The 576,716-nt window shown below is 40.6% G+C and overlaps 1 protein-coding gene and 1 long non-coding RNA gene across 10 annotated transcripts; one reads left to right on the forward strand and one right to left on the reverse strand.

The window, feature by feature from the left end:
• Positions 1 to 51,404: 51,404 nt before the first annotated feature.
• On the reverse strand, positions 51,405 to 455,882 carry ARID1B (AT-rich interaction domain 1B). 8 transcript variants are annotated; one of them, XM_059940933.1, is made up of 22 exons: positions 454,089 to 455,882; positions 405,855 to 406,049; positions 328,830 to 328,958; positions 304,294 to 304,404; positions 216,462 to 216,503; positions 172,012 to 172,255; positions 143,276 to 143,365; positions 122,923 to 123,102; positions 108,852 to 109,179; positions 106,867 to 106,995; positions 91,545 to 91,690; positions 84,611 to 84,702; positions 83,731 to 83,889; positions 77,890 to 78,099; positions 74,479 to 74,683; positions 69,080 to 69,218; positions 68,330 to 68,502; positions 62,623 to 62,773; positions 60,123 to 60,219; positions 57,921 to 58,704; positions 55,937 to 56,067; positions 51,405 to 53,296 (listed from the first exon to the last, which is right to left on the reverse strand). In XM_059940933.1, exons 1-22 carry the CDS (start codon positions 455,880 to 455,882, stop codon positions 51,569 to 51,571), a joined length of 7,257 nt encoding a protein of 2,418 aa, XP_059796916.1. In that variant the 3' UTR covers positions 51,405 to 51,568. The 8 variants fall into 8 exon arrangements, with proteins under 8 accessions (XP_059796916.1, XP_059796915.1, XP_059796917.1 ...); XM_059940932.1 differs by having other exon boundaries at positions 84,611 to 84,720; XM_059940934.1 differs by lacking the exon at positions 216,462 to 216,503 and having other exon boundaries at positions 84,611 to 84,720.
• A 5,888-nt stretch (positions 455,883 to 461,770) lies between these two features.
• On the forward strand, positions 461,771 to 467,262 carry LOC132376215 (uncharacterized). 2 transcript variants are annotated; one of them, XR_009506244.1, is made up of 6 exons: positions 461,771 to 461,951; positions 462,171 to 462,255; positions 463,573 to 463,628; positions 465,387 to 465,549; positions 465,721 to 465,812; positions 466,260 to 467,262. It is a non-coding gene; the product is annotated as an uncharacterized LOC132376215 (long non-coding RNA). The 2 variants fall into 2 exon arrangements; XR_009506245.1 differs by lacking the exons at positions 465,387 to 465,549; positions 465,721 to 465,812; positions 466,260 to 467,262 and adding an exon at positions 464,030 to 464,204.
• The last annotated feature ends 109,454 nt before the right edge of the window (positions 467,263 to 576,716 follow it).

Consider the following 576,716-nt stretch of genomic DNA (forward strand, 5'->3'; position numbering starts at 1 on the left):
ACTTCCCCTAGGTACCACCACCTCATGTGGTCATTCATTTACTACCAATAAAATGCTACATGACAAACCACCACAAGCCTGGGTGGTGTACAGCTCAGGAGCCCGTGGGGTACAGCTCACCTGAAACGTGCCTCTCACGCACCTGCAGTAGCTGTGGCCGACGGATCTAGGATGGCCTCGGTCACACCTGGGGCGAGCCAGCTCTGCTCCAAGAGTCTCATTCTTCTCCTGGGTCAGCAAACTAGGGTAGGCATTCCTAGTATTAATGGCAGAGGAAAAGATCAACAAAGTCTAATCATGCAAGTGCTTTTGGAGCCTCTAGTTGCTTCTCATTTGCTAAGATCCCATTGGTCAAAGCAAGTCACACATTCAAGGCCAGAGTCAGAGTGGGTGGGCACTCCTGACGGGGCGGGGGAGGGATTGGGCCACTCTTGCAATCTACCAACTGATTTAACTGATCTGAAGCACAAAATGGCTGCTAGATCATGAAACTGTCCACAGTTAACCTGTAATTTACCTAAATTAGGTTTTCTGCCATTAGACAGAAATGGGATTCAGGATAAAAATTAAGTTTAATTGTAGAAAAATAAAGTTACACTTTTTGCTCCTGTGATTTGTGACTGCGATTTTTTCCCACTATATTCTTTAAGCCAACGATTCAAAATCACCAAAACAATCAGTAAGTTAGCCTTAAATACTATAGAAGACAGTTTTCTGAAGACTCCAACCAAACCAGGAAATGGCATCCAAAGTTGATATGATTTTACTTCCAAAAAGCAAACAGAGAGGCAAGGGGACTCATTAAAAATTCCAATTTGGGACTTCCCTGGTGGCACAGTGGTTAAGAATCCGCATGCCAACGCAGGGGACACGGGTGCGAGCCCTGGTCCAGGAAGATCCCACATGCCGCGGAGCAACTAAGCCTGTGCGCCACAACTACTGAGCCTGTGCTCTAGATCCCGTGAGCCACAACTACTGAGCCCATATGCCACAACTACTGAAGTCCGAGCGCCTAGAGCCCATGCTCCACAAGAGAAGCCACTGCAATGAGAAGCCCATGCACTGCAACAAAGAGTAGCCCCTGCTCACCGCAACTAAAGAAAGCCTGTGTGCAGCAATGAAGACCCAACACAGCCAAAAATAAATAAATAAATAATAAATTAATTAATTAAAAAAAAATTCCTATCTGGCTTACAACTGTGGATTCTGGAACAAAGTGTCCAGGAGCCTCTGACACTCTTCCTAGAATATTACCTTTCTAATGGCAGCCATCTCTGTAATTACAATGATAATTGCTTCAAATGTAAAATACCACTTATCAGGCTAGAAGATCTGTCTGGGTCAAGGCAAAAAATAACACTCAATTGCTTGCTGTCAAATGAATAATGTTTTCATCATTAAACCAGTCCTGGGATATAATCTCGTGTGTTATGGGTGGCTCAAGTTAGGACCGACGGGAACACCAAACCCTAAAGACAACGTTCCATGTTGCCCCTCGTACCAGAGGTTCTTTCTCTGAACCTCTTTTTCGCTGAGCTATCCAGAAAAAAGGAAGGGCCACGGCCTCGGGGGGCAGGGAGTAAAACCAGAAGGGACTCAAATGCCACGGGATGAAGGAAGGGATTCCATAGGTCTGAGCAATTTACCTCAAAACAACTATTTCACAAGGTTCTGTCTGATGGGAGAGGGCGTCCCCTCCATTTTCATTATAAGCTTGCTGCATTTGTCAGTGCCTCTGCCATGTCCTGTCAGTTTCCTGTGTGTGTTTGTGCGTGCACATACTGTTCTGTTCCAATGCTTCAAAAACGTTTTCAGAAACAAAACGTTTGTGTCCCTTTTTTAATTCAAAAAACTTTATTTTTAAGTATCATGTGTGCATTATATTTCTACTTCTTATACCCTACAGCATACTCAGCACCAGAAATTTAGTTTCCATTCATCACCATACTCTTTACCCATTTTTCCCTCCCCCCACTTCCCTCCTGGTAACCACCACTCTGTTCTCTGCATCTATGTGTTTGTTTTTGTGTGGTTTGTTCATTCATTTTGCTTTTTTATACTCCACATAGGAGAGAAACCATATGGTAACTGTCTTTTTCCATCTGACTTATTTCACTTAGCATAATATTTTCAAGTTCCATCATGTTGCTGCAAACAGCAAGATTTCATCTTTTTTATGGCTGAATAATATTCCATATACATACATATATATATATATATATACACACACATATATATATATACATATATATATATATATACACACACACACACACACACACACACACACGATCTTTTTTCTCTTTCTGACAAAACAAGAGACTTTATTGGGAAGGGGAGCCCAGGTGGAGAGCAATAGGGTAAGGGAACCCAAGAAAACTGCTCTGCCACGTGGCTTGCAGTCATAAAACGTGGGTTTTATGATAACAGGGTTAGTTTCCCGGATGTCTTTGGCCAATCATTCTGACTCAGGGTCCTTCCTGGTGGCGTGGGCTCATTGCTCAGCCAAGATGGGTTCCAGCGAGAAGGATTCTGGGAGATTGGTAGGACACAAGGACTGATATCTCCTCTCTCCTTTTGACCTTTCCTGAATTCTTCCGGTTGGTAGTAGCTTGTTAGTTCCTCCTTCCTTACCAGGACCTCCTGTTGTAAGATAATTCATTCAAGTGGCTACTATCTTGCCTGGCCAGGGCGGGCAGTTTCAGTCAGTGGGTCCCCTAACAACTCCCCCCCCCCCCCCGAGAGACTTCATACTCAAGATACTTCTAGGGAATTGGGGTAGAGGTCTCTTTCTTCTGTAACTACTTCCTTATACCAGATCTTCTTTATCCATTCATCTGTTGATGGGCACGTAGATTGCTTCCATATCTTGGCTCTTGTAAGTAATGCTGCTATGAACATTGGGGTGCATATGTTTTCATATTGTTTGGATAAATATCCAGAAATGGGTAGCTGGATCATACGGTACTTCTAGTCTTAATTTTTTGAGGGACCTCCATACTGTTTGCCATAGTGGCTACACCAATCTACATACCACCAATAGTGTATGTAGGTTCCCTTTTCTCCACATCCTTGCCAACATTTGTTACTTCTTACCCTTTAGATGACAGACATTCTAACCAGAGTGAGGTGATAACTCAGTCATTTTGATTTGCATTTCCCTAATGATTAGTGATGTTGAACATCTTTTCATGTGCCTGTTGGCCATCTGTATGTCTTCTTAGGAAAAATGTCTATTCAGCTCCTCTGCCCATTTTTAAATTGGGTTGTTTATTATGCCCTTTTTATAATCCAGGGATGCAGGGTAGAGGGGAGATGACTTGCTTGGTTTTTTTTTGTCCTATTTCCTGGTGACTTAAGGTCACACGGGATCCTGTGGGCTTCTTGGTCAGGGGCTTCACCACAAAGTGGGATTCTTAGAAGGTCAAGGACTGCCCACACCACCCCAACAGAAGAAATGAAGTCAAAAGAGGGTCTGCAATGAATTGTATACGTATAATGGGTGAATTGTAGGGTATATGAATTACATCTCAATTAAAAAAAAAAATTTAAAGGACCGTCTGGAGTACCCAGGCCTGAAGTCTCTGGGGGCCTTGGACAGTCTTTCATAGTGTCCTGAAAACCCCAGCCTGGGATTCAGGACCTTCCTTCTGTTAAAAAGACCCCAGGGGTCACCCTCATCAAGAGCTACTGGAAATGGTGTGGAAAGTTCGGAGCAAACACGCTGAGAATGGTGCAGTGAAAAGTCGCCTGCACCTGAGCACACCTGCTGACCCCAGCATTTCCGGGGGACTACACGTCCCTACAGGTGACCACGGTGGGTGGCCGGGCAGTGGCACACACTGGGGTTGTCCTAATCGGTTTACAGATGAACAGAACCGCCAGGATTTTGGCCTCAGCTGGGCCGCTGGAGCCGCGCGGCCTGGGGTCCGCCCTTCTCGGCCTCCACCTCTGATGCCCAACCTCCGCGCCCTGGACAACGCCCACTGGGGACGGAGGGCCGCAGCTCTGGGATCGGGGTATTGGGGCCCTCCGTCTCCCTCCCGATTTCCGCCTTCACATCCTGAAAACTACCCCCGGAGCTGGAAACCCAATCGCAAGCACGGCCCCGGGAGCTCTGACTTGAACCCACGGGGCCGACAGCCGCACGTGCAGAACTTCCCCTCGCCCTCCGGCCCCAGGAAGATGGTGTCAAGGAAACCCAGCTCTCCCGCGGGCCTCCTTTCTAAAGCTGACGGAAGAACCGGTGTGTGGAGGCGCAGAACACCTGAGTTCCCAGCTCCGCCGCGCTTCCAGGGGCGCACGCTGGACGGCCCCCAGTACGGCCAGCGTGGGAACTCAGGGTCCCAAGACCGCCCTCCACCGAGTCGCGGCCCCCAGCAGGGTATCCGCCGCCTGAGCCCCCTCCCCCCACCCCCCCGTGCCCCCGCCCACTCTCACCCGCGCCCGGTGCTGGGCTCCACGCGGATCCAGTGAAAGGGAGGCATCTTCAGTTTTGGATCCTTTTGAACGACTCCTGTTGGGCCTGCAGTCCCTGTGGGCCCGGGGCGCCCCTCTGGCTGCCGCCACAAACTACTCCGGACAGACCCGCCCCAGAGCGCCGGGGCCGCACCCTGATTGGCCCAAGGCCAAGCTAATCTCCGTGGCAGTGATTGGTTAGGAGTGGGCACGTGATCCAGTCTGGGCCGGTTTCCTGGCTCCCAATGCAGAGACCCTGAGAGAGAACCCCGTCCTCCGGAGACTGTGATTGGATGTGCAGCCGAGGGGGACGCAGAGACCCCATGGGGCAAACCTGGTGCCACCCCACCTTCACACGCCCGGTGTGAAGTAACACTTTGCCTCATCGACTCCTCCAGTTTCCGTCCGGCTCTTCTGTTCCCTCTTCTGGAAGCATCCAGATTCCCTTCACACATGCTGAAAACACCTGGGCGTTTCCAGGAATCAAGTCCTGTTTGGGTTTTGCCTCTTCTCACCTGGGGCATTTCCTTCCTTCCTCACTTGCATGCTCTTTTCTTGACCTTCTGTAGAGACCAGCTCTTTAGGGAGAATCACAGCTGTTTACTCTTCCACCCAAATCCCCCCACCACTTAGGGAGAGCCAGAAGCATCAAGAGGCTGCCATTTCCTGAGACCCTGCCCTGTGTCAGACTGTGGGCTAGGGCTTACACATGCTAATCCTTATCTTCTTCTCCAGGACTGTTATTATCCTGATTTTACATACTTGGCACTGAAGCTTGGAGAGGTTAAGTGGCTTGTCCAAGGTCACAAAGCTGGCAGTTGACAGAAATAGAAATTGAGCCCTTAGTAGACAGGGCTGTTGCACACGGGCTGCTCCACACGGCTGCCTGCCTACCCGCACCCCCCCACAGCCCTCACCCTGACCTGGCTTCACAGCAGAGGAGCGGCAGTTCGGGGGCTTCCACCGTGTGGAAGGGAGGGGAAGGCGCGTCAGGTACACTGCCATACTCACTGTGTCACAAACCGCCAGGTGTCCTCGATGACGTGACAATGAGCTGGGCATCCCTGCCTCTTTGGCTCTAGGCTTGCCCATGTGGCTCGCTTCAGCTGTGGGCACCTGGGGAGAGTGACATGATGGTTCCTAGCAGACCCCGTCCGTTCCCACTTGATTTCTTGCACTTTTGCCACCACTGTGAGAAGAAGCTTCCCTGGAGCAGCTGCTGCCCCTTGAGCCTGAGCCCGGCCTGCACACCTGGAGTAGAGGCATCCGGCTGATCCCAGGCCCTGAAGGGAGAAGCTGAGGCTCCCAGCCACGCCCGGCCTAGAACAGCAACTCCCCGTCAGGTGCAGACACCGCCCCAGCTAAATCTTCGCACGTGTCACTGAAGTTCTTGGTTGTTGGCTATGCGCATGGGGGTGAGGGTCACATGCGCTCTGTTTGCACCTATATTTTCATAACTTGTGCTGGTTTGTCACATCTTTGACGAAGGTGTTTTGGCCTCAGAGTGCTACTTCTAGAAGACTTTCTGGGTAAGGCACCTACTAGAGCAGGGGTCCCCAACCCCTGGGCCATGGACGGTACCGGTCTGTGGCCTGATAGGAACCGGGCCGCACAACAGGAGGTGAGCGACGGGGGAGCAAGCGAAGGTTCATCTGTATTCACAGCCACTCCCCAGCACTCACATTACCACCTGAGCTCCGCCTCCTGTCAGATCAGCACCGCATTAGAGTCTCATAGGAGCGCGAACCCTACTGTGAACCGCGCGTAGGAGGGGTCTAGGTGGCGCGCTCCTTATGAGAATCTAATGGCTGATGATCTGAGGTGGAGCTGAGGTGGTGACGCTGGCGCTGGGGAGCAGCTGCAAATACAGATCATCATTAGCAGAGAGGTGTGACTGCAGAGACCATAATAAATCAATTACTTTGTATAATTATTTCATTATATATTACAATGTAATAATAAGAGAAACAAAGTGCACAATAAATGTAATGCACTTGAATCATCCCGAAACCATCCCCCCAGCCCCCCACCCCACCCCCGTCTGTGGAAAAACTGTCTTCCATGAAACCAGTCCCTGGTGCCAAAAAGGCTGGGGACCGCTGTACCAGAGGACCTGGTATAGAGCAGACACTTGATAAATGCAGAGACGACGATGACCGTGTCGGGGGTGATGGTAATTCTGTGACGCACTGGGTAGAACCCTGGCTGCTCGGGGCCACCGCTGAGCTCCCCACTCCCCTCCACAGAAGGAGAACTTCTTTCCATAAAGAACTTGGTGCTACAAGGAGCCTCAGGCTTTCAACCCAAGTAGCACCTGCTTATCCCGGTCCAGTTACACAGCAGCTGGCCCAGGTCTGAGTGGCTCTCTCTAACGGTATTTACCCGCTCCTGGCATTTTGGTGATAAACACAGAAGATACTTCTTCCAAAAAAAATCAATGAGGTTATTATGGAAAATAAATCATCATCAATTAAGGAAACTCAGAGAAACGTGGACTAAAAGGAGCTGATATGATGGACTTTTTCATCTTGTTATTTCTGGCAGGAGGCCAGGACCTGACAAATACTGAGGTGATATCAAGGAAAGAGAAAAGCTGTCATCCTTCTGCGACCTCCTAGGCTTTCTGGGGGTGGGTTCAGGCCTCTCCCTTCTGTCCCCACTGGGTTTCCCGGTGAGTTTTAGGCCTGGGTTCGGGGTGCTGCCGCTGTCACTAGCAGGGGGCGTGGGCCACCAAGAGGCACAGGTGACAACCGGACTCACTCACCCACTCACTCACGTGGGTGCCAGGCCCCCAGGGAAGAGGGCTGCCCTGTCCTCAGCAAGGTTACATTCAAGTGGGAAAGACAGACCCCACTCAAATAAAGGAAATGATTGCAGGTACTAACAAACATGGGCACCGTGTTCCTGCGCGGGGGTCAGCCCCCTCCAGCGGTGATGCTGAAAGAGGGTGGGGACCGGGAGGGGGAGGCGTGTGGGGACCAGGTCTGGAGGTGGCCACATGCCTTCGGCTCACATTCTAGAACCCCCATGGCCACACCTACCTGCCAGAGAGGCTGGGAAGTGCAGTCTGGTCGTTAGGCCAGAAGAGACCCGCTCTGTGATCAGCCGGCGGCCTCTGCCACGCTGCGCGACGCGAGGAAGGTCCACGAAACTGAGGACGCTGAGCCCGAGAGGACTTGGGAGGGTCCAAGGTGCGTCTTCAAGCATTGGAAGGGTCTTCGTGTGACAGGAGGAGGATCGTCTTTGTTCTGCGTCACTCTAAAGGGCAGAAGCAGGGCCTGTGGGTGAGCAGAAGTTCTAGGGAGGTGGGAAGGGTGAACAGCCATCCCTGACTGCCGGGGTTCGGCGCTGAAAGCCCAGCCCAGCCCACCCCGGCCCCGGGAAGCCTGTCGCTGGGCAGACACAGGTGTGCCTGTCCCAGGAGTACTCTCTGGCGACACTCCCTTCCCCATCCCCCCCGCTCTTTCAGATTAGAGTTATTGTGCTGTTGGCCATGAGCTCAATGTTAATGAGTCAACAATATATATCAAATAAGGTGTCTTTAAACAGAAATAGCACAAAACAAGGTGATGTATTAATTGATGAAAACGTTGTGGCCAGAGGCTCACAGAAACCCAACCCCATATTTGCCCAGGAGCAATGGTGCAGTATTTGCTAGTTCAATGTTCACGGTGACTTTACAGAAAGCAACTACCAAAAATAACAAGAATTGACTGTATAGCCACACAATGGAGTATTTTTTGGCCATAAAAAGAAGTGAGTGCTGAAACAGTGTGGATGAACTTTGAAAACATTATGCTAAGTGAAAGAAGCCAGTCACAAAAGAGCATGTATTAAACGATTCAATTTTATGAAATGCCCAGAAGAGGGAAATCTATAGACAGAAAGATTAGTGGTTGCTTGGGACTGGGGGAGGGAGGGGAGATGGTAAGTAGAGGAGCGATAACTCAAGGGCACAGGGTTTCATTCTGGGTGATGAAAATTATCTGAAATTGATTCTGGTGACGGTTGCACATATCTGTGAATACACTTTGGATTGTACACTTTACATGGGTGAATTGTTATGGTATATGAATTATATCTCACTAAAACTGTTTAAAAAATAACCCTCAAGAGTAACTCACAGGCTCACAGGAGGGAGCAAAGCTGGGGGAGGAGGGCACACCTCAGCAGCCTCCCCCTCAACATCTCCTGCAGCCTTCCCCTGTCTGCCCCTGCCCTTCACAGCTGGGCTCAGCCCTAGCCCCAGGGCTCCAGCTCGCACGCTAGCAAACTGAATTCCCTGCTCACGTCAGGAAGACTTTCCAGCAGAAGTGCTCCGAGGCAGCCTGGGAGCTCCAGAAGGAAGCAACTCCTCCTCCTCTGATCATTTAAGCACAGTTTGGAAGACCAGTTCGTGGAAATGACAGAGCAGGGGTCCAAGCAGCCTAGAGCAGTGACTCTAGATGACACGACTGTAAGGTCTCTTCCAACCCAGAGAGCCTTGCATCAGTCAGGAATGCTTTTGACCACAAGTAACAAAATACCTGACAAACAGCAGCTAAGAATAAAGAGAGGTAACTATCTCCCATGGCTGGAAGTCTGGAGGTCGGCAGCTCCGAGATGGGCACGGGTGCAGGTGCTGGACGGCTTCCTAGGCCCCCCTCCACCATCCTCAGCACTGGGCTGTCCATCCTAGTCCTGCCACTTACGGTCACAGGATACTGCCAAGCCACAAGCATCACAAGAGCACACAAAAGCATTCTTTGGGGCAGAAAAAAAGAAGGTACAAAAAGACTTTTTCCTTAATTGACGTTGTCTTTTTTATTGGGAAAAAAAAAGTCTTTGCCAGGAGCCCCGTCAGACTTGCCCTGTGCCTCACTGGCCACAACTGGGTCGCATGCCCAGTCCTGCAGCAGTTGTGGAGCTGCGGTGATTCGCTTTGAGCTGCACAGTGTACCTCGTGGGGTTGATGTTACTGGACCCCGATTCCTCTCCTCTACCAAACCAAGCTGCTCCTGGCAGGGAAAAATGGGGAAGGAGAATGGCTGTTGGGTGGGCCATGAAGAGCACGGGGCACGTATAATGGAAGGTGGAAGAAAAACCTACCACGTCCTCTTGCAGGAATACTATTGTGACAAGTTGAGAACCACCAGAAAAGAAAGACTTTGATGCCTGCGATTATGAGCTCTAAACCTAACTAAGTTCTACCAGTGCGGCCTGCAGCTGTAGTGCGTAAGTCCCCAGGGCTTAGGACCTCGGGCCCTCGCCTGGATGGTGGCCAGAAGGACACAGCCTGCCGGAAGCACGCCCGTGCAGGCACCTGCCTCCCCACAGGGCACCTCCTCGTCCCAAGAAGGTGAAACTTCACTGTATCGCCTTCTTGCCTCTGTTCGCGATGCTTCTGAAGTGGAAAGCATGTTGAAAGTGATCTGCTTGCATGGACACGGCGGAGTGATGGCTCATGTCTGGAGATGTGACGCGTCTGTGATGGGCAGTGCCTTCCACATGTGGGTGTGCGTTCGCAGACACACACCCTAAATATGCCCACCATGTCTTGTGAATACAGCAAAACAGCTGCAATCTTCTAAAAATTAATTGGTTTCTGGATCATTTGCATTTTTTAATAGTTTGCCAACAAAAAATAGCGAGAGGGGAGGGAATTTATTAATGTTTGAAGAAATTCTCCAAAAGGAGAAGAAATGAGCATTCTCAGCGAGACCCAGAGATGCTCATCTAAATCTCAGACTGCGTTGCTTTCCGCCTTTCCCGGGCAAGCCCGTGCAGGGGGAAATTGATACGCAGCTCTAAAAGGAAACAGCTGCTGCGGACGCCCAGGAAGCGCCTGGGGCTTACATTAGTTTATTCGGGGTCTGCAGTACGTTTGGTAACGGCCATTTTCAAGGAACAACCAATTTCAGGGTCTGCTGTCACAACAGGCGCACTAAAAATAAAGTCAGCATAAATAGATTAAGAAATTGACAGAATAACAAGGCATAAAGAATTAGAATGAGAGCACGCGCTCCAGATGACAGCACAGGGCGCTGTGCGGGGAGAGGGCGAGGGGAGGGTGGCGGCCGAGCTGCTGACTCGGGGCTTTGCACGTCTCCTGACCGCGGGAGAGCTCGGTCCACGGGGCAGCAGCGCTTAATCTCTTTGCACGTTAGTGGCAGAGAAGGCTCTAAACTAAGGGAGGAAGCCACTGCTGTTGTGGCGATTCCATTGTTTCGTGGCTGACGCCTCCTAAGAGACAGATTGGAAGTGCTGGAAAAAATGAATTTCTTCGGAAAACTGGCATGAGAGGAAAGGAAAAAAACGGATGTGCTAGACAGCAATTTACTGTGCTAATTCAGGGAGGTGGACTTCTGAACTAGGGGCTCCCGAGAAGTCTTAATTAATCACCTGGCTAATCGCAAAGCTCTGGTTGGGGCTTCTGCCCTCACCCCCCCCACCCCGCCCACCCCGTGTGCCTGGAAACCTCATTGTTTCCTTCTACATCCCAAGCTGGAAATGTCAGGGAGCCCGGGAAAACCCCCGATTCCTCATTATTTCACCACTCACTGATTCTAAGAGTTTAGTTGAATAGAACACAACAACAGACACTGCTTTCGTGGGAATATCTTACGGAATTTTTTGGAACATCATTTCCCAACTGAGTTCCCTGGTGTTAATAGGTATTAGGTTTAAAAAGAAAAAAAAAAAAAAAGGTGTTCTTAGCTTAAGTAAGTTTGGGGAAATTGCAGGTGAATTTAGCTCAGCAAGTGAATTTGCTGCATCAGGACTTTCCAGAGTCTTTCATATGATAAAGTGTGTTGTTGAATCTTACAGGAGGGATAAAGTAGACAGGTTTCTCAAATGAATTTTACCATTAAAATTCCCCCTTTGGGGGCTTCCCTGGTGGCGCAGTGGTTAAGAATCCGCCTGCTAATACAGGGGACACGGTTCGAGCCCTGGTCTGGGAAGATACAACATGCAACTAAGCCCGTGCGCCACAACTACAGAGCCTGTCCTCTAGAGTCCGCGAGACACAACTACTGAGCCCACGTGCCTAGAGCCCGTGCTCCGCAACAAGAGAAGCCACCGCGATGAGAAGCCCGTGCACCGCAAGGAAGAGTAGCCCCCGCTCGCCGCAACTAGAGAAAGCCGGCGTGCAGCAACGAAGATCCAACGCAGCCAAAAAAAATTAAAGTAAATAAAATAAATTTATAAAAAATAAAAAAAACCCTCCCCCCTTTAAAAATATTTTTTTGTGGAACACCTTGGTTGAACTCTCTGGCTGTGTGTTTTGTCCTAGATACAAACCACATGGTTTTCAGTCAGTTCAATGTCCTAAAGCCAGTAGTACCTCATCCTTAAGATAGAGGTGGAAACGTTGAGGAAGGAACACAGCCTCCTGCATTTCTTCCTAGCCAAGACCAGTTTTATTTGAAAAAGGAAACATTTTTATTGTTAGTTTTCCAGTTCAGTACCAATTCAGTTATCTACAGGGGGTGTGCCTTAAAGAGAGAGGATGATGGCTGTGGGTTCTCCGGCTTGGGGAAGAAGGAGGAAACTACAAGGTCAGGTTAAACCTTGCCTGCTGGCAGACACTTCGCTTGTGCCTTTCCATGCTGTGCTAGTATTTTGGCAGACGTTCATCAGAGGTCAATAAAAGTTAAGTAAATGAAATGGGGCTCCGCTGTGGAGACATTTAATCGTTTCATTAGCATACTATTGTGTCCAGGTGCTTTGCCAAGTGTAGAGCCAGTTCTGGATTCATCTAATTCCTAACTGCTGGGAAAATAAGCGAGAGATTCTTCCGATGCTCCCTTCTCTCCGTGCGGCCCTCCGCAAGCAGCTGGAGGAGAAGAGGCAGCCAAGATGGCTGCCAGAGGGGCTAACCTTCCGTGTTTTCAAAAAACAGATGGGATCTTCTAATTGATCTTTCTCTTGAAGGTTCTCCAGCCTGACTGGAGTTAAGGGGAGGTGAGAATGGGAGGTGGGGTACCGGGGTGCAGGTGGGGTGGGGGGAAGTGAGGGAGCTCTGGGTTCTCCAGCTTGGCCAGGGTTTCAGAGTCTCTTGGGCATCTGGATCTTTGGTCCAGAGTTGGGAGTGTGCTTTTGTATAATAGGCTTCTTGGAAAACATGGTTTGGGGGACCAGCCACCTCTGGGAGATCTGTGGATTCATCTGTAGCCAAGCCCCACTAGGACAAGGCTTAAGGAGCTTCAAGAATGTAGAAAAGCAGTCCATGCTGGTTGTGCTGGGGACCCAACAGCCAGCAGTGTCCGTGGGGAGGGAGAGGGGCCTGTCTGGGTATCATGGGGAAGAGTTTCAGGGCTGAAGGCCGGAAGCAGAGAATTTCAGTACAGGATTATACAATGAAAATCAAGACTCTCTCCAGAATAGATCCATACATAGATGGCCAATTAATTTTCAACAAAGGTGCAAAGGCAATTTAATGGGGAAAGGATAATCTTTTCACTGGTGATGCTGGAACAAATAGACATTCATAGTCAAAAAAATGAACCTCCAACCAAATCTCACACAATATACAAAAATTATTTCAAAATGGATCATGGACCTCAATGTAAAGCCTAAAGCTATAACACTTCCAGAAGACAACATAGGAAAAATTTTTGTGACCTAGGTTTAGGCAAAGATTTCTTAGCTACAACACCAAACACATGACTTATAAGAGAAAAAAAGTGATAAATTGGACTTTATGAAGATTTTTTTTAGGTCATTGCTGAATTTTATTTATTATTATTATTTTAATTTTTATTGGAACATAGTTGATTTACAATATAGACTTTATCAAGGTTAAAAATTTCATCTCTTCAAAAGATGATGCTAAGAGAATGAAAAGACATGCAATAGACTGGGAGAGAATATTTGCAAAATACCTACTTGATAAAGGCCTTGTACCAAGAAAAAATTTTTGAAAACTCTCAAAACTCAATAAAAAAAGAAAATAAACAACACAACTGAAAACTAGACAGAAGATTTGAACAGATAATTTGCCAAATTGTCAGATAATGCCAAAGAAGACATACAAATGGCAAATCATCGCATGAAAGATACTCAAAAACTTCATTACTAGGGAAATGCAAATTAAAACCACTGTGAGATACTACTACACCCCTATTAGAATAGCTAAATTAAAAAGACTGACCATACCGCATTCTGGCAAGGATGCAGACAGCAATGGGATATCAAATCTGAGTCAGATATAATTTGGTTACTTTCTAGAAAAAGTTATTTTGGAAGAGTGCAATATTGCAGAATAATGGTTAATTTGATGTCAGGAACCTAAAGCTCAGTGTCCTGCGTCAACAGTCCCAGGAAGAAGGGACCATTCTTCTAATCTCCATTTAACAGACAAGTGCACTGAGACCTGGAGAACCTGGATCACAAGATGAGTTAGTGTTGCGACTTCCCTGGTGGTCCAGTGGTGAAGAATCTGCCTTACAATGCAGGGGACGCAGGTTCGATCCCTGGTCAGGGAACTAAGATCCCACATGCTGCGGGGCAACTAAGCCCGCCCGCCACAACTCCTGAGCTCGCGGGCCTCAACGAGAGAGCCCACGTTCCACAAACTACAGAGTCCACGTGCTCTGGACCCCGTGAGCCACAACTACAGAGCCCACACGCCCTGGAGCCTGCATGCCACAACTAGAGAAGAGAAAACCCAGACGCTGCAACTAGAGAGAAGCCCGCATGCCGCAGAGAAAGATCCCGCATGCCTCAACAAAGATCCTGCGTGCCGCAACTAAGACCCGACGTGGCCAAAAATATATAAAATAAATAAATCTTTTTTAAAAAGTGAGTTAATGTGAAAGGTTCCAGGCAGACGGGTCAACTCCCCAGCCCACGGCTTAACCCCTGCATCACCCCAGCTCACACTCACTTAGCGGCAATGCCATAAAGACCACACAAAAAGAAACGCTACAACAGCAAGAATGGAGAGGAAGACACTCCCCGCCTCCACGTACAGCCGGCATCTCACTGGGTCACTGTACAGAAATTTGGGTTAAAAAGGAAACCTTGGGAAGTTTGGAAACATAAGGAGTATCTCTAGGAAGAAAAGTGGGATTTGTCAGTGAATCTTTCTCTGTGCATAATTTAACTTCTTTCTTTGCCACCCTGAACCAGAAAAGGAAAAAGTTAAATATAGACTCTTGAGACACTTCCAGACTTGTGCAAATAGACATTAGGAAGATTGTTGAAGGTTGCAGAAAACTACAAAGTATAATTAAAATTTTGTCCATCGATTGCTATTTGCCAGGTACTCTTATAGAAGTTTTATGAGTGACAATTTTATTCAATCTCTAAAGGAAGGTATTATTTGCCAGATCATAGAGATGATGGCCTTCAGAGAGATTAAGTAACTTGCCTAAAGTCACACAGCTGGAAAGAGGCAGAGCCAGGATTGAAACCCAGGTTTGTCTGATATCAGTGCCTGTCTATTCCAATCTATTCACTGCTTCCACTAAGGGACTGACCTCTTGGATATACATATACACAGGCCTCCTTGGGCAGGTATGTGTCCTGCCTCTGTCCTATTTGTCTTTCATGCTTTCTGTTTATGTGATGCTAAGAAGTACGTGTGTATGGCTTGCTCTGTAATTTCAGATGGCTGCCTTGTCTTTCCCCTGCTCCCCATCCAGCTGGCAGTTAATAAATACTACTTCCCAGGCAGGAATTACAAGCGCAGAATCATCCTCTCTCCTCCCACCCTCTTCAGCAGGTTGGCCAGTGTCACTAACCCTAGACAGAAACTTAAAACACAGTGACAACTCCAGCTCCAGACAAGGAAAGGGGCCCTGGCCCCAGCCCCCTCAAGGCTCGAGTGTTTATTAATATCACCTCGGGAAACCTCACACCTTCCAGCATTGGGGGGTGCTTCAAAACTCTGATCAGTGGTGGAAATGAGGCCACGTTTAACAAACAGCATTGTTTTCTGCCAGCGGCAAATACACTTGGCAAGAATGAAGACTTGGAACACGCGGGTGATGATTTTTAATTGGATGGGCCTTGTTGCTGTAACAAAAATCAATGTATTTCTGACGCGGCTGCAGATGCACTGATCCGTCCCGGCCCCGCGACGTGCCTGCGCCTGGGGGGAGGCGCCCCGCGGGCTGTGCGGGCCTGGGGAGCAGATTCCGCGTGCGCTCCCCCTACCGGATCAGGTGAGTGCAGGTGGGTGCAGGGCGCGGGGACCAAGGGGCTGCGTGGAGCGGCCAGCCCACACTCTCTGCTTGGAGGGTCTGCTGTTTCATGGACAGAACAGACCCTGCCGAGGATCTGCCACTTTAAATCAGGGGTGGCAAGCATCCCACACACACGACAGGGCTGAGCAGGAGGCGATGAGACAGGCAGCCTTTCAATGCTTTTGTTACTGGCTGGAATCACCATTGTGAGATATTAAAACTAAAACAACAAAACAACCTCCTGGACGTGGGTGAAAAGCGCATCTCTTCTCCCAGCTGGCAGCTGCCCAAGGTCTTTGGGAAGAGGGCACTGTTCCTTGTTTGTCGTTTGTTTTTGTGTTTTTGGTTTTGCTGCGGAGGCTGACTGTCTACGAGCAAAGCAGGTGAGACAAGGGTTCTGTGGAGCCTTAAAGTTTGTTTTTCATTCAAAATGATGCACTGAGGAAAGAGAAAAGTAATTGAGTACTCATACCATGAGGGGACCCTTGACCTAGTTTCAAGGTTTTTCTCAAGAAAGACAATGGCGGACTTCCCTGGTGGCGCAGTGGTTAAGAATCCGCCTGCCAACGCAGGGGACATGGGTTCGAGCCCTGGTCCGGGAAGATCCCACGTGCCGCGGAGCAACTAAGTCCACGCACCACAACTACTGAGCCTGCGCTCTAGAGCCCGAGAGCCACAACTACTGAAGCCCGTGCGCCTAGAGACCGTGCTCCGCAACAAGAGAAGCCACTGCAATGAGCAGCCCACGCACCGCAATGAAGAGTAGCCCCTGCTCGCTGCAACTAGAGAAAGCCCGCGAGAAGCAACAAAGAACACAGAAAGAAAGAAAGAAAGGAAGGAAGGAAGGAAGGAAGACAGACAATGGCATGGCCTCTCTTGGTGTCTGGTTAAGGTAGGCAGAGTGATCCCTCCTGTGTGTGAGCCTGGAGGGGACCCGGGCCTGGAAAGCAGGTCTGGGAGCCTTGTGAGGCCCACTCTCAGGTGCCTGGCCCCAGAGCTGGGAACAGCAGCAGGCAGATCCTGGCCGAGGGCTACAGTCAGAAAATGCCAGACCTCCGTGCTCACAGCTCCAAGTGCTGGGCACCCAGGAGCCCAGTGAGGGAGTAGCCACCACCACACGAGGTGTGTCTTCTGAGGACTTTTGGAAGCTCCTTCTAGATCACAGTACAGCCTTACAGGAAAGAAGAGGAGAAAGTCTCTGTAGCACCTGGGGGGTCGCTGCAATTCCTGTGAATGGTGTCAAGCAGCCATTCCACTCTTCCTCACTGAAGAAGTCCCCCTTTCACATTTGATAACATCAAAAATAATTCAAAATATTTTATGGCCAGCCCAATTACAGTTTCTAATCTTTGTCCCGGGTGGGTGTTTAACACACACACACACATATCTGAAGAAGAAATCTCAGACTTTGAACACCCCTAAGCCCACCTGAGCCAGGTTCCCTGGAAAATACCCTTGACGTATACATTACAAGTCCGAAGAAGCTTTGCTTGTAGGCTGGGTTGCATATGCTTCAAAGCCTCTGGTTTTCACAGCCACATATGCTATTCTCTCTTAGGGCATTGCTTTTGTGTAGAAATTTATCATATTTTTTTCATCAGTCCAGAAGTGAATTATTTTTTTTTAAATTGAAGAAAATCCTTTAAGCTGTTTTGGACTTACTCAAGCATGTAAAAAGGGTATTTTCCAACCGTAGTTCATATGCTTAGTATGTTCTCAGATGGCCTGAATCATCTGAATTTAAAACTTTGAATTGGGCCTCTTAGCCCAATAGCTACTAAGCATCTTTAAAAAGGTGCCATTTATGGAGAAAAATACCGTCATGAAATGAAGGGTACGGGGAGTTAGTGGTCCTGCTGGTTACAGTAATAGATTGAATAAACCTTAGTTTCTATTCTTGGCTCTGGAAAGACTATGCGTTCACTGCATTTGGCACATGGAGGCAACAGGGAGAGAGACTCAAGAACCTGGATATGAAGGAAATAAAATCTTCCTGTAAAAGTTAAAGTATGAAATCCACACATAAGACCAGAGCAAACATGTGCAAAGCCACCTTCAAGAAACACAACAGTTTACAAGCCGGACGCGGGTCAGCCAGGGTTGCACGGGACAGTCACGGAAGCAGCTGCGGCAGCTCATGTTCAAGCAAAGGGAAGACTGGAGGGGGAGGCGGCAGGGTACCTCTGGGCCAAGCCCTGGGGCATTCTGCTAGGTGGGAAGCAGTAGCGTGTACATGGCGACTGGGGTTTCAAACCCCTTCTTTGCCATTTACTAGCTATGTGATCTTGAGCCAGTTACTTAACCTCTCTGAACCGTCATAGCTTTATTTGGGAAAATGTAGATAACTGTACTTATCCCACTGCGTTGAAGAAGGATAAAATAGTAAATGTATCTAAATCACTTAGCAGAGGGGTGGCAGGTACTCTTGAGGTAATAGTGGACTTGATTACCACGGTGGGGTAATGGTCGGGGTGATGATGGTGACGGTAGAGCAGTGAGCCTGCCTCAATGCGGAGACACCAGGATGGGCTGGCAGAGCCTGATGCCGTTAGCACTGCCCACTAGTGAAACACACCAGGAACATATGGGTAGTTGAACAAAGTTGGGTTTCTTGGTACTCGTTGCCACAAGGGAGACGGCTTACTTACCATGGAGAACCTCGGAGAATCTGAGTGAGGGGGGCTGGAGGGGGGAACTTACGTTAGGATTTGGGCTTGTGTTAGATGATGTTCGGGGCAGTCGCTCTGGATTGGAAACCAGAATGTTGAAACTGGGTATGACTGGGCATCACATTTTACATAAGACTGTAACTGGTAGAGAAATGGCCGTCACAAGCCAGGTGGGAGGGAGGAACATGTGGGTTGGTGGTTTAAACAGTGTGCTTATTTTTTTGTCTGTGTTTAAACATGAATATGGAGTGGCCTTGTTTTCTCTCCATCCTGGTCACAGAGTGACCTTGTTCGATGTTGGTGTTCAGTGAAATTGTGTTTGTTCAACAAAAGAACACCACGGCTGAGCTACGAGGGCCAGGCCAGCTCCCAGCTGACAGCTGCCAGGGCCTGCGTTTTTGTTTCTCACCATCCAGCCCCAGAATCCTTGCTCCAGTTCATCGCTCACCAAGTACCTCTTTGATTATAATTGGGTTTCCCACATACGGGACCTGCAGGGGACAACTGTGGCCACATGGACCTGAGTATTCCAGATCCGCGCAGTAATGTTACTGTTAAACCACATGAAATTGCCACTCTTCTAGGTAGAAAGCATTCGAAAATGGGCAATTTCACACAGTTGAGCCTAACTATTTCTCACTGTAGTTTAATAAATTGTCATTCTGGAGCCCTTAATTGTCTCCTAGGAGCCCGTTTTGAGAGGAAGGACTCTGGGTGTGAACGATTTGGGGTCTCTGATCCTTTAAGGCAGTGAGCTTGACCTTAAACCACACTCAGAATTATCAAGGTCATATGAGGCTCTGGAAAGAAGACCAGATTTTCCCCCATGGCACCTTCTTTAATTTATCAGAGGGAATCTGCCTCCATATAAACTTTCGCTGTGTCGGTTGGGCAGCGAACTCACTAACGTGCAGGATGACTGAATCACAACTACACAGGCTTGGGTGCTGCCCACTCTTCAGGGGATTGGGGGGGCGGTCAGCGGTGGTGGGCGCTTGCAGGAAACAAGTGAGAAACATCAAGACACACTACCTGGGCGGGGAGCCGAGAATCAGCATTGAGCTTGAGATGGCTGCGGTCCAGGAAGGGCGACGTAAGCTGCCGGATGGAAACCACACGCCCGTATCACAGGTTCCTGTTACACGTCCCCAAGCCCGAATGTGAGCTCAGTGAAATCCCAGGGGCAACTGCTGCTTTAATTGATACTTTCACCTGGCAGGAGTCGTGGAGCGCATGAGCAGGTTAACAAAGTGAGGTGTACAAAGCCACCTGCGCTTTGAATGGTTCTATTATAAGGGCACTTGCTGAGGCCAAGAGAAGGAAAGCAGGGGTGCTGAGTTCTTCCAGTGTCCGGCCAGGCTGGGCTGTCCCCACCAGCGTGAGCACTTCTGGCCAGAATCAGTTACCTCCAGAATGTAGGAGCAGTTGCTAGAAGGCCCAATGGTGAGCACCTACTTTCCTGAGCCCAAGTTTGGGGAAGAGAAGCACATTAGCCTCTGTGGTTGCTGTTACTAATTACCACAACCCTGGTGGCTTAAGACAGCAGAAGTATATTCTCTTGTGGTTTGGAGGCCAGTCTGGAGTCAAGGTTGGGGGCCGCCGGGGGGTGGGGGTGATCTGTTCCATGCCTGTCTCCTACTCTGGAGGCTGCTGGCAACCCTAGGTGTTGCTTGGCCTGTAGCCACATCACGCCACTCTCTGCCTCTGTGGTCACAGGGCCTCCTCCTCTCCTCTGTGCCCTCCTTCTTCTGTCTCAAATCTCCCTCTGCCTCTCTCTTATAAGGACACTTGTTGGGAATTAGGGCCCACCCAGATAATTCAGAATGATCTCACTTCAAGATCCTTAACTGCATCTGCAAAGACCCTTTTTCCAAATACAGTCATATTCACAGGTTCCGGAGATCAGGGCATGGACACATCTTTTGGGGTCCCCCACGCAGCACACTACAGGAGCCTGGAGCAGCCTGGGCTAGCTTCCAAGTGCCCTCCTGCCCCGGCCCTTCATTAATGGCCCGATGGATGTCTCTCAACTGGGCTGCTACTGCATGAACACTGCAGCCTTCTCAGTGGCAGGTGTCTTTATCCCCGTCCCACCCGGGTATGTGGAATTCCCTCCACTGCAGAATCCACCCCCACAGACACTTGCATGACCACCTTTTGAAACCTGGCTGCCTGGCCTCCTTCCCTCCTGCCCTTTTCCTCCAGCTTTTACCCTGAATGGGCCTGATACACAAGGTGCTGGGGATCCGAAGCAGAGGGTCCCAGACCACGCTCAAGGACCCAGGGTCTGTACACAGACCGCTCCTCCTCCTTCCACGCGCCGGCGGGTCCCGGGCAGCTCAGCTCTCGGGTGAGCATGCCCCGCAGCATCCCCGGTGCTCTCGCCCGTCATCCGGACACAGACACGCACTACGGATGCTCCTCATCCTCTGGAACGGCTCCTAGTTCCTCAGGCAGCGACGAAGCACCTTTCAGTCACTGTTCCAGCCGTTAGTTTAAGTGCCGGCGCAGCCTGGATGTCCTGTTCTCCTGGAGCACCAAGGCTGTCCGCACAGCCACTGATTTAAGAGACAATATCACTTGCTGCCAAGTTTATGAGGCAATCAACAGCCCCCGCATACTGATGACGGCCGAGGTGTTTGCTCAGCACATTTGCCGTGCACGGTTTATTACGAGGGCTGCGCTTTAAAGCAAATGAAACTGCAACTATTTTCATTTCCTTTGGTGGGGCCGTGCCCCTCCCCCAAAAGCTGTCTTAATCTATCTGATCCCTGGTCCCTCTTCCCGCGGCACAGGGATGCAATGTGACCGGCTGAGACCTGAGCTTGGTCGCTGTAAACTCCCCGTCCCCACTCCCTTGGGTCTTGGGGAGCCTTGAAGGGCTCACACTGCTGGGAGGGCCTTGGAACAAGAGGGGAAACGGGGGAGGCTCATTTTTCTGAGGGCCCCACCCATGAGGCCAGCTCTCTGGCCTTGCCTCTCCTCCCTGAAGAGCACGCACGGTAATAATAGAACCTAGCGAGCCGCCAGCATCCACTCCCCGCGTAGCATGAACACACCAAATAAAATTCCTTTTCATCTTGAGAAGCTGGGATGCTACAAGGCTGGGCTGCTAGTCCGTAAAGATGCATCTTCAGAGCATTTACTAGCTGGACTGCCCCGTGAATCCAAACTGGTTTATGTACAAAATATCAGGAAGGTTCGGAGGAGGCGGCGAGGCCGGGTGGGGAGCACGCAGCAGAGATTGATTGCAAACTTTGTGCCAACTGAGCAGTTCCGCGCATGCCAGACAGCGAGAACAACACTTGAAAAATGTATTAGATTATCCAGAACACAACGCTGATTTATGGGCGCAGTAATCCCCATCTTGCCATCCATTTTCATAATAGAGATTAGGGCGATGGTCGAGCTTTGTTGGGATTGCTGGCTCGATCCCCACCCCCAGAGCCCCCAAGTCCACGATGAATCACAGGGTAAAATCCAGAGTTAGCACTTTTCACGGGACATCCTGATGTGGAGGGTTTTGAGATTTGAAGCATTTCTGAATTTGGAATGAAAACTGACCGCATGAGGAATTCGTTTTTTAAAAATCTGATAATACTGATGGTTTAACATCTAACATCACAAAGGGTTTCCTAGTGAGTGGGAGGAGGCAAGTCCCCCAGGAGCTCTCAGGCTGGGTTTAAAATGTGAGGTGCGCGTTGGGAGTGGCCAGGTAACTCACCTCCAGAGGCACCTCATGTAGTAGCTTAGCTGCCAGTGGTCCCACCTAGACATAACTATGGCCCCGAGCACATGGCATTTGGAGCCATCTACATTGGGAAGGACAAGGATGGAGCCTGCCTAGAGAAGATGACATGCACCCTCACCTCTGTCAACGCCTGTCTTTCAGTAGACATTAACCAACACCCAGGATGAGCAAAGCATGGTGCTAGATTCATGGGTGATGCCAAAAATGGGGGCCCCCTCTGTTGTCTACTAAGGGCTTTGTGAGACATTTGAGGAAGCAAGTCCAGCACCCTGCCCTCCAGAGCCTTACAATCCCAGCTGAACTGGGGCACAGGAACCAGATGCATGAGCGAATACGGAGCAAGTTCCCAAACCAAGTAGATAAGGAACTAGCATCTTGTCAAGTCAGGGGTGGGTGAGAGGGACTGATAACTCCTCGGGCAGGGGGTGAAGTGTGCTCAACGGGACTTTTCTTTCTGTGCAAAGGGCTCCAGGGAAGCACTGGTCATTGGAAGTTGTCTGGGTGGACCTGGCCCATCCCCAGAGCCGGCTCACCAATATTTTCTGCCTCTCCAGAATAACCATGACCCCTTAATCTGTCTTCCAAAACCCCTCTCTTCTAGAGAAATCTCATTCCCACGTTTATTGTTTTGAGAAATAGTTTATCTTTTTATCTTTTCTTCCATCTCTTGCTCATGCCCAAGGCCAAGACTGTTCAGGGACTACTGAGCAGATCTAGAAACTCTCCAGCAAAGTCCACTGTGCCCAAGCAGGGTGGGAGAGCCTGCCTCTCTGCATATCCACTTCATCAGCAGGTGAATCTCTTAGGCCCCTAGAGGGGATGCTCTTGGGGTTGGGGGGATGGTGTTTATCCCACTACCCTGCAAGACTACCAGCTGCCATAGCTGGCTGGGTGAGGGTTGGCTCCTGCCCATTGGGCTGACCACGAGTGAGGAACAGGATGCCTGCCCTGGGGATCGACCAACAATATAGGATGATGAGATGAGAGGCTGTGCACCGAAGCTCATGGCACAGACAACAGGCACAGTCACCAGAAGAGTTGGGTGATAACACTGAGACCCAGTTGCTAAAAGAGAGGTTGAGGGATGTCTGCCATCACCACCATCAGTACCATCATCATCCCCATATATTCCATCACTACCATCACTAGCAACACCATCACCACCATCACCACTATCACCATTTGTTCTTTTTTTGGCCGTGCTGTGTGGCTTGTGGGGTCGTAGTTCCCCGACCAGGGAGCAAACCCGCACCCTTGGCAGTGAAAGCGCAGAGTCCTAACCACTGGACCACCACCAAGGAATTCCCACCATTTATTCTTGAAGGTGCCTGTGGGCCAGGCCTTTGCTAAGGGCTTTACATGTATCTAGATTAATCCTCACAACAACCCAGTGACTAAGGGACCACTATGATCCCATTTTATAGATGAGGGCACTGAAGATTAAAGAGGTCACCCAAATAATAAGTGTCAGAGCAGCAATTCAAGCCCATGTGGCCTGACTCCAAAGCGTGAGTCGCCACATATCAAACTGTCTCCCTTCCCAGGTTAGAGCATCTGCTTGATGCTGGTATCCTGAAGGTCTGACCTGGGGACATTGAAAAGATGAACCAGTTTAGGTCGTGGGCAAGCTGCAGATGTAGCAAGAGTGGAGATGTGATAGCTACATGTGTTCTTTGTATCATTCATTCATTCACCACTGATCTGGGTGGAGAAGGCATGATGAGGTCAAGGCTTTCCCTGGAGGAGCTCACCTGTGGCCCTTCAGGAGCCTCATATGGCCACGTCACTGCCCTCGCCTAGGAGGAACACGAAGGGCCCAGTGGGTGTGTCACTTCTCTGCTCTGAGAGCCACTGTGGGGCCAGGTGGCAGGAAGTCTCAGCATCCTTCACCTGATGCCTCCTTTCTCCTCTCTTCCCACCAACAACCTGAATACACACGTTACACACGCTTAAAAAAAAAGAAATACCCACACAAGACAAAACCCCAATCTATCTTGCCAAAGACATTTTCCCTTAGATTTAAAACCCTGTGTAATTTAAGAGATATGTAATTCATGTGTCTGCATTTAAACCATCAAAGTGCTTTTAAAAGAGCTATTTGAAATCTTTGGAGCTTTATGAACCTTTAAAGTTCTTTCTTTGAAACATGGGAATCACACACTGCCAAGGATAGAGACAGTCAAATACCAAAGGCTAGGGGTGGGTTCGAAACTCTAAATCCGTGACATTTCACTTTACAAAACCGAATTTCTCATCTTTAACATCCACTTCCAATTAGGAACGCACGCCGCCGACAAGGACCGCTCACACCTTTGCGCGCCCCTCCGCACCGGCCTGCCGAGCGCCCCCGCGGGACCCCGTCGTCTTTACTCCGCCGGCGGCGCGCGCAGGCGGCGCCCAGGGCTCGGCGATCCCCGCATGCGCGGGCGCAGGCCACCCCGGGGTGGGGGGACGGGGGGCGCGCCTCGCAGGGGGCGCCTTTTCTAACACCACCAAAGCGCCCGGGAGAGGGCACGAGTGTGCGGAACAGCGGCCGCCGAATTTCGCGCCCGAGGCTGGTTTATAACGCGGTTTCCTGGGTCGCTCGCCCAGAGGCGCCGAAAGGTTGGTCCGGGCGGCCTGGAATCTGCGCGTGGGCAGCGGCGACCCCGCCCTGACCCCGGCACAGGTGGTGCCTGGGCTCCCACCAGGCTCCGTGCCCGCCTTCCGCTGCCGCCCCGACCAGGTCCCTACAGAGCTGACCGCTCGGGAGGAGGAAGGGCGGGCGCGGGGGCGCCCGTCGTTGACCTTCGCGGGAAGTGCCCGCGGTCCGCCCCGCGCTCTGGAGGCGCGGTTGCGGGGAAGCAGGGCCTGCACCGCTGTCTAGGTTTGCGTGATTTAGGGCGGTGGACCCATCCCACGCTTCAGTCTGGGGGCAGCCGTCTGAGTCGTGGGTGGGCCCCAAGGGAGGCGACCTCGCGGGGCCGAGCCCGTGGTGTGTTTCTCCCTCCGCCGCCGCCTTGCCCGCAGGCGACTCGGAGGCGCGCCCGGGAAGGCGGGCCGCTGCCGCGCTGCGGCGATGGACCGGCCCCAAGCCTGCAAGGGGGCACTGGGATGGGGCCGCCACGTGCATCTGTCGTCCCAACCCCGCCGACGACAGGGGCAGGGGAGCTGCGCTCCGAGGATGTGCCCAGCCCCCTCAGGGACCCACGCCCGCATCCCGCCCCCCTGCCCTCTCCCCTCTGGACCCCGCACGCCGCCGAGGCCACCCCGCCCCCCGCCCCATTCCGCCACAGTGGGGGGAGGCACCAGTGCCTCCCAAGGGCCTCCGTGCTCCTGACGCTCCGCCTTCCGCCTCCCCCTCCTCTCTGGCACTGGGAAGCCCCCATCGCTTCCCAGTCCGTTATTGTACCTCTGCACAGGGCCGTTTTACTTCTTCCACCTTCTGTCCTGCTCAGGACCGGCCTGTAACCCACCCCCCACCCAAAGGAAGCCAGGACTCCAGATTAGAGATGATCTGAGGAAGCCGTGCGGCCCGCAGTGTGGACTGGGCCTAAAGCAGAGGAGGGCAGCAGCCCAGGGACACATAACCGTCTTTGGCCTCAGTTCTCCGCAGAATCCTATTTTCTTCTGGTAACTGAAGGCGGGGTCAGCGCAGCACGCTCCCCGAAGCTGCCTGTCTGGCTTGGTTCTGTCCATCCCAGCTCTGCTCCTGGACCCCACCCCAAACCATCAGCTAGCAAATTCCAAGTGCCGAGGAATGCTTTTTTTTTTTTAACTGTTATATTTGAGCGGCGGCTTAAGATTTTAAATGCTGGGCCTTTGGGTTCCCTTGCAGAGCAGTGAAGAAAGCCAAGGTTGATGTGACCAGGTTAAAACTGCCAGGCGAGACGGGTCTGATGCCTGCCCACCTGGCCTGCTTTTGCATCCCACACCCACCCTCAACCTGATTTCCCCATCCTGTGTGTTTCCTGCTCCGTCCCAGGTCTGGCCACCAGCAACCCGAGTTACTTCCAGGTCACCACACCTAGGCCTGAGTCCTCACAGAGTCCTCTCTGGGTGGCTCCAGGTGGTTTTCCATGACTGTTATCACTCACAGGGGAACTTCACCTATCCAAAAGGAAGGAGAGTATCTCTGCCTTCACAGACCACCCCCCCTCCAATTTCCCCACTACTTCCAATAGCCTCAACCCCCAATTACTCCAGCGTCAAATACATGTGACCTAGGTTGACATCTTTCTCTCCCTTGCTCTTTTCAACACAAATCCAATCTGATCCAAATCCTGCCAATTCTCTCCTTGAAGTGTCACTCAAATCCACATGCTGTTCAATGAAGGTTGAGTCTCAAAGGCCAAGAGTGAGAGGAAGGGTGTTCCAGACAAGGGAACAGCACATGTGAGGGCAAAGGTCAGCGAGAGCACCCCAGGCTGGGAGCCCGCCAGCGGTCTGGAGTTCCCTGCTGCACGGTTCACCAGGCCGCCTGACCTTTGCCTCAGTGGTTTGGAAGCCAGCACATCCTTTCTAGTCCCCTGCCCTTCAAAAGCCTCCTCTCTTCTCGGTTCTTAAGCCTGCCCAAGAGCCCTTGGCGTCCAGTTCCATTTCCTGTCTCCACCACTTCTTGAGGAGCAAAGAGCTTCTGAAGTGCCCTCCCCACGGGTGAGGAGGACTTCCTGTGCACACACCAGAACAAACCCTAGCTCCTCTCGTGCGACACATGCCCGTGTCCCCTTAGCCTTTGAAGGCTGGGATCAGGCCACTGCCTCTCACAACAGAAGAGGTCCAACCAACCTTTTCCTTGACCTCTCCTCAACATCTCCTCAAACGGGCAGGTTTCCCAACCCCTCCACCACCACCCCCACGTGACCCCCATCCCTGAACCTTGATTCCTTGGAGATTCTGCTCACGGAGCAACAGGGTGTCACTCACTGCTGCTGAACCAAAGGCGGGATGATCGCCGGCAGACAGGAGAGCTCGCTCGCCTGTTTGTGGAGACCATTCGTGTTAGCGTCACGACCAGCAGCACCCCACCCGGTACAGAAACACCGCCCACCACACACGGCAAGGCCTCTTCCTAGAGCCAGCCTGGGAAAAAGGCCTGGCCGGCACTGTACTTTCACCTAGGCTTGTGTTTGTGGGAAATGACAGTATCTTCCAACGCAAAAGGCCACGTATGACAACTTGAGATCTAAGGATTCCCATGGCCCAGAACTCTTTACCATGTGCCTGTTAATACGCTTCCAGTTAAATACAGAGATTTTGGTAGCAGCCACCAGCCTTCCGATAAATCACCCAGAAAGGGAGAGGTCTGACCTGGGGCCTTGGGTCCTCCCATCACCATGGAGATGCAGTCACCACGGCACGGAAGTAGAGCCGGTTGTTGACCTGGTCCAAGTGTTTGGAGGGGACGGTCCTGGTTGGGCTCACTCTGCCATCAGTGCCCGCCCCACCTGGCTCACTTTCTTCTTCCCCAGCCTGTGAAGTTCTGCAAGTTCTGTAGAGCTTTCTGAGGTTCCCCATGGGAGCTCCTCTCCCAGCCCCAGGGTGGAGGGCCAAATGGTTCAAAGGCTGATACTCAGACCGGAACTTGGGTCCCACCCTTTAGAGGCAGTGTGATGCAGGGCAAGTCCAGACCCTTTGAGCCTGTTTCCTCCGAGAAGGGAGGAATAATAACCCAGCACCTTGCCTACATCATCACACGTTTAAAGGAGATAAGGTCTATGAAAGTCATGTGTAAATTATAAAGCGCTATACAAATATCAGTTATTAGTGTGGTCCTTCACTTCCTAACGGTCCCCAGGGACTGGAATATGAGCCCGTAACTTACAGAATAACAAGAATAATGAACGATCATGAAATGCTTACTGCTCTGAGGAACAACGCTTCATGTGAAGTACTGAACTCAATCCTCACACGGATCCTGTGGGGAGAGTACTACTGGTGTCTCCACGTACAGGTAAGGAAAAGAGGCGTTAGCCACTTGCCCCTCGTGGGAGCTCTAGGTCACCAGTTGGCCAGCACAGACGTGGCCACTGTTTGCAGAGAGTCCATCTCTCCAAGGCTGCGTCCTCACACTACACACAGCACGTGTGTCCACACACACACACACACACACACACACACTTCACTCGCCACTTGGGCCCTGTCGCCCCTCGAGGCCTCACTGGGCCGGGAGGTATTTCCCCGCAAGTATAGAGGCCCATCCTGACCCAGAGGGTCGTGTTAAGAAGTCCGGCTCCACGGCCTGGAAGCAAGGCCCGGTCCCAGATGGCTGAGGGGACACGTGGATGGATGAGAGGTCTCTCGGTCGGTCAGGCGGCCTGGCCTCTGAGGTATCTTTTGCCACTGACCAAAATCGTCACCAGGGAGTCCCTATCCTCCCCACCCCCACTTCCTCACCCCGGCCTTGGAGTACAGACTCTTGGGGCCCCCGCTGGGTTTCCAGCGCACCCCTGAGTTTACTGCCGTCAAAGGGTGGAGGTGAGGGTCGCGGCAAATGCCGCATCTACTCCCCGCCCTCAATCCAGGGGTGGGACCACAGTGCTCGGCCACACGGCCACTCTCCTCGCCCCCGTCTCCCCACCATCCCCTCGCCGCCCTCAGGTTCCTATACCTGGACGCCAGCGTGGGCGGTGCAGGCCCCCCCAGTCAGCGCTCCTCTCCGCTTACAGGGACCCCGCGCTTCCCAGCTCCAGCCCCGCCCGCCCAGGCGGAGGCCAGGACCGCAGGCCACGGGCATTCTCCTCAGTCAGAGGACATCCAGTTCTCCGAGCCTTCCAAGGCGCACAGAAAACTCTCTGACCAAAGGCAGCCCCGTGAGGCGCGCCGCTGTGTAGGGGGCGATATTTTTAAAGCAAAACTCCCGCGACACCTCATGCAGGTGTTAAACCGGAGACATCTCAGGGAAGGGGATGCGCTGTGCTAGTCACGGCCACGCAGTCACAGCGCACTTTTCGATATGAGTTAATTTTTGTAGCGGATTCTGGCCGCTGAATGTCTTCGTTTAAAACATACATATACATGTATTCTGTTCAGTGTTTTAATTAGGCCCAAAGGAATATACTTTCAAATTTTGGTACACTCCATTTGTTATATTAATGAAAAGCCACTTTAAATCAAGTCTCATGCTGATATTTCATTATGTATGCTGTTCTCACACATCTCTAGAAGAGATTTATGTTATAGGTAGTAACCACAAATACTGGCAGCAGACACGCTGTTAATTTAAAATGTAAAGTTTTCTTTTGAGGTGCAGCAAAAATAAAAGGTTGCGCTCTCCTCCCGTGTGGCTCACTTCCCTATGAAGTGGCTGCACCTCGACTGGCAACCAGAAGCCAGCAGTGCCCCCAGCCCTCACCCGCTCCGGAGGCCTAGCCCATATTCAGGGACCTGATGTTCACGCCAAGATTCACAGGGCTGCAGACAGAATTCAGTGCAGGGTCAGAGCCCAAACAGAGGGGATGGGCAGCTAACGCTGCCTGCCAGGCGTCAGCGACAGGGAAGGAAAAGATCTGGGGACCTCTGGGACCTGCCCTGCTGTGGTGTAGCTGAGATGCGCTTGCTTGACTGTGGCTCAGGCCGTCTGCACACACGAGGACACACTCAAGCTCAGCAACGGTGATATTGTGCATGGCGCCGCCCCCAACAACCTGGGTGACCTCGAAGGTGGTGCTGGCTTTGCCCTTGGCTATTGCTGAAGGTTTCCAGGTTCCAGGCACTGTGCCAAGCATGTCAGCCACATGCCATCGCGTTGAACCCAGGCCACCTCCCTGGGACGTAGACGGCACCGCCCCAGCCCCGAGCGGCAGAGGAGAAAACCGAGTCTCACAGGGCCAATGGGTCGTGGAGTTAAGATCTGAGGCCAGGCCCGGGACCCCTGACCACCGTGTCCCACCGAGAGCAGGTTCTGCCTGAGACAGACCTCCAGTCCCTACTGCTGTTGGGATTTTGTGACATAAACCGGGCTTAGTAGCTAAAGAAGAAGGCCACTGCTGTGGCCTTCAGTCATGGCTGCATGCGAGGTGGGTCAGCACTGTCCACTGACATCGAACCTTCAGAGGTTAAGCTCCATTCTAGACGTGTGTCCCTGCACTAAATCTTACCTCAGCGCTCACAAGCAGTTTGTTCAATCATCTCTCCCCGCCTCAGCAGGCGGAAAGTAACCCGCACAGAAAAATGCAGCAGGAAGATGACTTTTCTGGACTGCTCGGAATCCTTGGGCATGTGATTTAACTCTGACTGCCTTTCCTTCTCTTTTAGGTGAGGGAGGTGATCATTGGGACGAGTGTGGTATAAACAGCAGTCAGGCCACGCTTCTCTTGTGGCCTTCAATGCCTTACAAACTGACTGACATTATTTCCTGGACCCTCACGATGACCCTCTGCATCAAGGTGTTATCCTTATTCCTGTTTTACAGACGAGCAGTTCTCGGAGAGGTCAAGTGACAAGCCCCACATCACACACCAGATGTGGGCTGTCAGGGGAGTACAACGGGGCCAGCAGAAGCCCCAGGTCTCTGCTGACTGACACCTGTGATTTACAACTTCCCTGGTGTCACTGGCGGTGGGTGGGGGAGTGTCCTGGTTGACTTTTTAATGTCTTATGATGGAAAAAGGGATTTCAGACAATATTCTGCAGCTTAATTTTTTAAGAGAACTTTTAAAGGTAAGGCAAATATATTATGCCTGGCTGGATGGTATTCAGTACCACATGCACTAAAATGGCCTCTTTATAGAAAGTCAAGTATGGCAGTCAGGTGACTGAAAGAGTATTCCACACAATGTTTGGAATCCGTATTTGAAAATCGTAATTATTAATAGCACATAATATAATTTGTTGAGTACTTACTCAATGTGGCCCGGTCCATCGTATCGTCAAGTTGTACACACTTGCCTGCCAGCCCCTCCATCCAGTCACACCGGCCTGTTGACAGAGGATCATGTCAAACTCTTTCCCACCTCAGGGCCTTTGCATTTGCTATTCCATCTGCCTGGAATGCTCACCCCTGGGCTTTGCAAATAGAGGCTCCTTCCCAGGCTGCCAAACTCCTGGAGCCCATCTCTCACCACCCAGTTGGCCCCTTGGGATGCTCTCACAGAGCACTGGCTTTTTCTTCCCAGTTATCCACCAGAATCCTGGACTTACGTTACTTCTGTATTTACTTATTTGTTTTCCTTCCATCTCACTCAGGGTTGTCAGATAAAATATGGGATATCCAGTTAAATTTGAATTTCAGATAAACAACAAATATTGAATTTTACACTAAAGAGAAATTCATCATTTGTCTGAAACTCAAATTTAACTGGCCATTTTGTATATTTATTTGCTAAATGTGGTCACCCTATTCCCACCAGCCCAAAGGCTACAAGAAGACAGAGACTATATGATCCAAGAATGTACTCCCAGGACCTGGGTCACAGTAGGTGTTTCGGAATTATTTACTGAACACACCTAACAAGTGGCTGCTTGGAGATTCCAACCCGACTAAGCCGCCACCGCAGCCCATGCCCTTCCTGATGGTGCACAGAGCAGCCTCGCCCTCTAGTCAGGTCATCACACCCGCATCCCCGCACAGCGTAGCCACACCCCCAGCCGTCCTTAATCCCCAATCCCCACTGTCAAGAGACCAGGGTCCAGAGCAGATCAGGAAAGGTTCTAGTAAACCATCTTAGGGATACTTAAAACTGGGCAGAAAACAAGAGAATAGGAGGGAAAGGAATTTTAGGAGATGAAACTAGACCATCGATGTATGTGGGTGATTTGCAGGAAGAGGAGGCTGCCAGTGAGATGGGGGTATGTGCAGGCAGGGAGGTGACAAGAGGCAGGGGTCTGACCTCATAGGAACTGTGCATCTATTAGAGGTGCCCTTCGCCGTGGAGACCAGACAAATGGGCAGCAGGCCCAGGGAGGCAGGAAAAAAGGGTTGTAAGGACGGATGTTCAAGGAGAGCCAGAGAGTTGAATATGCGTAAAGTTCCCGAACGAAGACTCAGGGGCTGCAGATAACTGGCCACGTACCCAAAGGAGAGGCGCATGGGGGAAGGAGAGGGGTTGCGTACCAGGAGGCCGGCAGCCGTGAAGCCGAAGGATAGGCGGAGTTAAGGGAAGGAGGACAAGGAGGAGATCCTTGTCAGGTGGCGTCTGAGCTACATCTTCCGGATGGTGGCATCTCCTGGCCTGGCGTGGGAGGCTCCAGCTCCAAAGGGCACGGCGGCAGCACCCGCCTGGTGGTGACGTGGGGCAAACGCGGTACCGTGTATCTGCTCTTGCAGTGGCCCTGGATGAAAGAGCAGCTACAGATAAAAACAGCGAACGAGTGAGCATTCCCTGGTGCAGACCTCTGACCCCTTTGCCCTAAGACTTCTGTCTGGACCCCCCAAGGCTTGCAGGTTCCTGAGGGGGATGATGCTCTTCTCGGGCCCACGGCCTCTCCAGCCTCGCTCCAGGCCCCTGGCCAGCTCTTGCCCTGTGGTCTCTGACCGGTGAACTGCTTCCCACACGCTTGGGGCTGCTTCCCACTTGTCCCACGGTGCCCTCTGGGCTTGACTATGTCACCTCCTCAGAGAAGCCCTCTCTGATACACCGACATGGGAACCTCCTGTTTATCCTCTGTTGTGTCACCTCAGTATTGTCCCTTTATAGTATGGGCTCCCACGTGCAATTGTTTTTTCACTTTTCTTCTTGTTCACTGTCTCCCCCACTTCACTGAGAAGCCCTGAGGGCAGTATCCAAGTTGGTCTGTTCACACTATACACACAGCTCCTGGTTCACAACAAACATCTTTCATCTGTCTGTCTATCTATCATCTATCGTATTCCAGGCATATATGTATGTAATATGCGATATATAATACATATATCATAAATGTATAAATAGTAAATGACTGACTCTCCTTCCTTGGACTCCCAGATCACTCTGCCTGTTAGTCTCTAATTTTGTCATGATTCTCATTATTTGACTAACTGCCCTATTTCTCATTGAACACACTCCCGCTAGACCAGGGGCTTATCTCCACTCTCTGTCACCGCCCGGGGCTGCCCTGGCAGGTGCTCAGTCCTGCCCTGTCCACCTGACCTCGACACTGGGCCCCCCTGGGTTTTCCCTGGTTCTGATACCCAGGCAACAGAAGGAGAGAATGACTGTTTGCTGAGCTCTTGCCATTCCAGGCACTGAGCAAAGGACCCACAAACTTCACCCCATTTAATCTGAGACCCATATGAGAGTTCCCATTCACAAACAAGCACACTGGAGGTGAAAGTTTAATTTGCTCAAGGTCTTTCTGACTCCAACACCCGCCCCCCACCCCCCAGTTTATCCACGTAGAACTGGAAAACTGGGTTTTCTTAAATTTACGGAATTATTAAAAAGGACTTAAAAAAAGGGCTTTCTCTGAGCCATCACAAGAATCCCAGGTGTTAACAGTTCTGAACCTTGATAGTGATATGTGTTCGTAAAACTACCTGTCACTCTCTTCCCTGGAGGCCCGAGCTCTCCCTGCTCCCCCAGCCCCGGCCTGCAGCTCTCTTCCCACACTCTGAATTCGGGGAGCTGCCTCTTGGTGTCTGAAAGGGGCATTTTGTCTGCTATGACCCTGAGCCTGAGCTGAGGCATCCCACCCCAGGTCCTGCATTAAGGAGGCTTGTCTGGGAACCGAGGCCGCAGGGCAGTGGCCACCAGCCAGCGGCGGCCAGCCCTGAGCAGACCTGCACTTGTGAGCCCTGACTCGCGTACTTACAAAGGTGCTCGACCCCCACGTCTTCAGCTGAAGGCAGCCTGAAGCTAATGCGTGTTTGCCAGTCCACTCCACTTCTGGGCATGCAGGAGGATGGACAGCATTGCAGGAGTGCCTAGATTTTTCTCTTTCACTAGCAGCGCTCCTTGACCCGGTTGCAGCCTTGACTTCACCTGTCGCAACAAAACAGCTGTTTTAGGTCCTTGGGAAACCAGCCTGGGAGAGCCAGCGAGAGACCGCAGGCCTGAGAGGTCGCCTGAGTCTGCCGAGAGAAGCATGCATGTGCACACGCGTGTGCGAGGGGGTGGGGAGAGTATGCCAGGCAGGTAAGTGGTAAATTCCCGGACCATGTTTTCCTGCTGGCCTGGGAGTGCAGGCTGAAGAGCAGGGCACTGAATTCTGCTCCCATGCCCCCGAGGACCCCCTATTTCAGGAGGCTGTGGCCCCAGGCCCAGAGAGCCACAAAAGGCCAGTGGGAGAACATTCTTCCTGAAGAAACCCCAGGCCATGTACGGGAGTGGGGCCTCTGCGGGCCAGCTTTCCGGGGCCGACAAGGCCTGACAGGACCTGGCAGACAGTGTGATGAGGTTCCGCCCAGAGCCGCCTGAAGCTGATGACACACTGGCCCTGGGGACGTGACTTCAGTGGGCAGCTGCCTCAGCGTCCACTTTAGGCAACATGTGAAAGGAAAAGAGAGAGAGAGGAGTGGACTTGCTTACTGAGCGATATTCACATTTGTGTCAAAAAGTACAAATTAAAAGAACCAAGTAAAAACTGGTAGCCCCACCTCCTAGTGATGGAAATTGTTAATATACTGCAGAATATGCTTTCAGATCACGTTCTCTGAGTGTGCACGTGAGCAGGTATGAAACGGCTTCCATTCTTCTGGAATCTACTTTTCTTATTTAAAAATAAATTCTTCTATGTCACAAAATTTACGTCTACATCTAAGTCCCTTGCATGGATACATCATCATTTCCTCAACCAGTAAGTGGGGGAGGCTGGCCCCCATTAGGCATTTCTGCACAAGTTAGAACTGCCCACACACAGCTTCCTGGTGTGAAAGGCAGAGACCTCAGCCTGGTCCTTTCCTCAGGGAGGGACGGGCTCCCACTCACACCTGTGGGTCTGATTAGCCACCTGACTTGATTATTCAACTGTGAAACTCAACCCAGGCAGACATTTGAAATTCAAGTTTTCCTGGAGCTATGCTAATAGGTTTAGAGACCTGGGCAGGCTGCTGATGAGGGGAGGGTGACAGCAGAGGGGAAGATTTGAGCTCTTTGAAATGACCTTGGGGTCAAGAGGTCATTTGGTCCAAGTGATTCTTTTTGCAGATAAGGAGACTGAAGTCAGAAACAATTTTATAAAAGATTAATAATCTTGTGGAGAAATTGACAAAGGATACACATAGAAATTTTCCAAAAGACAAAATATAAGTGAGTTAAGAACATATTTTAAAGTATTCAATCTTGTTGACGAAGAAGTGAAAACAAAACAATAAAAGGTCTTTTTTGTCTATCAAATTTTGGGGGAAAAAAGATAGTGCTGGCTGGGTTCAAGGAACTGGACCCTTTGTACATGTCCATTGGGATTTTCCAAGATGTGATTTCCCCGGAGTGTACCTTGGTGATGTGTCCAAATAGCTTTAAATAGCATCATCCCACTTGATACATTGTTTTTACAGGAATTTATTCTAGGAATTTATCTTAATGAATTAATTAGAGATAGTCACAAAGATTTATCTTCTAGGATGTTCATTGCAGCATTTTTTATGGTGGTGAAAATTTGGAAAGAGACATAAATGTCCAACAACAGGGGATTGGTGAAATAAATGGAGCCCTAGGCAGCCACTAAGATTCAAATTTTAGAAAAATTACTGACATGAAAAGCCTCATGATATAATAAGTTTTAAAATTTGCTTATAAAATTCAACACTTTATTCAAGTAGATATTTCTGAGTGCCAGAATTAGAGGTAATTTTCATTTAAAATTTTTATCTCTATGCTCCCATACTTTTCAAATTTTCTATAATGGACACATTTTTTAACCTCTTATTTTAAGAAAAGGGCACAGAAGGAAGATGGGATTATGGAAGGGAGGCTGCAGGGAGTGAAGGAAATAAGTACTGTGAGGTTATGTGCTAACTGCTGCCGCTGCCCATTAGCCAGCAGCTGCGGGGTCAGGGGCTCAGCCAAGGCTGTCCTTCACGCCCGGAGCCCCACCGTGCCCAGCACCCACCCAGTGGCTCTGGGTCCTGCACCCAGGAGTTCAGCCTGTCGGCAGACCCTGCAGAATAAGACAATGGTGTTGAAGGCCAAGGGCAGCCTGCAGGCCTCAGTTTGTACCTGGTTCAAGTAATAAATAGACCCTGAATGGATTTTGGTTCATTCGGGTGGTTTCTGGCACCCGGTGCCTCTGCCTTGTTTCCATACCTTCTTGTTCCTGGAACTATCTAGAGTTTCACTTTTCCAACATCCCAATTCCCTGCCCCAGATTCGGACGAGGGAGAAGTGGGTGGGAAGTACTTTCCACTTGGTTTCCTCCTCCCCCTGCTGGGTAAGACTCGCCCTCCCTTCCTGACACTGAAGGGCCAGCTCCCAGTTCCCAGGGCCTCCCCACCAGTCTAGGTGGAAAAACCGAGCAGGAGCCCTGAGCCGGGAGCAAGGGCGGAGGATGGGCTCACGGGGCACCGGATGGAGACTTGGGGCAAAGGCGGCAGCACAGAGGACCCGGGAGCCCTGCGATGGCGTTACACACCCCCAGGCCAACGGGGGCCACCCCTCTCCGAGCGGTAGGGCAGGGGGCACCGGTCCGAGGACAGGTGCAGACCAGGCGCGTTTGAGGTAAAGAAGCGGCAGGGGTTGGCGCTTCCACCTGACTCCAAGTGGTGCGGCCCCCTGGCAGGTGGAGGAAGACCACACCAAGAAGAGGTAGAGAAGGAACATTCAGGGACCAAATTCTTCCTAAATCTAAACCACGTTGAAAACAGGAGGCGAGAAACCCGTCTGCCCTATTAGAAGTATGTTCGTCAAAGGAACTCCTCCCGGTTAGTCCAGCGGGGACAAAACCCGTGCCATCGCCCGCTGGAGCCGCGCGTGCTCCCTGCCAGGCGCCGCCAGGCCCTGAAGTTCGCAGCGAGGGCACCGTCCCCATCCTGGCCCCCCTCCGGAGACGGTCACCGACACAAACGCACACCTGGACCATGTGGCGAAGCCTGAGGGGTGCCGTCAGGGAGAGAGGGCAGCGGGAAGGGGAGGAAAGCCGCCTGGAGGAAGCGGCGGCCTGGCCGGCCCCGAGGGGAGCCACCGCCTCCCCGGCTTTTGCCCACGTCTAGCGGCGTCCACGTGAAGCCACCTAAGGGCTCAGTTGCTAACCAAGTTCCAGCAGAGGGCCCTTGATTGCCCTCTGGAAGGCTAATTCGTCCCTGGATTGGAGCGCCTGCGGGGCCTGCGGGACAGAGGCGCCAGCAGGCAGCGCACACAGGGCGGCTGGCACGGGCTGCCTTCTGCCGGCTCTCTGACGGTCGCTCTGCGTTTGATTGACAAGTGCCATATGTCCCAGTGCGCAGGGCTCTGGCCTCTCCTCTGAGCTCTCTCTTTTTCGCGTCTTTTAAAGACAGGTTCCTCTCTGATTTCATACATGTGATTTTATCAGTCCCTGTTCTGCAATGGGCGGAAGTGCACGAGTCTTAACCCCTCGACCTGCACGAGGGCTGAAGGCCGGCGCCACCTGCCCCCTCACCCACCCAGCCCAGCCACCACGGAGGCCCCCGCCCCCCAAAGGCGCTGCTCCCCTTGGGCAGCGGGGGTGAGGGGCCTTGCGAACGCTGTGATGGGGCCTGGAAATCCCAAGGCCTCCCCAGACTCAGCCAGCTGCAGGCCCCAATGGGACGCTGCTTTGGCCTTTAACTTGAATAGCCAAGCCCCCCGGGCGGCGTGCCACCAGGGTCTGCCGGCTCCTGAGCAGCGGGCCCCCTCCAGGGACGCCGGAGGGAGGGCCTTTCCCCGCCTCCCCCATCCTTGCGGCTGGGATCGCTGCCCTCGCTTCCTCGTCCCTCACAGCCACCCCAGACTGCACCCTCGGCACCTCCGTCCCCGTCCTCACCTGGCTGGCCTTCTCTTCTCCAGGCAATTCTGGAAACTTCTAATTGCTCTGATGAGTCTTAGAGGCACGTTGAACATCGTGGCTCTCCTTTCCTCACTTAGTCTGCTGGCTGGGAAGGCTCGGCCGGAGGACCAGCTTGCTCCCAAGGGGTAACCGCAGGGGCAGGATGATTAGAAGCCGTGAAAGCTGTCAGGGAACGCAAGTGACGGCCCGTCACCGCGCTCTAACCACTGCCTGCCTGCTTCACTTGGTCAAAAACAACGTCCTCGTCCGCACGACACTCCGACACCTGTCTGTCCCCGCCAGTCCTTCGGACCACGTCTTCACCCGCTGTCAGAGTTCTATTCTTTAGGACTCTCCGAGTCTTCCCCAAGTAACTTGCTTTCTTTCCCTTATTAGGGGGCCCCATTTGTTCTGTCATCCATGCACTCTGCACCCACCTCGAGTCCTGAGCCCCATCCAGGAGCGCCCCTGAGCCCCCATGACCACCCACGCCGCCCTCCCAGTGAAGCACCCGCGCCCGCAGAAGCCCTGTTAACCCGAGGAGCTGTCTGAAGCGTCGGCAGAGAAAGAACTCCTTCTGGCCACACTTCACCTGGAGCACAGCGTGTCCCCTCCCCATCCGCCGAACCGCATGAGCCCCGTGGGCAGGAGAGCCACACGGAGGGGCCCACAGCTTTCACAGTCCACTCTGCCACGACGCAGCCCGTCCCCTTGCCAGTGTCCCTCCACTGCCTTGGCACGATTCCGGCAGGAAGCTCTGAGTGGGCACTGGTCCAGGGGCATGGCTGGCGTGTTCTCAGCTGCCACCCTACTGTGGTCTCTGCCCTTTTGCTGAGCCTGGTTTTCTTTCTGTTGATTCTGTGAGCCACTTGATATCCTTCTAATAAATCGCATCTCTGCTTGAATTAGCCCATGCTGGTTTCTGCCACTGGCAACCAAGGGCCCTGGCTGGGCCCACAGCTCCCTCCCAGGGCTGCTGGAAGCATCGATGGCCTGGTGGGGGAAGCACGGAACGCTGGCAAGGGTATCCAAGGGTTAGGTGTCCCATCTCTACCCTCTCCAGTGCTGGGGCAGACTTCCTAGTTCCAGGTTCATTACTGAGGTTTTCCTGATACTGGTATTATTAACATTTCTGGTTCCTTTGGGTAACTGCAGACTCACGAGTCATGGAATGCTGACGAGACTCTGTTTACTGCACAGAGTTGCACCCATCACCTCCCTCCACATAGCAGTGAGTGTTATTCACAGGGGCCTCCTTGGGAAGGCTTGGCGCTGTCCATTACCTGTGGTCACTCCAGACCATCCCTCTCAAAAGAAACCTCGCTGCATCATCATCGCCCTCCACGGTGTCCTCCCCTGGTGACACGTCTGCATTTGCGCCCTGCCGTCTCAGAGCAGGGCCTGGCCATAGTGGCCACCACATCCTCGGGCTGGGCCCAGAGACTGGTCCTTCTCGAGAAGACAGATCCTGCTCACTTCCAGGCGCTGGAAGGAGGGCTCTTTGTTCTGGGGAAAGCCAGGGAAACCCCAGCTTACCAATGGCCACAGGACACCTTTTAAGAAAGAGGAAATGTTGCTTTTTTTCCTCTGTAACAGTAAACTCAATAAACGAACAATAAGCTCATGAGAATACATACAGCTATGAACTGGGGTCTTCCCACTCTCTTAACTATACTCCTTTTGCAGGATTTCCTTGGAGGACCTTCCTGTTTCCTCTGAGAGCTTACCTTTGACCCCCAGGGACCAGGCCTTGTGTGGAATGATTCTCAGCTCCCGCCCCTGGGACTCAGGTCTGGAGACAGGTGCCAGTGTGGTGCTGGGTGGCCGTGGGCACACTCAGGACACGGCGTCCACTGATGAGAAAGTGGGGCCCCGGGGGCTCAGGAGAGGCCTGGGCGAGCCGGAGGAAAGCCAGGACCCAGCCCGCTTAGGTTTCCTATTACTGAACACCTCTAATGGACCGAGGTCATTTGTGAGGGAGGACCGTGGGGGGACCTCTGTGAGGGAGGAGTGAGGGCTGGTGCCCCGCGCTGGCTGGGGGCTCTGGACACCAAGCCTGGCCCTGGAGTGTGAGCGTGTGTGGTGAAGCGAAGGTAAAGGGCCGTGAGGACAGGGAGCCGGGCCGGCTTTCAGGCTCACCATCTAGTGACACAGGAGGCAACCTCGAGCCCGGGGAGGGTTCAGAGGCCCAGCGTGCGCTGCGGACTAAGGGGGAGGCACCTGGGGGTGAAACGGATATTTTCATCACCTTTGAATATTTAAAAGTATGGCATACACACACACATTGTACCAACATCAAGTTCCTGGTTTTGATACTGAATATGGTTATCTAAGATGTAACCACTGGGGAAACTGGTGAAGGGTACACGGGACTTCTCCGTACTGTTTGTGCAACTTCCTGTAAATATGTAATTATTTAGAAACAAAAAGTCATTTAAAAAGATATGGGATAAAATTTTTCTTAATAAAAACCTGGCCATGTCAGGTCACAGAAGTAAGCTCCCACAAATTCCAAAAGGGAAAAATAAGAGCCGGGACATAAATTTCTACCTGAGGCTGCTGGAGTGGAGCCACTGTTTTCCCAGGAACTGGCCAGGGCTGGGCATGGGGGCCGACGGAAAGGCTCTAGGAAACGGTGGTGGAGAGCCCCGAGTTGGCATCCATCCCCAGGGCCGATCTGCAAGGGACACTATGATTAGTAAAACGGGGATATTTCCATAAGGGCCTCTCATGGAGGTGGTGGCAGCAGTTAGAGAAAGGTTGCAGCACTCTGGCCAATACACACAGACACACGTGCAGACACACCCAGGCACCCAGACACACATTACCACACTGCCCAGCCACCTCCATGGAGCTACCTTCCTATTTCTTGTGACCCCCATACCCCCTACCCCCTCACCCTAGTGGGGTGGCAGGACAAGCCCTGAAGTTACTGGCAAAAGGCCAATGCCCGCGAATGGCCTCCAGAAGCACCCTGAGTGCCGCACTCGGAGCGCAGCAGACTTTTATGGCTGAATTGTTTCCAATATGGCTTCAACCCTCTCCTTTACGGCTCACGGAGCCTCCAGTGAAACAAAATTCAATTACAGAAAACATAAAGTTTCTTCTTTACTCCTTTGTGTGAGACTGAAATCTTTTAATACAGTTTCTAACAAAATCCACCTCAAATCCAATAAATTATGGAGAAAAATAGTTGAAATTATAAAAAGATTCAGAAACCTACAATAAGGGGGCTTATGTGAACAAGCATTTTCCTGTGAAATTGATCTTCTCCCAGAAAGAAGATAACTTTATATTCTCAAAGAGACTAGGGAGGAAATTGCATCTATGAAAAAAGAATATCTGAAATGTTTAAAATACTGTTTTTCGAAGTAAAACATTAATTATTCATTGTTTCTTAGCTCCACGGAAGCAGGGAACAGTGTACTGGATGTTACAGAAAGCCAAACTAACACCTCGAGAAATTCTCTGAGCCCTCAGAAGAAAATATAAAAAGGTGAAAACGATGAATAACAAGGAAGATAAAAAGGAAGATCACAAGAGTATCTGTTGGGGAGATCTGCACAACAGGGCTTCCAGAAGGAAATAATGGAACAGAGAAGAAGAAATAATAGAAGAAAAATGCTCCGATATAGAAATTTACATAAGCCATAGTCCCTGACAGTAATGCAAGAAAACGAAAGATCACTAGCAAAGAGAAGAACAGGGGGGTAAAAATGAAACCACTTTCAAACGAAAAGAGAGCTCCCCTCGCCCCAGAGCATCCGCGGGGGAGGGAGGAAAAGAAACAACCCTCACCACGCAGCCGTCAGGGCTGAAGGAACATTCCCGCGAGAAAATGGATAACTTGAATGTGTTCTACAAAATCAAACAGAAACGAAGATAAATATTCCAACGACAAGGCAGGGAAATAACAAAACAACCCAGAGGGAAGAAGGGACGAGAAGCTGAGATTCCCAGCGGGGCGAGCAGCCCGGGAAGGAGGGCAGGACGGCGCCCACGCGGTAAGGCCGGGGCGGGGACTGCAGGTGCCGAGGCCAGGCGGGGCAGGAGGCGAGCAGCCCGGGGAAGGGGAGGCCCTCGCGGGCTGGGAGGAGACGCGCGGGGAGAGACGCGAAGGGCGGCCCCATCTCCTGCCGTCGCGGGGCTTCCGGCGCGGAAGTGAACGCTCGCGGGGCCGCGCCGGCGGCGCGGGGCTCTCCCGGGGCCCTGGCGGGGGACGCCAGGCCGCGCACCGGGCCGGGCCCGCTGAGCAGCGTCCGCAGGCCGTTCTGGAGCGCCCTCCCCAGGTGGCTGCGCCGCACGCGGAGGAAGCAGGGGCTGTAAGCCTAGGCGCTCACCTCGGAATGTTCCAGTGGCTTCGAAAGGCTGGTCCTGAGGCGCTGGTGGCCGGGACTGTGGACGTGGCGAGGACCAGGGCCGGCGGGAGGAGGCGGGCCGTGGAGGGGGGAGCGCCTTGTGGCGCCTCCTCGCTCACCTCGGATCCCGGCCGTCGTCGGGGCCGCCTGAGGGGACTCCGGGACCCCAGGACGCAGGCCACTGTGGATCCGGCTTAAGTGGCCCAGCTTCTAGATCTATCCCCTGACTCAAGACCGATGTGCCAGAGCCTAAGGGGTCCGGTTTCCACCGCCGCTGGGCCGCCGACCGTGCGGAGGGGGCGGCGCTCCGGGGCGCGTGCGGCCCCTCGTGCGGCCCCCACGCGGGCTCCACTGCGCAGACGCAGACGCCAGAGGCCACATCCCACGGCGAGGACACTGCTCATTGGCCAGTTGGTCTCCTTGATCCGAGCATTTTCGCAGAGCGGAGTAGAATTATTTCTGCCTGCCCGCCAAGAGGCCCGACTGCTGGTCAGGCAGGACTTCCCGGGTCGACGGCGATGAGCTGCGCCCTCACCAGTCTTCTGAGGAGCATCTTAAATGGGGGCCCGGGCCCAGCCTTGGGGGGCTGGGAGAGGTCTGAAGGGGTGCAGCACATCCCCCTGCCGGACGGCGAAACAGCCTCCCCATGCCCGTGACCTCCCCCTCGCTGGAGCGCGTGGACACAGAGCATCACCTGCTGGCGGGTGGTCCGCAGCCGGGACTCTGCCCTTGGCTCTCACACCGCCCTCCCGGTGTCCTCCACCTCGGGATTCTGCTTCTCCGGGGCTTCTCCTCTTCCTCCCCAGTTTCTCCCTTCAGCGCTCTGGTTCTGAATCCTGAGCCCGGCCCTCACGTCGTCCCAGTCAGCACACTCTCCCCTTCTATGCAGATGACAGCCACACACCTTCACTCCCGCCTCTACTCAGGCGCTGGCTTCCAGACCCCATGTGCGACTGCCCACTAACTAGCTACCCGAGGGTGCTCCGTAAGCACCACACACTCAAGAAGCCCCTGCGTTAGTTTCCTGTAGCTGCTCTCACCCAGCCCTCAGCACTCCTTGCTGGAATACTGCAAAACCCCTCATGGTTTTCACCCGCCGGTCTCACGCCTCAGATTCTAAGCTGAGGCTCTCATTACACTGTTCCCGACTTTTAAGTCTTTCCGCAGCCCAGTAAGGCCAGCTTTCTCAGGGGGATGCAGGGCTCTCGTGGTCCTGTACTCGCTTACCTCTCCAGTCTCATCCTCGGCACTCCCACCCCTCCTCTCCCTCAGGTGTCTTCAAAACCTGCAGTTGAACAATTTTGGATTTCTTTTAGGTCCCAGAATGCCCAGGGATCTTTCATGACTCTTTCCTAAAAGATGAGCCTGCCGCCTGGAAAAGAACACCTTTTCTTAGCCCTGCTCCAACTCAGGCAGTTTCCTACAGGAAGCCTTCTCAGGTTGCTGGCTCCAAGCCCCGCTGGGTTCCTCCGCCCACGACTCTGCAACACACATCACACTGAATGGTTCTTACTTGCTAACTTGTGGCCCCCTTTAGGCATGTGATGCAATGAGAAAGCGCTATGATTATTAAATGCCTAATATGTGCTAGATGGCAGGCTCAGGCTTTGCCCGCTACGTTATGCTGAAGGGAATGGCAGAGGCATGGAGGTAGGCAAATTCAGACCGGGTTGTGGCAGAACACAAGGAGGAACCCTGCTCTTTGGGAAGACCCCGCCGGGCCTGAGGCAGGACATGGCTGGTTCTGGCTCCCCCGTGGCCAGTACTGGGCTGGGTTGTGTCCACCCCCGTGCCCTTGCAGGGTGGGAGGGTGAGAAGCCCTCCGTCCTGGAGGTGAGGAGGGCTGGAGGGCATGGGGAGCTCATCAGCAGCCGAGCTGGGAAGGCAGGCCTCTCCCGAGGATGATGGGAGCCCTGTGAAGTCCCCTGGCAGGGCTGCACCAAAGCTCGGTTTCCTGTATGCTTCTGAGAACAGAGTAAACAGACTTCTCACCTCCACCTCCATAAAGGAAGCCAGGCAGGAGGCTTTGAGGAGAGTTCTCCAAAAACGTAAGTTCAATTCCCTGGACAAGCATGAGAACTCAAAAACGATCTACAGGCACTTAGGAATCTCACTATTTAACATCGGCCCTTAAAGACAGATTCTGGGTGGGTGGCAGATGCCAGTTTGTATCAAGATTTGATTGCTCAGTACTCTGAGCCCCCAAACTAATATCAAATTTAATTTCCAAAAACAAGGCCCACCAAGATGCAATTCCACTAATTAACAAAACCCTTCTTTTTCCAGATGCATTCTGATCTATTACCCACCAAAGCAGACATCAAATGTTAAATGTGGGCAGAGGGGATTGCACATCAAGAGTTGGCTGAGAGAGGCCTTCACTAAAAGCTCCCCTTTGGAATTGAAACTCATCTCGATAAATCACCATGGCTCCTCGCCATCAGGAGTCTTCTCCCTTCAGATCTTATGGCCAAGAGAAGTACTGGCCATATGTTCACACCATTTGGTGAAAAATACACTGAACCAACAAAACAAGCATTGCACTTATGGGTAATTTTTTTATCATGTTAAAAGTATATTCATCTTAAACGTGCATAAGATGTCATGTCATTTTTCCCCCCCTTGGGAACAAATAACTGCTTGTATTAGACCAGCATTTTTAAAGCTATGATCCAAACGTAAGCAACTGGTGTCCTCCCCATATGTCCCTTGTCAGTTTTCATTCCTCAGGTGTCCTTTTGAGTCACAACGGGTGACTGAAAAGTCAAACAGGAAAGAAAAAAATATTATGAAATTAAAACCCTCAATGTTGTCTGGCAGGGGCACTAAAAAGGTCACTGATTGGTAGAAAACTCCAACAGCCCCCAAGCCAACCTAAGAAACCACAAAGCTGAATGTTGTGCCAGATCCTACTGGACAGGCCCATTCCCTGGATGACTGTGGATTTCGATTTAAAGCCACCTGGGGTTTGGTTCATCCGAATTTCTCATAAAGTATCATCTATGAAAAGCCCCTGGGCCCAACAGTACTTTTGAGGAAATTTACATTCCAAGTGTTATGATGTATTTGAAAATCTGACATGTCTTGGGAATCTGTCCTTGGCAGAGTATCTTGTGTCCAGTAGGGACGTAATCCTGAGTTTCTCACAGGAGTTCACACAACCTTGGAGGTGAGAAGGGAGGCCCAAGGCAGGCCTGGAGGACTGAGACCTGTAACATGGGCTGCTTACACCAGGGAGTGGGTGATAATTATGTTTGTATCTCAACACGAAACATACAGATGAAGCGCTTGAGGACTATGAAGATGACAGCAGAGAGAGACTGTTGGAAGGACCTGTCATTCAAGGACAGAGCATTGCCCAGAAGTTGCTGATTTCGGTTTGAATTTAGACTGTGTTCCCTTGAACAGAGGCACAGATGTAAAGTGAGCATATGACATTGTGTCTTGGTCATGAGACTTTACAAAAGACACCCCCATCCCCCTGCTTCAATCTGTGGCTAACATACTTCATGGCTTCTGTTTTAAAAGTCCGTGTCTCCTCTGGATTTGGCATAAAGCTGAAAACATTTCTGAGGCAAATATACATTCTTGGAAAGGTTTTGTTCCAGCTACTTTGTGTGTCAGCCTCTGATTCTGTTCTGCGAGAACGGATGTTATAATGTTCTATACTAAGGCTTCTATAAAGAACAACTAATAGCTATGAAATTCTTTCAAGTGCAAGAAACATCCAAATGTGAAGTAATTACCACTTACCAGTAAGCAGTGTTATAAATGCTGCTGGTTCTTGCCTGAAGGAATCGCTTTTGTTTGGACAAGGATATCTTCAAGGAGCTGAATCCAAGTTTAGGTTCCATAAGTCTTCGGGAAAATCTAGTTTGTTGAACATACAGATCCAGGGCCAGCTAAATACCAAATTTATGCAGAAGATCAAAGCTCAGGCTTCATTTATTTACCTGACCTTAAGCTTACATGGAAATGAAGAACATCCTTAATTCCACTTCTATATCCCACAGATATATGGCCCATCTCCAGCTAAGTGTGAAGACTGCAGTCCTTTTTCTCTAGGGAAGCTCTCTGCTGTGCACATCAGATGAAAAGGAATAGCAAAGAAAACACTGTGATTGGCCACCTGTGATATTTGACCCCTGAAATATGTTATGAGCCACTTTATTTTTTTAGAAGGACAGGACAAGTTTACTGCATGACTGCACTGTATTCCAGAGATGTGCTTCTTCCCCCAGGCCTGCAGAATGAAAGGTGAGGTCTCCTACCACCTCTGGATATCTGACAGCCAAAACTGACATTCAGTAGAGAAATTATGCAGAATCACCCTTGGCACTAAACACAGCCAATCAATAGACTAAGCTTTTATGGCTTTTACTAGAAAACCAAAAACAAACAAGTCACACAAACTGTGTGAATGACTATGAAAATGGAAAGATTCTCTCTTAGACCAGATTTTTAAATTATGTGAAATACGCTTTCGGGCACTCACCAAACGGAAAGTGTTTATGTATGTTTGGGATTAATATACAGTGATCGCTTAGGTTACAAGACCTTTATACAATTATCTAATTTAATCCTCACCAATCTTGAGGTAGGTGTTACACCCACATTACAGATGAGGAAGTGAGTTTCAAAGAATGTAAGTACCTTGCTGAAGGTCACGGAGATAGCAAGAGAAGATTCCGTGACATCTCCTTCAATGAGGACATCTCAATTTCAGTTTAAGAAATAAGAATACGCTGAGGAAAAGCAAGGGACATGGATGTTTAGAAGTCAAGCATGATCCTCGGCTAATGCAGTTATTTCCCAAAGCTCTGCAGCATGTTTATATGAATTAAAAAAAAAAAATTTCCAAGGTTGATTAAGTCAGGAAATATTCAGTACTTGGGATAAACAGATTTCTTTTTTGTAGGATTTCTCAGTCTTTAATGTGATACTATGGATTACAGATGCCCAAGAGGAGAACATGTGAGGAGTGGTTTGTTTGTTTTTTTTTAGATCTCCTCTGTTTCTTAGAATATACTTTAGAAAAAGCTGGGGTAAAACTTGAAAAAGTCCTTGAAATCAGATTCAGGAAGAAAAATTAGTCTCATACTTTGGGACACATTTGATGTTCTTCCCCCAACTTCCCCTCAGGGTTTCATATATTTAAATCCCAAGTGAATTAACTTGACTTTGGCATTTGAGGGGATTGCACAACTTGGATCATCATAAAACAAATGTAGGACTGGAAATCAGATAGAAGCATGAAACACAGTGACTGGAGATGGGCATGGGCGCGTGTGGCGGTTTGTGGAACTTAAGAACAAAAAAGCCCTTAAATAAGGTCTTCTTGTATAGTTTTAGTCAATTCCTGAACTTCCAAGGGCTGATCACGTAAGCTGGGATCACTGGGTACCAGGCTACTGACTCTGGCTTTTTCCCCTCCACTTGGGAACGTACAAGCACCCTCGTGTGCAGAGAATCAGGAAGGGAACCAGACGCTTTAGAGTCACACTGTAGGGCTGGAAGGGGCCTCAGAGACGCGCTGTCCCACTGCGTTTTCTAGAGCTCACAAGCATGTGGGTCAGGCCCCAGCTGAGAGTTGACTGAGTTCTGATTTTAGTCCAGAACTCTTCTTATACCAGACCCCAATTCCCACAGCTAGAGCCTCACTTCACTTCTTAGTCAACAAAATGTACTCAGTGTTCTCAATGCATAAAAGCTGTATTTGGAAGATGAGTTTATTTCTGTAATTGTCTGACAAGAACGACCAAAACATAACTGAATCAGGGTCTTTGCTCATGAATGACCCTTCAGCACCTAGAACAGAGCTTGGCACGCAGCATGTGGTCAGTGCATTTCTGCTGAATTAATGAATAACGTGACATCTTAGCAGGTTATATACTATCACCAAAAATATGTAATGGCATTTTTAAAAGCTCATTTGACTCTGAGGTTCTCCAAGGGAGCTGACGGGATGGTGGAGTGCGAGCATATCAGGCAGCTGCGCTCAGCTCCCCAGATAAAGAAGTGAAACAAAACTCAGCAAGAAGAAAATGGGCTGTTTGAATTGTCACTTTGGCTTATTTATAATACTTTCTTTGCTTCCTTGCAGGTGAACAGATATGGGAATCTGTACATGGTGTTTGATAAAAAATGAAATATTTCCAGCAGGTTTTAAATGGATGATTTCAGGGCTAAAGCCATTTTCTTTTCGTAAAAGAGGTAGTTAATAGCTTACATTCTTTATCACCAAACTGCTCATACCCCCTTAAAAAAAATCGTTCTCCATTATAACTTTAAAAAAACTGCCTAACTAGTTTTTGAATAGGCCACATTCACCGATAAAAACTGATTCTATATCATTCTCAATCTCAAACAAAACATTTGAATAGTTATTTCTGCACACATGCCACCCAGTAATATCTTATGTGACATTAAAAAATTCACTCAAATACCAACAGATTCAACTTTATAGCACCATTCCAAAATACTAAACTTTCTTTGCACCTTTATTTCAATTTTTTTTTTTTTTTTTGGTACACATTTAAAGTATGGGCATCCTGTAAATTTCTGAAAAGCCTCATAGGAAAAAAAAACCAACTCATTTTTAGGACAAAGCAATAACTCAGTTTGTAGGCAAGATGATCTCAGGCAGGCTGTAAGTTCTTCATGGGCTTCTGTAGTCTTCATTCTGGGGTGAAAATGTAGAAAGGATGCTAAAATCTTCCTGGATTATTATAGAGATTATGCTGTGTATCGTATGTAAAATCTTGTTGCTCAGACTCTAGGTATTGATAGCAACCATGACAACAACAGTCTTTTGTAATGATTTTACTCTTTTGATTGACAAACTTCAAAGTTTGTGTATACCTTTTATTCATACTCTGTAAGAGAGAAATTAGAATAATATTGAATCCCCTCTTACACATCTCCATATTTGAAGGTTGGAGCACTAGAATCTGTTCTTAGCAAGCAGATGTATTTAAAGTAGAATTATAAATGGGTTTTAAATTCAACCTATATTTGGCTGCCTTATTATATAAGAAGACTAAGTAATGTGGGAGTTGCCAGATGATGAGAATGCTTGCAGAAAAATTTTTTTCTTGTAACACTGGAGTCCTGTTTCACACTCTGATGATACCTGAGTGCTCTCGTCTAATTCTTCCGTGTATTACCATGAGTAATGTGCACCCGGGTAACAGGTCTGGCGAATGGACTTGGAATTTCTGAGTCTGCTGAGATTGTAAGGTGGTGCGAAGAGGTAGAGTCAGAATGGTGTCCACTAACAGCTGAACTCTGCAGCCGTTTCAAAGAAATTGATTGTTACACAATAGCAGTCAACGACCCCAGGAAGAAAAAGTTTAAATTAGAAGTGACAAGTATTAAAAAGCTGCTGTGCACTGGGTAGGAAGGAATATGAGGATATTAATATGCCCTGAAATAGAAATAATCACTTTGCACTATGTACACCACATACAATATAACATATTCTTTTTAACATTGCACAATATAAATATTATACACGGTGGAGTAAACTAATGCAAAATAACTTTGAGGCACACAAGAGAAACATGGAATAGATTGAACTCTGATCGAAATTAAGATAGGGATAGAAAAAGGCAGGGTGTTACACTGGCAGGCCAGTGAGCTCCTGGGATCTCACCTCAAGGGCCGGCAGCCACCTCCCATACACACTGAAAATTCTCATACCTCAATGTTGTTAGAGTTGATTGCTTCAAACAAAGACTAATTAGCTAAATACTTTGAGAAAATCAAACTGTTGCTCCCCACTCTCAAGTAGGTAACCCTTAAAGGTCCCTCCCGACCTCAGGGTTTCTTAATGAGGGGCTATGTTAGTTACACGGCTGTTTTTCCCCTATTTCTTGTTACTTGGTTACTATGAAACCACTTTAAGGAAACTAGAACAGTATTCAAGAACACCCATCACAGTGCTTAACAAGATTTAATGTACATTTATTCTTAACATGTGGAACATATAAAGATTTTATACTGAATAAATGATATTCATTAAGCCAGAGGAAAAGGAGGAATTTACATCAAGTTTTTTTCTTTTTTTTTAAACTACATTATCTTGAAATACAAATGTGGATTCTCTTCACTGAAAAATCTTTGAAGTTGTGTTTCTTCCTTTTAGTTGTATTTTTTTCTTTTTGTCTGTACTGGTAACCATTGTCTAAATCAATCCATATGCAACCATTTCCACACCTTGATTCATGAAGCAAATTGTGATCAGCTGCTCTCCCGAAATAGAGCATGACTTTATACATACAGAAACTTGTACATTACCCTCTTTTTTTTGTTTTTTTTTTTGTTTGTTTTTGTTTTTTGTATTTTTTCTTTTTTTTTTGGAGATATGGCCCTAATGAAAAAATATATAAAATAAAAATAAAAAATTATTTAAATCTACCATCACTTCGTAGTTACCACATCATGAAAAAGAAACTAAAAACTCTGTACTAAAAAAAAAAAAAAGGAAAAGAAAAAGAAAAGAAAAAATGAGGGTATGTTTAATGTACAACTTCTATATACATCACAGCCCATAGGCAGTAAAAAAAATATTTAAAAAATGATTAAAGGAATTGTGAAGAACTGTCATGTGGAAGGTCAAACAACAGACAGCAGACATGACGGTAGTGGTGAGGAAGCAATTTCTGTTGATCGTTGTCAGGTATGTGTTTTCAATCTTAACTTAAAGAAACATTGTTTTTGCTCCTAGCCTAATGTAACCATTTTCCTGTGGAGAAACCAGTATCATTTCATACTTTGACTGCTGACTGACACACCTCCGTGAGCCCCTATACCTACATCTCTAGAAGTTTCTATTGCACAGAGCTTTGGGCGATGGGATACAGTTTTTATTTTTTCATTATTTGAAGAATAACACAGCTAGGAAATTGATAATTTTTCACCTTTTTGCCTCAGTGTGGTGAAATTTTCCCATCTTAGCATCTTTTACCGTAACTTTTTTCTTTAAAGTCAATTCGCTTCCCAAAAAATGCAGTAAGACATGGAAAAGCACATTAAAAAGAAAATTGGTGAAAAACAAAAAGTGACCTTTGAATGCACTAGACAGCAACTTTGGTTAAAAAAAAAAAAAACAACAAAATAAAAAAAAACCCCAAAAGGATGTACTTATACACACAGACGGCAAATATTAATTTCATAACTGTTCGAATTAATTATCTCTTTAATTCCCAATTGGTAAATAGTGGATGGGGCAGAGGAGCAAAGATTTTCTTTCCATCTTCCTACACTGGAGAAACAAGAACAGAAAACAGCCAGTTATACGGGAGCCTCTAGTCTTCACTCACACATGCTGCCTTCTCACTGATGTCATAACTGCCCAATCTGAAACAGTACATCACAGATGACAGACGCAACCAGAGAGTTCAGGACGGCTGATATCGAGATATCCAGCAATCGACCCTCGTGCAGAAGGAACTCTGAGCGGTTCTCGTCCACTCTGGCCATGGCCAGCAGAGCCTTGGCCGCCCTGCACATCATGTCCACGCTAGGGGGCTCTAGAGGCGGGGGCTGCATGTGCATGAGGTTATGCTGGCTCTGCTGATACTGGGCCATCGTGACCCCATCCTCTAGGAAGCTTATCAAGTTCCCGATGCTTCCTTTCTGCACAGCTATTGCCCTTGCAGCCAGCGCGTCCCCTTGGGCAAGGTTCGATAAAAGCGCCATGGACATTTCTCGACAGACTGGGTTTTTGCGATCCCCAACGTACCTAACTAACGTGGCATAGAATTTCTCCTGACGACTAAACGGAGGCGTAGCCAAGATCAGGTCCACATTGTTGTCCTGGATGCTGAGTTTACAGAGCGTCTCCAGCACAAGTCTCTGAGGCGACAGGACAGAGTTGGGTCCCACAGTGGGAAAGGGGTCTTGTGCCTCTGCTGACGGGCACACCATCCAGTGCAGCAAGCCATCCAGTATTGGCAAGCAGATGCTTTCCGTGTAAGCAGACAAGTCTAGCTGCCCAGAAATGTTGGCCAAGGTGACCAACGTGTTATCCCTTAAGACCTCGAGGCAGTCCCACCACCACTCATCTTTGCTGCAGGCCACCCCTTTGTCCTCGTCTTCCTCCTTCTCGTAGGTCTGCGGCGCTCGTTTTCTCTCGGGATGCTCGTGGTGAAGAAGAATCAGCTTCCCCAGGATCAGCACCAAGCCTGGATGTTTGGACATTTCGGCGTCATTCCCAGGCACAAAGGACAAGCTCCGGACGATGTTGGACACGCAGATGCAGCGCTTAGCCAGCGAGTCCTGCCAGTGCGCGACGGTGCAGAGCGGAGCCTCGTCCCGGCTCCTCGGCTCGTCCTCCAGCAGCTTGATATTGCGGTGGCTTTTGGCTTGATGGATTCCAAAGGGAAACTTACTGCTTTCGGTTTGGGCACCAGGGTTTGTGTCTTCAGGAAGAGCCCCTGGCCGAGCAGACAGGACATCATCAATGGTTGCAATGATGCTCTTCTCTTGCTGCTCTTCAGAATCCCCTTTGCCTTCCTGCTCTTTCTTTCTGCCTGTGGAGCTTAAAGGGGGAGGTGGACGCCTGCGAGGAGGGATTTCCGTCTTGCTCTCAAAGTGCGTCTGGATGTGCTCGGTGGTGTCCCCACCGCCGAGCTGCCAGTGCAGAAGTCCACTGCTGAACTCCTGCACACGACCCAGCTTGTCAGACCGGTCGACGACAAACAGGTTGTTCTTTTTGACTATCTTGATTGGCAGCTTGTCGAACTTACTGGCTTGCCTGGGCTTCTCCTTTGGATCCGCGGTGGCATCGGGGGAGGCCAAAGCCGTGCTGCTCCTGTCCTCACTCTCCGCCTTCCCACCGTCTTCCTCCTCGTCTTCCTCCTCGTCCTCCTCCTCCTCATCAATACATTCCGCATCTTCTTCCTCTTTCCCGGAATCGTCGGCCGAGGACTGGCTGTCATCTCTCTTTACCACATTGTGATCAAGTGCTTTTTGGCTGGGGTCTCCCACTTCATATTCCATAAGAATCCCAAAAATGTCAATCAGGCATTTCCTAAAGTACTCTACTAAAAGTTCGAGAAATCCGGACAACTAGAGAGACGAGAAAGAGAAGAGGTACCATGTCATAACCTCAGGTGCGACTGAGAGGGTGAAAATCCTGATAGCTAGCAATGCATTTGCTATGATTATTTTCATGTTTTAATTCCTTTTTGGCTAGGCCAGGAAAGAGAAACCATATGTCAGCTAGAACTATCTTCCTGAATTTTTCATTATTGATCAAACCAACATTTACCATCTTTCTTATTTGCTGTTTACTTTCTTACAGTATCAACATGAAAACTTACTTGTTATTTTCACATTTCTGATATTATCAGTGAGGGAGTGCTCTGCTGTTCTTTACCTTTGTTTCTGACTTAGACACAATGCAATCATGACTAGGAGAGTGGGAACGTGGATTTTCTAGACTCATGTATCCAAACTGAGTCTGTCCTCTTATTTATCTGAAACTTTGCTTGCCTGGATTTTTATGGTTATAATTCTTAGGATTTTATGGTTATTTTTGTCTTAGGTGCCAAAGGTTATTCTAATTTACATTCTCCATATATTTGGGGGAGAAGATAATTTCAGCAATGTAGTAGCTCATAAACACAAATCAATTTAGTCCCTGATAAATGAATGAGAATGTTTCACAGAATGCACTTTTATATTTCAGCTATTCACAACTCCAGCTGAAAGACAAAAGCCACTATGAGAACCGTCTTTGTTTCCTTTAAGCAAATGTTTATTTCAAGAAAACCAACATACTCCATGGTTAGCAACTGGCCTGATCCCCTCAACACCATGCCGCTGCATTTAGGGATGATAAAGGGTAAGTAAGTGAATGAGGATTTCTTAATGACAGATGTTATGGAAATCAACCATAATTTCATATCCTGCTGTAAGTTTCCTGAAAGTGGGTTTGAAACAATTATTAAGAAGTAAGGGGGGGCTTCCCTGGTGGCGCAGTGGTTGAGAATCTGCCTGCTGATGCAGGGGACACGGGTTCGAGCCCTGGTCTGGGAGGATCCCACATGCCGCGGAGCAGCTGGGCCCGTGAGCCACAACTACTGAGCCTGCGCGTCTGGAGCCTGTGCTCCGCAACAAGAGAGGCCGCGATAGTGAGAGGCCCGCGCACCGCAATGAAGAGTGGCCCCCGCTCGCCGCAACCTGGGGAAAGCCCTCGCACAGAAGCGAGGACCCAACACAGCCAAAAATCAATAAAATAAATAAATAAATTTAAAAAAAAAAGAAAAAAATTATTAAAAAAGAAAACTTATTAAAAAAAAAAAGAAAAAAGAAGTAAGGGGAAACCCAAGGGCCAACCAGATAGTACTTGCTTTTAGGGGATGAAGGCACAATTTTTCAGGTGGAGGTTTGGATGTCACCCCCCCTTCCCACCTGGCCCCCAACTTAAAGCTTAGTTTCTTCCCAGGGCAAGGGAAGCGGGAGAATTGCTGACGCAATTCTGGTTATGAAAAAGTGTGCTCAAGACCAGTTAGTTCACCTAGCATAAGGACGAAAATTTATTGCTCTAGCAAAGGTAGTATATATTCTTTTAATACTTATTTTCTGTTAAAATGGATTTCATGCAATGTTTATGACCTTATTAATACACTTGCTATCAACTGAAGAATTGCCTTTCAGAAAGGGCTCTAATGAGGACTTAAATGAGAGAAGAAAGAGGAAGTGGAAGATTCTGGTCCTAGTTCAGTAGAAGCAAGGCAATTAGATGTTTTGGCTTTTTTCGGCAAAAGCAGAGTTGTTCATACACAGAAGGGAAAATAACCTTTTCTTATTTTTGTTTCTAAATATTTCTTAAAAAGTCTGTAGTCCAGCTGACTCTTGGGCCTTTTTCCTAATCCTCAGCTCCCTTGCTCTCTTCTAGCTATTACGCTGGAAGCTACTTGAAGACTAGAACAGAACAAAGGAGGGTTTTTTTTTTTTAAAGTAGTAGGCTTGTAAATGACTGCTTCAAAATAACCTTGAGGGAGGCAGAGACGGGAGGGAATAGACCAAGAAACAAGTTTGGCCATGACCTCATTACTATTGCAGCAGAATGATGGGTACAAGGGGGTTTCTTAAACTGTTTTCTCGACTTCTCTGTATATTGGTTTGGCCAAAAAGTTCGTTCGGGTTTCCATAACAGACAAAACCCGAATGAACTTTTTGGTCAACCCAATACTATACATTTTCTATAATATAAAAATTCTTTTTAAATTTCACATTTCTATTTAATTAAAAGAAAGATGTTAGGTTCCCCTGGAAAATAGGGTAATGTCTCACTGCTATCTACTACATGGTAATGTCTCATCCAACACTGACTACAGCCATAACTTTATGTTACATTTGGATTAATTCCCATTAGCCTGCTAATATTCATTCTAAACAACAATTTAATTTTACCACTATTGTCTATTCCATATACATACACACATGTGCACACAAGGTCACTATTTTCTTATGAGAAACATAGGTATGTGTATATTTATACTAAAGACTGAAATAAATTATTATTCCAGACAAAATTCTCAGACAACTATACATTGATTGATGATGGTTTATAACAGCTGCAATGATAAAAAAATGTTAGCTGGTGAGTGCTAATTACCTTAGGCATTATAGCTTAAGCATTATGCACTACTTCACTTTCTTATTCTAACTTGGTCCTCAGCTGGATTGGTGCTGGCTTACCTGGGAGAGATTGAAAGTAGCGACAGTGCTGTCATCATATAGAAGAATATTAATAGTGTCCAAAGCCCAAGTACTTTCAGCCAGAAGACCTGACTTAAGGGACATCATCACACGCCAGGCCTCAGGAGTAACTAAAAACGGGGGAAAGAACAAGGATATGATTAATACTAACTCTACGCATGAAAGAATAGAAAATAACAAAAGAATAAGAAAAAGAAGCAGAGTGTTAAGTTAAATATTGGTTTTAAACAAATGTTCTGAGGGACAGTTAAACATGGTCATTTCAGATTCTTAGGTGGAGGTGACAGCTGCACTAAGAAACTTCTGTGGCTGAAGAGCTTTTTGCTTTGCAGGTTAAACAGAGGTGGGAGTGGGTGAGCATGAATGAGCCTTTCTGTATGTCTTCTTTTGCTCCGTTCACAAATGTCTCAAAAGGTGGCATCTTCCGAAGGCTGGTGAATACGCAGAATATAAGCAAAATTTAATTCCCAAACAGCACCTTTTCAGATACAAAGCCTTCATTCTCCCGTGCCGTCTTCTGTCTGAGCTCCTGCCCGCACAATGTGCTGCGGACAAGTATTAGCACTTTGACGGTTCAGGTTTTTCAGGAGGTTGGCTTGAGCCAGAGCGACAAGAGGAAAGATCTGTTAAGATCTGTCAAAAGATGGGGCTGGGAGGAGACCCCCATCATGTGTCTGAAATTTCAAGGGAAGCCACCTCAGGAAACCGGCGGCAGCACGTGGTTCCAGCAGTCGGAACTCCCCACAGGAGCAGGCAGGCCAGACGCCAACAGCAAGCTCCTGTGTGGGGCCGTGGGTTTCCACCTTTATTTTAATTTCATCTAGTTTTCAAATTTTCTAAGATAGGCACATAATACTTTTGCAGTAGAAAAGGCAAGCTTTCATTTTAAAATAAGGAACATAAGTTTCCCTAGGTTGGTATAACATGGACTAAGAAATTTTTTAAAAATTTAAATATATATATTTATTTAAACATCTATACACACACACATAAACACACAAACACATGCGTATATTTTTACATATATATTTCCATACGTAACATGGTGCCCAGGGTCTATATCTCTCTCGCCTCCAGTACCCTCTCTATGTAGAACTCCTTACTCCCCACCCCCTATATACATCCTTAATGTCCAGTGATTGAAAACATCCTTGATAGCTTTAATTTTCTAATCACTGCAAATGATTTCAAGCCAAGTGATTCTGAGATTTTTGGAAAAAAACTTTTATACAACTGAACTCTATTAATTTCCTTTGCTGTGTTAAAAAGTACTTCAAAAATAATGCAGAAAAACTCTGTGTACTCCCAGATACTCCGAATCTCTACTTAGTATTCAGAACATTCCGAATAGGATGAATAAGTGACATCAGCGTTCAACGGAAAGAGTTCCTCGGCCGCTATCAGCAGTGCTGCACGGATTACAACAATTCTATATATCGTGTCATATGAAGTTCCATGTTGCACATCATGTATCTATCTACATAGCACAGTCAGTTTTCTGTTTAGTTCCTGGGGAAACTCACTGTCTGTACGTTGTTGCCAAAATTACAGAGTGACCTGCCGTCAAATCTTCTCAGGCCGCCCTAGTGTTTCATCAGCCTGGCAGCTGCTCTATTAAGCACACATGGCAGAGATTAAGTGTTTGGTTAAGATCAAATCTTTAAGCCCAAAACACAGTACACGGTCACCGAGGAATCCCTGGTCTCTCACCTGGAGCTCTACCCTCTCACACAAATAACACTCACACGTGAAAATGCCATTTTAACTCTCGCTCTTCTCTGGCACTACTGCCTAATTCACGTGAGCGGCTTCCAACTGTTGCTCCTGCACAAAAACACGTCCTGATAGTTTGTAGTCACAGAATGGCATCCCTTTGAGATTAAGCAACTACATCTAACCTAAAATTAAAATTCTAGATCACAACAGGAATTCATTTCAGGAGCAGAGCCTCGGGAGTGCTTACCGATATCTTTTGAGGTAATCTTCCGCCTTTGTTTCAAGACGGGCTGTGATGCTTCCACAGAGCCAGGCGGAAAGGTAATCTCCCTTCTGATTGGGGGCGGCTGGGGGGGCGGCCCCGTGACCTGGGCCGTGGGGACGGCGGGCATGACCTTCTGCATCTTCATGGAGGGCAGGAAGGGGGACTTGCTGGGAGACATGCGGCTCTCCAGGGAGCGCTGGAAGGAGGCGGGGCTGGGCGCCCTGGAGATGTGATTTGGCAGCGACGGTGGCGTCTGGTAGGATGTCTGAGGCGGGCGCGTGATGGGCTGCATGGAGGCTGAAGAGGACATGTAAGGCTGACGCTGGCTGACGTGGGAAGGCCACTGGCTCTCGTGGTTTATCCTTTGATCAGGTACCATCATGTCGTCCGTGCGGTTCATGCCTGGGTAAGGAGGTGTCTGTGCAGGGCCGCCGGGGCCTTGCCGGCTCTGGTAGGGATAAGGCATATCGTTGCGTGTCGCCCACATACTCTGCTGAGGCCCTTCGCTGGAGGACGACTGCATCGGGCCGCCCATCATCTGAGGCGGAATGCCGTGCGCCTGTATCTGCCCCGGGCCTTGCATCCTCTCTCTGGTATAGGGGTACGGGTACTGTCCCTGGATGGGCCTCCTGTCGGGTCCGGAGTAGGAACTTCCGTACTGGTTATACATCTCTTGCTGCTGGTTGCCATACTGCATGTTGTACATGTCTCCCTCGTGGCGTTTGGCTGGAGGCCCATACATGCCATCCATATGGCGCTTGTAATTCTGAAAATTCACATAAAGACGAATCATACTGATGTGCTTTTACAGGTATAATCACACACTTAAATTATGCAAAACAGTTATTACCTGGTGGAATGTTCATTTCAAAATGAATATGGGAAGCTCCCACAACATCTACGGACTAACAATTTACGCACTATATTCAGTATTACATAAACCATGTCACGTACTCTGCAGGAGCTTTCGCAGTTTGTTTTCATGTGCTTCAAATTTTCTGTGGGGAAAAAAAAAAAGCCTTCTCGCCTGGTATTTTCCAGGGCTGCAATCTGGGGAGAGTATGGTTTTGGTGACCACCACAGAGGCAGTGCCGAACAGGGGCTTGGAGATGCACTACGGTGACTTCCGTAGGTAGAGAGAGACCTCATCGGAATGGACTGAGCACTTTGAGGGCCAGCCTGAAGGGGTCCTGGGTTAGACAGATTCCTTGGGCCTAACTTTACAGAAAAACTTGCACACAGAACCTGGCTCCTCAGACTGGACCTGTGCCCCCTGACACCTGACATTCCATGGCCCTGTCCCAACTTCCAGCTTGTCTGGGTCACATTCTCCATGAAAGCCTACGAGGACAGGGCTGGTGCAGCCCCTGCTCCTAACTCTCCTCCCCAGGGACGCCGGGGGTTCCAGCACTTGATCAGGGCTCGAAGCTCCTGATGAGAGGGAGGGAGGGAGGTGCTCATGTGTTAATTAGCGTTCTTTCACTTGACTTGAAAACTGTTTAAGATCAGTTGGTTTGATAATACAATTCACTGTATAAACATGCTCCAATAAAATTAAATAAATGTTTAAAATCCCTTCTATTTTACAAGAGGTCTTAGACCTGAAAAGTTGTTTAGAAACAGCAAATTCCTGTGTCTGAAAAGCCACGGCATGTTGTGCAATCCTCTGCATTAGTCGTGATAACTGCAAGGTTACCTCACATACTTCACCATCTCTGAGCTGCAGCGCTGTGTAAACAGCATGAACCTAACACCTATCCTATAAAGTGAAAATATGCGGTCATTAATATCTTACTCTTAAAAACAAATCAACTTTCACTATTAGTATGTAATATTTTAAGTTGTTTTCCCTACATATCCTCTTTAAAACATATTGACAAATTTCTGTGCTAAAATGTCCTTTGACACAATAGTACACAGAACACACACATGTCTAAAACATACTTGAACTTGGGCTTATTATTTACAAGGATGAATGTCCTTAACTTCCTACACCATGTTATATTTTCAAGAGCTATTTCTAATTTGCTGATTTCAAAATCCTAAGAATATTTTCTTAGCATAAACAAACATAACCTGATTGTTATATGTCACTTTTGTTATACTTCCTAAAACTGTCCCGAAGTAGTACGAGTTTGAATTTTAAACAGAAAGCACAGAGATGCATGCCGCTCGCCAACTCACCGTCTGCTGTGGATACAGGCCCGGCTGGTGTCCTCCATATGGCGGCTGTCCTGAGGGAGGGCCTTGGCCTGGGTACTGCTGCCCGTAAGGTTCATGCCTAGAATGAGGCAGTCAAAGAAAACTTCATTTACCATGGACCTCAGGCCAAGGGAGGAAGGAAGAGTCCATTTCTGGAAACTCCACGGCACCCCCCTCCCGACAAGCACTGTTGAGTAGCAGCAGCAGTTCAGCTCCCAGCAGAAGGGGTGGCAGCACCCACTGTGGGGACGCTGCCAATCCCTGGCCGGTGGGTGGGAGGAGCCCCACTGGACGGGCCGACACCCTCCGCCTTTGAAGAGAGGCCCCGCCCATCCACTGAGGGACGGGGAGGGCACGGCACACGCTGATGTGAGGTATTAACGAGGGCAAGAAATAACAGGAGAACCGAAGAATCAAAGCAGTATTTCTAGGAGAACCAGAACATTGGCATATAATGGTGGAAAATATTTACATGTCTTACTTTCTCATCATGAATATAAAATGTGCAAGTTTTTAAAGGGATACTTCAAAATCAATCCAAATGATACTAAGTATAGATAAAACTACTCAAAATTTCAAAGTCCTATGACCCTAAAAGGCTACAAGAAAGAATAACACGGATGATTTAAGTACTTCTATTAAATCTTAAAATGGGAATGAACAATACATTTATTTCATATTGAGAAATTATAAATACCATAAAAATAGCACGTTTAAAAGAGCAATAAATTGAAAACTTAAAAGCGAAGCTGGTGTAGTTAGTATACTGAGTCTTGTAAGAAAGAGAATACTTGGACTGAATATACTCCTAAACTGGTCAAGGAGTGAGAATAAGAAGGAAAATAAATAAATTTTTAGAATATCACATGTAAAACAGATACATGGGAAGTTTTTGCTAATGACATGGATATCTAGAAGGGAGCTTACAGTTAGGAGGAAAAAAATATAATTGACATGGATAAAATTTCAGCTGAACAAGTAACACTTTTCAGAAGAGAAAACTTAATGAGGTAAATCCTAATGTGGTAGAGCCAAAATGACTATTAAACCTAGGCCATGCACTATTCCAGAAAGCATTCTAGAAGAAATAGAAAAGCATAGTTGCTTGGGTTCCTTTAAGAATATATGTCCCAGTATGACTGTTCTCCATTTAACCTCATCAGCCTACCCCTCACCCCTACCCTCACCAAAAGCTTTTTCCGGACCCTCAGAAACAAACCAAATCTTAGTAAAACCCTGATCCAGGACACTAGACATCACACAATGGTAACTGACTAAGGCAGATTTCACAAATAAACCTTCGCTAGGAGGTCCGAATGAGAAGTCGAGATTCCTGAGACACTATTAGAAAGTACCACGTGGCTTTGAGCACGTGAGGCTGTGTAACTCAAGAACCAGGCTCATAGAGAATGCTAGAAAGAAACCTTATTTGGTAAAACAGTGATTTTTCAAATCTTTTTTCCTTTGTGTTAAACCAGGGACACCTCACTACTCAACCTACAACCCCAGCATGTGTACTGAGTGAGGAAAGGGGAGCAGTGTGGATGGAGGCCTCGCCACATGGGATTCCAAGGAAACGATGGAAACCATTGCCTGTCCTGAGATCTGCCTGTGCAGCGACAGTTAGAAGAGGAGCCCTCTATTGTACGTCCACTGGTTTTCTTTAAAAATGTTAAATTGAAGGCTTTGTTTCTGAGCACTTCTCCGTTAGGGAGGTAACGAACATGCCAACCAAGGGAAGGGGCTTCCGTGGTAAGGACCAAGGTCAGGGGCCTTCTTCACAAAAAGAAGTCCACCCTAAGCCACTATTTTAGGAAGCAGCTTCCTCTCAGAGACATTTCAATGACTTTCCTTCTATCTTATTAAAATAATCTGAGCCAGTAATGCAACCTTACTTGCCATTTTAATATCAAGATGCTGTCCTGAAAAAAAAAAAAAGATGCCCTGGCTTTTCTCAGAGATGTTTATTAAGGAACAAAGTATTTCCTCCCTGTTTAAAATGTTCACAGGGGACAGTGGAAACAACTGAAAAAACAACACCTGGAAGACCTTACCGAGAACCACTACCACTGAGCCTGCTGGCAGCCCTGTGTGGCACCACTGCCCAGACCTCGGCCTCTGGGAGAAAGGCAGGCGCTGAGGTCACAGGAGGAGCCAGGCGTGGAAGCTCGAGGCGGCGGTCTCGGTGTGGTGACAGCCCTGGCTCTCGCATCCTGAGGGAGAAGACTCTTGCCCTGGCCAGCCCAGCCCCGGCCTATTTCTAATTTGTGCTTTTGGGCACTCGCTAATGAAAATACAGCGGTACTTGGTGGCCTGGGGACAAGGTCCTTCTCCCCAGTCCTGTTACGGTCGTCGACTGAAGGCAGCCATCTGACGCGCACAATCCTTTGAAACTCCATCGGCTACCCGGGCTCAGAAATGTGTGTGTGAGGAGGGCGCAGTTTCTATAAGTCATCTCACCTTCATCTTAGGAAACACTCACCTTCGATCGTAACTGGCTCCATAGGGAAACTGCTGCCGCTGCCCCATGCCTAGACTGGACATCGCTCCAGACGGGCTCTGGTTATACATGTCCTGCATGCTGCTGGTGGGCATCTGTCCTTGCGTCAGGAACGGCTCGCTACTGCCAGGCACTGCAATAGTTTCAGTGACAGACAAAAAATCAAGCACTTTCAAAAGCCAAAGGGCCCAAACATCCCTTTCTAGTCATTGCTGTTATCCTTAATATGACAGACAACAATACAGATGAAAGAGCTTAATATGACAAACAACAATACCAATGAAAGAGCATAAGGTCTGCAGTCAAGACGGGCCCTGTTGGGGCAGGATTCTAAGATGGACCCTGAGGTCCCCCTTCCCTGCCCCCGTACACACCTTGTATGAGTCTTTCCCTCTGAGTGTGGGTAGAACCTACGAATGTGATAGGATGTCACTCCCAGGATTATGCTACATCACAGGGCAAAAGGGATTTCACAGATGTAATTAAAGTCACTTAATCAGCTGGCTGAGCTAACCAAAAGGGAGAGCACCTACGTGGGCCCTTTAAATCAGCACCTAGAGGTGAGAGACGAGCAAGTTGGAGACACTCTCCCGCTGGCCTGAGAGGCCCATGTGTTAGGAACGACGGAAGCCTCTAGGAGCAGAGAAGTCCCCAGACGACGGTCAATAAGAAAACGGGACCTCAGTCCGACAACTGCGAGGAAACAAATTCCACCAACAACCTGAACAAGCTCAGAAGAAATGGAGACCCGGCTGACAGCTTGATTTCTGCTGTGAGACCCTGAGCTGGGAACCCATAGAAACTGCGAGGGCATACGTGTATGTTGTTTTAAGCCACAAGTTTGTGTTATGCAGTAATATAGGAAACAAACACAGGCTCAGATCCATACTTATTTGGGTAAGCTGCTGAACTTCTAAGTTTAATTCCTTGTCTATAAAATGTGGTTGGTAATATCATCTCGTGGAATGGTTGTAAGGAAGAGATGAAACATATATATAGAGTTACTTCCCTTCCCTTTTAGGGAAAAAAAAAAAAGTGAAAACCTTAACATAACCACCCATGCGCTGACTCACTCTAAAATCAGGATGAAGAAAATCACTAGGGAGTTAAGAACAGCTCAAGAAGGGATGAGATACAACTATTTCTAACAAGGGGTAGAGTGTCAATTAGGTCAAATATGCAAATTAGCATTAGCTCAGAGCCTGAAGAAATTGGGTCAAGCCCAGAAACTAGCCTGTAGGCAAATTAAACATTTTAATGCGAATCTTAATTGATATACAGTACTACCACCACCTGAAGGTTACTTTTATGTTCCATGAGATAAAAGCCGATTAAAATTTTGTGACCTGATAAAATTTGTTTGGCTGGTAGAGAGGTGCAAATAATGAAGCCTGACACTGGTAGAATGTGTTTTGCTTTGTAAGGTGCTTTCACATACTTTATATCTTACCAGATCTTAAATCAACCTGCAGTAGACCCAGTTTTGAGGTTACTTTCCCTTTTACAGATGTAAAAACAGAGACAGACAGAAATAAGGGGGATAACTAAAGTTAAATAACTTAATTCCCTAACATAAAGAGTTCTTAAAAATCAATAATAAAAAAGACAATCAAATTAAAAAATGGGTGAACACGTTGATGGACATTCACAGGAAACGACAAATAAATGGCCGATCAATATATGAAAGATGTGTGACCTCATTTATAATTAAGGAAATCCAAGTTAAAACAACTGTGAGGCTTTCCCCCTCTCCCAATCTGATTGGCAAATGTTAAAATGACTGATAATAATCATTCTTAGTATGGGAGGACCCACACGCTCATGTTAAGAGTATTAAATTGGTATAACTTGCCAATCCCTGCTATGATAGGCTATATTTTGGTGACTCCCTAAAGAAGCACACCTCTGGGTGTTCTGTTCATAGCTTGTGAAGTCCCACCCACTAGGAGGCTGGGCACCAGCAAATGTGATGCAGCAGAGGGTTGTGAGCGGTTGCAGGTGAGGCTGCACTCTTGGAGTGCTCCTTCTGGAACCCGTCTACCATGTCACGAGGCGCCCAAGGAGCTCCATGGAGAGGCCCCGTGGAAAGGCCCCACGGAGGAGGCCCCCGCCAACAGCTCCAGGAGTTCCCAGTAGAGCCTCCAGGTGACACAGCCATTCAAATGACACCCCAGCTCAGCAGAGCTCTCCGTCAGGCTTCAGCTGACAGCAGCCGCCTCAGAGTCCCAGCTGAGCACGTGTGGAGCCAAGGGCCACCCCGCCCATCACAGGACTGTGAGACAGAATCCAGTGTTGTTGTTAAAGCTACTAAGTTTTGGGATAGTTTGTTACAATAGTAAAAGATACTCAGTAAATGAAAAAAGAATTCTTATCCTTTGATGCAGTTATTCTACTTCTAGGAATCTATTTCACAGAAACACTCTTACAAGTGTGAAAAAACAGCCATACTTCAATAATCACTGCATCATTATTTATAATAGCAAAATATTATGAAACAAACCATCCATTGCTAGAGCATTAAAAAGAATAAGTAGGACTGTATGTGTAGATGCTAATAAATATTCAACACACACTGTTTGGGCTTCCCTGGTGGCGCAGTGGTTAAGAATCTGCCTGTCAGTGCAGGGGACACGGGGTTCAAGCCCTGGTCCGGGAAGATCCCACATGCCGCGGAGCAACTAAGCCCGTGCGCCACAACTACTGAGCCTGTGCTCCAGAGCCCACGAGCCCCAACTACTGAGCCTGCGCTCTAGAGCCCACAAGCCACAACTACTGAGCCCGCGAGCCACAACTACTGAAGCCCGCGCACCTATAGCCCGTGCTCTGCAACAAAAGAAGCCACCGCAGTGAGAAACCCGCGCACCGCAACAAAGAGCAGCCCCCGCTGGCCTCTCTCCGCCAACTAGAGAAAGCCCGCGTGCAGCACCGAAGACCCAACTCAGCCAAATATAAATAAAAATAAATACACTGTTAAGTTAAAGAATATATAAATATTCACTTATTGTTCACTTACAAGCAGTTAATCAATCAGTCCCTCAATCAGTGATGAATTAAGTGAGCAGGTGGGGAAGGCAGGCAGGTGGACATGCAGGGCCGAGGCTACTCAGGGCTGCTGAGTCTTGGACTGGGCTCTTTCACCTACTCCACCACCACGCTGCAGCTCAGCAGCAGGAGCGACAATACCAACGCCAACAACAGGGAGCGTGACAGCCACTGATGTTGGTCGTTCAACAGAAAATCAGGGCGCCACCAAGCTCGCCGCCACAGTATGGTGAACCGAGGAATGGAAAACTTTATTATAAAGGGGGTAGGGCTGTAAGAAAATATGCTTCCTGTGGATTTTCCGTTTATCTGCTTTAATTTGATACTAAATATACCAGTACCGTAAGGTAGCAGGTGAGCTGAAATAGACTGGGGAAATGCGAGGCAGAGCTTCCCGCTGAGCCACTGTACCATTTACACAGTTGATGAAAACACATTGTAGAGCTACCTAGTATTTAGCCAGGTAACCCACAGTCACCCCCCACTCCCACGTTTATTTTCATTATAAAAAAATTATCGGCATACGGAAACAAGAGAAATGGAACTCTTGCTGTCTAACGTAGCATATAGATAGGATATTGGAATAGTTCACAATAACTTTTGAAACCAGATTCCAAAACTTAATTATTTTTTCCATGTTAGTGTCATATTTTCAGAGTCTAAAAATGTTATATATCCACCAACAGCACTAACAACATGTTCCTTCTAGCGTCTCATATCACTAAGGAAAACAGCTAACGCCAACATTCACAAAGCTTTCGAATTTATGAGCTTATGGATTTACTGCATGTTCTGCAAAATCTTTACTTGGAATAAGCAGCTCGTAAACTTTTTGAAAGGAAAAATTATAGATTATCTTGCTTTGTGTAACAGATATCTGAAATACATATGAAATACAATCTCATTTGTTAATTAAATGGTACTATGCCCAACATTTAAAAATTTGAGATAATTCATTTTTATTTTGCATTGCTCTGTAATACTTGTGAAAGCCAAGGCTTTGGACTTTATGTTTCTCTCTACTCAAGACAGTATCAAGAAAATCATGTACCCCAAACATCTAAATACAGCAAAAGTACTATTATTTAAGGGATCCCAGAATAAGTACTTCCATAAAAATATTATTCACCATTTTTCTGTATGCTTTTCAAAAAATATTCATATCATGCTTCAATTTCACAGGACTCAACTGCATCTGGAGGAGCGCCAACAACGTTTGGCGCATGGATGCCACTGGAGAGCTAAAACAGGCTTAGATGGCTACGGTCTCGGGGCTACGGGAGTGCTGGGGGCTGGTACCCACGAAGAAGAAACCCACCCTGGGTGTATGCTAATGTCAGTGAGAACTCTCGGTGACCTCGTCCATCCTACAGTTGTCGATACCACTTCTCTGCTTAGTTCTCCAAGATTATACCTAATTCCAACGCTCTGCCCAGCTCCAGACATACACTCCACCACTTATCGCCCTGACTTATCCACAAGTCAACTCGGGATTTCCTTCTCTAGCTTGTTCATTTCCCAGATGTCCACACCACACGTAGTAACAGCCAACCCTATTTCCCTCTCTTTCCCAACTGCCCACACTCAGGTGGTAACATCCTCACCCTCTCAGTCACCATCACTTGGTTCTTCTCCCCACGTTCAGTCCATCAGCACACCCTGTTGTTTCTACCCCCCAACATACATACCGGGTGGTTCCACTTCTCGCTCCCTGCTGGGGTCTGACTCCAACCCATCACCTCTCCCTGGATTATGACAGTGGTCTCCCCATCTCCACCCTCACCTCTCTCCAATATGTTCTCCATAAATGTCCATTTATTTATTTATTTTTAACAAAAAACCCAGTCACCTCACTTCCTGCATAACACCCTTCAGCATAAAACCCCAAACTCGTCAACATGCCTAGGAAGGCACAAAGGCTCTGCCCCGTCGGCCTCGATGTGCTTAGCCTGCCCCCTGCTCTCTGTGCCCCAGGAGCCTTGCACCTCCTCAAACACACCAGCCCCCCTCCTGCCTCGGCCTCCCCAACTCCTGGCTCCTCCCCAACTCACTCCCGTTCCCCAGGTCTCAGCAGATAACTGACAGCTCATCAGAGCCCTCTCCACCCCACCACCCTCCTTAGGAGATGCCCCTCCTTCCATGACCTGCACCCAACATCATTGCTCTTTGTGTCCTTTCTTGCCTGTTTGTTTCCTTCCTTCCATCAACCACCATCCTTAATCATATATATGTGGTTTAACTTACTTTTTGTTTGTTGTTTGTAGACCGTCCACTCCACAAGGAGTCTGGTTTACCAGCATTCTACCTGGCACTCAGCCCCATGCCCAGGTCATGCCATGACGACCATGACACCAACTCCAGGCTGCGCTGGGAGCACGTTTGCTTACAGTACATACCAGTCACTCTTCTAAGGGCTGTGTTTACGTGCATTAACTCAATTAATCCTTGTGGCCCATTATTATCCCAATTTCTAGATGAGGAAACAGAGGCACAGAGACGCTAAGTACTGTGCCCAAGGCCAGAAATTTAGTAGGCTGTGGAGCTGGGACTCAAATCTGCCTCGAATGGATCAGTGAATCAGTCACGGGATGGCAGACAGAAGAACACCCTCTGGACCAACCCTGCACAGAGGCCCCTCGGCATTCACCTTTCCTCAGTCCTCCGAAGGGGTCCTTGTTGGGCTCATAGGGCATCCTGCCCATCACTTCTGGCATGCTCATGCCCTGCTGGTACGGGGCGCTCGGAGTCATGGAGTTGCGTTTTGGGAACGATGAATCACTTGCATCTGAGAATGGGTCGTGCACACTGACTGTACTGCTTCTGATAAGATGAGAGACGTGAAAGCTTAACGACAGAGCATTAGTCACCTCCAAACACTTACTGAGAAAATAAGCCAACCTTGAAATCTGTACCTGCAAAAACCATCCAAAGTAAATCATATGAATAAAACTAGTGGTAGTTAAATATTTAAAAACTCACTACAGGGCTTCCCTGGTGGCGCAGTGGTTGAGAATCTGCCTGTCAATGCAGGGGACACGGGTTCGAGCCCTGGTCTGGGAAGATCCCACGTGCCGCGGAGCAACTAGGCCCGTGAGCCACAGTTACTGAGCCTGCGCGTCTGTAGCCTGTGCTCCGCAACAAGAGAGGCCGCGACAGTGAGAGACCCGCGCACCGCGATGAAGAGTGGCCCCCACTTGCCCCAACTAGAGAAAGCCCTCGCACAGAAACGAAGACCCAACACAGCCATAAATAAATAAATAAATTAATTAATTAAAAAAAAAAAAAAACAAACTCACTAGAGAACACAATTGCCTCTCTCTATAAAAAGTTTGCTTCAGAAAAATGAAAAGATAGACAAATCTGATTTTGTATGGCTCCCAGAGATGTTTCAACATACCTTCCACCTTGCATTGGGGTCATCTGTCCATGAGGGGTGGAGGCCGGAGTAGGTGGCTTCAGGTCACCTGGAACCTCTGCCATGGAATTACTGCCAGTTGACTGGGGAGTCTGTGGACCTTGCAAGGATCCTGAGTTAGCTGGTAGTAGTAGTACCAAGAGAAAATGGGGGGAAATCTAGAGGTTATCAAGTAAGCTCATCCTTGATAGTTATTAAAAAAAAAAAAGAAAGGAAAGAAAATAAGACATCATCTTATGTAGAAATAGTAACAATATCCATCGCTGGTAACAATGTAGTAAAATTAATTGCTCTTACATTGTTTACAGTGAAAATTAGTAAAAGCTTTCTTTGTAAACTATTTGGCAACACACTTCAGATGTGAGCCATAAAATATATTTATACCTTTTGACTGGGTAATTGCCTTATCCCAAGAAAATAATCTAACATAAAGAAGGCTTTCGGCAGAAAAATGTTTATTTCAGTGTTGTTTATAATGGAGGTAATCTGAATATCTGAGAATAAGGAAAAATGGGATGAAAATTTTGGTATATCAATTTGATGGACTATTGTGCTGTTATAGAAACAAATTAGAAAAATTATCTGGGTCTTAGGCAATGAGAAGTGTTTACGTTGTAAAGCAATGATACAAATTAATACAGAGCTTTATATCATTTCAGTGCCTTCTCAATGTCTGGATATGTCTATGCTGTCGTTAATAGTCATCTTTAGCGCTATGAAATCATATTTGTTATTTACAGAACACAAGTCATATTGGTTTGGCGTTCTTTAATGTCAGTATCAGAGTTACAAGACTTGGCTTTAACTGTAATTACATTATAATAACAGAGCTCAGAACTGAGCAGATCTTTTAAAAACTTAAGTGGGATTCTTGCAAATAATTAACCCCACCTTAAAACATAATATTTTAAGGGCTCTTGCTTTATCATTGATCACAGTCTTTAGCATGTTAGGTGTTCAACAGATACTGGTTTCACTTATTAATTAAACAACCACTAATTGAATGAATAAAGTGTTTGCTATATTGTAGGCTGTTTTCCACAGCTGGATGCACCAAAGATGGAAAAAGACAAGAATCCCTGCCCCCATACAGTTTACAGTGACTACTTTCAGAACGGTAACCCTAACAAACAGAATTAATGGCTGCTTGTAAACAATAATATTGCATATATTATTATCCGTAGCCCCTCTCCTATGAAGTTCCAAAGGCTCCCCACGGCTACCACCACCCACACTTCAGAGGAAATGGGGTTGAACAAACCACTGGAGACTATGCAGTGTGCTACAAAGGCGTAAGAAACAGCAGTGAGCCTGTCGCTTCTCCTCAGAAAGCCTCCACTGAGCCCACACTGTGCTAGCGAGGCCAGGACTGCCCGGTCCTGGGTCCTGGCCGTGTCGGGAATGAACACTGACGACTACGCTAGCCAACGGGGATCGTGTTCCCCAACATCTCCCCTGGGTGCCTAGGGCTGGAGTGACTCAGGGACGTTCTCACAGGCGCCAGGAAGACTAACTTCAAAAGTAGGTATCTTCTTAGATGTAGATACCTTAAAATAAAAACTTACCAACTCATGCTTACAAACCAAATTTTGGTAAAACCCTGGAAATGCATATTTAAAAAGGAGATATAATAAAAGAAGAAAGTAGAGTCTTTTACACAAGTATAAAGATAACCCTACACGTATGACTGCGCCGTAGAGCTGGCAGGAGAAATAACTGGTTTCTTGAATCAAGAAGCAGATTGTACAGCAGCCTGTACATCTTCCCTGGAACACGGCTCACAAGGCTGTGATTTCAGAATGACCCTTATTTACAAGTATTCACATTTACAGCTAATAAGAAAAAAAAACAGGAAAAATTCTCCCCTCTTGCCAGTGTGTTTTCCTTTCCTTTTAGAAAAAAAAAAAAAAAAAAAAAAAAAAAAAGAAGGCAGCCAGGAGGCTGGCTCTCCAGGATATCCCTACCTTGTGCCAGAAGTTACAGATGTATACTCGAAAGTAAACAATGCAAAGGTTACTGAAGGTTAAGTGCATCCACACACTTGAGACTGTACAGCCAGACTCCTAGCTGGGAAGATAATTTACACAGCATGAACCCGGTGCCCCAGTTCTGGCTGGGGTTACGGGAAGTAGGGTGGGGAGAAGAGCAATAGCTGATATGTCTCAGGTCTACAGTGGCCAGAGGTCACCCAGAGGGCACCTCTGTTTATAACCCGAGCCCCTTTCTCATTTATCTTCCACTGAGGATTCCCTAGTTGGATCCATGACAGGTTCTGTGACATCACCCGTCAGCTAATAATAGAAATGCAGTCAGCCACCTGCCAGCAAAGATGGATGGGTTTTTGGTTACAGACTTACTAATTGAAAGTGGAGCTTCCTGCCACCTCCCCCCGCTCCTCCCAGGCGGGTCCCCTCCCCTCCCCTCCCCCACTCTAGCTTACAGGAGGCCCAGGCCACCTGGGGAGGCGATTCCTGTGGCTGTTCATTAGAACGCCACAAACTTTTACAGTCTGTTATAACAAGAGCCCCACCGGCACCTCAGAGATGCAACCATACCCCCAGTCCTTGCTCAGGTTTCATTCAGGAGCCTTCCTTTGGCTCACTGGCTCTAGTCCTCGGAAGACACAACCTGGATCTCTGGCATGAGAAACCACACAGCCACTCAACAGTGAAGATCCTGGTGCAGCCCCCAGGGCTAAGGGGCGATACCTCTCAGGGGCTGACAGGATTGAATTTCAGATCCGTATCAGCTGCATCAAATCAAAACTGGAATACAGAGGGATGACTTAGAATGCTAAGTCATTAGCACTTAGGATTTAAGTTGGTTCAGAATGACCATCTGAAAAAACCATCTAGAATGTTTCTTAGGAATCTTTTAGTTGTTTGCCTGGATGTACTGGTAAGGAATAAACTACAGTTATGTTCTTATGGGAAAAACCGACTTCGAAGAACAAAAACTTTGGTTGAAAATTAGTTTAAAAAAATTTTGTAGTATATGAGGCCCTGACGTGGCAAATACCTGGGAATAATTTGTTTCCCTTCTCTGACAATAAAAATGTTTCAGAGGCATTTTCCTTAATGATAGGTCTGGAATCAAAGAGGCCACAATCCACAGATGCTGGAGGAAACGCCTGGCTTTTGGTTGAGAGGCTGATGCCACTCACTGCCCTACTGCCCAGTCCGTGTGTCCGTCTCTCTCGCGGAGCGGCGTGCAGAACATGTGAGCCAAGCAGACTGGCCCCGTGCACCCTGCCCGATGCCTTCCAGGCCTTGCACCGGCTGAATGGCTAAACTCAGGAAGCTTTCCTCCCCTGCTTCCTGTTTCACAGGACTTGGGCTCCATTTAGACCACTAAGAAGAATGTATTATCAGAAGTGCATCTGCAATCCAAGCTCTTTTGTGCAGTTAAAGCGATAATGTTGCCATAAAAACGGTAGTTTAAAAAAAAAGGGGGGGTAAGGAAAGAGCTGACTGTTAGGAGAACAGGCCCTGTACTTTCTGAACTATCTATACCTCAGCAGGATTTCTTGTACTGAAGCTGATGCACACTGGGAGAGCTATTCTCCATACAGAAGTGCAGACCATTCAGTGACATGAGTTCTTTCCTGGCAAATAAAATATACCTTTAGATCTTTGCAGACATTGCCACTTTGGTCCCTACACCCCACCGGGTTTTTATTTTGGAAAAATGGTTTCAGAGCTGTTCATAGGCAGCTTGTTAATGTTGTGAGATTTTCGAAATTAGATTTCACAGTTTTTAAAGTACACCATAACTGGCAAAGGCTGTGAATCTTTAAGGGTGGGGGTTAGAGAGCAGGACTTCTCTATTTGTATTTAGAACCAACAGATCTATATCTAGGTATGCTCATTACAAGTGCACCTTGGGCCTAAAAAGTATTTATTTGAGATCTCTAAGTGGCCTTAGATATTAGCATCGCCATCCAGATATCAGCTAGAGGGAATAATTAAAGGAGAAACAACTCCTTTCTTTGGCTCACAGATACCACGTCCTATGTGTAAACAGTTTACCTATTGCAATGCAGGTGTAGTAGGTACGTCTAGCTCTCTAATGCTAGAGCCAGATGTCTGGGATCAAAGGCCGGTTCTTCCACTCACTAGCAACAATGGGCCAGTCTGCTTAGATTATTTATTTATTTATTTATTGAATTTTATTTTATTTATTTTTTATACAGCAAGTTCTTATTAGTTATCTATTTCATACAAATTAGTGTATATCAGTCTGCTTAGATTTTATGTGCCTCAGTTTTCTCAGGGATTTTAGAACAGTATCTTTATCACAGGGCTAATATGAAGATTAAATGATAAAGCACTTAGAAGAGTGTCTGGCACACTGTAAGTGCTCAAGAAATACTGGCAATGAGCTATGATCATTTGACTGCAGAAAAGCCTCTGCTGGGGGAAGTGGCAGGTACAATCAGCCCCATCTTGTATGTAGGACAGTTTGACTAAGCGTGGACCGTCCCAGGGCTTGGACACGGCCAGAAACAGACAACAGAATGATCAAATTTAACTTGAGTGAGGTCACCACCCAGAACTAAGGATGATGCAAGTTTCTTCCCATCTCTAATATCGTATTTATCAGAATATAATGATTCAGTAATATCAAATTTGAAACACTAACAGGCAGAACAAAAGCTAGCGGGAGAGCTGAAAGAGTGGCAGGATCTCCAACAGTTGGGTGAAGAGATAGGAGAGAAGGCAGGTATCATCAATATGATTTTGCTTATGAGAATTTAAGTGAATCACCATTATTCCTAAGCAGTATTTTAAGATTCCTGACTTTGGGGTCAAAGTTAACTGGACTACTCTTTCTCAGAAATAGGGCTATATAGACCTTTATCATGACAGTTTGCTGAATTCCCTACAAGCAAAAACTTGCTTGGCAGGGGACATTAAAAACTAAGTCCAAATTCCATTTTGTTAACGTACAAATCGGACTGTCTCTGACAGAGGCAGAGCTGGTAGAAGCTGGCTGTTAAATCTGCAGGGCGGCGTTTCCAGTATTAGCACAGGTTATTGCGGAGACTTATTTTGACGGTTAGATGGAATATTTTAAAATAACTGTATAAGGAATAAAGGTATAAAACTCAGAATTCCAGAGTCTACTTTTGACTAAAAAAGGTAAAGCAAAAGAACAGTGCCTTCAAAGACAATACCCCAAATTTTATTCTTTCTTCCCTTAAGCACTGCCAACGGGGTCTAACTAAATAGACAAGACAGAACAGAACACCCCTGGCTCTCTAAGATCCCAGTTTGCTCTGCTTGCTTTACTCTGAGCGGCCTTCTTAGAGCCTGGGAGGGGCTCCATGGGGGCGGGGTCCCCGGCTCGCCCGCCGCTACCGCTGCAGCACCACCACTTACCAGGAGAGGGCGGCTGGAGCTTGGGCTGCTTCTTGGTGTCTCCCGTGCTGAAGACTTCCGGCGGGGGCTCCTCCCCTCGCTCAGTCTTGCACTCAAAGGCAAACAGGTACTGAATATACTGCTTTTTCAGGGAGCTCGCTGCACTGCTTGAAGTGCCAACATTTAGGTTGGTTGCCAGCTCACGCCACTTCTTGTTTTTATTAACCTGGCAAAAAAAAAAAAAAAAAAAAAAAAGGCAGGATCATTGGTTTGCAGCAAAGTGGCTTGTTTAAAGCCAGGAGACAAAAAAAAAGCACTTAATGTCTTGGTTTAGTTTTTTTTTTCTTCACTTGCCTCTTTTAACTAATGCTCATTACTCCCACTCAGTAGTGCATAGACAGCATTTACAGTTATAAAACCATTAAGGAACCTGCTGATAGCTACATGAAAAGCATTGCTCGTGGAGATTCTTCTGCCTGGTGCATCTTCTAATGCCTCACGCTCTTCCAGAGCTGGTGCCGTCCGGGCCCAGCAATTTACCTCAGAGCAAATGTACGCTTTCGCTCACACTCATCCCCATACCACCTCTTATCTTAAAAGAAAAAAAAAAAAGGTGTCTAAAAACTAATATAAGAAGCAATAACAGAACTATTTTGCAATTTAAGTGTTTGAGCCTTAATATGAAAAACAATATCTTCTTCCAACAGCCGCAAGCTTCCGGAAAGATGAGCCTATAATTTCGGTCCGCGCCCAGCCTCTCACGAGGCTTTCTTGTGGTGTTGGGTGAATAAGGCCCCAGCCAAATGACCCCAACTTAAAAGCCCGGCTGAAGCCAGCAGCCCTGTCTGAGCTGTGGAGCCACCAGGTCGCCGACGTGGCAGCACCTGTGGGCTTGGGAAAAGCTGCACAGGACTACCCGGTGTTCCCACTCACACTTCAGGTGGAGGGGACACAACTGCAAAAAGGGAAGAGAAAAAACGAAGGAAATCCTCAAACGTTATAAAAGGATTTGAGGAATTATTTTAACCTTTTGATTCGCACATGGGAACACAGCTACATGACGTCGACACACGAAGGAAACGTGAAGGCCTGCCAATACTTGGGGAATATTTTGCCTTTAGACGTTTCCTGTGTTAAGTAGCATAGGTTAAGGGGACGGTGAGTTTTAATGAAATGTTCAATTTTTGGATTCAGACTTTCTCACAAAGCTCTTCATGTCCATTTACTTAGTACTAAATGGTGCATGATAAACCACGGAATACTCTTGGGAATGCTTAATGCCATTTTTGTTACTTAACGCCAGGCTGCAACAAGCAGGCTTGCAATTGCTTCCCAAACAGTAAGCAGAGCGCTTACTGAATGCGCTTACTGAAGCAGAGCACCCTGAATGAGCTGATCTATCTGTGGCTGCAGCACCTATTCCAACCGCACCTGATGGCCACCAGGTAGAGCGCAAGACAGGGTGTGAGCAACAACGCTGCCAAGGAGCTCCCCACTGTGAATCACGGCTACATTCAAGCAGCTTCATTAGCTAAGCCAGCAGAGTCCTGCTCACAGACCCAACCTGGGAGTACACACTACTGACAGAGTGAGGTGTCCAGACCGTCCCTACGCTGCTGTGACAGGTGAAACCCGATTGTTTAGCGTCCTGGGGATTCTAAAAAAAGCTGTCAGGGGGTCTAGGTGTAATGAAAGAACGGTCAGGGGAGTCTATGCCCATAGGAGAAATGTCAGGGGTGTCTAGGTGCAGAGAGGAAAGGTTGGGGGGGGGGGGTCTATGCTCAGAGGGGAAAGGTCAGGGGTGTCCAGGTACAGAGGGGAAAGGTCAGAGGGTTTAAGTGCAGGAGAGAGGTGTGTATCCTGACCTCTCCCTTCACTGACCACCACTCACACCTGGTCTGCATCCTGTGATTCACCATCTGATCAGGCAGTCTGGAGTCAAGCTCTGATTGCTTCAGTTGTAGGCCTCAGGTCTCAGGTGGGAGGAGGCACCTCAGGGAGGGCTGAGGACAAAGGCCTCTCCTGCATCCCCAAGAGCTGTGTGGCACCGAGACCAGGGTGGGCCCTCAGTGATACCTGTGGATTAGATGACCTGCCTTTGGATAGTGAGGCCCTGCACCACCTGAGGCCCGAGCAGCTGCTTTCACTGATCTGGGTGGGAGCCCAGGTATTGACAGGTTTTAAATCCTCCCAGGTGATGCTAATGAACAGCTAGGTCTGAGAACTACAGGCAGATGAAAGGGCTTGCGTTTTGCAATCAGACAGACCTGGCCTCACCACCTAGCCTGAGAATCCCTGGGCCACAACATTGTACAGTCGGCCTTCCGTGTCCCTGGGTGATGCATTTGTGAATTCAGCCAACTTCAGATTCAAAGTATCAAAAAAAAAAAAAAAAAAAAAAAAGTCCAGAAAGTTCCAAAAATCAAAACTTGCATTTGTACCAGCCAACTATTTACATAGCATTACATTTTATTGGATATTATAAGTAATCTAGAGATGATTTAAAGTATACGGGAGGTTGTGTGTAGGTTATATAAACAAGGCACTCGAGCTCTGAGGATTGTGGTATTCGTCGGGGTCCTGGAACCAATCCCCCATGGATCCCAAGGGACGACTGTACTTCATCTTGTTACATCTCTTCTTCAGGGCTGATGACCTTGCATTTCATGGGTATTGAGAAAAAAAGGGACAAGAAAAAGCACAGTGCCCAGAACACAGTGGGCACTCACCCCGTAAGACACCTTCCCCCAATCTACTTCGGGACACGGACACATAAACCAGACCCAGTGCTAAGAACTGGGCTGAGACTAGGGCGAGGAAAGTGTGGCCTCTAGGGTACAAAACCGAAAGGGGAAGTGCAGAGGAGGCATCTGCACAACCCCAAAACGAGCGCCTCCTGGAATTCTGCACTCCGGGTGCCACTTGTGCTCATGCCAGTCCCAGCCCTGTGAAAAAGGGACAGCACTGGTCTTCTTGTCGCCCAGGTACAGTGGACGTGGTCTTAGAAGTATGACTTAGCTTTCTTGCTAAATTGCTCTGGATAGAGGGAAACAGTGAACTTGAGTTATATCTAATCTAGACAATTTAGTCATTTGCAAAACATTTTTATTTTCTGTGAAATTCTGACAGATTCAGTAGAATTCTGGAGCTGTCAGGGACCTGAAAGCAAAATCTAGCCCAAATGTCTCATCTTACAGATGAGGATTGAGATCCATATAAATGACTGAGGTCACTCTGCGAGTGGGCAGCGGATCCAGGTCCCTGGCCCCAGCACTCTCCCCCTGCAGCACATGAACATGGATCCCAGTAAAGGCGACCTTCCCAGGGGCTTCGCTTTTTCTTTGTGAGAAAAAAATTCGAGTCTGTATATTCAAAGAAAGCTGCTGTAAGAGCTTATCTATAGCATCTCCTCATTCATTCATTCATTCTCACCTGTGCCAAACCTCCAATCTCTTTAACGCAGACATAGAGTCGGAACAGGTCCAAGGGCTTCTTGCCCACCGCAGGCAGACTTGAGACCGGGGAGCCTCTCTCCTCCATGAAGGTGAGGTATCGGTCTACCCACAGCTTTCTCTCTGGCTCATTCCCCAATTCATACACCTTTGTGATCTTTTCCCCAGTGGTGGTGGATGAGCTGGACTTCTAGAGCCCAGAAGGAGCATTTGGAGATGGGGCATGGGTGGGCAGAGGGAAAGGGAAGAAGGTGAGAAAAAAGTAATGAGCTACCAAATACAAGAAGAGAAGAAATTTAAAAACTACTGCTATCACACAACAATTAGGAATGAAGGCTACTAGTTCAGGCACAAAGTATACATTGTCTTAATTAAGAATTTACTTTGACTTTAAACAAAGGGCCCAAACTCCCCCTTTTATATACGTGAAAAACAAAAAGAAAGGAACAAAAACCTTTTTTACTTTATCGATATAAGCGTTGAATCCCAGAAGGCAAGATTCCAATGACGCCTCGCGTCATTTTTAAAAACAATAGGGTGCTAGCTCATTGAATGATCACAGTGAATTTAAAATTTCACACGTAATGTTATAGAGCCCTAAAAAACTACATGGACTCCTACATTTCCTTGTCAAAATATGGATAGCCAATGTGTGTCTTCAGTAAAACTAAATCATATGGAGGAAGAGCAAACATGTGGTACTTGCTGAAAAATATAAGGTAGGTCACGTGTCACAGGACCCAGTGGTGTGTGGGCTCTACACTCGAGAGCTTTGTAAACTAATGGCCAGCTAAAGCTCTGGCATTCGCTCATAACGACCTGCTTTCCCGACTTAAGATTTCTTGAACTTCTCTGCCAAGGTTAAGGGGCTGTTTAGTTATTTTAATACATTTCTTAAGCAACCATGTGTTAATCACAAAGACATGTGCTATTTCATACTCCCAGCATATCTATGGATAAATACACACGTTTACTTTCATGTGCCCATTTGGTTTATACTGATGCTCTAATTCTTGGTCTTTTATTTTTCTAACTATGTATTTGATTCTAAAATGTCAAAAGTTGCTGTTTCATAAAAAGCCCAACTGTATATTTTTCCTTTCTTTTATGTCTCTGTATTTGTAACAATATTTGTGCACTTGTAATATCTGCAATTCAGATTTCATAAAAAGCCCAACTGTATATTTTTCCTTTCTTTTATGTCTCTGTATTTGTAACAATATTTGTGCACTTGTAATATCTGCAACTCCGGGATTATTGTGCAAAACCACTTGCAAAGTCTCGATAAAGATTTCCTTGGAATAATAATATACTTCATTTAGTCATGTTTATTTACTAGGTTGTCATTTGCAGTGTACAGCTCTTATTTTAGATGGAGTTTTTCTTAACTCTTTTCCATTATATTTAGCTCAAGATAATTTTAAACATACTGCTGAAATGGGGGCAGTGGTGGTGGTAGGGCCTGAGAAAGGATGCTTGAGAATGAAACTAATCAAGCTGGTGAGTGGCAGAGGTCCCTCCAATTAACATGTAATTTTCCCAAGCTGTTCTGGCTAAAATTTTAAGCCTTCAGCTTTAGAATTATTGAAGCATAAAATCTTTACATAAAATATATAAAACTGGGTAATACAGTTGATGTAAATAAAAAAAGTAGAGTGGTAGGATAAAAAAAATAACGTGATCTTTTAGAATTTAAACTGATGCTGAAGCTAAAGGGCAAGTCACGTAAAAGTTACTGTAGATGAGAACATGAAGTGTGTATCCATGTTCCCATGCATGTCTGTAAACTCATGTACATACACGATTAGGGGACATACTCCATATCCAAATACGTTTTTAAAATTTATTTACCATATTCTCACACCCAAGGAATATCTGACTAGGAAAAGAAACTGTTCTAACACATTTTACACCACGTTCTCATACTGGGAACGTTTCAGAAACTTTGTCATCATTAATGAGGTAGTTACCAACAGGAGGTTTCCAAATCATCATTTTGAAACTTTGTCTTTATTGGGAGGTATGCTGAAAACAATGGACCTGATCCTTTTTTTAAAAAAATAAAAATTTGAAAGAAGAACCAGAGGAAAAAACCATTATCACCTAAAATCAATTAAAACCACCACCGTGAACCTCCCCCTTGCATTTCATCTGTGAAGAACTGAGAGGAGAAGTCCGAGATTCCATTTAAAAATAAGAGATATAAAATCAGTCGTTTCAGTTTACAATCACTTCTAGGTGCTCCGCCAACATCCCGAGTAAAAGATCCAGCTGCTGTTCCGGGCCAGGTCCTCTCTAAACCCAAACTGTGGAAGGGCTCCAGGAGAAAGTTAATCGTGATCCAAGCAGTGAGACTGTGAAGTGTTTGTTCCTATCTATGAAAGGAGTGGATTCTCGTAACCTGAAACCGGCCTAAAGTAATGATTTACTTAGCTTGACTATCCATATTTTAACTTTTCTTACCTTTCTTTGTTAAGTGAACTTAAGTTTAATTAACTTCTACATATCTCAATTTGTTCTCATAAAATTAGAAAACCTTCATGAAGATAACAGTTTTTAATAGAATTGTTTTACTTTTCGTAGTTTTTAGATCTTCAAAAATGCATTTTATGGTGCCATAATGTAAAAAAATGCATCTGTATGAAAAGAAAGTGGTCAAGCCTCAGTTTTGTTAGGTCCTAGAAGAGGCCTCCCCTGATGCCGGCTCCCTGGTCTGAATCATCATCGCAGGCTTTATTTGTCCTTGGTGGCACCTGGCCTCACAGCGCGTAAAGGCCTATGTTTTGCGCGGCATTAGCTGTCTGCCCTCCACTCTCCTGACTAGACTTTACGTTCCACGAGGCAGGAACTGCGTTGATCTTGAACCACCAACAGTGACAGCACACTGAAGGTACTCAGTACATTATTTGTTCTGAGTGAATACTCAAATGAACAAGGTCTGAAAAGTCTAGCACCATCCAAGTAAGAATTAACAGCTGATTAAAATATTCTATAAACAGGCTTTCAGTGAGTGAAGTGCTAAGTGAATGTGGACACAATCTAATAAGACTGAAAGCTGAGAAGGGATTGGTGGGCAAGTAACATCTCCATTCCCAGCTTCCAGGGCTGCACACTAGCCCATTCCCAAAGTCAGTATTTGGGTGCCCAAATAGAGAAAAAGGACATTAAGAGAAACAAAAGCCCTAGGAAATAAAGACTATACACTTTATCACTGATCAGGCTGAAAACATACTTTTTTTGTTCAGAGACGTTAATTACGATGTGACCTTTGGATAAATGTCATTTACACTCTACCCACCGACAATGGGCAAAAAAACTAGCCCTGAAGAAAGCTGGTTAACTTTTTCAGGCCACTAGCACCACCTCATATTGCTTTGGTGTTGTAAAAAATTGTATCCTACTGCATGAAACAGTCATGGAGGCAAGAAAAAGAAATGGAGATAGCTGAAAAATTACAGCAAGACATTATTATGGTGCCACAAATGTTTTCCTTGCATATAACTTAATTAAGTCTATAAGTACACTTTTCCTCAAGTCTTTGAAGCAGATTTACATTTCAGCAGTCTTTACCATATGCCTGGTAATATGTGTATATGCATGTGTATGTGCAAATGTTTATTTTTATTTTAGAATGTTTTGTAACAAAACAGTGCTGGTCCATGGCACACTGTCAAAGCACAGAACATCTTTGCTATTTAGTCCATTTCAGGCCTGCTATTAGATAGGCTTTATTAGAAACACCGTTAGGAGCAATTTTAAGTACAAATTAAAGTTGTATCTCAGAAAGAGAAGTTAAATACTCTTCAATATATATCTGCAGTGATTTGATAGCAGAGATAATCTTAGGGTCCTTCATAACAATCTCCTTTAGTTCCTTTCTTGAATGAGCATCTCATTAGAGGGTGGTGCTGTTTTTTCAATACAGAGCAATCTCTAATACCTCCCACTACCTCAAACCACATCTTCTGCTGTTCCCTTGTTCTAAGACTGGAGGCAGAAGTTTGCTTGTAAATTCTTAAACAAAAAAATGGTTATGGTATAGGGAGAGATAATGTATGTAGAAGTATTAATGAAATCAACAATTCAGTTTTCTTTTTTCTCATATTTAAGTAGAAAGGAGGGTTTTGATAATAGTTTCCTACAGGACTTATTGGATAGAGATAATGTGACTAGGAACTTGAAACAAATATCTCAATCATTCTTTATAATTCAGAAATCAGCAAGATGGAAATTTTAAACCTATAATATGGTCTATTAGTAGGCTTTAATAAATTATTATTCTTAATTATTATCTTAAGGTTTTAAAGATATTTTCAACCTCTGAAATCTTCCCCTCTGAGCCAATAAGCAAAATGTTTTTGAAAAGTTATAGCTGGGGTTCTACCTGTTAACTTGAGAGTATCACTGGTTCAAAAACACTTTTTCTATGATTAAAACAAAACAAAACACCAGAGTAGATTATGGGACCGCCCCCCCCGCCCCCCAATGTTGGCTGCCTTCTGAGACTCAAAGCAAATAACACAAAGATATCAGAATTAAGGAGCTGCACTCTCTCTTCCATTAGTTCTACTTAATCCATATTAGAAGCATTTTTCATTTCATCTCGGTTGTTGAAAAAGCGAAACATATGTCTACAAAGGAGGTAACAGCGAATATTGCCCTTTCTTCCTCTGAAAAGGAAAATGCTGGTTATACTAGAGCTCCACATGAATTTTACAAACATTTACTGGAACTACCAAGTCTTCAAACCTTCAGCTCTATCTGTTTAAACCAGCGAATGGATAATTAATAGCAGCCTCCTTTTGGGGTTTTGACTAGATTGCCAGATTCTGCAGTTAGAGTCTTCTTCCCTCCAACTTGCTTTTCCTGAGCTGTGCTCTTCAATACATTGTCTTGCAAAAATTAGCGCATTAATTAAGCCTGCTTGGCAAGTAATTGCATGTTAAGATTTTTTTTTTTTTAAGATCTTTTGATTCCTTATATGAATGTAAAATAAAGGTTACTACAGTGCCATTCTTCTTCTTTTTAATGGCACAGAATTAATTTCTTTAGTAGGAAAATAAAGGCCTAGCTCTACAGACAGAAGAATATTAAGGCTAAAAAAATTCCCTTATATGCACATTTCCATTTTTGTTTTTTTAAATATCGTATGAAATCACTTAATTTCAAGATTATGAGCAGGCTTGTGCAGGATATAATTTTTCTATCTCAACTGATTCTAATGTAGGCACACATTAATCTAAGAGTAGCATTCCAAATATTCACATGCACTAACATTTCAACAACTTTTCTGTTAATTTCTGACAAGCAGATTGAAACAAAGCCTGGCTGATGATATGCTAAACTGTGCCCAGAGTGTAATATTTATATTTTCAAGATAGGCAGTTTTGAAATAAGATGTTTCAGACACAATAGCCGATGAAAGATTTAGGCCAAAGGCCAAACTTATCATATACTCCATGGCTGCTATTAGTTCCCATGTAAATGGACAGTTAACTCATTTTAAAGATCTTCTATAAGCGCACAATGGATTAGACATTTAAACAAAGTCATTGTGTGAAGGAGTTTGGACCCAGTAACACAATCACATGCTTCGTATAGAGACGCTTCTTTATATCAGTGGTTTCATTACCAGCAATCAACTTATGTATGATGCATACAAACTTTACTCATTTTGTTACTACTATAAAGAAAACCCTTTCATGGATAAATTATGAAGAAAAAGTCTTATAAAACAAATAAATAAGCAAGCATTAAAATAGAATTAATTATCAAAAAACCCCAAAAAAACAAAAAAAAACAAAAAACCAGAGCCACTTACAGGGCTTGATGGAGTCTTTGGCCAGCCTGGGCTGCTAATGCTATCACTTTCATCTCCATGAAATGAGGAGATGCTAGCAGAGCTGGGGGACATTGGGGAAGGGACTGGCAGGTTGCCGGGGGTTGGGGGCTGAGAAATACCCTGAGAGCTGTAGCTATCCTGTGGTAGAGGAATAAAAAAAAAAAAAAATGACAAAGGTAGGGCAAACTTTATTTAAAATAACAAAAAGCACATCCAGTTTAACAGACTAATTTTTATATATAATAGATATATATATATAAAGACATGTACAAACAAACACACAAAACCACACACACATATAAAAGTATTAAAACAACATTCTTAATTAGTATAACTTGGTAAGTTTGCTGGATGCTGGATAAGACCACTAAGCCACCATGCTTACTTCAAGCTTACATGGGATGCTAAGCATGGGTTACCCCTTATGAAAGAAAGAAAGGAAAAAAAAAAAAAAAAAAAAAAGCTGTTCACCTTATTTATCAAATAAGGTAGGAAAGCAAAATATTAAGTATGTTGTTGTTGCTGAGGCGGCCAAAACAGGAAGCTATAAACTGAAGGCAGAGAAAATGGCTTCAAGTACCAACCAGGCAAGATCCCTTCCTTCTCCCCACCCCCGAAGCATTTCTCTGGGTGGGTCCTGTCCCTCCACCCCTCTCCCCCAGCCACGAGTTAAATGCCATAAGAACTAGTAACTTTCAGATCCACACCATGAGGGGGGCGGGGAAAGAAGACTGCAAACGTTTCGCACAAGATGGAGGCATGCGGAAGAGAAGAAACCAAATGAAAAAAAGTGAGGAGAGAGCCACACGGCAGCTGCAGCGAGCAGACCCCACACCGCGTGCAGGGGAGAGAGGAATACCTTCGACTTGCTCTCCGGCTGTGCAGTGCCTTCTTCTTTACCATCTGCTTTGAGAGGCAGGGGCAGTTTGGATTCACCAGGAGACATCATATCTGCAAGACCCATAGATGCTAATCGAAAACAGGAGAAAGAGTTTGGGATTATACATGTGATGTGTCAGGCTGTGCTCCTGCTAACACAAGCTACTGAGTGATGGGGCACCCGAATTTCCCTCCAAGGAAGGAAAGAAAAAAGGAGAAAGAAATTGTAACTCAGAGAATACTCATTTCTGAAATCTAAGTAGCATGACATTCTGGCAATCCTTTTTTATCTCAGGGGGAAAAAAAGCAATCATTTACTCAAGACCTAAGCCACTGAAAGTCAACTTTTATCAATATTAGTTTTTCAAAATTATTACAGCTTTAATAGAGTAGGTGCAAGTAGAAATATGCCCAGTGTCTAAATTGCTCATGAGGGGTTCAAATGCTGGATATGTCTATTTTCACTGGTTGACTAGAGGATTTATTGCTTTCTTAACTTCCTAAATTCACATAATCCATAGTTTGTAAAATCATTTACCACTTTATATGGTTTCATTTGAAAATCGCACCTATTACATGTGGCCTAGGCTACAATAATGGAAGATGGTTGTAACAGATGACTTCAAAAACAATAATCAAAAGTAATTTTTGAAGGAGAGGATTTCTAATTATTTTGCAATGGGGCTGGTTTCCTTTCATTCTGGTGCAGTGCATACATGGATCAGTCCTCAGCCTCAGCTCAAATGCCCAGGTTAGACACCCGCACCAGCTCAAGTCAACCCTACGATCCCAGGCAAAACTCATTTTCTAGCTCCTGGCTCAGAAATTCAATCAAGTTCATTTAGGCTTTAGAATGAAAGGTTCACCAAAGAACAACGGATTTACAGGCATTTACTGCAAATACTACTAGTTATTTTCAAGTCAAGAATATGGATTTAGATTTCCTTTTAAAGGAAGAACAAGGCTACAGTAGGGAATCAGTGTAGATATCCAGGGAATAACAGCTGAATTTCTACAGAACCCCACTGTGCAAACCATCTGCACAGCACTGGGCTGTGAGTGTCACACCACACAGCTGTGTAAGGAGGCAGAGGGAGGAGAGGTGGAAGGAGAAAAGGGAGAGGGGAGAGAATCACGAGCCTTGTAAATGAGTGAAAAACCGAAAACATTCCCATTTCAAAATAAAATAAACCTTGAGGTTTTATGAACAGGACCCATTTTACATTCTGCAAATCAACGTGCTGGCCCAACCACAGCAGTGCACATGCAGCATAATGTGCAAAAAAAAAAAAAAAAAAAAAAAAAGCTTAAAAAAAAGGCTCCACAGATTGCCCACTACAAAATGATTATTGCACATATTCATGTATTACTATGTTTTAGAAAATAATTAGTTTTAATTACAGCAGTGAGAGAGTGAGCAGGGCTCTGGCGAATTAGCTGGCAAGCTTTGTGGTGCTAATTTGCTAATATCGTTAGCATCACTGCAGGTTGAGACCAGAGGTCCTGCCAAAAAAGCCTACCCAGGCACGTGCCTGTGAGTTTACATCAGCACACTCAATGATGCGCTGAAATGCCTGTATTTTCCACGGGCACATTGGCTTGTTTTTCAAAGCCCATTCGCAGCCCAGTCAGCCCTTGAAGTCATCACCACACACACAAATCATAATTGGGATGTTTTTCTTTTTCTTTTTTTTTTTCCAAATTACTTTCAATACTTAGACTTTAAGAACTGGAACAAAAAGCTTTTTCAAGTGATGCAGCTGCAGAGAAAAATCTATTGGGATCAGCTAAAAATGCTGTTATTTTTGTGAACGTGTGAAACCTCAAAAAAGCAGCTGAGAGATATTACACCAAGAAGACAGCCTCGTGCAAAGGAGTGGATTGCTTTCGTGCAGTTTTACCTCTTGCGTCTAGCGAGATAGGAATCAGTAAATCTATACATTAAGAAACCCCCTTTGTAGAAGAAGAGAAGGGGAAAGAAAGCAGGATGAGTACGGAAAGAGGGGCTTCTTTATGAAAGTCCACATGTCCTTGCCAGTTATTCCCCGAGTGGGTTCAAAGGGACGACAGCCACAATTCCAGAGAAAGCGGCAAAGCCATGGACACACAGCTTAAGTCCTGCTCCTCCTAAGGTTGTAACAGATAGTTTGGCAGCATTTATAATAAATTATGCCTGAATATTATTTTTGAAAAATAGTAATTTCTTTCTAATTCCTTCTTCATGCATTAAATGTGTTAATGTACATAAAAGGCGATTTTTTTAGCATAAAGAACTAGGCCAATATTGTATTATGATAATTAATGACAATTCACAGTGATTTAAAAATCACACTTAGATAAATATAAGCATGTATATTGGTTTGAAATTCCCCAAACTTCTTCATTTTCTATTATATATTTTAAAATGGGCATTCAGGGTATGCAAACATATTTCGAAAATTACATTGCTGGGACTTCCCTGGTGGTGCAGTGGTTAAGAATCTGTCCGCCAATGCAGGGAACACGGGTTCGAGTCCTGGTCTGGGAAGATCCCACATGCTGCGGGAACAACTAAGCCCCTGCACCACAGCTACTGAGCCTGCGCTCTAGAGCCCGTGTACCACAACTACTGAAGCCCGCGTGCCTAAAGCCCGTGCTCCGCAACAAGAGAAGCCACCGCAATGAGAAGCCCGCGCACCGCAACGAAGAGTAGCCCCTGCTTGCTGCAACTAGAGAAAGCCTGCGTGCAGCAACGAAGACCCAACACAGCCAAAAATAAACAAACAAATAAATAAATAAAATTTAAAAATTACAATGCTATATTATTTTGAGAGATAAATAAGGATAGAATATAGACTAATAGCTTTACTTAGTACTCCTGCCTTACGATGTAAGTTTTATTTTACTAAACGGATCATAAGGTCTTTCCTTACTGTGGCTTTTACTATTCCTTTTGTTAAAATGCTTATTTTTGACTTCTTACCAGAATTCTCAGTGAATACTGCAAAGAGCCATATGCTTCCCAGGGCACTGTTACTCCAGGGGCACTATTTTTTTCTTCTTTCCCAGAAGAGAAAGACCACCAATATTATAAGGATTTATTAAATCACGTCACTGTTATTCCTCCTCTTGACATCAGTAATCCAGCATGTAAAGTTCAGACATAAAAAGGGGCAGTAAAGAACCTCTGACTGCAGAAAGTGCTGTGTGAGTACTGCAAATACATTTCAAGTAGTAGCCTCTGGCTTTACCATTGGAATTTAGAGCTGAATGACTTCTTGGAGTAAGTGTGGGTCAAGGTCCTAAGGCAGTTATTCCACCTGGATTTAATATATTCAAAAAGAACATAAAGAACATATGGTGCAAGTAAAACGGATCTTAAACGTCCATTCCTACTCTCCCAGCTACCTTTACTTAGTCTCCCTGCAAGGCTGCAAAATCATTCCCAGAAGATGGTAAAATAGGACCGGAAACACACAAACAGATCTTTTCTGTTCATGGTAAATAATATACCATACTCTGTAAAATATTTTATTCCTTGTTTTTGAAAACACAAAGGGTCTATCTACGTGTATACATTTGTAGATAGTCACGACTATTTTTATATGTGGCAAATATATAAAGAATACTCTTAACACATACAAAGGGTATGAGAAAAGTTCAGGAGAAACACTTGTCTCTGGCTGGATCAGCAAAGCCTTGAAAGAATCCCCCGAAATTTCCCTATGCTGACATACCTCCAAGGGGACAGTGCCTTGCCACAGTGGCATATGGCTGCTCATTTACTATCTGTAAGTTATTCAGATGGAAATGCCCTATACTGTGTACAGTGACTTCTGGTGAGGCAAACTTAGAATCACAGATGGTAGATATATTTTCTATCATTTAGATATCTTCTTGAAGGTGACAGTTTACATGCAGATAAGTATACAACTAATGAATATTATAAAACGAAACATAAATAAGTACAATGTAACAACACAAGTATTATATAAGGGTATATTTAACGAGGTTATACATAATTTATAATTTTTCCCATAGGAATACATAATTCTAATCTTTTAGTCCAACTACATATTTTACAAAAGCTTCTTTAGAGGGAAACAATCCCCACTGCTCACCATCCCACTTCTCCCCACATCTGAAGTGAAGAAAGAGGTGCCACCTTCACAGTCACACTGACTCCATTTAAATAATTACTTGCTCACTGAGGCTTGTAACAACTTGTCACTACACAGGAGGACTGGTTTTGGCCCTGCACACTGTCTACAGCACAACTGTCTGAACTCAGCAAAGGGGATGCTGGAATGCCGGCTACACAAAGCTGCTAACTGAGGTGCACAAAACCCCACTGGCCATCACTTGTATCATCTGCACCTTCTCCAAAAGTGTCCTTTGTTGGAGAAAATGCTTTGCTGTTGTCACCGGTAATTTATCTCCATGGGCCCAAACCAAGTAATCTGAGGTGGTGAGGATCCAAGCCATCTCTGGCCCATCTCTAGAAAAGTCAAGTGCACATCTTCAGACCAACACTCCTATCAGGAGCCACGCTGTCACATTCTGGGTTCCTTTGTCATTCCTGTTTCCCTCAGAGATTGTAACACAGTTATAGCAGATTCACATGTATCTATCAATAGAGACACAGTAAATGCTAAATCATCAATATTCCTTGGATATGCTGGATGATTACTTTCTATCAGGTAGCATTTGACTTAATAAAGTTGGAATCAAATCACATAAATGCGTAGAGGAAAATTTGATAAATGTTTAAATTATTAAAAATTCAATACTTCAAAACGCACAATGCAATAAAAAAAAAAAGTATACTACTAGTAGCCCATACAAAAGACTGTGAGGATAAATGGCCTTTCATTGAACATTTCCTCTGTATGAAATAACAAATAGCTGAATTATCTGAATAATAATAATAAAAAGAAACCCTCTCTGTGAATCTCCATTAAATTGGTTATTCCTCAGGAATACATAAATCTTCTTAGGCAGGGCATCTATTTGTTGTTGGTTATTTTTTGTGGCTCTGGGGTCCAAAGGGAAAAAAGGGAAAAATGAGTATTTCTAATAGTGGGTGAAAATTTATTGTGTAGTTTCAATGCTCTGAAGTAATTTTATTTCAGCAAGCCAGACAAAACACATAATGTCATAACCCAAATACACCATTACCTCGGACAGTGCTGGGAAGGGAAAGGGAAGCTTCTAGCTAATAGTTCAAGCTTTTTATCTTTCATTTCAAATGTAAAAACATCCACCTCGGGGCTTCCCTGGTGGCGCAGTGGTTGAGAATCTGCCTGCCAATGCAGGGGACGCGGGTTCAAGTCCTGGTGTGGGAGGATCCCACATGCTGCAGAGCAACTAAGCCCGTGTGCCCCAGCTCCCCAGCTGCTGAGCCTGCACTCTAGAGCCCGCAAGCCACAACTGCTGAGCAAGTGAGCCACAACTGCTGGGCCCGTGTGCCACAACTGCTGAGGCCCGCGTGCCTGGAGCCCGTGCTCCGCAACAGGGTTGGGATGGGGGGGGGGGGGGGACACTGCAGTGAGAAGCCCGCGCACTGCAGCTGGGAGTGGTCCCCGCTCGTCGCAGCTGGAGAAGCCCGCCCGCAGCAACGAAGACCCAATGCAGCCAAAAATAAATAAAATAAATAAATTTAAAACAACAAAAACAAAAACATCTACCTGCTGGGATGAATGCCTGTTTAACATCAGGAAGGGCTGTTGGATTTATTTATTTAAAAAGCTTCATTTTCACCAGTAGTTTCTATTTTTTCCTCTTCTATAAACTTTTAAAGAGAAGTAATCAGGGAATGGCACTATTAAATTAGACCCTAGAAACCAACAACCCTAGAAGCTCAGATGGGATGCAAGCCCAGCCTCTAGCTGTCTGTCCTTCCTGACAAAGAAACAACAGCTCCTGGGGCGTCTTTCAAAGATGGAGAGGTCAGAAAGGCAGCGAAAGGCAGAGGAAATGAAAAAAGGTAATAAGAAGGAGCCCAGCCTCTGACTCCACAGTGTTTTTCTAACACATCATAAAGCACTGCAGGACGCACAGCTGGCTATGCAAAGCTCTGTAGTAACTAAAGGAGGGAATCCTACCCAAAACGTCGGTGCCAGAAAAAGTTAACAGGTCAGGTGAAATACGTCATCGTTTTCTCATTTAAAGAGCAGTGCTCACCATCACTAGATAGTGGGCTTGTAAAGGGGTTCAGGACCTTGGGGGCCTAAGAACGTGGAACATTCGCACAGTTTTAGACATTTTTGTTATTTCCACAAACTGACAGCATACTCTTACTCCACTAATCAGATGGGATTTGGTTAAGAATGCAACTGTTGAGATCATAAAGTGTGCTGAAAAAATTAAACATCATGAAAAATTTAAAACAATTCATTTAAAAATGTATAATTTCTCAACAGAGACAGTCTATAAATAGCACCTATAAAAACAACTATTTTCATGTGTAAATTTAAAGGTGAGTTTCCCTAAATGAAAAAAAACTATTTCAAACACCCCCTTGTCCTGCCCTTCAATCATTTCCTCTGAAACATGAATTTTAAATGTTTATCTCTACCACTGTCAAATGGAGACTACAGACTTTGTCATGGAATCTTCCAATACTCCTAATAACGCCCAAAGACAAAAAGAGCTTAGTGTATATACTTTGCAAGCCATCTCCAATGACACTTGAAATATGTCCACGTGTTACACAAACACAGAATGAATAAAAATAATTTACATAAAATGTAATGTAATCCTCAAGTCTTAATAGATTGAGCAAGTATCCAAGCAGCAGAGAAGTAGTATGTTCCCCCTTTTCACCAAATGATCCGACTGCTTGGGTTGCTTTTATGCTCTCAGGGGTACCAGCCTACGAGGAGAAGAGGGAAGGGGGAGGGCAGCCCTCAGAGGCACAGAGCTGCCAAGGTTACCTGTCGAGCTGTTCACCATGTTGGGCGTCAGGCTGTAGGGGGGCGCTTGGGTGTTCATCAGCCCAGAGCTGTTGTTCATGGGCTGGCTGTAGGGAGAGCTGGAAGCCACGAGTCCACTCTGATTCATGCCGGGAAAGCCGCCTTGCCTATATGAAGAGAAAGCACATGCATACGTATCCTGACCACGCACAGTAGCAGCAGTTTACCCCGGCGGTCATTTCTCATAATGGCAGTCATTTATGCAAGGGGTGGGGCCATTATTGTTCTTGTTCCCTTAAAATAATTTATTTCTTGGACCGGGAGGCTGAACTCTACCGCTAAGTAATTATTTAATACACTATGTAAAAATTCCAAACAATGTAAGTTCCACAGATAACCATGTCCGGTGTTCCAGGTTATAATTTATATAGAGGAATATAAGCAGGAAAAGGGGAACTTGAAATAAGAACAGGAATTACAAAAGCAAGCAAAATTAATTTCTAACATTTAAAAAGATTTGACTCTTTATTAACACTACTTAATAGCCTCGCATCGAAAACCAAAAGTCGAGAAACAAAAAACGAATGGGCAGTGTGAAAATGTTGTTTAAAAACATTTTTCTTTGACCTAACTTTTCTGATATAATGAATACTGGAGAAAGCATTTCCAAAGCTCCCTTCAACATTCTGCGATTAGGTACTATTAAAAACACATCAATTTTCCTATATTAAAATTACACGGTAAACATCAGACTTCCACTTCTTTTGTAGGACGTCTCCTGTGACAGGAGACAGGGGAGCTTTTAGACTGGCTGTACGTGTCCCAGTAGGCTCCCAGGCACCCCTCCCCCACTGCTGTGCAGACTCATTTTTCTGGTGACTTAGTTTTGTTAGTTTTGTGCCTACGCTCTGCTCTGGGAAAGACAAACTTCTCTTCACTCTTGCAAAGAGGAAAAGGGTATTCTTTGATCTGAAGGAGACAACTGTCACATAATGTCATGTCTCTAACGGCTGGAATGAGACAGGGAAAGGTGGGGAGAAGAGGTTTAATTGTCCCAGGAAAATTACAATGCAAAAAGAAAGATGATGGCAATGTGGCAAAATCTTGAAAAGACTCCACTGTTGTAGTCAAGCTTTTCTTATGTAAATAGTATACATTTAAAAACTTATCAAAGTTTTGGCGACTAACGTTCACTCTTAGGAGTAGAGCTGATAGGAGAGGTAAAAATCCCCAGACACGTTGTTTATCTGTTCCAAACTAATTATAATTACAACCGCTCCACCTCCATTAAACTGTCATTTGGTGACTCTTAATGCATAATAGTAAAAAAAAATTTTAAGAGATTCTTTAAGAAATTAACATAAGTCATTAAAAAAATACTATTCTTTTTGTGTAGCTATTTTCAGTGGATTTAACTTTCTGCTTGGTAGAAGTTCAAACATGGTCTATCTGAAAATTCAAAGTAGCAAAGATTTGAGTGGTCTTTTCTTTCTTTTAAATATTTTACCAACCATTCAGAGAAGTTCTGTACAAACTAACACTTATGACGGTTTGGAAAGAATGTCCCAGAAGTCTGAGAGGCTACTGTTGTGAGTGAAGCTCTGGGAGGGAGGGAGTCTTACTTCTGCCCTGAACCACAGCTCACCTACCCCCCCTTCGAATAACTAACGCTGGTGGGACTAGACGGCAGTTCATTAGGGTGTGCCCAAGATCACCCAATGGCTTCCGATTAACCCCTAGGTCATCAAATACTTATAATACGCTGCCCAGCAGCTATGAACATACCCCTATATGGTTAGGGTCTTAAACATCAGCAGTGTAGACTGTTGGCATTGACTTCACTATCTTAGGTTCTCTTCTGAGGTGTTTCATTCAAAAAGACGATTTAGCATGCGTGTAACTGTTTCAAAGGAAAACAAGTAGCACCTGTGGGGACTGTCCTCTTAATTTCTTAGCTGATAAATCACCTGAAGAGCATCCTTAACTTATGAACAGGCTGTGTCTCGTGGAGACCACTTCCAAGCCAGTGATTGCTCTGACCTGTCCTTCAAGATCCAGCCTCATGGGCAGCCTCCTCTATGGAGGCCGCCCTTATTCTCCGACCTGGAAGCTCTGCCTTCTCCAGACTCTGTGCCTATATAGCTTTTTATAGCTTTATAGCTTCTGCATTTTCCTTTCTATATTAAAATAATTTGTGATCATGTTTTGGCTCTTATAGGTGTATATGCCTCCTGAGAAGTACAAATGAGCACATCACAGCTACTAAAAAGTCTTTGTTAAGTGAATGAATTGATAGAGAACATTATCATTGTGCATAGGCATTTTGAAAGATGGCCCCCTTTTCAAACTTCCACCAAATTCAGTGTCACGTGTGGTGAAACTAACGTGTATATAAAACTAACAGTTCCTTAAGCACACTTGTTTATAACTAAGGTGGAAAAAGAGAATCAGAGTATAAAATCCATCAGGCAGATGGTTCAATTAAGTAAACTCAAAGGCCCAACTCTAATCTATTATTTCTCCCCCAAGTCTGCACAGTTCATCTTCAATCACCGTAAGACGATGAAAGTGCACATCACAGAGGTTTTAAAAAATATACTTAAAATAACAAAAAGTTAAAGATTTAAAGGTCCATGTGGTGGATGTCAGTTGCTGGTTACAACGTTCCTCAATTAAACTATGCCTATAGTTTTAAGAGTCTGGTTGAAAAGCCAGGGCTCTGGACTCTGTCACTAGTGACACCTTCCACTGTCACTGGGATCCAGGGGGAAAATCACTTTGGCTCTCTTAGCCTCAGTTTTTACATCTGAACATGGAGGAACTGATAATGATAATAACATCAATAACTTATCAAGTACTTACAAATATGCGTGGCATGATTTCTAGGTACTTTACACATTTAATTTTTTAAGTTCCTGGAGGAAGGGAGGTGGCACTATGTTCACATACAGAGAAAGAAAATAAGGATCAGAGAGATTAAATAACTTGCCTGAAGACACACAGTAAGTGGCAGAAACAGAAGTCCCCAAGCCTGCTTTCAGCCCAGTATGCTATATACTTTCTCTCTAAGGGCCCTGTAACAACACTAACTCTCGATGAGACAAAGCAGCCTGTTGTGTTCTTTCCTTTTGTCTACCATACTCCTCTTTTGGTGTAGAAAGTGACAAATCAGAGCAGTGCCTTCCTCTGGGCTTCCGGGAGGGCTCACTCAGTGAGGTGGACACAGTGAGAGGTAGTGGAAGTGGACAGACCAGCCCCCTGGACACCGGCCTTGAGGAGGGAGTTTATCCTGGGTACTACGGGCCTCTTGCGTAGTACCCAAGCAAGGAAGGAGCTGAGAGGGAAACGGGCCTTCCCAGGAGAGCAGGGCACGTGCGGCCACGAGCATAGCACTTGGCCACCTGTCTAAATGGGGGAGAGAGCCAGTCTGTCATCGCCACAGAAGAAATCCTATTCATTACTGCTTTGGAAATGACTGCCAAGACTATTGGTAATTTTGAACAAGCAAAATGGGCTTGATACTAAAAGAGAGCTTTCAATGCCCTCTGTTGAATTTTGGAAATCGAGACAATTTGTTTTTTGGAAGGAAACATAAGATGGTTGCCTCCCTGACTAGGCCGAGCGCTCCAACTTACTGTGGTGTCACTGACATAAGAGCATTTCCAGGGCTCACAACAGAAAGCTGATTTGGTTGGGCTGACTACCATTACTAGGACCACAGCAGCCTCAGAAGATGTTGGTCGCTTTCCAGAGGCAGTGCTCACCGACTACCAGCTCTCTTTCTGACCACAGCAACATTTGGAATGCTCCAAATGGAATTAGGAGAGCAAAGACACAAGTCACCAGTTTTCTTGTTTTCAAAAGGAAACGAGAGCAACAAAACAAAAACAGGCAAAAATACAAACTGACATGAGGGAAATATTTTCAACGTAAAACCCTACCAAAACGTGAAGTTGTACCTGGAAGAGCAAAGTGCCCTACCTTGATCTTTGGGTCTGTGAACTGCTGGGATGTTGTTTCTAGCGGGTCTATGGGCTCAGATGGTTTTTGTTACGAATGACCGCTCTCCTGATGGCACGGATTCCTAACCCGCAATGGCTGTGGCAATGAATGCCCAATAACGTCTGGGGGTAGGGGTGATAAACATTGGAAAATAACGTTTTGTTGCTGTTATGCTGCTGAGGCAGCTACTGGACTGCGCCCTGTGGAACCGACTGTGTTGGGCGGTGCCACAAATCACAAGGCGCTTATTACCACGCGGCCCTGCGCTGGCTCGGGAGTCTCGAGGTGTGACGTAGGCGGTTGCTATGTAAACGTCCGGACTTGCAGAGTAACCAGAGGCACTTGAATTGGTCTTCAGTTGGGACTAGACCTAAGTGTTTAAGATCTGTCATTCCATGACAAAAAGCAGGTTATTACAACGAGAATGATTCAGAAGTGGAGCTGGCAAGCGCACTTCCCTCCAGCACTCCTCGGTCTACACACACACAAGTGGTTTCTCATAGCTCGTCCTTTTATTCACTTTGGAGATTTCTCAAACATTACACATTAATCTGCCGATAAAGGGGCTGGCTTTGGGGGAAAAAACCCAGAAGCAAATACCAATTTTAAAGTGACCATTTCCAATGGTTCACCGTGAAAACAGAAAGGAGAATACAGCTTCCCACCACAGTTTGAATTTAGCAGGTAAAAATGTCAGTATGAAATCCAATACAGAGTAACCACACATTTCTAAATATCGTGTTTTTAAGTCAACTACAATAAAAATTTAAAGTAAAATGAAGTCTGTATATGATTTTCGTGCTTTAAAAGAATATTTAGGCTATATTGTTTTAGCAATCACCACTATTTTTTCTCAGTAGGGATAGATTGGAAAGTGTGAAATGTTTATTTTGAAAATGAATGGATTTCTGATCCAGCTCTTTGGAGGAGGGTAGGGACAGACAGAAGAAACGCTTTGGAAATAGACACCACGTGAGTGAAGCCACTTTATATAAAGTCCTAGTGGCAAAGACACACGGAGAGAAGCTCCACTCTGAAGAATCCTAGCACTGAAAATATCATTCTTGAGTTATGCTCAAAAGGAACATAAAGCGGTGCATGCTTTATTGGACAACGGTATGACTGCCAAACATATGTATCTTTCTCTATACGTACTGTCACTATGGATGTAGTTTAAGTTATAAAGCCAGAAAAGACTGCTTACCGACAAAATAAATGAGACTAACACTAAAACTTTGGGGGTATTTTCCAATTAAGCCCAGTAGTTATCAGAACCAGGAACTTGAAACTCTGAAAAGCCCAATTCCAGCAGTCTAACCTCGGAGAGCTCCAATCGTATATGTAACATTACACAGGATGCCCTATTTTAATAAACACAAATAATCGGTTTTATAAACAAATAATTTGCACGTACGTGTCCAGATCACTGGCGAAACAGACTTTCAACCTAAGTTACACAGCAGCTCTTCCAAAGCAGTACCAAGAGGGACACATTCAGTCAAGATTATTTAAAATCTAATATCTGAAGAATGAAAATCACTAGCTTTGCCCCCAAAACAACACAATCAAAACAGAAGTGAAAGCTGTCCGAACTGCAGCCCATTTTCGGTGTGGCTAATCCATCAGTACACCTGTGACAGCAAATGCAACTGCAGTTCCAGTGGGGAAATAATGTTATAATCTCAACAAGCCAGTTGCTTTGGCTAGAAATCAACCCTGTGAAGGTAAAGTGGCGCTTATATCATTAAACCAAAGACAAAGAACAAATGCAAGTGCCAATGACTTAAAAATCTGTAGATTCCTAGAAAGATGCACAGCCACACACTACTTTTAGAAAAACGATCGCACCCCTTTCACTCAGGAAGGCATGCTATAATAACAAAATTAGTCAGAAATACCTTCTGTGTAGCTGACGGTTAGTCATGTGTTCATGATGGGTGTGGGAGGGGAAGGGGAGGAAGGAGCCCACCAGCAGGCCCAGAGAAAAGCAAACACGAGTCAAGTAACGAGAGCAGGGAGTATCCAACTGCAACCTCGCCGTGCGGATAAAGGAGAGGTGCACACACTGGGGGTGCTTATAATGAGGAGGTCAGAGCACGCTCCCTGAGGAAGGGATGCTGGCCCCTCTGACCCCCCTCCTCAGGTGAGATCTGAGGGATGGAAAGGGACTCAATCAGGTGAGGAGGGGAGGAGAGGAGAGGAGAGATTAAGAGATGAGAGAGAGAGGGCGGGGCCAGGTCACGTGGGGCTTACGGTTCCCTGGGGTTTCGCCTGTACCCTAAGAGGAGCCGGCAGAGACTAGGGGTTTAAGCAGGAGAAATGGCAGAAAAGGATGTGTATTTCAAAGGCATGGTCCTCTGGCTGGGGGGCGGCGGGGAGGTCACACCAGAGGCAGGAAGAACGAACGCAGGGCAACAGGTGTGTGGCCGTCACGCGAGTCCAGGTGAGAGAAGGTGGCGCGCGGAACCGGGGTGGGAGTGACGGGGCGCTGAGCGCTCCCTCAGAGGTAGACCGGCAGCACTCGGTGATGAGTCAGACATTGTGGGGAAAGAAAAGGTGGCCCGACGCCCCCTGGCTGCCCGGCTGCACAAGGGGAGGTGAGGGGTCGCTGCTGCGAGGGAAGACCCGCGAGAGAGGCGAGCTGCGCTCCGGACACGTGGGGTCTCAGCTGCCAGGAGGCCACGTCGCGGAGGCGGCTGGAGACCGGGGTCTGGGAAGCGGAGGACGAGTCCTTTCCCTCAGCCCTCCTCCCTAGGCAGGAACGCCCTTTACAATACTTCTTGGTCTGTTTTCTAAGATCCTCCCTGTTGTGACCATCACCTCTTTTCAAGGCAGCCTGTTCCTTTAAGGAGAGCTGAAGTGGGTATGATGACAGCAACAAATCAGCTAGAGCAACAATTACCAGTCACGTCCCAGCTATAAAGTAATAACTCCCCACACCCTTTGGTAATTGATACATTTAAGTTTTCTTTCTTTTTTTTTTTCCTTTAAGCATGGGCAAAGAGGAATGTAATAACATTCAACATCTCTATGAAAAAGGCCCTTTCAATAGAGGGGAGTAATGACTTTGTTAGCAAATTCTCCAGAACGGTCTTTAGTGAGTGTATATTTGCAGTTAACTCTTCAGAGCATAACTTCTCCCACGCGTGTCTCCGCCATGGGCCTATATAACGTGGCGTTGCCCACAGGGCCTCCCTCTGAGCCTAAAGCATTCCTCCTGGTTGTCTCCACCTTTCTCCAGAGAGCTGTATTTTCACCCCTGCATCTCAGTGAAGCTGTTTCCACCAAGCACGGAGGAATCCTGCATATTCCATCCTGAATCTCCTGAAACCCTGTAACATCAAAAACCTTGTTTCCCTCTTTGTTAACCATTTCCTGCAGACTTCTCAAAGGGCTCCAACCTGCCATCAGTTCTGCTCCTGGCACGCATTCTAAAACGGCACCTGTCGTGCAATTTCAAGATTCAGGACTTCCTTTTCGCTTCAGTGCAGGTAACCCGTTTTAGTTGTTCCTAAAGCAGCTGACTGATCTTCACCTTCTCTCTCAAAGCAGCCAGGAGAACAAACAGAGCTCTAGGCTTCTGAAGCGAGAGACTTCCTTGTCGGAGTGTGAAGAAAGTGCAAAAACTATCTGGCTCCTTGAATTTTGGTAATCGATAACTAAGAATGTTCTCTTCATCTCAAAGTTGATTTTGGTTTGTTAAACCCATTGTTCTGTTATTATGAACTGTTTACTGGCAATCATACAAAAATGAACTAAAAAACTCCCTTTTGAAGATGCTACATTCAGAGGTTTTGACATCAGCACTTCCTTCAAGGGCAGGGCGTTACGAAAGCCACAGGGGCAGCGCTGGGCCCCAAACCTGTCTTTTCCCTGCAAGAGGTGACCCCGGCACTTTGTTGGGTGGGTGCTGGCACCCGTGGCTTCCGACTGGCCTCTAACAAGACATAACTGGCACAGTTCCCTTGTCTGGCAAAAATGAGATCTGTTGAACCTTGTGAAAGAAAAACTAGTTGCCTCTGACGTCCCCCTTAGAAAGAAAAAAGTGCCCCTTTCTAACTGAGTTATATTAAAGATCTTTAAGAAAGTTTATCTTGAGATCATAATACCATTAAGACCTCGAATGATTTACAAAGAAGGCTATTCCTTCTCAGCGATAGGAGTTTCCACCTTTGCACCAGGACACTCCCTTCCTGGGTACAAGCTGTAAGGGAGAGCGAACTGACACGGGAATGGGTCTCCTTGGAGGTTTGGGCACCCCGACGCAGGCAGCAAATGGGCGTGGCAGATACTGAGGAGCCAAGTAGCAGGCAGCAACGAGCCGACCCCAGGGCTGTTTTAGGAGGGGACAATTGAGAAGGCACAGATCTCACGTGCATTCAGACTTCTTGTATCGTAATGGACCAGTCTGTCGGCTAAAAAAAAAAAAATGGAATTTGGGTCCTGAGATCCGCATCTCATACACTTTACCACAGCAACATTCTGTCAAACCCTCTAACAAGGAATGCACTTGTCCAGGGCCGCAGTGCCAGGAAATATATCAATATGGTTATTTCCAACTTACAAAAAAAATCCTCCTAAAATTCTTACAGATTTTCTGAGCTAAAGGTGGCCTTGGGCCGCAAAGTTACTTAATTTATTTCAGCAAAACACCGTTCAAAACTAGGGTAAAAAATGTTGCAAGAAAGGCCTGATAGCTGAGCAAAACTATAGTTCTTTACGTCCACACCAGGTGCTCTGCCCCAAGAAGCAGGAAGGGCAGGATCCAGCAAGTTCGCACTGGTAGGTATTTAACAATCAAAGGCAATCCAGTAAGAGTTAACTTTCAAAGCAAGGGACAAAAGCTTATGGTTTGGTTTTGTTTTTTAATCTATGTAATGGAAATGGAGTTCAAAATAAGAATGAAGGTCAAGATTAGGAGAGCCTCAGGGAGTTGCTCCCACAGGCTTAATGCTACCAGCTAAGAGGCCCTCTGGGCGGTCGGACAATGCAGCCCCCCACCTATGATCTTCACACGGTCACCCGTGACACCTCCCCAACCCCAGACCGGGATAGACCAAGACCCGGATCACAGCCTCTTCATCACATACAAACTGTTCTTGTTGCCTTCAGCCCCAAACCCTGCTGAGGTTATGAGATTTCAGACCGAGAACAACTTGACACTTCCTGGTTTCAACCTGAAAGCCTTGCAGGTTGGTGCTGAGGCCAGTGGTACTACCTGAGACAAATGTGGTCTCAGCACTCCTACCTTTAACAACTCTGAAGAGCTGGGATTGGCTGGGCTGTGCTGCTGATTTTTTCCAGTGACGGGTGGACTGTAATGCTGATTCTAGATGTGATGTTCCCAGTTTGTCCGGTGTGAGTATGTGGTATGTGGGGGAAGAGATGTTAGTGGGCCCGTGAGGTTAGAAAGGAAGACAAGTGGCCTGGATGAGTAAGTCTGGGCACACACTCCACTGATGGAAGACTTGTCCGGTTAATCAGAGCTCCAACCCGATACACACATCACTGAGAGCTCTCTTAGGCGTAAGGACGGCACCCAGCTGGGAGAGGTGCAGACTGGGACGTGGATACAAGACATTCTGAATAAAGAAGGCAGTTCTAGGAATGGAAGGGAACTTGGAATATCTCAGAGTATCAGGAAGATACTGATATCTGAGAGGATGCTCAGAGGTAGAAAGTGAGACAAAAGGTCGCCAAAGCCTGAGTCACGGTATCAGGTGTGTTTAAACATCAGTTCCTTCTAATTCTATCCAGTGTCCCCAGCTCTAGTCCGGTATTTTCTTCAGTCAGCGTCTATCAGGTACAAAGCACGGGCTCTCCGAGCCTGGGCTTTCCTGCGTCTTCCCTCTGTGTTTTTCACTAGTGCTCCTCAGCAGCAGGAATCCCTGATGCAATCCCCAGATTTGTGCTGGCCTTCTACACCAGGATCACCCAGTGGGTTTATAACAAATACAGGCTCACGAGCCTCACCTGGAGTGAGGCTGGGGTGAGGGTGTGTGTGTATATTTAAAAATCTCTCTAGATAACAACCAGCGGTTTAAGGAACTTCACAGACTCTAGTCCATTAAAGGTTTGCTGTACATTTCATACTTTGATTCCTTGGATCTCATTAAACTTTGGATCTCATTAAACTTTAAAAAAAAAAACTCTCTTGGTATTTTAAAAATTAGTGTTTTACTACTTTTTGATTTGAAGACTAATAAATGTACTTTATGGCTGCTATAATAATTCCGGAACTCTGAAAGATTTGGTTGAAATCATAATCTTAAAATACCAACACAGCAATATGCATTCAAATTCTAAATTTTGAAGGCAAAAAAGGAGCTCAAAATTAAAGCATAGCGTTTAGATGTTAAAACAAAGGCTAACATTTAATTGTAAAAATTAAAACTCTACTTAAGCCTTTGAAATCTTTTCGCTTTGTCTTTCAATAACATGACTTTTCAAATCATAGCTATTATTTTAATACCTAATTGTCCAAAATCCAAAGGGCTACATTCTTAGTTAACACAGATCACTCACAGCTCTTTAAGCCCATGGACCCACTATAACTGAGGCTGCACACACATGCGTTTTCGCCCCCTTCTCATTGATGTGTTAATGCACTATCTCCATTACTGTGTTTCCACATCAGTGCCTCCTAGCCCAGCAGCAGACTGAGTCATACAGGCTTCAGAGGAAAAAAACAGAGAAAAAGTGCCTTGCTGGCAAATAGCAACAGGGGAAATGAATTATAAATACACCCCACTAAAGAAGAGTTGCTGGAAGCTGTGGGGGGGGGGGGGGAGGATGGTGCACATAAGACACAGGTCTAAGCGTCTACGTAGGCCCAATCCACCAGGGTCTGTACGTGCAGCCAGCTGTTCCCAAGCAGAAGAACCACTGCTCAGACTCTCACAAAACATTCAGCCACGTCAACATCAATTGTTAGGCTGCTACTGGTCAAGCTACCTTATGGTTAAGACTTCATGAAATTTATTCACCCTGTTAAAGAGTGGCTAAGATTGGAAAATAATATTAATTAAAATCCCTAATCTCCTACTTTACTAAAAACAAAAATATTTAAAAACGAATTTCAGTTATCCTAGCTTTTGGTATGACTTGAGATGTAAGTCTCCAGACTCAGGGTTGTGATATTCAGTATAAAAATTCCCTCCTCGGCAGGAGAAATGAGACTTTTCAAATTGACTCATTTTTGCTCTTTTTTTTTTTTTTAAAAAAAACTAAGAAGTCTGAGAGTCTTCCTCTGTCTGATATTAAGTTGGTTCAATGGGGAGTCTTTCAGGGACAGAAGACGATGACAGATATTGCTTGTATCAGCATCACGTAGGTGTATGCATTTATCTGGGTAAAAATGCCAACTTCTGTTTCTACTCTTGCACGACTCAGAATCCTAATTTTAACAGCTACACTCCAGTCTCAAGAATGCAACATGTTAAAGCGCCACTGGTGGGCAATTGAAGGGTGAAAAGGACAGAAATTCAAACCCAACTGTGTGCCATCAAGTAAACTGTCGCTTCACTTCATAAGGTGTGTGGTTCCAGAAACAAACGACTCATGATGTGCAGGGAGTCTGAGTGGAAAGCAGCAAAGCGCTCCCTTCCTTTCAGATGCAACAAAGGCTGAGCTAAAGAAAAACAATCCAGACTTCGATGCAAGAAATAGGATCTCCAATAAGACACTGATTAATGTTTGCTTTCTACTAGTATCAATAGATTTGCCGTTAGACATGAGGGGGAAGTAAAATTAAGAGATTTTTTTAAAAAGGAAAATCTACAGAGACAGCACTAAGTAGAAGGAAGAGCAAAAGGCCTAGGAGACAGGGCCCTGGGGTCGACTTTGCCCCGCCTGTAACTAACTAAATAACCCATGGCAGGTAACTTTGTAGATCTTGGTTTCCTTCATCATAAAATTGAGGGGTACAGACTGGATGCCATCTAAAATCTTTCCAGCTCTAAAATTCTATTATTGTACAACTGAAATTCTATATCCTCTTGGAACCTATCCTGGTGAAAATATTATTATCCTAAAGATCTGTGCCAGGACTTTGACACAAACCATCTCAAGTCACCGAAGACTTGATTAAAGTTGAGATATAGGGGGTGGCTCACTTCAAGGAATCAAAATCTACCATGGCTTAAAGGTCTAGGGCTTGCCAGGCCTTCCGTAAGTTCACTGAAGTCATGCATTATCCTTGGAGCTCATTTCCAAGAAAAAAAAAAATCTGGATAACGCTGAAATATCCAAATCCACAGATCAGCTATATTGGGCAGAGATGTCAATTGTCAGACAATACCAGGTGACTGCCACCTAGAATGAAAGAATGAATGCAAAACACACTAAATGACCAAGGGAAATTTTTTTTACGTGTGTGTGTGTTAAGCATAGAGGTCAATCATTCAAAAACTATGAAGGACTATGTTATAGCCTGGGATTCATGGAAATGCTTCTTTAGAAGCAGTAGGCCGAAGTCTTTCCTAAACTTCTGGCCAACCTTGGCTCGTCTGAGCTTCGACAGTGTCTCAGAGTCCTTCCGACACGATGCTGCAGACAGCCATCAGAACTGGACTGAAGATGAACGGCATCCGCCAGCCCTGACTAGGCTTTTAGTAAGACAACTAGTATTTCCCACTCTCTGTTTCTCATTACTTCAAAAGAATAGAACATGATCTAGAAATGCTTTAAAACTGAACACAGAAAGGCATCTTCTGAGTAAAAAAGTACATCAAATGTGTATGGGGGGAGGTCCTGGACAGATATTACACATAAATTGCTTATTTCAAATTATTGTATAGTCTTAATCAGCTAATCTAGTACCTGAACAGTACGATTCATCACATTCTATTGTAAATTGTCTGAAAATCAAAACGAGGGAGTCCTTTACTCAAAAGGTGACAAAGAAAAAACAATTCATCCATATGTTCCTTAACTTATTCACCGCAGCAGCTTTACTCTCACAATGTCACTCTTAAAAAAGGAATTAGTAAAACAGCTTCTAACAAGTTTAATCTGTGTGTTTTTTCCTCTATATTATTTTACATCCAACTAGCTGAAAAAGCCTGAAGCATAATTGCCATAATCCTTCATTTCTGCAGTTAGCTTTCTGTCTCTAATTGCGCACACACGCACACACACACACACACACACACACACACACACACACTCCCTCCCTCCCTTCATCACTAATTTGTCTTTTTCAGATTCTTTCTTAGGCTCTAGGCCCTTTGGGATTCTGACTTGAGAAAGAAGTCATTATAACCAACTCTGTGAATATTGTGTTTCTGAAAGGCTTGGGCCACTTCTTCCTGAGAGACTGCCATTTAGTGGACTGGCTTTTCAAGTTGCCAACCTAACTTTAACCTGACAGAGCTATCAATGGGGAAAGAAAACAAGAACAAAAGCAAAAACACAAGTTTGCTGCAATGAGCTGTTAAGTAAAGCAAAAACATGTTGAAAATCAAATTTCCTAACCCGTAGCAGTGAAACATGTACTATACATGTTTTCTCACATTCAAGCTTCTACTTTTTTTTTTAAAAAAAGGGCACAACAGGTTATGTATATTGCAAAGTGCAAAGGAAGGAAGATTTAAAATAGAAATAAAACTTTTTCTTTCTTTTTTTAGAAAGAATAGTGTAAACGCAAATGGCAAAATTCAAAGCTAACACAGATGGGGCTGCAAAGATGAGCCTTTGCCAACTGTGCTTCATACGATTTACAAAGAATCACTCCAACATCTTCCTTTTTCTTATTTTTAATTAAGGAGGAGGTGGTGTATTCTAAGGAAGCTATCTGGATGCTGCTGGCTGAAATGCAGATTTGATCTTCCCGTGCTGGTTAGCTAACATTGATTTTCTGCCCCGGTGGAAGACATTTTACTCTGATGCATGCCATTTAAATTCATTTTACACAGCTGCTTAATGTGGCTTGGCAAGACACAGCCAAACTAGCGTTGTGGGTCTAAATAGGACTCCTGAGTTGGTAAAGGACAGATCCTATGGATTAGCAGCTGATGATAAATGCTTTTCTCCCCCCACTGTTATCTTCCTACTAACTCATGAAGTGACCTTGAAAGTAGCACAAGAAAGGAAAAAAGAGGAAAGACGATTTCTCCAAAATAAGTATGTTTACCTCATTCTATGCTTATTTCACTTTTAGGATTATGTTTACAGAATTCTTTATTTGTTGGCCCACATTTAGGACCATGTTTACAGGATTTAGAACTCTCAATTGCAAAATTATCATTTGCTCTTGTTGCCTAAATAAATGTATATTGAATATAAAGCTATAAGAAAGCTCTCTGTGTCATGCATTCATAACAAGTAGTGAAAACACAGTTCTGTAAGTTTAGTCTTTAAACAAAGCTAGTTGATTGTTTCCGGTTTTATTTTACAAAATTGTTGTATCTTTCTGCTGAAACTAACTCCTTAACACTATTCAATCTACGTGAGATAATCTTATTATTACTACATGCTAAATGATATCAGTAAAAATATTTTTGCTTAGATAACACTCAATAATAATATACTTTGAGTATTTACTAACCTAAAGACAGTGACAGGCTGATATTATAGTTTTGTAGTGGGAAAGAAGAGAGATACTTTTTGTTGCTGTATGTAATTCCTGTGTCGAAATTGATAATAATATGGCAACACTGTGTTTAGAAAAAAAATTCTGTGTTGCATTATTTGGTTGTATTCTCCTGGTGACTTTAATATTCTAAACCTCCTTGGGAGAAGGAAATAATAGAAATCGTTGGCGCAGATGTCTGCTCAGTGGTGATGCCACGAGGCCCCTCGCAAGTCCTATTAAGAACCTAAGCCCTGCCTCCTGCAGTGGGGCTCCATGGGGCCACCGCACTCTGAATTCAGGGCGAGCGTGGAAGCAGGTCCCTGTAGTGGCAGGAATGACAATAACACAGGCATGATAACGGTGCTACACAAGTCCTAGACGACACAACGACAACAGTGGGGGACATGACGCCGGAGTAGGTGACTTCATTACTTTTACGTAGATAAAAGTTTTTGTTTCCGTCTCAGGCACGAAGGAAAGAAGCCATGCCGAAGCCATGCAAAGACAGGATCTGGGGGACGGCATGCAGGTCTCCACCAAACTACCACAGTACTGCTGGTGAGAATGAAAAACGAAACAGAACAAAACAAACAAAAAACCCAAAACAAACAAAAATAAACAAAAGACAGCCCCCTCTGAGATGGATTTCCTTTTAGGTCTTTCACTCTCTTACTTTGGGTGTTCCTTTCGCAGCCAGATGGCATGTTCATTAACAGTTTAAAAAAAATGCCCAGGACCCACAGCAAGTCAGGGCATGTTGCTACCTACCCGTACTGGTCAGGCTGGTTCATCATGGGAGCCTGAGAGGTGCCATAGTTGGGGTGCTGGGAAGAAAACATGGGGCGTCCGCCAGCCCCAGACTGGCTGGGATAAGCAGGCGACCTAATGTATGGTGGCCTAAAGTAGAACAGAAGAACAACTTCTTTGGATTTGTTCTGTAGACAAGTAGGAATCCCCCTGTCCACTATGTTATTTCCACACATAGGTGTGGAGGTTACAGAATGTGGCATAAAATACTCTGTACCATGCAGCTGCCTGGCAGTGGAGCTGGAGAACAATCCTTCAAAAAAAGGGGGAGGGAGGGGGACAGGGCAAAGGAGAGAGAAAAGTAAGATTCTCAGATCTAGTCTCAGTTTTACAGTTCTGAAGCATAGCTTTGACTTTGGTAAAAGCCAAAAAATAAACAGTCTCCATTTAAACTCCTGGAGAGCTCTGGTGGGCGGAATGTGAAGGTGAGGCTTTGGAATGGTCTACCGATTAGAAATAGAAAATGAAAATGCATGGATGTGTACTTATACATTAACTTATATAGAATTATATATAAACTGATTCAGAAAGGGAGCACAGCAAGGCTTTTTAATCAAACAATTATGCCTTCATCTCTACAGTTATCTTCTTCCCAGATCACTATCCAAGGCTTCATGTCAAATGCAATCAAGTACTTTTCTCCTTAAAAAGGAAATAACTTGTGCTTTTTGAGTTGTGACAATGGACAATTCATTTAAACCTAAATTAGAACTTAACTGGACCAGCCAAACCAGTCCTCACGGACAGGTTTATTAAAACATTTTCTCTACAGCCTGCATAGGTTCAGTTCAGAGGTATAGTGCTGGGGTTCAGAAGATCCTAAATAATTGTAACGTGGATGAGAGGGTGGGGGGGAGGGAGAGAGGGAGAGGGGGAGAGGGAGAGGGGGAGAGAGAATATGACTGACTTTCATTTTATTATGTGGAGCAAACAGTGAGACTGGAAGGGTCCCTAAAATTCCCAAATAGCAACTTCAGAGGAAAAGCAACAAAGGGATACATTTAAACACACACACACACACACACACACACACACACACACACACACAGCTCTTATTTCCCTTTGACAAACTCAGAATCTTCTCTCTTTTCTTCTGAAGATACCGTATGTTCATACATATCTTTCAGTGTCCTTTGTTTTAAAACATACCTTGACATATGTTAAACATAATTCAAACATTTTTACATGTGAGTCTTTTAAAACATATTCACTTTGCCTCCTAAATTTTAATTTCAGTTATTTTTATACAGGTCAAGTATTTACTTCAAGAATTAATTTTAAAATTCAGGATTAAAAACAAGTAAGTAGTTGAGGCTAGAGCCTTTGCTCTATCAACTTAAAGTTTCGGAAATATAATCCTTGTTTTATCAACCACCTTTTGGTTTGGACAGAGAGAGAGCTATGCCCAGAAAAATAAAATACAACATAAGAACATGAAGTAATAAATCTCACACATATACATTTAGACAAACACACACAATACACATATGTACACATACAAAGTTTCTATTTTAATAAAGATTTTTATGGTGAGGTAAAAAAAAAAGAAAAAAAGGGAGAAGTTCTTTTTGAATGTTTTAGATTTTAGCCAGCTTTTAGGCTCTAGAATTTCCTGCCTAAACCTCACTGTGTTAAGTGGAACCACAAAGACACTCGCCATGCCACTGGCTCTAGGTTGCTTGGTGCAGTGACTATTCACAGCCATTTCAAATAACCTCCCACAGCTGACTTGCCCACCAATGATTCCTTCTTCCATGTCTCATACAACATGATCTATTATTTACTTCTCTGACCTTTATGGTACAGAATATATTTAACACAAAAGGAATGGCCAAGCCAAGGGACCCTCTGCTGCTCTCCACCCCCGTGTGAGCCGGGGATGACGCAGCTCTGGGCTCCACATGTGTGCACACATCCACACACAGACCGCCCGCCCGACGGCATACCTGCTTTGTGCCGAGTTCGCAGCGGCCTGCATCACTGCGGCAGCTGCCTCCTGTGCCTTACGGTTCACGGTTGGCATTGGTGGCCCCATTCCTGGCCCTCCCTGCTGAGACATGCCAGGAGAACTAGGGGTCATGCTGCTCATATTTCCAGGAAAGGGTCTGTTCTGCATCCCAGCTGATGGCATTCGTCCCAGGGGCATAGCACCACACGGCTGGCTTGGCCCTTGTCCATGCATCTGGCTGTTGGCATTGATGCCCATGCCGGGCCCTGGGCCGCTGTAGCTTGCACTGGGCACCCCACTATATGTTGGGGGTCTGGAGTAGTTACCTAAACAAAAATCAAACACAAATTAAAGCCTTTTACTTAATATTTGAACTTGTGAAAACATTCCCTGGAAACACTTCGTGTCCAACAATGTGATCAACACAGAATATTAGTCATTATCCTCATTAACCCTTTCCCCTATTGGCGCTGATGAGGTTGGCAGTCTCAAAATACGCTCTCTCTGCACATTGCAAAGGCAAAGAGCCACACAGGAGCACTGTAACATGGAGGGAAACCCAGGCTGATCACTGAGACCATCCATGAATGGACACGGGACGCTAGTGCTGAGTGGTGCTTTAGCACATCCAGCACCTCGTACTCTTACCAAAATTTAACTGCAGTAAGTATTTCAGCCCCAAGTCCGCAGGTGAACACCAGTCTGAGACTGCACCACTACAACACTACCACGCTGGACAGTTACGATAAAGGGTTCAGAAGGTGTAAGAAAACAAGCACATGTGGTCAAAATTACCCTTCAAAACCCCACGGGAGGTATCATGTGGAAATGCGACATTAATCCAGCACAGCCGGCTTTTCTCTGGTGTCTGGAAGACTTTTTTTGTTTGAGCACCAGATAAAGTGGCTGGTTTGCACTTGATGCCACGTCTTATGAAATACGTTTCAAGCACTGGCATGGCACTCAGCCCAGCGAGATGGTGGCACTATGGGAAGCAGGCAGGGTCCCAGACCGAGATAAGCGTCCACAGTCTCGCCTCCCATCTCTGCTCACGTGGGGCACGTGCTCACGGAGTAGAATGGCCTGGACTAGTTCAGTAGTTTTGTTTTCTCTCTCCTTCCACACCTTTTATTTTGATTGAGTGCACATAAACTACATTCAAGTAAATTGAAGGCATATATAATGCCACTTCATTAATAATAATTGCTGAACCATACTATGTATGAGACATTGGGCTAAGGGCCTTGCATCAATGATTTCATTCTTTTCTCCAATAATTATATGAAATGTAGATACGACCATGACTCCACTTACAAGTGAAGAAAGTCGACAGCTAGTAGGTTAGGATTCAAGCTCAAGCAAAATGATTATGGAACCCATGTAATTAACCAATAAAATACGCTGCCTCCCAATAAGTTACTGTTGAAATGAAATACATGCAAAAGGATAAGTGTCTGTACAATACGGATTAGTGTTTCTCCAGCTGTCCTTACTACTTTCTGGAAGAATCTCCTCATCTATATAACATAACTGTTCTAGGCACAGGGGATGTAAAGTTAAATAAAATGCAATTCCTGTACTCAAGAAGCTCACGACCTAAGTGTGTGTGTGTGTGTGTGTGTGTGTGTGTATAAGGTGGAGTAGCAGGGGTAAGATGAGAAAAAATACAAACACAAAAACAAAAAGATAATGCACTGTGAAAAGCGTAAGAGAAAGAAGAATAAGTCTGTGTCGGGTGGGGATGCGGGGGGCTGTCCATGGTCGGGGGTTGAGTGAAAGTCTTTGAAAAACCACCTTGGGTCGCAACCCAGGCGTCCGTATGGGGCAGGCTTTGGGATCTGGGAGAACTGGGGCTGAGGGAAGCCTCCATATATATACTGACCATGTGACCTTAGCTAAGTTGTTTTAACCTTTCTTTGTTTCATTCTCTTCTCTGTAAAACAGAGATAATCCTCTTCAATACTGTCTACTTGAAGAGTTGTCGTTAGGATTAAATGACATAACATGTAAAGTATCTCAAACGTGAGTGCAAAAATGGTAGGGGGTTACTGCTGGATGGTGATTAAGGCAGAAGAGGGCAGGGAGCGCCTGTGGAAGAGGCCGTGGACAACGGCACAGACAGCGAAAGGGCAAACTCAAGAGCAAGTCACTGCTGAGCTTCGTGTGGCCGTGAGAAGGGGACAGAGGGAAGAGGCCCCCGTATATCAGGCTTCCAAGCCCGGGACCTGTTCTGAAGGTGAGAAGGAGCTTCTCCAGGTTTTCCAGCAGAAATTGGACTGGATTAGTAACAACAATAAAAGCCAGCAATTGGTATTTACTGTGTGCTAAGCTCAGTTTCGAGTTCTCTGCATTATGTCCTTCAGTGCTTACATCAAGCCTAAGAGGTCCCTGTCCTTACCATCCTCACTTTAGGGAGAAGGAGCCTGAGGTGCGGGATGTGGAGTGGCCTGTCCCAAGGTCACGTGGCTAAAATGCCTCAGAGCCACAGCCTGCACCGGGGCTGTCCACTAGCCACACCCCTGACCGGCCTCTCAAATACTTAAGGAAAACCACACTTACATTACATTATCATCACAGTCGTGAAAGCAGGTCTTCTCAAGTGCAGACCACCTACAAATCTGCAAGAAGCCCAGACTATTCAGCACTGACTGGTATTTGCTCTGTTAGGTGCCTCACGTGGCTGTCTATGAAGTGTATTACTCACTGGAGACGGTGTGAAGGTCACTGTTCACACAGACCACGGGCCGGGCACACCTTCTGTAAAGGGCTGGAGACTAAATACTTTAGGCTTTGTGAGCTAGATGGTGTCTGTCAAAACTAAACTGCCACTGCAGCCCTAACGTGGCTGGAATCAACACACACACAAACGGGAGCCCCTGCGTTACAAACACAACGGCCGCCCAGAGTGGCCATCATCTGCTGAGCCCTGCCACAGACCGGTCTTGGGACAAGCTCCTTAAGAAAGTGCTCCACCAACACAGAAAGTGACTTGTTACAGCCAGCAGCTGCTTTTCCCCGAATATCCCTGGAAGCCAAAGAAAGGCAGGAGAGGAACAACAGAGCGAGGGAGAAGGTGGAATGGATAGGAAAACAAAAGGCAAGGGAAGGAAGGGACAGGAGAGGTTCAACATAAATCACCTCAGGTGCCTCCGAGTTGCATTGTGAGTTAGTCTTTTATGCCAGCACCTCAAAGTTAAACCGCCTTTGCATGAAGATACTCTGCCTTTGCAGATGTAATCAAACTGATACTGTTTTCAAGTAAAAGGTAAACATTCACTGTTTATCAAAGTTCTTTATAAAAAGTTCTGAGGTTGCTCTGAATCTCCCGTCCCACGGGACCACACAGAAGGTCCCCGTCTGTTTTCCCATCACACGGTCTCCGTGGAAAGGGCACCTTACGCTCATCCTGGTTGGGAGGGACGCAGAGCAATGGGCAGGATGCTGGGTCCTGCCTCCTCCCACGCCTTCCCAGAGCACAGTCCTCCGAACTCTTCTCTGCAGCAGGTTGAAGACTCCCCCAGACCCGCCCCACTGACCTCACAGCCCTTCGCTTCCAGATTATCTGATAACATCAGTGAGATCCAGCACGCCTTTCTGGCTCTTGCTTTTATTAAAAAGAAACAAACTCACACTGTGAACACAAATGAAATCAATTCACATATTCTTGCTATTGCTCTGCAGCTAGTTCCCACCCCCCTCAACACCTGATAAGTGACTCATTGGGTAAGAAACTTTATTCAGTGAAAACATATGTACCCTTTGCTTTTGAAGGAAATGAAATGACACTTTAATCTTGTTTTATAAAACAAGCATTTACCTGGTTGTTGCAGACTATGCCCACAATGCAGTTTTATATGAGAGTAAGGTCCCTGATTTTGTGGAATTCTGCTTATAGTTGAAGTAGAATGCCGTTCATACTTGGAACAGAGAAATACTGTCACTCTGGGTTCCTGCACCTTGGGTTTAACTGGCAGTCAGGGGCTGTATTTTAATGAACACAAAGGAAAGAAACAACTGAGATGTTCAGTAACCCTCTACCTGACTTCTAGCTTTTTCATTCATTTTATGTACTAAAAAGACAAGAGCTGGGTTTCAATCGCTTTGCTCAATTCAGCAGCTGGTCTTCGTTGCACAGCAGGAAGCACTCTGTAATCGGGCGGAGTATGCGTCAGGGCACAACCACCATGCCCGCCCATACACGCATGCGTGCACTTGTCCTTAGAAAGGCCCATTGAGTGCTGGGCTCCCAATCTTATTTTTCCTCAATCAGTTAGGCTGATTTCACGAACTGGCACTCAAAAGCACATGTCAAGGGAATATGTTCTCATTATAGAGGCCTCTATTTGGTAGGAGAAATACAAAGTCCCCTTTTCTTCTCCTTGAAACTTTCAAGACTTTCCTCATTAAACTCACATGCCTGGATAAAAATGGTTTCTAAAGGCTTTAAATGGCTTAAGAGGCAGCAACGGATAAAGCATAGGCTCTAGAAACTGGTTTTGAATACTTGGTCTGACACTTCCTAGGGGCATGACCTTGGACAAGTTGCTTAACCTCTCGGAACATCAGTTTTGCCAGGTAAAGTAACAATAATAACGGGGAATAGGTAGAAAGTGACTAGTTCAGTGCCAAGCATAGAACTACCTAAAAAATGATAGCTATCACCATGATTGTCAACAATAATAGTATTATCAATAAGCATTAATATGATTTTTTCTCCATCATCTTTTGAAAATGTGTGGAAGGAGTGAAAAATGATTCACACTCCCCCCCACTTTGCCTACTCGATAACATATCTTTCTCCCCAAAATAAACAAAAACCAAATATGTAAGCCAAGCAAAATATGAGAGGAAAAGCCAGGAATGAGCAGTGCAATCTTATTTCCATGTTTCTCTAATAGATTAGTAATTTGTTGGCACTAGCTTTGACAGAAAACAGATGGTTCCAGCATTAAGCACAATGAAGGCTGCAGATGCTGGGCCAGCCCACCTCAGCTGGACGGGTCTTGCAGCCAAGTACGAGAGCCCACAGTTTTCAAGTGGGTTCATCTTGGCACACCAGCTTTGGAAAATTGGTCACCAAATGAATTCAGATTTCAACCCACCAGGAGTTGCATTCAAGCACCAGATAGAGGAAGCAGGAGCTAGATTCTATTCAAGTCACCATCATTATTTTAGAGGATCACAAATAATTCTGTACCTGACTCTAAATTTTCAAATTTGCTAGTTATAATTAATATTCCAAGCTTACTGCTTTTATTGAATCATTAAATGCTTCCGCTTATTTTACTTCTCAGTTTCAACCATACAACAATTACTTATGAACAACTACTACACGCGAAGTCCTATATTATTCCCCTTTGCTGTGGAGGGTAAAATGGTGCACAAATCATAGAATAGACAGCTGACCCTGAGTGGGAAAAAAAATAAATGGATAATTAGCTATATACTATGATAAACATATTTGTGAATTAGGGCTAAATTTGGCCAGTAATCATCACTTCACATAGCCATCTACTACATAATATTAAGTCATGTTTATTGAGGTAGAATTTATATGCATTAGCAACCATATATGCCCTATAACCACCAGCACAGTTAAGACATGGGATATTTCTATCACGACAAAAAGTTGCCATTTTGTGGTCAATCTCATCCCCACTCCTGGCAACCGCTGATCTGATTTCTGTTCCTACAGTTTTGCCTTCCCCAGGATGTCATATAAATAGAGTCACAGTGTACTGTGTCTGGTTCCTTTCACTCAGCACCATGCTTTTCAAATTCATCCACAATGTTGCGCATATCAGTAGTTTTTTCCCTTTCATTGCTGAGTAGTATTCTATTCTGTGAACATCTGGGCTGTTTCCAGTTTCTGGCAATCACGAATAAAGCTGTTGACATTTGCACACAGGTCTCTGAGTGGATATATGTTTCATCTCTCTTGGTAAACTCTAGGGATGAGAGTGCTAGGTTGTATGATAAGTGTATTTTTAACTTTGTAAGAAACTCCACTACAATACCTATGAGAGTTCTAATCGCTCTACTGTACATCCTGGATATTGCCAATTTTTAAAAAATATTAGCCATTCCAGTAGGTGTGTAGCGGATACTGCTGTGGCTTTAATTTTCATTTCTCTAATGACAAATGATTTTGAGAGTATTTTTCATGTATGTAAGATCCTTGCTATGCAAAAAAAGTTACATTTAAAAAACCTTCTTCCCACGCTACCTTTCTCTCAGACTGATCTCACAATGCCGTACTTTCAGCCACTGCTTTAGGAGAGAAACTGACTGAGTAAAGAAGACCACAAATGCAGATTCAAAATGAAAGTGAACTTACCCCAAGTTGCATTAAATCCTACTATTTGTGGGAATAGAGATAATTTATCTTTTGAACTGATATATAAGACACCATATTTTTCCTAGGTCAACATGTATTTAAAAAAGTCTTAAAAAATGTAAAAATAATAATAATATTACATAAAGCTTGTAAAAGAGGAGAAAAGACCCATTACCTTACAGTATGACTTCAGTAGTTTTGGTAGTTTTTTGGGTAGTTTTGGTAGTTTTCTTCCCACATTTGTTACTTTTGGTAGTTTTTTCCCCATATATGTTACAAAATTTAACTCCTTTAAAAATTTAATTATACGGTGATGCAAGCGCAATATAGAAAATATAAAAGCACAGAGAAAAACAGACAACCATGATCCTTAGTGCCAGCTCCCAAAGATAATTCTTAAGCACTGAGTAGTCAATCCAATACCCATCAAGCATCAACGCAGGGTCAAGAAGGCATACCAGTGTCTCTGGAACACTCTCTGTCTTCATCCACTTAGGAAATAGTTCTTAAGAGCCTCTAATATGCCAGCTCTGTGCTAATGGATGGGGATTCAGCAATGAGCAAAGGCAAAGAGCTTACATTCTGGTGGCAGGAGACGGGCTAATAAACACACCTAGACCATGTCGTGTGGTGTCAAGCGCTCTGAAGGAGAACAAAGCAGGGAGAACTTACACAGAGGGGAGAGGGCAGGTGCCCGAGCCAGGGACAGAGGAGAGCCACGCGGGGAAGGGAGCTGTGTGCGTGCTGGCTGCCTCTGTGTAGAAGCAGATCTTTGGAGAAACCACCGCCGCCAAGGCTGACGCCACACACAGGCTTGGGGGACATATGGGTAAGTCCGATGCTAATCTAACTTGAGAGCAGTGAGTCTTGAGAGCACAGGCCCTCAAGGAGCAGGGGCATAAATGTCTGCGTGTGTGTGGCCTTCAGAAAGCCGCCGGTCACTACGATGTTCAGTTTCCTCATCTGCAAAAAGGGCGTCATACGAGATTCTCTATCTCGTGTGATTGCTGTGAGGAAAACAATATTAACAGTAACTATTGTTGGACACTGACAATGGTTAGAATCTGTCAAGGAATAGACAGAAACTGTTCCAATATTAATGTAAGATAACTTTTCAATCAGTGAAATTCTTTTTATTACATATTGCATCATATGCCTAATTTTACTTTCAAGATGCACAGATATTAAATTTATTTTTCAAACAAAGTATAAGAAAAAGTAAGTACTAACCTAAAAAAATGTAAAATTGTATTATCTTAATTCAATAGCCAAATGCGGCATAAAACAGTAAAATCCCTACGGTAAGGAACGAAGGATTCTCAGTCACTGTTGTCACAGGTGCCTGAGCACCTGCGTCCTCCCTAGGCTCAGAGCTGCGGTGCCCTGTGCACACCCACAGACTGCATGGGAACGGCGCCCCCTGGAGGGAGAGCTCTGATCTGCTTCACCTGACGGCAGGTGCAGGAAGCCTTCTGAAAGGACCCGTGGTGCCAACTCTTATAGATTTGAAAACCGGTCACTTCTTTTCAAACAAACATTTGAAAAAATGGCAGAGCTGTGAGCCTCAGGAAAAGGCACGTTGCTAAGATGTAAAGTAAAGCTGCACGTCCACATCCGGCGTTTCTACACTGCCATCCACAATTGTCATGATCCAGGCCTGCTGTACAAGTCCACCGGATGACCACGCCCCACGAGGTGCTTAGTTATTCAGTGAGGGGAGGGGATGCTGGTACTCTGTGTGCTGCTGATTTTAATAAGCAACGTAAAATAATTAGCTTCACACTAGTCAAAATTAATGTTGCTTTATGTTTTTTCTTTTTCTTTTTTTAAAAATTAATTAATTAAGTTATTTATTTATTTATTTATTTTTGGCTGTGTTGGGTCTTCGTTTCTGTGCGAGGGATTTCTCTAGTTGGGGCAAGCGGGGGCCACTCTTCATCGCGGTGCGCGGGCCTCTCACTATCGCGGTGTCTCTTGTTGCGGAGCACAGGCTCCAGACGCGCAGGCTCAGTAGTTGTGGCCCACGGGCCTAGTTGCTCCGCGGCATGTGGGAGCTTCCCAGACCAGGGCTCGAACCCGTGTCCCCTGCACTGGCAGGCAGACTCTCAACCACTGCGCCACCAGGGAAGCCCTCTTTTTCTTTCTTAAAGTTGATTTGTACTTTGTTTTCCTTACTTCTTCCCTAATTCCCAGGTTTTGATAAAATCACGATGATTATCAGTCTGCTAAGAAAAATTCATGCTTAAACCTTTTAACTTGAAGGCTAAATTTGAGCATCAAAAGAACATGGCATTAACCACCTTTTGCTGTAAAATGATCTACTACAATCTGTTTTTGCTACTGTGAGCAAGATAAAGATTTAAAATTTTTTAACAAAGCCGTACAGAATATGGAATTAATACTTTTGCCTAGCAGTGTCCATTTAACCATAAAATAAAGGTAATAGGAAGCAGTGAACATATCAAGTATATTACAAATTGTTTTAAGAAAAAAAAAAAAAGAGTGAAACCGAAGGGGAAGTGATCTGCACAGAAACCAGGCTTTGGAAAGCCAGAGAACAAGACCTGCAATTTGCAGCCCTGTCCACGGGGAGAAAAAATGAATCCATGTGGCAGACACATCTCACTTCTGTAGAAGAGAGGCTGAATTTAGTTTAATTTGAGAGTAAGAGCAGAGACTGAAATCCTGGGTCATGGTGACACCAAGGTTGTCATGGGCCTATAAGGCACTCTTCAAGTAGCCAGTGGGCTGCCGACTGGTGACATTTATATGTTGTTCCTCTTGAACTGAAACAGCTGTAAGATTATTAATGTGCAATTCACTATTTTGGAACTGCATTCATTTCAACTAGGTATCATTTAAAGTGTGCCTTTCCTGAATTTGTGAGAAACATTTTAATGAATGAAGGAGAAGGAAGAGTTCCGACGGCATCTTATTTATTTTAGAGAAAAACATTTTAAACCCTTCTGAAAAGCCTCTTTGACCGAGTAATTTAGGAGTAAAACGTTCTTCAGACTCACCTACTTAGAAGTTCCCTGCTTCCTAAGACACACTATACAAATTAAGGCATAAAACCAAGGCTGAGTCAGTGTACAACGTGTGTAGCTGTAAGTGGTGGCCCAGAAACTAACATACAAGGGAGTGATAACTGGAGGGGAATCTAGGCTCAGAATCACTGTTAGTTGCCCAAGGTAATACTCCTAATTCCTTGCAAAACTACGGCTAGACCCTCACTTTTTGCAATTAGTGACAAACATGCAAAAAATACTTGTGGACAGTCTGTGACAGACACTGTTCTAGAGAACACACAAACAAGACAGTGTCTGTCCTTAGGAAATAGAAAGGCTATGAAGATGAAATTGATTTCCGCTCCCTTTTTCCCACACAAATTCATTTATTAATAATTAACATGTCAATTACATAATTGCTTTCTATTTATTAGAGCAAGTCTCTATGGCCCTTTCTACTGCGAACAGTTTGTAAGGGTAGTTATTTTACATGTGCTTGCTTGAAGGTAGAAAAGTACTATTTCATCAAATATACTGCAATTAAACATTTTTACACATTTAGATTGGCTTCATCCCATTAGGGTATTTTGATATTTGTCCAAAACTGACTGGGAGTTTCCTGTTACCGGCGCTCAAGGTCGCCTTTTGTACGGGAGGGGGCATCGCGGCCTCGATGATGACCTAGCAGCTGTTGGGAGAACCTGGAGGATCCAGCGCGCTTCGAGGCGAGGAAAGCCTCCGCTCTTCGCGCAACGTTTCGGGAGGTGCTTTGGGGCCTCGGGGATTCTGTGGGTGCCGAGGGGGCCGGCCGTGTGGCCGAGCCGCGGGGAGAAAATGCCGGCGGCGGCGCCTTTGTCACCCCACCCGGCGGAGGAGCTCAAAATAGCAGCGTCGAGAAAACGCGGCGCAGAGAGAAATGCGAGCCAAAGGGGGAAGCCCCATTAGTACGTTTAATAATTCAGATTTTACAGTATTCATATACACTTGTAAAAATTTCTTAATAGTTGTTTTTTTTCTTAATCTCTAGTATTTCTAATGTACTTCCACGCCTGTATTCCCCAAATGTTCCTTGCTCCTTGAAGGCTAGTGGTTTGCTTTTGCTTCTCTCTCGGCTCACTGAAGGAACGGCAAGGAAGGAGTGCATCTCAGGCCTGGGAAGCGACTCACCAGTGGCTCTGTGAGTGGCCTCTGAAGTCTCCCTCGGTGTGAACCCTGGCTCTGCCCTTACCAGCTGTGGGATTGTGCGTAAATTACTTAACCTGCTCCTTTGCAAAATGGGATAACGTCACGGGCTTCCTGTTAATTAATAAAAATGGGAAAGTATGTCTGAATTTGAATCCTGGCGTGACCACTGTGTGCCCGGGGCAAAGGTGTGTATGTGGTGCACGCCTCAGTCTCTTTGTCTGTCAAGTGGAGTAATAACAGTACCTATAACACAGCATGTTGTGAGGATTAAATGAGTTAATATACGAAAAACACCAAGACCAGGACCCAGTAGTGTTTAATAAATGTTGGTGGTTGTTACCAATAATTTTGAAGAAGCTGCTCCCGACAACAAAAAGGTTAGCAAAAAGAGATTGTAAAATATTTTCCCCTGAGATCTCTTAAAAACGAAACCAGCCCAGAAGAAAGCCATCTAGTTAGTAACAGACATAGAAGATGTGACTGATGACCCTGTGGGTCGCTGCACAAGCGATTCTTTCCAGACATCAAAACGTGTAACGCGAAGATGCAAGCTGAATATTTTACTAATAATTTGAGCAGTTAATTAAGAGAAAGAAAAAAAAAAAACTTCACTTGGGTCTCTGGTTAAAAGGATCAACCAAGAGAGAAATGTAAAGGTAAGAACATTTACTGAATTGAGTGATACAGGTTCCAAGCGTAATTTCCTGTCATTTAGTGTTTGCCGAGGAGAGGAGAATACAAGGAGGAAAGCAAACGATTCTGATCTGCACACAGAGCACTGGGACACTGATTTGCAGCCCACGGCACTGGGAGCCAGTCAAGGAACCCAGGAGGGGACACGCCTCAGAGTGGAATGTGCCAGAGAAGCCTCCTGGAAGGAGAATTGACGAGAGCACAAATGTGCAGGCACTTCTTTTCAAAGTTAGAAAGTGCTGTGTATGGAAATTATCAGCCTTATTTTAAATTATCTCTAATGTCAACCTAAACTCAGCATTTATGCCTTAAAAAAAACCCAAAACAAAAACCTTCTTGTCTACATAACCAAAACGTTACGCAGTGGATCCAGTGGGCGGCATTAACATAAAAGGCCCTGGAGTTGAAGCAAAATTTAGACTCAGAATATCAGAATTAGAAGCAACTTCCAAGGTAACACAATCTAATTTTCTCATTTTCTATAGGAAAAGTAAATCCCAGCGAGTAAGCAACTTCCCAAGGGCACACAAGTTTGGGTGAGAACCCTCACAGGTGCAGTGCTCCTAAATCAAGAATCTTGGGACTTCCCTGGTGGTCCGCTGGTTAAGAATCCACTTCCCTAAAGCAGGGGCGGTGGGTTTGATCCCTGGTTGGGGAACGAAGATCCCACGTGCTGCAGGGCAACTAAGCCAGCACGCTGCAACTACTGAGCCCATGCTCTAGAGCCTACACGCCACAACTAGAGAGAAGCCTGCGCGGTGCGACGAAGAGCCCGTGTGTGCCACAACAAAGATCCTGTGTGCCGCAACTAAGACCCAATGCAGCCAAATAAATTAAAAAAAAAAATCTTAACATTCAACGATTCCAAAAAACTGAGGGTTTTTTTCAGAAAATAAATCCATTCTGTAGAAATTACCTTTTGTGTTATTACCTAACTCCTAAAGCATAAGTGCTTTCACGGCCGTTCATAAAAGACTCATCAGATAGTCCAAGGCTCCCCTTTCCCTTATTGGAGAGCAGTAGAGGACGAGACTGCAAGAGTGAATTATTTATGAGTAGAGAAACCAGTTTTGAAGATTACAGGAAGCCCTAGTGAGTGGTAGTGGTTAAATCCCAGGCCTCCAGCCACCCCTAATTCTGAGAATAAGGTCCTGACCTTGTCTCCAGTTACATTCTGAGCAAAAGTCCATATTTTCTATGCGTATCACAACTTATAAACTGCCTTTCCAACTTTCACTAAAGTTTTCTTCCTTTCCTGATAGCCAAAGCCCCCCAGTTTTGAAGATACCCACTGAGTGGGTGCAGCGGGCAAGTAGGCGCTTTCACAGCTGAGGGACACGTCCTGCCTTAGCTCAGCAACAAACTGCCACATGTCACAACTACCTGGGGCTGATGGGGAACTCGGCAGACACTTACTGTCAACTGGGACCTTAAATTCCTAGAGCTTACTGGAATTCACAACACAGAAATCCATTTATGACATGGTGTGAAGGGAATCAAGCAAAACCCACGTCTGTATCCACTCTGACTACATGCACATGGACAGAGGCAGGAAGGGGCCATGGAAAAATTCTGTTTTGGGTGTTTTAATACAGTTTTCCCAACAACAGAAATAGCTGGAATGTAAAACGACAGAGCAACATAAGGCAAGGCGATGGTGCTACACTGATAGTATTGAAGGTGCTTAAAATCCTTCCAAAAGAGATCTTCAGAAAATAAGACAATTTTCAAACTGTGAAGTAAGGAAAGCTTTTCTGAGAAACACCAGGTAAAAAGCCGAGAAGGTGCCTGGCCTCCTCAAAGAATCGTGTGGCCTGGCAGGCACTTATTCGATGGCCGGAGAGGCTCAGAGGTCCTCAACACAGCACGTTTTCCAGACGGACAGAAAAGCTCTCAGAAATATTAAGGCTTTATTAAGTCAGGGGATCCGACTTTGTTGTGGAGGCAGCGAACATTTTACTACAGTTTCCTACTGGGCATTGTCTTCACTCAGAATATTCTGGTATTTTCAGAAATGAGGAAGCTCTGGGAATTGTGCCAGATTAGCTCATTCTCTCTAAATTATCCATTAATGTCTAATTTAAAGAAACAAAATATAAAGAAGGTGCTAATTTCAAATGCCTTACTGCCAAAAGTGACTTAGAAAAAATATATATATATATCAGGTTAAAAACCCTGATAAAAGGATTCTGCATGTGTAAGACAAAACAGATGTCAATGTCCAGGAAGGCAGAATGAAAATGGTGTATTTGGGGCAAGTTCCACTTATTTTTCTACTCTTTCCTTTTTGAAAGACATGTCCATTTCAGGCTTTGTCCTGCCTTCTAAGAGTAAAACTGGTAATGACTGTGAAAATCAGAACTATTATTTACCTGATAGAGCACTTTGGAGACAGACTAGATGAAGAGAGATGAGAGATTTCATCTGGAGACACATGAAATCCTTCTGAGTAGTGAGAATATTGTTACAAACATAATTACAGAGAGGGAGGGGACAAAGTTAGAATACAACATAATGAAACCTAGGTTTTAAATCAGAAACTTTTTGAGGACAAGCATTTAGAGCTACATTTCAGAAACAGGCTTTACTCCTTCATTATTAACAGCACACGTATGAAGGGCACTTACCGCAGTGTCTGATGCATGAATGCTTAATGAATAGTTGCTATAATTATTCTTCCCATCACTACGGGCAACTGAAGGACTGTGGGTTTGCATTAACCTCACAAATCTGTCAGGTAACAACTGGATCTTAAAAGATGTTTATAATGTTAAGGTCTTGAAGGACTAACATATTAACAAAATTTCTACAACCTACTGCAGTGCATTTTGGAGAAACTTTTTTACCTTGTGGTCCATACTGGCTCATCTGTGGACCGTAAGTCCCACTTGAGTTACTCTGCTGAAAGCTACTGATTCCAGGATGCATCTGGCCTCCAGGAGAAGGATGAGGCGACATGGATGGTCCTGTCTGTTGAGGTCCATATTGAGACATCTGAGGGTTTCTTTGTGTGCCTGCCATAAAACCTAAGTGAGAAATAAATGGAAATACATAAATGCAGGTGACAAAAGTGAATTGTGTCAAAGGTAGATGGGAGAAGACTGGTGCTGTGAGATTCCCCTAAAGAACATCTAAAGACATCTCAAACCCAGTGTGGAGGATGTGAGAGGGCTCAGGGGGCTACCCTAGTCCTCACTCTGAACTCTCATTAGAGCTCCTGGGAACCCAATGGACTGTGGACATGAACTAGGGAAAAGGAGAAGAGGGTGAACAGGCCAATAACCTTAACCTCTCCTAACCTCCATTCTTGCCTGGCTGGACATGTGCACGCCCCTCAGAGCCTTGGCTCACTTCCCGATCTCTGGGCCACGTGTCCCCGCTCACTCAAACATCCCACCCCTCTCTCAAGCCCAGGCCAGCACCCAGCTCTCCCCTGCACATAACTGTTTTTCTACCCTCTGATCTCCTGGGGCCACAATTGTTCACCGTGACTCCTAGAGTCCTGCAGACTTACCACCTGATTCATACTACCCCTTGGGGGGAACTGTACACAAGTGGAGGGTCTGAAGTGTACTCTGGTATTCCAAACAGACCCTAACTTCCTCCCGTAAAGTTCTGCCCGCGGTCTCCCCATTGCCAACAACACCACCACCACCCACCCCGGTGTGCCACCCACGATTCCTTCCTCCCGCCCCGATGTCCTATGGTGTGATGGATCCATTGGCACGTCTGTTGCCTCTACTTCCGAAATGTATCTTGGGTCACTCCTCTTCTCCATTTCCTCATCTACAAAAGCCAAGCCGCCCAGCTACCATCTTCTCTCCCACATGGTCATGGTCTGGCTCACCCCTCTCAGCCCTGCCCCCTGTCTTTGTGCCTTTTGGTTCACTTTCACAAAGCCGCCAGAATGATTTTTCAGGAATAAAAAAGGAAATCAGAGCGTATCTTCTCTGTATAACCACCCTGCCACCAGGCTTCTCATTAGACCTGGAACAAAATGCCAGCATCTGACTATGGTCTGTGGGCTCTTTTGTGGTCTGGGGTTGCCTTTCTCACTTTAACCCCACTTCCTATAGTTTTCTCTCCTTCTCACTACCCTGAAGTCCACTGGCCTTCTCATGCTTCCTAGAAGATAACGTCAAGCTCTTTCCCTTGATAGAGCCTACTGTCTCCCGTTCCCTCTTCCGAGAGCGTTCTGCTGCCGGTTCCCTCCTACCCTCCAGGTCCACCTTCCCTGACTACCCTGACGGCGCCACTCTTTCCCTCACAGTGCTCTGCATAACATGTAATCATCTTACTTTATTTCTGACTCACTTAAGCTCTCTCTTCCCCACTAAAACATAAGCCCCATGAAGGCAAGGATCACGTATGTGCTCTCCGCTGCATTCTCAGTGCCCAGCAGGGCGTCTGGCACGTAGTAGGTATCAAAAACTATGTGCTGAAAGAATGAGTATTAAATTCCTCCTGTTCTCAGAGTGCTGAGCACAGCACAGTAGGTGCTTAGCAGGTAGTTGGACAAATGGATAAAGAAAATACATCTTTCAATTGTGCAGGACTATAAAGTCAAGGTACATCGCCATGATCAGTAGTTCAGCCAAATATAAGCAAGTACATAGAATGAACTGTGAATACGCATTTAGACAAAGAATACCCCAAATCAAGACATGTATCTAAGAAAAAGATAAATCATCAAACCAGAAAACTAACAAAGGGCAGTTCGAAAAACAACTCCCAGAACCCAGGAGTCAGAGTTGGTGAGAGTTCACAGGTGTCAGCTGAAGGCTTTAGTACAGGGTGAGTGCAGAGAGGGGGCAGGTTTCCACCTGCTCCAGAGGAGAACTGAGAGCAGTAGCTTGAGAAAGAGAGTCTCCTGAGGCAGCCGGAGGGGAAGATGATGCCTGGATCCAAGGTCAGCTTAAATTTAGGGGGTTAAACAGAGTAGGGCATTTACAAAGGCCATGGTTTACATTTCAGTAAGAAAAAAAAGAGATCTTCTAACACTGCTTCTCTCTAAAGAGACAGACATAAAATACAAGTAAGTAGAGCTGTTCCATATTATCCTATTTCATTTATTTATAAAGATAAAGTCATGTGAAATTGGGCTCAATTGGCGGCTCCCAGATATAAATCATCATAGAAAATGTTTGCTTTTTCAAATCTGAAAACAAACAGAAATCAGAGTGCTAAAATTACTATAAATGATTGCATCTTAAGATGTAACATGAAATATTTATCTAAGCCTGACTATAAAATTCTCAAGAGTTTCATATAGAGTCCTGTTTAATAAAAAAAAGTGTGAAATTCCATACAGATTGTATACGTTTTTCTTCCTTTCTTTCTTTCGAGAATGGCTGCTTTCTTCTTCATTAGTTAGGGAAAATAATACATGTCCTTTTTTTAGCATTAAATTTCACTTCAACCAAGAAAGTGTCCATGCTGAAGGATTTAGAACTGCTGGTAACACAGCACATCCTTAAGTTATTGCTGCCTCTTGAACACTTACTATAAGCTTAAGGATTGTTCAAATGACTTCTAAGAATTCTTATCTGGGCAAGGTATTTATTTCTGACTCTTTATTCAATCCTTAAAAATATGTATATATATATGCCATGATCCACTTGAACTGTCTCACTAATCACTGGAATTTTGCAGAAAATCAAGTTTGTCAAAAGGCTCCAAAAGAGGTAGAATGTTAAAGCTAATCCAAATGGAATGTGTAGCAACATCAAATTCCAACAACAAGGTTCTGTGGAGTATGGAATCCACCTCCTTCCATAGAAATTAAAATCGGAAAGCTATTTTTTTTCTCTGTATGCTTTTGCAATGGCACCACTTACAAGACGTTTCTGAAATCTTGTTTTATATTTTTGGTGAGACTCATCCCTTTCCATGTATTCCCCAAGACAATGAAAGGAGGTGACATAATTTCACTGACTCTTTTCTGAAGTACAAGCATCGAAAGGCAGTCAACTGGGAATAGAAGGCCTACATTACAGCTTTGTTTGTGTCGCTAGCTCAGAATCCGGTAGAGTAGACAGATATGTAAATAAATATACTGCAGTGTGTGAGTTGATCAAAACTAGCTCTGTGACCTTAGGTGAATCATAATTTATCTGAGGCTCAGTTTCCTCACCTTAAAATGCAGATGAGGTTGCTGCAAGAAGAACTGAGACAGCACATGAAAATGTTCTATAATCTGAAATGTATACACAGAAGGAAGACAGTATGATGGTAACTTTCTGGTTTATAAACTGCCACGAGTATCTTTTAACTCCTGAACATCCCACGTATTCAGGTGTAGTTTCCAACTAGCATGAACAAGCTGGTTTTTATTTCTACATTTGTTTTTTTATTTAAATATGTGGGATCTACAGTACTCCAGTACTTGTGTAACTGTCTACAAATTCCAAAAGCTTAAAAAAAAATATATCCCATCTCCTACCACTGAGTTCCCCTGGTCAAAGGCAAATGGTTTTTTAATGTATCCTTTCAGGGACATTTTATAATTGGTTTGTGTTAGATTGTGTATTCCTTTTATCATGAGTAAAGCTGAACATTTTGTTTTACAGCAGTTTGGACTCCTTTTCTACAACTATTTATATCATTTGCCCATTTTTCTGTTGGCCCCTCTATGCCTTGACTAGGGAGCATTTCATCCTGCAGATTCAGCTGTTATTACCAAATAGCTGTACAGTTCACCAAAACTCTTGCACCTGCAATCCTATGAAAATCTGGTCCTTCAGTGTGATTAACACTGGCAAAGGCCATACACAGTCTTAGCAGGAAAGCAATATGATCTGACTTGAATTCTCAAAAGCTAATTCTGCCGTAATATGCAGCAAGAAGAAAGGACTGAAGGAGAGTAAGGCTAAAAGTTAGGAGACCAGTTAGGAGGTAGGTAAAGTGACACCTAATATATAATCACAATGAAATGCCAGCAATAATCCTACTAAAAAGGCTTCCATTATGGATACAATCATATTTTTAAAAGGTTATTGAATATCATCATAATCTAAACTAATGAAAAATTAGAAGACAGAAGTTAATGAAAAAAGAAGTATTTCTACTTTTCATCCTAAAGATAGAGACCTGCATGTGCATTGTTTCCTCACCTATATAATAGGGCCAATTGTATCCACCTCATAGGGTTGCTGCGGGGATTAAATGAGATGATACGTGTAAAAAATTCATAGTAGTGCCTGGCACCCAGTGAACTTTCAATAATCACTAGCTATTACTATTATTATATATTCAAAAAAGGAAAGCAAGAGAGGCAGCATGCTGTGACAGCAAGGGAACTGACTAGGATGTCAGTCGTGGGCCTTCCACATTTGCTGTGCAGAATACAGCAATTAACCTAGCCTCTTGGCCCTCAGTTTCCTCACCTGTCAAACGGTGAGAGGGAAGACATACGATATTTGTAGCGGCACTTCTAGCTCTAGTTCTCTATGATTCTGGCTTAAACTTTTTTTGTGTGAAAAATCTAATTCAGGTCTAACATTTGCATGTATATTTATTTGGGGGATATTCTTCATTTTGTTTTATTTTAACCTTAATTTTGAATGAAATAAATGCTAAAATGTTTCCAAATAAATTTCAAACAAGAATTTTCTATTTATGGTGACATATTTGATTGTATTTTGCTTCCTTTAGAAAGTTATTATAAAATGGCAGCTTGTTAACACACTTTATGAACAGAAAAACTGACAGCTGAGAGAATGAAGCTGTTTTTTTTTTTTAAAGTTGTGAAATTTTTCTAGTTATAAACCATCTGAGTTTAGAAAACCTAACTATCTAGAAAGGAAAATTTAGAAAGTATAAAGTGAATTTCCCATATATTATAAAAGTATGTTGAATTTCTAGATGTATTATGGAATTATATGCCCTAGGTAAATAATCTAACATGGAAAATTCAAACTTTGGGAAAAAGTACTAATTTAGATAATTATTATTTACATTATATAAAAGAACTTACTGAAAAAAAAACTCTTAGGAACTATATGAAAATGATCTGTACACTTCATCCATAAAATAAATGCATAGAAGGCTTATATAAATGGATTTACTATTTCTGAGTCTTTCATTACATGGGTATGCAATCACAAACACTTGTACAACCAAACTCCACATGAAGAGGTGCAAGCTCTATTCTGAGAGAGAAGGTAATGTAGTAATAGGACACACACACACACACACACACACACACCCCATCTGTTTGGAATCACATGTGGGTTAGAGGCTGCCTCCACCATCCACTGTGTGGGCCCACGGGTTCTCTTGTATGAAATCGTGAATGCACTTCCTGTCCTGGCTCCCAAGATCATTCTGAGAGTCAAATAAGAAAAACGTATGTGACTGTGCTTTTCTAAACTGAAAAACACCATGAAAATGCTATACAAAGGCATTACTATTGCCTTTTTAGTGAGGCTACAAGCTCTTCATTCACTGTGTGAGTTCTGATCTAAGCTATCATACTGGTAACTCAATCCACAATAATGATACACAAATCTTTTATCAGCATGCCCCAATTTTACTCTGGCATTCATGGAGCTGTGGTAAGAATAAGAGAGCATTTAAAAAAAAAAAAGTAAAAGATGTGATCCTTGTCCTTGAAGAATTACAATTTAGTTGAGTAGAAAATAAAACCTGGGGACTTCCCTGGTAGTCCAGTAGTTAAGACTTCACCTTCTAATGCAGGGGGTGCGGGTTCGATCCCTGGTTGAGAAGCTAAGATCCCACATGCCTCGTGGCCAAAAAAACCAAAATATAAAACAGAAGCAATATTGTAACAAATTCAATAAAGACTTAAAAAATGGTCCACATCAAAAAAAAAAGATTCTTAAAAAAAAAAAAAAGAAAAGAAAACCTATCAACAGGGAAAAATGATGAACTAAAATCACAGAGCAACCGAACGAGACTCCAGGCAGCATCCTAGGTGCTGAGGATGTAAACAATGAGCAAAACAGTGTCTGCCCTCGTGGACCTCACATTCTAGTGGCAGAGACAGCCATCTAACAAACAACTAAAAGTTAAGAATGAGTATAAAAAAACAGAAGTACAGGAACTCTGAGGGTATAAGAGGAGGACCCAACTTAGACTAGGGACAATGAAGTTTCCCCAAAGAAGTCCTATTTAAGCTGAGACCTTAGCTGAAGGTAGGACGTAGGTAAATCAAACTAGATCCGAATAAGACTAAGACTATGTCTGACTAGTGAAGTGGATGTCACAAAGTATATTCTTGGAAGCCAAAGTTCCTGCATTCAGCTGAATCCTAGTGGTCACTGGGCACCCTTTTGTTTGGTCAGGTCTTGTGAATGGTTAGTTTAGCATTTACAATCCCTTTCTTGAAGTCTTCCCGTAATTCTGCTGCTAAATGTAAAGAAACCACAGGAAAAGGCAGCATCACCCCACTACAACGGCCTGCCCTCTCACCTACGGACACTGACACCCGTGTCCCATCTTTATGGATTTTCCTACTTTCAGAAGAAGGAAATCTCTTCCTTGCATCCAAGGCAGGGCCTCCACTTTATGCTCTGACTTCCGACCTTCCTCATCTCTCCAGGGATGGTCAACAGTGTTTGTTCAAAAAAAACTAGTCAATGACTCTTGATTGCTTAACAGAATGAAGCCGAACTTATCAGCCCAGCAATCAAGTCTCTTCAAAATGTGACCTGACCTATTTCTCCAGTCCCATCATGGCTACATGGTCATCATGACGACCCCACTCTGATTCGATCACTCCCACTTTTACCTCCCTGCAGGCACCAGGTTGCTTTCGACCTGTAAATCTTCACACATTCACTCACTTAACATTATTTGTTGACTGCCTCTCATGTTCCTGGTAATGGGCTATTCACTGATCTAATAACAACAGTTGACATTTAATGAGCAGATATTATGTGCTAATGGCTTTGTTCATTACTTGTCCTTTTAAACTTCAGAACAACTATGAAGACACTGAGGCTCACAGAGGTTAATTCACTGAAATCACTTTCAAACTTTTTTTTTAAACCACAATCCATAGTAAAGAAATATATTGTATACCATGATTCAGTGTGTATATGTGTGTATACACGTGTTTATATATTCACATTCAGTATTCACACACACACTGTACTCTTCACAAAACAATTTCTACCCTGATTATATGCAATGTTCTCTGATATTTTATATTTTTTTTTCAGTGAAAAAAACCCACGACTGAGCGGCGCAGTTTGGAAACAGAATGCTAGATTGCGTCCTCTACCGAACACTGGTTCACAGTGTGCCCAGAGGGCCATCTGCCTCCACGACACTGACGTGCTCCTATCCTTCCTGGCTCTGTCTCCTGCTGCTTCCATGGCGTCCCCTGGCCTTCCAGAAAAGCAGACACTTTCATACGCTGTATGTTAGCTGAGACACAGCAGTTGTCACACTGCCAACATTATTTGCTGGGGTGACTATCTCCCCACAGATTGTGAGCACTGAGGCTTTAAAAAACACACTCTCTTCGTATCTGTCTCCTCAGGACCATGCAAAGTGACTGGCAGAGAACTGGAACCAAATAGTACAGGTTTTTAATGAATAAAAAAACATCTTCATTCAGAACCCATTTACTGTTACTTTGGGAAAACAGCTTAATAACTGTGATGGTCTGGCTCCTTGTTTCAGAGTGAGTATATTCAAGTAATCATTTCTGGGGAAAGGAGGACAGCTGTTCAAAAAAGAACAACTGAGGGCTTCCCTGGTGGCACAATGGTTAAGAATCCGCCTGCTAGTGCTGGGGACACGGGTTCGAGCCCTGGTTCGGGAAGATCCCACATGCCGTGGAGCAACTAAGCCCATGCGCCACAACTACTGAGCCTGTACTCTAGAGTCTGAGAGCCACAACTACTGAGCCCACGTGCCACAACTACTGAGCCCGTGTGCCACAACTAGTGAGCCCGCGAGCCACAACTACTGAAGCCCACGTGCCTAGAGCCTGTGCTCCGCAACAAGAGAAGTCACTGCAATGAGAAGCCTGTGCACCACAATGAAGAGTAGCCCCCGCTCGCCATAACTAGAGAAAGCCTGCGCGCAGGAACGAAGACCCAGTGCAGCCAAAAGTAAATAAATAAAATAAATAAATTAAAAAAAAAAAAAAGTAAGGGGAGAGATCCCCCCTCCCTCAAAAAAAGAACCACTGACAGCTAATGGCCTAGTGGGCTAGAAGCACCGTTTTTTCTATCACCTAAATATCTGCCATGTGCATTCGTTCTGTCCATCTCCATGGTCACTGCAAATTCAGATTTTGGCTTCACCACTTATGGTTAGGTGACTTCAGGCAAGTTACTTAACAGTGAAGCCTCAGTTTCCTTCTCTGAGAAAGGTGGATGACAACGGAGCCTACCTCATTAAGAGTAAATGAGAAAATATTATGTAAAGCATACAGCTCAGTGCCTGCACACAGAGCAGAGGCTCAATAAGTGACAGGTAGTATTATTCATATTATTTTTAATACAACCCACCATTTATTTCCCATCTGAATGACTCCAAGTTTTCAAACTAGCCTCCCTTGCCAGGCTCCCCTTCAAACCATTCACAGCGGCAAAGTCAGAAAGTGCTGCACATCCCTGGACCGTGGTGAATTCACCGAGTGGTAAATGCCACACCCTGTGGCCTCCTAGCAAGTGGCTTGGTGCCTCTCCCCAGGTAGCACACAGCTCTGTGTCACTGTGCTGCCTGCCAGCTCTGTACCTCCTCCACCAGAGCCAGTTAGAGCCGATGGGTAGCCTTCCTCACTCAGCGGACTAACCAGAAACCAGTGCCCTTTCCCTGACAGCTAGTTCCAGAAATAACTGGCTGCCCATGTTACTTGGCTCAGAGAACTGAAGCTTGTCAGTTCCAGGCCACTCAACCAACAACTCTAGTACTGCTTAGCTCTGAGCGGCATAAGACTCAGTGTACATCCTTCCCAATCCTGCAGAGTCCCCAGAGTTTGCCTATTAAGAGAGGGAGAGTGGGACAGGGGAGCAGAAGGAGGGGGGAGAAGGAAGAGAAGAAAGATAGACGGATACATAGAAACAGATATAAGAGTCCTATCAAGTGCCTGAATAGACTCAACATAAAAAGCAAGGATCTTGATTTTTGTTTGTTGCTGGATCACGAGCACCTATGATAATCACTAGCTTGATAAACATTTATTCAAGGATGAATCAATCCATTAGGGTTTTTTGTGGGGTTTGAAGGGAGACCAGAGTCTGAAATAAGACTATTCTCTTTCTGGTTATAAAGGAAAACCCCCGAGACCTTGCCCAAGCATCAGGGCGTACTGCTCTTCCGCTGGGGGTTTGTCAAGGAGCTCTGGAGCTCATGTGATAAAGGCCCCATCTTGGCCAGGCTCGTTTCCACCACCTAGTAAGAGGCTTACAACTTGTCCTAAAGTTTATTCCAAAGGCACATGGGTTCACTTAGATATTTAATTACAACTTGATTTTTTTTTTTTTTTAACTTTCTGGCTGTGCCACACAGCATGTGGGATCCTAGTTCCCTGACGAGGGATCAAACCCGCGCTCCCTACGCTGGAAGCACGGAGTCTTAACCACTGGACCACCAGGGAAGTCCCCACGGTTTGATAATTTTCTGAATGCCATTTTCCATGTATCCAATAGCTGAAAGCAGGACCTCAACTGGAGTCATTCAGTCTGCAGGTTGAGAATGGTTTTCATTAGGGTCATTCCCCTACAAATATTTATATTATTAATCAATGGAAAAGTCCTAGACAAACAATCTATTCTAAATATTGCATGGCAGTATAAGTCATGTTAAGTCGAGGGAAAATGCTACTTCAATCTTTATACAGAGGCCAGTATTAAAGACTAATTAAGCCAAAGGTGCTTTTCTTTCTCTTAATGTGTTTTTAAGAAAACACATTGCTATCTTGAAATCTTAGAAAACTGGCCTAACAGAGAATTGGCATTTCTAAAATGTCTATCTATATTATTATCAGATAAGTGAGTTTCCAAGACCTTTTAAATATTTTCTTCAACACCATACTATCTGTGGTTTATTAAGTGGGTATTTTTCCACTTAATATTTTAAAAAATGCTATATGATTCTCTTATTTGAAAAAAAGAAAATTCTTAGAGAAAAGAAAAATCCACTGTGACTATCTAAACCTTAGCAGATCAAAAAGTTTTTTTCAAGCAACTGATTTATGTAGTCATTATAAACAAATCACATTTTCCATATAAGGGATGAAATGAATACAGAATGCTTTTACGCAGTATGAATGAAGAAAAACTCTTCACTGGACAAGACAGAGATACAGCTTATCTATAGAAGTACTTTAAAAATTCTCAAAAATAGAATGAAATTATACTCAGGCCTTAAGGCATATCTGGAGGAGATGCTACATAAAAAAATACAGAGGAAAGTTCCATGAATCCAAATAAGCAATGACAGGTTATCACAACTCCAGAAGAGTCACTACTGGGTTAAAGGACCATCCAATGAAAGTGCATCCCTAAGTTGAAAGGTGTTACAAAACTGATTTAGAAAGAAAGTCAAATAAATAATGGAGCAAATACAGGGAATTTCAGAAAATTAAACTGGAAGGCATTTTAACATGGACCTGAGCCTCCAACTGTATATCCTTTCCCTCTTCGTGCAAGACAACAAACTCTGCAACGTGATCACTGGAGACCTTAAATCCTGTTAGAAAAAGCAACGTTGAGCACAAGGCCCAAATCATGGTTCATGCCACCCATGAAAGAGAGCACAGCAAAGAGCGAGCCAGAGTGCTCAGGGTACTGCAGGAGAGCAAGCGAGCGCAGTACCAACTACACACAAATGTGATTCCTTCCTCAGAGGTGCCTCTTCGGCTGGCAGAGCTCCAGCGCCGTCAGGACACCCACAAAACACCCAGGGTTCCATAAGCCACCAAGAAGCAAGGCGCGTCTTTCCTTTGGCACATGGACAATTTATTGTCATGTTGGCATCTGTTAAAAATTCACAGAATAACTGCCTTGTTTCTTCAAGGCAGTTCAATAAAAGATGTTTCTCCACATGTGTGAAATAATGGTCACACGCTGTACCACCTTAGCAGGGAGCCTCTGACTATAAACACAGAGTGATTTCTCATCACAAATAGGTGTCAGATTCCCATTTGGAGAGAAAAATAGATTTTAAAGAATATTCTTGTTACATTTTAATATCTTCAGTGTTTATTTGCCTGCCTGCTTCTCTTCACAACATGAACTGCTCTGAGGAAGACAGAAACTAATGACCCATTCAAGGCTGTAACCCGGGCCCCCCAGTGTTCTCCCAGCTGTGCTCTCAGGTTAACTGGCAGAATCGCTCCCTCTTCCTTCCCTGCCACTACAGCGCCCTATATTCGGAGGCACAGACGACAGCATCTAAGTTCTCCCCATCCACGCCCACAAAGCCCTCTCGGCTACGGACATCATCCATCATCAGGAAAATTAGAGTCAGGGGAGGGATCAGACTGATTACCCAGATGGTAGATGGGGGCAAAATATCCGGCCTTTCCTTGTACAATTCTTTGGAGTTTTAGCTGCAAAAGTCCGCTTCAGTGCTGAGGGCAAAGCCAATTGTATGTGTCACTATGTGCTGGAAGAAGCAAAGAAACCACCTTTTAAGGCTTTCAACCCAGGTCTCACCTGAGTCATCTGTGCCGATGCTTATGCTTATTATCAATATTTGCACAGTGCTTTGCAATATATAACTTTTGGATACACGGTTGCATTTGAGCCATATAACATATCCACAGGATGCTCTGATCCCCATTTTACAAATGAGGAAGCAGAGATTTAATTAACTGTCCAAGGTCACAAAACCAGTTAGCAATAAGTCTGCACCTAAACGCAAATTTTTTGGTTCCAAACCGCCTAAAGATTAAGATGAGGAGAAGAATGTACTGTAAGAGGCACTGGAGCTATGACACTGAACAAGGCCACATGGTCCTGGTCCTCACAGAGCTCTCGCTGGGAGAGAACTCCACTGGTAACCCCAGCAAGGGGTCCTGAGTACCGCCAGCCTGGGTGGGACGGTGCCCGGCCTGTGGGGCAGCACCGGAGCAAGTCATGCTTCCTTCTTTGTTCTCTCAGTAAACACAGACTGGACTCAGGGACCTAACAGGTGCCAGGCTGTTTTGAGGACATGAAGGATTAGTAAAGATGGGCAAGGGAACCCCACTTCGGGCTGGGGGTGGGTTGAGGAGTGGGTGGGTGGCAAAAGGGTTGGAGAGGAGCTTACGTGAAGATCCCAGAAGAGACTCAGTGTAGCCGGAGACTGTGAGGCAGTGGTGTGACGAGAGCGAGACCAGAAAGGGAGGCTGAGAGGGATGAGAAGGGGCCTAGTAACCGAGTGCATCAACAAAGCCTTTCTCCGAAGGCAACGGCAAGCTCTTCAATGCTGTTATGAAGGGAATGACATGATCTCACCAGTCTTCTGGAAAGACCATTCTGGATGCAGCATGGAAGTGGAATGGAAGGGAGCAAAGCTGAGACAGGAAGAGTGGTGGGAGGTGTTGATGACGCCTCGGTGGCCTGGGCAGGGGTCGTGACAGTGAAAGCCCAGAAAGGGGGACCTGTGAGAAACAACCCAGGGGTGGAGGTCGCAGAATGGGATGACTAGTGTAGGGCAGATGGGAGAGAAAAAGACATCAAGGATGCCTTCTAGCTTTCTGGCTTGAGAAACGAGGCAGACAGCAGTCTTTCACTGAGGTAACAGACCCAAAAAGCACAGGAGAAAACATGTTGTTAGAAATAAGTGCACGCAATACACAATGCTGAATTTACCTAAGATCCAGATGTTCTCAAATACTTTCATTGAAGAATAATGAGCCAATTACAAATGAGTGTTAACTATTAAAAGCAAGCTTTAACTGGCAATTTAAAAAAAAATTTACTGCACATACAAAAGTAACAAAACTTTGCTTCTTTTAGAATATTCTAAAATTGAGACTGATGATTCTTCAATGAATATAAATCGACTTTTATTGTATGTGATACTTGTTTTCTGAGCTCTTTGGTGAACAGATCTCTGGATAGTAGACTTAATAGGAATTCAACACTAACCCTAATACAATTCCTATACTGTTATTCCCTTCATTACTGACTAGTTTGGCTTGGTCTACAATCCAGCCCAGAGGTAAAGTTCTGGGGCTGAAGAAATTAGAAACAGCTTTGTAGATATTCTCTCTTGTATAGTACCTCCCATTTGAGTTTATTTTCATCTGTCACTGATTATAAAAAAGGATCCTCAATTAAGAGCAGAGGCTAAATTAATTGCATCTGGGGGTGGGGGCAGACTATCATTAATGCCTTAACACGTTGATCTACTATGTTTACGCGACAATGCTTGAGGAAAGACATCTATTTTCTCTTTGACAATACCCTTGTCCTGAAAGGCAGCATCTTTTTATATTTAGTATGCTCATAATATAAATGATAAGAACACCTTTATATGCAAGAGCAATTAGAAAGGTAGATTAGGAGATCATTTTCGGACAACCAGTATACCTACCCTATGAAACATCTCAGCATCTGCAGATTGACTGTCATACTTAAAACTGAGAATCTCATAGAAAGAGCAACAAAATAATTTCTGTAGTTTGCAGAAACAGAAAAAAAAAAATCCTACTTCCAAGTCCTTAACAATTATCTCGGTGGTCTCCTTCATTTCTATACTTACTGGCTAATCTGTTCTCGACAATTGAGTTAGGTCAATTAAGATGATCAAAAATAATTTTTAAAATTTCAAAACTGGTTTTTGGTGTAGATATCACTAGGAAATAAGCTAGTAGCATTAAAATTTTTTCCAAAGTTTTACTTATTTCCATCTAAATATTCTTGGGTTATAAAGAGCATGGCTGGCCCCTGGACAATTCACTTAGTGCAAGGCTGCAGGTGCGAGCACTCCAGCTCAGACTGACATCGTGTCTGTACGGTTGCAGAAATACGCCTGGGAAGAATGGAAGACAGAAGTGGTAGCTTTAATCTGGTGCAAGAGAGAGAAACACTCTATGCTACGTCAAATGACCTATAATGGGAAAACTGAAAGAAGACATACCAATATGGTAAGCTTTCTTAATTTCAGAACAAGAAATATTTCGTTCTTTGGTTGTTCTGTGCTCTGAAAAGATCTGACACTTCTGAATGGCTGTGAAGGCTGAATTACTTTCTGTTGTCCAGCTCAATCTTTGGTGAACATCTATTATATAGGAGGTGCTGTTGTAGACACAGAGATGCAGGGCATAAACAAGATTCAGTTCTGGCCCTCAAGAGTTCAGTCTAAGCTACAGTAAGACACTGGATTTATCTTAAGAGATCTCTTTCTTGCCCTTGGCATTAAAAAGTAAGAGAGAGATTTGCCCTAAGCAAATAGAATGTGCCTAGAAATTTAATAAGGAATTCTATTCAGATGCTGAAAGGAAGCTAACATACCTCATTAAAGAGGGAATAAAATTATGCCAAGGCAGTTAACATTTGGGATTAATAACAGAAGAAAAAAAAATAAGAATAATGAAGACATATTCTATTCAATCAATCTACATAAAATATGTAAGTTTGAAACATTATACTTTTGAAGTACACAGATTCTGATTCACCTTCTCATGGTAGCACACTAAAAGAACATCTAAAATGCCTGAGCTCACCCCATCTGCTACACACTTTTTCTGGATGATGGCACTGTTTGTATTTATATAACTGGAGCTACTGATAAATATCACTGTGAATAACAGATTCCAAAGATGAGAATTTTGTGATTCACCTGACGTACAGCTGTCAAGGACTAAGTTTGGCTGCATTAAATACTTGAGATATGTGAAACTGCAAACTTTTGTTATTTTTTCCTTGTCCTGCAACTACAGAGTAAATACACAACTTGCCTAGCTTGTCTAATTTGGGCACCACTGATACAGTAAGAGTTGATTCTCAATTAGCTACAGGAAGCCTGTATACTTTGACAACAACTCTGTTTAAACAGTTGAGATTGGAAGAAAAGGTTGTCATGCGGCTGGACAAGAATAAAGGTTGGGGGTTGGGGAACTCAGTAATTCTGGAAGATTTCACCCAGGATGCCCTCCGTACAGATCTGACGGTCACGGAATGGTGCCAAAGAAGTGCCTCCAGTGATAGAATACATTTTCTAGCACATCACAGTTCGGTAGCAGCATCAGTTCTCCTTGCAATCCATGTCCAAAAGGGAAAGTTCTTAGTGGTTCTGCTTTCAGCATATCTCAAGGACTAATTAAATCCTCATTACTACCTTCTAATTATTCAAATACTATGGGATTACACTAAGGAAGTCCCTGCTGGCACACTAGATGAAAAGGGTTAAATAACCTATGTTGATTTTGAGAATCCAGATCTAGTTCAGACCTTCAGAAAACCACTAGCATTAACATGAATATTTAACTAGACACCACTGTGAAAATTAAAAGGGAATTCAATTAAAAGCTTTTCAAAAAATTAATTCTGAACCTCTCTACATCTGTCCAAATAAATAAGCCTTCTTGAAACGTTTTCACCTAATTGCTAATCCAATAAACTACAAGGGCATTTGCTAGTTTCATGAAGCTTAACATTTTACAGGGGTTAAAAATGTGATCATTTTGATGTTAATAATAATTATGCTTATTTATCTACTCAGATGACTATTCCACACTCCCTCCAAGTGCTCTTAGAAAACAGGACAACCCACTAATAAGCCATTTCCTATTGCTCTTTTCAAATTTTAAGATATATATGCTAAAGAATAAGAAGGATAAAGCTAATCTAAACATGTTAGCTACAATTTTCTTGTAAAATATATTTCAGTATTTTAGGGTTATCTTAACTGTTCCTCCATTGCCTTAGTTCATATAATTCACAGTACTGTATTTGATTTTCTGGGTGAGATGCTTTAATAGCAATTCTGTATGTTGTTATATGAGGTCTACAGAGAAAAGATGTGGTTTAAAATAAAAACCAATGGCAAATGTGTTACAGAATACTAAACTGAAGTTTTGACCTTTTAAAAAAAAAGCAAACCAAAACTTATATCAGTAATGAAGAAGTTAAAACCAAAGAATCTGAACTAATTTTCTTTATTCAGTTAGTAAGAAGCACCACATAATATGTAAACAGGAGAGTACTAAATCAAGTTTTATATTGGAAGGTATATGAAATGTAGCGACACTACTACAGAAGAATAAAGTGGCCAATAAACATCCCAAGTGTCTCCCTCCTTTTTGTAACTTATGATGGCCATATCCACATATACCTTCATAGATGGAGGACAGAAAACTACAGAAACTCAGTTATTTTCACCTACGTACAATGTGGGGAAATGAATTTGTGACTGATGTCCTCTGACACACTCGACACCAGAACCGCCAGGTGAAGAGGGTATTGAACTGAAGAGGCGGGTGGACACTGCAGGGCCTGGGATCTGGACAGGGCACGGACTCTGCGCTCAACCTCGGGAAGACAGTGTGGCCTTGCTGTTGCCAGTGCAGACTTATTGCTAACTGGTTTTGTGACCTTGGACAGTTAATTAAATCTCTGTTTCCTCATTTGTAAAATGGGGATCAGAGCATCCTGTGGATATGTTATATGGCTCAAATGCAACCTTGTATCCAAAAGTTATATATTGCAAAGCACTGTGCAAATATTGATAATAAGCGTAAGCATCGGCACAGATGACTCAGGTGAGACCTGGGTTGAAAGCCTTAAAAGGTGGTTTCTTTGCTTCTTCCAGCACATAGTGACACATACAATTGGCTTTGCCCTCAGCACTGAAGTGGACTTTTGCAGCTAAAAGTCCTTCAGACCCCTGGGTCCTTCAGACCCCAGGACAGCCTCAGATTTGCAAAATTCTCTACAGGGTATGTAGTTTATTAATAAATGTTCTTCCTGAATGGGGATACAAAGACCAAACACAAAGGAATGACAGCAGAGCAAGAGATCAGCTTCTTGAGCCTGCAGGAACCTAGCTCCAGGGCAGTTTGTCAGCACTGCTGTCCCCCACGAGGACTTTGGAGACGACCCAGAAAACTGCACCTCCAAAGGAAAGTAGGCTGCATCTCCTGTTTTGTGCAGTTGTCTCTGGGCAAGTGTGTTTCTAGATTCTCTACCATTAAAGAAGATCTATCTCCTGTGGGTACATTAAAGAAAATGTGTATAATTGTGGAATCTTACTCTCTTATAATCTTACTTGTTAAAACAAAGTAAGTGTAAAGGGAAGTGTTTAACTTGGTTCCTTTAGCACTCAGCGGTACAGAAGCTATGTTCTTATCTTGTCTATCAAGGTCCATGGTTTCTGAGAAAGAATACATTTTTAAAAATAAGATGCTAACTCACCAATGTATTTTTTTTCCTCTCTGCTTCTTTCATTACTTCCTTAAATAAGGGGGGGGGCAGATATACAAACTGTAAAGGTATAAATGAAGTTAAATTACTTTTCAATACATGGGAATCAACATTGGGGAATTTTCTAGCAACGGTTTTCTTAGATTTATTTTGCACTATATATACTGTTGGTACATACCAAATGATGGTAAAACAAGGAAAAGGTTTTCATTATTGTACCAAATCATTAAAATATTCGTGTCGTTTGCCATGAAAACATCTGATCAAGTGTCATTAGGTAGGAGCTGACGTTTCTTCCTAGATTTTAACAAATAACAAAGCCATTTTTGAAAAAAGTACTTGCTACCCAATTTTAGAGGAAATTTAACTCACGCATGGCAAAGCATCATGCGACAGTCATTTTTAAATAAGTTTTCCTTCTCAGGGGTTGTCCAACCAACAAAAGGCACGCAAGGGATGCACATGGTGCATGCAGCACAGGCTCAGGGGAAGTTTGAGGAATACGTTCATGAAAATCAATTCAGTTTTAGCAAATCGTGAAACTCATTTTTGCTATTTGAAGGAAATGGTCATTATATTAGCCAGATTGTTATGTATCCACTACTAGTTACCAAGACCACACTATACATAAGAGGGGGAAAAAAACCCCCAAACATATCAATATAGTGGTTCCCATACAGTGACACCAGGGGAACATCCTCAATTTTGCCTTGCAAATGTATGAAGTTAAAAGTTTGATTTAACTACATTTCCTGTCATCTCATCCTTCACATTTGGTTTTCTACATTTTAAAATTCCTTAAACATTTACCTGGAGGAAGGGGTTGGAAAGACACTGGAGGATGTGGAAGGGGGTTCTCTTTTTTAGTTCTTAGCAGTAAAGGTTAGAACTGTAGGACTTCCAAATAAGGTATCTCTTATCTTTTGATCCTTGCAAAATTAGCAGAATTCTCGCAGTAGGAATGATGTTTCGGGGACATGGTGAAGATTAAATAACAAAAATCTTCATTTTAGCTCTGGGTCTGGCCTGAGTGGGCTTTCAGTGTAGCATAGTTTCTTTTATCCTTTTTTCTTCACTTCCTTGACCGAGCCACACAAGGTAGGTACAACCCACGGCCAAGAAAAGGAGTTTGGGGAGAATTCCCCCTGCCTTGGCTTTAGTGCTCTCTCCATGAACGTCTGTAATGTCTTCCAGACAACCAGAGCCATATGAGGAGTTAACACAGAACAAACAATTGATAGAGAGGATGTGAGATGCAAGACTGATTTATAGGAGGCCGCAGTGGAAAGTTTAGAGAAACAAATACACACATCACACAACTACGAAAACATATTATGGCATCGTTATGAGGCAGGGGTTGCCCAGGTGTGGTCCTCAGATCACCAGCATCAGCGATACCTGGGAACTTGCCAGAAATGCAGACTGTGAGCGCGCCACACCTCACACCTACTGAATCAGAAACCTGGGGGTGTGGCCTAGCAATCTCGTGTGACAAGTTCTCCAGATGATTCTTGTGCACCGTAAAGTTTAAAAACCATGAACTATTCCATTATTAAGACATATTGTAGTATTTTGATAAGGGAATTAAAGTATTAATTATACATTAAATTATAATAAAAAAGTTAAATATGTAAAGGTATTAGAAATTAAAATTTCATTTTATTCTTACTAAACAGTCATTTTAACACGAATGATATATAGATAAGGCTAATTCATCTTTTCACTGGTATTACTTTCTAAATAACACATTGCTGAGTTTTTAATATGTAAAATAACTGAAACTTTATACTTATAATTCTAATTAGAAACAAATCATCATCTTTACAACCCATACAGTAATAATTATAAACATTAGGGGTCAGAAGCCTTTAAGTATCAGCTACCAAGCCAGCAATTTCTGTCTTCGGGGCGGGTGTGAAAGAGGAAGGGGAGTGAAGGAAAGTGGCGTCTCCATGGGGTGGGGCAGATGAGCCTCTACCCACAGGCAGTGGGAAGCGACTTGGCAAAGCACTAAATAGTGCAGCAGGCTTATAAGGCCCGGTCTACACTAATCTGGATTAAAGTCACCACCTCCACCATCAACAAAAGTAGCTGTACTTCTAAAGGGGAGAGAGAAGACAGAAGCAAACAAAGGAAGGCCTAAGGCTTCTATCAAGGCAATAACATATGGGGGTCAACATGCAGAACTGAGTGAAAGGTCAAAGAGTTTGCAGATGTGGGACAACCTGATTGTTCAAGGGCTTCAGGAGTAGCTCACATTCTTTTCTCTGGCTCTGGCACTAACTTGTTTCTGAGAATGGGAAGGTCATACAGAACCTCTGCGGTCCTCATATTCTTTATTCATAAATTGAGGTGAACAGACTCTATCATCTTTCAGGTCAGCTCCAGTTCTAAGATCCTATAATTCTACGATACAAGGTCTTACTATGTGTTTAAAATTTTACTGTTAAATATCATGGGACAAGTAACTGATCAAACCAGCTAAACAGACACACATACTTACAATACTTTTTTACCTCATTAGGACCAATATCCAAATTGAATCATTAACAGTCATTTTTACACAGCTAGATCAAATATCAGACTATAGTCATGTATGAAGTATACTTCATGGTTCTATGTGGACATATATATTCTTTGGGTCTTGAACTGCACTTTGGTAAAACCACCCAATCTGCAAGAAAGCATCCTTCTTTTCAATATTTATTGTTACATGTAGGTTCTTATTGATTACTTTCATCTGATAAGGAAACATAATATCCTTTTAAAAATTATTTAGAAGGAGGTGCACAGGTAAGCAAATTCATATAAGCCTTATATACTCAAAACACAAAGGTATGTAAGATAAGAATTGAAGACCAACCTCTTTCCTGTGGCATTGGTGACTGGCTCAAGGCAGGATGAGAACTGGATTCTGACTGGCCCCCAGGTGGCTGAGGAGGCATCTGACTGCCTGTAAAACACAGGAGGGGAAGTGGGGATAGGGAACCCTCTGCATTAATGTTGCAATTGTGCAAAACCAAGACACAGTTAAATTTAATCTCCATGTTCACAAAAGTATGGCTTCACAAAGAAAAACATATAGCTCAAAGAGTGATATTTTTACACTTCTTTTGGTAAAACAATGAGGAAACAGGCATAAACATATTTATCGAATTACCTCCTGAAAAGTTCAGTTTCTTACTGTATGAGTTCCCAAATTCACAGACAAATCAATCTGTAGCTGAAATCTCCTGACACACACTTCGACAATGCATTTAACAAAATCCAAGACTGATGAATTAAACTCATCCTCCTGAGTTTAGACTAGTCTCTAAGTGGGAAGGCATGAATAGTGGCCAACAATTTTTCATTGGTAATATTTATTTAATATAGTAATATCAAGTGACTTCTAAAAAATCTTTATAATAAGTCAGAGATTTAACAAAAACTTAGAGGAAAAACTCAATTAAAAAACACACTACTATAAAATATAGTGTACATTATCACTAAAGAAGAAATATTATTCTGTATCTCTTTTGATCTTTATTGCTAATAAAGCAATATTTACCATCTATTTGATTTCCATTTATTTAATTTCTGCTGTTTGTCTTTCAAATTATAATGTAAGCTCCTAGAGCCAGGAATCATGTCTTTTACTCCTTTAATCCCTCCATTAGCATAACAAATATTTAATAAATCTTTGTTATTTAATGGTCCTTAATCTGAGAATATGAATTAAAGCAAAAGATATTTACTGTTTTATTAATTAAAGAGAGACAGTGAATCATGTGAAGGCTAGAGACAGGATTTTGAAATTTAAGAATCATCAGAGGCACTTGACAATCTCAACTCACTTTCTGCCTCAGAAGTTTAGATACATTTCTGAGACTAAAAGTATTACAGAATAAAAATGGCAGTTGAATTTAGCATAATCCTCAAAGCACTGTTTAACCATTCATTTACTCTTGGACATCTGTAGTAAATTAGTATTAGTACCAAATAAATAAATATAAAGTAAAAAACACCTACATTCTGGGTGACAACTTGAAGGGTAAACACTGCCATCAACACGGCTACAGATACACAAAGCATATGAGGACCATGCTATTTTTATCTTCTAACCTCCCCTTTTACTAAAATAAATTGGAAAGACAGAAACACACACACACACACACACATATACATACATATCCATATATACCTGCATATATATATATCCCTACATAGCCCTCTGGTATGGTAGTCTGTGATCACGCTAGATCAGGTGAACTGCTTTGACACCATAGGACCCACTTCTTGCGCAGTTCTGTATATTGCTAAGAGGAATCACAGTTATTGAGTAGAGAGGGAAATTAATGTACTGAAGATTACCACCAATTCACCTCGGCAAAGGTCGTGATACAGAGCCTGGTGTTTTACACAAAAAAACAATCCCTTCTTGTGTTTTTACCTGATGGCGTCTCTATTAGGCCAGGCAGACTGAGTACAGACCAGGAAGAGAATGGTCTCTGAGGACCACCCCTCATTACTAACTCTAATAACAGCTGTATCTGTGACAGCCAGAGAGGCAGGAAGATGAATTTCTATCTAGATAATAGGTATGAAGAGTTGTTAAAATACAACTATAAAAAATTCTCAAACTGTTTTTGGGAGTTTAGTTTCTCACTTTTAGAAAAGAATGTAAAACGTATGAATGTATTTGAATGCTGCTGGGTACAACTGCCACTTTCATTCTCAGATAAAGTGAAAATTAAGAGCTGAGTTTATAGACACTGAAAAATGTGCTGTGAAACCAGTAGGAGTTAGAGCCACAACTAGTATGATAAAAGACCTAGACAAACAGCACAGAATTTGTTTAACCATTCATCATTTACTCTTAGACATCTGTAATAAATTAGTATTAGTACCAAATAATTAAATATAAAGTAAAAAACACTTACATTTTGGGTGAAAACAACTTCAAGGGTAAACACTGCCATCAGCTTGGCTACAGATACACAAAAGTTGCTGTGTGTCCACTCAGGGTCATGTGGTTCCTATGAAATACCCTAAGGCCCCCAAGCTCCAGTCCATTCAGAAACTTAAAAGCACTCTGCAGCCAAATACTGACTTTCTAAAATGTCACTGGGGAATCAGCTGCAGTAAGACAGTAAGCGCTTACATTATAATGATTGTTTCTGCCTGACAGACTGGATTCATAGACTCATGACAGTAAAAACAAACAGTAATTCTACGTTAATACAGGACACCACTACTTACACTATGCACGCCCCAGGCACTGCTCTTAAATACAATATTTCAAGTAAAAATAAAAAAGGCTGTAAGAACTCTCATGAATTCATAAAATACTTCCATATCCAAGCAGCACCACTGGTTGTCTGGTGCAATTCTAAGACAGATATCTCTAAAGCAGTGAGCTATCTACTCATTTACTAAATCCACCCTTTAAAGAAACAAACAAGAGCCTTTTCATGGTAAAGACAGACTTGCCCAAACTGTTTAAAATTCTCCATTTGCTTTCAACCCCTATCTTTCTATCAGTAGTTGCATAGTTACTAAGAAATAACTTCATCCCCCATTAGCACAGGTATAAGCACCCTCACAGCAGATGATGAATCAGAAAACACGTCTGAGAAACATAATATAGAAGATTCATTTCTGTCCACTGTCCATATAAAGAAGAAAATTTAGAGCCCTTTGAATCAACTGAATTGACTGAACACCTCCAAAACCATGGATTTTTATATGACACGTTTGATGTAAGTAAAACCTTTTGGTAATTATTTTAAAAGGGAACGTTGCCATATATAGTAAATAAACCAAATTCACAAGAAGGCTTTAACATTAAAACTGAGTTTTTAAAGAAAGCCCCGTTTCCCCCTTAGTCTGTGTCTATAATGATGTAAGCACAATGGGGGGGGGGACTGGAAAAAAAACTATCCTGTGAGATAGAATAAATTCCACCACTTCACACTGATGTATTCATTCTTCAGTGACTATGTACACAATATTGTCCTAAATTTTGGTGCAACAAACTAAGAAATGAAACATCAATAAGTCACCTGAATTTCTACTTTTGCTGACTTAAAATTGTAAGCACAAGTCTATATTATAACTTTTTACAAAAGAGCTCTATGTTTAATGAATTTTAGACTCAGAGAAAAGTTATAAAGCTATACAAGGAGCTGCCTTATATTCCTTAGTCCACCTCCCCTTGTGTTCATATCTTATAGAACCTTTATATAATTATCAAGAGGAACAAGATAGTACAAGATTACTAATTAAAGATATTTGAATTTCACCAATTTTTCCACTTAACGTCTTCTCTTTTTCCATTCTAGGGTCTCATATCGCATCTAGTTGTTATTTCTCCTTAGTCTCCTTCAGTCTAATCAGTCTTTCCTTATATTTTATGACCTTGATGCTTTTGAAGAATACTGATCAGTCATTTTGTAGAATGTTCTTCAATTTGGCTTAGTCTGTTACTGTGTCATGACTGAAACGAGGTAGTGCATTTTGGTACCACAAAAGTGTCATGCCCTTCCCAGTTCATTCTACCAAGGGGTTCATGACATTGATGTTTCATTTGTGGTAACCTTTACCTTGATTACTTGGCAAAGCTGTTGTCCACCAAGCTCCAATAAAAAGTTACTATTCTGCCCTTGGTAATTGATAAATATCTTAGAAGATATTTGAGACTATGCAAATCCTGTGTCTCCTCAAACTTCCATCCACTAATTTTAGCATCCATTAGAGAATCTTGTCTGCAACATTTATTACAGTGGTGTTTTGCTAACAGTGATTCTTTATTTCCCTCTTTCCTTCCACATTTGTTAATGGGAATCTATTACAAGGAAGAACTATCTCTTCTTCTCTACTTGTTTATGTATATATTAGACTGTTTGTATCCATACAGACTCAATGTGGCAGACACACTACAGAATGACTTCCAATGAGTCACACTCTTCTGTAATCTCCACCTCTTCACTGAGGGCAGAACCTGTGACTTGGCTTCTAGCCAAAGAATATAACAAAAGCGATGGGCTATCATTCCTAAAATTATTTTATATGGCAAAGTTAAAGGGATTTTACAGATGTAATTAAAGTCCCTAACCGGTTGACTTTGAACAAATCAAAAGGGAGATAGCGCTGTGTAGGCCTGATGTTAAAAGAGGACTTAGGCTTCTCTGAGCTGAAGGATGCTCCTGGTGGCCTTGAAGAAGTAAAGCTTCTACGACGTGAGCAGAGCCACAGGGCAAGGAGAGGCAGCCTCTGGAGCCTGAGGGCCTCACTTCTACAACCACTGGAAATGAATTCTTCTAACAATCTGAATGAGATCGGAAGCAGACTATTCGCTAGTTGAGCCTCCAGATGAAAACGAGACCATCCAACACTCTGACTACAGCCTTGTGACCCTGAGAAGAGGACCCAGTGAGGCTGGGACTGGACTCCTGGCTAGAGAAAATGGGAGATAATAAATGTGTGCTGTTTTAAGCTGCTAAATTTGTGACAATTTGTCATACAGAACAGAAAACTCACACACTTGTGGATTAAAATCCAGCCTTGCCATTATTTTGTTGCTCAAATTGTTCCAAATCCTTATTTTATTTTTTTCAAATCCTTATTTTTGTTTATTATTATTTATTTATTATTTATTTTTGGCTGTGTTAGGTCTTCGTTTCTGTGAGAGGGCTTTCTCTAGTTGCGGCAAGCGGGGGCCACTCTTCATCGTGATGCGCGGGCCTCTCACTATCGCGGCCTCTCTTGTTGCGGAGCACAGGCTCCAGACGCACAGGCTCAGTAGTTGTGGCTCACGGGCCTAGTTGCTCCGCGGCATGTGGGATCTTCCCAGACCAGGGCTCGAACCCGTGTTCCCTGCATTGGCAGGCGGATTCTCAACCACTGTGCCACCAGGGAAGCCCTCAAATCCTTATTTTTGGAACCACAAGATTTTCCAGGCTCATCTCTTTTTATTGGAGGATGGTGTTCAGAGACTAAGATCTGAGCATTGGGTCTGCTCATTATTCCTGGGGACTTATTGCTTCTAGGCCCTCTCAGTGAACAGAGGTAGGAAACATGTATGTACACTAATGCATACATATATACTCTGTATCTTAGTATTTATTTGTGTGTGTATGTAATCATGAGTTTATGCAAATACCTCTAACTCCAATCCAAAACTAGAGGGTACATTTTACCCTTCTCCCTGTCCTTATTTATAAGTTCTTTCTCCAACATTAAGAAAAGCAGTTCTCATTATCTAAATCAATTTACATATTGTTCAATTCTGTTATATACACAAAGTAATTTCAGAATTACTAGACTGTATCCTTATGAAAAACACCGAGTCATTTGTTAGGGCTCGTATATCATTTTGAGTTCCCTTCGCATACTGATTGGTTTTAACTGTTTTCAAATTTGGGGGGTATGTGAAATACTTCTATGGTTCTAAGAGTCAGAGCTACACAAAAAGACATATGCCCAGGAGTCACTCCCTCCTCATCCCTGTTACCTTCTTCCCATTTCTCCTTCTTCCTACCCCTTTTCCCATCTGCCCTCTATAAATAACCAATCCCTTTAGTTTTTGGTTTCTCCTTATCTTTCACATATTTTTTTTTTGCATAAATGAGAAGATAGCTGTATATTCCCTTATTATCTTCTTCCTTATGTGAAAAGTTGCATATCCTAGGTTATCTTTCAAGCTTTGCTTTTTCACTTAACAGCATGTCCCGAGAGTACTTCCTATCAATTTATAGCATTTTCCTTATTTAAAAAATAGGTATATAGCTCTCCTTTCTGTGAGTGTTCCATAGTTTACTCAACCACTTTCCTATGTACAGGCATTTAGGTTGTTTCCAATCTTTTGCATATGCATTTCTGTACTGTTGGAGGCCTATCTTTAGGGTAAATTCCTTGTAGAGGGATCGTTGGGTCAAGAGGTTATGTATTTTCAAATTTCCCTCCATGACGCTTTAGTTGTTTTGCTATTTGTGGGTCTGTGAAATATTTCTATGGTTCGAAGAGTCAGTTATATAAAAAGACATATGTACCTATGTACAAAAAGACTTACATTCTCATCAGCAATGTTTGAAGGGCTTGTCTCTCCATAACTTCGCTAACAGAATATGCTGTCATTTAAAAAATGTTTGCCAGTCCTTATGTGAGAAATGGTATCTGAGATTTTTGCATCTGCATTTCTCTAATTCTGAGTTTGACCACTTTTTCATGTTTGAGGGCTATTTTTATATTTTGTGAATCTGTTGTTCCTGTCTTCCCCCCATGTTTCTACCTGGGTTTTTAGTCCTTTGTCCTGAAATTTTTAATAGTTCTTTATAAATCAGGGATGTTAGCCCTTTGTGGTATAAGTTGTGAATATTGTCTCCGAGTCTGTCAGCTGTCTTTTGTTTATGGTATCTTTTATAATGGAATTTTTAAAAAGGGAATCAAACTCATCCTTTTTTTTTTTTTCCATTAATTTATTTATCTTTGGCTGCATTGGGTCTTCGTTGCTGCATGTGGGCTTTCTCTAGTTGCGGCGAGCAGGGGCTACTCTTCGTTGCGGGGCACGGGCTTCTCATCGCGGCGGCTTCTCTTGGTTGTGGAGCACGGGCTCTAGGCACGCGGGCTCAGCAGTTGTGGCTCACTGGCTTAGTTGCTCCGCGGCATGTGGGATCTTTCTTGACCATGTCCCCTGCATTGGCAGGCGGATTCTTAACCATTGCGCCACCAGGGAAGTGCCTCATCCATTTTTATTTTTATTGTCTTTGGGTTCTAAGTCATAGTGAGAAAGCTTTTCTCTGCACCAAAGTTAAAGAGGAACTCAGATTTTTTCACGTACACATGTGTTTTCATCTTAATCTACTGGGAATTTTTTTGTTTGTGTGGTAAGAGATATGGATCTAATTTTATCTTTTGTGATGAGAACCTTTTAAAGTCTACTCTTACAGCATGTTTTAATGTCTAGTGAGGTTTGTCCTCCCCCAACTCCCATCCCTGCTTTTCCTTTTTCAATGTTTTTTTAGCATGTTTGTTTTTTCTATCTGAAGTTTAGTATCAACCTATCCAACTATATAAAATAACTTGTTGATATGTTTACTGGGATTACACCAATATTCTAAATTAACATAAGGAGAACTGATGGCTGTTGGGTTCATCGTATTCAAGAACAGGAGATGGCTTTCATTTGTTCAGGTCTTCTTTAGTTTCTTTCAGGTACATAGAAGTTTTGCAGCACATTTTATGTTAAATTTATTCCTGTGCATTTCACCTTCTTTGTTGCTATTACAAATAGGATTTTTTTTTTTTCCTACCAGTAGGTCTTCTGTTTATTGCTTGTGTATAGGCTACTGCTTTTTGTATGTTCACTTTATATCCTGCTACTGCACTGAATTCTTTAATAGTCTGAGTTAATTTATCATTGATTCTCTGGGGTTTTCTAGGTTTACTATTGTATCATCTATATAGAGGACAGTTTTACTTCTTCTGTGCTCATTCTTATGCCTTTGAGTTCTCTTATCTAACTGCACTGGCTAATGTCTCTAGAACACTGTTGAATAGCTGTGGAGACAGTGGTCATCGTGCCTTGTTTCTATCTTAGTGGAAATGTCTCTAATGATCCCCCTCACCATATAAGATATTGACTTTAAAACTAAGGCATGTGCATTTTACCATGTTGAGAAAGTGTCCTTCAATTGCTATTTCCTTGAGTGTTTTTTATCATGACTGGGTACTGAATTTTATTAAAGGAAATAATATTTTTCTTTATATTTGTTTATATGGCATATCATATTAATGGAGTTGTTAATATTGAACCAACCTTGCATTCCTGGAATAAATCTCATTTAGTCATGGGGCATTATTTTCCTAATGTACTACTGTATTTTCTTTGCTAATATTTTCCTTAGAATTTTAACACTAGGATAGGTTTTGAGGGGAGTTTTTCTAATTAAAAATAGCTTTTAAGAACTGAATCAAGATAATCATCAATTAAACAATTTTATGAACAAAACATTACGATTTTAGTATGTAACAAATAGGGAGAACAGGCTAATATGTATACTTTTGGTAAATTAGCACACATCTAGTAATGTGTAACTTACAGTGGATGGACTGAGACATGAATATATTACAGCTTCATATACTTCATAGACCAAGATGGTGGGGCGGTCAGTACTCACAAGTGCTAAGTTCTGCTTCTTACAGGCAACACAGTCTTGACAATCCCCATAGTTCTTATTTTACTTCTCTGTATTGTTTGTCTCATCTCACCAGAATGTAAATTCCACGAGTATGGAGAATTCTATTTTTTCCCTACTATATTCCCTGAACCAGACGTATAGTAAGCATTCAATAAATATTTGTTGAATAAATAAATGTGTGGTGGATTACTCCAGAAACCAAGTGCAGACTAACAGTTAATTAGATCTTTATAAAGCTATCAGTAATCATGTAGTTTTATCTTATTATTCTAGATCAGGAATAGGCAAACTTCTTCCTGTAGATTGCCAGATAGTATAAATTCTAGGTTTTGCATGCCATATGTTCTCTGTCTCAACTATGCAGAGGAGCATAAATAAATCTTTACATACAAAAACAGGTGGCGAGCTGGATTTGGCCCAAAGGTGGTAGTTGCTGACCCCTATTCTAAACAATAATATCATTAAAAAAACGTTCAGGAACACCTGCTCAAAAAGTCAGTAAATATCGAATGGTATTTATTAGCAACAGCAATGACTTAAAAAGCTGGTACACTCTCCATACTTAGTAAAGAGGCCTCCATAAATAAATGTCAGTAACAGAATTTGATTTACGTCCTCTTCAAATTAGATCTAGTATAGGATGCACTGGATTCCCCAGCACTTAATGCAAATGCAGGTCTAAGACTTAAACGGCAAGTGCATTTAGCAGATATATTTTTAGAGAAGTGGTTCCTTGTAGTTTTATTCTTCCAACTTTTTTTGGCCAGACCAAAACAAATAAACAAATCAGAACTATTGATCAGATGTAATCATGTTTAAGTTATACTCCACCACTGTTGTGTTGGGGTAGCAGAGAATAAACATGAGATGAGTAGGATTTCTACATTAATCATTTACTTAGACTAAAATTTCCCTTGGTTAATTCCTTTCTAAATTACTACAGCATACAACTATAGAAACTCAATAAGAACAAACACACTAACTCTGAACTACAACAGCCTCTAGCAAACAAATCATTCACCCTTTTAAAAGTAACATTGTGCTATCTCTAAATAATACTAACAGACAAAGAAATACCCAGAAATCCCATTTTTCAAAAGTTGTACTGGCCAGAGAAAAAGCATTTCTTCCCTTCACACTGTTGTAGCTAAAAAAAAAAAAAAAAAAAAAAATCAACCAACCTAAGATGGATTTAGTTATCCAAGATGGAATAGTGATAAAACTAATCAACATGGCAAATCTGGAGTTTTAATGACAGACACTAGTTGATCTCAAATTTACTCCCAGGAATCCATTCTCTCCCTCCAATTTTACTACATTAGCTGACATTGGGCAAAAGTGGATAAAGACAGAGCAACATCTGGAATGCATATTTATTTGTCTTAACAAGTTCTTATATAAATTGGGGATGGTTTTACGTGAATGTAAAAAATGACATTAAAAAACCACTCTGTACTTCCCATATACAAGGCAATGTCCTAAATGATATTCCTCCATTAGTAGTTCAAAAGGATTGGCTTCTTAAAATTAACATGAAACGACACATTGAATCATAGAAACCTGAAGGATTTTGTTGGCCAATCCTCCTCAGTAAGGGTCTTTAGGGTATGTGGGGATCATGAGGTGTTCAGTGACAAAGTCTTGGATCCTATTCATAAATTTCTTGAAATTAACAAGGGTGAGACAGGCTTGTTAGAAAATGTAGGGCAGCTGTGGCCATTGTCGAATATTGAGAAGAAACGAGGACTGTTTCCAGTCACTTGGTGAATAATTCTACTATGACTAAGTTCTCTCCCTGGAATGCTGCTACAGAAATCAATATATATTACATAGTTTTTAGCAATTAGCAACTGAATTATTCTTCTGCTCTTCAAGAATTCTTGGTGGTGTCACTAACTTTAGTGAGGAGTTTAAAAATAAAAAACAACACATTGTAGAAACTACCGCTACCAATCACCAATGCATCACAGCCCTGACCAACTTTCATTTTGTACTTCCCTCTATTACTCAGTTCTGCGCATCCCAAACTAAGACACTGGGTTGCTTTTTTCTAATATATCCTCATACTTTCTTCATGTTATGGAAGTCAGCTCTCTCTCAAGCAGAACATGAGACTCTCTCCCACAGTCTGACTTTACAGATTTTCTGTATGATATATTTCTTTTCTAATTTTTAATTATTTTTATTTTCGGCTGCATTGGGTCTTCGTTGCTGTGAGCGGGCTTTCTCTAGTTGCGGCAAGCGGGGGCTACTCTTCGTTGTGGTGCATGGGCTTCTCATTGCGGTGGCTTCTCCTGTTGCAGAGCACAGGCTCTAGGCATGTGGGCTTCAGTAGTTGTGGCACACGGGCTCAGTAGTTGTGGTGCACGGGCTCAGTAGTTGTGGCACACGGGCTTAGTTGCTCCGCGGCATGTGGGATCTTCCCGGACCAGGGCTTGAACCCGTGTCCCCTGCGTTGGCAGGCAGATTCTTAACCACTGCGCCACCAGGGAAGCCCTGGATGATATATTTCTTATATTCTGCCAGTCCCTGGTAAGAACACTGTAACTTCTTTCCATAGTAGAAGCTATTCCTTTCATTTCTAAAACACAAAGTACTGGTTAGGATCTTTTCTTCTGCCATGGTAAAAGACAAACATGATTTTGTTAGGAGATGGCAATGGTGGATTGCACGGTGGGCTCCATATCTATGGAAATCACCGCACATCTTATCTAAGATAGTATCCAAACCAGAGTGTGATTAGATAGTGCAGCTCTGCAATGCAAGCAGCAAGGATTTCATTGGTCATCTCTTTAGTAAACTTAAATACCTGCATGATGCCTAAGAGCAATGGTGTGAGTGAAAAATGAGTTTTCAATAATCCATAAATTCATCGAATGTCCTAGTCTTAGGCATTTATTTAGATGTTAGAAAATCCACAAATTATTTTGAGTATAGCATCGCTCTGTCAGTGTCTTCTATTTCATTTGCTTCAATAAAGGGAAAAAAAATCTTTCTTACTCAGATTCACAAAGCCAGCTGACTGCCATCAACTCCAGTGTGCTCCAAAGCAGACATTAAAAATATGGAATCTGCTCAGGGTGCAGCTTAGTGCTTACAGGGAAGAGTTTACTGAAGGGCTTGACTATGGCCTCACAGCACTTACTATTGTTTGGTGTGTTTTAAATAGGATCTCGCTCTTATCCGGAGGTGCTGTATCAGGGTACGGAAGGTGGGAAGGCAGCTGTGAACAGGCTGTCAACACAATTCTTTACTGTGAACCAACTCAGTCTCAAATTAGGGCAGTATAAACCAGAAAGTAACGTTTTCACCTACCTGTACCCTCCAAATGGAAACACAGAACCACAGCAACCTGGTCCCCCAACTTTAAAGAGTAGGCATGAACCTTGGATGACAAACCTTTCTATGTCTCATGGCTCAAAAGTTCATTCAAAATAGGGTTAGATTTTCATCAGTCCTTACCCAAGATACTGCAAACTGTTGATGTGTCACTGGGTCCTAAAAATATAAATTAGTACTGCAAAGGCATACTCAACTTGTATACTTCTAAGGCATTAGGGTAATGAGGAAATTCCCAAGATACCCCGAACATGACAGAACCCTTACAAGAGCCACGTATCTTCACTCTAAGCAAACAAACACCAGCTGGATTAAGTTTCCAACTATTTCCCCCACTGTAGTCTGAGGGTTGAGTCTTCCTGTTAACCTTACTGCTGAAGTCCAACTTAGAGTAGCTGCAAAGGCCTATCACTTGACAGGTGAAAAACAAAGCAAATATGATGCATTCTACGTAAGAATTACGCCTTCGCAGGGCTGTACTACAAACTCTTTGGGGTTTTTGTTTGTTTGCTTGTTTTTATTTTGTAAACTTGTTATAATACATTATTATCTCACCTAGTCAACTGGATTCAAACCAGAATTTTTCCAATTGCCCTCTGTTATTAAGTACTAAAGTTACCTGATGTCTTTCACATGGAAGCCAGTCGGATAGCCTCATTACCTGACACTCATTAAAGTCCTTTTGGGTAGACACTTTTCTACAGAGAACTTGAGGCAAGAAACTAACTCTCTCACAAGGTGCATGACAAGTCAAGTCAGGGAATACAAGGCAAAAGAGACTTCTAAACTTTACTCTTTGGATCTCTAAAATCTTTGATTCAAGATAAATCAGAGCCCTAAAACACTTACCTACAGGAGGAGATTTGCAGCATTAAAATATACCATTCTTAGTTTGGACTGTTCCTAAGAGACCTAGAAGGGGTGGGAGAGGTGTGGTGCCTGATTTTACTGAGTTGTGACTCTCAGTCCTGTCCTACAGCTTGCGAGGGCCCGAGCAATGTGGCTTAATCTGGCTGCCCCCCGTTGCCAGTGCTGTTAAGTTCAGACCTTCTTTACTCCCCTACCAACTCTGGCGAAGTGAAATAAACAACCATTCCTTTGTGAGAAAAGAAAAAAAGCCACTAAATAAAAGACAAAACCTTAGAGAAAGTTTATCCACTTCAGTTAACTTTCAGTGTGAAGACATGTATAGGAAATAGGTAATATGACCAAAGATGTGATTTGGTTGAAATCAGGAGCCACTTCCATCTTTGGGAAACTTGAGGATCTCAGGAGGTATCTCTTATGAACAACAGAAATGCACGAAAATATATAAACTCCCATACTGAAAATCTGCTCAGTGTCTGTGTTCAGCATCCTCATAAATATACATCCTCTTCAACAGCTTTAAAGCTAAGGTATACAATCCAAAAGTCTTTGGGTACAGAAAAATCTTTGAGGAAAGAGAAGTAGATTTGTGTTCGGATATAACATAGCTGGCCTGTCCTCCACCAGGAAGTCTAGATCCATAGCACTCTGTCATCTATAAGAAATAGGTAGGTTCTGAACTTTACTCATGCAGAACACCAGACATAAAATGCAGCATAGCTACCAGCCAAATCTGTTCTAATCCTTGCTTTGACGTAAGGTGAGAGGCAGGGGAGGGGAAACCATAGAGCAGGCAGTTTCTATTTCATGAGAACAAATTAATAAAAACAGAACTTAATTTCCCCCTACTCTTACCCATTCTTATGCCTCCTCAATATTTTTCGTCTTTCTGAGACTCCTTTTCTGTTTGAGAAGCTTAATATTTGGCTGCCTTCTGAAGAAATGGGTATAGTGACAGATGAAAGACTTGTATTCATCCTATAATTCAGAATAAGGGAAAAAATCGACTGCTGTGCATTTAAGGTTCTAACAACCTTGCAATTTTGTATAGTCGTTTCCCCCACCCGTTCTTTTGAAGAAATCTGCTTTTATTTCGTTAATAACTAACCACAGTTGCAGCAGCATGGATCCGATTAGCAGTTCTTACGGTACAAAGGGGAGAGGGAAAAAAAAAGTGCTGTGAACAGGGCTGCCAATTTGTCCACCTGGGCCCCCAGGAGAAAGATTAGATGAGGCGCCTGCCTGCTCCCTTTTTTCCACTTGATCGCTCTCTATACTGCCTGATAGAGACAGGCCTTTTTAAAGCCAAGGCACTTTCTTTCCTTTAATAACAGTTTCACTCACCTCCATCCCCTCTTGTCACAAATTTCTCATCCTGGGTCCCAACAAGTCAGGACGACTCTCAAGTGTAAACATAAGTAGCTGTGGAAAGTACCACATGCCGACGCTCACCCACACGGAGCTGCTGTGCAGCTACTATAGAGACCCACAGAGGAGCGTCCTTATGCCCTGCAGGGAGGGGGCCCCCGCTCGCATTACTGCCTGAACCATCTCCCCCCCTCACCCCCCTCTGTGGAAGAACTGTCTTCCATGAAACCGGTCCCTGGTGCCAAAAAGGCTGGGACCAGTTCTAAGAGGCATAGCCAACACTTTACACTACTTTATTATTTTAATTTAAAGGTACTAGCGGTAGCCAAGTGGGGAAGGCAGCAATGATGTGCTCAGGGTTACGCCTCTTAGGAACAAAGGATGGCCAGGGCTACCGGCAAAGCAACACTCTAGGGGTGACTGCAAAGGGGCCTCGTGGGCAAGCCCAGGTCACGCAGAGCCTGATACAGGGGCCATTCTGAGAGAGCAGGATGTCGACTGTGGCAACACAGAGACAAAGGAAGACGTTCTGGATCATATCCTCATGTATTTTAAAAATTTATTAATTTACTTATTTTTGGCTGCGATGGGTCTTCGTTGCTGTGCACAGGCTTTCTCCAGTTGCGGTGAGCGGGGGCTACTCTTCGTTGTGGTGCGCGGGTTTCTCTTGCTGTGGAGCACGGGCTCTAGGCACGCGGGCTTCAGTAGTTGTGGCGCAAGGGGTTAGTTGCTCCACGGCATGTGGGACCTTCCCGGACCAGGGCTCGAACCCGTGTTCACTGCATTGGCAGGCGGATTCTTAACCACTGCGCCACCAGGGAAGCCCTCCTCATGTATTTTTTAATCTCTCTTTTATTTCAGATTTTAAGTAAATGTTCAGATATGCTTTTGAAATGTATCTTTTTCACGAACAGACTTTTTTTAATCTTCTTCTACTTGTCACTTTCAAATATCTGGAGCCTATTATTCATGTGTTGCTGAAGGCCAAATTCTAGTCACTAGCTAATATTTCAACCTCCATGTTTATCCAGCCAACGCTGATAATGGCTACTTGGGAAACGGGAATATTATCGGGGTAATGACAAAACTCTCCCCGTAGCCAATCTGTTTCTAATTGGCCATTTTCTTTGAAGATACGGTTCGTTATTAATAATAGATATTTATTAAAAACAATGAGATAATGAAAAAAACTGGATATCAGACAATCCCAGAATTTTGCCACAATACTTATGTGACACAATTTCTCTGTATGATGGACTAGAATCAGGCAGGGTCTACGTATGTAGAGGTCTGGTTTAAACTGACAAATCTTGGGACCACTAATTCACGTTCTGTTTTTGAGGGGAAAGAAAGTAGAATAATCTTATCATAGTGGAATCTCTTTCCAGAGGGGGGGAAATGGAATGATCCCATAAACTGTGAAACACAGATGCAGAAAGATGGTTCCCAGCCTATACAAGGAAAGGTTATATAAGTTATAAATTTTAGTACTTTCTTTTCTTGAATTCCTGTTTCTTCCAAGACAACTATGAGCTCTTTAATTTGGCCAACATTTTTGGAGTGCCTCTTACTTGTCAGGCACTGTTCTTGGCACGGAGGATAATAAGGAAGCAATGATCACTGCCCTCAAGAGGCTCCGGGGCTATTTGGAGGACCCTAGACAGTAGGACGGACAGTAGGACTCTCTTTGGCATGGAGGGATAGGTATGACTTTGCAAAGGGAAAGACAATGAAGTTGGGTCTTGAAGGATAAGTAGGAGTTTGCCAGCTGGTAAGGGGCAGGATGGATATTCCAGGCAAAAGGAATTCAACTCTAGGAACAAAGATCTGACACAAAATCACTCTTAGTAGAATTGAAACAGGGAATGCTAAACTAGTTCCCTGTGTCCACTTCTAGTAAAAAGCAATGACGCAACATAAAAGAAGTATGCACTAGGGTTCAGCTCTCTAAAAATACATGTTTTTGCCTTTTTTTCAAGTAGAATTTAAATGACATGATTCTTGGATTTTGTGTGAAACAGAATTAGGGGAACAATTGTGAAAATAAGGGATTCTATTACTAACTGAATTAGGCCTGAGAATATAACAATTATTTTATCACAATAATTTTTTTCCCATGACATTACAATTTCAACTGAATCAGACCCTAGTAATAGGAAAAAAAAAAAAAAAAAAAAAAAGCAATACGCAGCCCTCAAAAAATGAGCCATTTATCCCTATGCTTTTCTATGACCAATACATACATGACCATAACTGGGAACACTAGCTTCCTTTTAAAACATGCCTTCGGAACACTTCAAGGGAAGTGTTAGGCTGTAATGGACACAGCTGGTCTCTTCCATATTCCAGAAACTCTTTCTTTGCATTGCTTCTAGAGCACCACACTCTCCTTATTTTCCAATTCCGCCACTGGCTGTTCCTTTTCCTCTTCATGGTCTCTACATTTTGGAGTGCCCTAGGATTCAGTCCTCAGAATTCTTCTCTCAGTATTTCTCAACCTTGGCTACACGTAATAATCACCTGGAGAGCTTTTAAAAAAGTACATGGAGTATTCCAGTTAGAATAATTAAGTTGGCATCTCTGGGGTCTGGCCTAATACCAGCCTCTCCCAGGATGTCCTGTATAGCCAGAGTTGAGAACCACTGACCTTTACTCATTCCCCGGGTCAGCAGTTCCCAAACCGCAACCTCAGCTTCAGTTAGGAACTTGTTGGAAACGCAAATTCTCCAGCTCCACCCCAAACCTACTGACTCAGAAACTTGGTGTGGGGTCCGGTCATCTGTGCTTTCACAAGCCCTCCAGGTGACTCTGATGTAGGCCAGGTGTCCTAGGTGATCTCATCTAGAACTCTAATGACTCATAAACTGTTTTCTCCAGCCTAGATCTCTACCCTGAATCCAGAGTCTTCGTATAACCAGCTGCTTATTCAAAATCTCCCTTCGGATGCCTAACAGGCATGTCAAATGTAACATCTTCAAAATCAAACTCTAGATTCCCCCTTCAAACACTTGTTCCTTCCTTTGTCTTCCACCGTACAGAACCACCCTTTACCAATCTCTTGGGCCAAAAACCTTCTGCCCCCGCTACTGCTACCCACACATCCAGCCATGACCAAGCTTCCCCTAGGCTACTGCAGTGGCCTCCTAACCACTCTCGCTGCTTCTACCCGTCCCCTCTACAGGTCACTCAGCAGCCACAATGATCCTTTAACAGCCTGCAATGGATCACGCCATCCTCTGCCTTCTCTACCATCACACTTAAATTCCTAAATTCCAATCATAACCTACAAAGCCCTATATAAGCTGGTCCTGGGTCGCTCTCTAATCTAACTGCCTACCTCTCTGTGTCCCCTGCCCAGCACACCAAACACATTACTGATTCAGGGCCTTTGTACTTGCTCTTTGCTCTGCCTGGAAACCTCACTCCCAGATATTCACATGGCTTGCTTTTCACCTTCGTTCACTGAGCCTCTTGTTCAAATATTAATTTCTTTTTTTTTTTAACTTATTTTATTTATTTATTTTGGCTGCGTTGGATCTTCGTTGCTGCCCACGGGCTTTCTACAGTTGCGGGAGCAGGGGCTACTCTTCATTGCGGTGCGCGGGCTTCTCATTGCGGTGGCTTCTCTTGTTGTGGAGCACAGGCTCTAGGCACAAGGGCTTCAGTAGTTGTGGCATGTGGGCTCAGTAGTTGTGGCTCACGGGCTCTAGAGCGCAGGCTCAGTAGTTGTGGCACACGGGCTTAGTTGCTCTGTGGCATGTGGGATCTTCCCGGATCAGGGCTTGAACCCATGTCCCCTGCATTGGCAGACGGATTCTTAACCACTGCGCCACCAGGGAAGCCCTCGAATATTAACTTCGTAGAGATACATTCCCTAATTATTGTCATCTAAAGAAGCAATCTGATTTTCCCCCCAATAGTAAGCTATATATTGGATTGGCCAAAAAGTGCCTTCGGTTTTTAAGTAAAAATAAAGGACACATTTTTCATTTTCACCAAGAACTTTATTGAACAAAGTATTCACTGTTTCGTTCCACTACCTTCTGCCATTTTTCAGGCAACATCATAATTCCATCTTCCCCAAACTTTTTATCTCTTTGAGCAAAGAACTCTTCCAGGTGCCTTTTACAGTCTTCCAGGGAATGGAAATTTTTTCTATTAAGAGAATTTTGTAAAGACCGAAATAAATGGAAATCTGTAGGTACAATGTCTGGTGAATATGGCGGAGGAATCAGAACTTCCCAGCCAAGCTGTTAACAGTTTTTGTCTGGTCATCAGAGAAACATGTGGTCTGGCATTATCCTGATGGAAGATTATGCGTTTTCTGTTGACTAATTCTGGATGCTTTTCATCAAGTGCTGCTTTCAGTTGGTCTAACCGGGAGCAGTACTTGTTGGAATTAATCGTTTGGTTTTCCGGAAGGAGCTCATAATAGAGGACTCCCTTCCAATCCCACCATATACACAACATCAACTTCTTTGGATGAAGACCAGCCCTTGGTGTGGTTGGTGGTGGTTCATTTCGCTTGCCCCGTGATCTCTTCTGTTCCACACTGTTGTACAGTATCCACTTTTCATCGCCTGTCACAATTTGTTTTAAAAACAGAACGTTTTCATCACGATATCCTTTGCTCTTTGTAAGACACTGTGCCAGAGAGAATTATGTCCCAACCTCCAACAAAAAATCCCATGCCTAAATCCCCAGGATGATTGTGAATACAGTACCTTACATGACAAAGGGAACTTTGCAGTTCCTAAATTAGGTTAACAATCAACAGATCTTAAAATAGGCAGATTATCCTGAATTTCTGCATAGACAAAGTGTAGTCACATGAGCCCTTAAAAGCTGAAGAGCAAGGCAGAGGGGAAAATCAGAGAAATTTGAAGAGCGAGAATGATTTAATGTTGCTGGCCAGAAGATGGTTGGGGCCATGTGTCAAGGACACAGGGACCTCAGTCCTACAACCACAAGAAACTGAATTCTGACAACCTTAGTGAACTTAGAAGCAGATTCTTCCCCAGAGCTTCTGGAAAGCTACACAGCCCTGTCAACACTTTGATGTTGTAAGACCCTCAGCGAAGAATCCAACCACACAGTGCCAGACTTAAAACCTGCAGATCTGTGAGATAATAAATGGGTGATGTTGCAAGTCAAAAAAAAAAAAAAACAAAAAACAAAAACGGAACGTTTTCATTACGTTTAAGTAGAGAATCGCATGCAGAAATACAGTCAAGAGGTTTTTTTGCTTAACTTACGCTTAACCCAAACATCAAAGCAATGAACGTAACCAAGCTAGTGCAAACGATTTTCAACGCTTCATTTGTATACTTTGAGTATGTCGGCTATCTCCTGCATGGTATAGCGTTGATTGTTCTCAATTAATGTCTCAATTTGATCGCTATCAACTTCAACTGGTCTACCTAACTGTGGAGCATCGTCCAGGGAGAAATCTCCAGCACGAAACTTTGCAAACCACTTCTGACATGTTTGATCAGTCACAGCACCTTCTCCCTACACTGCACAAATCTTTTTTTGCATTTCAGTTGCATTTTTACCTTTCTTGATATAATAAAGCATAATATGCCAAAAATGTTGCTTTTTTTCTTCCATCTTCAATATTAAAATGGCTACACAAAAATTCACCAATTTTGATAAGTCTTTTTTTAAATTCACGCTGATATGACAGCTGTCACATACAACCTAACAAAATTGTTTCGAATGAAGTTAAAGACAATTGAGTGTTACTAGAGCCATCTTACAGAAAAAAACGAATGACCCTTTTGGCTAACCCAATACTATTTGTGTATTTCTTGTCTTTCTCATGAGAACTTAAGTTTCATGAGGACAGGTCCCTTTATGCAGTGTATTTTCTCCAGTTCTAGAAACATGCCCACAGCATAGGATGCATTCAGCACTTTGCTGAATTAATGAATGAAAGAAGAAAATGAGCAGTTGGGTTAATGGGCTTGCCTCAGGATATCACCTGATTTACCCAATAGTGAAAGTGCAACGTGCTACTTAAAAAAAAAAAAAATTCAATGAATTAATCCATTTGGCATCCTCAGCAAGGTCACATTCTTGGCATTCAGCTATACGCATTTAATGTAGTTTGCAAGTACAAACTCCTATGTCACTTTCTGTTTGGAAGGGAGAGTATCAACATTAACAATCCCTGGTTATATCATTTATAAACATGCAGATGTGGATTATTAAAGATTAATGCACTTTAGGATTGGTGTCAGCATTCTGTTTGTCTCTTGCCGAAACCAATTCTGTTCTTCATTAGCCAATGACAACCCTTATCACCCTGTTACGGAAGAGGAATCAAAGGTGCAAGTGTGTGAACTGAGAATAAGTGATGAAACTGATTAGTAGGAGACATAACGGCCATAATCAATCAACGCATCATAATAATCCTGGCTCCAGGATTATCAGAAAATAGGGAAATAAACATGACACTCCTTGTAAAACGGTTTTGTTCCTTTCACAACTACTATTTCTTCCCTTTAGAAAACAGAGTAAGTAACACATCAAAAGTTTGTGGAATCAACTTTAGGAACATCTTGACTGTAAGAACTATATGCTTTATCACCATTTTCCAAAATGTAGCTAAATGACCTTTGAAACTTTTACTTCTAGGCTAAAATTAGTCCCTAAGAGCTTCTGTGCCCCTCCCTTCCGATTCCTCATTCCCAGTGAAGACAGAAAATACCGCAGGTCGATGCCAACAGCGTTCCAACGGTGGCAGCACGATGCTGGTTCAAGAAGCAACAATACTCAGTCAAGCACAAGTCGAGAACACTGACAGTCCACTCAGCTCAAGAAATGAAAACAAACAGTGAACAAGGTGTTTGAAGTGCTTCTTCAGTGAGTAATGTAAAAAAAAAAAAAAATCGTGGAGAAGTGGCAGTGGACCGCTGGACCCAGCACGCCAGCACATTCGTTACTGCTGATCTACAGAGCAGGATGAGGCACAAGATATTACCTTGGTGACACAGGCTTTCCTACATTTTCATATGCAGAAGATCAAAGAAAGGGAATGGAAAATGAGAGGAGAGTTTAAACTGAACTGCCTGACTTAATTTTAACTAAGAGGGGGAGCAAAAGCAAGTGGGACTGTGTATTTTGAGAAAATCCCCACGCTCTCATTTCTGAATGCGAGAGGAGGATAAAAGGCTTACTTTGAAATTTGTTGGGATGGAAGAACTGGAACGATTTCTACTTTTGGAAAAGAAGGAGACATACTCATTCCCCAGTTATCAGGATACCTGACTTGGGTCAGGAGGGACCTCTAAAGGGCAGGGTAGCTAAGGATCCTGGAGCAGCTGCTTCAAATGCAAGGATCTGGCTACAGGTCAGCAGTGGGGAACCTGCCCTTTAGAAACAGCAGGAGACCAAGGTACAGCCAGGATCCTGGCTGAATTTTAAATTAGTATCTTAAAGGGGGAGGCTCTAATAACCAGTAACCAAGCCACAGAGAGCTGCAATGGCATCTCTCTAAAAGACAAAATATATTGTTGCTTTCTTAAGTTCTGCTAAGCATCATTTGGAAAGGATCTGAAATTACTGCTTTGTATAACACACAAATATTTTACTTTGTAAGGGAAAAAAAATACTGGCTGGAGTTCTCTTTGGTTTGTAGAACTGCTGAATCGATGTTTTCTGGGCTGCCACAGATTAAAAACACGAATATATCAATGGCATTTTGTGTTTAAGAATTTTTTTTTTTTTCCTGCACAGCTTGCCAATAAGCAGCATGCATCTTCCTTGCAACAAGCTGTTGCAGGATTTCTACTTCGAGAGAAGCCAAAAAAGAACACTTGATAGATGTTTCAAAATAAGATTACCAGGTAGGGTGACTGTGCAGACTTTCCATAAAAAATTTTAGAGATTCTACTGTTATCATGAAAGGAAACTGGTTTAGAACCCCTTACATATAGAAATTAGCTCATAATTTGACCCTGAGTTTTATTAAGCAAGGATAAATTAAAAAGTGAAAAATTTACTTATTTAGGATGGGTTGAGCTTGAGCCCTAAGCGTTCTAAAAATCCCAGGGGAATGGATTAAAAAAGAGAGAGACACTGATTTACACCCTCCGGTGTTCATTTTTTAGGTACTAATCTTGACAAATTAGACCAGGAACTATCATTTCCTCTCACTAAAATCCTTCCTGTTCACTCCAGCCTATGACTAACTCCTAACTGCAATTCATTTTTCTCTTTCCCATTATAGCATCCTTCCAGAATTTGCTTGTCTGAATGTCAAATTAAGCAAGAAAATTAGCTTTTTTGACCAGAATATCTTCTTGTTTGTATCTGCAGCTATATCAGCTCCTACAGAAATCTACTTAGCTCTCACTTTCAAAGCAGAGGGTAAACCAGGTGAGCACTTATACAGAAGAACTCTAAATATACCACCACGCTGTCCAAAGAGTTACTTTCCGTATTTAATCTAATATGTGCTACCTTTTTTGGAATTCATTCTTTTAGTGTCTAAGATTTTCCTGAGGGGCACAAATTCATTATGGTTAGTTGGTACGCTGGATGCATCTCTCACCATCTGGGAACTGACATGATAAAGCTTCAGAGAATCAGGCTTAACCATAAAGTAACTGGTGCTTTATGAAAGTGGAAGGGCTATCTCTGGCAAAGCCATTTCTGCAGGCTCTTAAAACCTGTGGTCCTTTTCAAAGGAGAGCAACTTTTCTGCCAGGTATGAGTCTATGTAAGTAAAGAGGGACAGAGCAGCTCCACCTGGGGAGGCACATGGGCAGAGATTCTCATGGGGGAGGCTCCAGCTGGCTGGAGAGGGAGGGAAAGGAGAGCTTCTGGGGGCGGGAGGCATGAATGGAGAAAGACTGGAGCAAGGAGGGCAGCTCTTAAAAGACTGATGAAAGACCACTCTCCCCCCTTGCCCTTCTTCTTCCTTTACATCTCTCAGCTCTTAGAACACCCTGACCCACGGCCTCGTGCTCTCCTTTGGCCAGCAGTCCATCTGGGGAGGGGCAAGGTAGGAGGTGAGACACCTCCAACAGCAAAGCACATAAAACTTAAAAGGAGGGAGTTTTACTCTCATATTTGATGAAACTTTATTTTATTTCTGTCTATGACAGCTAGGAAAATATTGACTTTGATTGGTCTTCTCATAATAAACACGTAATACTATGCCAGAAAAAGAATGGTTGGAAAGAAATGTCTCTTCATCATGACACTAATGTGAATACCTAATTTTCTATCTTTGGTCCTAGTCTACAATAATCAATAGCCCTTCGGCTGTCAGATGAAAGTGACTTAGCTCCACCTAAAACTGGATTTGGCACAAATGTCAAATGCTAAAAAAAAGAGTGGGGAAAAATCTATTCAGGAATTTACAGGTTCTATCCTTAGATCCTTGATAATAAAACTGATGAACTATCCTCAACAGTCTGAACATCTAAAGTTTTTATAAACAGAACTGTTTATTAGGCTATGAACAGTTAATATCCGCCTGCCTATCAGCAACCCCCACTGTTCACCCTTCCTAATATTTAAACACTGTTGCTGCTTATAGCACATGGAGGAAAAAGCTGACAAAAGCCTTCGGCCAATAAAATAAAAATAAAAACAGTTCGGCTTATTTACATTTTTGCTTTGTTAGTAAACTGCAGTGGTTGGTTCTGGAGGCAAGACAAGTGAAATTAACATCCACTAAATCCTTTGGCAACAGCAGTGCATTCTGCCGTTGTGCTGTGTCAGCTTCCACTATGTGTTAGGACGAATCAGGCCCAGTGTAAGACCTACACAATACATTCAAGACCCAATAGTTTATTCTCCTTAAATCAAGGTCAATAACTCTAGGCTGTAACCCAGGAAGCAATGCAATGGGATCATTTATGAGAAGGGAAACAAAATGTTTAATATCATACATTTTGGAATCAACTGCGCCCTACATTAGATTTGCTTTATTTAAATGTGTACATACATGCACACTAACAATTAGAAAGATGGGGATATTTCATTTCTGTTTCTAAATATAAATATATCAACATGAAGAGGAGAGAGAAATGAAACATTAAGTAAAAACCCGGAAAATGTATAATGGCACTGAACGTACAACATATACATTTCTGTTCTCAAATGCTTGTTTAGATTAAACAACCAGGCTGAATCCTTTCCCTTCTAACCATAGACAGCTGCAATGCTGGAGCCCAGTAATGTGCAAACAAAGGGAGGGAATCCATGTGGCTACTTACCACAGAAAATCTCCATCCTGCTTTTCAAAAGAACGCAGGAAGGAAAAGCCCCACTGAGTTAGGGAGGGATGTGCCAGGGCTGATGTTGTGCCGGTGTATCACAGTAGTTGTTCCCACGACACTCACAATGTTTGTGAGGCAGCATGACAGGAGGGCAAATTTGCAGTGGGTGGAGAAAAGGTTTAACAGGCAAGAAACAGATTCAGCCGTTCGGGATGCTTTAGTGGGCTTTTGTTCATCTACCTCTGGGATACTTCTCATTAGCTGTCAATTTTATTTACCAGAGCAGAGATGGAGAAAGACGATTGCACTTTTTCAACAAACCCTGGGAAAGCAACACCAGGAAGAGTCCTCACAACATTTTGGCTTTGCCTCACCCCAGCTGTCAGCTACACAACAGCTGCTCATTTTAACAGTGCCTTGCTGGAGAGACAATGAGTGAACGAGCCAATCTGTGTGACGCGTGGAGAGGCAGTAGCAAGATATAACAGGAGTTAATGGGAGAGAAGTAAGGGCAGGAAAAACACGTTAGTGCTGGGAATGAGAGGAAGGAAGGGGGAGAAAAGAAAGCAAAAGGCTACAGACAGAAAAATAAAGGGAAATTCCAAACAGATGTTCCCCCCAAAAAGCAGTCTGAGTATCATGCCCTGGGTGAGAAACCACGTAATCTTTACCGGACATTTGTATTTCATTGGTTCAGACTCAGAAGCAAACGTAGGTAGATCGGAAATGATCTCAGACTCTAATGTACAGACCAACAAAATTTAACATAAGGGCTAGAGATGGGAAAAGGAGGAGGTGAGATTACTCAATCAGCCTAAGGGCTCATTTACTCTCTAAGGAAGGGTGTCTGCATTTAGTTAAATAACAACCCCCCAAATAATCAACGTTACGATCGTCTCTAAAGTGTGGTTTTATTATTTATGACAAAGTTCACAAAAATGTCTTTAAAAGAACTTTTTAAAAGAAGGGGAGACAGGCTAAATGGAGGGAAAGAGGAAGACCAAACGTTTTTTCAATAAAACCTGCATGATTTTTTAACAAATCCCCCCCGTAAAATAACACCACATAAAATGTTTGATGAGCGTCTACCAAAAATGTATGTTTGAATGTCCCTGAGCTTAGCTGGGGAACAGAGTAGAGAAACAGGTGGTATCCAGACTCAAGCCACGAGGGTGACTACCAAGAGGTCCAGGACAAGGGTGCTGACAGCTCCATGGCTCCGCTGTATGAATTACAAAGGGTGCCCCTTCCCCCAGGACAGCAGCCGGCATTTCACTGCCATTTACTCCCCCGGCCCATGTCCCTGGTCCAGTGAGCAGTCTACTCAAGTGCATGTGGCAGCCCTGGCTGGGAACACGGAGAGGGTGGGACTCACGTTGTCTCAAAACATGCAGAAAGTGTGAGAAATAACCCAGGATTCTGAACTGCATCTATTGGTAAATTTTATACTACATTGCCTGCCTATCACCTCACGCAGAAGTCTACCTGCCTACGATCTGAGCGAAGCAGGGGTTTCAACGCTTGTCTTCTGTCCCCTCTTAACCTTCTCAGACCCAGCCTCCCAGAATAGCGACCGCTGACCTATCTGTTTTTTCAGGTCAGGAGAAAAATGGTTTCAACTTTGTGAAAATACATCACGCTTCCATGGCTAGTTCTAGCGGTCCTATCGAATAACCTCAGTAAACACAGCAAATCATCACTGGACACTTTATATACGTGTCTTCTGAATGGTACAAGAACACTACTGGATTAAGAATCAGAAGGCTTGTAGCCAAAACCGCCTGTGCTGTTCTGGACAGTAATGATCATGGACAAGTCTCTACATCTCAGTGTGAATAATAACAATAACCGTAATCACAACAATCATTAACATGCACTGAATGCTTACCATGTGCCTGCTTTATATATATTAACACATTTAATCTTTACAGTAATCCTATGAGATGTGGTTATTATCTTTACAGATGCAGAAACTGAGGCATAAGGAGGCTTAGAGGCTTGTCCAAGGTTACACAGCTGGTAAGTGGCAATAAAACGAGCAGGTGGGATCAGATGATTATGAAAGTCCATCCAGCTCAAATGTTATTTGTCATTCCACACCTGGGAGAAAGGTGAATAAATGCCAAAACTGCTCACCAGATTTTCTAAGAGTTTATTCCTCTTAGAATAACACTGACATTAAAGAAATGTTCTATTTGCCACGTTTTATATAATTCTATTACTCTACAGCTTTACACTCAGCAAAGATAATTCTGGATTTATCTGAATAGCGTGCCTCTGAACACAAGTGGAACTTCTACTATGTAATTTTATCCCTGTACTAAATTTCACTGAATAGTTTTATCAAGCATCGTGTAGAGTAATATAGGTTGCAGTATGATGAAATGAAACGTAGGCCCAGGACCTGGGCAGTTAGAATTTCTGACACAAGTTTAAAAAACAAACTATTAGCCTTAAACATCATTTCCAAGAAAGCTGAAAGCTTTCTATTAAGAACTCACTTCCCCAAGAAGTCAGCAGAGAAAAATCACATTCAGGTCCTCCCCTGAAGGTACTGTGAAGGACAGGCCTCATTTGTGACAGGGCTGATAGAGGTCATCAGAATCGTAATTCACTGACCAACCTTACCCTGTGCAAAACACAACTAAGTACCAGACTCTTAGACCAATTACATCTACCTCTAATGTGATATCACATAACCAAATTGAGCTCTTTTGTTGGGTTATGTGTGTTCTATACAGCACCAAAATCCAAACAGTGAAATAAAAGTTACAAAATCCCCATCTGGAATGATAAGTATATGTATGAAAATCATCAGATTGTGAACTACCCATGCTAGGAATTTTAAATGAAAAACTAAAATATCTTGATGCCTCAGAAAAGTTTTCATTTAAGTTATTAAGAAAAGTCCTTTTGATGCAATTCAGAAAAATGAAGTGAGTTCTTGGACAAACTTAGTATTTTACATATAACTTTCCAATGTTTAGGTAGGTGATACCTCAAAAACCATCTCAATACCAAAAATTGCCTAAGGAATTCTGAAATACATAGTAGTCATAGCTTAAAAATATTAAAAGCAGGTAAATCCAGGTTTTATTACAATCATTATGAGGACAAATATTTTTGAAAGAAAGGTAACATCAAGATGCCATCAATAAAATGTATCAAAATTATAGGTAATTTAAAATATGGATCTTAGGCACATAACATTTAGTCAAAAAAGCTAAGTGGAGAAGGCCACATATTGTATTATTGGGGTGACCATACTTCATGATTTGCCCAGAATCTTCCTGGTTTATACCTGTTCTACTTCAATTATTAATAGCAACCCTTATATGCTCAAAAGTGTCTCAGCTTGGTTGATAAATTATACAGTCACTTTAATATGATACATTTCTATAAAGCTCAAAACTAAATAAAACTAACAATACGCACTCTATGACTGCTTGTAATAAAATTCTTTAAAAACTCCAAATAATCCAAAAAGAATGATTTAAAATACATTCAGAGAATATCTGAGGCTGGGGAGAGTTATAGGGCTGAAGAAAAGGAAGGAACACACAGACAGAAACAACACTGGCAATACTCCAGTTCTTAAATTGGATCGTGAGTCATGAGTACTCATTTGAGTTATGTTTCATAATTAGCATTTTTCATATGTTCATACATATGTTTATACATATAAAACATGTATTTAAAATATAAAAGGAGCAAAATAGTAAAAAGGGGTAAAACTGCCACCCATGTTTTTAAGATAATAGAACAAACTATCAGGAAATTTATCAGCAATTCAATATCAATTCTGATAGATTAGTAAAAAGTACTTGTCTGGCAGCCACCTGCATCATGCTAGCAAAATTTACACAGAAAAAAAATTACATCTACTTTGCAGATAAAGGAAAGCTAGTTGCTTGGTGGGTTTGAATGAATGATGTTTGATATAAGAAAGACAGCTGGGATAGGATGAGGCAACTGACAAATAAATAAACAAATACATAACCCCAAGCACATAATAAAGGAAGCAAAAGATACAGAAGTAGTATGACTACTGAAATAGCTGAATGCAAGAGGTTAATTGGAACATGCACTTCTTATATCAAAACTAGAAGGCAAGAATTTGTATAAATAACAAGGCCTTGAATGTGTGCTGGCAAATTAAGACAATAAGTATAAACACTAAAAATATTTTAGAAAATAACTGCCATGGTATAAATTAAATAGAACCCTAAGAACTAAGGCTAGTACTACCAATAATCTCACTTTAGTGGCACTTATCAACAGAGGAGCTTATTTAACAGAATCATTACAAAACATATGCTAAGAGAATAAATAATTTTCTGGCATACATAAGCTAAGATAAATGTGCAAACTGAAAATATCAAAGTAATTGGTGATTTTATTAATTAGGTGTTTACAGTCATTAGTCGAGTATATTTAGGAACTGGGATGCTTGTATGCTTTGGTGATAATTCATAGTTACGCTCCTAATACGTGGTCCCATCATTAGGATTTTAAATAGTAAAAAAAATAATGGTATGCATGTTGTTATTGATGAACACTAGGTCTGTATTTACTACAGAGTAAAATAATAATCATTAAGAAGTGAGTACCTGGAATACTTGCAGGAGAAATTGGGCCAGATCGTGACTGGTTGCTTCCTACAGGAGAGCCGACAGGAGAAGGCGATGGGCCCCCAGGGATGCTGGAGAGATGGGGAGATGCGTGTGGAGAGAAAGGCGACTGAGCTGGGTTGCTCTGATCCCCTTGGCTGCTCGTGGACCCGGACGCACTCACTGCTGAGCTCAAAGTCGCTTCCGTTCCCGTGGGGAGGTCATCAATGGAGCCGGACAGGTCCTACGAAAGAAAGAAATAGCATGCATTTATAGAGTAACACATAGTTGGACCAATACCTGTTCAAAATACTATTTGAAAATCCTAACAATGCCCCCTTCGAAGTTTTTCTAGATAACGCCCAAAATCCAGAGCATGGCCACTTGTTATTAGAAGACTTTAATGAGGTCTCTTGTCAGTTGAACCCATAGGATCTGATCTATCGCTAAAAAGTGAGTAAAGTTGTACCTCCCTTTCATTAAACGATCCTAGAGCTTTCCTTTAAGCTGTCAGCATCTAGTCCAACAAACCTGTCAAAGAGTCACAGGAAAAGCACTCTATGCGGTGATGTACCATCTGAATGGAATGCCTGATTCGTAAATGATTACTTCAGTAAGCTGAAAACTATAGGCTTTGGATCCTCCTATTTAGAGATCAACATTGGAGGACTGTCTGAATTTCAAACTATGATCTTCTAATGTAATAGTCAAAATTGTAACCAAACCTTGTGGTGAGAAATTCTTACATTTTAGGTAATTGCAAAAGTGCTCTTATAGTAAAAGAGTGATGTGTTATTTTTATCTCATATTGTGACAATAAATCCCTTTGAAGTTATGTTGGCAGAAATGAGTCCTAATGTTATAACCTACTTTTTATACAGTTTTAAGGTAAACAAACAATCTTTAAGGTCCGGTAATTTTATCACAACAACCTCTAGGCAGTTATTAAAATCCCCATTTGACAGACATAGAAACCAAAGATCAGAGAGTCAAGGTCATTGTTACTAGTTAACACCACCGAGGACAGGCGGCATCTGCTAAAGATTGTGAAGGGAGGCTGAGAGAAGAGGAAGGAGGAAACTGTCCTCCACACCCTCATCAGAGTGAGAGGACAGAGCCTTTGCTCTGTCTTCCTCATGGCTGTGGCACTAGGGCACGTGCCACGGCCCCCACCAGCAGGAGTGAGTACATCAGCGCAGGCCTGCCGCAATGGCTGGGCTCCCAGATCACCAAGTCTGCAAACCCAGGTGAGACCCGGAGCTAGGTGCTGAATGAGCCCTAAAGACTGAGAGGCAGGATAAAAGATATTTGTCTTGATAATCTAGGACTAAATATTGCAGAATGGGATCAGAAATACCAGGTTATGCTACTGTCTGCAAAGCATATTCAACACTAATTGACATCTTCCACTCATGCAATTTTATTAATGTTTAATTTTACCTCATTGCTTACTACTGGGACTGCTAAAACTAGGGCTTTGGAAACTGGTGGAGCGAGATGCTTAGGATTTGAAGAATGAAACTAGACCAGGAAGTACAAAGGGGGCCAGGTAAAGCAGAGCTGGTTAGAGCTCTTCAGGGTACCCCAAAATGTCACAAAGCAAACTCAGAATCAGGATCCTAGACTCCTAGAAAGTTTATCTGTTAACCATCTGTTATATAATTAACTTCTCTTTTATTAACAGCAAAATTGCCAATGATTAAAAAACACGTTCTAAAGAAGAGCTGATGAAAATCTCACAAAAAAATGAATGTTACAGAAAAACAAAAATTTCTTATGCTAAGAAGAATAACATTTAAGTAAAATAGAGTAATCGTCAATGTCATATAACTGAGCTTATAAGTCAGAAACATTAATAGTAGCAGGTGATTGAAAATATCACCTCCTAGAAAAAGTATCATCTCCAAAATAAAATGGGGCAAACTGAACCACATTTTCAGAATTCAGAGAAAAAAATATATAAACATCTCTACTTAGGGCACATGAGATGCATGATTTTGCACATGTTCAGCTGGTAAAACACTGTATTCAACTTGATTACTGGGTTCAACAATAGTTCGATTCAGACTTTCAGAATTTTTTGTGAAGCCAGGTAGAAACAGAGGAAGATTATTAAGCAAGTAATATGCTACATACAATGTAGAAAGTATTCACACTTCAGCAATTCACACTGTAGCAATATGCTACATACAATGTAGAAAGTATTCACACTTCAGCAATCAAGGCAGTTATCTGAGTTCCTGGAAACAAAACTTAAGCTAATAGATGTGTGCACATGCACACATGCAGAGGTGCTGAATGCTGAAAGGGACAACAGGACAGGATTCTACCCACTCCTCCCACCCCAGGCTGAATGCTGAGTTGCCTGACGTCTGCCCCCCACCCCACCGTCTCAGAGCCAGGGAGGGTGGGGATTCTAGAAGAGTGGCTGGGTCCTGGGTAATTCTTAAAGTACCTGCCCCCAAGGCATTCCCTTCCTAACCTGATATAACCAATTCACAGAAGTGCGAAGGGACACACCTGTGGACTCCAGGACATGGCAAGCTATGGCCTGAGGGCTAAAATCAGACCCTACCTATTCCGGCTTCACCTGTAAGCCAAACATTTTTAAATGACTGAAAAAAATCAAGAGTAATATTTTGTGATATATGAAAAATATTTGAAATTCAAATTTCGGTGTACATAACATCTTACTGGAACACAGTCACAGCCGTTCCTTTTAAGTATTGTCTATGGTTGCTTTGGGGCCACAGTGGAGACCTTGATAGAGACGGTAGCCCTCAAAGCCTAAAATATTTACTATCTGGCCCTTACAGAAAAAGTGTGCCGACCTGCGGTATCTAGTATAGCCTCTAATGCCTTTGCCTCTTCCTTGGGGGAAACAAAAGAAGGACAGGTCTCAGCTGAAATGCACGGTGACCCGTGTGTCAGGAATTATACAAGCTTCACCAGGAACAGGGACCGACTCCACATCTACACCCGCCTGGAAAACCTGAGTGGGAGCCACATAGAATTTTCCTCTTTAACGGTATCAGCCCCTGGTTAAGAATGGGGGGTGGGCTCCGTGTACAGATATACTCTCTAATACCTAACAAATGTGTATCATGCATAAATAAGGGTCTCTCACATAAGAATCAGTTGGGAGGAAATATGCTTTTCATGATTTCTTTAAAGAAAAAAAAATTGGTGGATAACTAGATATAAAATCATTATCTTCTATTATACTACAATACAGAATTCAACAGAAAAAACAACATAGATTCAATTTTTAAAAAAATCACTATTTGAAGTTAAATAATTTTATGCAAATCTTTCTTCATAAAAAAACAAACTGTTACTTCGAAAATTTTAAAATTCTCTGCACTACCTATAAATTCCTTCCCTGTCCTCCCTTAAAATTCCATGTTATGGTTGAAAAAGTGACACGGATGGGTGTTAAGAGAGCTTCATTCAAGCTGCAAAGGCATGGAAAAACATTTCTGTTATTCAACAAGCTGATCGAAGAAATATCAAGAGAAAAATATAAAAACGGTGGCTTTCTTAATGTTCACAAGTCATCAGAATTTCAGTGCTGACTACACCTGAGCGTAACAGAAGAGTAATAAAAAGATATAATTTCTATATTACTGTTATACACACACGTAACTTTTATATGTAAATTATAGAGAAATATTCCCGCCCTGCAGATACTTAGGGTATCCATATGTATAGCTATCTTAAAACGTTAATAAAAGAAGTTCAACAGTGGTTTAAACATTCAGCCTAGTTAACAAAGAAGCTCTGTAACGAATACCCCTCTAGAGGACAATTTAGTCAGCAGGGCACCAACTCTATTCTTCTTTTATAAGTACTATCAGATCTATATGCCTGTGAAGAACAGAGAGACCTTACTGCATCTCATTCTAACCAAGGCACCTTCAAGCTACAGTGCTTCCATTTATCTTGCCGGAAAGCTGGCAGGTAAGGTAATTGCAGGGAGGACTCTTTTAAGGGGCCGGAGTCCCCCTGCCCCACACCATTCCTTACGTCCTTCCTCTTTATTGATGGAATGACGGGTAAGGCAATGACTTCGTGGGCTCATGCATAGTAAATTCAATATTTTGCCATGACAATTCGATTTGGCAAAATCTTGCTATCAAGTTGGGTTTTCAAATATCTGACATCACTCGGAATGCTGAATACTTTCCAGCACACCCAAAAAAATACAACCCCTACTATCAGTGGTTAGTTTATATTTAGAAAATCAATGCCTTTTTTTGGAAAAGCTTGTTTTACTTTAAAATTTAATTTAAATGCAAGTTCCCTGCAAAGACTTTCCCCTCTGTAACCATTATCCTTCCACCTTCCGCCCATGTAAAATTTTCATTCTAACCCAAGTGACAAGTACAAGAGATTTCACTGTGCTTAGAACGAAATGCCACTGGGGAGCAATAACAATCCTATCAGACTCCGACAAGAGAAACACTTATGAATTAACATAGAGCACAAATATGTTCCGATTGACATGATGGGATAGGGTGGGGGAGGGCAGTGACAGAGGAATGTATATAAGAACATGCCAGGAAGGAGCACAGGAGGAATTTTTAGAGATCTGCAAATATATAAAATAGACATACAACATTAAGTATAAATATGTCTGCATACTATATATGATCTTCCCTAAAAATACTTTACGTTCATATATTATGACTTACTACATCTAGAGACATCTTTGGTTTTGATGGTAATCAATTTATCTAATAAGTTTGTTTACTAAAGGATAAATTCAGTCAATGCTAGTGATGTCTTACTGTCTTGAACTGGGAATAAGTTAGAAAATTTTACTCCCTTGTTTAATTAAGTAAGTGGGTTTTTTAAAAAAGCAAATAACTCCAAAATACTCTCAGCTATGGTTCTCAGTACAATTAGTGGACGGTATTAGATCAGCTACGGGTAGAAAACTGCAAAGCGTCACACACACTGGGCATCTCTTGCTCAGAAGTGCCCCAAGAGAGGATGAGGATAAACACTGAATTAGAAACAGAGAAGATATTTCAATCAATGAGACGAGTTCAGGTCTCTTGTTTAAGGATTTTAATAGGATACAGTTAATGATTTCTCATTGTGACTTCCCATGGGTTTGAAGCACAGGTTAAAATGCCAGCTCAATGGTCTTTTAAAAAGTCTCTCAGTGATCTTCAAAAGCAGAAATAGTGTCTCTTCTCCTTTTTAGAATATTGAGTATCAAATCCTGGCATGCAGTTTTTCTTTTTCTCTCTCCAACTAGACCCTAACTTTCTTAAGGGCAGTGACTCCTCACACCAGGTCTGGTGTTAGAGAGGAGGATTTGACTGGTCACTGGTGAACGTCACTGAATTTATAAGCTCTACAGTAAAATACAGCTGCAAATACTGTACAAAGTAAGTCAGCACGTGCAAACGTTTCTGAATATTTACCATAAATGCTCTAGTGAAAACGATTGAGATCGCTATTAAAATTTAGCAATGAATTCTCAGCCCTCTGTTTCCAATTAGCATCCTGGAGGCCAAGCATCCAGCCTCATTAGATGCTTAGCTCTTTGGAAACACACTGTAAAATCACTTCATACCCTCCAACCTTATTTTAGAACTATCATTTTAGACCTGGGATACAAATACACCTTGAAGTTGATATTAGAATTGAGCCAATAATTTGACTGACATATATACACAAAAGGAAAAACCTCACAGTGACTGTTTAATTTCCATGATGTTTGTAGGCTTCTTTTCAGCACAAACCCATGTAACAGTGTATTTCAAAGACGCCCACCAAAGTCCCTGCTGCTTTCATTTGTCTAGACAGCAAATGAGTTAAAAGCTTAGACTTCCTGTCTAAATGAATTAAAAAATGCAAAGGCACAGAAAGACAGAATCCACAAAGAAAATCCTTCCAAGCACTAATTTTTAGGCCTGCAAAGCATCTTCTTACAAAGTTATATATATCTCACTTTCTTGTTAAACATGTCCAAATAACAAATATTTATCTCTTCGTTATATGTGACAATATATACAATTCTTAGCCTTAATATGTATAAGGTCAACTGGAAAAAAAATATTTGATCTTAATTTAAAAATAGTCACAAGCTCAACAAATGACAAATTCATATCTAAAGCCAGGGATAACACAAGGAAAATTAATGAGTCAGAATTCATTTTAAGGGAGGTAGCCAAGAACCATTTTTTGGGGAAATTACTTTCACCTGATTCATTTGCATTCTTTCTCAAGCAAAGATTCCATTATGGGTTACTCTCAATTTAAAGGGGCATATATAAGGATAATCAGCTAAACTGATACTTTACAAAAGCAGGACTCAGAGTTAAGCATGCTATCATAAGCAAAAATTTTTATAATGGTTATATTTCCTTTGATTTTTAAAAAATTCACACCCAAAATAAAAGCTATTCTCAAAGGTCCTTGGGTTAGAACCCCTGATATGAAATGTGCTGCCATTCTAAATTTAGAAGTGGTGAACAATGTAAGTATGAAATATGCATCATGTAAGGGAATTTTTCTCCATTGCACAGGCCTCAGGGGGATCCTAAATTATTCTGTTTTTGAACTCTGCCCAGGGAGAGTCTCTGCTCTTCCACTATTAACAGCAGACATTATGTAGACCAGGAATAACAACACATAGACCCGTAACCACAGTATGGGCAGTCTTGAACTTAAAAATAATTTGGTAAGAAAATTTATTTTACAGTTATCTTTTGGTTGTATGGAATTTGGGATTAACACTGTCGGTTCCGATCCTAGGCTACCCTTTCAGGTGATAATGGTGACGCTCATGATCACGATTTGATGTTTAGCGATACCCACTGTGACTACCATTCTCCATGGCACAGATGTTATGTACATTTTCTTTCATGAGGAGACTACAGCACCTTGTGAGCTCCAGTCCGTTGTTCCTACCAGGCAAAATGTTTTTTAACTGATTTCATTGTCCAAAATAGCCAGGACCCTTCCCGACCTCAAGTCAGGGCCCAAATCAGTGCTGAAAACACTAAAAAAGACTCACATATGAATAACTGCTGGCCCTTTGTTATTCTAAGGGCAATGGCATCTTAAAGAATATACTAATTAATACAAATGACAGACTACTGGGGGAAACTAAAACTATATAATAAAGTGAGAATACTGAATAATTTGGGGAGAGATATTGGTACTGAGTCTTACCCTTAGGCAGGCATGCCCTCTCTAAGGTTAGCAGATGGAGCTGCGGGGTGGGTAGGTGGGAGGCGGTGGGGGAAAGAAGGTGGAAGACAGTTTTTACATGTGGATGACATTTTATGTTTAAGTTGGCCTGTATAGGTGATCTTGTACACTTAAATGTCCTCCTTTCATGGAGTCTCAATGAAAAGAGACAAACAGCTAAACAGAAATTCTAAGAAAAAGCGAATTAACAAGTGTGGAATAAAGAACGGTACGTCTTCAGCCAGCGCATATCTGCCCAGGGGCTGCTGTCTGACACAGGTCCAGACTAGGAGTGAAGGTGTGCCCTGTGGACAAGTGGAGGGCAGAGAGAACAATGTGTGAAGGCAAAAAGAACTAAGGGAGGCCATGCCCCTTGGGAAGGGTGAGGAGATCAGGGAGGCTGGAAAAGCAGAGCAAGAGAGGATGAGGCTGAAGAGGCAGTTGTGAATGACTTCACATGCCCACGCCAAGGAATATGGGCTTACAGTTTTAGGAACTAGGGGGCCAACAGAGGTCTAAACGGCGAGTTTTAATATTATCAAACAAACACACAAAAAAATACAGTGGGTGCCAAATGAGAATTGTTAAACGTTTTAAAGCCAAAAAAACCCCCCTTGTTTTCAAATGTTTATGAGCAAAGAATGCTTTAAACGTGATTAAAATTACAGGTACCATTCAAAAATAAATTTGTAGAACTTTTTTAAAAATCGATATATTTTTAGCACTATATAAAATTTAACAAGTAAATGAACAAAAAGTGCCTAAATAACTATAGTCCAGGTTAAATATTAGTGTGCTTTCTAACTGCAATAATTTCACAAGTCTACAGGCATCCTATTCCTTTCATTTATATGTAAGAATTAACGGATAAAATGAATTGAAGGGTAACAGCCTTTATCCTTAAAACAGCACAACAGTGTCTAAAAACTAATATGAGTAACATAATTTAACAGATTATGTTCTTTAACTATATATTCTATTCCAAACCGGTGACTCTGAAGACATTTAGTTACAAAGGAGGAAAATCCGCTCATGACATGCAGGGGCAGGGACGTGGGTTTATGGGTTGGTGCTTTACAAGTATCAGTGCCAGGTATGAAACTATAAGTATGAATGACCCACGTGCTTTGAAAGCAAATTGACAAACTAACAAGATACGTAAATATGTAAGATTTAGAGTTTGTCTACTGATATGAGGTCTTATTGCTAAAAGTACATCATAAATCTTTATGGCAGAAAAGCAATCAACACCAACTTTTTTGCATCTCTCATGGTAAAAAACAAAACAAAAAAGACCCACTATTGTTTACCTAGAAGTACAATGCTTAGCATATAGAAATTCTGAAAATAAAATTTCGAAACAAAAAGGCATGAACCCTCAGGAGACATCTATTTCTTCAGTGTATAGCAATGAAATACTTTAAAACAGTAAGACGTATAGGAACTGCAAATAAATTAGCAACTTAAAAAAAAAAAACACAACTCACAAATTGTACCGAGTCTACGTGGAATAAAGGGAAGTTCTGTCATAGAATAATACTAAAACTTCGTTTTTTGACATTTTCCGCAGTCACGTGAGCCCTATGAACATACACACTTGTTCTACATCCTTCACTGGATTTTTAAAACCTTTTGTTTTGAAGTGACTTTAGACTTACCCAAAAGTGGCAAAGACAGTACTGACTGTTCTTTCACTCAGTTTCCCTTAAAGTTAACATTTTACATAGTAACCATGGCATGTTTATCAAAACTATGAACTTGACATCGGTACAATACTATTAATGAAACTACAGACTTAATTTGCATTTTACCAGCCTTGCCAGTAATGTCCGTCTTCTGTTCCAGGACCCAATCCAGGAATACATGTCACATTTATTCACCTTGTCTCCTCCAATCCGTGACAATTTCTCAAATCTTTCCTTGTTTTTCACAACCACGACACATTTGAAGAGCACTCCTGAGGTATTTTGTAGAATGTCCTTCAATTTGTGTCTGTTTAGTGCTTTCTCATGGTTAGGCTGGGGTTATAGATTTCGGGGAATAATACCACAGAAGTGAAACCTCCTTCGCAAAGCAACATATAGGGGTGTGATATCAACACGACTTAGAACAGGTGATGTTAACTTGGATCACGTGGTTAAAGTGCCGTGTGCCAGGTTCCTTCACTGTCAAGTTGCTCTTTTGCCCTTTCCACACTCTGTTCATGAGGAGGGAGTCACTGAACCCAGCCACACCCAAGGGAGGGCAATTAAGTTCCACCTCTTGGAGGAGGCTTAACAAAGAATTAGTGCATGTATGTTAAAACCACACAGTAATTAGTACATATTTGGGGGGATATATTTGCAACTATGCACATATCTGTTTCACCTTAAAGTTTTGCCTGCTAATTTTAGCATTTATCAGTCGATCTTGCCTGCAGCATTACTCTAGTGTTCTAATAGTGTTGATTTTCTATTTCCTTCATTCCTTTTACATTTATTATCTGGAATTCTTATGTAGGAGGAGATGTCCTGTCTCCATTCATTTTTACATGGTCAAGACAATTGTCTTATATATATTTTTTGGTGCAACTTAAGTTCCTTTATGATGATTAGGTGATACTCTTATCAACACTAAATGGTAGTAGTACCTCCAATTGAGATTTCATGATCATAAAATACGGGAGAGAGAAAAATATGCACTCTTTGCTTTTCCAGACACAGCTAGTGGAATATAACTTAGTATAGCCACTTCGGACAACAATTAGTAAGCATCTTGTAAAGCTAAAGATGCATTTATCTTATGACCCAGAATGTCCACTCCTAGGTTTATACACTGGCACATGCACATATATACAAGCATAGTAGCATTGTTTCAGTACTGTAATAGTTTAAAAAAAAAATGGAGACAATCTGATCTTCCAGCAATATAAAATCAAGAGATATATTCAGAAAATGGGATACCATACAGCAATGAAACTGAATGAGCTAGAACTAAAAATGTTAATAGGAAGCTCACAAACAATACTGATAGAAAACTGACCAAAAATCTCAACGTAGCAATACTGAACTAATACAGAAGAGAAGGAACAAAAAGAAAGTAGTGGACTGTTAACCTGGTAGTGGAAATTCAAAGTCTAGAGCAGCAGCAGTAAGCAAAGATCAGAAGAGGTAACGAGAGTGGGAGGAGCACCGTCTACGGACTAGAGGGGAGGACGTGGTCTAACCCGAAACGAACCTCTGCACTGTCCACTCAGTTAAGCCCTACTTCCCTCCAAGAGCCGTCCATTACCATCCTGGTAAAGTCTCCCCCGACATCTACCGCGCCAGAATGAGCTACACAGCTCCTTCCTCTATGATCCCACATCATATTTATCAACTACACAACTTCCCGTGTTGAGTTTTAATGAATTGTTAGCATCTGCTACAAGGCAAACTCTGGAGTAGGACCGCTTACATTCAAACCTCGGCTTTGACGCTGACCCTGACCGTGGGCAACATACTTAACCTTTCTGTGCCTCACTCTCCTCATCTATAAAATGGGGGAAATACTAATATCTGTCAAAAAAGAGTTGTTGTGAGAATTAAATGAGACGTTATACGTAAAAGAATTAGCCCAGTAGGATCTCCGTAAGTGTAAGCTATTATCATTATTAACCATAAGGGAGAGGCAGTGGGTTAGAGAGCCCGAACCGTGTGTCACTGGGGATACAGTGCAAGACAGCAGTGTTACTGGAAGGAAGTGGCTGAAGAGTGAAGAAGAGGCAGGGAAATGTGCCCTCCCCATGTTTCCTGATCCCAGCGGGTACCGGTGAAGGCTCTGCAGGCTCTAGGGGAAACAAGTCGAGCAAGAGTTAGGAAGCCGGTTAAAAAAACGGAAACCCAGACAGTAGCAACAAAAGAGAAGGGAAATTATGTGTAGAAGAGGTAGGTTTTTTTGTTTTGTTTTTGTTTTTCAGGTGTCCGCTCCATCATTCATAAGCTCTTTAATGAGTAAGACAAAGACCGCCTGCACTGTTTATGAACACAGGTTTTCAACAATAATCCTATCAATGAAGTTATAACAAATATTTGAGTACTGGAAAGTGGTTAAGAAAAACACCCGTCATGACTCACTATTTAAGAATCACAAATGCAGAAGTATTACCACAGAGAGACCATTATGCTGTAGAAGAAAGAGTGCTGGCTGTAAGAGGAGTTTAAAGCTTGGTGCCACCACTGATCAGCTATGAACAAGACAATCCAAACTTTTATTCAGTTGCAAAATGGGGATTATAATGTTTATTTTCTCAATGAGTCAATATAATGAATAAAGCAAATGATATGGAAATTGTGAAGAATATCACTTTTAAAACATAAGATATTATTTCCTGAGGCTAATTTATATATTAGATACAGGATTCAAATCACTCGTTTTAAAGAATAAGTCAGAAATATAATAACAATGAAATAAATACTAAGGCCTTATTAATTCAAATCACAAACTCCTTCCTTAAATTCATATCCCCCTTTGTATTAATGTCAAAAAATGTAAAAACAAGAGTTGTTTCATTTCTTCAGTATTAAAAATTTGAAGGAAGTTTTAAATATAGAAAGAGTCTAATAGCTTCAATAACAGAAAGTGTTTTTATATTTCCATAGGAATCATTTTTGAGACGCCTGAATATTTTAGAAAAAAGTAGAGAATCCAGAATTTTTTTTTTTTACATGATCAGCCTGGCTAGATTACAGATGGAAATGCTGTGTAAAGGTTATTTTTATATTTTAAAGTGAAATTCAATACATGCAACACTCCCCCCAAAGTCAAACTTAAAAACATGCATTTTTCTCATTTTCAGTTATGGTTTACAGACTCACTCAGATGAGAGGTTGTTTTCAACTTTGTACAGGGGCAGCTGGTCACTTAACACCTCAAGTGCTGGCACTAAAGGGCAGTTTTACATAACAAATCTTCCTAAGAGCATATAACCATTTTATAATATATTACTTCAAAACTACTTCTTGAAAGGCAGTGGTTATAAACCTTTTCAGGGTTTCAGACAGAAACTTCTAATACCAATAATAATAACGATGATGATGATAATAGTATCAGTAAAGAAGGGCCTGAGTTAGGTCTTGAAGTCCAGCATGTTTCACACTCAACCTCCCAACAGAGCCATTTGTATGCTAGGCAAGGGTATGACTGTACCTCACACGTACAGGTAATTATCCTGTTGCTTGGAGCATGTTCCCAGGCCAACAAGAAGAATAGAGTTTTCTCTGATGACCACTTTAAGTGGTCTCAGAGAAGGCGTAAACAAATTAAGATACAGGATTCTGAAAGGCAGAAGGGTAAAATTCACATTTCCTTAGCCTTCTAAAACCTTTGAACAAGGGAGACACCCAAATAACCTGACTCGCAAGCCCATCACATTGCTGAATTGCTCTTTATCCCAGTAAATCATAAGTTTTGAAATAAAATTGGACTTAAACTCTTCATCAACCTAAAAATCCCTGGAAAGTGCTATGAAGCCTCCTTCTGAATCTCTACATCTTATTCCCCTCCTCTAATGACTTGCTTTTAAAATGCATTTATTAGATGCTAGTTTTCTCTTGAATATTTGTATTGTGTTGGGGGTGGGAGCTTGCAAGGAATCGGACTCTGGGACCACACAGCTGCTCCCAACGCTAGCTGCTCTCTCACTGACTCAGAGGACTCAGGCAAACGACTGAGTCCCATCAGCCGCCACCTCTCATCCGCACGCAGTACAGGGACAACAGAAGTAATGACCTCACAGTGCTGGGTGGGGCTAAATGAGGTAAATGCTCTGCATAAAGCACTAAGCATGCTGCCCGGCGCCAGATAAGTGCTCATTAAATATTTACTGTAATGTAGGTATACAGTAATAGTGTAGCGGTTAAAAGCATAAATTCTGGAGTAAGAGCAGTTTGAAATCAAGTCCCGGCTCCATCGTTTCTTCCCCTAATCCTGGGCAAGTTACTTAACTTCACTGAGCCTCACATTCACCATCTAAAATAGGGGGGAAATATTAACAATGCCATGGTAAGGATTAAATATAATTATGAAAAATAAGTATTAAGCATATAGTAAATGTTCAATAAATAGTTGCTATGTATGTATATAAATGCATACATACACATATAACCATACACACATTTCAAATATGTACGCTTTTTAAAAAGCCCTGTTTATAATGTAAAATGCAGAATAAAGAATTAACAAATGACTTCTAGAAAAATATCTCACTTATAAGATGGATGAGTAAACAGCAGTGGCATGAAGGTATCCTTCTGTTCTTTAACAAATATTTAACAGATAATAATGTGTGTGTTAGGAAAATAGTATAATATTAATTGTTAACATAACTAAGTAAACAGCCTTTGGCATTTCTATAAAATGTAGTATCACCAATTATAAACACTGCACAAGAAAGAGGGCACTGACTGGAAAAGGTAATCAGCCCAGGTTGTGAAGTCTTGGTTCAAATCTGCGCCATCAGTTCTTAGTGGTGTGAATTAGGCAAGTGAATTAATATCCCAAAGCCTCAGTTTCTTCACCTATAAAATGGATCTGACTCAAAGAGGCCGAAAGAACTAAATGAGTTTAATCAAGAATCCATTTAATAAATATTAGCCATCAGAGTTTGATTTTTATTATGTCACACAGTATTCAGATAAATTTAAAACAATATTTCTTGTTCACATCTAGAAAACTAGATGTTAAAACGGCAAAAAACTAGAAACCACCTAAATATCAATTTACTAGTGGGCTATCTAAAAATACATAATAATTATTAGAAATATATATTTTAAATAATGTAATTTTTTTTGAAAAGACTGTTGAGTGAAAATCAGTAGTAACAGCAGAAAAACAACTACCAGTATCTAATTTATGTAAAACAGTAGAAAATATTTCACGAACACATACATTTATGTATACATGTAAAATATGTGTGTGTGCATATATATATATTTTTAACCCTTGATGCTCAATAAAATTTTAACAGTGGTTATTTTATGTGATTGGATCTGGGAGGATTTTCTCTTTCTTCCTTGTACTTGAGCAGTTATTTTAATAAATGCTGAAGTTTTTTGTGAAAGAAATAAAACAAAAGGCAAACCTACAGATTTCAACAGTCTTTAACAAAAGTCCATTTAAAAGATGGGAAACAGCTGAACAGTAGTAGCACTAAATCATATTAGTATTTTCAGAATAGACGTTAAAACTTAATGCAAAAGTATATGGTAATGAAATAACAAGACAAAGTTGGACAAATAAAAATTATGCTCATATGCATACTTTTCACATTTTATCACAGGCTAAGGTATTTTAATAAAATTTTCCTCATGGTCTTCATTAGCAAGTCTGTTTGTACATACTTGAGTAAGATGGCGGAGGAAAACTTTAAAAATCAAATTTTAGGCAAACGGAACAAAGCAAAAATATAAATATTGATTTTAATAGTATGGCCTTATGATACAGCAGGCCCCAGCCTGACAACGCAACCGCTAAAAGTGATGAACACTCAACATACGCAGACACAGGCACTTTTAGTTAAATGGGTCCCACAGAGCTGGTTCCCCACAGAAGCTGGCATCTTGAACCCAAGGAGTCTCAGAAGAAACAGAAGTCACATGTCTATCAATATTTTAGACAGAATCTAATACAATTGTAAATCTATCATTGTTGGCAACACTGAAGAAATAGGACCAGTTAATAGGAAACACTGAATACCACTGCTTCAGGTTTCTCTGTCTTCTATGGTCTAAATAACTCCATCCAGAACACTGCCGTCAAGGGTCTCGTTGTAAGAGTTACGTGTTCAAAATTATTGATTTCCTTTTACTTCCAAAGAAAACTACAATTTTAAACACAATTCTCTTTGTGAATTGATGCTTTTAAATCTCCCATTTCATTTGGAAATTGTAAAAGAAAGCAAGCAAGCTAAACACGGTCTTAAAGTATCGAAATGGAGTTTAAATAATAAGCCAAGTATCATAAAATTATAACCGGAGTTAAATTTGTTCTACTGAGCTCACTTTAACTTCTAGAATGAGTAAGCACATGTGACTGTTTAGGAGTGCCACAATGGTCCACCAGTTGGTAGAATGTGACATGACTTTCTGTGATTTGTCCTAGTGTTGCATATACCTGTCTCTTCTTGCCTTTCTGTATGCTGTTCTCTTCTGAATTTTCTTCAACGCTGCTAAGTAGATAAGACATCGTATAAAGGAAAAGATGGATTTTGGCTCTGAGAATAAAAGCAATATATTTTTAAAGCATGTATATAAAGATTGGTGAAAACTACTTATGAATTAAATAAAAGAGGAGTGAAGGAAAAATGTAAAACTACAACAAGCATAGCAATCTGTTATGAGCTGAATGAGTGCCAGTTTGTGGGCCTCAGGGCTCGGTAGGATTTCTCTGTACAGTGCCAAACTCCAACAATATTGTTATGGTTAGAAAGGAATTTCTCACAAGAGCTAACAAAGGCAGAAGGTCATAAATAAACCCAGCAGGATTGCCTTGTCAGTTCTCATTATTAGCGCTGCAGGCACTTGCTTTTCTGTGGGCTTCTTACAGGTTCATTTAAGTGTAAGAGTTCCTCCTTGAAAATTCAGATACTCATAAACAAAATGGTTCTTAATCTAGCAAAGGAAAATACTTGAAAAGTAAGTAAGAAAATAAGTAAGCAAGTAAATAAATATAGAAAGGACAGAAGCACGGCCAATGGCAGAGCTTAGCCTGGCATTTCCGAGAGCTGGAGCACCTTCACTCCTGGCCTTCGCAGCCCAGCAGTGACCAACAGCACGCTCTGCTTTCTCACCACAATAACAGTCTGCAGAATTCTCTCTGGGCAGGAAGCGAAGCTGAGCTCCTAAACTGATGCTGACATGCGTTACAAACTGAGGGAAGCACAGCTGTGTGATCATTACTGCAATTGTGAAGTGACATTTAGTGTTAACTTTATTTTACTGAGGATTTTTAACTAGTAACAAAAAAAGGAGGTGCAAATCTACTAATGACAGAGATGTTGATTTTTAGCAATTAAAAAATAGGAATGTATTATTGGGTCTCTAAAGATAAACATTACCCTTTGCATAAGGCAAATCTACATCTTAAGAGCTCTTATCAATGCCTCTTAATAGAACAGAAGATTTAGTTTTGTAATATTTAAAAAGTGAGATGCAAATCTCAATTCTTTCTTAATTTTAAGTCCTTGTATTCTAAGAAGGGCTGAGAACATCACACTTCCAATTATCCCAATACACATATTAATTCAAATGAGAAAAAAATCTGATAAACTTGATTCCATTTACTAACTCAAAATGAAGACATATTTTTCTTCAGCAACAACAACAAAAATATACTTCATGGTGTCATTTATTTTCTTTAAAAGGAAAAATAAAATAAGTATCTTTAAGTAATATAAACAAAGGAGAAATATATCAGAAAACAAAATAGAAAATAAAAATCCTCAGTAGTGCCACTATTTAGAGCTAACCAAATTCTAACATTTTGCCATATTTCCTTCTAGTCTTTTTTCTTAAGAAGAGCAAAATAGCATATCTCTTTTTTTTTTAATTTTTATTTATTTATTTTTGGCTGTGTTGGGTCTTCATTGCTGCGTGCGGGCTTTCTCTAGTTGCGGCGAGCAGGGGCTACTCTTCGTTGCGATGCGCGGGCTTCTCATTGCGGTGGCTTCCCTTGTTGTGGAGCACAGGCTCTAGGCGTGCGGGCTCCAGTAGTTGCAGCACTTGGGCTCAGTAGTTGTGGCGCACGGGCTTAGTTGCTCCACAGCATGTGGGATCTTCCCGGATCAGGGCTCGAACCCATGTCCCCTGAATTGGCAGGAGGATTCTTAACCACTGCGCCACCAGGGAAGCCCCAAAACAGCACATCTCTAAGCATAATGTGTATACAAAAATAAATAAGGCACCAACTGACCTGTCATCCTCTATCAAAAAAATGAACATCTTTTCCCCAGCTGATTTTCAGTTTTATAATTTGTGAAGTTTTTATGTAATTGTAAATTTTAAAAATTCTAAGTGTCCCACATCACCCCCTTTAAGAGAATAATTAAAGTTTCCAAGAGCAGAAAGTTGTTCTCAGAGGCTAGGATGCTGGAATACCAATTTGTGCAGTTACTTAGTCAGTTATAGAAACTGGGCTACTAAGTGCGGGTGTGTTACAAAGAAAGGTATGTTTGCAGAATTACTTTTCACTGGCTTGCAGCCTCTCATTACCTACCACTCATGATTATTAGTGTCAAGCTGATGTTGAATTCTTCACAGAGAAAATTCTCCATGTTTGCTTTAGATACTGGCAATTGGTCTATGTTCTTAGCATTCACAGAGGATTGCCCTTGACTAGCATAACATCACTGGTACAAGGAACATAAATAAATGCTGAAAAGAGAGGAGTTTAAATGTCCAACAGTGGTAAGAAACCAAAACAGGCCTTACTTTACATTGGTGGGGAAAGGTGGGCTTTTCTAGAGAATATTTCTGAAGCAGCTAAGTTACTGCATTAACTGTAGCCTGTATAAGAAATCTGTGTGTGGTGTTAAACTTGCAGTGGACGGCCAACATCATATTACATTTTTCGATTCGTAGCTTTATAACCACGTAGCCCACGGTTGACAATATTAGGCAGTAAAGAGTTCTCAGGAACTTACTACTGAATATTCTGTCAACAGTAATAAATAGTAAAAACAAGGGTCCCAAATCTGAAACACTTAGGACATGAATAGTATATAAAAAAATAAAAGGACCTATTTTTAGACTTCAACAGCTAACTCAGGCTAGTATTAACCAAACTAGACTTCACCAATTCTTAAGAGTTGTTAGGGCTCATATCCAGTATTTCAGGTACAAATGTGTTATAAGGTAAATAATAAAACGTGGGGAGAGCGAAGTTTGACTCCCTTGGAAGAGAAACGCTTAAGATGGATTGTTATGAGCTGCACAGAATTTTCAGAACTAAACAAAGCCATAGTAAACATTGACTCCTATCCTGCGTTTTTAAAATGTGAAACTGAGGTCCAGAGAGGCTAAATTATTTTTATCAAAACTATGCACAGGTTCTATAGACACAGACTACATTAGAATGCAGGTTTCTAAGTATCTTCATTAAAACATTACTGCTGACATTGCTAACCTCACTCAAGATTTCAAAGGACAGAGCATGTGCGCGCGCACGCGTTACTGCTCACGAGAGCGCACGTATATCTACTTAAGCGTATTTTCTAAGTTATTATTTCACGCTATGTATCTAGGTACCTGCCTCTATCTCAAAATCTCTTGTTTCACTTAGTGATAAGGATATGACTTTGTCAGTGATAAAAGGAAGACCAACATGCAAAACCATGTAGCAGAGATGTCCCAGGATGCACAACAGTAGGACAGTTTAATAGATCCTTCGGTGATTTAAAACAAATCTTTCATTTTCTAATTTGTACCCTTTGGTGAGCCTCACAGAATGTTTTCTCTCGTTCTCTAATTTCTTGTTCACTCCATCTCCTTGTGGGTGAATCACACTAGCTGACACGCACAGGCCCATAAACCAAGAGGCTATAAAGTGGCACCTCAGAGGGCAAGAGCCTCCCATGGCCACAGAAAGACAGAATATACACATCCTCTTACCTTGTGACCTGCCTGGGCAGGATGCCCGCCTCCAACACAGCAAAGGAACTCATGACTACATTCAGAGGGGATCCAAACAGTAAGAAGGTAAATGTATTTTATCACTGAAACTGATAAAGCATCCGATTTTTTCATTCTGTCTGGCGACTACACCCACAGGATTCGCAAGAGTGAAACAGAAGAGAAGCAAACTGTGAAGACAGACTGTTTTGTGAAATCATAATCCATGAAGTATACCATCTGTGATCTAGCACAGTTCTCAACCTGCAATGGATCCCCAGTGCAATCTGATATGGTAAATATTTTATAGAGTTCTGAGTTCCGAAGTATCTATAATTGTTTTAGGTCTTAAACGTGTGGGGTACAGTGCAAACAGAATTTTAATTCCTGAGAACAGTGGAATTAACTGAACTTTTGGAAAAGCTGGCCACATGTGATACACAATTACATCTAGTAGAACAGAAAGACAGGAAGAAAAGGGCGAAAGAGAGACCAAAAGAAAATGGGAGAAAGTAACAAAGGGCAGGAAAATATAAAGCACAGTATAATATGCATAGTAAGTGTTTAAGTAGTTCCTGGATGAGTGAATGAAAAGAACGATGACTACCTGTGCAAAATAAAGCAAACAAAGTAGAGAAAGCTTTGGGCAGACACGGCTAATAATAAATATTGTTTAAGATTTTAACCTTAAATTGGTAGGCTAAACAGCAGGGAAAACTGTACATATACATTTGGACACGAAGAACCTTTGTGAGAAGCAAAAATAAAGTAGCCTTCTGGGCAGGTGCAGCCCCACGGAACCTTGGTGCCTTAGTGGAAGAAAACTGTAGCCCTTTCTCAGGGCTCGGGGGAGCAGGGAAACTCTGTCTTAGCAAAGTGCATCAGCCCGATTTCAACCCAATTATTTCCCTCCAGAAGTGAGTGCTAGGTGCACCACCATGGCGACCTTGCTGGCACCACAGACGGCCACTACTTATCTGGTAAAAGAAGAGCTGGGAAGAACCAGCAGTTAGGAGCTTGAGCTTTGTGGTCTGACCCTGGTTCACTTCTTATTTCTAATTACTAGTCATTCAGCCATACACATATTACTTAGACTCTCAAATTGAGGCCTCAATTTCTTCACTGATAAACTGGTAAAAGTGGCGTTAAATTTATGGTTATAATGATACAAAAGAAAGCACACAGAATAGTGCTTGGCATATAGTGAGAATATGATAAACTACAGCTATTTTTATTATATATTTTTATCCAAACCCTTTTGTCATTTAGTCCTGACAGCAGTCAAATCAGGCAGGGACAACCAACTGCATTTTACACATGAGGAAATAGGCTCCGAGGGTGAGGTGCCTGGGCCATGAGTCCAGCCCAGCTCTCTGACTTCAAAGCCCAAGCTATGCCCACGTTTCCATGTTTCTCTCCTCGTTCCTCCTCCTGGTTATTCCTATTCCTACGTCAAACAAAGGAAAAGAAAAAAGCCAGAGTAGAAGAAAAAAGTACTCTTATCAGTGTTTCTAGGATGAAAATCATTTAACAATCCAAGTGCATCTTCTCCCTCTCCCAGCAAAAACCTCTTAGTTTTGCTTTGATGGAAAATGAAAATCTTCCCCGCTGCAATTAGCTCCCGGACCCTCTACTGGACTAAGGGAGTGGCAAAACACCACCACCAGTGTTCTAACAAGTGGACTAAATGTGATTCATTTTTTGGAATAAAAGATGACCCTGAATCCAGACATAAGCTACCTGTTACAGACCATAATAACATCATGCAAACAAGATGGTGTTCTGGCCTAAAAATGTCATTAGAATTAAGACTTTCTTCATTTAGATATTTAATAGAAGCTACTTTAAAACTAATATGCATTATTTGTCAGGGGACAATTTAAAATTCTGAGATTATCTATAGTCCTCAGAAAAGGTATATATACAAGAAAATATATAAGGAAGAATAGTAAAAACAAAACTGAAACGAGTTGAACTATAATTTCCCTTTTCTCTGACGTTCTTACAGGGTAACTGTTGAACTACTGATTTTTCAGTGCAAAGGAAAGAATACTCTCTTCCATGACACCCATCATTTCTAAAATTTCCTTTAATAGTCATATGAAAAAGTAAAAACTGATGTTGATATAAACTCCTTGAATTAGGTTTGTGTTTTCTTCACACAAAACTTTTAACATTTTAAAGTGGAGAAATAAGATCATTTTCTGTAGCGAAACTAAGGAAAGAATGGATTACTATTAGCGCCACGGACTCTGAGATATCACCGACTTTCATTCAGACAGGGCCTTGGTGGGGGCTGAGGGATGGAAGAGCATTTCCAGGTTTCTGGCGGGTTTTTTTGCACGGGGTATCGATTGTATGCGTGCGTTCACTTAGGAAACACATCAAGCTGCACACTTGTAATTTTGTACTTCCTTGTACTTATACTTCCATGACATTTACATCGAAAAAACTGACTTCTAGACAACAACCACACAGTCATTTGTCATGACACAGGAGAAAAAAGCAACAAACCAAAACAAACCCAAACCACCCATCTCTGGAGTCCTATCTCATCCTGATAGGTCAGCACTGACATGCGCTGAGCTCTTTTTTCAGTATTCTCCCTGAATATATGACCTGCTTTCAGGAAAGCAAGAGTCCAATTTAAATGGAAGTTCCGATGGGTAGGTTATGGTTTGACCCCTGACCCCATCACCACAATTGTTCCACTTCTCTAATGACTTCCCTGCAGGGTTCATTTACCAGTTCTGGGTCAAAGACCAACATGCCCACAAGTCAAGGATTGACACAAGCAGCGCTCGAAGTATTTGGAAATAACTGCACCATAAGGACACATTTCATCAATTAAAGATGGTTTTTGAATTTAAATGAAAGGAAGTATAAACCAAAAATCACCACAATTTACATTAACCAATTCACAGGTATACAGGTATGGAAGGATACATCCCAATTAAGGTACAGAATCAGTAACGCCCAAAGCCAAAGCAGTTCTAGCTTAAAAGAACTGTTTTATCTTTATTACGTTTAGTAGTAGTATTTTTGAGAGCATTTTCCATTTGTCTGAGATTTTCCTTTAAGTTTTCATTAATTTGAATTTCTTTTAACTTATACTCTTCATGACTTTAACTAGCATCGTTACAATGGATTAGATAGTGACTCAGAGACGTAAATTTCCCCAAATATGACAAAATCCTGCTTTAATAATCTTTCTGCTTAAACATTACTTTATACTTTTCACATATGTAAACAGAACTACTTGCAAATAATAATTTCTTTGTTAGTTTAAACAAACTACCTCAGTCAGTAGAGAATATGTTAAAGTTGGTGCAGGGGGGCTTCCCTGGTGGCGCAGTGGTTGAGAATCTGCCTGCTAATGCAGGGGACACGGGTTCGAGCCCTGGGCTGGGAAGATCCCACATGCCGCGGAGCGGCTGGGCCCGTGAGCCACAACTACTAAGCCTGCGCGTCTGGAGCCTGTGCTCCGCAACAAGAGAGGCCGCGATAGTGAGAGGCCTGCGCACCGCGATTTAGAGTGGCCCCCGCTTGCCGCGACTAGAGAAAGCCCTTGCACAGAAACGAAGACTCAACACAGCCAAAAATAAATTAAAAAAAAAAAAAAAGTTGGTGCAAAAGCTGTAGTTGGACTTGATGATAGAGTACTTATTCAGAACTGAATTCAGTTCTCAATAAAAAAAAAACAAGACATGTAATTCCTTCTAATGTTTATTTGTACCGAACCGGAAGGAAAGGGAGAAGACACCAAAAAAGGTGGGGTGGTGGGAGAGAGAAGGAGAGTGAGACTTCAAGATAAAAGAGGAAGAAGAGGAGAGGGAAGAAGAGAAAGACAAGGTTCTAAAGAAGGATCGGGGATTACACTCAAAAGGCAGAGACTTGACCTGAGAGGCTGGATTATGCCAGGGTCCTATCTCTCAAGTACGTTTCACTGGGACTAGTCAGGTGAGGATGCAGGGACAGTGGGGCGTGACACTCTTCAGGCCAACAGTAGCTAAGGAAGCATCTGGAAGACTCTGCTATGATTCCAGCCAGCACTGAACGTTTTCCACTTGACTAACTTTGGATTGGATTACAAGGACTCACGAATGAGAGGTCTGGGAGAGTAAAAATTAAAACAAGTCTTCACTGTGAACAACAATATACTCAAAACACAGAAGAAATGCTACAAAGAACATTTCTACATCATTAGAAAAACAATACAGGCTCTAAATGTTTTATTTTGCTCTTTAGTATTACAAATGGACACTGCTAAACAAGCTTTCTTAAGAAATGGGCTTTAGATTCTCAGTGTTATAAATACAAGAAGAACAGTTAATACTGTTGAGCATACATATATGTAAAGTTACCTTAAAGAGCAAGGTAAACGTCTAGGCTTAGAGATACCTTCCTTTAATCAGACAAGTTAAACTGATCTAACTCAAAAAAAACTTTACTGATCAAATGAGACGCTGACAAGCAGTAGAAGCACAGAAAAAGAAAAATCACAGAGGTTCTACAAGAAAAAGCTGAGAATGGGAGAAGGAATCCAGGCCAACAGATAACGAAGATTATTATATAATAATGAAGCATGGAAAACAGCACGGAATGCCTATTGTGGAAATGGATGTATATGGCTATCCTAGTCTGATACTGCAAAACCTTCAAGTTATTTAACCATCCCACATTCTGATGTCATACTCACAAAGTGACATCTTTCTGTGTAGATCTGCCACCAGGTAGACCACTGCCTTGTCAACTAGGGTGGTCAGTGAGTCTTCTCCAGAGAGACAGTTCAACCATCTCTTGGTATCCTCCTGATAAAACTGCCTTCTGAGCCTTGCAGAATAGAGAATCAGACCTGGACTTAAGCACATTTGCTAAAGTAATGTCACCCTGTGATGAATCATGAAGAACTACAATTCTCTGGTTAACACCCTGGTCATTTGAAAGTTCTACAAGGAATAGATTGTTAGGCCTACCCACTAGCATTAATTCCATACATAAACAACCATTACAAATTAGGAAATTTGACTTATTAGAAGTACATTTAATGAAAGTTTTACATTTTTTACACATTTTATTTTAACTCACTAACATCTGATAAGTTAATATATTGTTCTTTCACAGACTCAGCTCTCACAGTAGTAATACAGAATTAAATCCAGTTTGTATAGACCAATCATCTAAAAAATCTCTGACAGAGAATACAATGGCCCTGAAGATAAGCATCTTGGTGGCATGGAAAAAGTACTGGCTTTTTATTACATGTCCGCTGGTATCAGCTACCTAACCTCTGAGCCTATTTCTTCATTTGTAAAAGTGGCATTATACCACCTGCCTCTTAAGGTACTGTATTAAAAGAAGAAGTACATGTACTTTTCAAAGTATCTCGTATTTACTTGTTGTTCAGTAAATGGTAGATATTCTGTCTGGGAGCATTTCAGTGTAAAATCTGTGAAGACTGAAAAAAGGAAGAGCCGCCATATGGGAAATTCTCTATATCCTTCAAACCCTAGAGCAACAATGGTCTGGTTGGTCCCATCCATTCTCCTTCTGAAATGAGACTTATTTCTTTAAAATGTATTTTAAAACATTATCAGATTAACAGATGCTCTGCATAAAACCACAAAACATCACAGAAGGAACAGGATGAGAGAGTCCTGACCAGACCACTGTTACCAATTTCTTACGGTACCCTCACTTCACATACTTTTTATGAGAAGTTTTAAAAGCTTTAAAACCAAACGCATGTCTACAGTAATTCACAACAATTAGCAGAAGGGAAAACAGAAATGGAGGTAAGCACAATAGCAACGGAAAGCAAAAGCAACCATCTAATGCTGTAGTGATGTATTTGGAAAAGGAGATTCAGCTTATCACGACTGCTTTGTCAAACCTTTGGATATCTCCAGAAAATGACAGTAAACAGGGACTATCTTTAGCTCCTTTCATATTTACTGTCTTTCTCTCCCCACTGCAAACTCAGTGTTTATTAGCTGCTGGAAAAATTTACTATGGTGTCTCTCTCATAAAAATATTTTTCCACCTACAACATGATGCTGGCTTGGGAAGACTATAGCATAGACACTTCAATTTAGTTCTCCTTAACTGGACTGTGTGAAAACCAAATATAAATTTTATATGTTATGAAAAAGTACAGAAAGGGTTTAGTCAACTATCCTTTAAATTTCTGGACTATCATTTAAGGACTGGCACAGAGTTGACACTCTGTATGGATGAATTAGGATCACCAGATAAGATACAGAAACCAAGTTAAATTTGTATTTCAGATAAACAACAAATAATCTGTTAGTATTAAGTATGTACCCTACAATATTTGGGACATACTGATATTAAATTTTATCCATTTAACTGGGTGATCTGTATTTTCTTTTTTTTTTTTAAATCTGGAAACCCTTAATAGATGGATGGAAAAAGTCATAATAACTAGGAGATAAAATACATGAACCCAGTGCCCAGGTCCACCACCAGCTGTGTGATGTGAAGCAGGTGACTTAACCCCTTAGCGCTGTCCTGTTATTCACTACGAAACGGAGACCTGCCACAGCTCCCTTGCAGGGTCGATGTGAGACTCAAATAATAGCAGCAGCAAACACACAGCGCTTGCTATGTGCCAAGCAGTACTGCAAGTGCCTTTCATGACTAATTCACTCAATCTTTTGAGGTATTTACTATTATAATTCCCATTTAACATTTTACTATTATATATTCTTATTATTCAAAGAGCTAACAATGTAAATTCAAATGCAGCCAGGCTCTGGAGTCTATGCTCTTAATTTAGTGCTGCAAAAATAAAAATGATAAAATGTATGCAAAAAGATACAAAATAGGAGATGTTCTTAATATTGTTAGATAATTAGAAGGAATTAAACTATGGTAAAAATAAATACGATGATCTCAGCTGGGGAATAGCCTGAGTAAAGAGCCGTGGGAGGAGAGACGCCAGCTCACCCCTCTGCTGTCCAGAGGCTGCCACAGCACAGGGGCAGGGGTGCACCCCCTGTAACATTGTTCAAGAAGGCTAAGAATGAAAAAGACCGGCAGCTCCATGGGCAAGAAGCTGTGAAAGATCATTTATGAGTTAACTAACCACAGATGGACAAAATTAACCTTGGTGTGGACAAGGGATTTGTTGAGATGGAAAGGAAGGACATAGCTCAGAGAAGCCGGGAAGAGCAAATTAGCAGGGGGTTAAGGACTGAATCAAAAATGTGTACAATACGCAGTAAGTAGGTATTTATTACCATCTCAAGATTGTGCATCTGTGCTAAGGCAGCATGTTGGGGCTACTGAAAGTGATGAGAAAATGAGAGAAATGGAAGAAATAAATATTTCAGATTTTGCTTTAAAGAAAATAAAGTGCTTTTAAAATAAATTTAAATCTGTGTTTGTAACCAGGTTGAAACTTTTGTGTGTGCAAATTTGTTTTTAATGAAAAGTATTAAGAAAAATTACTATTGAAGCCACTAAATATTGGAAAATGATTTTTTTCTTCCAATGACCACAGACCTTGGGGTTTTACATTTATTAATCAAAGTATGTAACGCCTGTGTTCTTATAGAAATAGAGTATTCGGTAAATAATTCTTTTCCTCCAGATTCTTACCCAATCTTAAAAGATATACATACATAGGCATACTCTACACTAATATAAAGCAAAAATTGAATATTCTCTGCTTTAACATCACATTTGTTTCTGAATCCAAAGCTGAGATGTACTATACATAATTTACTTTAAGAACTGTTTTCATCAACTGATGGGTTGTCTTTACAGATGTGAACTTATCAGTGTTCTGTTTAGTGTTAGTATCTAGACAAGGAGTTGGCAGCAAAGTTCCTGTTTCACTAATTACATTCTTTTCCAAAAGTTCACCCTGCCTGGGTGTCCAGGTAATTGCAATTAAGTCAGGAATCTGGTAATTAGAAATTCAAGTGCCCTGCCAGGAATAATACACATCCTCTTGACGTGCTGCCCACAAGACCTAATTCACTTGGAAAGGACAGACGCTGATGTGAAGTGGCAGTGTAGATGTTGATTAAGCAACAAGCACTGAAATAAATTTCTCCCCTCACTGTTCTCCCTAAAACCAAATGCATTATATCTCATTTAAACTCCTACAAAGCATTTTGTGAATTTGGAAATATGTAGTCAAATTCAGAATCACTAATACTCGAAAGAGGTTGCTCTCTCTCATAAAATCTTTCCAAGATAGGAAGCAGATTTCAAGGCTACCACTTCCAGCCAGGCAGCAGTTGGGGTGGAAGGAAATCAACGGTCACTTGTATCTTGCTCTTCAGTATACCCCAGGCTTTCCACAGGGCCCGGTCCACTGAAAGCAATTCATAAACGTTGAGTAAGTGAGCCTCAGAGCCTGCCAACACTCTAATCACGTAAAACTTTTTGTAAAATTCAAGAATAAAGATTTCTTTCACTTACCAATTGACTAATTTCCATTACATTAATCAGACTCTATCTTCAACAAATCTCACATTTTATAGTACACGACTGAACATTTGCAAACAAATTCACTATGTAATGAAGGCTTTAGGCAGTAAAGCAAAGAACAAATATGTATCTCAAACTATTTCTTTAAAAAGCAATGACTTAGCTGGGCTGATTATTCTATCCAAACCATTTTCTAGCTAATGGAATAATTTTACCAGTTTCTTTTATTCCTGACACCACGTAAATGTATTATATAACAAGCTGCTATAAATGATAATGTAAAACTTTCATTTATACAGCAATTTACTATTTTCCAAGCACTTTCATATTTTCTTATTTGATTCTAAAAAGCTAAAGATATAAAATTAATCAATACATCTTCTCCAAATCCAGTCTTTCTTATGCCAAGAGATACTGTTGACAAATGAACCTCCCTCTATTTTTTTTTTTTTTTAAAAAAAACAAACCCAAAACCCCATTTCCAAGCTGTAGCACCTTTCGTTATCTCATCATGCTGAAACATGATGAAACATCTAGGCAAGATACTCAATGCCCTCCAACTTCTTTCCTACAAAAGTCATTAGCCCCAGCCAAATCTGTCTATTCATTCCTGCCTGTCTGTGATGCTTCCCCAATGGCACCAAGTCAAATGTCCTTCAAGGCCATAGCATCCTCAGTCGCACTGTACTTTCCCACTTGTGGAGCCCTGTTGTGTCAAAACCAGTTAGCGCTTGTCATATGCTTTACCGCCCCATTTCTCCAACTGCTCGGGAGAGTCAATGAAGGCTGGAACCAACTCTCACATCCTGGATGCCCAACAAAGAAGGAATGAGACAAGAATCCATGTGCCACAGCTTCTCCTCTCTGATCACAAGGCCTGCTCCTCTTAAATATCATGCCATCAAAATGGGTGGCCTTCAGAGTGGTGGGAAATGAACAGCCTAGCACAAGGATCAGCATAAAGTAGTTCAAGGAACAGTTGTTGACAAAACTTTAGAGAAAAGCTTGGTGTCATTCAGGGAGGCATCTGAGTGCATCGTAACTCCCTAACGCTACTGGAGGGGATGTAAAGGGGCTGGTGTACAGGGACAGGGATCCCTGGGAATAGACGGAACAATGGTTTCGCCACTTTAGCTTATCTTTAAGTAGTACCTGTCTTGTCATGCTACGCCATTGCTTTTCTTAAGTGCTGTATAGCTCATCTTATGGCCACGCATATTCCCAAAAAGGTATGAATCCATAAAATACTCCACTAAAACTCAAAAGGTTCTGCAAAAGAAGCAAAATTAGTAATTTTTTACGCCAACATTAGTAATTCCTCTGTAATATTAGAAAATCATCCTATTCTAGGTATGGAGCATGTTGCTGGCATCATCAGTTCCATCTAAAATTAATCCTTCTGAACTTTTATTGGATTCTAGAATTAAGTGCAGTAAATATTTGTTACTTTTTAAAACTAAAGTATTTGTTGCATTTTCAAAGTAACTTTAAAGTAAACTTTTAAACATCATTAGATTTGCTTCACATCTGCCAGTTTAAATTTTTGGCTCAAGGAAATTCCTCTATCAAAAGGACTCTACTCAAATGAAAAGAATTCCTATTTAAAATATACTATTTTTCTCTAAAGTAATTCTGAAAGGAGGAAGGTATGGCCAAAGATAAATCCAAAATATCTTTATGTGGGTATTTAATTTTAAGAGGATAAGTAAGATGGATTTTTTTTAAAAAAGAAAAAAGGTAGTTTGTATTTTTTTATACATTATATCTGGGCCTGATCCACAGAATTTGTAGGAAAAAATACAATAATTCTTTAAAAATTAAAATAAAACTTGATTTTCATAAGCCACGTTTCTCCTTATATACTCCAAAAATGATTAGTCAAATTTGAATGTCAAAATGTTTTTTTTTAATAGTAAGAGAATTTTTTTCTTAGCATTGCAAGTCTATGAAACTAACCAGAATCACCAGATTTGGTTTTCTGTAATTGGCACACCTGTGAAGATCCCGAAGATCATAACCAAACGTATCCACTGGAAGGAGAAATTGAAATAATCAAAACCTGGCAACAGAAGCACTGGAAACAGCAATGCGGAGCATTCTCCACCTGCCCCAGAAGCACATCAGCTGCACAGTAAGAGTCCAGAGTAAGAGACTACTTCTCTGGCTGTAGAGCAAAGCCTCAGGAGCTAACAATACGAGAAACAGAACTGCTGTTATGATGGATCACTCTGTTAAAGGTGCTTATCATTTATTTTCAATGCTGTCAGTCAAATATGTTCTATTATACCCCACTTTCATTTCCTCAGAACTGCATTTTTTGAAATTCAAAATAAGGATACTTTGAGTACATGCAGACAAAATCTTTTCATCCCTAAAATCTGACAGCATATGTGAATCAGTACCTGTGGTAGGCAGAATTCTAGGATGGCCCCCAAGATTCCTAGCTCCTAGTGTACGTACTCTGCATAATTTCTTCCCCTGGAGTGCAAGTGAGACTGTGAATGTGAAAAATAACACTCCAGTGACTATGTTACTTTATAGGGCAGAAGGGATTTTGCAGATGTAACTAAGGTCCCTAAGCAGTTGCCTCTGAATTACTAAAGATTAGCCTCGGTGGGCCGACTTAATCAGGTGACTGCTTAAGAGAGGTGGGAGAGATTTGAAGCAACTCTCCTGCCAGTAAAATGTTGCGGAGAGGGCCACGTGATGGGGAAATGGCTCATGACTGATGTCCAGCAAGAAACCGGGGACCTCAGAACTAGAGCCACAAGGAAGTGAATTCTGTCAACAATCAGTGGGCCTGGAGGAGGACCTGTACCTCAGATGAGACCTCAGCCCCAACAATACCTCAACCTCCACCTTGTGAGACCCCGAGCAGAGGACCCCAGAACTGGACTCCTGACCCATGAAAACTGTGAGATAGTTAATGGGTGTGGTTGTCTTAAGCTGCTAAATCTGTGGTAATTTGTAGAAAACAGCAGTAGAAAAGGAATACGTTAGCAATTTTCCTTTCCTTTCCAATCTAACCAGAGGGCACATGTAAGAATTTTTGAATTTTGCCTTTTTTAAAGGTTAGTTTTCTATCCTCATCAAGAGTAGTATAATAAATCTAAGGAAGACAAAGAATTGCAAGGAGATATTACATTGAGCACTAAAGGCTTGAGACTTAAGGTAATTATTCACTTTTATATTTTCTTTTTAAAGCAAAAATTTTGAACATTTATTCTCAAGGGTACTTTGCGCAAGTTCTGCAGGTGAATTTACACGACAAAGACAGAAACAAAAAAACACTACCTTACTGGCAAGAAAAAAATCAAAACCATAAAATAAGATAGGTAAACTCACGATTATTCTCTAGTAAATTGATTAATGACCTCTATCTTTTCTAGTGGCACATTATCGAGGACCTGGCTGGATGCAGAAGGAAAAGTAATTACTTGTTACTTCTTAAGGAAATGAACTAGGAGTTGTAAAAAAGACAGCAAAGGGGAAGCAGTGTACGGCTTGCAGGTCCACACAGCAGAAACTTGACGTACTCGCTGGGTACACTAACAAAGCCTTCACTGCCTCCTGACGTCTGCTCAAAGTCAGAGAAGAGGACGCTATTCTCTAGAAGGCCCGGATCCTGCTTCCCTACTCATGGCAGCTGAGGGGCCCGCTTCCCAGCAGTTACCTGTGCTCCCTCCTCTAAGCATACTTATGCTACACGCTCCTCTAGTTGTAAAACTTAATGAGAAATGGAACCAAGTAATGGATGAATGTGAAAAGAAGGGAGGTGGAAAAATCCTACTCTACTAAAGCTGAACAAACTGCTAAAAAATCGCTGTAGAATTAGGTATGGCTGAGACAACTGTAAGATGTAAGATGGATGGAGAGGGAGGTACATATAAATACATTTCGTGTTAAAATAAAATGTATAACGTATGTATCATTTTTCAATGATTTGTTTTAACCAACTTGAGCACCCATACCTGTACTGGTAACGTCTAGTAAGTAGGCTTATGTGGTGGTTCTTTTCCCCTGCACAGCTCAGTGTGTACAACTATTTTCCACATACCTTGCTCATTAGGCAGGAACCATCTCCACAGGCATAAAAGAAAAAGCCCCAGATTAGGAGCAAGGAGATACTAGGTCTAGTGGGTCTGTTGTCCTCGCATGAGCTTCACTTGCTAACTTTATAACATGAGAGAAATGAACTATATAATAATGTCCCCTTGGCAATAATTTTATAGTCATATTTTAAATTTTATAAAATAATATAACCACATTACTTAAAAAAAAACATTATAACTCATCACCATTAAAAAAAAAAACCTTCAACTGGGCAGTAAGTGTATTAAAGGATGCTAAGGAAATTTAAGAAAGTTTTATGCTGTCTCATGTTACAATTCTGTTTCAAGATAGAGCATTTCCAAGGGGAAGAACTTAAATCTAAGGTAAAGAATGGTGACATCACAGTTCCCAGACATCCAATTGTGTAAAAAAGAACAATTTCGTGCTATCATCAAATTTACAGTGAGACACTTTACATCAAGTAAACAGCAACAACAAAAGCCACAAACATGATTTTTTTCTGACCACATTAAACAAAGCAAAACCTTTCAAACTGAGGACCTTAAAGAAAGAATCATTTTCACATTCAAGTGATGATAATTATAGCCAAGATTCAGGCACAATGTCTCAGGATTGAATAATTGCCTACCAGGAAGGAAAAATACTAAACTGCTAGTAACTTTTTTTAAAAGAAGTACAAAATTAAATAGGTTTGTATACGACTTTTTATACTATTGACAAGAAAAAAAACCAAGACACCACATCTCCAAAGTGCTGCTGTCATCCTTCATTAAGGAGTCAGCTGAAGGTGATATTAACTAAAACATGAAATTTTAAATTAGTGTAACTAAAGCTTGTAAAAACTGTCCTTCGCTGCTGTTGTTTGTTCATAAGTTGCTGTGTTTGTCCTACCTTTGTCCATTTAATTTTAAGTTCTTTGATGCTAACTGCATCTTTTCCTTTATAACTTCCACTTAGCCTTACAAGATGGTCTATAGAAGCAGCCCTAAATATTATATCCGTCTGAAAGAGTTAGGTAGTTACAAGAGTCTACTTGGGAATTCCAAGAAGGACACTGATTTAAAACATCCATAAGGAAACTTCACTGAGTTTCCGAAGGAATGTGCAAAAGAGGTGTCAATTACACTGGGGGAAAGCCATCAGCTCCAACAAAACTTATTGGAGTAGCAGAGTGTAGCATCTCTCTACAGCTGACATCCATTCCAATAGGCATGCTTTGTTCTAGACAGATCCATTACCATTCAGTAACCTGGTTGAAAGCTATTCCCTGATAAATTCTGCTCTATTAGCCGAGTCACACAGGCTCTGAGAAGCTGGACGGTCTGGAGATAATTCAACAATATATAAGGGTCATTTTCTTCATTTTACAAAAAACACAACTTCTGCTATTCAACCTGTATTCTCATTGCTTCATCTACAAGACAAAATAGGACAGCTGGGGACAAGACTCTCCTACATCGTTATCTGGTGCAGTAGAATGTGCCTGAAAGCCGACAATGTGGGCAAGGCCTCAGCCTTCAGCTTCTAACAGTCTGTTTCCACAAACTGCTAGTCTGACTGCATTCTCAAAATAATTACCTATTTATTAAATGCACAAAAATAAAATAACGCAAAACACTAACATCAAATCATATAAATAACCATGCAGATTACAATGGAGTATTTTAAAATACTTCTGTGAAATACAGATATGAGATTAGACATGGGTGTGACAAAAGGAAACAATACGAAAGGGAAAATACCACACTTTCATGAATTTATTTTCCATAAAAATACCAATACCTAAGTGTGCAGCATGTAAAAACTGTACCACTGGCTGCCTTTAATCCTGTCGCTTAAGAATTAGCTATACACTCTCTCTCACCAATTATATCATTACATTTTCCTGGTATACATATAAACATTCTTTTTTTTTTTTTCTTTCTTGCCTTCCTCTGCCTGCATTTACTGAAAGATACACAGGCACAAGAAATCTAGATACCTCTAAGCTAACATTCAAAAGACACAAAGCATGCAATTCAGAATAGTTGCATATTACGTTTCAGTATAATCTAACATACAGTATGAATTTAAGAGGTTACAAATCACAAATACTGTCATCTCAAATAAAAACAATTCCTTTAACAATTTTTTTTTGCTTAATATGAGAATCTATTGTATATTCTCCTTCCAATTATTATTTACTGAACTCTAAACATTTTTCGTTAATATTTAAATTGATAAAGCAAGCTGCCTGGATCTAGTTTCGTTGTGCTCATTTCTATCTGCTGCTTTAGTTTAAGGCACATTTTCCTTTATTTCACTTTTCCACAAGCCATAAAAAAACTCATTTCTAATTCATCCGTTCGTTCAGCTTAACCTCTCTTCTCAGCAATTAAAGCACTCTGCGCACCCCTCATCTATCACACAGCCAGCTAAATAATGCATTGCGTCCCCCGCTCATCTTTTATCATCCCAAATGACAGGTATTAGCATATCTCCCCAGTCAATTACAGTGCAGCAGAATAATCACAGCATAATTGGGCGAAAGCCACTCTAATCACCAACCCTGCAAACTCGCAGAATAAAAACTGAGTGGCAGTTCAGACAGGCCTTGCTCTTGTCCATGACTCTAGCCAACAAGCCTGGCAGATCTCCATTTCCTTCCTTTTCAAACTTCTCCTTTAGGGAGGTCAACTTCTCCATACATTCTATGTAAAAGAAAAGAATGTACACATACATGTGCACAAGCGGGAACTATTTACAACATGCACCTGCATGTCTTTATAATACTTGTGATTCCAGATGTTTGCACATACAATTAAATAGCGCAAAATGAAAAATTCCACTGTCAATCAAAAAACAAAGTCATTTCATGAATGATGTCATTAGTTCTACTTCATGACTCACATATACAGTAAAACAAAGTATTAAATTTTTAATAAATTTTTTATTTACTATCAAAATTGAAGCCCTTCAAATGTCTACACGGTGAAGATATCTCCTGCATCCTAAAAATCAGGATTTCCCAGCTTCTTTCCAAAATACTCATTTGTCACAGGAAATACTTTTTAATTGAGTATCTGTTGTTCTTATACTGCAATTGTATATAACTTTTTTAAAACTATGACAATATTAAATACAGGTTAACACATTACCACGAATAAAGAAACTATGCTTACATCTTGATAAGGGGATTAAAAATTAAATGAGACAAAAATAGGGATATAATGTGAGAAACTTAGAAGAACATAATTACAAATTTAAGATACAATAAATAAACATACATATTTTAAAATTCTGACAAATGTTCAGGAAATTTGTTTGATTACTTTTATAAGCTTATTGATTTTACCATGATATTTAATGTGTAATATCCAATCTAGGCCTATATCCAATTCTCATTTTATTCTCGTTTTATTTTATTTATTTATTTATTGGCTGTGTTGGGTCTTCGTTGCTGTGCGTGAGCTTTCTCTAGTTGCGGCGAGCGGGGGCTACTCTTCATTGCGGTGCGTGGGCTTCTCATTGTGGTGGCTTCTCTTGTTGTGGAACACAGGCTCTAGGTGCGCGGGCTCAGTAGTTGTGGCTCACAGGCTCTAGGCGCACAGGCTCAGTAGTCGTGGCGCACGGGCTTAGCTGCTGTGCGGCATGTGGGATCTTCCCGGACCAGGGCTCGAACCTGTGTCCCCTGCATTGGCAGGCGGATTCTTAACCACTGTGCCACCAGGGAAGTCCTGAATTCTCATTTTAAATAATATGTATTCATTTGCTACTCCATTCTTCACCTCCTCTCCCCCGCTTCAGTGAGACACAAAAAAGTCATCCTGAAATGAAAATTTAATTTGGGAAGAGTGGAGGGAAGTTAAGAGGAATTTCTTATAAAAATGTATGTAGCTTCTTAGGAAGCAGCCAATTGAGCGCCTTAAATTGCAATGTGTAGCTAGAAGTAAATGAAATTTCCTGTAGGATTTAATTTCTCTATCTTGATCACATAGAGCATGAGACCTACTATTCCTTGTACTTTTCCCTTCCTCACCTTCATCACTCCTTTTCACATTTCCATCTAAGACCAAAGGAAATCCACACCTGAGGTATGCTCTGGCCTGGAGAGAAGGCTTTCCCGCTCAGCTGGAGGCCAGTGCCCACTTGCTGGGCAAAGTGGGCAGCGAATCACAGCAGCAAGTCTCAGTGACCTGGCACACAGGGCCACACAATCACTGCACACTGCACGGATGCTTTGGCTGTGCACAAATGAATAAATTATACATGGCAAAACCCTCTACTTTGTGATTCAATGGTAGCCACGACACCAGCAGAATTCAGGAAAGTATGAAAATAGGCAATTATTGCAATGAAGCAAACAAGATATACTTATTACTTTTATTATTTAGAATTTGTACGATTTTCAACCACAACTCCGTCAGACAATTCAGTCCTTCAGTACACACAAAGACACTAAGGCAATTATACAATATCAAAAAGCCAACTGTCAAAAGACCAGAGTAAAAGCAGAATTTAGACACAACAAATAGTCTCCCAGACTTTTTGTTTCCTAATCCTGTTGTTTTAAAATTATAATACGAAATGTTTTATTTGCATTATTACTTCAAGAACTCTGCATGTATTTTCGTTGGCATATCTTTGCAAATGTACCCACAGGATAGATTACTTCAGTTGTAAAATGGTAATTTTATTGCTTATTGGGGAGTATCTGTTACAAGTATTTATCAGTGATACATCTGGTATGCAAGTATTAATTCAACAGGTTTTTTTTTTTCAAATATGATTTTTAAAAATCATATCCTAATATATTCTTTAATTCATATAAATGTTCTACTTGGCTTTAAACATCTTCCAACATATTGGCTCTTTCAACACCAGTCACTTTGACATTCTCAACTGACTTGCAAAAACTGACATGACTTGGGTAAAAGCCAGATTTAAGGGAGGAGGAGGGTTTTCACCATCTGAAGAAACAAAACTGGCTTTAAAATTTGGCATAGGAGAGAACTTAAAACACATGCAATCAAAATCATCCCCCATCTCCCCTAGAATAATTTCTTTGCTTCTTCCCAACAAAATCTTAAGCAGCCTGATGATTATTAATATGGTCACAGTAACTCTATGCTAAGGAATTTTCTAGGCAAGCCCAGAGACATGTCTCTAATTATTTGTACACATCCCAATGAACAGGTGTTTCAGGGTGGGGATAAGGAGAATATATGCACATTTTTATTATTACTAGAAATTAAGTCCTCAAAAAAAGAGTGCCAAAATAATGTCCCAGCAGAAAAACAGTCAATCAAATGCCAGAATATGCAAGTAAATAAGCTTTCATTCAAGCATAACTCCTCCCTCCCTTAAAAAGATCACTTTTGAGATCCACAGCACCTGAGGCCGTGCTTAATTCCTAACATCTTTTCTTAAAAGCCAATGTAAGTCTGACAAAAGCAGGTATGAATTCTGCTAGCCTCCACTCACATTCCTATATTCACCACCATCAGGGCAAACATTTTTGTACAAATATACTTAGTAGATCTAGCAACCCACGCCATACAGTCAGTAAGTCCATCCAAAGAGTCTGCCCTCTACCATCACCTGACAGAGCATTTGGTCTAGAAGAAATGGAGCTCCTACCACACCAAGAACCCACGTGGTCATGATGAATATTTCTGATTTTTTATATACTGTCAGAGCCTATTCTGGAAACATCACACATTCTTCATTGGGCTATGTGGCTTAGAGTCCTTTCATGCCAATTAAATTCCACAAACATCTTGTGATCACCTGATATTTCAACTAGTATGCACATACACACTGCAATTGGGATAAACAGCTTTTAAAGAAAAACAGTGTTTTCACTACTGAATGCAGATCTAAAATGATATAGGAGAGCCTTAATACATTGGATTGAGTCATATGAAATTGCCAACACTGTTGGCAATTTAAGCTGTAAAAATGTCAATACTGTAAGACTCAATCTAATCTACAGTTCCAGTACTGGGAAGACTAAAAATAAGCATTGCTGTAATTCTGTATAAAGGGCACTGGCCTGGGAGGCAGAAACTTGAATTTTTTCCCTACTTTGCCACTAAATAGGGCTTAAAATCAGTCATGTTACCTCCCTCAGCCTTAGTCATTGTGAAAATAAATTAATATTTTGGAGTACTTTTCCTCTTTGAGAAAATGATGAACAAATAACTGACCCATGAATCTAAGGCTCTAGAATTAGTCAAGGAGGCTCCAAAGGAAGTTAGGACAGGATATTAAAGATGGCAGAAAATAAAATTCCTATACTTTCTCTTTTTTAAATCTTTGCCTGGCTTTATTTCATTGGGAATGTTTGTTTATGGACAAAAATATTTATATTTCCCCCAACACAATGAAAATAGCTTAAACTAGTAAGCACTCGCAGGGAGAAATCAGAAGAAGAGTAAATGAGCACAGAATTGAAGGTCTGACCTAATGAATACAGAAGACCTGTGGCATTTTAGGGCTGAAAAGAACCTTAGTGAGAGCAAGGAATCAATTTTCCAATCTTATACTATGATTTAAAGTAAACTCTAGGTCTGCTCACTTCCACTTAAGTAGTCTTAACTACAAAAGAGCAGGGCAGGCCTGCTGTTCCATGTTTCATCCAAATTCAGAAATTAGGGAAGACCCTCCTGCCCCCCCACAACAACTGCCAAGTAACCCCCTTCATGGCACTCAAGACCTCAAGACCTTCATAAGTCTGTCTTTATCTCTTAGTGGCATATGCTTTGGCCTTCATAATGTTCTGTCTTTTCTAAATTTTATATTCACATAATCCTCTAAAGACAGAGTTGAAAAAGAAGCTAAAATAGCTTTTAAAAATAAAATTAAACATGACAAGTAAAACTGCACCAAAATATTTCAGGTGAGTGTAAATAGAACATTTCCCCCAAATCTTTCCTAAATAAGAAAAAAGCAGATTTATTTAAAAATCAAACATGTAAGTGTTTGAACCACCAGCAGGTGGCAGACTGAGAGGCTGGGAAATTCTCTAACAAAAGAAGGGAAGGACTCAACATGGGTTCCCAAATCCAGACTTGAGAACTGCTATGGATTTTGTTTTTCCTCCTCCAGTCTTTCTTCTACGGAGAAACAGAAAATTCTTTTGCTTTACCAATATATATATTCTCATTTTAACTTAGATTCAATGGCTGAAACAGTAAAGAATAAGCTTGGTCCTTTATTCCTCTAAGGATTTCTAGTAGATTTTGATTAAATAAAAAATTGTAAATGCAAAAATAAATCCTTTATATTATGAAAAGTAATATGAGTTGATATGATCATGAACTTCAAAAAGAAAATGTTTGCTGGTTTCATTTCAACGACATTGTTACCCTAAATATACTTTTATACCTAACTTATATTCACACCCTTCTTAGAGAGTTAGCCAAGTAAATTCACTAGAAAACACACCCTGGTAAGAAGATGGAAAGAGTTTAGAAGAACCGAAGTTAACATGGCTTCACAAGAAGAAAAACAACCCACAAACATATTAATGTATGCTTTCATGTGGTTACATTAATAAAGAAAGGATATTTGAACAGGTAGAATCTCTTATTACGTGAAGCTAAACATTCTAAATCTGAAATACTATACTCCTAGCCCCCAGGCATAACCCCAGGTAAATCAATGAATTAATGACACATTACAACAGTCAGAACCAGAAGGATGCCTAATTTCATGACCCAGTTTAAAACCTTTCTACTCTCAAAATCCAATGGGAAATGCCAACTTTATTATATTTTTTATATATATTTTTTACTGAACAGAACATCCCCTCTGCTTTATGCTACTTTACCAAAAGAGCAAATTCCTTCTGTTCTCTACTAATCTGCTCTAATCCTCAGGATTTTCTATCAATTAAAAAAATTTCTATTCTAATTGTGAAATGTATTATGTTACAATGTCTGTGTCTTATGAATACTTGGAACTTTTATTTTCTAGACCAGCTCTGGCCAACAGAACTTTCTTTCAAGTTGGAAATGCACTTCAAGTACATGCACTATGCCAATATGGTAGCTGCTAACAGCATGTAGCTATTGAAATGTAGCTAGCTAGTGCAATTGAAGAAATAAATTTTAAATTTAATTTGAATTAATTTAAATTTAAATAGCCACACATGGTAGTAACTACCATTATTAGACAGCACAGTTCTAGATGACCAGAATATGCAGTGAGAACTGATTAGGCCTGACTCCTGTAAGTTGAAGTGATCAGAAAAGAAAAACAGCAAGTGAACCTCCTCCCACTTTTCCCCAAGGTCACTTTTTTGGTTACTTAGTAAAGGGAGTCCATTCAGAGATGCGCTACCAATGCTGTGTTCTATTTCCCTCTTAGACTTTATGACAAGCAGTTAGATAGATACAGACTGCAACATAACTTTTACTTGTGTATGGAGGAGGAAAATACAGATGATTTTCATTAATGGTCAGATGTCAAAATAAAGGAATAAGTCCAAAGGTAACTGAAGTCACTGCCAAATATGATCCTCCACCTAGACAATTTCCACAATTAAAAGTACCTTATTTTTAAAAAGACAAAATAAATTTCACTTTTATTTTCAAATTTTGTTTACAGATGACTAATCCCTTTGTCATTTATAAGTTTTATAAGTCAAACTGGAATTCTATTCCATTTTGTAGAATACAGCAAATAGATTCAATTAAAGCAATTATACCATAGAGTAGCAAAAAATTATATACAAAAGGTGAATATAAATTTGCATCTCTTCTAGAATTTCTGCCTGGAATAAGATCATTCCAAAAGTTGTGTCAAGAATATAAGGTCTGGGACTTCCCTGGTGGCGCAGTGGTTAAGAATCCACCTGCTGCCAATGCAGGGGACACGGGTTCGAGCCCTGGTCCGGGAAGATCCCACATGCCGTGGAGCAATTAAGCCCGTGCGCCACAACTACTGAGCCTGTGCTCTAGAGCCCGCAAGCCACAACTACTGAGCCCACGTGCTACAACTACTGAACTTGTGCTCTAGAGCCCACGAGCCACAACTACTGAAGCCTGACCTCGAGCTAAGAGCCTGTGCTCGGCAACAAGAGAAAACACCACAATGAGAAGCCCACACAACTCAACGAAGAGTAGTCCCCACTCGCCGCAACTAGAGAAAGCCTGTGCGCAGCAATGAAGACCCAACGCTGCCAAAAAAAAAAATAATAAATATTATTATAATTTTAAAAAAAAAGGATGTAAGGTCCACAGAAGCAACGGTTTATTATTCTTACCACTGCATTCCCAACACATAAATAAACATGTATGTTTATTCCACAGGTATTTGTTTAAATGAAATGCATTAGAATGACAATGAATTCAATGAGTGTAACTGTAGAACTTAGATTAGCAAAGATATTTAAGTTAATAGTGAAATAAATCTTGCTTCTTTGTAATTGTTGACTTAGCTATATACAACAAATGAGAGGGCAAAAGATTTGTGGTCATGAAATTTTTAAGTGATTTATTTAGATTTTGATAAGATCTCTTAAGAAATGTATGGAAAAGTTATGTTTACATAGTTTTTCTTTTTTAACAACCCAGAGATATTTCACTCATTTCTCTTTTACTTCCCTACTATAAATTTCTTTGTAGAACTCATAAGCAACGAAGTCAAATTTTTAGCCTTTTTCTATGTTTAACAATATAATTATATATATATCTGCTTAGCTGATTTATCGTCTCATTATCACTACCAGCTTTACCTAGTATATTAATGACATAGAAGGTGTACTTATCTTGTAAAAAGAACCAACCCATGTTGGCTGCCCCAGAGATTCCTGATTTATTATTCTATAGAATTATAAACTTTTTAATACATTCAAGTCCTGATCACAGCTGAAGTCAAGATCCGCAGTCTATAGTTTGCAGAACTTTCCTTTCCAAATATCTTTGCTCATTTTTTTATTTTGAAACACCTCTTCTATTCATTGAAATTCTTGTTTGTGAGAAGTATACATAATTTTAAATTAATTAAGCATCTTACTAGACCTGTATAGAAACAACCGCCGAAGTTACAAAACTCAGAACCACTAGAAATCAGTTGAAATGTTCAAATTCTTCAAATTCTAAGTTACCTTTGACTGAGATAAGCCTAATAAAACAATGAATCAGGATTTGTGCAAAATTAAGATTTGTGGAGAAGAAGAAAGAGCGTAGATACTTCCTTCCTATTAGATTAGCTTTAAAAAATTAATGTTAAAACAGCCACAATAGGCATGACAGTTCTGAATGACTGCAAAATTGTTTTCCTGGGTTATAGTTTCACCACACTCATCAACAGAAATAGGTTGTTTGCACCTCTGGGTCCCAACACAGTTAAGTCATTTTCCACTGAGACTGACAAATTCATGCTTGTAGATATTAAGTAAATATTAAGTTTGTAGATTTTAGTTCGACTTGGGAGAAAACGAAGCATACAAGAAACGAGTAATTAGATAGTGTCCAAAAAAGAAAGTAAAGAAAGATCAAAGGCACATTAAAGATCACTAAAAGGATCAGAGACGTATATGGGATAGACACATACTCCACATCCAGCAAGAGGATGCCACTGAGGTGTTACCAGTGAGTCAGATTTGAGTTATTTTTCCCAGTGTACACAAAACAGGAACAAAGATCAATTGCGAATAAGTGTTCAAAAACCTGACCAATACTGAACACCTAGACCTTTTAAGAAACAAGATAAAAACATATTTGCTGACTTTCAGATAATAGTTACATGTATAAACACTTTTGAGTAGATATGCAAAAGTGAAAAGCATCTAATTCTTTAAAAATCATTCAATCATGGGAAAAAAATTTCAAATTGTGTTCCTACAAATTGAATTTAAGGCTACAAAAGCAATCTGCTAGTTTAGCCATAAAACAAATGCAAAGCCTTTACAGAGTGGGGCAAGCCATGAGAGCTGCTGGTACAATAATCTTCCACAATCCTGCTGCATACTCAGTATAAGTATGAAGGCTTGTGGAGATGAGTTCATAAGAACTGACCCTACAGGTTTATTAAATATGCAGTGAATATTCTGCATGCATGCTGGGTATTTAATAAACAATGAAAAATTCAGAAGATGACCGTATGTTAAATACTGCAAATACCAAATTAGCTCTATTTATAATTAGCTTTCTTTTAGTAATTTTTGGTAGATATAGAGGCAAAAAAAACAAATTAAGGATATAAAACTTGAGTTAGTTTACCAAATATTTAAAAAGTGTTAATGTCTTTTTACTTTTAATTTATATTTATTTATAATGTAATACCTTGCTAAGCTTATAACCTCTAAACAGTTTTGATTTTGGTAGTATTACAATGTCATCCACCTGTACTTGCAGCACAACTAATTTGATTGTACTAACAAAATGCCAAGCATCTAGAAGGGAAAGTAGGAGTCAGGTAAGAGTACCCGTACCTTACGCTCTCAAGTTTTCACCAACTACCCTCCGAAACTTGTGATTTTCAAAGTAATTGATGGCACCTAGGCTGTCCTTCTATACAACTATATGAGAGTAAAGTCAGGCTCCCCTAGTAAGTACTTCTCACCAGTTTAGTTACATGGTTTAAGAATTACTAGCAAATGGGCTTCCCTGGTGGCGCAGTGGTTGAGAATCTGCCTGCCAATGCAGGGGACACGGGTTCGAGCCCTGGTCTGGGAAGACCCCACATGCCGCAGAGCGGCTGGGCCCGTGAGCCACAACTACTGAGCCTGCGTGTCTGGAGTCTGTGCTCCGCAACAAGAGAGGCCGTGATAGTGAGAGGCCCGCGCACCGCGATGAAGAGTGGCCCCCACTTGCCACAACTAGAGAAAGCCCTTGCACAGAAACGAAGACCCAACACAGCCATAAATAAATAAATAAAAACAAATACTTTAAAATACATGTTATTTAAAAAAAAAAAAAAAGAATTACTAGCAAATATGTACAAAAGGCAAGTAAATCTAATAAAAAGAACTACAGGTCCGGAAGACTATGATTCTAAAAATCTGTGACTCCTCTGTCTGTGCTCTGTATTTCAGTATAGCCAATCTATTCCTTGATCTCACCCTCAGCTCCTCTGCCTTCCTTACCCTGCATATCTGTGATCATCAGGTCCTGCAGACTTACTTCTTAAGGATCTCTTTCCTCTTCCACTATGCCAGCTCTGGCCCACATCATCTTTCACCTGACCTAGTCAACCCCTTCACTGGTCTCTGGCAAATCCATCCTCCACAAAGTGGCCAAAATCATCTATCTAGGTTGCAAATCTAACCACTACTTGACTTTAAATCTTTTAATAGCTACGCATTTTCTGTAGGATAAAATTCAAATCTTTAACCTTTTCAACCCTAGAGCTTGCCACAGAGGCAGAATTTAATTACTTTTAGTTCCCTCTGAGTTTTTTCATGGTTCTCCTCTGACCTGAAAACAGCTCTCATTTCTCCTGTCCTCTCTTGCCTAAATACAAGCCAAGCCCTCAAGCTCTGCCCAGGGATCAACCTCCGAGAACGCCTTCCCACTCAACTCCACCACACTCCACATCCTTGGCGTAACTCAGCACGGGGACAACCACACCACAGGCTAATTTATCTGTTTATAGGCCGATACCTACAAACTGACTGTGAGCAGCCCAAGGGCAGGAGCTGAGATTTAATCTAGTCGTGACTGGAACACAAGGGTCCAATACATATCTGAAGCAGGGATAACAAATAAATGAATGAATGAAGTTAGAATTATGAACTAAACAAAGCACTCTGATACCACTCAGTGGTTGAATTTACAGCCCCCAACCTGGGGGTGTGGGAATTTCAGTAAATTCTATTCCATGGCTCATTCAAATTTGAAAGTCATTTACTACTAAATGAAACTCTTGGTCTCCTATACTATGTCTCATATTCTCCACAACAAAGAAAGAAGGAAAAGAAAATACTACCATAATCTAATCCTAATCCCAATAACAGGGAAATCTGAAACTCTGGAAGACTTTAGGGCCTCTCCATCTGATTAGAAAAACACAAGCCCTCTCTGTTGAGTCTTCCAATCCACTTAGGGGAGCTGATGAAACCTATACAACAAGCTGCATCAGACTACACACCTTGAGTCCAAAGGCAGTATCCTCCGAGGTCAAGACTTCAACCTGAAATCATAAGGAAAAAAATAATTTAGGCACTATCAAAAACCTCCTTTGAGTCTAACCGTAGACACCAGAGCACAGGCGTGGCCCAGAACTAAGAATTTTGAGAAAGCTGGCATTCAATTTATGTCAGGTGTCAAGAAAGAGAGATCTGTGAGTCTCTTCATGAGTGGGTATAAATCCAGGTCACTGCCCTGGCTTCCAGTTTTATAACAGGGTGAGCACCTATCAAATTAATATATTTGCTATCATGTTGAAGTGGTGGTATAAGTTCCTCAAAATGATCTGGGAAGTTAGGAGAATCATGCTTCTCACTTAAATCACAAGATGCTGCGTATACTTTTTGAACTTTTACTGTCAGTGAGGGGAAAGCTATGCTCCATAAAGCAATTTCATCATGCTCGTGAAGCTGCTAGTAATTTCTTGTCTCATTCACATCAGAGTGGGTAGTCCTGAATCTCGGGAATGCTGCAGAGCAAGACTTCCTGAAAGCAATACTCAGGAAAAGGCAGACAGAGTCTAAGCAACAAGTTGAGAAATGATGGCAAAACTTCAAAATTGCCTGTCAGTCTTATGCATTAGAAGACAGAGCTCATTAACATGAATTTTAAAAGCTGTGTGGAACAAGACGTGTATTGATAATTACTGTTTTTTAAACCTAATTATTCAGTCTGGTGTATAAAGCATTTAAGTTTGACTACTACAAAGTACCAGTATATGATGGAAAAGAGCAAGGAAAGAAAGCAACAGAACAAATAAGAATTATTTTTTAAGTGTCTGGGGAAGACAGTGGAGGTGGGGCAGTAATGTCAGACTACCTGGCTTCACTGTTAGTGTTTCTTTTTTTTTTTATGTGGACCATTTTCTAAGTCTCTATTGAATTTGTTACAATATTGCCTCTGCTCCACATCTTGGCTTCCTGGCTTCTTGGCTTCTAGGCATGTGGGAACCCAGCTCCCTGACCAGGGATCGAACCTGCACCCCCTGCATTGGAAGGCGAAGTCCCAATCGCTGGACCACCAGGGAAGTCCCTCACTGTTAGTTTTAAACACCTTAAAATCAGGCATTTGTGGTAGACACTTAAGTAGAAAACATACAGGCTATCCAATGTATCTTGCTATAAAAAAAACATTGGATTTTTCCCTTGGGGGGGGGGGGAGAAAATACAGAAAGGAAGATCACTGCAATAAGACTGTCATCCAGTATGAAAGTAAAGGGGTCACAGAAGAAATGAGGAAACAAACTGTACTCTCCAACTGCTCTACTGAAAGTGACGCTCACCCACCACCTGGTACCTGACAGAGATTGGTGCACAAAGCAAGAGAAACGCATGATTGGTATTGAGAAGACGAGCAGCCCAGTTTTGATGAAAACCATGTGTTGCTGACACCAAATGTGATTTTAGGCTAAAGACTGAAATGTTGGCTAACTACAGCACAAGATCATTATAAGATTCACTGACAGCATTTCTGTTTACACTTAGATTTCCAAAGCTAATTGTTAGATTTAGAAACAAGATCTTCTTATAGTCTTTAAGGAAAAAATAAAATAAAATAAAGAACCCAGTTATTTGCAATTTACATATGTTTGAATTTCCTAAGTCCTGCCTTTCACAACACTAGGTTACTAACCTCAAATATTTTTACATTAAAACTTCTAATCAACATCGGAAACTTTAGTTAAGGAAAAGCACAAGGAACAAATTCACCAAATCTTAGCTACTATAAACACAATATGACATTTACTCTTGAATTATACACATACTTCATACCTGCATACCTCAGTGTTAGGTACATTCACCCTTGATATGATATTTTAATATGTATAGAATTGTTTTTAAAACATATTATATGTTTAAATCTGCAAAGATCATCTCCAGAGTGAGTTCTGCATTTGCTTAACACAGTACGAAAAGTCAAAGTAGTAAGAAAATTCAATGGCAAATAGAAATCTATTTAAAGATATGGCTTTAATATATTGGACAACTTGAGATGATAGCAAACCAAAACTTTCAAGTGGAATTTAGGAACTCTCCATGTGGTATGTCAGCAGACAGAGACGAAGACAGACCTTGGGGATTGGAGTAAGGAGGTGGATCTCAAAAGGTCAGCCTCATCTTCTACCCTAGATTTTACCTCCAGGAAGGCTCAAAGTGATGTTTTGAAATTCCCAAGTATTAACCAGTTTAATTAAAGCAACTTTTAAAACTTTACGGTTTGTTCAAAAGCACTATGGTTTAAATACATGTGCACTCTAGTTCAGTATCCTTTATAATTTCTATTTCCGTAAGATTTTAATTGCAATACCTACAGAAGGACAGCTGATTTTTAAAACATGAGATTAACTTCAATTTAATAAAAAAGAAAGATCAATGTCACACAGAGGTTTTCATGTTGTATCTAATAGCATTTTTTACCTAAGTTGGAAGGAATCCCCCTCTAGTGGGAGTAAGGGAGTATTTCAACTGTCACGCATGATTTTCAGGTGGTAGTCATTAAACTTAACTAGCAACAGAAATCAGCTAAGCTTTTTTGTTCTTTTATCATAAATTTGAATCTTCTGAAAACAGGAGGAGGATAAGTATTTTCTATTTCATAAGCCCAACATCTATAATTCCTATAAATAAGCTAGAAGTAGATTTGTGCTTATCTGATGGGATTTTAGTTATTAGACAACCATCATCAGCAAATTGAGACTACTATGATGTAGTCTCAATTTTAAGTCAAAACAAGAATTTACAACTGGAAAAAATTAGTACATTCTCAGTGTAAAGATTTAATAATGTAGTGGGAGGATAAAGTGCTGATAGTCTGCATTTACCTGACTCATTAACAAAGACTTTCTGGATATTTACTACATGTAAGACATGTGCTCAGTACTGTATGAGATAAAAAGTGGTGAGTTTCACTAAGTTATTATTAATTGGGTAAAATGTATTTAAACATTCATTTAAAAAATAAATTCAATCCAGAAATGAATAGACAAGATGACTCATGGTGTCATTTTTCTTTTTAATCTTCAGTTTAGGGAGATTTAAAACTGGCAATATTGTAAAATCATCAAGAAAAAAGGTCACAGGTTTATCTAAATTAAAATTAGGACATGATACCCAATGTTCTCCTTCTCCACACAGATGCTGTAACAAATGTAAAGATGACTGAATATACTGATGAGAAGGATACCTGCCATCACTGGGAGAGAGAACCTGTCAAGGGGTCCTGAGGTATAAGGTGTAAAGGGATTTGTGTGGGCTAACAAAGCAGAGACTTCCTAAGCAGAGACTTCCCAAGTCCAGGATAAGTCCAGCCCTTACCATTAAACCATGCTTCTTTCAAATGATGCTACAATCAACACTTTACATGCCTAAAAGGATTCCATTTGTAGAGAATTTCTAAAACCACTGTGGAAATTCAATCCGCCAAGTTCAGAAGCAGCTACACCATTCACAGTTCTTTCATTCTAATCAAGCAAAAAACCTTCAATTGGCTTCTCTCTCTCCCAATTACCCTAACAAGCCCTCCCTCTGCCAAAATTAAAATAAAACACTTCAATTTCCAATCATTCTATTAAGAAAATTGGGAAAATGTGAATTCATGAATTTGGAAGTAACAGTGGTTGTACCTTCCCCTTTCTTGAATCACTTTCAAAGACCTTTTTACTTTCATCTCTAAAGCAGAAAACACAAATATTCAGCAGCATTTTCATGTACACACTGCTATATTTAAAACAGATAACCAACAAGGACCTACTATATAGCACAGGGAACTCTGCTCAGTATTCTGTAATAACCTAAATGGGAAAAGAATTTGAAAAAGAATAAAAACATATATGTAAAAAAAAAAATTGACAAAACTATGTCCCATTTTAATAAAGATTCTAAAATCGGGATCACACTGTCACAAAAAGAAATAAAGTAACAAATAATGATGGTTTATAATTACATGCAAAGATTCTTACTCATAATTAAAGGAATGCAAGTCAAAACTTCCAACATTATTCTATTTTTCTCACCATGGATTACCAAAGATTAAAAACTTAGATAATTATAATATTGACAAAGATGTGGGAAATCACTCAAATCATGGCCTTGCACTGATAAGAACATATATTGGAATAAAATGCAATTTGGCAGTATCCACCAAAATGTATACGCATGTGATTAGGTATTAACCCAACAATTCCACTGATATTCAAGTGCAAAAATAAAGATTTACGAAGTTGTTTACCAGAGTTGCTTGCAACACTAAAAAGCTGAAAACAACCACCAACCAAATGTCCATCAACAAGGGGGTGTTTAATAAGTCCTCATACAGCTAAGCAGTAGAATATTATAATACTGTTAAAAAGGAGGTGTGTCTATCTGTGTAGATAATGAAAAATTTCTATGATATCACATGAAGTGAAAAGAATCAGAATAGTGTACATAGTAAGCTAACATCTGTGTTAAAAATAAAAGTGGGAGTCGGTTAATATGATTGATACACTTAGACTATTCTGTAAAGATATGCAAGAAATACATCAGTGATTGCCTCAAGGGAGAGACTTATTTTTCATTGTATTCTGTCTCACAATGTAAGAATTTTTTCACCAATGCATGTGTTTTTCTTGTTCAATTAAAAGTAATTAGTTAATAAAATAAGCCAATGATAACATTATAAATTGTTCAATGTCAATAATAATCATAGAAATGTAAGTAAAAGTCTTATCTTTCAAGTTGGCAAAGCTTAAAAGTACAGTAGTCAGCGCTTGTCTGTACAACCAGACCCCTCAACACTTGTGATGGGTATGTAAATAAGAACAGCCCTCCCAGAAAACAGTTTTCCATTATACATCAATAGCCTCAAACATATTCGTACCCATTTACCCAGCAATCTATTTGCTAGAGAAATCTTTGTGATCTGATTTGTGATCAAGTGTTTATATATTAAGTATGAATACTACATCATTATTTGAAATGATGACAAATTAGAAAAAAGTATAAAAATAGGGAATGGTTAAACAAAGTATGATATATGATTGACCATTGCATAATCATGAAAAACTCAGTTTTCAAGAAATATTTTATAAATTAGGGAAAGGCTTTTAACATGTTAAAATTTTAAAGTAGGATTAAAAACAGAAAGTTGACATTATAAATAATCAAATCTATCCATTTGTTCCCTCCATGCCTTCTAGAATATGGGCCACGCTGGAAATTGTCTTGTCCAGTCCTGGATTTTATAATATTCATTCATGTTTTCTTTTAATACGTTTCACTTTTTATTTTTTACATTTAAATATTTGATCCATCTATAATTTATTTTGAAATAACAAGGGCAGGAGGACACGCAGTTTTAATTTTCCATTTGAATAACTGTGATGCAAAATGACCCATTATTTTCTCCAGTGATCATACATACCATATCTTCACCATAATAAAACATTAAAATGATATCAAGTTTGCCTCCAATTCCAGGTAGGGATGGGAAAAGCAAAATTATCTGTGAGGTATTCAACCCAAAGGCAGATGGGAGTGAGAGGAGGAGAAGAATCTGATGGAATCTGCAATCACAATATTTGTCCACAAGTAAATTACTAAGAATTCAGATGCTTTTAGAAAAACTAATTTTTGCCTAGATTGACGTTCAAGGGATAAAGATACTATTCTACTTACAAAGATTGCTGTGTCTCTTTTTTGGTTGGTCCGAAAAGACCAATACACCAACTAGAACGATTATGCATACTTTTACCTATTATACATTAAGGAGAAGCAGACATTAATAAACACATTGTTCTCCAAAACCACGTCACAGGATTTATGAAATGTAGACTGTAGGAAGAAAAGCTCTCCATCCCCCACCTCTCTCCCTCTCCCTCTCACATAAGCACACAAGACAGCTCACCCTGGGTTGCAAAGTTTTAATTTTAGCAAGCAAGGAAGTTGTTTTGTCTTTTTAATATTACTATTGTTTATTATTACCACTACTATCATTATTGTTTACTTTTTTGTAATCCATTTAAATAACGAACACTTAAAAAAACCATGTAAAACCCTGGCAGCATTCTTCTCTTACTTATTATTCTCCTCATTCTTCTTTTTAGCATGTACGGGCCACATGACAGCTCAAGGACACAGCTTGCAGAAACTGCTAGATGTTTGGTTAGCTGGTAACAGAACACACAATGATGCCTTCTACTGTTAAGTTCTCTGAGTAGAACATCCATTCTCTGAATGTATTTAAAATTAACTAAAAACCTGTACCTATATAGGGAACGGATGAATATTAATAAGTATTAATTATTATCTACACACCAAAAACCATTTCTGTTGTACTTAATATAGTGTAATACAATTTCAAGACAAACAATGGATATGTTACAATTACACTTTTCACTGCAAGTGTTATGCTCACATTATCTTCTGTACTAGAATGTGAGCTGTATCTTCATATCCTAGGCTGTTAAATGTAAAACAAAGGTTGTGAGCACTGTGCTAACACTCCTGTTTCTAATTATGTTCTCTAACTGGCTGAGGATACCTTCACTTAAGATTCACAAAGCAATCACAAACTCATGATATGGCTCAGAGAAAACAGACCATGAGTATAGAACAGTGTGCAAAAATAGCCACCACTATGCAGGTGGGGCCTGTTTCTCTAATCCTTTAATCTGGGCTGGACATGTGATTTGCTTGGATCAACAGAATGCAGCAAGAGAAAGCATAGTGCACCACTTTCAAGTCTAAGACTCGAGAGGCAATGCACCCTTTTAACCAGCCTCTTGAAAGTCAACCAGCCACCATGTGAACAAGCCCATACTAGTTTGTTGGAGGATAAGAGACGTATGGTTCTGTTACCACATCATCCTAGCCAAGAGCCAGTCAACTTCGAGAAGCGGAGCCATTTAGCAGATCAGTATAGCTAACTGAAGACGGGAGAATGAGCCTGGCAGAAACCAGGAAAAATACCCGGGCCAGACTGTCAAACTGAAGGATCATGAGCTACGTTAAGTGTTGGATGCTCTGAGCACTAAGCTATGGGCTGGTCTGTTGCATAGCAAAAACTAACTAAGGCTCTAAATAAAATAACTCTAGGTGCCATACATCTACTGGCAGAGTTCCAGGCAAGAACACTACGATATTAAAGGCAGTTCTGAAAGCACTTAGAGTATCTACACAGGCAAGTCCCTCCTCCATTTCCACTCCTTGTTTGAAACTTCCCAAGACCATAAAATGCTATCTCAGTTCCTCATGGTGGTCCACAAGAAGCTAAACTGAGTGGCTCCTGCCTGCCTCACTGATCCCCAGTCCCACCACTCTCCCTCCATGCACGATGTTTCAGCTACACTGGCTTCTTTTGTTTTTGAAAATGGCCCTCTCTTAGCTCATAGCCTTTGCACTTGCTGTCCCCTCCTCCTGGAACACTCTGCTACCAGATCTTTCTATTTACTGGTCCCTTCAAATCACTCACACCTCAGTTTAAAGGTCGCCTCCTCAAAGAGCCCCTCTGCCTTGCTGGTATTACCACCTGAAATTTGCTTATTTATCCCTTTACTAAAATGTAAACTTCACAAGAGTAGGGACCTTGCAAGTGTCATTCACTGTTGTATGTTTCTTACCTAGAAAAATGCCTGACATGGAGTAGGAGCCCAATAAATAACTGTTGAACAAATAAATAAGTAGGTATGAATGAATGTGTTGAGGACTGTAACACAATGAAAATATGAACACATGTTTATAAACCACAATTGGACACAGCTCCATGTCGCAGCTGTAGATCTAACAAGATTTTAAAACATGCTCCACCTAATGTAAATATATGAAAGTCTTCAAGTTTTCAAGGCAACTAACTGACAGCACACCACTATTCCAGTCTGCCCAGTCTTCCTCTCTCCAAAATAAGCATGTTGCCTAAAAAAAACTGTACAAGAAAAAGAGGAAGCCTTCAAAAATGAGTGAGTATTACTTGTGTGAAAAAGCTTTGCTACTGAGTTTATTTTAATGCCTTTTTGAGTTCAAAATTGTTCAATATTAATCTTCTATAATAAAGGGCCATACAGGCCTTGTCTCTAAAGAATCTCTAGTCATGAACAATCGAAAAATACTGGTAATTCAGGACATGGGCATTTCGGTACAGAAAAATGTCAGGGAGATAATGACAAACCTTCATCTGCTCACTGAAGAGCTGGATGCCTGAGGACACATGAGGCTCAGGTCAGACTGGAAACAACTAACAGAAATCTGAATTGGCACCTCTTCGGAACAAAGACTGACCCAAAGGAGAAGGAAGGCACCACACTTGTTAGTGACACTCACGTCGCTACTTCATGTCAAGGGGCACACCCTGACATGAAATAATAGAGTCACTCTCTGAAATAGTGCTGATGGATGATTACAATGCTCCCCTGAAGAGTAAGTTATCAAGGAGGAACCCTCCGGCTCTACCACAGACAGCAGTACCATATGGCAAAAGAAAATATGAGTAATTTGTTTAAAAACATGGGATTCGAACACGAGAACTGATTTTTTAAAGTAATCTACTGTGGCAAGATAATAAAATAAAAGTAGCCTTACCACATGATCCAGAAATCTCACTTTTATGTATTTACTCAAGAGAAATGAAAACATGTTCACCTGAAAACCTGTATGAGAATGTTTATAGAGGCTTTACTCAAAATTGTCAAAAACTGCAAACAATCCAAATGTCTATCAATTGGTGAACGGATACACAAAACAATGGACTACATCCATACAATGGAAAACTGCTCACCAATAAAAAAGGAATTGATTACTGATATAAGCAACAACACGAATGCATCTCAAATGTATTGTGCTAAGTAAAAGAAGCTAAAGCCAGACTCAAAAGGCTACCGACTGTATGATTCCATTTCTAAGACATTCCAGAAAAGGCAAAACTGTCAGGAAAGACAACAGATCAGTGGTTGCGAGGAGCTGGGTGTGGAGGGAGGAGCTGACGACAAAGGGGCAAAGGAAACTTCTGGGGTGATGGGAAAGTTCTATTAAAAAGGTTCTAAGGTTCTACTGGAGTACTATTCTTCGCATATCATTGGGTTTTGCATTTCACAAAACAGTAATCCATGGTACTCAGCGAATATTACCATTTCCAAATATACAGACAAGAACTAAAGTAAAATAATATTCCAGTTTGTCATCCTCAAAACGCCTTTGATTTTCATTGTAGAGTGTGCCTTTTTTCTTTTTTGATAAAGTGTTCTAGATCATAGGACTGAAATTTTCAGATGATAATTTCTAGAGATTTCTGAATGATTTGGGAATTGCTAGATTTTTCTTCTGGTAGGGGGGATTTGAGGTTTCTGAAATTTTTTGGTAAGGTAGAAAACAACTTCAGGGTCTTTTTTGAAACTAAAAAAGGATTGTATCTAATGAAAATCTTTGATATTTAATACAATTACGCATAAAATTGAATTCCAACAGGAAAACCAGCAAAATCAACTTAAAAATCAAAATTACAGCCAACACTAAAGTTAAAGTAGTATGTACAAGTTCTGACAAGAAAATACAATACAACCTTCAGATATGAAGTATGGCACCTCTTCATAACCTATAGCTCAGAAATTTTGAAGTTCAGTTTTTAAAATTCAAATCTTAAAAAAAAAACCTGTTAAAGGACCACATATTTACATTTATTTGGTAATCCGGCCGTAATAACTCTAAGAGATGTATGAGAAAATTCAGAGTTACTGAGCTTATACCATGAAACTATTTTCTACATATAAAGTAGCAAAAAGCTTGAACTACAGTCTCAAGGTTAAAAACCTTGATTTTTAATGTATGAAATATTTACTCTCAGTAGGCCCTTTCAATACTGTTATATTAAGTAGACTCAGTTTTGTTCATGCAAAGTCTTTACAGCTTATTTAAAAAATTTATTTAATTTATTTTTGGCTACATTGGGTCTTCGTTGCTGCCCGTGGGCTTTCTCTAGTTGCAGCGAGCTGGGGCAATTCTTCGTTGAGGTGAGTGGGCTTCACATTGCGGTGGCTTCTCTTGTTGCAGAGCATGGGCTCTAGGCGTGCGGGCTCAGTAGTTGTGGCTCGCGGGCTCTAGAGCAAAGGCTCGGTAGTTGTGGCACACGGGCTTAGTTGCTCCGCGGCATGTGGGATCTTCCCGGACCAGGAATCGAACCCGTGTCCCCTGCATTGGCAGGCGGATTCTTAACCACTGTGCCACCAGGGAAGTCCCTCTTTATAGCTTTTTAAGCAAAAATGAGGTTTCTGAAATTAAAAATGTACAACCAAACTTAAAATAAAATTTTAAAAAACTAGCTACTTGGCAGTAACATTCATGTCATGTTTCACCAAGAGTTTATAAACAATTTTGGCCAAGGATCTCCAATGGATTTAATTTTTGTCTAGACCAGTGATTCTCAACCAGGAAAAATTTTGTGCCCCTCCCCACCTCCAATAAGTCAGGAGATATTTGACAATGTCTAGTGACACTTTTAGTCATCACAGTTGGGGGTTAGGATGGGGTTTGCTCCTGGTATCTCGTGGGTACTACAACGCACAGAGTAGCCTTTTTACAACAATGACTTATCAGGCCCAAAATTGTCAATGGTACCAAGGTTAGAAACTCTGGTCTAGACATGGGAAATCCCAGCTACTGATATTCAAAAGCATAAGCACAGGAAGAAAAGCCTTGATTCAAATATTGAGTTTATTAACAGGAATAAAAACAGTGTTTGGAATGAAAGCTACCTCAGGTGCTGAAACAGTTACACTGCATTATCATCATGTTCACGGTGGAAGGGCTACAGAACCAAGGTTCCACAAAGCAGTGGTTTAGTACTGCTGAAGTAAAATGCTGTAAGACAAATTTTCCTTCAAGAAAGCTCTCAAGCTCAGTGACAGCTCTGCACAGGGAGATAAACCTACTCATACAAAATGTGAGCTCAATGCCATATTTTATTTCATATTTTAACAGGGAGAGTTGTTACCAATTATAATTAATACAAATTCACTTATTTTACAAAATGGGGGAATGGGTAAAAGCCAAAAGTAAAAATAACCTCTGAGATAGCTAAAGCCTGTTAACATATATATATATGCAGGTGTATGCATGTTCATATGTGTATATCTTAGCCTTATCTATTACCTAAATGCAAGATTAGTCAAATCAGACATTTGCTTGAAATCTCACTTAAATCTATTATTTACTTCAAGACTCCCTCTGAAAAACCTGGGGGAGTGTAGGAATCTCGTACTCACTAGGACTATTAGGTAGGCAAAGTATAATTTCACAATTTGCTGTAAACCAGGCAAATGCTTGGAGCAAACAGAAACGGCTCTTGGAGAGAGTGGGCATAAATGGCATAAATGACTATTCAAATAGGTATGTCTTTTGTGCTGACAGTTATTTGGGTTAGGATTTCTGAATCCAAGACTTTATGATTAACAAGAGAATAGTGACTCCTAAATAAATTTGATGTACCTATAATTTCAGATGTCTTTTCACTGATGGGATTAGGGGGTATCATGTAACCATGGAATATGCTGCTGGGAGGATGTGAAAGAAGTGAAATTGTTTTTTATTCAATTCATGTTATACTTTTTTCAAATTCCATCAACTTCTGTGAAAAGTGTGTTCTGTTTTCTTTTGCAATTATATATCATTTCTGAGATACACAGAAAATTAAGGCTTTCCATTAATTCAATACTCACAAAGCTAGAGGGTCAAAAAGCTTGTCAACCCAAAACTCACTTACCAGAACCAACTTAACCACTATTACACAAGACGGTAGCTCAAAATCTAAAAAGAGCTGCTATCTTGGCCCACTGACGATCACCAATGAAGGCTTATCCTAACACTGCATTTGCTCCATACTCACTAAAATGTGAGGAGATGTACAAAACCATAAACTGGTACATGACCCTCCCCTTTTAACAAAACACTCAAATAATATTTGATTTAATTTAATTTAAAAGGGAACTGGCAAGTGTCCTACGCAAGCAACCATAATCAAGGTTAGGAACGTCCCTGCTAGAATCTATTATTTTCTACAAAATCTCTTGTTTGTATACACATCACAAGTGAAAATATTATGCATATTCATCTGCCACAATAAATATAATAACATTATAACCCATAAAAGCAAATAGAAGAATGTTAATATTCAGAACTCCTATTCAAGGCCATTTCTCTTATATTCTTCACGACATTTCCTAGATTCTGCCTCTACATCAGTATTGATGAACTAACTCAAAACGACATTCCCATAATAGATCATCAAATTTCCAGAATTCCAAGATTAAGTTGACTTGAATATGATAGAAGAAACATACCACATAGTAAGCTATTTATGTAAACAGTATCAACGTAAATAAACTTTAGAAATTACATAGTCCATGGAGTAGAATAAAAAATTTAAAAACCAATTGGCCACAGTTGATTACTACTAGTTGGATTAAATGCATATGTTAATTAATCTATTTTACTATAGTTTTATGTGTCGTTTAGCTTACTTGAAAACGTCAAAGATGTCTCAATTGCAACATTCTACTTCAGACTCCTAGAGAAGGTGACCAATGAGAACACTCAAAGATCCCTAAGTCTTCACAACAGAGAAAGGCTAAATAGCAGAAAGGGAATATTCCAAAAAGCCTATGAGCAGGAAAACACAGGCAGGAGATAAAACTTTACAAGCTTAGAGTCTTCTCAGCTTTTTCTTTTCTGTTTTGAATTTGATTTTATTTATTTTTTATACAGCAGGTTTTTATTATCTATTCTATACATATTAGTATATATATGTCAAGAGTTTCCTCAGCTTTTAAAAAATTTTATTTTACTGACGTATATTTGAGTTACAACGTTGTGTTAATTTCTGCTATACAGCAATGTGACTCAGTTACACACACATATATATACATTCTTTTTTATATTCTTTTCCATTATGGTTTATCTCAGGATATTGAATATAGTTCCCTGTGCTCTACAGCAGGACCTTATTGCTTATCCATTCTATACATAAGTCTGCATCCACTAACCCCAAACTCCCAGTCCATCCCTCCCCCACCCCTCTCCCAGCTTTTAAATAAATGCTGAGTTGGTTTTCCCGCCAAACAAGGTGGAGGAGCATGTACTTGGCCCCAAATAGCCGTTATTACACAAATGGAAACCAAGTGCCTTCTAAGCAGCTCCAGCCTGGGTCAGGCTGACTCCGGGCAGCAGCGGCGCAGCCAACTGCGGCGGCCGCCCCGCCCCTCACCCTCCGGCCCAGCTGAGTTCTCATAGGCCTGGGCTTCAGGCTCCACCCCGCGGCTGTCCACTGGCACGAGCCCCGCCCAACGTTCGGCAGCCTGGGCTCCGCGCTCTGACCCCGCCCCTCGCCTGCCAGCCCTGCCCTGTTTTTGTCAAGTGGGTTTTGAACACCGGCCCCACCCTGCGTTTAGAGGCCTGGGCAGTGCTGGGACCTTCCTCCTTAGCGCCTTTGGTGCTTTTCCACCATCAGGCACTCGTTTTTTTTTTGTTTTTTTTGTTTTTTTTTTTTTTTTTTTTAAAGCACTTTTTCTTTTTTTTTTATAGCTACTTTATTTATTTATTTTATTTTTTATTTTTGGCTGTGTTGGGTCTTCGGTTCATGCGAGGGCTTTCTCTAGTTGAGGCAAGTGGGGGCCACTCTTCATCGCGGTGCGGGGACCGCTCTTCATCGCGGTGCGCGGGCCTTTCACTATCGCGGCCCCTCCTGTCGCGGGGCACAGGCTCCAGACGCGCAGGCTCAGTAGTTGTGGCTCACGGGCCCAGCTGCTCCGTGGCATGTGGGATCTTCCCAGACCAGGGCTCGAACCCGTGTTCCCTGCATTAGCAGGCAGATTCTCAACCATTGCGCCACCAGGGAAGCCCCAGGCACTCGTTTTAATCATGCAAAACGAGCTGCAACTCATCCAGTCCTGGTAGTTGGGTGGTGGTGTTCCTTTTGGGGCGGGGGAGGGAAAAGAGTGAAAAGAGAGACGCGCCAAAGTTGGGGAAAAATTAAAGCACACCGATTTGGGCAAGCCGAACTGGAGGAGGACGAGGAGGTTAGGGAGCAAAGGAAGCAATTTCGTGTGGAACTGTGGCTAGAAGTGGCACACAAAAAACGCTCTTCTCCCTGCGTCAGTCCGGCCGGTGCGTTTCGTTTAAATGTTAAGCTGTGTCAGCAGAAACTTTACAGAACTACATTGGACAGGGCACTAGGCACCTCCTGCCTAGGTGCCAATTTTCCGGCTTGCAGAAAGCTCCACAGGAGGCGCCACGGGCTCCCCCCTCCCAGCGCCCCCCAAGAAAGGACCCGGGGCCGTGCAGTCCCGGGCAACATGGCCACAGAGACGGGGGCCCTGGCTAGTCACGCTGTAAGACACCCCCCACTCCGCCCCCGCCCAACGCACAGGCTCACAGGCTACGTGCGGGGGAGGGGTGGCGGGGAGGGCGGGGCGAAGGCTGCCTGCCGGGAAACCTGGAGTGGTGGGCGGGGCGCGGTGCCTGCTGGGAGCTCGCCTCCGAGAGCTTTGTTGCACAACCTCGCCCCGGCAGCCCTGCCCGCTCCCTCACCGGCTCCTGCGCAGAGCCTCGCCGCAGCGTCTCGGAGCGGACACTCGGGGTTCCTGGGGCTCCAGGCACCAAGGGAATTTCTGAACTGGCTTAAGTCACTCATCTCCCCCGCCCCCACCTCGCCACCCTTTCGGGTTCCTTTTTACTTTCTTCCTAAACGTTTGTCTGTTTTTGTTTTTGTTTTTTTTTCCCCTAATTGAGGGCCGAAGCAAACCTCTGGATGTGTCAACTGTTCAACGTATCTTGGTTATGACAGCGAAAGAAACAAACGCAGAGTTTTTAATGCACAGAAAAATGAAAACAGTAATACTGGGGCTCGTGGCTAGTAAAGGGGTTCTCGCTGCTTCAAGTATCTGATACTCTCCGAAGCCAGTCTCTGGCAATGAATAAAAAGAGGTAGATCATTAGAGTGGTGAATGATGGACTCTGAAGCCGACGGGCAAGGCAGGAGGAGCAGCAGGCGGAGGCACGCTAGGGCCGGAGCCGGGAGCGCCGCGGCGGGAGCGGGCTCGAGGAAGGGCCGCGCAGGAAGCGGCTCCGGCTCAGCGGCGGCCAGTGGTCGCCGCGTCTGAAACATCAGCCGTAACATCCATGCCTTTGAGGGCCAATGTTTAAAGTTTTAGTTTTCCGAATGTATATGTGATTTAATTATCAAATTCTGCAAGTAAGCAGCATTCTGTCACTCATTAAGGTTTATGTATAATTTATAGCCACAAATGCCATATTATTTCTTTTTGGAAGAAAATAAAGGAATCACGTAGATCATTAAAGGAAAATATATACAGCATAAACTGACATACCATTAGTGGGAAGAAAATTCTTGAGGTATAAACGAGTTATGTGGCGGGAGGTAACAATGGTTTGAGGAAAAAAGAAAACAAAATTAGAGGAACAAGATTAATTTTGAGGAAACTTTAAATAGAGTTTTAAATCCCTACTGTGTAGGATTATGAATTTCAATTTGAGTAAGAGAAATGGCTAAAATTAGATTTCATTGTTGTTTATATGAAACCATTTCTCATTTAACCCTACCTAGTAACAGTAACAGAAAAACATGCATGGTGGCACATAGCTAAGACTTCAAGCACTTATAAGCCCTTATTCAAATTTTAAAGTTTGGGGTAATAAAAAAAGATGATGCTCATTAAATTTATTTTGGATTCTATATCTTTTTTTTTAGGTCTCAATTTACAATTACATGGTTATAACAACATTTTACCAATAAAAAGATGTGCCCATGAACGTTTTATTTTTTAACTTTAAATTATATCCCTTATGAAGTGCTGAACTTTTAGCAGGGTGTAAAAGAGTAACATATAAAAGACTGCTATGGGCTTCGCTGGTGGCGCAGTGGTTGAGAATCTGCCTGCCAATGCAGGGGACACGGGTTCGAGCCCTGGTCTGGGAAGATCCCACATGCCACGGAGCAACTAGGCCCGTGAGCCACAACTACTGAGCCTGCGCGTCTGGAGCCTGTGCTCCGCAACAAGAGAGGCCGCGACAGTGAGAGGCCGCGACAGTGAGAGGCCCGCGCACCAAACAGAAACGAAGACCCAACACAGCCAAATAATTAAATAAATTAAAAAACAAAAACAAAAAAAAACCCACTGCTATCTACAAGATAAAAGACAAGAATACAAAGAACTATTCAAACCCATTTTAGGTAAATTCCTCATCAGAGAGGGAATGTTCAAAACATTTATATTCATTCCATTTATTTTCTTAATATTCATTTTCCTAAAACATACTTTGCTAAATGGTTTTCAATTTTATTTCAAAGTTTTTTAAAACCATAAATAGTTAACATTTCCTTAGTTATACATGCACTATTCCCTTCTTCCTGAAATTTCTCTCTCCTCCTGTCCCCTTTTCACAGCTACTTTTTGGTCTTTGGCTGCTTTTTAGTTTTCCAAATTATGTCAGGTGGTTGGTAGGTAGGAAGGTATTTATGTATATACGTATTTCTGCTTGCCTGCACGCACATCAGAAGAAAAAGGCAGGAAAAAAAAAATGCTTAAAGGGACCTAATGAGATTTTCAGAGAGTTCTAATGAGATATGATGGTTATGTGTGACAGTAGTCAAGATGACACCCCAGTTTTCAACTTGCTGGGCTGAATGATAGCAAGGCTATGTCATTAACTAGCAACTAATGAGTCTGGTTTGGCGCTGTTTATTTTCACATGCTTGTGGTACACCCCGGGAGGAGACAGCCAGCCAGCTGGCAGCAGGAAGTACAGGTCAGGGTACCTGCACTAAAGACTAAAGAACTTGAAGTCATAGGCAATTAGATGATAGCTGAGTTCATGGGAGCGGATGACTGAGCTTATTATATATAGAAAAGCATGCAGAATAAGATGAGAACAGAGCAGCCTAAACAGAACCTTCATGGGCATTGACATGTTAAAGACAAGTTCCTCCCTCCTCTGATGGAAGTATAACAGCCATAGGCTAGAAATGTTAGAACTTCAGAGTTGCTTTTTCCTCCACAACCAGGGAGAAATAGAAATTAAGAGTCTGGGCTCAGGCAAGACTACCCGGGACTGATTTTAATTCCTCCAAACACTGGCTTTGTATCCTTAGGCATGTTTCTCAGCGTCTCTGTGCCTCACCTTCCTCCTGTGTAAAGTGAGTATAATAATGACAGCAGATAGTTGTTATGAGAATTAAATAGCACCTGACTAAAAGTTCACTTTGATCGTCATCCAATCACTCCCCACATCGGGATTTTCAAATCCATTGTAGCCTCTATTCCTGTCACCACTGCCTTAGTTGAGTGCCTCATCTCTCCCTTTAAAACCTAGAATACTGTGAAACTGGTTTCCTTGACACCAGGCTCTTTCCCACCCATCATCTTTCACAGTGCCCCAGTGTTGTCTTCAGCAAACATAGATTTGAATATGTCACTCTGTTCAAAACCCTTCAGAATATCAAGAGAATTGGGTCCAGACTCCTCCGTACCTTGGGATAAGGGCCCTGGGTAATCTGTTTCTTATCTGCCATTCAGTTTCATCTCCCTGTACTCGTTCCTTTAATCACCTTTGGTAACTTGCGTGCTGAACCTACCATATTTTTTTTTCCAGGCCTGTATTCATACTGAGCCCTTTACCTTCCCTACAATTTTGCCCTTTTGAAATCGCCATGCTTTCTTCCAATAAGACCTTACTGATCCCTTTCATTAGAATTACTGCACTTTGTACAGTACTGGATTGGATTGATATAATTTTATATGTAATCATACAAGTCTATTTTCCTCTAGATCTCTGAAGGCAAGGTCCATCCACTGTGTACCTATGTATGTTCTACTACCCATAAAACCCCTAGAAAGTGTGCTACCCATAAAACTCCTAGGAAGTGTGCTACACACATTTAGGTAACTAAATTAAGCAAAAATTTAAAAAGAGAGATAAAAGCTAGAAATCAGACATTCTCATACTCTAGCTATACAAATCCTCAGATTAGTAAACAGGAGTAAGGTTGAGACCTGAAGGTTCTCTTTCTCATATGCAGACAGGCAATCATTAAATAACTGTATTGGGGTATGTCCAGGAAGTAGACAGTTTTCTTTACCATCATAAAAAGGGGTCATTTTAAAAATTTACAGCTTATTTTTGAACATTTTTTCCCTACTAAAAAAAGTAAGTTTCCATTTTACAAGTTTAGGCTATAGACATTTGCACCACACAGAAGGAGCTGGGGCTATGTTTACTTTCAGTTTACTTCCGTTTCAAAGCATAATCTGAGAAGGTGAGGCATTCCTAAATGTGAGGTGCTCTTTACCTATGGATTGTCCTCTGTCAGATTGATAGAGCTTTGTTTCCAGATGAATGAGGTCTGGTTTCAGGAGAGAGATCAAAAAAGGAGTAAGAAGCAATCACCTAGAGGAAATTTTTATTTTACTGGAGTTTCGGCTAGCATGAGAAATTCCTAAAATAAATAACATCTTTCTACTGATAGATTCCTAAAACGGTGCTAACCAATTACTTACATTATAAAATTGACTAAATCCCTTTTGGAACAAAAAAGAAAGTAAAAACATACTTTATAAAATCCGATAGTTATAGAAATTACAGCCCAAACAAACAAAAAACAACTTCCTGTGGTCCCCAATAGACGGTTTTTCTGGTTGCAAGTATTATTTTTCAGTAGCTCAATAAATGTAAATTATTTCCCCAATTTGCCCTTTGCAAAATTCTCTGTAATCAACAAACGTGGTTTTAAAAATCACCAGAATTGTTGCTAGATTACCATAGGCTTCCACACTGGGCAGGGACATTAGAAACAAGAGCAATCAATCACTAACAAATCCACAAGCCGGAGCAATTCCTTTGGGGTATGCGCAGGGGTGGGGTGGGGTGGAGGTTGTATTTGGTGTAGATTAGTCTAGAGTCACACTGTCCAGTAGAAATATAATGCAACCACATATGTAATTTAAAATTTTTGAGGAGCCACATTAAGAAGAGAAAAATGGTGAAAGTAATTTAATAATATATTTTGTCTGACTCAATAAATCCAAAATATTATCATTTCAACATGTACTCAATATAAAAATAAGTGAGATATTTTACCTTTTTTATGTTGTCTTCAAAACTTGATGCATAATTTACAGTTGCAGCACATATCATTTTGGACTAGCCACAGTTCAAGTGCTCAACAGCCATACTGGCTAGGTCTAGTTATCTTGGAAAAATAACAACAAAACTATCTGGGATTAGATGATATAGTTTAAATTTATACTGAGGTGGACTTTTTTTTTAAACTAAAGACATCACTGCATAAAGCATATCAGTGATTCCTTTACTGATATGGAAATACAGTACCAAACATTAAAAGAGGATCTATAAAGATTAACACTGAAATGTTTCTAATAATGTAAGAACAGCAGCCAAGTGCTCAAGTATATAAATTAGTCAAATGTCTTCTGAGAGACAGAAATGAAGAAACCACTTCTGGTGACCCTTCCCTATACCAAACTGGAAAAGTGTTTCCATCTGTGAGAAGTCTCCAGTGAATGTCTCTTACAGCTCTATCAAGAGGCTTGGATCAGTCTGAGATCATTTTTGCTATGTTAAGGGCAATGAAGATGCAGGAATCCTGTCGTAATTTGCCTTTCTTTCTGAGGGGTGGGACGTATGTAGTGGTAGGACAGGGGTAATGCTGTGACGGGCACAATAAGGACAGTAGAGCATTTCCTACAATTTCACTATCATGCCAGGGATGAAAGTAGTGAAGGGAAGACAGAATGACAGCAAATGCAATGTTAGATAGTCAGCACTTGCTAAATTCTAAATCCAGAGAACCAAATGCTTCCATTAGAAAGAGGCTGTTGAGGTCCTTGGTTCTATCAAGGGTGGGTCCCTTTTAAAATAAATCTAATCAGCTCCAGAAATGTCAATTTGAAAATACTCTCTTCCTCATACATCTATCACAGACATTCTTATCACTTTCCCTGAGCAATCTCACTCACTCCCACGGCTTCCAATATCAAGCATTTTGATGAATCCTAAATCTTTATCTTCGTTTTTTCTACTTGAGCTCCAGGACTGACCAGACCGCTCCAACTGCATACCGAACAGCCTCGTGAGAATGTCACTCAAAAACCTTGAATTTCGCCAGTCAAAAGTTAAACTCATTTTCTCTTATCATACCACTGATCTCAAACCAACTTCTGTATTTTCTTTGTTCAATTAATGACAAACTACCAGTTTGCCTGAGCTCAAAACTTTGGAATTTATCTGTGTCTCCTGAGACTGTTCCAATCGGAAATCATACTGTCATCTTTCTCTTTAATTCAGGCTCTCACCAGCTCTTTATTCTTCAGGGCACAGTTCAAACTTAATTCAACAAACATTTTCTAAGTGCCTCCCACGTATGTAGCAAGCATTGTGTGAAATATGCTGGATATATAAGAGGTACTTGATATCAAATGTCACCTCTTCTTTCCCAGTCCTATATCTCAGTCAGGTTAGCCAACTCCTTCTCAAAATACTGAATTATGATCTGATTGTTTTCTACAAATTATTTGTTTGTATCTGATTATTTGCTTTCTACGCAGGCTAAAGCCTGCGAAAGTCCCTAGAAGATACAGAATAACATATTTTGCTATTCATCTTTTTATTCCTGGAATAATACAGAGACAGCACAGTATTTAGTACACAGAAGGTAACTGACAAATTCTAACGAATAAAAATAAATGAAATAAACATTTGGTTTATCACCCTTTAGTTTACAAAGGAGACTTAACTGTTGCACTTGTGATACCACCTAAAGGTTCATATTTAACTAAAAGCTAGATGATCACCCTTCTATCAAAAAGCTGTTTAATTCAATGGAGTTGATAACATCATCCCACACTGTATTGTTAGAAATCTAGAAGCTCTCATATGAAGTTTTACATCCATAAAGCCCAGTAGCTGTAACTGGCAAGACAAAAAAAAAAAAAAGCTTATATTCTGTAACAATGCAACTACAAGTAAAGACCACCTCTTATCACTTAATCTAGCAGGACCCAAGTTACCAGTGATTCATAGCATACCTCCCCTTAGTTTAAAACTTATACGGTAGCTAGTTTACTAATTATACTAATCAAAGTTCTTAAAAAGAAATGAAACTGAGTTTATCTAATTTATCCCAGGAGGGAATTTCACGAAATAATATTAGGATAGTTAACAGAATCGATTGTGGAGGACCAGGATTGGAAAAGAGGTAAGAAACGAGGGAGATAGGTCAACAGAAATTATTTTCCCAGAATGTCACCACCAGCATTTACAATAATGGACACACAGTGCTTCCAATATTGCTGGACTCTCAACTTCTGTGTGGTTTAATCAAGCAAGAGCTTATGACTGGCCAAGGCTTAGTCACACGTTCTCTCAACAGCTTGTAAGATCTGGTCTCCTTTAGATTCAGTAGTGAAAAAAACAAAGTTGTTTTTTTACTAAGTCTCATCCTTGGGGGAATGACACCAAAAGAAAGTAGCCTTCAAAAACAAACCAAAACATCCAGCAAATATTCAAATATTCAATATCAAAAATATCATGATGCCCATAGGTTTTTTGTACGTGTATGAGCAATGCACAAAGTCAAAGCACTGATCTCAAGCAAGGTGTTGAGTATAAGATTCCTACAGTGCTGGCCTGTGTTACTGAATATACCCATGTGGCTGGCTCCTTTAACGGATTTTCGCTTGTCACTTCTACTCTGGTCAGGTATGCCTCTGAGTTGCCTTTGTGCTGACATCTAATTTTGCTACGGTGCAATCAGTTCCCAGTAAGCACAGAAGAAAATAAGTTCATGAGATTGTATGCAAGTGCCCCTCAACCTTCGATTCACTCTCACCCAAAAACTTCACATGGTATTTAATGTGAGTGTTGGACACCAGGCTCACTTTGAGCAAAAAACACACTGAAATTCTTGGCTCATGACGGATCCTGTCTTCAGTGATAGTTACATAATCCGGTAAATGCCTTTTGCCCAACCAAATGAAGTAGATATAAAGCAGTAATAGTACTCCTAGCATTTATTTTCTATCATTAGGCTCAACTGAGACCTCAATTCAGGGTGCAATAGTTCTGATATTGAATTCTTTTTCTGCCATCATTCCTACGAAATGAATAATGCTGAGTCAATATACTGCAGAAAGTATGGAATCTAAATATTAGGGACTAGAGTTGCTAGTTCCTGGGATCATCTCAGAAGACAAGTAGCTTAAGCTGAGATCAAGCTTTGGAGGCACTGACTACCTCTACAAGGTATAGTATGCTGTAGGCAATGTCAGACCCATCAGATGACTAGCTCAAAAACTTCATACCTTATTTGAAAACACAATCTTTCTACCGTACATATTACCTGAGCACATTCATTGCGTTCGTTGGTATTTTGCAGGGATATTCACAGATCTGAAAGAAATACTGGATACTAAGCGAGTATTTCTTATTTCATAGATGAGGCAAAGTGGAAGCCCGACAGGTTAAATGACTTGTCTAAGGCCACAAACATAGTCGTTTGAGAAAATCAGACTAAAACCCAGGTCTCTTGACCCTGTCAGCGCTCTTTGTACTATACTGTACTATGCCATTCCAATAATGCCTCAATATTTGGTGAGAGCCAGCTACAGACTGAAGAATCTTTAGGTTAGAGTCAACCAATGACCACCAAGGCCAGTTGTGTGTCAGCAGCTTGTCCATACAGGTTGCCCTTAGCCTCCCAAATACCTTTCTATCTACCAAAATGTAGGTGGCATCCCTATCATGTATTCTCTATGTAAGTGACTTTGTTCCTGGTTTCTACTCCACTTGTCTGCTAAAAGTGGAGCCCTCCTAATCTGCTTTATTATGCCACTCCAGTATTTCCATAACTGCCTGTCTAGAGTTTTTCAACCTGGACCAACTCCCTCTGGGAATCAAGAAATGACCGTGAGCTGCTGACAAGGAAAACCTCTGTCAGGTGGTGCTGGTACACACCACTACCCAACATGGAATGCCCCACATTCTTGAAAGCTTACTTCTTGAAAAGTTTACTTCTGGATGCATTTTTTTGGAGGCCAACTTTAAACTAAATTAACTAGCCTCTTCCCAGCCCATCTTAGCTTACAACCCTTTCCCCTAGAACCTGCTTTCTACAGAATAACTTGAAACCCTGCATCTCTCACAGCTTTCACTTCTTAGAATTAAATACTTTGTCTCTTTCAAATATATTAATGTATTATTTCTTACTCCATAAAATACACAAAGAAGAAATAAAGTTAAATTGTAACACAATGAGCCTAAGTTAAATATGAGAAAAACAGCAAGGGTTGTTCAATTAATGAATTTAACTAAAAGTGTTAAAAATTGGATTTTTAGGAGCCATGGATTTATAGGAGCCTTTAAAAGTTACACGATATACTTTACTGACGTCTGGATCTCATTTCCAGAGATTCCACTGTTAACTGACTGAAGGGTGACCTGGGTTTGATGAGTTTTTAAAGCATCCAGGTCATTTTAATTTTCAACTAAGGTTTGAGAATCACTGCCAAAGATAAAGGTATTTAGATGGACAATGTTACAGACCTACACTATCCAAAAGAAATATGAATAGTCACAAATATGATCCACATAGATAATTTTAAATTTTCTAGTAGCCATAATAAGTTTTTTTAAAGTTGTAATCAATATCAACAATATGTATTTATGAGATATCTTGTATTCTTTTTTTCATACCAATGCGGTATCACCAGACCTATGATTACTGGGAGCTTTTACAAAATTAAACCTTTGCACTTGTGCGCAAAGCAGTGAAGAGAAACAAGTGGGCATAGAAAGCAGTTCGTTCTGAGTGGGAGACTGTGGCTCCAAGGGCAACCACGGGTCTAATGAGGCTGTGGGGATCTTACACTACAGTGTCCTCAGACTTTGCAGGTTCGAATTACCGGAATTTTTGATGTTTCAGATGCCACTACCTTCCCTTCACCCCAAATTCTAGCTCTTTGAGAATCAGTATCCTGGTGAACAGTATCCTCCTTCGAACAGTATCCTCCTTCAAACAGTATCCTCCAAGCAACACAGTGGCTATATAGACTCAATATTTTTGTCCCCTAGATGGGAAACCAATCAGTGGCATCTCACGTGGGCATTGATGGTACAGCTTAAAGGATCAGAAGTAAAAGTGCATCTCACGAATGTTTCAGGTCTGAACACAAGTGATGGTGACTGAAAGACACCTGGGTCACATTTCTCCATGGCAGGGAAATATAATTGCTACCAGTTCCGCTAGCCAGGGCTTCGAAGTCTCTGGAGCAAAGCTCTTTGGTTGTTCTGCCATAAAATGCAAGATCTAGGAATCTGGCTCTACCACAGCATACATGAGGGTACTCAAAACATCTCTCCATACAGTCTTCCCCTATTGTTCTTTTTAACAAAACAACTGCCTCTCAGAAAGAGAGACAATCCACAGGTTAACAAAAACAACAATCAGAAAGCATTACTGCTATTCATTTATTTAAAAACACATGAAGAGTTAGGGGGACCTGCTGTATTAAGAGTATCAAGACTTTAAAGTGAAGCCAACTTGGGTTTGGATTCTGCCTCTGCCGCTGGTCAGCTGAGGAGCCCTGGTCAGGGTAACTGCTTGCAACATCTAGTCTCTAATGTCTGAAATGGATAAAATAATACCTGTGTTTGCAGCGCTACCATAAGGACTACAAATGATAAATAAGTAAAACAAGTAGCAAAATGTCCAGACCAAAATGGTGCTCAATAAATGAGAGCAATTATTAGATTTTCAAAGTAGGAGACAGAGAGAATAAACAGAAAAACGTAAGTGGCGTCTGCAGTCACAATTACTGAACACTGACATAACGTATAAGCTACCTGCATTCCTATTTTCATCTAAAATACTCATTTCATAAGCTAAGCACCTAGCAATCCTATGAATGTCAGCAATCCCTTTAGGACTCATAATTACATCTTATATAGAATAGTAAAGCCTCAGTAACTTGTCTCCATTAATCTGGAATGAGCTTGGATGGGTTTCCTAAATTGATCAATACTATAAACAAATTTAAGCTATTTAAGATTAAAAACATGACTGCATTGTTTATAAATTTTCATAATCAGAAATAAGGCTAATGATCTTTTTAAAAGCCCTGAGTCGCTATAGTTAAAAATGGTTTATTTTGTTGTTGTAAGTTTACTATCAGGCCAGTAGGACCCCATCTTCCCCACCCCCACCCCAGTGCACTGTTCTGTAATATTTTTCACTCTTTTTATTCTTTCAGTGGTTTCCCTCAACATTTTACCACATATTTAACTACACAAAATCTCTTTATTTTCTGGACAGTAAAAGGACTGTAGTTGCAATCTCCCTCTTTCCAGCTTACATTCTCTTGTTGAATAACATTTCAATTCTTTTACTTTTTAAATAAATTTATTTATTTATTTTTGGCTGTGTTGGGTCTTCGTTTCTATGCGAGGGCTTTCTCTAGTTGCGGCAAGCGAGGGCCACTCTTCATCGCTGTGCACGGGCCTCTCATTGTCGCGGCCTCTCTTGTTGTGGAGCACAGGCTCCAGACGCGCAGGCTCAGTAGTTGTGGCTCACGGGCCCAGTTGCTCCGTGGCATGTGGGATCTTCCCAGACCAGGGCTTGAACCCGCGTCCCCTGCATTGGCAGGCAGATTCTCAACCACTGCGCCACCAGGGAAGCCCAGTTCTTTTACTTTTAATTCCATAAATTAGACAATTATTATTTGGCTCTATATTTGTGCCTTCTATCTGTTTATTATTCCATCTTGCGTCTCAGGCATTCCTTCTGGGACAATTTTTCTCTCTTTTGAATTACATCCTACAGAAGTTCCTTAGAGGAACTGTAAAGGTCTTTCAGTGATAAACTCCCTCAGTTGTTGTCTATCTCTAAATATTTTCATTTTTATCGCAATTCTTGAATAGTACTTAAAATAATTTTGCTAAATACACATTTTGTAGACATTTTCCTACTTCTTCTGGATTCCACAGAACTACAGAAATTTGCTACCATTCTATTTCTTTATAGGTGACCTGTTCTTTTTCTCCAGCTGCTTGTAAGGCATTCTCTATGTCTTTGGTGTTCTACAGTTCAGACAGGCATATATTTCTTATTTAAACTTGGAAATACACTGTGCTTCCTGGATCTGTGGATTCCTTACTTTCATAAATTCTGAGAAATAACAATACCCTTTGAAATATGCAACGGAGCTATCAATAAAGACAAGGCAATAGAGAAAGGCAGTAAATAAAATTTTTGGTACTGATGCATTTAAATTCACTTGTAATAAAACACAAATTCTTTGATAACATGCATATTAACGTCTCTTTTCCATTTTCTGAAATAAAAACATTCCATCGAGAAACTGCAGCTTAAAAAGGCTCTTCACGGAAGAGAGAACAGCAAGGCTCCTCTTTAGTCTATGGAAAATATTATAGCTGCTCTGAGAGTTCTGAACAAGTTAAAATATTTTTCATTCTGATTACACACTTCTTGTTGATATCTTTCCAATGTTAAAAAAAAAACTTGAAGACATTTCTTAACAATTAATAACTGAAATAAATAAAAACTGTGTATTTGTTGGTAACGAGCTTAGTTTCTAAGAATGCGCTCCTAGGCATATCCAAAGGACTGCTTAATCAGAACTGAAACTGGTACTCCTTTCCAATGACATACTACCTCTACACTATAGTAGTATTTTTATAAAATAACATAAATTTGACCTTATGCTACAATTCCTTAAATGTATTTTTTTCTGTTCAGAATGACAACTTTGATGCCAGGGGTGGAGGTGGGGTGTGGGTGGAGAAGAGACTATTAGACAATATTCCACATCAGCCACATTACATGGAGCTACTCTCCGCACCAGCATTTGTTTTAATAAAATGGCTTGCAATACACTGAGTTTCTGACATAACATTAATGAAGGGATGGTGTAAAACTGCGTATCAGTGGTAGAGCGCAGAGATGGTTCCAAATGGTCTTCAAATCAGGTCTCTGAGGTAAGAACCTTTTTTGAGCTAATATGTGCTACGAATTTCTATAATAGTAACACAGTATATCTGTGAACTTTCTATAGAATACCAAGGGCAAAGGACTCTCTTTTGTTTGGATCTTTTGGGGTGGGGCAGGGGTGGTGGGGGAGGGCACAAGGGGAAGGGAGAATAGAAGGAAAAGGAAGGGGAGACAGGAGGACCAGAGAGGGGAAACTTCAGTAAGTAAGCCTCTTTAAGTAGCAGGGTAGCTATAACACTTAGATCCGTGGCATAAGAAACAAAGTTAAAGCTAGCGATGTAAAAACAAGCCCAGAGCTCAATTCTGGGAGTTAGGAGGTAGCAGAGGAGAGAGAATTTGGGAAAAGGTTGAAATGCTGACCACACTTTTAAAAAGCAATTTAAAAGATTTGAAATTATTTTGTTAGTCTATGAACTCAAAATACATTATGTTAAAGTCATCTGCTCATAAAACGTAAGGTGTTGGGATTTCATCTTTAAAGTTTAAATTAACTAATTATTGATTCTTCTTGGAAGCTGGTAAAGTGGACTTCCTTGAGAATCAAGACTTTTCAAATGCCATTTTTGGTGAAAATGAATCTTGTGTCAAAAATGACCCTAAATTTTAAAAATATACAGGAAAAATAGGTAAGGAGAAATGTTACTGTTCTAAAGATATTTCTCTCCTATTCTGAGAAACAATTAGATTCTTTTTAGTATCCACCGATGAAGATTAACAAAATTAGTACGCAATATAGTACAAAAGTGTGTGCCTTCTCAAAGACTGCTCCTAACTCAACCACACAGAATTATTCTAACATTAATACAAAGGTGCTTAGGGCACAAAGCCAAATTCATCTTTACAACTATTCTGAATACATTTCTAAATTTAAGGTAACTATCATCTGTGGGTTTACAAAAGAAACAATTTTTAACTTTTAAATTACAACTTATGTTTTAAAATTACAAAATCCTTACTTGGTCTCAGTGTTCCTTTGAGCTTTTATGTCAAGAAATTACACTTCATAAAGTCAAGCAAAATTACGGTATTTTATCACTTAGATCTCTGTTTCTAATATTTGCTCACAAGAGAAACAAAACGGCTTCACTTAACATTCTAGGAGCTGTAAAATGATCACACCTAATAAACACTTAGCAAACATATAGTTTACAAAACAATATAGAGCTTTAAGCTCTTTTTGGAGGGGTGGTATATATTTAATTTTCCAAGCTTGAGACATTTCAATGAAAACCATCATGGGATGTGCCCTAATGTTGATCAACAGCCCTTAGATGAATTTGGACTATAAAAGGCAGAGCCAAAGAAGCTGCAAGTTTACTTAACGAAGCTGCCCTTATCCCTTTACTGCAGGATGGTCGATTCCTTTGTGAAAAGGGGTAGAAACAATAAATGGATGTGCTCCTTCCCTTATCCACTCAGATAAGCCAAGTCTGAAAACTAGGTATCTCCCCTAACTTGTCCCCACCTCCTTCGCCTTTACAGCCAATCCATTCTAAGACCTGTGGCTCTTCTTCCTCAAGAACCCCTAATTCTGTTTCTCTTCAACTCCAAGGTCACTGCCTAAACCCAGACCACCAGAGTCTCAATTCCGAATGTCTCCAACTTCTCCAGCGCTGTTGTGTAACATCGCCTGGGTTGTGCACTAAGAACAGAGGATGGGACCGCAACATTACGCTCCCTAAAATTCAATGCTGCGTAACCTGCAAGGCCATGACTGCCATACACAGACAGTCCCTCTAATGCATGCTCTACACTGCGGTCAGAAGTTCAAGTGTACTCAGGTTATGTCCCAGATTAAGATAAAATCCCTTGTCAATAGTTTCCCCTTGCTCTCTGGATCAAGGCTAAACTAACATGAATTTAAAAGCCCCCTGTGGGGCTGTCCTAGTTTATCTCCCCAGCCTTGACATTTAGTACCAGCCTTCCACTTCCTAGCTTCTTTCCCCAGTGGACACTGTACTACCTGGAATTCCTCGATCATCCCATACTTGCACACACCTGGTCTCAGCTGCTCCCTCTCCCAGAGTCCTCTTCTCATTCCGGTGCTTGGCTACTTGCCCTTCAGTTCTTCGTTTACATACATGCCTTCTCTGATTTAATAAAAGATTAACACCCTGTTTCTAGGTAATCCCATGTTTCTTCCTAATGCAACATTTTATCAACTTGCATTTTACCTGCAAATTGTTCTGCCCCACTAAATTATACAGTAACAGACTTGTTTCCTGTTCATTACTGTTTGCTCTACTTGTAGCAGGTGAACTAGATGAATGATCAAATGAACATTTTCACACAGAACAAATTAAAACACTCCAACAACTGTTTCACAATTCTAACAAATGAGCTTAATATGTTTCAAAGTATTTCCAAAAGACAAATTTAACACAACCATAAAAAGTATCAAGAATGAGGAGACCTCAGGAGCCAGCAAATGCTTCTGGTTACACAGCAATATGGTGGATTAATAGAGTACATCTGTATCCTTCTTATAAATGCAAAGATTTGTTCATTACAAGTGCCAACTTTGTATAATAAACTTAACGTATGGAATTTTTTAGCCCTCCTAGAGATTAGGGGGTTTCAGAATCTAAGGTTAAAGGAGAAGCCTCTGAACAATTTTTTTTAAGTAGGAGGAATAAAGAATGTAAAGATGCCTTTGGCTGAAGTTTCCTTCAAAAACAGAAGTACAGAGATCTTCAAAAGGAACATAAAATACTAAACTTTCAAAAAGTTACACATCTAACTTTTCAAAGTTAAACATTTGCCCCAAGGTATTAAGTGTATCACAATTATGAAATCTATTTCTCATTTTGACTTGGCAGTCAGGAAACTAAAATGGAGCTTTTCTAAGTTCTAGCTATAAATAAAAGCTAACATTTCTGCTGTACCATCACAGCTGATATACAGCAGAGCAGGAATTCTATGGACACATTTTCATTCATGTGAACATCTCGTAAATACTTAGAGACACCCTTCCCATCCTCAAACACTCCAGGAGACAGGTCTCTGTTGGTAAGGTGTACTGCTACCTGGTGCCAAAGCTCCTCTCCCTTCAGGAGGAATTCAAGAGGGACCCCGGGAGCCAGCGTCACCTCACCCAATTGTCACTACCTTTTGCAGGATCCATCTTCTTAGAACAGAGGTGCTAACGTAATGATGAGTCAACCGGCCAAGGACAGTAGCAGTGTCCTGTTCACAGCTAGCATTTAGGTGCTCATAAACCCAGAAATACAAATACTTCCACCTTCCCTGTTTGTTTGTTTTTCTGCCAATCTAAACAAAAATCCAAATATACTTCAGATGTAGTACTGCATAAAATATCAAACAAGGCTTCCTGGCTTTGTTTAATACTCAAGATTATTAAATTGTTAAATACTCAACAATACAAACTTCAATAACCTTCAACAACTTAAAACAGGGATCATAAGGTAGCTGGTTCTCATGGTCAGTCTCTTAGGCTACTCGACACCAGAAGGAAGACCTGTTCTTTCTAGAGAAGCATAAGCAACCTCAGATAAAATGTGCAAAATTAAAAAAAAAATTTTTTTTTAACATCTTTATTGGAGTATAATTGCTTTACCAAAAAAAATATTTTTTTTAATGTGCAAAATAACCCAGAACCTCATAGCCATCTGCAGCTGGTTAAAAAATGGTTCACATGAAACCTGGAGCACGTATCATTTATCCATGTAGACTGGGAGGGACCCTGAACTCTGATTTCAAACCCTGGCTCTGCTACTATGAGATGTATGAACAGGGCCCTAGGCCTCTGAGCAGCAGTTTCTTCACCTGAAAAAGGAGACAATTTCAACCTGCTTTGCTAGGCTGCTGCAATGAGATCTTTTTAAAATAACGTAGAATATAGTAGGTGCTCAGCCAAGTTTTTAACCCCTACACTCTGTTTCCTTATTCTATGGCATTAAGAAAATACCCTTAGAAATTAAATGTGTACTAAGTTCTGAAGGACTATTAAGAGAGCTATAAAAATGTGTTTTTCCTAATTTAAACTGCCATGGAATGGTGCCGTAATACTCATTCCTAGCCTGGGCACGCCTTATTAAAAGTAGGTGTTTGTAAAGAGTGCAAATCCATCATAATTACTGGAGAAATCACCCTTCTCCCCAGTATGTTTACAATGGCGGGAAAACTTAAGACCATCATTCCGTATCTATGTAGAGTGCTAAATACCAAGAAAATAATCATACACAAAAGCAAAATTAGGACAAAAATTCTAAAATTATTTTACTACTCTGAAGTATGACGTTGCACTATACTTTCAATGTGTATTTGGTTCACAGTATATAGGACATTTTTCATGTACTTTAATATACTCATATCCCCATCACAAACAGACACAAAACATATCTCCATTTGATAACTAAGAGAAGTTTTCAGGGGCAAAGCAGCCGAACATTCTGGTTCACAGTGATTTTTCTGGAGTCCTATTCAGCAACATAATATAGAAAATCTCAAACTTCGACTCTGTAAGAACTAGTTAAAGCACATGATTCTGGCCCTGCCTCTCTCTCCATTCCCCCGTGACCTGTCTCCAGTTATGTCCCACCCATTCCAGTGTCACAGCCTTCTCCTTAGCTACTTACTCCCTCTTCCTGGAATGCTGTCACTTCAGATCTTTGCATGGCCAGCTCCTTGTCCTTCGGATTTTTAGCTTAGAGGCTTATTTCCTCTGAGAGGTCTTCCCTGACCATACAACACAAACTAGCCCCCTGCTCCCTCACTTTCACATGGTCACATCTAATTCTATGCACAGCATTCATCACTCTCTGCCATTTTCTGTACATCTATTTGTTTACTGATCACCATCTTCCACTAAAACAGGCTCCCTGAGAGCAGCAACTGTGCTGGTCTTTGCACGACTCTGTTCCTAGCACCGCACTGAAAAGCAGGTCATAAACGTTTGCTGAGAAGACAGTCCTCCGATGTGGCTCAGGGGCACCTGTACGCTCACAACCTCGGACAACACAGCACCCAACACACGCGCATCACCACCAGACGTCCCGGTGCCTGTGCGCTCCTCCGGCTTTTTGCTTTCCAGCATCAGCGTGTGAAACCAGTGGCAGAAACAGAAGACAGAGGAACAGCGTTCTGAACCTCTGCAAGGGAGCAACTCTGTAGTATCTGCGACTGAGCCAAGAATGATGGTGACGACAGTGATGAGAATCACAGTGTAACAGAAATGACTGGGCTCTTGGTGGCCCGGCTCAGACGTGGGCTCCTCTGATACAAAAGCACTGTTAGACAGGTATGGTTACACTTACTTTATAGATGAGGACATGATAACTTAGAGAAATCAAGAGTCCTCTCCAATGTCACACAACTAGTTGGTTGCATGGTTGGGCTTTACCTGATTACATGTCCCAAGGGTAAATGGATAAAATGAAGTTCCTCATGGCAACCCTAATGCACTGATGAAGACAGCAGCTTCCTACATTCGAACAGCACGCGGTACATGTAAACACAGGAGTTCACTACGCATTCGGTCTCCACACAACTGCATACTCTGGGGCCTCTGTGCTACCTCTGTGGCCTCCTGGGTTGGAAGTTACTGGCCCAGGAACATTGTGGATGTGCCACACGAGGTTGAGGGCATCACCGAAGACTGGACATATAAACATTTTTCCTTCTCCCACCCCAAATTTCTTCCAACAGCTCTGCTGAATAACTTAGAACATATTCTCACAACACTCAAGCCTGCTGAAAGTGCACAGAAATCTCTGAAGAGCCACAGACAATCATAGTTGAAGGAAAAGAATGTCTTTTTTCTCTTCTCCAAGCAGACTAAATATGGCTTGGAGTTAACCATTTTATCACAGAAGCAGAGAAAACGCAGTGGTTATTTTTTTATCTTACTGTTACACAGACCAAATTTTCACATGCAGTGTTGCTTCTACCATGTTTCCTGACTCAACAACTGAGAACGGGAGAGCAACCCACTATGTTCAGGACGAGGGGAAGTTGGGTATAAGGACTGACTCTGGGGTTGGACAGCTCTGTACCCCCATCATTCCAAACTCCCTCAACCTCTCTGAACGTTTCCTGCTGTCTTTCAAAAGAGAAAAAAATAGGGAGAGGGAGTCAAAAGAGAAAAGCTACGTCCAGTAAACTACACGCTCACATCACAAGCACATTCAGAGCTGCTTTCTGTCCACAGCGAGAAGCAGAGTTGTAACAATTACACTACAATGGACCTATAATCCACACTCTCTATGTTTTGAGACCAACAGGATTACCAAAGTAACAACTTCCAAGATGACATGGCTGCTTTAAGCATTAGACTAAAAAAGTAGGACAATACCCCCAAATGTTTTCCCATATATGAATTTATTCACACCCATTATACTAAAATTATGGTGACTTTACTAGTATTCATTTTCAGATAAATGATTTCCTGGGATAATGATGTTTTTAGGCTTACAGTTTATTTTGTATAATTTCCGTCTTCTAAATCTTTCAGAAACAATATATTTAGAATCAAATAACTTCATATCAATTTTCAATAAGAGAATCTTTAAATATTAAAATGCATTCCTTTGTGCTAATGTAAACTTAAATGTAAATTTCTAGAACTGATGGGGGAGAGGTTCTTGTGGGAGTAGATGGTACACTGAAAATAACAGTAAAAAAAGAAGTTAAAATACATGTGTTTAAATCTCAGCTCTTCCAATTACCATCTGAACTTTGTAATAAAATATTTTCTACATCTGTTACCTCTTACATAGAATAAGGATAAAAATGCTTGCCATATTTACTTCTTGGTAATTGTAAATATTTAATCAGATAACAAGGCAAAACCTCTAAATGCTGTACAAAGGTAAGAGTTAGTGACGATGACAACAATAAAGAACTGTATCTTCATAATAAAGTAAAAGGTGTGCCAAATGTATCATTACAATCCCCAGACGTACACAGAACAGGAAATAGATTAAAGTGCTGTAAGACACATTGTAGGATTCTTAACACAGAACATTAGAGGAAGCTGTAATACAAACATAAACCTCTATGATTTTGAGGTGTACGTCAAATTCAACCCCTAAATTTTGTCAAAAAGGGAAAAAAATCATGTTCATATAAATGACTGGTGTAGGGGCTTCGCTGGTGGCGCAGGGGTTGAGAATCTGCCTGCCAATGCAGGGGACACGGGTTCGAGCCCTGGTCTGGGAAGGTCCCACATGCCGCGGAGCAACTAGGCCCGTGAGCCACAACTACTGAGCCTGCGCATCTGGAGCCTGTGCTCCGCAACAAGAGAGGCCGCGATAGTGAGAGGCCCGCGCACCGCGATGAAGAGTGGCCCCCGCTTGCCGCAACTAGAGAAAGCCCTCGCACAGAAACGAAGACCCAACACAGCCAAACAATAAATAAATTAATTAATTAATTAAAAAAATAAAAATAAAATAAAATAAATAAATGACTGGTGTAATATATAGTAAATCACAACTCTTAAGAACATCAATTTTACACCTATTTTCGTGTTTCCCATAGCACACATCAATTCACATGTGCTTGTCAAAACAACAGATTCAAAAATAATTCCCTGGGGCCTTCCCTGGTGGTGCAGTGGTTTAGAGTCCTCCTGCCAATGCAGGGGACAGGGGTTCAAGCCCTGGTCCGGGAAGATCCCACATGCCACGGAGCAACTAAGCCTGTGCACCACAACTACTGAGCCTGCGCTCTAGAGCCCGCAAGTCACAGCTACTGAGTCCGCATACCACAACTACTGAAGGCTACACACCTAGAGCCCGCGCCCCACAAGAGAAGGCACTGCAATGAGAAGCCCGCGCACCACAACAAAGAGTAGCCCCCGCTCACCGCAACTAGAGAAAGCCCGCGTGCAGCAACAAAGACCCAACTCAGCCATAAATTAATTAATTAATTAATTTTTAAAAATTCCCTGGAGACTGAGATTATTGAAAATTTATCTCCCTTAAGTAATGCTAATGACCATGTCTACTGGGCCAACGTTACCATGTTGCATGCTCTCTATTAATGACATGTTGCTTTCTGCCCCCAGCATCACATGCCATCGTATTTTCACTGTGATTTTTAAGTCATTATAATAAATTGTCAGGGTTATATACTAACATGGCCACTTCAAGTAAAAGTGTGGATTAAAACACACACACACACACACACACATCAGGAAGCCATTGTGAAACCACACACACACACACACACACACACACACATCAGGAAGCCATTGTGAAACCACAATTCCAATTCACAAAATTTATTAACAATTATGCAGGAAAAAAATCTAATTCAATATGAAGCACTGCTAAGGCTTAAAATTCACAGTTGCTAAAAAACTCATAGCCTTAATACCCTCTATCTGTAAAATACACTACAATTTATAAAACACTTTCAATACTTTATTTTGATTTATCATTTACTTTGACTCCCCAAACAAGCCTTGGAGGGCAGATACTACCCCATTTTACAGTGAACAAACTGAGGGCCAGAGAAATAAAAAATTAAGTCCAGCTCTGACAGTGAAGGCTTGGGCGTTGGCTCCTAAAGTTCAGCACTCTTTCATTTCATCCTCCTGTCTCTAACCAGGTACCATGAAGGTGGTGAGTTGTTGGTGATGGGTTTGTAAGATCACCTTTCTGAGGCTTTGGGGAATTCTTAGCACACTCAGCCCCTTCTGGTTGTCCCAGAATCTCATCAAGACACTTCTCACAGCAGGAAGAGGAAATCTGTACCTGGGTTACAGCTCGGCCGTGCAGATGTTCCTCATGGGTTTTGTACCACTAGCAGAGAGCAGTAATGGCATCCAGATTCTGGTTAGACTACTCATCATCAACCAAGCTTCTGGACAAAATTAATGAAAATTAAGATTTTTGTGGATAGAAGGTATTCCTATTATTCACACGGTACTTGAGTTTGATGCAGGGTTAAAGGATTTAGTCCTGACTTTCGAAAAGCTTAAAGATGCAGGGGAGCTAAAAATGAAGAATTCCAACTGATGTGTGGTCCCGAGGTTTTCAGCAGCTGAACTCACGGAGAGGCCTCTTCTCATTGCCAGAGTGAATTCTTCTTCCATACGGGATTGCCAGACATAATAGTATGTTCTGTGTAATGTGTCCCACGCAATATATAGTACCTACTTACGCTAAAAAATTATTCATTGCTTATCTGATATTCAAATTTGTCCTGTGTTTTATCTGGCAGCTCTACTCACACATCCATAACACGGTAACACATTACTAGATTGCAAGCAGGTTGTCCAGCTAATCTGGTGACAGCTTAATAGTAGCTAGTGCAGCATTAACTATAATTTCATCCTCCAGCACTCTGTCACTGAGCACATTTTCACAAGAACTATGCACTAGCCACAAAAGTGAAAACTGAGGCTCAGAAAGGTTATAAAGGAGACTCTCAAGTTGTTCAGTTCCTAGTACAGCGCCCTAGGCTCAGCACAAGGCAGACGCACCACACTACAGGACCATATATTACTTACCAACAAACACTTAACCCTTGTAATGCAGCCTGTGTGAAGAGTTACCAAAACTCTGCTACTTAATTTAAGACAATCTCTGTCCGTAGAGCACCTCATCAGCTGGTTCCTAAATCCATCTGCAGAATAGGGTTTAGGTTAGCTATTTACAATCTCTTCCTTTTTCTTGGCCCTTTTTGTACCTTAGGTGCACCCAGAGTTCTTTGTGGTAAGAAAAAATTAAAGGAGAAAGGAAAATGAAATTAATTTTTCAGGAACTTTTTTGTAAAACATCTCCGCCCATCCTGGGAGGCACTGGCTTCCTACTACCTCAGTAGACAACGGGTGCGCTTAGAAGCCCCAAGCCCGGGAGAACAGGGTACAGCCCCCTCCTCTGGTACTTCCTGGGCTCTCTTTGGACAGCGACTCAACTGAGAAGTTCAGCGACCTCCCGTTCACAATCCTGCCCAGCAGAGGGGTGTCTCAGGGAGCACTCACTGAAAAGTCCGTGTGCCCTGACTTCTCTGCCGCTTGGTTCACCCACACATGGCTGGCCAGGTGGGGGCTTGGTGCTCAGGGTAAAGAACCTCTCCAAGGAGACACAGAGACAGAGACAGAGACAGAGAAATCCAGGGCACAGAGAGGAGAGGGTAGCAATATCTTGTAACAAGAGGAAATGGTGGAGGACAAATCCTGGAAGCAATTTTCTATCTCTCAACAGCTGTATGGTCTTGGTCAGGTCACTAAACTTCACTGAAGTGTGAGGGACTGGTCTGAGGATTAGAAATAGAGCACGTAAGGTGACCCCAAATAGCTAACAATGACAGTCGTTGTTAGAAATAACAGGCATGTAGCTATCCTTACTCAATGACTTTAAAACATTTTAAAGGACAACAACAAAAGCTGTTTTTGATTATCCAAGTATGAGTGTGAGTTTTTACTTGGGAAAAGCATTTTATTAATATATTTTTGTTTGTTTGTGTGTTTATTTAAATATCATTTCCTCCTTTGGAGGGAGTAAATCAATAAATGTACCTCGCAATCAAATGGCATTCTTTGGAGTCAAACTGCTATAATCACATGTTTAAGCCATTGGAGCATTCTGCATTAAGCCCACCTATCACCTATGTGTAAGTCAGATCTGTTATTAAAAGAGAACGTGGTTAAGAGTCTGCCTGCCAACGCAGGGGACACAGGTTCGAGCCCTGGTCTGGGAAGATCCCACGTGCCGCAGAGCAACTAAGCCCGTGCGCCACAACTACTGAGCCTGCGCTCTAGAGCCCGCGAACCACAACTACTGAGCCCACGCTCTAGAGCCCGCGAGCCCCAAATACTGAGCCCGTGTGCCACAACTACTGAAGCCCGCACGCCTAGAGCCCGTGCTCCGCAACGAGAGAAGCCACTGCAATGAGAAGCCCGCTCGTCGCAACTAGAGAAAGCCCACGCGCAGCAACGAAGACCCAACGCAGCCAAAAATACATACATACATACATACATACATACATACATACATAAATAGCTAGCTATAAAAGAGAACGTGGACCAACATACATGATGAGCAGAGTACCGGTACTGACGTTACTTTAAACACACGAGCCGTTCAAGCCCTTAAGTCGAATGACTCATAAAGGAAAAAACTAATTAAAATAAGTCACTACTTCCACTGTCACTGTGTCAAATATTATCAAATAATACTTCTGGAGAAAGCAAACACAGAAATCCATGAACAAAAATTTCCCCAAAGTGGAAATGTATATCTCTTTTTCTACACAACAAACTTCACATTTCTTTGTTATCTTTGTTATCATGGTACAGTGGCCTTTTGTCAGCCTGGGACATTCAATAAATATTGATTTTATAATTTGAATAAGTGTCATTCAATAATAACATTAGCTATTCAGTAACAATTTGGTACAGGAAATATTTAACAAAGAGATAACTTTCAAAATTTGCATTTGATTTTTATAAATTTTAGAATGTATTGTCCATATGTTTATCAACAGAAATTCAAAAGTTAATCATCACAAGTCACTAGACTGTTTCAAAAAAAAACAACACTTTTTGTTTCTACCCTTTATGAAACAGCAATGGTTCCAATCAATGCTTGTCGACAGAACAAGTATTATTTCTACCGCACTCAGAAAATTTTGAAAGTTAAGACAGTTGTACAAAAGCAGCCTTGGTATTGTCATTAGATATACAACTTCATGATGGCCACTTGGAAGAAAAAGTATTTTAGAGAATTTTTAAAAATATAATATTAAGACCTTAAAGGTCTAAAATATTTTATATCCAAGCAACACGCCTATCTACAAACTAATATAAAATGGAGTAATACAAACATCTCGCAAAATAGGAAATGTTTGTGCGCCAGAATCACTACACTGTATGTCTAACAGAATACTTCTGCTAAAAATCTGATAAAAAGAAATTTCCCTTATCCCTTGTTACAGTTAGAATACCCACCACTGAGTAAATCTCAATCCTCTACAGGAGGCATTTGAATTTTAGACCTATTAATAAGGTGTGCCTTTTAGTTCACTGAATACTGTTTTCTTGATCATGGTTAGTTTTCTTTTTAAATCCAAAACATAAACTTGGCCCCCAGAAGAAAGACACTGCGTCGCTGCTCCCACAATCCTTTCTGTAGCTGGTGGCTCACTCAAGTCCCATACCTGCTTGCCAACCTTTGTGCCACTGCATCACTGTGGTGCCTAGAAGCCCAGTGGGACTTCTCTACAGCTGAGGCAACTCTCCAAGGTCCAGTGGCGTGTGAGCAGAACAGGACACGTCTGGGGAGCCAGGGCCGCTCCTGCAAGCTTTATCAGTGAACAGGCCCAACAGATGGGAGCCCACGCTGAAAACCTCCCGCTCCAGAAGGCAAGGCCCTGGTGCTGGCCTTCTGTCCTTCTGTTCACTGGGCTCATTTTCTGATATGGAAAACAAACAGAGGAAGCACAAAGAGGCACACCAAAATGGAAAACATATTTAGAACAAAGCTGGAGAATCGCTGAAAACAAACTATCCATATTCTATACCCTATGGCTGTGAAAATGAAACAAAAGTAATTGGATTTTCATTTTTTATAATTATGATCTTTTAATGATTTTGAACAAGTTGGAAGGAGCATTTAAAACATGATGAGATGCTAATATATAACATTTTTGTTTAGTCAGATTTTTTTCCCTTGAACCTGCAAAATTAGAAAGGGGCAACAGGAACTGCCACTGTACCAAATGGCTTTCCCAAATGAAGTCCTGCACAAACACACACAAGCACACTTGTGTCTATATCTGTAACTATTTACCTCTGAAAATCATAAACCCAAAGCTAAAATGTAAGCTTAGTACAATTAACATTTACATGCTATCTTGTATAGTTATTATTATATGTTAAAATATTACATACCATACTAAATACTACATATGAAATATTTCTGTTGTGAAAAAATTAAAATTAAGCAACTATGTTTTGGTTATTGTTCAGAACAAGAGATGTATCTTTGTAACTTTGTTGACTATTCTTAAGATATTGTTTTGTTAGGATTACAATTTTGTTACACGTGTTTGGACAATTTTCAATATTAAGAATTTAAAAACCTATACTTGAACAAACATATACATGAGGAGCAAATTAAGGTAAAAATAAAGAGCAATTTTTACAATTTTTTGCATCCAATTTCAATTGGATGCAAATTACAGTTTGCATCCAATTGAACTTTTTACAAAAAAAATTCAATTACTGCATCCAATTTCAGTAGAAGTTTTGAAGTACCAAAAATGTTTGTGGGAGTGGGAATTAGGACATTTAGAGTAATTACTTTTTATGTTTATGAACACATTAAGTTCCAATTATTCTTAATTAAAGTAAATTGAAAGTCAATATCCTGACACTGTATTCATGAAAATGTCCTTTAAATTTCTGAAATTCAAGACGGGTACAAGAAATATAGATTTCTCTAATTCTAAATTGGTGCAATATTGTCAGCAATCCTCGATCAATATATAGATGGACCCCCATTTTCTAATGAATATCACTACAGGCCAGCACAGTAGGGTCTGTGGGGCCTCACCGCCAGGGTTCAAATTCTAACCCTGCCGTTTATGTCAGCTGTGCAATCATGGCCAAGTTACTGCTCCTCAGAGCATGAAGATAAAATAGGACTAATAAGAGTCCTCGTAGGAGTGTTGTGAAAATTAAATTAGTTAATACTTGCAAAACGCTTGCAAAAGTGCCTGGCTACCAAGATAACCCTCAATCAATGTTACTTATTGTCACCACTACAGTTGTAATTATTAATCATCTTGACTATGAAATATTATTAGCCACGAAAAGCCATTTATGACACCTAATTATGGTTAGTTACGCGCAATAGAGCAGAAACACAAAATAAAACAAAAAGTTATGGAAATCCTCCTTGGCTCTCTATCCAGTTCACTGACTCTACGATTCACCAGACTCTTAAGTTCTTGAAGGACCAAAGCCACATCCTGTTCACGTTTGCACTCCCAGGACGGTAAGCCCACTGCCTGGCAGGACAGCACATGCTCCTTAAGTGCTCACGGAATCAAAGTTAAGTAAATGCTATTTGTGTAAGAAATTTTACATTACTCACTGTTAAGTTAAAAACCAAATTAATTGTCAAGAATTACACTAAAGGGATAAACTACAAGCTTCGATGTCTCCGATTAAATATTAGATCACTATTTCTTATCACTACCCCACACGGCAGCAGTAGAGAAGGTTCTCAACATATGCGAAATAACAAGAAATACTATTACGTCTGCAGCTATGACCACCACCTCCCTGACTGAGCATCTTATCTGTGTGCACACTAACAAGCGGATGGCAAACATGATCTCACCGACTCCTCAGAGCAGCCCTGTGAATGGGTCATCATCTCCATTTTACAGACAAGGACACGTAGGTTTAGAGATGTTTAGAGATAGATGTTAAGTAAATTGGCCATAGTCACACAGCCATCAAGTGGGCCAACTAGGATTAAAACCCAAATGTATATGACCCAAGAGTCCTTACTAAATGACAATCCACTAGCAGTAAAAATTTAGAATTTCTTCAATTTATGCACTGGCTTTGTGTAGTACAGCTATGATAGCTTCCAACAACTTGTAGTCACTGAAGATTAACATTCAGGAAATAGATAAAAACATTAGCTGTAATTAACTCTCTCTCTGGAATAGAAGAGAGCCAAGTATCCACTACCCCCTTTTATATTTTCTAGTGTTTTATAAATTACTTATAATGAGTAGACAGTTGGTGGGGTTTTATTTTGTTTTGCTTTATATTTTGTTTTTGGGGGGGGGTTTTTGACTGTACCATGCTGCTTGTGGGATCTCTGTACCCTGACCAGGGATCGAACCCAGGCCCTCAGCAGTGAAAGCAAGGAGTCTTGTGTTTTAATCTTGTTTAATCACTTTTACTACTGTTATGCTAAGAGTTGTTTCCTTAAAAAACGGTAGCACTAGCTTTAAAAAAAAAAAAAAAAAAGTTGACTGTAGTCTGTGTAAAAGGATCTATGGGTCTTTAATAATAATAGTAATAGCAACAGCTAGTTAATTACTGAGTAATTGCTATGTGCCAGGCAGTGTTCTAATTGCATTACATGTTAATCTGAGGCTAAGATGAACGTATTGTTGTCCCATTTGACAGGCAAGGAAACTAAAGCATGAAGAAATCAGACAATTTGCACAAGTGAGTGGCAGAGCCAAATTCAAACCTAAGAGTCTAACCATCAGTCCTGGCTAACTTGTCTGTAATGTTTAGTTGGCAGAAGGTTTATACTTTGAATAATGCTTAGAAATCATTAGTCAACCAAACTTGGAAACTTAAAATCTTTTTATTAAACAGAAATTAGAATTGAAACAAAATTTTGTCTTTAATAAACATTAGTCATGAACTTGTTTGAGAGGTGCTGCTCACTTAACTAGTTAAGGGGATGAGAGGAAGGTGAGGGTGGCGAACAAAAATCCACCCTGAAATCATGACACCTGAGGGTAGACGAGTAATTCAAACGGAAATTAAGTAACTCTGAAATGAAGGGCTGAGAGCCTCCCTGCTCTCCTCCCTCACTACTGTGAATCTTGACAGATCAAAGACAAAAGCCTTCCGGGCTTCCCTGGTGGCACAGTGGTTGGGAGTCCGCCTGCCAATGCAGGCGACACAGGTTCGAGCCCTGGTCCAGGAAGATCCCACACGCCATGGAGCAGCTAAGCCCGTGCGCCACAACTACTGAGCCTGAGCTCCAGAGCCCGCGAGCCACAACTACTGAGCCCGCACGCCCTAGGGCCCGTGCTCCGCAACAAGAGAAGCCACCGCAATGAGAAGCCCGCGCACTGCAAGGAAGAGTAGCCCCCGCTCACCTCAACTAGAGAAAGCCCACACGCAGCAATGAAGACCCAATGAAGCCAAAAATAAGTTAGTTAGTTAATTAATTAATTAATTAATTAATTAATTTTAAAAAAGACAAAAGCCTTCCAAGCAAAGGAAATTTGGTAGAAATTGATAAAAATTGACAGAAAAATAGCAGGAGGTAAGAATATTAGTGAAAATTACCTCGTACAACGGAACATCTCCTCTCAAAATGAAAGTTGGAAAGGTTCTGTTTTGGCTTTGCTTCAGTGAGCCTATCAGTTCCTGCAGGCTGATCCAAGGTGAAAGGCAGGGCACAATCAACTTTCTAAAGATGATCTGGACAGTATCATGACACTTCAGTGTGAGTTTTCTTGCAGAATTAAGTTTTGCAACAATGTGCAGATGTTTAAGCTTTATTATCAATATGGTTCTCGGACTATATAAAAAGCATATGCAATTAAACCCAATATTTGTATAAAAGTTTTAATAAAAAGAAAGATTCAAGACACAGTAGTTTTTTATACTTATAAAAAGAAAAACTTTGTCTATAGGAAGCTGAATACTAAAGTAAATTAACAAAAAATAAACAGCCAATGTAATATAAAAACAGGAGTTAACTGAGGTCGTTAATGCCCGTTAAATAGCAAATGATCCATTGCAACCCATGTTTAAACATGGGTCAATTAAATATGAGCAGACAGCCTTACAATTCAAATTTAAAGATTTCCTTCTTCCAGATTCATGTACTGTCTTTTGAACATGAACATTTACTCTGAATTAAAAACCTTTCTTTACACTCTATACACAAACACTAAATAAGACTTTGCCAGCTAAGTTTCTCAAAGCTGGGGATATTATTACATTGATTTTAGAAAGGGACAATCCAAAAACTACTATCGATTTAAAATCATTTTAGTAATTTTTACAGAACACAATATTCTCGCTACTCTTTACCCTTTTTTCCTTCAAAGACTGCTATCAATAAACTATGTCACGGGCTGCTCTTAAGAGCCACAGCCTGAAAGCATCTCAAAATGTTTAAAATACACTGAAGCTTTCTTTCCATAAGAACTTTTTAAAAAATAAAGCAGTGTTTAATAGTAATCTACCGTGTTTATCTGGAAATGAAAGTCTTTACTTGCAAAAACAGTTTCTGAAATACACTCTGTTTAGCTGAGCGAAATCTTCTGATTTCTTTCCAGATCTGTGCTGGAGATTCAGCCACAGCCGCTTCCACCTAGCACCTGCACCACCCACGGCTTCCCTCCCTGGAACCTTCTCCAAAGCATTCAGAGAGAGCTGCTTTTCCTCACTTTACTTTCCAGTAACATCACATCATTATGACACACCCCTCGAAAATTCCTAAAATGCCAGCAGACACCAAACAGGTCCAAGGAGATCCAAATCCCTATTTGGAAAATAACTGCTTTGGCGCATTTCTCATGTATCCAGAATGTCCTTTTCTTCCACAGTCATGTTCAGGTACCTTTAAAACAGCAGAATAAGAGCCCCGTGGGATAAAAATAAGGATCTGAAAATTGTATTTTGAGAAAAGATTTAAGTAGAAATTTGAAAAGACCCAAGGGAAAGCTGAAAAGAGAATTAGTTCCGGTGATTATTAAGCTAATGGGTCCATCTCCCATGGCTTACTCCTATTTCTGGAGCTAGACCGTACTACCGCTGCAGCACAATACCATGCTACACTGTTTTCTGTCTCTAAGCTTTTGCTCTGATACATCAAGAAGAGATGACCAGCCAATTGCCAGCTGCTCTCTGCCCTCCTCCCAACTCCAGCCAATGTCTTGTCTGCAACCATGTGAGAGATGGCTGGCCAAAACCTCATCTTTCCTGAATTCCTGACCCAAAGAAACAGGGAGAGATAATAAAATGATTGCTTTAATAAAATGAGGTTTTGAGGTTATCTGTTAACTGAAACAATACTACTAAGAATATATGCAGATGTAAAAGGAAATGGAAGGATGAGAAAAAACTCAGAGAGAAGGAAGGCCAATCCTAAATGTCTGAGGGGCACAAGACATAGGATATCAATAAGGAACAAACCAAGATAGCCTGCATAACCTGGAAAGCTCAAGAGCTGGGGATCTCCAGACTAAAATCAAGGGAATTAAATGAAAGTCTGTAAAACCAAAGCATCAGACCACTACCATCCCTATTAGGTAAGGGGGATTCTCTGTAGACATGGAACCAGAAATGTTCAGGGCTCCCAGGGAGGAGACAGCCCAGGAGATGGCAACAGGCTGTAATGAGATAAGTAGTGAGCACTGAGACCTGAAACCCCCTTCCCTAATCCAGCTCCAGAATGTCAGCAGCCAAGCGTAAACATCACTCACCATCTCTCCTAGCAGAAGGCGGCTACAGGTACCTTCTCTGGAAAAAAATAAACTATGAACTCCAGAGAAAAAGATTTTCAGACATCAACCTGAGGAAGTCCCCAGTGAGAAAGCTGGCTGATAACATGATGGCCCTAAAGAAACGCCTGTCAGTCCACAAGTCCGGCTCACATGGAGAGCTTCCCATCAGTAGTTCAGTGCTTCACACTCGTATAAGAACACTCTTGAGCAAAGCCTCTGGCATAAGAGAGATTATAAAAAGTAAAAAGAATAACTCAGAAGAAACAGAGACGATGCAAGGAATAGAAGAAACATTTTTTAAAAATAACATTCTGTTTCAAAGAGGAAAAAAAGATATTGCATCCATGAAACAAATAAAGGATGCTATAAAAAGGAACAGAGTATAAACACTTTGAAATAAAAAATATAAAAAGAAAAGTAAAATAATAATCAGGTTGTAAGATAAAGTCAACATTATCACTTAGAAAATAATAAAGGAATGGAAAAATTAGTAGAGGAAAGAAAAGATCAATCCAGTTTCCAAATCCAACCAACAGGAGTTTCAGAATAGGAGTAGATAAAGGGAGAGAAAGAAATTATCAAATAAATCTCGTAATTGCCCAGAAATGAAGACTAGTATAAACTTAGTGCCCAGCACACAATTCAACAACTGTGTTGCTGAAGAACAACAACAACAAAAATCCAAAGAAACCCACTTCATTATCTTAGAACATGGGTGAAAAATCCTAATAGCTCCTAGAAGGGATGGGGGAGTAGGTCACATATTAAGAAAGGACCACTCAGCAAAACGGCATCTAATTTCTCAACAGCAACACGAAATGTTTGAAGGCAAGAATATCAGAAGTTAGAAGGTTTTATTTTTTTAATTCTTAGAGAAAATTATTTCCATCATAGATTATTCTGTCTAGCCTAGCCAAGCTATTTAAATGTGAGCGTATACTGAAGGGATCTTAAAAATACAAGGTCTAAAAAATTTACCTCCCAAGCACACTTCCTCATGAAGCTACTGAAGATTGTGCACAATCAAATAAGTGATTTAGGAAACAGAAGATCCATAAATAAGAGGCTAAGAGTCAGAAAAATAATGAAGGGACACCCCAGGATACAGCTGTATACATCTAAAAATAACAACCACTCCAAATTGGGATAGGAGACTCTGGAAATTCAGAAAGTATGTCTCTTAAGAGGAAAAAAATAGCATTGAAAAAAAGTATCTGATAGGTACGATAGTATGAAAAACTGTCTTAATGCTGAGCTGTTGAAGGGTGTGGGAAGAGCTAGTTGGAAGTTCAAAGAAAACAAACCATGAGAAAAAAATGAGGCAAATTTTAACTCCCGGCAAAACTAAAAGTTACCCAAGAAAGGAAGTGTAATTATAGTACTATACACTACTTACATTAGTATGAACAATACTTTAAATGAAACAATAATGAAAACAGTAATATAGGCTTAACCAAAAGTTGAGACATAATTACATTGGGAGGATGGTGAAGAGTGGGAAAGAGAGGGTGGAAAGCAAGCTATAATCCTCATCTACTCAAAGGTCATCAAAAAATACCAAATTGAAGAATTTCTAAAATAACATGATTGTATGAACGCGCATTTAAGGATATATAGACATATTAATATTTTATATAAAAAAGACAGTTTCGTTTGATTTTTTAGTATCACCGATGATTTACACTTTTCTAAATTTTATCTAGTTCTTGAAAACTTAAAAAGGGACATATGTGCCTTTAACCCATTTTTGTTTTCCCATGTTTGATTCTATACACTAGACATGAAGAAAGGCAGACACTCTCCATTTCCCGATTTCAGTTAACTAGGCCATTAATTACCTCCCATTCCCTGCTTGACTACCACCCCTCAGTAAAACCAAACCAAACCTCATCTGCCCTGTGCATCCACAGCTAATGTGAGCGTGTGGGCAATGTTAGAGAAAGAGACTCACGGTGCCTTCTCACAGTCGGGACAGCACTGGCATCACACACAGAATTAGACAAGGGAGGATGCTTGCTAGAAGCCTCAAGAAATTAGACACCTTTTGTTTTTCTCGCCAAGTCATGAATTAAACAAGAACAGTGGGGCTTCCCTCGTGGCGCAGTGGTTAAGAATCCGCCTGCCAATGCAGGGGACACGGGTTCGAGCCCTGGTCCGGGAAGATCCCACATGCCGCGGAGCAACTAAGCCCGTGCGCCACAGCTACTGAAGCCCGCGCACCTAGAGCCTGCGAGCCACAACTACTGAAGCCCACGAGCCTAGAGCCCGTGCTCCGCAACAAGAGAAGCCACCGCAATGAGAAGCCCGCGCACCGCAAAGAGTAGCTCCCGCTCGCCGCAACTAGAGAAAGCCGCACACAGCAACGAAGACCCAACGCAGCCAAAAATAAAAACAAATAAATAAATAAATGTATTTTTAAAAAAAAGAACAGTGGTTTCACACAACTGCCAGGATGACAGAGATCTATATCAAAATGTAAGTATCAAAATAAATACTGAGTAGATTTACCATGAAATTGTTTCTTGCAGTGAATGAAAATGATTGAAAGGGGTTATCTCCAAAAGCATCCACCAAGATCTATGCACTACTTTGTATGTCGAAGGCTCTTCAATGCTTCAAGCTAAAATCTCAGCTCCTGGCACATGGAAAACGACTGCCCCCTCTGCAATGTACAGTCTCCACACTGCTGCACAGGACAGACCCTCTCCACGGCCTGAAAGGTCTTCCCTCAGCTGCAACCCTCACTGGGTCTCCTACAGGGCCTCAGCTGACAACACAAGAGTTCATTCCATGGCACCGCTTCATGCAGTGCCTCTGCCACTCGCCCAGACACCCCCTCAGGGGAAGGCACCATGAATTTCAACTCCGTATCCCCAATAGTCAGCACACTGCCTGGCACATAGAAAGGAGCTCAATTCTTTTCCAGATATACTAATCAAATTATAACACTATAATTATGGATCTAAGCCTTATTAGAAATTTTGATGAACGTTTAATGAGAAATACTAAACTTTTAAAGACACTTTCTTTAGAGTCTTTTAAATTGGGTGGTTTAAAAAAAAAGAAAGAAAGAAAAGAAAAGCCACCTTGCATTCAGCATTTAAAAGGAAGAACGAACTGACTAAAAATAATTCATGTGTGTATTTCATGCAAACCTCTAATGTTCCTGGACCATTACCAAGTGCAAATTCAGGTAGAGCAAGTAGTCATTTCTAATACCCTCAGCAGCAAAGAAAATGAGCAGCAGCGTCCTGTCCTCCCAGCCTCCCACACCTGTCACTGGGGTGGGTAGTTTCTCCCCATGGCAGGATATGGAGAGTTTACAGCTGAGTCAGTTTGCCTTATTCTGTATACGGGAAACACGGGAACTTGACCTAGAAAGGATAAAAGTTTCCAACTAGGCATTTCAGCAGTTACTTTAGATAGGTATTTTATTATAACATGATACACTATATACTTATCTTTGCAAAGGTGGAATCTCTGTAAATTGAGAATTTTCAGTGATACTGTAAGCAGAAAAATATGCAAACTAATGACAGAAAGTAAAATTCTTAAATCACAATCAGGTAGCATTATCAACACTACTAGTACTTTCAGGATTATTCATTTTACAGACGGAGACATAAGCACCGAAGACATTTAAATCTTCTTTCATTCATTAAGCAATTCAACAGCAAAAAACAAAACAAAACCAAAACACACCAAAAAAACAAAACAAAACAAAAAACAAACAAAAAAACAGGTTTATTACTTTTAACTCAAAAATGTAAATGTACTATCATGTACACTTGAGTCAGCTGCCATCTGGATAAAAAATGGAAAGAGATTTGGAACAAACAGAATAACAGTTTGATTCTGCTATAATAAGGAAGCCTGGAAAAAAATATGTAGCTGGAAAAAGTAATATATCACATTTAAATATATCCTACTGCAAGGTAGAACTTACGATTCTCCAAAGGAAATAGTTCTTTTTTAAACTAACAAAACTCTCAAATTAAATTCTTTTTTGGATTACATTAATGAAGATACTCCTACCATGGAACTAAATAGGTTTTTAAGTAAAGATCCACCTAATAAAGTAGCACAGTGAAAATAACTTTTTACATAATGACACACAGTCTTTAATAATTTGTATTGCAGAAGAACAAAGATTCTTCATGGTGAAGAAATGGATTCTGTACCATATACTGGGACTTCCATGTTTCTTTCAAAACAACATTAAAATGATGTCTAGCACACGTTTACACAGTAAAACTCAAAGGCAATAACAAAATTTATGGAAGAAATAATATTCTCTCAATATATCAGTTTTGAAGAAAAAAATGGCTGAAAAATTTCTAAATTTGATGATCTATAAACACACAGATCCAAAACAGTCAATGAGCTCCAAGCAAAAGACAAAGAAAACTATAGCCACACAGCTATACATATGACTACAGGCATATAATGATCAAATTGCCTAAAACCAGTGATAATTTTAAGGGGGGGGTGGGTGCACATAACACATTACGCAAAGAACAAGACAGACTTCTTGTCAGAAACAGAAAACCAGAAGACAATGGAGCAATATCTTTAGAGTACTGAAAGAAAAATACTGTCAAACTAAAATTCTATATTCAGTGAAAATATCTTTCAAAAATGAAGCAATCATACACTTCACACAAAAATCAGATGTGGTTTTAAAAATGATATAAACTGAACTTCAGTAAAATTAAAGGCTTTGGGGGAGTAAGGCTTCAAAAGATACCTTTAAGAAAGTGAAAAGATAAGCCACAGACTATGAGAAAATATCTGCCAATTATATCTGATAAAGAATTTGTAGCCAGGATATATAAAGAACTCTTAAAAACTCAATAAGAAGAAGAGAAAATATTTCAATTTAAAAATGGACAAAAGATTTGAATAGACATTTCCCCTAAAGAAGGTATACAAATGGTGAATGCCACATGAAAAGATGTTCAATATCATTAGCTATTAGGGAAATGCAAATTAAAACCCCAGTCACATCCATAAGAATGGCTAACAAAGAAGAGAAAGAAGATAAATATTGGTGAGGGTGTGGAGAGGAACATTGCTGGCAGGAATGTAAAATGGTACAGCCACTTTGGAAAGCAGCTTAGCACTTTCTTAAATTGTTTAACAGAAATTTACCACATGTCCTAGCAAAATTCCACTAGTAGGTAACTACTCAAGAGAAATGAAAACATTATGTCTACAGAAAGACCCACACGTGACTGTTCCTGGCAGAAGTATTCATAATAACCAAAAAGTGAAACAACCCAAATATCCATCAAATGGTGGGTAAATAAAATGTATAAGTGGTTAATTAAACCTGTGATAATAATAGCAAAAAGGCCCAAGGGGAGAAAACAGTACATTGCTGTAAGGTTCTTATACTACCTGTGAAGTGGTATAATAAAAGTTGAAGATAGGCTGTGATAAGTAAAAATGTATATTTGAAACCCTGAAGCTACAGCTAAAACAACACAACAAATCACAGCCAATACATTCTAGGTTCCAGGTGACGCTACCCACTGAGTTGTAACAAACCTGCCAATATCTAAGAAAAGGTAAACGAAAAGATAGGAGAGTTTTATACCTGCTTTCACTTGGCTTTTTAGTTATCTGAATTTCACTGACATAATAATATGTCTTGTGTGAAGAAGATGGCAGAAAACAGTATTGAGGGTTGTTTTCTGTTCTGTGTTTTTACGTTTTCAAGGAACAATTTAACTTTTACCCTCTCCAATCTTAGGCAAAATTGCAACACTCTGCTCCCTATCTCCACACAATTAGCCTTTCATGTACATTAACCAAACGAGTATTTACTATAACACTATTTGATAACCATAATTCAATGTGTTTTAAAATGAGGTATGCTCTGCAGAAAGAAGAGTCAATAATGCTTCCCTTGTGAGAAACTAAGAAGTATGAATAATGATTGTAGGACTCATATGACTTTGTTATTACAAGGTTTATAAAACTAAAGCTCCCCAAAGAGTTTACATGCTTTAAAACCCTGAACTGTAGTCAATCTGAACTTGTTTAGATTGCACATCTTTATCCAGAATATTAAAAGTAAAACGTACATAGATAGCTTTGAAATATACCCACAGTGAAAACTCAAAATTCAAAACTACAGTTTTTATTTCACTCCTCCCCACACTCTCTGGGGTTTTTTTGTTCTCCTAAAATCTGGGCATTGTCAACCTCTGAATGAATAAAATAATTTTTTTCAAGTCAGGTGCCCTTTGGGAAATCACATCTAAATTAATCGAGCAAAATGTTGTAGAAAAACGTTCCATAAGGAAAACTTTTGAGATACACAGAAAACCTCTGTTTAAGCCATGTAAAAACTAACCAGAATAGCCAAGGAGTTTGGGAGTTGGAAATAAAACAAAAAGACACAGCCCACAACACATGTTTTCATTATAACCACAGACATACATCTCAATATTTTCTTGCTTTCTATTCATAATCAGAGTAAAGAATTGTCACGAAATGGTTACGAAGGAATTTTTAAATAAATCTGATGCTATAGCTATTGAGATAAATTAGTAAATCAAACTGAACCAAAAATAAATGTGTTCATGGGGGCAGGGGGCAGGCGCATTCAAGGAATGGTTTTGGAGAGTTAAAAATATAAACTAAATGGAATATTCTTTATGAATTTCATGTGCCTCTAGCTTCTTTATTTAATAGTGGGAATTCTGTGATGCTTAAAAAAACTAAGTTCCTTTTAACACAACATAAAAATTGGTTTCACTGCATAAAAGTAAAAATATATATGCAGGAAGATGAGCAACTTAGATACTCACTAATAAAATAAACCTACATATCCTATTAAAATGCATTTTAAAGTAATTTATAGGAAACAATAAAGCACAGAATTTGAGAACCAGAGTGGATATTAAAACTCATTTAGTTGGCTCTTTATTATATGAACTTATAGACTACATTCACTTACACCAGCACTGCTCAAATGAACTTGCTATGACAAGAGAAACGTTCTATATTCTGTGCTGTCATTATGACAACCACTAACCACGTGTATCTATTTAACTTTAAATTCATTAAAATTAAATAAAATTTCAAATTCAGCTCCTCAATTGTACTAGCCGCACTTCAAGTGCTCAACAGCCACCTGTATCTAAAGGCTACTGTGCTGCACAGCACACCTTAGACTGGCACTTCTCACTTATATGATATAATGTGAGACTACAACAATGCAATATGAAGAGATGCCAGGCACATGAACTATGACTTATTTCCATGATTTTTCTATTTATTTCCTTCAAAAGAATCAAAATACCAAAAACTCCTGTAAGTTTAAAGTGTCTTTTTAACAGAATTATTTTTACCAGAATTCCTAGGATAACCTTTTTGGTGGGTGCTTTGATAGAAGATTGTTTTAAAGAGAAGTATCTCTGAACCACAGCCAATTCCATGTCTGATCTCTCTAGGTTCCTCTGGCTAGATCCAGTTGAACATGAAGAGACTGCTATAATTCAATTGCTCACCTGAGTCCTAAAGGGTTACTAAGGAGAGAGCAAGGGTCTACCTGAAAAGATGTGGCAGACAGCCTCCTATTTTAACAAACAGTGGGTAAGCCTCTCAGCTTACCGGACTGATTTCAAACTACAGTACCCAAGTTTAGGATTACCTGCTTACTAAACGTTCATCTTCCACTGGTTACTAAGGAAAAATTCTTAATAACGTAGATTTGTATAATTTTATACTCAGAGAGACAAAGGTGAGGGCACCAGGTAAAATGGGCAGCTCACTGCCAGCCCTCACTCACTGGTGCTGTGACACTGAGCAAACCACCGGGCTCCACTGGACCATTAACTTCTTATTTCTGGTTGTCAGTCCCTCAGAGACTGTTAAGTGCTCAATAAAATTTGAGACTTGCTATTGCTGACTTCATAGATATGAGCTAAAATTCCTTCTAGAATTTCAATTTCATAATTTTTACTTAGAAGTTCTCGAGGCACTCTCCTGTCAAGTGAATTTTAAAAAATTGTCTTGGGCTTTTGAATTGTTACTATTTAAAAATTTTTAAAGTTCAGAGCTCTACGAACTAAGGAATGTAAATCTTTCCCAATCCATTCCCACTCGGTGGTAGGCAGAATTCTCAGATGGCTCCCAAGATGCCTGGCCCCTGATGTACATACCCTGTATAATCCTCTCCCCATGAGCACAGCAAGGGCCTGTGAATATGTTGGGATGTTAAACCCATGATTAAGTTACATTATATGGCAAAGGTCAGGGACTTTGCAGATGAAATTAAGGTCACCAATTGATTGAGTTAATCAAAAGGGAGATTATCTTGGGTGGGCCTGACCTAATCAGGAGAGCCCTTTTAATAGGGTCAGCAACTCGCTCCAGCTGGCCTTGAAGAAGCAAGCTGCCCTAAGTTCTACAGCTGCAGGAAATAAATTCTGCCAACAACCACATGAGCTTGGAAGAGAACTCCACACCTCAGATGATACCCTGGCCCCAACTGATACCCTGAGCAGAGGACTTGGCTACACCGTGCCCAGATTGCTGACCCACGGAAACCATGACATAATAAATGGCATTGTTTTAAGCCTCTAAATTAGTGGTAATTTATTACATGGTAATAGGAAACTAACACATTCCCAAGCTCTTCGATTGTTTACTGATTGATATATCTCATCCAGAAATTTTCTCTGGATACACACACCCCCTTTTCTCAATTAACTCTGTGTTAAATTATGCTACATGTTATTATCCCCGTTTTAAAGATATGGAGCTTGAGGCTAAATGACATGGGAATAAAGTAAGTCCTACTGTATGTAGGAAGGAATCTGTTAGCTCTTTACATTAGGTAGCTCATGTAATCTACTATCAATAAGGATAGGAGGCTCATTTTACCGAAGACATTGCAATTTCAGAGAAGTCATAATTTTTTCAAGATCACAGGCAAGTAGAAGCAGAAACAGGAATGTCTGAATTCAAACTATTTGAATCCTAAGCCCAAAAATCCCCCCAAAATTTCTGTTTTTACTCTGTGATAATAATTCTTAATTAGAAATAAATTTCTACAAATGTCATCCGCAGTGAATTTTAGGATACATGAGGGTGAAAGAGGACACAGCAGTCTGTCGTTTGTTTGTATGACTAGCGTCAGAGCTTCCCCAGCTAAGGAAACCAGCAGCAGAGAGAAAAGTCAGCACCCAGAGAAAATCAGCCATCTACGCTTCCACACAAGACACACACTGGGGCAAAATTATCTTTCTCCACTAGAGATCCAGGAGTAGGCAGGACGGTCAACACAAGGCTGAGAGAGAACCAGGTCCAACATCGGACAGGCAGGCAGCTTGAGCAAGACATGAACAGTACCAATCTAACCACCACCCACCCTTGGGCTGGAAGGGGATACAGTTTTAGCCTACACCAACAAACTTATTTTGAATAGAGATTTACATTCATATTGAATATTTACTGGATAATTTTGTTGACACAAACACACACAAACACAAATAAAATCAACTGAGATATTAATATCAGGGTATGTTTTTACTTGGTGACCGTTACTGAAATAATTTACAAATAAGTTACACTAAAGTTCATCTCTAAGTCAAGTTGTTTGGAACCTGGAATGCATTCCAGAAGCACACTAAACTGAAGTTAAATTTCTCAGCCCAAGAAAAATTTCAACTCACAAACAGAACCAGTGTTACCGGAAGCTAACCATTCTTTACAACAGTGCTTCCCTCTGGAGCAAAAGTCAGCTGGCTGCAGGCTGAGGGCCCTGCTCTGTGTGTCCGGGTTCTACTCACAAGTTGTAAGAGATCTGTTCCCATTCCTTCACTCCAAGCAGGCAGCAAAGAACCTCAAGCCAGAATTAACCATTAACAACAAAAATGAGCTACCACTTACTGAGGTGCTGTACTTACATGATCTTAAGTAATCCTGACAGTAACCTTGTGAAAAAGAACTCTTATTCCCATTTTCAGCAAAACAAACAGGTGAAAAGTCAAAGAAATTGCTCAGATCACAGGGCCAGAAGTGGTGGTAGTGAGATTCAAATGCAGATCCAACTCACCGCAGCAGACTCTATTCTTATAACCACTGGAGGTGACAAGAATTTTGAGATTAGAGGTAATCCTACACTCACACAGGAGATTTCTAAAAACATGTACAAAACCCAAGAGCAAAGGTAATCCCAGTGGGGCTTCTACACCAGACAGAGTTATGGTGATGAAGATGAAGATGAGCATGAAAATGACGTGGGAGAAGAGAAGAAATGATTAATTTATACTTTTCCTTCTAAAACATAATCTCCAAGGAGGATTTACTTTTTTGCTAAGGGGCAATGAATAATCAGTTAGGACAAAATATTCTCTACATTTATCCTCTCCAAATGTTTCACATCTTTGTATTATATTTTTCAGACACATTTCTCATCACTAATATTATCATTCTCAATTTCCCATTTTACTCTCATTTTTGTAAAATGTTTGTACTGTAAGGGCAAAATGAGCAAAATGTTCCAATATTTGTTTCAACTTATAATACTCAGTAACTAAAATTAAAATACTGGCTACCGAGCAGCATTACCAATAACAACAGTTTAACAGAATCATTTCCAGGTTATGGACAACATCCAGATACGGTGTTTAAGGGCATCCAGCTAACAACACGGGAAAGACGGGCTCTGTGGCACACCGGCAGCCCCGCACTCCGACCCAGCGGGCAAAGAGCGTGAACAGACAGGGACTGGGAAAGGTCACTGGTGACCTAAGGTGAAAGAAAGGACAATCCTTTCCTAGGACATAAGGAAGAGGAAACAAAGGCAGTGTGCAAAAATCTACACGCATGTGAATTCTGCATATATCTACTGCAAAGATTTACTTAACTGAAAAATAAATTTTGTAACTGAGCTCCCTATTGAATGAATCAAAGTTCTTTGTGAATCTTACCTCCATCACTGTCAAAATAACCGCAAGTCCCCCAAAATGAGGTTCATACAATATTTATGTTTCAAGTTGATGTTATAAGTTGATGTTATAAGAAAAGATAATTTCAACTCACTGATCAATTCAAATAATATTAAACACATTCAGAAAAGTCTAAAATTTAGATTTTCACTATGATAATAATAACAAATACAACATATGCTTTAACCCATAATGGCAGATTAGAAATTTTTCTTTCAAATGAAATACATAAGGTAAATTAATATTACTATATTTTAAAGCATTAAAATAAATTTTATGCACCAATTGCACAAATATACACATTCTTTCCCTCCTCCTCTCTCTCTCTTTTTCTTATTCATCATTCAGAGAGCAGTGAAAACCAATGAAAAGAGGGAAGCATCAAGAGGAAGAAAAAAAAAAAAATCCCATTTCCAAATTAATCATTAACCTCACTGATGACAGCTGACTTACCCTTCATGACTTTTTCATACCTGTTTAATGATATTTCCTATGGTGATTCTTGTCTTAATACTGTGACTATTCTTATCTAAAAAGTGTATGTGTATATACACGTACATATGTATGTACGAAACTAATTTGTATTCAGTAATGCTTATCTTCAAATGTTCAAATGTAAGGTATATTTTGAAAAATAGCAAGAATACTATGACCCTGGGCTTCCCTGGTGGCGCAGTGGTTAAGAATCCACCTGCCAATGCAGGGGACACGGGTTCGAGCCCTGGTCCGGGAAGACCCCACATGCCACAGAGCAACTAAGTCCGTGCGCCACAACTACTGAGCCTGTGGCTCTAGAGCCTATGAGCCACAACTACTGAGCCCTCGTGTCACAATTACTGAAGCCTGCGCGCCTAGAGCCCGTGCACCTCAATGAAGAGCAGCCCCTGCTCGCCGCAACTAGAGAAAGCCCGCCCACAGCAACAAAGACCTAATGCAGCCAAAAATAAATAAAAATTAAAAAAAAAAGAATACTATGACCCTTTCAAAGTCCCACAAAAGAATAGCTTTATGTATCTCTAATGATGGTTGAGATAAAATCTCTAATCAAGGCAATTTAAAAGTAGGACAACATCATCACCATTAACAAAGAGCAAATACAGAGAAAAAGGAAATGGACTAAGTTAGTAAAAGAGCTAGAAAAAGAGACTATTAAAAGTTACCTATATTTGTGCTCTAATAACTTTTTCCACAAGTTGAAACTACTCCTTCTAAGCATTTACACTATCAAAATAAGAAGACTAACAAGATTTTAAAGTCTTGGTGTATTGTGTACAGCAATATACCAATAAATAACAAAATATTATTTGCCCACTCTGAAGTCTTAACATGAATTTCCAGTTAAGCAAGAAATGGTTAACTACAATTCATTTGGCTGTAGGTCTACCTGTTGAATATTAACAGTATATACAAATGGAGACTCATTCCATTTACTGGACAGAAAATGGGCAGCATACCCTAAATATCTCAGATACTATGAGAAGTTGTGGTCTCTCTGCTGAGGCCAATCAGAAGTACCATCTAGTTCTGCTAGTACTGCATCAGCAAGCAGTAAATAAAATAAAAGCAAAGCACGTAAATATACAAAGACTACATCTCAGTAATTAAAACACAAAAGCTATATACCACTTACATCTTAAAGACAAAATTAAATAAGCCTAATCTGAAAATTCTCAGATCTTAGTAAAGATTACTGAATTTTTGCATAATCTGCAATAAACCCCAAATGTACATTTAAATATGACTTCTGGATAATCAAGCTAACAACAAAAAAATTTTTTACTGTTCACAAATTCCTCCCAAAGATAATTAGCAAGCTATAAAGTTATCCATATTTATATAACAAAGCTTTTTCCCTACATTGAAACCACTAAGTTTTTAAACTTAATGTAAGTATTCTAAGCTTTCTACAACTATTAATATATATTCATGAATAGAAGTGCAAATTTAGTTTATTCCTAGAAAAACAGACAGGGAATAATCAACAGTAAATTTTCTTAAATGACAAACACTTTCCACACGACTAAGATAAAGTAGAAGGGAGACTGAGTAAGAAAGGTAGCCTCATCGAGATGAACAGGAGTGCCTGTGTGAAGGTGGAAAACACCGGTGGATGTCATATTCTTAACAGGGACAAGCCTAGATAAAATTTAGAAAATAAACGATGCAGTCACATTCAACGTGTGAAAGCACTGCTGAATTTTATTACTTTGAACCATAATTTTTTTTTTAAATAAGAAACTCAATCACAGCTGCTCCATGCAAAAAAAAGGCAGGGGGTGGTGGATAACTGAATTCAAACTGCTGCTAACCAATGTCTACCACATGGGGAATAGAATACATATGTAGATGTATATTCAATGAAAAAATAACTGTTATGAAATATTCATTTGAAAAGTAATTAAGTATTGCAATTTAAAAGCTAACCTTTCACAACACGAAAATCATCACGCAGCTTTGAGATTAATACATTCTTATGTCCTCTGGTACTTATTACTATTTAGCACCTCATCCATGTTAATACTTTGATTGTTCGTATATTTTTCAATTCCTACAAGCTAAAATAAAAAAGAACTAAAGAATGATTCTCTCCAAATATCTGAAACAAAACATTTACAGACCACATAAACCTTAGTAAGTTTTCCTAAAATATGAAAAATAAGCCTTTTCAAATATGAGAATCATACTTCAATTGAGGTTAAGCTGTTTAAAAACATATCTTCTTTCTTGCAAAATCATTAACTCCAAATTTACAGTTTTTACAAGCACAGAAACACACAAACACATACACACAACCTTCTATGACCTGAGTATACACATATGATTACGCTATCAAAAAAGAATTTAAAACCATAAATCACACAAATAATCCTATCCTAATTTTCCCTACACAAAGTATCAAATGAGCCAGTCTGCAGTCTCAGCATATAAGCGTGAAGAGATTTTTTTTGTCAGGGGAAGAAATTAGTAGGATTTTAAGCTTCAATAGTCAAAACAGACTATTAGCTTCCATTTGGCTTATTAGTCAAATAAGCAGAGTGGTCTCTAAAGTGTCCCCAACAGATAGCAATAAATTCTCAAAATGAGACTTAGCGCCTGCTTTTCTCATTGGGAAGGGACCCAAAAAAAAAAAAAAGCTGATTCAGCATATGCAGTACATCCGTGCAAGTCGCCTACTACTGATGTCACAGGGAGCCTTGACAGCTCCTAGCCCTGAGGAGCCAGAGGTTACAAGATGAATTAATAAGGCGTGCAGCTGGGTCCAAGACAAGGCCAGGCTTGGAGGGAGAGAATGGGACACAGGGCTCCCACAACAGTAAGCCAGAATGCAGAATCGCTATGACTTCTCCCCAAGACAGAAGAGATTCTGAAATGGCAACAAAAGCATGGTACGCAAGAAGTTCTCATTCAAGTGTTATCAATGAGAGCTTCTTTCCCCACTTGGCAAGCACAGGTTTATTCTGAAGAGGGAACAGAAAACTGTCTCAGAACCCAGACTTGCATCATGCGTAGTTCATGCTATAGATTATCTGTCATCCCTCTCAGCCTGCTACCCTCATAAGCACATTAAATTTCTCTCTTTTCAAAATAAACATGATACAATTCCTGTAAACAAGGAGAATCTCAAATAAATACATCGAAAGGAAAAGTCTGTTTCGAGGAATTCTGTTTGTTTATACAACAAACTCTTCCATGGTCTTGATTTAAAGTAGCATCTGATCATTGTTAGTAAATACCACTCAGAATTTTTTAAAAAGTCTAAGTATCATTTTAAACACTAAAGATCAATATAACAAGGAAGACAACTCAAATATGCAATGCTTAATTATACAGTATATTTTAGGCTTCATTTTTTTTTTAAACATCTTTATTGGAGTATAATTGCTTTACAATGGTGTGTTAGTTTCTGCTTTATAACAAAGTGAATCAGTTATACATATACATATGTCCCCATATCTCTTCCCTCTTGCGTCTCGCTCCCTCCCACCCTCCCTATCCCACCCCTCTAGGTGGTCACAAAGCACCGAGCTAATCTCCCTGTGCTGTGTGGCTGCTTCCCACTAGCTATCTATTTTACGTTTGGTAGTGTATATATGTCCATGCCACTCTCTCGCTTTGTCCCAGCTTACCCTTCCCCCTCCCCGTATCCTCAAGTTCATTCTCTAGTAGGTCAGTGTCTTTATTCCCGTCTTGCCCCTAGGTTCTTCATGACTTTTTTTTTTTAGATTCCATATGTATGTGTTAGCATATGGTATTTGTTCTTCTCTTTCTGACTTACTTCACTCTGTATGACAGTCTCTAGGTCCATCCACATCTCTAGAAATGACCCAATTTCGTTTCTTTCTATGGCTGAGTAATATTCCATTGTATATATGTGCCACATCTTCTTTATCCATTCATCTGTTGATGGGCACTTAGGTTGCTTCCATGCCCTGACTATTGTAAATAGAGCTGCAATGAACATTGTGGTACATGACTCTTTTTTGAATTATGGTTTTCTCAGGGTATATGGCCAGTAGTGGGATTGCTGGGTCATATGGTAGTTCTATTTTTAGTTTTTTAAGGAACCTCCATACTGTTCTCCATAGTGGCTGTATCAATTTACATTCCCACCAACAGTGCAAGAGGGTTCCCTTTTCTCCACACCTTCTCCAGCATTTCTTGTGTGTAGATTTTTTGATAATGGCCATTCTGACTGGTGTGAGGTGATATCTCATTGTAGTTTTGATTTGCATTTCTCTAATGATTAATGATGTTGAGCATTCTTTCATGTGTTTGCTGGCAATCTGTATATCTTCTTTGGAGAAATGTCTAGTTAGATCCTCTGCCCTTTTTGGGATTGGGTTGTTTGTTTTTTTGATACTGAGCTGCATGAGCTGCTTGTATATTTTGGAGATTAATCCTTTGTCAGTTGCTTCATTTGCAAATATTTTCTCCCAATCTGAGGGTTGTCTTTTCGTCTTGTTTATCGTTTCCTTTGCTGTGCAAAAGCTTTTCAGTTTCATTAGGTCCCATTTGTTTATTTTTGTTTTTATTTCCATTTCTCTAGGAGGTGGGTCAAAAAGGATCTTGCTGTGATTTATGTCATAGAGTGTTCTGCCTATGTTTTCCTCTAAGAGTTTGATAGTGTCTGGCCTTACATTTAGGTCTTTAACCCATTTTGAATTTATTTTTGTGTATGGTGTTTGGGAGTGTTCTGATTTCATTCTTTTACATGTAGCTGTCCAGTTTTCCCAGCACCACTTATTGAAGAGGCTGTCTTTTCTCCACTGTATATTCTTGCCTCCTTTATCAAAGATAAGGTGACCATATGTGTGTGGGTTTATCTCTGGGCTTTCTATCCTGTTCCACTGATCTATATTTCTGTTTTTGTGCCAGTACCATACTGTCTTGATAACTGTAGCTTTGTGGTATAGTCTGAAATCCAGGAGCCTGATTCCTCCAGCTCCATTTTTCTTTCTCGAGATTGCTTTGGCTATTCGGGGGTCTTTTGCGTTTCCCTACAAATTGTGAAATTTTTTGTTCTAGTTCTGTGAAAAACGCCACTGGTAGTTTGATAGGGATTGCACGGAATCTGTAGATTGCTTTGGGTAGTATAGTCATTTTCACAATATTGATTCTTCCAATCTAAGAACATGGCATATCTCTCCATCTATTTGTATCATCTTTAATTTCTTTCATCAGTGTCTTATAATTTTCTGCATACAGGTCTTTTGTCTCCTTAGGTAGGTTTATTCCTAGATATATTATTCTTTTTGTTGCAATGGTAAATGGGAGTGTTTTCGTAATTTCACTTTCAGATTCTTCATCATTAGTGTATAGGAATTAGGCTTCATATTTTCTTAAATGTGCTCATTCATCGTTCCATATGGATGCTATGCAATCATTTAAAATGATGGTACATAACTATATTTGACAAGAAATTATGTTAAGTTTTCTAAGCAGGTTATATATAAAACAGTACATAGATGATAGGACCCTGTTCTCTAAAAGAAATTAATTACCATGAATGTACACAGAGGAAAAAATATCTAAGATATAGAAAATAGTAATCTCAACTTTATAATGCATATATATATATTACCTACATCATTAAAATAACCAGTAAAGCTATTTTTAAACAAAGAAAACTTTCATCACTGAGCTGTAGGCTTCTATCTTATTTTCTAATCTAACTCCACATTCCTTTCTGCATGCAAGAATTTAACACAGTTAAATAAACTGTAAGTAAAACAAAGAGTGATTTTTAAACACACTAAGACAAACAGAACCTATCAAAATAAGTTATGCCAACTATAAACTAAAGAAACTGACACAGGCACAGATTTCTGAAACACTACCTTCTAAAACTAAAAAATAAAAACAAAATTAAGAAACACTGAGGTGCATTTTACCCTGGTTTTATTTTGAAATTTTAGAAAGAACTGTTTAATTAAGGGGGAGAAAGGAAATTTGGATTTACTGCCGAATTGTCATTTAACCTTTTGTAGTATTTTGAAAAGAGTATTTGTGTGTGTGTATAAAATTACTCTAGGAAATAAATCCGTGTATCCATCCCTTTGAGTAAAACTAGTTGACTTATTTTTTATAAGGAAAACAACTGGCAGGCTGCTCCCCCCCGTGATGTTTCTTACTTTATTTTGGAATATATAGAAATAAAATAAATTTTCTTTTCAAAAATGTATTCCTCAGTAAACAAAACCTCAGCCACATAAGATCAGACAGGGAGCTGTTCTTCAGCCTCGTGTGCCCATTTATTTCTAGTTCAACAAACAACCAGCGAATATTACCTGTGTATGGATTTCACATTCAACAGGAGATAAAAGCTATGCATACAGTGACCTTGCCCTTCACGCCTAATTTCAAGTATTTCCAGTAACGCTGCTGACCACCAGGCTTCTATCAAGAGGCCGCTCAAATGGTGACCTCAGCTGAGATAGGGAGCAGGAGCAGGTGAAGGGCCCGGCACACGTGCCCCTGGAACGGCTCCAAGCCCGTTACCCCAGATGAGGACACAGGCTCGGAGGTGCAATACTTGCCAACTGGCAACAGCCAGCAAGCAGCTGAAGGGCTGGACCTGAGGCTGTGCAAAGAAGTCACCTCAGCTCCACATGGAAGAGCCAAAGTCACAATTTTCTAAGTCAGCGTTCACCACCACGCAAAGGTCCTTACTGGTCACTTCTTTCATTTCACTCTCCAAAATACACACCTCAGTTGTATGGAATAGCATCACATTTTCAAAATGTGGTTTGGCTTGAAATCTGACAGTGAAAGAAAGTTGACTGAACGTAAAAAGTTCTTGGTTTCGATGAAGCCGCCCCACCGCAGGGGTGCTCAGCCACGGAGCGTGCACAGGTCCACACGCCCCCTGAGCCGGGCTCTGTCCTCTCTTAGAGACCAAGACATCCCTGCGAGAGCTGAGGGGCTTGGGGCTTCTTTCTGGGACTTCTAGGAGGGCGATTTCTTACCTTTCCTGTGAGAACACAGAAAACTTCAAATTGAGAAATCAATGTTCCATTTTACAACTCTTTGTTCCTCTTTAACAAAGTAAAAAGGTGGCCCATTTTGCAATGGTGTTTCAGAGTGGCACCTCATACTATATACAAGAAAACACAGTGAGGTCTGCTCTCTAGAATTACTGGTGCTCTTTTTCATAAAATGCTCAGGGAATAATTCCGCTTTTTCACTGAACAAAATCACCTCTAAATTCAAGCCTTAAAAAATACAGGAAAGTGTTGTGTGCCTATAATTCTAAAACCCTGTAACTTTGCTAAATCCAAATGCTATCCTAGTTTACCAGGCTTTTTTTTTCCCCCCGAGAGTAATTTGGGGTTCTCTGCCCTGGAAGTACATAAAAATAAATGCAAAGACTAGAAGTGAAATCGTTGCTCTAATTTGTAAGGCTTTAGTCAATAGCTGCCCTATGGACGCCGACTCAAAGGAATGTGCACCAAACCCACACAAACTAAACACAACTGCTCATAAACAAAAATAGTACTTTTAAGGGCAACATTTTGTCAATAAAACAAGGTTTATGCATATTATTTCTTGCTGATTGAATATAATTACCAAATGAAAATTTTTGTTTACTACAAATTAGGATAAATTATTTTAAGAACAATAATTCCATTATATCAATGCACAGGGAACTTACAGCGAGTCAATAAAGGACATCTGTCATACAAACAGATGCCACATCACACATGTAGAAGGTCCAACTCCTCCATCAGAAAACAAAAATTACTGTTTTATTTTTAAGCAAAGAAATTTAGGAATTGTAAAGTTAAATGAAACACTGCTTTTAAAAAAATCTCAACAGTAGTTTAAGACGAACATAATGTTCTCGGTTAAATCAAGAAGCGGATGATCTTCAAAGACAATTCTGAATGAAAATTTAACCGGGAAATGTGGGCAGCCACAGAGCAAACCAGAGAAAGAGGCGTGGTGTGCAGACCACGTGCCAGTAACAGATTAAAGAAGGGCCCGGGTGGGGGCAAGGAAGTCGATGCAATTCCAACTCATTCAAAAGGTAGACTGTTTCCATCCTGATTTGAGAAAACAAAATGCTCTTCTAACAACTAGAGTGACCTAGCTCTCTTTAAATGCCCTTTAGAGATCAACAAAGAGCTATCACAAGCAGAAAGCATTATTCACACTCTCCCCACCCCCATTCTAAACTCATACCTTGGTGCTTTCTCAGCAGAAACAAAACCTTAATAGCCAAATGCCTCACACATCTCCGTTGAATCACTTCTCACTTTGAGCAGTGCTCTTACAGATTTCACCCAACTAAACTATTTACAAAGAAAACTACAGCAGGAGAAATCTAAAGCTTTAAATATTATTTATTTACTGGGGGAACGTGAGGAAGGATCCATATTTTTAAAACTGGTGATATATTTAAAAGGACTGACTCAGACAATGTAGTCAATAACTCAACTCTACAACTGTTACAGTTTCTTTTGAAAGACTTCTTGTAAAATTTCAGTAAATTGATAAAATTTTATTGAAAATGTCTTGATAATAAGACAATATAGATCCACTCTTCGAAGAGGTTTTAAGAATGAAACCCTACACCCTGTAACAACAAACAATTCAAATTAGGTAAGACCTTTCCAGCTGAGTGAAGTAATGGTCATTTTCTTGCTTTCACCCTTCACAGACTAGACTAAAAAAGCAGAATATTACACTCAACCATTAAAAAGAACACAAGCCAAGTATTCTTATTAATAGAAGAAAGAATTCCATTTTTGCAGAGCATCTTTCCTATGCAAGTCTCACAGACTTGTTTAATAACCTTCCCATAACCTTATTAACAAAAATTTGATAATTAAACTGTGTTTGGGGTTTTGTGTTTAGTTTGAGGCACATATAAGTAGTTTATGATTTTATCTAAGTAAAAATTCCAGATAAGAACCAGGCTGGAAGAAAGGCAAGGGGGCTTCTTTATTTTTCCTTACCTTTCAAAGTACTTTGCTTCATTAGTGAACTATCTCCCTATCGCTCCTGTCCTCATCTTCTTTCGTGCTTTGCTTCATTAACTGGACTGCAATCGCTCCTTGGTTTTAATAGAGCTTCCTTAATAGAAATTACCCAGATTACTGACTTTTCCAAAAGGTGGGGGCGGGGGGAGAGAGAACTATTATTTGTCAAAACAGGAAAGAGAAATCCAAACTGTAATAAAAAATACTGATTATTCAAAAGAAATACTGAAGACATCTGGAGAACATTTAAATACCCCACAACAAGATGGGTAAATGTACGTATATCACAACAAAACATGCTTGCCGAAAGGTGGTGCTTCGTAATCTCAGGGACTCTGTATTTCTTCATTTTTCTTCAAAACAGGAATGTATCCATCATAATGGCATACTACAAAGACTCAAGAATTGCTTAGTAAAATGAATTCATAAATTCCCCTTCTCCCATCATAAATAAAACAAATTAGGTTTATAGACTGAATGAGTAAGAACAACTAGCAATAATAACCCATCCATCGACTTTTGATGCTGAAGTGTACAGTACACCACAGAATCAAACAAATATTGAGAAATTATTATTATTCATTCCTGGTGTTTTCCTCCTCTTGGTGGAGGGTGGGGGGAGGTAAACAGTTTAAAAACAAAAAGATGCTCCCAGGTGTCAGATAACGAGGATGAAAAAAAAAGTCGATATTTAACCCTTTGATATCAGGAAAAAGACACATCACACTGACTGTGCCATGACTGCTAAAATGCAGTGTTTAGTGAAATGAATGTAGACAACAAGCAGAAGTTGAATTCTGAAGGCGGTGACAAGTGAATTGGAAATCCTGGAACATATTATTCAAACTACTGAACTACATTATTTTGAATGTGAAATATAATTTTTATGAAAGTTCTAAACATGCAGAGCACTTAAAAAGGGAATGAAGTAGCTGCTTTTAAATCTAAGGCGAAGGCATTGTTACACACAAATTCTCTAACAGAACACAAAAATCCAGCTATTTGGGGGACTTGGAAGTGGCTGTGATATGGGCTCGACATCCAGGTTTCACTGGCATCATCATCTCCACCATCACCTGGCAAATGAGGAAATTAGATTTAAAAAGTCAAGAGTCTGAACGTTTCCTATCCTGCCCTGAAGTTGTCACCTACTCTCATGCTCTAAATATAAAATTATCCGAGACTCATGGAAGAAAACACCTCATTGCCCTTTACAATTAAACAGAAGGAAAACAATCCTAAGTATCAGTAGACACTATCTGTACACATTCAAGGCAAATTATTTACAACACCACAGGCTCAACCCTAACCTATGTGTCACACATGACATCCAAGTTATGAGAAAGATGCCCAGTGATAGGCCTTAAGATATTTTACACTCCACATCCCAGCTCAGACCCGCACAGTGGTGCGTGCGGGCAACCAGGATCCTGGAACTCCACGTGATACGCTCCGCTCCCCGTGCGTCACACCACTGCTCGACCTAAAGTCTGTGCCCAGGGGCCCAGACTCCTCACAGCCGAAGCTAACCTTGATACTGGTGTGTATGTGGGAGGGAGGAGGGTGCACCCAGAAAACATCCTTAATGTAACCACCTCTGTAATAACTATTTCCAGTAAATATAGATAATTGAAAACTCAGAGAAACAGGCAAGTCGAAAGACATGTAGGCACTTCAGCTTTCTAACTTCTAAAACAGTACTCAAGTGCACAGCATTCATTCACTAATGTCCAATTGTCCTTACTCCTGAAATCTTGATTTTCAACCTATATGCCAAAACCATGCAACAGATAAACTCTACATCTAAAATATATATACATTTATATATTTATATTATATATAAATATATAAATATATATATATATATATATATATATACACACCTGTGATCTATACACATGTATGAATGAGTTAAGTTTAAATGCTAGTTCGGAATGCACTGCACATCAATGATTTATATGCCAAGAACCTGAAAGGCTTAATGTAAATAAACACATTGTTATTCTCATCAAAATCCACTTTGTAGTAAAAACATGACAACACAGCATCCATAATCTAAAACTGCTCTGCCTAATACGGTAGCTATTAGCCACATGTGGTTATTTAAATTTAATTAAAATTTAAAATTCAATTACTCACACTAGCCGTATTTCAAGTGCCGCATAGCAACATATGGCTAGTGGCTAACTTATTGGACAGCACAGGTACGGAATATTTCCAACACTGCAGAAAGTTCTATTGGACAGTGCTGATCTCAAATACCTAAAAGTTCTTATAACTTTCTGCTACAAATGCTGTAAAGAGGGCAATATTCAGACCCCAAACTCACTCACACTTTTCCTTTTGGGGGAGATTCATTTAATGAAAATCTCATCAAGTGTTTCAGTGGAGTGAGAATCTGCCCATGCCTCACTCCAAATTCAAGCCCAAACTGCCCGTCAATTGGAGAAGCTTAAATGGTCACCAGTCATACAGTGCCTACTGAATGATGGAGGAGAGAACGCTGCCCCGAGAGACCATCCCTAGAGGATCACTTCCCACCAGAGAACCAGCACCGGTCCGGAGCAACTTTTGTTTTCCAGCCTATGAAACTTACTGTCAGACTTTTCATTTGTAAGCGTTCTGCCTCCCAGGTGCCTATCTCTAGAATTTGAGCACTGGCTTCGGCAGAGACAGAAGGTGTGGGTGTGAGTTGGGGAGGCAGCAGATGGCTTATTACAAGTCTAAGCGGAAACTGTGTACCTACCCTCCACGAATACATGAAAGGGCCTGGGACACATTCAAAAATGAATGTTTTTTTTTGTTACTCACCCACTAGGCTCACCCTTCCCTCTCCCCTTGCACAGGCAGTGGTGAGCAAGGAGGCAAAGCCCCCTGTACTACAGAAGTGGGTGCCCTGGTCTCTTCCCCAATACCAGGCTCTCAGTGCATGTCTTCCCCAAGGTTTGGATGCTCGGAAAAGGCTACACCAGTTTTAACTTCCCTAGTTCCCAGAATGCCCTCAGTCCTGGACAGCTGTGGATTAAAAGTAAAGCTTGAGGGCTTCCCTGGCGGCGCAGTGGTTGAGAGTCTGCCTGCCAATGCAGGGGACACGGGTTCGAGCCCTGGTCCGGGAAGATCCCACATGCCGCGGAGTGACTGGGCCCGTGAGCCACAACTGCTGAGCCTGCGCGTCTGGAGCCCGTGTGCCCCGCAACGGGAGGGGCCGCGATAGTGAAAGGCCCGCGCACCGCGATGAAGAGCGGTCCCCGCACCGCGATGAAGAGTGGCCCCCGCTTGCCGCAGCTAGAGAAAGCCCTCGCACGAAACGAAGACCCAACACAGCCAAAATTAAATAAATAAAGTAGCTATTAATTTAAAAAAAAAAAAAAAACCCACTTCTTAAAAAAAAAAAAAAAAAAAAAAGTAAAGCTTGAGGCATGTGTCAGGTAACACAGCTGAATATGAAGAAATATGGAAGAAGTAGAGGAGGCCCTTGCATCCGCTACCTGCTCTCTCCAGCGACCATCCTGACGGGATAGGCCATGGCTTCTGTGTCTCATTACCTGAAATCTTAGGCCCCTCAAATGGGACGGCTTCATTTCTAAGGTCCCAAGACCAGGGAGACTATCTTCTGCCTTGGACGCATGACATTCAGGGATCTGTTTCTAGGCCCTTCTGGGGATGAACACAGGTTGTTCTACCTTTTCTTCATGTTTATCTAGAATATTCCTCCTGGATATAGAGAAGAAGCCAATGCATATAATCGGATGCAGCAATATTAACTGGTTTACAAAGTACTGATAGATTTTCTTCTCTCATACAGAAAACTTAGGATTGATGAAAATAAAATTATCTCAATAGCAAATTATGTATAACTTTCAATATTATAAAGCTTTTATATGTATTATTTCATTGTAAAAGTCATGTATAATCCACAACAATTTTGAAAAATAGTACTAGAGCATATGTAATAGGAGTAGAGTCCTAATTGTTCTGGATACCCACCTAGCCACTGACCAAGTCTCTTAGGATAGTATTGTGGTTAACATGTACGGTATGACCTACAACATATAGCAGCTCCAGATTTATTATACTTGGATGAATGGCAAAACCAGAATGTCAAAAAGTTCTGCATTTGGTCTATTTAACTTTTTATATTAAGAGCTGTCATGAGATAAAATTTACAGATGACAAAAAAAGTAGAAATTACACTAAATACAACGGATGATAACAGGATCCAAACACACATTAGCAGGCTTGAACAATGGACCCAAGCAAGATCACATTCAGAAAGGGTAAATGTGAAAACTGTACTTGGGTTCAGGTACAGGATAGATGAGACATAAGCCTTAGAAGTACTTCACATCAGAGTGCCAGAATGGGATGCAGCTGTTATAAAACCTGGCCCCCTAGTATCGTGACAGTCCAGAACAAAGCGGGTGGCAGGCTGGGTCTATACTGGCCATAACTTTGGAGTATTCAGTTTAGTTGTGGATTTGTATTTGAAGGTGCTTACACAAAAATGAAGTTTATCAAAGAGTTAAGAACATGGTAGTAGAGGGACTTGAAACCACATAATTGGTGAAATACTTAAAGCAACTAGTTAGTCTCGTGAAAACTCAGGTAAAGTAAAAACTATCTTCAAATATTTGAATAGCCATGATATAGAAAGACAGATTTAGATTTAAGAACGCAGAAGTAGAATACAAACCCAAGAAAACATTTCAAGTTAATATAAGGAAGAATTTCCTAACAATTACCAGAAATAAAATACTTTATGAAGTGGTAAGTTCCACTGCAAAAGGCATTCAAAATTATATTTTAGAAGCAATTCATATATCAGATAGGGAGGGACATGTATATATTATGTGAACTTTTAAGATTCACCATTATTCTAATGACAAAATAATCAAGAATCAACAAATCATATGTAAATATAAGTAGCTGGTTTCAGACCAAACACATTTAATAAGTGAGAGAATATTACTTATTAAAACTTCAAAAGTTACATTCACTAGAACCTTTACAAAATGTCCTACAGTTCCCCACAACTGTGAAGAGTCTCTCCTTTAATATCCCTATGTGAGGGTATAGTATAAGAGAGGGACTAAACAGAAACCTGAAACAAAAGAAACATTTAAAATAAAGTTACTGCTGCAATTCACAGGAAAAGACTGATCAATTATCACTGTCATATTCAGAGTTTAAAAAAATATGTCATTCATTTTTAATATTTTAAAAGCTTAGTTCCTTCTTAGAACTTTGTCTCCTCTGAAATCTTGCAAGGTCAGTCCCACAATGGGTTAAGTCCAAAAAATAAAGAAGCAACAGAGCAAATCTGACTGCATGTTTGAAAAAGCCTATAAAATGTTACAAGCAAAACAGGAAAGCCAGTGTTAATAATGCATAAACCAAAAGAGAAAAAAAGCTACCCATTTAATGGAATAATGCTTTTATCCTTGCAGTTAAAATGAAATAAACCATGACTATTAATCTAGTAAGACCATGTAAAAATGTAATTTTTAAACATTTACTAAAAGGGGATAGTTCAGTAACCACTCTAAAAATCAAGGCCTTGTGTACAGCAGCATTTAAACGCTAAATACCAATCTCCTGTCTGTGGACGCCATTACCCACCCTGTCGCCATAGCAACGCTAACAGTATGCCTGACTTCAAAGACAAAGATGTAATTTCAGACTTCCAGCAGCCAGAGGGAGTGGTAAGAATATTCTACCCAGGCGGTGTCAGCTGATGATAAATTATAAAAATATCCAGGAAGGTTATGAGGCGGACTGTACCATATATTCTCATATTCCCGGGGGAAGACTTACATTAGTCAAACACACTGGGAGACAGCAAGAGTAAAACAAAAAGTAAACAAGAAAGAATCTCAATGGAATTTGATTTTTTTCTTTTTTAAAATTACATGGTACAGACTTCTGCCTTCCTTTTCTCTTGCTCCCATGAGAAAATAAAAATAGCTTCTACCATCCCCTTTCTCATTCAAATTAAGAGTGACTGAAGTGTGCACGGCTGTTCCAAGGGACGTGCAAACCACCTCCATAACTGCTACTCCTACGTTTGTGAAAACTCCAGCATTTGTCAAAAATTGTTTTAAGCACAAGCAGCCAGCTAAGGGAGCAAAACTGATTTGTGCACTTCAGCTACTGGAGAACAGCTACCCTAACTCTTGGAGCTTTTTCCCAGCCACCCAATCTAATCCCAGCATACTCAAGATATTTTTTTTAAGCCCTCTGAAGGGAAAATCCTGAAAAACAATTTGCCAATTTACAGGTTTTTGTGTCGTAAAAAGAAAAATACCATAAATAAAGCTGACATACAGTGTTGTTTCATGATTTTGCAGCTGAACAGTTTTTAAAAGCACAAGCCCTTATAGTTGAGAGAGCCACAAAACCCTGAGCGAGTAATTTTCCTACAGGTAATGAAATACCAAACGCTGGAGTTAAAGTCTTTTTGAAGATTCTCTACAAGGAGGAACTACCAAACTACTAGGACTTGCTTTTACTTGAAGGAAGTTGTAAATGACTAGACTGGCCAACAGATGAACAGAGGTAGTTATATTATAATGCTATTGTTGTTTTATAAGAATAAATATATGTTAAATTTTCTTTTTGTTAAATTCTGTTGTATGGTTTAGGGCTCAAAAAAGTCCCATTCCCTAACAACAACAGGATCACAACACAGCTGCCCCTTTTCAACAGATTTGCAGGACACACCCTGTTCCCCTTCCCTGAAAAGGTTGATGAATGGCCAAAAGGGAAAGATAGCTGTGGACTCAAATCAGGGCTGGTGTCAAGATCCTTACCCCCTATTGGGTCACTGGCCCACGCCCACTCTCTCTAAAGCATAAGGTACAACCACCAAAATATAGCTTAAGTCTAAGTTTTTTCCATGGCTAGTCGTGAGGGCTTGGGGTGGGATATATAGATATATCACACCAGCTTTAGCGTTCCTCCCCACTAACACTCTGAGGGAACTAGACAGATTATGGATTTATCCTTTTTCTCCTGAAAAACACATCTCCAATTTTATAATGTACTCAAGCCAAGAGGTACAAGAAAAACAAATCGCATAAATTTTGCCACAAGAGATAAATTGGAGCGGCTATAATTATTAAGTCATTTAGTGTTAATGTTTGCATTGTAAAATTTAGGCCATCACCAATCTCACCAATTAAACTTAAACCCAAATCTTATAACCCAAAGATTAGCAATCTTCTCCCATGAAAACGAACAACAGGAAAATGCCAAATTACAAAACAAAATGTCATTTATTCCTCAAAAAATATATATAATAATAAATTGATAAAAGATACTCTCTTTACAACTGAACTATCTGCTTACTAAATGACTTTCATCCTACAATATATAATATGCTTGCAAAATAATTATTTTTAAAAATTACTGTGAAATGAAAATGGTTCAATAAGCTACTCATTTGGACAAAACTGCTGAATTTATAATTGTGACATTTGAGCAAGTTATAGAAAAAAATAGCCAATCATTCATTTGTGTAACAGGATGCCTAATTTAGGCCCTGGATAATCATCCCAAGTAACATGAAAAAACTTCTTTAACATTATAAAAACGCAGAAAACCCAAATTTTGGTATCATTATTCATTATTTTCTCAGGAGTATATGTTCCTTTATAGAATATTTCCTTTTACAAAATAATAGGGGAAAAGTGATATTCCTTCTTTAATAAATGTTTTTTGCATTATTTAATAATTACATAACCTCATTTCCCCCTCCTATCTTGATAGTAATGAATGCAGCCTTAAATTGAATCGTTATTTCTGGTACTGCATTATCATGGTTTGCTTGTGTCTACCTTTTAAAAACGTTTTTTAAAGATTTGTATTCCGCTTTGAGTAGTCTCAGTTTATACAAATGTTTTACTGTAGGTCAGCTCAAACCCTTTTTAGAAGCAGCCAGGTTATAAATTCTATATAAAAATATCATAGGAAATGAAAACCTTCTGTCACAACAGGACTCTTTGAGTTAAAAGTGGCCATTGGTATATTTAAAAGTAAACAAATTTATTTATAATTCATAGGGACACATGTTGAAAGACATCCAAGCTCTTTTTTTAAACACTTTTGTAGATGAAAATAATCCATATTCTTAAATTTGGCCATTAAGTTATACAGTATCTGGGTCATACTTTATATTGGAATGACACAGTATAAAAAAATTCAGTCAAAGGCCAAAAAATGTATTAATTACATTAAACTTTATATATTTTAATAAGAAACTATGTTTGTAATGTTTATAGGTAAATTCAGAAGTAAAACTGGTGATGGTCAGTATAATACACAAAGGATATGACAAGATAGTCAATAAAATGTTGGAAGAAGGAAAATATCTGATCTATTTACAACTGTAAAGTCATATTCATTTCCTCTATGATTTGTCCAGGTTCCTTTTCACTAGCTTCCATTGCTGCCTAAATATAGTTGACTTATGAATTAACCATTTGCAGAAGTGCCCTATTTAGGATATATACTTTAAACATCAATTAATACAACTGTCTAAAAGAGCAACACTAAAAAACCGGGTGTTTCTCCCCTACAAAATACCACCTGACTCACAACAACATATATTTATTTAACATCACTGAAATCAGTTGAGATGAAAAAAGGCAGAATTCAAAAGGGTATTATTTCCTACATCAATATAATTATTTAGGCATGTCTAGATAGATAGATAGATAGGGTGTGTGTATGTATTTGACTTAAAAGGATATCTTGTTATTTTACCTGCAGTCACCCACTAAAGATGTGTCATCTGTCACACCTGGTTTTTCCTGGATGACTACTAGGGTTCATACAGTTATGTCTCAGAAATCTGAAAATCCTTTGTGAAATCTAAGGAGTTTTTAAAAAGCAGACTTCACTGCTAGCAAAGTAGATTTCTACCCATGCCTTTGCTTATGCCTTCTTTATGTTTTCTCTCTCTTCTTTCAGGTGATTTTATTACTCACTGATAGTACCACAAGCTGGAAGGAGCATGGAAAAAGTAAACTCCAATCACTACAGCTGTTTAGTTAACTATATTGTTATAGTTAACTTAAAAAAACCGTATAAAACCAGTGACCACCATTACATTTTTGAATTATCAATATATTTCAATTGTCTAAACTATTCATCTGTAATTTTTCCTAAGTAGTTAGCCATGAGATGAACCCTAGAGGACTTTGCCTCTTCATCCCCATCCTAGCCCTTCCCCAATAATTCAGTCTGCAGTACTTAAACCAAAAATTACAGCACAATACTGGGGAAATTGTTTTAAATTACAGTGTATGTTAATATAGTTTTCTCATATCGGTGTTCTTCTGTTATGTGGTAAATAAAAACGAAGAATATAAAATCAAAATGGATGCAGAAGAATCCCAGTGGTGTTCACACCAACATCTCTGTCCAAAGAGGCCAGTAGTACTGGGGTTCAACAATGGAGTGACAGGAGAGGAGTCGATGAGATAAAGTTTTAGCCGAGCATCTGCTGCCACAACCTCTGTGCCTCTCCAATGTCCCTGTTCCGGTTCCCCACACCCATAGGAAAGGATGCTGAAACTCAGGGAAGTTTGGTGGACCAGCAACCTTAACAGGCCTCGGCAGCTAAATGCGATTTCAAAGCAGAAGGAGGGCAAACAAAGGCTAAGAAATTGACATTTATTGAGCACCTACACAGGTCGCAAGTACTATACAAGAGGTTTTATATGTGTTATATCTCTGGTGATGCAAAGGGGTCAAGGGAAGTACCAGGCAGTCACACTGAATTGATGGCAAGTGTGAACGTGCTGTGTCAACCATAACATGCATAATTAGGTACACTTTTCAAAATCTGATATCTCAAAACAGGGCCAAAGTCTAGTCAAAGATGACTAGAACTTTATTATTTTGTCTTCATCCCTATAAAAATAGAAAGTGCAAATTAAGTCAGGAAAAAAGTAGTAAAAATAATAAAATTCCTCATGAAGGCACTCAAGAAATCCAGCATGATCGTTACTCTCTCAAGCCAAGTGATCACAAAAGTGCTGGCAAACAGTGTTCCCCTTCTTCTAAAACCACTAGCACTGACAATATGTGATTAAAAGCCACTTGAATGTCTTGTATAAAAGGTGAATATAATTTTGATATAGCCATCACTGCTCTTATACTTTCAAATATTTAAGACTTCCAGAAAATGACAAATCATTTCCTTGAAATGACACATGCTGAAAGTATGAATTCTGCAGATTCTATAGATGGTTCTCTGAAGGTAAAATGAGATAATATGTTAAAGTATTTTAAATAACAGGCATCCTGAACACAGATGTGTTTTCTTGTTGAACTCTTATTGCTGAATTGTTATAGGAAAGAACAAACACTAATAAGCTAGTGAAATAATTAAAATTTTATTTTTATTTTATTACAGCTAGTATAAAATTTTAAACAAAGGAGGCAATCAATAAATGATTGTTAAATGTAATTGAAATTTTCTGTATAAAGTGAAATCTTGTGCCTTTATAGAGGATATCAACATTTAGGCATGCTAGCTCAGAAAAGCCTAAATGTAGTAACTATGAAAAGTAAGAACACTTGGGGAAATTTGAACACATTCGTATTTATTCAAGGCCACTCATGATTTTAATGAAAATTGGTAGAACAGTTTTATTTTTTAAAAAAAGAAGGACTTTAGGTTTAACAACCAAAGTTTACAAGGACACTGAGGTGTATGCAGGAACAGGTCTATGCAGGCAGCTGCTATAATGGAATGAGCTACAGACTGACTGTAACTCCACTGCTATTGAACTTTGAGGCAAGTTTCCTGACATTTTTGAGTCCCTATTTTCACATCTGGGAAACAGAATTTTTAAAAATCTGAATCAAATTAAATACGTAAAAATACACACATTTTAAGAACTCATTTATATTAAACTTTTGCTCTGCATGTAGGAAGTGAAATGACTGCACTTTAAAAATGGAAGAAAAAAGTGGGGAGGGGCTTGATTTAAAAACAAACAAACAAACAAGAGTATCCCTTCAGAGTGCACGGTAATCTCCCTGAGGTCCCATTTCCTCTGCTGGGATTCAAATGTATCACAGAAATTCATGGTGCTCAAAGGGGTAAACCATTTCTAAAACAAAAGAGAACATCTTTCAAAAACAGCATGTTAAAACTAGGTTCCCTTCCCCCTCCCACAGTCACCCTAAAAGAAGGGAAAAAAAAAGAAAACCCCCCCCACAAGACATAAATTTGTATACTAGGCTCACAAACCCATATACTCAAAATAAGTTTCAGAAAAGAAGAAATTATGAGATAACTATGGAATGTTCCTCCAAAACGAATTGGTACAACAAGAACAAAGTCTAAATCATTCAAAAGTAAACCAAACAACACAATATAGAGTAACCCGTCCCTACCCAAGGAAAGGAACATTTTAGGATATAAACTTACTGCACTACCTTAAAAGCAAAGAAAATGAGACCAGCCACGAATGCCAATTGAAAAAAAATAATAATAAAATTTCTTCTATTTCTTGAGACTGTACTCTTGTCTTATTCCAATTAGAGTTAGAAACTCTCGGGAATGATCTGCTGAGTTGTTTATACAAACTCTGCTATGATATTCTTCAAATCATCTCCAAGAATTTAAATGAAATGTAAAGTTATAGCCAATGCAATCATTCTTTTAACATCAATTCCTATTTACGACAATATTTTAACTCATGTAAAGAACTATACAAAAAATGAGGCTTTGGTAGCAAAGATGAATTGCTTCCTTTTAGGAGTTTTAGAATTCCAGCACAGTTATTCAGGACTTGCCTTTTAATCTCATAAAATCTCTGGGTATTCTTTTCTCCCCAAACCAACTCCCCACCACCACATCCCTGTGTTTGTCACCAACACCACCATACCTCCTGGTCATTTAGTTTAAAAACTTAAAAGCGTCTACCATTCATCCCTCCCTTTATTTCCACAACTTCCTCCTTCTGTGTTCTCACTGCTATCACTTTTTAATAATCTGACTCAACCTCATTATTGAGATAATACAATAGCTCTAAACTTGTCTCCCTGTCTCCAGCAGTAATAAAGGCATTTTGAAAAATGAAAGCTTTTCAGAACTAAAAGGCATGGTACAATTCACTTGTCTTGGTAACCTAAAAGTCCCAGACGTTCAAAAATAGAAGAATGGGGTGGGATGTGGCTTTGAGCAGGCAAAACAGATGTCAGGAAGTCCTGTCTTTAAAGTTCATGTACTTTACCTAGGATATTCACTAAAAATCGTACTCTGGGCATATATATTCCTCTTTTACTAGCAGTTTCTAGTATCAATTAACTGAAAATTTTATTTATATAAAACAAGACATTTTATAATGGTACCAAATAAATTATTATATATATAATAAATATATTATTATTTTGAAGCCAAATTTTCTCCAGATACAGATACTTACAAAAGACCAACCACATATTTTTAGTGTCAGAAGGTACTAAGTGACTCACTGCACTCAACCACCCAAACCCATGGGAAAAATAAAGACTAATGAAGATCCCTACTTACATTAGAAAACTCTGGAAAAGAAGAAAGAGTATCGGTATCAGGGCAGGTTTCAGATGGGGGCAGGATACTGCTGTACTGTCCTGTCACTCAGTGGCCTCCAGGTTCACTCATTCTGGCCTACTTTGAGAGAAGACATTTACCTGTGGATCAGGTATAGTCTATGCCACCACCTCAATGAACACCATTTTGTGCTTTGATAGTGAGAGAAGTAAAATAACAAGTAAAACTAAGTTCATATATATGTGTTAGCATACGGTATCTGTTTTTCTCTTTCTGACTTACTTCACTCTGTATGACAGACTCTAGGTCCCATCCACCTCACTATAAGTAACTCAATTTTGTTCCTTTTTATGGCTAGGTATTATTACATTATATATATGTGTCACATCTTCTTCATCAATTCATCTGTCGATGGGCACTTAGGTTGCTTCCATGTCCTGGCTACTGTAAATAGAGCTGCAATGAATATTGTGATACATGACACTTTTTGAATTATGGTTTTCTCAGTGTATATGCCCAGTAGTGGGATTGCTGGGTCGTACGGCAGTTCTATTCTTAGTTTTTAAGGAACCTCCATACTGTTCTCCATAGTGGCTGTAACAATTTACATTCTCACCAACAGTGCAAGGAGGGTTCCCTTTTTCTCCACACCCTCTCCAGCATTTATTGTTTGTAGATTTTATGATGATGGCCATTCTGACTGGGTGTGAGGTGATACCTCATTGCAGTTTTGATTTGCATTTCTCTAATGATTAGTGATGTTGAGCATCCTTTCATGTGTTTGTTGGCAATCTGTATATCTTCTTTGGAGAAATGTCTATTTAGGTCTTCTGCCCATTTTTGGATTGGGTTGTTTGATTTTTTGATATTGAGCTGCATGAGCTGCTTATACATTTTGGAGATTAATCCTTTGTCAGTTGCTTCATTTGTAAATATTTTCTCCCATTCTGAGGGTTGTCTTTTAGTCTTGTTTTTGGTTTCGGGCATACACAAGCCGTTACTGAAGATTTCAAGATGGCTGCACTTCTCTCATTCAACTTCTTCCTGAAAGCAAAGAGTTCATTTTATCAGTGCTTTTCTTATATACTAACAAAGAAAGCCTTTAACGTAACATCTAGGAGTCGGAACATGCTCTAACATTCATTTTTCAGACAAGGACACACACGTCCTGAGAAGTGACATGAATTGCTCAAGACCAGAACCTTGGCTGAGACTTAGTCCTGCCTGCCATACACCATCATCATTACAACAGGTCTCCAGGTCAATATATATCATTTTATCAAAACAAAGTCATCATTCCTTCCATACAAGTCATTATAAGCTGTTCACTTTCATTTCTGTGAGAAGGGGGAGAAAAAGGCAAGTGATATAAAATGCTTCTAATGAATCATTTTTATAATGATCTGATAGTAAAAAATGTTATAGTTAACTATTTATATAAGTCCAGTCTAATAATCAGGTACTATTTAAAACAAGAGAACTCTAGAAAATTAGCTATCAATAAGTGAATACTAAAAACTATGGGTTTAATTTTAGAATTAATGTTCTCACACACGCTGAATGTGGACAACATGCACAGAGGCACACAGCACGCAGGTCCCACTGCAAACGAACACCACTCTGAACGCTTTAAAAAGTCAATGACAGCCCGGTAATGAAATAAAGGGAAAAAACGCACACACCACAATCTAACATTGGATAAAATGCAGGTCGTATGGGAAGAGACAACAATAGTACCTGGAAACTTTTTTTTTTTAATAGAATGCATTATGAAGAAAAGTGGTTGAGAAAGCTTAGTCACTTTTTTGTGGCTTAAAGCTTTTTTCCCCTCTTTTATTCCAGGCTTAAACAAAGTTCAGTGGGGCATCAAACTGCCTGTTTTAAATTACAGTCTGTATTTTAAAATAGAATGCATGCACGGCATGTTCCTGAAGCTAGGGGGTGGGAGTGTTATTCACGGAAAATTGAAGGCTTGTTGAGTCAATAATCTTCTTTCACACAGTAACAATTTTCAGCTAAAATTTCTTGACCCAAACAAAGGAAAACAAGACCATTCAGTTATTTTACAATTTAGCAAAGGCAAAGAAAAAAGATGAGAAAGAGAGAGACACCTCTAAAATTTTACATTGTGAAGGAAAAATAGAAATTTTTGCTCTCAGGTTAAGAACCTTCTCTACACGTATTTATTTCCTCTCCTAAACTGACAGTTAATATTCAGAATAGTTCCTTCCAGTTCAAAAGAAAAATAAAAGCGATTAACCACTCCACAAATGCTACTATGAGCTCCTGTTGGTTATATATCTCTTGCAACATACTACAGATGTGTGCCTTCAGTTACATACAAAGTGGAAATCTGCAAACTAAAATTTACTTCCCAGCTAACTTGGCTAATGTAAAGTAAAATGCATTCAACTCAACGTCTTACAATGGCCATGCCTGTATAATCGGGAGGAAGCTCGCTACCCCTTCTAGATACCAGTGAATAGGACAAGCACTAGGAAGAAAAGGAGAAGGCTTTCTGGCTCAACATGCCAAGAACTGCCATTTGTGGAAATAGAAACGGCAGGTTAGAATATGAAAAGGCACCTCTTGAACATCACTCGTTTTTTCGTTCTAGCATAAAAAATTAAAACTAAAACTCGAAGGAGCTATGCCGCTGATAACTGTCCTACTGGAGCCCCCATGCCCACGTGTGAGAATCCCTCACACACACTGCTCTTTGTGGTTTGTACTAAAGCCCAGCACTGCTGCGCACCCCGTTGTGCTCAGAGACGGCCCCTCTGGTAAAAGAGGCTTGTGTCCAGGCATGGTTCTGCGGCTATTTGCATTCAGACCTGAGAGTTACGTGCACCCCAGCCTGGGAGGCCACAGAGGAGGCTCCGTGGCCTCACACAGGTCATCTGAAGAGCCAAAAGGCTGGTCAAAACCTTCCAGTCTCCCGTTTGTTACAGCAAAATTTGTATGCTGACTTTCCTATTAGCCAGGAATATCTGCATTTGTCATCGCTTACTTAATGAGCCTCATTGATCAACTATAGATCATAGTTATCCTTCTATTATCAAAACCAATATCCTGAAAATCAGTTATGTTTCAGCCTCTCTTCATCTCCAATTTTATCTAGTGTCTATTTTTTATAGTACTCCTTCATTATTTTTTTTTGGAATTGACAGTCCCATAAAATGGGTTAAAATTCATTTCCCCCATATTTTAAATGGAAAGCTTCAGAATATTATGTAAAAAGGTCTGCAGGAGGTATGCTTAGTTAAAATGTGTTTTTAAAAATTAAATGAATTTTTGAAAATAATGCATCACCACTAAGCAAATATCTCAGCTATAATGAATTTAGAATTATCCATTTATTTCAAAAGGACTGAAAGATCTCAATTTAGAAACACTTTGCACACAAACATTCGAGTTATTTAAAAACAAACGATAGTTCTTTTTAAATATTAATTTATTCAAGCTTTCCATATATTTAGCCTGCTGTAACCTGGAGGAAATCCAAACTGGTAAGGTTTTATTGAACATTCATTTACAGAACAAATATTTAAGTGGAAGATTGTTTTGAAAGAGAGAGAAACATACCTTCCCACTTCCTACGACTTCTTACCTTGCTCAAGGTTCAAGTATTTCCTCTATTTTCAAAATATCACAAAAATACTCTGGGGGATAAAATTACAGACTATCACATCTTAAAGAAATAATCCATGTTGGAAAATAAACATCTGTCAGAGTCACTATCACTTTTCCTAAATTAGGACTTTCAAGTAAGGTCTTTTCATATTTCTCTCAAACTGAATCCAAAAAGAACTGTCGTCTCCATATAGAATAGACCAGAGACTAAAATTACATTTGCAAATTACGGTAAATCCTAGGTAAGAAACGGAATGTTGTACGCTCCATTTAACACTTCTCCAAGATATCAAAGTGTGTCTGTACCTTCAGTTTCAAAATTATGCAAATGGTTAACTGTGTCTGCAGACGCTCTCGCTGACAAGGCACATCCTTCAGAGAACCTCCTGCTCCATTCACCAGGTGCCCACTTTTTAAGACTTCCATGACTTCAAGACTCAACATACCCTAATAACATTTAGGAAACACTGATAACAGACAGCTGATGTCTTCAGCTGCACACGGGGATTATCACCGCTTGAACACTGAGAGAAGGGGACAACAGATTAAATTTCTCTTTTATTAACTTAGAATTTTTTAAATGTTCAGGATGATTTGAGAACGATCAATCAACAGAAGACAGTTACACTCTTAACCTTTTAATGACAACCACTTAATTCAAGCTCAAGATACAAATAAAAAAAAGTTCATTCAGCAGCCAAACATCTAATTCTTACCTGGTAGATTTTAACTTTTGCAAAAACCTGACAACTAACAGGTTAAGATCATCTTAACAATTTGTATTCTTAGATGGCTTGAGAACTTGGTAAATGCAAAACCCAGTTAAAAACTGCTCCACCTAGCTTTTCCAATAGTTTCTAACTGTTCAGAGGAACTATATTATCAATTCCACACACTTAAAATGTCCCTATTAACATATCATTTTTCATACATGCTTCCAAAGTACATGACCATTTACCCCTAACCCAACATGTGTCATTAAAGATTAATAAAACAAACACACACACAGAAGTATTCTTTTTCAGTAAAGGGAAATCATTGCATGCTCTGTTGCTAATACCTAACCCCCAAAGAATATTCTTGGTAATAACAGTTTCTCAACCATTCTCTTTCAGGCTTCCAATATCCTGTTTAACACCCTCTATTTCAAAGAACAACCAGCATATACTACCTCCTTCCTTTCACAAAGGGGAAAAAGAATACGTTTTATCTAAACCTCAATACTTCCTTCTAATTGCAAACTCAACAAAAGTGCCATAAACACTATTCCACAGGACATTTAGGGTTTTTACTAAACTTGGACAGATCAAACCCTTTTCATGTCAACCTCTTTAAATGTTTCCTATTTAAGAAAGAAAGGGTCAGAAAGAGGTTTTTAATGACCTGATGGGCCTTCGCAAAGGCCTTTAGAATATGACTGATCATACTCTGTATCTTAGGTAAACAGAATAATGGACCTGCTATCTGAAATACAAACCCGTGGCAGGTCTCTCTGAAGAAAAAAACAAATAAGTTATTTCTAAACTGAGGAGTATCAGCAACTCTTCAGATCCCTGGAGGAGAAAGCACTATTTGCTTAGAACAAGGAAAATAAAAATTCAAAACCTTTTTTTGTTTACTTTTTTATACATGTTTATAATATGTATAAACATGTATTTACTGTATTCACTGAAATCATGATTACTGTTTGTCAATGTATTTACTTTTACAATTAAAAATATACATTATGGTGGTCCAGCGCATAAGACTCTGTGCTCCCAATACAGGGGGCCCAGGTTCGACCCCTGGTTGCGAAACTAGATCCCGCACGCGTGCCACAACTGTGAGCACGCATGCCGCAACTAAAAGATCCCGCATGCCACAGTGAAGATCCTGCGTGCCACAACTAAGACCCAGCGCAGCCTAAATAAATAAATATTTTTCTTAAAAAATATACATTACTAAGAAAAGAATGTTTCACACTACTTTTAGATTGATTGTACAAAAGTGCCCACTTTTTCTTCTCTTGAAGCTTAAGGTTACCAAAGTAAAACTCAAATGTCATTTTATAATAAAAGAAAATAGTTTTAAGAATAAAACCACCCTGCCAATACAGATACCACATTCATATAATCCTTTAGTATCAGTAGCATATGGAGAACATAGGCTCTCCTGATGTCCATTCAATACCTTGGAAAAGATCCTGTAAGCAATTAAAAGAAAATTCTGCAACTAGGGGAAGAATGTACTTAAAAATTCTTACATAAATTCTATTAGGAAAATACTTACTGAATAAAACATAATAAATACTGTGAAAAGATCCTAGTCTGTTGAGGGTGAGAGGGAGAGGCAAGACAACTATAAAAGTAACTGCAATAAAAGGATGACTAGTAAATGCCATAAGAGATGAAAAAGTTAAAAAAGACTCAACAAAAAATGTATTAAATCATATTTGGGGGGTTAGAGTGTAAACTGAGATATACTCAATGTTTATAAAATAAAGGAGTTGATAAGCTATAGCATTTGTTTAGACCTTCCACTGTATATTTTACTTAATGATGGCTTCACTTCATATCAATATTAGAGATAGAAAAAAACTATAGAATGTGCTCAAATTTTAAGTGATAATATTCCAAGGAGACAGAGTCAGTTCTTCAAGCTAATTTTTATATCACATGCTATATGCTAAGATTTGTTAGTAATGGTAACACCAAGGATATGTAAGCTAATGAACCTCAACAGGGAGAAGGCTATATGATTAAGAGGTATAGAAAGCAGTAGACATTATTAAGGAAGATTTGTTCTGAGCTTAGGTCTGAGTGCATTAAATGAAAAGTAAATATTACTGGTCATGGCACCAAGACAACAAGACGACAAATATTAGGTTATCAGTCATTGGCTTTATGTGGATGACCTGAAGAGCTCGGTCAGATGGAAAACACAACTGCATTAGCTACTGAAGATCACCAAGAACTTAATGAAATGCAAATATAGACAAATATCAATTTAAACAATGGTGAGAGGACAACTTGCTGAGAGAATCAAATTCTAGATCTAGCATAAGAAAATGCCTTGATTTCTTGTAATGGAAAGTCAACTGTATAACAAAAATACACTACAGAAAATCCCCCACATGCAGAAAAACATTACAAACTCTATCAATCTAACTCAACTTAAGCAAAAAATTAAGAAACAACCACTTAGGAAGTTTCCTTCTTACAGTCACATACATAATGGATAAAGACTTGATTATACATTAGAATCATTTTTACCATATATTTTTAAACGTACAGATAAGACCCACAATTTCCTTGGTTCAAAATTACAAAACAAGAGATTACAAATATGATGGATTGCCTTTAACCTTAAGTAAAAAGGACAAAATTTGTATCACTAACACTTGAAAAGGAAAAAACACAGCAGAAATCTACGAAAGACCTAATAAATTCAGATGTGATAACAAATACAGTTTCATGGTACTTATAGAATCAATTTATCCAAGTTAGAGTAAAAATACATATTAGAGCCATACAGAATACCAACAAATCTCTCCCCAAAACTGTAATTACCTTTGTTTTATATAACATATTGATGCAGTGTCTATATAAATAAAAATATATTTGTAAACTCTATACAGAAAAACTTTCTACACAAACAAAACCTGTTGAAAGAAAAGTGGAGCACTAAAATTTATTTAAACAAAGCCAATTTTCATCTTAACAGATTGGGGGCAGGAGGTTTAGGTAGGTACAACCAACCAATCTACAATTTGTCCTTTATTCAGTAACTGATGCTTCTACGTACTCAATATAAAACCTGGAAACCTTCCTCTCTAAAAAAAGATTATTGAAATGTTATTGAGTATATGGGTATGGTATGCGCCAAATGTCATGTATAACATTCTTTACAAATGCCGGTTCTCAAATGTTTAGAAGTAACATAATAAATCTTACTTAATGTAAACATGTTTGAAATTCAAATTAAAATCAGCATGCTATTTATCTGTGAGTTACAAAAACAAAAAGAAACCACCAATTAGGGCGTTTCTTTTTTTAATAGCTTCGTAAGAAAATTTGTATTATGAGCAACCTTAAATCCCCTAGGGAAGGAAGTAAGATAAACATTAAAGAAGAAAGTTAGCCATTATATGTATACAAATAGAACAATCCAAAAGACTTAAACTGTTGAAGAATATATTGGTTCACTTCCTAAAATACTCCGAGCTCCTTTTCCAGTAATCAACTTTGCACCATCCCAAAGCAGAACTCTTCAGTTTTCTGGGACTACCACACTTCATTCCCCCACAATTATGCTGTACAGTTAGCTGAACGTCAACCATTGATTCCAAAGCAGAGCAATGAAAAGAAGCACAGCCTAGTAGGTGACACAGAAGTTCAAATGGATATGAAGAAAGCAGTACGCTGCAAACTATTCTTATAGCTATGTAGAAAATCGGTATCAATCTATAACAAATTCTCCAACCTGTGAAACAGTACACATCACCAGCCAATGACAAACCTAAAAAGTTGGGCTTATCTAAAACACTAAAAATCCTGTGGTAAAAAAGTAGAATTCACTGTCAACCACTGCCCACCTTCCCATGAGTCAATTTAAATTTCCTAAAACCACAAGTCAATTTCCAAATGTTCAGCAAATGTTCCATTTATCAACAGCATTCACGTGCATTTGCAGATGCAGGTGCGCGCGTGCGCGCGCGCACACACACACACACACCATGCTCACCAAGCTGTGAATTATCTGCTGAAGAAAAATGCTTACAGCTTAGAACACAGAGTCCATTACCTTTTTCATTCCTTCAAAAACCAAATAACTAGATAATAAATATTCCAATGTGACTAAAAAATGACCACAGTAAATTTTACCCACTTCCGACCATAGAAATAAAAGCTGTAAAAATTAGGGTTTCAAATACATGTGCATCAGATTCAGAGATATTACACATCCTGTAGCCATCACTTACCTTCTACTCTACAGCTACATATAACTTAAAAATGGGTATGGTATGTGCCAAATGTCATGTATAACATTCTTTACAAATGCCGGTTCTCAGATGTTTAGAAGTAACATAATAAATCTTACTTAATGTAAACATGTTTGAGATTCAAATTAAAATCATGGCTAGTCTGAGTTCCTGTCTTAAATACGACTTCTTAATAGAGATTAAGCAATAACAATGTCTTCAAATCAAAATATTTTAACAAGAAAATATATATAAAAATTTGTTTGCACAAATATATTCTTTGAATTTATAAGGAATATCTCATTTAAATGAGGTTGCCCATGAGGGGATAAAAAAAAGAAGATTAAGCACAGATGAACTATTTAAGGGCATTAACATGTAACCTATAATTTAGCTACTACTCTAGCCAATATATACCCAATAATTTGCTAATGGAAATACTTATAAGCTGTATTTTCCGATTTTAAACTAAAATACTTTCTTTTGGGTGACTTCTCGTTACATGAAGTCCCAGAAGAAATTCAAACTACCACTGGATGCTTTATCTCATTCTTTGCCAAATGGGAATTTCCTTTACATGTAAACTCCTATATAGATACCTCTGTTCTGAATCACTACCAGAAAGCAACAGGCTATGCAAAGCACAACTGTACAACAGAAACACCTTTCTGCCACAAAACCTATCAGCCAAATAAACGCTTCCAATTGGACTTAGAGATACCTACAACACTGGACTCGGAGACACCTACAAATGAAATAGACTTATTCAGGACTACACAGCTCCTTCGAGAAGGAAACTGTAAAATAAAAATTAATAAATCACAAATATATCTGAAATCCATAAGCTTCTCCCCCAAGTCTCAATATAAAGTAGAATAAACAAAAACAAACGCTCTTTTTAGAAATCTGTAACTCATTGAATTTCCAAATCAGTACATTAACAGTCTTACTGGTAAACTTGATGGTCTTTCTTGTTGTATTAAGTTCAAGTCTTCATGGTTAGGTTTTCCAGGAGCCAGAGGAGGTTGAGACCTAGTTCCATAGCCTTCCTGAGACATATCCTAAACAAACACAAATATAAAGAAATATTTCAATGAGTTATAAGCTTCTTTGGTAATCAAGATGAAGCAAAGGCTTATCACAAAGTATCAACTCATCTTACATTTAAGCAGACATCTATGTTATAATTATCATTTCTGTAACACTTTCTCAAAAGCAAAAATAAAATACAAAAAGGTAGTGAATCATCAAGAGCAAAAATACATATAATTAACAATTAAATTTATTATGCAACCATACAACCTAAAGACCATATTTGAGTTCTGCAGGAAGGTGACAGTCAAGTAAAAGAAGGGAAAGAAAGCCAGCTATAACCAAACTCTCTTAAACCAGAGCAAACCAAAAGCTCATGTTATTGTTTAATTCTGATTTTGGTTGAACCATCTTTAATATTACCTTGAAAATGTTAAAATAATTAATGAAAACTTTATTATCAACTGACTTTTAATATGCCCTCTCAGCAACCCACAAAACAACACAGTTATTAAGCTGACAGTATCCTGGGGTTTCTACAAAACCAATAAACACTCACGTATAGAATTTCATGTTCACGTGGCACAGTTACCAAAGAACCACAATAAAGAATAAAACAGCAGTGGGGAACAAAACACACTAAAAAAAACCTACTGAAGTAGAGAAACTTATCAGTAACATGGCCTTTCTGGCCTCCTGTTGAACACTTGTCCAGGAGGAATTCTGCATGGTTTCAATATTATGCTGAAATATAAACCAAATACCACAACAAACTTACTGTATGTCCGATCTCTAGCTGTTTAACTATGTATGCTCAGTTACTAAACATTCTACCCCCATTTACACCCGAAGTCAAACAGCAGGACAGAGTGTAAAATGCTTATTATAGCATGTCTTAATTGGCACTGAAAGTTGAAGAACCAGTTTCTGATCGGGAAGAAAAAAAAAAGAATGGAAAATATCACTTAAAAATAAAATTCTCTCCTTCTTCCCTGTCAGTTTAAATATATGTTAGAATTAAAGAAATATAATATACAAGTTCTACTTCCCCTGTTAAATTCTCAAAATATTACTTTAAAACTTAATGAGTTGAAACCCTATAAAAAGCTTCTGCTGCCCCACCCCTTTCTCATACAGTATACACTTAAAATGACACCGCTTCTTAAGCCAAGAAACTTTGGACCAATAGCTGGTACTGAAAGTACACAAGCTGTACAAACTAGACTTAACTAGCCAAGTGTTGGTGCGACCTGCCTTTAAACAGGCTCCGAAGCAAACAGCATGCCAACAGTCCAGCATTTCCCAAGCAACTCTTCTTCCTTTTACATAAAGCCCCCAAACAACCAATCAAGATATCTAACCTCTAACAGCAGTGCAGAATGCCCAGTCAGCACTATACTTCAGTAAGAGAATTACACCCAGCTGTCCAGGTTTTTAATCTGATAACATTTAGGTGAGGTCTCCGAGCACAGGCAGCCCAGGGATATTTAAAAGGGTAGCTCCTCAGTCTGGCTGCTGGCAGAGGGTGACAATTAGACTGGGGGGGGCGGGCAAAATCTCCCTCTCTCCCTCTCTCCCTCTCTCCCTCTCACACACACACACACACACACACACACACACACACACACACACACACTACTTGCTCTGGATCCCAGACTTTCACTTGTCACACGGACTTCCAGCTGCATGTCCTGCAGGTTCCTTTAGATTAACAGCGAGGACTTCAAAATCAAGCCAGGAACAAGGCCTCCATTCAGGGACCTTCACCCTGTTACAAAAACCCCCCCACGAAGGAGCAGAACAGCCTCGCAGTGGGCAAACAAACGAGCAGATCCCCACCTGTGCCTCAAACACACACATGTGCACACGAGGTTTACGGGCAGTGCTTAGACACTTGTTTTAGTAAACTGTTAAGAAACAGGAAGAGGCTCACATGCCCTATGCTTATAAGCCTGTTAAATTTCCTTTGGTTTTCTCTTTGTAGCTAAATGAACTGATTTTTAAACGAGCTGAAAAAGACCGTTACAACTACAGTAAATACACATTTTAATGTGGATACTGTCCCCTCTAAAATAAGCAACACTGAACTAACAGACTATGAAAGCCATCAGGAAATTTTACTATGACTTTACATTTCATTTTTTAAGGCTTAAAATTTTTAAATAATTAGATTCCACCAAAATCTCAAACACTATTCTTAACCACAAGAGGCTTTCAGTTATTAAATACAGCTGGAAATAAAACCAAAACAAAATTTAGTGAGAATCACTGAAAATGGAACTTGTTCTGCTTCAATTTATGTTTGAACATAAGGATTAATTTAACTGAGAGAACATCCAGAAAAGGTACCAAGTTTTAAGTTCTTACACTGGGACTATAAAGTCTACATTTGGCAGCTTTAATAAAGATATAAAAGTTATATATCATAACAAACCTGAGCTTTTTCCCTTTCAGAGCTATGTTTATTTTCTGGTAGGTACTTATTTTCATCTCAGGAAAAGTAAGTAGGAATAAGTAATTTAACAGACAACAAGAGGGCAATGTCTGTATTAGAAAATAAGAAATTCGTTCAGCACCATATTTTATAAACAACAACTAAGCACAGCCTTCATGTTTAACACATCACTGCAGTCTCTGATATTCAAAAGTTTAAACCACTGCACACTAGCTTGCACACTAGTTCACACGCACAGATTGTCACTGTGACAAATACACAGCTGTGACTATTTAAGAGAGCATCACACTGTGATAATGCTACAACGCAAAGGAGCCACACAAGGGAAGTGTGGTTTATCCTTTCAGAGTCCTTTATCAGTATTATTTTTCTTCATCTCACTCACAAGCTTTTCACCACTGACTGATTCTGGTTTTAACCATCTTTATGTTATAGATCAAAGGTAAAACGGAGGCTGACTCACAAAACAAAAAAAGTGTGAAAAGAGCTTGAGATAGGGGCATGTACACATTTGTTTCAGAAGTTTTCACTTAGATGTTACTTTTAACAAATGTCTAGGGACTTCCCTGGTGGCACAGTGGTTAAGAATCCGCCTGCCAATGCAGGGCACACGGGTTTGATCCCTGGTCCGGGAAGATCGCACATGCCGCGGAGCAACTAAGCCCGCGTGCCACATCTACTGAGCCTGCGCTCTAGAGCCTGCAAGCCACAACTACTGAGCCCACGAGCCACAACTACTGAGCCCGTGTGCCACAACTACTGAAGCCTGCGTGCCTAGAGCCCATGCTTCGCAACAAGAGAAACCACCGCAATGAGAAGCCTGCGCACTGCAACGAAGAGTAGTCCCCGCTCGCCGCAACTAGAGAAAGCCCGCGTGAGCAATGAAGACCCAACGCAGTCAAAAATAAATATAAATAACTAAATTTATTTTTAAAAATGTCTAAACATTTATTGAATACCTTGTATGGACCAGTCCCTTCACTGGGTGCTTAACATCTTACAGTGTGAAGGATGACCAGGAAGGAAACACTAGTTATACTGTGCTATTGTGAGGAAGGATAAGATCAAAACTAGCCCGCGCACCGCAACAAAGAGTAGCCCCCGCTCGCCTCAACTAGAGAAAGCCCACGCGCAGCAACAAAGACCCAACGCAGCCAAAATAAATAAGTAAGTAAGTAAGTAACGTCAAGGACACTTATAAAAAATTTGAAAAGGAAAAATATTCCCATGGTATGAGTTCAAAAGATACAAAGAGATAAACAATGAAAAGAAAGACTGTCTCCTACTTGCCAGGATCCCCTCCACAAAGCTTACTGCTAATAGGTTATTTATCTTTCCACAATCATTCAGTGCACAACCAAGTATAAATGTGAATTCAAATCCTTTTTCCTTTAAAAACAACTGGAGCGTATTTGCTGTACACAGTCTATTTTGTGGTCCCTTAACAATACATTATATATCTCCTTCTATATCTGCACCTAAACATCTACCTTATTCTCTTCTTTTTTGCTATGCAGTATTGTATTAGTCAGTTCTGGGACTTATTTAACGAGTCCCCTATTGATGGACATTTAGGTTGTTCCCAGTCTTTCCCTACTTCATACAGCACTATAATAAACATCCTTGTGCATACATCTTCAGCTGAAATATTTCTGTAGCGTAACTCTCCACGAGGGGAACTTCTGCCAAAGGGTTGGTACATTTACAATTTTGATGGAGGCTGGCAAAGTGCTCTCAGCCAAAGAAGTGTCAATTAACACTCGCACTCCATCACCTGGCTCAAGATGTTTACCTTCGCGTCAGGGTTTGCCCAACCACAGCACAAAAGGCAGCCAACTCAGACCAGGGGAGAGGTGGGAGGACTGGTAGATAGTAACAGAAGAAAACAATTTAGACAGACAAACAGCTGTGGTACTAAGAGGCTGGGCAGGATAAGCCAAGAAGCTAGCAAACACTGGCTGTCTTTAGAGTCCTGCAGAGAGAGCTTCAGATGTGAAACAAAGGCAACAGGGAGCCACTGTGGCTTCCAGATCTAGAATGTGATGATTCTCATGTTATTTAAGAAAGGTTTTTCCAATAATCACATGAAGTACAGATGTACTAGAAAGAGAAGGATGATGGTACTTATTACTACTGCAATAATCTAAAGTGGGGTGACGAGGATTTGAGTAGCCTCATAACATCTCACAATATCTAGGTCAGAATAATTTCTCGCTCCTTTTCTCTTCCTGCTTTGGAAACTCCTATCATCAACCCCAAATACTAACGGGAAACAGATAGGGTCCTGGCACGTAAGACACTGTAGCGGAGAGGAGAGTGCGATCAACTCCACAGAGAAAATGCCTGCTGGCCACACAGGGCTGCCGGTCACATGAGCTCATCACTCTGCCCGAGAAACTTCCCGTGCTACTGACCTATTTTAGTTTGTAGATACATAAATTTAAAATACCCTTTCCAAAAAGAAAACAATATAAACCTATAAAGTATCCACTTCGAGAATGGACCAATCACCCGCCTGCCTCCTCAGGAACGCCCTAATGGAAACAGTACTCACTAGGACAGCCGACACTGCAGGCAGGGCTCCGTGACAGGTGCTGTGCACACTCTACCTTTCCAATAACCCCAGGAGATGGTCCCTATTAGCTAGCATCTTGTTCTTTACCATGAGGAAACAAAATCTTAAAATATTTGCACAGCTAGTGTCTGAGCACACTGCTAGCATCTCAACGTGATGGACAAATCTTCATTTCCACCTTAACTGTACTCTACAGACAACTGGAAGCTTCAAGCACTATCATAAGGATTTGATGTAATTTTAACTTTTTAAGGTATTATGCTAGCTTCCACCTATTCTCCTAAATTCCCTTTTCAAAAATTATGAATCTTAAGTATTTTGTATGTGGGATACTTCCAAAACATTCAATTACAATATTATGAATTAAAAGGTATTAAAACTTCAAAGTCCCACAAATCTGAATACAAGGCCACTCTACCTACTACTCGTCATCATCAAATAGTCGTTTAAGGTCCACAGGCTGATGGAAAACAAGATAAAGAGACCCATCTTGCCTCCTCAGATTCTGTTCGCTTAAGGATCCTCTGCTGGTTCCTCTCTTTCCCTCCAAGGACTCCACGCAGACTCCTGGATGGTGATGATTCCCGAATCTCTCTACTTCAAGTCCCATATATTTTCACTGCATTATGAAGGAGTCCCTTGTACTCAAGGAGTCCCTTGTATGTCAAGAAACGACTCTCTTAACTGTCCCCCTCAAATCTGATCCCCTTCCTTCAAGGGCCACCTGGTCAAGGGCATCACCAGCCACATGGACTTCTCAGAGCCATTCCACACCCCCTACCTCTTTCACCATCCATATAGATCTGACACATGAGCAAACCTAAAATCACTGTCAAGTCCATCCCCTTCATCTTCCCTCCAGCTGTCAGCTCCTTTACACTACAGCCTCTTGCCCGCCACGCCACCAGAGCAGACTTGCTAAAATACAAATGGCCATGGTGCGCTACTGCCTGGAAAGGCCTCGTCCGCGGTGCCTACACAATGAGGTCCACAGTCCTTGCTCTGGCACAGAAAAGCTCATCAAACAACCTCCAGCTGCCACCCCAGCTTCATCTTGGCCTTCCCCCGGGCCCACCGCAAGTCCTCAGCTTCACGCACTTGACTGCTCACAGGCTTCCACAGGGCCACCTACCTGTCTGCACGTGCAGCTCCCTCAGTCCAGGTGGATGCCCTTCCTTCTGTGTCTGCGAAGCATTGCTGTCTTCCAGATCCTGCTAGAAATTAGCTCCTCCATTCCCCCAAACAACTACCTCACATCAACTTCAGATGTATTCTTAAAATACAGCATTATAAATTCTTAAACTATTTGTTTGTGTATCTCCTGAACTGGACTCTTACTTCCTCTTGGGTGCCCAGCGCTGAGCACCGACAGGTACTCAAAAGCCTGGTGAATTACTGACTGAATGCCTTCCAAGAGCTTACACTTAGAATTAGACACAGCAATACAAAATAAATGTATGAGGACAAACATAAAACTGAACAAAACTTGGGCTCATGTCCAAGAATATTTATCATGTTAACAGCTACACTGCCTGGTAGCAATATGCTACAAAACACATTTTGCTGTTTGTTACTGGCAGTCTTAAGGCAAAAAGATGACTATAAAAGAATGTAGTAAAAAAAACAAACAAAAATTGAGAGGGAGGGAAAAGACTACTGTGAGCATCAGTGGTGCCATCAAAAACAAGAAAAATCAAGACATCCTTTACCTCCTAATGATCAAAACAGCAATGAGATATTCTTGCAGAAAAAAAAAAACCTGATAACGAGTTTGATAAAGCCTGTATATCTAACTACCAATTTATAGGAAATTTAAAAGGGCTGAGGAATACATTAAACCATAGCAAATCAATCAGCAAATCTCAAACTGTGGGAACCTCTACTAGAAAAATGACCTAGTTTCTTCAACAAATAAGTTGTAACAGCAAAAAGGAAAGGAGAGAGGAAGAGAGGGAGAGATGAAGACAGAGGAAAACCATAGAGATGAAAAGCTATCAACCAATTATGAGAGTGGATTTTATTTGGATCTTGACTCAAACTACCCCACAATGTAAATTAAACAGAAACATGTAATCCATTTATGAAACTACTGGAAATTTGAACACTGGATAAATGGTATGAAAAAATATTCTTTAAATGTGATAACTGTATTATGTTTGTGTTTCTCTTTTTAAGCCCTTTATTTTTTAGAGCTATATACTGAAATATTGACAGATTAAATGATACAATATCTGGGATTTACTTCAAAATAATATTGAGGGCGGGGATTGGGGGGGGTGAAGGAAGAGCAAGTGTACACACAACAACACTGGCCATATAATCGTTGAAGGCTGAGGGATGGGTGTGTGGGGCTCGTTATATTTTTGTCTACTTCTGCTCATTGTTTGAAAATGTCCATTTAAAGTAAAATGGAGTTAATGGTATGAAAGACGAATTCAGGAAACCAGAACTGGGACTGAGGCTGTGGTACTGACTCCGGCTTACACCTGCAAGACCACAAAACTTCTGAATTGGTCCCTTGCCTTCAATCCTCAATCTCCCAAGAAAGCCCACTATGCATTGACGATTTACTCTTTCACAGTTTCTTAACCTCTCCCCATTTTATCTTTGTTTGCTGTACTATTTAATCCTAACACTTAACTGTCTTAAAAAAAAAAATCGGACTTCGCTGGTGGCGCAGTGGTTAAGAATCCGCCTGCCAATGCAGGGGACACGGGTTCGAGCCCTGGTCTGGGAAGATCCCACATGCTGCGCAGCAACTAAGCCCGTGCTCCACAACTACTGAGCCTGTGCTCTGGAGCCCACGAGCCACAACTCCTGAGCCCATGTACCACAACTCCTGAAGCCCGCACGCCTAGAGCCCGTGCTCCACAACAAGAGAAGCCACCGCAATGAGAAGACCACGCACCGCAACAAAGAGTAGCCCCCACCCCCGCTCCCCGCAACTAGAGAAAGCCCGCTTGCAGCAATGAAGACCCAACGCAGCCAAAAATAAATAAAATAAATACATTTTAAAAATTAATAAATAAAAATAAATCCTTAAAAGCATTAAAAAAAAATCCCTCCATAATCTTAACCAAATTAACCTTCCCAGTTTCATTTTCCCCTAGATCCCCAGGTAAAACCTCCTTATATTGACTCTGACCCTTTCTGGACCTCATCTCCTGATCAAGATGCCCTCCTTGCCTAAATCTGACACTCTTACACTTACATTGGCTCAGCCTCTTAAAGGCCCAGTGTCCAATTTCACTGACTCCAAGATGCCTTTTCCAGCCACAGACCTCGCCAGAGACCACAAAACACTTGAGTCAAACCAACCCAAGCTCAAATTCCAACTTCTGGGCTATTCACTAGCTGTGCAACCCTGAACAAATTTTCCTGAGTTGTTTCCTACTCTGGAAACTATATCAAATTGAGCGGCGCTGAGAAGGTTCAGGGTACAGCGCCTCCCTCCCTCCCAGTGCCTCTGTAGCTTAGGCACATGGTCCTTCAAGAATAGGGGCTGAATGGGGTTTTTTATATATCACGATTGCTATCTTTTAGGATAATGGTAAGTCACTTTAATTCTATCAGTACTTTCCCCTGCATCTTCCTTCACCCTTGCTCCAAAAATCTTTTATATTAGATTAAAAAATCACAGGACCAAAGCTCATATGGTTTTCTTTACTGCTACTGATTCCATAGGCAGACTCTAAGCTTATATTAAAGCCTTATTATCTGTAATACACTAGATATACTGATGAGTCCAAAGGCTAGATTCAGAATATTGTTTATTTTCTATTAACTGAAAGGAATAATTATTTCCATTAAAAAAAAAACCATTCTAGAAAAAGAACAGGCTTATCCAAACTACTTTGTTATTTTCTTTCTGATGAGTCTCATTAATACTGATAATAGAACCCTCGCTACCACTGTAGCCTGCCATCAACAAGAATGTCACTATGACACAGGACTTACCAGTATACCTGAGGCTGCAGCTGCCCCTACGCCTGCAGTGAAGAGAAACCATGAGAGGACTGGAGATGAGAGAGGCCCACCAGCAATAGCAGCTGCCTCTCCTACGTTAATCAAGTTAGGACCCTGGAGGCCACTACTCCGGCATTCAAGACTTAAGAAAATCCTTTATTTTACTTTGGTTTTTGCAAGAACTTCTTCCTAAACTAACAAGGGGTCCAGAGTGACAAGGGAAGCTACATGGTTACCTAAATTTCACTTCTCCTAAAATACTAAAGAGAAATATGAAGATACTCAAGAGCTAAGGACTAAAGTAATTAAGATTTTTAATAGATTAATTTTATTAAACTCACAAAGCAAATGAGCCACAGTAAATGTTCAGCTGTGCTTTTTATAGGGAAAAATAGTGTATGTAATAATAATAATAATAATAATAATAATAATAATAATAATACACAGAGCAAAAAGAAAACCCAGCTCTGTAACTTATCACTTAAAGAATTTCCTCATCCATAAAAACAAGATACAGGAACTTATCTCCAAAAGTTATATTAATGATTAAAGGAGGGACTAAGCAATGAGCACTGTGCTTGACACATTTAAACGTTCAATAAATGTCAGCTATTGTTACTTACATTATCTAAAACCACATTTAAGAATAAGAATCAAAATTTTCACTGAACCACTGGGACTTCATCCTGTGACCACGATGTTGCTGACAGCAGCAGCTAACAATTATGTAACATTTACTCTTCACCAGGCACTCTTGAGAGTACTTTACTCACTGAATTAAACGCTTATGGTCTCGACACCAACTCCACGAAATAAGTACTATTTTCAGATGAAGAAACTGAGGCATAGAGGTTGAGAAACTCGCCCAAAGTCCAAACTACAGAGTCAGAAACTCTGGGTGTACAGTTCAACAATGTGTGTTTTAACAGGCCTTCCAGGAGATTCTAGTGCTCAGTAAAATTGGAAAAACCCTGGGTTAACAACTGCAAAGGCCCGTATCAGTGGCCTTAAGGCCTGAATATCAGCCTATCTCTGAAACAAAATGCATCTCTACTGTAAACAACAATAAAGAAGACAGTAAACCCTAGGGAACTATATTCAACATCCTGTGATAAGCCATAATGTTAAAGAATATGAAAAAGAATGTATATATTTGTATAACTGAGTCACTTTGCTGTACAGCAGTAATTAACACACTGTAATTCAACTATACTTCAATAAAACATAAATAAAATAAAATAAAATAAAACAGAGTTGGGATCAAAACCAAGCCCCACCACATTCAGGCATAACTTGCTGTATGACCTCTGAGGGTCATATAACATAATATATGAGGTGACATCCATCCGCCATGCTACAGTACAAGATTGGAAAGCACTGGTTAGTATTTCTGCTCTCCAGTGGCTCTCAAACTTTGGAAGGCATCAGAATTGCCGGTTGGAGTTAAATGCAGATCCCCAGGTACTCCCCACCCCCCCCAAACAGTTTTGGAGTAAGAGAACTTACTTGAGCAAACACTCCAGGTGATTCTGATGCAGAGAATCCCTTTTTTTTCTTTTTGGGAAACCACAGCTGTACACTTATCCAATGGCTTCGCCTTCCCCTACTTCGATCTCTATCTTTCCTTCACCTCTCAAGGCTAATGCAAAGAGACGTGCATCCACTCCTCTCCCCAAAGTCTAGCACTCTAAGGAAAATCAGTCAGTGAACTGGAGCTGGTTCTGCTATCCTTCCAGGAAAAAAGGTGGTCACTGCCCACGCTAGCAATGCAATTCTAAAAGTAACCCTATGTTTCAAACATCTGCAGATAATCATCTTCTGGAATACATATACATAGAGCTTGTTACTCTAAGAATTTTTAAAAATCAAAGAAATCGATGAAGGAAGAATTTTAATGTTATATATGTAAGTTATGTTTTACTTTATTTTCTATACTTCAACAAATTGAAATGAGCATTTAAAGACAAAGGAAGACAGCTGAGAGTAGCAAAAAACAGTCCAGGAAAAATAAAAATTCCTCAATCTCCCTAGTGTCAGAATTTAAATATCAAAGAAAGAGAATTGTATGAATAAATATTATGAGCCTCGATGATGCTTCTAACTGCATAACCTATTCTATCCTCAACTTCATCCCTCAATCCCAATGGGGCGTCAGAGAAGAGAGAAAGTTGAAGCGGTACGAAGAGAACCACATCAGCTGTGAGTGCCAGTTCCTCACGATATCCCCCTCTACAAAGGAGAGGTTTCCTCCTCCACCTGCTCGCTGAGTCTGGGCAACTAGGATAAAGAGCTAGAGGACTAGTCCCGAGCGTACCCAAGTGTCCCAGCATCCAGTTCAATCCCATGGTTCCATCTCTACTGGAGACGGAGATGGAGATGCGGGAGAGGGGAAAGAAAAAAGTGAGGAAAAAAACTTAAAAAAGCTCACCCACTATTACAGCTACGTTAGAAACAGGGAATGGTGTGGAGCTTAAATGATTTTTAGATCAAATCCTGCTCTTGTGTTTGAGATTTTTCTTCAGCTTTTCATAAAACGTTATCTTAAACGGTGTAAGGTTTTCCTCTTCTATCACCACAGCAGACAGTCGCAGCCAGCTGATGTGATCTTCTGCACGTTTCTAAGGAAGCCTGCTACTCTGACGAGCATCCTGCGAGACAGGCTGGAGCACAGCCTAACCCGGAACCAGGCTGCACGCACACCCCAGGCCTGTCTGGGGCTTCCCTCTTCTCAGGAGGAAGCTTCCATCACCTTTCCAAAAGTAAATTAAGTATTGAAAATCTTGTTATTGCTATATAATCCCTCACTTCCTGGCTTCGTTTTCCTTTAATTCTGGGACTTGAAAGGAAAAAAATAATTTTAAAAATATTCTGAACATGAATATGAACAGCATTATCAAATTATAATCCAATGCAGTTAAGAGTCCCAGTTACAAGCCAAAACATAAAAAGAATAACTATTGAAAGTTTTCCATCAGAGAGCCAAAAATGCTTTATTACTGGAAAACAATCTGTGCAAGATGTGAGACTTTTCTCCTCCTTTTCTCCACTTTTAATAAAATAAAAGCAAAGACCCAGGCAGGCATAGTTGCATAGGACCACCCTGATTTTTATAGCAATTAAAAACAAAACATTCATATCAAATTTTAACATTATCAAAAAGTTTTTCTTCGTTCTCCGGTAGTTTTTTCTATTTGCTTATTTCAGAAGCTTTCAGGAATAACAAGAACGAAAACAAAACACACACACAAATATACACACGGAACTGACCATTCTACATGAACTGAAACTTTTACGGCAGCAAATTACATCTATAGTATATTCAAAATTAGTGCTGCATTTTTAATATACTGCTCTGTCTCCCAAGGGAGAAAAAAGTAGGAGACAGGGGAAAAGCTGCCACTTTCTCATTCCTGTCCTCCTAACCTCTGACCCCTACCCTCCCCCGCAGCCAAGAGCCTTGCCAAGCAGGCCCTGAGCACCACGTGAGCTCCCAGGAGCGTCTCCAACCCAAGTCTAGAAGCAGTTACGTGGTTGGTTACCCAAGCGAACAAGCAGAAATCAGTCTAGGAGTGGGCCTTGCTCAGACCTGAGAGCAACTTAAATGTTTTCTCCTCATGCTCACAAGCTCTTTAAACATAAAAGGAAATCCCCAGCCCTGGTTCAAAGCCTAAGACAACTGCAAGCCTGGTCAGCAAGAAGGAAAGAGAGTCAAATGCAAAGGAAACCTCAGGCTTCACTAGCAATCTCCTTTAAAACAAATAATACCTTTTATCAACTGACATTCCAGAAGTTTTTATTATCAAGTTAATTAACAGACTCCTGTGTTAATATCTAAATGCTGGGCAATTAATGGCAGCAAACTATAAATGTCCTTGTCTGCTCTGACAACAGAATCTTATAAAGCAAATGCTATGAGCACTTCAGTAACTTAACACAGGCCTTCTATGCCGAATTTCCTCCAAAAGCTGCAGAATACGAGTGGCTTATAAATTAACATTCTGTTATATAAATAATAAGAAACAAAGATTAGAATAAATAATTAACAATAACAATAAAGAAATGTCTGTGCCACAATGTATCACCGTCAATACACTTAATGTAACATCTGAACTCCTTCAGAGACTTCAGTGGCAAGTTATTAATTCTGAAGTATTTTACCCTCATTTCCAATGCTATCACCTTCCTTTCAAAATGATGCCCATTTTCCAAATACTATGTTTACTGCATCTCCTTTTGAAAACTTCTGTCCACAAAGATGTCCAAATAAAGTGGTATTTTAGAAAATATAATTTAAACACTTGTTTCTACCGACGCACATGTAAACAGACTTAGACTTCCAGTTGGCTTAACTATCGAGCGATCCACTGTTACAAGTGAACTGCTGAGCTAGAACTATTTTCTGCTTTAAAAAATTATTGAAAAATAACCTTTTACTTCATTCTTAATCATTGAGGAAAAGCAATGAAATCCACCAGTTCCAAGCATAATTAATATGTTCCTTCTAAATGACCTTGACTATTGAACCAAACTTAGAGTCTAGTTCAGTATCATTCAGGGCTGGGCATTACCTCTGTTCTCACTAACAAAGAGTTAGTCCTCCCCCAAGATCATTTTTTCTCTCACCAGCAAACTCTTACTCATTCTTCAAGACCTCCTCTGGGACACTTTTACTAGTATCTAGTCATAGCTCGAAAACACACCTCTCCTACTGTACTGTCATCTGCCCATGTTGACCCTTCTATTCAACTGGGAATTCCCTCACTTCAGACACAATGTCTTATTAATCACTGGACTCCCAGCATATAGAACATTCCCAAGCACAAAGGGATTCAATAAGTAGTTTATGTTTTGCTTTTCCTGTCTTCTGCAACTTTTTCCAATAAGCCTGAGGTTAAAAAAAATATTAAAAAGATAAAAGTTGTACCTTGAGAAGTATACATTCATAATACCCAATATTTCTCTCAAGAATCTGAGATAATTCTATCGGCTGGAAAAAAACTATTACCTAAAAAGGCAAAGTCTGAAATTCTCTCACTGCTTTAAACTAGAGTTTTGTTGTTGCTGTTGCTGTTTTAAGATCCTGATGTATCCTCTTTAAACTGAGACTTACTTGAATGGAGTTACCTCCTACAAATTTTCTCTAAGGAAAGAAAGATTTTTTTCTAGCTATGGAAACAACAGTGTCGTTTAAAGCCATGAAAACAGAGTGTTCTGCAAGGCGGCCAACTGTCACAGTCCTGGAAGGGAAGCTGAATCAGCACAAGACCAATGTCAAAGGAAAGGGTATTGACAGACAGTCTGGTTTCCATACCAGGCAACTCCCTTCAGGTTACTCGATTCTTGGAACACTGTCCTTGACACCTAGCAGCTGCTTCCGTTAGGAGCAGTGGGTAGAAGGTCTGGGAGAAACGTGTGCCACAAGAGAAACATGATCTCTTCTCCAGCATCTCATGAGAGTGGAACTGAAGTAGGACAGGAGTTGAGAGGTAAAAGGAAAAAGACGACGAGTCTATAGGTGCAAGGAGGAGAGGAAGGTAACGAGAGTTTGCTCTCATTACAGTGAACCAGGAAACAAACCTACATATGATAATACTTTGTGACCCAAGAATGACAAAATGGAAACTTTAAAACAAAAAATAAAACAATGAAAACTTACGGCATTAAGGGAGGTTTTCTCTACTGTACCGAATTATTAAATCTCAGGTGAAGGAGTTTGAGCAAGTAAGCTAGGATACAAAAATGCTTCCAAATGGAAGCAACCTCTTCAGATAGCTTTTTTTTTTTAATCAAGAGTTAACATTAAAAGAATTTTAAAATTAACACCTTTTAAAAGAAGGAAATGTCAGCATGTTGAGTAAATAAAATGTTTGGTGACTGAACAGTTCATTTCCCTGTTGTATTAGTTAATCTCTTGGTTTACAATAGGAAGAATAAACCAGGCCTATTGTTACTTACTGATTTTTACTGTGTGTGTGTGTGTGTGTGTGTGTACACTTTATTTACAAACTTAGGATATCTCCATACTTTGGGGTACCTTACTTTTTCTGTTAAACAATTCTGTGAGCATGTTATTTAAAATATTCAATATTTTCATTGTATATAATTGCTGTTATATGGTAATAAATCGCATGGATTCAAACACTGTTCACAATTTTGAGCTGTTCATACAATATAACTCTATCACTCTCATTTGTACCAGTGGAGTTCATTGTTATTACACACACAGATGCAAGCCTCTGACTATTTCACAAGTCTTCTAATGTAGATACATCTGAGCAATATTTTATTACAAACTTTCTGTCCTTTCCATTACATTTATGGCATTATACTGATGTTTGAAACTTTGTATATAGGTAATCCATTATGTATGAATTTTATTTCAGAAAAAAATAAGGAAGCCTAAGTTATTCATATTGATAAGATTTCAAGGGGGCAGTTAGTTGTCACAAGGATAAGGAAATGCAATGAAATTTAAGGGTGTAAGGCAGGAATGCTAGATTGTCCTATGATGTATAAGAGATTGATCCAACAGATCATCATACCACATCGCACATTCATTTCACAAGTCCCAGTATTCATTTAGATTTAAAAACAAACAAAAAGCTAACTATTTGTCTAAGCCTAGAACCCAACTCCATTCTGCATATAAGAACAAAGTATTGTTAAAACAACTTTATTAATATACTAAATTTTCTAGGAATAAAACTACCATGTATACTGAGGGAAGATTGTATTTTGTTTTGGTCGAACTCTGACCAAGAGCTGCTCATCATCTTAAAAGATGACATCTGCACTGACAACCCTGCCTAAGACATCTGAGAGGCTGATACCACACTCCTGCCTCAGCCTCACTGTGTAGCTGTCAGGCCCACACTGATCCCACACATACACGCAAGCATTCATTTCACAAGCCTTCAATGGAGTCATGCCCGAGCATTTATTTATTTAAATATACAATATTTTATTATATACCACTTTCCTTTCACTTTTCCATGTACAGTTAGTGCATTATTAAGAATTGTTTAAAAAAAAAAAGAACTGTTTAAAATTTTGTGTAGTAACATACAGTATCTATGAATTTTGTGTAGGTAACATATTATCTATGAATTTATTTCAAAAGAATAAAGGAGGCAGTAGAAAAGTTTCATTATAGGGACTTCCCTGGTGGTGCAGTGGTTAAGAATCCGCCTCCAATGCAGAAGACACAGGTTCGAGTCCTGGTCCGGGAAGATCCCACATGCCGCGGAGCAACTAAGCCCCTGCGCCACAACTACTGAGCCTGTGTTCTAGAGACCATGAGCCACAACTACTGAGCCCGCGTGCCACAGCTACTGAAGCCTGCGTGCCTAGAGCCCATGCTCCACAACAAAGAGAAGCCACTGCAATGAGAAGCCCACACACTGCAACGAAGAGTAGCCCCCTCTCGCCGCAACTAGAGAAAGCCCGCGCGCAGCAATAAAGACCCAACACGGCCCAAAATATAAACAAATAAATTTATTTTTAAAAAGTTTCATTATAAAATAGGAATGTACTGTATGTTCTAAATTATCTATTACATTACATGTTTATATAGTTTTAAACTGTATAAAATATATCAAATAAACAACTAGAAAATAGAAGACAGTACCAGTTCCAGGAGTATGGCAGATTGGATACTCTAAGTGCCTATAATTGAAATATCTAAAATACTTGATAACATGCCTTTTTAAATGGATCACAAACTTGGCGTGAATGTGACTGAAACGAAGAACACAGAAAGTAAACCAAGAACATGGAAAGTAAGAGAGCAATAGAAACTGACTTCTGTTATGGATTTTAACTTTCCATTTGATGACTATACAGGGAACAGGGGAAAGGAGGAATCTAGGGCCTACCAAAAGGGAGTAAAATATGAGACAATACCTCTCAAATAAATTAGGGACTAAGAAGGGCTATATCCATCATTTAAGAGCATGAAAACTCGCTAAAGAGAAAGGAAAAATACCTGTCTTGAACTCGATACTGAGAGGTGGGAGGAATTAAGAAATGACTCCTTTGAGAATTAGCAACCACAGGCTAACCATCACCAGAGTTTCTGGTCAAAATTAACACTTAATGGTGTGCTCTGTAAAACCTCAAGAAGAGAATTCTATTTAAAATGGTCCCAGAGGCCGTATGACCTGAACCCACTGATCAATCTTAATACCACTTGTTGTAGGACAACGAAATATTAGGATGTTAACATCCTGATGTAACACCCTCACTTCATCACCTATGAAGTATACAAACCACGTCAGTCAGTAGTGATGTGTAACAAGCCACCCCAAACTTAGTGGCCTAAAGCCACCAGCATGTATTATGCTCACAGATTCTGTGGGTGAGGAATTCAGACAGAGTACAAAAGGGAAAGCCTATCTTCATCACAATGTCTCTACAGCCTCAGCTGGAAGACAGCTGATGGTCACCAGACGGCCTGGGGCTGGAACCATTTGGAGGCTTCTTCACTCAAAGGGAGGGTCATGGACCCCTCCACTAAACAGAAGCAGTGACCTAAATGTTGGGGACATGATTTACAACAACCACAAACAAAAATGTTTAACTTCAAGCCTTTGGATCTAACTTGCAATTTACAGGAAATAGAGGGGCTAGATGAACAAATTAAGCCACATCAAGGGAAAACAATCAGACAAAGCCATTTCATAGGACAATTGACTCAGTTTTTTCAATATGCCAAAGGCATGAATGGAGGTGGGGTAAAAGAGAACTGTTCCAGATAAAAAGACTTAAGGACCAAATCAATGTAGTAACCTTGTTTGAATTCTGCTTGAAACAAATGAACTGTAAACAAGGCATTCTGATGACAACTGGGGATATCCGAATATGGCCAGGTTAGTAAATGAAAAGAACTTATGGTGGCATGTGAATGCTCATTCTATCATCCTGTTTGTCAGCCTATTAAGAACTTTCTAAATAATAAAACTTTACAAACTAAAATATGAAATATGACTCCTGATGACTAGTGCCCACAAGCAACTGGCAAAAGCATACACCAATCCTTCTGAGGGAACGAATCACAAACCCAAGCCTCAATAAAACTGTCTTTAAAAAAATGAATGAAGGGAAGTAAGAAAATTCTTAGAACTAAAAGAGAACAAAAATAATGCATATCAAAATTTGAGAGATTTAGCCAAAGTAGTACTTAGGAGGAAATTTTTTAGTCTTATATTTATTTGGCTTTATCAGACAAAAAGCAAGATATAATCAAAGTAAGAACAGAATTTAATTAAACTTATAAAAAAGAACATGTAATAATGAGGACAGTGACCAAACTTGTTTTGGAAAGACAAACCACTGGCAACATTAATCAATAAAAGAAGGAATAACATTATTAATTAAAATGCTTAACTCTGGATGTTATAAAAATTAAAGAAATAAAGACTATTATGAACTTCAGGTTAATAAACTTGAAAACCTTGATGAAATGGATACGTATATAGGAATATATATAAGTAAAAAGCTGACTCAAGAAGAATTCGATAACTTGATATGCCTATATTCACAAAAGAAATAAGATCAAAAGTCAAAAATCAGGAATGGGACAAAAGCTAAAACATCAAGGGCTACACAGTCCTTTATGACTTTACAGATGCTTCTACCAAACACTCCAAAAGCAGGTAATTCCAAACTTTAATAGAAAGTCTTCCAGTAAGTTTAAAAAGGGACTAGTATGGGAGTTCCCTGGTGGCCTAATGGTTAGGATCCTGGGCTTTCACTGCCGTGGCCTGGGTTCAATCCCTGGTGGGGGAACTGAGATTCCGCAAGTCACACAGCAGTGTGGCCAAAAATAAAAAAAAGTGGGGAGGGGGGGGGGCGGGGACTAGTGTCTAATTCATTCTGCAAAACTTCATAATACAGATACCAAAACCACACGAGGATAATTACAGTCCAATCCCTTTTATGAACAGTGATTCAAGAAACCTAAATAAATGTCAGCAAACTGAATTCAGTGATGTGCAAAAAGAGAATATATCACGAGGCTAGGTTTATTCTAGAATGCGTGTTTGGCACAATACTTAAAAAAAATGTAATATACCCCAATAACAGATTATAAGAGGAAAAACAAAGTGATCATCCCAAAAGACACACAAAAAAAAACACATAAGATAAAATTCAGCATCCATTCATGATAAATTCTTAGCAAACTAGAAAAAGAAGGGAACTTCCTTATCCGACAATGGGCAGCTACAAAGAAAAGACAAGAAAGAAAGAGTAAACATTATATTTAATGATGAAATGCTGAAAGCCTTCTTTTAAATCAGAGATAACACAAAAACAGACAGTCCTTTCAAATAACGCATTGAAGAAGCTGTCTGAAGAAGGACAAAAGAAGGGGAGATGGGAGTGTTTTTTTTTAAGCAATTAAAAAAAAAATTTGGAAAACCTAAGAGAATCTATAAATGATTAGAGTTAGTAGAATTCACAAGAACTTAAAAGGGTCAATGTACAATAAAATTTAATACACCAAGTTCATTATATTTGTATATACCTGAAACAATGAGAAAATGTAATATAATAAAAATATAAAATCTATGTTTACAATACCAACAAAAATATAAGGTATATAGGAATAATTCTAACCAAAAAGTATAACAGTTCTTTTTGAAGAATATTATAAAAGAAATTTAAAATTATCTAAACAAATGAAGAAATGGAGAGAGAAGTCATTCAGGAAGAGGAGGGACAGTGGGGTAGGAATGTGAGAAGAAAAGGAAAATCAGCCCTGAGAACAAGCAGACCAGTGCACCACCCATAGCACATAAGCAGTGCTGAAAGCAGATTTGGACAAGGCCCCTTTTTGACAACAAAAATGACTAAACATCTGCCTCTTCTTACTAACATTGTCTTTCTCTAAGTGACTGGTGCTTCTTTACCAATGACAAAGCACGGACACACTTAAGTCTTGCCTCATGGCTCAAAATTAAGACACCTAATCACCAAATGCTCACAGCTTCTTTAACGTAGCCAGTCCAGACTGACCCTCACTCCCCTAATACCTCTTAGAACCATCCAGCACACACCCCAACCCTATAAACCTCCCAACTCCACACCTTCCATGAGGCTCCAGGAGCGTGCTCTCCCTGGCCCGTAGCAACCCAAGCCAAGTAAACCCAGCTCGTTTTACTACAAGTGTGTTGTTAATTGTTCAAATGAGGTACTTTTTTTTTTTAACTCTTATTATTTTATAAGTATCACCTATTTCACATAAAACAAAAGAGGTACAATGAAAAAAAAATCCCATTATAATAACAACAAAAAAGACAAAATTCTTAGGAAAAAGCATGGTAAGAAATGAAAAGTTTATATGAAAAATAAGCAAACACAAATTGCCAAGAGAGCTCTGAAAAGAGTAATGAAGATGTATTAACCCTACCAGACATCAAAAAATGAGAAAAACAGTACAGTACTGGTGCACTAACAGAGGACCAATGGAAAAGAATAAAAGTCCCAGAATAACCTCAAACACTGTACCTAAAGGAAAATTTTAAAAGTTTAAAAGGAAAGATAACAGTAATGGTTAATTTTATGTGTCAAGTTGGAGAGTATTTGGGGATGAAATTAACATTTAAATCAGTGACCTTGAGTAAAGTAGATTACCCTCCATAATGTGGGTGGGCCTCATCCAATCAGTTGAAGGCCGAAATAGAACAAAAAGACCAGCCCCCCAAGCAAGAGGGAGTTCTCCAGCAGACTGCCTTCAGGCTTCATCTTCGCCATCAGCTCTCCTGGGTGTCAGCCTGCTGGTCCACACCAGATTTTGGACTTTCCAGCTTCCATAACGGAGTCAATTCCTTAAAATAAAATATCTTTATCCTAACCAATAGGCTAGGTCTCTGGCAAGACCTAATACAAGAAAAGTTACTTAACCAAGTGGTCATCTAGAGAAAAATAAATTATGTTGGATCATACCTCTCTCCATAGATTAGGATAAGTGAAATGTAGAAATCACTCTATGAAAATACTACAAAATAACAGGGGACAGTTCCTTTGTAACTTCAGAGTATGGAAGGCTCATAATCTCACTAAAAATAAAATCCAGATATCATAAAAGAAAAGACTGCTAATTCTGACTACATAAACATTTTTTTAAATTCAAAAAGCCCTTCTGCATGACAAAAAAAGGTACCACAATTAATGTCAAAAGACAAATGATAAGATGGGAAGTGAGTAATTCATATCATGGACAGAGGTCTAGTCTCCCTAATATACCTAGTTTTTATTATATAAATCAATTTTTAAGAGACAAACAACTGAATAGAAAAATTCAAGATAAAAAGATATGAATTGACAGTCCAGGAAAAAAGGAAACGTAAACATTTTTAAATATATAAGATGTTCAAAATCACTCATAACAAGAAAAATGTAAATTAAAACTACATTATCAGATTGGTAAAAATCCAGAAGCTTCTTAAAACCATGCTACTGGCACATGGTAGGTACTCTCACACATCAATGGTGGGAGTATAAACTGGCACAACCCCTAAGAGGAACAATCTAGCAATATTTACCAGAATTACAACTGCATATACCCACTGACACAGCCAGGAATTTATCCTACAGATACACTTGGACATTTATGAAATGACACATATACAGAGCATCATGGCAGTATTGTTTGAATTGCAAATAACTAAAACTAATCTAAAGGCCCATCAAAAGAGAACTGGTTAAATACATTATGATATGTCCATAAAATGGAATGAAGCTATAAAAAAGAATGGAGGATTGCTTTATGTACTCCTTTGGAAAGAAGCACAGAAAATATATTTAAGTGGGTAGGGAAAGGCGAATGACAGAGGACAGAAGAATGTTTACAGTATGTTACAGTGTACCAACATTTATGTAAAAATAGAGCCAACAATTAAAATATGGTATTTTGCTTCTTTATATAAAGAAACATACAATAAACTAATGAAGTCGTTATCCAGCAAAGGGTGAGGTGGGTGGTGAGCTAGGCAAGAGGAACTACTGTGGAGAATGGAATCTGTAGCCTTTCCTCGTACTTTTTAATTTTTGAAACATATGAATGTATTGATTATCTAAAACATTACACATTAAAAAATGTTAAAGATACAAAGTGAGGTATCTTAATGGAACGCTAAAATTACCTTTTGTATCAATCACATTAACAAAAGACACAACGTTATACTTGCTGATTATCTCCTAATACAAAAATCAACAGACTGTGTATGCTGTATCTGGGAACAAAAGCAAAGTCTATAGGAAGGAATGTTCTGTCTGTTACGAAACACTGGCTTCTTATATTAAATACAGTTGAGCTCCTTTGTTTTTTAAACGTATGTGAATTCAGTATTATAAATTCTTATTAAAATTTGGCTTGATTTTGAAAATATTCTAGTGGTTATTTTTACTTTGTTTTGGGATAGATTTGGGGGGATTATTCTGGTTTTGGAGGTGCTAACTATATCTAAAATGCTAGATCTCATTTCCTAGATAAACTTTACAAATCTATCTGAACATCAAATTCCCTAAAAACTAAAACTGTTCCTGTCAAACCAGACCCTCTAATTAGGCTACCTAAATGTCTCAGGCTACCTAAATGTCTCTGATTTCCACTTCTTTGTCCCAGAAGAGTTTACTGGAACTTAAAAAATATTTAGACATTCTATAGTTAGGGAGTATGAAAACAAGAAAAAATTTCCAATATACTTTGAGAAATATTTGTTTTTCCTCAGAATATACAAAAAATGACAGCATTTACATTAAGGAATCATTTTTATATAGTATTTCCTGACATATAATTTATTGTATTCAAGTCAATAAAATAACAGCAGTATCGTTCAAAGCATAAAATAGACCTAAACTAAGCACATTAAAATAGTATTCATTAAAATAAGATTTTACCTGTAGTATGCTTTAAATATTTAAATATGAAGGATATTAATAACTAATTGCCATGTGGAAGAAGTCATCAGTGAATGCTTCATAAAGGAAGTAAATTTTGAACTTGGTCTTGAAGGAAATGACAGGCACTCAGAATCCTTAATCAAATTGGTTTTACAATCAGAGATGCATTTTAGCTCACTGAAGGAAAATGAGTAACATAATCTCTCTATTGAGTCCTTCTTAAACTCTGATGACATGACAAAACATTCTGTCTACAGAGAAGTTCAATAAGGCTCTGAAAGCTCATGAAAAAGCCTGTAACTTTATATATCATAAACCCAGATACCAGTCTCTCTCACTTAAAAAGAAATGGTATTGAAAGGTTACTTAATTTTCCCACATTTTAATAAAAGACCAGACTAAATAACTTTGAAGTAATGTACATTCCTACCTCTATAAATTGCTTTATATAACCAAAATTTTGAAAACATATATGCAAAAAACAAGATTCTACAGACCTTCAATCTCAGCTGTTGTTTTAACATGTTTTCTTTGAAGTCATAAACTCTTTTTGGAACGCAAATAAAAGTCACATGGGAAAAGACTCCAAAGAACCCAAGAAAATACTTAAGAAATCGGCTGAATTTATTAAAATTAAGCTTCATATATTTATATATTTTGCTTAGCATCAACAATCTCTCCAAGCTGTGTAAGTAGCACTTTAAAAACTGAATAGTCAATGTCACTGTCTTCCCCTCTCTTCACCACCCCCAACCCACAAAAACGAAAGAAGAGAGGAAAATATAAAATGCAAAGTTACATTTTGATGCTTATGACTTAAAGTGCTATGAAAGCTCTATTTGAATTTAGAGTACAAGTCCTGAGCTCATGATACCTTTTAATATCACTCAGCGACAATCTCTAAAACAAGATGAAACTGAATCACTGTACCAAATGCATATGTACTATTTTCCTACAAATCATGTAAGCTGAAATACATAGTCCAATAACCTAAAAGAGTATTTAATGAGGCTAATTTAACTAGAAAGTGTTTAACATACATAAAGGTACATGATTCCCTTTAGTATTTTAATACATTGTAATTGAAGTGATTATCTGTCTATAAGCTAGTTTAGGAAGAATAACACTGCCAAAGGCAACAATGTTTTGACCCAGTAGCACTTACCATTAAAACAAAAACAAATCAAAAGAAGGCTCAACATAAAAACACCATGTATGTGCCAACTAGAAAGATTAAATGATCGATAAAACCATTTTCCTGAATAAGCCTCAACGAAGTGACAGAGTACTTTCTGGAAAGATTCAGAACACAAATGACAAAGAACATGAAATGACTGACATTTTCTGCTGTCACTAACGAGTAATGTAAGAAGCTATTAAACTAGTCATTCTTCCCACCCTTCAATCTCAAACATCCATTTGTAAACAAAGAGTTTAGGTTATAGTTCTGCATTTTCTCAAAACTTCCATTTTTCCCACTGAGAACAGAAATATTTTAAATGGGCCAGGAAGACATCTCAGAACAGAGGCCTGGGGACCAGGGCTGTGCTCACCTGCTGTGGCTGGTACCTCTGCTGGGGCTGGGACGACAGATACTGCGCCTGCGGCTGCTGGCTGTAGTAAGGCTGCTGGCTCTGCTGGCAGTAACCGCTCACACCTGGCTGACCATACTGAGGCGGCACCTGTCACGAAGTCAAGCAGGGCAAGTGAGAAAGTCAAGACGTGCCATTCAGCGAAATCAAATATGGTTTCAATTCAGCAACAGGAAGTGGGTTCTTTGATAAGCAATTGAATTCGATATTTTTAATATTCTCTCCATTAGATAAATTGGCATACTGCCTTCTACTCACATACTATCAATGAAGACAAAAGACAAAGTATTTTTTGAAGCAGAGTTAAATTATCAGACATCAAAAATTGATAATTTCACAAAAATCCAGTGGCGGGGTCGGGGGGAGTTCCTAATACTGACGTCAAAAAATTGTTTCTGCTAGAAAGTCAAAGCAGCATTATGCTAATCCATTCTCATGCAACACTCAGATGAAAATGAACTTCAGGCCCAGCTCACTAATACTTTGTAGGATGCTTGTGGTTTGGGGACATGTTTGTTTCAACTAAGGTCAGAATGCCTCAATTACATTTTAGCAGATACCAGTTACAGCAGCAATTCCATTACCTGATACTATTTTGGCTAAAAAGAAACAACGTTGCTTTATAATAAAATGGAAACCCATTTAGAAAACAATACTATGTATATCAAACAATATAACTATCAATATGAGTTCCTGATGGAAAGATATTCATAGCTATACAAGGATAGTATTTTCCTAGTTGATAAAACGGTTACTGATATAAAGCGAAGTGTACTGTGCTACCAATACCCGAGTTACAGACAAAATGACCTGAAGTCAGTCTTCTCCATTTCTAATTTACATGAGCCTAAAACATCTTGAAATCATTGTTCAAAGAAAAGTCCTTCCTCATTCAATAAATACACCACTGATGACATTTTCTGATGTTCTTTCAAGTGAGAAATCTATTGACATTTTTTTTTTTCCTAATTGAGAGAAAGAACAGGAGAGGAAAAGAAAAACAAGATATCAGGACGGCAAAAAGCACTCCTGGAAGGAGAATGGTGAAGTCACTGTTAATACCACAATATGGTCCATTTGAGAACTCCAAGAACTTGATCCCCACAAGCACACATACTTAAGAATTCAGTCATCAGTCCCACGTATACACTTAAAAAACAAATTGACTATAGAATACTGAATGAGGAAAAAAAGAGTGAGGAGGAAAATATTAAACACTTTGCCTCTAAGATCAATTAGCACAGTAATTGGCAACATATTCAATGAAGTAAAGGGAAAAAAATGCAGAAAGCTAAAGTTCATATTCCTTTTGACCCGATCTAGATTATTTTCAAGCTGCCAGCAACGCTGACAAAACATTTGGCCACGATGGCTTACAAATGCCTCTCATTTCGCAGACCCTAAGCTAGTAGAACAGACAAGTTTGTATTGAAAACCATTCAACAGCACAGTTGAATTCTTTGCTTTTATTTATTTTACAGCTTGATATCTCATAATGAATGTATGTCCCTGACATAAGCCAAGCCAAAGAATTTCCATAAAATACAACTCCACATGCTAGAATACCATATACTACCACAACACATACCCTTCCGTTCAACACCCATATGTTTGATTTGATATCTAATACTGCATTTCACACAAGCTTCTTTGCAGTTTGATTTGAAGCAGTTAGGATAACACTTTGCCAGTGTTAAAATGACTGTAAAGCTCAGTCAACACAGCCAGCAACTCCCCTGTGAATTGCACTTTAATATGTAGACTTTCTGGTTTACAGAAACCCTTACACACAATATGGAAGTGGGAGGGGGGGGGTTCTATTTTCTAAGCAAGACAACAAGAGGACATATTGCAGGAGTCTCCTAACACTAGAGCAGCCATGAACTTACTAGATTCTTTTACTATCTACTCCAACTCCGAAAAGTGGGGAAGCAAGTCGGATGCAGGGGAGGCAGGTAGGATGGGTGGGAGTGTAAGCAAATCTTCAATGGACCCGTAGCAACAATCTGCAGAACAGAGCAAACGTCAGAGGGGGAACCATCAAAAGCATCTGCTTGGGAGATTTCATCACTGTCTTCCACAATTAAAAACCTACTTGCTGTCCTTTAAAATACGTGGTCTAATTATTTGGTACTAACTAACTGGCTAACTAACCTTCTGAGACCCTGGGAGAATTGACAGGGCCTGAAGCCAATCAACTGCATTTGGTCTATTGTCCTTACGTGGGAGCCATGACAAAACAGAGATTAGTGAATTCTAGTCCACCTAAAGAATCTCTGTACTAGAAACGTATGAAATCTAAATCCAAGCCCTCCTGTACCTCAGTTGTGTAAATATGATCAATCACATAATGATATGTCTTACATCTCCATCTGCAACATGGGGCTACCTCCTCTATTAATTCCTATTAATATTATAACCAGCAATATTATAATCCTACCTGGAATTCTACACAGATTCTATTATTATTTATTAAACTAAGTTGTAGTGCTACCTCTAAAATATTAATTATTAACTAAGTGTTATCTTTAAAAAGCAATTTCTAAATACAATACACCTCAGCTGTCAGGAACTAATGTCAATTCTTTAATGGTCAATAATGTTTTTGCTTTAATCAATTTAGAGGTAGGGCTTTCAAAGTTCTATTATATGATTTTCTGACATCTTAAACCAAACAATCATTATTAAGAAACATAAATGGAAGGGTGGAGCCATAATACATGGAATGCCCCAGAGCCCACTGCCGAAAGTTGTCTGCACAAACCCCAGAGTAACTGTGGTCTCGCACTGCCGGCTTCTCACATGCCATCAAGGCCCTCAGCCACTGCTCCTCACTCCGACCTCCATCTTTAACAGCATCTGCTGAGGACTGAGAAACCCACTACACTGTTACGAAGACCCAAAGGACTAAGCCATGAGGGAAGCGTATGAGCTTTTATTGTCTCAAGTTTTGTGAAATCAATTTTGGCTACTAAGAGTCTTTTTGTTTATCTCTTAGTTCTTAACCATATTCAGGGTAAATAAGACTACCAAACTGTTGAATTCAACTGTTCAACAGTTCAACAGTTACCAAACTGTTGAAATTTAACCAAGAGTTACTGAGTTTCAGGAACCAAGTGCTGAGAATTGAGGATACAAAGCACTTCTGTCTCAGATACCACCCCTTCCCTAACCGGCCTAACCCACCATCATTCTCATGCCATTTCTGATTTGATTTTACCACAGGGGAGATTATTAGATTTAGTCAGTTAACCCTTTAATTATGTGTTCATGTGTTTACTGTTTGTCCCCATCACTAGACTACACACTCCTAACACCCATGGTATGCCTCCTGGAAGAGGGCCTGCCACTGAAATGTTTGTTGGATGGATAATGAATGTTGTTCGATGGATTATTAAATCAAGTTATTATTATATAAAACTTTAAACTAATGATGGAACACATTATAAAACTGAAATGACTTATACCATCCAAGTCTTTGATTCAGCTTCAACCAATAGCCAAAAACCCCAAACCTCACACTGACAGCAGCAGAGTACCCTCGGCTATTACCGGCTAACCCTCGAGGTCATTACTGCCCAGCAAATGCGCTGGACATTTATCACTAAACTAAACCAAATGGAAATCTCCAGAAAATGCCTAAGATCAGGGATTTTCTATTTGTTATTTAAAAGTAAGAAAAACAAAATTTTCTCTCATTTCTAAATAAAGAGGATCTTCAAGGGGAACATGAGCACACACAGTAACAAAAAGTTTTATTCCAATTTTCAAAGAAACTTGAATGCTTGCAAACATTACTGGAGAGGGAAACTATAGCTAAAAATGATTCATTTACTTTAAGTATTTATTTTAGGAAACTACCCTGATAAAGGACGTGAGTGTTAACTTTCAAATCTCTGTGTCATGTTAAATGTGCAAAATTCCAGGCCCCATTTTTCATTTTACTTTACCTTGAACTCTTTGCTCAGCTCATACTTCAAAACTGAAGAAATGATCAGGTTTATAGTCTCATCCTTTTCCTATCTAAAGAAGTTTGAGAAAGCAGTTTCTCCACTAAGTTTCAAGGTGCACTGCCCTATGACCCAGCAACTCCCCTTGTAAATACATACCCATGAAACACTCACATGTGTCCCAGGAAGGATATTCCATCCAACACTATTTACAAGAGCCAGAAAGAGGAAGCAATCTAATTCCAACACAGTAAGTAAATGGGAAAAATAGATTTTGCTATAGTCATACGTGGAATTCTAACCATAAAGTGTACAGTTTAGTGGCATTAAGTAGATTCACATTGTTGTGCGACCATCACAACTATCCATCTTCAGAACCTCACCATCTCAAAATGAAATTCTATTTCCATTAAACAGTAACTCCCCATTCCTATCCCCCACCACAGCCCCTGGGAACGACTATTCTGCTTTCTGTCTCCATGAATTTGGGTATTCTAGTTACCTCATATAAGTATAATCATACACCATTTGTCCTTTTGTGTCGGGCTTATTTCACTTAGCCTAATGCCTTCAAGGTTCATCCATGTTACAGCATGAATCAGAATTTCATTCCTTTCTAAGGCTAAAAATATTTCCATTTTAAGTATACACAATATTTTGTCCCATCGTGGGCAATGGGTGGGTTGTTTCTACCTTTTGGTTACTGTGAATAATACTGCTACGAAAATAGGCATACAAATATCTGTTCAAGCCTTTTCTTTCACTTCTTTTGGAAATATACCCAGCCCATAAGTGGAACTGCTGGATCATACGGTAGTTCTATGTTTAATTTTTTGAGAAACCGCCATACTGTTTTTCACAGCAGCAATACCATTTTTTAATTCCTGCCAGCTGTGCACAAGGGTTCTAATTTCTCCACATCCTTGACAACACCTGCTATTTTCTGTTTGTTTTTGTAATAGCCATCCTAATGGGTGTGAAGTGGTATCACACTCATTATGGGTTTGATTTTCATTTCCCTAATGATTAGTGATGTTGAGCATCTTTTGCATGCTTATCAGTCATTTGTTTATCTTACTTGGAGAAATGTATTAAAGTCTTTTGCCCATTTTTTAATTGGGTTGTTAGGTTTTTGTTGTTGAGTTGTAGGAATGCTTTATATATTCTGTGTATTAATCCCTTATATATGATTTGCAAATATTTTCTCCTCTTTTGTGGGTGGCCTTTTTGTTCTCGTGATAGTGTCCTTTGATGCACAAAAGCTTTAAATTTTGATATACTCCAATTTATCTATCTTTTCTTTTGTTGTCTGAACATTTGGATTCCATGTCCAATAAATCACCGCCAAATTTAATGTCATGAAGCTTTTCCCTAGGTTTCCTTCTAAGAGCTTTACAGCTTTAGCTCTTATGTTTTTAGGTTTGACCCATTTTGAGTTAATTTTGCACATAGTGTAAGGTAAGGGTCCAACTTCCTTCTTTTGAAAGACCTGTTGTCCTTACTCTAGTATATAATTTTCGTGTCAGCTTCAGATCCTTTTGTTCTAAGAAGAACAGTTTGGTTTGGTATCTACACTTTCCTCTAGAACTGTATTAAACGAATACAACACACATTCAACACACTGTATAATCTGTTTATATGAAGTTCAAAAACAGGCAAAACTAATTTATAGTGATAGTAATCAAAACAGTGCTTGTGGGATATGGGGGCTGGCGAGAAACAGGGGTGAGGAAACTTCTGGGGTGATGAAAATATTCTGTATCTTAACTGGGATGGTTGGTTCATAGGTGTACCTTATTTGTCAAAACTCATCAAACTGTACACTTAAGATCTGAGCATTTCATTGTATGTATATGATAACTTTAAAAGTATGTATATACACTTAATAACGAAGAAGGTATCTAAACTTTTGACCTCACATTTTTTTCTAATGTATTTATGTCAAACCATTACGGCCTTACTTACACCTAGATGTAAGTTTCCTATTTGATAATAAAATAGTAACTGTTTCTAGGTGCTTAACAGGGAGTTTTCATACTTTCAATTTACATAATTCCAAAATATTACACAGCAATTAATACTGAAACAATCATAATGAGTATGTAAATTCAAATATTTAACTCAAGTCACAATACGTATAGGAACAATATCCCTTCAACCCAGAATTCTGCTTTTGGGAATTTACCTTAAGGAAAAATATAAAACAAGTGTGCAAAGATACGTGTAGCAAGGAGGTCACTGCACGCCCCTGATACCACCCCCACTCAAAAACAGGGAAGCAGCCTAAACAGTTAAATGTGCCTCCATAGAGATTGGTTTAAAAGGGGAGGGTAATGATATTTTATTCAATAAAATATCACAGAGTCATTAAAATGAATGATTCTAATTGTAGATAATATGTATTGAATAGCAAGAAAGTCTGTCCCTGGATTTTTGAGGTGGGACTTAAGGGGTAGCAGGTTACAAAACCATATATATATTTTTTAATATGAAAATCTGTGTATGTGTGTTGAGTAAAGAATTAATTACCCCAGAAGAATATACATCAAATGTTATGTATCATTTCTTAAACCAACTCTGAGTTTTTCATGAATCTAAAACTAAATGCAATTTATTTTGGATTAATTATTGCTGTCTTTCTAAGAATTATCAAAAAGTATATTATAACAATTTATATTTAACAGCAGAAAGCTTAATTTTTATTTGTTTGTTTTTCATCATAAATTTGAGTCCTTCCAGATAAATTCTACCAAAAAAGGAAGACAAAAAGCATAGGAAAAATGAGTTCACAACAGCTACATTTTAGTCATTACTGTGGCATATTCTGCTGGCTTCTGATTTTACAGAAAGAGTAAATGCTATTTTTCACGCATAAGAGACAGACTGAAAATTCCCCACAGCAAGGAATTCAGATGCTAAGTCGATGTGTGGCTGAACCAACTGCAGGAGGAAATTTTATTATGTCAACATGTCCAGTCAAAAATAATGTGTTAGAAGGTAATAAATAAAGTTTACAAGGTCAAAATCCTACAAATGCTCCACAATCTATAGTCCCTTAAGCTAAGTTCCCAACTGAGACTTTTAAACAATTTAGGTGCTTTTTAAATTCACTTTCTTATTTTAAAAAGAAAAATAAATCTTGTCCTTAAGCTTGTCTAAGGGGGGGAAAAAAAACTCCGTAACTTCCTGAAATTACTTCTTCATGCTTGAAAACTGAGCAACAATCAACGAATGTATACTGAGTGCTTATTGTATGCACTGTATACTAAAGCCGTAAGTTCCTTCAAATTCTGTCCAGCTTCCCTTGAGTAACAGAAAAAAGACAACGTGGGCTTGGAGGAGTCAGCAAAGAAGTCAAGGGTCAAGCAGCGTCTAAACTCCAGAACAGGCCTGGTGACCAACCACACAAACAAGCTAGTTACTCCGCTCTCGTTGCTACGGAGCCCACTTCCATTTTCGTCTATGCCCTTGTACCTAACAGATAACTTCCGGGCCATAAACACTGCTGTTGTTTAACAGACTGAAAAATAACCAACATATCTGGGCTACTTTAGCCCACTCCCTTAGCTTAAAAAAATTTTTTTAATTCATATCAGAAAATAGCTTTACTTTTTGATTTGTGAAACTAAATTGAAAAGTTCTCATTTGTCATCAGCAATAAATCTTTTCTCATGACAAATTTTGCTTTCTAAAACTTCCTTATCAGGTACACACTTTATGTTTATAAGATCAACAGTGAAAATAATATACATATAATCTCTCTTGGATTTCTTTATAATTATTAATTGCCTACAAAATTTCACTGCTTATTCTAAGTCCAACTGCTCTATATTTAGCAAATCACAGCTTAAGCGAATACTATGTCAGACCAACGTTCTGCAGAGTGAATACTCTACATGGCTGTGGGAACTAAATGGTAGTGCCTTTCATGACCTCAATTTCCAAAAGTCGGTGATATGTTCTGAACAGTCTTTATTTCCTCTTCATAATCACTGTCATTCTATTACCCACAAATTTATTTATACCCTTCTTAAATTAATTTATATTTCTAGTCTCTAGAGGGTAACAAGTTCTGGAACATTACTATCCATTTTGTAAAGTGGTACATCCTTTAGTTTCCATAAAATTAACTCCAAACTTCAAGGAGTGCCCCCTAATGCTAGTACATGGAACTTGATTAACACATGCATGGTCAATCAATGCCAGCCAAGGCCTTTATTCTACCAGATCAGAGATTCCTTGTCAACTGCTTTCTGCCCCCCGCCCCCCGTCAGTGCCTTGATTATTTTCACTGCCTTATCTAAACTGCTTTCACTTAGTCTTTACTGTGGAAGAGCAGCTAAAACAGCATAAATGATTCCAAAGGCACAGCAACCATGGCTGTACACACAAGTAAAATCACTTTTCTACTTACTTTTAAAAAGAAACCTCTAGTACACATTTTGTATTCTGCTCTACCTCTTAACTACAGATGTTTTCACCTTTTTTTCCAGGTCAGCCAATTAGAGGAGATTTTGTTGAAGTATTCATAAAATGCAGGCATTCACTGGCAGTAAAATGCTTCCTCTCATTTACAACCAGTGTTGAACTAAAGTCTTACTGTACACAAAATTAACACACAAGTGTATAATTGTAGTTTTATGCTCAAGTGCCCTAATTATGCACTTTAAAACACTTTCTTCCCAAGGATCCATCGAAGGCATTTGATATCACAGATCTATGAGGTCTACAGTGCACTTCTTTGACAAAATAGAAGCATAACAAGAACAAAAACCTGCAGCTTCAGAAAGAAAGTATGCATGCAATGTACATGATGATAAATCTCATTCTAAAAATTTTAGCTAGAAAAAGAGCATATTTCCAATGTATATGAATGGGTGAGGGGTCTACCTAAGAGTAAAAGATGAATTCTTACTACCTGTTCTTGAAGCAACCAGAACCAGCATACCAAAGCAAGTGGTCTAAAATCTTTCATAAATCATCATGGGGAGAAAAATTCACCTATGAGTCTGCAAGCCTTACTAATACAATAATACAAGCAAGAAAAAAACTTAATAGTAAAAGGAGCCTTGCTCATTTCTAACGCAGAAGCTTTGACATCTAGGTTACTAGTATTTACATTGAAAACAAAATGAAAAATAAGTATTTTCCATACCAAACACACGCAGTCATTTTTAAATTAGAGAATCATAACTATGGAAATGCATCAACATGGTTTGCATGAAGCCCTACTTCTGTGGAGCTCACGGTATGTACAGAAAGAAAAGAAGGGCTCTGAAGGCCATCTATAGAAATAAATAGGTCAACTCTGCTAACAGAAGCAACATTTTCTTAGAAAAAGCGACTTAAAAATAAAAAAAAATTTTTAAAAAGGAAGGAAGGAAAGAGGGAGGGAGGGAGGAAGGGAGGGAGGGAGGAAGAAAAGGCCTGAGCTGCCTCACAGGGACTCAGTTGTCTCCATTCAAGAAAGCACTTAACCAAGAAAACAGGCACGTGATGTTGTATGTAATGAATACATCTCACTGAAAAGCAACTTGGAGTTTCCATCTTTCTTGTTATATTACTGGCCAAACTGCAACAGGTAGTTCTAACTGGTGAATATAATCTTTGAGTTGTTTCAATTCTTTAAAAAATATATAAAAAGATTACAAAATCAAAAGTCCAAACAGTACAACAGTACCTCACACACATATTAGAACAGGAGTTTTCTAATAGGACTTTAAAATAAGTGTGAGGCTACAGTACGTTCATGTTTTTAAAAACCACCCACTTGGTCTACACAGACATGGTAAGAACACTATTGTTTACTACAGGTAAAAAATGGAAAATACTCAGCAGTGCAACTGATGGGAACTTCTTGCCTAGCTGCCCTTCTGGCCAGATTTCATAAAGCACAGAAAGAGGAGCCAAGAGCTTTGCCACTCTCCCACATAAACCCAGCTGCCAAAATGGATGTGCCAAAAGGGCGTTTCAGAGAATTTTAAAGAGATAACCTTTGCTGAGGCTGCAGGGTCAACTTTGTAACCGCATGATTGGAACATGTGCAGTGAATGCTAGATTGAAAAGACTGTTCTACTGCAGATGACTATGGAGTGGGGGGAAAACAGAGAAAACAGGGATTTAACAGAATCAGACTAGAATTTTAAAATAGCCAATGGAGAGACAAGCAACTGGTATCTTCTATGGAGGGGAACTTGATGGTGGGGGGACATGAGGAGAGAGACCATTCACGGCAGAATCCTTCTACCTTGGGGATTTTATACCATGCATTTAAATTCCGTGTGCGTGTGTGCGCGCGACTGTGTGTGTGAGATTTGTTAATGCAGTTTTGAAGTTGTTTCTTTTTTCTTTTTTTAATTAAAGAGTCAAAGCGGGGAACTATGTGATTACACTTTTCCAAGAGTCTAAAGTTCATCCTTTGAGGGTAAGGGGCCTAGTTGCTTCTATATCCTCTCTCTCCTGTTCACAGAAAAAAAAGAGAGAGGGAGGGAGGACGGAGGGAATGATTTTAGTAACTGAGTTTATAAAAATGTGAGTAAAAAAACCACCAAGCCCCTCAAAAATGGATACTTCAAAAACTATATTGTGTTAAAATGTGATCCTTTAAAAATATACAGTCTAAGTGTTCTATAAGATACCTTTTAAAGGAGAAACTTGTACTCATTTATCTATCCACCCCTAAACGTAAATAATGTATATGGTGAAAACTGTATGAATGAAGAAAAATAGTAGCGATGGTAATGCAAATGGGTCAGACTTCTCCCTGTAACACGGACAAAACCCAAACCTGGCTTCCTCTGAGACTTTGAGAATTCAGTAGACTGAAGAATCTAAGAATAGACACTCCCAGGGGACGAACCAGTATGGGGACCTTTACCGGCATCCCCCCTGAGTAAGGCACTGACACTGACTCGGAGGGTGGGGAGACAGCTGCAGGCTTTGTCCTGTGCTACCCAGGGACACAACAGCCTTCAAATTACCATAATTAGCTGGTCATTTTATTTTTTGCCCTTTCAGAATGAACTCATAACAAATAATGAGGAGTGAAAATAAAGGAGTCCTTTTGCACTGGGAGGTATTCCTACCAGTAACCCACCCTCTCTCACAAATCAGTGATATCTCCCCTGAACCCCACCTGCAAAGGTTAAGACTAGAGGAAATATATATGCACATTAGTGGCTGAAAAACTGACTCCTTGCATTTTATTCCCTGGATCATAGTCTGAGTTGGGGGGCCGGGTGGAAATGCTCAAAAATATATGCAACACACACAATCACATATTTGGATCAATAAGCTATTGTTTTAAACTGAAAATACACACTCATTCCCCCATCCTCAGAAGGCTAAGCCTAATTACACTTTATTGTAAATTATTTTATCATCCGCTATTAGAACTGGTAGAGATTTCAGAGATCACTGGTTCAACCCTGTCCCTAATAAGATCAAGAAGGTAGGGTCAAGGGTTAGGAAACCCGCACAATTCCACCCAGCTGGAGTCTCAATCGGAACTCAACTCTCTGCGCACACCCCGTCCCCACCCAGGGCTCATTCCGCTCTCCCAGGGCGCTCAGTCATTGAATGGAAGGACTGGGGAGTAGCATGTAAGCGAAGCATGGAGGACACTCAGGCTGGGACAGGAAGAGCAAAGGACACTCTGGACACCCCGCTCTGTTCTAGCAGAGAGCAATCTAAGAACAGACAAGAGTACTGGGGAGCCCAAAGAACCTAAGGGAAGCAGCTGGAGTGGGAAGGGGTTGAAAAAACGGAGGTAGGTGAGTAAAACCACCATGGCCTCAAATGAGAAATGTACACACATTTTTTTAAGTTTTAAACACTGAAATTAGAAAGGATTAGGATATAAAATTTCTACCAACACAGATATCTTATACTCAAGGCAAAAGTGAGGAGTGGGGGAGGCCCTTCATTTTTAGTCATTTGGCACATAAATTCAACCTATATGATAAACTTGTGATACTGGGTAACAGTTTAAAGAGGAGTTTCATTTTGAGGTTGAGACAGTATGAGGAAATGATGCTTTAGATAAAAATATCAAAGCCCTTGAAATATAAATATATTTCAAAGCAAATGTTTATATAAGAAGAGAAAATCATTTAATTATTTCCCTTGAGATCTGCAATTTTTTTTTTATTTCATCAGATGGAACACACGTACCAAATAGTCCCAAAAGATTGGTCAGGAAAAGATATAGGATGTTGACATTTTAAAATCATTAACAGATAGACACTTGGGGGTGGACAGAGGAAGCTTTACCTAATGTAGAATTACCAACAAATTAAATGTTTCACTTCTTTCTCTACCGTCTCTTCTATTTATATTTAATAATTTATTTTAAATCATTAAAATTAGACATTCTATAACCCATTCATTTTGAAACACAACAAATAATCAAAATTATAATTATCCCTCACAAAACTATACTTGAACACAGATGTGTTCTCAGACTGTCCATTCTAAGCACCTCTGCAGGGAAGTCAGTAGATTTTGGGATAATACAAAAGCCGTTTAACTATTTTGCTAAAACATGAAGGGGTAAAAATAACTGTCCTAAGATACAGTCCTCCAATCCAATGGCAAATAAAGATAACTGGGTCAAAATGTGTCTCATTAGACCATATTCTAATCTTACTTTAACTACAAAAAAACAATTTCTTCATTACCTTTAGAAGGAAAAAGCCAGACTTCAAACAGTATACCAAAATAATTTTCATTTTAATAAATCCTTTAAATTTAAAAGATGCGTTATACATATTATTGGGGGAGGGGGGCGATTTCCAACTATTCATTTGACATATTTAGTTTCCTTTCAAGAACGTTGCTTACAAGACCAGAGGAAGTCCATCAGAGTAGCACGGCAACACTGAGGTCAGGAAGCCTCCCCGAATCAAGACCAGGTATGAGGAATTAGTGAAGAATGGTCATTTTCTAACCAGAGATATTACATTCAATAATCATCACAATCACTAAAACCTATAGCTATTTCTTACTGCCAGAGAAAAGAAGTAACAACACTAGTATCTAGCCATTTGGTGTTCCCTAAAATCTCTTTCCAATATCCTCCACTCCCCAGACTGGTGGGAGCCTAATAAACCTAGAAATCCCTGCCACCCCCTTAGCAGACTATGATTACCCCATACGTCCCAGACAAATCAATTGTTAGGGTCTGGGCGTGCCACCCTGAACAGGTTCTAATCCTCCTGAATGAAACTCTCCATCTTCAGGAGAGCCTCCAGGTGGTGCGCCTTCACTGCAGGCTTCTTCAGGGGGCTTCTGCTGGGACACAGGCTGCTTAGCTGGCCACACCCTGACGTGGAGCTGATGCGGAGGGTAAGTGACCTGCCCTGCAACTGGTAAATCAAGTAACTGTGCTTTCAATATTCCATCAAGTTGTCCTGCAAATAGGCCATACTCTAATTCTACTTTATCTCAACTACCAAAAAAAAAAAAATCTTAAATTTCCACTAGAAAGAAAAGGGGTGAGGAATCAAAGGAGCGAAAAATACTGAAGGTTAATCAGAGCAATGGCTTTCAAATGTTTTGATTCCAAATCAAAAGAAGAATTATGTTTTATATCACAACCTTGAACACACATGACATCCTTACTAACATGTGATGCATTCATATTTTGTTTATATTCAAATTCCCTTTTTAAAAATTTCTGGTTGCAGCTTAATACATTGCTTTCATGCTCCCACTAACAGATTACAATGAATGGTTTAAAAAACACTGCATTCGAGGATGATTTCTTTCAGAGCATCTCAGGGAAAGCTGTTCCAAGTGATATTGTATCAGAATCAATCGGGGTCCGTGGATATTGGTTCTTAAAGTTCCTTTCCCCTGACCTGCAGCTGCCATCGATACTCAATGCCACTGCCAGAGAACAAAACCACTGCTGATTTGAGTAGGTTGAACAGCTGGAGCAGTTCAACTGGAGACAACCGGCAAAGAGAGAGAAGGCAAACTCCAACAGAGCAGGGTAACAAGCCACCGACAGGGCCTACTGCTCAGAGAGGAGGAGACAGCAGCTCCTGGAAGGAATCAGGAGTCACAGCAAGAACGGGTGAAGGAGAGACAGGAGGCTGGAGCAGCCAGGTGATGGTCCTGAGCAGAGAATCGGGAGAATGAGGGCGTGCGATGGTGAACAATAGGCCAGTGCCAGAGATGGTACATATCAAACGTATTACCGATGGAGGAAAGAAATGAGATTAAAAGCATGGAATGGATTGAATTCCAAAGGAGGCGAAGCAAGGAAAATGAGATGGGAGTAAATTTTTAAATATAAAGAGTAAAGAGAAAGGGCTATGACTTCTTCTGATCTTCCACATAGATCCCAAAAGAAGAAAAGTAAAACCTCATAGGGACAAGGCAATATATTTGTCTAGGGGTGGGGAGAGCAGGGAGGACCTTAACTGTGGAAATCCTGACCACTACATCCCTGGGGCAATTGAGGCTCCCTAGTGTTTTGTCAGGTTTATATGAATATTCAGGCAAATAATCTCTCTGGGAGAAATACCTGGAAAAAAATTGTAACCATGGGACTTCCCTGGTGGCGCAGTGGTTAAGAATCTGCCTGCCAGTGCAGGGGACACAGGTTCGAGCCCTGGTCTGGGAAGATCCCACATGCTGCGCAGCAACTAAGCCCGTGCTCCACAACTACTGAGCCTGTGCTCTACAGCCCACGAGCCACAACTACTGAGCCTGCACTCTAGAGCCCGAGTGCCACAACTACTGAGCCCACGTGCCACAACTACTGAAGCCCACACGCCTAGAGCCCCTGCTCCGCAACAAGAAAGCCACTGCAATGAGAAGCCCGCGCACTGCAATGAAGAGTAGTCCCTGCCCGCCGCAACTAGAGAAAGCCCGTGCACAGCAATGAAGACCCAACACAGACAAAAATAAATAAACTAAAAACAAAATAAATTTTTAAAAAAGTATGACTATGACTACCTGAAATTTGCAGTAATGTTAAGAAGAATAAGGAAAGTTAACATATAATCGAAAAAGTGAATGCTCACAAGAAAGACTATTATAGGTAGAGAGGCACTGGGTAAGACGCTACAAGAACAGGGAGCCTGAAGGTGTCTCACAAATGTTCCCTGAACAACCAACACTGGAAAACAAAAGAAACTGAAGGCAGTTGTGTTCATTGAGTTTGCACCTTTAGAAAATACAGAAATTAAGCTATGGAACTCTCCCTCTTGTCACGTTTCCCTTGTACTCTTTTATCATAACCTTACTTTGTTCTCTACCCCGAGACCTCAATATGAAATACCCTATACCACAAATTAGAGTATAAGACTAATCAGCTCTGATTCTTTTCTCCAAAACAATTTACTACAGTAACTACCAGAAAGATGTCATCATAAAAATTGTTCATTGTTATCAGCTAACCACCCCCCCAATTCATGACAATATCAATACTTCATATGTACAAAGCACTTTTAAACTTCTTTCACACAGATGATCTCATTTAACTCTGTGATAATTCTATGAAAAAGGGTAGAGTTAGTCTCCTTTCACAGAGAACCTTCTCTGTGAAGGTTCTAAGAGTATGTGGCCAATTGGTGACAGAATCAGTGATAGATGGCTGGTCTCCTGATTCAAACAGACTGCAGTATTGAAAGAGAAAGATATGGCAAGGCTCCCTTAAAGTCAGTATCTGTATCTGTGCTTTGTTTTCACAAATGGATTTTGAACTTCTCTATACATTCCATTATATCACATGTACTGATTCAACATTTTATTAAGCAATAAAGTATCGAAAGAATCATCCTAGTCTCTACAGAAGACAGAAATACGAATAAGACAAAATCCCTGCACATAGCAGCTTACAAGCAGAAAAGAGAGATAATACATGTTTACAGTTCAGAATAAACAGGAAGATTTTGAGCAGTAACAGAAGGACAGGAGAGAAGGAAGCAGGTAAATTCCATTTGAAGAGTTGCGGAAACGAGCCCTAGAGCGTTAGGAAATGCTGCTCAGACCAGAAGTACTGGCCCTAGGCCTGGAGGGAAGACTTGACTCTCAACTGGCAGAGAAGAGAAAAAAGAGGAATCCCTGTTGAGTAACAGAAACCCGGGTGGGGAAGACAGGAACACATTAAGGGTATGAGGAATAAACAGTTCAGTGCAGTGTGAGGTAATGATAGAGAAGAATTTTGATTAATGCCCAGGCCACATTATGCACACAGCAGATGCTTAAACAAAGAAACAAACCAAAAAAAACAAAAAACAAAAACCAACACTGGCTGTATGAATGGTTGACTCTGCAATAAATTAGTACACTTCATTTTAAAACATAAACTTATGAGTTACCACCCAAGCTAATGAGTTACAGTTAACTCTCAAATATCAATTGCGAATTGTCCTTGGAAAAATTTTAAGCCCATGAAGGCTTTCCCCCTTGTCACACACACCTTCAGGACGCCTCCTTACATTACTGGCCAAGAACACATCTTTTTCATGGTAACCCAAATAAGCCATTGGTAAGGAGGTAAACTTTCTGCTCTCTGAAATCAAATACTGCATTCCAAAACCATGCAATAATTTTTAAAGAATACCTACCATTCGGAAATTATTGCTATAATTGCTCCCCTTTAATCAACATGAACAAACACTGAGCATGCCCCAATGGGCACTACTTAGACTAAAATTCCAATAATGGGTGATGAAAGTAGTCAAACACTGAGGTCCACAAACCCATGCAATCCTCAGACTCCCTGAAAAGTGAGTGATACAGAGCTGAAGACGAGATACCACACGTGCACACAGTAAGAGAAAGCACCTGAATATGGTATAGGTGACACTACCTGTATACATACATCTTTGTTTATTTGAAAAATAAAACTACTAAAAATTATCTAATTTCTTCCAAGTTCTTTTGGCATATCATGAATTTCAAATCTGATACATCCAAATTTTCAAATACCACATATCAGACCTCAATCTGGATCCAGGTAAGCAACTATAGGGTTACCCTGGTAACTAAATAACTGAAATCAGCCTGCTGCGGTCACAGGAGGGCCCACAGAGAGGCTGTTCCGGACCTCACAGCCAAGGTGAGGGTTGGGAGGGAGGCGAGAGGGGAGCAGTTGGGGGTTAGGGGTGGCTCACTCGGGCCCAGTTACAAGTTAGTCACCTGGCAGAGCTGTGGAAAGTCCGGCAGGCCCAGGGCAACACACCGCAACAGCGCAGCTGCACAGGCACACGGGCTCCTGCATTTTATATCCCTTCTAACCTCTACCGAGCCAACAAGACCGTCTCTATCTATCAGGCTTCCAAACGCTTCTCTTTGGCCTTTTTCTCTACATTAGAAATATGAGAAAACAACTACACAAACTGTTGTCAAAGTAAAATATGTTTCTTATACAAAATTAACGAGTATTTTCTAAAATAATAAAAGCTTAGTAACTACCACCCACCAAAAGCCATCAGTATTTTTTCTTATGCAAATCTTACACAAGATATTTATTAAATAATTACAAAATTTTCTTATTCTATATAAAGCATTAGGTTTGACAATTTAAACACTACACCAACTTATCAACTCCCCTGCAAAGGCTCTGGAGTAAGCTTCTAACACAATCATATGACATCCTCCCTGGTTTTCTCCCTTTATCCTTCATTACCAGCAGTCCAGTTTCTACCCCCTCCCTTCTCTCTCCAATCACATCCCTCTTTCCCTCTGACTCTCCTGACTAATGACAGGGTTATTCTTCACTTTATGATGTCCCCCTCCCCAGAAAATATACTTCTTCTAATTCCCAGACTTGCCCTCTCAGCCTCCTCTCCCCTTGGCGACAATAACCTGCACTCTCTTACCACCTGGCCCCCACCTCACGCCTCAAATACACCAAGGGGGACCTTCCAATGTTGGAAGGGTTCTTCCACTCTGGTGATACTTTGCCATCTACTGATGCAGAGAGGGTTTGAGATTTTTGTTGCTGCTGTTTTTGCTTTGTTTTCCTCCCATCATTGTGAAAGAGTTGACTCAGCTTTTCCTACAAGATATGAGAGATTCCCTACTCTAAAACACAGGAACGTTAAGCTTAACATGCAAGCTCGCATGCGTATACATGCATGTATCAAGTTAATATCTTAACTCACAGCAAGAATTGATGTCCTACTTTATAAAAAACAGTAAGATACAAACCCTCTGTCCCTATAACAGAAAAATTACCTAATATTCTTAAAATTCTTAAGAATTTAAGAAGTGTTTAATATGATATAAGCAAAAGTATTTAATACGATATGAAAAAAAATCAACTTGAACACTTCTCATACTACTTGTTTTGAGGTAGTCATTCCCAAAATATATTTGCCAATGTTATAATCCTTTAAAGTACTCATCTACCTGGCTTCTACAACAATCCACAAAAGGGAAGCAAATACACGATTCACAGAGAGGAAAAAGAGTGTGAAGGCTTAACCTGCTGTACTATCATTTGCCAGAGTGTACAGGTGTGGGGCACAGCCACAGAAGTGCCTGTAAATTCCACTGGCTTAATGAACAGATACAGTTTTCATAATTTTTATTGCTGTACTCCACAGCCAAGGGGTTGCCAGGCCAATGCCGAAGTCCAGGTTCCATTTGAATGACATATGGCTTCAGTCAACCAGAGAGATGTTACAACACTGAACAGCACAAGTAGACAGAACGAGAATACAAAATGCTAACGTGGCCCTCGCAGAACCAGATTTGCTAGTGCGCGTCGCTGTCCTTGGAAGAGGCTCCGTTGTGAACACACCTCCCTGAGCCCCTCTCGGCACTGCACCAGGGCACTGTGTCTTGCAGGCTGGTGCAGTGGCAACAGGCTGCGCGGACCCTGAAGTCGGAAGCGCAAGGTCAAGCTCCAGTTCTGCCCTGAACAGCTACATGTCCTTTGTCAGACTGCATTACTTCTTCGCCCACCAGGTTCCTTAGGTAATAGTACTACAATACTCCCCCCACCTCACTGAATGAGATGCTGACGTGAAAACTTCCGAAATGGTCAACCACTTTGTAAACAGTCACAAGATAATAACACATATCTCACCAATAAAAACTCCCTGAAGTACATCTAGTCCGAGTGGTAAAGCAGCAGTGTGGTAAACATCTGTCCGTCCGTTTGGTTGCCCAGGCTATGAACACTTCTGGTATTTGGATAATTCCTCACTGAGTGTGACAGGAGGCTGTGATATGGTGATTTAGAGTGAGAAATACATATTTGGTCTTTGTCCCCATTTCTGGCACTGAGCTCCAAAAACCCTTGGAATTTCCTAAATGTTGAGAGCCTAAAAGGTGTCTTTTGTTATGTTAATGACACTTTCAAAACTCACCTAAAGATGTGGGCTGGTTGCCAGGAGGACCAACCAAGTGATTAGAGGGTCAACCTTTCAGTCCTAGCCCTTGATTTCTGGGAGGGGACAGTGTTTGGAGGTTGAATCAGTCGCCAATGAGCAATGATTTAATCAATCGTGCTTATGTAACGAAGCCTCCATAAAACTCAAAAGGGCAGGTTCAGAGAGCTTCCAGGTGGCTGAACATGTGGAAGTGCTGGGAGAGTGGAGCACTCAGAGAGCAGGGAAGCTCCCCGCCCTTGCCCTACTCATCTCTTCCATCTGGCTATTCCTGAGTTACATCTTTTTATAACAAACCAGTAATCTGGTACGTGAAATGCTTCTCTGAGTTCTGTGAGCTGCGCTAGCAAATTAATGGAACCCGAGGAAAGGGCTGGTGGAACTTCTGGATCTAGAGCCAGTCAATTAAAGTACAGATGACAACCTGGATTTGTGACTGCCATCTGAAGTGGGGATTGGGGGCTGTATTGTAGGACTGAGCCCTTAACCTGTGGGATCTAATGCTATGTCCAGGTAGACAGTGTCAGAATTGAGTTAAACTGTACGACACCCAACTGGTATCTGAGAATTGCTTAGTGGTGTGGGAAAAAAACAGACGCTGTAATTAGTCAGGATTGTAGAGATAGACTCTGCCTCCTAATAGAGAGGCTGAAAATGCAAGACACTCGCTTTACCAAACTCACTGGCAACTAGGGTATTGGCATGTGACCCAGGATCAGCCAATCAGATGCACATGCTCTGCTCTTTGACTCAATAGCTAGTAACACAAACAAAGAAGAACAGCAATACTCAATTTCAGGTGTGTGTCACAGGTGCCTGTTTCCAAGATACCAGTGGGGATGATGGTGGAGGACACACTGTAGTGCCGTCTGCTAAGTGACTGTGGATGCCTTCTCTGTCCTCATGACCTGGCCTTGGCTTTGTCCTCACCGTGTGGTGGCCCCTGTGCCTTCCCTTCTTGCTGGCCCAGTTCTTCATCCTTCCTGACAATTGTGCAGCTGCCCACTAGCCTGTCAATACTTCCTTTTCTGCGTGGATATGCCAAACTTGGTTTTGACTGCTTACAACCAAGAATTCTGGCTGATAGAAGCAATTTCTGAAATGGTAGAAAAGATAAGTAGAGAAGGTACAAGAGAACTTCAAAATGTGTAGCACAGCAGAGCAGAAAGAGAAGACACAACATGATACACAGCTGTCATGATACACATGATGAAGGGCAGTTGCTTAAGTCAAGAACAAGAAAAGAACCAAGTCCTTCATAAGATTTTAGCTAACTATCAAAAGTCAAAAATAAATATGGTTATGTGAGAAGGTTCACAAGTCACATGTAATGAGATTTCAGAGGCAGGAAGTTCTAATGTACTACATGAAGATCACAAGTTCAGTAGTGGACATGTTCAATATAAACCAATAATTTTAATATACAGAAAGAAGTTTTAATTGAAAAAGAAGTTGCCTAAATGTAGTTGGGGGCCAGTGAGCAAGGAAGACTTCACTCACACAGAAAGTGACACCTAAAGCAACCAGGGAAGGGGGAAAGGGGAAGGCGGAATGGGTAATCTCGGACAGAAGGAACAGTGGGAAACAAAGCATGGTATATACTCAAACTGCAAATACTTCAGTAGACTGATGCACAGACACAGGAGGGAGGGCTGGTAGAAGATAAGGTGGGAAAGTTCAGAAGGGCCATGCCATTAGGCTAACAAGTTTGGATTTTACATAAAACAGGATTTCACTAAAGAACTGTAAGCCGGAGAGCAACTTATCAGATTTACATTTTATTTTAGCGAGATTACTGTGAAGATTCCACATGAAGAAATAATTACACAAAAATTGTTCTTAACCATTCCAGATTCATAGATCCTTTGAGAATATAATGACCAGAAATTGCACCTACACACACACATAGAAATCTTAATATTGAATTTCAAAGAACCCACAGCCTTCTGAAGTCCATCTGTGAACACTCAGGGGTCCCAGGACCTCAAAGTAAGAATGACCTAGAAGCAGGAGAGAGACAACTGGCAAAGACACTGGGTGACAGGCAAGAGCAACTGCCCACACCAGTGATGGCAAAGAACTCAACTAAGGTGAAGAAGGCCACGAAGAGAGAGAACAGAAAAGGTCTGACGTAAGTTGCAGGAATGAGTGATCAGCTGGATGCGGGTAGTGAGGGAGGAACAGCAAGCATGACTTCTAGAGGGATGACTTAAATGAATGAGCTGTACCATGATTTTATGGGACAAATGGACTCAGGAAAAGACAAGTCAATGGGATACTCAGAACGGAGTTTCCAGGGATACATCCAGGCGGAGATGCCCACCTGGCAATCAGAAATCAGAGTCTCAAACTGAGCAGCCCATAGTCCAGGGTAGAGTCATTGGACCAACATGGAACAGCAGAAGCAACATGGAACAGCAGAAGCTACATGAAACAGCTAGATGTGGCAGGGTCTGGAGTATACGAGGCAGGCCAGAGACCACAAAGGGAAGGCAGGACTCAGCATGAAGTCCACAGAAGGGGCGAGGCTAGGAGGGCCTCGGTTCAGAGTCAGACCGCCACCACAATGTCATTTTATAAACAGAAACACAAACGTACTAGTTTGTGCATGTGATTTGTCTGCATGGTCACATTAGTGCTATCTACTCCAAAAAAATATAAAACCTTTAAATAACTCCATTCAGTGGCCCGTAGGTACAATAAGAAAATCAACATTATTATCCAGAGATACAATTCTCAATTTTTTCAGAGCCACGACTTCAAAAAGGATAGTGTGTGCAAATAAAAATTTTAAGAATGCTTTTTAAATACCCATATAATTCGGAATAGTCAACGATACACTTCAGTAACACTAAAAACCTAAAAAGGAATTTGCAACCTCCTTTCAGAAAAGCAATTTTTTCAACAGAAGTATTTAGCATGTTATATAAACATGTTTTTCGGAGAAACGTACAAAATAGGGGATTTTCATCACATTTACTCTATTTGTTAGCCAAAATGTAGCACTCTTGTAATCACCAACAGAGCTGCAGTAAAACCTCTATAATATTAAACAACAACAAAACGTGGCAGTAAGCCATCCTTCTACTAAGAAAAAGAAAACATGATCTCAATAAGTACAGCTTTCTTTGTGACTTTTTTTTCCCCTAAGGAAATCATTTTAAACAATAGCTTCCTGGCAAAAGCATGATACTGTTGAAATTTGGGCAAAGTCTGGTGTCTCTACTTTGTGAGGAGAAGTTGGCAGGAGAAAAACTATAATAATTTTAAAGGTTCCATTATTCTCACACTAAAATGCAGGGTATGAAATAGAAATAACAAAAACATTAATCCAGAATATAGTTCTGAATGGTCATATATCTCTTTATCACTTCACTCAGCTTTTAACATTGAGAATTATAAACACAATTAATTTTGAAGAAATGGCAAATGGTTCTATACTTTCCTAGGGAATAAAGTATAGATGTCACTAACTAGACTGAAAGATGGACACAGATATGAAGAAAGTTTATGGCACTCAATTAACAATTTCTAAAGTTCTGAAATCTGATCATGCAGTACATACATACTCACAACCATTTCCTAAAAGACTAAAGAATTCTTTCCTCTACATAATGTGTTTTCTGCTACATGACATACTGAAGTGCAGTGGTACTTAATGTCAATGCAATGATGGAATGAGGGAACAATATCAATGAATAAATGCTTATCAGTCTCAAATATTAACTAGATACCACTCGATCTATACACTCAAATAGGTAATTTAAAGATGGTCTTTCAAAGTACATGGTCAATTTTAGCAGGTAAAATAAAATATTATATGTCAATTAAATTCAAATATTTAACTGACCAGTTACTACACGCAGGCTATTATACATTATGCCACAGCAATTAAGTCAAGATGTGGCTCCTGCTCTTAAGGAACCAAAGGAGAAAGGACCAGTACTCAAAGTACTGTACGTCAAGATTCAGTATCTATGACCATGATGAAACACACTTATGGCATATTCTGGAAACAAAGACATGGTCCACAAAGGAGAATGGAACTGAACTTTGAGGAATGGCCCAAGGTTCAGCAGACAGAGATAAACAGGTAAAGAAATCAGAACTTCCAAATCAAAAATAATGGCACAGACAACGAAATGACGATCCAAAACCTACGAGATGCAGCAAAAGCAGTTCTAAGAGGGAAGTTTATAGCAATACAAGCCTACCTCAAGAAACAAGAAACATCTCAAATAATCAATCTAACCTTACATGTAAAGGAACTAGAGAAAGAAGAACAAACAAAACCCAAAGTTAGTAGAAGGAAAGAAATCATAAAGATCAGAGCAGAAGTAAATGAAATAGAAACAAAGGAAACAATAGCAAAGATCAATAAAACTAAAAGCTGGTTCTTTGAGAACATAAACAAAATTGATAAACCTTTAGCCAGACTCATCAAGAAAAAGAGGGAGAGGACTCAAATCAATAAAATGAGAAATGAAAAAGGAGAAGTTACAACGAACACCGCAGAAATACAAAGCATCCTAAGAGATTACTACAAGCAACTTTATGCCAATAAAATGGACAACCTGGAAGAAATGGACAAATTCTTAGAAAGGTATAGCTTTCCAAGACTGAAACGGGAAGAAATAGAAAATATGAACAGACCACTCATAAGTAATGAAATTGAAACTGTGATTTAAAATCTTCCAACAAACAAAAGTCCACGACCAGATGGCTTCACAGGTGAATTCTATCTAACATTTAGAGAAGAGCTAACACCCATCCTTCTCAAATTCTTCCAAAAAACTGCAGAGGAAAGAACACTCCCAAACTCATTCTATGAGGCCAACATCACCCTGATACCAAAACCAGACAAAGATACTACAAAAAAAGAAAATTACAGATCAATATCACTGATGAATATGGATGCAAAAATCCTCAACAAAATACTAGCAAACAGAATCCAACAACACATTAAAAGGATCATACACCATGATCAAGTGGGATTTATCCCAGGGATGCAAGGATTCTTCAATATACGCAAATCAATCAATGTGATACACCATATTAACAAACTGAAGAATAAAAACCATATTATCATCTCAATAGATGCAGAAAAGCTTCTGACAAAATTCAACACCCATTTATGATAAAAACTCTCCAGAAACTGGGCACAGAGGGAACCTACCTCAACATAATAAAGGCCATATATGACAAACCCACAGCAAACATCATTCTCAGTGGTGAAAAACTGAAAGCATCTCCTCTAAGATCAAGAACAAGTCAAGGATGTCCACTCTCACCACTATTATTCAACATAGTTTTGGAAGTCCTAGCCATGGCCATCAGAGAAGAAAAAGAAATAAGAGGAATACAAATAGGAAAAGAAGAAGTAAAACTGTCATTGTTTGCAGATAGCATGATACTATACAGAGAATCCTAAAGACGCCATCAGAAAACTACAAGAGTTAATCAATGAATTTGGTAAAGTTGCAGGATACAAAATTAATGCACAGAAATCTCTTGCATTCCTATACACTGACAACGAAAGATCAAAAAGAGAAATTAAGGAAACAATCCCATTCACCAATGCAACACAAAGAATAAAATACCTAGGAATAAACCTACCTAAGGAGGTAAAAGACCTGTACTCAGAAAACTATAAGACACTGATGAAAGAAATCCAAGATGACACAAACAGATGGAGAGATATATACCATGTTCTTGGATTGGAAGAATCAATATTGTGAAAATGACTATACTACCCAAAGCAATCTACAGATTCAATGCAATCCCTATCAAATTACCAATGGCATTTTTTACAGAACTAGAACCAAAAAATTTTAAAATTTGTATGGAGACACAAAAGACCCTGAATAGCTAAAGCAATCTTGGGAAAGAAAAATGGAGCTGGAGGAATCAGACGCCCTGACTTCAGACTATACTACAAAGCTACAGTAATCAAGACAATATGGTACTGGCACAAAAACAGAAATATAGAAAAATGGAACAGGATAGAAAGCCCAGAGATAAACTCATGCACCTATGGTCAACTAATCTATGACAAAAGAGGCAAGGATATACAGTGGAGAAAAGACAGCCTCTTCAATAAGTGGTGCTGGGAAAACTGGACAGCTACATGTAAAAGAATGAAATTAGAACACTCCCTAACACCATACACAAAAATAAACTCAAAATGGATTAAAGACCTAAATGTAAGGCCAGATACTATAAAACTCTTAGAGGAAAACATAGGAAGAACACTCTGACATAAATCACAGCAAGATCTTTTTTGACCCACCTCCTAGGGTAATGGAAATAAAAACAAAAATAAATAAATGGGACCTAATGAAACTCAAAAGCTTTTGCACAGCAAAGGAAACTATAAACAAGACAAAAAGACAACCCTCAGAACGGGAGAAAATATATGCAAACGAATCAACAGACAAAGGATTAATCTCCAAAATATATAAACAGCTCATGCAGCTCAATATTAAAAAAACAAACACCTCAAGCAAGAAATGGGCAGAAGACCTAAATAGACATTTCTCCAAAGAAGACATACAGATGGCCAATGGGCACATGAAAAGCTGCTCAACATCACTAATTATATAAAGAAATGCAAATCAAAACTACAATGAGGTATCACCTCACACCAGTTAAAATGAGCTTCATCAGAAAATCTACAAACAACAAATGCTGGAGAGGGTGTGGAAAAAAGGGAACCCTCTTGCACTGTTGGTAGGAATGTAAATTGATACAGCCACTATAGAGAACAGTATGGAGGTTCCTTAAAAAACTAAAAATAGAATTACCATAGGACCCAACAATCTCACTACTGGGCATATACCCAGAGAAAACCATAATTCAAAAAGACACATGCACCCCAATGTTCATTGCAGCACTATTTACAATAGCCAGGTCATGGAAGCAACCTAAATGCCCATCAACAGACAAATGGATAAAAAAGATGTGGTACATATACACAATGGAATATTACTCAGCCATAAAAAGGAACGAAATTGGGTCATTTGTAGAGATGTGGATGGACCTAGAGACTGTCATACAGAGTGAAGTAAGTCAGAAAGAGAAAAACAAATATCGTATATTAACGCATATATGTGGAATCTAGAAAAATGGTACAGATGAACCGGTCTGCAAAGCAGAAATAGAGACAGAGATGTAGAGAACAAACGTATGGACACCAAGGGGGGAAAATGGGGTGGATGGGGGGTGGGATGAACTGGGAGACTGGGATTGACATGTATACACTAATAAGAACCTTCTGTGTAAAAAATAAATAAAGAAATTCAAAAAAAAAAATAATGGCACAATAAAAGGTACAGGGCAGGGACTTCCCTGTTGGTCCAGTGGTTAAGGCTCCCAATGCAGGGGGCTGAGGTTCAATCCCTGGTCAGGAAACTAGATCCTGCATGCTGCAACTAAACATCCCACAGGCCACAACTAAGACCCAGTGCAGCCAAATAAGTAAATAATAAATAAATAAAGTGCGGGGCATATCTAAGAAGGCAGGGTGTGTGTAAGAAGGGGAATGAGAGACAAGGATGGAAGAAGATGAGGGGTGGGCCAGCACAGAGAGTTCCTGTGCGCGGAATAAGTCTCAAAGAATTATCTAACAAGTGACAGGGGTGGGAGATGGAATTCCAATCTGAAGGTCTACTATATGCTGGTCACTGGACCTATATGCTAGGCCCTGGGCCATGTCGCTTCACTCTCTCAACAACCTGATGAGGTAGAGGGCATCATCCTCACTTTATAGATAAGGAGACCAAGGCTACCTAGGTGAGTGATTTGAACATCACACACCTAATAAATAAATAAGCCAGACTAGAAATCTAGAATACCTGGGGCCAGGGCCCCTACTGTAATACATTAAAATGAACTCAACTTGAGAAGTTAACCAATATAGGAATCCAGGGCAAAATGAAATATGACTCTTTGGTATTGCCCCCATGGGACTGAGAATACCATGGTTTTGTCAGAGAAATAGATAAACAGGTGGAGGAATAGCTGTTTCTGAGGAGACTTGGGAAACTTCTTAGCAGGCAGTTGAAAAGGCAAGCTTGGAGATGGGAGTAGGTGAGAGCTAGGAGTCATGGCCTCAAGGGGATAGCTGAAGCTAACTGAGGCCTAAGACTATCAACAAAGGGGCTGTACACAGACAAGAGGATGGAAAACCAGGCTTATCCTTCAGGATACAATCAGGCAAACACATCTAAATTAAGAAAAATCCTCGGGCTTCCCTGGTGGCGCGGTGGTTAAGCATCCGCCTGCCAATGCAGGGGACTCAGGTTCAAGTCCTGGGCCAGGAAGATCCCACATGCCGCGGAGCAACTAAGCCCGTGCGCCACAACTACTGAGCCTGTGCTCTAAAGCCCACGAGCCACAACTACTGAAGCTCACGCGCCTAGAGCCCGTGCTCCACAACAAGAGAAGCCACCGCAATGAAAAGTCCGCGCACTGCAACGGAGAGTAGCCTCCACTCGCTGCAACTAGAGAAAGCCCGTGTGCAGCAACGAAGACCCAACAGAGCCAAAATAAATTAAATAAATAAATAAATTTATTTATTTTTAAAAAAAGAAAAAGAAAAATCCTCAAAGTGCTTGAAGTATTACAGTAAAGCACTGTACAAGATTCCACTTCATCTGCTAAATAATTTGCATTGTATATTATAGCTCTAATCCACAAACCAACTGTAAAGACACAGACTCTACCAAAGCAGATGGTTTATAGATTTCAAATAAATGGTTCTGGATCTTCAATGACATATATTCATATTTTCACCTACCCTGGGAAATACTGTTTCTCCCTTTCAAAAATCAGTCTCTAAATTTTACACCAAAGTTCACAAAAATATACATGTCTAAATTTACGTTTAAAGCAGTAAAAATAGACTAGTATTAGTTACCTTCCCCTCAAAGTATAATTTCTTCACAAGAAGGATGTTTTCTAAGAGAAAAGAAACTACTTACCTTGAACTTATATATCAGTATCGTGAGTTGAACCATTATACAATTATAGTGACAGAAAATTTTATACAAGTGGCCTAACCCAGAATTTTCTAACCATTAATCTACAAGTTAATTTTACATGAATACCAAAATTTGTGCTCTGGCCCCATTTATTCAACACACTTTCCCTGAAGCCCTCCTATTTGTAAGGCATTGTGTGAGGTGTCAGGAACAAAAACAAGAAAAGCCATGCACCCTGGCTTGTGATGCAGTTAGACGGAAACAAAATTTCAATGGCATTTTCCACAGAAATAGAAAAAACTACCCTATACTTTGTATGCAACCACAAAACACCTCAAACAGCCAAAGCAATCTTGAGAAAGAAAAACGAAGCTGGAAGCATCATATTTCCTGATTTCAAACTATGCTGCAAAGCTGTAGTAATCAAAACAGCATGGTATTGCCATAAAAACAGGCACATAGACCAGTAGAATAGAATATAGAGCCCAGAAATAAACCCACGCATATACAGTCAATTAATTTTTGACAAGAATGTCAAGAACACACAATGGGGAAAGGATAGTTTCTTCAGTAAATGGTGTTGGGAAAACTGGATATCCATGTGCAAAAGATGAAAGTGGACCTGTACCTTATACCAAACACAAAAATTAACTCAAAATGGATTAAAGACTTAAATGTAAGACCTGATACCATGAAACTCCTAGAAGAAAACAAAGGGGGAAAAGCTCCTTGACACTGGTTTTGACAATGATTTCTTGGCTAAGACACCAAAAGCAAAGGCAACAAAGTCAAAAATAAATAAGTGAGACTCCCTCAAACTAAAGGGCTTCTGCAGAGCAAAAAAACAAAACAAAACAATAAATTGGAAAGGCAACCTACAAAATGAGAGAAAACATTTGCAAACCATATATTTGATAAGGGGTTAATATCCAAAATATGTAAAGGTCTCATTCAACTCAACAGCAAAAAAGCAAATAATCCAATTTTTAAAAGGTGCAAAGGACCCGAATAGACATGTTCCCAAAGAAGACATACAAATGGCCAATAAGTAGGTGAAAAGGTGCTCAACATCACCAATCATCAGGGAAATGCAAATCGAAACCACAATATCACCTCATAATTGTTAGGATGGTTATTATTTGAAGAAAAAAAAAAGATATCAAATGTTGGCAAGGATATTGAGAAAAGGGAACCCTGGTAACTGCTGGCAGGAATGTAAATTAGTACAGCCATTATGGAAAACAGTATGGAGTTTTCCTCAAAAAGTTAAAAATAGAACTACCATATAATACATCAATTCCTCTGCTGGGTACACATGTGAAGAAAATGAAATCAGGATCTTGAAGAGGATCTGCACCCCCATGTCCACTGCAGCTTTATTCACAATAGCCGAGACATGGAAACAGCCTAAATGTCCTTTGATGAATGAATGGATAAAGAAAATCACACACACACAGAGTAATATTATTCGGCCATTAAAAAGAAGGAAATCCTGCCATTTGTGACAACATGGATGAACCTGGAAGACAAAGACAAATACTATATGATATCACTTATGTGGAACCTTAAAAAAAAGAAAAAACAAAAAAAGCCAACTTCACAGAAACAGAACAGAATGGTGATTGCTAGGGGTTAGGGTAGGGAGAAAAGAGGAAATACACAAAGTGTACACACTTTCAGTTATAAGAAAGAATTCCGAGGAGCTCATGTTCAGCATGGTAACTGTAGTTAATAATACGGTTTTGTAGAGTTGAAAGCTGCTGAGAATAGATCTCAAATGTCCTCACGGGAAAAAAAAAAGTTAACTATGTGAGGGTGATGAATGTGTTAATTATTTTGATCTTGGTAATTATTCCACAATGTATAACAAACCATCAGACTGAACACTTTAGATAAATACAATTCTATCTGTCAATTATTCCTCAATAAAGTTGGGGGTGGGGAATAAAGTATCACAGAGGGAGGAGAAAAAAAAAGAAACACTAAATGCCAGGTGTGAACATGGCCACACTGGAGCTCAGCCTGCAGTCATGGGAAGAGTGGCAGAAGAAGGGAAAGTAAAGGCTTCACTGAGCAGAGAAGTCCTGGAGCAGGAGGAGCCCACCCATCACACAGTATAACTGGGTAGATGGGTGGGAGTTCCAGTCAAGAAACAGCATGTAGAAAAACAAAGAGCCAAGAAACAAGAGAATGTGTAAGGATAACCACAGCAGCAAGTTCATGGAACATCAACAGTGAGACCGTCACAGTTAGGGAGGAAGCATTAAGTGGTCTTGTTATTTCCTAAATACCTATTTCCCCTTACCAGTCTCTGAGAAGGCTCTATCTTGCTGAATGAAAATGATCAAGGAATGTTTATAAAGCCATGAAACAAGACAGACTAAGAACTATGGGTTAATCAGATCAGCTATGACTCCAAGAAAGGATGAAATGGAGGAAGGAACGTTTCTTAGGCCCTTAGTGCCGGGTCCGAGACTACCAGCTTTTACACACAAAATCTCACTTAGTAATTACAACTCTCTTTTAATGAGGAGGGCATTGACTATTTAAGCAGCTTGCTCTAGATCACGCACCCGTTGCTTAAATCCAGGTTTATTTTATTCCACAGACCCCACTCCACCCTCCCCCTAATACAGCACTCTGGGATCATATATGTCTTGATACCATATTATAGAAGCATTTATTCATTTGTTATTTTTTCAAATCTAAAAACATGAATAAAAACAGAAAGAAAAAATTAAGCCTTTAAGAATAAATAAACTATTCAAACACCAAGAAGCCATCAGAAAAAAAGCACACAGTGATTCCTCAAGAGGGGAAAAAAGAAGTGACTGCACCTGTAACTCCTATTGAGCCCTGTCAGTCTCAAGTGGCCCTGGAAGGTACTGGCATCATCATACACAGGACATAACACCTCCATGGTGAGGCTCCCATAACCTCATGCCACAGAGGGGAGATTGTAGACATGCTGGCTCTCCCTACAGAGAGAGCATGTAAGAAGGAAAAGATACTCTCAAACCAGAATACATCCTTCCACACAGCACTTACAAATTCACAAAAGTAGGATAAAGTAGTTACTGACAACAGTGTGGCTGGAGTCAGTCAGAGCAGGACTCTAATGGTGGCTCTGTCCCGTAATTAGGTGACCTTGAGCAACTTACCCGCTCTAAGAAAATCTTAGTTCCCCATCTCTATCAGGCTTTCTCCACTACACCTTATACAGTGTTCAAGAGGATTATGCAAGAAATTTGATTTCTAGTCTATCCAGGACCATTTTTTATACTGTCCATTACATAGGTAAGCAAGACCATTCAGTGGGGTTCCCTCGACATTCTGTTACAGCTTCACTTAACAAACATTTATCATCTCCTACATGTCGGGCACTACACCAGCTAGGTGCTGATAAACACAGGAGATGACTAAGCCCTGCTCTCCAGAAGTTTCACATTTCTACACCACAGACTATAGTTTATACGGGTATTTATAAGAAACAAAGACTGCACAATACAGAAGAAACTATGAAAGCGGGCTTAGTTTCAAATCTGCTTATACATCTTCATCAATGGGTGTCTTTCTTTTTTCCAGATTAATGACAAGTGAAAAAAACCACTTAAATTAGAGTTACAAAACTTAATGAGATAAGCACTAAAGCCCTTTCAGATATAATGCTAGGAAACCCAAAGGTCCTAGGTATCACAAAACAAGAATGAAAATCACAAATATAAAACAGGTTCAGACTTATTATGGTTGTTTGTGAGATGTTATTAGGGAATTTCTGAATAGAGAATCATCACTAAACATTGTCACAAGAAAGTGATGTTTAAAAAAAAAAAGTGATGTTTAGTAAAATATTCTAACTCTGGGTCTAGAGTCCAATGTGACACAATTTTTAAAAATATTTAAACATATGTAAAATGTTCAAATATAATATACTTAGCAGCTCTTTTCCCAGTTTATGAAGATATACACTACCATTTTAAGTACTGCTTGAAAAGTATTTCTATTTTTCCCGGCAAAACACAGAATCCACACTTTTCCCATCATAACTTCTAAGTTACCACACAGTCTTTGACAGAATTTAGTTCAAAGCAAGCTCTTCAATACATAGCCACTAAAGCACAGGAAACCTTTTAAACTACAGATATATAAAAGACAATGAATGAAATTTAACCTAGATAATTTGTTTAATGGCAAATATATTTACTCCATGTTATCCCAAGCCCTGAAGTTAGGACATTTCCAGATGTCCTTGGCCTCTGGCACCAGGCTAGATGCACTGCGTTCAGGGTCAGGCAGGGTCTAGCTATAAACAACCATTAGAATGCCAGCTGGAACTCCCTGCCAGAGTCCTGTCTCTTAACGCAAGCCAGGAGTGGGGCTCAGAACGGGGACTTGCTACCATATGATAAATGCATGTAGTTGGGAGAAAGAAGGGAGATTTACTGAAATTCCCAGTGAAACCGAGAGCTCTCTCCAGCCTCTCCCATTATCACCCAACAGAATGCAGGATGGTCATCTCCATTTACAAGGCAAGGCCAGGAGTAGGCATTTCAGCCACTGGCTTTTCAACTTCTTCAGACACTGTAATCCAGGATGTTAGAGAGCTAGGACTGTCTGGAATGAAGAAAGCAAGTAGGAGTGACAGGAGAAGCAGAGTCCTGACCCAACCAGACCAGCAAGATGACTGGAAAAAGCAGACAACAACCTGACTGGCTGCCCTCCCCTGCTGTCCCACTCCCATTGGTCCCTGCTGTGTAGGGAACATTCACCAGGGAAATCAGTAATATCTATAATTATCAACTGCTCTATCTTGTACAATGAATATTGGAAAAGATATTTAAATATGCATTTTTAACAGATGTCTAAAGTTCTTAAGTATGAGTTTACTACTAGTTCTCAGAACCAATTTTCCCCCATAGGAATGCATCACTTTTTTTCTTTTTTAAGAATTTCAATGGGCACATAAAATTTAATACAAAGAAATTCACTTTATACTTCACTCTAGACAAATCCATCTCTTCACATATTATCTGACTCTTGGCATGCCTGCAAGCCTACTAAATTAATGCAAGGAAAAATAGCATAAAATTAGATCTTTATATGCCCCAACCCCTTGGAGTAGTTAATATACATCACTTTCCTTCTTTAATTTTCTATTTTCAGATAAATCAAATTCGTGCAGAGTAACAGCTTAAAAATTAATTTGAGTATAAAATTTCATTAATATTTATAGGACAGTTGTGCTCCTCAATGTTTATCTCCTAATAATAGAGATTTTTCATCCAAAAATGTAGGTACAAATTTCAAATAAATACTATTATTCACTTTTTATAGCCAGATGCTGAAGCAATGGAAGATGAATGAATTATACCAAAGAAAGAAGATGACCTATAAGAAAAACACAAAGATATTTTTTTAGTCTCTTACCTTTGTAAGAATTATCATTCAGAAAAAAAGCTAAAATTATTAAATCTGAGAATTTGGCCACTCTGAAACAAATTTGAATATGGATTTCCAAATCTTCAAATTCTTCTTGAAAAAAATACATACACAGTATATACAAAGTACATCAATTAAAATAAAATTAAAAATCTCAATTGATAACATAGGTAATTTAATGCATTCAAGGAGAAAAGGCTAAATTTATTGTTTAAATCAGAAAAGTTTTATAAACCATCATATGTCTCTCCCTCAACCAGTTAAAATTAGATACCCTGAGTAAAATTTGATATTCCAATAATCACTAGTCTTCACCAGTCTGTCATCTCTTTTATAATGATTTTGCTGAATTCCTCTTCAAAAACCTTTCAATTTCACACTGATAAAACAGAAAATACCATACTTAAAAAGTGAAATTAAAAGTTGTCTCTAGGGCTTCCCTGGTGGCACAGTGGTTAAGAGTCCGCCTGCCAATGCAGGGGACACGGGTTCGAGCCCTGGTCCGGGAAGATCCCACATGCCGCGGAGCAACTAAGCCCGTGAGCCACAACTACTGAGTCTGTGCACCTGGAGCCTGTGCTCCGCAACAAGAGAGGCCGCGACAGTGAGAGGCCCGCGCACCACGATGAAGAGTGGCCCCCGCTCGCCGCAACTAGAGAAAGCCCTCGCACAGAAACGAAGACCCAACACAGCCAAAAATAAATAAATAAATAAATTTATAAAAAAAAAAAAAAAGTTGTCTCTAGATTCTATTTCTAAAGAGACATCATTTACAGTCCTGAATGGTTTGGTGTGTGAATATTTAATTTATTATTTTGTTTTGTTTTGCCTTAAAGCTTTGCAGCATTTCTGTTTTCTAAAGTCATTTCTTCATCATATTATGTTTAGACCCTAAATATTTATCCTAATGTTATAATGATACAATGGTAGCACCCAGGCACATCAGAAACAAATATCATTATAGCAAGTGAGCACTGTGCCAGGCCACACTGAATGGGCTATTCATGTACAGGGGAAGACCATGGTCACAAGTCATTTTCAGATGTCTGTACAGAAAATAAAATGCACGAAACCACATTTAAATGAAGCGACTTCCATGATGCTTGCAAAATCAACTGCATTTAACTTGCAAATAAACCACTCACAAGAGATCACAGAGTGTAGACAGTTCTTGTAGCTGTTAATTACATTTTAATGTCTATGACAATTCTGTTTATGTATTGGACAGACTGTAACCCACAGTTATGTACATATTCACATAAATTACAAAGATATTTATAAAGTAGCACACTTGGGTCAGACCTACAAATTAAATGTACATATTTATAACCTACAGAGAGATTCTGGATAAACATGGCAGATTCAATGCTAACATCTAGTGTCATCCTCTCCTAAAAACAAAATCAACAGTACAGTTTGCTTTTCATTTGTTTTTTTGTTCGTTTGTTTTTATAAAACAAATTCACAAGAATAGGAACAGCAACAAAATTGTGAATGCAAAAACAGATGGACAAGTAGTAACTAACTTAGCCAACACAGTTGACAAGGCAGAATCTTCACAAGGCTCAGAAACTGGTGGTACCAGATACCTCTGAGAGCAAAGGGGTGGTGTGCTGGAGGGACGGGGGCAGGGCAAGAGGGGGAGTGAGCCGGTGCCTAAAACAAGGAGGAATACTTAAAAGTTGACTAAGCAGCAGCACCTCTCCCAATAAGCACAGCACTTCCCTCAACCTAACAGAAGCCCAGAGTACTCCCAGAAGAGGACAAAGAGTGGTTCCAGAACCACTGCTGGAGCAGTACTACAGCAATATCTACTGAATGTTGAGATACCCTCATACAACCCTGCCAAACAGTACTCTTCCCTTGGTAAATTTGAGGCCAGACCAATAGGAAAGATCTAACTATATACTGGGGTAGGAGAAGGGGTGTCCCAAATTCCCCTCAACAGCCCACCCAGGTACCCCACAGTAGAACTCATGGTTAGCAAGCCCTGCCAAGGCATTCAGACAACCAAGGATTACTGATAGCTGAGGAAAACCTTCAACATGAACTAGAGACCAAAACAAGCAAAAAAAAAAAAAAAAAGATGAACTAGAAGACAATGAAATGCTGCAAAACAGAGTACCATCATTAATATCTCAAAGAGATAAAAGAAAACACCATGAAACAAGAACAGGATTCTATTAAAACAAAACAAAAAAGAATTAGGAAATGAAAAGGAAGAAATAGGAAACAGGAGGAAAAAGGGAGGGAGGAAGGGAGGGACTCTGAGAGGACTAGAAAGAGCCTTGGAAATTAAAAATATAAAGGAATGAAGAACTCTTCCAGAAATGGTAACAAAAAGAAAATGATATAGAAAATAGTAGAAAAGATAAGAAAGGAAGAAGTCCAATAAGTCCAGTATCAGATGAAAAAAGTTCTAGAAAGGGAGAAGAATAAAAAGGAGGGGAAGGGAGATAAAGAAGTAATTCAATTTTCCATGACTGAAAGAATGCACAGGGCAGTGGATAAAAAGGGACCCAGATGAAACTTAAGGACACTGGGGGAAAAGAAGGCCCCACAGACATCAGGGAATGGAGAGAGTATCTACAGAGGATCAGGAAGCAAGAAGAATGGCTTCAGACTTCAGAACCACAGCACTGGGAGCTAAATGACAGGTGAGCAACTGTTTCAAAATTCTGAAGGAAAATGATTTCCAGAATTCTACTCTCAGTCAGTCTTTAAGACATGTATGAGGGTAAAATGAAGACATTTTCAGAATGCAAGATCTTAAAATTTTACTTGCCTGAACCATCTCGAGAAAGCTGCTGGAGGATGGGCTTCACCAAAACGAGAAAGATGCAGAATCTAGGAAGCCAAAGATCCAAAGAGGTGGAAGGAAACTCCACGATGACAGTAAAGGGAGACCCTGGATAACACGTGTGCGTTAGACATAGAGGGTACCCTGAGAGCTCGGTATAAGGTAGAGGTTCTAGCAGAGATATCTCTAGAAGATAAAACTGATAATATACCTGTTGGATCTGAACATCTTACAACAAAAACGGACAACTGTAACTGATAAAAACTTTTAAATGGAGTGATAAGTGCATGTAGAAAATTAAAGAAAAATCAATGATTAACTCTAAGAAAAACAAAGAACTGTGTAGAAAAGGAAAACAGTAGTTTACTACACAGCTCATTTCTGAACAGTTTCCCCAGTCTCAATAACGTAAATAGAACAGTGATCAAATCAAAAGCATAACACATCCATATTGGCAGGATGAGCTGATATGAAGGATTCATGCTTGTGGTGAGGACATGGTAAGAAAAGGGAATTAAATGGTCATCTTGCAGGAGAAATCAACAGATAAATCTTAAAACTGAAAGTAGCAATTCAAGTACATTATTCAAAAATATGGAGGCATCCTGGAACAATCAGCTAGCAGAGTTCAAAGTAGCTGCCTCTGGGGAAGGGAAATGGGGGAAGGAGGGCAGCTACTACTGTTTCTGATGGCAAATATTGTAGAACCACTGACTTTGTAAACCATTTACATCTATAACCGTGATACAAATAAAAACTTTTTTAAAACTAGGCTAAAAGATTAAAGACACCAGTGGAAAAGATGTACAGTATCATACGCCAAACAAATTTAAAAGCCATCCTTTCTATATTACCATTCCTTAGAATTAAGCTAAAAGCCCAGGGGAGGCGTTGAGGGTATACTCACCGCTCAGAGCACACTTCTGAAAGACAAGATAACAATTTGTCAGAGAGCGTCCTCTCCTTATCTCCCTCAGAGGGCTGCAAGATTATTAATCTTCAGAACACAAAGAAGTGGAAAACTACAATTCCCAGTATACCCTGCAGCCCTTTCAATTACTTTAAGTACACGAGGCTTTGCTATGAGAGAAAAGATTAATTTTAAGAAAATATAGAACTAGTTCTCACAAGACATTTCTAGACTACTGTGTTCTACAGACATAATTTTTCCACTCTCTACTTGAAGAAAAAGAGGATAGAAAATAAATCATCTGTTGGGGTGGAACACTGTTTTTTTAGTTACTTCAGAGAAAAATTCAAGATGATGGCACTGAAGGTCTAGAAACACAGAACGTTTGAGCTTGACAGGAACTAAGAGGTCACAGAATCTCTTCTCCCCTCTTCATGCCCCATGCATCCAATTCTGCAGATGAAGCGCCCAGGGCTCAGAGAGGTTCAGTGACCAACCAAAGCGCTCAGGGGCTGTGTGCAGAATCATGAGGTCAAAATGATTCACTTATCCATTAACAATTTAAAACACATTTTTGGTGATTACTATATGTAATTATATCACAAAACTGGGGTATTCATAAACCTAGGTTCCACTTCCTGTTTTATACTTTTGGTAAGTCACTTAATATTTTAATTGCTTCAACTTTCCCATCTGTAAAATATATTTCAGAGGAAAGTTTATGAAAGCGGAATGAATACATTTAAGATTCTTAAAGGAAAAAAGAAATCCAAAATACTCTCTCTACTATCCTCGCTATATACAATGAATACAATCATCCCAAACTCAATATATCTAAAATCAGACTCATCAGCCTCCTCCTCAAAACTTGACTCTCCTTCTGTATTCAGGCTCTGGGTTAATGGCCCCAAAATCTTCTCTTCCACTCAAACCAGGGAACCTGGATCATCTAACACTCCCTCCTCTAACATCCTGCACCTTCGTACCTCAATATAATCAATCTCGATGCCCTACCTAGTTTACCTTCCATATAGATTTTGTCTTAACCTCTTCAAGCTATAACAGAAATACCATAAACCAGGTGGCTTATAAACAACAGTAAGTTATTTCTCACAGTCAAGCCAAAGCACCGGCACATTTGATATCTGGTGAGAGCCCACTTCCTGGTTCATAGACAGCCACCTTTTCGCTGTGTCCTCGCGTGATAAAAAGGACAAAGGAGCTCTCTGGGGTCTTTTTTTTTTTTTTTTTTTTTAAATAGATCTTTATTGGAGTATAATTGCTTCACAATACTGTGTTCGTTTCTGCTGTACAACAAAGTGAATCAGCCATATGCATACACATGTCCCCATATCCCCTCCCACCCTCCCTATCCCACCCCTCTAGGTCATCGCAAAGCACGGAGCTGATCTCCCTGTGCTCTGCGGCTGCTTCCCACTAGCTATCTATTTTACATTTGGTAGCGTATATATGTCCATGCCACTCGCTCACTTCGTCCCAGCTTACCCTTCCCCATCCCCGTGTCCTCAAGTCCATTCTCTATGTCTGCATCTTTATTCCCGTCCTGCCCCTAGGTGCTTCAGAACCTTTTTTTTTTTTTTTTTTAGATTCCATATATATGTGTTAGCATATGGTATTTGTTTTTCTCTTTCTTACTTCACTCTGTATGACAGACTCTAGGTCCATCCACCTCACTACAAATAACTCAATTTCGTTTCTTTTTATGGCTGAGTAATATTCCATTGTATATATGTGCCACATCTTCTTTATCCATTCATATGTCGATGGACACTTAGTTTGGTTCCATGTCCCGGGTATTGCAAATAGTGCTGCAATGAACATTGTGGTACATGACTCTTTTTGAATTGTGGTTTTCTCAGGGTACATGCCCAGTAGTGGGATTGCTGGGTCATATGGTAGTTCTATGTTTAGTTTTTTAAGAACCTCCATACTGTTCTCCATAGTGGCTGTATCAATTTACATTCCCACCAACAGTGCAGGAGGCTTCCCTTTTCACCACACCCTTGCCAGCATTTATGGTTTCTAGATTTTTTGATGATGGCCATTCTGACCGACATGAGGTGATACCTCATTGTAGTTTTGATTTGCATTTCTCTAATAATTAGTGATGTTGAGCAGCTTTTCATGTGCCTCTTGGCCATCTGTATGTCTTCCCTGGTGAAATGTCTATTTCGGTCTTCTGCCCATTTTTTAACTGGATTGTTTGTTTTTTTTGATATTGAGCTGCATGAGCTATTTGTATATTTTAGAGATTAATCCTTTGTCTGTTGTTTCATTTGCAAATATTTTCTCCCATTCTGAGGGTTGCCTTTTTGTCTGGCTTATGGTTTCCTTTGCTGGTCCCATCTGTTTATTTTGGTTTTTATTTCCGTTACTCTAGGAGGTGGGTCAAAAAAGATCTTGCTGTAGTTTATGTCAAAGAGTGTTTTTCCTATGTTTTGCTCTAAGAGTTTTATAGTGTCTGGTCTTACATTTCAGTCTTTAATCCATTTGGAGTTTATTTTTGCATATGGTGTTAGGGAGTGTTCTAATTTCATTCTTTTAAATGCAGCTGTCCAGTTTTCCCAGCACCACTTATTGAAGACACTGGCTTTTCTCCACTGTATGCTCTTGCCTCCTTTGTGGTAAATTAGGTGACCGTATGTGTGTGAGTTTATCTCTGGGCTTTCTATCCTGCTCCACTGATCTGTATTTCTGTTTTTGTGCCAGGACTATACTGTCCCGACTACTGTAGATTTGTGGTATAGTTTGAAGTCGGGTAGCCTGATTCCTCCAGCTCCATTTTTCTTTCTCAAGATTGCTTTGGCTATTCGGGGTCTTTTGCGTTTTCATAGGAATTGTAAAATTTTTGTTCTAATGATGTGAAGAATGCCATTGGTAGTTTGATAGGGATTGCATTGAATCTGTAAATTGCTTTGGGTAGTATAGTCATTTTCACAATATTGATCCTTCCAATCCAAGAACATGGTATACTTCTCCATCTGTTTATGTCATCTTTGATTTCTTTCATCAGTGTTTTATAGTTTTCTGAGTACAAGCCTTTCGCCTCCTTAGGCAGGCAGGTTTATTCCTAGGTATTTTATTCTTTTTTTGCAATGGTAAATGGGACTGTTTCCTTAATTTCTCTTTCAGATTTTTCATCATTAGTGTATAGGAGTGCAAGAGATTTCTGTGCATTAATTTTGTATCCTGCAACCTTACCAAATTCATTAATTAGCTCTAGTAGTTTTCTGGTGGCACATTAGGGTTTTCTACGTATGGTATCATGTCGTCTGCAAACAGTGACAGTTTTACTTCTTTTCCAACTTGTACTCCTTTTATTTCTTTTTCTTCTCTGATTGCCATGGCTAGGTCTTCCAAAACTATGTTGAATAAGAGTGGTGAAAGTGGACATCCTTGTCTTGTTCCTGATCTTAGTGGAAATGCTTTCAGTTTTTCACCACTGAGTATGATGCTTGCTGTGGGTTTGTCATATATGGCATTTATTATGTTGAGGTAGGTTCCCTCTATGCCCCTTATCTGGAGTGTTTGTATGATAAATGGGTATTGAATTTTGTCAAAAGCTTTGTCTGTATCTATTGAGATGATCATATGGTTCTTATTCCTTAATTTGTTAATGTGGTGTATCACATTGATTGATTTGCATATATTGAAGAATCCTTACATCCCTGTGATAAATACCACTTGATCATGGTGTATGATCCTTTTAATGTGCTGTTGGATTCTGTTTGCTAGTATTTTGTTCAGGATTTTTACATCTATGTTCATCAGTGATATAGGTCCATAACTTTCTTTTTTTGTGATATCTTTTTCTGGTTTTGGTATCAGGGTGATAGTGGCTTCGTAGAATGAATTCGGGAGTGTTTCTCCCTCTGCAATTTTTTGGAAGAGTTTGAGAAGAATCGGTGTTAGCTCTTCTCTAAATGTTTGATAGAATTCACCTGTGAAGCCATCTGGTCCTGGACTTTTGTTTGCTGGAAGATTTTTAATTACGGTTTCAATTTCATTACTTGTGATAGGTCTGTTTATATTTTCTAATTCTTCCTGGTTCAGTCTTGGAAAATTGTATTTTTCCAAGAATTTGTCCATTTCTTCGTGGTTGTCCATTTCTTCGTGGTTGTCCATTTTATTGGCATATAGTTGTTTGTAGTAGTCTCTTATAATCCTTTGTATTTCTGCAATGTCAGTTGTGATTTCTCCTTTTTCGTTTCTAATTTTATTGATTTGTGAGCTCTCCCTTTTTTTCTTAATGAGTCTGGTTAAGGGTTTATCTATTTTGTTTATCTTCTCAAAGAACCAGCTTTTAGTTTTATTGACCTTTGCTATTGTTTTCTTCGTTTCTATTTCATTTATTTCTGCTCTGATCTTTATGATTTCTTTCCTTCTACTGACTTCCGGTTTTCTTTGTTCTTCTTTCTCTAGTTGTTTTAAGTGTAGTGTTAGATTGTTTATTTGAGATTTTTCTTGTTTCTTGAGGTGAGACTGAATTGCTATAAACTTCCCTCTTAGAACTGCTTTTGCTGCATCCCACAGGTTTTGAGTCTTCATGTTTTCACTTCAGTTGTTTCTATGTATTTTTTTATTTCTACTTTGATTTCTTCAGTGATCTCTTGGTTATTTAGTAGCGCACTGTTTAGCCTCCATATACTTGTGTTTTTAGCCTCCATATACTTGTGTTTTTTACATTCTTTTCCTGTAATTGATTTCCAATCTCATAGCACTGTGGTCAGAAAAGATGCTTGATATGATTTCAACTTTCTTAAATTTACTGAGGCTTGATTTGTGACCCAAGATGTGATCTATCCTGGAGGATGTTCCATGTGCACTTGAGAAGAAAGTATATTCTGCCACTTTTGGGTGGAATGTTCTACAAATATGAATTAAATCTATCTGGTCTATTGTGTCATTTAAAGCTTGTGTTTCCTTATTTATTTTCTGTTTGGATGATCTGTCCATTGGTGTAAGTGGGGTGTTAAAGTCCCCTACTATTATTGTGTTACTGTCGGATTTCTCCTTTCATGGTTGTTAGCATTTGCCTTATGTATTGAGGTGCTCCTATGTTGGGTGCATAAACATTTATAATTGTTATATCTTCTTCTTGGATTGATCCTTTGATCATTATGTAGTGTTCCTCCTTATCTCTTGTAACAGTCTTTATTTCAAAGTCTATTTTATCTAATACAAGTATTGCTACTCCAGCTTTCTTTTGATTTCCATTTGCAAGGAATATCTTTTTCCATCCCTTCACTTTCAGTCTGTATGTGTCCCTAGGTCTGAAGTGGGTCTCTTGTAGACAGCATATACATGGGTCTTGTTTTTGTATCCATTCAGCCAGTCTGTGTCTTTTGGTTGGGGCATTTAACCCATTTACATTCAAGGTTATTATCAATATGTATGTTCCTATTACCATTTCCTTAACGGTTTGGGGTTTGTTTTTGTGGGTCTTTTTCTTCTGTTGTGTTTCCCGCCTAGAGAAGTTTCTTTAGCATTTGTTGTAAAGCTGGTTTGGTGGTACTGAATTCTCTTAGCTTTTGCTTGTCTGAAAAGCTTTTGATTTCTCCATCAAATCTGAAGGAGATCCTTGCTGGGAAGAGTAATCTTGGTTGTAGGTTTTTCTCTTTCATCACTTCAAGTATATCCTGCCACTCCCTTCTGGCCTGCAGAGTTTCTGTTGAAAAATCAGCTGATAACCTTATGGGGATTCCCCTTGTATGTTATTTTTTGTTTTTCCCTTGCTGCTTTTAATATTTTTTCTTTGAATTTCTTTTTTGTTAATTTGATTAGTATGTGTCTTGGTGTGTTTTTCCTAGGGTTTATCCTGTATGGGACTCTCTGTGCTTCCTTGACTTGGGTGACTATTTCTTTTCCCATATTAGGGAAGTTTTTGACTATAATCTCTTTAAATATTTTCTCAGACCCTTTCTTTTTCTCTTTTCCTTCTGGGACCCCTATAATTCGAATGTTGCTGTGTTTAGTGTTGTCCCAGAGGTCTCTGAGATTGTCTTCAATTGTTTTCATTCTTTTTTCTTTATTCTCCTCCTCAGCAGTTATTTCCACCATTTTGTCTTCCAGCTCACTTATTCGTTCTTCTGCCTCAGTTATTCTGTTATTGATTCCTTCTAGTGTATTTTTCATTTCAGTTATTGTGTTGTTCATCTCTGTTTGTTTGTTCTTTAGTTCTTCTAGATGTTTGTTAAACATTTCTTGTATTTTCTCACTCCATGACTCCATTCTATTTCCAAGATTCTGGATCATCTTTACTATCATTACTCCAAATTCTTTTTCAGGTAGATTGCCTATTTCCTCTTCATTTATTTGGTCTTGTAGGTTTTTACCTTTCTCCTTCACCTGTGACATAATTTTTTGCTGTCTCAATTTTTTTTTTTCTTTTTATGAGTGGGATTGTGTTCCTGTCTTACTGCTTGTTTGGCCTGAGGCTTCCAACACTGGAGTTTGTAGGCTGTTGGGTAGAGATGAGGACCTCTGTGAGACCTCACTCCGATGAATATTCCCTGGCGTCTGAGATTCTCTGTTAGTCCAGTGGTTCGGACTTGGAGCTCCCACCACAGGAGCTTCGGCCCGACCCCAAGCTCGTGAACCAAGATCCCACAAGCTGCATGGGGTGGCGGTTCACTTGGGGGTTCTTCCTGTCTCCCTGGGCATCAGGATCCCCTACCAGTGGCTGGCAGGTGCCCTAGTTGTGGGGAGACGCTGACTCGGTGTCTTCCCACACGGCCATCTTGACTCTGCCCTTCTGGGGTCTTTTTTTATAAGGGCACTAACCCCATTCATGAGGGCTCTGCCCTCATGACCTAATCACCTCCCAAAGGTCCCACCTCCTAATAACATCACAGTGGTTTCAACATATGAATTATGGGGAGACAAAAACACTCAGTCCCACCCCTTTCCTTTTTATCCTTACCACCACTATACTAATCCACTGGGACCCTACTTTATTTTGGTCTTTGTGTGGCAAAACTCAGAACAGATCATTCCCTGTCTCCAGATTTTTTTCCTTTAAATCCTTCTTTCCCATAAAGCAGCAGGCAGAAAATGGCTTACCTAAAACGCTAAATTCAAAGGGCCACCCCCTCCTACTCCTTAGAACTAGAAAGTCTCCATATTGCTTTAAAGGAGCAAGTCAAGCTTCCCAACTTGGCATTAAGAGTTCTCCATGACCCAGCACCCCTCCAGTATCATCCCAAGCAAGCTACCCACAAGCAACTAAGCAAAGGTCCCTACAGCACGCAAGACTGGCTGGCACCACGCACCACCTCCCACCCACCCGTGTGCTATTCTTTCTGCCTGAGACACAAGTCCTACTTTTCTTTTTTTTTAATGACTCTTATTCATCTTATAAAACTTGGCTGATGATCTGATTAAAATCATCACCTTACAAGGCTATAAGCTCATCAAGGTTGGGAAGTAATTTAGTCACAACTTCACCCTGCCAGGGTCCAGCACCCAGGTAGACACAGAGTGGGCCTGCAATAATGCAGAAGCACTCATGGATCTTACAAAACAAAACATGCTGACTCAAAGAACAGTCTACATTCACTGCCCCTTTCTTCATTCACTCCTCAAACCACCGCAATTTAGCTTTTACTAAATCTCAGGAAAAAATCTCTAGCCACTTCATGATCCTTGTTTCTTCTTGACCCTTCTGCAGCATGTGGTATTGCTGGCCACTCTGTACTACTCTTTAACAGATACCCATCTCTTTCATAACACTGATACTCTTCTCACCGCTTTGTCTTCTGTACTGTACCTTCGGTCTCCTCCTTTGCCACTCACCTCTTAAGTGCTTGTTTTCCCCTTGGTTTGTCCTCAGTCCCCTTCCCTCTTCTATTCCTTTGGCAATGCACCTCTTTTCCTATGGTTTCTACAATGGACCTACCATTGCGATTCTCAACCCAGGTTACACAGGGTCCAGGACCCACTCCAGATCAAGTAAAATAAACTCTCTGGGGAAGTATTCACCATGGACACTTGTTAAAATTCCCCACTTGATTCTAAAGGAATGCCAGGGCTCAGAAGCACTGAGCCACACATTAACTTTAGAATGGAACCTCAAATTTCTTCAACATCCACAACCCCCTGACCCATATTTCCAAATGCCCACTGAACACTTCTGTTTCCTGCACACTCCTTCCATAAAACCAAAGTTGATATCTTCCCTCAGATCTGCTCCTCCTCCTGGATTCCTTTATCTCTATACTGACACCTACATGGGTGCCCAAGCTACACACTGGAGAACCTTTCCCTTGCCTTACCTGATACTCGGTTACTAAGATCCATGTGTTCAACCTATTAAATACATCTTAAGCAGCCCCTACCCCTCAAGCCCTAAGTAGGGTAACTTCCTTATCATTCACCCTTCTTCCAGGCTCCCTGTCCAGTCTACCCTCCACACCACCAGCTATCACCTTTCTAGACACAGATTTATAGTTACTCCCCAGGTAAAACTTCCTACAAAAAGAGAAAGCTCTCTTATTTAGACATGGTAAAGTTCAAATTCCTTGGAATGGTGTATAATACCACTCATATTCACAGCCTTTCTCTAATCTACTTTCCCAATCCAAACTTCTGTCACATTCTCCAACATCTTTAGCCCTGTGAGAATCAGATTACTCTTCATCAACATACCAATCAAGTTTAGGATTATAAAACATTTCCACTGTCAAGAATATGAAACACATACACACACACACTCCTGTTATTCTCACTAAACCTGCTTCAAATGTTACCTTCCTTTCTTGTAAAGCCTTCCCACTCTAGCTTTCATAGAATCAATATCTCCCTCACCTCTGATTCCCATAGCTCTTTTTATAAACCTCTATGATACTAATTAACACACTGTATGAGGTTGTTGACATACCTGCTCTATGGCTCTTCAAGTGTTCTCTAAGGGCCTAGAATGTATATCTTTTTCCAAACCAAGTTTTTGTTACATTAGAGAAATTATAAAATGTTGGTTGCACAAAAGGCAAATACCTTGGCACAAAGGGGGTGTCTTAAATAGACCAAAGGCTTTTTTCTAAAGCGACTCAGACTGTCACAGTCTAGAAACAAAATAGCAGGGGGAAAAAAAGAGGATTTCTGTTTTAAGTTCTCTATTCTAATTATGAGAAATACAGAATGCTGTTCCTCAAAAGTCAGTTATTGACATCTTAACTAAATATGTTTTGTGGGAGTGACTGAAGACTCCATTAAATGGAAGTTAAAACTATCATTTTGCCAACTGAAGACTGAAATTCTTTTTTTCCCTTACAATAATTCCCAAGAAAATGAAAGGGTAAAACTATTGTCTTCATCTTGGCACAGATGTTAGATAATTAACTTGCAGGAAGAGCAAAATTTACAGCTCTGGACTACAGCAATACTATCATTTTATCTTACTACCTTTTTATTGGCATAAATCCCATTTTTTTAATGGTCTTCTTGTTCCTGACTATTAGAAATTATTGGCAGTTTACACTAACAGGCTTCCGTCATGTTTCACTTCCAAATCCTATTGTGGCTGTTCATCCCAATCAAAACCAAAATCGATCAATTTTTAAGATTAAAAAAAGGGACATTAAAAAATAAATTATGCAAGCAATCTAAAATCCTTCCAATATTATCTATAATAAACTCTGAGCATTAAATAAGATTATAAAAGAACTATTAAATCATTAAATCTATGCTATACCAACTTCAGAAAATGAAATTTGAGAATATAGCATTAAAAATTGGTAAGAAAGCAAATTCTGCATAAGAAAATGTATCCATAAGTGTTTTTATTCACATTCATCTCACTTATGCAATGCACTTAGCCACTAACTCACTGAGCAGAGAGGTTAAATTCTCAATCCTTTTACGGTTTATCAGATTCTCAGATCTGCATCAGTACTGTGTTAAAAAACAGTCTTTCTCTGTGCCCCCCCCCCACCCTTTAAAAAGTAGAATAGCACCAAACGGTTGAAACAACAACTCCTGCTGCATGCAATTATACAACTAGACAAGAAGGGTGCGAAAGTCTGAATGAAAATATTAGAAGTGACAGCTTTCCACCTTAGTCTTTCTGTGCCCTCCCCAAACTGCAGGGAGCAGATGGTAATTTTCAAGCACATTTAGACCAGGCTTGGAAGGACGACTCAGTGATAAAGAAATAACTGCACATGGAAAAAACCACATGTTTTGCAACCTACAGTTTTTAATCTAGAAAAGCTTTAGTCCCAGTTAACACAAACAGAAAAGCTGCCATACGCGTGGCTCCAGATAAAACGCTGGTGTATAAATTATAAAATACATTTTCAACAGTTTCCTTTTCACGTTTGCACTACAACATGCCACTTAAACACTGGAATGTTTAAGAAAAAACAACCGAAAAACTAAAATCTAAATATTACTTAAGTCACCAAACAATACTAACTCTTAAGGGAAGGATAGCGCTTCCCTGCTCTGAATCCCATTACGGCCAAAATAAGTCAGGCAACGGGTGGCAATGCCAATGGCATCAATAGCAGTACTGATCTCCGGCACATCATCACATCAGGTTTAAGGCCAAAAAGTTTAAAGGATAACAGAGAAGGAATAAATTAGACACTGTTGATTCATTTATATTTCAAACGCAAAACTGACTACAGTAATAATTAAGGATTAGAAAGCTATTGGCCTCTTTTTCTCTTCAAGCCAAACTAAAAAAGAAAAATGAAAATGAAAGCAGTTCCAGAACAGGTGACCAGCACCTTGGTCATGGCTCTTTAGCCCCTCTCTCATCTCCAGCTCCACCTTCAATTTCCAGTTGAACAGAAATTTCAGAAAAAAGCCCTCCCTGAAACTGAGCCCAGGGACGCAAATAAATAACAGTGCTCGCGAGCAGGAGAGCTTGGCGGAGCCCTACACCAGAAATCTGGACCCAGGCCATGGCCACACCAGGGCCTCTCCTTCTATCCACTGGGCCACCTGTCCTTTAATTTCAAGTGGCTTATGCCTGGTATTTAAGCTTCAGAGGGCCTACAAACTGCCTCTACATGGGGAGGGCAGGGTTCTGACATTCTCCAAAATGTGGGTGGCAGGAAAACAACATACTTTTGTCTTCAGAAAACCTAGGTTCAACTTTTGACACTTCAAAACTGTATAACCTTGGGAATGTTACTTAACCTAAACCTCCATTTCCTCATCTGGAGAATAGTAATACTCCAGGTACTACTTAACAGGGCTATTATGAGGTTCAAGTGAGATTACTGGTTTAAAAGCACTTAACAAGCTGTACAAACCTTACTAAGTTGATGTTCTAGTTGTTGTAATACTTTTCCATAGTGGGAAATATAAGTTTCCCTCAATCACAGCTGTCACCACAGGATACCCGTAAATTCAACCATAGGCCTTTCTGGGTCATTACAACCTTGGAATGAATTAGTGAAGTCAGAGACGCCATCCTAACCTTACATCACCAGTACTTCAGTCTCTCAACTGCTCAGTTTAGATAACGCATCAATCATTTTTCTAGCTTTTCCCCCAAGTGTCTTCCCTTTACATTTTTTTTATTTTTATTTTTTTTAATTAATTATTTATTTATTTTTATTTATGGCTGTGTTGGGTCTTCGTTTCTGTGCGAGGGCTTTTTCGAGTCGTGGCAAGCGGGGTCCACTCTTCATCGCGGTGCGCGGGCCTCTCACTATCGCGGCCTCTCCTGTTGCGGAGCACAGGCTCCAGACGCGCAGGCTCAGTAGTTGTGGCTCACGGGCCCAGCCGCTCCGCGGCATGTGGGATCTTCCCGGACGAGGGATCGAACCCGTGTCCCCTGTATTGGCAGGCAGATTCTCAACCACTGCGCCACCAGGGAAGCCCTTCCCTTTACATTTTATGCCATAGTTTCCACAAAATGATTGATACATTTTACATTTAAGCAAAGCAGTGTATTTTTAAGCAATGGCGTTTACTAGACCTAAGCATTTTGAAGAGCTGACATTTATTTTCGTGTGTGAGAATACACACACACACATAGAAACACATATATATATATACAACGCAACAAATGAGCTATGATACAGATATGTGTGTGTGCATATATATGTACATATGGGCTATGACATATATGTGTGTATGTACAGACACACACACACACACACACACACACACACACACCTATGGCTGTGAGAGAGTGAGCCAAATATAAGAATCCAATCTACACACAAAACCCCGTGTGTGATGCTGAGGGGGCAGCATGGCTTAGTGGTGAAGAGTCTGGAGTAGCGCTGAGCGGAATGAATTCCAGCTTCTTCACTGCAGGTACGGGGAAAGTTACTTATTAATCTCTCCGTGCCTTAGTTTCGTCATCTGTAAAATGAGACAGTATATACCTCAAAGAATTGCTGTGAAGTTTAATGAGTTATGCATGATAAAACGCTAGAAATAGCATATGGCATATACTGGGGGATGTTAAGTGTTTATATTAACATCATACAATGTGTCCTGAAAAGCGTAGGTTATAAGATCATCACATACACATGTATATATGGTTCTGTGCATTCAGATACAGGTGACCTTGGAGCAACACGAGGGTTGGCGCATCAAAACTCCATGTGTAACTTACAGTCAGCCCTCTGAATCCGCAGCTCTGCATCCAAGGGTTCAACCAACCGTGAAGCGCACAGTACCATAGTACATATTTAGTGAAAAAAATCTGCATGTACATGGACCTGGGATTTCAAATCCGTGTTGTTCAAGGGTCAACTGAATTTGAATGGATTTGTTTAAGCATACACACATCTTTCCATATGGTATACAGTAAGTTCACTTGGGTTAACATTAGGTCAACATATACTGAGTGTTTACCCTATGCCGAGCACTGTTCTAAGAACTCAATAATATATGAACATGTTTAATCCTCATAACAACCCTACAAGGAAACTGAGGTGCAGAATGACTCCTGAACCCACTATCTTTTCCACTACTGGCCACCAGTTTACATGAACACAGTTATAATCACACTACATGAAAACAGTAGGTTGCATAACCAAAATTTTTCCTTATGAATTTGATAACAGAGAACAAACCACTATAGTCTTTACTTTCATACTGGTATTTTCAGCAACTCTTTTTCATAAGAGTACTACAGCATCTCTAAGGATCCCATGAATAAGAGGGCAGTCAGCTACTTCCTATATTATAGTCAATTTTAATTTCTCTGATATAAATCAGTGGATTACATACTCCCATCTCTAACTGTGGTATTTTAAACAATACACACACACACACACCCCCACCCCCAGGTTTAGGGCTCCATTCAAAACAATGAACTGTTCTGATGAACTTAAAGCTTCATTGTTTTCATCAGTTTTCATATAGCTAACTTATTGCTTGGCTTGATTATTAATATTTCATCTTAATATAATTATAAAAGATTATTTTACAACTTTTATCAGAAACACTGCCTAAAATATGTGATATTTGTCAAAACAGAGGAACTAAAAATAAAAGTAAACTTGTAGTTCGATCAAATGATTATTCATTTGTGAAATAAATACCAGTTAAACCAGGACAAATGAAACACATAGAAGTGAAGATACAGGTCTGCTATACTTTGCGTGCTACAATCTCATGCTTCTATTTTAACATACACTTCCACAAAAGAAATAGCCTATATTCTACAGAAGGTAAACTTGGATGCACTTGTATACACTAATGTTTTTGTAGCTAAAGTTCACTCTCAGTGTAAATTCTGTTGAATGCCCAGCTTTTGAAAATCAAAGAGCAATTTCCTCATTAACTTGCTTTTAAAGTATCATGCACTCCCCTTGAAAACTTACTGCTAATTCTTAATATAACTTAGATAATATTATAAACTTGTTCTTCCAAAATTGAACATTATTCCCAGTCTCTCTGACCTATATTCATTCATCCCTTCATGTTAAATTAAGCTGATACTGGTAGTGTTACTACAGCATGGATTTTTTTTTTTATAAATTTATTTATTTATTATTATTTTTGGCTGCACTGGGTCTTCGCTGCTGCGTGTGGGCTTTCTCTAGTTGCGGCGAGCGGGGGCTACTCTTCGCTGCGGTGTGCGGGCTTCTCATTGCGGTGGCTTCTCTTGTTGCGTAGCATGGGCTCTAGGCACACGGGCTTCAGTAGTTGTGGCACGGGGGCTCAGTAGTTATGGCTTGCAGGCTCTAGAGCGCAGACTTAGTAGTTGTGGCACACGGGCTTAGCTGCTCCGCGGCATGTGGGATCTTCCCGGACCAGGGCTTGAACCCGTGTCCCCTGCATTGGCAGGCAGACTCCTAACCACTGCGCCACCAGGGAAGCCCCTACAGCATGGATTTCAACTTTAACACATAATTCCATTCCATATGAGAAGCATCCACCCTACCCCCTCCTGCCCTGAGCTAGTAGTTTATCACAAAAGCCTTATCAAAGTGGCCCAAATGGACAAAAACCGTCTAGCAGTGAACTGGAAGTTAACAGGACAAAGCAGTGAAAGAAACAGAAGCCCATGTTACCACCTAACACGTTTTGTTCATTTATTCTAGTGATCATGTTTTTGTTTTAATTATTTATGGTAATTATAGCAGTTAATGTGTTGTAACATTTTCACAAAAGAAATGAACCCTCAATATAATAAAACCTTCCCAAATCTTTCAACATTTCATCCATGCCCAGCACACGCAACACAACAACCAGACTGCGCTGCGTTAGCTGATTTCCAGAGTCTGAAAGCACTCCTCCACATTAACCAGCTCGAGGGGAGGAGGGGGAGTGACTCCTCAACCATTTCTATCAGTAAGATCTAAAGCACAGGGAATAGCATAGCCTAGAGTTTCTCAATCCTGAGACAATCTGGTCCATTCTGACATCTCTCCCAACACCTGCCTTGGGTCTGGAGCGGCTATTTAATAAGCCTGGACAAATGAACCAGACACTCAAGTCTTCAAGCGCGCTCTGCTGCCCCATCCCCCCAGACCCCTGCCTCCTACCCTCTCAAAGGGTCCTTCAACTGCCTCAGGTATGGGTGGTAAGGATTCTTAATTTTCTGAATTCCATGGAGAATCCCCAAATAAAAATCAGTAATGACTCAAACCCAAAGAAAACAGCCGTTTCAAGTTCATTTTAGCTCATTATGGCAATCGTGTTCAATCCTTAGCCGACAAAAAAAGAAAGAAAAGAAGAAAGAGGGAGAATAGGGTACTAGTTATAAGCTACCTTTGGTTCATAAAAGAAAATTGTTAATGTCACAATTCAAAACTCACTGAAGAACCATATGTTTTGTGAAAACATTCATAACAACGTTTTTCACCAAAAAAAAAAAAAAAAATGTTTTTCAGTGAGCTCTGCTGGTAAATTCTTTACAAGTATCACCTCATTTAACCATAAAAACCTATGGAGGCAGATTAATATTATCAGACCCATTTTACAAATGCAGAAACCATCTCCCAGAGGTTAAGGGTGAGCTTGAGAGCTCAAAAGCAAACAGGAAGGAGTCCATGTGTCACAAAAGTGACACAATATAAAACAAGAACAACTGTGCTGGCAAATGAGGAGAAACAAGAAGTCAGACATTCCTTCCACCACAAAACGCCCAAGTGGAAGAAGAAAGAAGCAGGCTTCCAACAGGCTTCAGCTGTGCCCTACCTCCACCCACAGGGTGACCTGGACGTAAACCAAGGCCTCCCTGGAAAGGAAGCTTGGGCCCCAAATTGACCAACTTAGGGATCTACCGTCAGGGCCCATTATTATGCCCAGGGCAGAAATAAAGGTCATCCTTAGACACTCTCAGGACTCCGAATTTTAAAATGACAAGACTGTCTTAAAGAATATATCAAAGTATTTCAAATCACTTTCACACAGACTTTCATCTAGTCTCACAACACATTACAACACAGGCTGATTTAAGGACTATAATTCCAGTGGGTTAATTAGGACTTAAAGCACAGAGCTAAGCCTGGAATTCTGAAGTTCTAATTCCTAATCCAGTCTTTAAACTCTATAAGATTATAAAGTACCACTCTATACCATGGTCCTGGTAATTCCACCTGTCAAATAGATTGCCTACGTGCAAATGATGTGCATGGTACATTCCTCAAGGTAACACTAAAAGTTTCTGGACACTATCCCTCCTATCAGCATTGTAACAGGATCCCCTGCATTTTACAGCAAGCTCACAAAGGCATAAGGAGGTTTGGGTTTTCAAGCCTAAATTTGTTTGGTAAACTTCTCTTCCTCTGCTCCCCAATTAAATGGGGAGGAAGAAACATTAAGTATAAAAACTAAATCATAAATGAAAAGAAAGAATCTTATCTCTGGGAAGTCTTGTCTCTGGGTACACTAATGATTATATCTGAAAGCTCTATAACACAGTAAAGCACAGCTCACAGGCACAGGAAAATATAAGTCATTAGCTATTAATAGAGCCAGAGAGTCAATTGTTGTAATTAAATCATAGTGTAATCTTCTGTATAATCCTGAGTTAGTCTTGACAGGTTTCCTTGTGGTCAGTTTTGGAAAAACATCTGCTAATGGTAAAATTTTTGGTTCTGAGAGGGAAAAATTACATCCTTCTGGTTGGAAAAGAGTCACAGTCTTAGGAGACTAATTTTTATGAAAACATTATATTAACGAAGTCCAATTACTGGCTCTCAATTTTTTTTTTTTAAGTTAAAGGAGACTTAAACACAGAAACAAATTTATGAAAGCTACTACAGATTGAAGAAACAAAATATTCTGATTCAAAGTCCCTATATGCTTATTCCAGAGATAAAGAGCAGAAATATAACTTTCCCCAATTAGAAAGGAAAAACGTAAATAACAAGTATCTGTACAACTGAAAATGTCCCTTTTCTAGACCGACCTAATACTAAAAGATAACAATACCTCTGTAATACCCTTAAAGAATAAGCAGCTGATCCCAGACCACAGGGATCCACTTACTGACAATTTTGCTAAAGATCATTTAGATAGCTATATTCAAGCCCAGACTTTTTTAAAAAAAGCCAAATCAGCTCTGAACATGTGCTGGGGGTTTTTTCATTATTTTAGTATTCTACATGAAGCACTCAATCAATAAATATTCAAATAAATTAACTGTGTAAGACGTTTACTGTACTTGGTCATTTGAATGCTGAAATAGTAATTTTTAGCAATCTTTGCAAAATTTCATGTTACACTGTGCAGGCCCAGTTCAAACCCACTCCTAACACCCTACAGCTATAAATTATCTCTGGAGCTTGAAAGTGAGAGATGGGCCAGGTCTGAAACAGCATAACAGTTGGACAGTTCCAGCTTAGAGAAGGCAAACCCTGCAATAACCTAGATCCAGAGCCTCAGAAGGAGACTAATTCACTGTCAAAAGAAGAAAAATCCCTTCCAAAATATATTCTTCTTTAAAAAATAGACTCTTTATTGTTATTTCTTACATATACTACTGAAATATGGGAGTGCCAAAAGCAAACTGGAAAACAGAAGCTGCAAAATAACAAAGAACAAGCTGAACCCTTAATAACAAAGAGGGGGTAACTCCTCCTCCTCAGAGTCAAAAGTTCTGTATCCCCATTCCAGGTTCTGAAGACCTGGGAACAGCCCCTACTGCTGGGCTCTGGCAAACACAGAGCCCAAAGTAACTGACTCGTTCCGTGTGTAACAGGAGCACTCAAACACCAGGGCCTGTCCATTCCAACTCCAACATGGTAATAAACTATATGACCACACAGAATGTGTACAAAATAGTGCCCAGTGTTGTTAATAAGTATTTGTTAAACAAATACGCAAAGTTGTAGAGATTCATACAACGCCTTGTTAACCCGTTATCTGTGGGTGGAAGGATTACCGCAGAATTGCTATGTCTTTATATTTTTCACATTACCTGGACATTTTACAGAAGACACCTATCATTTCTCTTGTCATAAAAAATAAATAAATAAATAACCATTTTCCTTTTTAATTTTTAATTCAGTGTGGCTTCAAAGAAGGGATGATAAGCAAGTTTAACATCTTCCACCAGGTCAGTGGCTTTCAAACATGTCTATTGAGCCCCAGATCATTAAAAAAAAAAAAAAAAAAAAAGAACAGTTGCAATGACCAGCAAAACTACTTATCTGTCATGTGCCTTAAGGGGTAACTGAACTACACAATTCTTTCTACACAGAAGAATTGTGAAATACTAGGTCTAACTTTAATTTTCAGAGAGAAAAAATCACTTAAACTTCTTGTACGTTAATTATTTATCTGTGGAACTGTACTAATTACAATGAGGAGCCACTTTGTGATTATTAAAAATGCTATACGTTTAGTCTCAGGGTTTATTATACTGTTTCCATCTAGCCTATTCTACCTCACATTACTTTTCATCCTTTTAGGCTTTTATGTCTTGTAACTCTAATCAAATCCCCACCTGCCTAAGGACAGAAATTTTCTTACACTTTGTTGAACACTTTGCACAGAACAGTGTTCAATAAATTACTGACCAAGAAACATTATCCACTTTCTAGACTTTAGCTATCATTTTGACTACAAAATCGAAAAAAAACTCAAAGGCAACGAACAAGCTCAAAGAAGTTTCCTAACATTACAGTATTTGGTGCAGATCATAAAACAGGAGGAAACAAAGTTCACACCAAACAGACTATACATATCATTTTACGAGTCATCTGTTACAAAATGCAAGCAAAATTTCAATATTCTAAAACTCATTTCCTGTAAAGAAAGGCTGTTGAATTGCAGATCAAAGACTATCTGAGAAAGTTAAATAACAAAAATTCCATTTCCAAATAAAAATTAATCCTGAGAGATTTTCCTCTTCAAAATGCAGTTTACCTAGAGTCCTAATTTTTGATGATATAGTAAAAGAATACTTTTTTAAAAAGCAGACGACCAGCCAAAGTTGAATTCTTGGGTTTTGACTGTTATCCTCCTATTACAAGAAAAGTAACCCTGACTCTCTGACCCTCCAATTTTACTTCTAGAAATTTATCTTAAAGAAATAATCTCACAAGCATACAACTGTAAGAGAGCATTCTTTGCAACATCATTTGTCATAGCTAAATATCGGAATCAAACCAAATATTCCTCAATCAGAAATATGGTTAAATAAATGAAGATATATCTATTCTAAGGAATACTGTGCAGCATTATCTAAATATGGATAACGGGGCTTCCCTGGTGGCGCAGTGGTTGAGAGTCTGCCTGCCAATGCAGGGGACACGGGTTCGAGCCCTGGTCTGGGAAGATCCCACATGCCGCAGAGCAACTAGGCCCGTGAGCCACAACTACTGAGCTTGCGCGTCTGGAGCCTGTGCTCCGCAACAAGAGAGGCCGCGATAGTGAGAGGCCCGCGCACTGCAATGAAGAGTGGCCCCCGCTTGCTGCAACTAGAGAAAGCCCTCGCACAGAAACGAAGACCCAACACAGCCAAAAATAAATTAATTAATTAATTAAAAAAGAAAAAATATGGATAACGGAAACAGGTAGAAAATGTCTAAGATATATTAAGCAAGGCAAGCACGTGGTAGAAGAATATGTATAATATTCTACCATTTTAAAACTTTACTTAGAAGTACATATACCAGGGACTTACCCTGGTGGCGCAGTGGTTAAGAATCCGCCTGCCAATGTAGGGGACAAGGGTTCGAGCCCTGGTCCGGGAAGATCCCACGCGCCGCGGAGCAACTGAGCCCGTGCGCCACAACGACTGAGCCTGCGCTCTAGAGCCTGCGAGCCACAACTACTGAGCCCGCGCACCACAACTACTGAAGCCCGCACGCCTAGAGCCCATGCTCCACAAACGAGAGAAGCCACCGCAATGAGAAGCCCACGTACCTCAATGAAGAGCAGCCCCGGCTCGCCACAACTAGAGAAAAGCCCGCGCGCAGCAACAAGACCCAAAAATAAATAAATTAAGAAATTAAAAAAAAATAATAAAGTACATATACCAGACTGATCTCCGAGATGTGAGATTTCAGAGGATTTTTAGCCATTTATTTTCTGCAGTAAGCATTTCAAAAAATGTTTTAATCTTCTACAAAAGTAATTTGTAGTCAGGAAATTAAAACTAGTGCCCCATTCACCCCAAATTTGAAGTTCGTCGTTTCCCCGGAAATAAAACATATCCATTTGTAGTTATATGTACCTCATTTACTGAAAACTAATACCATATGGATCAACAAGACTGGAAATGGTCTTAATTCATTCAGCCTACTGAACCTCTTGAAATTATGAATATAAAGGACATTAAAAATAGGATTGCTTTTATGGATTTCCCATCCTACAAAATTAAGAATTCACGATATGAATTTACAAAAGCCACTTTAGAAACAGTTCCTCCAAAAGAAAAATATTTATGCAGTGTCTTGTGGTGAAAATTCAGTCCTAAATAAGAATGTTGGGAGTTCAAAATCACCAGAACTGTCATAATCAAAATACCTAAGTTCATATTGACCAGCAAAAACAAGCCTCTCCAATCTAATCATAAATTGTTCCAGCATTCTGAAGGTTTTCCACGACTGTGTCCCATTTTTTCTATTTTCAAAAAAAGAAATGATTCGAAATGGGAACGTGGCAGTTACGTACAGTGCGGTGTGTAAACTGGCAGGGTTCTCTGCCCCTCAACTCAGAGACACGCAAGCAAGACATTCTCTCCCAGTGATAGGCAGCCCTGTGTCGAGGAACTAGGTAGGTGCTAAAACCTGTTCAGTGCTACCTGTTGAAAAACAGCTCTGCAAAGATACTTCAAGTTCTGACAGACGCCACTTCGTACAAAAACATCCACAGGAGTATTACAAAAAAGACAGCAGTGATGTTTTAGCAAACTCAGTGTCAAAAATTACTCTCATGCATTTTTAATCCGCAAGAGAAAGTGAACAACTGTCCTTCAATCATCAGCGTCAGGGCCAATGACACGGTTTCCCTTCCTCAGGGTCCACACAAACTGTTACAATTGGCTTACCAATCACGCTCCTTAAGAGCTTTAAAAAAAAAATAAAACAAGACAAAAAACCTCATCCCTCCCCACACCCACACAAATATTTGTCTTCTTCTTCTTTCCCCCCTTCCATCAAGTGGTAAGAGAGGAGGGAGAGAATTAATGTGATTGTCTGCTCTTCAGGACAGAAGAGCATACAAAGAAAGGAAGAGCTTACGCAAAGAGGTGTTTAAATTTGACTCTTCTAAACGATATAAATGCAGAATGACTATTCATATATCTATGAATTAAAAATATTAAATAGCAGAATGTTAACTGAAGTCTTAGCAGTGGGTCACAGGTAATGACTGACTGAAGTTCATGGCTTGAAAATTATTTCTAATGAAAATTCTGTATCATCATACCTCACTTCACCAAATTTAATAACTATACAAAGTGTGAATGGCATTTTTTTAACTTTAATCCTATGGTTTTAGTGTATGAAACAGGACCCAGGAAAGACGGTAGGGGGAAAAGAAGATAAAAATAATTTTCTAGGTATTGTTGGGAGGAAGGGGAAGAACCGCGGAAACAAATGAAAACTTCAGAAAAAACAAAGCAACAATTTAGAATAAAAAGCAGCATGCATAATCCCAAGGAAATTCTGGACATAATTTAGGAGAAATGCTTCTGGATGCAGAAGACCAAAAATGAAGACTAAATGTCCCCAAGTTGTTGACATTTAATAAACATGTTTCCCTAGGAACCTGGTGCTCAATTAATTAGTACAAGTATATGTATTTAGGCAGCAAAGTTTCTCCCTAGCAGATGGTACAACAGGCTGCAAAAATAATGGGAAAATTTACTTCAAGTTGTCTCCTTGGTTAGTTTAACAAACATCTTACCAAAAGATACGGGGGAGTGGGGACTGGCATCAGATTACTCTTGTATTTTATTTAGGGTGACAGAGTTAGGACAGGGTGGCAGCAGGGCCCCCCAAGCCAGAGAAGACCCTACCCACAGGGCCACTCCTGCACCGCCCCTTAGTGCTAAGTTCCATTCCCAGGCCAGACAACGCTATAAAAAGCCTGGCCTCTGGCCAGCTGGCAAGACCACACACCAGGTATTTTTAACTTAAGGGGGCCTGAGGATGAGGCCAACACCAGCGCACCAAAATGTTCCGGGAAGAATAACCACCACCTCCAGCCAGGATGGTGGTCGATACATCAGATTTTTTTCCTGAAGTATTCTGATTACCGATCAGTGTTTTATTACATCAGATTTTTTTCCTGAAGTATTCTGATTACCAATCAGTGTTTTAATTGTGATGGAGACATAAAAAGATAACATTTGTGAAAGCTGATAAAAGTGGGCAGATACTTCATTGTGAAAAAGCACAATCACTTTGAAAGACCATATGTACAGTTACATAAACGGCAATGTGAACATCAAACACTGGCCAAATAAATTGGACTCTTATTTATTCCTGACACGTAAGGCTACAATCTTGACTTTTGTTGTAATTACTCTAACAGTTTGCCGTTGTTGTTCTTAGTTTCCCACTGGTCTTGGCACTGGGCCACACATACAGATACCATGAAGCTGCTCGCTCAGACAGAACTCCAATGCAGCAAGATCACACACAGCTGAATGCTGAAGCGCTCAAGGATTATGCTACTATGGTTAATGTAATTTTCTGGATAAATAAGTATTAATCAGAACTTTCTTTTGGTTTCAGCCTTTATTGTTAAAAATTCCATGTAAACATCGACATGAGTAAAATTTTCTGCCGTAGATGAACATCATTTCATCTTTCTTGGAGAACTGAAGGTTCTCAGACCTCTCTGTCATGATTCTTACTCTCAACCTTGAAAGCAGAGGTGTGCGGTGACAGGACGGGGCGGAGGCAGGTAAGTGCGGCCGGAAGCACAGCCGCTGCTCTCTGACTGCTGGATGGACTGGGTCGTGCGCGGACAGCAGGCCCAGGGCGACAGTCAGGGACTCCTTTCTATTTAAATGTAAGTTTACAGAAGTTTGCTTAACTTGCCCTTTTTTTTCCTCTTAAAAGCAAAAGGCAACCAGAAAAATGTTACCTACTTGTAGATTTGCATTAAATCATTTTATTACAGAATGTAGCCACATTCAGCACATCCTTAAAACTGAAAACATGAGGATCATCTTCGACCTAAATGTCATTAAAATGTCTGCTCTCATATGCCATTAACCTCCAACTTTTTTTTCCCCCGTTGTATCACCTCTCTCAACTAGACTCTCCCTCCCGGTTCCCCTTCAGTGGGGAACTTTTATCCTGACGGGGCACTGATCTCTCCTCTGGCTGGTAAGAGAGCCTTATTGGCCTTCCTACTTCCGACCTCCCCTTGGCTCCATCCTAAACACAGCTGGGGAGGTCATTTTCCCCTTAGCAGCACTTCCTGAATTCCAGGAGGCTTTTCCTGGCTACTCTAAACAAAGGCCACCCCCGCCTCACACAGCCTCCTCAGGCCAGGCGCCCTGCCAACCAGAGGACACTCCAGTTGTGCTGTTCAGTTCATTTATTCATAGGCTGACTCTTGGTCTTCGAATTCCTTGAGCCACTGGAAAGTCTAGGGTATTACCAGGTAGCACACTGTGAAAACCTCTTAAGTTCCCAACAGATTGGTAAGAAAAAAAACTGCTTTATTAAAGATGTCTCTGTAGAGATTTCCAGTAAACATGTCAGATTAAATACTCATGTTTATCTCTACTCCCTCATAGAACCCCATTCAAATAAAAGTAAAGGAACTGTTTTAAACTATAAACCCACAAGGACAAAGAAAACCGAAGATGAGATGATAGCAGATAAGGGAGGTCAAAAATTTTTGGAAGGAGTAAAGCAGATAGACAAGTGATAATTAAAGTTTTAATTTGTTCTAGGTGAGAGGATAAGAAGCAAACTAATTAAAGCTCAGAACCCCAAAGACTCAGGAATCAGAGGGTGGCAGGGGGTGGGTGAAATATGTTAGTAGTTATTCAGAGCCCCCCTTCCTAATCCCCACCCCAATCCTGTCAGAAGTCAAGAGGATTACCATCTGGAGGGGTTGGCAGTAGAGAGGGGCTGGAAAAGAGAGCATTAAATGGAAACACACACACACACACACACACACACGCACGCACACATATGCACATACACGTACACACATATATTCAGCTTCCAGATGCCCTGACTTCCTCTCTGGATGAGTAACTGTGGGGAAGGGAGAACACAGATAACATTTGAGGGGTCTCAAACAAAATGGTCTGATCCCCTCCCCATCACGCAGGCCCAGCAGTGGACATGCCTGTCAGAGTACACAGAGCTTTCTGTCAGTTTTTAGCTTTCTGTCCATGTGCACCAAACTGTTACAACAGACGTTTCAAGAAAGCCTCCAACATGAGACAGTAAAGGGTGAGGGGAGAGTAAGGACTCAAAGGAAGCAGAAGGAGAACACTGTGGAGCAAATCTTCAAAAACAAAGATCCTAAAATGATCATCAGTGAGATAAACTACCGTATCCATGAGAAAAAGAATAAGATAGTATTTTTTAAAAGGCAATTTAGACAAAAACAAGTTCATGGAAAGTGAAACTATGAAAGCAGAAACAAAAAATTCACCAGAAGAGCTGGAAAACAAACTAAGACTATCTACCAGGAAATGGAATAAAAAAGACAAAGGGATGAAAAAAGGATAGAACAAAAGGTTTAAAAAATAAAGAATTAAATAATAAACAAACAAACAAGTCCAGAACTTCTAACATCTGACTAATAATAGTTCCAGGTAGTACGAGAGGAGAAAAATCAAGATGAGGAAATTATCAAAGAAATGACAGCCCTCCCTTCCAAAAAATTCCCACAATTGAGTTTCACACTGGATTGGCCCAGAAAAATACCACCTGCAAGGTTCATCAATATTTTAGAATCAGAGGAATAAAAAGCTTCTAAAGTCACCAGAGAGGAAAAAATAGGTGGCATAAAAAGGATGAGGCACTGGATTTCTCAACAGAAGCTTAGAGAACAATCGAACAGTAACTTCTGAAGGAAAATTACTTCCAATCTAGAATTCTATACTCAACCAAACAACGAATCAAGTGTAATGGTAGAAATGACATCTTTCTGACATGCAGGGAAACCTTCCTCTCCTGCACCCTTCTTAAGGAGCTACTAGAGAATATACCCCACTAAAATGAGGGAATACATGAAGACATAGATTCAGAAAATTGAGTTTGAAGCCGAAGTAATTCTAAGAATGATGGTTAAGGGAAATTTTACTATACATATGCAGCAAGACATGAGAGTAACGGAGTTTAGAATGCAGAAAAAGAGGAAGAGGGATTCCAGTTCTTACTGGGGACTCAACCACTGCTTGCCGAAAGCCACAGAAATTTGGAAACATGCAACATGTTTCATTCCAGATCAAAATCTGCCGTGGTCAGCCTAACTGAAAGAATTTAAGTCATCTGAATGCATCCTAGCTGCAAGGGAGCCTATGAATTTGAGTTCTGAACTGCAGAGGCAGAGCTTTTAAACTTGGGCATTTCTCCAAACATAAAACAGCTATTCAACAGAGAGTGGGCATCCAAGAACATGAAAAACATTGAATAGAGCTGATTAATTGATGGGTTCCACCTTATTGAGAGGATCTGTACAGTTCTATCAGAGGATGAAGATAAACTGGTGCTATTTACATTTTTCAAAAGCAAAACGGTGAGGCAATTATCAACACCAAGATAACAAAAAGTTGTATATTAAAGAAATATATTCATAGTTCATGTCTCAACTAAAGACAGTTACTTTATACAGCCCTATTAATGTAAACACTGAATGTTGATTTAGCCTTAATGGGACAAGAAAGGGAAAAGGAACTGTAAGGCAGGACAGTGTAAAAAGAGTTAACTTTTACATAGTAGAATTAATAGATACAGTCTAAATTTGAAAAAAAAAATAGCAACATAATCATGTCATTTAGAAATGGATTTAAGTACCAGAATAAATTACTATGAGTTGAAAATGGATGCCTTCAGGAAATGGAACTCACGGGCAAGGAAAGATGGAGTAGGAACTGGTATTTTTCTCAAGAAGCCTTGTAATACTATTTTTTAAACTGCGTACACATACTGAGGAAACTTTTTTTAACTTTTCAATTTACATGTCTCCTCCACTAGACTGTGAGCCTCTCAATGGCAAGTCCTTTATACTGAGTGAGGAGCATACCGCAGACCCTCTTTAATACTGGTCATCTGTAGCCAGATGTCCAACCAACATTAAATATCTGTGATATTTTTTAAAGTACGCTATCTTTTTTAAATACCAAAGAGGAAAGATCTTTCAGAATGAATATGATAATTCATTAAGAAGAGACTGTTGGGCTCAGCTGCATCGCCCAGCCAATCAGACTGACCCCTGTGGTCCATGCGCCAGAACCAAACTAAGCAAAGTATAACAGTAATGGCAACAAGGGAAAATTTGCGAATACTGACACTGACACTGGTGTCCTTTTTAATCTAATCTTTAACTTGCTGGATATTGCAACCACATGTTATCTGTAGGAATGATTAAAGTGTGCATATTCGGCAAAGCAATCAAAATGTTAAGTTCAAATTCAGGTTTCCAAATGGCATGTGAGCCACTAGTAAGGAAGGATTTGCGACCTTCCTTACTCAGAATTATAAGAATAAGGTAATCAACTTAAAACAAGCTAAGTCATCCCTTACATCTTTACCTTGAAAATAAATCATTTGACTTAATTCGTGTGTGGCTCTGGATTTCCATGTAACTAATTTTTAATAATCATATAATGCCAGGCTTACATCTTGTCATTAATATTAAAAACAATGTAATGAATACTAATAAAAAAAAAAAAAACAAGAAAAGATGCCCTAAAATATGTTATCAGGGGCAATAATAACAGATAAAACTGGCAATAATCAGAAAAACTGATGAGAGGTGCAGTTTTTTACACTCCTATTTATAAAAGCAGAGGTCAGAGACGAACATAAAAGTCAACTAGTAAACTCATTTAAGGGGGAAATGAACAATGTTTAAGTTTTTATTCAAAATTTAGCTTCTTTATATATTTCCATATCACAATAGCTAAAAAGTGGAAATGACCCAACGTCCATCAACAGATGAATGGATAAATAAAATGTGGTATTATCCACATAATGGAATAATGTTCAGACAAAAAAAAGGAATGAAGCACTGATATATGCTACCACAGGGATGAACCCTGAAAGCAGCCAGACACAAAAGGTCCCATATTATATGATTCCATTTATATGAAATATCCAGAATAGGTAAATCTATAGAGACAGAAAGCAGATTAGTGGTTGCCAGGGGGAGCAGACCTAGGGGGAGGAGGAACTAGGAAGTGAGTGCTTAACGGGTACAGGGGTCTCATTTGGTGGTGACAAAGAAATTTTGGAACTAGATAGAGGTGATAGTTATGCAATACTGTGAATGTACTAAATGTCACTGAATTGTACACTTTAAAGTGGTTAATTTTATGTTATGTGAATTTCACCTCAATAAAAAAAAACTCTAAGCGTGATAGACATGGTAACATTCGGTTTTCAACTTGGTAAAAGTCACAAAGGACTTTCCATGAAACTAATATGCAATGTCAAAATGAGGCTACCTTAATTATAATCAGTCTTATTTATTTAAGAACTCAAATGAATCCTAGTCTCAGTGATGAGAAGCGTTCCACTTTTACCAGAATCATAAAACGTAGTGCTAGCACGGGCCCCGAGTTAAAGTGCCAAGAATCTGAAGTCCTTGCTCTGCCACTTAGTAAGAGTGTAAATTTGAACAACCTGATTAACCTCTCTCGCCTCACTTTCCTCATCTATAAAGTGAGGACCCTAACACCTACCTCAGAAGGCCATCGTGAGGACTGAGTTAATCCACGTAAAGCAAGAAAAACAGTGCCTGACAGAGAATAAGCCCTAACAAACGCTAGCTATTATTATTAATAATAATTTAAAATGGAGATAAATAGTGTGGCAAGAATTAAATGAGTGTAATGCAAAAGTACTTAGTATAACACCTGGCACCACGACTGTATTGTCATCTAGTGACCGCCTCTCATAAGAGTACTAGGAAAACGGGCCCAGGAAGATGACAAGGACACTGTGGGGGGAGGAGGGGGCCGGTAATTCCTGTCCTTCCTGGAAAGTGAGAATTACTTACCTACCATACATCCTCAAGGGGAATAAACCACACGGCAGTCATTTTTTAAGATTCAAGCTAAATCACCTTTCTCTGCTCCTAGGTGTACTTTCATCCTAGGTGTAGCCATGACCTCCACTTCTGGAAACAAGCTACAGCGCAGTGTGGGTGTAAAGGCTACAGTTCCAAATCTCTGTCCGCAATATACCCTTTCTAAAAGCTAAGCTTCAGAGAAGTGCTCTGGCCCCATAAAGCATGCTTACTCAGAATAGTGAGCTCAACTTATCAATTCCACTTACGGAGAACTAAAATGTCACACTTAACGGTTTTCTCCATAAATAAACACTGACTTTTACACAATTCCAGTATGAGCATGGATGTAAAATGTTCCCCCATCACTTCACAGCCCCCATACTTCCACCACACACGGCAGAGCTCTGCCTCCACTGGGAAGGAATTCTCTTCCCTCCGGCAGTAAATCCCTACCGGAAAACCGTCTTTCTATAAAAGGCCTCCTAACTACTTGGGGGTGGAGGGCAGGGGTGGTCTACAGTAAGCGACGTCAGATGACCAGTGTTAGGACAAAGAGCTGAGCTCGCAGCACGCTGGCACCAAATCTGATTCAGCTCTGAGCTAGAATCTTAGCCCCTCTCCCTACTTAGAGCGCTACACTAAATACAGGCAAATTCAGAGGAGCACCACCGGCCAGGCAGTTAGGGAGCAGCTGTCTCCAACCTCGGCAATGGGGTTAGCACCAGCCAGAAGGAATACAGGCCCCTGCACTACACACGCTGAAATAAGCAACAGCGGAAAACCAGCCTGCTGTAACCACCTCAGGTACCAGGAACTCCTCAGGGGTCTAAACACAGGGTTAAAAGTACAGCTCAGAGACGTCAGCAGGCTTCCTACAGGTCAGCAAAGGAGCTGGGCGCTGAGTTCAACTGGAATCTAAGGAGGCAACGGTGAAAGAGCCTGCCCTCGGCCAAGCACAGGTGCCAGACGCGCCGCTAACACACTCGGACCTCTCTGCGCTGGGGTCCATGGATCTCACTGGCCAGAGTCTACAATTTTGCAAATTCTTTCCTTCGCTTGTTTGAAAATGTTCGTGAAGTGTCACGTACTGCTCTAGATGATGGGCTGCAGCGGGGCAAGACCAAGTGCCTGCTGCCCGGAGCTTATGCCCGAACAGGAGCAAGCCCAGGCAGGCGGTAAGCGCAGCAGAGGAAGGAAGAGTGCCCGGGCGGGAGGTGTGTGCTTCTGCTCGAGGAAGTCGGAGGTGGCACCTCAAATTAACACTCCTTTGAACAGAAAGCTAGAAGTAGTAAGACTTACAAAGCAAGACTTACAAAGACCTGGCCAAAGCCTCAGAGGTACAGCAAGGACAGACACGAAGGCACAGAGGAAGAAAGACGGTATTTTGAGCGGTGAGGGTTAGTGGTGGAGCCCCGGGGACCCTGTGTGAAGAGGGGGACTCAAAGAGGCAAGGCCAGGGCCTGACGTACACCCTCTAAAAGGACCATTCTGGAGTCCACTGTGATAATCCACATGGGAGATGGGGGCTTGGCCAGGGTGGTAGCTGTCGAGGTGGTGAGAAGTACTCAGTTTCGGGATCTATTTTGAAAAAAAGGGGCAATGGGATTATTTAACAGATTGAAAGGCTGAGAAAGAGAGGATGACTGTGAGGTCTGGGCCTGGGCAAGCAAAGCAGAAGCAAGAAGCTGCCATTTATGGAGTGAGGAAAACTGGAGGAGGAAACGGAGCAGGTGTTTTTTACACAGGAGAAACTTGGGAACCGTCAAGTGTTCTCTACAAAGATTTAGTAACCAAAAGCACCCCGTCCCCCACCCCCGCCAGTTATGAATTCAGAACTCAAATTCAGAGCCTCCCTTGCAGCTAGGATGCATTCAGATGACTTAAATTCTTCCAGTTAGACTGACCATAGCCGAACCTGACTTGGAACTACACACGCTGCACGTTGCTCGTTGCCCCATTTCTGCAGCTTTTAGCAGCAGTGGTCAGAACTGGAATCCCCCGTATCCCTCTGCTTCATTGTTCATTCCGTACTTTATTACTCTTGTGACCTGCTGCATGTGTGTAGTAACATGTCCTTTAACTGTCATTCTGGGACGTTCTCTACAGGTGCTGTGATACACCTGATGTCGTGAAGACAGGGCCAGTGATGTCATACGTTATCACTCCTTCCACCCTTTATTTTTTAAGCCAATGAGGAAGAAGAACGGGGGAGAACTCAGCCGCAGACAACAGTGGACAAGGAAGAGAGCTCTCTCTCCGGCAGCCCAGTGCACTTGGAAGGGAATTCTGGTCTCTCCTCTTCTCTCCAACTATCAGAATTTGGCCAACTACCGGGGAATGAGATCCTCTCATCTCTGAGACCCTGACAAGTGGCAAGGGACATACAGGTAGGAAGTAGAGAAGGAAAGTCATGTTTCTGTATGAAGCCCAAAACACTGAGGAGACCCTCCAAAGATGTAAAACGCCTAAGATACCTAGATTATTGGGCTATCTCAAAATTTTATTGGAAATTTCAAGGTAACATAGTAATTAAAGGAAAGGGAAGTCTCCTTTCTGGCTGACTGTTTTAAGGAAATATTCTGAAGCCCACAGACCAACAATTATTCTGACCCTTACCTCTTCCCCAGTTCTCTCTGGCAGCAATGATGATGATGATATTGATTAAAAAGGAACTTTTTACTTTTAGTGTTGGGAAACCATCCCTGCTTGGCTGTCTTTTCTGTGGAAACATCTCAAATTGGTGTTCCCTTCCCAGCAGACATCTCCCCAGCCCTCCTTGGGACCAGCTCCTACAACCATCCAGGTAGAACTAGATTTTGTCAGTCTCAGGACCATTAAGTAAAACTTAATTACCTCAGCAATGATAGATTTTTTTGCATTTTTATTCCAGTACTTTCTGGGTTGGTTGGTTTGTTTTTTGGGGCTTTTTTTTTCTTTTTTGCTATTGATATTCATCTTACTTTTTGTTTCTGAATGTTTGATGTTGTCTAGAACAAAGGCAGTGCCTTTGACTAACCCTGAAGAGCCAATTCCATTGGTCTGTTTGGTAGTTATTTAAAAGCAAAAAAAAGTATACTCTTAATGACTTAATACCAATAAAGGGAGACCAATTTGCTTAAATCTTTGGAACAATCTGTTTTCTAGATTAAACACACTTTTTTGTAGGAAATGGGAAGCTGCGTAATGCCTGCTGCTGTAGACAGTTACTAACCTTGGGTTTCGGACTTTGTTAGTAGGCAAGGGATGTCATGTTATACACACACACTAACCACACTCAAGTCTCAGCTCCAGAATTTCCAGGAACTTTCTAACACCTGGCTCCACGTAGGGAGTTCCTCTTGAGGTCAGAGAAACCTGGACTGAGCAAGGTCCCCAGTGCTAGTGAGGCGTCCACACAGCCCCGCTGAGAAAAGCAAGGCTGCTGAGGCTTCCTGCTTTTTCTCCTTGTAATCCCCTCTTCCCTTCATGCTCCCACCGACCTTCTTTCTCTTCTCCCTCTCCACTAAAGTGTTTTTCGAATTCCATTCACAACTACAGTTTTAACTTTTATAGCTATTTTCAAAACTATTAGGGCAAATGGCCTTAATAGATTTGTTGCATATAAAAATAATCAAACTGCCATAAACAACTTATTACCAGAAAGAATTTAACTTTCTTCCACTAACATAAAAGAAGAGACTTCTTTTACCCTTAGGAAAAAACCTGTTTTAAAATACAAAAACAAAGCATCCAACTCTTCTTTGTGGAGGTAAAAGAGGAGTTGAAGTAATGGCACAGGACAAATCTTTTAAAACTTATTATTTCCATTAAGAATTCACTGTACACAGTTTATCCCAATGTTGTACAGTATATACTATTTTCAGAACTACTTAGAAAGTAATAATGTGTAAAATGTGTAATTACTTGCTCTCTTTGATTCTTTTTGTGACTCCAAGTAAAGTTAGCACCTCAAACTTAAGATTTTCTACATATTAAGAAAAAAAATAACATTCTACATATCTAACACACATCAGGTATTCAGGAAAAAGAGGTTCTCTGAGAAAATTTTCACTTTATAAATAATAAGTTAGGGGACTTCCCTGGTGGCGCAGTGGTTGAGAATCCCCCTGCAACGCAGGGGACACGGGTTCGAGCCCTGGGCCAGGAAGATCCCACATGCCGTGGAGCAACTAAGCCCGCACACCACAACTACTGAGCCTGTGCTCTAGAGCCCGCGAGCCACAACTACTGAGCCTGCGCTCTAGAGCCCGTGAGCCACAACTACTGAGCCCATGCACCTAGAGCCCGTGCTCTGCAACAAGAGGAGCCACCGCAATGAGAAGCCCGCGCACCACCATGAAGAGTAGCCCCCGCTCGCTGCAACTAGAGAAAACCCACGCTCAGCAACGAAGACCCGACGCAGCCAAAAATAAATAAATAAATTTATTGGAAAAAAAAAGTTAGAAGATAATTTATTGTACTGATTACAACAATTTGCTAATCTTTGAGCTAACCTCTTTCCCCTTTAGAAAGAATTTTAAAGAATTTGGGTTAGTAGCTGTACTAATACAACCTGTCAAGCGGTAACCCTTAAATTTCACAAGACTGTATTTGAAATGACAAGACTCTAAACTCTAAAACTAAAATAAAAAGACATTAACTTACTATTATCTTAAAGGGAAAAATCCAAGCTGGGAGATCTTACAGTCAAACTCATTTAGCAGATGAGCAGAGTGAGATACAGATTTTTCCAATATTGCACATAGATGAAGCATTAACCGACAAGGACTGAACTGTCCCAACTCCTGGATCTGGCCACATGTCTTCCCTTTAAGCCGTGGTGAGTTTCTGACTCACTGGAGGAGGGCTGGAGAGCAAGCGCCCAGGGCGTACGGCTGCAGGTCGGGAAGCTGCCTCTGTGTCTACCTCCGACACCTGGTTGTTAACCCTAGTTGCACAGGAGAGTCACCTGTGGAGCTTAGAAAGAGGGACGCTTTTACATTCAGATGCCATTGATACGGGCATCCATCTGGGAGGCACCAAAGCACTGCAGGAGAGTCTAACCTTTGGCAAAGTTTGAGAACCACTGGCCTAAGCTACGCCACTTAGTTTAACTTTCAATTTATCTTCTGGTATTTTTGTTTTTACTGTTTGTTTTTCAGGGAGCTGTGAAGGAATGTGCTTGGTTGATTTTTACTGTTATCAACTGTTAGCTTTAACTGAATGGTTTAAATTTTAACATAAATATCACACTAAATGTTTCTCTGATGAAAGCAAATAAACCAAATTTATTTAAAATATATTCAAGTGATTATAATGCTACCTAAAACATATACTTGAGTTTTACATTTCAAAAATAAAAATATAATAGAAAAGCTTAACAGATATTTTAGGTTGAATGTCTATATATGTAAAATACATAGAACTCATATGTAAATGACAAAACAGAATAAGCTACCAGCAGAGAATAGGCACTGTACACTGTATGTAACCTTTAGAATTTCTAGGGCAATGTAAATGTCCAGATTAAAAAATAATAATAATTATATATATATATATACATACACACACACACACACACACATACATACATCAGTATAAACTTCCTAATATAAAAGTAGCTTTCCAGGACTTCCCTAGTGGCGCAGTGGTTAAGAATCCACCTGCCAATGCAGGGGACGCAGGTTCGAGCCCTGGTCTGGGAAGATCCCACATGCCGCGGAGCAACTAAGTCCATGCACCACAATTACTGAGCCTGCGCTCTAGAGCCCGCGTGCCACAACTACTGAAGCCCTCGCGCCTAGAGCCCATGCTCCGCAACAAGAGAAGCCACTGCAACGAGAAGCCCGCGCACCACAACGAAGAGTAGCCCCCGTTCACCACAATTAGAGAAAGCCCGCACTCAGCAACAAAGACCCAACGCAGCCAAAAATAAAATAAATAAATAAAATTAAAAAAATAAAAAGTAGCTTTCCAAACTACAAGAGATCATTTCACATTTTCTCATTAAACTTTCAAGTATAAAACCTGGTCTTACCTCATTTTTAAGAAAAAAGGCTAAAGATTTAAAACTTGATATTTAACCTAAAATGTGATCTCTTCTAACACACCTCTGTTAAGAATGTCACGCTGAATGCTTCAAAATATGTTGAAATTCAACTACAATATACGAAGCAAATAAAACCAGTTGAATAGTCCAGAAATTTAAATTTTAAAGCACAACTAAAAATGACCATATCTACAGATCTTTTCAAAAATATTTTCTTGGTACAAAACTCCATCTACAGGGAACTTTGGCATCAAAGACAGTAGCATCTGCTATCTACTTGGAAGCAGAAATGTGAGGTGTAAAGCTTATACACCTTCGTATTCACTGATGAAGAACAAGTGAGGAAATCAAGACAAAATGTGGCCAACAAAAGGCCATTATTTATACAAATCTGCAACCAGCTGAAAAAACTCCAAACGTTTCAGGTATACAAGCAGAGCAGTTTGGCTCCAAGTCTCTTAGAACAGAACGTGCGCGTATAAGAGTGCTATGAATAACACAGCAAAAGAAATCTCAAAGCGTTCACTATGTTATTGGCCAAAAAGCTTACCTTCATCTTATTGATTTGTTTGTTTATATGTGTATATATCTATATACATGTAAAATACATGTTTAATATATTATTTAGTACAGGTAGGTGTCGCTGAGTGAATAGAAACTATCAAAAACTTAAGACTCTGAATGTAAAACAGACACTAGGCACCCATTCCTCTCCATTATGTTAAGCCTTCCTTTCTCATCCTATCACACCCTATTATGCTCCTTAAATAGGAAGCCTCAGCTCTTTTTTAGAGAAAACTAAAATTAAGCCCTGACTATTGAATTCACACTTAGGATTCAGTCTAAACAAACATTTCATGTCAAAAACCTCTTTTAACCAGTCCTTCTCACTCCATTCTTCCTTACTTTTCAGAAACATTGTTAAAACTATATCGAAACATAATTTTAACTGTATTTTAAAAAGCAATTTTTTTTTCCAGAATAGACTAACAATATAAAGTAACACAGGTGGGAATCCTAGAATTCACTTGGCTCCTTAATAACCCCAAAGAAAACATTTATTTTAGCCAAACAATTGTAATGTTTGTCTCCTTTTAGAAACATCTGCTGCCAAAATAAATATGTGCATTGGAAGAAGTGTTTGGGCTGTTAAGATGGTACCAAATAAAATGCTTATGTTCTGAAATAAATATTTTACTCAAAAAGCACACAGCAAAATAGACACATCCAAAGGGTGTAGAAGATGAAGGCACAAAATAAATCACCTATTCATTTTTAAAGTCTTTTTCAAAACAACCTCAGTGTTGAATTCAGTTGTTATTTAGATTGAAAATGATAAGTTCAGATGGGTCACCTTAACAAAAATAACAAGTTCTATTTAATTTTGCCACGATATCTTTCAAAGCAATAATTATATTCCATATTCTTCTTGTTGTAAAGGTCTTCGCAATACAGATGTTTTTAAAAACTAAAGTCATGTTTTCCCATTGCAAAGGCACTCATGAACTTATACATCTCTCACTTCGCCCTTTTTCTCCTTCCCTGGTTTTATAATTCCAACAGGTATCAGGTTATACAAACATCTGCAACAAGATATGGAGAGTTAAAATATCAGTCCAATAACCCTTGATAACTCGAGAAAAATCTCAGACCACATAATTGAAATCAGCTTGACACAAATAAATATAACTTCGCTTCTGTAACCTATTTCTTCTCGGTGTTATTTCTTCTATATGACAAATCTTTTTTAAAGCAAGTCAGCATAGGCCTATGTATACATTTATGATCACAAAGGACAAGAAAACTGAAATAAAACATTTACTCACCCACATCCCTGATCAAGCAAAGGATACATTGGTGTCTAAGTTTAAAAAAACAAAATCTAAAAAAGTCAGAGTCAGATTCTAGTAACCTTAAAGATTATACATCCTCTGTGTAGCTCCGTATTAGATGAAATCAACCAGTGTACTTCTGTTAACCATCCCCAGGTTTGAATTCCAGGAGCCTAGAGGCAGAACATTCTCCACAGAGGCACAGAAAATTCATTTCCCCTCTCAGCTCAATAAAAACCCAAGTAGACTAGTTTTTAGGACACCGTGCAAAACTAATCTGTTTACCATGTATTTGCCTGATGATGTGAGAGAATCAGCAAGTGGAAGACCACAAGTCTAGTTCCAGTTAATAAATACCAAAATGACGTACTATTATCACATCATGCTTCAAAGACCCAGTCATGAGTATATTTCAAAAATAAAATTATCACCATACAAATCAAGAATCCCCAGGTTAATACTAAAATCCAACACTCAGTGGCCAGTTCCCCCTAACTCTCCGAGACAAAAAGTAAGCAGTGATACTATGCATGTTAAATTTCATATAAGCACTGTGGTTCTTTCTAACAGAATACTCATTTAAAATTCCTGTCACAGGAGTAGAACGCCAGCCAGGAATCAAACTGTGACCCCTGAGCCAAAGACAACTTACCACTCAGCTAGTAAGTGGGCAACTCAATATACAAACTTGAATTCCTACATTTTAATCCTTTGCAGAAATATATGAGCAGTATTAAATGAACTGGATTCAGCTCATTAGAGGTTCACAAACCAAGCACAGAAAGCTTTGGAGGCCATCCAAAGTAAAGTCATGCCTAGGTGGTGATGGCCACTCAATAAAAACTCAATGTCGTCATTATCTTCCAACTTTTTCCCTGAAGAACATTAGCAGCCATGACCACAACAATGCTTAGCCAATTACATCAGCACTAAGAGAAGATGGATAGGACTGGCAGCCAATCACTGTGCCAGGACCTTGTTTGTGGACCAAATTTATAATTATCCAAAATTCGCAAATGAAGCAACTCACCGAAAATTCCTCACCAAAGGACACAGACTAAAGCTAACAAAATAAATGTGTTCTAATAACCTTTACCAAAACCCGCATTATTTTTTTTCCTTTCCAAAGCTATTAATTAGCCTACACCTAACTGATCACATGAACTTGGTACTATGCTGTGTGTCCCCCTTTAAAATGTTACACACACTCAAAAATGCATTAGCAGTTCTTTTTAGCCTTTTAGGTTTCAAAACAAAAAACAATACTTCAAGGTCGTATTATAACTAAATGAAAAAGTAAAAAAGAAATAAAGATTATTTAGAACGTTTGATTATGATTAACTCAGTATGGAAGTTTGACAGCCAGGGCATTCAATTTCTTACCAGATACCTTATTTTTCTTTCATTATCAGAAAGATCTGTGCTTAATCAGAATTAGGCATTTTTGGGGGTTACCAGTAAAATACCTAATCTAAAATCTTAATTAAAAATTTGCTAAAATACTTGGTGGGTAACCTTTATCAATTTGTCCCTTCAAATAAATCTGAGAGTTACTGGATTTTGAAAGTATGTAAAATCCACCAGGATTAAATAAAACAAGAAAACTAAGGTTATTCTATGTAACTGTGTATGTCCTCTACTTTTAGCCTTACATATGTGGGAAGAAAATAATGAAAAAAATATTCCTAGGTAATCATTCTTCACACATCTCCATTTGTTAGATTCCCACTTCGGGATTGCAAAATAAACCAACATCTTAAACTTCGAAAAAGACTTTAACTCATTCAGAGAAAAAGGTAAAGGTTCATCCAGTAGCTTGCCATGAACAGCTCCTTTTGAAACGACTCTCAAATTTCCCTTCAGGAAAACATGGTGCAAAGGAAGGTGCAGGAACAGGGAGTGGCGGCATCTACTTCCCTCCACCCGTCCTGCTATTTCTCAACTGCCCTTCTGTCGCTACTCTCTTCCTGTGGCCAGAGTATCATACAGAACTGTCAGCCCCCAAATGAAATCAGCTGTAGAGTAGAATCAGGACTTTATTCAGCTGGCTGCCTGGGCCTTCTTCCCCTCAACTAAGGGAAAATTAGCTTTAAAACCTAAAAATAAATAAAATAAAATAAAAGGAAGAGAGAAAGAGAGAGGGAAAAAAAAATCACAACTCTCATCCTACTTTTCAATCATTTACAAATTATCTCCCTCTCATAATTAGCAGCCTCAACTAAAGAATTTTACCCTAGGCAGCGAAGTATTACTGGAAGAAAGGAGTAATGTTGAATAAAATTACAATACAATTAAGTATGCAACTGACTGCTAAAATTCTGAGTGGCCAATCTTTAGTAAACAAGGGGTGAGAACTTCTGACAATAACGAAGGCCATTTAAAGAACCAACAGCTGGGATTCAAAGGCTGAGCGGCTTCTATCTTTCCTTACAACTGCCTTAGTAAAAATATCGCCAAAGGACAAACTAAGATAAAGAGGAAAGACCATTTTCAGTCTCTAAAAAGACAGGGCTCAAGTGCCATTTATCTGTGAACTTTTAGGACACAGCTATGGAGCATATAAAGTATGATATATCATTCTCCACATTCACTTTAGAGAGAACAAAAGTTCTATCCAATCTTTTTTCCACAGTGATTTTTGGTCAAACATCGGGAAGAATTTCCTGAGAGGAAGTACTGTGAAACTCTGGAACGGGTTGCTCGGCAACACTGTGGAATAACCTATCTGGGGGCAGGAAAACAACCAGGGTATCAGCCCGATGCACCACCAGGTTAAAGGCATGGTGTGGGAATTTATAAATCAGCCTTTCTGGTGCTCCTAGAAACTAAATACCCTAAAACAAGTCTGAATCTCCTCATGGCAACATTACAAGGATATACTCTCCAGTATCCAAGAGACTGTACAGGCTTACTACTGCCAGAAGGTAGATGGTCATTTAAGGTAACTCCAACTACTTGATTCTAGAGAAAAAGGAGAAGAATATATTTTTTTTAAAGTAGAAAAACTCTTTTTTGTTTATGTAAAAACACAAAACCCATCAAACCTAAGAAAACTGATACACATCAAATTCTCTTATAAGAAATACGTCAAGAAATAAAAGCAAAATAACTTTTGGGGAGACTAAAAAAATTTTAAGCTGATGCCATCTTTATGAGAAAGACCTTTAAATGACTTAAAACTTCACCCTAAGAAGTTTATTCACAGCTCAAAATCTGACACTGTCTGACATCAGAAATATTAGAAAGCCAAGTTCACTTTGGGGCTTAGATCTATATAATTTGCTGCAAAATGATGACACAGTCAATCTTTCAAATATAGCTGGTAACACAGGCTTTCTACCAAACAGGAATTCTGTCCACTTTGCTCTAAGAAGGTCACTTTTCTTTCTTTAAAAGGGAGGGGGGGAAAATTGTACCTGTGATTATTTCAAGAAACTATGAAAATTTTTTAAAGAGTAGAGAAAAATCAGTGAAATGCCCCCCAATACTCTCAAAACTAATCTTCGGTAGACAGTAAAAGACAAAGACAAAACTAGGACCAATTGTGTGGGGAAGTGGAGTAAAAACTAGCACAAACCTGCTGCTGTGGGTACTGCATTCCTCCCATGGCCCCTGGGGTCCGACCTTGAATGCCAATTGGATACCGCTGTGGGCCTGGGGGGCCGTAGGAACCTGCCGGGTAAGGGCTGCTCTGCTGTGGCTGAGAATGAGGGTTACTGCCCATCCCATAGAGCTGAGGTCTCTTCATCACCATGGGATCCATCGGGCTGCCCTGTGAAGAAATACACGAAGAAGTAGGCTTATTAAGTCATTATTACAAAGGCAGAAAGTTTGCTATGCTAACATATACATTAAAAACGCAACTATCCTTTCTTTTGAAAATATTAAAAACGATGACCTGACAAATAAAACCCAGAAAAACATTAAGAAAAAAACCTAGGTGGATGTAAGACATTTAATTTTTTTTACTTTTAGCAAGGCTTTAATAATTAAGAGGGATCTGGAGCAAACAATATAAGGAAAGATTTTGCATCCATCTAAAATTCTACTATGCATCTAGGAAACGGGCATGAGAGTTAACCTCACCCAGCTCCTTTCAGCTTACTAGTAACAAAGGCAAAGCACAGCGAGTGGTTAGGAACCCTTTCTGACTTCAAAGTATTCTTAGAACAATTACTTTATTTTAGACCTGAGTCTGCAAGTCCTGATCAAACATTAATGCATCTGAGTGCTCATTAGAAAGTGAAAGGATAGATTTTAGATAACACAGAATGTCTAGGGTAAAAATTTTCAAAGATCACTAGTGCACATGAACAAGCACCCAGACTGAGTCACAAGGCACCTTCTCTATGCAAGTAAGCGTCTTACCAAACATAACCAGTTCAAAACTAGACTTTGAGTTTTATTTTTGGCTTGGTGAGTCAGCCCATGGGCCTCAGGGCCAAGGCCATTCAGGAGAGCCGAACTGGAGCCTCAGTCTGCGCTTTCATGCCCTGGGTGCTTCAAAGGAGCAAAGCGGTGGTGGCGGAAGTCCCTCACCGCGGTGCTACAAAGGCCTACAGATACCTCCTTCCTTCCTTCCAAAACCATATACTGATGCCTACTGTGTGCCAGACTCTATGTTCACACTGAGTACACGGGGACTCTGAGGAAGGCTTGAAGATTAGCAGGGTAAATGGAAGAAGCCACATTCAAGGTGGGGAGGGCCAGGGCACAGAGTACCACAGAGCAGAAGAAACAGCATAAAGCACAGGCTCAAGGGAGCTGAGCTGCCTGGCACGTGTGAGGAAACATACACAGTTTAGATCCAAACGAAGCAAAGCAGCAGCTGGAGCAGGCAGAAGCCAGTAGATGGGTGAGCCTTACATGCCATTTTAAAGGCTTCAGATTGTACCTTGGGGATAAACCACCGGGTGCGTTTAACAGAGAGCTAGAGTCAGATCCGCCTTCCAGAAGGACCACTCTCTTGGCAGCTGCCTGGAGCCAGGGTGGGCTGCCACAGAGGCAGGTGAGCTGAGGTCCTGGGCTGGTAGCAGTGCTGGGCAAAAAGCAAGCCCAGATTCAAGTAAGAGAATGGAAACACAGCACGACTTGTGAGTGACGGAAGACAGGTGTCAAGGGTGGCTTAACAGATGATAAGACGCCAGGTGAGACAGCATGCAGCAGTAGAAGCAGATCAACCCTCCCCAGGGGGCGGGAGCCTTCACTATTCTGCATATTAAAATCGAGGTTCCTATAAGGAAATCCAGGTGAAAATATCCAGAAGGAAGAGCCACCGTGAGTTTCCAGCTTGGGGAGTAAGGTCTGACCTAGAATCATAAATAGGGAAGTCAGCATACAGAGAATATATGCTCCTGGAGGGCAGCGATTTCTGTTTTACTCACTCACATTATATCTCCAGGACACAAGTCAAACAGGCACCTGGCACACAGAAAATCCTCAATAAATACTGGATGAATTAATCAGTATGAAGCACATAAAACTCAAGGACTCTACCCAGGAAGAATATATGAAAAGAGAACAATGGGTAGAAGGAAGGCAGGAAAAGGAGGCCACAACAAGGCCAAAAGAATGGTCAGAAAATGTAGTTAGAGGTTGTAGAGAGCCTGGTGCTATGGAGGAGAAGGGAGCAGGTGTAGCAACATGCCAACTGCAGCCCAGGAGTCCAACAGGTGAGGGCTAAAGCTCTGGCTACGCCTCATGACTGGGAGGTGACTGCTGAGCTGGGCGAGGGCAGTCTTGTTGCAGAGGTGAGGGCAGCTCCTGGAAGACCGGGAGCTGAGCATGAATAGGAGGTGAGGGGGAGCCAGGAGTGTAGACCCCAAACCCAAGGTGGGAAAGCTACAAGAACCCCCAGTCCTCCCTCCTCCTACACATCCCCCAAGGCTGCCCGCAGTCTCTGCCCTCCCTCCTTCTTAGGGGTACCCTGGTGCTCATTTCAGTGACTTGAGTAATCCACTCATCACACATTTACTAAGCATCTACCGTGTGCACTACGCAGGGCACTGGAAGCAAACAGTGCACAAGTGTCGGCGGCTGTCCTGGAGAGGTGAACAGGCTGAACAAAGACGCCAGAGCAACCCAGCAGACATCCTGAAGGGACCGTGAGGAGAGAGCATGCCAGTGGGTCTGAGTTTTAACAAAGCCTACCTACAGAAATACCTGAGCTTAGTCCTGAGGGGTTCATAGGAATTTGCCAGGAACTGATCTCACCTGAATGAAGATATGTGTAGGCCAAACAGTTCTGCTCAAAATTCACAATTTCATGGAATTTTAACTGTGCTACTTTCACCAGTCAAGAAAAACGTTTACTTACTATGACAGAAATTGCTCAAACAATATACTGATGTTACACAAACTGTGTGCTGACTTCACAATTCAACATACAAACATACATGGTGACCTCACGTAATGAAACTAAAATTGAAAACTAAGAATTAAGTTTTCTCAGAATGATTTAAATTAGAATTTATGCCTAAGAAAAGCAAAATGTAATGATTTTCCACACTTTCTTTCAAAAGATAAAATAAAACTTTCTATGAAAGTGTGAAAATCAAGGCTGAGCTGGTGATGCTAGAATCCGCAGAGTGAATGAATGGCCCATAGAGAGTAAATCAGATTTCAGGCTAAATTTCCAATATGGGGCCCGAGGCAGCCCTATCTTCACATTCAATCTGAATTAGCCAGGGCATAGGAAAGGTCTGCTTACTTGACTTTAAATAGTGCACGACCCAAACTGGTTTAATTAAAGCAGAAATTTAAAATGGGAAAATGATTGGAATGTCTATATTTTAATGCTACAGATAACAGTGCAGCAAATTCATCTTATCAGTGACTGAAACTGTTTTGTAATATCTTTCTCATCACTGCCATAAACTCTCACAGCCCTACTTAAAATTCAGTTAATTTGCACCCATGTCAAAATGTTAGCTTAACCCTGAGATTTCTGAAAATCAAAAGCATGAAATACAGATTATCTCTACCTCTCAAAATGCATCAAATGCCTTTCAGTGAAATTCAGATATGAAAACAAGATACTTACACAGTGCAAATCATTTAATTTTAACCTTCTCTACTTATGGCCTATTATTAAATATTCAACCACAATCCAAATTCATCCCACTGTGTACTATGGCTATTTTTAACACTAAATATGTACCACTGCAGGATCTCAACCCCTGCTTTTTACTACTCTCTCCTTAAAGAAAACAAAACCCAGATCAAATCTAAGACTTTTCCAAAAAACAATTCACTTCTCATAGTCACATCTAACCCAAAACAACTTTGTATTTTTATCATCTACCCTTCTATTGATTCTACAGTATCAACATTTTCAATTCTCACATATAATTTGTGTTATATCAGAGACAACCACATTAAGAATTGTCCTCAAATATTTCTCTAAATATGTTATTCCAAGCACATTTTTCCTTTCTAGTTACCATTCCACAACTGCTGCAATTTGGACTTCAATTCCATAAAATAAGACAAGTGCTTTTAGAGTCACAATGGTGTCCAGCCCATTTTCAAAGAGGTGTTAACATAACTAGTCTATGTTTAGTTACTCAGCTTCTAATGAATTTTATTACTTGATAAGACTTTCTTGTAACTCTTCCTTATTCAAATAAGTTTTTAGATATGTAGTTATGTATGTATGAGTTATAACTCTCTCTCCCTCCCCCTCCCCCTCCCCTCCCTCTCTCCCTCTCTCTCACACACACACACACACACACACACACACACACACCCTTTCCTGGATCTCCTTCTGGCAAGCTGCCACTGCTGCCTACATCCTCTAAAGTCTCAGAAGGTTTCCCATCCCTGGGACGACTAAATAAGAAGGAGTATGAAGTATATTTTTTAAATATATATTTGAATATAGATTCTAGACATATTAGGTAGCACAGTTAGGCTGTATTATAGGTTAAATAGGTTTTCAGAGGCTGGCCTGGAAATCCACCTACCCTTTAAAGATTATCCAAGTTAAAGAACAAGTCCCTATATATTTTTAGCATCCTTTAGATATACTTGATGCTTTTTATATTTAGATATTCCCTCATTATCACTCTTTCAGAGTATGCGTACACAAGTATTTATAATAAAGATATCTACGTAACTGTATTCACTCCTAAATATCAAGTTAAGGGGATATCTTATTAGTAGTTTCTTTGAATATAATATTTCGCAATTTTTTCAGCCAAATTCCTTAAACCACAAATTGAAGAAAGGCATTGAAAAACCCACAGAAAGAAGAACTATCACATCTTCTTGATCTATAATCATATCTATGTATCTGGATTAAACAAGAGCTCAAGGAAAGAAAAACTCTCCCCCTTTTGAATCATTATTTGGGAAAATGTTCTGTCTTAGCAGCAACTAAAGAAAACTTTTGAAGTAATATTCCATTACGTATGAAATGACAAAAATAATAAATGACAAAAATAATAAAACCCAATGTGAATAAATGAGTATTTGAACTAGTATGTATAAAGCAGTGGTAAACTCTTTCTGAAGGATAATATGACAAGAAGCTTTTTTTTTCTTTTAATTTTTATTTTATTTATTTATTTTTGGGCTCTGTTGGGTCTTCATTGCTGCACGTGGGCTTTCTCTAGTTGTGGCGAGCAGGGGCTACTCTTCGTTGCGGTGCGCAGGCTTCTCATTGCGGTGGCTTCTCTTGTTGCGGAGCACGGGCTCTAGGCACATGGGCTTCAGCAGTTGTGGCACGCGGGCTCAGTAGTTGTAGCACATGGGCTCAGTAGTTGTGGCTCACAGGCTCTAGAGAACAGGCTCAGTAGTTGTGGCTCACGGGCTTAGCTGCTCCGCGGAATGTGGGATCTTCCCAGACTAGGGATTGAACCCGTGTCCCCTGCATTGGCAGGCAGATTCTTAACCACTGCGCCACCAGGGAAGCCCATTATGGCAAGAAGCTTTAAACAAAAGCTTCAAAAATTATATCTTGTTCCAACTATAATACCCTCTTGAATGGGGCAGGGGTGCTATTTATCCAAATTTGTCTGCAGCTACATGATTTCTAATACTGAAGGGAGAAAGCATGGTCTGTCCTGTGGGGAAAGCATGGACTTTGGACTCAGAGAGGGTCCACACCCTTATCCCAACACTTACTACCACTGTGTGACTCTGAATATTGGTGCTTATTTCTTAGTTTTCTCACTCACTAAATGCGAGAAAGAACACCTGCCTCACAATTATAATGAAAATTGAATTAGTGAGAACTAAAAGGATCTCAGAGCGACTAGTTGTTCAAAGAAGAAAACTGAAACAACCCAACTATTCAAGGATTATAGAATATGAGAATGAGCCATAATATATCAGCATAGTGGAATGGACAGGGACATGGAAAAGTACGTATAAAACAATGTCAAATGTTTAAGAGTGATGTGCATGAATTACAGCTGTGTGAAAACTCAGCTGATAACGATCAGGGCCAGCCAGAGTGACCTGTAAGTAGTGGCTGTCATATCGCGAAGCAATCTATGTTGACTTTTCTGCGATGATGTCTAAATATAACTATGAAATGCCTGTTTTTTTCCCAGGCATCCTGCAAACACTACCATGGCTTGCTGGGGGACGGGGGTGGATGGGACACAGCTGTCCCACGTTTGGCCGCCTCCATCCCCGCACCTACACTCGCACTTCCAGCACACACAAGCAGGAGGACGCTCTTGCTCTTCTCTTTGCCTGTCTACACCCAAGCTCACTCAAGCCCCGGATCAAGGACCAGAGAGCTTTCCCCTTCACCACACCCCAGTAACACTATCTGTGGGGCCTGCCAGAATCTCTCCTATGCAGGCTGTAACCGACTTCTGGGTTGCTTTATATTGATATTTAACTCATGTACCGTTTTTTTCATTTTTATGTGTTACTTCTTAACTCCCAAGGAGACTAAAATGGCAATGTCCATGCTTTGTACTTTTTTATGTCTCACTCAGCATATAGCACAAATGACTCAGGATGATCATGGTGCCTCATAACTGCCTGGGAATGAGGACTGATCACATAAAGTGTTCTCAAAAATAAAAAGTAAAACTCACTAACCAATATCTGTACACACATGCAGAAGATGCATGTAAAGTCAAAGATAATATATAATGCAACATTAGTAGTCAAGTTCTTCTCCTAATGGCATTAAAATCAGTTTAAGTCAAAAACAGGCGCGGGGCACTAAATAGTCTCCCCTCACTTCATTCATATTCCCTTCAAGCCAGAAAATACCAAGATTCTCAGTTACCACTGTCACTACTACCACAGAATCCAATTACCGAAGATGACGTAATGGAGGCTTGGAGCTGCGGGGACTGGCCCAGGGCTGCAGTACTAGTGCAGGTCTCCTTACTCAGGTCCACATTTCCTTCTGCTGTATCACGCCTCTGTGTACGATCGTGGGAATCAGGTAGAAAAAAAATGCAACCCAGCATCTAAAACCACTTTTTTTTTTTACTTCTATTAATGGCAAAATAGTGCCTGTTTATTAAGACTCGAACTAAAACACTGAAACTTCAACTTTGGTTATCAATACACTGTAGGTTCTCCTCTGGTCAGTCAGGAATATTTGCCACATTCTACAACGGTACAGGAAGGATCAAGAACTGGAATTCTAAGACATCAGACAAGGCAGGAAAGGCTGTTTTGTTCTTGGCTCTAAGAACTATCAAATTACGGATGCCCTCTAACCATGATGCCATTCACAACATGAGAGGAGGGGCAGGGAGGAACCGAAATACTCGCATACTGACTTGGAAAGAGGACCATTGTCAATATTTCTGTTTTTCGTTTGGTTTCCTTAAGGCAAGTTACAGGGAACATACATATTTGTGGAGCCACAAAATGAGATCTGAAGGAAGAGGGCAAGGGGATGATAAAAAATTTTTTTTGTAAAGGTGGGATTATAGACAACTTTTATTTGAGCAGTTTTTATCTGAAATAAACATGTTTTGATTTACAGTTTTAAATAAAGAAGTTTGTTTTTCACATATACATCATTAAACAAAACAGGAGTAGAAGGCACAATATTTTTTCCTAACCACATTTTAAATGTTATCCCTACTCTAAAAATCTAAAATATCACTGGATTTTTACTTTTCAGAATTATTAAAATTAGAAATAAAATATTAATAGGTTGTTACCTATGTATATAAACTAACTTCCATAAACTACCCATAAAAAGTAGCAATCAGAAGCTGTGATTCTTGAACTCTTAAGGACACCCTTTTTAAAAAAAAAATACATCCCGGATGTATATACATCTCAAATTTAGCATATAGTGTCAGAGGTTCGTGTAATATCCTCTAGAAACCCATCCAAAGACCCTCCTGACCTGCATAATCATATAATGACCAACATCTACCATGATTTCCAAAGCACTTTAATACATTATCATTTGATCACACAATTCTTAAGGCACCCTGATAAAAGGATTTATCAATGAAACACAGAATCTGAGAACTGAAAAGAACCTCATAGGTCCATACATGATGTACGTATGAATCCCCTAAAAGTGTCTGCAACCATGAATGTTATGAATTTCTTCCTTCTATATAACAAAAATCTGTTACTTGTAATTTACACCCATTGGTTTTGTTACTTTGATCCTTTCGTAGAATATTTGAAGATAGCTATATCTATTTCCCTTTTCTGAGCGAAATATGCCAGTCTTTAGTCCTCTTAACACAAAACATATCATGCGGAGGACTCTGCTTCTTCTCCAGATCCTACATTAGTACAAACCTGGCCTCAGACCTGTATTATTTGACAGACCCATCACGCCCTTGATCCGCCCCATCAGCTGTGACGGAACCCTACCTCCCCCATCTCCTATTATACAGTTGGTGAGCTGACTCAAGTGGCAGAAATTTTTCTCTCTGCTTATTTTCATTTTGCTTGTTTCTGGTCATTATTCTGGCCTGACATCTAACATATTAACTGCATTTCCTATCTTGACGTCAACCACCAATTAAATCAGCATGCCATTTCATTCATGCCTCCCTCCACGGCACTGATAAAAATACTGAAGAGGTCAAGGGAGAGGGCAGAGCCTTGGCTAACTACTAGTGCCATTCATAAGGCCTGACATAAATCCAGGCATCAGAGCTCTTGGAAGAAGGTCTTCATTAGACACCTTAGGAAAACCCTTTCCACTCCACTCATCCACAGCACTCTTCCGATTCACTCACTACGCTCATGATGCACGCCCAGGTCCGTATCTGCCTTTGGATGACAACCTCCTGCCCACTTCAAATTCCTCCATCTTTCCTAATATATAAAATAGATAGTCCAAAGTTTAGAAAAAACACTTAGAATTTGAGACAAAAAGGTACAATGGAAAGGGAGGTGGCTTAGACTCAGACAAACCTGGGTGTGAATCCTGCCTATACTACTTATTAGCTACGTAAAATTAGGCTCACATTTAATACAGCACGGTTGTGTTCACCTCTGGTGTTGCTGGGGGACTGATTAAATGAGGTACCACAGGATTTATCACACAGTGGGAGGTTCCTAAACCTTTTTTCTTTTCCTCTCAACAAATTAGCAAATTGAAGTCAGAGCAAACAATCACTCAGTAATTTAATCCATTTATTTTCTTGTCTCCCCAGCATACTGTTAATTAAAGGTGGAAACTCTGCCTTATTCACCTTTGCATACCTAGCACTCAGTAGAATGCCTGGCATGATTAACATTTGCTGAACAGAAAGAGCAATGACTTCCTCAACACCGCATCGCTGGTTAAACAGCAGGGCTCTATCAGACTGTAGGCCTCTGATGGCCAGTAGGTACAAGAGGCAAAGAATCATGCATCACGGCAGACAAAGCTTCACTTTTCCCAAGTTCACATAAGCCACAGCTTCCATTACCTCCTCATGTCTGTGCCCCCCAGAGGTGTCACCCTTGGCTGGTTTCTCTCAGCTTCAGAATTCTATTTCCAACTGCCACCCAACATCCCTGCCTGGATAGCTAGGATCCTCCCCTTCCGTTTGTGATCTCAGTGACAGACACCCCCATCCAGGTGCACAAAACAGGGTCCAGGGATGCTCCTGACTCCCCTCTCTCCTCTCCACCACGGCCGACCGCTCACCAGGTCTGGTCAGCTGGACACATCACCGAGCCCAACAGGAAATCTCCCCCTCCAACCATACTGGCGGCCTCTGTGGGCCTCTAGAAAATCCACATACTTTCCCACCACTGGGCCTTCAACTATGCTGTTCCCTCCACGAAGAAGGAGCTCTGCTCTCCTGCAGAACTCAGCGCTACAGCCCTGTCCTCAGAGAAACCCTCCCTGAGCTCCAGACTGAGGCAGGATCCTCTCCAAAACCACTGTGCTTTTCCTTCATAGCACTCATCAAAGTCTGTAAGAATATCTGTGACTACTTGATAAATATCCCCAACTAGATTGTCCCACAGGAAAAGGAACAGGAAGTGAAGAAGACAAATATTAAACCCATTTGTAGCTATCGTCTAGGTACAAAAGAATATAAGGCTGTTTTGGTTTCCTGGTTTTTACCTGATTTTTATAAATTGGCAAAACCTATTATTTGCCTAATCCCCCAAGCTCAGCAACTTGTAAGTCAATTCAATGAGTAAATTACTGTCTGACTAAACTACACTTTTTTTTTTTTGGCTTGTTGGGTCTTCGTTGCTGGGCACAGGCTTTCCCTAGTTGCAGCGAGCGGGGGCTACTCTTCGTTGAGGCGCGCGGGCTTCTCATTGCGGTGGCTTCTCTTGTTGCAGAGCATGGGCTCTAGGCACATGGGCTTCAGTAGTTGTGGCACACGGGCTCAGTAGTTGTGGCTCGCAGGCTCAGTAGTTGTGGCTCGCAGGCTCAGTAGTTGTGGCTCGCGGGCTCTAGAGTGCAGGCTCTAGAGCGCAGGCTCAGTAGTTGTGGCGCACAGGCTTAGTTGCTCCACGGCATGCGGAATCTTCCCAGACCAGGGCTCGAACCCGTGTCCCCTGCTTTGGCAGGCAACTCCCAACCACTGTGCCACCAGGGAAGCCCTAAACTATACTTTTAAATGTAATTTAGCAAACATAGTAAGTTTATGAACAAATCAAAGTGTATACGTATTTTTTTGTTTCAAGAGTAAATTAGATCTAAAAGGAATATCAAAATAGTAATTGAATATATTTCTGTTTTCCTCAGATTTGTTATTCTCACCATCCAAAACAACTGTAAAACTATTATCATGGTGTTGACAATTTCTAAAATTTACATCTCTAAGTACGCAATACTGTTCATATCCATGTATCACTACTGACAACCTAGTAGCAGGCTCTTATTTAAGAAATGGAAATAATATGGTATATTTCCCATGTAAATACAGATTTAAATCAACAGAGGAAGCTTTTGTGAGAATAAGTCAAATGTCAACCCCACCACTTTTAAAGCTGTGTGATGCTAAAACAATTCACCTCTTAACTTCTCTGCATCTCAGTTAACTCAGCTACATACCAAGAATACTACCACTATCACTATAGAGTTGTTAGAGAATTAGAGATAATACAGTCAAGTTTCGACACGACATCCTTTTAACAGGGACAGATTTTATCATCATCATTATTATATGGAGGTATAACTCCAGAATAATCACTATGAGGCATGGATACCCTCTACTCCTCCCCTAATGTGCATAGGACAGGCACTGCTTATCAATCCTAGCATTCATTTTCCCAAAGTCCAGTAAGCCTCAGAACCTTTCACCCTGTGGAGTGGCACGCAGCCACTACGAATTATCAGGTTTTGCAAACAGAATCCAATTTGCTCTCTGTAGTACAATGGAAATACATAAAGTTTGACATTGGGTAGACCTGAGTTCATATCCCTCTCCTGCTTCTGACTGGCCATGAAATATGCTGGGTGAATTAGCCAGTGCCCCAAGCCTTCGTTTTCCCATCTTTCAAGTGAAGATAATACTGCCCTCAAAAAGACAATCATTCTAAAGATATCTGATGTGTGGTTTGCATGGATAAACAATGCCACAGACATGTCAGAGCCGAACCTAAAGACAGACAGACAAGGTATTGATTTCTCCAGCAGTCTCCATGGTTGCCATCGTGCCTCTTTCAAAGTATTTTATTAATTTTTGTAAAGTAACAACTTTAAACTGGCATTAAAGAAAATGCATTAAAATATGATGAATGTTAGCAATTGACTTACCTACCGCTGGACAAAGAATGCCTGCTGTGCAGATACACAGGCTACAGCCCCCTGGTGTAAATGTGCTTTTCAGAGACGTGGCCCTATTTAAGATCTACTTTATCAGAGCCATGAATGAAGTGAAAGCATATACTGACTCTTACTGTAATGCGATTATTCAAAGAAAAAAGTTAACATGACTCATATATAGTCAAATCTTATATACTGAAAAAGACAAGGCAGCTAAACACAACATATAAGGCCTAGACAGGGTACTATAACAAAGGAAAGAAGATTACTATACAGATGCTATCAGGAGAGTAGACAAAATTAAAACATGGACTGTAGGTTAAAGCACTGCTTCCAAGTTAAGCATCGGGACAGTGATGATTGCACTGGGGTATATAAAAGAAAAACCTTGTTCCCAGGAAATACACAGGGCTCAGAGACACTAAGGAGTAAAGGGGCACTATGTATGCAACCTACTCTCAAATGATTCTGGGAAAATACACTGCAGACAGATAGGGAGGCGGGTAGATTAACAGATAAAATAAATAGCAAAATGTTGAAATTTGATGTATAAGAGTAAAAGGTATATGGGATTTCTCTGTACTATTCTTGTAACTTTCCTATAAATATGAAATTGCTTCAAAATAAAAGCTAAAACAGGAGAGGGGGCAAAAAGGAAAGACAAGGATAACTGAAAACCAAACAAAATAATCATTACCCCTCACAAGGGGTCTGCAAGGAGGTCTGCAGCTGCTCAGAACCAAGAGACACCAATGACTGTGCAATGTCAGGGGTCTCTGGCAGGCTGAGGGGCGGGCGGTGTGGGGAGGACCACAGGGCAAAGGAAATGTCAAAAAACTAGGAGAGAGAGCACGACGGATGGAAGAAAGAAGAGGGCGTGATAAGGTGGAGCTGGGAAGGGGTAGAGGTTGCTGCACTATTCCTAAAAGTACTCAAGTTGGCAAAACACATAATGAATGCAAACTTTTAAATACTTTTTTCGAAAAATTCTTAGGAAGCTTCCATTCCGCAAAAAAACTTAATCTAAAGAAGTAAAAAAGGATCCCCCAGGTTAAAACCCTGCTCTGGTAGAGACCCTTTCTCACAAATCGCCTCTGCAGGTTATCAGCCTCAATCCTCAAGATGTAATGAGGCTTCTGCCCCCTCAGGTTTCTTACAAGGCTTTTTAAAAGATCTCAACCCAACCCTGAAAGATGCGAGCCGTGCCATCTTTTAACCCAGAACCCTTCCTTGTTTGTTTTTATAAGTTTCAGAAAGTGCTTTTATAACCACCACTTTTCACATGTCACCCTGCTCCTGCCTCTTCTCTACAAAGGGTATAAGCAGACCAGCTCCCCTAGCAGTGCCTCCATCAAGTTCTCAGGTTTAAAATAAGGAAAGCAACTACCCAAATGAAAACATATCTGGGATTTTTAAATCTTAGTATAAATAAAAAAGAGAAATATCCCAAAACTGTTGTTGACAAAGGCTTCAGTTGCAGGAAACAGGGTTCAGAGACTGCCAACTAATTAACAGTTTAAGTGCTCGCTCTGCAGAGGGAGCCTAACTCTCCAACTATCCAGCCTTAGGACCTTAAGAAGCTCGGTACAGTGGAGCAAGGTCAAGTACACAGACTCTGGAGTTAAGGCCGCCTGGCCTACAGCCTGGCTCACCACTTACTGTGTGACCTTAGGCAGATCTCATAAATTCTCTTAACTTCAGCTTCCTCCTCTGCAAAGTTAGGATAATAACAGTACCCACCTCAGAGCATGGTTGTAAGTCTTAAATAACATGGTAGACACAAAACACACAGAACAGTGGCTGGCACATAGTAAGTGCTCAATTATAATGTCAGAGATGATTACTACTGGATAATTTCACTCCTCTGAGCCTCATGACTCCTCACATGTAAAGTGAGGGATTGAGAAATGAACTCTTACAGTAAGTCTCTTCCCGTACTAGCATTCTATAGTTCTAGAATCATCCACCAGAACTTCCAATATCATGGTAAAATGTCAAAAGGAATGTGAACCGTTAGGGATATTTCTCCTTTCTGTCTCATTCTTTGACCAGAAATCTTATCAATAAACTGCCCTGAAGGTCAAAGGGTAGAGAGAGGGCTATAAAGGGGTCTAAAGAATTCAAACCTGAGAAGTTCAACATCCAAACAATCAACAGTCGCCTTCCGGTGACACACCTGCCACCTGTCAAGTCTTCACCCACACTAAACCTGGACAGCCCTCTTACACACCTCCAGGCCCATGCACTAAGGAACACCCCCATCTAGAAAGCCCTTCACCCCACATACCTTGGCCACCTGTAAGCTGGAGAAACTCTTCCTACTCCACCAGATAAAGTACCACCAGATAAAGTATTCTGCCTTCTCAGGGCTCCCACCATCTGTTGAGACTCTCTTATTTAACAGATGTTCAACATTTATTACAACCAACTGCAACTCTTTGCTTATGTCAGCCTCCCTCCTCAACAAGCTCCTTAAGGGCAGAAATGGTGTCTTCCTCATCCCAATTCTCCTCAGAGACCCAACTTATACACGGTGAACAATTACTGTTGCTGTTATTTCATTAATAAAAAACCAAAATAAAAGAATTCAAGTGCACCTTAACCCTTACCTCTCCGAGCTATCCTCTCCTAAATAATATTGTACTGCCTTCCTAGATGTGTCAATGACAAGTAATAAAAACTATGAAACCCGATCCCGAGTCTGGCTTGCAACGGGCACTTAATAAATGTTTGACATATGAATGTGAGAAAGACATCCAACTGTATCTCCTATTCCAAGTGTGACTTCTCCTGGATTCAGATTATAATGCTCCAAACAGGCATTTTTATTTCCAGGCTACACTGTCACCATTCTTAACATCCTTAGAACATCATTTCCCAAACTATGTTTATAGCTGTTACTGTAATTAAGAGTGAAAGATGTCTATAAAGTACATACCACTCTTTAAGATAAATATATGTCAGCATAAGAGAAGTCTAAAACATCCTACACAGAAAAAAAAAAAACCTATTTAACTTGGTCATACCCAAAGCTGTCTGGGCAAGTTTTCTGTTTTGTTTTGTTTCGTTTTGTTAAGTAGAACAGGAAAACATAAACTAGCATGATATAAAAAATGTAATAATGCATTCCATTTTCGTTGTTAGCTGGGTCTATGTAGGTAGACAACCAAAGAGCGTGCGTGAGTGTGTGTGTGCATGCAAGCTTTCCATTGTAGGAAGTGTGAGAGGACAACACAGTGCTTAGCTTACCTGTAGATATTTATATACAGTCGGGTAGTCAGAGCAACGACAAGATATTTTTATAGATAGCTGGATAGTAAGAGTAACAACAAGGTATGCTGGTCATATATCCTTAGCATTTATGGCAAATTATTAATCAAGCCCCACCTGAAACAATTTGTTAAATTGATTTTAATCACTGGGCCTCTCATGTGAAGCTTTGTATAATCAGCATTTCATTTACAAAATTAATTGCCTGATTGATTCTCAGGAGGCAGTTGCTGTCATTACCCTGCTGTCATAACTTCTGAGTAGGGTGTCACAACATGAAATTCTGACAGTATGAAAAGCACTGCTATTTTAAAAATGGGTGAGGGGAGAAAGGATAAAAGAGGAAAACCAAAGAAGTTACATTACCCCCTTCAGCCTGAAAGAAAGTTGAAAGTGTTTCATGCTAATTACACTATATCAATACTCTTCTGCTAAATTAATTAACATACAAATCTAGGGTTCAGGGCATGAAGGATTTTTACTATCTTAAAATAACAACTAGAATGTAAAAGCACAGGTTCACCACTAGAGTTAAATTTTAACCTATGTTATAAAATACGTATCTTGATACAGACAGACAGATAAAGAACAGCACTAAATTAGTCTGGCAGACTACTTGTCTACTGCTAACCATTGCAATTTCCCATACTCTGCCTTTCTCACACTTTCTAATAAAAAAGGCATGACCAGAAATTTTAGGAGTTTATGACTAATACCAAAATATATTTTAAGCATATGCAAAACACACAAAAGCATGCATTCATTCGGTCTTTCAAAAACAGTATCTAGTATTGTTACACACTTTTTATATTTAAGTTATTGCTCACTATTTAATATTTAGTAGTCTATTGGTAATTGATGGGTCTTCACCTAAAAACCTGTCATCACAATTAATTAATAAAAATTAGGCTAAAAAATACTTTCCCTGTAAAAGAAAAGGAAAAGACAAGTACAGAACAAGGGAGGAAAGAGGGAATTTTTAAGTTATTGAGTGTCATTAAAAGTGAGACCACAGGGGCTTCCCTGGTGGCGCAGTGGTTGGGAGTCTGCCTGCCAATGCTAGGGGACAGGGGTTCGGGCCCTGGTCTGGGAGGATCCCACATGCCGTGCAGCGGCTGGGCCCGTGAGCCACGACTGCTGGGCCTGCGCGTCTGGAGCTGTGCTCCGCAATGGGAGAGTTCAGCGCACCGCGATGAGGAGTGGCCGCCACTCGCCGGAGCTGGAGAAAGCCCTCGCACAGAAACGAAGACCCAACACAGCCAAACATAATAAATAAGTAAATTTATAAAAAAAAAAAAAGTGAGACATTACCTTTGTCATATTTTCAAACGGACCCATGTGAGCATGAAACCTGCCAAAGATTCTATTTTTATTTACCATTAACTTCCCTTTTCAGAAAGAATGCCCAATTCTGCAAAAGCACCCTAAATTGTGCACCCTCCAAGCTCACAGGTACATCTCCCACATCCTCAACGTTCCATAAAAGCAAGGTGGACCACGTGGCACCAAGTTGTTTTCAAAGGCATAAAATAATTTCCATAGTATAGATGGGGACTCATTTAAAACAATCCCCATTCAATGCAATCCAATTCCAAATAAGGCCTCTTTAAAAGGGTCACTTTGAATTTAAAAGAGGCCTCCTCAGGAGACCAGAGGTAATTTACTTCCCTTTCAGTACAGTGACTTTTGATTCCTATGTACAGCCACAGATTTCCTTTCAAAAGGAAGATCACCTCATAAATATGCTCTATTATCTTGTGACCGATGTGTGTTTTATTTGCTGGCTTGGTAAAGAGAGCTAATTGGCACACTGTACCCACTCCCCCATTGCCGGCTGAAAGAACAAATTCATGGTTGGAGAACGTAAAGGCAAAGTCTTTCCAGCACACACACCGGGGGAGGGGCAGGGGGCCTTAGAAGGGCAGGCCCCTCCTTGACCTCTCGGCCACATTTTACTCCCCGGCAGAATAAGAGCAACGGTCTCTAATTTTTACTTAGCTCTTAGGAATGCCCTAAGTGTTGCCAAGGTCATGTCTACAATGTGCTTTAATTCTGGAAAGAAAGGCATTATGAAAGCATAATGGATGCCTAGGATCGCTCCTTAAGCTGCACACAATGTAACTGTTTTGGAAAATACGATTCACAAATTCAAATACATATCAGTTTAAAACCCTTCATTACAAAAGAACTGAAATGGGGTGGGAGGTGGGGGACGACACAGAGAATCTCTTAAGCCTGTGCAAAGAGGGTGGAGACTTCACCTAAACATTTAATGCTAGCATCACTACTACCTATGACAGGATTCTACAGTATGTCAGGAATGGTTTAGAGCAGTAACTCACAGAAGTGAAAATGGACGAATGCTATATAAACAAAAATGAAGCTGACGGGAAGGTGCAGTTGAAAATGTACATTCAGGATTATAATGTTCCATTTGGAAAGGGAGGGAAGTATTATCTATATAACGTACTATGTAAAAGTAAAGTTTGATAAAAATAATATTAATCATTGGGGCTTCCCTGGTGGCGCAGTGGTTAGGAATCCGCCTGCCAATGCAGGGGACACGGGTTCGAGCCCTGGTCTGGGAAGATTCCCACATGCCGTGGAGCAACTGGGCCCGTGAGCCACAACTACTGACCCTGTGCGTCTGGAACCTGTGCTCTGCAACAAGAGAGGCCGCGACAGTGAAAGGCCCGCGCACCGCGATGAAGGGTGGCCCCCGCTCGCCGCAACTAGAGAAAGCCCTCGCACAGAAATGAAGACCCACACAGCCAAAAATAAATTAATTAATTAATTAATTAATTTAAAATATATATCTATATTAATCGTTGAAGATTTGCAGAAAAAATCTAGCCATCTTTCCAAGGGAGGTAGGGAGTAGGGACTTGGTCTTTTGAGAGGATATATCTGAATGCTGGAAGAGGTGTCAGGAAATTTATGCTTATCAAAAGGAGGCATGAGTTAGAAACGGTTAAGAAACAGAGTTAGATAAAAGAGGCAAGAAATTAGTCAGAGACCATATCCACTCATTCATTTAACATTATTTAAACTGAAAAAACATTAATGTGTAAGGCACCATGAAAGATAAGTAGATGTGTAAGACAGTCCTTGACTTTAAGAAACATACATCATAACAGAGGAGATAAAAGATGTATATAAATAATACAAGGTATAAATACACTTGTAAATGCCACAGGACAGAGGAAAAGAAAGTCCTATGAGAGTTCAGCTGAGGGTAGTAACTTCCAGTTGCAAGAAATGGAAGGATTCATGGGAAATTTATCATTTAAGGTAGATAATAAAAGATGAAGAAAATATACAGAAATATCAAGGCACAAGTATGATAATAACAGCCACCATTTAATGAGCGCCTACTACGAGCTGAGCGCTGTGCTAGGTGCTTCACAAACAACATGGCCAATCCTAACGAAAATCCCGCAAAGTAGTTAATACTACAAACCAATTTTAGTTGAAGGAAACCAACTCCTAGATTAGGTAACTTGCCCAAGATCACCCTACAATATGATGGAGTCAGGACTTCCCCAGGTCTGACTGGTGCTCTTTGGGGAAGAAGACTAGAACAGCCATTAGATTCCCCTCCAAGCTACTCCGATTAATAGTCCTTGATATGAAAGAACTGTGAATAGAAAATTCTTTTAACCTGAATTGTGTCCCCCCAAATTACGCTAAAGCTCTAACCCCCTAGTGTAACTATCTGGACATGGGGCCTATAAGCAGGTAACAAAGGTTAAATGAGGTCATAAGGGTAGGTCCCAATCTCACAGAATTGGTGTCCTCGTAACAAGATGAAAGCCCAGGGCATTCTGTCTCTGTCCCCAGGCACACACAAAGAGGTCAAGAGAGCACACAGCAAGGTGTACAAGCAAAGAGAAGACACCTCAGAATGGAACCTATCTCGCTGGCACCTTGATCTTAGACATCAGAACTCCAGAACCATGAGAAATAAATTTCTGTTGTTTAAGCCACTCACTCTACAGTCGTTTAGTACCACAGACTAAGACACACCACTGCTACTTTTATGGATTTTTAGCATACAACCTGAATTCTGAGAGGGCTCCCTGGGATTCCTGCCCCACCCCCCCGCCCCAGTATCCATACTCCTGTGCAATCCCCTCCTCTGGAGTACGGGCAAGACCTGTGACCTGCATCTAACCCAGAGATTATAGCAAAGGTGAAGGGATTTTGCACAGGTAATTAAAATCCCTAGTCAGTTGGCTTTGAGTTAATCAAAATTGAGAATAATCCCATGGGCCTGACATGATGATCATATGGGCCCTTTAAAAGAAGGTCCAGGGCTTCCCTGGTGGCGCAGTGGTTGAGAGTCCGCCTGCCAATGCGGGGGACACGGGTTCGAGCCCTGGTCTGGGAGGATCCCACATGCCGCGGAGCAACTAGGCCCGTGAACCACAACTACTGAGCCTGCGCGTCTGGAGCCTGTGCTCCTCAACAAGAGAGGCCGCGATAGTGAGAGGCCCGCGCACTGCGATGAAGAGTGGCCCCCGCTCGCCACAACTAGAGAAAGCCCTCGCACAGAAACGAAGACCCAACACAGCCATAAATAAATAAATAAATAAATAAATAAATTTAAAAGAAGGTCCAGGCCTCCCCAGAAGTGAGAGACTCCCAGGAGCAGAGACTCTCTCTGTGGTGGACCTGGGAAGCAAGCTGCTCTGAATTCCACAGCCACGAGGGAATGAATTCTGCCAACAGTCTGAAGGAGCCTTCCCCAGCCAAGCCTCCAGATGAGAATGCAGCCCAGCTGACTACCTGAGACCCTGAACAGAGGACACAGCTAAGTCATGCCTGGACTCCCTACCCACAGAAACTCTGAGATAATAAATGTGTTGTTTTAAGCCAATCAATTTGTTATGCAGCAAAAGAATACTAATCCACAGCGTAGTGAGAAGAATGTTTTCCACATAGCTCCTCCTCACTTCCACGTTCAAGCAGACTGCTGCTCCTAACCTACTCCCAGGCAGGACCTGCTACTGCTCAAAATATTTGTGTTGGTGCTGTATGATTTCACTGACAGGAAGCCCTAAAACATACAGTCCCAGAAGTTACTGGGGGCTCTTTACTTCCCTGATTTCTGGGCAAACTCCTACTCATCCTTCAAACCTGGATTCAAGGATCAACTTCCCCATCAAGTTTGTTTTGAAATCATCAGAAAGAATAAAAACAGTCTCTTCCATAGTCTAAGAGAACTTTGAGTTTACAAAGATAAAAGAAAACACCCCTCACATTGTAATCTAGACAGAACTGGAACAGGAATCCAATTCTCGTTCACCAGCGAGAGGACCTGAAATGAGGCAAGTCACTCAATTTCTCTAGGCCTCAATTTCCTCATCTATAAAACAGAATAGTTTGCAAGTAGGTACTAAATTTTTATGCCCAGAGCCCAGCACAATACATGCCTGTAGACTGAATAAGACAATTAAAATATGATTGAAAGGTCAACGTAAAGTCGAACTCAAAAAACAAGTACTAGCAGTGATACCAATGTAAGAAAATGTGTACAAAATTGTGAATCAGAAATAAGTGGTTAAAACTAATGGCAACTATTAATAGTATATGCATATATGCTGACAAGGGATGTAAATGATTTAAAATGGGAGTTGTTTACTCCTCATTGCCTATACCTCATATGTAAGGGTAGCCAAATGTCTCTGGGTTAGAGCCTGTGGCACCTGCCAGTCTTCACCTCACTCCTAAATCTGATTCCTTGGCTTTGAGCCATACAGGTTTCCCAGATGACTGCTTAAATCCTCAGGTTTAGGACTGTACCTCTTTAGCTTTTTCATGTTACCTTACCACATAATACACCCCGCCCAACTCCAAACGGCAAGCCTTGCCCAGCACGCTGAACTTAATTTGAGAGACCGTGTCACAGCTGTAGCCAGATGTATTGTCTCGTTGGCCTCAGCCCAAGTGATCTGAGATGGTTATTTGTGAACCATTTTTGAATGAACCAATAAATTTAGGGGAAAGGAGAGTTCTCCTCCTCCCTCTTTTTTTAAGTGAGAGGCAAATTTTTAAATGCTCTTGACGATGGTGGTACAGAAGCCTCAGATTTGCCCACACTTATCTAAAAGCTGCATCTAACCTAGTAATTCTGTATAATGCAATTGATTCGCTAGTATCATTTTACAATTCTGATTAGGTTTCTCTAAAATCCTGTTTATTAAATTGCTTCCTTTAAGCATGCATAGTTACTAATTTGTTTCCAACTAAATCAGGTATCATATGAAAAGATTATACTGCAACAGTGAAAGAACACTCCAGGGATTATGTTTCATCTAGATTTCAAAATAAAATAGGGCTAAAATTTTACAACTGTAAAATTTCTTTCTAAGAAGAAAGGCAGCTGAATTTATACACAGGTTTCTGGGTCAATAAAATGTCAATACCCCATTACAACATCTTGCGTACAAAACGGCCACATCTTTCACAAAGCATATGAAGCAAAGACCAAAAGACTCACTGTGGGTCTCGTGCTGATTTCTCTACAGTCAGGAGGTCAGTCATGACATGACGCTATTCAGCAGTCCAGAGCCAAAACACACTGAGCCTTTATGCACCAGCTTGGTGCACAGAATAAACAACGTAAAGGAGCCCAAAAATAAGATGGCCAATGCTTTCTTACATTAGGTTACTGGTGTTTTACTTTTAACAGAATAACAGCAAATCAACTGAGTAAATCAGATACAATGAATAAAAATCTCCAAAAAGTAATAGTTCAGAGATCTGCTCAGCCATGTGACTTTGATTAACTTTAATTAGTCACAAAGATAAAACAAACTTCTGTGTACAAACTTCAAAACAGTCTCCCCAAAGTCCAAGGAAATTAAAACCATTCACACTTTTTTTAATCAGAGATGTTAGTAGCTCTAAATTTTTTTTTCAAGTTTCTTTTATCAAGCAAAAACAAGAGGGGTATTCATTTATATTTTAAAACCAGATCAACAAATAAAGAATTGGCACAACTAATGAATAAATCCTTATCAATAAACAACACAGATGGTTTTATTTTCAATTTTCATTAACCACGGAGATTCAGCGTACTTCAGTGTATTTTTTAATTTCAGCTCAACTGAAAAACAATCAAGTATGAAAGAGAATGAAAGGGGAAAAGGTGTGACTCCTCGGCGATCTGTGGTACGGGGACTACAGAGAATTCCAAGTATTTACTTCAGCACCAGGGCTGCTCTGGGTCACAGTCAATTTTGGCCAGAGCCCACGCTCACAAGAACACCACGTGATAGCCTGCCAAGAACACAATGAAGGCTCCCTTTTTTTTTCTAGAGATTTTAATTACAAAGTTATGACCTACATCTGAGTAGGATATCTATTTAGTAGCGTACCTGAAAAGGAATGAGAACTTCGAGGTATTCCAAGATCCACGGTACACACCACTACACGTTCTGCTTTCTGTTCTCCCCACTCTTATTTCTGAAGCTAACTAGATACAATGAAAATAACTTCAGGAAAAAAATCCAGCTGATGCCTTCCAAATAGGACATGCTCTCATCGTCTCTCAATTACTTTTGAAATTTCAATTACTAAATTCTATTACTTTGAAATGCCTCCCTCTGCCTCAGCTTTGGAATACAATAGAGTTAAAGCATCAAGGGTTAACGGAGCGATGAAGAGGTTGCACTTTTATAACACACTCTTTGTACGAAACTTTTGTTATGGACAGCACACAGTGACACAGGAGGCTCAGGACAGCATCTGAGGGTGTCAGAAGAGAAAGTGACGCAGGGCTGCTGCCTAAAGACCCTTCGTGGTCCTTCCAGGCAAATCCTCCTGGCCAACTCCCTCAGCAGACAGCGACATTCCAAAACGGCTCAGTGGCCCACAGTAGAAACGATATTTTGTTTTACTCAGTGACTGCTTAAACAATAAGAGAACCTCTACACACACACACACACACACACACACACACAATTACCCAGACACGCTGTGATGTGTCCGAAAGAGGCTTCAATGGGGCAAAAGGCCAGTCCAAGAATATGTATAGTATGATTTATACATGGATGTTTATGTTTATATAATTGTATATGTTCATATGCAGTATTTTTTTTAAAGAAATCTCCATTTTAATTTTTATTTATTTATTTATTTATTTTTGGCTGTGTTGGGTCTTCGTTTCTGTGCGAGGGCTTTCTCTAGTTGCGGCGAGCGGGGGCCACTCTTCATCGCGGTGCGCGGGCCTCTCACTATCGCGGCCTCTCTTGTTGCGGAGCACAGGCTCCAGACGCGCAGGCTCAGTAGTTGTGGCTCACGGGCCTAGTTGCTCCGCAGCATGTGGGATCTTCCCGGACCAGGGCTCGAACCCGTGTCCCCTGCATTGGCAGGCGGATTCTCAACCACTGCGCCACCAGGGAAGCCCATATGCAGTATTTTTAAAGAAAAAATAGATTAGAAAAAATACACTGAACTTACGAGTGTATACTTTTGGGAAGTAGAAGCAGTAAAAGGAAATTTAAACATTCAATGTACATGTTGCCAGTGTCTGAATCTTCTACATAAGAATGTATTCATGCACTACACTTCAGTAATTAAAAAAAAAAAATAACTTCAGACTAAAACTCAAAATGTTGGGGGGAAAATTAAGGAATTGACAGACTGCCTAGAACATGAAGAAACACAATTAAATCACAGCCAGTAAAAAATAAAGCAAAATAAACCACTGTGTGGAGAATCAAGAACCCTGGTTTAATATGCACAGGCTCTATTGCTAATGGGATTTCCAACCCTGGGTGATCCCTTTACTCCCTCTGGACCTCAGTCTCATCTGAAAGACATAAAATCTTCCCAGCTCCATGCCAGCTAAGTGCTGCTGCTTGAGCCAAAATCCCAGGGAATAGAGAGTTGTGTAAATAAAGACGGCTAACTGGGGGGAAGGTGACAGATCTGGATGGAATCTGAAATGGAAAAGTGTATCCTGTCCTTATCATGATCTAAACCGGAGGTTGGCAAACTACAGCCCATGGGCCAAATCTGGTCCACCACCTGTTTTTGTAGGACCAGTGTGCTAAGAATGCTTTCTACATTTTTAAACAGTTGGAAAAAAATCAAAAGAAGTATGTTTTACAACATGTAAAATTACGTGAAATTCAAATGTCTGTGTCCATACTGTTACGGACACACAACCTCCCCCTTCATTCACAGACTGTCTGTGCCTACTTTAGAGGGACCTCAGCAGAAAGTCAAAGACCATGCCCATAAAGCCAGAAATAGTTACTACCTGGCGCGTTATAGGAAAAGTTTGCCCACCCCTGCTCTAAACGCTGAGTGTGTCCGTAAGTCGAACAAATACCATACACACCACAGTGATGGTGTGCAGTGCCAAAGCTCAGATCGGGGCACAAAATCTAGGTGAGATCCAAGTGCGTCCTTAACCAAGTCACTGTGATTCAGCCTCTGCATCTATAAAACAGGGATATTAACCAAACCTCACAAGATTACTGTGAGAACCAGGTTAAGAAAAGCACTTTGGAAATTATTAAGTGATCTGCAAAGTTGTTATTACTAAGTAAAATCAAGCAATCCACATTTAAACTTTGGTTAAAAATGTGGTGCAGAAAAACTTGTGAAATACATTTTTATGGGAAATGTGTTTTTAGAACAAAGGACAACTGGAGAGCAGGAACACCTCTAAGCCAGCTCTGGTGAAATCATGAAAGCCATCGACGGGGCCCGTTCATCAGCTGAGTGGCATACTAAGGCACAGTGTCTCAACTTCAGAAACTACAAGCACTTTTTGAAGACCATAATCTTTAAAAAAAAAAAAAAAAAAAACGCTTTAAAGGTTTATTGAGATACACTGTACAGGCGTTTATCATTTACCGAGGACCTCACGGCAGTTCACATAATCCCCATTTTACTGATAAGGGCACAGAAGGTTTATGGTTAAGATTTTGGGGTGCAGCATCAAACTTAATTTAGTGAATGTGATAGAGGCAAAGTAGCCATTATATAAATTAGGAATGAGCTTTCCAACTGGAAAACAATCGCGTTACAAGGTTTCAAAGTCGCAAAATGTATGTAACTCTTTTTCCTACTTTATTCTTCCATCCAGGTGTGAAAAAGAAAGAAAATAAAACCAAAGGTGGCCTGTGGATAGAAAAAAACTTTTTCTATGCAAAGGTGTCCACTGGATAGATAAAAAGTTTTCTGGTAAGAGCTCTAAGAGCAGAGAGTATTCCTGCAGGCAAATCAACGCCCGATCTTCGATTAAGTATAGACCTGCTTCCTCCATAATGGCAACGGTAATAAGGAACAGCCAACACCTAAAGACACTTTCTATATGCTTTATGTATACTACCTCATTTAACCACCCAGCACTTAGGTACTTTATCACCTTATGAGCGGCAGAGCTCAAACCGAATCCCTTACTTGCTGGACTATTCATTCTATCCACTCCCTTCCTCGCTAAGCGTACTGCCCAGCAAGAGACAGGAGAGAGTCAAGTGTTTATGCTAAATCTGCCTTCAGATTCAAATCCAAGGAGCCAACACCACACCCCAGAAAAAGCATCTAAGACGTAGACTCAGGGTAAGTTGAGGGATGTTGGTTCCAAAAGCAAACAAATACAGTTATAATATGCAATTATTGGTTAAACAGTCAAAGGTCAGCGAGTAGAGAACTTTAGCAAGACGTTTGCATTTGTTAAACTCTTGTTCTAATTGCATGCCTCTTTATAAATACTGGCAATTAGTAATATTGCCTAATCTTAAATTTACAGTTTTAGGAGGAAAAAAACCAGGGACATTAAGAAATAAAAAGGGCCAGATCTTTAATACACGTTGGCAAAAAGTAACAACAGACACAGGAAAAATTTTACATGAATGCCCACTCAGGGCAGGATATGGAATTTGAAGCTTATAATGTGAGGAGCTGAGGAGGGACAGGAAGAACTGATCAAGAAAAGGAAAAGGAAAAAAAAAGAAAAAGACAAAATGAAAGCAAGAAAGAGCACGCTGTGAAAGCAACCGGAGAATTCACTTGACGTGGGAGGTAGACAGCTCATAAAGAAATGCAAAAACAAAAGCAAAGATAAGTCTAGGTAAATACGAGACAGATATGACACAGAGGGATGAAGATGACAGATGACAGTAGATATAGATAAATAGGTAGACAGACAGACAGACTGCTAGTTAGCTCAAAGATGAAAGTCAATCAAAGGGAAGGGAAAGGAAAATATTTTGGTTCCCTCTTAAAAAGGTAAGTTGCATCCACTACAATCTTTGAAGACCTACTACTCCTCTATATGTGAAAACCCACAGGAAATATACATGCATTTCTATTATATAAATTTATAAAGGTGGACTACATTCCATAAATAAAATGCTGGCTCTTACATCTTCACTGAAAGACTTTTAATAAATGGACAAAATCACACGCAAAAAAACTCAATCATCTCTGCATATTGGAGTTAGCCTGATAAAAAGGAAACACGGTTGCTTGGAAGCTGCATAATCAATTGATAATACCCCTTACATATATGTACTACCATGGCAGTAAGTAAAACAGAGGATGAAAATAGTGGTCGTACTCAAATATATATCCATCAGAAGTAACAAGCAGAGGGAAAGATGCCAAAGTACTATCAGCTGTGCCAGTGTGATAGGATTATACTTTTCACTGTTGTCCATATTTGTAGTTATATTGGGTTGGCCAAAATGTTCATTCGGTTTCAAGTAAAAATAAGAGACCTTTTTTCATTTTCACCAAGAACTTTATTGAACAACGTATTCCTTAACCGAACGAACTTTTTGGCCAATTCAATATCAAATACATACACACATACATAAGTATACATAAGACACATACTCATCAACATATATGTACACATATATTCATATACCCCTTTGCTTTTAAGATGCTAAAAATACTTAAAAATATAAAAATAACTTATACTTAGCCACAGAAAAACAAGGCCAATGCATGATCTTTCTCTTAATTTAATACTTCTCCCCTCGCACTTTGTATGAAACATCTATTGTGGCCATTCTATTATCTGTGTTCAAAATTAAAAGCCCCAGTAGGCTAGGAGAGCTGTAACCTTCTATTTGCTATCTCTTAATAAATCCTAAGGACCTAAAGAGGAGCTTCAAAATGAAAAGTGAAGGAGGAGTAGCCAAAAATATAAAGTGCCCCCTAGTAAACTAAACCTCTAGCCATTCCTTTAATTAACATTGATATTCTAAAACTAAAAAGTCCATGATTTAAACACTTCATTATCTTTCCGTTCAAGCATTATTATTCAAACAACTAAATCTTAAAATCCTAAATCCTAAAAAAGGTGTTAGTTATTCTGAGTACAGCAATGCACAACACATGAATAGCGAAGTATATGCGCACAGAGAACCACTGACATACTTTACACATAATCAAGCTTGCAGACACTAAAATTTTATTTTTGCTTCATCTAATGATGATGTGAAGTAAAATGTTTGGAAACAGGAAGTGTATTTCTTCTAATCCATAGCCTATAGTACTTCTTAATTATTCCTCCTAGCAACGCTATAATCTAACACTCCCAGAAGGGCTGTGATTTTTCTGACACAGATTTAGGTCCTTTAGTGAAGACAAGCTGCGAGAAATCGGGTAGGAGAAAAAGAGAAAGGTGCCGCTTACACATTTATCTGCCCAGCTCACACCTTCAGTGGCGCATCACCAGCCAGTTAAACACCCGGTACTGCGATAATTTTGTCTCCATCCTTTCGACAATTTGTTTCACGCCTCATTTGCTATGAAGAGTTAAAACATTTCAGTCAACCTTGAGAAAGCAATCTGATTTTTTTCCACAGCAAAATGCATAACCTATTCCAACTACCAGGCCACCGGTTAAAGTTCAAACTGCGACACAGACAGAAATCAAGTACTTCCTTTCAAATGTTGCAGAAGAAAAAAACACTAACTAGTCTTACATTTATTTGCAGTGGATATAAAACAAAATCAAGTTAAAAAGCCTCCCGCATGCTTGGGTACAAACAGCAGCAACATCTTCTCTCCTATTAAAAACAGTGGATGACACAGATGCCCTCCCTGTGCCCATGGTCCTCAGAAAACCTGGCAGAAGCCTGGGCAGAACACTCCAAAACAGAGAAAGAAATTCTTTCTTATAATATTGTTTCATCGGACTTTTCATTATTCCTTCTAATTTTGGATCATCACAATACATCTGTACTGTTGATGACAAAGATAGTTTCGAAAATGATTATTCAAGACCCTTTCCTATTTATAGCCATCCAGAATTCAAATAGCTCATGTTTCGTACTTACTAAGAGCAGTGCACAGCGATCATATGTTTAAATTGTTTTTTTTTTTAATATATTTATTTATTTATTTATTTATTTATGGCTGTGTTGGGTCTTCGTTTCTGTGCGAGGGCTTTCTCTAGTTGCGGCGAGCGGGGGCCACTCTTCATCGCAGTGTGTGGGCCTCTCACTGTCGCGGCCTCTCTTGTTGCGGAGCACAGGCTCCAGACGTGCAGGCTCAGTAGTTGTGGCTCACGGGCCTAGTTGCTCCGCGGCATGTGGGATCTTCCCAGACCAGGGCTCGAACCCGTGTCCCCTGTATTGGCAGGCAGATTCTCAACCACTGCGCCACCAGGGAAGCCCCTGTATTTGCTTTTAAGCACTTAAACTGTGACTAGCCCAACTGCAGAACTAAATTTTTAATTTTATTTAATTTTAACTAATTTTAATAGCCACATGTGGCTACTGGCTACCAAACTGGACAGAGCAGTTCTAGAGAGTACTTTTAATGCTAAAAAGGCTGTCTGCTGGAAAAAAGATCCTTCAGTCATGTTATGTATCTTGATGCTGAGTTTTCTCTTTGGAAGGGGGAATGGTAATGAAAGCTAAACCAAGTATAAAGATCCCCTTCACATTCTCATCAAAAAAGAAATACCCTTGAGTTCAAATCTGCTTCCTTTCTGGTGGGGCAGAAGGGACATGGATAAGAAAAATGTCTGCCACAGGGAAAGGAGGGAGTCCCAGTCTCAGACACCAAGAACACAACTCCTCCAGTCTCACCCAGTGGCTGGGACTCCTACCACTTACTGTGCGGCTTCTTGGAAGATTCTATTTTGTCTATCTCTCTAACCAAATAATATCCGATCTATGGAAAGGAGGTATCTTTCTTCATCAACTTTTTCAATATCCTCATAGAATATCAAATGATGTGAAAGCAAAAAGCAAGAAAAAAATTGCTACTGTAATGACAGCTTCCAAAATATAAATTCAGGCCACTCACCTAAATCTACGCATGCCAGTAACTGCTGAGCGCAAATACAGACAGCACGGTATCTGAGAAGGCAATGGAGACAGATGTCCGGGTTCGCGCTGAGCCTATGCCACTTCCTAGATATGTGCCTTAAGCTTATCTAGATTGTGCCTTCGTTTACGCATTTGTAAAATGTATACAATAATACTACCAAATTCATAGATAATGCATATACGGTTCTTAGCACAGTGCTTGACACCTAGTAACTGTTCAAGAAAGCATATATTACTAATTATTCAATACTTAATATTTCAGTACAATGGAAAAACAAATGAGGTTCTCTTTGAGGTTTTAGGCACCAGGCGGGACTCTCACCTATAATCTGTAATACTCAAAAGGGGATGTGTATGTGAGTTGTAATTTAAAGAATGGTGTCACAAGTATGTGGTAGAAAACATATACCTGTCTTACAGTAACAATTTTAACATCAGAGAGTAACTTATACACACAGAGCAAACTGTTTCAGAATTTTTAGTGGCCAATCCTGAATGCCAGCTCTCAAACACAAGTTTTCAGAGGGAATAACGAGAAAACGTTGAACAACTTATACTCCTTCTGACCACTGCCTTAGCCTAAGATGACTGCCAAAGCCACAGCTAATTTCCCAAATGCAATCACCTCTGTTTTAAGAGGTCTCTCCACACATCAAAGATGTCTCCATCACACCAGCTGACTCACTACTTCATGTTCACAGCCCAGCGCACCAAAGGTGGCAAAAGCACCCAAAACACACTGGTAGTTCAATATATCACAAAACTTATTTTCTGAAAATGTCTGTAAATAATCTTTATAAAAATGCGGCTCCTTCCCCTCAGCCTATAAATCTAATGAAATACCCTCCACCCTTAACAAAGACCAGGGCAGCATGGGCTTCGCGTGAACTTGACTCAGGTTCAACTCCTGGGGCCAACACTTGATGCCCTTGGTCAAAGTACACGTGCCCCTCTGATTCGACGTTTCCTTAGAATCTATAAAATGAGGATGGCAAAACCTGTCACGTAGTCATGTTGCAAGGATTAAATCCGAGGCCTCGTGCAACATGTGTGGCCCTCAATAAGCAAACATTGAGTCCCGCCAATGGGACGCATCGGGCACTGGGGATACAAGGAAGAGGACGGCCCTCCTGTCCTCAGCAGAGCAGTGCCCGGTCCACTGGGAGAGGAAAAAGGTCAACTGACATTTCGGGAGCACCCCGCACAGCGCCTGGGCACAAAGAAGGCAGCACAGCAAATGTGACTTCTCTACCTCTCTTCCAGTTAATTTTTTTTCCAATTTTTAAACAAACAGAACACCACCACCCCTTTCCCAACCATCTCAAAGCCTCTTTCTCATTTCCTATTCACTCCTCAGCCTCCTGCTTGCCCCCTTCCTGACCGCTCTTGCAAAGGTCACCAGTGACCAAATGACCCAGATGCCAACTCCCACTCTTACCTAACCATTCCTCAGTGCTTACCACAGCTGTGCAGGTCTTTCTTCCAGAAACCTCTGTCCTCCGTGGCTTCTGTGGAGCTTGCCCCGCATTTTCCACCTCCTTTTACAACTCTTTGGCTGGCTCCTTTTCACTCCTTCAATGCTAATGCCCCCTAAAAGTCCTTAGCACCCCTCTCTTCACACGCATGCTCCCAAGGGCAATCTCATGAAACCCACTCTCAACTGACACTCCATGCTGAGAACCCACATTTATATTTGGGGCCCAGATCACCCTCCTCTACTCCAGATCCCTATTTTCCATCTGCCTACAAGCATCTCCATTTAGCTGTTTGGAACACATCTCAAAGCCAACATGCCCAAAACCACAGCCTGTTACTAAATATACAGGATGATTCAAAAGCAACTGAACACCTTCAAAAAGTTACCATCCCATGTGATTTCTCCCTGTGGAGTCAGACCCAGAACTCTGGGTTTGCACCACCTCTTCCTCCCAGCTTGGAGGGAATGAGGACAGCACTGGGGCTGCCGTGGGCCATTTCAACCACTGGCAGTGAAAACGCTACGTTTGATCACTGCCCTGTGCCACGAGGGGTGCGTGCCAAGCATTTGTAAGAGACGATAGAAGTAACCACGATGGCTCCTTTACAAACTGACTTTTATATATATTCTTTATTTATTTATTTATTTATTTATTTTTGGCTGTGTTGGTACTTCGTTTCTGTGCGAGGGCTTTCTCTAGTTGCAGCAAGCGGGGGCCACTCTTCATTGCGGTGCGCGGGCCTCTCACTGTCGCGGCCTCTCTTGTTGCGGAGCACAGGCTGCAGACGCGCAGGCTCAGTAGTTGTGGCTCACGGGCCCAGTTGCTCCGCGGCATGTGGGATCTTCCCAGACCAGGGCTCGAACCCGTGTCCCCTGCATTGGCAGGCAGATTCTCAACCACTGCGCCACCAGGGAAGCCCCTATATATATTCTTATATAGCCTCATTCCTATGAAAATGTTCGATTCTTCTGCACTCCCCTGTGCTGCTGGCCATCCTACCGTAAAAGCTACCACCGCCCTGTAGATGGGTGGTTCCGCTATCTCTAGGATTAAATTTCACTGGAAGGTAGACCCTATGAAAGCAGGGCCTGGGTTTTATTCATTGTTTTATCCCTAGCACCTAACACTATTGTCACACAGTAGGTGCTAAATAGCTATCAGTATCTAGATAGATAGCAATAGCTATTTGCCGAACGAGTCAAGTACGCACATAAAGTAGCACGGTAGCTGGCGATCAACTTAGGTCTTCCACCTGCTCCAACGCTGGCTTCCCACTCTTCTTTCGCAGGGTCTTTTGGGGCATGGAAAGCATCCCTCAAAATGTCCCCATATCACTGACTCACTGTCTCTCCTGCAGACTGGTGTCCGAGGCTCTCAAAGACGCAAGGCACATAAGGCTTGACCTGCTTCTCCCCCGATTCCCTCATAAGGTCACAAGGGACCAGCCAGCACAGCCTGCTTCCTCCCTGTGTTTTGGCAGAACTCATGGCATCTCACCTGTCTGCTTCCACGGGTGCCTCACTTCGAACCTGCTCCCCACAGCTGCTCGACTAACTTCTCCACGTTGTACTTATAATATGGCCAAAAGGAAAGTTACCACGGGGAACAAAGTAACTATCATCTAAGCCTGAAAAAGGAGGCAACGGCTTTATTCTTCTCTGACAGAGTTAAGTTCATGAGCATTTTGACAGGTATTTTCTTAGGGCTTTCTCAGCTGTTTCAGAATGTTAAGGCTGCACTGTTGAAAACCATAGCACTAGGTGAATGATACATTCCTGCAGAAATTCTCTGAAAGGACTAGCACAGGTAGACAGGTGTCAGCTTTCTAGGCAAGACATACCTTATATCATAACAAACAAGATTAAAATGTGGCTGCACCCATCCCTTCAGAAGTTTGAAGAACCAAACAAAATTAAAGGTCGGGTCTTAGAGAAAAGGACGTGTCTGTAACACATGGCAACAGGCCTAAGCAACAGGCTACCAGTTTTGCTTCGTTTTTCTCCTTCTGTGGGTTCCTACAAATAGGCTGTTAATTCATTTGCTTGAGATGGATTAGGTATAGTCAGCATTAACTTCAAAAACTGTAAATCCATGACTACTTTAGTAGTGATATATTATTATAAAGAATAAAACGAAATCAAATATCATTAGAAAATAGGAAACAAGAGACAGGGAAGCCTTCATTTAATTCTAAGCTAAAAACAGCATTGTAGAGGTAGGTCATTTGTAAATATTCTCAGCCTCAAATTTAGGATCAAGCAGGAGGTGAGGAAAACACAAGCTCAAAACCCAGGAAAGAGACATGAACAGAGCCAGTCCTGTGAACTTTCCTAATGCTCAAACACTTCTGCAGCATTGGTTAAGTGGAATTTAACTTACATCACTTGTCTAAAACAAGGTTATGAGCCAAATTGATTTTTTTTCCAAGCTGTGAGATTTGGTTTGATTGACAAATTTTAAAAGAGAAAAATAGGTGGGGACATAAAAGGGAAATTTCCCAGTACTGTACCTTACCACTAGACATAATTAGCAGGAGAAAAGACTGAAAGGGTCTCAGGACCCATCCCAACATCCTTTGGCCTGGCCAGCCTAGAAGTTCCTCAGCTAAGTAGGTAGCAAATTAAAATGAGGAATTTGACTAGTTCCAGTGATGGAGGGCTCTTCCTATCTTCCCAACACCACTGACTCGACTCCAGAAGCGCCATGTGGCAACAGCAAAAAAGGAAATAATCATGACTATAACGTCATGAAATGACCTCACCGAAGAATTAGAGGATCTTTCTGCCTTACATTTGTTCTTTTAACTGTATATTAACACCCTGATTAAGATATGCTAATTTGGGGGTTTGTCTTACAACTTTTACCACCACAGGAGTTCACTCTGGGCACATAATGACATTCACTTTTATTTTGCTGATTTTTCACTCCGAAATTCTCTCTTCCAGTTGCCCGTATCCTCCCTTCTCTCCAATCTTCTGGTCCCTGATTGTCACTTTTCCTCTCCTCTACATTCTTGGACTTACAGATTTCTGGACTCCTAACACCAAGTGACCTTGAGATGCTGTCCGGTACATTCATCTATTCTCTCATCCAAAAATATTAAGCACGTATTAGTAGACACTGTTCTACATGCCGGTCCATCGCCTCCCCATCCCAGAAACTTCAGTTACAGCCACATGCAAATAATAACCCCAAACAGAAGAGAACCTGTGCTCCTCTTGAAACATCAACAGACTGTTTCACAGCCTCCCTTGACAACTCAACTTAAAGCAGTGACCCAGATCATGGGACAGAGTTTCCCCCAACAGGCGGATGTAAATTAATGTTCAGTGACACTATCAGAAAAATCCAATAGCCACCTTCATGCCCTTGGAGCAGATTATTTCCTCTCCTTTGTCTGGTATGACTATGGGGCCAAAATACACCAAAAGCTCAATTACAAGAACGTAATTCTACATGTCTTAATGATTACACAAAGTCTATTTATTTAAACTTTACCTCTAGCTTGTCAACGACCTCTGTGGGTGGCAGAAAGGTGGGCATACAGGCCATTCCACAGCCTGAGCATCTGAATCCTGGGGCAGGGGCTTGGGGACCCTGCCCACCTCCCTGGGTGAATCTGACAGGCAACCAGGTTTGAGAACCACTCCTTTAGCGGAGAGGATGTAGGCTTGAGCATCAGACAGACCTGGGTATTGAAGAACTTTCTTAATTCTACCAGTTTACTTGTCTAGGAAATAGGGACACTTGTCTGGCAAGACTGCTGAGAGGACTGCAATTACTCCGTGCCGTGTGCCTGGCACACAGAGTCGGTGTTCGGTAAGAGGAGTGATCTTAGTAGCTCACTATTATTTAGGACTCTTCTAAAAATTTTTCTCTGAATCTGCATTTCTCTATTTGGGAGGCGGAGAATGGAAAGCAGTTTATTCGTAAGAGCTTCATGTGTCGCCACGCTACAGTCTTACACAGGCCACCCTTTACAAAAAGGAGAAATCACTCAAGGTTTGGTTGCTGACTCACTACCACCTTGCCACTTTCCCGCCTCGTCTGCACCCAGCTGGCCGCTCCCCCAGCAAGGCCACTCGCACTTGTCCGCTCAGACCTCAGTCACGTGCCTGCCCTGCTCCTCCTCCAATGGCAGAATTACTCCGTCTTCGGGGGGCAGGCCGCTCCCCCTCGCCGCCACCCCTGCGTTAATGTAACTCTGCGGGCGCACGTGCTGCTCCGTCTTCCCAACTGCGTGCAGAGATGTTGGTCAGGCATCAGTCCTGCCGCCTGTGGACCGTCACTCCTAACGTCTGCTACGGTAACAGAGATCCAGGAAAGGCCCCATGTTCCGTGTGATCATGACCAGGTACTTTTTCCAATTTTGTTGTTAATCCTCATATGGTAAAGAAACAAGTCTTCCTCAAGTTAAGGATAACTTTCCTTCCCTCTTAGTCTACTGTATCCGTGAAGCGTGTTCCCCACACAGACGTCCTCTTCTGCACCCCACAGAGAGAGCTGGGCATCAACAAGGCCTCCCACAGAGCCCGTAACGGATGCTCTGACCTATAATATTTCACAAGCCCTAATGTACACGGGAAAGGCTGGGCTCTGAAAGCCACACAGAGGCTCTCATAAATTTCACACTGCCCTCATCATCCCCTCCTTCTAAGAAACCGGCTGGAGTGCCACTTCAGTTGCAGGATTCTTATAAGAACTTTCCTTCTCAACACTCTATCACAGCAACCTAATCAAGTGTCACAACTATTATTTATACTGAACTTTACTTTAATTTCAAGTATGTTTACTAAGAGAGCAAAGGTAAACATTCTTTAAATCTAGTTTTGTCTCATAAAAATCCCCAAATTCACTGTTCATTACTTTTATTAATCACTACAAAACTGAGTAAGGACTCTCACATGAGTAAAGCTATGTCCATGACTATCAATTCATCTCAAGATTCTGTAATGCAAAGACAAACACGCTGATTCCTCCAGACACGGGCGATACATTCATCTCCCCAACCTTTTAGTGACTTCTACTTTTGAAAGACTCGTCTAAATTAAATGTATTTAAGCCCATGCTTGCCCACAATATTAAAATTATTTAATTCTCGAGTAGTATTAAAGAATAAACAAAAATTCAAAAAAGACTTCAAAAATTTAGGTTAGGAGAGAAAGAGTGGAGTCAAAACTAATTAGAAATGCCCATAATGACGCTTTCCTTTTTTAAAAGGACATTGTTCCATAACTCCTACACTGATTTCTCTCTCCCTACCCCGTCGCCCCCGCCCCGTGTACCTATTGCTTCTCAGATCCTTCACATCAGCACATTATCCACACCACAGATAGTTTCATCCCCGACAAGGAGGTAAGCTTGCCTGCCTCTCTGTGTTATCTGTCCACGTTCCATTTGAATCCAATTTCCTTGCATTACCTCTGCCCAGGTCAGGGATGAATGGCTGTCAAATTCCCAGTGGAATAAAAAGAAAAACCCTTTCTTCCTGAGGCAGCAAGTTTCAATTCACAGAGCACATGGCTAATCTACATATGTGAAGGTCACGGCACTTCAGTCAAAGAAGTTAAGAATGGAACCGCTCACGTAAGGGGTTGTCTTAAACATCTTGGCATGATGCCCAACAAGTAAGATTGTTGAAAAGCAATAGATAGCTTCTGGCAGCAGCAAGGGGAAAAATATTTTGATCATGTGATGCCATACACACTACCTAGTTCATTTCATGTGCGAAACTTTGAGAGTCCCTAAAAAATACCACATATGCAAATCAAATTCAGATTTCAGCTTTACCAGTTTAGCCAGGCTAGCACATCTCCCTCTTCACAAAATGCGTTTATATGAAATTTCTAGAAGCACCGAGAATAAAACTTCAACATTTTGACAACCAATTGGCTCAAATACCTTAATAGCTGATTACAACTTTTTTGCATTAGTTTTTCAAAGAACCGTGAAACACCAAGAAAAGGTATTTACACTAAAAAAGCACATTCCTTCAAGTTATCTGAGTATAACTGTCTTAAATAAAATTCATCTTCTCCCTGCATCCTCCTCTCTCTCTTCACTAATAATATAGCAATATGGAAAATTACAGGAACTTAATGCACAGTAAAAGACAAAACACAGAATTGCTTTTCACATTCTATTTTTACTAATGAATGGTTGAATAAAAGTAAAACACTCCTGCTTTAAAGTGCTCATACTTCTGACAAACATCTCAGTGGAGGAGAAAGGACAGTCTTGCCACACATAATGGATACCAGGGGAGAAACCAAGCCGTTCATAAAGCACGCCTCTGCCTGCTGGTGGCATGGCATTTCCTGAGTTGTCTCTATCCAGACAAATGAAGTGAAAGGGAGTTGGCACCAAGATAGGGGAAAAGGAAGGGTTTCAAACCCAGCAACGTCGTAACAAACATTACTACAATTTTAAAAACTTTCAGCAGTTCACAATAATAAACTACTTGTTTAGTATACGGCAAAAATTAATTGGAAGCAAAAGATCCATTTCATCAACTTGCAAACTGTCTGCCTACCACCAATTTCCTTCAACTCAAATTTTAGATTGCTTATGAGGTCAGAGTTATTCAATCCATATTTCTAATTAAATGGAACAGTAAGTAAAATAAAAATATCCCACAAACTGTCTATATTTATGTTAACTGCCAATGTTCACTTAGCAATCTAAGAATATTCCTCTGCGCTAAACAATGAACACCACGATGTTTAACAATTTTCCAATATTCTCTGGCTATCTTTTTATCTAATACAGTGTCCCTGTAGGTCACTACACCAAGGTCACTACACACCAAGGTCACTAAATGTTTGTTGATGGTGGTGAAATTAAATGTTCTAATTATCGATCTTCTGAATTTATTTTTCCTTACCAGTTAAAAAACATGACTGTTAAAAAAAATTGGAAAACACAGGAGACATTTTAGAAATGTGATAAATTGCTCCATAACTTTTCCTAAACACCTGGCAAGATAAAGACATACTGGGCAATAAAAACTGACACTGTCTGGATTCGAAATAAGCTTTGAATATTAACCTATTTGTTCTGAGAGGAAAGACTAATAGGCTGTTAAATTAACTAATACAGAATCACACCTAACTCATTTCAATTCCTTATCACACATCCCTTTCCTTGCCAGGTAGTATACCAGTACTTTATCAAATCTACTTCTCACAAGAATTCCATGAGTTAAGTATTCTTTCCCATCCCTTTGAAATGAGGAAGCTACAAACCTCAGAGAGGGGAAGCGACTTGCCCAGGGTCACACAGGTAGTAAATGCCCAGCCTTCAGGTTCTCTAACCTGCACACCTTCAGCTCTTGCCTTTGCCCTTGCTTTAATCCCCAAGCCTCTTCACGTGGTCAACTTCTGCTCCTCAAGCAGGTCTTAGCTTATTTGACCTGCTGTACTACACAGCCTTCCTACTCCTACCCCACCCCGGTCTCCGTGAGGTGTCCCTCTAACATCTAAACTTGTCCCACCTAAACTGTTTACACTGTATTGTGCAGCATGCCTACCTGTCCTTAGTCTCTGCACCGTCAATTACTCAAAGGGCAGGACTTCTCATCAAGGCATCCATCATCCAACAAACGGCCAAGCACACAGTAGGCTCTCCACAAACATCTGCCTGATGCTCCAGGTCTCGCTACCCTGACATAAATCTATAGTCCCAAAGCCCTGACATTCCGAAGGCTGTTCAATACAGTGAAGGTAAATGAACTGAATTTTAAATCCTTCATGATACTGATATTATAAAGTCATTTCTTTAGGAGAAAAATCACTGTATGATACCCAAAATAAAATCCAAATTAAGATCACTTTCTCATCAACGTTACAGCACCTAAGAACAACCTTCAAGTACCCCGACCTTCCACATAAATTAGTGAAATGTATAACAACACTCATCAGGAAATTTTCAGTTTGGATACATCATCTACTCTTCAAATTGTTAGATGATGCACTTTGATGGATATAGTCTTTCTGCATAGAACTGCAGAGGAATAATGTAGCCATTCAATTTAATTTCCACTTTGTAAAAACACCAGGAGTCTATGATAATTCAACAGGGAAAATTATGGATCATATGTTATATTTACTCTTTGTATCTTAGCACCAAGTGGCACTCAGTAAGTATTTGTTCATAACAGAATTAAATTTTGTCCCTGATACTTTTAAAAATCTTAGCATAAAAAAGAAAAACTGTTCTCTACATATTTGAGACAAGCCCTTGGCATTCTCAGGTTTTACATTCCCTGTTTTGCCGGTTTGAGAGCAGACCTAAACTTCCATGATATGTAGAGTAAATTATAATCTTGCTAAGGACCAAATCTGAACCATATATTCAGTGAAGTTGAAGCAGATACAGAAGCAAGTTACTTAACTAATGAGAGACCAAAGTCTACCACCCAGAAGCTCAAAGAAGCCTATTTTTAAAGTTTTGAAACTTTGTTCCTTTGCAAAAAGTACCTCCCCTAAAAAGCCAGTCGTTTTTGAGGATCACGAAAGTGGAAAGGTCTAAGAGGCCAAAGAAAGGAATGACTCTTGGCCCGAGAACAGAACTTACTAATATATAGGATGGAATATTGAATGGGTCAGTGGCTTAGTTCCTATGGCATCAGTCCCCCATAGGCTCTATTGGTAAACCAAAACCAATTCATGTAACTGTTTACAAGAGTCCCAATCAGTACATAACTACATTTCTGAGGGAAATTACAGTGGAATTCACAAAATCTATACATCTGCACAGGTCTCAGTTGATATTCTCTGAACATGTCTGGGATCTAGTGTAGTTTAATAAGATATTCAGTGGTGCATAACTGATTAGGCAGTATATTTTCTTTTAAATTCAAAGCTGCACAGAATTCTGTAGCTGGGAGGGACCAGGGGTCACTATCTGATGGAGGCAGGGACTTGTCCTCAACCACACCCTGAAGCGCAGCAGGGCCAGACAGAGAAGAAGAAGAACCCAGGCCCGCTTCACTACACCAGTGGATAGACAGGTGGGGAAAGAAGAGGTGCCACGTAAGGATGCTACAGGATTTACAGAGATGACCTCAGTGACAACCCCGCCCAGCAGGCCACAGTACAGATAAGAAAGCTGAGCCCCTGCCAGATCTCAGGGAAAATGAGCACTGAAGCCTACAAATCAATCAAAAGGTCTGCCCAACTCCAAGCCCACAATCTTTCCCTTACATCAGGATACCTGGCAATATATTCATATTCTCTCATAAATCCTCATAATCACAGAAATAAACTAATAAACAACAAGGCATGTCAGCTCCCTTAGGAATCTGTCTGCTTCTTCAGAAAGATACTTACTCAGCAGTAGCAATGTTTTACATTTCTATTTCCAAGGTCAGTTATAATTCATTGGGTAAAGTAAACTTATTATTAAAAATACAAACAGGAAGCAGATACGTTAAAGGATAGTAAAATGCGTTTATAGCTTGTACATATAAATACATGGTCACTGAATCTTAAAATTTGCTTCTTAAAATTTCAGAAATTATATGCCAAATTCTAGACAAATTCTAGAATTACCAAGCATTTCAAAATTAGACTATGAAGTATGGTGAGTGGTTTCATTTCTCAGATGCTCATCACAAAAAGAAACAGGAGATACTAAGAATTCTGGAACATCGTCCACTAATCACCAATGCCTTGCTTTCTGCAAGGTTTATTTCAGGACCCAGAAGCAGTAGCTGAATTTACTCCTCAGCCAGCATACATTATTTAAACAGTTACCAAAAATACTCTAGCAATCTAAGTATCTTCCTAAATCTGAGCAGACTGTTTTAACTTTTTTTCCCCAAGAGCCTGGATAATGTAGAAAGCTGAGAAAAAGAAAAAGAACCACTCTACATAAATTTCAAAGAGATCCTATTTCCCTTCTTTTAGTTATCATTTTCTGTAGTAGATCTCTATTTTGCTCTGGCACCGAGCCAGCAATTGATTGGTAGCAACGGAAGAGTCACTAGCTCACCTCAACTATATCACAACAATCGACGATTATTTGCTTTGCCAAAATCTACTCCCCTACCTAAGAAGACTGCTGACCCTACCCAAGAAGACTGCTGACCCACATGGTTGCTATTTGCACTTCGTTTAAATGAGCCAGTTCTAAGTCAACCACCATGCCAAAAATACCAAGCCCAGGTACAGGGAGAGCAGGCTTTGGCAGGATGTCTCTGGCCTGAACTGCATGCACACAGGAGCAGCAGTGATCCCCACACCCTGGCTATCATCTGGGTCTGGCACACGGCTGATTAAGAAAATGGGTGCTCAATAAATATTTGCCAATTGATAGTCTGGAGTAGATATTTACCTAGCGTACACCTCACAGCACACACAAATGCTGACTGCTTACACCTTAAGAAGTGATCGTTGCTTCCCGGCACAAGCTCTTAAACCACAGTTCACTTTCTCTGGGCCCTCTATGGAACCTGGTGTCAAAGCGCATAACCGGTCATATAAAGATGTGACTGGGGCTTCCCTGGTGGCGCAGCGGCTGAGAATCTGCCTCCTAATGCAGGGGACACGGGTTCGAGCCCTGGGCTGGGAAGATCCCACGTGCCGCGGAGCAGCTGGGCCCGTGAGCCACAAAACTACTGAGCCTGCGCGTCTGGAGCCTGTGCTCCGCAACGGGAGAGGCCGCGACAGTGAGAGGCCCGCGCACCGCGATGAAGAGTGGCCCCCGCTCGCCGCAACTGGAGAAAGCCCTCGCACAGAAACGAGGGCCCAACACAGCAATCAATCAATCAATCAATAAATCTTAAAAAAAAAAAAAAAAAAAGATGTGACTGCATATCAGCATCAATAGTAACTAAAATACGATCCCAACATTTTACACACAAAAAAGCCTGTTCACGAGAAAGACTAACCAGATTCCAAGAAGTATCCCTTTGCAGCTGCCTCGAAAATTTAATTAAGAGACCAATCATCTTAATTTAGGAATTTTTCCACCTGCAGAGCATTTTTGCAGTTTTGCAGAGGACTACAAATTAAAAACATGAGGGGGGAAGCATAAATTTGGGGCACAGAACACTATGAAAAAGGACACAGCATCACGTGGATCGGTTGTTTGCTCTGGGTTGGGGGGGTGAGATGCCCCAAAACTTAAAATACACTTTTTAAAAAAATTATCATTACAATGGATTTCCACTAATAGTAGAAAGATAAAACCAATAATTTTTTAAAGAGGCTAACAATGCAAAAGATGAGAGAAATAAGGGGAAAATGATCATGCTAATAGTTCATTTCCATATCCTATTATCTAACAAAGTCCCAGTCTTCTCTCAACAAAGTATCTCAAACCTTTAAACAGAAAGCCTTCAAAAAGCTGCTTTTCAGCTGTTAATGACATAACTGACAATGAAACAACTGACCTACACAATGCACATTTCCAAATTGACAAAACCTGGGAGGACAACCCTAAAGTTAGAATTGGAAGTAATGAAGTAAAAACAAACCAAAAACACCATTAGTGTTCCTCTGAGGAAGGATTTACTCATAAACTATGAAGTGGCAAGATTAACGGTTATAAAAATAAGCTTATTTTACTTACATGTTAATAACTAACGATTTTAAGTTCTGACACGAAGAAAGGGAAGAAAAACATTTTTTTTTTAATTTCAATTTGGGAGGATGAAAATGTCCTGGAAATGGATGGGGTGCACAGCAATGTGAATGTACTTAACGCCACTGAACTTTACACCTAAACTGGTAAATTTTATTTTATGTATATTTTGCCACAATCAAAAAAATACACATATATATAACTTTTCTAGCATCCCATACAGAAGAAAAAAAAAAACATGGCCTAGAATTTTCTCCTGGATTTCATCAAATATGGCTTCCCTTCCAGAGTCACCTAATAAGGAATGACTTCTCGTCTGATTCTCAAGTTTCATCTTTCATCAAGGCCCAAGGAGACACTGAGAAGTGCATCCTACAGAATGTAGTTAAAGAGGCCAAATCTAGTTCAATTCAAAAGGACTGCCCTGCTGTGACAGATGTACTCCAGATTCTGCTGCCATCTACCAAAAATAAGAGTCTACGGGTAAATCAGATATACTTAAGAGTTTAAGGCTTTAGTCTCTTTCCTAGCAATAAATATCATTCAAGAAACAAATCAATTTCATCATTAGTTCACCTGTCAAACTCAGTAGCCTTCTAATGTCCTTGGCACTGACCCATTCAGAAGTGGTTTTAAAAAAAACCGGCTACTGGATCCTTCCTATTCAATTAAGTACATCTAAGGAAACAGTTTTCTTAGAATTACTCCAGGTTAAAGACTTTGGAAATAGAACATATTTGTTGAAAATTTACTGTGGAAAAACATATTTTACTTTGATAAATTCACTCAGTCATTCAATTAACGTGAATTGTTAAAACTATTGTATGCATATATCAACAATTCCATTCACTCCAATGGCATAAGGCAAAATAAGTGGACAATAAATGATACTTATGTAATTATACCTAAGTCATTTTCTTTTCATCAGATTTCTAAGAGAAAAAGTCACTAACATATACCAAGATTTTAGATCAAAATTAATTCACTCAACCACTCAATTAAACCAAAAAGGGCCACTTAAGTCTTACATAAACAGCCTCCAAACTGGAAAAAGCAATACTGTGTAATAGTTCTACATCTACATAAATATACCCTTGGTGGATGAGCAGTTTTGCCTGGTAGTTTCCCCCAACACCACAGGGAACTAGGACTTGGGGTTCCTCAGCCTCAAGCATGCGTACACAGCAACTGCGCAGCTCTCCTTTACGTAGCCACAGAGAATCTGCGCCGATATCCCGATAAAGAAAGGACACCTCTGAAAAGGCATATGATCAAAATCTACCCAATTCCAACAAGGCCTAGGATGTGGATGTGGTCCTTAAGTATAAAGAAGGTTGTAAAATGTCATAAATTTTTGTAATATCCATTTTGAAAACCCAAATATTGCAAAAATATTCATGGAACTTGAGGTTTATTAATACTCGTTTTGAGCCTCCATAAATCTGTTGTTTTAAGTAACACACAAGAGTGCTTTCAAACACAAATATAAGACTCAAATTTATACATCTACACACAGCCCAAAATGAAAGTGACACAAGTGAAATTCTAGTTCCTTTTCCTCAAATATGGATCAAAGCACACAGATCCATTAACCGAGCGGTATCAGTCTCCTGTAGAGTAGGAAGAAAAACCTCTCAATTTAGGACACTAGGCAAAAAGCTAATATATTTTCCTATGCCAATACATCCAAAATTTACATTTCCAAGTCAGTTTTCAACATAAGTAGCAAAATTTCATAGAACCCCCAAAAACTTTAAACGAAACTACTTTCTTCCTAGGAGAGGATGGGGTTAAATAAATGAAATGATCATCTTTTTGGTTTGCCTGTCACACTGGTATTTATCCTAGGGAAATTAGTAAGTTCCTATTACATCAGAAGTCATTGTTTTAGATACACCCTGCTCCAAATTATAAAGTAATAAAGTCCATTAATAAGAAATAGAATCGAAAATTCAACCACATTCTGTTACACCTGTTTTCTTTAAAATGTGTCTATGTCTAATAAAACTACCAAGTGAGTTTTATATTAAGAGACTTCCTCTACATTGTCTTACATTTTTTAAAATCGGTTCTCAAGCCAGAATTAATACTATTTTTATACCAGAGTGAAGATGTTACTCTCTCAGTTCTAATGAAAAAAAAAACGATATTTAGAGGCTTGTTCATTACTACAAGTGTCTAAGTGTGATTTGGAATATTTCCATATCCACAACACAATTCTAATACTTCTGATACAACATGGCATGGGGAAAAAATGGAACAAGTATAAAAAGCTTTGCCAAAAATTCATTCCTAAATATAGATAAAAAACAAAACCAAAGAAAAACGAGGGAATAGGGTTTCTCATCATAGATGCAAGGTAAGAATATGTTGCTCCCTGGAATAAACGTATCGATTTTGTGTTAATATAAACGTAAATTTAAGTGATAGCTGTCTTACAGAGTAGTTGCCATTAAAAAACAACAACAACAAATTGCCAAAAGTAAGTACACAGAAATCAAGATCACCAATGAAAACAATTTTAAGCTATGCATAATTTCATTCCAAATAATCCAGAAAATCAGACAACTATAGACATTTTTGTTATATTTTCTTTGTTTTTAAAATGGTAAGCCTTTTCTATGAAACAGTTGTCAATTCCACCTCTTCTGACGATGGAGCAGCTGGCCAGCCCTACCTTGGCAAATATATCAATTTAGGCCACAAATATTTGTTTACAAGATTTAACATATCACATAGGGTAAGACTGCACTGAGGGCGGGGGGGGGGGGGGGGGGGGAAGTGGGGAGTGCTATAATGTATCTTATACAAATTTTAAGGTAATCAGGAACCAGCCTGTAACTTCCTGCTTTGTAAGTCAGCTAATCACTTTTCTTTTAATGGTAAAAAAATTTTTTAAATTACATTGTATTACATTATATAAAACTAAAGTTAAAATAGCATTAATGAAATTTAGCACAAATGTGGACATCATAAAATCTTAGTTACGTGAGCAGACCTCAGTATTTCTTTTGAGATTGCTTTATCTGAATACTTTATCTCACAGAAACCCACTAACAAACTGTATCGTAAAATGCCTTATTTCGCTTTTTAAAAAGACCCTCCCGTTACAATATATGCACATGTTTTGTTCTCAATTACAAAAACATTTGCCACCCAATGTAAACCATTCCTAAAATCAAAAATGAAACTAAATGTGTTAAAAAGCCACAAGAAAACTTAATAGTATTTTATGACCTATAGTTATGTAGCAATTTAATATTCTGGACAAATGACTGTTCCTTAGGATAATTGTCACAACAAATACTAAATAATACCAGCCTTCCAAAAAGAAAAAATATAAAAAAGAGACACATTCCACATGTTAAACCGTAAGGTACCTAAAAGAAATCTGTGAATCTAGGTCACATGCCCATCATTTTTCTTCCCCCTCAAAAATAAAAAAGCTATTCCCGAGGGTCATACTGAGGACATAATGGATTCACTCTCATTCCAAGAAAACAACATACTTAAAATGATTGGTTCCATTACGAAAAAATACCGTAAAGCAACACCGACCTACATCTGCCTCTATCATCCTGGTTTCTAGTTTACAGAGATGTGAATTCTAAACTGTCCCTTTAAAAGGAAGTTGACAAAGCAAATCTTTTTAAAATTGCATGGGTTTATTTACACAAGGTTTTTCTATGTTTTTACCTGTACAAATCAAAAAATAAAAACTGAAATCCCAAGTTTTCTATGAAGAATAGGAAAACATATTATTATTAAAAGTAAAATTCCACTAAACTAACTAAAGATTAGAAAGGAGTGGACACCAATGTCCTCAGCCTGGGATTCACATGATTATCTGTTAAATTCAGTACTGCATTCACTCTGACAAGTCTCTCATCTAAGGTATGGTTATTACTAAAATACACCTTCCTAAAATAAATGAGCTGAGTAAAAATATATATTACAACCGCCATTATTCCTTTCTAACATATTTTAATGCTATGAAAGTTTAAAAAATTGTAATGTCTATGAAAGAAAAATTATTTGGAAGAAACATACCCAGCACAACTTGCATGTAATATAGTTTCCCTAAAACACTGTGTGAGCAGTTCAAATAAGGTTCACATTACCTAACCTAGGGGGAAAAATAATCAAGAGGGGGAAAAAAAGATTCCTGGGGCATTTGCTTCCAAAGCAGAAGCAAATATAAAATGATTTTTAAAATTTTGCAAGAACATCCATTTCTTCCCTTTTAACTAACTGCTGTCTGCAAAAATTATTATATAGTTTCCTCAGTTCATGTTTTCTTAAACATAATGTCAATTCTAACTAAAACTCCTCATCTACAAACAGCTTAAAACAATCAGAATTGTTAAAACACAACTTACTAGAAATATAGATTTACTCTTGTTATAAAGCTAATTAAATACTACTAAAAGATGTTGGATATCAGAATCTTGACATTTTTAATGCTATAAATTTTACTTTTACATTAAACCACATGTGATGACATAATTCAAATTTTTTCCATGGTTTAATCCATAAAGGATACTTTCAATAAAAGCTTTACAAATCCAAAAATTAGTAAAATTCTTGGCTTAATTATTTTTCAATTGCCATATCCTCACCTTACAATTAAAGTGAATGGCCATGCTGAGACTGTCAAAGAGCTGAATTTTGTAAATGCCCAATCCTGGACACCAGCATAATGTTTGTATGTATTTAATCCTCTTATTAATAACTATGATGTATAATAGTTTAAGCTTTAAATAATATCCAACCTTACATCTGCTTGTAATAGAGCTCAGTTATTATTTGTGGCAAGAATTTTTGTGACTGTACCGCTCAGCACTTCTATTTACATCAGCAGTGCTAAATGCCCAATGGTGAGAGGGGAGCCAATCAGATGGCAGATTAGATGTCAACTCAGAGGCAGCTGTCTGGAGACTATTACAGCCAGTTTACCTCCACAATTCAAATTCCAAACCTTGCAAAGGAGATCAAGTCTTTAGGCTCAGCCTACGAGCAAGAAACAGCAAGAGTGCAGGACACTTCCTAACAACGCTGCAGGACTTGGGTGACAGGAAATTAAAAATCCAAATAAATCCGATCCAAAAAGATCAATTTGCACTGGTCTGCTACTTCCGTGGGTTCGCTGAATAAAATGTACGCCTAATCCACGATCAAAATAAGTTCAATTCAACCGGAATGTGTTCCTTTAACACAGCCTGTCTGTTGAAGGTGACTCCTTTCAAGCAGCCTGCAAGCCAAATAATGGATTTCCCGGCTATTCTTAGGAAGGGATCGATATATTTTTGGATTTTTTGAGCTCCACATCGTTGTAAATGTGGGTACTACTGCTGCTACTAAACGCTCTAACTCAAAGCCCGCACCGAATATCCCCGAATGGCTAGGCACAACTACGAAACACGCACCAGGCTGCCACAAAGCTAACCTATTTTTCCTGCCTTCACCTTGTGAGCTAAGAGGCAACGCAGTGTGGCCGGAGGGAGGACAAAGTTCCTCATTCTTTTCCCAGTTCTCGCTCATTGTTGGCGCTAACCGAGACGAGGGGGTCAATATTCCTCCCCAGACCCTACTGGCCGGGAGCGCCTATTTTGTTGAAATAGCTGCCCGAACAGTCCCCAGCGCCCACACGGCTTCCCCGCGGCGCGGGCCCCGACTCCTGCACGCGCGGCTCGGCGCCCGGGGCGGGGTGGCGAGGCGGGTGCCCGGCGACCGGCAATCGCGGCGCGCGTCCCGGGCCTCGGAGAGACCCCCTCCCCAGGCCCCGGCCCCCGCGCCGCGCCGTCCGACCCTGTGCGCCGCCCGGCCTCGGAGGGAGGCAGCCGCGAGTTAAAATGGCTTTGAGCGCCTCGCCCCCGCCTCCCCCGGCAGAAGACGCAGAAAAAGTACGCGGAAAGAAAGAAACTAGGGTTCGCGGCGCGCGGCGAGGCCGCCGCGGCGGAAGCAGGCCCGGCCGGCGCGGGGGTTACCTGGGATCTGCCCATGGTCGGGCCGGGGGTGCCGGGGCTCATCGCCGGGTGGCTCCTTTGTTGCGCGGCCGCCCAGGCCGGGCTGGCAGCGGCGTACTGGGCGCCCATGTCCTTGCCCAAGCCCATGCCCGCGGCCGCCTGCTGGCCGCCCGCCGCCGCCCCCGCCGCCGCCGCCGCCTGGGACTGGGGCTGCGACGGCGGCGGCGGCGGCGGCGCGCTGGGGCTGCTGTAGTCCGGGTAGCTGCCGCCGTAGCTCCTCATCATGGGGCTGGGCGAGGTGAGCAGCTGGTTGAGGGTCGGGGTGGCCCCCGACGGGTGCTGGTTCTGCCCGGCGAAGCGCTGGAAGCCCCCCGCCGCCGCGCCGGCGGCCGCCTTGCTGAGGCTCGCGGCCCCGCCGCCCCCGGGGCCCATCATCATGCCGCCGCCCTGCTGCCGGGGGGAGCTCAGCACCCCGTACCCCGAGGACGAGCCCCCATAGCCGCCGCCGCCGCCGCCTCCTGCTGCTGCTGCCGCCGCCGCCGCGGCCGCCGCCGCCACAGCTCCCGCTCCTGCTCCTCCTCCTCCTCCTCCTCCGCTGCCTCCTCCTCCTCCTCCTCCTCCACCGCCGCCGCCGCCGCCGCCGCCGCCCGCGCTGGGCCGGCTGTAGCCCGGATAATGGTTGTACTGGCTGTTGGGGTACCCTTCGTGGGAGTTCTGCAGGGGGTCCATGCTGTTGGGGGCTCCGGCGGCAGCTGAGGCGGAGTGCATCATCCCCATCCCGGGGCTTTGTTGTCCGCCATGTTGATCAAAGCAAGGCCCAGCGCGGCCGCCGGGGCCGCCGCTAGCTGGGGCAGCGCTGCCATAGTAATTATTAAACTCCGAGACGGCCGCCGGGCCGCCGCCGCCACCGCCGCCGCCGACGCCGCCGCCGACGCCGCCGCCGCCCCCGGGCACGGCGACCGGCTGCTGCTGCGCGCCCAGGGCGCCCAGGCCCGGCTGCTCGTAGCGGCCGCCCGCCGGCTCCCCCATCTTGGGCGGCGCGTCGTCCTCGTCGCCCGGCTTGCTCAGCAGAGGCTGGCCCGGGGGGTCGGCCTGGCTGCCCCCGGCACTGTCCTTGGCCCCTCCATGTTGCGGCTGCTCCATGTCGGGACCGGGCTGAGCCGTGCCACTGCCCGCGCCGCTGAGGCTGTTGTTGGGAATGGGATGCTGCCGCTGCTGCTGCTGCTGCTGCTGGAACTGGCTTAGCTGCTGTTGTAGTGCGTGGTGGTGGCGGTGGAGGTGGTGGGCATGGTGGTGCAGGTGGTGGGCATGGTGGTGGTGGTGGTGCTGCTGGTGGGGCGGTGCGGCGGGGGCTTCGCCAACGGTTTTCAGTTTGTGGTTGGGGAGCAGCCCCGTCTCCATGGCCGAGCCCGGGCCCGCCGAGGAGGAAGAGGAGGACGCCGCCGCGGAGGAGGAGGAGGACAGCGCGGCGGCGCTTCCACCCTCCTTGAGAGCCGTCTCGGAGCCGCCGCTCTTGGCGCTGTTAGCGCTGGCGGCGGCGGCGGCGGCCGTGGCCGCCGCGCTCGCGTTATGGGCCATGTTCAGTTCGTGACGGGGGTGCGGGGGGTGGTGGTGCACGTTATTCAGGCCGCTGCCGTCGCCGCCGCCCCCCAGCATGGGTCCCGGTGCCGCCGCCGCCGCCGCGCCGCGCGCCCCCGCCTCCAGGTCCCGGGCCCCGGGCGCCGGCCGCGGCCCGGGGGGCGCCCGTCGCTCGCCGCTGCCAGCCCGCGCCCGCGCCGCCGCCGCCGCCGCCGCCGCTGCTGCCCGCGCGGCCATGATCGCCGCGGCGTGGCGAGGCCGGGCGGGGGGCGGGGGGGGAGACAATAAAACCCACTTTTTAGTCAGCAGCCCCTCCTGTGCGCATCCACACGCCCCGACGGGAATCGAGCGAGCCCCCTCCCCCTCCACAGGCCCCGCCGGAGCCGAACCGGGAGTCACGCCTTACGGTCTGGGCCTGTTCTCGCTGTGTGATTTCATGGTGAAAGTTTTTAGTTCAGGTTTAAATGAAACTTTTCTCTTTTCCTCTCTAACCCGGATATGGGTAAATACACGACTGACTGAGCCTATCGGGCCCAGCATGGCATGAGAGGGAGCCGAGCGAGCCCGAGCAACTATTATCCACTTCTCTCTGATTACTCGCGCGCACTCGCAAAACGCGGACTGGAGTCGGCCCGGGCCGCCGCCGCCGCCGCCGCCGCCGCCGCTCGCCCGCCGGGCCCTGCGCCCGCCCGGGCGCACCCTCGCGGGCACCGGGGGCTCGGGCGGCGCCGCAGGCGCCCGGAGCGCGGCGGCGGCGTGGGGCAACTGGAGCCTGCACTTTCCCCTCGTGCCTCCGTCTCCTTGCCAACCGGGCGTTCGCGTGTTTGTTTTCACGTCTAAAAGGCCCGATACAAAGGTGGAAAACGAGTCTGACGAGCAGACAAAAGAGGCAGAAGGACTGAGGAACAAAGTTGTCCGCTGGCCTCAAAGGTTACGAGGAGCCGGCGGAGAAAGAAAATATTTGGGCAATCTGTGCAAAAGCACTGCCTCTCCCAAGAGTTATGTAATTTTTCAGAATGCTAGCCTCTCTCACTTGATTTCGGGCCATCAGCGTATTTCCCACAACTTCTTCAAACTGCAAAATTAGGAAAGCGTTTAAGTGAAGGTTAGCACATTCCAGGAGCGCTGTGCCCTGTACACAGCAGGTACTCAATATATGCTTATTATTGACTGCACCTGCCCAAAGATAACGTTGATATAACTTCTTTTTAAGGCGTCTTATATGTGTACGTAGGCTTATCAATGAAAACACGAAGTAGTCCCAAAGGAGCATTTTTCCTGCAATGCACTTGTCTGTCTGCTCTCTGAAGGAACGTCCTCAAATATGTAGAGTGATACCTTATGCTCCCAACAACTTGCACGTGGAAATTTAACTATTGGCGCCATAATAGCTAAGGTTTATCTCTTCATACATCTGTATGACGCCTTTCACCCTATTTCAGAGGTTATGTGCACAATTAACCCTCTTGATATGGGTTCATTTCTAAGTGATGTGAAACAAAACTAAAAGAAATACATGTTATATTTAATAAACATAAGATCAATAATGATAATAAATCCGTCAAATCTAATCCTAGAGCAAAAACGTTCACGCTTTGTTTTGTTTTTTTTAAATACTATCCATTGTTCTATCACTTTTTGATGCTTTAAATGTTTTTATTATTGTGAATTTGTCACCTGGTAACATCTTGAATATCTTCAAAAGCAGGACTTCTTAACCTGAACAATAGCTCAGTTGTACTAGTGTACTAGTGTGGACTCAGTTTTCATGGAGAGAAAGCACTTGAAACCAGAGCTTTCAAGAAGTCCTGCTAGCTGAAATGATATATATGATTTTGGTAGCATGTAGCTTTCTAAAATCATCTCATTCTTCAGCTTTCCATAAAGGCTGTTTTAGTTTATTTCAACTGCAGTGGTTATTTTTGTTTGCTTGACCGAGTGTAAATATGTTACATGACTAAATAGATAATGATAGATGTGAAAAACTGGTGACTGATTGGGGGAAGGGGAATCAGGTGCACACCCAAGGGTCATTATAGAGTGTAGAAACCACAAATTTGCATTCAACAAATTGCAAACAACTGGAAAACAGGAGTTATATCATCATGTGTAAGAGAGAATAACAGAACCGTAAGGTAAATTCATGCCAAATCATTCATCAGTTTTTGCCAAGAGAATACTACATCTTTGTTAGTGTGCCTCTTTGACATTTTCTCCTGCATTTTCTCCCTTTATATATTCAAATACATACTAATTATATGATTATACCACATAAGTTGAATTTTTTAAGTTTTTCATATGCAAATATAAATATAAGTGTTTTGTGTATATGTGTTTATACATATATTCTAAAATCCATTACATATGTATGCTTTTAAACATTTATAGTCAAACTAAATATATACATATAATCATAAAAATGCATTTTTTCAAACTGATAAAATACATCAAAGTCAGTTCGTACAAGTGTAGCTGTATTTTGTGGCTTATTTTCACAGCTAATCCTAAAAAGGGAAAATGAGTCACCAAGTTCACCTCTGGCCCTTTTAAAAAAATTTTTTTTCATATAGAAAAATCATGAAACTTAAAAAAAAATTAGGTATGTAGGTCAAAATCTCTTTTAATTCCTTTTGCTTCAGCAAGTCAACTAGAAGATTGGAGCCAAGAGGCTATGAAATAGAGGCCCCCAGCACAATGAAATCAGTCTGCTATAAAAGGCGACACATGCCAGTTTCTCCTCCCCAATGGCAGATGCCACACCCTAAAGCAGACAGAAGGCACTGCAGTCTGTACGAGAAGCACAACACACAAAGCCAGCAGGACTTGGTTTTGTCTCTTAAACCACAGAGAATGCTAAAATACCTTTTTAAAAGCTTCTTGCTGAAGATAAGTAGTGGGCTCCTGTTTATTCAACTTAGGCTTCTCAAACACACCTTCTCGGAAAAACAAAATAAAAGCCTCTTAACAGTTTCATTTAAAAATCCAGGACTTAAATGAAATCACAGTTGTCAGGGGTCTGTTAGAAAGTGATGAAATAGGTTCACAATTTCACAAAAGCATGACTTGAACTACAAATTATGGTTTCTATTGTGTCAGTTGCCTCAATTATCCTATATGGCAATTCTACAGTATTTTTTTAATGTAAAATAAAATACTAGAAATCACCGCGTCCTCTTTTCCTAAGGAATTTTTTATTTTTACACCTCTTGCCTAAATTTCAAACCGTGGTGACAACTTTAATAAGTTACTCTAGCCACGAAGGAGCCCAGGAAGTGAAGGCCCAAAAGCTGCAGAGTGGCCTCGCCACACCTGCAGCCAAACTGCCGCTCGAAGGTTGCCCCACGCCTTCGTGTTTAGCCAGAGGATCACCCATTACTTTGTTAAACCTTACTTTTTGGCTACAAAAATGGGGTTGGGTTTGGTGAGGTTTTTTAACTATATGAAAAATTAATATTCAAATACAATACCCTTTGAATAAGTTTTAGGGCAGTGAATAAAAGGCTCTTCAAACTTGCCCACTTAAAGAGGATTGAGCCAGATGGTAGTTTAAGAATGCCACGGTTCTGTTCTTTTTGCCTCATCGTAGCCCATCATCCTGTTTGCTTTAAGATTAGTCCCCTTTTACTGTTCTGGTTATTTATTCGATAACTGAAACTATCACGATTCACTACCCATCATATTTCTCAGTATTCTTTACATCATTTGGAAGCAATTTAGAATAAAGCCCTGTCAAGGTTTTACAAGTAAGAACTATTAAAGAATAAGGCTTTAGATACTTGCTTTCCTTTTAGATTTATGAGAAATGCGATGAATGGAGCTAATGGGATTTCCCTACTAATCTTGGTCAGCGACTTTAAAGAGCACTAAACAATTGTCCTTTTCACGTCTCTGATTTAGACGTTGGCAGTGAATAACTAAGTAAACGCAAGATACGGGATGTAGCATTTGGCTTGAAACAACTATGCAAATTTAATAGTGGCCCATAAGTTTAGGATGCAAAACAATTAGGATTTGAAAAAAATCTAGGCAAGAAAAAATTTAAATAAATCTGGGGACCCTAACAATAGCGCTACTATATTTACTAAGAATATTATAGTGGGGATAATAAACCTCGATGGGGATAGGGATAAACTACACTTTTTTTTTTTCAACAAACTTATCTAGAATCTACTTTGTGACATTCCCTGAGAATAAAAAGATAAATATTACCTTCGTCCTGTCCTCAACAGGGGATATAAACTATTATCTAAAACATACTTAGGGCTGCCCTGAAACATCTTGGAGGATCTGGCCAGGAAAGAAGTAAGTTCAGGCTTCCCCACCTAACAACATTCCCTGCAGGTCTGCCCTGTTGGCTGCCATCGGCCGGGCACCTCGCCCTAATACTCAGTCTGGCACGGCTTTGACATGATGCTGGGAACCCACCAATGTTGGAGCTAGACTTCCAGAGCCCTAAGTCAGGTTTACCATTAGGCTACTATAATTTCTCGCCAAAGTCCCTAGAAACATAGTAACAGCAGTGAAATAAATTACATTTATTTCCTTAATACATTTTGGAACACTGTACTATGTATCTTATACGGGACTGTCCATATTTTGAATGATGTGTAATAAAATTTTTTTATTACAGCCTAGTTTAGAAATGTTCTATAACTTTTAGACAAATGTGTGTTCAATGGCATTTCTTTCACTTGATTCCCAAGATTGTCCTCATTTTGCCATCATCAGAATCACTTATTGAGCACCTATGATTACATCGTGACATATACTCATCTATATGGCTTCTGTCACTGATAACCTGCTGCTTGGATAAAGGCACTTTATTGATAACACCACTCTAGTTCCTCATAAATAAATACTTAGGAAGTAAACATATTTGAGGTCATTTTGTAATAATCAAGAATATAAGGGAAATCATTTGGAGAGTTAATACCTCAATTTTATGGAAAGATTTTAGCGACCTATCTGAAGGCCTTCTGAGTCTGTCATATGTGATTAATTGCTTCATAGTACATATAACCTTCTAAAATAAAACTACTTATCAAGCACAATAAATTCCAAACAATACCTCATGTGCATTAATGTAGTGCACTCGTGATATTTATTTCACCCTCCTTATCTTCGATTGCTTTGTCCCTAATTCATTAAGGGAATCAGTAGGCATCTTTAAGGGCAAATTACTGACAGTCATCTGATTGTTCTAAGGGCCAAAGGGCTTGGTGATATGCTGCTGTTATACCAAATGATACAATTTCATTGGGGAATTTGCTTATCAATGCATTCCTCTAGAAATGCGCAAGTGGTTAAGCATAAATATTTTTTTCTCTCCCTTACTTAAAGAAAATTTCCACATTGTAGTATGTTACTATAGGACTTAAAATTCAGGGGCCTATATCTGGCCCCTTCTCTGACCCTCAGACGTCTCCTCTGAAGCTGTACGTCTTTCTGTGGTGCTGTGACCTGCTCTGCTTTCTCAGGGACCATGTGGGATACAGGTTTCCCTCCCAAAGCATAACCCACAAGGAGCTGCTGAGAAGGTAGCTTCTTGGCTCAACCCCATTCATTCATTCATTCATCCAGCCAGCCAGCCAGCCAGCAAATCATTGCCGAGCCCTGCCTAACTCTGCACCGGCCCTGTGCTAGGCTCTGCGGCCACTACACTGAGGGGGGCGGGGGGGGGGAGGAACTTCCTGCACCGTCTACCAGCTCAACATTAATCAAATGATCCCACCAATAAGTGTCAAATTGCACAGAGATAACGTGCTCGGAAGGAAAGATGCCAGGGTTCTATGCGGGAAATAAACGAAGAAGCTGACGTAGACTGGGGCCCGAGGGAAGGCTTCCCGGAGGAAACGTGGCTGGGACTGACCACCGAAAAGTGAGGAAAAATGAACCCGGGAAGGAAGGGAAAGAGCGTCGCAGACAGCAGGAGGCCAGCGGGGCTGGGGGCGGAGACGGGCAGGAGCGCCGCCGCGGCCGCGGAGGAGGGGCCCCCGCGCTGGGCTCGCGATCCGAGAGCCGCGCGAGGTAGCTGCAGCCTCCGAGCCGGGGGCCGAGCCGGGGCCCGGGGTGGTCACGGGACCCACGGGCTGCTGGGAAGAGAGGCGGGGCCAGGGCGGGTGGGCGTGCGCGTGGGGCCGGTCCCGGGAGTCCAGGCTCCCGCGACTCGGCCCCGGCCGGCCGCGCTCGTGCGGGGCGCCTCCCGGTACTCTGCGATGCTAAGGGATAATAAAAGAGCATCGTAAGATGAGTCTATTTTAATGTTCACGGGTTCCTTTAAAACATACTCGGCCTCAAAAATAGAAGGTGATACAAATGTGTTTTTCACAGAATAACTCTAAGATTCATTTATGTTTGATTAATTCACAGTGCCGTGCCCCACAGGCTGGGTGGTCTGTTAAATCGATCACAAGTCTAAAAACAAATAATAGGATGAACACCTTTTCGTCTAGTCCTTGTATGAATAACCTTACTTGGCAACCACACCAAGCCTGAATTTGAGACCCTTTGTACACCCTCTCCCAGTTACCTGTCATGACGGAGCGTCGTCCACGTGAGAGATGAGAGATGATGGAGCCGGAAGGAGGCAGGAGGGACCATGGGGATGGAGGTAAGTGAACTGATTGCACCACTTAAGAGTCCACCACTTGAGTCCACCACTTAAGAATCTGCGGATTCTTCACTGAGCAAGGGCTTCCAACCAAGGATGTGAATGGGGGTTGCAGTTCAGCCAGAGCCTTATTTGCTGCCCATTGAGTCCTGGCACAGGACTGAGTCTGCTGGAGGATGGGGTGTCTTTTTCTAATTTGCACAAAGCATCGTGCATGCTTGCAGTGGCCCTCCATGGAAGGGAGGGCAAGGAAATAACACAGAACTTGGTAATAGATTAGATATGGGGGTGAGCAAATGGAAGGATCAAGTTCCTACCTCTCACTTCTTTTTCCATCCCCCCCCCCCCCCCTTTCCTGGTCCAAACCGATGATGAACCAGCTGGAAACTCCCGTTTTTATCCCTACCATCCTGTTCACTTCACCCTATCCATCTATCCTACCCAGTTTTCTCTGTACCACACCCCAACCGTTATGATAAGCCAACTCTGTCCGTCATAGAATCTTAAACCTAAAAACAACTTAGAAGTTTTAAGAAGCTGAGGGAAACTCCTCAGATCCACACGGTGCAAATATTTTGCGATGTGAGAGCCTTCTCTCTTACCTAGGAATCTGTGAGACTGAGATGATCCATGGAAAACTCTTTGAAACAAATAAACCAAATGAGTTGACACTCAACCCATAAGTTACAATTTGCCCCCTTCCCAGAGCCTCCTGTCTGCACAGCACCAAGGAGTGCCATGCTTGGTGTCACTGATCTAAAGGACACCTCTGTCCAGGGTGGCTGCTTATCCCCTGGAGTTAACGCAGTGTGACTGCCCTGTTCCTTCTGCATTTGCGAGAGGCCAGAGCTGTCATTTGCAGTCCCTGAAAGTGGGCATGGGAAGAAAGCAGGAGCCCAGGTTGGAAAGTGCCCAAGGCTGGGCATTGTCCTTATTTTGTGTCATGACCTGGCTTTCTGCCACCTTTCCACAGGTGCAAACGTTGGGGCAAACCACCTCTAGTGTCTGGAGGAGGAAATAGAGAGGCCAGGCCTGGGAGTCAGTGCTCCCAGGAGGCAGCATTTGGAGCACCCAGCACGCACTCCCTTCCTCTCACTCACATGCCTATTTAGGGATAGGGCAGGAGTCTGGAAAAGGGAAAACCTCGGGCAGACATAGTTGTACTTAATCAATAAACCAAGCCACTTCCGGGCTGCTTTGAGTTTTATAATTATTATCACTTAACCTTTGTTGTGTCTGTCCTGGGCCCAGCACTCTGCGAACATGTGGCAGAGATGCAAGTTGCCTAACCTAATATCTGTTCCCACTTTTCAACAGGGCACATGACCACTTGTAAGAAAAAAATGTCTGCACATTTCCCAGATGCCTTGGAGGTAGGTGTGTCCCTGTGTTGAAGGAGAGCTGTGGTGCTGGCTTAGTTACTATCTACCTCCGGACTTGGTTTATGAGAGAGAAAAATAAATCTCTAACTGTTTAAGCTACTGATTTTTTTTTTGCTTTGTTTTGTTTGGGTTTTTTTTCTTTTCTTTTTTCTTTTTTTTCAGTAGGAAACAAAATCTACACCAGACTGATATAGTGCATTATGGTTTCTTATATAATTCTCACAACTCTTTGAGAGTTCAGTTAACCTCTTAAGCCTTGATTTCCTCCTGTGTAAAATAATAGTACCTACTTCTCTGGGCTTCTGAGGATTAGAGGAAATAATCCCTGCAGATCTCTGAGCACAGTGCCTGGCACAAGGGAAGTGTTTGATACTATTCTTTATTTTATTAAGGACCTAACATCTCTGTAGCTGGATCATCAATTCCTGAAGGATAAAGTCCCTATCTTCAGTTTCTCTTCCATCTTCCACAATGCTCAGAACAATCCTGGACCCACAGTGGGCTCTGCACTTAATTGTTGAGAGAACTTTGTGGCTGAACACAAATGTGCCAATAAAATTATTTACGTGCCTTTTCAAATTACTTGTTTCTTTCAGTGCTGAGAACTGATGTAGCTTAAGCAACAATGACTTTTTATGTAGTTACACTTTTAAAATAAAGACAGGATTCCTAAATTCATTTTTTATTTGCCTCAAGGTATAGGAAGTTTTTCTTAAAAGGTCAGGTCTACCTATTTGTCTGATGTCCCATCTTATTCTCTAGGTAAGACTTCATTATTCTTGTTGGCTAAAGAAACATTGTGTTGGCATGAGATTTATAACTGGAGAGAGAGTTACAGTGTTGCTTTGAGTGTGTTTAATGCTGGAGCACATCACAGTAGTCTTGGTCTGTACTAGTTTAGCGTGGCACTTGTTTATAAACAACATGATTATTAGTGCCGATTCTATGAGATTGGTTTTCCACTGACCCCAATAGAAACAATGCAAATATTCACCCTTTTCTAAAGCATAGTAAAACTCCTGTGGTTTTTGAAACCAGACCAAGAACCCATGTAGAAAAGCCCGTGGATTATTTTAAGTGAACTTATTTTTTTTTAATCACATTAACTTTTCACCATATGCTGTTTATTTTTTATATCCTGCACAGGCTGAAAAATGAAAATAGAACAGGCCACTATGTTTTATTCGGGGCACATCATTATGAGGATGACATACACAAAGTCTGGGGAGTTCAGAGAAAAACAAAGATGATTAAGGGCGCTTTTTAAGATGACTTATTGGAAAAGATTTTTAAAGCTCTATATGTTCGTTAACTCAGCAACCCAGGAGGCAAGCAGGAAGACTGCTTCCCACCACATGAAAAGAGTGTTACCTCGAGGGGCTTCCTGATCTGTAGAAAGAAGCTGGATTCACATCCCAGTTCCTTATTTATGGGCTGTGCATGTTTGGCAATTTACTTAACCTTGTTGTGCGGCAGAATGTATGTGAAACACTAAATGTCTGCTTTGCAGGATTTGGGGTGTAAGAATTAAATGAGAGAGTATTTGTAAAGCATTTAACATACTACCTGGAATTAAACAGGTAAGTAGGGTATGTGTGTGTGTATGTATTCGAATTTCTAAATAGAATAGTTGTCTGGCATGTGATTTCAGGAAAACCAGGTATACTCCACTCAACCCCAAACATTCCTCCTGTTGCCTAATTAAAATTTCTCCATTAAATCTTTATGGATTTGTTCCTTTCTCTAAAGGCTTTGAGCCCTGTCAAAATACAAATATGCTTATAACGAGGAATACCTTAAGCTTCTATCAGTCATTTACACCTTATGGTGAATATACTCCGGATCTACGCCTGAAGGCCTGCTTTGATGCGGAAGAGGGGATGAGAAGCAGGATGTGGGTACCAGAGAGAAGGTGAGAGGAAGAGGAGTGACGGCGGTGAATGGGAGGCTGAGATGGCAGGGACAAATTCTGTTTACTGGAGAATTCTGTTACCCTCAGAAACAGTGTAACATATTAATGGGCTGAAAGTATGAAAAGGAAAGCATATCTAAATATTGAAGAAGTTTTGCTTTCCATCCTAAGAGCTCAGGCTTGCGGATCCTCAAGCATTTCCTAAAGGCTGGAATCCCAGGATTTGTCATTGCTGTGTTACGGTTGACCTTTGGCAGATCAAGGTAGGCACTGATGGGGAGAGGGAGAAGGAGGGGGAGGCAGAATGGGGGTGTGTTTCCAGGCCAAAGATCATTCCATGGTTCTGTGGCTGGAGAGGACAGTGGATGATGTGGAACACTTTTACTTTGGAGGAGATAATGAAGCACAGTGAACCGGCTCCACTACAGAAGAACACTGGTATCAAAGCCAGAGGGAAGGGAGACGCGCAGGGAACGGTGGCCCTGGGGACAGCCCTGCCCTGGCCAAGATGGCGCCCTCTCTGCCCTGATACACTTTTGCTGAGTCCTCTCTCTGTGCGCTTAATTCCTCTGAATGTCCAGCCACTTCCTCCAGAGTCTGGCTCACTGCTCACCTGCTCTGAGATGTTGTCCCTGATGGATTACATTTCTAATCACTTGCCCCACCAGACTCTCTCACACCTCTCTGCCTTTACATTTGCTTCTTTCTAGTCTCTTTCCCACTGCTTGGTCAAGAGCTCTGGTCTTCCAAAGTTCAGCCCAAATGTCACTCCCGTTGTGAAGTCTTCCTGATCACGGTTCCCACACACCTAGTGCAACAGTCACCTGTGAGCTACGAAACCAACTGTGGACATCGCTGTTTTAGCCCTTATTATATTATACTGTAAATTTTTGTGCATTTTTACATCTCCACCCCTAGACTGAGTGCTCCAGGAAGGCACCCCACATTTTTTTTTTAATATCCAGGGCCTAATGTAGGACCTGGTATTCCATTAGTGTTTGTGGAATGAATGAATGACCTCTGCAACCTGTCAGTGTGATAAGAGGGCAACATCACCTCCTCCCCCAGCATGGTACCAATGTGACTGATATCCCTGAGTTCCTCTGACACTTCCTGAACAGTCACGAAGTCCCTACGCATGAGAATGTATCCTTAGTAATCAATTCATTATTCTAAGGAAATTAAGCAGAATCCTTCCCATGTCAGGATATGGGCAGCAGTTTCAGAAGATCGCCCAGTAGAACCATATTATTGCAAGACAAGTGCCAGCCACTCTGCTCATCCAGATGCACTTCATGGTGGTTGGTGCAGGAAAGAGAAAGTGAGACAACCTCCCTCCTGCAACAAGACAGAGCATCAGCATTCTCTCCTGGAGCTGGAGAACTTCCCACGGCATGACCTCCTCAGGGTCCCTCCTTAACAAATGGGGAGTTTTGCCTTGGGACAATATGAAAGAAAAGTTCCCCACTCCATGTAACAAGAGTCAAAGACGGAGGAACAGCTATCATGGATGTTTCAATAATTTTCAGTCGGCAGTATCGGAGGAGATATCTGGAAGAACATGGGGGAAATAAGATTTTCGTGGAGAGGACCATACATATAACTTCTAACTAGCATGAAAAAAGACTTTTTGGCCACTTGTAGACTTAGCATTTTTTTAAAAGGTGCTATAACTAAAATATACTGCTGCAAAATCTTTGTCAGTATAATTCCGAAGAGCTCAAGATTATTACAATTATTAGATATAGATACTAGATATTTCTTTGTACTACAAAAAATAAAATTATTAGCATGACTGATCTAAAACTAGGCTAATCATAGCTGAGTGGAGATGTTTTTTCCAGATACTTTGGTTTAACTTCTAATTTTTTTTCGTCCCAGTATAAGATGTTAGCTATGATGTGACAGTCTTGGCCGTGTATTATTCTGCCAGAATCTGATTTTATTTCTTTGTTTTGAATAGTTTTATATTCCAGAGTTTGGGGGGAAATATATTTATCTATTTCACAGTCTCAGAAGAGTGTTAATTTGGCTTCTGGCAGCCTCGTATGAAAACTCCCCAGTGAAGGTGGCCCCGCGTTTGGCAGCAGGGGCCTTGCAGAAGTGGGAGCATCTCCTCCAGGACGGAGAGGCAGGCGTGCCAGCACACGCAGGACTCTCTGTTGGCATCTGTTCTTCCAGCCCTGGGCACCAAGAGTGTCCCCTTTGTCCATAAAAACCCTTAGGCCTGCTCCAGAATTTACTCAAAGCCATTTTTAATGCCTAGAGTCCAAATTAGAAAAATACAAGGTAGAAAAAGATGTATCTTTCCAGACCCACACTCACTGAAAATAAAACGCATTGGAAATAACATGTGCTCCTCCACAAACCTGTCACCCTGGCTGAGGCCTCTGTGTCACAACTCTCAAGGTTATTCTTGTTCTTAGTCTGCTAATTGTACTGCATGCAAGGCTTCCAGAATTCTTCCCACTGCCTCCTACGTGCCACAGGTACTAGTATGTGTGAGGCGGTAGCCAGAGGGCTGCAGGCTGTGAGAGAATGCATGCAGAGATGCCGCTCAGCCAAGGCTGGGAGGTCAGCCCAGTGTTGGGGGGACCTAGCTTGTATTGGTGTGCAGGGGCGGGAGGGTGGCCAGGAGCCAGGACGACCCAAGGGGAAGGAGAAGTTCATGTGCTGTTCAGGACCCAGACATCAGTCAGGAGTTTTGTTTTGTTTTGTTTTCCCGTGCTGCGCAGCTTTCGGGATCTTAGTTCCCTGACCAGGGATTGAACCCACGCCCTCAGCAGTGAAAGCGCGGAGTCCCAACCACTGGACCGCCAGGGAATTCCCCAGTCAGGATTTTAAATTCTTCATCTTTCTCACCTACACCAGCCAGTCTAATTCATCATAGACAGAACACTTCAGGTTTTGGAATACATAACTAAGCTCACATAACTAAACACAAAATATTTGGGTCTATGGCATTTAAAGGAAAAAGGAAAAGAAGGAAGGAAGAAGGACCACTCCAAATAATAAAACATTACTTAGTGTGGCTTTTATGAAAGTACAATTCACCTTTCATTAGACTCCAAAATTACAATCTTCCCACCAGCTTGGCAACAGTCTAAAAGTTTGACAACATAATGTGTTGAGGCTGTGGAGGAACAGGAATTCTCACATATTGCTAGTATTAGTGAGAAATGGAACAGTTCTTTTGGAAAGATTTGGTAATAATGAGCAAAATTATCAATGAACTTACCTTTGGGCAGCCACTGCACTTCTAATCATCCATCCTATTGATACCTTGTAAAAGTACAAAATAACATATAGCCAGGATCATGCCTTGTGACATTGCTTCTAACAGCAAAAGATTAGAAACAACCCAAGTACTCAGCAATGATAGGAAATTTGTTCAAAATAATTATGGCGCATCCACACAGCAGAGTACTATGCAGCCATAAAATAGAACAAAGTTTTCCATCTTCCAGTGTGGAGAAGTCTATAAGGTATTTTGTTAAGTAAAAAAACCCAAGGTTATACAGTGTGCTACCTTTTGTATAACAGGCAAGGGGAGTAAGAATATGTACACGTATTTGTTTATATTTATAAAAAGAAACACTGAAAGGATAACTATCTGTAGGGGTTGGTTATCTGTAGGGGGTGGTTATCTGTAGGGGGTGGAAGAGAATTGAATGGAGAAGACAGTGGAAGTGAGACTTGCTGTGTGTACCTTTCTATACAGTTTTGACTTCCAAATCATAAATATATGTTCACAAATAAGTAAAACTAAAGCTGAAAAAATGCTATGTCGTGACCTAAATGGGAAAGAAATCCAAAAAAGAGGGGATTATATGTTTATGTATAGCTGATTCACTTTGCTGTACAGTAGAAACACAACATTGTAAAGCAACTATACTCCAATAAAAACAAACAAATAAACAAAAGCAAGCCAATAAAAAATTAATTAATAAAGCTGAAAAAATTCCATTAATCTTCTCCAGCAGGTATAGCCCCCTCTGGCTCAAGGACCAGTCATTAGCTAATTGGGGCGGGGTGAGGGGTATGGCAGGTTTCAAAAGCTATGGCCAGAAGTTTTAGACTGGACATCCATTCCCCTTTGCTCCTGGTCCTCCGGGGCTATGCTGTGCTTTGTAGCTGAGATCAGTCTTCATTTTGTCCATCAGTTTTGCTAACCACATCCTTGTCTTGTTTCCTGGGATTGGGTCCCAGCCATTGAATCCTGCCTCTTATTCTATCCTGAGCTGGGAGCTCTGCTTTCCTCCTACCACTATGGCAGTTTTATCCTTCCATCCTCCCTTGGCACTGAAGTCTGATCCCTTCACTCTTGGCTCATGGCTGTGGGCTTGGTACCCATCGACAACTGTATCTGATGCTGTCTGACTGCCTGGATTGCCAAATATCAGCTTCCTCCTTACTGAACACTCCCTGACACCTACTGCTTACCAGAAGTACTAGAGTAACTGTACGAACTGTGACAATGAGTGCTTGCTGTGTGACAGGGCATGGTGCAAAGGGCTCCACAGGCATCATCTCATTTGATCTTCATGAAGATCCTAGGAAGTAGGTACATGGATAAGGATCCTGAAAAAAAAGGTGAAGTAAAATAACTTGCTTAAACTCATGAAACCAGTAAAGGGAGAATCTGGGATTGGACAGAGGTATGTCTGACTCTAAACTGGAGGAATCTTCAGCTAGTTTAGCTAGTTAGGGAAGTCCTATGGCCAGTGGCCATGCTCTCCGGACCAAGGGGAAGCCTGAACTGCTGCACCTCTCCCAGTTTCCTGGGCTGAATTTACTTCTGTTAGTTTCTATCCAACTTAACAGATGGTTCACAATAGACACTGCCTAGCTGTTCTAGTCTCCCGTAGTTAGTTAGCCCTTCCATGCACACCTAACCCGCAACATAGGAACCATTTTCCTTACTTCTTCTAGCTCAGGACCACCAATAATTTGGAATGGGAAATGCTACATTTATAAACAAGTATATTTATATTTGGTAAAACTTTATTAGTTTTTTTATCATTCTCTTCCTCCCCCCCCCCCTTCATTCCTTCCTTGCTTCCTCTCTTCCTTCTTTCTTTTTTCCTTCCTTCTCTAAGAAAACCTTTAAAATTTTTCTAAGGTCTTAGGAAAGCTATAACATCTAGAGGTTTATATTCCATTGAAAGTCTGTTGTGAGAAACTGTCTAGCACATTTTGTTATACTGGCAATCTTTTATTCTGTACAGAATTTGTTTTAATAAAATTCATCGTAAAGGCTTTCTGAAGGAAGCAGGGGCCGTGAACAAAATGTTCAGATATTATACTGTGTGATGTTTTGATATTCCATTTGTGGAGGATATTTTATATTTTCCACTCCTTTAGGATTTAGATTTTTAAAAACCCTTGAATTAAGACAATTTCTGTACACACATATTGGAAAATAATTTAGAGAAAAACATTATTTGAGCCTCAATAATTTAGAATTAGAGATCATTTGAATGGGGACAAGGTTAAAAGTAAGTGTATTCATTGAAAGAGTAAAAGGGAAAGTAAAAATCATCAGGCACAGACACCCCCAACAGTCTCCCTCAAACATACGTACATGCCCTCACACCCTGGGACACATCCCACATCCCCAGATATACCCAGAAACAAACATACAAAAATATCATTAGGAAATTGAAACTACAGGCATTTAAAGTTATCAGGGCTTCCCTGGTGGCGCAGTGGTTGAGAATCTGCCTGCCAATGCAGGGGACACGGGTTCGAGCCCTGGTCTGGGAAGATCCCACATGCCACGGAGCAACTAGGCCCGTGAGCCACAACTACTGAGCCTGCACGTCTGGAGCCTGTGCTCCGCAACAAGAGAGGCCACGACAGTGAAAGGCCCGCGCACCGCGATGAAGAGTGGCCCCCGCTCGCCGCAACTAGAGAAAGCCCTCGCACAGAAACGAAGACCCAACAAAAATAAATAAATAAATAAATTTAAAGTTATCAGTCCAACAACCTCAAGGATACATGACTTTAATGGTAACTAGTAAATACAAGGATTGAGAAGTAGAGATGGGAGTGGGAAATATTTTTCTACTTAAAAGCATAAAACAACTAATATTTGTTTGTTATAAAACATAGAACCTTTCCTAATAACACCATTTCTTGTTCCATTTATTGCATTTACTTGAAGAAATTTAAAAAGCATTAAAAATATTCAGGCTTTAGACTAACTTAGATTCATTTTCCTCATTTAGCCTGAAATAGTGATGTTTCATTTGTAATGTATTCTGAAGTCAGACATAAGATAATTTTAGAATTTTGTGTGACTTCTCTCCCTGCTTCACATAGATAAAGAGTAAAATAATTTCTGAACTATACAGTAATATGATACCCTAATCTAGCTTTCATTAAACTTTCTTTTCAAAATTAAAATCATTTAATAATATTTTCAACTAATAAAACTATTGCATAGTCATTGTATAAAGTCTAGACAATAAAAGTAAGACTTTAATAGAAGATCAAAATCACCTGTAATCCCATTCAACAGAGACTATTTATTTAAATATGATGTAAATTTGGGTGTAAATCAAGCCTTTTTTTCTACTTCTGGTTCAGCAACCTGAGGGACTGATGCAGACACACTCCTGTAATAAACACATAGATATTTGGGGTAAAATATAATCAATACAATAAATTACTGATAAACAAATAAACTGTGTTTCCAAAAGTAGATAATTGGGCCAGGAAGGAAGAAAGGAAAATCCTCTAGTAGCTCAAGCTATAAGGTTGGACTGATAGAACCAGCACCTAGAGAATGGAGTTGGAATATAAACCTCACATGGAGACAAGAGACATGGCCTTGGGTCCACTTAAGATGAATATCTGGAATTAAAAGGCTGAATTAAGGACAGGCTCTTGCAAAGTTGCTTAGTCCATAAAAATGGCACTAAAAAGAGCTCCAGCAATGAAAAAGAGCAAGGAATCTTGTACTATTCAAGTGTGAGTATGAGTGAAAAAGAAACATCTAAGAAATTAAAACCCCAAGCCTGAGTGTAGGACCTAATTTTATTCTGGTCTTACAGCATGAGAATTCTCAGCTGATTAATGAAAAAGTTGGGAAAAACCCCACAAATTTGGTCCATGAAAACTCCAGGAACCAAATGTAAATCCTCATTACAGGGGGCAAATCCATAATTTGGGGTATGTAGGACTCACACAGAAGAACCATCACTGCTTAAGATGAGCTCACAATATAAAATTATAAACCATATGAGGAAATGAGGATCAATCAAAAGTCTCAATAATTAACAAAATTAGTACCCAAAGAACCACAGAAAACTGAACACTCTGAAAGGGACTATAAACATTGTTATGTTTAAAATGATTAAACAAGTAAAAGAAGGAATTGAAATAATGAAACAAAGGAACAATATGAGCAGAGAATAAGGAGATTTGAAACAGAACAAAATTGGACTCCTGGAAATAAAAGATTAATTCATTCAAATTAAAAACTCAATGAATCATCATGTAAAATAGTCAACTGAGAAATAGAGCTGAATAAATTACCCATAATGCAACACAGAGATAACAAGATGGAAATATAAAGAGAGGTTATGAGACATGGAAGATAGAATGAGAAGTTTCAATATACTTCTAAGAGGCATTCCAGAGAAAAAGTTGTAGAGACATTCAAAGAGATAGTGGGAGAAGAAAAATACTGTTACAATTTACATGTTGTATGATTGTTTTATGTAAAAAACCCAGAATTATCCACACAGAAATTATTAAAATTAATAAGAGAGTTTAGCAAGATAGATGCAAAATTAATATACATTTTTTCCTGGAAATTTGCATGTTTTCTTCTAAATTTTCAATTTTATTAGCATAAAGTTAATTAAAAGCATTTCCTTATTTTTTAAATTTATGTTACATCTGAGTTTATGATGTTACAATTTAATGATTTTTAATGAAGTACAGTTCATTTATAATATTATATTATTTTCAGGTGTACAACACAGAGATTCAATATTTTTATAGATTATATTCCATTTAAAATAATTACAAAATAATGGCTATATTTCTCTGTGCTGTATGATATATCCTTGTTGCTTATCTATTTTCTGCATAATAGTTTGTACTTCTTGATGTCATACCCCTAACTTGCCTCTCCTCCCATCCCTCTCCCCACTGGTAACCACTAGCTTGTTCTCTATATCTGTGAGTCTGTTTCTGTTTTGTTATATACATTCATTTTATTTTTTAGATTTCACATGTAAGTGATAACATACAGTATTTGTCTTTCTCTGACTTATTTCACTAAGCATAATACTCTCTAGGTCCATCCACATTGTTGCAAATGGAAGAATTTTATTCTCTTTTATGACTGAGTAGTCCATTGTATATATATATATCGTGTCTTCTTTATCCATTCATCTATTGATGGACACTTAGGTTGCTTCCATAACTCTTTACTATTGTAAATAATGCTGCTATGAATACTAGGGTGCATGTATCTTTTCAAATTAGTGTTTTCTTTTTCTTTGGATATGTACCCAGGAGTGGAATTGCTGGATCGTATGGTAGTTCTATTTTTAGTTTTTTTGAGGAACCTCCATACTGTTTTCCATAGTGGCTACACACATTTACATTCCCACCAACAGTGCATTAGGATTCCCTTTTCTCCTCAACCTCACCGATATTTGTTGTTTGTGATCTTTTTGATGATAACCATTCTGACAGGCGTAAGGTGAGGTGATATCTCATTGTAGAATCTAATGACATTTATCTGTGCCTTTTCTTTTTTTCTTGAGTAGTCACACCAGAGTTTATTTTGTTAGTCTTTTCAAAAAACAATATTTTGGCTTTGTTGCACCTCTCTGTTACTTAATATGATTTCTGTTTAATTGATATTGTTTATATGATATTTATTTAATTTGTTTCTGCTCTTTATAGTGTTTTTTATTCCACCTCCTTTGTGTTTTTTTCTGTTATACTTTCCTTGACTTTCAAATTTGGAAACACAGATACCTAATTTTTAAACTTTAAGTATTAAGGCTATGAATTTCTCTCAGAATAACATTTTCCTGCATCCCACAATGTATCTTCTGCATAACAAATGAGATGAGAGATAATAACATATACATATAAAAACAAACACTGATAAGATACATAAGATAATTAGGATTTACATCCCTTTATCACATCATATAAAAATAATCAGCTCCAGGTGAATTAATGAGCTACATGTGAAATATAAAACTATAAAAATTTTAGAATTCAATATAGGAGAATACTTTTATGATCTAATTTTCTTAAGCAAGTAATAAAAATGAAAACCACAGAGGAAAAATGGACAAATTAGCTACATTAAAAATAATAATAATATCAGTTTATCAAAAGATACCATAAAGAGAATGAAGTGACCAGCCACAGACTGGGAGGAAATAGTTGCTAAATATATAATTGTCAAGGTATTAGTATCCTGAATATGTAAAGAGTTATTACAAATCAATAAGAAAAAGGCTAACCAAATTTTAAAGTGTCTAAAGAATTACACAAGCCTTTTTTGGAAAAGAAAACATAAATGGCCAATAAACATATAAAGTGTCACTCAGTCTCATCACCAGTCAGGAAAATACAAGTTAATTCTACCATGAAGTACCATTACGTATTCACAAAATTGGCAAATATGAAAGTCTGAAACTATCATGCATTGGCAGGGATGTGGAACAAGGCAATCTCTTATATAGCACTGATGGGAGTGTAAATTAGTACAGTCACTTTGGAAAGCAATTTTGCTTTATGAAGATGCGCATACTTTATGACCTAGCAATTCCTCTCCTAGGCGTAAACTCTAGAGAAACTATCCTTTTCCAGGAGGCATTTATGAAATGCTTAAAGTAACATTATGCCTACTAGTAAAAAACTAGAAACAATCCAATATCCATTAACAGTAGAATGGATAGAACATGGGAGATATACAGTAATGACTAGGAATAAACTACAGTTATACTCAACGACATAGTAGAATCTCAGGAACACAATTTTGAGTGGCAAAAACAAATTAAAAAACATATATAGCATCAGTCCCTTGATGTAATGTTTAAAAACATGCATCACAATATATTTTCATTGTGGAACTACAAAGAAAAGAAAGAAATGATAAATATTAAGTTTAGGATAATAGCAGCCTCTGAAGGGAGAGGGGAAAGGTGGTGTGGCAGGGGGAGGGAGCACAGGGGAACTGAAGAATAATGGTGATGCTCTATTTGTTCTTTTCGCACATTGGATGGTGTGCACCTAAGTGTTGTACTATTATTCTTTTAATTTTTTTTCCATATTCTTTATACTTTACACATATCTTAAGATATTGTTTTGGATCTGCTCAGTATTTGTTAAAAACAATTTAAAAGATAGAATGCTAAAGAGTCATACTTTTCCAGGATTGAAAAAGGACAACAGTACTCCCCAGCTCTCGCAAGTTAAATAAAAACAAATTCAAACTTAGATGGATGAGAGTGACACTGAAGAGCACAAAAGACAGAAAGAAAACATAAGGAGAAAAGACAGATTGCCTTTTCTCAAAGGAAAAAGTACATTTCTCTGCAACAATGACAAACTCCAGAAACGAAATAACAACTCTAAGTACTGAAAGGGGACAAAAATCTTGAATAGAATTCTTTACCCAGCTAAGTTTAATTCAAGACTGAAGGCTAAATAATGACTTTATCAAAAAGTTTGGCCATAAGAGACCTTCACTGGAAGAACTACTAAAAGATGTACTTGATTAAGAAGGAAAATTACCCAGAAAAAAAGATGTGGGAAACAAGGAGAAAAAAAATTGGCAAACATTTTTGTAAAATTGAAAAAAACAGGGGTGGATCCATGTTTTCTGGGACCTAAAGCTTTCATAGTTCAAGGAACACTTTTTAAGGAAAGAATACCAAAATATTAATAGAAAATTAGGTACAAAAGTTTATATTTCCTTGGAATAAAAATTTAAATCACAAAAAATAAAAATTTAAATTGTAGCTAAATGTTGCAAAACCTCAAAAAATCCAGGAATATAATATAATCTTTAATTATTTTTATTATAATTTCATTTCCTCTATGGAAGTGAAATTTGGTTTCTGTTTTTTGGCTGCATACTCCTTGCTCACCTCTTAATGTGATAATTACCTTTAAATATCACCTATACAAAGAAGTAGAAAGATAAACCAGTCTTCTAACACAGTTGGTCAAAATTTGTTCTTTAAAAAAAAAAAAAATCGGTCATAGTTTAGAAAAGTTTATTTTAGCTTCACATTCATTAGTAGTGGTCGGAGAGTCGTCAGAGAAGTCCAGTCCTTTGATCCCACTGTCACAGCAGGCTGATCAAGGTCGGCTGGGTTTCACCACGCCCAGCAACCCTCCCACCCCCTACCGTGCCAGGGCAGTTCTCAGCAGTGGCGTGTGCCAAGGTGACCACAAAGGCAAGTCACATGGCCCTCAGGCTGAGAGTGGACCAGCGTCTCAGTCAGATTCTTCTCCTTGGGGAAGATGCAGATGCTCCATGGGGTCCATCGAGTGCAGGTTGTCACCGGGAATGGTGCCCAACGCCCGCCCCCTCTCTTGCAGCTCCAAGACCACCACCAGGGCAAGTAGAATGACCTCCAGGCTAGCAGGACTTCATTTCTTCAACTTTCTTGGAGCTGCTGCTTCCTCCTGGGATCAGGGCCTCGGGAGCGTCTATCAAGTTAAGGGCCCTGAAGCGGAACCATTAGCTTCATGGGAAATCAGCCTTAAGCAGGGACTACAGAAAACACTATTGACAAGAACAATTACTTCCCACTCATACATCCATAGAAAAGAAAGAAATTCTGCTCCAGTCTCCATAAGGAGTAATAAAAGAACACTCTCAACTTCTCTCTGCTTCCTTAACCATTCCTCCCCAAAAGCAGGAGGTTTGGAGGGTTTAGGAGGAAGACCCAAGCAAGATGCTTGGCGCAGCCCCTGCTGTTCTCTCTCCTTCAGAACTGCCTGCCGCACTGAAGGAAAGCTGCCTGTGTCCAGGTGGTGAATGACCAGCCTTATTAGGGAAACCTGCTGGTGCTTCACTGTGCCATCGGGGCCTCAGTCCATCTAATTCAGGAATAAAGTACAGTATCGGCAAGCCCATCTGGCCACAGATCTTAAATAACTTTCTCCCATCAGCTTTATCTGAAATAAAGCTAATATTGTATTTTGATTTTCTATCTCTTATTCCTGCCTCTCTCTTTCCTTCTTTCTCCATATTGGTTCTGAATTCCAGAGAAGAGAAGTGCTATGTATGGGATACCCTATGGCCCTAATAATAAATGCTAATTTGGAGAGATTTTTAAAAACAGGTGAAACTAATAAACTAGACAACAGTAACAGAGAAGAGAGATCAGAGCTATTGATGAATTTCAGTCTTTCTTAAGGAAGAAGGGAAGAAGGGATATTAGGAGATAACCTGCAGTCTCTAACACATAACCAAAATGTTGACGCATAAATGGTTCAACAGCAAATAAAGTATGGTACACTGAGACAATGAATTATTTATCTACTTATCTCTTATTGATCTATCTAGTTGCCCTTTCATATACGTTTTCTATCTATGTTGAAGCGCTTTTTAGTTTCTAAAATAATAGAATCTTTAAATTGTCTTGTTCCTTTTTTAACTTCTGACTGTATTGCATTGTGATATGTAATGTGCTCTGTATGAAATGAATACTTTGGGTTGTGTGACTGGATTGTGGTCACCCTCTGGTAATTATCTGTTTTCTTTAATTATTGGGAGCAGGATTCTGTATATGTCCATTATAACAAGCTTATTGTGTTGTTCAAGACATTTTATACTTCCTAATTATTTGTGGGCTTTCTATATCAGTTTCGGAGAGATGTGTGTTAAAAATACCCACCATGACTGGGGAATTTAACAATTATTTTAGTATATATCACTATTTGTCTTTACATATTTTGAGGCTAGGGTTTTGGGTGCTTGCAAGTTCAGGATTATTATATTTTCTTGGTAATTTTTTTTTATCATTAAATAATGGTCCTTTTTTAGCTAATATTATTGTCTTAAATCCTAGTTTTTAGCTGGAAGGTGTTGTTTGGAATAAAGACTTATTTCCCAGTTTCCTTTTCAGTTTGTTGTGGCCATGTGACCAAATGGAAGTGTCATGTTCAACTTCCAGGAAGTATCCTTAAAGAGAAGAACTGTGTCTTTTCTGCCCTCATTTCTTCCTCATGTATCTTCATACATGACTTCTGATGTGTATGGATGAGATGCTTGGAGAACAAATAACTATCTTGGACCACAAGGTAGAACCCTCATAGAGAAAAGATTGTAGACACAAGATAGAAGGAATCTGGGTCACTGTTGTTTGCAGATTGCTTATCTTAGGACTTTATTTACATGGCAGAAAAACAAATTTCTACCTTCTTTAAACTATCATTATTTGGGATTTTCCTGAATAACGCATGTTTTCCCAAGTATTTTGCTGCAATGATAGGATGCAGTAAGCATTCCTTTATGCATATATTTCCCCACTTCTAATGGAATGTATGTCATGTGATATATCCTTTTAAAGGCTTTTGAGATGTATTGCCAGATATCACTCCATAAGATTGTACAACTTTACTCTTCCACCAGCAGTGAATAAAAGCGCTCCATTATTCCATACCCATTCCAACAGCAGGTATCATTCCTGCCAATCTTTGCCAATCAGATAGGCTAAGAATATGATTGCATTTTTTAAAAAATTTTATTTATTTATGGCTGTGTTGGGTCTTCGTTTCTGTGCGAGGGCTTTCTCTAGTTGTGGCAAGCGGGGGCCACTCTTCATCGCGGTGCGTGGGCCTCTCACTATTGCGGCCTCTCTTGTTGCGGAGCACAGGCTCCAGACGCGCAGGCTCAGTAATTGTGGCTCACAGGCCTAGTTGCTCCGCGGCATGTGGGATCTTCCCAGACCAGGGCTCAAACCCGTGTCCTCTGCATTGGCAGGCAGATTCTCAACCACTGCGCCACCAGGGAAGCCCCTGATTGCATTTTTTGATTACTAGGATGGTTAAACATTTTTAAAAATTTGTTTGCTATTTGTGTTCTTTTTTTTAATTGAAGTATAGTTGATTTAAAATGTTGTGTTAATTTCTGCTGTACAGCATAGTGATTCAGTTGTGTATATATATATATATATATAATGGTTTATCTCACGATATTGAGTATAGTTTCCTGTGCTATACAGTAGGAAGTGTTTATTATTTTATATGTTGCTTTTTGAAGTTCCTTGATCATTTTTCTATTAAGGCATTCTTTTTCATATTGATTTTAAAAGACTCTTTATATATTGAGTATTTAACCCTTTGTCTTACATAGCATTAATTTTTTTTCAGACAGTTCATTGCTGTTAAACATTGTTTATGGTATTTTTATGCAGGATTTTAAAACTTTATTAGGATTTCTCTTTTTATTTTCTCTTTGGTATCATTTTTCAGAAAGTTCTCTCTTCTTACATAATATAGAAATATTTGCCTACAATATCCACTAATACTTTTATGTGTTGTTTTGTTTTTATTAAACTTACTTTGAAACTGTTAATCCATCTGGTACTTATTTTGCTATATGATAGAGATATAAGTTTTTACTTTTCCAAGAGGATAACCAAATATTTCAACAGTTGTTGAAAAAGTTATTCTTTATCCCCTGATACAAAATATTATCTCCAGGGAAAACTAAATTCCCCTTATGTACATGGATCATTTTGATCCCTCAGTTATGTTCTATTGATCTATATATCTATTTCTCTACCAGTGCCATAGCTTTAATCATTCTAGCTTTTAAATATTTGCAAATAACAGATGTGGTATATTCTCCCTAATAAATTTTTTAAAATTTCCCACAATGAATCTTAGAATGCTTTAAAAAATATATTCCAACAAAACAAAACAAAAAACCCATAGATCTACCACAGCTGGGACTTTATTTGGAATTTCATTATAGTTTTAGATTGATTTGCAAATATTTGACACTTTTTTTTTTTTTACTACTGACTCATCAACATGATATTTCTTTTTATTTTCAAATGAAGTCACTTTGACCTTTTTCTGAGATGCTATCAGATCCTTGACATTAGGCTATAAGCCTCTCGTATATGTTAGACATTTTGATAAGAGTAAGAAAGTCATGAAAGCGGACTTTGCCTCCAATGTGCTCATATTCCACTAAAGATAAATAAGACTGCATTGAGTTGACATGAAGCTGTATAAAACAGAAATAAAATGCTCCATAACTTTATTATTGTAAATACACTGCTCTGTACTTATACCCTGCAAATCTGGCTGCAATGACAAATGGCAATAAGAGCAGAATAGAATTGATCTGGAATGGTAAAGGAGAGGGTGAAAGGCATTGCAGATGGCAAAAGTAGCATTTGGGCTGGAGAAAGCAAATTATGAGGCAGAGTCACGTGTGTTCTAGGCTAGCAAAGATAATATAAATATACACTAATTTTTAAAAAGGGAAATTAGGGAGAAGATAACTAATTGTTAAAAAACATTTCAACATGGGTCAGCAAAATGGATTTTATGAGAGCAAAAATTTGGACCTATTATAGTTTCTGAAAATGAGTCTGAAAAATCAAAATGACACTTAAGGAAGATACTTCTTGCTGCAATGAGCACACAAATTTGGAGTAAGAAAGTAACTAATAGTTTGTTTAGGAAATTGGTGCAATAATTTATTTTACAATTTTATTTATTAATTCAATAATTTTTATAGAATATTACTCATTATGTGCTTATAATTGTGTTAGCATTGAAATGACTTTGTTTGCATCCCAAAATCTATTTTCACAAGGCCTTCATGACAGATGTCTAATGATACCATTTACAAAGAGGGAGACATTCCCCAGGTACTTCTGTACTTTGTTCAACAGAAATTTAACTGCCCAAGCGGATGCTTGATTGATGTTATTCAATGATTAATGCAGCAAACTCCCTACTTTACCCTCTGCAGCAGAAATCTCCATTTAACCCCTTGGGATATGTAAGTGCCTCATTTCTTGAGAAAATACAGTGAGATTAGGGAGAAGGGAAGGCTTCACAAAGCAATTAGGAAGAGGACAGATTCATCCATCCTCCTCCTTTGAAAAGCAGCTTCAACCAAGGTACTGCCTACTAAAATAAACTTTTACCTGCAAAGGAGTTTGCAAGAAAATTTGAGAAAATAAGAGAAATAAATAAAACAGCTATTAGGACAGCCTATTTCTCTCCTTCCATTTTTTCCCCCAGTGCATTGAGTCCAATGGCAGAAAATCTCACTGAAATAAGCATTTGTAAGTGTATCACAGTTGCTTTTCAGTCTGCAAAAGTCACTCTCCTGTAGCACGAATATTTTATTTTTTTTCTCCACACATAACTGATGTCTACATGATGTGAAGCAATCCTGGTTCTTGTTGGCGCTGCTATTTAGAATTGGAAGAGTTATTTGGAATTGGATCTCTCCTACTAAAGAGAGCTTCAAAATATTTGCTTCATTTCGTGCCCTTAATTCCACTCCACTTTCCCTTACTTGTAATTAATAGCTGCTAAGTGAGACAGTATGAGAGGAGGTGAAGAAGGGCCACACATAAGTATAGGTTCTTTACAAAAGCACATTTAACTCTTGTTTTTAAAGCCCACTTTCCCCTTCGACCTGGTGTGCACATGTCCCTAAGCATCTTCTGGCCTCAGAGGCACCTTTTTCTCTGTAGTCAACAATTAAAGAAGAGTCTCTCCACCAGGGATGCTATGAGGGGGACAAGAGGAAAAGGGGCTGATAACATTCTTAATCTTGTTCCTGTTCTTGGAAAAAATCCAGATGTTGTGGCTCCCAGCCGATTTAGGGACATTAAACAAAATATTTAATATAGGTAAAAAAGACTTTCACCATTAGCTATACGTTTTTATAAAAATAATACATGCTCATGGCAACAAACAAGCAAACAAATAAATAGAACAACAAGAAAACAAAAAAGAAAGAAAATAAAAGACATGGTACAGTACAGAATAATGTACAAAGAAAAAGTACTTCTCACACTCCTACTTCCCAGTGTTTTTTCCAGAGAATATACATAAAATATTTACTTCAGACAAATGGGATTACAATATATGTTCTCTAACTTGCCTTTTTTTTTCTACATGGAACGATTTATCTTGGACTTCTTTCTAGTAGCATATATAGCTCTATTTCCTTCCTTTAAACATCTGCATGCAAGCACAGATGTGCCATAACTTTTAGGAGAAGTAGATCCTTATTGATGGATCTTCAGCTTTTTGTTTTTTTGGGGTTTTTTTGGCTATTTACAAATAACATGACAATGATTATTGTTGTTCATCTGTGTAAAAAACTATAGGGTAAATTTCTAAATGGAATTGTAAGATCAAAGGATGTGTTATTTAAATTTAAAAGTAAAACTCATGTGTTAAAATTTAACACATCCTGGGGCTTCCCTGGTGGCGCAGTGGTTAGGAATCCGCCTGCCAATGCAGGGGACACGGGTTCGTGCCCCGGTCCGGGAAGATCCCACATGCCACGGAGCGACTAGGCCCGTGAGCCACAACTACTGAGCCTGCGCGTCTGGAGCCTGTGCTCTGCAACAAGAGAGGCCGCGATAGTGAGAGGCCCGCGCACCGCGATGAAGAGTGCCCCCACTCGCCGCAACTAGAGAAAGCCCTCGCACAGAAACGAAGACCCAACACAACCAAAAATAAATTAAAAAAAAAAAAAAAAAAATTTAACACATCCTGTCAAACTGCTCTCTAAAAAGTTTGTATCAATTTACACTCCTACTGATGGATCTGAGACTGCAGTTTCCCACACCCACAACAAATATTTTCATCCCTGGCAATATGAAAAAATAAAATTCATTTTTCAATTTTAGAAATTTTCATTTCTTCAACTATAACTGAACTTGAACTTTGTATATGTTTATCAGTTTTTTTCCCTGCAAACTGTTTATCTATTGTTTTAAAGTTAACTTGTTTACTTTTTATTGATATGTAAGAATATTTGGATATTAAGGAAATTAACACATTGTCATATGTATTAAAAATGTTTTTCCAAGAATGTGTAATAAACATTCTGCTTTAAAAGGATATTCCTAATTTTACCAGTAGATGCCTTATCCAGAGTGAATTTGATTTAAAATCATTTCTATTTATATCTCTCACTAGGGAGCCTTGATTTAATCAATTTTCCAAAGAAAATGCATTCTTCTATTTGATTTAATCTTAAGATAGTTGTTTGATGTAACTTTAATACATAATCATTACCTCAAAGGTAGATTTATGTTTCAGAAAGAAGGAAAACATTAGGAAAGAACAATGAAAAGCCAAAGAATAATGATGACCGTCTTCATTTTCATAAAATCTTTAGAATAAAATAAATTAAGAATATAAAGCATAGAACATTCATTAGGATTTCAAGCCTGGCTCAGAACTTTCTCCTTAATTACTTTGCCAAATTTTTTCTTTATCATTTCTATTGCAATTCCCTCTTTGGGGAACATATTTCAAACTCCCTCTTTTTATCCATACTCTCTTTCCCAAATTATCTCACATATCTTCTGAAATTTTATATATTTTGAGGGAAATAGGATTGATTTAAAAGTTAATCACTGTTAGATTCCATACACAATTTTATAGAAAGATCATTGTCTAAAGCTCAGACCACTGGGCTTATGGTTTATCAGTAGCAGTGTTTTAACCTGCTTGATTTAACTAATGCTCATCAAAGTGTTATCACTGGAAAATTAGAACATCGATGCTAGATGAAGTAACCTAAATGCTAAAGGCAGGTTTTTGTAAATGAAATTCTTTAATATTTCTAAATCTCTGAGAATCATATTATTCTACAGTTTAACCTCTAAAATTCTATGAACTCACAATTCTAGGATTTTATGTGGAAGTAACTACCTATGTTTGCAAACCATTATTTCAGGTTCCAGATTGTTTTTGATGCTCAATGGTTTATTTTTTTAATCAATTGACTAATGTTAAGAAATGAATTATCCCTTGTACTAAAGAGCCTATAAAATTGCAGGCATTGTAATGAAGTGACTAAATTAAAATCTGATATAATTAAAATATGTTGGTAGGTAAGCATTTTTAGTTTACTTTTAAATATGAATGAAGTAAAGTTTATTTAAAAATTATTTTATTTACTATCTTAAGAATATTTGTTATAACATTTAATTAATTTATTTTATTCTAATTTATTAACATTTATTTTTCCTTTTTTTGTTTCTTTTTTGGTTTGGGCAAGGGAGACTAGTGTATTTTGTTTTTGTTTTTGACTAAGTAAGGGAAAAAAAGAGAAGACATATCAGAAGACAGGCAGACTTTTGACCCAAGGAATCTGGAAGCTCTAGTATTTACAGTCCCTGCCATTCATTAAACCGATTTTTACTGAGCACCTGTTGAGATTAATTTGGATGAGAACTGAATTAAAAGCATTTGAAGTCTGAGTCAAGGGCTATCTAGACTTTGTAAAAGCCTTTGTAAAAGCCAAGTCCATGTGGCTTTAATCCAGAAGTGTCTGTCTACCCCAAAATAAATTCAAATTTTAGTTATGGTATATTAGTAATAATGTGGAAATATAACCAACCTGTTGTTAGATGACTGCATCTCTATAAAATTACTTTATATTGCATTTTAATTTATTCATAAGACAAACGTGTTTTTGGGGAAAAAAAATGTCAGTACCGCTAGTTTAATAAAGCATTTACGTTTATACGTAACGGAATTCTTGTTGGTTGTATCCCTCATTTCTCTCTGAGGATAAATTCTTGTAGCTGTCAGTTTACTAGGTTCTGGATAAGCTAGGGGACTTGGACTTGATGACTGAATTACCCTGCTTACTAGGCAGCGGGGCGGTGGGGTGGGCGGGTGGCAAACGAGTTTACATTGAGAAAATCCTGGAGGAAAGAGCGAGGCTCCAGTGGAGGCTGTGCTGGAGACTGTGTGAGGAAACGGGACTTCTGATGGCTGGGGACCCAGGGTCAGGGATGGGGTAAGACATGGTCATGGGGTTGTGGGGTGAAGGTGAGCACAGTGTGGGATGTAACTCCTCACTATGCCACCACAAATCTTCAGGAAATCTTTTAGACTATTGGACTGATTGGATTTCGTGTAGAAGCCAGTGAATAGAAAGAGTTCATGTCAAAGTGAACGGTCAGCACAACATAGCTGAAAAGGAGAGCAGACATCTTAGTAACATATACCAAAAATAAATAAATAAGCACCGAGAGAATTTTATGTCAAATGCTTTGCCATTTGGTTGTGTCTGGGGTTCTGAATGCTACTGGGCCTGTGCAACGTTTCTCAAGACTCAGTGCCCTGCCCCTCTGGAATAGCAATCAGAATTCACTAGCAACACATTCAGAGACAAAAACCTCCCAAAGCAGGCCTCTATGGGTGATTTATTAAAGAAATTACATGAACATAATCTTCAATAGAATTTTAGGTCTTAAGGGAGCCTAAAGTCAAAGCGGTCATGTTTTAAAAGTCAGTCAAAAATTGTTTTTCCAAAAATGATCTATTTAATTTTCATAGTCAGGTTTTAAATGAAAAATAAGTTTTTCTATTTACACTGTCTCTGCTCCATTATAAAATATTTTAAGGCTATTTGGAATTAGATCAATTAAACAACAAATCTATTATAACTTGTATCTAATATTTACTATTGGTGGGAGAGTACTGTCTTCAAGCTCCTCAGTCCTTAATGTCAGTAATTTTCCTCTGTAAAGCTCTGCTCACTGGGCATACTTGATGAGGTCTCTATGTGCTGTGAAAGGAAGTAAAATCACTTGGCAAGAAATTTCTGACTGCAGTAGTATTTGTTCATTTGCATATTGGTATGTGATTTGCATGCTAGTTAAGGATGTTGCAAATACATCTCTGACTTGTATCACCAAGAAGGAGAGATTAGATGCTGATAGGATGTGTGTGAAAGTACTCTGTAAAGTTCCAACAAAATATAGTCCTCTAATATCAGGGTCAAACAGAGGCTAACAAAATAGTCTCAGGAATAGCCATGAGGCAAAGGAAAATTACTTGCTCATGAAACCAGAATTGTAAATAATCGGGCACAAGCATATACCAAATACCTTAAAAATTTGTTTTCTTCTATGTATTGAGGTAATGAAATTGTTTAAAAGATTCAATTCATGTTTTAATATAGTTTGTGTTATCCAGACCCTTTTTATTGATACTATGGTCATTTTCATTTTCCTAGCAGCTATTATTTTGTTACTAATTTCTAATTTTACTGCATTATGATCAGAGAATATGTTCTATATGAAACCAATTTTTTGTTATTTATTGAGATTTCCTTCATGGGAAACTTTAGAATTGTTGAATTTTTCTCCAACTAGATATATACTTGCTTTTGTTTTTCCTCCTTGGGAATCAGTGTACTTCCATTTTTAGACCCTTGCATTCCATTATAGAAAATTTTACTGTCTTTCTTTCTGAATGTTGCCTGTCTCCCATTTCTTACTCTCTCTCTATGTCTCATGATACATATTCATTGGACCTTCTCATTTTATCTTCCACATCTCTGAACCATCCATCTCTTTCTCTCTGTACTTCATTCTAAGTGGTTTCCTCAAATATATCTTCCAGTTGGTTAATTTTCTCTTTGGATGTGTCTAATATGCTGTTTAACTTATCTGGTGAGATTTTAATGACTATAATTTCCATTTATAGACATTCTATTTGTTTCATTTCAAATTTGCCTGTTCTTTATTTTCATGGTGTCCTGTTGTTTCATGATGTTTTCAATTCTTTTTTTAAAATTTCTTTGCTCTTTTATTTATTTTAGAGTGTCTTTGATTTCGTTCTGCCATCTATAGTTGTTTTGGTGCTTCTTCTCTTGATTTTTGCCTCTGATGGCTCTCCTTTAGAGTAGTATTCCTTGTGTACTTTATAACGTTTTGTTGTTGTTGTGAATTCATCTTCAGTGGGTTCAGCTGTTTTTCAGAGAGGCTTCTGTTATGAACTGAATTCTGTACCCACCCTTAAATTCATACATTATAGCCCTAACCCCCAGTGGGACTATATTTGGACATAGGGCCTTTAAAGAGCTAATTAACATTAAATAAGGTCATAAGGATGGGGTCCTAATCCAATATGACTAGTTTCCTTATAGGAATTGGAAGAGACACCAGGGATGTCATACACGGAGTAAAGGCCACGTGAAGATGCAGCAAGAAGGCAGCTGTCTGCAAGCCAAGCTGAAAGGCCTCAGGAAAAACCAAACCTGCCAACACCTTGATCTTGGACTTCCAGCCTCCAGAAATGAGAAAATATATATATATATATTCTGTTATTTAAACCACCCAGTCTGTGGTATTTTGTTATGGCAGCCTGAACAGACTAAGACAGCTTCTGAACCCTAGGTTGTGAATGTAACCTCACAGAGTGCTTTTGCACTTGCTTCTATCAGATTCCTAGGTGTTCAAGGCTCTGGCCCTATTTTTATGTTAATTTATTGGCTTAGAGAGTCCATTCCAAGAAAATGGACTTAGGGCTAGCATTCTAAACAAATAGTATAAATTCAGACCTCTCAATATGTGACCCAGGCTGGTGTTAGTTTCTTTCAAAAGATGTCCCTTCCTTGACCCGTGCTCACTCTAGGGATCGATAACAGCAAACTTCCTTGCTCCTTCTACAGGCCAAGCGGTGTGTTTTGCTAGCTCTCTTTCTGAGGCTCTAGACTTTCTGCAGGGGACTGGCTTCAGCCTCCCAACCCAGTAAATCTAAGGCCTTATTTCCTGTCCCATCCTCATCTCTAAGAGTCTTTATCCAGGACTAAAACCCCATAGGTCCCTGTAGCATCAGCTTGTACTTATTGCTTTGGCTTTGGTTTCCTGTTTATTTCTGATATCCGGGGAGTTTTGTTGCTTCATTCTATCCGTCACTTCCATGAATTTGTACTAGGAAGGGAGTCTTTCCGTGTCCCATTTGTCCACCACGCTCACTTTCTAATCGCATATACTAGAAAGTGTAAGATATTTTTTCTAACACGCTAGAAGTATATTTGCCCTCATAGAGTTGGATCAAATTTGTCCTTGTAGGGTAGGATTATGTGAATTAGTAGTCAGTAAATTTGTCACAACTCTATTTTTAAAAGGTTCTATGCGGGTAGGAGAATAAATTAATTTTAGAACAAATAAGCTTCAATACTGTGATGAAACTATCATCAGGAACCTTATTTCCAGACTTGATATCAGTATGATATATATATAAACTTAAGGTTTTCGAGACAATTGTAAAGAATATATATATAATTATAAGTTGAAAAGCAAGAATAAAAGTCTTCATCTTTGTGCTTGTATTATAATTGCAAAGTGACTATCTTCATTGGCCTTTAATGCACTGCTGTGGACCAAACTTATATGTTGAAGCTCTATTCTAATGTGATGGCATTTGGCGATGAGGCCTTCTGGAGATAACTGAGATTAGATGAAGTCATGAGGGTGGGGTACTCATGATGGGATTAGTAGCTGTCTGCACACTAGGATCTGAGTTGGTAGCACCTTGATCTTAGCCTAAATGTCTGTTGTTTATGATATTTTGTTATAACAGCCTGAGCAGACTAATATATGCACACACTGTTCAGATAGGTGTAATCTGCTTTCTTACCATCTGTTTTTCAGATTTGTGCTGTCCCTACATACTTACTAGATAAGTAATAAATGAAAGTTTGTGATCACCCAAAATTAAGTGTGTTTAACAGGCAGTCAAGTTTCTGAAACTCATTTTCCCCATTTAAAGCTCTCCTGACTCAAATGCACTCTTAGTTATTCAAAGTAATTCTGTGTTCTCCCTCTTATTCAGCTGTTTGAGGTTTGATTAAGATTAATGCATTCAAGAGCCTACAACACTAGACTTCGAGCTGGGGGGTGTCAGATGATCTTACCAGAACGTAACCAGCAGTAAACTGCATATCCTCGGCAGAGACTGCAGGGGTGAAATGTGCATGCTGTGAGACCCTCGTGGTGTTCTCTTAACACCTTGGTTTATAGGAGGATGAAAGGAAGAAATCCATAGTGCTCTCTTTTAGTAAGGCATCATGAATTCAAGCAGTGAAGTCTATCCTTTAGCGGGAATACTTCTGCATTTCCTGTAGCCGTCTAATGACTATGACCATGGGAAAGGAGGGACTGAAGGAGGGAACGAATGAAGCTCCAGTAGGAACCAGGAGACGTTCTGCCTTTCCAGACTGTTCCATTATAGCTTCAACTTTACCAGTAATTCAGATTGTCCTTAAAAGAGTCCTTGATGCTTTGCATTGGCCCTTTCTCTCCATTTCCATTTACAAAGCAAGTGGTTTGGGGCTTGTTATCTCAATGCCTTCAATTTCCTGAAATGATGACAAAGCAAGTTAAACTGTATTTCTTTTTAAAATAGTTGTCTGGAGCCTGACTTCTGCAAGAGTGGTCCTGATTCCGCTCCATGGGAGTCTCCTGGGAGCTTCTCCAATGCAGCATCTTGGACACAGAGCTGCTGAATCAGAATCTGCACTTTATCAAGATCCCAGATGATGCACATTCGTGTCTGGGAAGCAATGGTTTAGAGTACTGCGCTCTCCACCTAAGAGTTACCTCTTCTAACTCATTAATAACTAAGGAACAAAGTGAAGGTTTTCCCATAAACCTACCTAATGTGGCATTTTGATATTCTATTAACAATTCAGAATCACAGTAATGTCTCTTTTTCCACATATAAGGAAACCTAGCATTTAAGTCTATGAATGAATCAGAAAAATTGTTTCCATTTTGATTTAGTATGAATGTGGTCTTGTTCACAACTGCTCAATTGGAAGCAAAGAACTGTTTCCTTTCATGTTAATGGGTTTCCCCTCATCAAGCTGTCCTTCTTTCATGTAATCTAGACTTGCCTCCACTTATTTATTTTTTTATAACTGTTCTTCTTTTTAATAGGATTATTCATCCTTCCAATATTAACAGCAATTAGACTCACCTCATGGTGCGTCATGCTGACTCAATCTGCGGCTGTCAGAGTAGGATGATCTTAGTCTTGTCTCAGTAACAAATTTTGACAACCAAAACAAAGCAGAAGGCAAAATACATGAAGAGAATTAAAAATAAAGGATCACAGATGACAAGAACTTCTCGAACATGATGGTTGCCTCTGCCTAGTCTGTCCCTGTGGAAACAATGATGTTCACCCTGCTTGGACTGATGACACGGTGACATAGTCTTGACTTGTATTTTTCAGGAAAGTTTTAAAAGAAAACTTTTAAAGGCTTAGAAACATTAACATTTGTTTTCCAAATCTTATCTATTTAATTTTATTGGAAAACATTTACAGAGCTCATCAGCAGACTCTCTAGTACTGAGTAATATTTAGCATGCTGTAATCATGGGAAGGAGAGATTTAGATTAAATGCTGCTTTTTATTACTATTTAATCATTGTAAGTTGATCCACTTTTTATCTTTTTAGTCAGCAGATATCAAAGGTGGGAAAATATCTTCGTTTGCAGACATACCTGTATTTATCTCCTATTATATTTTTCATTAGTGTCTACATGAGATTTATTCCTGGTGATTCCCAACAAAGTAAATGTGAATCTCCGAAAACCAGATGCTAATAATAAAGACAAATGAACCTGATCTCTTAGACATGTTATGAGAATAAATTAGATAATATTTACAGGGGGATTTGACCTCACTAGAGATAGTATATAAATGAAATGTGAAAAAAAAACTTTAAAGATAAAAAATTCCATTCATTTGTAGCTAGATTGACTTGACAGTACCAAATTATGTTCTGAGTAAAGAAAACAGGCCTACTAACAGTGGTTCTGCTGGTTGTGGATAAATGCCAAGTACTGACAATGAATTCCAGGTCTGGGCTGAAAACTCAGGCATCAGTTTGAATATGCACAAAATGAGCTCTTTGTCTTTTTCTATATGTCTACATTTATTCTACTTGGAATAGTGGTAAAGCCTTGCATATGTAGGGTTAAATTATCAAAGTTATTTTAAACCTCTTTCCACATTTAATAACATATAAAGATTGTTAATAAAGCCGTGATGTGAACAAATTCTAAGGATATATGTAACACATATACCTCTAGAGAAACTGTTTTTAAATTTATATTATCTAGAGCCAAAAAGGAGCTTTCAGCAGGACAATGGGCAAAGAGGGAATCATAGTTATTGTAGACTGAAAGGCAAAGTTGTCCTTATGGGTATGGGGAAGCTGTCAATTATATTCTTAGTATTATTTTGGGGACACAGGAAAGTCCCCCAATCCCACATATTTTTCAAACATCCTGGCACACTGCTCCAGATTCTACCATTTAAAATTTTTCTGAGTTAAGGGAAGTGGTTGTATATTCATGGAAAAAGGTGAGATTCAAAATTGTAGGATGATGAAGACATTCACCAATATAATAAACGAACACTTACTTCATACTTACTACATGCCAGGCACTATTTTAAGCTTAACCAGAACTATCTTCAACCCCATGAAATAGATACTATTATTAACCCAGTGACATAGATGTGGAAACAGGCAAAGAGAGGTTCAGAAGCCTGCCCAAGGTCACACAGGCTACAAATGGCGTACTGGATGGCCACCCTAGCAGTCTGGCTCTAGACGCCATGCTCTGAACCAACATGTTTTCCTACAAGTGTAGGAGTTAGCATCATACAATAAATTACTTTTAAAACATGAAACAATACTTTGCAATCTTTGATACAAAGAAAAATGCACATTTTTGTATTGCTTAAGCAATGTTGCTTTTTTCTAGAAAAGCCAAGATCTTAATACTAGAGCAGCCTCCACCTTTCCATTTTGAACAGAAGACTCATGGGCAGTGAGCGTTCATGGTACAATCGTACCACGTTGAAACTGTTCACCAAGAATGGAGCACTAGATAGCCTGCCAAAAGGAGAGCTGTCTTGTGGACCCAACAGCAGATATTCAGGTAGAAATGAGAAATGCCACAAGGAAATGAATTTAGAGATGGAAACATCAGAGGAGATTAGATAATATACTGTGAGCAATTGCCATGTATAACATTATTTATTACTAACTCCTGTAGCACGAGCCTACTATGGATCTTAGGATGCAGAATAACTTCTTGATACACACAATGTAAAGAAAGCCTTTAAAATTGTTCTCTAATGTCAGAAGTATGTGCTGTGCATGTTTTTGTTTTGTTTTGTTTTATCCCATAAAACATAAGGTTTTTAAAAAGAGATGAACTGATATCCCGGTTTCCCTGCTCCTAACAGAACACTGTAATATGATTAAGTACAAACCTTTCCATAGCAACAGACATTGTGTATCAGGCATGAACCCTATGTATCCCCCTTGAAGAAAGCTTTAAGGTTATAACAGACAAATTCAAAATAAAGCCTATGATCTCGCCATCGTGAAGCCTGCTTCCCCAATGAGCTCAAGAAAGGATACATTGACAAACAACTCACCATGGCTTCCTTTAGCTCATTTCTTTGCCTTTCTTTTTCTTTAAATGGCACTTTAGTCTTAATAGTTACAAAGGTTTCAAGAGAGAGGACTAGAGCCACCTGAAAAAGAAAGGCCAAAAATCCAATACAATCATGGTTTGCAGAAGTTCAGCATTGGACTTACTGAATAGCCTTGGGGGGTAATGGTTTCTCTACTTTGAGACCAAAGGCGTTCATTCTTGTCACCCTTTGCTCTGTTATTTAGTGTTTTCCACTCCATGACCACTATGTGAACCCTGTTAACTATAATTCCAAAAGAGGTATTCTATATAGGGGAAAAGGTAGCTTTGGGGGCATCTTGAAATGTTTTCATAAATACCTATAAAAAAACATGTTATTAGGCAATCGGAAGTAGTGGCTAAAACAGGGACAAAAATTGATATGCCCCTTATGCATATAGTTGCATACGCAAACTGTAATTAGGTTTCCCAAACACTTGCCTGTGCAGAGTGGATGCCTCTGCCTGCTCGCCCCAATTAGGCAGGAGGCGCTGAGTAGGGCCGGAGAGTAACCTACTCACTATTGTCGTGGTGTGGGGAGAAGTGAACCTCTGTGCAGCTAACACTGTACTTTGCTTTTAACGTGCAGAACTCGGCTTGCAGACGCTATTGATTATACTTAGGAGAGGGGAGGTTAACGATATGTTGCGAGTGTACGCACTATATTTCATCCCTGTTCAGGTTTTAAACGGCACCCTCCTCCAAATATTCTACTCTAAAGGTTGCATGCTGAAAAGTGAAACAGATGGTCCAGTTTTATACTTCTTTTCCTTTAGAATTCCTTATGCAGCTCAAGGACTTCCATCTTCTGGGATCTCAAATTATATTTCAGCCCATTATATGTATTCAGTTTTGATACTAAGATGGTACGTAAGAATTATTCACAATCCACATGGCCGCAGCCTTTTCTGCTTCTTAGTGTGCCATGTGCTGTTCATTTTAATTGAAAATATTCTAAAAGCAAGATTGATGTGTTTTCTATCCCCCTAAAATAGAAACAGGTTCTGGGCTCATAATTGAGCACTCATAAGCCCCCTTTCCTTATTAACATGCCCTCTCTAATTTGTGCCTCTGTTTGCACAATATAAATGGCCTTTAACAGCCCTTCATTCATACAATGGTCTCACTAACCCAAAGAAAATTAGTAGCAGGCAAAAGCCTATTTTTACTGACACAGAGACAAAAATGCTAATTACCTTAAAATATTCTCAAGTGTATATCTTTGGCATCCTTCCAGGCAAGGCTCAAAAGTTTTTTTTTTTCCCCCTGTTATTTACCAGTTATAGGGGAAGTTGTTTTTGTTTTACATTCAGGCTTATACATAAGTAAGTTTATATTTATAACTTGAAATCTTTTATTTTGGGTCCACGGTACTGGCAATAGTTGAGGTATTTGGTTGCTTTCTACTTACTTGTGGGTACACTTGAGAGCATTGACTATTTGTGATTATGTTTTTGCTACTTTTGTTAAGGTACTTAGGGACATTTGCAGAAAAAAATACCTAAAATTTTGAATTTATTTTATTTAAACATATTAATTACCGTAACATTTTAATGTTTCCTCAGAAGCCCTTTTAATTTTTCTCTGATAATTAAATTTGTCTAAGTTTATACTCTGACGCACTCCTTCCTTTCAAAAATGGTTTTAAAACTGAAACCTCTGATGTGCAAAACAAGTAATAAAGAAACAAAATTCAATTCGACTTACCAAATTATGATACCAGGTATGCTGATGCTATTTCTATAAAGATGATGAGCTTTTTATCATATATGTGAGAAATACTTATTGAGGATGTATTATTTTCAGAGTATTTTGCTAGGCCTGGTTTGTGAAAAAAAAAAAAAAAGTACAGAAGGTGAAAGTGCTCATCTTCTTGAGAGAGTTTAAAAATCAAGTTTGGAGAAACTGTCCATTGATGGATGAATAGATAAAGAAAGTGTGTATGTATACATATAATGGAATATTATTCAGCCATAAAAAGGAAATCTTGCCATTTGTGACAACATGGATGGACCTTGAGGGCATTATGCTAAGTGAAATAAGTCAGAGAAAGACAAATACCATATGATCTCACTTATATGTGGAATCTAAAAAAAAAAAAAAAGCTCATTCATATGAACAACAGGTTGGTGGTTGCCAGAGGCTGGGGGTGGGAGGTGGTAAAATGAAGGAGGTCAAAAAGTACAAACTTTCACTTATAAAATAAGTAAGTCCTGGGGATGTAATGTACAGTATGGTGGCTATAGTTAATAATACTGTAGTGCATATTTGAAAGTTGCTAAAAGAGTAAATCTTAAAAGTTCTCATCACAAGAAAAAAGGTTTTTCTAACTATGTATGGCAACAGGTGTTAACTAGACTTACTGTGGTGACCATTTTGCAATATATACAAATATCGAATCATTATGTTGTACATCTGAAACTAAAATGATGTTACATGTCAATTACACCTCAATTTAAAAACTGAAAAATGAACAAGTTTGGAGAAAAAAAATGCATTCACACGAAAAGTTAAATAGCAGTATAGAAGTTTAGTAACAGCGGAAGACAGCAGAATACAAGAGCCACAAGTGAGTGTAAGATGAAGTGGTAATTAATGGTAAAAAAACAAGTGGTATCCAACTCAATAGTAAACCAATCAACCTAGTTTTTAAAAATGGGCAAAAGATCTGAATAGACATTTCAACAAGGAAGATGTACTAATGTCTAATAAGCACACAGAAAGATGCTCAATATCATTAGTAATTAGGGAAATGCAAATCCAAACTGCAATGAGATATCACTACACACCCACTAGGATGACTATAATAAAAAAGAAGACAATATAAAGTGCTGACAAGGATGTGGAGAACCTGAAACCCCCATACATTGCTGATGGAAAAATAAAATGATATAGCCACTTTGGATAATAGATTGGCATTTTCCTAACAAGCTAAATACAAACTTACCAGGAAATACAACAATTCACTCGTATAAATCCACTCAGGAGAAATGAAAACATATGTCCAAAGGTATATATGTGAATGTTCATAGTGGTATTTTCCATAGTAGCCCCAAACTTGAAACAACCCAAATGTCTGTCAGCTGATGAATGGGTAAATAAAATGTGGTATACCCATACAATGGAATTCTACTCAGCAATAAAAAGGACCCAAGTACTGATACATGTTACAACATGGATGAATCTCAAAAACATATGCTAAATGAAAGAAGCCAGTTGGAAAAGACCATATTTGTATGACTCCATTTATATAAAATATCCAGAAAAGGCAAATTTACAGAGACAGTAAGCACACCAGTGATTTCTTGGGGCTGGGAGCTAGAAAAGGGATTAACTGCTAATAGGCAGGAGGGAACTTTTTGGGGTCATGGCAATGTTCTAAAACTGGGTTCTAGTGATGGCTGCACAACTGCATCCATTTACTAAAATTCAGTAAGCTGTATACTTACAGTGAGTGGATTCTACGGTATGTAAATTATACTTCAATAAAGCCGTTAAAGGAAAACCCAGTAAGTGTCATATGTTTTTATAGGAGTGGGTCGAAGTGGTCATCTGAACTTTTTATCTTTACTTCAGTGCTGAGATGTAATTCAAATATGTATCTATATCAACAGATGTGAAGAATTCTTCACAGTTTGCAACGTCCCTTGCAGTTTTCAAATTTATTTGCTTTTCACACTAATCCTGTGAGATAGGGTGCATAAGTATTGAATCATAGACAATAAGCACTTTTCTTTTTCCTTTTATCTTTGCTCTGAGGAAACTTTAAATACTGAATAGAGCATATGATTTAAAAATCAAGGCCAGCCTGGATAATGTAATCTGAATAAACTAGATAACAAACATTATCATTGCCTCAAGTACCCCAGATGCTTTTGAAAAGACAAGAATCTTCCATTTACCCAACTATTCTAAACAACAGGTAAGCCCCCAGCTGGAGACTCATTATGGATTGCCTTCGATAGACTTGGCTGAACAACCTCACCTACAGACCCGCCCCCTTGTCCGGCTGCCCCATTGAAGCCTATGGTAGTTGTTCACTCTAAAGCATTTGCATTTATAAATACTGAAATGCATGTAATATAATTGTATATACAATTAGGCACACAATAGCTAACATTACAGGAGCTAATATTCACTGGCAGAAACATAGCTGCCAAAAAACAAGAATGGAACCTAGTGTATTTATTTGGTTCATAGCAAATCCGTCTCTACTATTTCTCTTGAAAGCTCAAAAGGAACTTAAACAATTCCAACTTAGCCTGAAGCAGAGAATGGCATGTTTAAAGAAATGTGACTTCTAAATAAAGTGTCCAATTATGTAATTTGAAAATGTGGCATATGTACAAATACCCCTAGACTAGTTAAAAACCACACGAACCTCACTTATTTTGATAGTACATACACAAGACAGGACAAAAATCACAGACTTTCTCATCTAGCCCCAAATTTCATGCTCTGGGTTTATGAGAAGGTCAGCCTCTGGATCAATCTCTCCCCACTTCCTGCTCAAGGAGTTAGGCATGAAAGGAGCTCTCAATGGTGGAAAAGGGCCAGACTCTTCCAAACCAAAGTTTCAGCCTTCCAATCTCAGCCTCAGATTTGCTAATCTGTCTCCGTAACATGCTTATGCAACTTCTGCTTTCCAAGGAAGGCATGAATGCTTTGTGTATGTTAGTATGCTTTGTCTCCCTGTACGACCTCCTGAAATCCTTTTGCAGGAGACATGTGTTGCTTAAGGATATTTCCATGATCTTTGATCTAACACAAGCTGTGTTTCTTGACTGTGACTGAACGTGAACCGGACTGGATTAGTCTAAACAAATGTAGAAATATTCAACTGATTTCAGTCAACAGTTAATTCTGATATTTTCAAATTGTAAAAGTTTCATATTAATTTATATAATGCAGCTCATAGAGTAGTTGAAAAACCATGTGACTCAAGGGCAAGAAAATCGTGTCTGGATTTGGAATTTACCCCTGTAACCATGGTGAGGTCTCTCAACTTCCAGGACCTCAGTCCTCTCAACTGAAAAAAAAAAAAATCAGAATCTTGGGGTGAAATAGTCTCTAAAGTCCTAATCATAATTTGACAATCATTTCTTGAGATGTTACTGTTATTCTATAAAATAGAAATATTTATGTAAATAATTTCATGGAGGTCACATATATTTTGCCCTAACATATCCTCTGACCTTTTCTGTACTGCTAGGATAAAAAAAAAAAAAGTAAGAATTTGAAACTCATAGACACAGAATCCAATTGGACTATCATAAAATGTCACAAAAGTTGCAGCCTGAGAGCAAGAATGATAAATACAGGAGCCAGATATTAATTGAGTGAGATTTCACAAACACACATACAGACACAGACACACATACATACAGCTGCAAGGAAGAGGTATGTCATCTCCAACAGTGCCCTTTATTTTTTTCTTTTTTATAAGTCTACTTATACTACACTGGCTTTCACACTTCCCTAGAGCTCCAGTGTTCCTCAAAGGTGCTTCTGTGGCCCTTGAAAAGGTTAAAAGTATTAAAACCTGTTTCTCCACTGCCTGCCCCCAACACTCTGTTTCTATCTGTTTTATTTATTTGGCTTTTATTTTATATATATATATATATATATATTTATATAAATTTATAAATTTATATAAATATATATATTTAAATATATAAATATATTTTTATATATATATTTAAATATATAAATCCATATATATATATATATATATTTAAAGAGTCCTTGGGTAAATGCAGTCTGAAAAACCACTGGCTTCTATTTTATATATATATATATTTATATATAAATATATAAATATATATATATTTAAATATATAAATATATTTATATATATATTTATATATATTTAAATATATAAATCCATATATATATATATATATATTTAAAGAGTCCTTGGGTAAATGCAGTCTGAAAAACCACTGCATTACATAATGTAAAAGATTTTGCTTAAATGTTGTACTTTTTAAAAGTGTTTCATTATTATATATACCACTTAAAGTATAAATCATCCTACAAGTTGTTCCAGCAAAGACCAAAGGTTAGAAAATAATTTCCTAAGGAAAGACTATAAATGACATGCTATATTTAATTTGAGAGTCCCTGTACAAATCATCAAATACTTTAATAACTATACAAATATTAATATTTGATATGAGGGATCTCCCAAGTTACAGCATAATCATAACTCTGGATTGATAGGGAGCTAAATGGGAAAAGCCTGTTTAGACAGGTGTAAGAGAAGGCAGAGTGTTTAATGAAACAAGTTTGATAGTCTTATCATCAAAAAACTGATTGATATTTGGTATAATTTAATCTTTGCCAAAAAGAATTTTGAGAAAAGGAACAATCAGTAATTTAGGTTAATCTCCCATACCTCCCCTTTCGTCTAATTCATCTACCTTTTACTCTATAAATGGTCCCTTGGTCTGCTGGTTATAACAAACTCTTTTTTTGCACCATGATTTAAATGATTAGGAGTTGGTTTTTAATTTTATTTAAGGACATGCATCAATGTTGATTTGTAAAGGTTTAAGTAAAAGACTACCCCACTTTGAAAATCATTAACTTTCTAAATTGACTCAAAGAACATAACCAAAGAGTAAAAACAAAAAAATAATCGTTGGGTCATTTTCTCTATGACTTTGAATCTATTTACCGCTTAGATAGGTTCTATGTTACTGAGAGCCTGTGTGAAATAAAGGATAAGTTATTCTAGCCAAAGGGTTTTCTCATTTCAGTTCCCTAAAAGTCTGTATTTTCCCCATAATAATAGATTTAGATTCCTCTGTAAAATGCTTTGGGGACCACGGAGACAAAGGGCTATAAAAATGACCACTACACTGGAATAAAGTAGAAAGGGGTCCTTTTTCTCCATGCAGAACACCCTCTAGTAAATAACCAGAGGTAGAGAAGCAGCTGGTATCACCATGAAGATCCCTGGAGAATGTCCTGGAGGGTCGTGAGGAATGGAATCACTTCTCAGCTTTTTTCAAACCCCATGGAGCTGACCAGCGTGATATTCTTGCCAATTTGGGGTTGTAGCTCTTTTGGGTCTGACTTCCAGTAGGTTTAGATCACAGTACAAAGCAGAGTGAAAAAGATTTCCTTTATCTTTGATAAGGAGTTCACTTTCTCGTTTTGTTTTCCTCCTGCAAGAGAGCCTCTGTTTCTCTAAGTTCCACTCTATTCGAAAGGAAGGCATTTGTAAGATCAGCAAGCTCATTCCACGGGGGGCTGATCCTTTCACAGTTCCCACTCCCACCTACTTTTGTCACTTGTTTTTGCTGGGAACCGGATTTGAGCGGGGCGGATCTTCCAGAACAGGATTTTGGCGTGATTGAGGGGGCATCCTAGGGGCTTGGAATGAAGCCACCTTATGCCACATTCCTTCTGCTGCTCTAAGTTCCCGTCCTGTCTCAACATACATACATGTCGCAGGGTCTCTGAGTTTTCCCTGAGGAAACAGCACAACCTGGAAAATTATAGCAAATGGCATCTCTGCAGGCTTGGATTCAAAAAGCACGTTAGTCGCTACAGCAGGAGGAGATTTGCAGGTACACATGCTCAGAGAAGAAACAGGAATTGCTGACTACCCCGACACTATAATTTTAAAAAGAGCCTTAGAAAGAATCAATTATTTTGCTGGAAATGTAAAAACATTAGACAGCGAGGACAAAATATGATTCCACATAAAGATAAGGGAAACAGAGAACAGTGAGAATTAATTGCTTCCTTTAGGATCAACTTAGATTCGTACAGAATGTTCATTTTGACTGTATTATATCACTTTAACCCTCAGAACTCGAGTCAACTCGGTGGCAGAGCTCTGAAGCATTACTTCTCTTTGAATATTAGCAAACTAGGCTTCTAAAGATGATGGGGGAGAAGGTAAGGGTGTGGAGGGCGTGAAGAGGTGTACTGAGCCTGCAGCCCAGAATTCAGTGACCCCTTTCCTCACTCGTGTGTCCGCCACGACTGCACCACGTAGCGACGGCGGCCAGCTCGCAGGATTGCTCCAGAAAGACTCTGGCATATGCCACAGAAGGGGAGAAAGTTTCACAAACAACCCCCAGATCCCTCCGCCCAGGTCTCGTTACACCTGGTTTCTCAAGACCGTATTGCTTAGCCAACCTTAATAATCCCAGAGGAACGCCAAGGTAGGAGGGTGGATTCCAAACTACCTTTGCCCTAATTTATTGAGGGCTTTAAAAGGAGAAAATAAAACTTTGAACTCAACTCATCTGAAGCTTTATGATTCAGGTGTGCTACTTGCCTTCGGGGGCACCAAAGATCACTGAAGTTGAAGTGACAAAAAAAATTCTGTGAGCTGCAAAACAGAAAAGCGTGTCCAGACCCGACCCGGCTGGTTCTCGTACCATATTAATTTGGCAGCAGGACCATAAGTCCCCGGCTCTGCCCTCATCCTTTTCTGATGGATAGGATTTCCTCTGCTTACAGCCCTTTAATCCTCCTCTTCTCCAGCCATCCAGAGTCTAGAAAAAAGTGACCATGGCGGGGACGGGAGAAGAAAGACAAGGACGAGAGAAGGAGGAAAGGAGGAAATAAAGACAGCTCGTGAGAGATGGTTGTAGAGAAAAATAATAGGTCAAGGATGAAGTCACTTCTAAGTTACGTAGTATTGAAACTTGGAGTTTAAAAAGCTAGGCCTGCAAGTCTGAACTAGTCTGTATGACTTTATACAAATAGCACGACCTACTAAACCCTTTTTCCTTACGTTACTAGGCAGATATTAATAGCAACCCTATACCCTTGCGTAAGGACAAGGTGAGTTGACTTCCGTGCAGGTGCCTAGCGTGGTGCCATGTCATGAAAGGGGATGAATTTAACTCTGAACCTAAGATCCCACTATTCCACAAAAAAAGAAAGCAATTGAGTGATAGTTCACGTTAGATGTAGCCCTTTTAGTTACAGGAGAAGCCAGGCCCAAAAAGGAAGGAACGATTTTTGGCCAGCTAAAGGTGAAGTGGACTTTCCTCCCTTGCCCTGGGAAGTCGAAGCTTCCAGGGTTTTCTAGAAGCGACTTCTCTCACTTCTTTAGGGAGGGCCTGGAGCAAGGGCTGCCTTGGGATGATTCCTTCCCGCTGAATTCAGCTACAAAGCACCTTCCATAGAAAGAAGGGGCCCCTGTTGGCAATACCTACCTGCGCAGTGGGTGCGTGTGTGAGTGCGCTTGCGCAGGTGAGTGCGTGGGTGTGAGTGTGCGCGCACGTGTGTGTGTGTTTGTGTCCGCGCGCCCGAGCCGGGCTTTGGGCAGGGTTTGGGTCGGAGACTGCCTCTGTTCTCAGGGACCCTCATCAGCAGTGCAGAAAGAGTCGGTGCGCTGGGAGGAAGGCCCTGGGACGTGCCAGGCAGATGCCCTGTGTTTTCACAGACTCGTCCCGAGCACCGCCCGGCCCTCCTCTGCCAGATCCTGGGTAGGCTGGTGCGGGAACCGGCTTCCCTCCTCCCCAGCGAGTGGGGACCGGGTGGGGAGAGCCCGGCCTTCCCAGCGCCCCGCCTCGCCCCGCGCAGGCCGCTCCTTTCCAGAGGAAGCATCCAGAACAGAACGCAGGCACCGACTTGCGAACGCTGGACGACTCCCCGAGGCCGTGTGGTGTGTAAACAGAACTGTTGTCAATCAAGTCGCGTCTGTGAGTTACAGGCACCGCGCGGTGGATTCTTTGGTACAAGGAAAGCCTCTTTGCTGGAAGTATACTCCTTCCTCCCCCCATTTATATCACTGTTAATTTTTGGTGGTCGTCACCTTTTCCAGCTTCGCTCTGCTTCTTCCGTCCTCTTCTTTGATGATCCTTTCCGCCCTTGTAACCCTCCATTTCCCACCTGCTGGAACTGCTGAGAGCGTGTCGTCAGGAGGTAGAATTTACCAGCTTTAAACACATGAGCTTTTAACCCAAAGACTGTGGTGGAGGCGGAACAGAAAAAATGAGAACTTCCCCGAGGCTCTCCAGCCTTCCAGGCAGGATGCGCGTCCCTTCAAGTCACCTGCCTTTGATTCTCTTTGAGCTGGGCTCCTCACCCCCGGGTGTAGCCACTTGGGACCGGTCGCCCCGTAGTGCTCTTGCAGGAGACAGCTGTATTTCACAAGGGATGGAGTGATTTATGTGCAAAGTTTAAATAGCTTTTTGGGGCTCTGAGGAATGCAAAATGCAGCATGACTGGACGGTACAGTATACTTAAGGGAAAACGTGGAATGCACCGAATGTTTTCTTTTCCTTCCTTTAAAGCTAGTTTAAATCTGTTTCGCTGACGAAACTGTGTAACCATGTGCAAATGTGTAAGTCTGCCTCCTGACAAAATTGGCCAGGATTGGGATCACCGGCCATGCCAAGGCTGGAAGCACGGCTTAGACACCGAGGGGCTGCTCTGAGCATAGAGTTCCCCCTAAATTTAGAATATGCGGAAAGAATCGAAGGACTACTACTTTTTTCAGATTCACTGCCTTTCTCTAAACCCCCTCTTTTAAATATGTATTTTTAAGGGAGGGAGTCGTATGTTTTAATTTTTACCCCAGTGAAGATAGTTTGCATTTTGAACAAAATTGGGTAATGATTATAATCAAATATGCTCATTAAAAGCCATTTCTATTTTAGCAGAAAACAAATATTCTGGTTTGGAAATGTCGGTTTTGCCAAAAATAAAGATGTAAAAATATTTTAAGAAATTAGTGCAAAAGTCCATGATTGCACCTTCCAGAAATGAAATTAATTTCATTTCTAGAGATACACTTGACTTTAAATTTTTACTTCATTATATGAGTTCTATTTCATTATGAAACATTTCAGGCATACAACAAACCCAAAGAGAATTATATAACAAACATCTGTATTCTACTACTCAGCCCAAGAGATAAGCCATTTCAGGTGTAACTGAAGCCCCCTCATACCACGTGTCCCCCTTCTTCATCTCAGTCCCCTCACATTCCTCATATAAACTGATATTTATCATGACCATGCATTAAAAATCTTTTTTGCTACATATGTATATACACATAAATAAGACATTATATAATGTGATTTTGCATGTTCTTAATCTTTATATAAACGGTATCATACTGCACCTACATTTCTGCAATTTGCAGATAAGGCACTCCACATTGTATTTTTGTGATATACCCAGCTTGAGTACAGTAGCTCTGCCTCCTTCCTTTTAACTGCTGCCTAGATATCCACGTCTAGATACCTGTGCTTCTGTTGATAGATGTCCGTTGTTTCTACTTTTTCTCTGTCGTAAACAATGTTGCTATGGACCTTCTTATATCTGTCTCCTTGTGCACATGTGAAGAATTTCACCCGGGAGTGGAAATGTTTCAGGATTCTAGGGACAAAGTCCATGACTTTATTAGATGCTGCCTAATTACTCTCCTGAGTCACCACTTTTACATTGTCACTGTAGAAATAAAAGAAAATCAAGATTACAGATGAGAACAAAAAGGAGAGTATCCCATCTCTCTATCCAAAGAAACCCACTTTTAACTTAAAAAACTTTGTTTTGGTGCATAAACTTCCATGTTTATTCTTCTGTGAGATACATGTATTTTTATATGTCATATGTGAATATATATAAATATATGGTATACATATACATTATTATATACATATGCATACAAATATATATGTATATATATTTGACCCTTGAATAATATGAGTTTGAACTGCATGTGTCCACTTATATGCAGATTGTTTTCAATAAATACTACAGTGCTAGGCGATCTGTAGTTGGTTGAATCCATGGATGTGGAACTGAGGATACAGAGGGCCAACTATAAAGTTATATGGATTTTCGACTGCAGGGGGTTGGTGGTCAGATTGTCTCCCTAACCCCAGAGTTGTTCAAGGGTCAATTGTATATTTATATTTAATGTTTGGGAATTCTATATATATATATATATATATATATATATATATATATATATATATATATATATATTTTTTTTTTTTTTAAGACCCATGTGAAATGTAACTTTTTTTTTTGAATTTTTGAATTTTATTTTATTTTATTTTTATACAGCAGGTTCTTATTAGTCATCAATTTTATACACATCAGTGTATACATGTCAATCCCAGTCTCCCAATTCAGGTGTCCATACGTTTGTTCTCTACACCTGTGCCTCTATTTCTGCCTGCAAACCGGTTCATCTGTACCATTTTTCTAGGTTCCACATACATGCGTTAATATACGATATTTCTTTTTCTCTTTCTGACTTACTTCACTCTGTATGACAGTCTCTAGATCCATCCACGTCTCTACAAATGACCCAATTTCGCTCCTTTTTATGGCTGAGTAATATTCCAGTGTATATATGTACCACTTTTTCTTTATCCATTCATCTGTCGATGGGCATTTAGGTTGCTTCCATGACCTGGCTATTGTAAATAGTGCTGCAATGAACATTGGGGTGCATGTGTCTTTTTGAATTATGGTTTTCTCTGGGTATATGCCCAGTAGTGGGATTGCTGGGTCATACGGTAATTCTATTTTTAGTTTTTTAAGGAACCTCCATACTGTTCTCCATAGTGGCTGTATCAATTTACATTCCCACCAACAGTGCAAGAAGGTCCCCTTTTCTCCACACCCTCTCCAGCATTTGTTGTTTGTAGATTTTCTGATGATGCACATTCTAACTGGTGTGAGGTGATACCTCATTGTAGTTTTGATTTGCATTTCTCTAATGATTAGTGATGTTGAGCATTCTTTCATGTGTTTGTTGGCTGTCTGTATATCTTCTTTGGAAAAATGTCTATTTAGGTCTTCTGCCCATTTTTGGATTGGGTTGTCTGTTTTTTTGATATTGAGCTGCATGGGCTGTTTATATATTTTGGAGATTAATCCTTTGTCTGTTGATTCGTTTGCAAATATTTTCTCCCATTCTGAGGGGTGTCTTTTCATCTTGTTTGTAGTTTCCTTTGCTTTGCAAAAGCTTTTAAGTTTCATGAGGTCCTATTTGTTTATTTTTGTTTTTATTTCCATTTCTCTAGGTGGTGGATCAAAAAAGATCTTGCTGTGATTTATGTCAAAGAGTGTTCTTCCTATGTTTTCCTCTAAGAGTTTTATAGTGTCTGGCCTTACGTTTAGGTCTTGAATCCATTTTGAGTTTATTTTTGTGTATGGTGTTAGGGAGTGTTCTAATTTCATTCTTTTACATGTAGCTATCCAGTTTTCCCAGCACCACTTATTGAAGAGACTGTCTTTTCTCCATTGTATATCCTTGCCTCCTTTGTCATAGATTAGTTGACCATAGGTGCGTGGGTTTATCTCTGGGCTTTCTAACCTATTCCATTGATCTATATTTCTGTTTTTGTGCTAGTACCACATTGTCTTGATGACTGTAGCTTTGTAGTATAGTCTGAAGTCGGGGAGTCTGATTCCTCCAGCTCCGTTTTTTTCCCTCAAGACTGCTTTGGCTATTTGGGGTCTTTTGTGTCTCCATACAAATTTTAAGATTTTTTGTTCTAGTTCTGTAAAAAATGCCATTGGTAATTTGATAGGGATTGCATTGAATCTGTAGATTGCTTTGGGTAGTATAGTCATTTTCACAATATTGATTCTTCTAATCCAAGAACATGGTATATCTCTCCATCTGTTTGTATCATCTTTAATTTCTTTCATCAGTGTCTTATAGTTTTCTGTATACAGGTCTTTTGTCTCCCTTGGTAGGTTTATTCCTAGGTATTTTATTCTTTTTGTTGCAATGGTAAATGGGAGTGTTTCCTTAATTTCCCTTTCAGATTTTTCATCATTAGTATATAGGAATGCAAGAGATTTCTGTGCATTAATTTTGTATCCTGCAACTTTACCAAATTCATTGATTAGCTCTAGTAGTTTTCTGGTGGCATCTTTATGATTCTCTATGTATAGTATCATGTCATGTGCAAACAGTGACAGTTTTACTTCTTCTTCTCCAATTCGTATTCCTTTTATTTCTTTTTCTTCTCTGATTGCCATGGCTAGGACTTCCAAAACTATGTTGAATAATAGTGGTGAGAGTGGACATCCTTGTCTTGTTCCTGATCTTAGAGGAAATGCTTTCAGTTTTTCACCATTGAGAATGATGTTGGCTGTGGGTTTGTCATATATGGCCTTTATTATGTTGAGGTAGGTTCCCTCTATGCCCACTTTCTGGAGAGTTTTTTATCATAAATGCTTGTTGAATTTTGTCAAAAGCTTTTTCTGCATCTATTGAGATGATCATATGGTTTTTCTCCTTCAATTTGTGAATATGGCGTATCACATTGATCGATTTGCGTATATTGAAGAATCCTTGCATCCCTGAGATAAATTCCACTTGATGATGGTGTATGATCCTTTTAATGTGTTGTTGGATTCTGTTTGCTATTATTTGGTTGAGGATTTTTGCATCTATATTCATCAGTGATATTGGTCTGTAATTTTCTTTTTTTGTAGTATCTTTGTCTGGTTTTGGTATCGGGGTGATGGTGGCCTCATAGAATGAGTTTGGGAGTGTTCCTTCCTCTGCAGTTTTTTGGAAGAGTTTCAGAAGGATGGGTATTAGTACTTCTCTAAATGTTCGACAGAATTCACCTGTGAAGCCATCTGGTCCTGGACTTTTGTTTGTTGGAAGATTTTAAATCACAGTTTCAATTTCATTACTTGTGATTGGTCTGTTTATATTTTCTATTTCTTCCTGGTTCAGTCTTGGATGGTTATACCTTTCTAAGAATTTGTCCATTTCTTCCAGTTTGTCCATTTTATTGGCATAGAGTTGCTTGTAGTAGTCTCTGAGGATGCTTTGTATTTCTGCCGTGTCTGTTGTAACGTCTCCTTTTTCATTTCTAATTTTATTGATTTGAGTCCTCTCCCTCTTTTTCTTGATGAGTCTGGCTAATGGTTTATCAATTTTGTTTATCTTCTCAAAGAACCAGCTTTTAGTTTTATTGATCTTTGCTGTTGTTTTCTTTGTTTCTATTTCATTTATTTCTGCTCTGATCTTTATGATTTCTTTCCTTCTGCTAACTTTTGGTTTTGTTTGTTCTTCTTTCTCTAGTTCCTTTAGGTGTAAGGTTAGATTGTTTATTTGAGATTTTTCTTGTTTCTTGAGGTAGGCTTGTATTGCTATAAACTTCCCTCTTAGAACTGCTTTTGCTGCATCCCATAGGTTTTGGATCGTCCTGTTTTCATTGTCATTTGTCTCTAGGTATTTTTTGATTTCCTCTTTGATTTCTTCAGTGGTCTCTTGGTTATTTAGTAACGTATTGTTTAGCCTCCATGTGTTTGTGTTTTTTACGTTTTTTTCCCTTTAATTGATTTCTAATCCCATAGCGTTGTGGTCAGAAAAGATGCTTGATATGATTTCAGTTTTCTTAAATTTACTGAGGCTTGATTTTTGACCCAAGATGTGATCTATCCTGGAGAATGTTCCATGTGCACTTGAGAAGAAAGTGTAATCTGCTGTTTTTGGATGGAATGTCCTATAAATATCAATTAAATCTCTCTGGTCTATTGTGTCATTTAAAGCTTCTGTTTCCTTATTAATTTTCTGTTTGGATGATATGTCCATTGGTGTAAGTGAGGTGTTGAAGTCCCCCACTATTATTGTGTTACTGTCGATTTCCTCTTTTAGGGTTGTTAGCAGTTGCCTTATGTATTGAGGTGCTCCTATGTTGGGTGCATATAGTATTTATAATTGTTATATCTTCTTCTTGGATTGATCCCTTGATCATTATATAGTGTCCTTCCTTGTCTCTTGTAACATTCTTTATTTTAAAGTCTAATTTTATCTGATATGAGTATTGCTACTCCAGCTTTCTTTTGATTTCCATTTGCACGGAATATCTTTTTCCATCCCTTCACTTTCAGTCTGTATGTGTCCCTAGGTCTGAAGTGGGTCTCTTGTAGACAGCATATAGATGGGTCTTGTTTTCGTATCCATTCAGCGAACCTGTGTCTGTTGGTTGGAGCATTTAATCCATTCACGTTTAAGGTAATTATCGATATGTATGTTCCTATGACCATTTTCTTAATTGTTTTGGGTTTGTTTTTGTAGGTCCTTTTCTTCTCTTATGTTTCCCACTTAGAGAAGTTCCTTTAGCATTTGTTGTAGAGCTGGTTTGGTGGTGCTGAATTCTCTTAACTTTTGCTTGTCTGTAAAGCTTTTGATTTCTCCACAGAATCTGAATGAGATCCTTGCTGGGTAGAGTACTCTTGGTTGTAGGTTTTTCCCTTTCATCACTTTAAATATATTGTGCCACTCCCTTCTGGCTGGTAGAGTTTCTGCTGAGAAATCAGCTGTTAACCTTATGGGAGTTCCCTTGTATGTTATTTGTTGTTTTTCCTTTGTTGCTTTCATTAATTTTTCTTTGTCTTTAGTTTTTGTCAATTTGATTACTATGTGTCTCGGCATGTTTCTCCTTGGGTTTATCCTGCCTGGGACTCTGCGCTTCCTGGACTTGGGTGGCTATTTCGTTTCCCATGTTAGGCAAGTTTTTGACTATAATCTCTTCAAATATTTTCTTGGGTCCTTTCTCTCTCTCTTCTCCTTCTGGGACCCTTATAATGTGAATGTTGTTGAGTTTAATATTGTCCCAGAGGTCTCTTAGGCTGTCTTCATTTCTTTTCATTCTTTTCTTCTTTATTCTGTTCCACGGCAGTGAATTCCACCATTCTGTCTTCCAGGTCACTTATCCGTTCTTCTGCCTCAATTATTCTGCTATTGATTCCTTCTAGTGTATTTTTCATTTCAGTTATTGTATTGTTCATCTCTGTTTGTTCTTTAATTTTTCTAGGTATTTGTTCTTTAATTCTTCTAGGTCTTTGTTAAACATTTCTTGCATCTTCTTGATCTTTGCTTCCATTCTTCTTCCGAAGTCCTGGGTCATCTTCACTATCATTATTCTGAATTCTTTTTCTGGACGGTTTCCTATCTCCACTTTATTTAGTTGTTTTTCTGGGGTTTTATCTTGTTCCTTCATCTGGTACATAGCCCTCTGCCTTTTCATCTTGTCTATCTTTCTGTGATTGTGGTTTTTGTTCCACAGGCTGCAGGATTGTAGTTCTTCTTGCTTCTGCTGTCTGCCCTTTGCAATTCTATATTTTTTAATTCAGCATTATATAGTGAGCATTCCACCATATCACTAAATATTCATTTAAAGACACAGCTTTCATGGCTGCAAATTAGTTCATTGTAGGAGTAATGCTTTGGTTTATATAACTACTCACCTGTTAAACATTTAGATAACAATTTCTTGCTCTTACAGAAAATGGTGTGATGAAGTACAAAGTGTTTCTAAACCAAAGCATTTTTTGATTTCTCTTCTTCATGGTAGTTTTAGTGGGTTAATCAGTCCGTTTGTTGCTGGAGCAGCTAAAATCTTTAAGGATAAAATAAAAGCTTTTAACTTATTTCACTTTTTTGATACTCTTCATGTTAATTTGTCTTATTCGTTTCCCTGGCTGTATAGAGTTCTAGTAGGGAAATGTAACACAATTTAGTGATCCATTCTACAGTAGATGGGCACTTGGGTTGTCTCAAATTTTTGCTCTTGTAAACAGGGCTGCTGTGTGTGTGTTGCCATTTACTAGTAGGAGAGCTTCCTGACAGCTCCAGCTCTTTTAGCTCCAACCACCAATAGCCAGTTATGTGACTGAACAAGTTACATCACCTTTCTGAGTCTCAACTTACATCATCTACAAAATGGAGCCAACAGAGGTAATAACATTTATTGAAGGCTTATGCCAAAGCAGCGACTGCTCTAAGTACTTTACATGAATTACCTCATTTAATGCTCACAACATCTCTATTGAATATATACCAGCATTACTCCCATTTCACAGATCATTAAACTGAGGTACAGAGAGATTAATTACCCAGACTACAATCAGTAAGTGGCCAAGCCACAATTCAGACTTACAGACTCTGCCCCCAGAGCCTGCCCCCTACTTTTAAGAAGACATTTGATCATACTTGCTTTCTCTCTGCTCATCCTTTATACTGAACCATTTTATATTTGTAGACATCTTGACATTTCACTCCCAAATACTTCAGAATTACCATACTTAAGAAAACTAACACTAATTTAATATCACCTAACAGTCACATGACATACAGTCACATAACATCCACATAATATACATATAATGTGCTTATGCTCACCAATTTGTACGAGAGTTTCTGTAGTTTTACATCCTCATCAACACTTGGTACTGTCAGACTACAGTTTTTTGCTGATCTGAAGGGGTGTTGAAATGGTGTCTCACTGTGGTTTCAATTTGCATTTTCCTGATTATTTATGAGGTTGAACTTATGAGACCATTCTTTTTCCCCTCTCTTATGTGAAATGCCTGTTCATTTCTTTTACCCATTTTAAAAAAATTGGTTTGTTTGTCCGAAACGCTTTTCTTTTTACGATGGAAACTGGCATCACAAATTCTTACTGTAACTTCAAGTTACTCAGTGGCTCGGCATCACAAATAAATGGCCCATGGAGAATGAAGCTGGAAATAGAGGAATGCTTTCCCAAAACTGATTACTTGGAAATTTGGATTTCAAAGGTAGAAATGAGGCATACAGCTTCATGCTGAATAGCAAAATATACCAATACTTATAAAATTTCCCAAGATAAGTAACAGAAATAGCAGCAGTGCTATATTTAAGTAAGAGAGATGAGTTGAATTCTGTGTCCTATTTCCCACCTGTCCTATTTCCAGGCGTTGAAATCTAAGTTATGAGGATGCTTGCAGGAATGAGCTCCAGCCTTTGTGATTGTCCTTTAGACAATGAGTGGACTTCAGTCATTAGTGGTCCAAGTCACTCCATTTTCACCAGGACTGAGGCACGGAAAATCAATAGTAGGATCATTTAATAATGCTTCAAAGACTTGAAAAAAGCCTGTGAAGAGAGGTTTAAACCCAAATAAAGAAACTCCAGAGTAAGGTGTTCCTGTACTTGTTCTTATTTTCCTTTGACTTAAAGAGAACCATTTGTAGCTCTGTATCCCCCTTTCTAGCATGGAATTCAGCCTAGACTGTTAATCCAGATTGTTTCAGATAGGAAATAAGATAAGGTATATCAGCTTATTCATGTGGCAGTGTAAGAAAATAAGAAAAGAATATAAAGTATGATTAATCATTTTTCAGCATACGAATGTTAAGATTTGTATTTTAAAGTACAAATCAGTTTACAGTGATTTATAGCATTTTCTGTTTCTTATCTAAATGACTATGGAAAATAGAACTATTCTTACAGATGGGGTAAAATGTACTCTTTACTACACTGTATCTCATTATCTTCAAGTCTTGGATACTATTTCTAAAATTGCAAGTGTAAGATTTGGAAATAGAAGCTATTGTGTTTCATTGCTATTGGCTTCATCCAGAAAATAATTTTCCTTTAAAAGTGATTTTATGCTGTACCTTGATTGGGATGGGAGCATAATTTTATCAAAGTTAATAGAATTAATTTAAAATATGTGCATTTCATAATATATAAATTATACCTCAATGAAAAAAAGAGAATTGTGGGGGAAATGACATTTCAGAGTCATCCTTCTGGCTGGGGTGGCAGAGATTATATCAACTGGTAGTCCTCAAATTATTCACGGGACCCTCCAAGAAGCAGTGAAGGGTCTGCAGGACTGACCCAGGATGTCATTTCTGGTGGTCTTGGTGTCTGGGTGAAAATCTTTGCCATCACTGTGAGAAAAGACAAAAGGTCAGGGCCTATATTTTTAGCTGCCATAAACTTAACAATAAAACCCATGAACAAATGTTCCCACTGATACTGTCCCCATGGCCAGCTTGAATTGGAAGAGATGTAATTAGACCCCATTTTCTCTCTACTCTGGCTGAGGTAAGGAAGGCCAGCTGTCTGGAAAATTGCAGGAAGAGGAAATGTAGAAAGTGATCGCATTCGGAGTTTATTCCAGTTCTCTTTGCATCCAACCCTTTGCCTGAGTGAGAAACAGGGAACAAGTAGGTAAAAGGAGGTGAGTCGTTTGTGCAGTTTTACCTCTGATCTCCCCACCTCCTCCTCCCTTTCCCCTTCCCTTTCCTTGTCCCTCTCTTCTTCTCCTCTTCAGAATTGTGGCAAACAGCAGTGGGTCCAGGAACTTCCTTAGTTTGAGACTTTATGAATTGGAAGCATCCCAAGGAGGGCTTTTACCATTTGCAGTTCTTTTACCCAGATGTTTGTACACCAACACGTTGGAGAACAGTGATCTAGTGTACCATTTTGCCTTCAGAAAGAGATTTTTTTTAAGTCAAATCATTCTTATTTGTAAATATTTTAAGGAAACAAGACTCTTCTACAATGGATATACTAACATCTATTAAAGGTTGAAACAGCCTTAGAGTCACATAATCCTTCCTTCACTCTAATATCAATCTCTTCTTTTGCAAATTAAATTCATTTTCTCTCCCAGAAACCTTTGCAGATAGAACACTAATGCCAATACCAGTAACCGAAGACAAGCTGTTATCAAATCAACCTCCATAGGTTTTATTTCCTATTTATTCATGCTATATCTGTTCTCTCTACTTTTTAATTTGTTAAGGGGGCAGTTTTTATGTGTTGCCTATTTGTGTAGAATTACCCTTGGATTGAATGACTCATCATTTTTCCTCCCCCCTCCCTTCCTTCCTTCCTTCCTTTACAGTATAGGGAAAAAATGTGAACATACATTTAAGCCTTTGTACCCATTTTCAGTCCCAGTTTCCTCCCTTCCCCTCCAAAGGTAGCCACTACTCTGAAATTGGTGACTGTCTTTCCTAGCCTTGTTTTTATATTTTTTCTTCATGTTATCTGTCTGTTAGCAATATTTTATATTGATTCATGTTTTAAAATATACATTTATATTCATATAATGTATGTATCACTCAGCATTATGTTTTTAGATTTTCTATTTAGAATTTATTTAGATTTTGTATTTCTGGTTTTTTCCCCATCCCCTTCATTTCTTGCCTTTTATTGGATTGTCAATATCTCAAGTTCTCTTTTTCTTTTAATTTCCTTCTTTGTCCTCTTTGGTTTAAAAGTTGTATTTCTATTTCTTTACTGTTTATTCTTAGAAATTTTTAACAGAATGTAAAGTTAATCAATATGTCTGTTCTCCTTCAAACGCATACAGGGCTTTATGACCATTTAACTCAGATCTTCCTTTACAGTGTCTTGTGTAATTGTTGACTGGTATCTTAGTATTACCTTATTTTTTAAAGTCCTCTCACATTAGCCCTCAGTTTTATTATTTACAGTAAATCATTACTTAATTTTGACAATGTGTTTACCAAATTCTTTACTCATCCTTATGTTTTGCTCTCCACTTCTTCCTTCTGGATTCAGCTGTTTATCTTACTGAAGTAAACCCCATAGTAGATCTTTTAGGAAGAGTCATTGAGTGATAAACTCCCAATATTTGTTGGTTTGAAATGTCTGTTTCACTCTCAGTCTGAAATAAAAATTTAGCTGGGTATAGAATTCTAGGATGAGAATTATTTCTCTTAGCAGCATAAAGATGCCATTTATTTCCCATAGACATCTATGATGACTGATGACAACTTTTATGATGGTCTAATTGGACTTTTTTTTGCTTTTTGTTTTTAGGATATCTGCTTTGGTTGCTTTTAAGATTTTTCTCCTCATCATTGACATTCTGAAGTTTCACCATAGTATTGTATATCAAATTGTGAATTTTAAAAATTATACTGCTGGGATGTTTGCATGCTTCTGAAATCTGAAGACTCATTTATGTTTTACTTTATTTCTAGAAAATTCTCAGGTGTTATTTTCTTAAGTATTATCTCTTCCCCCCTTTCTCGATTCTTTGTTCTGTCTGGAATGTCTACCTGATATATATTGAAACTTCTCAATCTATTTTTCACGGCTCTTAGCCACAATTTCATAGTTTTTCTGTCCCACATTCTGAGAAATTTCCTCAAATCTATCTTCTGGTTTATGGATTCTTTCTTCATTTTTGTCTTAACTATTCATTACCCTTTTCATTGAGTTTTTAATTTTAGTGACTATGTTTTTCATTTATAGAGACTCAATTTGGTTCTTTTATAAAGTTGTTTATTCTGTTTTCATGTAGTCTTCTTTTTCTTATTATGGTTCCTGTGCCTTTGTTTATATCTTTGGTCATGTTGTAGGCATTTCATAGTCTCTTTCAGAGTGTTCTTTTAGATGCAGTTCTCTGAATGCTGATTCTTCCCTTTGCTACATTTGTTGACTCACCCATGGTAGTTTATTCTTTCATAGACCTTGTAATTTTTGACTATGAACTTATCTTTAATTTTTTTTTCCTTCCCAGGAGATGTGAAAGTGTTCCCATGGAGTGAATGTACATTTTTACTGCTAGGGCTCTAGAGGTTTCAGATGTCCTGGCTTGATTTTTAAATTTAATTTCTCAACTTGGGATTCCTGAGTCAAGCAAGTAGTATAAATTCAGCTCCCATGCACACACATAGCTCAGGCCTGGAGTTTCCATTTCTCAAAGGTGTTTTTCTCCCATCCAAGATCCCAGACATACAAGACACCATTTAGGGATGCAACCAAACTTTACTATAGTGGCCTAACTCGGAAGGGTTTTATTTTTCTAACATATAAGAAGGTTGGAAATAGGCAGAGCAGGGAAGCAATACTGTCATCCATGTCCTTTTTCTCAAGCTCCTTGTATCTTCCTGCCCCTCCATCCTTAAAGAGTAGCTTTTATCCTTCTGCTTGTTTTATGGTGGCAAGCTGGCTATTCCACTCCTGGCCTCACGGCCACAGTTCAGGCAGAAAAAGGGAGAAGAAAGCAACAAGGAGGAAGGAATGGTTCCCAGATCAGGAAAACCAAACTTTCCCTGAAATCCTTAGCCCACTTCTGCTTACGTCTTGTTGGCTGGATCTGTATCACATGGTCACCCCCAGCTGCAAGGGAGGTGGGCCGCACAGCTTGTACTTAACGCCTTGCCTTTGATGTTTCTCTTCATTTGTGCCACTTGGAGATTTCCTTCCCCTTCCTCTACAGCTTGGCCGTTAAAACACATTTTTATTTATTATACCGTTTTTCCCTCTGAGTCTTTTCGAATGTCAGAGATCTCACAGGCTCTGATCTTATTTCTTCAGCCTCAGATATCCACATTGCGGAGTGGCGGGGCGTGGCTGGTGGGGGGGTCCTTCCCAGAGAAACATTGTACTTGGTTTTAAAAGCAATTCTGAGACCTGTAGCTGGGGACACAATGCTCATAATATGTACAAGAGGCAGTGGGCAGACTGACTCAGGTATTCCTTAGCCTTTAATGAATTGCCCTGATTATTTGCTCCACTGTCTACTTAAGCTATCCATAACTGCTGAGCTCAGAGTCCTCCTGGGAAGAATGGTTCCAATCTCCATAGCAGCCTCACTGGTGCTGGTTTCAATTTGTGGTTTCCTTTGGCTTATCCATCAATAGGAATCCATCTGCTTTCTTGTCTTTCATAAATTTGTCAAATTTTCTAATTGACTATTGGCACCTTTTCTTGTTTAAGCACTATTATGGAAGTATTAGTTTTTGTGTATCATCATTTCAATGGGATTTTGGGAAGTGGGCCGAGTAAATGTTTATATGCAATTTGCAGCCTTGAACCAGAAGCTCCAAAAATGTGGTCATGCATACTATTTGCTCAGCACCAAGCTTGGCACTAAGCAAAGCAAGAGAATACAGTACAATATCTAATCTTTAGTACCAGTGGTATGCTGTAGCCAGCTTTCACCAATTTGCAGGAACCAATTGTTAAACTTTCAAGAATTTTATGAATTGGTTGACTTCACTTTGGCATCTTTAAATTGACCATTGTAGCAGTATTTATACCACTGAAATCAGCAAATAGTATGAATCAGCCCCTTCCCCTCCTTGAGAGCTGATTGGTAGACATTTGTCCGCACACCACTAGTCTTTACTCTAGTAAACATTAAGACACATCTTTATGTCTTGAGATAAGACATATACTGAAGAAAAAGTAAAAGTCGAAGTAAGATAGCCATCAAGTGCAAACCAGCCTAGTACAGGTACTCCAACTGCTAAGGAATTCAGGCAGCAGAAATCACTGTTGACTGCAACAGCTGAAGAAGGTTGGCAAAGTAGCAGCAGTGCAGAGTATTCTTGCTCTTGTCAAAGTAAGAGCGGGCGGCGAAGCCAGAGTTTGAGTTCTAGCTCTTTCACTTACTACTGTGTGACCTGGAAGAATTACTAAATCTCTCTAGTAAGCATAATGACAGTCAGCATTTACCGAATCCTTATCATGGGGAGACACTGTGCTAAGTGCTTTTCCACGGATGAACTTAATCCCTACTTTCATCATATGCAAAATGTTGTCTATCTCAAGGGGCTATTCTGAGTATTCCATGACATAATTCATGTAAAGAGCATAGTAAAATCTCCATAAAATTCATTTTTTTACTACCAAATTTCTTGTAGAAGGTAAGCAATTTCTACGTGCAGATTTTTCCTACAGGGCCTCGAAAGATGGGTCAGATCTGGTTATGTGAAGGGGCTAGCAGAGGGCATTTCAGCCAAAGGGGAGGTCAGTCCCAAAGTACAGAGAAAAGGCAAATAGGAGTGTGAGCCCTGGTTCTGATGAGCCTTAGCGGAGCAGAAGTTGTACCTGGGGTGGGGGGGTAGTCAGATGAGGACAGATTGTGTTCTAAGTGGAGAACTTTACATTTCACGTGATGTAAAGTTTCAGAGACTTTACATTTCTCTGATGGCAGAGAAATGATCAAAATGGGATTTTAAGAATAGGATTCTGGCAGGTAGGCACTTATGCAAAATGAATTGGTGGGGGGGAAAGACAGAAGCAAGAAGTGGCAGAAATGGGTGAGAAAAGAAAAGGTCGGGCCTGAGGGACAGTTCAAAAGACAAAAAAAATTAGATTATTTTATAAATGAATAAGCTAGAAGTATGTAGTCACAATATTTGTAGGAGCAATCTGGACCAGAAATTAAGAAAAATAAGAAATGGTTACCAAAGGGGAAGAGGGTTGGGGGGAAGGATAAATTAGGAGATAGGGATTAACAGATACACACTACTATATATATATAAAATAGATAATCAACAAGGTCCTACTGATTAGCATAGGGAACTGTATGTAATACCTTGTAATAACCTATAATGGAAAAGAATCTGACAAAGAACAGATATATATGTATAACTGAATCACTTTGCTGCATACCTGAAACTAACACAACACTGTAAATTAACTACAATAAAAAATAAATTTAAATAAATTTAAAAAAAGAAAATAGGAAGGGAGGAATCTTTCTTTATCCCCACCTCCTACACCCTCCCCCTGCCAAAAAAGAAAAACTACTCTAATTCAAAAGAACATATGTATTTTTTAATCAGCAGAAAGTTTTTTGTTTTAACACTGCATGTGGGTTTTGGTATTTTCTTTTAATTACATTAAATTAATGTGAATAAACTTTTTAAGAGTATGTTTAATTTTGTAACTGAATATCATGGCATGTGTAGTTAATCCTGTTCTCCAAAATACCCACAAAATGATGTTAAATAATGGTTTTATCATGGTTTGGAGCTATACTTTTTTTCTTAACCTCTGCAGAGGGTGGAGAAAGGGGGCAGGACACACTACGGGGTAGCACAGGGAGCGTGTTAGTGAATGTTCGTGAGACCCTGTCAGCAGGACTGATACATAGAGATTGACCCTCCTGTAGGGATGCTGGCCTCACTCATGTCCTTGTGCGACAGCCAGCAGGGATACTGTGTGGCACCTCACCATTTTGGTAACAACTGGCTGTGGCAAAGGCCCCCGGTGACCTTCATCCTGCTCAACCCAGCGGAGATTTCTTGGTCTCATCTTTCTTGAGTTCTGAGCAGCCTTGACACTGAATCACTCCCTCCTTTTTGAAAAACACTCTTTCCTTTTGGCTTCTGAGGCACCATATCCTCCTGATTCTCTTCCCTCCTCTCTGGTTAATCCTTCTTAATAAGCGTAAGTTTGTCACCCAGATGTTAAGTTGTGGAGCTTCTCAACATTTAGGCCTAAAATCTTTTTCTCTTTTGCTCTCTTGCTCTTATGGTTTTTACTATTTACTCTCTACCTAGCAAACTCACTGCTACCCATGGTTACCATCTATATACCAGGGATTCCTAAATTTATCTCTCTAACCTGACCTTTCTTTTGGGTCCCAGACCTATAGCCAACTGCCCACTCAACATCCTTTGGCTGTCTCAAAGGCGCTCCAGATTCAGCATGTTCTAAACTTCGTGATCTTTTCTCTCAAGTATTGTCCTCTTTTAGTTTTACCCATTTCATCTTAAGTCACCGGTGTTCATCTGAAGCCTATAGCCAGAAACTTAGGCATCCTCCCCAAAACCCCCATTTCTCCATTCCCCTCTTCCACCAAGGATCCAAATCTATCCCAAAACCCTGAAAATTTTACCTCCTAAATAGCTTTTGGCTATATCTACATCTTTGTATCTCTGTGTTCACCATTGTTCAATTACTTGGATTAATGTAATAACTGCCTAATTTGTTTTCCAGAACCTACTTTAGTTTCTTTTCAGTAATCTACTTTCTGAATAGTAGTTGCTCATCTTTTCCAAACACAAATTTGGTCATGTTCCCTCAGGACTCATCAAATCCTTTGTATCTGTCAGAATAAGTTAGGTAATACTGTAGTAACAAACAACCCCAGAAATCTCTTTAGTTTTCAACAACAGCAGCTTACTGCTCATTCATAGCATGTCTGTGGCTTTGCTCCATGGAAATTCCACTTTGGGATTCAAGCTGATGGAGCAGCCTCTTTGTGGAACGTTGCCGGCCATGGTAGCAATGACCATGACCAAAGAGAAAGTGTGATCCGCATGCTGGCTCTTAAAGCTTCTGCCTGGAAGGGACACATGTCATTGCTGCCCACACTTCATTGGCCAAAGCAGGTCACAAAGTCTCTTCTGAGTTCAATATGGAGGGATGCATAATCTTCTCACAGGGAGAAACACTGGAGGAAGTGAAGCCAGAATATGTGGTGACCAAGAATGCAGTTTACCACACTCTTCAGTGACTTCCTATTGTTTTGAGGAGAAAACTTATCAGGCCTCCAAGGCTTCTGGTGCTGTTTGAACTCTCCAACTTCACCTCTTACTTCCCTACCCCTCATTGCCTGTACTTTAACCACATTACTCTTTCATTCTTTGAACCTTCTCCAAAAGAGACACATTTACAAAACAGATATAGAGTCACAGACATAGAAAACAAAATTATGGTTACCAAAGGGGATAGTGGGGCAGGTTTGGGGGAGAGATAAATTAGGAGTTATGGATTAACATATACATGCTACTATATATAAAACAGATAAACAACAAGGACCCACTATATAGCATAGGGAACTATAGTCAATATTTTATAATAACTTATAATGGAAAAGACTCTGAATCACTTTGCTGTACATCTGAAACTAGCACAACATTGTAAATCAACTATACTTCAATAAAAAAAGGAAGTAAGAGGCAACGAATCAGATTTCAGTTCACTGTAAGAATAACCTTTCTGATAAAGTGAGTATCAGTATTAGAAATGGTATGTTCATTGTATTCGTTCAAGTAAAGACCAGATGACCAGGTGTAGAAAATGTCAATAGACAATCTAGATAGCAGCGGTAATGGAAGAGAGGCAGATATTTGATCCCCAAACTCCAAAGTTGCATAGTTCTATTAGAAAACATAGAGTTAGTAAACAAGGAGGCAAGAAAATAAAATACAAGGCATCAATTATAAGGTAATATAACTGTGCCTTTAGAGTGGCACAGGCAATAGGTGCAGTACTAATGTTCCTATCTTGGCTTGAGATTTCTAAGACTTGTCACAGAGGATCTTTAGGTAGATCCTCCCCAATCTATACCTTCATCTATAATTGCTTAAATAAATTGATTATAAATGTGTCTCTTTTGGAAGGCCAAGGGAGTAGGCAAAGTAGTTTATAAACAGAAACAGCCTTAGAAAACTAAAAATTCCAACACTATATAGCATGCCATGCTTGAATAGTGCTTAAATAATGGTTAACATTTACACATAACATGAAAGCTATGTGTTAATTGCCTTTTCTAATGATATTATATATATAACATACATGTAGCATACTTTACTTATTCATTCATTTATTTTTAAACATTATTTATTTATTTTCGGCTGCGTTGGGTCTTTGCTGCTGTGCGTGGGCTTTCTCTAGTTGTGGTGAGCGGGGGCTACTCTTCCTTGCAGTGCGCGGGCTTCTCATTGTGGTGGCTTCTCTTGCTGCGGAGCACGGGCTCTAGGTACATGGTCTTCAGTAGTTGTGGCACACGGGCTCAGTAGTTGTGGCTCGCGGGCTCTAGAGCACAGGCTCAGTAGTTGTTGTGCATGGGCTTAGTTGCTCCGTGGCATGTGAGATCTTCCAGGTCCAGGGCTCGAACCTGTGTCCCCTGCATTGGCAGGCGGATTCTTAACCATTGTGCCATCAGGGAAGCCCACATGTAGCATACTTTGAAAAAAACTCCCCTCTTTTACATTTTTATCAGAATAACAGATGCATGGCTTATATTACATGTTTTAAAAGAGTATGGATGAGGTTATAATGTTATGTTCTATAGATGTAAATCACCATTGTAATAAATATAAGGCAACATTTTACAAACTATTAATTCAGAAAGAGTCACATTACATTAGAATAGTTAAAAAAAAAGTTTTTTTGAATGAGGAGCACTTAAATGAGTCCCTAATAAATGGGGTAGATTTTTATAGATGGATGAACTGGAAGAAATGCAGTGGATATGACCGTCTCATGGTCTAGATCTTCTGAGGCAGTTTTTATTTCAAACCTGACCATGGTCCTGCAAGTATGGTCATAATTGCTAGAGCTGGTGCCCCACTTTGGGGTTTGAAATACGGTCAGTGTGGGCATGAACAAGTGCATGGAAATGAAATAGGGGATGCCTAAGCGATGAGTCAAGTGAATCAGTGCCTGATCAGAGCACAGAATGGGGGTGGGTGGAACAGCAAGTATGCGTCATCTTCCAGCATCCAATCGACAGCTACCTCTCCATGCTCTAAGGTCCTCCCTTATCCCACCCCCACCCCCCAGTAAACCAATATGACATCCTGACGGTCCCAGGGGAAGAAACATTTGCAACTGTTGGAAATGTGATAGAACAAGAAACATGCAATCAGTACGTGCAATCGGCTGCATAGATTGTGAAACAACAATCATGGTTCTATCTGTTCTGTGACAGTATAAAAATTTCAAATCTTTTATAAGATAGAAAGTCTAGCTTAAGAGAGACCCTGAGCACCATTTCCCAGCAGTGTGCTGCCAGGTCACATTTTGCTATTCTCCCCTCCCCGGCTCCACCTCCCCAGCCCCATTTTCCAGCTGGTGTCTGCCCCTGGGGCACAGGACACAGGTTTTGGAGGGCAAAGCAGTTTGGTGAGGTTTTGCTCAAACACTGTAGGCTTTTTGTTTTCCTTCACTATTATAATGACAAGGCACTAGAAATAAGGTAGAAAAATGGAGGGTGGGACTCAGAGTAGGTAGAACTAAAAGCAAATTGGATTGTCAGGGTTTTGTTGTTGTTGTTGCTTTTTGTTTTTTGTCTTTCCAGGCTATGAATAAAATGTTTATGAACAAAGAGAAAGGTGCCTATGAAATACATAAAATATAAAAACATGAATCCATTCAGAGGAAGCATGTCCTTAGAATGAGAAGAACATTTTATCGTTTTTAACTTTTCTTCGGTCTTGGGTCCAAAATTCATCCTAATAGTTGAAAATCGCTGTACTTTTTATACAATAGGAGTGTTTATGAGGAGCTACATAAAAATATGAATAGTAAGGCAAGGTTCATTGTTTTAGTGTCACTTTTCTTTTGTTGATTCTTACTTGAATCTCTTCATTTTACTGTTTTCACTTAACAAGAGTCTCTCTTTAATTAAGAAAATCCAGTGTCTGGTGACTACATGGTGAAATCACGAGGCCAAATAGATGGAACTGTAGGCATAACAGAAGGATACTGATTCCTGGTATCCTCATTACACTAGAAAACACTATGCACTTAACTTTATTCATAAATATGAAGTTTTCTTCTTGATAGTGTGTGTAATCTCACTTACACCTCCCTTTAAAATTGTCTAGGTTCCTATAGTCCTCCTAAGTCTGCAATATTATCACTATATTCATACCAAATAAAGATCTGTAAAAGATAAAAGTAGCTTCTTTTCTTGTCTCCTGTCACTGCTGTTCCTTTCAGTTGACTCAGCTGTCAACTGTGGGCCAGAGCAGCTCTGAACACATGGTCACATAATTCATTAGCGTTTAGACAGGGCCTGCATCTCAGCCATTAACACATTCAAACATGTTTTTGAAAAATGGTTAAAAACCACCTTGTAGGGTTTGGGCTCATAGGAAGATCAACCTGTGGGGCACTAATAAACATAGCTTATATCTTACTAGATAAATATGCTTATTAAGTGTATTTAGTTTTATTTTGGATTTGGTACCTATCCACCCCTCAAAAAAAATTGTCTTTAAGTTGGTGAGAAAGTCAGCTTAACCAAAGCAGAAGGGAAGTGAGAAGCATTTAGGTTTAGGGGAATGATTTTACATTCTGGGTTTGGATGAACTGTAGAAGTCAGTGATTCTCCCAGTGATCTCTCCAAAGTGACCATGAAGCCAAATGATATGGAGAAAATGTTATGGCAATTGTGCTAGTTAAAATGACAGACAATGTAAATATAACTGGTGAAGACAATATTTTAGTATAAATTCACGTAGCAAAGTTTGGCCTAAACAAAAATGTCTGTTGCTCCTTTTTAGATTCATCAAAGACAGCAATCTAGGCAATATATTTTGATTCATTACTAACTTTCTTCACAACTTTTTAAAAATTTGGTTAAATGAGTCACTGATTCAAAAACCTTTATTGAGTGCTCTTATTGGGCCAGCCCGTATTTACTGTGGTACTCCATCTTCTCATTTTATAACTAACTCTTCCTTTCCTCATTCTCCTCTTCCTTCTCCTCCTCCTTTTCCTTCTATCTCTGAGACCTCTTAAATTTTCCTGCTTAGATTTGTCTTGAATGTTTTCTTTAGTTTTTCTTCACCATATGGATGTGATATTTTCCCACAAAACTTGTTTTTTCCCCTGTTTCAACCCTCTTGGAAACGAATGTCCTTTGACTGAAAAAGTGGAAAATATCCATGAATTTTAAACATAAATATAAATTATGCAAATATATAATGATATTGTTTCTTTAGCTGTTATGGAATGATGAACTTGGTCATTGATATATTTATCTGGTATGTGTCCTTGCTTTTCAGGGAACTTCTGTCCACGTTGAGAACCACCTTACATTCCTTACTCAATGGACTAACAAAGACAAAGCAGCCCAACTAAGAGTGAAATAATTTAAGCAACTGTGAAAATTTGCAAGAAAGCGTGGCCAACAGAAAGCCTTCATCCTCTGTATTTACACTGGTACCAATCTTAACGTTATGCTGTTAACTCAACATAAAGCTATGCTTTTTAAAACAATTCAAGGGCATCCAATTTATAACCAATCATGTTCCAGACCTATAAAACATTTCAGTAACAATCCAAACTGGCATATAAGTTAAAGCTCACTCTGGGCAGCTGAAATTTACATGATCAGCCTGGGGCTCATCCCATCGCATAGGATCGCACGACCTCACAGTCAAGTGCAATTCACATCTCACGATTCTAGGAATCGATGGACATGGATACACAGTTATATTATTATTAAATCCAATTGCTTTGCAATTAACCTGATATGACACCTATACAAATGATTCAAATAAAGAGCCTCATGTTTCACAGGAGACAATCAATAAAGTGAAATCACAGCTACTGACAACGCCAGCAATTTGGCTTGTTACTATAGTACTATATTTTTCTCAGATAGAGGTTGCTGTTCCCCTGTTGAATCACAGCTACCATAACTTTCAACTACTGGCAATGCCCATGCCTCACAAAGGTATAACATTCAAATATGTTTGGACATTCCTAACCCATCTTTGCTGAGTCATGAAAAGTTACAATCAATCTGGGATGTACTAAATCATAAATTTTCTTTCTTTGCTCCCAGAATGGAATTAGAGCTTCTTTCCCCAGGAAAGGCTCCTTAATGGTGAAAAAGAAAATAGTTGCCTTTGTTGATAGATAGCATACATTCTTAGGGGAAAAAAAAAAAAAATCTTACTCTTCCTCTTGCACAAATGTTTTGCAATTAGCTGTCTGAAAGCAAAACCAAATCATAATAGCATCTTTCCCAGTTATTATTATTGTTATTATTCTGTAGCTTAATACTCTCCATTTTAATTAAGTAAAAGCACTTCATAGTTATAACCCTGATCTAAATCAACCTTCTGCAGAAATATTACAACTCTCTTATTATCTCACCCTCTTTTGGCAGATTTTGTCAGTGTGTGTGTCTGCCAGACAACTGGGTGTAGAGAATCAACCTCTTGAGGGCAGAGACTGTGTATGTCCTTCTGAGATCTAACAGACTCATGCACAGACATTCCACAGGTGTTTGTTGACAGCCTATTTGAGCAGTGCCTTGTTAAGACCTCATAACTCCTTATTTTAAGTAGACTGAACTTGACCTTATGGAATATTTAGGACAGGCACTGACCAAAAAATGTATTTTTTTTCCATGTCTCTCTTTATATACTTGTTTTTAAACAGAGACCAGTCAGGTCAGAGTGTGTTTCCATGAGGTCATTTTCATCTCCTGAAATGGGGAGAATAGAATAGTAAGTATGGGAGATGTGTCTCTCTTTAAACAACCACCATGGATGATTGAAAACAATGACTTATTTAATTCTCTAAGCAGAGTCTGTTCTCCATGAATCATACTGTATGCATAAGGGTGATGAAAATGTTCAGTTTGAAATTTCTCCCTGGCCAGGGAGGAAACCATGGGGGTGAATCATGGTTTTAGTGATGACTGTCCTGAGGAAGCTAAATTGGGAAGCCACAGGTTAAAAAAGGAGTGGGGAGGGAATCCTTAACAGGAATGCAATGGTCATCAACTCCGAGAAGGCAACTGATGCCCCCTTCCGCTGCTTACACCCAGGCAAGAATCTTCAGAAGAAGAGTTCCTGGAGAGAAACTCTGAAAGCAGAGGAAACCAAACACGCTGTACGTGTAGAGTTACCCATGGACTCGGAAAAGACACAGGACTTCTCCTTGAGGGAAGGGAGACAAATGGCTGCCTGTTTGAGGAACACAACTGCATGCATTCACTCCTGTGAAAGAAATTCATTTAAGAGCAGTTGGATTAGAAATGGAGATTTAGGGCTTCCCTGGTGGTGCAGTGGTTAAGAATCCGCCTGCCAATGCAGGGGATACAGGTTCCAGCCCTGGTCCGGGAAGATCCCACATGCCGCGGAGCGCCTAAGCCCGTGCGCCACAACTACTGAGCCTGCGCTCTAGAGCCCGCGAGCCACAACTACTGAAGCCCGTGTGCCTAGAGCCCGTGCTCCGCAACAAGAGAAGCCACCGCAATGAGAAGCCTGCGCACCTCAACGAAGAGTAGCCCCCCGCTCACCACAACTTGAGAAAGCTCTCGCGCAGCAACAAAGACCCAACGAAGCCAAAAATAAATAAAAATAAAAATAAATAAATTAAAAAAAAGAAATGGAGATTTACACAGATGAGTTTAAAGAAGAGGAGCGTGTAAGAGACAGTCAAGATGTACATCAGTCATTTGCTGCAAAACTGTGAACAGTATTGGCGAATTAGGATACAATGTGAAGTGGAAAAACGGGCCACTAACTTGTAATTCAACTATATTGCACTTATGTTAAATATGTGTATTATGGACAAAGACTGATCAGGAATCCAGAGAAATTAACATAGTTATTGTGTTAATGTAGTGACGTTGTTTTTCATTGTTTAAATTGTGTGGGTGTGAATGTGATGGAGAGCCTGTGTTTTGAGTCTGATAGTAAGACAGTAACACAAAGAATCAGTAAGCGGGTGTTTAAGTTTCACACGCCATGCCAGCTGTGAACTTAACCTCTCCGAGCCTCAGTGCCTTTATATAGAAAGTGGGAATAATAGCACCTGCCCTGCACTAATAGGGTAGTGAAAACACTCTGTAAATTGAAAGTATTGTGGGAGATTGTGTGAGGGATTAAGAAGATCAGAATACTGTATAGACCAGGGACTTAAAAAGTCCAGAACTCAAAAAGTTATCCCGAATCTCTTGTCTCAGCAGTCACGCGGGAGCTGGACAACATGTTATATCATAACTGCACAATGTACAAATTACAGTCACTTATTGGGCACCTACTAATTGTCTTGCTAACCAGGTTTCCCAATACCATTTGTAGAATAATCCATTTTTCTTCCATTTGAAATGACTTGAAATGCTCCCTTTATCATATACCTAAGTTTATTTCTGAACTCTACTGTTTCTCTGCTTACTATTCTGTTTTAACTTTATAACTGTTGTAGCTTTGTAATATTTTTAATTCGGTTGGGCAACTTTTTATAGTTTTTTAAAAATAGTATCCAGGGTAGAGTGGGAGCTATTAAGGAGGACAACCAAGCTTGGGCCCAAAGAAGTCAGTAAACAGCCCAAGGGTGCACGGCGGTATAGCATAGTCTTAGAAGAGACTTTGGAATCAGAGAAAGCTTAGTTCAAATCCTGGTTTATTACTTAACATCTGGGTGACCTACTATACATTACTTAATCTCTCTAACCTCTTCCTTCATCTGTAAATGGAGGATAACACCACCTGCCTTGGAGTGTTGCGCTGGGGTTAAATTACAAAATGAATTGAATTTCTTGAATACCGTGCCTGGCAGGCAGCCCTCCTTTACATGCACTCCTGGTGGTGAGGGATGGCTTCCCTTTCTTAGATTGTTTTGCATCTGCAAAAAGGAGAAGAGCCAAGAATTATCACCACCTTCTACACAGCATTCTGAAGGCTGGTTTCACTGTACAGAGATATATGATAACTGTATAGCAAGGAAACAGGGCACTTAAACTGTACATATGTATTTGCTGCTCCCTGAATACGGCAAAGCAGGAGACACTGTGTGCCATATAGTCCATAAAATGCACTCTCATAATGCGGCCAAGAACATGGGATGTCAAACAGGTTGGAATGCCAGGCAGTATGTTCCTGTCAGACCTTGAGGTGAGCGGAGCACAGTGGGGAGGGGACATTGCTGAGACTGGATAGGGAACAGGGGAAAAATACCAGGGCCTCTCTCTTCTGCTCTGACAAGTTTCGATTTTAAGTGATTTGGGGGCAGAGATCATATCTATTACCTCCTTTTTTTGTAGTTTCTAGAAGATTATTGGATAATATTTACGACATTTGGTGATTAGAGTGAAGAGATGTCACATAGGGCCTCATAGTAACCCTCTTGCCTCCGAGAGTGGCCAGGACGACTTTTGTGGGAAGCTGCTTTCTTCTCTCCCTTGGAAGCGATGGATGGAGTCTGATTATAATTAATTTTAATAAAGACCTGACATGATGTGCTAGAATCTTGGCCATTCAAATGAAGCAGAGCCAGCCAGCCAGCTTGGACAAAAATAATCTCAGTTCCCCCTCACTATTGGCTTTAGAACAAGTCAAGTCCAGTTAAAAAGAATTTATTTATTGAGTGATTTTGTGCCTAGCACTATAAAAAGGTATACAAAAGAAGGACCCTATCTGACATTCACTGTCTGAGTTGGACAGACAAGAAATATAACAAAATAATAGGCACCATCTGTTGAGCCCCTGACTTGCGCTGTGCCCTGAGTGATACGTTCAGTGTACGTTATCTCTAATCCGTGAATGCTTTCCACAAAGTGCCTGTTATGTGCCAGGCATTCTGGTTGCTGGGAACACCTCAGGCCTGAAGGAGGAGGAGGGCCCTGTCTTTGGGGAACCTACATTCTAGTGCTTATAAGCAAGTGAGTATATAATATCATTTCACATTATGGTAAATGCTATGAAGAACAGCAAAGCAGGGTAAAGGGATAGAGAGGGATTCGGGTGTATGCAGGGGATATTGTAGGGCAGGCCTCTCTGAAGATATCACCTGGAGGGGTGGACTGAGCTATGCCGGCCAGGAGGACAGGTGTCCCAGGCAGAGAGAACAGCAAGTGTACAGGCGCCTGGGAGAGATGAGTGTGGCATGTACACTCGAGGCCCAGTGTGGCTGGGATGGGCTGAGGGAGAAGCAGCAGGAGAGACAGGCAAATGATACGCATTTCAGGTTTCATTCTGAGGACATGGGAAGCTCTCAGGAGATTTTGGGCAGAGGAGTGCTACCTGGAAACAGACTCTGAGATGGAGCTCTGCAGGCAGGAGACTTACTGTCCCACGACTGTAAGAAGGTGAGAGAAGCAGGACTGGGTAGAGGCAGAACGTGTGTTTGCTCAGAAGAAACCTCACTGGATCCTGCTGGAAGCTGTGGGGTTGCAATGACCCTTCAGAGTGTTCCCAGATTGAGGTGAAGGGCTAGACATTGTAAGCGGGCATCAGCTGCTGTCTCCCGAGAAGGGTTACAAACTTTGGGTGAGGCAGCTCCCTTCGGGGGTGATGCTTGAAGGGGTTTGCGTCTGTGGGCCACAGCAGTCACCACCCCAGCATCTGGGGCAATGACACCTCAGTCCTGAAGAGGGGATCTCGGTGGCACACCTCAGGGTCACTACAAATCTGTTTATGTTTTAATTCTCATAACAATCCTCCAACTTCGGCATTTTTATATCCTTTCTGAGACTCAGGGAGTTTAAGAAACTTGTTCAAGGTCACACACCTAGAAGATGTTGGATTTGAACTTAGGGTCCTCTGAGTCCAAAGAACGTAATTTTAAAAAATGTGGTAAAATATACATGACATAAAACTGATCATTTTAGCCAGTTTTAAGTGTACAGTTCAGTGGCATTAAGTACATTAATATTATATAACCATCACCACCATCCATCTCTAGAACTCTTTCCATCTTGCAAAACTGAACCTCTGTACCCATTAAACAATAACATACTATAAAAATACTAATATTAAACAATTACTCCCCATTTTTCTCTCTCTCCAGCCCCTGGAAACCATCCTTCTACTTTCTGTCTCTGTGAATTTGACTATTCTAAGTACTTCATATAAGTGGAATCACACAATATTTGTCATTTTGTGACTGGCTTATTTTACGTAGCGTAATGACTTCAAAGTTCATCCATGTTGTAATGTGTCAGAATTTCCTTCTTTTTCTTTCCGTCTGAAAACACTCCTTTGTATGTATCTACTACATTTTGTCTATCTATTCTTCTGTTGATAGGCATATGTGTTGCTTCCACTTCCTGGCTATTGTGAAGAATGCTAGGAACATTGGTATACAAATATCTGTTTGAATCCCTGCTTTCAATTCTTTTGGGTATATACCCAGAGGTGTAATTGCTAGATCATATGGTAGTCCTATTTTTAATTTTCTGAGGAATTGCCATACTGTTTTCCACAGCGATTGCACCATTTTACACTCCCAACAGCACTGCACAAGACTTCTAATTTCTCCACATCCTCGTCAACACTTTCCTTTCGTTTTTTTCTTTCCTTTCTTTCCCTTTCCTTTTCCTCACTCCCTCCCTCTCTTTCTTTCTTCCTCTCTGATAATAGCCATCCTAATGGGTGTAAAGTGGTATCTCATTGTGGTTGAAGACCATGCACTTTTCATGCCGTCATGCCGTCTCTCAGAAAGGAATCCAAGATTGCCAGCATGCATCCAATTCCACCATTCCATCTGTGGGTGGAAATGGTGGCAACACTAGGTTAAGACCCAAACTCAAGTTAATTTCCCTGGATTAACAGTGAGCTACAGCAGACCACATTCTGAATATCCCCTAAGACACCTAAAGAACAATACAAAATTTGGCACTGTATAAGAGTTAATCTTTAAAGGTTTTGCTCAAGGACCCTAAAATAGTTTAGAAAACTATGCTCTTCTTTACACATTTAAAAATTGATATTTATAACTTTATCATAAATTTAAACAGGTGCAAAGAATTTGTAGCATATCATAAATACTGACATTTTAGAATAAAATGGTTACATCATTGTTTTAAATGTATCCAAATGGAATCTAAATCCTGTAATAGTTTGTTATCCACCATCATCCATTTAAGAAATACACAAATAAGCTCGTCTTTAGCAAGCAAAAATTAAATATAACTCCCTGCCTGGCCTCCACTTCTGCCATGCCTTCTATGTTTGAAGTTTTATTTCCATTCTACTTCCCCTTCAAAATTTTATGCTAATGTAATATGTTTATGATTGAACATCTTTTACTGAGTATCCTATCATACTTCTATCTATCAAACATTTGTATAAAAGTTAAAATTTATGCACTTTAAAATTCCTGTAACCATAGGGTCTAAGTGATTTCTGGATTGAGTTATCATTACAATTACTAGTATTACACAATTGATCAAAACAACCTAAATGAATAGAACATTCTCATAAATGCTAACATGAAAAGTAAAGTTCTCCTGGAAGTTTGCACTTCTTAATAAGATAGATGATGCTGTCCTTTTTTCAAACATTATTAGTATGGATAAATTTTACTTATTGTTAGAATAACAAAGTGTTTAGCAACCATTCTATTTTTCATTTTTTAGAGATGAAGAATCCTTGTTCTTAAAAATAAAGAGATGGGAATGGAGTTTTGTTATAAAAATGTCCTTCAATTTTTGAAACTCCTGACTTATTTGCCCCAAATCACATGATAATCCATTATCAAATGATAGTTCTAATGACCTGACGACTGCACTATTTTTTCCCTCAGTTTTGAAAGCAAAACTGACTGACTTGCAAGGGATTTGTTATCCAGTCTCTTATGGGTCAAGTTGTGTACCCACCAAAGTTCATATGAAATCCTAACCACTGGTACCTCCAAATGTGATTGTGTTTGGAAATAATGTTGTTGCAGATATAATTAGTTAAGATGAGGTCATTAGAGTGGACCCTAATCCACTATGATTGGTGTCCTTATAAAAAGGGGAAATTTGGACACAGAGACAGACATTCACAGAGGGAGGAGGATGTAAAGACACTGGGCAAAGCCGGCCATCCACCAGCCAAGTAGAGAGACCTGGAACAGAACCTTCCCTCACAGCCCTCAGAAGGAAGGAAACCTGCCCACACCTAGATTTTGGACTTCTAGCCTCCAGAACTGCGAGGCAATATATTTCTGCGGTTCATGCCACCGGTTTGTGGTAGTTTGTTACAGCAATGCTAACAAACTGGTACACAGTTCCTAGAGCCATTCACCTCCCCTACACTTACACTAACACCAACATTTTCATTTTTTCCTTTATTTGGTGCCGGGGCGGGGGGTGGGCTGTGTTAAACTCCAGAGCAGTGAACCCTAGAAAGATTGGGAAGAGTGAGAGGGGCACCTTTCTTTTGTAAAGTGAGGGGAGGGCCACTGCAAAAGGGGGGCGGGGATATTTAATAAAGAGCGGATACTGAATTCAAGATCTGTATGTTGCTTTCCTTCAAAATATTCTTGTCCGCATGCTCCTTTGGAAAGCCTTACTCAGCCCCAGAGGAGTAAGTGTACCTACTTTGAAGATGACTGTGCTGAACTGTAGAAAACTTACTGAAATTCTGGGATGTGGAAGAACTTCTGTCAGCCGGAGGTGCTGATGACATTTTCATGGAGGTTATGACATCTGCTGGCCTTGTGTGTAGGATTTTGATTTGTGGCAAGGAGAAGGAAGGGCATACTAGCCAGAGTGGAAGCAACTTGGGAATGGACTTCTGACTAAACTAACGACTCAGTAGGGTGGGCCTACAGAGGACCTGCACTTATGGGTCGAGGAGCTTGTACTTAGGCACTCGAGACTTTTGCGTGAGCCAGTGACATGATGAAAGTGATGCTTAGGAAGATTCATTGGGCGTCAATACGGAGGATGGGAGGATGTTTGCAGAACCAGGAGGTAGGAAGCAATCCAAGGGTGTGGTCAGTGAGTGGATCAGTGTAACGGCTTTGGAAATGGAGAGGCGGCTGTTTGTCGGTTGTGATGGACATAGAAATCACAGGCCTGTATTACAGTTAAACCTTGTGCCATCTGCTCGATGATCTTTTCAGGTAGGCCGCCCAGGCCCAGAACTAACTCCCTGCCTTGGCTCCACTTCTGCCATGCCTTCTATGTTTGTGGAATACTTAAAGTCCAGAAAGACACCGTGCTTTTCAAGTTGGTCAAGTAGAGGTACAATAGGGGCAACATTTCCCTATTGTTTGGTTGATCCTTTCATTGTAAGGACGGAATGAGTAAATGTATGGGGAACCACTTGGTTTAATATAAAGCACCCTGCAAACGGAAAGACAGGACTCTTCATTACTCTACTGTGGCACACTACTCTTTCTTAGAGCAAGTGAAGAGGTTTTCTGAGTGCCTCATTCAACGTTAGCCTTGAGTAACTGAAATCCAGGTAATAAAAGCTCCATTGTATGTTGCCTGAGAATTTCACTGGGCTTACATCCCTTTCCAAACTGGGAAGGTGCTACAAGACCCCCTGCTGAGCTCCCCCAGGGAGAAGAGCCACTCTTCACATTCCTTCTGGATCCTCTGAGGTGTCTGGCCTCGTGCCCAAAAACCCTCAGAGGACTGTTCATTTTCTGTCAGAATCGTGAGGCTTCCTGATTGTGTAGCAATGGAAACAAAGCTTTTCTGTGCTCTGAAAAGCAAATATTTTTTACGGCCACATGCTCTCCTCACTCCCCGGTCTAAGCTGGGAAGCACGCAGAGCATCAGAACAATCCAGACACACAACTTTCTTTTTTTCTCTCTTGCATTAGAGACCATTGTGTTTTTAAGACTCTGAGAGGATAAGAAACTGGGGGCGGGGGGGTCGTCACTATCTTTATAGTCATTTCTCTAAATCACATTCACATGAGTGACTCTATCTGTGACCCAGAGTCACTGGAAACTTTCGATGTTCTTAACCCCCAGAGGACTCTCTTGGCTATCATGGGAGAGACATGACTTAGTGGCCATGTGGCTGCGACTCTACTAGGACTTACCATTTGGCATTTCTTCCAAGGATGGAAAGGAGATTATCAATAATATTTGAGTGAGTTTTCTTACCTACATCGACTCTATCTCTTATTTATGCGTATCTTTATTTGAATGGCTTCAGTAAGAGCATATCCAATGGTAGAAAGACAACGTGCAAGCGTCAACTGATCCCCTCGGCATAGACGCCTGCTCCCATTTCATAGATGGGGATGATAAGCCCTCCTGGTGAGATTACAATAGTCCCTATCATTTAATGTGTACTTCCCAGGTGCCAGGTACAGGGGCCAAGTGCTTTACACATTAACTCGTTCTCTCCATCAACCTATGGAGTGGGAATATTAACATCCACATTTTACAGAGGAAGAAATGGAAACCTAGAGAGGTTAACTAACTTTCCCAAGGTCACAAAACAAGTCAGTGGCTGTGTCAGTCAGCATGAGTTAAACTAGGCTTTGTGACAAACAGCCCCCAAATCTTAGTGGCTGACAACTACAAAGGTTTATCCTCACTCATGCTCCATGTCTATGGAGGGGCGGGAAGCTCTGCTTCTCCTCACTCTGGAATCGGGGCAGACAGAGAAGCCCCTCCTTGGGAGTTGCTGGTTATCATGGCAGATGGAAAAAGAACATGGCAAAGTGCTCACTGGTGACACATGTTCCTTCTGTTCATTTTGTTGGCCAGAGTCTGTCACATGGCCACTCCTACCTGCAAATAGACGAGGAAGTACAGTCTTAACCATCTGGGAGGGAAAGGAGGAATACTTGTGGGCAGAGGGAGCATCTGAGAAGAAAAATATTTTCTTAAGCCTGTGCCCTTTACCCTTTCATGAACGCTTCCACTCACTGAGCACCTCCTGGGGGCCAGGCTTTACAGATATTATTTTCAGTCCTCACCACAACACTATTAGGGAGATATTATCTTCACTTCATAGTTCAAGGCCCAAAAAAGTCTTGAAATAGCTTGAGTCAGAGGGCACAGGGAAAAAAAGGTGCCTTGTGCAGCATTCAGGTCAGCCCGACTCCAAAGACATCCATGAGGATTCCCAATGCCACGGATGTCACTTTAGTTTCACAAGAAAAAAGCCAAATACATTTTTAAAAGATTAAAACTTTAATCATGTGTTTATTTTCTAATTAAAAAGGTAATAATTGCTCATTGTTAAGATTCAGACAATGCTTACAGTTTTGAAGAAAATGAAAAATGATTAATAATCAACATCTAGAGGGAACCTTGCTAACATTTTAGATACACCCTTCCAGAGGTGCTGACTTATAATTTGCTTCTTCACATAACAGTGTACTGGGAACATCTTTCCAATAAATATACTTCATTTTTAATGGCTGCATAATATTCCATTGACTGTGCCACAATTTAGTTAGAATTCCCTAATGATTTACAACATAAATGCTAAACAACATTTATCTTGTTTTCAGTGTATCATTGATCTCTTGTTTTGAGTTCCATTTCTTTCTGAATAGTGATGTCTAATAGCTTTTCCTTTTTTTCTTAACCAATTCATGCCTTCACCGATGAGAAACACTCTAATGGTCAAAGATCATTAATCAAAACCTTTCTCTCCCTTTTCCACAGGGACTCCCCTCAAATGCTATGTTTAAAAGAAATTTTTTTTCCCTAGAGTCTCAAGCCAGGGGTTTTTCTTGGCATTTCTTTTTGTTTTCATATAATTTTTCTGAAATACCCACATAAACTGCTTTCCTTATCTTCCTCCCTCCCTCCCCCTTCCTTCCTTCCTTCTCTCTTTCTTTTCCTCCCTCTCTCCCTCCCTCCCTCCTTCCTTCCTGTATATCCATGCTCCTCATTTTATTTTACATTTGCATGTCCTTATTCTAGATCCCTTAAATAAAATGTCTGTGCCCGCTGTTCCCTCTACAGTGAGACATTCCGCGCTTTCCAGCTCTAGACATGGTGCTCCCTTTTCTATGCCTCCAAGTTACCCCGTTCAGATCCACCACATCCCCACCCACTACACGGCCCTCCTGTGCTGGTGGAGCTCTCTCGTCATGGAATGGTCTCTACTGTCATCTGTGGTTGGTCTTCAGAGTCCAGCTCAAACGCCTCTTTCAGGAAGCCTTCCCTGGCCCCTGTCCTTAGTCAAAATTAGTTGTTCTTTCCTCTGTGCGTCGCAGCGCTTTACTGTTACCTCCATTTTGCACTTATTCAGGAAAACATTTACTCAGCGCCGGTGGTATGCTCTGGAGTGCTGGGGCAGATACACAGAACTAGCCTTGGCATCCACTCTAGGAGTCTTCCGCCCCTGGGGAGGTGGATGGGTAAACACATCGTCTCAGCCCCTTGCGGTGAATGCAAAAGTGGGGGTAGGTGCGAGGCGCCACGAGAATAACAGGGCCCAGCCGGCACTGGTGGACTTTTATTTGCTGCATGTTCTGCCTTAATAAAAGTCAAGATCCTGATGTAAGGGACCCATTTTCAAATTCGCCTTTGGTCCGGCCAAATTTGTTGATAGTAAGAGCCTGAGGTGCGTGACGTTAATGAACCAGTGTCACAGGTGTGCTCAGGCGAAGGGACCAGTGTAGGTGGTCACCGGGCGCAGGTCCAAGCCCATTACCCATACTCCCCGGAATCAGTGTACTTTTCACATCTTTCTGTCTCCCTGAAATGGACGCACATTCCCCTCCGGATTTAGAATAGAAGTAATGACTCTTCCACGAAAGCCTGGAAAATATGACTTTTCCAGAAATGGTTTGGGTCGGTTATAGATCTTCGGCTCCTGGCAACTGTAGGACGGGCTGCGCCCTCGCTGGGTGTGTTTGCTCCGAGATCCGACCGGGAATTTCTCCGGGACCCCGCTCGCCCCGCACCTCAGCCCGCAGGCCACGTGCGCGATCCCGGAGACGAGCCTCCTCGCGCCGCGCGCCTGGGAGCCGGCGCCTCTTCTCCGGCTCTTCCCGCCGCCCCGCGCCGCCCCCACCTCAGCGGCGGCCGCGCCGCCCGATCCTGTCCGCGCCGGCTCCGGCCCGGGTCTTGCCGGCCGCCCGCCGCCGCCGCCGCCGCGCTAGCCGAGCGGGGAGCTGGCGCCGCCGAGGCCGCGGCGGCCCGGGCGTGGGGGCAGCGCCGCGCACGCGCGCCCGCGGGGGTGGCGGGTCCCTGCGCCCTGGCTCCGCACGCCCGGGGCCCTCGGGCCGCCGCCCCACCCGCCGCCGCCGCCGCCGGGAGCCGCCCGGTAACCGGAGCCCGCGTGGCCGCGCCGGCGGGGACGCAGTTCCCCGCACGAATCCTCCTCCCGCGGCCGGGAGGGAACATTCCTGCTCTCCCCGCCCGGCCCGGGCCAGTTCCCGCTCCTCCCCCGCCGCGTGTTTTCCGCCCCAGTAAAGATCGTGCCACACAAATAAGCCTCGAATGCCCTTTGCCGAGCGGGCGGGAGGGCATCGAGCGCTGGGCCCGAGCGGGCCATTTTCAGGGCGCGTCTCCGGAGCCGCTTAAAGTCTTGTTTTCTCCCCAAAGTGGAAGGTGTGGGGGGCGGGGGCGGGGGCGGGCAAGGGGCCGCTTCCAACTGCTACACACGCTCGAATAGTTGTCAGTAAAATCGAACTGACGTCAGCCCCGGGGAAAAAGATAGGTCTCTTTTGTTCTCATGTTCTCCCCCCCTCCCCTGCGATCAAAGGCAAAAAACATTTTTTGGAGGTGGGGGGAGAGACAAAAAGGGGAAAAAATTGCAAGGCAAAGAGATAGCTTCCATTAGAGCTCCAGCCCGGGCGAAGGGAATGTTTAATGAATGCATCAAGCCTTTTGATCACCCTCGCTCGGTTGGGTTCAGTAGTGCCGGAAGGTTAGTTGCATATCCTGTGGCTGATCTGAAATTCGATCAGCAGAGGGGGCACAGAAAAGAAAAGCATTTTAATGGGAATCAATAGAGGATCATAGGTCCTGGAAGGAAATACGTGTTGATTAAAAATGCCACAAGATTAAAAAATGTTCACAACTGGTTTAAAAAAAGAGAGAGGAAGAGAGAGAGAGAGAGAGGAGAGGGGGAGGAGGGGGAAAAACCCTTAGCAATCTATTTTCTGTGTGTGCTGCTGCCAGAGAGGCAGTCAGCGGACCAACAGTTTGTGTAATGCTTCAAGCTGCAGCAGGCAAATTTAAAGCTGTATGCGCAGAACAACATAATAAATGCTTACTGAAAATGCATTTCTATTTCTAAGCGGGGTTCACTCATGCATTATACAAAACACCTAGGGCTGCAGCAGCGAGACACAAGGGGACAAATAAGGTGTGCTGTGACTCAAGTTCTTAAAACTAAACTCTTGGGCTTTTAACAGTTGAGAGCTAGAGCATATACACTTGCTTTTTTTTTTTTTTTTTCTTTCTTCAGCTGAAACTAAACTAATAGCTTTGGAAGTTACCACAGACTTAAATTGTCTGAAACTTAAAAGTTGTAATATAAAAAATATCTGATATCTGTGAATGTGAAGAGAAGGGTAGAGTGGGGAGTGAACAGTGGTAGATAGCATATTGATTGGGCTGCGGAGTGGAAAATTATTGCCCTGTAGGTAGAGAAAGTGATCAACAATGTGATAAAAACGGTTGAGGGTTATATGGCTATTTACCTACCGCAGTGGAAAAGGGAGAAAGGCCTTTTAAACCCACTCTTTAACACAAAAAACACAAGTATACACCCTGTCTGCATAGCCACTTGGAGAGGAATCAATAGCGTTTAAATGTTGACACATTTAACAAGCAAAGTTCCTTCATTACTGTGAGGGAATTGAGCTGGCAAGGGTGGTGGACCCTTCCTTTCCACGGTCTCTTAGAGGCTCCTCAACCGGCTGGGCATTCCAGTCTTTGCCCCTTTCCCCTGTCTTCCTTGTTCGCACCTTTTTAGTCTCTCTAGAGAACATAAAAAGGAGCAAGGAGGGTTTTCAGGGCAACTTCCCTCGGGTGTTCCCAATATTTAACTGCAGCAGTTTGGACAGAGCAGCATCTGTCAAAATTGAGATTTCTTTGCTCAGCAACAGCTCCTCTTACCGCAATGATTTCTGGCTCCACTAGATTATAAAATCCTCGGAGGAAGAGGGTTCATCTCCTTTCTCATTCATATTCCCAACAGTGTTCCTGAGAACACAACCTCGCACCTAGGAACCAGCAGAGAGAGCTGAGTGAGACTTAATAGTAGCAGATCACACACTGATCACACTCTGAAATCCATTCAAAAAGGAAGATTATTGCTGGGTTAAGTCCAGACAAGTGACTTAGCTTCTCTGAGCTTCCAGTGCCTCATCTGTAAGATGAGGGATGCTTGTATCTACCCATCAGGGCTTCTGTGAATGAAATAATATATGTAAAGCATGCTGTGAGATATTTATATACATATTTATATAAATGTTTTCCTTCTCCAAAGATGCCCCCACCCAGGAGCCATGCCTCCTTTATTCACACTCATGTGTAGTCTCTGAGCTGAAGTGACACTATGACTTCCAAGGCTAGATCATAAGAATCTTGCTGCTTCTATACCTGGGTCTCTTGGAATGCTCCTTCCTGGGACACTCCCTCTCAGAACCCAGCTGTATTCTTCAAGAAGCATGTGGAGGCCAGGTCACCTGTAGTGCTCAGCTTGATAACATGGAATTGCTCCCAGCTATGAGTTCCCAGACAACAGATAACATCAACTGCCCGCCAAGTGAATTAGCCATCTTGGAAGTCCAGTCCTGTTGAACCTTCTGACGACTTCAGCCCCAGCTGCTTTCTCACCGTAATTGCATGAAAGACCTGAAGCAAAGAGTACCCAGCTGAGCCCAGTCACCCCACAGAACCATGAGAGATAATAAATAATAAATAAGTGTATAAAATGAGCAAATGATAGCTTTTATTAACATCTTAATTTTATAGTAGGTACTAAATCTGCCTGTTGTTATAATAAACATAAATGAAAGAAGCTAGCAGCTTGACAGTCTCTTCCTTGCCCCCTTCCTTCTGTCCCTGGGTTATTTTTCACCACCCACAATATCATGTTAGCCCTTATTCCTGAAGGCTATTAAGCTGGGTACTGGCACCGTAAAGACACAGAATTTTGTAAGCCCTTTCCTCCGGGGGCTTAGAGTCCAACTGGGAAGAGAAGATGCTGTTTCCAAGAAGGAGAGCCACTTATGCAGTGCTAGGTCCTGGCATAGCAATGAGTGTTGAACCATCTGTTGTTAAATGAAAATATTGTTTATTTTCTATAACATGCACTTAGGAGGGGGGAAGCTATCTAGGGTTTGAGCTGAGCTGGCCTTTGCTCGTAGGGATTTTTTTTTTTTCCCTTCAGCTTCTTTCTGGTGCAGTTCTACCTTTCCTGGGATTTTCAAAATGTTAAGAGTTCAGGAGGACAAATATTTTCCAATTTAGGAGGCACCAAAATGAGCAGATCTGGGGTCTTATTTTATTTTAGTATTTATAATACTGAATGTTCACTTGGGAATATACACCCTCCCATGTGTGATATAGTCAGTGCCCTTGGCTGTTGGTTGAGTAAGCAATGGCTTTCGTGTGGAAGGAATAGAGCTTGGGCATGGCCCCCTTTTCTCTGAAACTTGCCGCACCTACCATGGGCTTCATTTCCCAGGGCCGCAGTGGTCACCAGACGCTTCTCTTCCATCGCGGTTAATTCCACCCAAGAAGGGTATGAGGGAAGGAGAGGTGTGGGCAGGAAGTCAATTCAGGCTCACAAATCAGTAAAGTACAACTTAATTTGTACTTACAATGTTTCTGTGTTTTTTCTTAACTTACTATAAAATGTTTAAATAGATTAAAAATTTAAAAAAATTTTTTGATCTGGTTGATATACATATGTATACATACACATAATGAGTATGGTGAAAAACATTTTTCAGGAGCAAACAGGTGAGCCACTACTCTTCACAGATCTTCACAGTTCCTTCAGATGTTTTATTCTGAATGCAAGAGTTAACAACAACCTGCTGGAATGGAAACTGCTTTCTGAAATGCAAAGTTGGAAAGTGTAATATCATCTCATAAGGTGCTGGCCAAAGTTGCATCCCATCCCTTGCTGCTATCTCTGGCTTGGTTTGCATCATCTTCATGGTAGCTTTTCATGCTTCATTCTCATCAGATGGTTGGGTCCCAAGATCAGTGTTCTTGGGGTTGTGGCTGGTTCTTGAAATGGGGCCCTTTTCATAAGCTTGAAAAGGGTGTACCATCCATTTAATTCTTCCTTCAATCCTTCCTTTTCTTCTTCAATTCTTCCTTCCTCATTTATTCATTCAATAAACAAGTATTATCTGTCTACTGTGGGCCACACACTGTTTAGGGCCTGGGGATACAGAGATGAGCCTTCTGACAGCTTCCAGGTTTGTTGGAAAGACCTGCAGGTAATCAGATAAATGTTGATGGGGAGACTGGAGCAATTATGAGAACTCCAAGGACAGTAGTCAGGGAATGGAGAAGGAAGGGGGAAGTCTCAGAGAGTCTGACCTAGAAAAATGTCTGGGGATCAGCCAGGTGAAGGCCAGGGCATGTGAAAATGTAGTAGGAAGGGAGATTGGACACTGCTGTACAGCAGAAATGAACATAATGTTGTAAATCAACTATACTTCAATAAAATTAATTTAAAAAAAGAAGGGAGATTGGAATTGTAAGTCTTTGAAATGTTGGGTGGAGGTTACTAATTTTGCACTTAGCTCTGTAAATATACCTAGACACAGAAATGTTTAAGCCAGTCCTGACATTAAAAAAATTTAAATAGTGAATAATGTAAAACGTTATCACGTACTCACCTTTCAAGCTACGAGAGCTGTTTTTCAGACTAAGTGAACTCACTTTTCCTTACATCTTTCAGCAAAGACTTCTCTTGAATGTGACTGATCCTTTTAAAGAGTTTCATCTGAAATAGTGGTAGTAGCTGCCATTTTTGAAAAGTGATTTTTTTCTTTTACTTTTATGATTATTTTCCCTTAATATCTTGTTGATGTTGATTATATTGTTATTCTAGTTGCTTACTTTTGTACCTACAGATATTCTGAAGTGTTTGTACTTATTTTGTAGTTACAGTATTTTAACTTCATTTTACATTTTTTTTTATTATGGTGAAATATCTATATAACATAAAATTTACCATTTTAACCATTTCTAAGTGTACAGTTCAGTGGCATTAAGTACATTCACATGGCTGGGCAATGATCATACCATCCATCTCCAGTAACTCCCTTTTCTCCCCTTCCTCCCTCCTCTGGAAACTATTTCGTCTCTGAATTTGACTACTCTAGGTACCCCATATAATCATTTTACATTTTAAGCTTTTTGGCAGAATGGCTGTCAGACTTGCAATGATGATGGAGAAAGATTTTACAAGATGAATTACTGAAATCTTTAATACATTTAAGTGTTCTGCAAACGGATTTTTAATTTTCCGTGTATGTGTTATTTATTCTGAAACTGACTATATCATTGTGTCTCATGTCATCATCCATGGGGTCGAATCTTTTAGCCTGATAAAGACTATTGAACAATTTGGACAGTACTATAAATTAAGTCATGAGATCCTATCTCATCTAATTTGATTGGATCTTGCTTCTGTATGTAAAATTAAGTGTCCTCCAGCTAAAACAATCTTATTCACTATTCCGCAGAACAACTTTGTTATTAACTCCCTTAATATATGAAAGAAGATGATTGATAATACGATATATTTTTATAATCACTTATTTTACACATTTCTGAATAGAGTAAAAATAACATTTTATTTCACTCACAAATATCTAAGAAATAACACTTTATATTCTAATGTATAAAAATGTCAATTTAAATAGTAAAACTGACTCTGAGAAATAAAGATAGGAAACTATAGCTTACATCAACTCAAACCTTTGTAAAAAATATATTACACAGTAAGATTAGAGACATATTCTTAGATTATAAATAATTTTATTGCCAAGTTATCCATGTGAAAATTTAATTGATAAAAATTATACATTGCAATAAATATAATCTCTATAATAGCAAAATTTAAGCGTTTACAGCTTTTTGCTTTCAATATGATGTCATCTTGGCCAGGATGATTTAAAAAAGGCCTTCACTCTTAGAACTAATTTCTTTACAGGAATTCCAGTTCTTAAGCTGCAGTAAAGACAGAGGAACCTCATTAATTCTCACTCTGCTAATCCATAAACCCTATAATTTCCACAAAAATTCCTCAGCAATATCATTTTACTTCACAGGAAACATTTTATAGCCGGGAGCTCTAGGCAAATCTCAAATCACTAAGAATTCATTACGTTTGCCAAATATACTACAGGCCATTCACTAGCTGACTATCATAAAGTATTATGACTCAACTACATTTATACACACAAACTAGTAAAGCAGATATCATGATTTCAAATTCAGATGTAAAAAAATCATTCTGTGCATATATTCACATATTTCCATATATAAAAATATATATTATGTGGTAGACTGTTATAATAATAGCCCCTACTGAACTACACTTCCCTGTATTTGTGTCCTTTTGCTACTCCTTCAATCAAGACGTGGAGTACATTTCTCCATCCTTCGACTGTGGACTTGCCTTATGACTTGATTTGACAAATAGAATAAGGCAGAATTTACACTGAGAGCCTTCTGAGCCTAGGCTTCTAGAGGCTTTGTAGCCTCCACTTTTGCTCTCTTGTAATCCTGAGACTACCATGTTATGAATAATCCCAGCATAAATGACTATGAGAGAGGCTCAGCTATCTCAGCCATCTTGGCTGAGCACAGCTGGTCCATCAACTAATATGGTTGTATGAGTTGGCATAAAGGACAGCAGGAGAAGATCTGCCTGGCCAACCCACAGAATCATGTGGAATAATAAACTGTTGTTTTGAACCACTAGGCTTTGTGGTGGTTTGTTGGATAGCAGTATATAACTGATAAATTAGAATTTAGTACTGATTAGTGTGACTAAAGGATTTCCTTAAAGATTTTTCCTTGTAGTAGTAGTATACTCCTCACTGTGTGTCTTGGGTGACAGTAAAATTCCCATGGCTGTTTAAAGTTAAAACTGGGAAAACTTAAGAAGAAAGGGCCAAAGAAATACGGAGTGTTACAGGGCCCAATTCAGCTGCTTGGGAACTGCTACTTTAATCTCAGAGACCTGTTACATCACCAAATTAAGCAAAGCTTTTACAGTTAAATTTACTTGAGATCAAATTCTAGCTCCAGCACTTATTAATTTTTTAAATTAATAAACTTTTTCACAGAACTAGAACAAAAAATTGCACAATTTGTATGGAAACACAAAGACCCCAAATAGCCAAAGCAATCTTGAGAAAGAAAAACAAAGCTGGAGGAATCAGGCTCCCTGACTTCAGACTATACTACAAAGCTACAGTCATCAAGACAGTATGGTACTGGCATAAAAACAGAAATATAGATCAATGGAACAGGATAGAAAGCCCAGAGATAAACCCACACACATATGGTCACCTTATTTTTGACAAAGGAGGCAAGAATATACAATGGAGAAAAGACAGCCTCTTCAATAAGTGGTGCTGGGAAAACTGGACAGCTATATGTAAAAGAATGAAATTAGAACACTCCTTAACACCATACAGAAAAATAAACTCAAAATGGATTAAAGACCTAAATGTAATAAGGCCAGACACTATAAAACTCTTAGAGGAAAACATAGGCAGAACACTCTATGACATAAATTACAGCAAGATCCTTTTTGACCCACCTCCTAGAGAAATGGAAATAAAAACAAAAATTTAAAAATGGGACCTAATGAAACTTAAAAGCTTTTACACAGCAAAGGAAACCATAAACAAGACAAAAAGACAACCCTCAGAATGGGAGAAAATATTTGCAAATGAAGCAACTGACAAAGGATTAATCTCCAAAATTTACAAGCAGCCCATGCAGCTCAATATCAAAAAAACAGACAACCCAATCCAAAAATGGGCAGAAGACCTAAATAGACATTTCTCCAAAGAAGATATATAGACAGCCAACAAACACATGAAAGAATGCTCAACATCACTAATCATTAGAGAAATACAAATCAAAACTACAATGAGGTATCACCTCACACCAGTCGGAATGGCCATCATCAAAAAATCTACAAACAATAAATGCTGGAGAGGGTGTGGCGAAAAGGGAACCCTCTTGCACTGTTGGTGGGAATGTAAACTGATACAGCCACTATGGAGAACAGTATGGAGGTTCCTCAAAAACTAAAAATAGAACCCAGCAATCCTACTACTGGGCAAATACCCTAAGAAAACCATAATTCAAAAAGAGTCACGTACTACAATGTTCATTGCAGCACTATTTACAATAGCTAGGACATGGAAACAATCTAAGTGTCCATCGACAGATGAATGGATAAAGAAGATGTGGCACATATATACAATGAAATATTACTCAGCCATACAAAGAAACGAAATCGAGTTATTTGTAGTGAGGTGGATGGACTTAGAGTCTGTCATACAGAGTGAAGTAAGCCAGAAAGAGAAAAACGAATACCGTATGCTAACACATATATATGGAATCTTAAAAAAAAAGGTTCTGAAGAACCTAGGGGCAGGACAGGAATAAAAACACAGATGTAGAGAATGGACTTGAGGACACGGGGAGGGGGAAGGGTAAGCTGGGACGAAGTGAGAGAGTGGCATGGACTAATATATACTACCAAATGTAAAATAGATAGCTAGTGGGAAGCAGCCGCATAGCACAGGGAGATCAGCTAGGTGCTTTGTGACCACCTAGAGCGGTGGGAGGGGGAGGGTGGGAGGGAGACTCAAGAGGGAGGAGATATGGGGATATATGTATATGTATAGCTGATTCACTTTGTTATAAAGCAGAAACTAACGTACCATTGTAAAGCAATTATACTCCAATAAAGATTAAAAAAAAATAAATTAATAAACTTTACTTTAGGTTCTCAAGACAACTGAGTGGAAAGTACAAAGATTTCCCATATATCCTTGTCCCCACTATCCACAGCTTCCCCTACTATCCACACTTCACACCACAGTGGTACATTTGACCCAATCAATGAACTTATATCGACACAGCATTATCACTCAAAGTCCATAGTTTACGTTAGGGTTCACTCTTGGTATTTTACATTCTATGGGTTTTGACGAATGAATAATGATACATATCCACCAGCACAGTATGATATAGAGTAGTTTCGCTGCCCTAAAAATCTTTTGTGTTCCATACCACCTGTTCAACATTTCCGCCCCATTACCACTCCTCTGGCAACCACTAATCTTTTTACTCTCTCCACAGTTTTGCTTTTCTAGAATGTTATATAGCTGGAATCATACAATTACATAACTTCTTCAGATTGTTTCTGAATTTATTAATGTGCGCTTCTTTTTATGGCTAGATGGCTTATTTCTTTTTAGTGCTGAATAATATTCCATTGTCAGATGTACCACAGTTTATTTATCCACTTACTAAAGGACATCTTGGTTACTTCCAAGTTTTGGCAATTATGTATAAAGCTGCTGTAAATATCCATATGTAGGTTTTTGTGAGAAAAGTGTTCAGTTCATTTGGGTAAACAGCAAGGAGCATGATTATTAGATTATTATTAGAAGACAGGGTAAGAGTATGTTTAGTTTTGTTAGAAACTGACAAACTGTCTTCCAAAGTGACTGTACCATCTTGCATTCCCACCAACATGGGCTCTACATTCTTGCCAGAATTTTGTGTTGTCAGTGTTTTGGATTTTAGGCATTCTAATAGGTGTGTAGCGGTATCTCATTTTTGTTTTAATTTACATTCCCCTGATGACACATGATGCGGGACATCTTTCATATACTTCCTTGGCATCTGTATATCTTCTTTGGTGAGGTGTCTGTTCAGGTCTTTTGCCCATTTTTAAATTGGGTTGTTCATTTTCTTCTTGTTGAATTTCAAGAGTTCTTTATTTTGAATCAGTCCTTCTATCAGATGTGTCTTTTGCAAATATTTTCTCCCAGACTTTGGCCTGTCTTTTCATTCTCTTGACATTGTCTGTTACAGAGTGGAAATTTTTAATTTAATGAAGTTCAGCTTATCAATTATTTCTTTCCTGGATGCTGCCTTCGGTGTTACATCCAAAAAGTTATCGCCATGCCCAAGGTCATCTCTTTTATGTTAGCTTCTAATAGTTTTATAATTTTTCATTTTACATTTAGATCTGTGCTCCATTTTGAGTTAATTTTTGTGAAGGGTGTAAAGTCTGTGTCTAGATTCATTTTTTTTTGTTGCATGTGGATACCCAGTTTTTCCAGCACCATTTGTTGAAATAACTATCTTTGCTCTGTTGCATTGTCTTTGCTTTTTTGTCAAATATTAGTTGACTATATTTCTGTGGGTTAATTTCTGCACTCTCCCTTCTGTTCCATCAATCTATTTGTCTCTTCTTTGGCCAATATCACACTGTCTTGATTACTGTAAGTCTTGAAGTCAGATAGTGTCAGTCCTTTAACTTTGTTCTTCTCTTTCAATATTGTGTTGGCTATTTTGGATCTTTTACCTCTATATTTAAACTTTAGAATACATTTGTCACAAGATAAACTGCCAGATTCTAGACTGCCTTGAATCTATAGATCAAGTTGAGAAGAACTGTCTTGACAATATTGTCTTCCTCATGAACATGGAATATCTCTCCATTTATTTAGCTCCTCTTTGATTTAATTCATCAGAGTTTTTGCAGTTTTCCTTATATAGATCTTATACATATTTTGTTAGACTTATACCTAAGTATTTCATTTTTGAGGGGTGCTAATATAAGTGGTATTATGTTTTTAATTTTAAATTTCACTTGTTCATTATTGGTATATAGGAAAGTGATTGGTTTTTGTGTATTGACCTTATATTTTACAACATTGCTATAACCGCTTATTAGTCCAAGGAATTTTTTTGTTGATTCTTTAGGATTTTCTACATAGATGATCATGTCATCTGTGAACAAGGTCAGCTTTAATCCTTCATTCTCTGTTTGTATACCTTTTATTTCTTTCCTTGCCTCATTGCATTAGCTAGTATTTCCAGTATGATGTTGAAAAGCAGTGGTGAGAGGGGACATCCTAACCTTATTTTGGTATTTGTTGGAAATCTTTGACTTTCTCACCATTAAGTATGATGTTAGCTGTATATTTTTTTTGGTAGGTATTCTTTATCAAGGTGAGGAAGTTCCCTTCTATTCTTGGCTTACCGAGAGTTTTTTTCATAAATAGGTGTTGGATTTTGTCAAGTGCTTTTCCTGCATTTATTAATATGATCATGTGGTTTTTCTTTTATAGACAGTTGATGTGAATTATATTAATTGATTTTCAATTGATTGCATACTTAGGATTAATTCCACTTGGTTGTGCTTTTTATACAGTTAGATTAGATTTGCTAATACTTTGTTGATGATTTTTGCATCTATGTTTATGAAAGATATTGGTCTGTAGTTTTCTTGTAATGTCCTTGCCTGGTTTTGGTATTAGGGTAATGCTGGATTCATAGAATGAATTAGGAAGTATTATCTATGCTTTGAGACTTTGAGAACTGGTATATTCAATGTTTGGTAGAATTCACTGGTGAACCCATTCCAGCCTGGTGCTGTTTTGGAAGATTCTTAATTATTGATTTAATTTCTTAAATAGACATAAGTCTGTACAGATTATTTCTTCTTATGTGAATTTTGGCAGATTGTATCTTTCAAGGAGTTGGTCATTTCATCTAGGTTATCAAATTTGTGGGCATAGAGTTGTTCATAATAATCCTCCATTATCCTTTTAATGTCCATGGAATCTGTAGTGATGTTCCCTTTCATTTAGTAATTTGTGTCTTCTCTTTCTCTTTCTTAGTTAGCCTGGCTAGAAGATTATCAATTTTTTGATCTTTTCCAAGAACCACCTTTGCTTTGTTGATTTTTTCTATTGATTTCCTGTTTTCAGTTTCATTGATTTCTGCTCTAATTCTTATTTTTCTCTTGTTTACTTCGTATTTAGTTTTTTTTTTTCTAGTTTACTAAGGGTGGAGCTTGGATTATTGATTTTAATTAATTTTTGGCTGCATTGGGTCTTCATTACTGTGCGCAGGCTTCCTCTAGTTGTGGCGAGCGGGGGCTACTCTTCGTTGTGGTGCGCAGGCTTCTCACTGTGGTGGCTTCTCTTGTTGCGGAGCAAGGGCTCTAGGCATGCAGGCTTCGGTAGTTGTGGCATGTGGGCTCAGCAGTTGTGGCTCACGGGCTCTAGAGTGCAGGCTCAGTAGTTGTGGCGCACGGACATAGGTGCTCCGCGGCATGTGGGATCTTCCCGGACCAGGGCTCAAACCCGTGTCCCCTGCATTGGCAGGCGGATTCTTAACCACTGCGCCACCAGGGAAGTCTCGGATTGTTGATTTTAGATTTTAGTCTCTAATGAGTTCAATCAGTGGTATAAATTTCCCTCTAAGCACTGCTTTCACTGCATCCCACACATTTTGATAAGTTATATTTTCATTTTCACTTAGTTCAGAATATTTTAAAATTTCTCTTGACATTTCTTTTTTGATGCATGTGTTATTTCGTCATGTTGTTTACTCTTCATGCATTTTGGATTTTTCCACCTATCTTTTAAAAAATTGACTTCTAGTTTAATTGCATGTGGTCTGAGAGCATACACTGTATGGTTTTTCTTCTTCTAAATTTGCTAGGGTGTGTTTTATGGCCCAGTATGTGGTCTGTCTGGTAAATGTTACATGTAAGCTTGAGCACAACATGCAATCTGCTGTTGAATGATTAAGTAGTCTGTAGTGTCAATTATACCCAGTTGATTGAAGGTGCTGTGGAGTTCAACTATGTCCTTATTGATTTTCTGCCTGCTAGATCGGTGTATTTCTGATAAAGAGGTGGTTATGTCTCCAAATATAATAGTGAATTCATCTATTTCTCTTTGCAATTCTATCAGTTTTTGCCTCACATTTTTTTCTTAAAGTTTTGTTTTTTATTTATTTTTGGCTGCGTTGGGTCTTTGTTGCTGTGCATGGGCTTTCTCTAGTTGCGGTGAGTGGGGGCTACTCTTCATTACAGTGCGTGGGCTTCTCATTGTGGTGGCTTCTCTTGTTGCGGAGCACGGGCTCTAGGCACACAGGCTTCAGCAGTGTGGCACACGGGCTCAGTATTTGTGGCTCGCGGGCTCTAGAGCGCAGGCTCAGTGGTTGTGGCTCATGGGCTTAGTTGCTCTGTAGCATGTGGGATCTTCCCAGACCAGGGCTGGAACCTGTGTCCCCTGCATTGGCAGGCAGATTCTTAACCACTGCACCACCAGGGAAGTCCTGCCTCATGTATTTTGATGCTCTGTTAGATACATACACATTAAGGATTGTTACGTCTTCTTGGAAAATTGACTCCTTTATCATCATGTAATGCTCTTCTTTTTATTTATTTCTTTATTTAACTATAGTTGATTTATAATATTGTGTTAGTTTCAGGTGTACATCTTCAGATTTCTTTCCATTATAGGTTATTACAAGATTTTGAATATAGTTCCATGTGCTCTACAGTAAATCCTATGTTATATATAGTGGTGTGTATCTATTACTCCCATACTTCTAATTTATCCCTCCTTCTCCCCGTTCCCCTCGGTAACTGTAAGTTGGTTTGCTATGAGTCTGTTTCTGTTTTGAAAATATGTTGACTTTTCTTTTTAGATTCCACATGTAAGTGATATAATATTTGTCTTTCTTTGCCTGACTTACTTCACTTAGTATGATCATCTCTAGGTTCATCCATGTTGTTGCAAATGTCAGTGTTTCATTCTTTTTTATGGCTGAGTAATATTCCATTGTATATATATATATATATACCACATCTTTATCTATTCATCTGTTGATGGACATTTAGGCTGTTTCTATGTCTTGGCTATTGTAAATAGTGTTGCTATAAACTTTGGGGTGCATGTTTCTTTTTGAATTAGAGTTTTCTCTGGATACATCCCCAGGAGTGGGATTGCTGGATCATGTGGCAACTCTATTTTTAGTGTTTTAAGGAACCTCCATACTGTTTTCCATAGTGGCTGTACCAATTTACATTCCCACCAACAGTGTAGAAGGGTTCCCTTTTCTCCACACCCTCTCCAGCATTTATTATTTGTAGACTTTTTTGATGATGGCCATTCTGACTGGTGTGAGGTGATACCTCATTGTAGTTTTGATTTGCATGTGATGCTCTTTTTTATCCCTGATAACTTTCCTTGCTCTGAAGTCTGCTCTGTTTGAAATTAATATAGCTGCTTCTATTTTCTTTTGATTGGTGTTGGCATGGTATATCTTTCCCCATTCATTTACTTTTATACTACATGTGTCTTTATATTTAAAGTGGGTTTTTTGTACACAAGATATATTTGGGTCTTGGTTTTTGATCCATTCTGACAATCTCTGTCTTTTAATTGGTATACATACCATTGACATTTAAAGTGATTATTGACATAGTTGTTTTTTAATCTACCATATTTGTTACTATCATCTATTTTTTCCCCTTGTTCTTTTGTTTCTTTATTTGACTTCCACACTTTTTGTCTTCTGTGGTTTTAATTGAGCATTTTATATGGTCCCATTTTTGCTTCTTTCTAAGCATAGCAATTATACTTCTTTTATAAAAACCTTTTTTAGTGGTTTCTCTAAAGCTTGTTACATACAGTTACCACTAATCCAAGTCACTTTCAAATAACACTATACTGTTTCATGAGTAGTGCAAGTACCTCGTAATAACAAAATATTCCTAAATCCTCCCTCCCATCTCTTATGTCATTGCTGTCACTCATTTCATTTATTCATAAGCACACGTAATCTAGCACACTGTTTCTGTTATTCTGAACAAACTGTTATTTGTCAGATTAATTACGAATAATAAAAAGAAAAGTTTTTGTTTTACCTTTACTCATTCATTCTCCAGTGCTCTTCCTTTCTTTATATAGATGTGAATTTCTGACCTACATCATTTTCCTTCTCTTTGACAAACTTTTAAAAACATTTCTTGCAAGGTGGGTCTACTGACAACAAATTTCCTCAATTTTTATTTGAGAAAGTATTTCTCCTTCACTTTTAAAGGAAAAATTCACGGATAATAGAATCTAGGTGGTAGGATTTTTTTCTTAACACTTTAAATATTTCACTTCACTTCCTTCTTGCTTGCCTCGTTTCTGAGAAGTCAGATGTAATTCTTATCTTTACTCCTCTGGTGTTTTCTTCCTTGGGCTTCATTCAGAGTTTTTCTTTTTCTTTGATTTTTTCCCAACTTTGAATATGATATACCTAGGTGTAGGTTTTTTGTTTTGGGGTGTGTGTGTGTGTGTGTGTGTGTGTGTGTTTCCATTTATTCTGCTAGGTGTCGTTGAGATTCTTGGATCTGTGTTTTGGCGTCTGACATTAGTTTGGGGAAACTTTCGGTCATTATTACTTCAAATATTGCTTCTGTTTCTTTCTCCTTCTCCTTCTGATGTTCCCATTATGCATATATTATACCTTTTGTAGTTGTCCCATGGTTTTTGGATATTCTGTTGTTTTTATTCATTTCTTTCTCTTTGCTTTTCCGTTTCTCTTGTCATACCCTCAAGCTCAGAGATTTTTTCCTCAGCTGTGTGCAGTCCAGTAATGAGCCCATCAATGGCATTCTTCATTTCTATTACAGTGTTTTTGATCTCCAGCATCTTTTTGATTCTTTCTTAGAATTTCCATTTCTCTGTTTACATTATCTATCTGTCCTTTCATGTTGTCTACATTTTATGTTTAATCCCTTAGCATATTAATCACAGTTTTAAAAAATTCCTGGTCTGATAATTCCAACATTCTTATCAGACTCTGGGTCTGAGGCTTGTTCAATCTCTTCAGTCTGTGCTTTTGCCTTTCAGTGTGCCTTGTAGTTTTTTGTTGAAAGGCAGACATGATGTACTGGGATAAAGGACTGTGGTAAATAGGCATTTAGTAATAGGCATTTAGTAATGTGGTGGTAAGGTGTGGGGGACAGAAGCATTCTATAGTCCTATGATTAGGTCTCAGTTTTTTGGTGAATCTTTGTCCCTGGCCCATGAACTTCACCAGTAAATCTCAGGTTTTTTTCTTCCCCCTTAAGTGGGACAGGATGTCTATAGGAGGCTGGAGTTGGCTATTTCCCTTCCCCCAAGTGGTTTAGGCGCTGGTAAAATAGTCTCCTGAGAGCAAGTCTTGTTAAGAATAGAATGCTCTGGTGTATTTCAAAATGGTTCTTTTTCTCTTCTTCCTGCTGGAAGCACAAGGGGATTTGTCTTTGATATTCATCATGAGGATCTAGTTCAGCTCCTGGAAGTAAAACTCAGAAATGTTCACCCTTATGACTGGGTCCTCCTGGAGTTTTTAACTTTAAGATTTGTCCACACTGAGCTTCCAGCTCTTCCTCAATTACAGCTCAGATTTTCCTGCCCTGGCTCTGGTTTTCATGGAGATTTTTGCTCACGGGTGTTTGCTGCTGTAAGTTGTGAGTCTTGGTATTTGCTTGTCTGTCTCACCAATTTGGGGGGCAACAGTTTGCTGTGTAACCTCATTTCTTTGATGGGTCTTAGAAGAGGTGTTGATTTTTCATTTTAGCTTTTTAATTGTCAGAACAGAGTGGTGACTTTAAGTTACTTATATGCTGGACTGGAAACTGGAATTCTTCCTTATTAACTTTTGATCTTTGACAAATACCTTAATTGTTCTGGACCTCAGCCTCCTTTGTAAATGAAGATTATAATCCTCATATGACATGGTTGTTGTGAGAATTAAATCAGGTAAGGTATGTAAATCTAGTATAGGTGCTTGACAATGGCAGCTGTGCCAGAGATGACTCTCTTCTCTGAAGCACAGGCATTTCACTTGGGCAGGGCTGTGGGACTGGATGCTTGGCCCATGCTTTCTCCTCAATGCCGTTTTACCATCATTATCCTAGTCCACTGTTTCCTGGGTTTTGGGGGCGGGGCGGGGAGTTACGTTTCTCCTACAGCAAGAGTTGCTCCCCAAGCTAGTCTCTGTAGCATCAACTTCTATTAAACCACAGGCATGAGCCCCTCATCCTACTGTGGGCAGGAAGGCAAGAGCTCCTTCCCCTTGGACAAACAGTGGCAAAGCAACAAACAGTGACAAGGCAGCAGCAAATCATGGAAAAATTTATGGAGCATGGAAAAGACTCTTGAGTTTCCCATTGGTATTTAGCCACATTCTAAGACTCAGAGAACAATCACTGTCGGGCACATTATCTTTGAATACAAAGGACAACCAAGTGTAATACAGGCTGCTGTTCAGCCCAACATTCTTGTTGGTAACATTTTCAATTTTTTATTTTTCTCACTACTTGACAATATTATGATTTCTTCCTCCAGGGGATGAAACTGCAGGCCCCTGCCTATATCCTTGCTTGGCTATTATCTGAGGTTCTATTATAAGCCTCTGGCAGAGTGCAGGCACATAAACCTTTTCTTTTTTGAGGCTACACACATGGTCCTCAGTTTCCATTCATCTTTATTCCACTCAGGTCACGATGATGCTGAGGACAGACCTTAAGATCTCGCTAATTTTGGGAATTAGGTTGAGGTTTCAGAGCTTGTGATTGTAGAGTCAAATCAGGTAGATTTGGCAAAGCTGTTCCTGCCAAGCAACCCTATTATCTGAATTAAAAAACATGGTGCCTGGTTCCAAGCTGTGTGCTCATTCCAAAAACTGATATGTTTTCTGGCATCATTTAACTCTTAGGTCATCATAGTTTAAAATACAGCTTTGCCGTCTCTTGTTAACACAGAATAATATGACTCTATGTAGTTTTGGAAAAGCACTGTCAATATTATGGTATTTTATATTTGGAAAATGAAAAAAAAAATCTGACTTTTTCCTCCTACACAAGCTAGGGAACAAGTAGGCAAGCAGGTTCAGTGTCATATTAATATTTACATGATTTTTAAGTTAAAGCATCTTTCAAGATAAAAAACTCATTTACAAAATTACCATTTTGTGTTTAGCCATGGTTTGTTTATTTTGCAACTTTAATGACCACTGAAGGAGTATGTGACTTTGTGCTTATCAGAGAGAGCATGGGTTAACAAAGGCTGGAAAGACTATGACAGGTTTCAGTTTTATCATAAATTCACCGCTCATTTAAGGTGACTGGTACTCTACGTCTTCGAGAGAGAAGCCAAGGGGCAGGGAGGTTCATTACACGGCACATTGAAAAATTCTGCTCTATAAATTGATTTGGACAAATTTCTGGATTTGAAGGGAATTGGAGGGAGCTGTGGTGCTGTGGAGAGCACAGGGGAGTATGGGAGACCATTTGTGTTGCCCCTGGATCCGAGTGGCCCTGTAGGTAGGTGTTTAAGTAGTCACTGAAGGGGCACAGGGGCACAGGTGGCCTGCCTGGTGCTCCTAAGTGGAGTGACAGCTCATTCAGCTGCAGTGTGACCTTTGGGGGAATGTCTGCCACTCACTCACTTGGGAGAACCTCTGACCTTCAGGCCACAGACTTACTGCCTGTAAAACAGGAGATTTGGATTGGATGATTTGTAAGGGCTCTTTCTATTCTAAAATACTATGATTTTATACACTTAAGCCCATTTGACCTAAAAGTGGAACTGAGAAACTTTAGGGTGTGTGCATGAGAGAGAAGTGGACTGTATTACAGATAATAAGAGAAGGCACTCCTTTTACCTTATCTCTGCTTTTTTCCACAGTGCCTACTACATGGTCTGTCCTGAGAAGGAAGATTCAGAAAATTTAGTGGAGGAAATGACTAACATATGGAATAACCACATTATGACGCCATATATAATTCTGTGTGGAACAGAGCTGTAGAACAGAGTCAAGAGGAAAGGTGACATATTTTGAGTTTTTTTTTTTTTAGTTTTATTTATAACCAATTAAAAAAAATTGAAGTATAGTTAATTTACAATGTTGTGCTAGTTTCAGGTGTACAGCAAAGTGATTCAGTTCATATATATATTCTTTTTCAGATTCTTTTCCATCATAGGTTATTACAAGATATTGAATAGAGTTCCCTGTGCTACACAGTAGGTCCTTGTTGTTTATCTATTTTATATATAGTACTGTGTCTATGTTAATCCCAAACTACTAATTTATCTCTCCCCCCACCATGCCCCACTGTCCCCTTTGGTAACCATAAGTTTGTTTTCTATGTGTGTGACTCTATTTCTGTTTTGTAAATAAGTTCATTTGTATCATTAAAAAAATTCCACATATAAGTGAATATCATATTAGATTTGTCTTTCTCTGACTTACTTCACTTAATATGATAATCTCTAGGTCCATCCATATTGCTGCAAATGGCATTATTTCATTTCTTTTTATGGCTATTATTCCATGTGTATATATATATATATGATATCTTCTTTATCCATTTATCTGTTGATGGACATTGAGGTTGCTTCCACGTTTTGGCTATTGTAAATAGTGTTGCTATGAACACTGGGGTGCATGTTTCTTTTTGAATTAGAATTTTCTCTGGATATATGCCCAGGAGTGGGATTGCTGGATCATATGGCAACTCTATTTTTAGTGTTTAAGGAACATCCATACTGTTTTCCATAGTGGCTGCACCAGTTTACATTTCCACCAACAGTGTAGGAGGGTTCCCTTTTCTCCACACCCTCTCAGCATTTGTTATTTGCAGACTTTTTAATGATGGTCATTCTAACTAGTGTGCGGTGATACCTCATTGTAGTTTTGATTTGCATTTCTCTAATAATTAGCAATATTGAGCATCTTTTCATGTGCCTATTGGCCGTCTCTATATCTTCTTTGGAGAAATGTCTATTTAGGTCTTCTGCCCATTTTTTTTTTTTTTTTAACATCTTTATTGAAGTATAATTGCTTCACAATGGTGTGTTAGTTTCTGCTTTATAACAAAGTGAATCAGCTACACATATACACACGTTCCCATATCTCCTCCCTCCTGCATCTCCCTCCCTCCCACCCTCCCCATCCCACCCCCCCAGGCGGTCACAAAGCACTGAGCTGATCTCCCTGTGCTATGCGGCTGCTTCCCACTAGCTATCTATTCTGCCCATTTTTTGATTGGGTAGTTTACATCTTTCACATTTTTGCGCAGATTTCACCTTGTCAATGATGCCTAGCCTGACCACCTTTTATTATTTCACCCTAACTCCCTCCTGCTTTCCCTGGCACGTCTCCTCACCCTCACCCAGCCCTCTTTTATTTCTTGTCTGCTCTCTTTACGAATATATCCCCAGGGCCCAGAACAGTGCCTGATTTGTGAGGTGGCACAGAGTAGATATTTGTTGGATGAGTGAATAAGACCAGGGAGGGAGCAGATAAGAAGAGGCGGGACTTAGGGTGGCTTTGCAGTGAGGGTGTGAGGTGACCTATGAGAGGCAGGGCTGCCTTACACGGTGGGTCCATGATTGTCTCTTCTGGGCACTGCTTGGCGAGATGAAGGTCCAGGGAGAATCCTAAAGACCTAGGGCCCTTCTTCCCCACGGACACGTTAAGCCTCTGAGGAGGCCATTCTGATCATAACTGAGCCTTTTACTTTGGACTATCAGACATCACTGTGTGGGTAAGTAATCTTGTGGCTTCCTTTCACTCCAGAGCGAGCCACTGTTAGACGCGGTTCTCACATCCAGTCACCCAAACAGCTGCTCATGGCGCATCATGGGGCCTTGCAGAGTGAAGTGAGGTTGGCGCTGAAGCGTTCTGAGGGATCATCCAATCTGGTGGTTGTTCCCCAATGTTGACTGCATGTTCCCCAATGTTTACTGCATGTTAAAAGCTCCCCTGGGGAGCTTTTAAAAAATACTGGGGCTTAGGCCTCCATCCCTCCCCGCAGATTCTAACTTAATTGGTCTGGGAAGGAGAGGCCCAGGCCCCATGGTTGGTTTGCAAGTTCCCCAGATGATTCTAATATGCAGCCAGCGTCAGAGTCACCTGCCTCATTTTATTCATGAGGGAATACAGGCCCAAAGAAATCAGGCGACTTGTCTAAAAGTGACAGGCTGTTATTCCCTTTAGAAATACATCGGAGGAGCTGCAGAAAATTTCTTTGCGTTGACAGTTTTCAGTTGGCCTGATTCTGTGGTGAATTAAATGAATTGAGGTTAGGTAATTAAGTCATAGATATGACCCAAATCTTAGAGAAGTGGAGGGGACTTATGTGGCTGATGAAGACTGGTAATGAAGGCTACAGAGGTGTATACCACGGAAACCCACACCCCATGGAGACCACAAATACGTAACAGAGGGCTTTCTGATGAACCACGAATAAAGGGGTTGAAAATGATTGACGTTGCAGGGTCACGGAAAGGAATTGTCCTGGCTTTGCTGTTAGGTGGAAAGCCTGAGTGGCAGAGCCCATTGTCTTGACATGCTCTGCTCTGGGGGTCCCAATAGTGTCAGGCTGGGGGTGCTTCTTCCTCTGCATGAGGGGCTTTTCTGAGCTTGGTCTTTCAGTAGGGGCCATACCATTGCATTAAAAAAATCAAGGCTTCCTTTTTCTGCTGGTGCTCACAATCATACCAGGGAAAAGGAATGGACAAAACACCTTTGCTACCAATCCACTGTTCTCCGACAGGTGCATCGTGGAAGAATGAGCTATCACTTCTCCCTAGGACAACTGAAGCTCCAACAGAGCCCCCTTACCCAGTCAGTGATGGTTAAAAAAATACTGACTCCAAGTGGCACACAAAATTAAAGGATAAAGGCCCTGGAGAACCCAGTGAGGTGGCAGAGGCCCCTTTCCAATGTTTTTTCCTTCCAGAGCTAATGAGACACCAAGGGATGGTTCCGACTTGAAGCCAGGCAGATGTGGGGCTGAGCATCTTTGTTCCTGCTTCTAGGGTTCTCTGCTTTTGCAGCTCCCGGGTCCCTTGGCTGTGCTGTGGGAAGGGACTGTGGGAGTCCCCGTTGAAGGCAGCTGCCCCAAAAGAGAACTGTGGTCAGTGGTTAGCCCCATCAACATTTCAGACCACCTGGAGGATACTGATCAGTGGAGAAGATATACAAGAGGTTGTTTCTTGGGGAGGGGAATTCATACAAGAGACATTTATCAAGTTCTTACTTTATACTCTGCTAAGCTTAGGGAGAGGGCAGTGGTTGTTTTAGATATAACCAGGAAAAAAAATCAAAAGTAATGAGCTGGACAGGAGAGAATAAATTCATGAATGTCTCCCTTTCTGATTGCGGATATAATTATTGGGGAAAGGAAGTCTCATCTAAGAATTTGATCCAGCCCAAAGAACATATAAACTACAATTCTGTAGTTGTGTGTTCTTTGTGAAGTTAAGAGGGATGATTAGGGAAAGGTGATTGCTGTTTTGAAAGGAAAATTCTAGGATACAATATCACAATATCCCTGTTTTTATAGAACGTATAGCCCACTGGGGGAGACGTACATGTACAATACACAAACAACAAATTACACACACACACACACACACACACACACACACACATGCTCTCTCTACACACACATGCTCTCTCTCTCTTAAAGTACTGATAATTTCAAGAAAGAAAACTGAAGTAGGGAGGATATTTTAGGTAGGGTGGCTAGAGAACACTTTCTGAGGGTGTGAAATTTGAGCAGAGACTGAAGGAAGTAAAGGAGATGACTATAAGGAGTCTGGGAAGAGCACAAGGGGAAGAAAGAACGGCAATTACAAAGGCCCTAAGGAATGAATAACTAGCATCTGGCGTTGATAAATACCATGCGTGAGGTGAGCAGTGCAATGGTCAGGTGGTCACCTCTGGCTAGGAGACCAAGGAGGAGTTGATGGAGGTGGTGGCAACATGGACCAGCCTTGTAGGATTCATAGGATTTCAACAGGCTAGATTCTAAGCAACACAAGGGAAGTGTAATGCCTTGATATGCACAAGGCCTTACACATGAGAGATGTTCAGTAGTATCTGTGGAATAAGTGAACAGGTGGAGATGAGGCAGGCATGGCAGACAGAGGGAACGCTGTGAGTGAAGATGTAGAGGTGGGAACGTGCAGGTCCTATTCAGGGAGTGGTAGTGTTTGGTTGGAATACTGGTTATGTAGAAGCCCTGCAAATGTCATGATGTGAAAAATTTAGGTTGAGGGCCTGTTAATAAAAGGCAAAAATATTAAATTCTGAAGCTTGGACTTTATTTTGTAGGCAAGTAGGAATCATGGGGGGTGTTCGAATAGTGAAACTGCACACACTGAAACAGCACATACATTAAGAAGAGTAGGCTGAATGGTTGGGAGAGAGAATGGAAGTGGAAGGCTGTTATATTTTTTCCAGTGATAACATGGATTTGAGCTTGGCTTGTGTTTCTAGTAATAGAAAGTTGAGACTGAAATAAGATTTCTAGTATTTTGTCACTGATTAGATGTGGGAAGGGAAAAAGAAGGTGGGACCAAGGGTGCCTAATGTTCCCAGTCTGACTGACTGGGAAGATCATGGTATTACTGATAGGGCAACAGGAGGAAAAATGATACTGCCTTGGTCACTTTGGGCTGCTGTAACAAAATACCATGGACTAGGTGGTTTGTAAACAACAGAGATTTAATTCTCATGGTTCTGGACTCTGGAAGTCCAAGATTAGGGTGCCAGCATGGTCGGGATCTGGTGAAGCCCCCTTCCCCGTTGCTGAATGCCACCTCCTTGTTGTAGCCTCACATGGTGGAAAGAGGGCAGCAGAGCTCTTTGGGGCCCTTGTTATAAGGGCACTAATCCCATTCATGAAGGCTCTGCCCAAATGAGCTAATTACCTCCCGAGGCCCTACCTCCTAAAATCACCACATTGGGGGTTAGGACTTCAACACATGAACTTTGGGGGGACAAAAACATTCAGTCCATAGCAGATACGGAATGATTTTGAGGTGGCAATAGTATATCCAGATGTTTGGTGTTTAGCTAACTGAAAAGCAGGGGTGATGCACAGAGGAAAAAATTGGGACCAGAAAGGCAAGTTTGGAGTCTCTACGTAGAGGAGATACAAATATTTGGAACTAATGAAGTAAGTGTTTTAGGAAAATGAAAAAAGGGACCAGGATAGAAACATAGGGATGCTCATATTTAGAGACTAGAAAGGACAACGTGGGATAGAGTTTCAGCAGAAGGAGCAGAAACGTATGGTACCAGGGATATCAAGAACCATATGACCCAGCAATCCCACTACTGGGCATATAACCCAGAGAAAACCGTAATTCAAAAAGACACATGCACCCGAATGTTCATTGCAGCACTATTTACAATAGCCAGGTCATGGAAGCAACCTAAATGCCCATCAACAGATGAATGGATAAAGAAGATGTGGCACACATATACAATGGAATATTACTCAGCCATAAAAAGGAACGAAATTGAGTCATCTGTTGAGACGTGGATGGATCTAGAGACTGTCATACAGAGTGAAGTAAGTCAGAAAGAGAAAAACAAATATCGTACACTAACGCATGTATGTGGAACCTAGAAAAATGGTACAGATGAGCTGGTTTGCAGGGCAGAAGTTGAGACACAGATGTAGAGAACGGACATATGGACACCAAGGGGGGAAAACTGTGGTGGGGTGGGGATGGTGGTGTGCTGAATTGGGCGATTGGGATTGACATGTATACACTGATGTGTATAAAATTGATGACTAGTAAGAACCTGCAGTACAAAAAAACAAACAAAACAACTAATACTAAACTTTCATTGGGTTATTTGTACGGAAATATGTTAATATAAATGTTTCAGACATTACATGAAATTTCTTAAAATCTTATATGTTCTGGTATAATGTTACAAGTCATAATCCTAGTTATTACTTTAAAATGTATATCTCAGAAATAACTAATTTTCGTGTCAACTGCATTATTATGAACTTTCATCAAATCTTTAACCATGGTCATTTTTAAGTCTTTTGTCATTTACAGACAGTTCTGGGTGTACTCTGATGCTTTTGCAAATATGTTCCTATAAAAGGGTTTCATCTTCAAGAAATTCATGGAAAAGACTCTGACAAGTACAGGTTTCTGGTAACTGACTGTACTGCTGAAGTGAATGAATAAGCATTTTCAGAACTCTAATGAAAAACTGATGAACTCATAAAAGTGCTAACAAAAGATCAAGATGAAAAAAAAAATTAATTACATGGGACTGAGTGAACTGATGAGGATGAGTATAATTTTTGTGACTTTGTTTGACTTAAAAAAAAAAAAATCCCACAAGGACTCAGAGGCAAAGAATATACAAATCAATTTTCATTGCAAAGTAAAGGAGCTGTTACAGTGGAGGATTACTGGACTGAAGGTCAATATTATGACATAGTATGAGCGTGTTTCATGTTTGGTAATTGCAATCATTGTTGCTTTTGTTGTGGTCATCCATGTACAATGCTTGGTGTCAGTCTATTTATCTCTTGTAAAAATAAAATACAGTGTGTGTGTGTGTGTGTGTGTGGAAAAAAAAAAAAAAAATTGGAAGTTTCAATGGGTAGGTGGTCCATGGTGTTAAGGGCTGTAGTCCATAGTCAAGAATTTTGACAATTAGGAGTCATGGCAGACTTTTGGGAGATATATCAGTTAATCATTAGCTACTGTAGCTGGGATCTTTCTCAAGGGGAAACCAGCCGACCCTCATTCAAGGGGCTCTGGGCTGGTGAACCTGCTCAAATGATGATTCAAGTCAGACTTGTCATGAGATCCAGTAGGTCATACATCTACTTCAGTTCCAGGGATACCAAGATCAATTAGTCAACACCAAAGATTTTGATGATTCAACTATTCTGATTACTGCTTTGGCTCTCTTGCCCATTATGGCAACCTGTCCAATCTTGTCTCTGTGATTAAGGCCCTTTTGCCACCTGGGACCCCTTAACCCCAATGAATTCGGTAGTTTGATGGCAGCAGTTCCCATTGTCATTCCTGGCCTGCAGAGAAGGACCACCACAGAGCTCTTCAAGGCTGCCTGGGCGCTCCTCAGAAATTCATTTCTCACAGTCTTGGTGAAGGGTGGGCCCAGAACCTTCCCAGCAAGCACAGTTAGGGAGTGGGAGAACAGGTCTTACGAAATACATCTCCTCTACAATTCTGATCCCCTGTAGTCTCCGGATGTCTTCTTTTAAAGTTTACTAGTTCAGGCATTTCAACTCCATTCAGGCATTTGATTCTATGTTTCAGGAAACCAATGACACAAACTTTTAGAGCCACTTCCAGCTGCTTGAATTAACACATTGAATCCAGAATCTCTGCTCAGTGCACACATATTAACAAATTTGGCCCAATCCAGTGGTTTCCTTCTACCCTGATCCAGTACCTGTAGGATCCATTCCTAAACACATTTCCCAGGAATGTTGATACAAGTTTACAAACTCTTTCAGTTCTTTTGGTGTGTATGGCACCTCCTAATGGGTCACACTTGGTACTTAGCTGTGGAGGCCGGTCAGGACTTGAGTCTGGTCAAGAAGCAATGAAAGGCATGTGGGTAGGTCCTGGGGAGAATGAGCAATCCCCTGTGAGGCCACTGCCTCAGTGGAGACCATCGCAGGCTCCTCAGGCACAGCAAGAGCTCAGAAAGAGAAAACTCAGACAAGAAAGAAGGGCTGCTTCCACTGACAAATAAGGTTTGGCAGAAACTGTCTCAAGTTTTCAGGGTCCCAATAAATGCCCTGATAGTATTTTCTTTTCTTTTTTATATTACATTTCCTATTTATTTTCCCCTTCAAAAGACACTAAAAGTACAATCACCATCATGTATTTCTATGTGTGTGTTGGCAGGAAAATGAGGGGTGAAATTCATAAAGTTAAAAAGGTTCCTCCAATTCAGAAAGTTTGAGAATCACAGTTTGAAGAGGGACCCATTCGATTACGTAGTTCTTTTTACAAAAAATTTTTATTGTGGTAACACACACAAAATTTAAATTTAACATAATTAACTTTAAATTTAACATAATTAAAATTAAGAGATTTTATGATTTTCACATAAGAGATCCTGCAAGTTTTGTGAATTCCATTTTCTTTATCATTCAGCAATTCTTAGGACTGGACTTCGGGGTTTTTTTGTTTGTTTGTTTGTTTGTTTTTTGCAGAAATCTTGGCTACGAGAGACAAGAGCTCCTTGTGGGCAGTCCTAGAAGCTTTGTCGTCCTTTCCACAGGCCTAAAACTTGGAATTAGAGGCCCCAAATTTACCATTTTCTTTTGCTAAGTTCTCTAGCACTCTTAAAAGCAACCAACTCCATTATACTCTTTATTTGCACCAAAATTATAGCAGTACCTACTTGATCATGCAAAGTCTTATTTTCTAGACACTTGTTACAGGTGACAAATTAGTGACTATTTTGCCATGGCACATCACAAGCTACCAGACTCCTCTTTGCCACTGGTGACAGGGCCATTATTGGTGGGGGCCAGAAGTTGAGAAGAAAAATTGGATATGAGCAGGGGGAACTGAGGACAAACTAAATCCACAAGGACAAACTGCAACCTGCATCTGTCTCTTACCACTTCCAACTCTGAAGAATGACACAGGTGACCTGCACAAACTACTGTCCTTTGCCATGGACCTGTAAACCCAGGACTCAAAAAAGCTGAAGCGGATCCCACAGGAGGAGAAGCTCTGGGCCCAAGCGCACCTCGTGCCAACACACTGAGCCAGCAGGCTCTGGGCCCCCACAGACCTCCATCAGCACATCAGCCTGTGGCTTCACTCCCAACTCACAAATTTCATGCAGATCTCTCCGAGCGGCCGTCACCTGGCACCATGCAGGTTAGGAAATTCGGGGACTTGTGGTTCAACTTGGCTATGCTGTCACATTACAAAATTCCCACAGGAGAGCTACCGTTAGGGTGGGAGCTTTACAATATGCTTAAGAGTGAGTGGGAGGTGAGGAAGCAGGTAACAGCTGTAGTCACACAGTTCAGTGCCTGCGGACACAGAAGGGAGAGCCAGAAGGTGTTTCCCAAACCTGCCCAATCACACAGCTTCCCATGCCTGTCTCAGACCTGCTGGGTTGATATCTAGGGGAAAGTGCCTGGGAATCTGCATAATTAACAAGGGTCCAGGTGGCTCTTCTGGCTACAAGTTGTGTAAAACTTGTTACAGACAGGCGCATGGGTAAAAGGATTAAAAAAAACTTAAAAAAAAATCTATTTATTTATACCTATTTTTGGCTGCGTTGTGTCTTCGCTGCTGCGCGCGGTCTTTCTCTAGTTGCAGCGAGCGGGGGCTACTCTTCCTTGCGGTACATGGGCTTCTCATTGTGGTGGCTTCTCTTGTGCAGCACGGGCTCTAGGCGTGTGGGCTTCAGTAGTTGTGGCGCATGGGCTTAGGTGCTCCGCGGCATGGGGGATCTTCCCGGACCAGGGCTGGAACCCGTGTCCCCTGCACTGGCAGGCAAATTCTTAACCACTGCACCACCAGGGAAGTCCCTGGAAGGGTTAAAAGTTTTTCCTCATAATTTATTGCATTTATTAGGATGAGAGAATACCACAGGTTTGTAAGCAGAGTAGAACAGAAGAAAGTGCAAGGGGGGATAATTGTTGATTCAAGGTGTTTGAGTAGGCAGGAGATGTTAGCTTTGGAAAGGAGGAATCACATCTTTTGCTAAAAGAGAAGGAAAAAACCCAAAGAGGGGAGATATAGCATAGTCAAGATGAAGAGAGAAGAACTGAAGGAGAGTCATGTAGGAGGGTCTTGAGCGTCTCAGTAAAGTGGGGAGCAAATGAGTCTGAGGGAACTAGATTCAGACCAGAGGGATAGGACTGGAGTCTTAAGGGATTGGTGAAGATGAAGCAGCAGGAAGCTGAGAGCGCCTTTCTAAGGGGAGGTGGAACCAGCCTGGGCTGGTTCTCATAGTCTGCAGTGGGCTCAAACTGGAGCAAAAATCTATGGAATATCCTGGTTGTTGGGTCTTAGCACAATTTTTGGAAACTGATTTCCTAGCCTTAACTTGTATTTTATTTTTCCAAGCGGGGTTCACTAACTTTTCACACAAGCCTTATTTCTACCAAGAAATAAGCAGTAGCTAGGAGGCTGCTGCAGTTCTGCCCTATGTGATGGAAAACAATAGAAAAGAAACCAAGACAAAAACAGAAAGCGGGAGAATCTGTACGATTAAACACAGCCCTGCCCAAGAAGAATTACGAGTATTGGAAGATCCGATAAAAGATACCAAATCCACCAGGAAACTTCTTTATTAAACCCACAAATGGATGTTTTAAGACAGATCCATACTCAACTATTTTCCAATTCTCCCTTGACCAAATAATCTGACAACAATGGCTAATAGTGATGGTGCACTTGCTGCATGCCAGGTAGAACACGGAGCCAATTAGCACAATCATCTTCTGCCGTCGGAAGCTCTCCCTAGGAGAGCACCGCTCCTCCCTCGGCCTCTGCACTGCCCAGGCCCTGCCTCCTCTCACAGCTCCCTCTCCCACTCCTGCCTGTTCAGCCTTGTTCACTGCTTATCAGACTTTCCGAAAACTGGATATGAAGAGCAGACACCGCGCAGGTGACCTTCCTTAGGCTTCCTGAGTCTGGAGTGTACAGCGCCCTCTAGAGGGCGAGAACTGCGGCGGCCTCCCAGCTACTGCTTATTCTTTGGGTGGGTTTATCTAGGCATAATCAGCCTCTGATGGAAAACAAAATGGGGGAATGGCGGCGAGGGTAGAGAGAAGATGAGGGCATTTTGTTTCCCAAAGCCAATACTCCGTTCCTGTGCTCCTCGGCCGGGAGAGAGGATAGCAGTGACAATTTGTGGCTGCTCATATGTATGGAACCGTATGGATATTCACACCACAACTCACCTGTATGATGGAGATAAGAGAATTTTATTAGTTTGGAATTAATTTGGAATTAATGGTTTGTCTTAGTGATGAGTCCTCTTTTTTTTCCCCTGGAGGACAGGGAGGTTGTTTGGAATATTTTATGCATTGTAAGGCTGTCTACCCTCTGCTGAATTGAAGAAAAAAAACTTAGAAACCAAGCTGTTGTAAGAGTTCCCTTCTGCCAGAGGCGGGGAACATCCACGTGTGTAGTGCTTTTGATTACATCTGCTGTTTTGCCCATGGCAGTTATCCATAAAAATACCCTTTTCCTATATACATCATTCAAGCCTCCATACATGATGCAGTTGCTTCTTTCCTTTTTTTTTTTTTTCCCCATCAAAGCCAAACAGGGTGGTTTTTTTCCCTTGGTAACATCTCCCTCCTTTTTGGCTCCATGCCTGGCTCTTCCCAAGGTGCTTGGAAAGAAAGGAAAAAAATTCAGAAATATTTCCTTTTGTTCTTGACTGATTCATGGGTAGAAGGAGAAAGGGGTAGTTTTCAGTTTGAAACTTAGAACAGTGTGGAAACAGTTTTAAAAATGGTGTTCATGAATCCGTACTGCGTGGCACTGTCCCTTTGGTTGCAGGTGTTTTTTTTCTATTATTCATCTTTGAATGCTCAGCACCCGGAACGTAGTAGGTGTCTGGGACGTATAGAATGAAGAATGTTGAGATGCTAGATCCTATGTAGTCCTTAGGAACAATCACATGTATGCTAAGTACCTATTAATATATATGTAAACTGAACACAACACTTGTGGCTACACTTCTACTTTGAAAGCTTTATTCATGGTGTGCTGTGGCATAAATCAGTCTCAACTTTGCACAACCCCAAAGAAAACTTATGTAGGAGCAGGAAAATCAAACCTGTGCTTTCTTAATTATAACTTTGGTTTGAAAGCAGTTATTGACTTGTAGCATCTTATTGTTTTTCTGTCCAACCATACATCCACAAGTCTAATATAATCAAGAGGTAAGACAGGAATACAGGCAGAAATATGGTGCCTTTAATGGGAGTGATAAGAATCTGAGTTGGCATGAATCTTTGTGGCTGGGGTCCATTTCCAGCACCGGATAGAACCAAGCAGCAGCCTGGGGAGGAACACCGTTCAGCAAGATGGCTTAGCCAATATCATTATGTGCAAAAAGGATACACTTTTACATGTGTTTTATGAAATGAAGAAAATAAAAGGCGAAAAGAGAGGCTGGAGAAAACGAGTACCATCTTACACATTTCTTAAAATGAAAATTCATTCTCTTCTCCCTGCCAGTGCAGACTTGCTGCCTTAAGAGGAAAAGCCTGTTAAAAGAACGTATTTGTGTATGGAACAAGGTCATGCTCTTATTGGCTTTCTGCTGCACGGTATCAGTATACCAGCTGAGGAGAATCCATGTGCTTTCACTACAGCCTTTTACTGTGCACAAGGGCTGCAGCACATATATATTCCCTAATGTTGCCAGTGCCAAAGTACAGAGGAACCCAGAAGCAGGGGGTTCAAAGTGAGAGAATAGCCAAGTGTTTGTTGTAAGAAAAAAATATGTTACCTGGATACATCATTACACTTGAGCAATCGGTGATGGCGGTGGGAAAGCGTGGGAGCTCTGAGGCTGTTTCACAGACAGATAACTTCCACATGTTCCCCTAATTCTTTCTCTCCTGCCCCAGTCTGTCCAACCACTGCAGCTTGACTAATATTATTAATCGCCTCCGTGCTGCTCCTCCTCCTATTACTAATATGGTGACACCTCATTTATCCAGCACCATCAGGGATGAGCTGCCCCCCACTCTGTTTTCCAGCTGACTGAACCCCACTTCTCTGAGCACCCAAATTTAGTTTGTTTTCATCATTTTGAATAGCAACCTTTCTAAAATGTGTTAAACACCTGTTTTCATGAATAGCTTCCACGAGCACGATGTAAGCTTATCTCAGTGATTTGGGGGGCATTTTTATATGCACCACTTATGCTGTGCTATAAAATAGGGTGCTCCTAAGGCCCTTACAGGCCACTGCGCTCCCCAGGACTGCTCATTCTGAGTTAGTGCAAATTACTTTACCTTTTTCACTTTTAACTTCCTTATCTGTAAAAGAGAGATCGCAGTGTCTCCCTTGTTGGCTGATGTGAGAATTAGATGAAATAATGTACGTGATGTTAGCATGGTGTGTGGCACATAGAAAGTGTCCAATAAATGTGAGCTATCCTTATTCTAAGTGAGGAATTACAGCAGTCATAACCACAATGGTGCAATAGGGATGAAATTGGCACATGTGCATAGAACACTTTAAAGACTTTGACGAATATTTTCTCCAACACAAATCTAATAGTTTACTCAGGACCTGGCAGTGCTGCCCTAGCTGATCAGGGGAGGGTATAAATCCGTGGAAGCATGAGAGTGGGGCAGCCTCTCTCCCTTCGCCTTCCAGAACCTTGCCCCAAAAACTTGTCCATTATCTTTTGCCAATTCAAGCTGATGTTCCTCAGGAAAGCTTCCTTTCTCTTTTGACCCAACCTGCATTATTAGCATCCTCTCAGCTTCATGTGCTGTTTGTCCTGTGGCAATTTCCATTTGTAGGCTGGCTGCTTTGTCAGGTGTTCTTAGAGGTGAATGTGGGCTTGGACCCATGGGCTTAATCAAGTCAAGGCATCTAAAAGCCCATCCAAACCACCCAGCCTCCGTCTGGACATCCTGGTCTGGGATGCACAGAATGAAACATGAGGACAGACTTGTCACCCACCCAGGTGGGAGGGGAGGCAGAGTCTAACATGCACAGGGCTCCACGGGAGTGGAAGAGGAGTGGGCACTATGGCTCCTAGGGACAGCCCATCTCCATCCACATGATGGAGATCACCATGGGCTTTATCCAGCCCTGCATTCACCTGCCATGTGCCTCCTTTGCCCTCTGGGAGGTGTCTGCTCCTTTCACTCAAGGCCCACTCTTCACTCCTGAGCCATTTCCTTAGACTATTGTCCTTGATGCACAATTGGTGGTTGAAGTCGACTCTCTCCAGAAGTGAAGCTCCGTTTCTTAACTTCCAACTAGAATCTGCATTTAGTCATCACTGGATCCTCTTTACATTCCATTCACTCTGACAACAGCCAGGAGCAGAGGTCTGGCTTTGTTTCCAGCAAGCACCCTCCCCACCTGCCCGGGCTCCTCCCACTAACTGCCCTTCTGTTGCTGAGAGATGTCCTTGCTCTGCAGAGCAGAGGTGGTGACACACAGCAGCCCAAGGCAGGAGTCCTCTTGCATGACTCCTCTCCACATCTCTTAGGGATGTGGCCTTCCTGTGTTGCATCACTACTGCTTTGCAATGGGAAAATAACTATGAGAACAACAATTTTAACAATAAGAAAAGGCTTTCTGGAGGAGGGGGCAAGATGGCGGAAGAGTAAGACGCGGAGATCACCTTCCTTCCCACAGATACAGCAGAAATACATCTACACGTGGAACTGCTCCTACAGAACACCCACTGAACGCTGGCAGAAGACGTCAGACCTCCCAAAAGGCAAGAAAATCCCCACGTACTTGGGTAGGGTAAAAGAAAAAAGAAATAACAGAGACAAAAGAATAGGGACGGGACCTGCGCCAGTGGGAGGGAGCCGTGAAGGAGGAAAGGTTTCCAGGCACTAGGAAGCCCCTTTGCGGGCAGAGACTGCAGGTGGCAGAGGGGGGAAGCTTCGGAGGAGAGCGCAGCCACAGGGGTGCGGAGGGCAAAGCGGAGAGACTCCCGCACAGAGGCTCGGCGCCAACCAGCACTCACCAGCCCGAGAGGCTTGTCTGCTCACCCGCCGGGGCGGGCGGGGGCTGGGAGCTGAGGCTCTGGCTTTGGTGCTAGCCGGGAGGGAGTCCGGGAAAAAGTCTGCAGCTGCCGAAGAGGCAAGAGACTTTTTCTTGCCTCTTTGTTTCGCGGCGCGCAAGGAGAGGGGATTCAGAGCGCTGCCTAAACGAAATCCAGAGACGGGTGCGAGCCGCGCGGCTATCAGCGCGGATCCCACAGCAACAGGGGCGCAGAGGGAAAAACGGAGAGATTCCCGCACAGAGGCTCAGCGCCGAGCAGCGCTCACCAGCCCGAGAGGCTTGTCTGCTCACCCGCTGGGGCAGGCGGGGCTGGGAGCTGAGGCTCGGCTTCGGTCGGATCGCAGGGAGAGGACTGGGGTTGGCTGCGTGAACACAGCCTGAAGGGGTTGGCGTGCCGCGGCGAGCCGAGAGGGAGCCGGAGAGGAGGTCTGCAGCCGCCGAAGAGGCAAGAGACTTTTTCTTGCCTCTTTGTTTCGCGGCGCGCAAGGAGAGGGGATTCAGAGCGCCGCCTAGACGAACTCCAGAGGCGGGCGCGAGCCGCGGCTAACAGCGCGGACCCCAGAGACTGGTAGGAAACGCTAAGGCTGCTGCTGCCGCCACCAAGAAGCCTGTGTGCGAGCCCAGGTCACTCTCCACACCGCCCCTCCCGGGAGCCGGTGCAGCTCACCACTGCCAGGCTCCCGTGATCCAGGGACAACTTCCCTGGGAGAACACACAGCGCGCCTCGGGCTGCTGCAACGTCACGACGCCTCTGACGCCGCAGGCTCGCCCCGCCTCCTCCGTACCGCTCCCTCCCCCGGCCTGAGTGAGCCAGAGCCCCCGAAGCAGCTGCTCCTTTAACTCCGTTCTGTCTGGGCGGGGAACGGACGCCCTCAGGCAACGTACATGCAGAGGTGGGTCTAAATCCAAAGCTGAACGCTGGGAGCTGTACGAACAAAGAAGAGAAAGGGAAATCTCCCCCAGCAGCCTCAGAAGCAGCGGATTAAAGCTCCACAAACAACTTGATGTGCCTGCATCTGTTGAATACCTGAATAGACAACGAATCATCCCAAATTCAAAAGGTGGACTTTAGGAGCAGGATATATTAATTTCCCCTTTTCCTTTTTTTGGGAGTGTATATGTGTATGCTTCTGGGTGAGATTTTGTCTGTATAGCTTTGCTTTCACCATCAGTACTAGGGTTAGGTCCGTCCATTTTTTTTTTTTTTTTTTTTTACTTAAAAAAAATTTTTTTTCCTAATATATGCTTTCTTAATAATTTTTTCCGTATTTTCTATTTTTAGAAATTAAAAAATTTTTTTAATAAGTTTTTTCATATTTTTTATTTTAAAAAATTAAAATTTTTTTTAATAAATTTTTTTTTAAAAATCTTTTTCTTATTTTTTACTATAAAAAAATTAATAAATCTATTTTTAAAAATTAAAAAAAAATTTTTTCTGAATACATTTACTCTTAATAATTTTTTTTCTTATTTTTTATTATAATAGCTTTATTTTATTTTATTTTATCCTCTTTTTATCTTTCTATTTTTTTCTCCCTTATATTCTGAGCTGTGTGGATGAAAGGCTCTTGGTGCTCCAGCCAGGCATCAGGGCTGTGCCTCTGAGGTGGGAGAGCCAACCTCAGGACACTGGTCCACATGAGACCTACCAGCTCCACGTAACACCAAACGGCAAAAATCTCTCAGAGGTCTCCATCTCAACATCAAGACACAGCTTCACTCAACGAACAGCAAGCTACAGGGCTGGACACCCTATGCCAAACAACTAGCAAGACAGGAACACAGCCCCATCCATTAGCAGGGAGGCTGCCTAAAATCATAAGGCCACAGACACCCCAAAACACACCACCAGACGTGGACGAGCCCACCAGAAAGACAAGATTCAACCTCATCCACCAGAACACAGGCAATAGTCCCCTCCACCAGGAAGCCTACACAACCCACTGAACCAACCTTACCCACTGGGGACAGATACCAAAAACAACGGGAACTACGAACCTGCAGCCTGTGAAAAGGAGACCCCAAACACAGTAAGATAAGCAAAATGAGACGACAGAAAAACACACAGCAGATGAAGGAGCAGGGTCAAAACACACCAGACCTAACAAATGAAGAGGAAATAGGTAGTCTACCTGAAAAAGAATTCAGAATAATGATAGTAAGGATGATCCAAAATCTTGGAAATAGAATAGACAAAATGCAAGAAACATTTAACAAGGACGTAGAAGAACTAAAGAGGAACCAGGCAACGATGAAAAACACAATAAATGAAATTAAAAATACTCTAGATGGGATCAATAGCAGAATAACTGAGGCAGAAGAAAGGATAAGTGACCTGGAAGATAAAATGGTGGAAATAACTACTGCAGAGCAGGATAAAGAAAAAAGAATGAAAAGAACTGAGGACAGTCTCAGAGACCTCTGGGACAACATTAAACGCACCAACATTCGAATTATAGGGGTCCCAGAAGAAGAAGAGAAAAAGAAAGGGACTGAGAAAATATTTGAAGAGATTATAGTTGAAAACTTCCCTAATATGGGAAAGGAAATAGTTAATCAAGTCCAGGAAGCACAGAGAGTCCCATACAGGATAAACCCAAGGAGAAACACGCCAAGACACATATTAATCAAACTGTCAAAAATTAAATATAAAGAAAACATATTAAAAGCAGCAAGGGAAAAACAACAAATAACACACAAGGGAATCCCCATAAGGTTAACATCTGATCTTTCAGCAGAAACTCTGCAAGCCAGAAGGGAGTGGCAGGATATACTTAAAGTGATGAAGGAGAAAAACCTACAACCAAGGTTACTCTACCCAGCAAGGATCTCATTCAGATTTGATGGAGAAATTAAAACCTTTACAGACAAGCAAAAGCTGAGAGAGTTCAGCACCACCAAACCAGCTTTACAACAAATGCTAAAGGAACTTCTCTAGGCAAGAAACACAAGAGAAGGAAAACACCTACAATAACAAACCCAAAACATTTAAGAAAATGGGAATGGGAACATACATATCAATAATTACCTTGAATGTAAATGGATTAAATGCTCCCACCAAAAGACACAGACTGGTTGAATGGATACAAAAACAAGACCCATATATATGCTGTCTACAAGAGACCCACTTCAGACCTAGAGACACATACAGACTGAAAGTGAGGGGATGGAAAAAGATATTCCATGCAAATGGAAATCAAAAGAAAGCTGGAGTAGCAATTCTCATATCAGACAAAATAGACTTTAAAATAAAGAATATTATAAGAGACAAAGAAGGACACTATATAATGATCAAGGGATCGATCCAAGAGGAAGGTATAACAATTGTAAATATTTATGCACCCAACATAGGAGCACCTCAATACATAAGGCAAATACTAACAGCCCTAAAAGGGGAAATTGACAGCAACACAATCATAGTAGGGGACTTTAACACCCCACTTTCATCAATGGACAGATCATCCAAAATGAAAATAAATAAGGAAACACAAGCTTTAAATGATACATTAAACAAGATGGACTTAATTGATATTTATAGGACATTCCACCCAAAAACAACAGAATACACATTTTTCTCAAGTGCGCATGGAACATTCTCCAGGATAGATCATATCTTGGGTCACAAATCAAGCCTTGGTAAATTTAAGAAAATTGAAATCGTATCAAGTATCTTTTCCGACCACAACGCTATGAGACTAGATATCAATTACAGGAAAAGATCTGTAAAAAATACAAACACATGGAGGCTACACAATACACTACTTAATAATGAAGTGATCACTGAAGAAATCAAAGGGGAAATCAAAAAATACCTAGATACAAATGACAATGGAGATACGACAACCCAAAACCTATGGGACGCAGCAAAAGCAGTGCTAAGAGGGAAGTTTATAGCAATACAAGCCTACCTCAAGAAACAGGAAACATCTCGAATAAACAACCTAACCTTGCACCTAAAGCAATTAGAGAAAGAAGAACAAAAAAATCCCAAAGCTAGCAGAAGGAAAGAAATCATAAAGATCAGGTCAGAAATAAATGAAAAAGAAATGAAGGAAACAATAGCAAAAATCAATAAAACTAAAAGCTGGTTCTTTGAGAAGATAAACAAAATTGATAAACCATTAGCCAGACTCATCAAGAGAAAAAGGGAGAAGACTCAAATCAATAGAATTAGAAATGAAAAAGGAGAAGTAACCACTGACACTGCAGAAATACAAAAGATCATGAGAGATTACTACAAGCAACTCTACGCCAATAAAATGGACAACCTGGAAGAAATGGACAGATTCTTAGAAATGCACAAACTGCCGAGACTGAACCAGGAAGAAATAGAAAATATGAACAGACCAATCACAAGCACTGAAATTGAAACTGTGATTAAAAACCTTCCAACAAACAAAAGCCCAGGACCAGATGGCTTCACAGGTGAATTCTATCAAACATTTAGAGAAGAGCTAACACCTATCCTTCTCAAACTCTTCCAAAATATTGCAGAGGGAGGAACACTCCCAAACTCATTCTACGAGGCCACCATCACCCTGATACCAAAACCAGACAAAGATGTCACAAAGAAAGAAAACTACAGGCCAATATCACTGATGAACATAGATGCAAAAATCCTCAACAAAATACTCGCAAACAGAATCCAACAGCACATTAAAAGGATCATACACCATGATCAAGTGGGGTTTATCCCAGGAATGCAAGGATTCTTCAATATACGTAAATCAATCAATGTGATACACCATATTAACAAATTGAAGGAGAAAAACCATATGATCATCTCAATAGATGCAGAGAAAGCTTTCGACAAAATTCAACACCCATTTATGATAAAAGTCCTGCAGAAAGTAGGCATAGAGGGAACTTTCCTCAACATAATAAAGGCCATATATGACAAACCCACAGCCAACATTGTCCTCAATGGTGAAAAACTGAAACCATTTCCACTAAGATCAGGAACAAGACAAGGTTGCCCACTCTCACCACTATTATTCAACATAGTTTTGGAAGTGTTAGCCACAGCAATCAGAGAAGACAAAGAAATAAAAGGAATCCAAATCGGAAAAGAAGAAGTAAAGCTGTCACTGTTTGCAGATGACATGATACTATACATAGAGAATCCTAAAGAGGCTACCAGAAAACTCCTAGAGCTAATCAATGAATTTGGTAAAGTAGCAGGATACAAAATTAATGCACAGAAATCTCTTGCATTTCTATACACTAATGACGAAAAATCTGAAAGTGAAATTAAGAAAACACTCCCGTTTACCATTGCAACAAAAAGAATAAAATATCTAGGAATAAACCTACCTAAGGAGACAAAAGACCTGTATGCAGAAAATTATAAGACACTGATGAAAGAAATTAAAGATGATACAAATAGATGGAAAGATATACCATGTTCCTGGATTGGAAGAATCAACATTGTGAAAATGACTCTACTACCCAAAGCAATCTACAGATTCAATGCAATCCCTATCAAACTACCACTGGCATTTTTCACAGAACTAGAACAAAAAATTTCACAATTTGTATGGAAACACAAAAGACCCCGAATAGCCAAAGCAATCTTGAGAACGAAAAATGGAGCTGGGGGAATCAGGCTCCCTGACTTCAGACTATATTACAAAGCTACAGTAATCAAGACAGTTTGGTACTGGCACAAAAACAGAAATATTGATCAATGGAACAGGATAGAAAGCCCAGAGATAAACCCACGCACATATGGTCACCTTATCTTTGATAAAGGAGGCAAGCATATACGGTGGAGAAAAGACAGCCTCTTCAATAAGTGGTGCTGGGAAAATTGGACAGATACATGTAAAAGTATGAAATTAGAACACTCCCTGACACCATGCACAAAAATAAACTCAAAATGGATTAAAGACCTAAGTGTAAGACCAGACACTATCAAACTCTTAGAGGAAAACATAGGCAGAACATTCTATGACATACATCACAGCAAGATTCTTTTTGACCCAGCTCCCAGAGAAATGGAAATAAGAACACAAATAAACAAATGGGACCTAATGAAACTTAAAAGCTTTTGCACAGCAAAG

The sequence above is a fragment of the Balaenoptera ricei genome, chromosome 12 (assembly GCF_028023285.1).
Source record: "Balaenoptera ricei isolate mBalRic1 chromosome 12, mBalRic1.hap2, whole genome shotgun sequence".
Classification (NCBI taxonomy): Eukaryota; Metazoa; Chordata; class Mammalia; order Artiodactyla; family Balaenopteridae; genus Balaenoptera; species Balaenoptera ricei.

Bases quoted from the DNA above. Each gene is read 5' to 3' on its own strand.
- ARID1B (XM_059940932.1), bottom strand. From the start codon at position 455,882: ATGGCCGCGCGGGCAGCAGCGGCGGCGGCGGCGGCGGCGGCGCGGGCG. The intron at 143,366-172,011 runs GTACTCACTTCT...TGTGTTTTACAG, and splicing joins TTCTCCTGCAAGTATTCCAG to GCAGTCAGATGCCTCCTCAG. The intron at 68,503-69,079 runs GTATGTTGAAAC...TCATCTTATCAG, and splicing joins ACCCCAATGCAAGGTGGAAG to AAGCAGTACAGTCAGTGTGC.